The 521,630-nt window shown below is 43.7% G+C and overlaps 5 protein-coding genes and 1 pseudogene across 17 annotated transcripts; 1 reads left to right on the forward strand and 5 right to left on the reverse strand.

Annotated features, from left to right (window-relative positions):
- Positions 1 to 11,973: 11,973 nt before the first annotated feature.
- Positions 11,974 to 254,132, reverse strand: LOC139368797 (IQ motif and SEC7 domain-containing protein 1-like). Of its 13 annotated transcripts, XM_071108149.1 has the most exons (16): positions 253,488 to 254,132; positions 206,105 to 206,134; positions 187,175 to 187,282; positions 58,096 to 58,348; positions 56,528 to 57,807; positions 55,859 to 56,020; positions 55,206 to 55,328; positions 54,311 to 54,477; positions 51,570 to 51,712; positions 49,228 to 49,257; positions 31,153 to 31,278; positions 30,883 to 30,982; positions 28,959 to 29,120; positions 25,614 to 25,790; positions 23,631 to 23,680; positions 15,528 to 16,108 (listed from the first exon to the last, which is right to left on the reverse strand). In XM_071108149.1, the coding sequence occupies exons 1-16, from the start codon at positions 253,745 to 253,747 to the stop codon at positions 15,590 to 15,592; spliced, it is 3,690 nt and encodes a 1,229-aa protein (XP_070964250.1). In that variant the 5' UTR covers positions 253,748 to 254,132; the 3' UTR covers positions 15,528 to 15,589. The 13 variants fall into 13 exon arrangements, 11 of the variants coding, with proteins under 11 accessions (XP_070964253.1, XP_070964250.1, XP_070964259.1 ...); XR_011627016.1 differs by lacking the exons at positions 187,175 to 187,282; positions 206,105 to 206,134; positions 253,488 to 254,132 and adding exons at positions 11,974 to 12,172; positions 83,945 to 84,014 and having other exon boundaries at positions 12,341 to 16,108; XM_071108158.1 differs by lacking the exons at positions 187,175 to 187,282; positions 206,105 to 206,134; positions 253,488 to 254,132 and adding exons at positions 58,650 to 58,703; positions 59,960 to 60,084.
- Positions 254,133 to 263,026: 8,894 nt separating this feature from the next.
- LOC139367356 (nuclear pore membrane glycoprotein 210-like) lies at positions 263,027 to 316,676 on the reverse strand (annotated as a pseudogene).
- Positions 316,677 to 328,836: 12,160 nt separating this feature from the next.
- On the forward strand, positions 328,837 to 413,262 carry LOC139368798 (fibulin-1-like). Its single transcript, XM_071108161.1, has 15 exons — positions 328,837 to 328,980; positions 333,701 to 335,205; positions 348,550 to 348,664; positions 349,300 to 349,429; positions 351,141 to 351,351; positions 387,822 to 388,046; positions 390,993 to 391,097; positions 391,852 to 391,953; positions 404,472 to 404,609; positions 405,251 to 405,394; positions 405,534 to 405,662; positions 408,507 to 408,632; positions 409,219 to 409,464; positions 409,551 to 409,674; positions 410,282 to 413,262. The coding sequence occupies exons 2-15, from the start codon at positions 333,831 to 333,833 to the stop codon at positions 410,637 to 410,639; spliced, it is 3,528 nt and encodes a 1,175-aa protein (XP_070964262.1). The 5' UTR covers positions 328,837 to 328,980; positions 333,701 to 333,830; the 3' UTR covers positions 410,640 to 413,262.
- Positions 413,263 to 461,669: 48,407 nt separating this feature from the next.
- LOC139367722 (protein Wnt-7a) lies at positions 461,670 to 470,583 on the reverse strand. The gene is made up of 4 exons (XM_071106032.1): positions 470,259 to 470,583; positions 469,349 to 469,575; positions 465,640 to 465,911; positions 461,670 to 462,755 (listed from the first exon to the last, which is right to left on the reverse strand). The coding sequence occupies exons 1-4, from the start codon at positions 470,327 to 470,329 to the stop codon at positions 462,273 to 462,275; spliced, it is 1,053 nt and encodes a 350-aa protein (XP_070962133.1). The 5' UTR covers positions 470,330 to 470,583; the 3' UTR covers positions 461,670 to 462,272.
- Positions 470,584 to 485,039: 14,456 nt separating this feature from the next.
- LOC139368799 (protein tyrosine phosphatase domain-containing protein 1-like) lies at positions 485,040 to 492,377 on the reverse strand. The gene is made up of 9 exons (XM_071108162.1): positions 490,707 to 492,377; positions 490,012 to 490,177; positions 489,838 to 489,918; positions 489,610 to 489,731; positions 489,374 to 489,511; positions 488,221 to 489,263; positions 487,738 to 487,932; positions 487,222 to 487,332; positions 485,040 to 487,138 (listed from the first exon to the last, which is right to left on the reverse strand). Exons 1-9 carry the CDS (start codon positions 490,783 to 490,785, stop codon positions 487,004 to 487,006), a joined length of 2,070 nt encoding a protein of 689 aa, XP_070964263.1. The 5' UTR covers positions 490,786 to 492,377; the 3' UTR covers positions 485,040 to 487,003.
- A 605-nt stretch (positions 492,378 to 492,982) lies between these two features.
- LOC139368800 (androgen-dependent TFPI-regulating protein-like) lies at positions 492,983 to 499,453 on the reverse strand. Its single transcript, XM_071108163.1, has 6 exons — positions 499,214 to 499,453; positions 498,858 to 499,007; positions 498,601 to 498,702; positions 494,263 to 494,378; positions 493,920 to 494,092; positions 492,983 to 493,709 (listed from the first exon to the last, which is right to left on the reverse strand). The coding sequence occupies exons 1-6, from the start codon at positions 499,451 to 499,453 to the stop codon at positions 493,684 to 493,686; spliced, it is 807 nt and encodes a 268-aa protein (XP_070964264.1). The 3' UTR covers positions 492,983 to 493,683.
- Positions 499,454 to 521,630: the final 22,177 nt, after the last annotated feature.

Raw genomic sequence — 521,630 nt, forward strand, 5'->3', positions numbered from 1 at the left:
TTTTGTCAGGGGCTCTGCTTGTATTATGGCTGGCTGTAGAACTACCACCAGCCCTAACCTCTTCTACCCGGAATGGTACTATGGTGTCAACCGAAACCTGATCAAACCCAACATACCATAACCCTAGATCCTCTTTCTTTACATTTTTAATGGTAATTCATACCTTTAGGCAATACTTCTCTCACTCTGGATTACAGTCAAAAACCCTCACCTTCACTACACTCCATCTTCTTCCATACTGGGTATGTGGATTTATGTAGCCCTCTCTCTCGTGTGAGTTATGACCTGGTTCCATGAACTACACGGGGACCTGCACAGATATCTTCCATAATGGCTCATAGTTCTAGACTGCCAAGGGGTCAAAGACCCCATTTGGTCTACATAGAGCTCCACTGAGACATCCATCCCAATCTCCACTCTCACTTCTTGTTTACCTAGATCATGTGATCTCTTATGCTTGGTTCATACAACATCGTCTACACTATGGGTCAAGTTACCACCTTCTGCATTCTCGGATGGTTCATGGTGTATTAGGAATATGGCTCCCACAATAAGATAGCTCAGACCAATCAGCACTCCTGTAAAGCCCCACCCTTTCCCGGAGAACATATCATCAGCTAGAGGACAGCCCATACTTTCACTTCTATGAACGCACACAGGGAGGATAGGGCGGGGTCAGGGAATCTTCGTTAGAGAGGTAACCCCCGAAACCCTATTGGTATTTGGTTATTCTCCTAACTCTGTGATTGTTCGACAGTGTCAGTGTGTCTTACCCTCTTGCAATGTGTGATATGAACCCAGGTAGCTCTTTCAGCTGTCACCAGGAGTAGGCTGTCACCAGGAGTACTTGGTATGGCCCCTCCCAACGGGGCTGCTTCCCGTCTATTCTCCTCAGGGACTGGATCCACCCCGTCTCCTGGTTGGATTGAGTGAATCACCTTCTCCTTTAATTCATCTGTTGGACACAAAATCCTGGATATACGGGTTTGGTTAACATGACATTTTTCTCATGTGTTCTGCTAGTATATCTTCAACTTCTATGCCTACTTGTTCTGGTCCCTAACTCTGTCAATCTATTTGTTCTATCTGATTAGCTAGAATGTCATCCATTATTTAAAGAAATAGATCCTAGTAAACCAACTCTAGGGATAATATCTTGACCTAATATTTATCTATTATATAAAACAATGTTTGTTTATTATCCAATAGGCCACAAAGTGTCCTAACCTATCCCCCCTATTGACACATGGCTCTGCCCATGTATCAATATTGCCATATATCTAAACAATGACTTAAGTAAGATTAGTAAATTATCCTTATGTCTGACATTATCTTGTAGGATCGCCCCTTTCATGCTCTACATGTCCAATTCTCCCTGGGGCATTCGTTCATGTCTATCCTGTAACAATTCTCTGTCAAGTGTCTTATCTATTTTAAGATGTATCTGTGCTGCTTTGCATGGTTTTAAATGCCTATGTGCTTGTGTATGTAAACAGTAACCTTTCTCTCCTTTCTTATTTCACAGGCACTAGTCAATGCTACTATTTCGGCCTGTTGTGCCAAATAATTTCTAGGCACCTTAGTTCCTGAAACCAACTAAGCTTTCATTCCCCTTATGTCTCCACTCTGTAACTGTTATCTACCCATTCTGTGTCACTCCTATCTTCTCTCCTCATTCTCCTCAAATTCCTTCTGCTCTCTCTCTATCTTGCTCATTTCCTGCCCCCCCCTGATTCTCGCTCCCAAACCATCAAGGTCTCAGCAGTGGGGGGAGGGCTTCTCCGTCTGCCCTTCCTCCTATCTGTCTGTCACTCTTTCTCATAACAGTCAGTATCAAATATGGGGTGTTTCCAAATATTTACTAAATGTCTCACTGTCTGAACTCATGGATTTTAGAAAAATCCCCTGTCTATGGTGGCCATCTCTAAAGTAATTACATAGATTGATTAAGGTTATCTCGATACTATCAATAATCCGGAATCACCACAGATGTCATATATCCCTGTCCTGTTGGCCTGGATTAGGTTCTAAATACTTAACATAATTATTTTCCTTGAAGCCTCCTTTATGCTTATCTACAATTATCTCGAGGTGATCTGCTTCTTCCTTTTCTATTCCTCCTCTGAGTCTGGCTGTAGGCCCCTGATCTTTTTCTCTCTCAGCTCTCTTCCTCGCCTCGGCTAACCATATCCTCGCTGTGTCTAGCCCCTCTGCCCGTTGTTTATCTGCCTTGTCTCCACATGCCTTATGTATCCGTCTTATATTTTTCTACATCTAGACGTCTCTCAAATTCATACTTCTTTCTCCATTTTGCATTAGATCTACCTCTCCATTTTGGGCATTAGATTTACCTCTCATCCCCAGTTAATTCCGGGACCTCCTTTGATGATTTACTGCCCCTCGTTAGTAACACCTTGTAGTTACTATGCTTATTCTCACAATCTATGTGTATGTATTTCTGCGATCTATGTATGTGCTCTTTAATTTTATCCAATTACTATAGTTGCTCTCCTGCACAATCTATGTGTATGTATTTCTATGGCTTCCTTCTTCCTTCTCCTTTCTTTTAGTTTATATAGGTAGTGTCCACTGATAGTCTTGGTGGTAACCACTGATACTACGTATCATTACGGATCTAGTTTATATTGGTACGTGTCATTTCGGATCTAGTTTACGTTGGTACATGTCATTTCGGATCTAGTTTATATTGGTACTGCAGATACCTCGTGTCATTTCGGACCTTCTTCGTGCCTAGGTGGCTCTACACCCAATTCCTATTTTCCAATTGCCTAGAATGTTACCTATATCAGGGTTCTCTACACAAAATTCTAAAAATAGGTCACCAGGTAAGAATGCCCGTCGGGATTTTTAAAATCAACACCTAAACTACACAAAAACAATCAAATATATTTCTGAATGTAGCTCGAGCGTCAATTCCCCAAATTTGTGAATAAAGATTTACTGACCTTGTCTCGTAGACTGGGAAAAGCAATGTAGGTTGGATCTTGTCACCACTTCTGTCGTGTACCAGTGTAACGGATGTGAAACGGCTAGCTTAGTTAGCAGTGTGCGCTAAATAGCGTTTCAATCGGTGACGTCACTTGCTCTGAGACCTTGAAGTAGTAGTTCCCCTTGCTCTGCAAGGGCCGCGGCTTTTGTGGAGCGATGGGTAACGATGCTTTGTGGGTGTTAGTTGTTGATGTGTGCAGAAGGTCCCTAGTTCGCGCCCGGGTATGGGCGAGGGGACGGTCTAAACTTATACTGTTACATTGATGCTGTTGACCCGGATCACTGGTTGCTGCGGAAAAGGAGGAGGTCAAAAGGGGGGTGAGTGTAACGGATGTGAAACGGCTAGCTTAGTTAGCGGTGTGCGCTAAATAGCGTTTCAATCGGTGACGTCACTTGCTCTGAGACCTTGAAGTAGTAGTTCCCCTTGCTCTGCAAGGGCCGCGGCTTTTGTGGAGCAATGGGTAACGATGCTTTGAGGGTGACTGTTGATGTGTGCAGAGGGTCCCTGGTTCGCGCCCGGGCAAGGGGACGGTCTAAAATTATACTGTTACACCAGTTCACCACTGGCCTGAAATAAACCCTCAATTCAGAGGTCAGGTCTTTGTCTTACGGATCCTGGATCCGCCCGTGCACGGTTTTCAGCAGTTCCTTAGGACGACAGAGGCAGGTATTGAGATCCGGCTCGAAGGACCAATTGATATGAGAATTATGTTCTCAATGTTCATAAACCAATTAAATTAAACTACTCAGTCTGCTAATCAGGATTTGTAAGATACTGATTGAAATGAAACAGACGGAGGCCCAGCTAAAATAGTCAATAAGGTTAATTCACGAGAGCGCTGGTCTGTTGTTCAAAACCATTCATTTTATACTGGCTTCTTACGCCCACTTACGCACATATTCACACAAACATACGCACACACATTCACATTAACATTAGCACACAATGTCCTGCTACCCAGCCAACAAAGATTAGGGGAATCCGTGAGACTTACTCCCCATCCTCTCTCAAGATAGGAAGACCCTGGGAAGTACTCTCAGTGGCCCCAGCCAAGGTCGGCACCGAATCTTGCTCAGACGGTCTGTTTTTAAGATACTATAATAGACATAAACTACACACACACGGATAAATAATTCTACTGACTAAAACCACACACATCATTAGAATAATCTCATGATTCTAATAAATTTCATACAATCATATGGTTTCAGGGTGGAAAATTATAATAATTTATATGAATCCATATAAATCCCATTATCACACACCTAACAAAGACATCATGTGCTGCTTGGTATCAGCTTTAGGCAAAGCTTTAACCTCTAGCGTCGTGCAATCCTGTATCCGGGAGCGTAATCATAGCACAACGTTTCCTATTCATGAAAATCGCAAATGAAATGAAAGAAATATATTCAAACACAAGCTTAGCCTTTTGTTAACAACACTGTCATCTCAGATTTTCAAAATATGCTTTTCAACCAAAGCTACACAAGCATTTGTGTAAGAGTATTGATAGCCTAGCATAGCATTACGCCTAGCATTCAGCAGGCAACATTTTCACAAAAACAAGAAAAGCATTCAAATAAAATCATTTACATTTGAAGAACTTCGGATGTTTTCAATGACGAGACTCTTAGTTAGATAGCAAATGTTCATTTTTTCCAAAAATATTATTTGTGTAGACGAAATAGCTCCGTTTTGTTCATCACGTTTGGCTAAGAAAAACACCAGAAAATGCAGTCACTTACAACGCCAAACTTTTTTCCAAATTAGCTCCATAATATCGACAGAAACATGGCAAACGTTGTTTAGAATCAATCCTCAAGGTGTTTTTCACAGTGGTGGCAGTTGCCTTCTATCAGAAGAAAACGGAAAAATCTGCAGCTGGAGATCTATCAGTGGTGGCAGTTGCCTTCTCTGATCCTAGCTCCTTCACAGCCATATAAGGAGTCATTGCCACTTCCGCTTCCTGATTGGATTTTTAGGGTTTTTGTAACAGTTCTGTGGCACAATATCCTGCAGTGTCCAAAGCTGTCAATTATATGCATAGTCGAGCAGCTTGTTTAAAACGGGAACTCTCCTATATCCAAGAAGTTAATTGCCTCTAATCTACCTTTTGCGACCCACAAAAGTAATGCCATGATCCAAATATTGCCTTGGCATAATTGCATTTTACTTGGGGAAACATCATGACCATTTTCTGCCAGAAAAATCAACAATGCACTGTCCCACTGATTGTGAGCAAAACAACAAATTTGTAGCAGCTCCGGAGCATCAAAACTCTCTGGCCCCAAGAAACATAAACGAGAACCAGTGCTGACACTCCTCAGTCACAGGGATGCTAAATAAAGCATTTGCCAAATCAATTACTGAAAAGCAACAACTACCTCGAGGCACCTGGGATAAAATGGTAACAGTGTTAGGCACCAAGGGTGCTCTAGCATGTACATAATTGTTTACCTTGCGCATAGATTATCACCATTTTCCTTCAATTTTGTTGGTATCCAATTATCGGGAGAGGCAAAGGTTTCCGAAACCCAACCCGCACCTGGCGACCATGTCAGTGTGCACTGCCCCCAAGGATATGGACAAAGATATCCCGGCCAAATAACCCGGGTAGCCGGATAGCCCTGCGATGCATACTGCGCCACTGTTTTCTGACAGGTAAAATTGGTGTGTTACAAGGCGAATTTGGGGAGGGAACCAAGTCGCCTATTCCAACTAACGCACTATGAATGGGAATGATACCCTTTTCAGCTTCTTTGCTAGGGTACAGAGCTTTGTAAGGTCTGTGGGTGCTTTTTGGTGGTGCAGCTTCTTTCATGTGTCCAATGTCGGTCTTTGATTTAGCCCACAGTTCTTCAGGGATATCTTTTAGCCAAAGTGTGAATTATCTTGTAATACCACAACAGTGGCTTCCATCACTTTCTTCATACAAATACCCACATCTTTACATTGTCTTCCTGGAGCTTTTGATAAGCTTTAGTTACCATTCTCCTAGCTCCCCCTCAACATGTTGATCATTCAGGTGCCAAGCATAGTAACAGTTTCAGGCATGGGAAGATTCCACCAATGACAATCCTTCTTCAGTACAGCAATCCGTGTCTCCATTTGCTGTCTCCCCACTCCACGTCCAAGCTCCCACTGTGTGCATTGTTCTTCATCATTGTTTTCTTAATTTGTAGTATCCCCCTCGTTCACTTCCGCTTCCAAAGGGTTTTTCACCTGCACACCTTACTGCTTCAATTATCTTTCCGCATGGGTGATATATGGCTTTACGTCAGACAGTGGTTTAGTTTCCAATGCAATACAAGTTGTAGTTACTGCTGTCTTCAGATCTTGTCTCAGGCCTGTCAACACAGCATGACACAATAGGCTGCTGTATGAGTCTTGTTCAGGCGTCAGACCTGAGGGTTGGAGGAAGACTGTCTCCATTCTTTTCATGTAGTCACTACATTTGTCATCAGTTCCCTGTTTGGTGGAATGTATTTTCTGCCAGTCTGTGCATTTGGGGAAAGCAGCCTTTATTGCGGTACAAACTGTATCCAGCTGGTCACCACGATCAGCAACAGGTACATCGCAGTCCCACGTGTTTATAGTCCTTCCATTTAAATTTCAAACAGCGGGGGAGTATTTCTTCAATTTATCTGGTGGTGGGGTTGTACATGGGGATAATTGCTTTTACCTCTTCCTCAAACCTCACAGCATTTTTTGCTGGGTCAACAACATCGCCCACTATTGCTTTTATTTCGTCAACATCCCACCGTTTCTCCATTTCCAACATCCCACATCCATTGGGGTTGGTGTATTATTGTAAACATTCCCTCAAGCTTATTTTTGGGAGTTTTCTTTTTATCCTTCTTATCTTTTGTTTTTTCATTCGTTGCTCTACCTCACTGCAGATCCTTGCATCTTCGTCTTGGCTACTTTCTTCTTCACTGACGTCATTCTCCCTGCTTGCACTCCTTAATTTGCCTCTTGTTTCTCTACTTTTTTTATTTTCTCTCACATTTCTCAATTTCTTTTCTGAGCTCTTCTAGCTCCTCTTCTTTACTCTCCCTCTCCTCTGTTCCTCTCTGCTCGTTCACTTTGGTCCTTGTCCTCTCTGCTCCTCCACCTAGCACAGGCCCAATCCCAACTGGGTTAGGAGGGGGTGGAAGGGCACTATCTCTGTCTGCTACTGGAGGATTTGCCAGTGGCGGATACAAGGGGGGCCCCATGAAAGGGTTCCTCTTGGAGAAAGTCCAGCCAGGCTTCTTCTTTTTTTTCCATCTTCATCTTTCCTCTCCGGTTCCACTTGCTTTACCAACAGTCCTCTTACAGCTTTATCTTTTGCACTTTCTACTTCTTTCTCCCACTTTCTGAAATCTTCCCACTTCCCTTTAACCCTCTTGTGTTTTCTTTCTTTACTTTCAAGTTGGCCTCTCACAGACTCCCATCAACAGGGAAATGCCCACCTGTCCAGTCTTCTGTTTGGTTCAGTACCTCCCTACCAATTTTTTTTGCCATTACACCACACATCCCTTTCAGGTTCTCAGCACAGATCTTCCATCCTACTCTTACTATTTCCCTTTCCCATACTCTAACCCTTTGTGCAACTCTTTAGAAAAAACTTCCAGCTTAACACGTCATACCACACTCACACAACTCTCACACCGTGGGCTAAACCCCCTGTTCAGTTAGTTAGTCAAGCACACAATCCTCTCATCCACATTCACTTAGTTCTATTCCCAAACACACACAGTAATCTCCCCTATTACTCGTCGTTGCCTCCCATGCATACATGTGTATCTTCTGCGGTTCCTCTATAGTCTCCATAGTCGCCATAGACTCTACAGTATCTATACTCTCTATCGTATCTATCGTATGTCTATAGTCTCTCAGTGTCTATTGTCTCAGTAGTATATGTAGTCCAGTCTACAGTATCTATACTCTCTACAATATTTAGTCTCATTAGTTTATGTAGTCATACATGCTACAGTCTCTATAGACTGTACAGTCTCTATAGACTGTACAGTCTTGCCACTTCCCATTCATATAGAATAGCACCTAGTGCACCTTATGCTATTCTGAGTGGATCCCCGACCACATACAGTTGAAGTCAGAAGTTTACATACACCTTACCCAACTACATTTAAACTCAGTTTTTCACAATTCCTGACATTTAATCTTAGTAAAAATTCCCTGTCTTAGGTCAGTTACGATCACCACTTTATTTTAAGAATGTGAAATGTCAGAATAATAGTAGAGAGAATGATTTATTTCATCACATTCCCAGTGGGTCAGAAGTTTACATACACTCAATTAGTATGCGGTAGCATTGCCTTTAAATTGCATAACTTGGGTCAAATCTTTCGGGTAGCCTTCCACAAGTTTCCACAATAAGTTGGGTGAATGTTGGCCCATTCCTCCTGACAGACCTGGTGAAACTGAGTCAGGTTTGTAGGCCTCCTTGCTCGCACACGCTTTTTCAGTTCTGCCCAAAAATGTTCCATAGGATTGAGGTCAGGGCTTTGTGATGGCCACTTCAATACCTTGACATTGTTGTCCTTAAGCCATTTTGCCACAACTTTGGAAGTATGCTTGGGGTCATTGTGCATTTGGAAGACCCATTTGCGACCAAACTTTAACTTCCTGACTGATGTCTTGAAATGTTGCTTCAATATATCCACATAATTTGCCATCCTCATGATGCCATCTATTTTGTGAAGTGCACCAGTCCCTCCTGCAGCAAAGCACCCCCACAACATGATGCTGCCACCCCCATGCTTCACGGTTGGGGGTGGCAGCCCCCCCTTGGGTTGTGCCGTGGCGGATATCTTTGTGGGCTATACTCGGCCTTGTCTCAGGATGGTAAGTTGGTGGTTGAAGATATCCCTCTAGTGGTGTGGGGGCTGTGCTTTGGCAAAGTGGGTGGGGTTATATCCTTCCTGTTTGGCCCTGTCCGGGGGTATCATCGGATGGGGCCACAGTGTCTCCTGACCCCTCCTGTCTCAGCCTCCAGTATTTATGCTGCAGTAGTTTATGTGTCAGTTTGTTATATCTGGAGTACTTCTCCTGTCTTATCCGGTGTCCTATGTGAATTTAAGTATGCTCTCTCTAATTCTCTCTTTCTTTCTCTCTCTCGGAGGACCTGGGCCCTAGGACCATGGCTCAGGACTACCTGGCATGATGACTCCTTTCTGTCCCCAGTCCACCTGGCCGTGCTGCTGCTCCAGTTTCAACTGTTCTGCCTGCGGCTATGGAATTCTGACCTGTTCACCGGACGTGCTACCTGTCCCAGACCTATTATTTGACCATGCTGGTCATTTATGAACATTTGAACATCTTGCCCATGTTCTGTTATAATCTCCACCCGGCACAGACAGAAGGGGACTGGCCACCCCTCATAGCCTGGTTCCTCTCTAGGTTTCTTCCTAGGTTTTGGCCTTTCTAGGGAGTTTTTCCTGGCCAATGTGCTTCAACACCTGCATTGCTTGCTGTTTGGTGTTTTAGGCTGGGTTTCTGTACAGCACTTTGAGATATCAGCTGATGTACGAAGGGCTATATAAATACATTTGATTTGATTTTTGATTTGTTCTTCGGCTTGCAAGCCTCCCCCTTTTCCTCCAAACATAACAATGGTCATTATGGCCAAACAGTTCTATTTTTGTTTCATCAGACCATAGGACATTTCTCCAAAAGGTACGATCTTTGTCCCCATGTGCAATTGCAAACCGTAGTCTGGCTTTTTTATGGCGGTTTTGGAGCAGTGGCTTGCGTACTATTGTTTGTACAGATGAATGAGGTACCTTCAGGCGTTTGGAAATTGCATCCAAGGCTGAACCAGACTTGTGGAGGTCTACATTTTTTTTCTGAGGTCTTGGCTGATTTCTTTTGATTTTCCCATGATGTCAAGCAAAGCGGCACTGAGTTTGAAGGTAGGCCTTGAAATACATCTACAGGTACACCTCCAATTGACTCAAATGTTGTCAATTAGCCTATAATTTTCTGGAATTTTCCAAGCCGTTTAAAGTCACAGTCAACTTAGTGTATGTAAACTTCTGACCCACTGGAATTGTGATACAGTGAATAATAAGTGAAATAATCTGCTTGTAAACAATTGTTGGAAAAATTACTTGTGTCATGCATAAAGTAGATGTCCTAACCGACTTGCCAAAACTATAGTTTGATTAACAAGAAATTTGTGGAGTGGTTGAAAAACGAATTTTAATGACTCCAACCTAAGTGTATGTAAACCTCAACTGTAGATACTTCTCATAAATAACTAAATTAACACCTCGTGCTATTACCAGTGGTTCTCTGACCACGTAGACAGTTCTCACATAAATGCCTAGAGAAAATTGTCATTGGGGCCTCTTCTTCCCCCACTCTAGCCTTCTCCTAAGAATAGCTCAAGCCTTGTTCTAAGACTAGTGGTACCCTTCTTCTACATCTTTATGATCAATTTAATTGGTTTTGTAATTTTTTACATTTTTATACAAATTTAGTAGACATGTCCCTCAGAGGTTTGCGGATCAAACTCTGCACTCTGTACAGGTCTATCAGAAAACTCAGCTGGGGCGGTCCCAACAACTGTCTTATATACAGCTATGCACAGTCAAGTTATATTAGCATGTTTAGCATAATTAATTCATCACTACCGGTGGCTCGCACATGACTGACCAATACCTCATAAGTCTCTCTCCCTCTCCAAGTTGAGACCTTGAAACTGAGATACCTCGGTTGTTCCCATAGCAATATTCTGGCTGTACTGCCAATTTGAAGAACAGTGAGTGAGGATTCCTCCATACACGACCAGTCAGTCACCTGCATGAACCCATTTAATTGGTCACAAGAAGTAGCATTGATATTGATTGATTTTGATACCCTTTGATCCCCACTACCTTTCAGTGTTAAATTGTTGTCAGCAAGACCAGAGTGAGGCCTAACTTTCAGTGTCAAGTTATTGTCAACAAGACTAGAGTGAAGCCAAAGTAGAAGGTAGCTCTTGTAATTCCACTCATCATTGAGGCCTGTGCGCTGTCAAATATTAATCCACAGGTGTTCTGTCCAGTGCTGCGCTGGAAGTTCTAGAAAAGTTCTGGAGTTCTAGGAGACATCCTTCAAGTCAGCCACTATTGTCCATTTTGTAACGGATCTGTTTTTTACCTGTCAGAATCCCCTCTGCACATACGTAACAGCGTCAGAATGTATGAAAGCCACCACTGACAGGGCAAGCTTTGGGTCAGGTGATGAGAGGAAAACACTTCTGTTGGGTGTAAGTAAGGATGTAAGGATGTATCTCCCCAAAATGTTGTAGGCTTTTAATGAGTGAGTTTGTAATGTTGTACTGATATACATTTTATCAATGAGGACCAATGTGGTATTATTCTATCCTTGGTATGAGCCTCCATAACTGCCATACATTTGCTCAGGCACGTCTTATTACTATAACCTACAACTATTCAGTTCTATGTAGAGTATGCTAAGACACATACAATTATGAATTAGTGCATTTCTTGGCCCAACACCAGATCTGACTCCACTCTATGATATTACTAGGATTAAGTAGTAGCATATGGTAAACACTGTCTAGAACCCATCTATCCACCAGGTAGTAGTGTATGGTAAACACTGACTAGAACCCATCTATCCACTAGGTGGTAGCATATGGTAAACACTGACTAGAACCCATCTATCCACTAGGTGGTGCGCTGACAAACTGTTTAATCTCTGCTCAAATGCGTGCCATCCAGTGGTTATGCTGTGTATTAACGTCAGGTGTACTAACCGTAACACAGAATACACAAACCTCCCTCATACATACCGGTATGCAACATGCATCTAATCAGTACATAGCCTTTCTAAAGGACCTTGTTGACCAGAGCTTTATTTCATCTGACCTAGTAAAATACATGGGAAAAGAACTCCAGAATGACACACATGATGATGCATATTAGAAGCCAAAGACCAACACATGCATACCATAAGTCATATATTTGTTTATTTAGCGTTGTCAACATTGTCACAGTTGAAGTTTTACAATAACTGGGGTCTTACTGACTCACTACTCACTGGACAAACTTGAATGCACATAGAAATGAGGCCACTCTTGTCTTTCCCTTTGATGAGTGTGTCTGTCTGTGTGTGTCTGTCTGTGTGTGTCTGTCTGTCTGTGTGTGCCTGTGTGTGTCTGTCTGTCTGTGTGTGTCTGTGTGTGTCTGTCTGTCTGTGTGTGTCTGTGTGTGTCTGTCTGTCTGTGTGTGTCTGTGTGTGTCTGTCTGTCTGTGTGTGTCTGTGTGCCTGTCTGTCTGTGTGTCTGTCTGTGTGTGTCTGTCTGTCTGTGTGTGCCTGTGTGTGTGTGTGTTTAGGAGGCAGTGAACGTTATAACAGTCTGTCTTTGAGATCCACAGCGAATGACAGTTCAGTACAGTTGGAGGCAGAGACAAGCGATATGTTCTGAATCATATATTTTCCACCTCTCATATGAGGTGACGGACACCCCCCCCCCTGATCTCCACGGCAGATGTTGGATTACAGTAGTGATAATATACACACTATGTACATATCCCTTTTCTCCCACTTGGTCCCTTCTAATCTTCATTTTAGATAAACCACCTTTTTTAGAATTCCATAATCAACACTTCTACTCTCCTATTTACACAACCGTAGCCCTCGGCTCAATAACAACAGAAGTGCAACGGTGTTAATGTTTTGTTCTTTTTACAATGGCTATGTATATGCAGATGAAATAAATGCATGCTGAGCTCAAGTAACAATCAGCTTAACGTGGGACAGCAAGAGCAAGTCAACATCAGAAGATTCCAGATCTAAACCAAATGAAAGGAAATAAAGTCAATCAACTTTACAGGCTGACCTGGTCAGCAAGCTCACAGTGAAAAGGACACACGATGCATCAGGTCCATGCAGTGCATTGTGGGGGTACTTCTCAGACTGTAGATCAATGTGGACATTTCCTTTTTTTTTTCTTTCTTTTTTTTTACGTTGTCCGAACATTTCTGAGTTACAAAAGGAAAATATGAAATTATTAGAAAGACATTCAAGTGATTATTCATGTTCCAGATAAGATATGTTTATCTGTCTAAATGTCCTTATGTTTCGTTATAATATCATGGCTCTAGTATGAAGGGACACGTGTTGAATCTAGTCTTATGGTTTCAGTTTCCTTAGTGAATGTTAAAATACATTTACACCCTGAATATTGGGAGAAACAGTTGACTAATGTACACATGATAATAGACTCATATTTTGTAGAATGTAGAAAGTTATTTTACTTTACATATATCCTAGTTCCTTTGTTCTATTTGCATTTCTTTGCTGTATATTAGATCTACATTTTTTCAGATTTCCTGAAAAAAATGAAAGCGCTCCTTCATATGTGCTTATCCAGCAAAATAGTTCTGTTCTGCCCAGAGGGAAGCGAATTCCTTTTTAAAATATATACACACATTCCTCTTTCCTTCCACCGTGAACTGTGTAAGTAAGTAGATAATCTGAAATGAAAAAGATATATTTTTCACCTGAATCTCTTCCTGGACAACATGATAACAGACTTGAACCCGTAGAAGGCCTACATTTTTTTTTTTACGTGATTGCACTTTAATCGCTATGGTAACACTGATTTGTTATAGAATGTGGAGAGGATAGCCTCACATCAATAACATTACATGCAACATCACTTATTAGACATTCCACTGAATTCCAGGACTGTGCTTCTCAGAGAACCATGAGAACAACCACACATTAAGCCACTGCGAGAGAACGACAGGGGTCCGAACTAAATAAATACACAACGACAACATGAAAACATACAAAACAAACAGAAGGGACCCTTTGCTTGTTCTGAATGTACAAAATCAGTACGAAGATATTGCACGTACAGATTGATAAAAACAAAGTTGACAAACAAACAAATAATTCACTACATACTTAAGAGCTTATTTTAGTCACTCAACTACTCAGGTTTTGCGAAGAAAACAAAAATATAGTAAATTATGAAAGAAAAATAAATGATTATTGTATTTCGATTTGAAGAGTCAAGAATGCAGCTGCATCATTGGCATGAGACGTTACCAGCTCTACTGTGGATCCATCAGTAAAGTCTCCGATAGGTCAGGCAAGCTGTGAGCTGAGCCAGCATACAGCCTGTTAGCTCAACAAGAGAGCTGTGACACATCTTCACTGCTATCTTACTACATGTCCTTACTCACTGTACTAAACATATAAAGGAGTACTATACTGAGCTGAGTGGGACCCATCTACCCAGCAGATGAGCAACATATGCTCAGTAAATACCCATGCCGAGAAGTGTCTGTCCACTCTAAGGTTTTATACAACACTAGTAGGGCCATGTGCCACAGCTGCATTCCTGAGTCTCTCAATGCTCTGGTTAGAAGGCAATCGGTACCAGAGCAGGTTATTGGCCTGCCTGACAATGTGGGTTCACGCCTCCTTTCCATTTATCCTGTTACCATAGAGTCAGTATAATACTGAGAAAGTTCATTTCTAATGATAATAATAATGGTTGTATAATCTTAGAAGGTACTTTACGCACAATATACTGTACATGAAGTCTGGACTAAATAGTTTATGCATTAGTAATTGGCACATTTATTAATGAGAGTTAGGAGACAACACATAAAGCTGTCATCTACAGTAAATGCAGCACTAGAACTACTACCATTGAGACTGTTCCTCAGTTGTTAGCCTGTCCATTGGTCTAGGTATTGTGAAATGATTACACCTAGCTTTTCTACACTTTATGAATTCTACGAGAGGCAACAACAAATAGCATTCTTAAAAATAAAGAAATGGTTTCACAAACCTCAAGAAAGCAGTGTTAAAGCTAGCTTTGATTAAAAAGACTGTGTAATATAATATGCCATCATGACAGAGAAAACAGTCAGAAATGTTTTCCCAGGCCTGTCCCAACTCCTTACACGAAGGGAAGACAGACTATTGAAAGAACAGAGCAATGTAGAGCGGCCTACAGAGATGCACGGTTCTCTTCAGCCGTCACAGCCGGGTTTGGTGTGAGTTCACAGGGATTAGGAGGGTTTCCCCGTACAAAACGCCTCCTCTCTCAACCCCTGACAGAAAAAAGAGGCCCCACTCTAAGGTTCGAACCGTGGTCCTTTGTGGAGGAATTGAGTCTGGTTTCCAACTGCATATCGGTGAGATGCTGAAATAGGGAGGGGATACAAGTGACTGCCAGAGGTTCATCTCAACCACAGCAATGGAACACAGTGGACAGGCCATGGACAGTATACCCTCTGTCTCATTGGTGGATGAGTCTCTCTCTCTCTCTCTCTCTCTCTCTCTCTCTCTCTCTCTCTCTCTCTCTCTCTCTCTCTCTCTCTCTCTCTCTCTCTCTCTCTCTCTCTCTCTCTCTCTCCCTCTCTCTCTCCCTCCTCTCTCTCTCTCTCTCTCTCTCTCTCTCTCTCTCTCTCTCTCTCTCTCCCTCTCTCTCTCTCTCTCCCCTCTCCCTCCCTCTCCCTCTCTCTCCCTCTCCCTCTCTGTCTCTCTCCCTCTCTGTCTCTCTCCCTCTCCCCCTCTCTCCCCCTCTTTCTCTCTCTCTGGTCACACCACGGTGCTGATGCCACTGTGCTTGGTTTTGGACCCGCTGGGTGCCGGGCTCTGCTGCTGACTGTGGTGATGAAGGGCATGCTGGGAGTGTGAGGCATGATGGCTGTGACTGTGCTGTGGTACAAGCGGGTGTTGGTGTGAGTGGGTGGAGGAGGATGCGTATGCTGCCGGGTGCTGGTGGTACTGTGTGTGGGGCGGGGGGTGGTAGTGGTGGTGGTGGTGGTAGGGAGGGGGGTTCTGCTGGCAGTACTGGGAGTGGTGGAGCTGGGCCTGGGCTACCTGCTGGGCTGTGTGGTGGAGGTTGGACGGATGGGGCGTGTGGGAGATGAGGGTGGGGTGACCGGGCGGAGGAAGAGGAGGATGGCTCTGGGATGAAGGCTTTGCCCGCTTGCTGCCGAAGAGCGACCCGAGGAGGGAGGAGGAGTTGGGGATGGTGGGGTGGCCCCGGGGTGGGCCCTCACTTCGGGGGGTTGTGGCTCTCCGGCGTGTGTGGGGGCTGCTAATGATGGACCCCTGTGGGAGAGAAGAAGGGGACATCATATCTATCCGTACCTTTAATACAACTGGACATTCACATGGTACCTCCTACTAGTCTAAACTACCATAATTTAGGCTACGGTACCCCCTCATGGAAATGGTGCTAATTGCCTGCATATTCAACAACAAGTTGCACAACGTTACAGACAGAGCATGCAAAAAAATGAACTAAAAATGCCATCTCATGATGGTGGACAGACAAATAATGAATGGAATATTAGTGTTATGGCCACTCTTGACAATGTTACAAATGAAGAAACCTACATTTCAAAACAAATCTCAAATTCATAACGTGTCAAATCTGTTAAAAGTTTCTGTGAGATTTGAAAACTCAACCTTCATAATAGATGCATCAAAACTGTACAGGCCTATACATATTCATATTGTTGAACACCTTCCAAACCTGCACAGAGTCCCACATGCAAATAGTTCAAAACAATGGAGGCAGAGGATCCACATGCAGAGGAGGTAACAGGCATACTCTCTATCCATATTAGGTTAGCATTCAACCAGACAGTGGGAAGCAGCGATACTGGAGCTCTGGTATGCACATTTTAAAAGATGTTCACTTCTCCCCTGTTCTAGTTCCAACTCTATCCTTTATGTAATTCATCCACGTTTCAGAAGCCCTTCATTTGTTGCATGCTCTGTCCAAGGTTATAAAGAGACCCTATAGATTTATTTGAAAGTGGAATTACATTTTAAGGGTCCACAGATTCTAAAACCAACACATGAACACATGGAATGAATAAATGATGATGAATGAAATCCACATCTTTCATATTGACTATTTCATATTGTGTGTAAAAAAGCCCATTGATAAGAGTTCTGATAGTGAGATATTGTAGAGATACTGCTGTAAAATAACCTACCTCCCTGAGCTTCTAATCTTTCTGGGCTTTCTTTCCATAGGACAGGCAGGGGACAGGAGAGGGACCAGGGTGATGAGAGAGAGGAACCAGGGGACAGGAGAGTGATCAGGATGGTGAGAGAAAGGAACCAGGGGACAGGAGAGTGATCAGGGTGGTGAGAGAAAGGAACCAGGGGACAGGAGAGGGACCAGGGTGGTGAGAGAAAGGAACCAGGGGACAGGAGAGAGACCACGGCTGGCAGAGTGGGAACAGGGGACAGGAGAGGGACCAGGGTGGTGAGAGAGAGGAACCAGGGGACAGGAGAGAGACCAGGGCTGGCAGAGTGGGAACAGGGGACAGGAGAGGGACCAGGGCTGGCAGAGAGGGGACAGGGGACAGGAGAGGGTCCAGGGTGGTGAGAGAGAGGAACCAGGAGACAGGAGAGGGTCCAGGGTGGTGAGAGAGAGGAACCAGGGGACAGGAGAAAGATCATGGCTGGCAGAGAGGAACCAGGGGACAGGAGAGGGACCAGGGTGGTGAGAGAGAGGAACCAGGGGACAGGAGAGTGATCAGGGTGGTGAGAGAAAGGAACCAGGGGACAGGAGAAAGATCATGGCTGGAAGAGAGGAACCAGGGGACAGGAGAGGGACCAGGGTGGTGAGAGAGAGGAACCAGGGGACAGGAGAGTGATCAGGGTGGTGAGAGAAAGGAACCAGGGGACAGGAGAGGGACCAGGGTGGTGAGAGAGAGGAACCAGGGAACAGGAGAGGGACCAGGGTGGTGAGAGAAAGGAACCAGGGGACAGGAGAGGGTCCAGGGTGGTGAGAGAAAGGAACCAGGGGACAGGAGAGGGTCCAGGGTGGTGAGAGAGAGGAACCAGGGAACAGGAGAGGGACCAGGGTGGTGAGAGAGAGGAACCAGGGGACAGGAGAGGGTCCAGCGTGGTGAGAGATAGGAACCAGGGGACAGGAGAGGGACCAGGGTGGTGAGAGAGAGGAATCAGGGGACAGGAGAGAGACCAGGGCTGGCAGAGTGGGAACAGGGGACAGGAGAGGGACCAGGGTGGTGAGAGAAAGGAACCAGGGGACAGGAGAGGGTCCAGGGTGGTGAGAGAGAGGAAACAGGGGACAGGAGAGGGACCAGGGTGGTGAGAGATAGGAACCAGGGGACAGGAGAGGGTCCAGGGTGGTGAGAGATAGGAACCAGGGGACAGGGGAGGGACCAGGGTGGTGAGAGAGAGAAACCAGGGGACAGGAGAGGGACCAGGGTGGTGAGAGAGAGGAACCAGCGGACAGGAGTGGGTCCAGGGTGGTGAGAGAGAGGAACCAGGGGACAGGAGAGGGTCCAGGGTGGTGAGAGAGAGGAACCAGGGGACAGGGGAGGGTCCAGGGTGGTGAGAGATAGGAACCAGGGGACAGGGGAGGGACCAGGGTGGTGAGAGAGAGGAACCAGGGGACAGGAGAGGGACCAGGGTGGTGAGAGAGAGGAACCAGGGGACAGGAGAGTGATCAGGGTGGTGAGAGAAAGGAACCAGGGGACAGGAGAGTGATCAGGGTAGTGAGAGAAAGGAACCAGGGGACAGGAGAGTGATCAGGGTGGTGAGAGAAAGGAACCAGGGGACAGGAGAGGGTCCAGGGTGGTGAGAGAGAGGAACCAGGGGACAGGAGAGGGACCAGGGTGGTGAGAGAAAGGAACCAGGGGACAGGAGAGGGTCCAGGGTGGTGAGAGAGAGGAACCAGGGGACAGGAGAGGGTCCAGGGTGGTGAGAGAGAGGAACCAGGGGACAGGGGAGGGACCAGGGTGGTGAGAGAGAGGAACCAGGGGACAGGAGAGGGACCAGGGTGGTGAGAGAGAGGAACCAGGGGACAGGAGAAAGATCATGGCTGGCAGAGAGGAACCAGGGGACAGGAGAGGGACCAGGGTGGTGAGAGAGAGGAACCAGGGGACAGGAGAGTGATCAGGGTAGTGAGAGAAAGGAACCAGGGGACAGGAGAGTGATCAGGGTGGTGAGAGAAAGGAACTAGGGGACAGGAGAGGGTCCAGAGAGAGAGGAACCAGGGAACAGGAGAGGGACCAGGGAACAGGAGAGGGACCAGGGTGGTGAGAGAAAGGAACCAGGGGACAGGAGAGGGTCCAGGGTGGTGAGAGAGAGGAACCAGGGAACAGGAGAGGGACCAGGGTGGTGAGAGAGAGGAACCAGGGAACAGGAGAGGGACCAGGGTGGTGAGAGAGAGGAACCAGGGAACAGGAGAGGGACCAGGGTGGTGAGAGAAAGGAACCAGGGGACAGGAGAGGGTCCAGGGTGGTGAGAGAAAGGAACCAGGGGACAGGAGAGGGTTCAGGGTGGTGAGAGAGAGGAACCAGGGAACAGGAGAGGGACCAGGGTGGTTAGAGAGAGGAACCAGGGGACAGGAGAGGGTCCAGGGTGGTGAGAGATAGGAACCAGGGGACAGGAGAGGGACCAGGGTGGTGAGAGAGAGGAATCAGGGGACAGGAGAGAGACCAGGGCTGGCAGAGTGGGAACAGGGGACAGGAGAGGGACCAGGGTGGTGAGAGAGAGGAACCAGGGGACAGGAGAGAGACCAGGGCTGGCAGAGAGGGAACAGGGGACAGGAGAGGGACCAGGGTGGTGAGAGAGAGGAACCAGGGGACAGGAGAGGGACCAGGGTGGTGAGAGAGAGGAATCAGGGGACAGGAGAGAGACCAGGGCTGGCAGAGTGGGAACAGGGGACAGGAGAGGGACCAGGGTGGTGAGAGAAAGGAACCAGGGGACAGGAGAGAGACCAGGGCTGGCAGAGAGGGAACAGGGGACAGGAGAGAGACCAGGGCTGGCAGAGAGGAAACAGGGGACAGGAGAGGGACCAGGGCTGGCAGAGTGGGAACAGGGGACAGGAGAGGGACCAGGGTGGTGAGAGAGAGGAACCAGGGGACAGGAGAGACCACGGCTGGCAGAGTGGGAACAGGGGACAGGAGAGGGACCAGGGTGGTGAGAGAGAGGAACCAGGGGACAGGAGAGAGACCAGGGCTGGCAGAGAGGAACCAGGGGACAGGAGAGAGACCAGGGCTGGCAGAGAGGAAACAGGGGACAGGAGAGGGACCAGGGTGGTGAGAGAGAGGAACCAGGGGACAGGAGAGGGACCAGGGTGGTGAGAGAGAGGAACCAGGGGACAGGAGAGAGACCAGGGCTGGCAGAGAGGGAACCGGGGACAGGAGAGAGACCAGGGCTGGCAGAGAGGAACCAGGGGACAGGAGAGAGACCAGGGCTGGCAGAGAGGAAACAGGGGACAGGAGAGGGACCAGGGTGGTGAGAGAGAGGAACCAGGGGACAGGAGAGGGACCAGGGTGGTGAGAGAGAGGAACCAGGGGACAGGAGAGAGACCAGGGCTGGCAGAGAGGGAACAGGGGACAGGAGAGAGACCAGGGCTGGCAGAGAGGAAACAGGGGACAGGAGAGAGACCAGGGCTGGCAGAGAGGAAACAGGGGACAGGAGAGAGACCAGGGCTAGCAGAGTGGGAACAGGGGACAGGAGAGAGACCAGGGCTGGCAGAGAGGAAACAGGGGACAGGAGAGGGACCAGGGTGGTGAGAGAGAGGAACCAGGGGACAGGAGAGAGACCAGGGCTGGCAGAGAGGGAACAGGGGACAGGAGAGAGACCAGGGCTGGCAGAGAGGAAACAGGGGACAGGAGAGAGACCAGGGCTGGCAGAGAGGAAACAGGGGACAGGAGAGAGACCAGGGCTGGCAGAGAGGAAACAGGGGACAGGAGAGAGACCAGGGCTAGCAGAGTGGGAACAGGGGACAGGAGAGAGACCAGGGCTGGCAGAGAGGAAACAGGGGACAGGAGAGGGACCAGGGTGGTGAGAGAGAGGAACCAGGGGACAGGAGAGAGACCAGGGCTGGCAGAGTGGGAACAGGGGACAGGAGAGGGACCAGGGTGGTGAGAGAGAGGAACCAGGGGACAGGAGAGAGACCAGGGCTGGCAGAGTGGGAACAGGGGACAGGAGAGGGACCAGGGTGGTGAGAGATAGGAACCAGGGGACAGGAGAGAGACCAGGGCTGGCAGAGAGGAACCAGGGGACAGGAGAGGGACCAGGGTGGTGAGAGAGAGGAACCAGGGGACAGGAGAGAGACCAGGGCTGGCAGAGAGGAACCAGGGGACAGGAGAGAGACCAGGGCTGGCAGAGAGGAAACAGGGGACAGGAGAGGGACCAGGGTGGTGAGAGAGAGGAACCAGGGGACAGGAGAGGGACCAGGGTGGTGAGAGAGAGGAACCAGGGGACAGGAGAGAGACCAGGGCTGGCAGAGAGGGAACCGGGGACAGGAGAGAGACCAGGGCTGGCAGAGAGGAACCAGGGGACAGGAGAGAGACCAGGGCTGGCAGAGAGGAAACAGGGGACAGGAGAGGGACCAGGGTGGTGAGAGAGAGGAACCAGGGGACAGGAGAGGGACCAGGGTGGTGAGAGAGAGGAACCAGGGGACAGGAGAGAGACCAGGGCTGGCAGAGAGGAAACAGGGGACAGGAGAGAGACCAGGGCTAGCAGAGTGGGAACAGGGGACAGGAGAGAGACCAGGGCTGGCAGAGAGGAAACAGGGGACAGGAGAGGGACCAGGGTGGTGAGAGAGAGGAACCAGGGGACAGGAGAGAGACCAGGGCTGGCAGAGTGGGAGCAGGGGACAGGAGAGGGACCAGGGTGGTGAGAGAGAGGAACCAGGGGACAGGAGAGAGACCAGGGCTGGCAGAGAGGGAACAGGGGACAGGAGAGAGACCAGGGCTGGCAGAGAGGAAACAGGGGACAGGAGAGGGACCAGGGCTGGCAGAGTGGGAACAGGGGACAGGAGAGGGACCAGGGTGGTGAGAGAGAGGAACCAGGGGACAGGAGAGACCACGGCTGGCAGAGTGGGAACAGGGGACAGGAGAGGGACCAGGGTGGTGAGAGAGAGGAACCAGGGGACAGGAGAGAGACCAGGGCTGGCAGAGTGGGAACAGGGGACAGGAGAGGGACCAGGGCTGGCAGAGAGGGGACAGGGGACAGGAGAGGGACCAGGGTGGTGAGAGAGAGGAACCAGGGGACAGGAGAGAGACCAGGCCTGGCAGAGAGGGAACAGCGGACAGGAGAGGGACCAGGGTGGTGAGAGAGAGGAACCAGGGGACAGGAGAGAGACCAGGGCTGGCAGAGTGGGAATAGGGGACAGGAGAGAGACCAGGGCTGGCAGAGTGGGAACAGGGGACAGGAGAGAGACCAGGGCTGGCAGAGTGGGAACAGGGGACAGGAGAGAGACCAGGGCTGGCAGAGTGAGAATACGGGACAGGAGAGGGACCAGGGTGGTGAGAGAGAGGAACCAGGGGACAGGAGAGAGACCTGGGCTGGCAGAGTGAGAATAGGGGACAGGAGAGGGACCAGGGTGGTGAGAGAGAGGAACCAGGGGACAGGAGAGAGAACAGGGCTGGCAGAGTGAGAATAGGGGACAGGAGAGGGACCAGGGTGGTGAGAGAGAGGAACCAGGGGACAGGAGAGAGACCAGGGCTGGCAGAGTGGGAACAGGGGACAGGAGAGAGACCAGGGCTGGCAGAGTGGGAACAGGGGACAGGAGAGGGACCAGGGTGGTGAGAGAGAGGAACCAGGGGACAGGAGAGAGACCAGGGCTGGCAGAGTGGGAATAGGGGACAGGAGAGAGACCAGGGCTGGCAGAGTGGGAACAGGGGACAGGAGAGAGACCAGGGCTGGCAGAGTGGGAACAGGGGACAGGAGAGAGACCAGGGCTGGCAGAGTGAGAATACGGGACAGGAGAGGGACCAGGGTGGTGAGAGAGAGGAACCAGGGGACAGGAGAGAGACCTGGGCTGGCAGAGTGAGAATAGGGGACAGGAGAGGGACCAGGGTGGTGAGAGAGAGGAACCAGGGGACAGGAGAGAGAACAGGGCTGGCAGAGTGAGAATAGGGGACAGGAGAGGGACCAGGGTGGTGAGAGAGAGGAACCAGGGGACAGGAGAGAGACCAGGGCTGGCAGAGTGGGAACAGGGGACAGGAGAGAGACCATGGCTGGCAGAGTGGGAACAGGGGACAGGAGAGGGACCAGGGTGGTGAGAGAGAGGAACCAGGGGACAGGAGAGAGACCAGGGCTGGCAGAGTGGGAATAGGGGACAGGAGAGCTTTAGGGTTACATAACACTGGGGGGAGAGTAGGTGCTACAACAGGTATTCACTGGCACCCCTGACTTTGGTAATAGAACCCCAAAGTAAAACTGCGGGTCTGGACATGGCTGAATGGAGGACAACAAACACCTGGGGGAGGGGTTGAGGGTACGATGACGACACAGGGATCAGAGGGAGGGAGGGAGGGAGGGAGAATAGTAGTAGAGTCATGCTTGTTTCTAGAAAAAGGGCAAACTGGCCACATGACCAAAACAAGAAATGTCTCCCATCTAGACAAGGCCAGCTTCAGAGGCAGGCAGCCCATGCATGCACACGAACCGAGGCAGGCAGGTTGTTAAAAGGCATCCGAGAGAAAAAAAAATGATCATAACACTAAATGAACTGAGAGTCTATGAAGCAGAGGGGGGTGCAAGACCAAAAAAAATTTACGGAGTGTTTTGACAGTGCACATCATCACATAGAGAGTAGCTCGGATACCAGCTGCTTCCAACTTACTTCCATATTGCTGTCTAGTGATCCTGCACTGCTGCGGCGCCCACGCTTGCCTGCCCGAGACATGCAATACCACAGATTAGAGATGGATAGGACAGCACTCCTGGATCAACTACAGAGGTTTAGGCAGCCCTCCTCTCCCCTAGGGGGCAGTGCAGGGGGTTGTGAGTAATACACTGGAAGCTGAGATAAATCTGGGCTGAGGTGAGATCAGGGGGTCAGGAAGAGTGTGGGGAACCGGTTGATAGGTAGGTATTACTGTGGCGAAGTTAAGTCCATTAGTTTTTGCAGATTTGTTCAGAGATAAAGACAAACATTTGGTCTGTGTACTTCTACACTATTCATATTATATATCCTAGATTTCTGATAATAAGCTTTCTAGTGATGCTAGAACGAATCTCCGGCATGGGCTCAAACTTAAAAGGACAAGGAAATCATTTTTGTAACATTAAGCTGAGGACATCTGCATAACTACAAAGCCTTTATTAAAGTATACTCTACAACTAGTGAAGATTATCCAGTGTTTAAAAAAAAATGGTCCTGATAAAATGTGACAACAGGGATTTAATGTTGTCACAAGATGTAGATTGTCATAAGGGCAGGTCACAGCTGTCTGTGAAGAGAGCCAATGGCAGTGACAGTCACGGAGGAGGAGGAACATCAAAAGCAATACAATGGCTGTTGCACATGAGATGTACGAGCAAATACAGAAAAGGCCCAGGGACAAACAGAGCGGTTTGCCACTGTTAGAGGCTCAGCCAATGGATACAGGACCAGTCTTCACATATGGAGAAAGGAAAAAACCCAATGGGAATGGAAATATCAGGAAGTACATAATGAGATGGAGAATAACGAGAAAAGAAAACAACACAGGAAATGACCACACTATCATGCCACGTCCTGCGATTAGACAGTTAGGGCGTAACCATACACACACACAGGAGGGTGGACACGCCACGTCGTTCTATCGACTTCAGCACTGACTAACCTATCAGTGTTTCAGTACAGTATCCAACATGACAATGGAAACAGAGCAAATACTTCCCAATGTGAGATACAGTAGGACTGTAGAACCCCTATATGGATTTCATTACGCTACCATGATGTCTTAACATAACTGAGATCCAGAATGAATGACATGTCCTCAAGGTGCTGCGCATTAGAGTCAGAGATGCTATGTGAAGTACTGATATTCATGACAATGAGATGTTTGTTGTCATTTTGGAACCAAATCTCATCTTTTGTCAGCTATTGTATGAGAACATATCCCCATTGAGTTCAGTGGGGTTGAATCACAGCAATGAGAGAATGACTGGTAGGGTGAGTGAATAAATGGTAGATTATTTGAACATATAACAAGCAAAGCTCGTCATGAAATGTTTTGAGAAACAATAGGGATTTAAGAATGAGAATGTGACACGTAAAGGTGCAAAAATCAAAGGTGTTCATTGAGATATAAAGTATATTTGGATTCAGATACAGGGAAGAGAGCCATCCTTCAATATCACTTTTCAGTGAACAGGCAAATCCTCCAAAGTAGGCCTATGGATAATATCATACCAAATAGCTTATTCATTTAGAAACGTGTCTTTTTCTATGGCACTCACCTACTTCTCGTTTCATATCCCAGGTTATGATAATGCTATTTCACATTGAGGTAGGGCACCAGTATCAGAAAATCATCTTGGGACTAAACTTACAAAGGACCTTAAGCTCAATGATCCCGTGGAGTCTCACCCTGTCCAGGTATAGTATGCCTTTTAGTTATTTCATAGGAACATCTCACTGGAACAATGTTTTGCTTGATCATCAATACAGCTTATAGGGGAGGAGGGAAGAAGTCTGACATTAATGCATGGTGCTCTAAAACATAATGTTGGAGGCTCCGAGTTATATCACTATAGGACCAGTAAGGAGGTAACAAAACAGAGGGTCTCTCCCAGGAAAGGACCCTCTGGTGAACACAATGATGACCTTTGACCTTACCTGCTTCGGAGAGGTCGCGGAGGGAGCTGCTCAGGGCGCTCCTCTTCAGGCCCTCGCCCATGGTGTAGGTGTCGTCCAGACTGGCACGGTTCATGTTGCCGTTGCCAGCCTCCTTCTTCAGCCCAGAGCTCTGGGACATACTGGGCCTCACCACCCCTTTCTGCTTCTCCAGCTCAGCTGTATATCAACATACACATGATTTTATTTCACCTTTATTTAACCAGGTAGGCCAGTTGAGAACAAGTACACGTTAACGGCTACCTGACCTAGATAAAGTAAAGCAGTGCGACAAAAACAACAACACAGAGTTACACATAAACAAACGTACAGTCAATAACACAATAGAAAAATCTATGTACAGTGTGTGCAAATGTAGAAGAGTAGGGAGGTAAATGGGGAGAGAGTAAGGTGAGGAGTGTGTGTGTGTCTTTGTTTCAGTGCTAGCTTTCAGACACAAAATAGTTGTCCATTTCCTCAAATAATTTAATCACTGGCACTAGCCTTATTTTCTCATAGACTATTAGTATACATTCGGTAACTATTGCATATACATAGTAATTAAATGTTGCATTGTTAGTGCACCTAAATCGTTTTGGACGTTTGACTCGTTCTTAAAAATAGTGTTCTGTGTGCTTCCCTTTGATGAATCCATCAAACACAGTCCTCATCCTGGTAGCCATCCTGTGAACTCTATAAACCGTCCTCATCCTGGTAGCCATCCTGTGAACTCTAGATAGTCCTCATCCTGGTAGCCATCCTGTGAACTCTATAAACAGTCCTCATCCTGGTAGCCATCCTGTGAACTCTAGATAGTCCTCATCCTGGTAGCCATCCTGTGAACTCTAGATAGTCCTCATCCTGGTAGCCATCCTGTGAACTCTGCCTTATCACACAGAGGTGCGATGGCTAAGCCAGGGAAAGGTGCTTCAAAGATGTTTCGAGCTTCGTGAGGAGATTTGTCTATTCTTGGACAGCAAAGGGAAAGACACAACACAATCCGAGACGAAATGTTTCTGTGTGAAAGTCCTCATCCTGGTAGCCATCTCTGATATGTACAGTACAGTGAAGGCATTTAAAACCAAACTGACTCTGTGGGAGACGCAGATGCGGAAAGAAAATTTGAGCCACTTTCCCAGCTGCCAGACCATGAAAGAGAAGCTCTCTACCAGTGCGTTCCCGAGCACACAGTTGGCTGATAAAATAGGTATGCTTACCACTGACTTTCGACGCCGATTTGCTGACTTTGAAGCACAAAAAAGCAGATAGTCCTCATCCTGGTAGCCATCCTGTGAACTCTATGAACCTGAACAAAACATCACACAGAAGTCGACTTACTGCTGAACACCTCCACTCAATTCTGAGGAAGCTCAGAGCCTTACCCCGAACATTGAGAACTTGTGGAAAAGATGGGACACCACCTCATCCTGGTAGCCATCCTGTGAACTCAAAGTGTTGTTTTTGATTAATAGATTTTTGCATAGTATTTCAATCCAATTATATTTTAAAAATATTTCAGTTGAGTGGATGATAGAAAATTGCTATTATTGTTTTTTCTTTGAAGTAAATTTAGCCCACTTTTGCTAAAATAGAAAATATAGTCTACTACCGGTTTCTTTCATTTAATGTTCATGTTATGGGGTAAAGGAAATTTGTCTTTTGTGTCTGTTGAAAATTCTTTATTTATCTGATCATATTGTAATATATTTGTTAGGTTTTCAGTAGGTTCAATTATCCTAGACTATATGGTAGCCCTCCGTCCATCCTAGATAGTCATCCTGGTAGCCATCCTGTGAACTCTATAAACAGACCTCATCCTGGTAGCCATCCTGTGAACTCTATAGATAGTCCTCATCCTGGTAGCCATCCTGTGAACTCTAGATAGTCCTCATCCTGGTAGCCATCCTGTGAACTCTATAAACAGTCCTCATCCTGGTAGCCATCCTGTGAACTCTATAGATAGTCCTCATCCTGGTAGCCATCCTGTGAACTCTAGATAGTCCTCATCCTGGTAGCCATCCTGTGAACTCTATAACCAGTCCTCATCCTGGTAGCCATCCTGTGAACTCTATAGATAGTCCTCCTCATAAACAGTGAATTAGTAATGAGGACCATGAGGCCCTCTCTGCCTCTATTTGACTGAGTTTACATGACCGACGGCTAGGAAGGGAGGGCGGGGCGGACAAAAGGAGGGAGGGAGAGGGGGACAGAGGGAGGAGGGGCGGACAGAGGGAGGGAGGGGTGGACAGAGGGAGGGAGGGGTGGATAGAGGGAGGGAGGGAGAGGGGGACAGAGGGAGGGAGGGGCGGACAGAGGGAGGGAGGAGTGGACAGAGGGAGGGAGGGAGGGGTGGACAGAGGGAGGGAGGGAGGGGTGGACAGAGGGAGGGAGGGGCGGACAGAAGGAGGGAGGGAGAGGGGGACAGAGGGAGGGAGGGAGAGGGGGACAGGGGGACAGAGGGACGGAGGGAGGGATGGACAGAGGGAGGGAGGGGCGGACAGAGGGAGGGAGGGGGATGGGGACAGAGGGCGGGAGGGAGAGGGGAACAGAGGGACGGAGGGAGGGGTGGATAGAGGGACGGAGGGAGAGGGGGACAGAGGGAGGGAGGGGCGGACAGAGGGAGGGAGGGAGACAGAGGGACGGAGGGAGAGGGGTACAGAGGGAGGGAGGGAGGGGTGGATAGAGGGACGGAGGGAGAGGGGGACAGAGGGAGGGAGGGAGGGGCGGATAGAGGGGCGGACAGAGGGAGGGAGGAGTGGACAGAGGGAGGGAGGGAGGGGTGAACAGAGGGAGGGGTGGACAGAGGGACAGAGGGAGGGAGGGGTGGACAGAGGGAGGGAGGGAGAGGGGGACAGAGGGAGGTGCGGACAGAGGGAGGGAGGGGCGGACAGAGGGAGGGAGGGAGAGGGGGACAGAGGGAGGGAGGGGCGGACAAAGGGAGGGAGGGAGAGGGGGACAGAGGGAGGGAGGGAGAGGGGGACAGAGGGAGGGGCGGACAGAGGGAGGGAGGGGCGGACAGAGGAAGGGAGGGAGAGGGGGACAGAGGGAGGGAGGGAGAGGGGGACAGAGGGAGGGAGGGAGAGGGGGACAGAGGGACGGAGGGAGGGGTGGACAGAGGGAAGGAGGGAGGGGTGGACAGAGGGAGGGAGGGAGGGGTGGACAGAGGGAGGGAGGGAGGGAGGGAGTGAGAGGGGGACAGAGGGACGGAGGGAGGGGTGGACAGAGGGAGGGAGGGGTGGACAGAGGGAGGGAGGGAGGGAGTGAGAGGGGGACAGAGGGATGGAGGGAGGGGCAGACAGAGGGAGGGGGACAGAGGGGGACAGAGGAAGAGCTAAAATGTCTGCTCACACTCTATCCTGTATTTCTCCATTTCCTGGACCTCGGCGATGGACTCCCGCAGGTCGTCAGTAAACTTCTTGCGGTCCTGGGGGTTGGGCGCGTTAAAGTTGATGAGCACTTTGATGTCGGCACCTGGTATGGCTGATGTAAGCTTGATTCCATTCCCGTAATCTGGACAAGAGAAAGAACAAGCGAACTAGAGAGAGACCTTTAAAACTAGGTCCATCGACCACAGATGAAGTTTAAAAGAACACGTTCCGAAAATCTGTCTGATGTTTTGAAAGTATAAACAGTGTCTCATTCCATCATCACAGGACGGTTAGATGTATTTCTATGGTAAATTAAACCCAGTGGGATGTACTATATACAGTGCATTCAGACAGTATTCAGACCAGTGAACTTTTTCCACATTTTGTTACTCTACAGCCTTATTCTAAAATTGATTAAATTATATATAATTTTCAATCTACACACTATACCCCATAATGACAAAGTTAAAACAGGTTTTTAGATATTTTTGAAAATTAAAAAATAGATAAAAACCTAAATAACTTATTTACATAAGTATTCAGATTCTTTGCTATGAGACTCAAACTTTAGCTCAGGTGCATCCTGTTTCCATTGATCATCCTTGAGATGTTTCTTCAACTTGGTTGGAGTCCACCTGTGGTAAATTCAATTGATTGGACATGATTTGGAAAGGCACACACCTGTCTATTTAAGGTCCCACAGTTGACAGTGCATGTTAGAGAAAAAAAACCAAGGAGGAATTGTCCGTAGAGCTCCGAGACAGATTGTGTCGAGGCACAGATCTGGGGAAGGGTACCAAAATTTCTTATTGAAGGTCCCCAAGAACACAGCGGCCTTAAATTCTCTCCCGGGCCAAATTGGGCAATCGGGAGAGAAGGGCCTTTGTCAGGGAGGTGACCAAGAACTCCATGGTCACTGACAGAGCTCAGTTCCTCTGAGGAGATTGGAGAAACTTCCAGAGGGACAACCATCTCTGCAGAACTCCACCAATCAGGCCTTTATGGTAGAGTGGCCAGACGGAGGCCACTCCTCAGTAAAAGGCAAATGACAGCTCATTTGGAGTTGGCCAAAAGGCACCTAAAGGACGCTGACCATAAGAAACCAGATTCTCTAGTCTGATAAACCAAGATTGAACTCTTTGGCCTGAATGTCAAGCATTACGTCTGGAGGAAACATGGCACCATCCCTACGGTGAAGCATGGTGGTGACAGCATCATGCTGTGAGGATGTTTTTCAGCGGCAGGGACTGGGAGACTAGTCAGGATCGAGGCAAAGATGAATGGAGCAAAGTACAGAGAGATCCTTGATGAAAACCTGCTCCAGAGCGGTCAGGAGCTCAGACTGGGGCGAAGGTTCACCTTCCAACAGGACAATGAACCTAAGCACACAGCCAAGACAACACAGCTCTGAACGTCCTTGAGCGGCCCAGCCAGAGCACAGACTTGAACCCAATCGAACATCTCTGGAGAGACCTGAAAATAGCTGTACAGCGATGCTCCCCATCCAACCTATTAGAGCTTGAGAAGATCTGCAGAGAAGAATGTGAGAAACTCCCCAAATACGGCTGAGGCAAGCTTTTAACGTCACACCCAAGAAGACTCGAGGCGGTCATTGCTGCCAAAGGTGCTTCAACAAATTACTGAGTAAAGGGTCTGAATACTTATGTAAATGTGATATTTAAGTTGACATTTTTTATAAATATGCTAAAAATGTAAAAATCCAGTTTTTGCTCCGTTATTATGGGTTATTGTGTGTAGATTGATGAGTAAAAACAATTTAATCAATTTCAGAATAAGGCTGGAAAAGGTCAAGGGTCTGAATACTTTCCGAATGCACTTTAAGCATGCTGGGCTAACACATTGGGGAGATGGTGAATTGGGAGTGAGAGGTCTGTGGCCCTTACGCTGGTTCTCAAACATCAGAACCTGCATCCCATACAGAGAGAAAGACTGCCTGAAGCTGTATGTCACAGAGTTCTTCTTCTTCTGGAAAATCTTTGTCACCTGCACCCAAATAAACACACAAACAAACACACAGCCAAATACACAAGTTATACAGTGGGGGCAAGAAAGACAGAGAATTAAAAATAACTAAAAAGACTGGATCATTGTTGTTGCTGTGAGGCTAGAATGATCATATTCAGGACAGGATAGGAGAGAGGAAGGAGACGTACCACCAGAAGATCATTAAACAGGAAGATCTCCCGCTGGTGCAGGCCCAGCTTCTGGAGCTTGTTGGGGTCCGGCACTTCAAACAGCCGGCAGTAGCAGACCAGCCTGCGATGGGGCAGGGACAGCACCTAGAAGTCAAAACAACAACATTACTCCCTAACACTCAGAGGTCAGGCACTGAGCTCAGGCCACAAAGAAATATGACCCCAAAATAGAACAGTTTTTACTCCTTAAATACAGTTATATTTTGGGGTCATATTAAAAATGCACACACACACACACACACACACACACACACACACACACACACACACACACACACACACACACACACACACACACACACACACACACACACACACACACACACACACACACACACACACACACACACACACACACACACACACACACACACACACACACACACACACACACACACACACACACACACACAGCTATGCCAACAGGGAAATAAAAACGGAAACCATGAGGCTCCATTTTAGGATGATTTAGTGTGAGGAGTGCAAAGGAAACGGCTTTTAATGATGTCTGAATAGTGTGCTACAAACCCCCTGGTGCTGCTGTTTCTCCTTGTTACATTATTCATCCTAATGTATTCATTGTCGTTTGGAGAGGTGGTTTCACCACCCTACTTTGTTTGGGAATCAGGGGGACACAGAGTAATTAGACTAGGTTCCCTTAGACCATAACACATCTGTCATTTATTCCCTCAAACAATGTGCTCAATACCAGCAAATTAAAACTGTCTAAAACGGTCTGATTCATCCAATGAAAATTCATGAAAAGCAGGAGCTGGTAGATCCTTTTCCTGTAGAACAATATGATTATGTAAACAGTGTAATGTAGAACAATATGATTATGTAAACAGTGTAATGTAGAATAATATGATTATGTAAACAGTGTAATGGCAGTGTCATGTAGAATAATATGATTATGTAAACAGTGTCATGTAGAATAATATGATTATGTAAACAGTGTAATGTAGAATAATATGATTATGTAAACAGTGTCATGTAGAATAATATGATTATGTAAACAGTGTAATGTAGAATAATATGATTATGTAAACAGTGTAATGGCAGTGTCATGTAGAATAATATGATTATGTAAACAGTGTAATGTAGAATAATATGATTATGTAAACAGTGTAATGGCAGTGTAATGTAGAATAATATGATTATGTAAACAGTGTCATGTAGAATAATATGATTATGTAAACAGTGTAATGGCAGTGTAATGTAGAATAATATGATTATGTAAACAGTGTAATGTAGAATAATATGATTATGTAAACAGTGTCATGTAGAATAATATGATTATGTAAACAGTGTAATGACAGTGTCATGTAGAATAATATGATTATGTAAACAGTGTAATGTAGAATAATATGATTATGTAAACAGTGTAATGTAGAATAATATGATTGTGTAAACAGTGTCATGTAGAATAATATGATTATGTAAACAGTGTCATGTAGAATAATATGATTATGTAAACAGTGTAATGTCAGTGTCATGTAGAATAATATGATTATGTAAACAGTGTAATGTAGAATAATATGATTATGTAAACAGTGTCATGTAAAATAATATGATTATGTAAACAGTGTAATGTAGAATAATATGATTATGTAAACAGTGTCATGTAGAATAATATGATTATGTAAACAGTGTCATGTAGAATAATATGATTATGTAAACAGTGTCATGTAGAACAATATGATTATGTAAACAGTGTCATGTAGAACAATATGATTATGTAAACAGTGTAATGTAGAATAATATGATTATGTAAACAGTGTCATGTAGAATAATATGATTATGTAAACAGTGTCATGTAGAATAATATGATTATGTAAACAGTGTCATGTAGAACAATATGATTATGTAAACAGTGTAATGACAGTGTCATGTAGAATAATATGATTATGTAAACAGTGTAATGTAGAATAATATGATTATGTAAACAGTGTCATGTAGAATAATATGATTATGTAAACAGTGTCATGTAGAATAATATGATTATGTAAACAGTGTAATGTCAGTGTCATGTAGAATAATATGATTATGTAAACAGTGTAATGTAGAATAATATGATTATGTAAACAGTGTAATGTAGAATAATATGATTATGTAAACATGTAGAATAATATGATTATGTAAACAGTGTAATGTAGAATAATATGATTATGTAAACAGTGTAATGTAGAATGTAAAATATGATTATGTAAACAGTGTAAACAGTGTAATGTAGAATAATATGTAGAATAATATGATTATGTAAACAGTGTCAGTGTAATGTAGAATAATATGATTATGTAAACAGTGTCATGAAGAATAATATGATTATGTAAACAGTGTAATGTAGAATAATATGTAGAATAATATGATTATGTAAACAGTGTCATGTAGAATAATATGATTATGAATGATTATGTAAACAGTGTAATGTCAGTGTCATGTAGAATAATATGATTATGTAAACAGTGTAATGTCAGTGTCATGTAGAATAATATGATTATGTAAACAGTGTAATGTAGAATAATATGATTATGTAAACAGTGTAATGTAGAATAATATGATTATGTAAACAGTGTAATGGCAGTGTCATGTAGAATAATATGATTATGTAAACAATGTCATGTAGAATAATATGATTATGTAAACAGTGTAATGGCAGTGTAATGTAGAATAATATGATTATGTAAACAGTGTAATGTAGAATAATATGATTACGTAAACAGTGTCATGTAGAATAATATGATTATGTAAACAGTGTCATGTAGAATAATATGATTATGTAAACAGTGTAATGTAGAATAATATGATTATGTAAACAGTGTCATGAAAATAATATGATTATGTAAACAGTGTAATGTAGAATGATGATTATGTAAACAGTGTAATGGCAGTGTCATGTAGAATAATATGATTATGTGAATAATATGATTATGTAAACAGTGTAATGGCAGTGTCATGTAGAATAATATGATTATGCAGTGTAATGTAGAATAATATGATTATGTAAACAGTGTAATGGCAGTGTCATGTAGAATAATATGATTATGTAAACAGTGTCATGTAGAATAATATGATTATGTAAACAGTGTAATGTAGAATAATATGATTATGTAAACAGTGTCATGTAGAATAATATGATTATGTAAACAGTGTAATGGCAGTGTCATGTAGAATAATATGATTATGTAAACAGTGTCATGTAGAATAATATGATTATGTAAACAGTGTCATGTAGAATAATATGATTATGTAAACAGTGTAATGGCAGTGTCATGTAGAATAATATGATTATGTAAACAGTGTCATGTAGAATAATATGATTATGTAAACAGTGTAATGGCAGTGTCATGTGTAATATGATTATGTAAACAGTGTAATGGCAGTGTCATGTAGAATAATATGATTATGTAAACAGTGTAATGTAGAATAATATGATTATGTAAACAGTGTAATGGCAGTGTCATGTAGAATAATATGATTATGTAAACAGTGTCATGTAGAATAATATGATTATGTAAACAGTGTAATGGCAGTGTCATGTAGAATAATATGATTATGTAAACAGTGTAATGGCAGTGTCATGTAGAATAATATGATTATGTAAACAGTGTCATGTAGAATAATATGATTATGTAAACAGTGTCATGTAGAATAATATGATTATGTAAACAGTGTCATGTAGAATAATATGATTATGTAAACAGTGTCATGTAGAATAATATGATTATGTAAACAGTGTAATGTAGAATAATATGATTATGTAAACAGTGTAATGTAGAATAATATGATTATGTAAACAGTGTAATGGCAGTGTCATGTAGAATAATATGATTATGTAAACAGTGTAATGTAGAATAATATGATTATGTAAACAGTGTCATGTAGAATAATATGATTATGTAAACAGTGTAATGTAGAACAATATGATTATGTAAACAGTGAATAATATGATTATGTAAACAATGTAGAATAATATGATTATGTAAACAGTGTCATGTAGAATAATATGATTATGTAAACAGTGTAATGTAGAATAATATGATTATGTAAACAGTGTCATGTAGAATAATATGATTATGTAAACAGTGTCATGTAGAATAATATGATTATGTAAACAGTGTAATGTAGAATAATATGATTATGTCTAATGGCAGTGTAATGTAGAATAATATGATTATGTAAACAGTGTCATGTAGAATAATATGATTATGTAAACAGTGTCATGTAGAATAATATGATTATGTAAACAGTGTAATGTAGAATAATATGATTATGTAAACAGTGTCATGTAGAATAATATGAATAATATGATTATGTAAACAGTGTCATGTAGAATAATATGATTATGTAAACAGTGTAATGGCAGTGTCATGTAGAATAATATGATTATGTAAACAGTGTCATGTAGAATAATATGATTATGTAAACAGTGTAATGGCAGTGTCATGTAGAATAATATGATTATGTAAACAGTGTAATGGCAGTGTCATGTAGAATAATATGATTATGTAAACAGTGTCATGTAGAATAATATGATTATGTAAACAGTGTCATGTAGAATAATATGATTATGTAAACAGTGTAATGTAGAATAATATGATTATGTAAACAGTGTCATGTAGAATAATATGATTATGTAAACAGTGTAATGGCAGTAGAACAGAAGCCTGCAAGCATATAGGTTACAGAAGTTACATCGTTTATTATTCTCCTAAATATATTCAGAACAATCTTTCAGCACTTCTCACCCCTAAAACATTCATGACTAATAATACCCACTCTAACAAATGCCCTCTGTCTGTGTGAGGCTTCTGTGTGAGGCTTCTGTGTGTGTGTGTGTGTGTGTGTGTGTGTGTGTGTGTGTGTGTGTGTGTGTGCGTGCGGCGTCTGTGTGGTCTGTTCCTGGCAGTCATATATGCCTGGCTCAGCATACAGTGAGTAAATACTGCAGCTCACTAGCACCTAGGAATTTATATGTGTTGACTCTGTCTACAGGAGCATCAAAAGAGATCCTGCTCATCTCAGTAATAGGTGTGGGCTTTCAGGGGAAAGTAGACCCTTAATCCAACTAACGTAGTCTGAAACAACAAGTATCTACAGGACTTGGATGATTTTAGGCATCCTGATACAGTAAGACTGGGTGATGGTAGTTTAGGCCTAACACTAAATACAAGTACAGTCAGGGCCATCATTATTGGCACCCTTGATGAAGATGAGCAAAAAAAGGCTGTATAACATAAATAACACAAATACTGAGCTAGCTTGTATGTTAAAAAAGTTAGAAAATTATATATTTTTAATACTAATAGAATTGCTCATCTCGTCGCTGGACTTGAATCCCATTGAAAACCTGTGGTTCAAATTGAAGAGGGCAGTTCATAAGCACAGATTCTGTATGGAGGAATTCTGTATGGAGGAATGATCTAAGATCCCTCCAAATGTGTTCTCCAAATCTTAAAAAACATTTTAGAAAAAGGCTCAGTGTCGTTATCTTCGCAAGGCGAGGGCATTGGAGTATTGAAAGCAGGGGTTCCAATCATTTTTACCCCTTTCTCATAGCAATTGTATTAGTATAAAATAATATAATTTCAAAATTTTTGGAGCACACAATATACTTCAGCATTTGTATTATTTATTTTATACAGTCTTTGTTGCTCATCTTCATCAAGGGTGCCAATAATGATGGTGCTGACTGTACATGCATAGCCCTGACTTACATATAAATTGTGGGTGAGAAATTAAACTCAACAAAAAAAGAAACGTCCTCTCACTGTCAACTGCATTTATTTTCAGCAAACTTAACATGTGTAAATATTTGTATGAACACAGCAAGATTCAACAACATAAACTAAACAAGTTCCACAGACATGTGACTAACAGAAATGGACTAATGTGTCCCTGAACAAAGGGGTGGTCAAAATCAAAAGTAACAGTCAGTATCTGATGTGGCCACCAGCCGCATTAAGTACTGCAGTGCATCTCCTCCTCATGTACTGCACCAGATTTGCTTTGAGATGTTACCCCACTCTTCCAAGGCACCTGCAAGTTCCCAGACATTTCTGGGGGGAATGGCCCTAGCCCTCACCCTCCGATTAAAATAAGCTCCAGACGTGCTCAATGGGATTGAGATCCGGGCTCATCGCTGGCCATGGCAGAACACTGACATTCCTGTCTTGCAGGAAAATACTCACAGAAAGAGCAGTATGGCTGGTGGCATTGTCATGCTGGAGGGTCATGTTAGGATGAGCCTGCAGGAAGGGTACCACATGAGGGAGGAGGATGTCATCCCTGTAACGCACAGCGTTGGGATTGCCTGCAATGACAACAAGCTCAGTCCGATGATGCTGTGCCACACCGCCCCAGACCATGACGGACCCTCCACCTCCAAATCGATTCCGTTCCAGAGTACAGGACTCGGTGTAACGCTCATTCCTTCGACGATAAACGCGAATCAGACCATCACCCCCGGTGAGACAAAACCGCGACTTGTCAGTGAAGAGCACTTTTTGTCAGTCCTGTCTGGTCCAGCAACGGTGGGTTTGTGCCCATAGGCGACTTTGTTGCCGGTGATGTCTGGTGAGGACCTGCCTTACAACAGGCCTACAAGCCCTCAGTCCAGCCTCTCTCAGCCTATTGCGGACAGTCTAAGCACTAATGGAGGGATTGTGCGTTCTTGGTGTAACTCGCAGGTGTGATGTTCGGATGTACTGATCCTGTGCAGGTGCTGTTACACGTAGTCGGCCACTGCGAGGACGATCAGCTGTCCGCCCTGTCTCCCTGTAGTGCTGTCATAGGCATCTCACAGTACGGACATTGCAATTTATTGCCCTGGCCATATCTGCAGTCCTCATGCCTCCTTGCAGCATGCATAAGGCACGTTCACGCAGATGAGCAGGGATCCTGGGCATCTTTCTTTTGGTGTTTTTCAGAGTCAGTAGAAAGGCCTCTTAGTGTCCTAAGTTTTCAGAACTGTAACCTTAATTGTCTACCGTCTGTAAGCTGTTCGTGTCTTAACGACCATTCCACAGGTGCATGTTCATCAATTGTTTATGGTTCATTGAACAAGCATGGGACACAGTGTTAAAATCCTTTACAACGAAGATCTGTGAAGTTATTTGGATTTTACAAATTATCTTTGAAAGACAGAGTCCTGAAAAAGTGACCTTTCTTTTTTTGCAGAGTTTATATGGTTGTTACTAGGGCTGTGGCAGTCACAAAATTTCGTCACCCGGTGATTGTCAAACAAATAAATGTCGGTCTCACGGTAATTGACCGTTAATTAACATAAACACGTTTAGCATCTCCTGACTTCCACACAGCCTACAAGCCACTGATGCAGACCTTTGGAACATCTACATTTAAAAAAGTCTAATAACAGTCTATCACAGTGCCATCCGTTTGTCACCAAAGCCCCATATTCTACCCACCACTGCACCTGTACGCTCTCGTTGGCTGGACCTCGCTTCATACTTGTCGCCAAACCTACTGGCTCCATGTCATCTACAAGACCCTGCTAGGTAAAGTCCCAACTTGTCTCTGCTCGCTGGTCACCACAGCTGCACCCACCCGTATCACGCGTTCCAACAGGTATATCTCACTTGTCACCCCCAAAGCCAATCCCTCCATTGGCCGCCTCTCCTTCCAGTTCTCTGCTTCTAATGACTGGAACGAACTACAAAAATCTCTGCAACTTAAAACACTTATTTCCCTCACTAGCTTTAAGCACCAGCTGTCAGAGCAGCTCACAGATCACTGCACCTGTACATAGCCCCTCTATAAATAGCCCAAACAACTACCTCTTCCCCTACTGTATTTATTTATTTTGCTCCTTTGCACCCCAGTATTTATACTTTGCACACTCATCTACTGAAATAGGGTGCAGGCCAGGCAGCAGGCTGTTAGCCAACCTGCCAGCTTAGTGGAGTCTGCCACTAGCATAATCAGTGTAGTCAGCTCAGCTATCCCCATTGAGACCGTGTCTGTGCCTCGACCTGGGTTGGGCAAAACTAAACATGGCGGTGTTCGCCTTAGCAATCTCTCTAGGATAAAGACCTCCTCCATTCCTGTCATTATTGAAAGAGATCGTGATACCTCACATCTCAAAATAGGGCTACTTAATGTTAGATTCCTTACTTCAAAGGCAATTATAGTCAATGAACGAATCACTGATCATAATCTTGATGTGATTGGCCTGACTGAAACATGGCTTAAGCCTGATTAATTTATTGTGTTAAATGAGGCCTCACCTCCTGGTTACACTAGTGACCATATCACCCGTGCATCCCGCAAATGCGGAGGTGTTGCTAACATTTACGATAGCAAATTTCAATTTACAAACAAAAAATGACATTTTCGTCTTTTGAGCTTCTAGTCATGAAATCTATGCAGCCTACTCAATCACCTTTTATAGCTACTGTTTACAGGCCTCCTGGGCCATATACAGCATTCCTAATTGAGTTCCCTGAATTCCTATCGGACCTTGTAGTCATAGCAGATAATATTCTACATTTTGGTGACTTTAATATTCACATGGAAAAGTCCACAGACCCATTCCAAAAGGCTTTCGGAGCCATCATCGACTCAATGGGTTTTGTCCAACATGTCTCTGGACCTACTCACTGTCACAGTCATACTCTGGACCTAGTTTTGTCCCATGGAATAAATGTTGTGGATCTTAATGTTTTTCCTCATAATCCTGGACCACCATTTTATGTTTGCAATTGCAACAAATAATCTGCCCAGACCCCAACCAAGGAGCATCAAAAGTCGTGCTATAAATTCACAGACAACACAAAGATTCCTTGATGCCCTTCCAGACTCCCTCTGCCTACCCAAGGACGTCTGTCACACCCTGACCATAGTTTGCTTTGTATGTTTCTATGTTTTGGTTGGTCAGGGTGTGAGCTGGGTGGGCATTCTATGTTACATGTCTAGTTCTATGTTTGGCCTGATATGGTTCTCAATCAGAGGCAGGTGTTCGTCATTGTCTCTGATTGGGAACCATATTTAGGTAGCCTGTTTGGTGTTGGGTTTTGTGGGTGATTGTCCTTGTAACTGTCTTGTGTTAGTTTGCACCAGTTTAGGCTGTTTTTCGGGTTTCAAGTTATGTTTATTGTTTTTGTATTGATTCGTGTTTACGTTGTTTTATTAAACATGAATCTCAATAGCCACGCCGCATTTTGGTCCGACTCTCTTTCCCATACAGAAAACCGTGACAGAATCACCCACCTCAACAGGACCAAGCGGCGTGGTAACGAGCAACAGAGGCAGCAGCAGCAGCAGCAGCTGTGGGAGAGGCTGCACTATTTGGAGGAATTGGAAGGAAGAGGACCCTGGGCTCAGCCAGGAGAATATCGCCGCCCCAAAGAAGAACTGGAGGTGGCGAAAGCGGAGAGGCGCTGGTATGAGGAGGCAGCGCGGCGTCGTGGATGGGAAGCCCGAGAGTCAGCCCCAAAAATGTATTGGGGGGGCTCACAGGAAGTATGGCGAAGCCAGGTAGGCGACCTGCGTCAACTTCCTGTGGTTACCGGGGGGCTAGAGAGACTGGGCAGGCACCGTGTTATGCTGTGGAGCGCACGGTGTCCCCAGTGCGGGTGCACAGCCCGGTGCGGTACATTCCAGCTCCGCGTATCGGCCGGGCTAGAGTGGGCATCGAGCCAAGTGCCATGACGCCGGCTCTACGCATCTGGTCTCCAGTGCGTCTCCTTGGGCCGGCTTACATGGTACCAGCCTTGCGCACGGTGTCCCCGGTTCGCCTGCATAGCCCAGTGCGGGCTATTCCACCTCACCGCACTGGCAGGGCGACCGGGACCATTCAACCGGGTAAGGTTGGGCAGGCTCGGTGCTCAAGAGCTCCAGTGCGCCTGCACGGCCCGGTCTATCCGTTACCACCTCCACGCACCAGCCCTCCGGTGGCAGCCCCCCGCACCAGGCTGTCTCTCCGGCCCATCCTTATGGGGGCTCCCTCCTCTCCTGCGCTGCCGGAGTCTCCCGCCTGTTCAGCGCTACCAGAGCCTTCCTCCTCTCCTGCACTGCTGGAGTCTCCCGCCTGTTTAGCGCTGCCAGAGCCTTCCTCCTCTCCTGCGCTGCCGGAGTCTCCCGCCTGTTCAGCGCTAACAGAGCCTTCCTCCTTTACAGCGTTGCCGGAGTCTCCTGCCTGTTTGGAGCAGCCAGAGCTTGCCAGTCTGCATGGAGCAGCCAGAGCTGTCAGTCTGCATGGAGCAGCCAGAGCTGTCAGTCTGCATGGAGCAGCCAGAGCTGTCAGTCTGCATGGAGCAGCCAGAGATGTCAGTCTGCATGGAGCAGCCAGAGATGTCAGTCTGCATGGAGCAGCCGGAGATGTCAGTCTGCATGGAGCAGCCGGAGCTGTCAGTCTTCATGGAACAGCCGGAGCTGCCAGTCTGCATGGAGCAGCCGGAGCTGCCAGTCTGCATGGAGCAGCCGGAGCTGCCAGTCTGCATGGAGCAGCCAGAGCTGTCAGTCTGCAAGGAGCTGCCAGTCTGCAAGGAGCTGCCAGTCTGCAAGGAGCTGCCAGTCTGCAAGGAGCTGCCAGAGCTGCCTGTCTGCATGGAGCAGCCAGAGCTGCCAGTCTGCATGCAGCAGCCAGAGCCGCCAGTCTGCATGCAGCAGCCAGAGCCGCCAGTCTGCATGGAGCAGCCAGAGCCGCCAGTCAGCATGGAGTAGCCAGAGCCGTCAGTCTGCCAGGATCCGCCAGTCAGCCAGACTCTTCCACATCCGCCAGTCAGCCAGACTCTTCCAGATCCGCCAGACTCTTCCAGATCCGCCAGTCAGCCAGACACTTCCAGATCCGCCAGTCAGCCAGACTCTTCCAGATCCGCCAGTCAGCCAGACTCTTCCAGATCCGCCAGTCAGCCAGACTCTTCCAGATCCGCCAGTCAGCCAGACTCTTCCAGATCCGCCAGTCAGCCAGACTCTTCCAGATCCGCCAGTCTGCCAGACTCTTCCAGATCCGCCAGTCTGCCAGACTCTTCCAGATCCGCCAGTCAGCCAGAATCTGCCAGAGCCTTCCTCTCCAGCATTGCCGGAGCTTCCCGTCTGCCCAGCGCCGCCTGAGCCACCTGTCTGCCCAGCGCTGCCAGAGCCTTCCTCTCCAGCGCCGCCTGAGCCGCCCGTCTGCCCAGCGCCGCCTGAGCCGCCCGTCTGCCCAGCGCCGCCTGAGCCGCCCGTCTGCCCAGCGCCGCCAGTGCCGCCCGTCTGCCCAGCGCCGCCCGTCTGCCCAGCGCCGCCAGTGCCGCCCGTCTGCCCAGCGCCGTCAGTGCCGCCCGTCTGCCCAGCGCCGCCCGTCTGCCCAGCGCCGCCAGTGCCGCCCGTCTGCCCAGCGCCGTCAGTGCCGCCCGTCTGCCAGGGGCCGCCAGTGCTGCCCGTCTGCCAGGGGCCGCCAGTGCCGCCCGTCAGCCAGGGGCCGCCAGTCAGCCAGGGGCCGCCAGAGCCGCCAGTCAGCCAGGGGCCGCCAGTGCCGCCAGTCAGCCAGGGGCCGCCAGTCAGCCAGGGCCGCCAGTGCCGCCAGTCAGCCAGGGGCCGCCAGTGCCGCCAGTCAGCCAGGGGCCGCCAGTGCCGCCCGTCTGCCAGGGGCCGCCAGTGCCGCCCGTCAGCCAGGGGCCGCCAGTCAGCCAGGGGCCGCCAGAGCCGCCAGTCAGCCAGGGGCCGCCAGTGCCGCCAGGGGCCGCCAGTCAGCCAGGGGCCGCCAGTGCCGCCAGTCAGCCAGGGGCCGCCAGTCAGCCAGGGGCCGCCAGTGCCGCCAGTCAGCCAGGGGCCGCCAGTGCCGCCAGTAAGCCAGGGGCCGCCAGTGCCGCCAGTCAGCCAGGGGCCGCCAGAGCCCCTCAGCCCAGAGGCGCCAGAGCCCCTGCCCCTCTGCCCAGAGCCCCTGCCCCTCTGCCCAGAGCTTCCGCCCCTCTGTCCCGAGCTTCCGCCCCTCTGTCCCGAGCAGCCGCCCCTCTGTCCCGAGCAGCCGCCCCGCTGTCCCGAGCAGCCGCCCCGCTGTCCCGAGCAGCCGCCCCGCTGTCCCGAGCAGCCGCCCCTCTGTCCCGAGCTGCCGCCCCTCTGTCCCGAGCAGCCGGCCCTCTGTCCCGAGCAGCCGGCCCTCTGTCCCGAGCAGCCGCCCCTCTGTCCCGAGCAGCCGCCCCTCTGTCCCGAGCAGCCGCCACTCTGTCCAGAGCTGCCGCCCCTCTGTCCCGAGCTGCCGCCCCTCTGTCCCGAGCTGCCGCCCCTCTGTCCATTGAGAAGAGTTGCCATGGTGAGGAGGCCACGGAAGCGGACAAGGTGGGGGACTAAGACTACGGTGAAATGGGGGCCCCTCTGTCCCGAGCAGCCGCCCCTCTGTCCCGAGCAGCCGCCCCGCTGTCCCGAGCAGCCGCCCCGCTGTCCCGAGCAGCCGCCCCGCTGTCCCGAGCAGCCGCCCCTCTGTCCCGAGCTGCCGCCCCTCTGTCCCGAGCAGCCGGCCCTCTGTCCCGAGCCGGCATTGAGAAGAGTTGCCATGGTGAGGAGGCCACGGAAGCGGACAAGGTGGGGGACTAAGACTACGGTGAAATGGGGGCCACGTCCAGCACCAGAGCCGCCACCGTGGACAGATGCCCACCCAGACCCTCCCCTATAGGTTCAGGTTTTGCACCTTGGGGGGGGGGGGGGGGGAGGGGGGGTACTGTCACACCCTGACCATAGTTTGCTTTGTATTTCTATGTTTTGGTTGGTCAGGGTGTGAGCTTTGTGGGCATTCTATGTTACATGTCTAGTTTGTCTAGTTCTATGTTTGGCCTGATATGGTTCTCAATCAGAGGCAGGTGTTCGTCATTGTCTCTGATTGGGAACCATATTTAGGTAGCCTGTTTGGTGTTGGGTTTTGTGGGTGATTGTCCTTGTAACTGTCTTGTGTTAGTTTGCACCAGTTTAGGCTGTTTTCGGGTTTCAAGTTATGTTTATTGTTTTTGTATTGATTCGTGTTTACGTTGTTTTATTAAACATGAATCTCAATAGCCACGCCGCATTTTGGTCCGACTCTTTCCCATACAGAAAACTGTGACAACATCAGAGGACAAAAATCAGTTAACCACCTAACTGAGGAACTCAATTTAACCTTGCACAATACCCTAGATGCAGTTGCACCCCTAAAAACATTTCTCATAAGAAACTAGCTCCCTGGTATACAGAAAATACCCGAGCTCTGAAGCAAGCTTCCAGAAAATTGGAACGGAAATGGCGCCACACCAAACTGGAAGTCTTCCGACTAGCTTGGAAAGACAGTACCGTGCAGTATCGACGAGCCCTCACTGCTGTTCCATCATCCTGTTTTTCAAACTTAATTGAGGAAAATAAGAACAATCCAAAATGTCCTTTTGATACTGTCGCAAAGCTAACTAAAAAGCAGCATTCCCCAAGTGAGGATAGCTTTCACTTCAGCAGTACTAAATTCATGAACTTCTTTGAGGAAAAGATCATGATTATTAGAAAGCAAATGACGGACTCCTCTTTAAATCTGCGTATTCCTTCAAAGCTCAGTTGTCCTGAGTCTGCACAACTCTGCCAGGTCCTAGGATCAAGAGACACTCAATTGTTTTAGTACTATATCTATCGACACAATGATGAAAATAATCATGGCCTCTAAACCTTCACGCTGCATACTGGACCCTATTCCAACTAAACTACTGAAAGAGCTGTTTCCTGTGCTTGGCCCTCCTATGCTGAACATAATAAACCACTCTCTATCCACCAGATGTGTACCAAACTCACTAAAAGTGGCAGTAATAAACCCTCTCTTGAAAAAGCCTAACCTTGACCCAGAAAATATAAAAAACTATCGGCCGATATCGAATCTTCCATTCCTCTCAAAAATTTTAGAAAAGGCTGTTGTGCAGCCAATCACTGCCTTCCTGAAGACAAACAATGTATACGAAATGTCCTCAGTCTGGTTTTAGACTCCATCATAGCACTGAGACTGCACTTGTGAAGGTGGTAAATTATCTTTTAATGGCATCAGACCGAGGCTCTGCATCTGTCCTCGTGCTCCTAGACCATAGTGCTGCTTTTGATACCACCGATCACCCCATTCTTTTGGAGAGATTGGAAACCCAAATTGGTCTACACGGACAAGTTCTGGCCTGGTTTAGATCTTATCTGTCAGAAAGATATCAGTTTGTCTCTGTGAATGGTTTGTCCTCTGACAAATCAACTGTAAATTTCGGTGTTCTCAAGGTTTCGTTTTATGACCACTATTGTTTTCACCATATATTTTACCTACCTCTTGGGGATGTAATTCGAAAACATAATGTTAACTTTCACTGCTATGCGGATGACACACAGCTGTACATTTCAATGAAACATGGTGAAGCCCCAAAATTGCCCTCGCTAGAAGCCTGTGTTTCAGACATAAGGAAGTGGATGGCTGCAAACTTTCGACTTTAAACTCGGACAAAACAGAGATGCTTGTTCTAGGTTCCAAGAAACAAAGAGATCTTCTGTTGAATCTGAGAATTCATCTTAATGGTTGTACAGTCGTCTCAAATAAAACTGTGAAGGACCTCGGCGTTACTCTGGACCCTGATCTCTCTTTTGACAAACATATCAAGACTGTTTCAAGGACAGCTTTTTCCATCTACGTAACATTGCAAAAATCAGAAACCTTCTGTCCAAAAATGATGCAGAAAAATTAATCCATGCTTTTGTTACTATGTTAGACTACTGCAATGCTCTACTTTCCAGCTACCCGGATAAAGCACTAAATAAACTTCAGTTAGTGCTAAATACGGCTGCTAGAAACCTGACTAGAACCCCAAAATTTGATCATATTACTCAAGTGCTAGCCTCCCTACGCTGGCTTCCTGTCAAGGCAAGGGCTGATTTCAAGGTTTTACTGCTAACCTACAAAGCATTAAATGGGCTTGCTCCTACCTATCTCTCTGATTTGGTCCTGCCGTACATACCTACACGTACGCTATGGTCACAAGACGCAGGCCTCCTAATTGTCCCTAGAATTTCTAAGCAAACAGCTGGAGGCAGGGCTTTCTCTTATAAAGCAACATTTTTATGGAATGGTCTGCCTACCCATGTGAGAGACGCAAACTCGGCCTCAACCTTTAAGTCTTTACTGAAGACTCATCTCTTCAGTGGGTCATATGATTGAGTGTAGTCTAGCCAAAGGAGTGTGAAGGTGAACTGAAAGGCTCTGGAGCAACGAACCGCCCTTGCTGTCTCTGCCTGGCCAGTTCCCCTCTTTCCACTGGGATTCTCTACCTCTAACCCTATTACAGGGGCTGAGTCACTGGCTTACTGGTGCTCTTTCATGCCGTCCCTAGGAGGGGTGCGTCACTTGAGGGGGTTGAGTCACTGATGTGATCTTCCTGTCTGGGTTGGCGCCCCCCCTTGGGTTGTGCCGTGGCGGAGATCTTTGTGGGCTATACTCGGCCTTGTCTCAGGATGGTAAGTTGGTGGTTGAAGATATCCCTCTAGTGGTGTGGGGGCTGTGCTTTGGCAAAGTGGATGGGGTTATATCCTTCCTGTTTGGCCCTGTCCGGGGGTATCATCGGCTATGGAATCCTGACCTGTTCACCGAACGTGCTACCTGTCCCAGACCTATTATTTGACCATGCTGGTCATTTATGAACATTTGAACATCTTGGCCATGTTCTGTTATAATCTCCACCCGGCACAGCCAGAAGAGGACTGGCCACCCCTCATAGCCTGGTTCCTCTCTAGGTTTCTTCCTAGGTTTTGGCCTTCCAAGGGAGTTTTTCCTAGCCAAGCCAATGTGCTTCAACACCTGCATTGCTTGCTGTTTGGCGTTTTAGGCTGGGTTTCTGTACAGCACTTTGAGATATCAGCTGATGTACGAAGGGCTATATAAATACATTTGATTTGATTTGTCAAATCTACAATATCTATTTCAGAAGAACAGAAAAACATACTCTGAGTTGTCCTTATGTTAGGTCCTGATCTGGCTATGCCAAATGGCTGTGGGCTACACTAGTTCGTTTATCAGACAAGATTTACTTAGAATTCCGTGGCTTTATTTTATATTATGTTATAGTCTGAAGAATACAATTGAACAAAGCTGAATAAAATAGAAAGGATATTTTCTCCAAACGATTTGAGGGAGTGCTATTCTGTGTTGAGCCGTTAACAAAGAAATAGGTACTCCTACTGTATATGCTTAATTTAGAGTTATTAATGTAACTTTAGTTGTTCTACAAACGTTGAGGTATACGTTGTAAGGCTACATGATGCGACTCTAATGATGATTTGAAAAAAGTCACTTGAAAGGTATGATCTCTGCTTTATTTTTTTGCGCAGGCTGTACACACTTCATCAGTCTCGCATTCACAATTTGACAAGCACTTAATGCTTCGAAATTCACTGCGACATCCCCTTTGTGTGGCCGTAATGCACCCTAAAAAAATCCATGTATTTTGCGGCCAGTGGCCATTGTACCCTTGGCTCAGAGTCCTGCGTTGTGCCCTTCTCCCTGAGTGCTGCGCGCTCCGAAGCGCCTCTCACTCACATGGCTCTCCATCACGTGATCGGGTCTTTCTCACAGGCTACAAGTGAAGACAGACACATCGGGAACGCAACTGCGCGTGTCCTACCCAATTCCGAGGTGCATATTGAAGACATTGGAAGAACTGTCCACATTCACTTTTCGTCAGCCAACAAGATGAGTAGCCCTAACGAACAGCAAAAGCACTAGCCTAGTCAATCTACTATCCCACATAGTACAAAAGTTGACCTATTATATCCCAAACATAGTCTGGGACAGTTGGGGATACGCTAGATCCCAAATTAATACACTAGCATCACATCTTTAGTGTGGCTGATAAACTATTAGGTCATTTCTTCACATTATAAGTGCAGCACGAATACGGCAGTAGACTATAAGCGCAAATGTTCCATTAGTGGGAAAGCACCATTATCAAAAGTGACCGCAAATCTTGTCTTTACCTATACTAAATATATGAAAATATATGTATGACATTTGTTTTGATTTATCATGCACCTGTCTCGAAACAGGGGCAGAGGAAAAAATACATGTCATCAACAAATACATGTCATCTACATACACTTAGGTTGTAGTCATTAAAACCCGTTTTTCAACCATTCGCAAATTTCTTGTCAACAAACTAAAGTTTTGGCAAGTCAGTTGGGACATCTACTTTTGAGACCTTGTCATTTTTCCAACAATTGTTTACAGACAGATTATTTCACTTATAATTCATTGTATCACAATTCCAGTGGGTCAGAAGTTTACATACACTAAATTGACTGTGCCTTTAAACAGCTTGGAATATTCCAGAAAATTCTTATAGGCTAATTGACATAATTTGAGTCAATTGGAGGTGTACCTGTGGATGTATTTCAAGGCCTACCTTCAAACTCAGTGCCTCTTTGCTTGACATCATGGGAAAATCAAAAGAAATCAGCCAAGGAAATTTTTACTAGGATTAAATGTCAGAAATTGTGAAAAACTGAGTTTAAATGTATTTTGCTAAGGTGTATGTATGTAAACTTCCGACTTTAACTGCATGCACTTAAATAGCGAATCGAGGATGCTTTTTTCGTGGTTCATTTTCATGCCAGCCTGGTAGGCTATACTCCTGTTGTAAAGACAAGCAATGTGCTTAATACTAGGAAAGTTAAGAAATAAATATAGTAGACCTAGCCTAAAGAAAGCTGATGGGATCCTCCTCTTTTTAATAGAGGCCATAACTCTGTTTTCTCACGCAATTGCATAGCCTATAGAAATGTTGTACAACATGCTCTTATGAAGTGTTTGATTAGATTTTGAATACATTTGCATTGATGTCAGAGTGATTAGAGGGACAATAGAGCGCTGAGTACCAGGCAGTTAGCATGTTTGGTAGGTTACTAATGACCATCAGCAGTATCAGAGCTTGGAGAAGCCGAAGTACTGTGACTAAACGGTCATGTGGAATTTGACTGCCTTCATGACTCGTGACTGCCGGTAATATGGTCACCACAACAGCCCTAGTGATTACATGGTGGTTACATAAACTGTGAATATGTACTTACACATCCTAGACCGTGGTGGAGAGATCCAATCTGCATTGAAAGGACAGAGAGAAGATCAAAAAGAGAACCTCATTACTGTTTATGTGCTTACAGGACATCACCTAGATCATGTTACATATCAATGCAGTACATTAGTCACATTGCATCTCATAGGTCATCTCATTGATGGGGTCATACAGACTCTTTCCTCTAAAAGTGTATGGTTACAGCCTGGTTCAGGATTAGTCTGGCTGTGTGTTTATGAGCCATCTACACTACGTACTGACCACCCTCATGAGAACCACAAAGTAGTGTCTCGGTATTGCAGTTGTCCTGTAGGTCATTTGACAGTCAGTAATGAGTTGAATGAGGTGGTTTAAACCAGTGTCTCCTAATCCTGGTCCTTGAGTACCCCCAACTGTACCCAGTTTCTGTTGTAGCCCTTGACAACCACACCATATTCAACACATTGAGGACTTGATGATTAGTTGACAAGTTGAATCAGGTGTGCTTGTCCAGGGTTAATATAAACATGTGTACTGTTGGGGGTACTGGAGGACCAGGGTCTGGAAACACTGGTTTAAACAACAGAGGTGAAATCTAGTCCTCCAGGTCTACAGTAGCAGTGGGACAGATACAGGTAACTGACTAAATAAAGGACAGCAACATCCACCAGAACAGCTTCAGTGTATAGATTCTACAAGTGTCAGGAAGTATATTGGAGGGATGTGACTCCATTCTTCAACGAGTGGTGGAAAACTCTGTCTCGGGCACCACTCTAGAATCTTGCATAAGTGTTCCATTGGGTTGAGATCTGGTGACTGACACAGACACAATGACCGTAAGCATAATGGGATGTTAATTGCTTAGTTAACTCAGGAACCACACCTGTCTGGAACCTGCTTTCAATATAGTATGTATTTACTCGAGTGTTTCCTTTATTTTGGCAGTTACCTGTAGATTGTTATAGGACGGAAGTCTAATGTGGATTTTAATGTCCAGGTTCTTCACTGTACTGTGGGTCCTCTGAGGGTTTTGATACTGCTGTTTAGTGATGATGAGGGATCATTTTTCATTGCATTACATTATAGCATGTGGTGAAGGAGTGATCGCTTTCTGCTCCACTACTGGGAGATTTAAGGAGTCCATCATCATGATAAATCAGTCCGTCTGGAGCTTCCTGGGGTATAAGGGTTAAATAACTTTAAATTCATGCGGTCACTGAGAATCTCAGGCCCTGTTCCACTCTATCGTTACATGACTGAAATGTAATTCATGGCTACAGGTACAGGCTAGGCTTCTTCACTATATGCAGGCATTAATGAGACACATTGGTAACACGGAAGAACAACATTCAACAAACTCTCTCTCTCTCCAAGTAAGGGAAGGTTATGAGAGTTCATTCTTCATTAGACTGCAGAGGCCGAGCTCCCCACTTGTGCCATCAAACCCCTGCAACTTATCCAGAATGCCACAGCAATCTTCCCAAGCTCTCCCATGTCATGTCACCTGCTCCTCCGAACACTCCACTGGCTTCCAGTTGAAGCTCACATCCACTACAAGACCCTGTTGCTTACCTACAGAGCAGCAAGAGGAACTGCCCCTCCCTACCTTCAGGCTATGCTCAAACCCTTCATCCCAATCCGAGCACTCCGTTCCACCACCTCTGGTCTCTTGGCCGTCCCACCCTTACGAGAGGTCAGCTCCCACTCAGACCAGTCAAAGCTCTTCTCTGTCCTGGCACCCCAATGGTGGAACCAGTTTCCATCTGATGCTGGGACAGCAGAGTCCCTTTATTGAGGAAAAATGTACTTACTGGGACTGTGAACTGTGGTTGTCTCACCCAGCTTTCTTAAGATGAATGCACTAACTGTAAGTCACTCTGGATAAGACCATCTGCTAAATGACAAAAATGTCAAATGAGGTGGCTGACACCTCTCAAGGGCCGTGGGTGTATTAAAGTCACCAGTGTGAAGGTCTCAGAGTCAGACATGACTCATTACCCTACAGTACTACAGCCACAGAACCCTGCAGCTGCCAGTAGACTGCCAATACAGTACTGCAGAAGCTCTCCTCTTTCTGTGAGGGTTTGCACACCAACAGCAGGAGAAGAGGTGATAACTTTAAAGTGTGAAGACACAACACTATCTCTCTCTCTCTCTCTCTCCATGGATAAATGCACTTCTTTGGCCTGTATTTGACAAACCGAACACAATAGTTAATCGTAGTGCTATGGAGCGACACATTTCATTAAGATGACCAGTCTTTCCAGTGTAAAACCCAAGGGCATTTCCGTCATCTGCCTTGGATCAAGTGCTCTGCAAAAAGTGCTGTAGAAGAAGGGTTTTAGTTAAGTCCCTCACCGGTTTTTTGTTGCCCACTATGAGTTTCTCCACCTTCTGGACTTGAGACACATGGTCCTCGTTGGTCTTCAGCTCCCTCTTCCTGATCCTCTCATAGATTCCTACCAGAGTTTCCCTGGGGATGTCCTCCCCATCATCCACCCCTGGGGAGGAGAGCAGACAATGGTTACACACACTCTCACTCAGAGACAAAGTCACACACACGCATGGACACAGGCGCACCGCGCATGGACCCAGTCGCACCGCGCATGGACACAGTCGCACCGCGCATGGACACAGGCGCACCGCGCATGGACACAGGCGCACCGCGCATGGACACAGGCGCACCGCGCATGGACCCAGTCGCACCGCGCATGGACCCAGTCGCACCGCGCATGGACCCAGTCGCACCGCGCATGGACCCAGGCGCACCGCGCATGGACCCAGGCGCACCGCGCATGGACACAGGCGCACCGCGCATGGACACAGTCGCACCGCGCATGGACACAGGCGCACCGCGCATGGACACAGTCGCACCGCGCATGGACACAGTCGCACCGCGCATGGACCCAGTCGCACCGCGCATGGACCCAGGCGCACCGCGCATGGACCCAGTCGCACCGCGCATGGACCCAGTCGCACCGCGCATGGACACAGTCGCACCGCGCATGGACACAGGCGCACCGCGCATGGACACAGTCGCACCGCGCATGGACACAGTCGCACCGCGCATGGACACAGTCGCACCGCGCATGGACACAGTCGCACCGCGCATGGACACAGTCGCACCGCGCATGGACACAGTCGCACCGCGCATGGACCCAGTCACACCGCGCATGGACCCAGGCGCACCGCGCATGGACCCAGGCGCACCGCGCATGGACCCAGTCGCACCGCACATGGACACAGTCGCACCGCGCATGGACACAGTCGCACCGCGCATGGACACAGGCGCACCGCGCATGGACCCAGTCGCACCGCGCATGGACCCAGTCGCACCGCGCATGGACCCAGTCGCACCGCGCATGGACACAGTCGCACCGCGCATGGACACAGCCGCACCGCGCATGGACACAGTCGCACCGCGCATGGACACAGGCGCACCGCGCATGGACACAGGCGCAACGCGCATGGACACAGGCGCACCGCGCATGGACACAGTTGCACCGCGCATGGACACAGTCGCACCGCGCATGGACCCAGGCACACCGCGCATGGACAGTCGCACCGCGCATGGACCCAGTCACACCGCGCATGGACCCAGGCGCACCGCGCATGGACCCAGCGCACCGCGCATGGACACAGTCGCACCGCGCATGGACACAGCCGCACCGCGCATGGACACAGTCGCACCGCGCATGGACACAGGCGCACCGCGCATGGACACAGGCGCACCGCGCATGGACACAGGCGCACCGCGCATGGACCCAGGCACACCGCGCATGGACACAGTCGCACCACGCCTGGACACAGGCGCATGGACACAGGCGCACACACACACGCAACTTCATGCACACACTTTGTTCTTGTCATTGAGAGTGGAAAGTAGAGTGAGATTATGAATCCCTCTTAACCAATTACTTATGGTTGTTTTCCCATTACTGACACTCATCACGATAGATTATGAATTATCCCACCATGCTTTATTTCTCAAATAAAATCTCAAATGGCATAATAAGACAAATAGTTTAATGTGCTTCTATCACACTGCTCACCCAATAATAAGAAAAGCTAATGTGATTATGCTAATGTGGTTATGCTAATGTGGTTATGCTAATGTGATTGTGTGAAGGAGCAAGTAATCAGTTGTAACACATTTCTTCACAATTCATATTTATCACTCTTTTATAACAACAACACCTTAAACAGCCCCGACTCAGTCACAGCCTGCTTTGTCAACTTCCAGAAGGCTGACAGACAGTGAAATGTCATTTTAACACACGTGACATGTGACAAATTCTTCAGATAGTCGACATGCTGCTGTCACCCTACCGGTGAAAAATATATTATTTTCATCTGTGTGTCATGAAATAGTTGCATTTGTGATTGAAATGCTGATTACGTAGCACAAATAAACAGTATTGTCGTGACACGTGTCAGAGTAGTGACATTCTGTCTGTGGACAGTGGAGCCAGTTCCAGTTGTGATTGATCATTCTCTGCCTTGCTACATTCATGCTGTGCTTAACCTCGTCCCCAGGCTACTATACACAGTGCATATAAGCCTGGTACATCAACAATTCAAAGTTGGCCTTACTGGGAGTGACCTTAGAATTCTAGTATTTGTCATAAAATGTTTGCGAATCACACAACTACGAGGCGTGGCTCTGTTCATGAGATATTATAGCGTACAGGGGAGGGTTAGGGGGAAGGTGTTGTGGGAGATGATTGGTTGGTAGGTTAAGCCGATTAAGGTAATGCCTATGTGCCAGGAGTTTCTCCCGGTCTTTCTGTAATGGCTAAACGAAGGCCAAGTTTGGCACGTTGGTCCACCAGACTCTTTGTGCATTTGGGTGGAAGTGTCTGGGAACGAGATTATGTTGAACTGGAGTGGATGTGTGTTTTCTTATTTTCTACAGATACATGATAGTGGAACATGCTCAAGTGTTTTTTATTCAATATGCATTGTTGAAAGGGTGAAGCAATCGTTTTGTGAATGTCCCGCACTCACTTTATGCAGTTTTTATTTTCTCTTAAGTATTTAGAGGACAAAGTCTTTGTTTTGACTTCAGAAACCCTGACATTTCCCCTTCTTTCTCTCACCTCTGAGATTCTTAACGAAGTCCTCCAGCTTCATCTTCCTCTCTGGCTTGACGTTGGGGCTGTACATATCCGTGTTGAGGAGGATGATGGCGAAAGCCAGGATAAAGATGGTGTCAGGGTTCCGGAACTGGCGCACCACCGTGGGGTTACAGATACAGTAGCGCTGACTGGAACACAGACAAACAGGAAAGAGAGATGACATCACATGTCAGAGATTGAAAGAGTTATGGAGACGTTTGATATAGAGAGCCATCATAGAATGCAGCAGAATGTTAAAAGCCTTATAGTCCACACAATGTGGACATTTGTCTTGTTGACAGGCCAGGATACAATGCATCAGAGGATGGTCAATAACTGTCACCATGGTGTGTGTACCATGCCATCATATTGCAGTATTGTGTGTGTACCATGCCATCATATTGCAGTACCGTGTGTGTACCATGCCATCATATTGCAGTATTGTGTGTATACCATGCCATCATATTGCAGTATCGTGTGTGTACCATGCCATCATATTGCAGTACCGTGTGTGTACCATGCCATCATATTGCAGTATTGTGTGTGTACCATGTCATCATATTGCAGTATCGTGTGTGTACCAGTCCTTTAGCCAACATGGTGTTGTGAGCAAAGCTATCAGTGACTTGCATTTCCATGACTTTGGTCAACGTCAGAGCAACTCTGTTTGAAAATGTAATACAAAATAGCAAATAATAACGTCTCTCTCGTGACATATTTTCCAAAAATATTGTGCAGTACTCTAGCCATTACAGTAATGCTAAAACAGATCTGTGTACCCCTCTTGGCCAAACCTCTTCAGTATATGCTTCTCTCACCGGTATGTATCTTTATTCCAGTACATCCTTAACCTATGTACTCTCCTCTGTTGTCTCACCTGTAGGCTTCAATCAGGCGCTCCACCTTCTGGGCCTCTCCCTGGACCCGGATGTGATTCTGGAACTTCCTCAGTGCCTCGTCCAGCTCCATCGACGAGAAATCCATCTCATCTACCACACAGCTGGAACACACAACCAACCAACCACACAACCAACAATGAATTCACTAACCCAAAAATATATCGTTGATCAATGATTTGTCTAGTATCTCATTTACTTCCCATATTTAAAAAAACAGATCACAGGGGCATTCTGTGCACAGCAGTTAAAGATTTGTCTAAATCTGACAGGTAACTCCCTAATAGTCCTTTGATAATGACACAAATCAGCCATCTTTGTTTAATATGTTGAATTTGAATGGCCACAATGTTAGTGCCAACTGTTCCAAGGCAATAACCTCTCAGTTAGGAGAAACATTTGGAGCAGTGAGTGTGAAGATGGAGGATAGTTTGCTGAACTCTGTACAGTTCATCTATTGTTCTGGCCAGTCCTACAGTATAACGCTCTCTGTGCAAGGCACTGGGATAACAGGGTTATTCCCCTGTGACCTCCCACTCCATGGTGGATTGATAGACTATAAAGAGTGTCCAGAGATTTTCCTGGTCAGGTCACATGACCTGGCCTTTAAAAATGACCAATTAACAGTACTCACTCCAGGACGTCTCTGTTGAACTGTTTCTGCCGGTTGCCCAGGAACTCTCCAATCATCTGCCTGCTCAGGCCCTTTCTCTGAAGCAGGAAGTGAGCCACACCCACAGGCGTGTCTGGGACGAACCCTCTCTCAGTCAGGTACTGGACACCCTTTTCTGGCTTCCTGCAGAGACACACATATATAACCAGGCGTGTCCTTATGCGGCCTATCCAATAATTTTACAGAGCCAAGTGTGGTGTTTGATTCTGACTGATAGGAAGTGTCCTCAGCAGGAAAACGGTGGTTAATCATATTTAACCAAGGCACAGAAAATGGAGCAACACTGTCTGGCTGTATGTAGTAGAGGATAAACAGATGGACTGTAAAATAAGTTGAATAAGTAGACATAAATATGCAAAGAGATGACACAAATGCCCAAATATATGACTTAGCCTATAGGCCTATCTTACACAAATGCATTTTAAATTTTTCCATTTTAATAGATCCTCTTATCCTCAACATGAATTAAACTTATATTGTGTGGCACTCATACAACCGTGATTACTGTAGGTAGGTCACCTCGGTTCAACTACCAGGACCACTCTACAACATCAACAGCTCATTGACCCCAGCTCATGACACCAATCAGTGGTCAGCCACGTCAGCACTTTGTCAGAGCCGAGCACCTACTTGTTGAAGAGGTTCAGGCCGATGCGATAGTGCCTCTTGCGGATCACATCGTTGCTGAAGACCGGTGAGTCCCAGCTGTTGCGTGTCTCTTTGTGGTACGTCTGCTTGCTGAGTGTCTGTTCCCTCAGGCTGTCCCGGGACGACGACTCAGAGCTGCAGTTGATGGTGTCGTTGGAGTTAGACGTGCTGTTGATGCTGTCGTTGTCCCCATCCGAAAAGTCAGACTCAGACTTGCTTTGCCGGTTGGCCGAGCCGTTGATGGCCAGGTGGCTCTCCAGCGCCCTGTGGCGGTGGCGGAGAGGTGCCTCGTCGTCCCGGGAGGGCCCTCGTGGGGGCGGGCCATGAGAGATGTGTTTGGGGCTGGCCTGGGAAGATGCCACGATGTGTCCTCCCCCGTGAGACTCGTAGACAGGTGGACGTTTGATGGAGCTGCGGTCAGAGCGGTCGCTGTGTTCGGCAGAGCTGTCGCTGGGCGGCTCGATGGTCAGCAGGGGGAGGTGGAGCCTCTGTTCCTGGCACTCCAGGGAGGGAGTGCTGCGGCAGCTGGTGTCCGTGTCATGCTCCTCATCCTTGGGGTCCAGTGGCCAGTAGTCCTGGGAGGAGTTGGCCGAGCGCAGACGGAGGTCTGATTCAATGCTGGAGGGCTGGTCACCAGACCCCCGCGACAGCCCCATGGAGGGAGACAGTTCCTCCTCATCAATAAACAGAGTCACATCGCTGTAGGATGCCATCATGTCCTCTCGCTTGCGTCCCGTCGCCCCGCGGTGAGGCTTCACCTGATAGGCCACCTCCCTCTCCACCTCGGGGCAGCCCAAGGCCTCTGGGTCATGACCCTCATCGCCCTGCAGGCTGCGGCAGTTCAAGGCGTCGTCGATGGACTCGGCCAGAGACTTGACCTGCCTGGAGAAGGCGTCCTCCAGCTCTGTGATGGCATCCGTTAGGTGGTTCTGAGAGGCCGGGTGTGATGCCATGTTGGCCTGGTGGTGGACCTCCAGGTCCCCACACTCTGACTGTACCAAGGCCAGGGGGGTGCCGTCATTTGTCAGGGACACTTGTTTCCCCTCAAAGTAGGAGCTGTGGACTTTCTCAGGGCCCTCGAAGGAGAACTGCATCCTCATATTGGACAGGACGATGCGTCGGGACATGCGGTTCTCAGACATACAACTCCTGAGACGTTCAAAGTTTTTGTTCATCTGGTACTGACGGAAGGCTGTTTGGATGGTTCGGGCCGCATGCCGGGTTATGAAGCGTCCACCATATTTACGCTCCAGCATCTCCACCTGACGGATAATAACATCATGATTATAACACAACAGCCCTTCACAAATGAGGACCCATGCTCATACACACGTGGGACTGAATTGAGCTTGTCGAGGGACAATTACTATAATTTGATAGTCATACAAATGTACAGGATGAGCAGAGAACCTATAGTTAATGCTTAGTTAGGGTGTGTGTAGTGGGGTCAATGATACAGTCTTCAGTAGGGGAGATATTAGGTGACGACATCTGTATAGATGTTGATGAGCGTGTCTGCAGACAATCAGACTGGGGCCAGGGTACTCTACCTGTTTGTCCTGGAGGTCAGCCGACAGCTCATAGCCCTCTGAGTGTGAGCGGGAGCGTTTGATGGCCTCTTCCTCTGCCTGCTTGCGGAGGATGGACTGGGAGTGCTGGAGCTTGGGCCTGCGGGGAGGCCGCTGGGGGCCGGGCTGCACTCCGTGTCCGTAGAGGGGGCCCTCGAAGCGGTCTGGGCTGATCACTGGGCCCCTGTAGCTGGCTCCACCATCGCTCTCACTGGGCCGCGCATCCCCCTCCACACTGCAATAACAGACACACAGAGATACACAGTTACTCTACTGCAATGACACAGACAGAAAGAGTTTCTCAAAGTTTTCATCCCCCTCCACACTGCAGTGATACAGAGAAACACAGTCATTCAAAGCTTTCATATTCTGTGCCCATCCACTGGTCTCCCAGTACTCATACCATACTGACACTCATCAAGTAGTCATCTCATCCATTACTCCTCTAGAACCTATTCAGGACAGTAAAGTACAACCACCACCAACATTGACCATTCAGTACTCATTTGGAACTGTCATTCTTTAATTTTTTTTACCTTTATTTAACCAGGTAGGCCAGTTGAGAACAAGTTCTCATTTACAACTGCGACCTGGCCAAGATAAAGCAAAGCGGTGCGACACAAACAACAACAGAGAGTTACACATGGAATAAGCAAACATACAGTCAATAATACAGTAGAAAAAAAGTCTATATACAGTGTGTCCAAATGAGGTGAGATAAGGAAGGTAAGGCAATAAATAGGCCATAGTGGCGAAATAATTACAATTTAGCAATTAAACACTGGAGTGATAGATGTGCAGAAGATGAATGTGCAAGTAGAGATACTGGGGTGCAAAGGAGCAAAATAAATAAAATAAATAACAGTATGGGGATGAGGTAGTTGGATGTGATCTGTGAGCTGCTCTGACAGCTAGTGCTTAAAGTTAGTGAGGGAGATATGAGTCTCCAACTTCAGTGATTTTTGTAATTCGTTCCAGTCATTGGTAGCAGAGAACTGGAAGGAAAGGTGGCCAAAGTAGGAATTGGCTTTGGAGGTGACCAGTGAAATATACCTGCTGGACCGCGTGCTACGGGTGGGTGCTGCTATGGTGACCGGTGAGCTGAGATAAGGCGGGACTTTACATAGCAAAGACTTATAGATGACCTGGAGCCAGTGGGTTTGGTGACAAATATGAAGCGAGGGCCAGCCAACGAGAGCATACAGGTCGCAGTGGTGGGGAGTATATGGGGCTTTGGTGACAAAACGGATGGCACTGTGATAGACAGCATCCAATTTGCTGAGTAGAGTGTGTACATGACTTTAACCCCTGTGCTGATGAATAAGTTCAGGAAATGTCTGTGAATCAAGTCCTCACAGCATGAATTCCAACTAAGCTGTTGATGTCTAAATGAAAACAGCCAAATAAAACAGTATGGGCTGAAGTCCATGTTTCTGTGTGTTTAAAAACGTAATTACAGAGCCAATAGTGCATAGATGGTGGTGGAGCAGCATTCAGCCAGACCACGACTCACACGGGTCATTTCTCAAAACTGCTGACACTACCATTTCTAGACACAGCCTACATCAACTTCTCAACACCGTGCGCTGATTAAAAGTGCATGTAAGTGGGTCGGCCATGATTACTACTTGAAATATGACAGTAACAGCCCCATTCATTATCTAGTATTCAGAGAGAGTAACACGTCACCAAGCCAATCTCCATGAAAAGTTCAACAGTCAGCACATTTGTTGGCGTGATGACACAGTAAGAACCAAGTAGTGCAATCAACATGCAAACCCTTCAATCCAACCTTTGAAAGCAACCCTTCAACCCGGCAGGAAGTTAAACAGGAGAGGGTACTCACTCACTCTTACGTTCAACATTTGGAGAAGACTGCTGCTTCACACGCAGAGACCTCCTGTGCTCTATGAACTGCCAACTCTTCCTCCATACCTTGTCCACCATGTCTGACTGCCAACAGCAGTCCAGAGTTCACACTAATGACTGTATATATGAACACACTCAGAGCAGCTCCCTCCACAGTAAGTCTGCATCATGCAGTTCAAAGGTCAACCAGTGTGCAATGACAGTTACATCATGTTTGGCGGATAGGAGCCTCAGTAAATATTCCAAAGTCCAGTTTGAGCTTACAGTGACAAGGTAAATACAGTGGGGCAAAAAAGTATTTAGTCAGCCACCAATTGTGCAAGTTCTCCCACGTAAAAAGATGAGAGAGGCCTGTAATTTTCACCACAGGTACACTTCAACTATGACAGACAAAATGAGAAAAAACATCCAGAAAATCACATTGTAGGATTGGTATAATTTGATATGAAGACTATTAGTGAATTTAACCCATCTTACACCACACCCAAAGTACCAAATTAACAAACAAGGTTGTTTGCCTATATCATCTGACCTAAAAACAGATATCAGTCACAGCTGACTAGAGCCCGTGTTAACCCCCTGACCATGACCACAGGGTATTTTCAGCCTTATAGTAGGATGACTGTATAGAATACTCACAACACACCCTTCTGCATCTCAAACACATACTGACACCATGTTAAGACCCTCAGTCAAGGTTTAGTAGGCCCTCTAACTGCCTGATTAAAATGTAGGGGCCTTCTGACTTCTAAATGGGCACTAGCACTACTAAGATATGCACATTTTTCACCTTTATTTAACCAGGTAGGCAAGTTGAGAACAAGTTCTCATTTACAATTGCGACCTGGCCAAGATAAAGCAAAGCAGTTCGACACATACAACGACACAGTTACACATGGAGTAAAACAAACATACAGTCAATAATACAGTAGAAACAAGTCTATATACGATGTGAGCAAATGAGGTGAGATAAGGGAGGTAAAGGCAAAAAAAAGGCCATCGTGGCAAAGTAAATACAATATAGCAAGTAAAACACTGGAATGGTAGATTTGCAGTGGAAGAATGTGCAAAGTAGAAATAAAAATAATGGGGTGCAAAGGAGCAAAATAAATAAATAAATAAAATAAATACTATAGGGAAAGAGGTAGTTGTTTGGGCTAAATTATAGGTGGGCTATGTACAGGTGCAGTAATCTGTGAGCTGCTCTGACAGCTGGTGCTTAAAGCTAGTGAGGGAGATAAGCGTTTCCAGTTTCAGAGATTTTTGTAGTTCGTTCCAGTCATTGGCAGCAGAGAACTGGAAGGAGAGGCAGCCAAATAAAGAATTGGTTTTGGGGGTGACCAGAGAGACCTGCTGGAGCGCGTGCTACAGGTGGGTGATGCTATGGTGACCAGCGAGCTGAGATAAGGGGGGACTTTACCTAGCAGGGTTTTGTAGATGACATGGAGCCAGTGGGTTTGGCGACGAGTATGAAGCGAGGGCCAGCTAACGAGAGCGTACAGGTCGCAGTGGTGGGTAGTATATGGGGCATTTGGTGACAAAACGGATGGCACTGTGATAGACTGCATTAAATTTGTTGAGTAGGGTATTGGAGGCTATTTTGTAAATGACATCGCCGAAGTCGAGGATTGGTAGGATGGTCAGTTTTACGAGGGTATGTTTGGCAGCATGAGTGAAGGATGCTTTGTTGCGAAATAGGAAGCCAATTCTAGATTTAACTTTGGATTGGAGATGTTTGATATGGGTCTGGAAGGAGAGTTTACAGTCTAACCAGGCACCTAGGTATTTGTAGTCAGAGCCGTCCAGAGTAGTGATGTTGGACAGGCGGGCAGATGCAGGCAGCGATTGGTTGAAGAGCATAAATTTAGTTTTACTTGTATTTAAGAGCAATTGGAGGCCACGGAAGGAGAGTTGTATGGCATTGAAGCTTGCCTGGAGGGTTGTTAACACAGTGTCCAAAGAAGGGCCAGAAGTATACAGAATGGTGTCATCTGCGTAGAGGTGGATCAGAGACTCACCAGCAGCAAGAGCGACATCATTGATGTATATAGAGAAGAGAGTCGGTCCAAGAATTGAACCCTGTGGCACCCTCATAGAGACTGCCAGAGGTCCAGACAGCAGACCCTCCGATTTGACACACTGAACTCTATCAGAGAAGTAGTTGGTGAACCGGGCGAGGCAATCATTTGAGAAACCAAGGCTGTCGAGACCGCCGATGAGAATGTGGTGATTGACAGAGTCGAAAGCCTTGGCCAGATCAATGAATACGGCTGCACAGTAATGTTTCTTATCGATGGCAGTTAAGATATCGTTTAGGACCTTGAGCGTGGCTGAGGTGCACCCATGACCAGCTCTGAAACCAGATTGCATAGCAGAGAGGGTATGTTGAGATTCGAAATGGTCGGTAATCTGTTTATTGACTTGGCTTTCGAAGACCTTAGTTAGGCAGGGTAGGATAGATATAGGTCTGTAGCAGTTTGGGTCAAAAGTGTCCCCCCCTTTACTTTCCAATCTTTGGGAATCTCAGACGACACGAAAGAGAGGTTGAACAGGCTAGTAATAGGGGTGGCAACAATTTCGGCAGATCATTTTTTAGAAAGAAAGGGTCCAGATTGTCTAGCTCGGCTGATTTGTAGGGGTCCAGATTTTGCAGCTCTTTCAGAACATCAGCTGACTGGATTTGGGAGAAGGAGAAATGGGGAAGGCTTGGGCGAGTTGCTGTGGGGGGTGCAGTGCTGTTGACCAGGGTAGGGGTAGCCAGGTGGAAAGCATGGCCAGCCATAGAAAAATGCATATTGAAATTCTCAATTATAGTGGATTTATCAGTGGTGACAGTGTTTCCTATCTTCAGTCCAGTGGGCAGCTGGGAGGAGGTGTTCTTATTCTCCATGGACTTTACAGTGTCCCAGAACTTTTTTGAGTTAGTGTTACAGGAAGCAAATTTCTGCTTGAAAAAGCTAGCCTTGGCTTTTCTAACTGCCTGTGTATAATGGTTTCTAGCCTCCCTGAAAAGTTGCATATCACAGGGGGCTGTTCGATGCTAATGCAGAACGCCATAGGATGTTTTTGTGTTGGTTAAGGGCAGTCAGGTCTGGGGAGAACCAAGGGCTATATCTGTTCCTGGTTCTAAATTTATTGAATGGGGCATGCTTATTTAAGATGGTTAGGAAGGCATTTAAAAAAATAACCAGGCATCCTCTACTGACGGGATGAGATCAATATCCTTCCAGGATACCCCGGCCAGGTCGATTGGAAAGGCCTGCTCGCTGAAGTGTTTCAGGGAGCGTTTGACAGTGATGAGTGGAGGTCGTTTGACCACTGACCCATTACGGATGCAGGCAATGAGGCAGTGATCGCTGAGATCTTGGTTGAAGACAGCAGAGGTGTATTTAGAGGGCAAGTTGGTTAGGATGATATCTATGAGGGTGCCCGTGTTTATGGCTTTGGGGAGGTACCTGGTAGGTTCATTGATCATTTGTGTGAGATTGAGGGCATCAAGCTTAGATTGTAGGATGGCTGGGGTGTTAACATGTTCCAGTTTAGGTCGCCTAGCAGCACGATCTCTGAAGATAGATGGGGGGCAATCAGTTCACATATGGTGTCCAGAGCACAGCTGGGGGCAGAGGATGGTCTATAGCAGGCGGCAACTTGTTTTTAGAGAGGTGGAATTTTAAAAGTAGAAGTTCAAATTGTTTGGGTACAGACCTGGATAGTAGGACAGAACTCTGAAAGGCTATCTTTGCAGTAGATTGCAACACCGCCCCCTTTGGCAGTTCTATCTTGTCTGAAAATGTTGTAGTTTGGGATGAACATTTCTGAATTTTTGGTGGTCTTCCTAAGCAAGGATTCAGACACAGCTAGAACATCCGGGTTGGCAGAGTATGCTAAAGCAGTGAATAAAACAAACTTAGGGAGGAGTCTTCTAATGTTAACATGCATGAAACCAAGGCTATTACGGTTACAGAAGTCATCAAAAGAGAGCGCCTGGGGAATAGGAGTGGAGCTAGGCACTGCGGGGCCTGGATTCACCTCTACATCAACAGAGGAAAAGAGGAGGAGTAGGATAAGGGTACGGCTAAAAGCAATGAGAATTGGTTGTCTAGAACGTCTGGAACAGAGAGTAAAAGGAGGTTTCTGGGGGCGATAAAATAGCTTCAATGTATAATGTACAGACAAAGGTATGGTAGGATGTGAATACAGTGGAGGTAAACCTAAGTATTGAGTGATGATGAGAGAGATAGTCTCTAGAAACATAATTGAAACCAGGAGATGTCATCGCATGTGTGGGTGGTAGAACTAATAGGTTGGATAAGGTGTAGTGAGCAGGACTAGAGGCTCTACAGTGAAATAAGCCAATAAACACTAACCAGAACAGCAATGGACAAGGCATATTGACATTAAGGAGAGGCATGCTTAGTCGAGTGATCAAAAGGGTCCAGTGAGTAGTGAGGTTGGTTGGGGTCACGGCGATTCAGACAGCTAGCCAGGCCATCGGTAGCAAGCTAGCATAGGATGGAGGTCTGTTTTTAGCCACCTCGTGCGTTTCCGTCTGTATGATTAGTGGGGTTCCGTGTGGTAGAGGGGATCAATCCAATTCGCAAAAAAATATATAAAAAAATAGATATAGTTATAGAGGCCCAAGAAAAAAGAAAAAAAAAAATGTCCGATAGGTCTATTCAGATAGCAGCCGATAAGACAACTAACGATTAGCGGACCGCAGATGGGCGTTCAGGTAACGTCGCGACGGAGCAGCCAGCTAGATAACTTCCTCGGGCAGATAACGACGGTAGTCCAGTTGTGAAGGCCCGGTGGGGCTCCGCGTTGACAGTAAAACGGGTCCGGATAGGTGATTGTAGCGCAGGAGTGGCTGATGGAACTCTTCAGCTGGCTAGCTCCGGAATAATTTATGTTTGCTATGGAATCGACGTAAGCCGATAGTCACACGGATAGCAGCTAGCTAGCTGCGAGATCCAGGTATAAATGTCCAGAGCTTGCGGTTGAAATCCGGGGACATGGAGAGAAATATAGGTCCGGTATGTTCCGGTCCGAGCCGCGTCGTACAAAACTGGCGATAGATTTTCGAGCTAAAGGATAGCTGATGACGACAAACCGTGGTTAACTGAATACTAACGATTAGCCAGTAAAAAGCTAACTAGCTTCTGGCTAGCTTCTGGTTAGCTTCAGGCTAGCTTCTATGTAGGATTACAGATTTGAGGTAAATAATACTTTCTTTAAAAAAATATATAAATTGGTTGCAGGAGAGTGTTTTGAAGATGAGTTTATGAAAAAAAAAATATATATATAAAAAGGTATGCGAAGAAAGTTATAAATATATATATATATATATATACACACGGGACACGACAAGACGAGGAGAAAATACGTCTGACTGCTATGCCATCTTGGTGTGAGGGGAAGCTGAAGAGTCAGAGGGGTTAACACATGAAAGGCATAGAGAAAACGGCTACTGACACTTCGGTTTCAAAGGAGCACAATCGGTTTAAAACTTCTCTCAGAGATACATTGTGCTTGTAAGCCCTTATGTATTAGTTTAAGACACTCAACCGCCTCTCAACCAAGCAGTGGCCTGTGAGTTCTGTAAACACGTAGATTGACGTGTCTGTACAGCAGCCAGCCAGACTGCCACCTAGCACATGGAGGAATTAGCTGAATACAGACAGAGAACGGCTATTCTTGTGAAGTACTGCAGAAAACTAGGGTTTTGCAGTGAGATTTAAAGTGACAGTTACAGATGAAGTCGGAAGTTTACATACACCTTAGCCCAAATACATTTAAACTCGGTTTTTCACAATTCTTGACATTTAATCCTAGTAAAAATTCTCTGTCTTAGGTCAGTTAGGATCCCCACTTTATTTTAAGAATGTGAAATGTCAGAATAATAGTAGAGAGAATGATTTATTTCAGCTTTTATTTCTTTCATCACATTTCCAGTGGGTCAGAAGTTTACATACTCAACTACTCCAAGTCTCAGAGCGAGTGACGTTTGAAACGCTATTAGCGCGCACCCCGCTAACTAGCTAGCCATTTCACATCGGTTACACCAGCCTAATCTTGGGAGTTGATAGGCTTGAAGTCATAAACAGCGCAATGCTTGAAGCATTGCGAAGAGCTGCTGGCAAAACGCACGAAAGTGCTGTTTGAATGAATGCTTACGAGCATGCTGGAGCCTACCATCGCTCAGTCAGACTGCTCTATCAAATCATAGACTTAATTATAACATAACACACATAAATACAAGCCTTAGGTCATTAATATGGTTGAATCCGGAAACTATCATCTCGAAAACAAAACGTTTATTCTTTCAGTGAAATACGGAACCGTTCGGTATTTTATCTAACGGATGGCATCCATAAGTCTAAATATTCCTGTTACATTGCACAACCTTCAATGTTCTGTCATAATTACATAAAATCCTGGCAAATTAGCTCGCAAAGAGCCAGGTGACCCAAACTGTTGCATATACCCTGACTCTACGTGCAATGAACGGCAAGAGAAGTGACACAATTTCACCTGGTTAATATTGCCTGCTAACCTGGATTTATTTTAGCCAAATATGCAGGTTTAAAAATATATACTTCTGTGTATTGAATTTAAGAAAGGCATTGATGTTTATGGTTATGTACACGTTGGAGCAACGACAGTCCTTTTTCGCGAATGCGTACCGCATCGATTATATGCAATGCAGGACACGCTAGATAAACTAGTAATATCATCAACCATGTGTAGTTATAACTAGTGATTATGATTGATTGATTGATTGATTGTTTTTTATAAGATAAGTTTAAGGCTAGCTAGCAACTTACCTTGGCTTCTTACTGCATTCGCGTAACAGGCAGGCTCCTCGTGAGGCAGGTGGTTAGAGTGTTGGACTAGTTAACCGTAAGGTTGCAAGATTGAATCCCCGAGCTGACAAGGTAAAAATCTGTCGTTCTGCCCCTGAACAAGGCAGTTAACTCACCTTTCCTAGGCCGTCATTGAAAATAAGAATGTGTTCTTAACTGACTTGCCTAGTTAAATAAAGGTGTAAAAAATACATTTAAAAAGTTGCCGTCCAAAAATACAGATTTCCGATTGTTATCAAAACTTGAAATCGGCCATTCCGATTAATTGGTCGACCACTAGTGTCTGCACTGCTAAGTGTTTAAGCCCAGCTAAAATTGGCCCTTGGGGATAAAGAGGCTACACCTTGAATTGATCTGAATGTATTGAGTTGATCTGAATGTATTGAGTTGATATGAATGTATTGAGTTGTTCTGAATGTATTAAGTTGTTCTGAATGTATTAAGTTGTTCTGAATGTATTGAGTTGAACTGAATCAAATGTAGTTCTAATAACTCATTGTTGTTATTCATAGCAAGACAAACCTCTAAAGACATAAATCGTAGTTACACACCATCCACAGCTTTCTTACACACCAATTCTTCAACAGGGGACTATATCAGAGTAGATCCCTGTGACAGGTTAAGTGGATAACATTAAGTCTAACTCTCTGTTCTGTTGGGCTGAGACACCGAGGGTCACATTACCTTGACAGTAAACGAACGCTAACCGCCTCCCTCTGGGCATTAGATATACACACAGTGTACTGTATCTAGACAGTCTGGACCTGCAGACAGCTAGCTAGTGTTAAGATACACACAGAGGCCTATTTCCTGCATGCAGCACCAACACACACAGAGTGAAATCACACTTGTTGCATAATCGCCGTGGGGACAAGTGTTCCCGACCATCTGTCATGGCAAACTGTGTGACGATGGATTTGTCCCCCGAAGTGTGAGGCAGGTGCACCTAGTATCCTGCCACAGCACTACCAGAGAGACCGGCTATAACAATACCTTTATTTTACTATGAATTTGACAGACCTGCGATTTTCATGGTTTCATCAATACAAATGATTTATTGTATTTGATATAGTCCATAATTTCATTTCAGGGGAATATTGGAATTGGTGGTTTCTCTGGCATAACAGACTATGATGAACTGAATAAATAGCTTCATGAAGCCCTGAACCTTCGGTGCTACAGTGAATCTCTTTCTGTCTATTGTCGCATGCGCTTCTCACAAAGACTGGTCCTGTCAGAAATAAGCTTTGCTACAGAGATTTAGAATCTGGTTCTTAAGCTACTGTAAGAGTTTTCTGGGTTGTTCTTCACTGTATGACAGTAGTGGATATGGTTGCTTTACAGTGCATAATTCCCTCTCCTTTACTGCGCTGGCCCTTTCCATGGAATACTGAAGTCTCTCATACAGTCTTATCCTCACTTCTCCACCTCCATCCATCACGCAACAGCACCCACTCTCCCTCGGATTCTAATTCTCCACATCCATCCATCTCCCTCGGATTCTAATTCTCCACCTCCATCCATCTCCCTCGGATTCTAATTCTCCACCTCCATCCATCTCCCTCGGATTCTAAATTCTCCACCTCCATCCATCTCCCTCGGATTCTAAATTCTCCACCTCCATCCATCTCCCTCGGATTCTAAATTCTCCACCTCCATCCATCTCCCTCGGATTCTAAATTCTCCACCTCCATCCATCTCCCTCGGATTCTAAATTCTCCACCTCCATCCATCTCCCTCGGATTCTAAATTCTCCACCTCCATCCATCTCCCTCGGATTCTAAATTCTCCACCTCCATCCATCTCCCTCGGATTCTAAATTCTCCACCTCCATCCATCTCCCTCGGATTCTAAATTCTCCACCTCCATCCATCTCCCTCGGATTCTAAATTCTCCACCTCCATCCATCTCCCTCGGATTCTAAATTCTCCACCTCCATCCATCTCCCTCGGATTCTAAATTCTCCACCTCCTTCCATCTCCCTCGGATTCTAAATTCTCCACCTCCTTCCATCTCCCTCGGATTCTAATTCTCCACCTCCTTCCATCACGCAACAGCACCCACTCTCCCTCGGATTCTAATTCTCCACCTCCATCCATCACGCAACAGCACCCACTCTCCCTCGGATTCTAATTCTCCCTCTTCAGCCACCAAAATGGTGTAAGTAAGGAGAGAAAGAGCAAGGAGAGAGAGAGAGAGAGAGAGACTCAACGTGCCGTCCTGCTGTTCTTTTCCTTGAAGGTCACCCTCAGTCCCCCCCTGTCAGGTCAGTCATTCATGATGAGAGGAAGAGAACAGAAAAAAAGAACGAAGAAAAAGATGTGTTTTAGAAAGGAGATGTTTCAGGTTGAAAAGAAGGGTGAGAGGAGGAAAGGAAAGCAGGGCCTCATGACATACAGTTGAAGTCAGAAGTTAACATACACTTAGGTTGGAGTCATTAAAACTTGTTTTTCAACCACTCCACAAATGTATTGTTAACAAACTATAGTTTTGGCAATTTGGTTAGGACTGTGCATGACACAAGTAATTTTTCCAACAAATGTTTACAGACAGATTATTTCACTTATAATTCACTGTATCACAATTCCAGTGGGTCAGAAGTTGACATGCACTAAATTGACTGGCTTTAAACAGCTTGGAAAATTCCAGAAAATTATGTCATGGCTTTAGAAGCTTCTGATAGGCTAATTGACATCATTTGAATCAATTGGAGGTGTACCTGTGTATTGTACCTGATGTATTTCAAGGCCTACCTTCAAAACTCAGTGCCTCTTTGCTTGACATCATGGGAAAATCAAAAGAAATCAGCCAAGACCGCAGAAAAAAAATTGTAGACCTCCACAAGTCTGGTTCATCATTGAGAGCAATTTCCAAATGCCTGAAGGTACCACGTTCATCTGTACAAACAATATACTGTAGTATGGAAGTATAAACACCATGGGACCACACAGCCGTCATACCGCTCAGGAAGGAGGCACGTTCTGTCTCCTAGAGATTAACGTTGTAACGGTCGTCATTGGTGGAATTAGACCAAGATGCAGCGTGGGGTAGGTTAATCATATTCTTTAATGATAACAAGAAAGAGAGAACCAACAGCCTTGTAGGGCTCAACAGCGACAAGATCCCACAACATAGGTGGGGAAAATTTCCAATCAGAGACAACGATAGACAGGTGCCTCTGATTGGGAACCACACTCGGCCAAACACAAAGAAATACAACACATAGAATGCACACCCAAATCACACCCTGACCAAACCAAATAGAGACTTAAAAAGGCTCTCTAAGGTCAGGGCGTGACAAACATACTTTGGTGCAAAAAGTGAAAATCAATCCCAGAACAACAGCAAAGGACCTTATGAAGATGCTGGAGGAAACAGGTACAAAAGTATCTATGTCCACAGTAAAACGAGTCCTATATCGACATAACCTGAAAGGCCGCTCAGCAAGGAATAAGCCACGGTTTGCAACTGTACATGGGGACAAAGATGGTACTTTTTGGAGAAATGTCCTCTTGTCTGATGAAACAAAAATAGAACTGTTCGGCCATAATGACCATTGTTATGTTTGGAGGAAAATGGGGGAGACTTGCAAGCCGAAGAACACCATCCCAACCGTAAAGCACGGGGGTGGCAGCATCATGTTGTGGGGGTGCTTTTCTACAGGAGGGACTGGTGCACTTCACAAAATAGATGGCATCAGGAGGATGGAAAATTATGTGGATATATTGAAGCAACATCTCAAGATATCAGTCAGGAAGGTAAAGCTTGGTCGCAAATGGGTCTTCCAAATGGACAATGACCACCAGGCATACTTCCAAAGTTGTGGCAAAATGGCTTAAGGACAACAAAGTCAAGGTATTGGAGTGCCCATCACAAAGCCCTGACCTCAATCCTATAGAACATTTGTGGGCAGAACTGAAAAAGTGTGTGGAAGCAAGGAGGCCTACAAACCTGACTCAGCTACACCAGCTCTGTCAGGAGGAATGGGCCAAAATTCACCCAACTTATTGTGGGAAACTTGTGGAAGGCTACCCGAAACATTTGACCCAAGTTAAAGAATTTAAAGGCAATGCTACCACATACTAATTGAGTGTATGTAAACTTCTGACACACTGGGAATTGGATGAAATAAATAAAAGCTGAAATAAATCACTCTCTCTACTATTATTCTGACATTTCACATTCTTAAAATAAAGTGGTGATCTTAACTGACTTAAGACAGGGAATTTCTACTAGGATTAAATGTCAGGAATTGTGAAAAACTGAGTTTAAATACATTTGGCTAAGATGTATGTAAACTTCCGACTTCAACTGTAACTCCAGGAGAGAGGTTTTAATAACAACACATCTACAGACTACACTTGATTATTTGAGTTAGGACAAAAAATCCACTGTGTCCTTATCAGCCAACACGATACAGTGGTGGACGTACTTTAGTAAAAATACTTTACTAAAAATAAGTACTACTTAAGTCGTTTTTTGGGGTATTTGTACTTTACAAATCATATTTTTGGCAACTTTTACTTCACTACATTCCTAAAGAAAATACTGCACTTTTTACTCCATGCATTTTCCTGACACCGAAAAGTATTCGTTACATGTTGAATGTTTAGCAGGACAGGAAAATTGTCCAATTCATTCACTTCAAGAGAACATCCCTGGTCATCCCTACTGCCTCTGATCTGGCGGACTCACTAAACACAAATGCATTACTTGTAAATTATGTCAGTGTTGGAGTGTGCCCCTTGTTATCTGTAAAAAAAAAATATATAATTCAATGGTGCTGTCTGCTTTACTTAATATAAGGAATTTGAAGTGATTTATACTTTTACTTTTGATACTAAAGTATATTTGAGCAATTACATTTACTTTTGATTCTTAAACCTATTTAGAACCAAAGACTTTTAGACTTTTTACTGGGTGACTTTCACTTTTACTTGACTAACGTTCTATTAAGGTATCTATACTTTTACTCAAGTATGACAGTTGGGTTCTTTTTTCACCAGTGGTCAGATAAGATGGGGATTAACAAACCACCATAAAAGAAAGCTTAAACCAGTGGAAAGGCAATTAATCAAGTGATATAGAAACATCTCCCAAATGAGAGATTCATATTGCTTTCCACATGACTTTAAATCAAGTTTGACTTGTCTTTTATTATATTAGCAAACTAAAAGCAGGAATGGTGGTCTACGATCCCTAGCGTTCCTCCTGGTCTGGATCTGGAAGGACTGGAGGAGGGTGTCAGTTCAGCTGGTAGTGATTTTCAGCTGGGGAGCCAGCGGTGGGTTGTCCCTCTCTCTCTCCTTCCTCCCTTTTTCTCTGCATATACTGATAAACACGCAAAGGCCTCAGCCTATTCCATCACACAGTCCAGAGGGAGCAAAATTCACGCCTTCCCGGAAAAGAGGAGTCACATCCACTGGGGTTCTGGGAATAGTGGACTGCTAATGACGTGCAGGCTGAAGGAGTTCCAGTTTCCTGACGACCTACTGAATTCTTCCACTGCTCTATCGATCGCTATCATCACTACATACTTCAGTCTGAATCTGCCATCATTGAAGTCCATCATTGAAGTCCTTTGTGGTGATGTTTGGGAGTTGTACAAAACAAAGTCAACAGCGATTGGATCATCTCTAACTAATCAGAGTATCAAAGCCAATGACGAATTCTCAAAACATCGCTTTCCCCACAGGTACTCTGGCTCTGGCCCAACCCCTCGGTTTCTGGTACCAATCAGACGATCCGATTGTGTCCGAATGCGTATGCATTCTGAAGGGTTGGGGAGGGAGTCAAATCCAGACTCAAATCCAATGTGTTCAAATGACATGAAAATAATGCTATTTTGCCACGCACATCAGTGGTGGGTTTGGCATTGAAAAACAGAAGCATATTCAGAAAAGTACCTCATACCTACAGTACGGTAAAATATGGTAGTAGATCTTTGATGTTATGGGGCTATTTTTCTTTCACTGGTCCTGGGGCCCATGTCAACGACATCGTGAACTTTGCCAAGTACCAGGACATTTTAGCCAAAAACCTGTTTGCCTCTGCCACGAGGCTGTCACTAGGCCACAAGTAGATCTTCCAGCACGACAATAACCCCAAGCACTAATCAAAATCCACAAAGAAATTGTTCATTGACCACAAAATCTCTCTCTCTGAAAATGTAACCGCATTGAAAACCTGTGGGTTGAATTGAGGAGGGCAGATCATAAGAGCAGATCTGGAAAGATTCTGTATGGAGGAATGGTCTAAGATCCTCCTAATGTGTTCTCCAATCTCATAAAACATTTTAGACAAAAGGTTCAGTGTTGTTACCCTCGCAACGGGAGGGTGCTGGAGTATCCAAAACAGGGGGGGCAAGAATTTTGAACATTATCTTGAGATTCACTTTAATTACTTTGTAAATAAAATGTCTTTCTCTGTGCAATTGTATTATCATAAAATAATATAATTCCATTTGTTTTAAACAATATAGCTCAGTATTGGTTTTATTTATTTTATAGTATTTTTTGCTCATCTTTGTCAAGACTATGTTGAGCTTGGTGTATGACAGAATGTCCTTCCTTTCCTCGTTTAGCCTTTTGTACTTCACTGGAATTAAGGAAAAAAGCTCACCAGACACCATAAGTCATGCTGTGGCATTAGAGCCCATAACCCCCACCCGTCACCCTAACCCTCACACCACAAACAGTGTCCCCTCTCCAGTAGAGTAGACCACCAGCACATGTTCTCCAAACACAACAAAAACAGATGTTTTCTCTCTCCACTGCCAGCCAGTGACGCAGAGAGCTCATAAATACAAACACAAACTGTGGTCCACAAAGACGCAGATGTGTAAAAACGTTTCGGAGGTCAAAGCTCAACAGACCACACAGAAACATGGCTATAAACTAGGGTCACAAATGTACTGGTAGTTTACCAAAGCTACCGGAATCTTCAGTCATTTTGGTAATTTCCAGAAAATCTATGTCAATCTATCGTAACTTCGGTAATTTATACTTGAACTTTAAAAAATGTATTCATATATATACACTGAACAAAAATATAAATGCAACATGCAACAATTTCAAAGATTTTACTGAGTTACAGTTCATAAAAGGAAATCAGTCAATTGAAATATATTCCTTAGGCCCTAATCTATAGATTTCACATGACTGGGCAGGGCTGCAGAGATGGGAGGGTATAGGCCAACCCACTTGGCAGTCAGGCCCAGGCCCAGCCAATCAGAATGAGTTTTTCCCCACAAAAGGGCTTTATTACAGACAGAAATACATTTCACAATTCCATATATTTTACATGTGATAAGGCCACACAGAGGGTAGGAAATAATTAGACACCTGTGATCACCTAAAGTACCCAAAAGGGCCATTAGATGTCTTGTGATAGATTACAAAAATCATTGAAAGATAACACAAGCCTAATTGAGATACATTTCTCCTTTCAGGTTCAATAATGAGAGCTAGTATACAGAAGCAGATTGGAATTTACAGTGTAGTACAGCTGGAAACTGGCTAGCTGAGCCGGCCAAGTTAACTGACGGGATCGTTAGGAGAGTTTCCAGTAGACGTTATGTAGTTGACATCGGCCTCATCATATTCGTGATTTTTACTACTGTAATTCTGACTTCTTAATTTTAACTGTCTCCTACTTTAGTTTCAGTGGCCGAGCTAGCAGGAGCGTTGGCACACCGTCTAATGAATGAGGAATGACTGTCTAGACAGAACACCAGTCCCAGGACCAGTGTTTGCTTTTGTATTTATGAGTCACTGGCTGGCAGTGGAGAGAGAAAACATCTGTTTTTGTTGTGTTTGGAGAACATGTGCTGGTGGTCTACTCTACTGGAGAGGGCACACTGTTTGTGGTGTGAGGGTTAGGGTGACGGGTGGGGGTTATGGCCTCTAATGCCACAGCTCTAGGTTCATTGATTCAACTGAATGGTGTCGGGTGAGCTTTTTTCCTTAATTCCAGTGACCACGCAGTCTCTGGTGCAAACCTTCTCCTCATCTGCCTGCAGCACCATTGATACACACCACAATTCTGTTGAATCACGCAGTTGTACACCACCGCCAGCAGTCTGTACCGTTGACACCATGCAGGATGGGGCCATGGACTCATGCCGCTTACGCCAAATCCTAACTCTGCCATTAACATAACACAACAGGAACCGGGATTCGTTGAACCAGGCAATGTTTTTCCACTCCTCCATTGTCCAGGGTTGGTGATCGCGTGCCCACTGGAGCTGCTTCTTCATGTATATAGCTGATAGGAGTGGAACCCAGTGTTGTCATCTGCTGCAATAGCGCATCCGTGACAAGAACCAACGAATTATACGTTCTAAGATGCCATTCTGCACACCAGTTATTTACCTGTTTGTGGCCCGCCTGTTAGCTTGCACCATTCTCCTTCGACCTCTCATCAACAAGCTGTTTTCTCCCACAGGACTGCCGCTGACTGGTTTTCTATTTGTCGCACCATTATCAGTGAACCCTCGACACCGTCGTGCGTGAAAAGCCCAGGAGGTCGCCCGTTTCTGAGACACTGGATCCAGCGCGCCTGGCACCGACGATCATACCTCGCTCAAAGTCGCTTAGGTCACTTGTTTCACTCATTCTAAAGTTCAATCGAACAGTAACTGAATGCCTCAATGCCTGTCTGCCTGCTTTATATAGCAAGCCTGGCCCACGTGACTCACTGTCTGACTGCCTCGATTCCTTATTTTCCTTATCTATGCTTTACTTCTCATTGTAAGTTAATGAGTCATTCCGCATCATGATTGATTTACTGATTAAAAACTCTTATAGGGGATGATTTTTTATTTGACTTAAATTGTATTATTCAAAAAATATAAATTCTGTATTAAACTAAGAGCCTCAAAGGTATTCATGAGCACAGGACGGATGCAGTAAAGAACGGTCTCTTTTGAAAGAGATGGCTTGGTGGTGGTGCATCATCAACAGACCACTCACTCAATATGGCCGTCATCCACAAAGCACTCCCAATATAGGCTGCTACAGTACAGTCCTCACCCCACCAACGTACAGGCCCAGTCAGACCTGGTGCTGGACGCCTGCTGTCTGAGCCTGAGCCTGCCAGTTGTCATGTGTCTAGCGATGCTAACAACCAGACAGTCATTCTCTCAGTAATTAATAATTCAATTAGCCGCCGCACCACACTCCACACCTGCCCTTGACGATCCAGCCATAAGAGAACAGCCCCATCAGTCAGTCACAGCCAGTGACTCCACAGGAATGCCCTTCAACTCATGACAATGGGCAGAAATACAGCACACATACATTGTGTTACAGCCTGAATTTAAAATTGATTAAATGGAGATGTTTTGCCACTGGCCTACACACAATACCCTATAACGTCAAAGTGCATATATGTTTATGACATTTTTACTAATTAATTAAAAGGAAAAGAGGAAATGTCTCGAGTCAATAACTATTCAACCCCTTTATGGCAAGCCTTAAGTTCAGGAGAAAAAATGTGCTTAATAAGTTGCATGGACTCACTCTGTGTGCAATAATTGTGTTTTACATGATTTTTGAATGAATACCTCACTTCTGTACCCCACACATACAATTATCTGTAAGGTCACTCAGTCGAGCAGTGAATTTCAAACACAGATTCAACCACAAAGACCAGGGAGGTTTTCCAATGCCTCTCAAAGAAGGTCACCTATTTGTAGACGAATATCCCTTTGAGCATGGTGAAGTTATTATTACACTTTGGATGGTGTATCAATACACCCAGCCATTTCAAAGATACAGGCGTCCTTCCTAATTCAGTTGCCGAAGAGGAAGGAAACTGCTCAGGAATTTCATGAGGCCAATGGTGACTTTAAAACAGTTAGATGGCTGTGGTAGGAGAAAATTGAAAACGGATCAACAACATTGCAGTTACTCCACAATACTAACCTAATTGACAGAGTGAAAAGAAGGAAGCCTGTAAAGAATAAAAATACTCCAAAATATGTATCCTGTATGCAACAAGGCACTAAAGTAATAATGCAGAAAGGCAATAATGCAGAAAGTGGCAAAGCAATTCACTTTTGGTCCTGAATACAGGTTTGGGGCAAATCCAATAAAACACATTACTGAGTACCACTCTCCATATTTTCATGCATAATGGTTATGGGTATGCTTGTAATCGTTTAGGACTGGGGAATTTTTCAGGATAAAAAAAACAGAATGAAGCTAAGCACAGGCAAAATCCTAGAGGAAAACCTGATTCAGTCTACTTCCCACCAGACACTGGGAGATGAATTCACCTTTCAGCAGGACAATAACCTAAAACACAAGGCCAAATCTACACTGAAGTTGCTTACCAAGAAGACAGTGAATGTTCCTGAGTGGACTAGTTACAGATTTGACTTGAAACTACTTGAAAATCTATGTCAAGACCTGGAAATAGCTGGAAATAGTCTAGCAATGATCAACAACCAATTTGACAGAGCTTGAAGAATTCTGAAAATAATAAAATGGCAAATGTTGCACAACCAGGTGTGGAAAGCTCTTAGAGACTTACCCAGAAAGAATCACGCCTGTAATCGCTGCCAAAGGTGCTTCTACAAAGTATTGACTCAGGGGTGTGAATACTTGAATTAGATATTTCTGTATTTCAATAAATTTGCAAACATTTCTAAAAACTTGCTTTCACTTTGTCATTATGGGGTATTGTGTGTAGATGGGTGAGAAAAAAACATACATTTAATCTATTTTAAATGCAGGCTGTAATAACATTTGTTTGAATACTTTCTGAAGGCCCTGTACATGTCAGTTAGACTGACACTATACTGTAGCAGTATTGATGTATCACATTCTGTAAAGCTGCAAACAATCTATTCAGTTATGCAAAGAGGCCAAGTGAAAATCGCCTATTTTGATAAAAGAAGAGGTGATATCGAAATGGCACACCCCACACCTATGCAATTCTATTAAGTTGGAGCACAGAATTCATTATCGTGAACCTAATATCACAACTGTAAGATAACTACTGTCATCTACCCTGGCTCATGTAATGTGGATATGCTATGCACGTCACTAAAAAAGCACTATGTTAAGAACGTGAGACACATATCAAAGCATGCATACAGAGATTGTGTTGCACAAACAAAAGCACGCAGACACACACAAAAACACATTTCTGTTTAAGAAACATTGTGCCTGATCACTTGTCATACTAGCCTTGTCTAACCTTACCCGATGACAAACAGATCAGGAGAAAATATATGCACGCACGCACTCGCGCACGCATGCACGCACTCGCGCACGCATGCACTCACTCACTCACTCACTCACTCACTCACTCACTCACTCACACTATACCACCCTGCCTTACCAGCTGTCCAGCTCCAGCTCCAGTAAGGACTGGGTCTTCTCTGAGTTACAGTGCAAACACCACATGCTAGCTAGCAGTCACAAGACGAGGTGCTCCAAGCATTACCAGCCATCTCTCCCTGTTACTGCCTATGGATCCCTCTCAGATGGGACACAGTGCCATCGCCTAGCCCTCTAGGTATAGCACTGCATTAGCAGCATACAGTACACTCCCATTGCTTTGCCTTCTCAAGGCAGTTCCCTATGGATGTATGGCAGGCGGGCGGGCTAGCAGTGATTGCTAGGTGGCAGAGGCAGTCAGTATGGCTACTGACAGACGAATGGAGGAATCTTTCACTCACTCTTTCCTTCCCCCCCCTCTCTCTCTCTGTCCTCAGCTCTTCAGGCTGGCAGGAGTGTGTGTGAGGTGGAAGTGGGGGCTGGTGGGTGGAGACGCTGGACTGTTAGCAGTATGGATGGAGGCGGGAGCAGGGAAGGGGGTGTGTGTTCTGTAGCTAGGGAGAGGAAAGGGGATGGAATTCCTCTAGTAGAACGCTGAGGGGGGAATACAAATGACCGACCAACAAAGATAAAATAAAGTCATGCTATCTGAGGGAGGGGAAAAAACATGAGAGGAAGGGTTGGAAGGAGAGGGAAGCGAGCCACGAAGGGCACACAGAGAGAGAGTGAGAGGGGGGAGAGAGAGAGAGAGAGGGGGGGGGGGGGGGGGGGCGAGAGAGGAGAGCAAGAGGGGGGGAATGAGAGAGAGAGGTAGAAGCACCTGTATTAATATAGTCTTTCAGGGTCCAGCACTGAATGTTTGCATATAAACAATGAGGAAAAATAGGAAGAGAGAAAGATCTTTCTTAGTATGAATTTAGAGGCTCCTCCTCTCCCTCCCTGAATCTCTAATGCAATCCCAAAGGATATAAGAGCTACTGTACAGTCCCCCTGCCTTTCTGTATCGGTATAGCCTCTTAGTTTCTCTATTCCTCTCTCATCACCTATTCTTTTCACTTTCCCATTTCAAGATGTCCCTCATACACATTCTCTGTAGTGTCTGTATTCAGCTCTTTCAAGCTCTGTCATGGATGGAAGATAATGAAGCAGCACATAGAATGTCTCCCATTGCACCATAATGGACTGAGTGTGTCAGTCAGGCATGAGCTCCAGTAGATACCCTTGCCTGCGATGGTGCTGTGCTCTCTAGGCTCCTTAAGGTTGACAGGACAGGGCCCGAGAACAATTAACCCAGTAAGAGAGGGGATTGGGGTATGGGGGGAACAAGGCCAAACTGCCCCCCAGTCAGGGGTATTTTGGGGGGATAATGACAACAGGCACCAGAAATATGGGGAAAATGGTTCCCAGATGAGTCGGGTTTACTGGGGACACCAATCACTGATGTGCTCGTCTCAGGAGGAAGGTGGCGATTTCCTCTAATTACAAGCCTGGACCCTGGGCTTCCCCGGGGAGAGAATTATTGCTTCCTTTGGCCCCTTTTCATCTGGGACTTCAAACGGAAGATTGAGAGAGAAACAGAAAGAGGGAGGGAGTCAGAGAGACACAGAGAAAGAGAAATAGAAGGAAGCTCACAAGGAAAAAATGTGCATTTTTTTACCATGTGTGTCTGTGAGCCTAGCTGAGTGGCGGGTGGGGAACATAATGGTTATAGAGACAGCAGATGGCTGTGCTGCTGCAGGAGGAGGAGGGCAGACTGACTAAGGAGCAATTTCAGACGGAGCAGAGACCCAGACCCGTAGTGCTGCTGTAGCCCCACAGCTGACAACACATTGTACAGCAGCAGACACCCAACTCGATTGACAGTAATGACCTGTCACGCAGTCTTTCCATTGTTTAGAAGCCATGTTTAGTTACGACCGACAGTAAACAAAACGCCCACACCAAGAAGAAAAACGCTATCAAAAACCCACAACTTCTTAAACGGCTTTCAATCTATTTTACAGGCTCATTACGTTGTAATTCAGACGTGTTAGTAAACCCAAGGCGAGAGCAAATAAGCGTTCGCCGGTATTTTGAAATGAGTCCAGAATATTATCAAAGCCCCTCGGGCTGCAGCGGCAGTCAATACTTTCATCACAAGAGATACTAAATAAATAAACACAATCCATGCTGACATTCGTTTGGAAGGGAGATTTGAATTGATATGAGGGGAGGATTTCATTACGGTCTGGTGATCCAGTGGTGAGATGGACAGCTACATTATCAGAGCCACTTAGATTTGTTAGGAATGATTACGGGTCTGGAGAATATCACTTGATTTCATATGGTCGATTAACACTTTTGGGGAGTGAGTTTAATATGCAAGGACAAGCATACGGCCTCAAGCAAGCGGAACTTTTGGTAATATCTGTATAAGATCAGGACTGGCTCAGTGTGGCTCAAGTTCAACATTATTGGAACCATTTATGTAGGACCTCAATTGAAAACATTGATAAGCAGTTTGTCACGTAGAGTAGGCCAGAAGGCTATACTGGAGAACCTGACCTCTATCACGTAGAGTAGGCCAGAAGGCTATACTGGAGAACCTGACCTCTATCACGTAGAGCAGGCCAGAAGGCTATACTGGAGAACCTGACCTCTATCACGTAGAGCAGGCCAGAAGGCTATACTGGAGAACCTGACCTCTATCACGTAGAGCAGGCCAGAAGGCTATACTGGAGAACCTGACCTCTATCACGTAGAGCAGGCCAGAAGGCTATACTGGAGAACCTGACCTCTATCACGTAGAGCAGGCCAGAAGGCTATACTGGAGAACCTGACCTCTATCACGTAGAGCAGGCCAGAAGGCTATACTGGAGAACCTGACCTCTATCACGTAGAGCAGGCCAGAAGGCTATACTGGAGAACCTGACCTCTATCAAAATAAAAAGATGGCGGAGCCGCAAAAGTTCTTCTGTGCTTCAGGGTGTTTATTTACATAGTGATTCCGGAACAAAAACAACAGTACTGCCATCAAACATATACCTTGTGAGCCAGCTTTAAAAAACAACAACTAAAAAAACAATGCTACCCCATCCACAGCTCAATCCAAAATGCCTCTCCATGAACTGTAGGGCTAGCCCCTCCCCTCAGAACAATTAACACTAATTAATTAAGCAATTACCTAGTCAAACCTACATTTTCCATTTAACTAAACATACTAAAGTATATACATTTCAACATGTTTTTTAAACAATATCACCACATAACATTTACAAAATGACATCACTACTGACGGTGTCTTTTAATATGCCCATTTACATTAATGAGCCATTTGGGACAGGCACTACAAAGTCAGCCCGATTCCCTTTGCTCAGGTCCTTATCCAGCATACCCGGAAGCTACAGAGATAGAGACGAACAGAACAAACAAACAAAGCGCTCATCCACAACATAGATAAGTATAATGCATATTACTTATATTACAAATGAACACTGACAAGTGTGAAATGTATGTACTAAGACAGAATTTAATTTGTGTGTCGACCCACATTGTTAACTTATAACGGCGCAGGGAGGAGTGATGAATGTGTGCGTGCGTTAAAGAACCAAATGCTGCCCGCGGCTAGTGACAGACTTCTACGTCACACAGTTCAAAGAATGACAGCACTATCGAGATCATGGTGTTTGACAAGGATTGATACCTATAACCTCTATTTCTAGTTTATATTAATGATCTGCATCAAAACTACATTTTCAAATATTTCTTGCTGATGATACAAGTGTGTTCTTCCCCACAGCAATGTCAACTATCTCACTGAATAAACTGCTGAACACATCAAAGCACTGTTAAAACTGAGTACAAGGAAAGTGAACAAATATGTATTGACTTTAAACACTGAACAAACCCTCTGTCTACCTCCTGCTCCATCTCTCTCTTGCTCTGTGTATATGTCGGAAAACCTTCTATATCCCCTCTGCCCCTCTCCAAGCGTCTGCACAGCTCTCTCCATGGGAATGATGTCATGGTTGGGAATTCCAACAGGGGGCCCTGTCTGTGCTCATAAAAAACCCTGTCTCCCCAGCTCACTGCACATGGCCTGACTGAATTACAGCTCCCAGTCCATCACCCTCTCCTGGCCTTGGCAAGAATAGCGGGTCTGGGACATCACCACTTTATGGCTTATTTTGTCTGAAAGGTTAGTAGCTTCACAGACCATTTCCATATTTTAGTCTAGCACGAATGCCTTACATTCAGAACATTTTAGAAAATGAAAATGGGAAACGGCACCTAGCTACAGTACTGCAGATTCCTGAGACCTCCAGTGTTTTTCCATTGAAGCGATAGCTAGTTTCATGGAGACCCACTCACAGAGATTGTATTGTATACAAAAGAGTTGTGCTGCACTACTCTGTCTACATTATGTCTTGCACCATTTCTCATATCTGCGTTCTTGGGAGGCCAAGCCAAAGCCAGTGAGCACTGCACCAGAAAAACGTATAAAAATCAGACTATCTGCTCGGTCTGGAAGCAATTAGCTTGGTGATGTCATTGTTTGATACGGCAGCGTTTTAACAGAAGTAGGGGCCCGGGATATTTGGAGTGAATTGTTAGGAACTCGTTCAAAGTAAGAAACAAACACATTTTTCTGGGGAATAAAGGATTCCTGTGTCTAATCGGGAGCTGGAAGCAGATGTATAAATAGGTTGGACTGACAGTAATGAAAGGATATGCAGCGTTTCTCATCAAATCCCATCCTGGCTGGCAGCAATGCCAGAACAGATGTGTTACCTCTGGATCTTCAGGGAACCATCAAAGATCATCAGACACCAGCTAGTGATGTCTGAAGGGCCTGTCTTAAAAACGTGTCTCTACATCCATTAGTAATGCCTGAACTCTACATTTAGAATAGGGAAGCGTAGCAGTCATGTTGTACGGTACCAAAGAATAGGGACAATATATTGTATGTGACAGTAAGCAAAATAGATGGGCTGCTTCTCCTCCTCCTGTTTCTCGCTGCAGCAAAATAGCAGTTTGATTGCATCAATTAAGAAGGCAAATCATTTGTTTAATTGGCCGCCAACAGCACTAAGGTTATTCTTATTTAGCATACAACCAATTATGCAGAGAGGGCTGCTACGCCGAGCTCTCTCTATTGATGATCTCCCAACCTCTACTGTGCTGCTCACCACATTCACTGTGGCAGAAGATAGTAGAGTTAAATGGACAAGAATGGAAAGGCGACACAATTCAAAATAAGTCAAGTCTACCATGCAATCCTAGGCCTGTGCGTTTGTACATGAGTTCTATTTTTACTGCAACCATTTTGTTAGTAACATAAAGAGAGAAAAAAGAGACCCTATTTTTCCTGTGTTATTGCGAAAAAATGCAGCCGTGTGAAGTGGAGCTTTGTTTGTCCGTGCATAAATGTTTACCCTCCAGTCCTCTTTACCATATTTCTCTGTGTTCTCTCTAAGCCCCACCCCTGAACAAAACCACACTACAACACAGTGCTGCCATGCTAAAAACAGAGCCATGTGAGATCAGAGGTGACACACTACACTATGGTAAACACACTGTCAGAGAAATGAACAACACACCACTGCCTCTACCCACAGAGAACTGGTACTGTGGTACAATACCTCCCACTGTAGACTGTGGTGCTGTTGTTCTGTACATTACAATGACAGATTACAATCCTCTGGTAATGCCACATTTTGCAACAAAATGACTAGTAGAATATTGGCTTTCTCTAATGCTCAGTGATGATATTACACTGCAATGGGCCTACTTGGAGGGCAAAACAAGGATATGACACAATACTAGTATTACCTTTCCTTTCCAGTTAGAGTATCCCTCATGATCGGCCATGACATACAGCACTGTGCTCAGATTACCAACTGAGTGACCACTGAGAATATAAATACACAAGATGGCAGCTGGAGTGCATGTCATGGCTTTGCCTCCGACCACTGAAACAGGCTAAATAAGGATTGGGGTGTAGTAATCTGATCTCAGATCTGTGGTTAAGGGCTAGTGACACAGAGTGCATGACACAGCTGTCCCATAGATAGACACACAGGTCCTGCAGTGTGCCTCTACCCTCCAGATTGATAGGGCCATCTGCTGGCCAGAACTGACATTGTTTATAGAGATAACAGAGATGACTCCAGTCACACATAGCAACCCTGAGGGAGAGCTGAGCTATGACCATGATGTCATAAGACAATGAGGTCAGCCATCTCAGTGACCATGGAGTGAGTAGGAGGGAAAATGGGGTCAAGAGGTGAGACAGTTATTGAACGATTCAAGGGATGGAAAAAGAGACTGACCTGCTTTTACAGGGCATATTTGTCCATGTCATGTTGAGGTGGTCAATTGATATGACCGCTTATGATTCACAGAATGCATGATGTTTATTTATGTTGAATTTAATCAAAACATAAAATACCAAACATGCAGGCCAAACAAGTCTCATCATATTTTCTGGGACTGGAAAATAGAAGTTCTGTTACGTCTGTCGTTGAATGAATGAATGAAACCAAAGCGCAGCATGGGAAAGTGTTCATGATATTTAATACTGAAACACCGACAAAACATAAAGGAACGTAAAGTTCTGCAGGGCTATACAGCTACTGTGCAAAAACAACATCCCACAAACTCAGGTGGAAAAGTATGATTCCCAATCAGAGACAACGATAGACAGATCCCCCTGATTGGGAACCATACCCGGCCAACAAAGAAATAGAAAACTAGAATGCCCACCCAAATCACACCCTGACCTAACCAAATAGAGAAATAAACAGGCTCTCTAAGGTCAGGGTGTGACAAGTAGTCATTTGCATTACTGCATCTCACAACAACAAAAGGTGATGTAAAAAAAACAGCATCAAAAGGAACCAACATTTCAAACACATTTCTACAGGAAAAAAACAGAACTTCTCGACTTCCCTTCCGCAGCCAAACACTGTGGAGCCCTTTGAACCAAACAACCGCTCTGTGCTGACATCTACTTGCTGGTCTAACGACACCATGGTGACCAATCCATCATCAGTCAGACTTCCAGTCTGTAAACCGGAGGCCAAACGTTGTAAAAGACGCCTCCCTCGCCTCCCCTTCCTTTCTCTGGCTCCAAAATTGATTTTCAATGGCTTTGATACATTGGTGGGTAAAAACTGTGTGCTTCTGACGGTTACAAAAATAGTTTGAAACCTGATCATCTATATTCCAGACGTAAGCTGTGTGAGTGAAATGCTCTTAATATAATAACTGGCCTGTTTGTTTTGGGCGATTGACAAGTACATCTGTCTATTAAATCAAATCAGACACACAAGAGCAAAGTGAAATCTAATGATGGTGTTGATTTAACAAATTGACTGTACGGCTCACAATAGCATCTGTTGCCAGTTGAATTAGTTTGCATTATTGGTCAGTCGTATCAGAGATCAGACAAACTTTCTGTGAAAAATACACAATTATTTTTGTAAGGATGTACGTACGACAAGGAGGTTGATTAGAGTAAGCGAGAAAGAGGGAGAACGAGAAGCAGAGAAAGAACTAAGGGGGGGCAGTGGGGTGAAAGGGTCAAAACAACACCTCAACAACAAATCCTCTTCATCCCTCCTCCCCACTCTCTGTCATCCGCCTAACCCCCTCACATTCCCCCCTCCCTCCCTCACTCACTCACCTCCCCAACCACATCCAGCTAATCACTTCTCCAGACAAGACGTTCCCTCTGTGTCGTGTCCTGTTCTCCCTCTCGCTATAGTCTGCTCTCTCAGCCCTGGGGTTCTGCTGGAGGCCTGCTAGATCTACTTACCTACTGTGTGCTCCCTTGCCCTCGTATGTCCTGGCCTGGTAGTACCCGCTGTATCTCTGTGGCATCCGAGCCCCACGGCCAGAGACACTGGTGCTATTGAGCCCAAGAGGAGCACCTCCCTGCGCTGCCGTCTGCACTGGCGCTGCCCATTGTTTGAGTTGGCACGGGGCATAAAGTAAGCCTTTCTCTTGCTGCCTGCTGCATCGTACATTTTCCATTTTTGATTAGGGACAGAAAAAACAAGGTCTGCCCTGTGGCGAGGCTAGGCGATGTGTCAAGCTGTCAAATTGCCAAATAATATATATTATATACTGGGTGGTTTGAGCCCTGAATGCTGATTGGCTGACAGCTGTGCTATATGAGACCGTATACCACGGGTATGATAAAACATGTATTTTTACTGCTCTAATTTCGTTGGAAACCAGTTTATAATAGCAATAAAGCTTTATGGTATATTGCCAATATACCATGGCTAAGGGCTGTGTCTAGGCCATCTGCGTTGTGTCTCGCCTATGAACAGTCCTTAGCCGTGGTATATTGGCCATATACCACACCTCCTCGGGCCTTGTTGCTTAATTATACCATCTTCATTTTGAGAAAGAAACTCACACACAGAAGTTGCAGACTGTTTGAAACTCACACACAGGCAAAGGTTGAGACTATGAGAGCTGTGCTGAATGACTTTCTGTGCTCCTTCTGAAACGGAGAAGACTGATTTTTCACATTAACGACCTTCTCATTTTGCCGTTGACAGTAGTACAATAATTCATTTCACATAAAGTTGTTTTAGGCAAAAGTGCTCTGTACTAAATGATTAAGGCCAGCTGTGGGAGTGACAGCAGCCACGGGGCTAGTTGAGATAATAACCGAGAAGGTGATTAGCACTGAGTGACATCATCACCTAAGAGATCTGCTACAGATGGAGAGTTAAGCTATGGATTTAACAGGAGGAAATTAATGTCATGCAAATGGTGGGAAGGCTGAGATAAGGAACACCATATCACTGTGATTTGAGAGGTACAGTCGATCTCACCTTGAGGAAAAGGGGAAGGGCTCTTTTTATCTTCCATACAATATTAACCTCACTTGCCAAGCTTCTAGATTCTCCTATAGTGATGTCAGACACCGTTGTTAAGAGGCTCACACAACAGTGAGGCCACAGAAGTATTCTGATTCTAATCTATGAGTGGGGATCCTAAAAGGTGTGTCCAGTAGGTCCTCATATCAATGATACTGTAAAAAAAAACAAGAGTAGCATGAACATAAAATCTAGGCCTAAAGACAGGCATCTATTGGACAGCCAGATAGCTACAGTTTGTCCGCTAAAAGCATTGTGGTGGATTTCGGGGAAACTGCAGCGTCAGGCCCTCAAACATTTGTTAACTGAAGGAAATCCTAACCGGTTTTTAACCTCCTCTCTTTTCCAAAACTCTGCAAATCCGAGCGGAAAACAACAACTAAGTCCAAACCCCTGTCACAGAATGTACCTCTGAAAACTGTCAGCCTATCAGTTTACTGGTGACTGTAACCTGGGAAGTTTGAGCTTTTTTTCAACTGCAACGGGACCCGGATCATTAGTATTTAAATATTAATTAAAAGGTTTGCTTGAAAGCATCTCAAAAATGAAGGGGAAATTAGGAGATACATTATTCATGTCCTGAAATACCTCCATTTGTAAAGCCTTGGGTTTGTTGTAGCTAGCAGTGGACACATTATACTGTAGGTCACTGTGTAAAACATGGAAACAATGTGTCCTTTGAAAAAACATATTCATGGGCAACTAAGATTTAACCAGTCATACTGTCTTTCATTTTTGCTTTTACTAAATGTTCTTATGCTCTGTGAAAATGAGAAGCTAAGCCAACTTGTCTTCAGGTCACGAGAGTGTTGAGAAATATGTTCATGTCCTCAACACATTCCAGTGGAACCAGACATCCCGTGTGTACAAATTCCATTCATACTTCATTTCCAGCAAGTCAGCACATCTACTGTCACTCCATATTCATAAAACCCCCTCCAAGCTGACAGAAAGGAAGGAACAGAGACTTTTTACGAATGTGAGAACTTCATCTCATGACCCGAGCCACGGGCAAGGAGAGGCAATGTATATCATAAATGAATTATACAGCACCAAGTTTTATGTTTCAGTCGCTGCTTTTGATAAGGTTTGAGATGGTGCTAAATCATTTACTAGAGACTGAGTATGTACTATAGAACACATGGATTCCTCTACCATTTTCAATGACAAATGACCCAACACACTTTAATTTGTTTTGTGTCCATTAAATCCATACAGAACCAAAATCTCCTGGACCTCATCTAACATCCTTTTGAAAGCCAATAGGGATAGAATCCCTTGTTCGGAATGGAGCGAGAATATTTTTCTTTCATTTATTACATTTATTTGGCAGGGACACTGTACAACAAAACATACATCTCAGAGTATGGGAAGTGATGCGTTGCACCAGATTTAGCTGAGAAAAAAAATAATCGCTGGATACACAACATTCACACACCCACAAGACATCAACATCAACATAAAGCTCCAAACCCAATTAGGCCCTGCAGAATGAGGGGAAAGAATCAATCATTACTGAGACATGTATTACAACCAGAGAGCCAATCTCTCCAGTGTCTTGGCCTTATCCTGGCCACTGTGATATACACTGAGTATACCAAACATTAAGAACACTTGCTTTTACATGACATAGAAGGTGAATCCAGGTGAAAGCTATGCTCCCTTATTGGTGTCACTTATTAAATGCACTTCAAATCAGTGTGGATGAATGGGAAGAGACAGGATAAAGAAGGATTTTTAAGTCTTGATATACATGGATTGTGTATGTGTGCCATTCAGAGGGTGAAGGGTCAAGACAAAAGATGAAGTGCCAGTTTGAACGGGGTATGGTAGTAGGTGCCAAGCGCAGCGGTTTTTGTCAAGAACTGCAACGATGCTGGGTTTTTCACGCTCAACAGTTTCCCATGTGTATCAAGAATGGTCAACCACCCAAAGTACATCAGCACACTTGACAACTTTGGGAAGCATTGGAGTCAACATCCCTGTGGAACGCTGGACACCTTGTAGTCCAAGACCCCAGGAATTGAGGCTGTTCTGAGGGCAAAAGGGTGGGGTGCAACTATTAGAAAGGTGTTCCAAATCTTTTGTTCACTCAGTGTTTGCTCCATAAGGCTTAGTGTCTTATTGACTGCCTGCACAGTCCTGGTCTCTGTGAATTACTCATTAGAAGCCCTCAGGCCCAGCTCTCCCAGCTTGCACGATAAGACGAGGATAAAACACTGGTCATTCCAAGGGTAGTGAGCCTCAACCGCAGTCTGAATGACACCGACCAGTCAGGGGGTGCACAGTTGGAGGAACTGAGGGATCCGTGAGAGAATATGAGAGAGGGGGATGGATTTCACTCCTGTGTCTCTCTGTTTGGCTCCTATAAATGGAGATGTGTAGGTATGGGTGGAGTACAGTGAATGAATTGAATCATAAGAGACTGGTTGATGATTTTAAATTAGCTTACAGTTAAAGTGGCTACCACTGTAAAACCCAAACTGAATTTGGTCATCAAAGATAAGCAGTGATTCTAATCCAATGAACTTCCTCCAAACTTGAGTTGTCACTCAGAAATAAGAAGTTGCTTTTTTCACAAGTCATGCTAGGCAGAGCTAAAGGACAGGAGGAACTGAGCTGGTACACAGAAACATCACATGCACAGCTCAGGTGGGACTGTGCTTTCACACCAGCCTCGCTGACAGTCAGGATATGACCCTTTCCTTTCCACACACGTGTACTATAGACATATACCAGAACCACAGAGCTGAGAGTCAGTCTTTACTGCCAGGAGAGCTGAACAGGAGGACCCGTGTGAGGGTGACAAGCCCAATTTATCAGCCTCTAGCTCTGAAAGGTTAAGTGAGTAAACATTGATTTGGGCAGAAGAAGGTTAAGTTGTTTTCAGCAGATGTTTGGTCTTGAGGTAAATAATATTCTATAGAGGCATTAACAGAGTATCCCTGCTCGCGTGATGCTGAATACAGAGCACATTTAGGCCTACACGCATTGGAATGTGGAGAAAACACCTGGGATTCAAAACTCTGTTAATTCTGACTAATGATTGTTAGGGGAATACTGTGTCTCATTACAATCTCTAGCTGAAAAACAAAATTCAATTCACCCTCCACAGACAACAAGACAACAAAGAATGTGTTTATGGCAGAAAGAGAGAGAAAGGCAAGAAAGAGAGAGGGGGGGGTGAGAACGAGAAGTGGCTAGTATGAAGAAAGTATGATGAAAGCTCTGGCCTGACAACACATAGATACAAACCATTAATACACGATGACCCTGTAGTGTGCCAACCTCCATTCTGTCAAATGACTGATGAGAGAGATACCTCTCTTGGCTCTGTGTGTTTAATTTGATTTACCGAAGGCTCCTGTCCGGTCCGCTATAGGTTTATTTGAAAAGATGCCAATAGGGTGCTGCCGGCTGCTGAGCAGGATGAATCACCCAGGAGCTCTGCAGTGATTCAGAGGGTAGAGCTGAGCTGGCTCTGGCTGGGGAGAAACAGGGCTGCCCTGGTCCAGCATAGACAGGACAGGGGGAACAATCATTGGTCTACAGAGAGAAACAGCAGGAGCCACAGATCTACAGTCACTGTTTGGACAAGAACAGTTAAGTTAAATAAATGTATGCGCACACACAAATAAACACTTCTCTCTTTCTCCCCTCTCTTCTCTCCCACCAGGCAACATTAATCAGTGTAATCATGAAGTCAGACAACAGTGCAAAGCAGCAGAGCCGGTACACCTCCGCACTGTACGATCCATGGATCTGGCAGCCTCTGCTCTCACCTGTAGAGACACTCTGGAGACACGGTCTGCATTCCTCACTGCCACACACCGACTGACCCAGCATGTCAACAACACCGCTTAAACCCCACTACTGCAGCCACACACCGACTGAGCCAGCACGTCAACAACACCCCTTAAACCCCACTCCTGCAGCCACACACCGACTGAGCCAGCATATGTCAACAACACCGCTTAAACCCCACTACTGCAGCCACACACCAACTGAGCCAGCATGTCAACAACACCCCTTAAACCCCACTCCTGCAGCCACACACCGACTGAGACAGCATATGTCAACAACACCCCTTAAACCCCACTCCTGCAGCTACACACCGACTGAGCCAGCATGTCAACAACACCCCTTAAACCCCACTACTGCAGCCACACACCGACTGAGCCAGCATATGTCAACAACACCCCTTAAACCCCACTCCTGCAGCCACACACCGACTGAGCCAGCATATGTCAACAACACCCCTTAAACCCCACTCCTGCAGCCACACACCGACTGAGCCAGCATATGTCAACAACACCCCTTAAACCCCACTCCTGCAGCCACACACCGACTGAGCCAGCATGTCAACAACACCCCTTAAACAACACTCCTGCAGCCACACACCGACTGAGCCAGCATATGTCAACAACACCCCTTAAAACCCACTACAGCAGCCAGGTAGCTACTGCTTCAACCAGACATCAAACTCACACTGCCAGGAAAAAAAAACAGATACCTTAAATGAGCCCACCTACCTGAGCCTCCATATATCTGCCTCCTCTGTGTCGAGTCACGAGCAGAGAAATGGAGAGAGAGATGGAGCTGAAAGCCCCTGCACTATAAGGCAGGCTCTTTGATCTACATAGCACTGAGGTCGGTAAACAGGCTGTTAGGCTAGCAGAGGAGAGGGGGATTGAGGTGGCATATAGTGCTGTAGTGTAGGCTGCCTGGGGTTGAAAGACAGAGCACCAGACAGGAACCTGAACGTCAATAAAACAGGAAGGCTCTCCCTGCACTTTCCCCCCTCCTTCCTTCACTTGCTCTCTCCCTCTTCTCTGTCCCCTTTATACCACTCTCTCTCTCTCATACACTCAGCCATTTTTCTCTCCCCATTCATATCTCTCTATTTCAGTGCATTTATTCAGCTGTTGTGTTGATCCCAGGGCTCAGTGGGGACGTGTCCAGAGTCAGTGTGTTGCAGCGCTGCAATGTCACCACTGTCTCTCTAGCTCATGACCAGGGGGAATCTAAGCTCTGTCAGCGACCACTGAAACAACTCAATTATAATATATACTGAATGAATATGTGCTGGCTCCCTATACTAAACATTGTGTTGCAATCTTTATTGGCTTGTAATAAACATTGTATTTCGATCTCAACTGGTTTGAATGAAACCACTTCTGTAGTGTATGAAAGGAAATTAAAAACTCATCACTGCACGTGATTGCACCATCTGAAACGGAAACTGTCGACATGGTGAGCGGAAAGCGCTGTCAGTATCATCAGACTTCTAGGAAACCTCAACCTCTCTGTCTTTCCTCTGGGCCTCGTGTCTTGTCCATGCCTCACCAGACCTCCCGTCTTTCCTCTGGGCCTCGTGTCTTGTCCATGCCTCACCAGACCTTCCGTCTTTCCTCTGGGCCTCGTGTCTTGTCAAGGTCTCACCAGACCTCCCGTCTTTCCTCTGGGCCTCGTGTCTTGTCAAAGTCTCACCAGACCTCCCGTCTTTCCTCTGGTCCTCGTGTCCTATACCCCTCAGCCCAGTCCTCTTGGTCTACGCTGTGCCAGAGACCACAATACTCTGTCAGCACTTTGTTGAACACAATGGAAACATCCCTCTCCTGATATGGAGGACTTGGCTAGTCCAGATTCCAGTAACTGTTGCCACAGGATTCCCCTATTGTAAACTAGCTGTGTGCTGTAAAACTATGTAATTGTTCAATTATTTTCAGATGTATCTTTATGAATTAATCTCGGAGACCCAGAACCAAAAACTTGCCTAAATGTGTCAGCTACTCGATGCATTTATGTTAAGAATGTCTGTCTCCGAAAGATTAGTATTAATCAATCAAATGGCTTTAATAGACTAATCTGTGTCAATTACAAAACCCATCTGTAACTTTGGTGTACTAAATCATATTCATATAATATTTATTCCAGCAAAGCTGCTATGTTCCTCTCTGCTCTCAGCAGGAGCCCCCCATTATCTCTGAAAATAAGTAAGTAAATGCTGCCTATAAATATCTATAGAAACTACCTTGAGAGACGCCAGGGCGAGAGCGGAGAGAGAGTGTGAGAGCGAGAGATATTCTGAGGGAATCCATACAATGCCAATGTCCTCCCACATTCCTTCATCTCTTATTTTTCTGCCCTCCAATGGTTCACAGTGGAATATACAGTACCAGTCAAAAGTTTGGACACACCTACTCAATCCAAGGTTTTTCTTTAATTTTACTATTTTCTACATTGTAGACTATGAAGACTATGAAATAACACATATGGAATCATGTAGTAACCAAAAAAGTGTTAAACAAATCAAAATGTATTAGATTCTTCAAAGTAGCCACCCTTTGCCTTGGTGACAGTTTTGCGCACTCTTGGCATTCTGTCAACCAGCTTCATGAGGTAGTCACCTGGAATGCATTTCAATTAACAGGTGTGCCTTGTTAAAAGTTGATTTGTGAAATGTATTTCCTTCTTAATGTGTTTGAGCCAATCAGTTGAGACACGGTAGGGGTGGTATACAGAAGATATCCCTATTTGGTGAAGGACCAAGTCCATATTATGGCAAGAACAGCTCAAATAAGCAAATAGAAACGACAGTCCCTCATTACTTTTCAGTCGCAAAAACCATCAAGCACTATGATGAAACTGGCTATCAGAGTTACCTCTGCTGCAGAGGATAAGTTAGAGTTACCAGCCTCAGAAATTGCAGCCATTTTAAATGCAACAGACACATCTCAACATCAACTGTTCAAAGGATACTGCGTAAATCAGGTCTTCATGGTCGAATTGCTGCAAAGAAACCACTACTAAAGGACACCAATAACAAGAAGAGAGGTGAGAGATGCTAGGGCCAAGAAACAATAATGGACGTGGAAATCTGTCCTTAAGTCTGATGAGTCCAATCTTGAGATTTTTGGTTCCAACCGCTGTGTCTTTGTGAGACGCAGAGTAAGTGAACGGATTATCTCTGCATGTGTGGTTCCCACCGTGAAGCATGGACAAGGAGGTGTGGGGGTTCTTTGCTGGTGACACTGTCTGTGATTTACTTAGAATTTAAGGCACACTTACATAACAGGTATGGCTACCACAGCATTCTGCAGTGATACACCATCACATCTGGTTTGCGCGTAGTGTGACATTTGTTTTTCAACAGGACAATGACCCAACACACCTCCAGGCTGTGTAAGGGCTATTTGACCGAGAAGGAGTGATGGAGCGCTGCATCAGATGACCTGATGGTTTGGGATGAGTTGAACCGCAGAGTGAAGTGCTCAGCACATGTGAGAACTCCTTTACTGTTGGAGAAGCTAGTGGAGCGAATGCCAAGGGTGTGCAAATTGGGGGTTACTTTCAAGAATCTAAGAATTTTGATTTGTTTAACACTTTTTTGGTTACTACATGATTCCATATGTTTTATTTCATAGTTTTGATGTCTTCACTATTATTCTACAATGTAGAAAATAGTAAAAATAAAGAAAAACCCTTGAATGAGTAGGTGTGTGTAAACTATTGACTGGTACTATATGTCCTGTCATTTGTTAGGATAAACACATCATTTTATGTCTCCTTGTGTTGGGGGGCGAAACAGTTAGCTATGACAGAGGGAAGTCTGTGGGTCTCTTTATCACTTACTACAACAACAAAAAACAAAGCAACTGTATAAGTTGGAGACCGGAGAGATATGAAGGTGACTTTGTTTGGGAACATTTTCAGCTGGGGATTGAGGCTCCTGTCCTCTGTTATAAAAAATCTAAACAACAGATGGAGCCAGTGCACAGCAATTTAGTACCAAACCCATTCTGTGAGTGAGTGAGTCAGTCTGCACTAAATGAGGGAGAATGTCAGAGAAAGAGAGAGGATTGAGGAAATATATAGTGTGTTTGGGGAGAAGCAGGAGTGGGAGGACAAATAATATCGTCTCTGTCAGGGGAGCTAATTTGTGGCGGAGTATGAAGACGACAGTAACAGTACTGTATAAAGAGAGTGGGTTCGTTCTCTAAGTCCAATACCAAGACAGGGGAAGCCAGCAATGACAAGATGCTGATGTTTCTGAGCCAATTACAGTCTCAGAAACAGTTGTTTAAAGAACTTTCTTCAGTGTAATTTTGATGGCCGAAAGCAATGATGGAGTAAGTCACCACTATTCTTAACTTCCCTGACAGAAAGATCCATAACACAACAGTTCTCTCTGGAATGCTCTGTTCTTGAGAGAATATACAGTGGGGCAAAAAAGTATTTAGTCAGCCACCAATTGTGCAAGTTCTCCCACTTAAAATGATGTAATTTTCATCATAGGTACACTTCAACTATGACAGACAAAATGAGAAAAAAAATCCAGAAAATCACATTGTAGGATTTTTAATGAATTTATTTGCAAATTATGGTGGAAAATAAGTATTTGTTCAATAACAAAAGTTTCTCAATATTTTGTTATATACCCTTTGTTGGCAATGACAGAGGTCAAACGTTTTCTGTAAGTCTTCACAAGGTTTTCACACACTGTTGCTGGTATTTTGGCCCATTCCTCCATGCAGATCTCCTCTAGAGCAGAGATGTTTTGGGGCTGTTGCTGGGCAACACAGACTTTCAACTCCCTCCAAAGATTTTCTATGGGGTTGAGATCTGGAGACTGGCAAGGCCACTCCAGGACCTTGAAATGCTTCTTACGAAGCCACTCCTTCGTTGCCAGGGCGGTGTGTTTGGGATCATTGTCATGCTGAAAGACCCAGCCACGTTTCATCTTCAATGCCCTTCAATCTCATGATACATGGCCCCATTCATTCTTTCCTTTACACGGATCACTCGTCCAGGTCCCTTTGCAGAAAAACAGCCCCAAAGCATGATGTTTCCACCCCCATGCTTCACAGTACGTATGGTGTTCTTTGGATGCAACTCAGCATTCTTTGTCCTCCAAACACGACGAGTTGAGTTTTTACCAAAAAGTTATATTTTGGTTTCATCTGACCATATGACATTCTCCCAATCTTCTTCTGGATCATCCAAATGCTCTCTAGCAAACTTCAGACGGGCCTGGACATGTACTGGCTTAAGCAGGGGGACACGTCTGGCACTGCAGGATTTTAGTTCCTGGCGGCGTAGTGTGTTACTGATGGTAGGCTTTGTTACTTTGGTCCCAGCTCTCTGCAGGTCATTCACTAGGTCCCCCCGTGTGGTTCTGGGATTTTTGTGATCATTTTGACCCCACGGGGTGAGATCTTGCGTGGAGCCCCAGATCAAGGGAGATTATCAGTGGTCTTGTATGTCTTCCATTTCCTAATAATTGCTCCCACAGTTGATCTCTTCAAACCAAGCTGCTTACCTATTGCAGATTCAGTCTTCCCAGCCTGGTGCAGGTCTACAATTTTGTTTCTGGTGTCCTTTGACAGCTCTTTGGTCTTGGCCATAGTGGAGTTTGGAGTGTGACTGTTTGAGGTTGTGGACAGGAGTCTTTTATACTGATAACAAGTTCAAACAGGTGCCATTAATACAGGTAACGAGTGGAGGATAGAGGAGCCTCTTAAAGAAGAAGTTACAGGTCTGTGAGAGCCAGAAATCTTGCTTCTTTGTAGGTGACCAAATACTTATTTTCCACCATAATTTGCAAATAAATTAATTAAAAAACCTACAATGTGATTTTCTGGATTTTTTTTTCTAATTTTGTCTGTCATAGTTGAGGTGTGCATATGATGAAAATTACAGGCCTCTCATATGTTTAAGTGGGAGAACTTGCACAATTGGTGGCTGACTAAATACTTTTTTGCCCCACTGTAACTACACAGTAGACATTTGGAAAAGCACCACTGCGAAAACACTGAATGTTCACATAAAAAAATAAATCAATAAAAAAAAAACAAGAAGCCTGGCTGTATCGAGAGTGCCTTGTTGAAATTGTGATGAACTGTCATAATTGAGAAAAGCCATTCCGCAGTGAGGACAGAAGGAAGACATGCTAGGAGAGAGTGAGCGTGTCTCTGGGGATGTTACCACCAAACACTGATGGAACTGCACACGGTTGTCACAGTAACAGAAAAGGCTGACAGAATAACTACTTTGTAATTGTCAGAGGACTGAATGCCCTAGAAGGATAAACAGTACACTTTAATGACTATTTACATGCAACAGACCCAACATTATAATTTCTCACAGAGGAAGGTACTAATTTAAAGATGTGGGAAACCATCCAAGTAGACCATAGGCCTACATGAAACCATGCTAGTTAACTGTATGTACTCAGCAGTGTGGGAGGGTGGATGTCCAAAATACCAAATAACATTACTTGTGTAGTTTGATGAAGTATTCCAGTATGCTACATCAATGGGCAGAGATGCAATCTGCTGAGGGCCCAAAAAGGTGACACTTTTTTGTGTTGCACTGAAACATGCAAGAAAATCCCTGCGAGGGGGAAATGCAGATTTTAACTAATTAAACAACAACGAATATGATCTACATGATGAGTCTCTGTGTGTAAAATAAAAAAGTGGTTAATGTGAACCTAACTGACAGCTAAAAGAAAATGTAAAGAAAGCAATCCAATGTTATTTGTTGCCTAGACTTTACTGCAAATGACACTCTTGAGAACAAATATTGCAGTTAGCCATGACAGCCTTTATTATAGAACGATTGTGACCAAACACACATCTAAATATTGCACTTGGGAAAAAAACATCTTAAAGTAGAAATAGAATGAAACAAACAACATTCTATTTTTGCTCTATTATAGTGGCCACTATAGTAGACATCGATCAAGTGCACAAGGCTACATGTGTGCAAAAATAATGTTCACTGAGTAAAGCATTTTATAATCCCCCCACACTCACAAGTGTTACTGTCAAATTCAATACAACAAAAGCCATATCTTTGGGCTACGCTGCACATTATTATATTGTACACTTTCTGCCTGTGGACATCTGTTCTACAATGTGCCAGCAGAGCATGATACCCTTTGTTGGCATAATTGGTAAAGTTTGTGGTGTTCCTTTCAACTCTATAGCTGGATCCAGTTTAAGCCAGGCCCCGCTCCAGCTACACTTGTTTAACAAGAAACGCCTCATTTTCACATAATTCTCTCATTCTAAAAATTATCCACGTACTGTAGAGGGAAAACAGTTAACAGATAGTGGTTAGTTCGTTAACTAGTTAACATTTTACACAGATTGCCAGGGTCCAGTAAGCAACTAACGCGTTATAACTTGAGCTAATTTTCATAAACTCAATCATTTGATCAGATAAATTGGCTAATGTGGCTCAACATTTCTCTGGCTAGCTAACGGAAAATTCGATCCAGCTAGCACGAGTCTTAACAATGCTATCAATTCTTGTTCCACCACACTTTCTCCCTCACCTCAAACTTTCCAAATGCCAGTTGTTTTTCGGTTATAGCTCATGAAGTACGCTTTATCACCTTCTCACCCTTCACCCCCGTGGTCAGGCTTCTCACCTAATGTTACCTATTCGTTATCATTCAGGGGACGCATTGCCGTAACTGGCAAGCTGCCTTTCCACCCTCCGCTGTCATTCCAGAGCGCGCGCTGAGGCTGTAACTAGCAAGTTGGTCGTCTCTCCTCTCTTCAGTCGCGTGCTGCGCTGCATGCTGTTGTGTGAACGATTGTCTGAACCTTGGATACAGCCAGTATCGCTCCAAACGCGAATAACTCGTTCGCTTACTACAGCCAGTAGTCCTCCACCCCCCCCAAAACTTTTCTCATCGGATCTACACGAATCACATAGGTCATCTATTTTGGATTAAAAACAGCGAATATCGCCGAAAGGTGACTAGTTTGCATCCCTGAATGGGGCATGACATGATGAACATTTTCTGAATACTGCAGCAGAGCAATCAATAGTCATAGTCTCATAGATGATTATTCTCAGTCTCAAATAATTAACTAAATCTATGAATGTGTTGTAATAATGCGATCCATTCCATTCTGAGAGCAGGACTTCCAACACTGAAAGGCCTATACATTTATCAGCACAGGATCAATCATCAACCTGCTCGGAGAAATCTTGGCCAATGAATTAGTAATGTTTCAGCTTTAAACTAAGGCCATGGGTTATGTATTTACTCCTGTACAGTCTCTCAGATACACACAGAGCTGAAAGAACTCCAGGCCGTGTCAAGATATTGTACAGTATTTCTCTCACTTTTTCTCTCTTCCCCATGTTCTCGGTCTCTCTCACACACAAAGACACACAATACAACTTATTGTGCATTAGTTACAGCACACATACAGTCGAGCACATGGTCAAGCTGGATGGAGAGCATGTTGTGGGGTTAAGAGCCTTGCTCAAGGGCCTAACGGTAGAGGAATATCTTCAGGATGTGAACCCATCAGCCCTCCAACTGCCAGATCAATTCCGCCTGTAGCAGCGCCTTGTGTGCGTACGTGTGTGTGCATGTGTTTTGGGAGCGTGTGTGCTTGTGTGTGTGTACACGTGTGGAATACCAACCATACGGTGCAGAGTGTGTGTGTAGAATACCAACCATACGGTGCAGAGAGAGAGTGTGTGTGTGTGTGGAATATAAACCATATGGTGCAGAGAGAGTGTGTGTGTGTGTGTGGAATATAAACCATACGGTACAGAGAGAGAGTGTGTGTGTGTGTGGAATATAAATCATACGGTGCAGAGAGAGAGTGTGTGTGTGTGTGGAATACAAACCATATGGTGCAGAGTGTGTGTGTGGAATATAAACCATATGGTGCAGAGTGAGTGTGTGTGTGTGTGGAATACAAACCATACGGTACAGAGAGAGTGTGTGTGTGTGTGGAATATAAACCATATGGTGCAGAGTGTGTGTGTGTGTGTGTGGAATATAAATCATACGGTGCAGAGAGAGTGTGTGTGTGTGGAATATAAACCATATGGTGCAGAAAGAGTGTGTGTGTGTGTGTGGAATATAAACCATATGGTGCAGAAAGAGAGTGTGTGTGTGTGTGTGTGTGGAATATAAACCATATGGTGCAGAGTGTGTGTGTGTACATGAGAGCTGCAGTGCAGCAACATGAGCTCATCACTCCTCTTCTCCTCTCATCCCCACCCCACCCCTTCACTCCTCTCTCACCATTACATAAGTTAGTGCAGCACGCTCCCCTCAGGCACCCAAAGAAATGAGATGCAAAGGAATGTCATCAAAAGTAAGAGAGGGTAAGAGAGGACAAGAGCTGCTAGAGAACGATGCAGAAGAAGAGATGTGGGCAGCATATGCGTTTGAGACAAGAGCAGTCACAGCTACATAACCCCTACACACTGATCATGTAAAATGGAAGTATATACCAGAGTCAAGGGACTCTCCATTTCAGTGTATTCTGCTCACAAACACTAGAATACAATGCTGCAACAGAAAGTGAAAGAACTGGGATCGTGTGAAAGAGAGTAGCTTCACTGCCATAGCAAAAAACACATATATGATGTAGTGTACCTACCAGATGATCTAAACCCAATGAATGTATCAGGACTCAGGAGTCTGTATGTCATTAACATGTACATTTAGTCATTTAGCAGATGCTCTTATCCACAGCGACTTACAGGAGCAATTAGGGTTAAGTGCCTTGCTCAAGGGCACATCGACAGAATGTTCGGCTCGGGGATTCGAATCGGCGACCTTTCGGTTACTGGCCCAACACTCTTAACCGCTAGCGGTCCTCCAGTATCCCCAACAATACACATATTTGTTGTGGCCCTGGACAAACTCACCTGACTCAACTCAATGAGGGCTTGATGATTAGTTGACAAGTTAAATCTGGTGTGCTTGTCTAGGGCTACAACTAAAATGTGTACTGTTGGAGATACTGGAAGACTGGAGTTGAGAAACACTGCGGTAGGCTACCTGTCGCTATGAGCTTCACAAGTAAATAAACCAGACTCCCAACAGCCTCATTTGCACTTCAAAGCTGCAGGTTGAAGTTTAAATGTTTAGTAGCAGAAATGCGGCATAACTCTGAAATGAATAGATATTACAACAGTAAGTACATCAGCCACTAATGTCTAACTTGGTCTCACAAACAACACGGTAATGGAAGGTGGTATATTTCTGTTATATTATCCTTGACCTTAGACCTTGGAACTCTTTCAAAATGAGTTGGAATGTCTTGCGTAGGTCAGTTTATTCAAGGTAATTATTTGCAACATTGTTAGAGAGGAAGGTAGGCCTTAATGTTTCATCTGTCTGTATTCCACATATGCTTGTCACAGAATAACCTCAAAACTGGATCACAATAGATGTCCAACTGTAGTACACACTGATCACACTAAGATGTCACGTTGAGCAATCACAGAAAGGGCTTGATGTATTCAGAGTTCACGGTGCAGTCTCCCTCTGGGAGTAACACAAGTTTCAATTATTCAGAGAAGTGGACACTTTCAATCCAACATTCAATAGATCTGAAGAACTGTGTACACACAGAGAGCTTAAGATGCTGTAGGTGGAAACTACTGAGGTCAATTCTACTGGAATAATGCCCTAGGTCTGTGTTATCATCAATATCCCACCAAACAAAATACAATCGTAGTTCTATAATGCTACAATACTCAACAGTAGAGGGAGTTTCAGTAGTCACACGAATTCTCGATTGGATATGCTCACTTGGGTGCTAAAATCAATCATGAACACAGGTGTGAGGAAACATGCTGAATCAACTGTAAACTTGTGAATCTGGGCCTGACGCAATTGGGTGTGTGTGTGTGTGTGTGTATACATTTGTGTGTGTGTGTGTGTGTGTGTGTGTGTGTGTGTGTGTGTGTGTGTGTTTTGAACTTATGTTGGAATGAGTCACTACTATCAGCATGATCAATCCAAACAAAAAATTGAAAATTGTTCAATAGTGTTAGCTGGAAAACAGACACACTTCAAATGGCAACAACTGCGTGTATAAGCTGTTCCATACCACAACTTTAACTCACCACAGTGGAACTACATGTCCAACTGGCTGGTTGCAGCTTTTCCATTACACACATCGGTCTCCTCTCTGCCCAGAAAAGATCTCTCGTCATAAACCCAGTGTACCAACACAGGCAGCCAACGTCCTATGTCTCTCCCCTCTCGGTCCTGATGTAGGTCAAGACACTGCTGTTTGTCAAGGTGTCCAGATTAAGTCAGAACAGCTTCAGACCAGGTCCACATGCTGTACTGTAGCCTACTTCCCATGGGGCTGGGTTGGTCTGTTTGTTCCTCCTGGAGTCAGCTGCCGATCATGAGGCAGGGTTGCGTCACCGTTTGCCTCACAACCCCAGTTTCAGCATATTCCACCACAATGTCGATACAGTGGAAGATACAGACGTTGGCATGGACACATTGATAGACACAGTTAGAGATTGAGGAAGTGTGTGAATCCAGTAGCCTCCAGTTTCCTTTACTATTCAGATGATACCCAACAGTGAGGTTAGCCTCATCCCTGTTGTTCCCCATGGATTGGAGACAAGGTGCAGAAGTGTTCAGGGGCCCAGAGACGCCATCCAGACACACAGACAGTAAATAAATAATGGTTGCTGTGCTGTGCTCCACTCGCTGCCATGGAACTATGGTCAGATCAGGTTGCCAGTCTTCTACTGTGTCATTATAACCTCTTTCACTGTCATACCAACCAATGTATTGAACATAGTGGTTAGAGTGTTGGACTAGTAACCGGAAGGTTGCAAGTTCATACCCCCGAGCTGACAAGGTACAAATCTGTCGTTCTGCCCCTGAACAGGCAGTTAACCCACAGGCCATCATTGAAAATAAGAATTTGTTCTTAACTGACTTGCCTAGTTAAATAAAAGGTACAAATATATATATATATATATTTTTTTTAAATCCTTACTTTAACACTGACCAGAATCAGATCAGACAGTCTAGCTGGCCTTTCTTGCAAAACATCCTTCTGTTCCCGCCAGAGACAAACTTCACTTGAACAAAACACATGTGAAAGCTTGACTGTCTCCGAGATGTTATCTGAAGAGACACTTCTAAGTCAGAAGAAGTTGGAGAAACTTACATGTTGAGAAAACAATGAGACAGCAGGTCAAAAGGAATGTGTTCCAGAGGCACAGTGTGTTCTGACGAGACAGGAATGTTCCTCATGGGTCAGTACATGCCTTGTGAGATAACCGTTTATTTAAATCAGCCCAACAGGGTTCAGAAACTTGATATGACTCACAGAAACACAGAAAGGAGCATAGAAAGGCAGAAGTAAACTGAACAAGCCAACCACACAACACCAGCCTTTTAAAAATAACATAGAAAATGGTTTTATTTTGACACAGATAATGTTCATCTAACACTTTGTTCTGGGAACATATGGGTTCATTCAAGTTGAGATTTGCATCTTTTAAGAAAATGTCCTCTGTATTCCATTGTACTCCAGAAGACTGACCTGAGCATTGCTTCAAAGCTTTTATATATCTTCATTTTCCAAATGATTGTGTTGGGTGTGTACTGTGTTGGGTGTGTACTGTGTGTACTGTGTTGGGTGTGTACTGTCAAATTTAGGAAACTTTGCATCAGTGCCGCTCCTACCGTATGTGTGGATTTAGCCTAACACTGACGAAAATGATGATATGTTTCCAGGGTGTTGAACATCTAACATGTCTCCAGGAAACCACTTTTATAGACCGTATGGGCTGTATCTTTTATAAACTGGTAAAATATTTTCTAGGCAGTTTCTAAAGAAATAGAAGAGACATGAGGAGCAGACTCTGGGGCTCCTCGCTGTCTGGGAACAGTCATGACAGATGATTTCCTACCTTATTGTTCGGCTTGAAATGCAGTACTTCCACATCACATTCCACGCGGCAGTGACCTCACTGCAGACACCAGACACGCAGGGAAAACATGTGCAGCATGGCACACGCAGGAAGGAAGTCTCAAAATGTCCCAAACGCACCAAACTGTGGCAATTCCACCTATAGCAGCCAGTGGAGAGACACCCTGTTCTAGAGCACAAATGACAGCCCACATCCTTCACTGTCCAAAGAAAAACACAGAGAATTCATTTTCTTCCAGCTCCAGTTTTCTCAGCTGTGCCGTTTAGAAGTTCCCTGTCCCAGTTTATCCTGCCTGCGTCCACACTCAGAAAATTGCTAGACTAGCAAGTTATCCTGATGACCAAGAAAGGTAAAGGCTCAGTTCAGTATGTCTAGGCTCCTCGTAACAAAGGCTCTCGACCCATACTGTTCACTACAACACCACCCCTCCCTCTCTCCACCCATACTGTTCACTACAACACCACCCCTCCCTCACGCCAGCCATACTATTCCCTTCTACACCACTCCTCCCTCTCTCCACCCATAATTTTCACTACTACACCACCCCTCCATCTCTCCACCCTTACTGTTCACTACTACACCACCCCTCCCTATCTCCACCAATACTGTTCACTACTACACCACTCCTCCCTCTCTCCACCCATAATGTTCACTACTACACCACCCCTCCATCTCTCCACCCTTACTGTTCACTACTACACCACCCCTCCCAATGTCCACCCATACTGTTCACTACTACACAACCCCTCCCTCTCTCCACCCATACTGTTCACTACGACACCACCCCTCCCTCTCTGCACCCATACTGTTCACTACCACACCACCCCTCCCTCTCTCCACCCATACATACTGTTCACTACTACACCACCCCTCCCATACTATTCACTACTACACCACCCCTGCCTCTCTCCACCCATACTGTTCACTACTACACCACCCCTCCCTCTCTCCACCCATACTGTTCACTACTACACCACCCCTCCCTCACTCCACCCATACTGTTCACTACTACACCACCCCTCCCTCTCTCCACCCATACTGTTCACTACTACACCACCCCTCCCTCTCTCCACCCATACTGTTCACTACTACACCACCCCTCCCTCTCTCCACCCATACTGTTCACTACTACACATCACCTCTCCACCCATACTGTTCACTACTACACAACCCCTCCCTCTCTCCACCCATACTGTTCACTATGACACCGTACTGTTCACTACCACACCACCCCTCCCTCTCTCCACCCATACATACTGTTCACTACTACACCACCCCTCATACCCTCTCTCCACCCATACTGTTCACTACTACACCACCCCTCCCTCTCTCCACCCATACTGTTCACTACTACACCACCCCTAACTCTCTCCAACCATTCTGTTCACTACTACACCACCCCTCCCTCTCTCCACCCATACTGTTCACTACTACACCACCCCTCCCTCTCTCCACCCATACTGTTCACTACTACACCACCCCTCCCTCTCTCCACCCATACTGTTCACTACTACACCACCCCTCCCTTCTCTCCACCCATACTGTTCACTACTACACCACCTCTCCCTCTCTCCACCCATACTGTTCACTACTACACCACCCCTCCCTCTCTCCACCCATCATACTGTTCACTACTACACCACCTCTCCCTCTCTCCACCCATACTGTTCACTACTACACCACCCCTCCCTCTCTCCACCCATACTGTTCACTACTACACTACACCCCCCCCCTCTACCCATACTGTTCACTACTACACCACCCCTCCCTCTCTCCACCCATACTGTTCACTACTACTCCACCCCTCCCTCTCTCCACCCATACTGTTCACTACTACACCACCCCTCCCTCTCTCCACCCATACTGTTCACTACTACACACCCCCCCTCTCTCCACCCATACTGTTCACTACTACATCACCTCTCCCTCTCTCCACCCATACTGTTCACTACTACACCACCCCTCCCTCTCTCCACCCATACTGTTCACTACTACACTACACCACCCCTCCCTCTCTCCACCCATACTGTTCACTACTACACCCCCCCCCTCTCTACCCATACTGTTCACTACTACACCACCCCCCCCTCTCTCCACCCATACTGTTCACTACTACACCACCCCCCCTCTCTCCACCCATACTGTTCACTACTACACCACCCCTCCCTCTCTCCACCCATACTGTTCACTACTACACCACCCCTCCCTCTCTCCACCCACTGTTCACTACTACACCCCCTCCCTCTCTCCACCCATACTGTTCACTACTACACCACCCCTCCCTCACTCCACCCATACTGTTCACTACTACACCACCTCTCCCTCTCTCCACCCATACTGTTCACTACTACACCCCCCCCTCTCTCCACCCATACTGTTCACTACTACATCACCTCTCCCTCTCTCCACCTATACTGTTCACTACTACACCACCCCTCCCTCTCTCCACCCATACTGTTCACTACTACACCCCTCACCTACACCTCTCCCCACGCCAGCCATACTGTTCACTACTACAAGACCCCTCGCCTTCTCTCCAACCATACTGTTCACTACTACACCACCCCTCCCTCTCTCCACCCATACTGTTCACTACTACACCACCCCTCCCTCTCTCCACCCATACTGTTCACTACTACACCACCCCTCCCTCTCTCCACCCATACTGTTCACTACTACACCCCTCCCTCTCTCCACCCACTGTTCACTACTACACCACCCCTCCCTCTCTCCACCCATACTGTTCACTACTACACCACCCCTCCCTCACTCCACCCATACTGTTCACTACTACACACCACCTCTCCCTCTCTCCACCCATACTGTTCACTACTACACCCCCCCTCTCTCCACCCATACTGTTCACTACTACATCACCTCTCCCTCTCTCCACCTATACTGTTCACTACTACACCACCCCTCCCTCTCTCCACCCATACTGTTCACTACTACACCACCTCTCCCTCTCTCCACCCATACTGTTCACTACTACACCACCCCTCCCTCTCTCCACCCATACTGTTCACTACTACATCACCCTCCCTCTCTCCACCCATACTGTTCACTACTACATCACCTCTCCCTCTCTCCACCTATACTGTTCACTACTACACCACCCCCCCCTCTCTCCACCCATACTGTTCACTACTACACCCCCCCCTCTCCACCCATACTGTTCACTACTACACCCCCCCCCCTCTCCACCCATACTGTTCACTACTACACCACCCCTCCCTCTCTCCACCCATACTGTTCACTACTACATCACCCCTCCCTCTCTCCACCCATACTGTTCACTACTACATCACCTCTCCCTCTCTCCACCCATACTGTTCACTACTACACCACCCCTCCCTCTCTCCAACCATACTGTTCACTACTACACCCCCCCCCCCTCTCCACCCATACTGTTCACTACTACACCACTCTTTCCCTCTCTCCTTGCTTTCTTGAGGACAACCCTTATTTTTGTTTCCTTACAACGCACCCTAACCCATCTGGCTGGGACTGTCTATGATCCCCAATGGTGATGCCTGTGCTGTGCTGTGCTGTGCTGTGTGTGTGTGTGTGTGTGTGTGTGTGTGTGTGTGTGTGTGTGTGTGTGTGTGTGTGTGTGTGTGTGTGTGTGTGTGTGTGAGTGTGTGTGTGTGTGTGTGTGTACGCGTGTGCCTAGTACCTGGGCCCATGTCCAAAAATTACAGAGCTCTCAATAGGAAGGCCAAGCAGGGGGAGGGTTAGCCCCAGTTCAGCAGCTGGGAAAGGCTGTTTTCAGTTACTACACCGGCCTTGCTTTAACAACTTAGCTAAAGTCTTGGAACAGAATCTGACCATGTTACTGTAAACTCTCTGCTGGTGTTTCGAGTCACAACCCATAATGACTACGTTATTCCAGTGACTGAGGAATCAGGAACATAATGAAGTATTTTTGATCAGGCATAAATAACAGGTTTTCATAATGTTAGAGACTACAGTGTCTCTCACACGCACACGCACACGCACAGACAGAGAGAGAGACTCGGACACTATACCCTCTGTCCCATTGGTGGACATGGCCTGTCCACTGTGTTCCTCCACTGCTGTGATTGAGATGGAGAGAAAGAGGTGGAAGCACCTCTATTAATATAGTCTTTCAGGGTCCAGCACTGAGTGTTTGCATATAAACAATGAGGAAAAATAGGAAGAGAGAAAGATCTTTCTTAGTTTGAATTTAGAGGCTCCTCCTCTCCCTCCCTCCATATCTCTAATGCAATCCCAAAGGATATAAGAGCTACTGTACAGTCCCCCTGCCTTTCTGTATCGGTATAGCCTCTTAGTTTCTCTATTCCTCTCTCATCACCTATTCTTTTCACTTTCCCATTTCAAGATGTCCCTCCCACATTCTCTGTAGTGTCTGTATTCAGCTCTTTCAAGCTCTGTCATGGATGGAAGATAATGAAGCAGCACATAGAATGTCTCCCATTGCACCATAATGGACTGAGATATTAAACTAAGAGGAAATACAAGGAAGAGGAATAAGAAGAATTGCTATTCAGTATTCCAATTAGCAATGTTTAGCAAATGTCAACACAATGTTTAGCATGTGTCAATACCAGAAGAAACGTGACTGACTCAACACCCATCCATGCAGTGTGACGACTGTACCTACAACTGATGAGAATTCCCAGCAATATAAAGTGACAGGAGGCACTGTTTTCAGGGTAAAATAACTGCTATGCAATGCATTATGGAAATGTCCTCATCCTATGAATACTAATGACCACAGCGTGTGTGTTCATGTGTGTGTGTGTGAGAATACATTAGGATAGATGTGACAGTGTGACAGGTGCTTCTGAGGGTTCCACAGACTCTGGATCAGTCACCCATGTCTCCAAATGCAGCTCAGTTCTAATTTAGACATCAAACTCAGGCCTGAAGCGGTCGGCAACATTAAACCAACTATATGGGTTATGCATGAGAAAAACTCCACATGTAGGCTACGCCTGTGATGTATATCAATATGAAATGTTACTTTAACAGTAGTGAAGTTGCAGAAGGTGAGAGTTATTAGATAAGTTAATACATTTATTATTATAGTTTCGATTATCACCAACGAGTACGGATGCTTTATGGTTATGTAGAACATAAAACCCTTTTCTCATTGCTCTTGAAGCTTCAAAATGCAGTATACCTCAAAATGCATGATATTAGTGTCGGCCGCTTACAACACATCTCTGCTTGGGGGGGGGGGGGGGTGACCCTTGGTTGTTCTCCTTGAGTGTGGATAACGTCTTTTCTGTGGGAGTCAGCCAAACATTCGTATTCTCAACAGCATGGTGGAATCACAGCAGCTGTACTAGAATATAGAACGTCAGCTATCCGCTCGTGACAGGCAGTCAGAGACATGGGGAGTATTTTATAGTCCCTGTAGAGGGGATAGGGGAGGATGAATTGAAGAATGCTTCCTAAGTGTGCGCGGCTCCACCTTCCTATTGCGTAAACTACCTACTTTATGTACAGTGCTGTATATCAAACGCTGAGAGGAAACACTCTGACTAGATTCAGTAAGATGACCTGCCCTGCACTTACTTAAAGCCATTTGAAGATCATTCCCCACTCTATGTTTCTGCCACTAAGCTGATAGCACTGACCTGCGATACAATCATCCAGCATAAAATCTAATCTTACACTCCAAGGAGACTGCACGGCAACATGAATAAATCCCTGCCCTGTAACATGTAGGCTCATAAAGACAGATTCACTACCCGTAACGTGTAGGCTCAAAGACAGATTCACTACCTGTAACGTGTAGGCTCATAAAGACAGATTCACTACCTATAACGTGTAGGCTCATGAAGACAGATTCACTACCTGTAACGTGTAGGCTCATAAAGACAGATTCACTACCTGTAACGTGTAGGCTCAAAGACAATTTCACTACCTGTAACGTGTAGGCTCATAAAGACAGATTCACTACCTGTAACGTGTAGCCTCATAAAGACAGATTCACTACCTGTAACGTGTAGACTCACAAAGACAGATTCACTACCTGTAACGTGTAGGCTCAAAGACAGATTCACTACCTGTAACGTGTAGGCTCAAAGACAGATTCACTACCTGTAGCCTCACAAAGACAAATTCACTACCTGTAACGTGTAGGCTCAAAGACAGATTCACTACCTGTAACCTCACAAAGACAGATTCACTACCCGTAACGTGTAGGCTCAAAGACAGATTCACTACCTGTAACGTGGAGGCTCATAAAGACAGATTCACTACCTGTAACGTGTAGGCTCGTGTAGGCTAAAGACAGATTCATTACCTGTAACGTGTAGGCTCACAAAGACAGATTCACTACCTGTAACGTGTAGGCTCACAAAGACAGATTGTAGGCTCACAAAGACAGATTGTAGGCTCACAAAGACAGATTCACTACCTGTAACGTGTAGGCTCAAAGACATATTCACTACCTGTAATGTGTAGGCTCACAAAGACAGATTCACTACCTGTAACGTGTAGGCTCACAAAGACAGATTCACTACCTGTAACGTGTAGGCTCAAAGACAGATTCACTACCTGTAACGTGTAGGCTCAAAGACAGATTCACTACCTGTAACGTGTAGGCTCATAAAGACAGATTCACTACCTGTAACGTGTAGCCTCACAAAGACAGATTCACTACCTGTAACGTGTAGGCTCAAAAAGACAGATTCACTACCTGTAACGTGTAGGCTCACAAAGACAGATTCACTACCCGTAACGTGTAGGTTCAAAGACAGATTCACTACCTGTAACGTGTAGGCTCAAAGACAGATTCACTACCTGTAACGTGTAGGCTCAAAGACAGATTCACTACCTGTAACGTGTAGCCTCACAAAGACAGATTCACTACCTGTAACGTGTAGGCTCAAAGACAGATTCACTACCTGTAGCCTCACAAAGACAGATTCACTACCTGTAACGTGTAGGCTCAAAGACAGATTCACTACCTGTAACGTGTAGCCTCTCAAAGACAGATTCACTACCTGTAACGTGTAGGCTCAAAGACAGATTCACTACCTGTAGCCTCACAAAGACAGATTCACTACCTGTAACGTGTAGGCTCAAAGACAGATTCACTACCTGTAGCCTCACAAAGACAGATTCACTACCCGTAACGTGTAGGCTCAAAGACAGATTCACTACCTGTAACGTGGAGGCTCATAAAGACAGATTCACTACCTGTAACGTGTAGGCTCATAAAGACAGATTCACTACCTGTAACGTGTAGGCTCACAAAGACAGATTCATTACCTGTAACGTGTAGGCTCACAAAGACAGATTCACTACCTGTAACGTGTAGGCTCACAAAGACAGATTGTAGGCTCACAAAGACAGATTGTAGGCTCACAAAGACAGATTGTAGGCTCACAAAGACAGATTCACTACCTGTAACGTGTAGGCTCAAAGACATATTCACTACCTGTAATGTGTAGGCTCACAAAGACAGATTCACTACCTGTAACGTGTAGGCTCAAAGACAGATTCACTACCTGTAACGTGTAGGCTCACAAAGACAGATTCACTACCTGCCCCGATGGGAGCAGTAGACTCAACCCTGCATAGATCCTGCACTAGGTGAAAGGTGAACACCACGATGGATGAGTGGATATCGAGTCCAGTCACCCTTCCTCTTCTCTCTTCCTAAGCACTGATCAGCTCCAATCCCATTATAGTAGACAACATTAAGTAGACAAGCATTACCAAGAGACCAAGTGACCCAACCAAGTGTCTTGTTCCTCTCAGGGAAATCGATTGTTGTCCAGCCAGCTCACACCCCAGAATAATGTCTCACACAATCACACTTACTGTTAGCACTATGCCTAAACACTGCCCTATGTGTTCTTCTTAGTTTCTGTCTATAAAACATCTACACCAATTAATTCCAGAGGTTTTTTTTATTCCAATTTGGAGTGTTCAAATGTGAACAGGAAGAAAGATCCATGAGCCACAGGCACAAATTAATTACAAGTGTTTCATCCTGCAGAACAAATCGCAAAATATCTAGTGTAAAGTCAACTTACCTCTTATGAAAAGTATTGTGAGGATGTAGACACAACACATGCCAATAATCCATACAGAATGCCTTACATTTCCACATTTTTCTGCTCCTAAGTTCTCCTGCAGAAGATCAACAGGGGGCCAAGATAAGGAAACAGCGCTGGTTAGCCCATGGTGCCAGGTGTTGTATGTTCATGTTAGCAGATCCAGTAAACATCATGGCACCACAGGTATTGAACATTGCCCAGGTGTTGAATGTGTGAATCCAGACATAGATCCTCCTCTTCTGGCACACTGTCTTGGTCCTGAGTGGGTAAACTTCTCTGGAGCACTACAGTGCTTCTATGGAACTCCCCAGGTTAAAACCGTTCTGGACGTGTGTCTCAACAAACACCAACCCAGATGAGAACCAGGTCCATCTAAAGCAGTCTTAGATCAGGATCCAGACCAAAAGCTATTTGGATCTGTTTGGATCAACTCGGACCAAATTGAAGTCAGGATCTGCTTAAAATAACTTCTACACTGTAGACTGCAACAGCTCGTATCCAGGTCACTCAGGCTGTCCTCTGTTCCCGTCCCTCCAGAGCGTGTGTCAGGCTGGTAGTCTGTGGGGAGGCATGGCTATAGATCCACCGCTCCAGAAGATACTGGAGTCTGTGGGAGTACAGAAGCACTGAGGAATAATCCTTCATACAACACACATGCCTCTCTTCTCTGATAGACACAGTCTCAAACAGGCTTAGCAATGGGCCTCTTCTTCCTCCTCCCTCTCCTCCTCCTCCTCCTCTTTGGCCGCAAAAGCAAACTTCCTCGATGAAGGCAAGAGATGGTGACTCCTCTACCTCTATCACTCCCTCCCTGCGTCTCTGACCCCGTTCCTCTCCCCCTTTTCCTCCTCTCTGACTTTAGACTCTCTTCTCGCTCAATATCTGTACCTTCACGTTCTCTCTCTCACTCACTCTCTGCTAAAGTGAATTACAGCTGCTGCCATCTACATAGATCCTCCCTGAAATGTGCCAATTCTGGTTGCCAGGCAACACTATGGTACTATTGAAACTGCAAATGGAAGCCTGCAGCAAGGGCCCTCATTGGACAGACGGTCGATGGGGAGTGGCCACAATATTATCCACAACTGCACGAGTGTACACCCATGCTGTAATCAGAATAGGCAGAGGCTACAAGTGCTGTTGTTCAGGGAATAAAATCCTCAATGTTGCATATTTGAGCTTTAAACCGTCAAGGTCAAGGAGGTATTGCAGTGAACACAATGGCCCATGAATTGTATGAGAGAATGAAAATACTTGGTCTCTAAATGAAGCTATTCATGAAGTCATTGAATATCTAAGGTGTGAATGGTTATGTGTGAACAGGTGGTGTGAAAGGTATCGGCAGGAAAATGAAAACAGGATGTCAATTGAATTTGTATTCACGGAGTGGTTGGAGGTGACAGAGCAATGCCCTGGATCAAACAGCGGCATATCATCCTTATCATCAGCTGAGCATCAACTGAGATTTTACAAACATGGCTCCCCTAGACAAGCGCAGGTCTGTTCTCTGAGAGGCCGTGCCAGACTGTTGTACCACCCCGTCCCAGGGGCCATGGGAAACAGGGGTACGGATGAGGCCCGGGCCTATCATCATCTCATCATTATTCAACCCCCATCCATCACCATCCCCCATACCACCACACACACACACACACACACACACACACACACGCACACACACACACACACACACACACACACACACACACACACACACACACACACACACACACACACACACACACACACACACACACACACACACACACACACACACTAAAGTGCCCTGTTGATCTGGGCATTTAGCTCCTTCTCCCCCTGACTGGCAGTCATGGCATGCCCCCTTTCACACACTTCTAAGCACAATATGAGCTTCCTCTGTTACAGAAAGAACCAGCCAATGGCACCCAGAAAACACAACACAAAGAGACAGGCAGCAACACTGAACACCTATTGTGAACAGAGTGAGGAATTCATTCATCTGCAATCAATCAGTAGTCTGTCTCAAAGGCCTGGGTGCCCCATTTACAAACATCTGACAAAATTAATCAAAACCAACACAGACAGTTCAATTGTCTCTCTTCTTAATCATGATTTGTTCCTTGAATGCATAATACTGTATATTCTACTGAACTAATACAGTGGACTGTAAACAAGTGGGCTATTGCTTTACTGTTAAATTATGGAATGTTTTATTTAATATGAATTTACTAAACAATTGTGAAAGCAACATACTGAATTAGAGACACCACAAATGCACTAAGGTCTGGATAAAATGAATGGACATCAACGTTGGTTTTATGAACACAAATCCACAATGTTAACTGATAGCGATAGCCATGTTTGTTTTCTATTTATCCATCTCAATTCATTAATGTTTGTTGATTCACACAGACATATCCATTAGATCTTCTCTCTAATTGAAGTGAAGAGCACTAGCTACAGGCGTTAGTTTGTGTGGGTGGTAGTTCTTCTGTCTCTGTGATCACAAAACTGTAGAGCGTGTCTGAGGGGGTAGAGAGATGGGAGCATCCACTGGTCAAAACATTGGTCTGATTCTCACACACACACACACACACACACACACACACACACACACACACACACACACACACACACACACACACACACACACACACCTCTCTGGTGATATGTTATTCAGATGGATAACAGACAGAATCAGATAGCAAGAGACATACAGAGCCTTCAGAAAGTATTCATACCCCTTGACTTATTCAACATTTTGTTGTGTTACAGCCTAAATTCAAAATGTATTTAAAAAAAGTGCTCTCATCCATCTACACACAATACCCCACAATGACAAAGTAAAAACAGGTTTTAGAAATTGTTTATTGAAAATGAAATACAGAAATATTTAATTTACATATAGTACCAGTCAAAAGTTTGGACACACCTACTCATTCAAGGGTTTTTCTTTATTTTTACTATTTTCTACATTGTAGAATAATCGTGAAGAAAACTATGAAATAACACATATGAAATCATGTAGTAACCAAAAAAGGGTTAAACAAATCCAAATATATTTTATATTTGAGATTCTTCAAAGTAGTCACCCTTTGCCTTGATGACACCTTTGCACACTCTTGGCATTCTCTCAACCAGCTTCATGAGGTAGTCACCTGGAATGCATTTCAATTAACAGGTGTGCCTTGTTAAAAGTTAATTTGTGGAATTTATTTATGACTATGGGTAGTTACATATTTTTTAAATTTCCCAATGATGGAGACCTTTTTGAGATAATGAATTGTTTATTTTAAATTTTAAAGACATTTTATTTGCTCTTGGAAACTTTAAACACTGTAGAAATAGTTTTATACCTTTCCCCAGATATATACCTCATCACAATTCTGTCTTGGAGATCTACATACAGTTCCTTGGACTTCATGGTATAGTTTCTGCTCTGACATGCACTGTAAACTGTGGGACCTTATATAGACAGGTGTGTTCCTTTCTAAATCATATCCAAACAAGTGAATTGGCCACAGGTGGACTCCAATCAAGTTGTTATGATAAATCAAGAAGGATCAAAGGAAATTATAGCCCCTGAGCTCAGTTTGGATTGTCATATCAAAGGGTTGTGAATACTTATGTAAATTAGATATTTCTAGAGCTGACTCCATATAGTCGGCTGAATTATTTTGGGTCGAGCAGTAGCAAATACACTATATATACAAAAGTATGTGGACACCCCTTCAAATGAGTGGATTTGATTATTTCAGCCACACCCGTTGTTGACAGGTGTATAAAATTGAGCACACAGCCATGCAATCTCCATAGACGATCATTTGCAGTAAAATGGCCTTACTGAAGAGCTCAGTGACTTTCAACGTGGCACCGCCATAGGATGCTGCCTTTCCAACAAGTCAGTTCATCAAATTTCTGCCCTGCTAGAGCTGCCCCTGTCAACTGTAAGTGGAAATGTCTAGGAGCAACAAGGCTCAGCCGCAAAGTGGTAGGCCACACAAGCTCACAGAATGGGACCGGCGAGTGCTGAAGCGTGTCCTCGGTTGCAACTCTCACTACCGAGTTCCAAACTGCCTCTGGAAGCAACGTCAGCACAAAACTGTTTGTCAGGAGCTACATGAAATAGGTTTCCACCGCCGAGCAGCCACACACAAGCCTATGAGTGGTGTAAAGCTCGCCGCCATTGGATACTGGAGCTGTGTAAACGCATTCTCTGAATCCCGCTTCACCATCTGGCAGTCCGACAGACGTACCTGGGTTTGGCGGATGCCAAGAAAAAGATACCTGCCCGAATGCATAGTGCCAACTGTAAAGTTTGGTGGAGGAGAAATAATGGTCTGGGGCTGTTTTTCATGGTTCAGGCTCCTTACTTCCAGCGAAGGGAAATCATATTATTTTTTATACCTTTTTCTCCCCAATTTCGTGGTATCCAATTGGTAGTTACAATCTTGTCTCATCGCTGCAACTCCCGTATGGCCTCGGGAGAGGCGAAGGTCGAGAGCTGTGCGTCCTCCGAAACACAACCCAGCCAAGCCACACTGCTTCTTGACACAATGCCCGCTTAACACAGAAGCCAGTCGCACCAATGTGTTGGAGGAAATACCGTACACCTGGCGACCGTGTCAGAGTGCATTGCGCTCGGTCCGCCACAGGAGTCACTAGAGCGCAATGGGACAAGAACATCCCTACCGGCCAAACCCTCCCCTAACCTGGACGACGCTGGGCTAATTGTGCGACGCCCATTAGGTCTCACGGTCGCGACCGGCTGCAACAGCCTGGAGTCGAACCAGGATCTCTAGTGGCACGGCTAGCACTGCGATGAGAAATCTTAACACTACAGCATACAATGACATTCTAGACAATTGTGTGCTTCCAACTTTTGGGCAACAGTTTGAGGAAGGCTCTTTCCTGTTTCAGCATGACAATGCCCCAGTGCACAAAGCGAAGTTCATACAGAAATGGTTTGTCGAAATCGGTTTGTAAGAACTTGACTGGCCTGCACAGACCTTAATCCCATCGAACACCTTTGGGATGAATTGGAACGCCAACTGCGAGCCAGGCCTAATCACCCAACATCAGTGCCAAACCTCACTAATGCTCTTGTGGCTGAATGGAAGCAAGTCCCTGCAGCAATGTTCCAACATCTAGTGGAAAGCCTTCCCAGAAGAGTGAAGGATGTTATAGCAGCAAAGAGGGGACCAACACCATGTTAATGCCCATGATTTTGTAATGAGATGTTCGACAAGCAGGCATCCACATACTTTTGTAGTGGAAATATATATTTTTAAATGGCACACGAGACACTTGTCTGATTCATGCATGTCTCAGTGAACTAATCCATTACAGAGGCCACGGGATAGCACACCAGTATCACTAGTAGTACATTTGCCCTTAATTGGTTATGGTAATTTCTGTTAATGTATTCAATATATTATCATTAGTCTTTTACCGTTCTCATTTTCGAAGTGAACACTGTTTGCAGACCACACAACCTAGGCTACACTTGTGAGGAACAAGTTTAGGTTCATTTCATTCCATTTAAGACAGTTGTCAATTTATTCATTGTCTTTTATTTGTAGCGCTACTGTCAATCTTGAGTAAGGTCACCTGATTATACATAGAAGTAGACCTAGGCTACCTGGCCTACATGCAAATGTAGACCTATAAATATGGGGATCTGATATGATTTATGATTGTCTTAACTCACCACCACTGTGGCGCTTTTTAAACAAAATGTTTTCTTCACCTAAAACAGCAAGTAAACAAAGTCTGTTTTTACATCCATTGAGAATGACAATAGTTCCTCAAAGTAGCCTATTTGAAAAATATTTTGATAATCACTTGGGGTGAAAGGGGGAAAAATGTAATGCTCTGATCTGGGGGAAACGTCATAAAATAGGCCTACCTGATTACTTCTTATCCCTTGTGCAAATAGCCTACAGCTGTGTCTGTCTGGAGCTCACTAGAGTTGGAAACTCTGAGGGCCCAGAATATTTGATACAATGTTGTAAATTTGCTAGCAGAGCTTGAGGCCGGACCAATTAATAGTTGATACAATGTTTCAAGTTCGTTGCAGACAGGCCATGTGTAGCCAATGTGATTTATAGGATATTTATTTTTATCAGGATATTTTCTACCTGCAGGCTGCAATGTTTTTATTAGTTGGCTTTATGTAGGCTATTTTTATATAGTTGGCAATGACAATAGAAGTTGGCAATGGCAATAGAACCACATTATAATGATTGAGATACGAATACTATTATAAATTAAATGAAACTGTTACATGAAAATGTGCATATGAAAATCATAACTGCCACTCAGATCGGTAGAAATTGTAAGATAAATTGGCACTTCAAATGGAAAAAGTTGCCGACCCCTGGTGCAGCCCATTACCAGCAACTTCAGGAGCGTAATGGCAGAATCTGCGAAGACCAGCAGCAGATGGAGGACCAGGCTTAAAGCATCAGACAAGCACAGTAGTCTACATACTTCCGGCGCCGACAGAGATGGCCGCCTCGCTTCGCGTTCCTAGGAAACTATGCAGTATTTTGTTTTTTTATGTGTTATTTCATACATTGGTACCCCAGGTAATCTTAGGTTTCATTACATACAGTCGGGAGGAACTACTGAATATAAGAGCAACGTCTACTCACCATCATTACGACCAGGAATATGACTTTCCCGAGGCGGATCCTGTGTTTTGCCTTCCACCCAGAACAATGGATCGGATCCCAGCCGGAGAACCTGAACAACGTCGCCGTAAAAGGGGCAAACGAAGCGGTCAGGCCCAATGATAACCCTGAAGGAGCTACAAAGCTCCACAGCGGCGATTGGAGTATCCATCCATAGGACCACTTTAAGCCGTACACCCCACAGAGCTGAGCTGTACGGAAGAGTGGCCAGAAAAAAGGCATTGCTTAAAGAAAAAAATAAGCTAACACGTTTGGTGTTCGCCAAAAGGCATGTGGGAGACTACCCAAACATATGGAAGAAGGTACTCTGGTCAGATGAGACTAAAATTAAGCTTTTTGGCCATCAAGGAAAACACTTGTCTGGCACAAACCCAACACCTCTTATCACCCTGAGAACACCATCCCCACCGTGAAGCATGGCGTGGCAGCATTATGCTGTGGGGATGTTTTTCAGGGACTGGGAAACTGGTCAGAATTGAAGGAATGATGGATGGCACTAAATACAGTGCCTTGTGAAAGTATTCGGCCCCCTTGAACTTTGCGACCTTTTGCCACATTTCAGGCTTCAAACATAAAGATATAAAACTGTATTTTTTTGTAAAGAATCAACAACAAGTGGAACACAATCATGAAGTGGAATGACATTTATTGGATATTTCAAACTTTTTTAACAAATCAAAAACTGAAAAATTGGGCGTGCAAAATTATTCAGCCCCTTTACTTTCAGTGCAGCAAACTCTCTCCAGAAGTTCAGTGAGGATCTCTGAATGATCCAATGTTGACCTAAATGACTAATGATGATAAATACAATCCACCTGTGTGTAATCTTCACACAAAATACAGTTTTATATCTTTATGTTTGAAGCCTGAAATGTGGCAAAAGGTCGCAAAGTTCAAGGGGGCCGAATACTTTCGCAAGGCACTGTACAGGGAAATTCTTGACGGAAACCTGTTTCAGTCTTCCAGAGATTTGAGACTGGGACGGAGGTTCACCTTCCAGCAGGACAATGACCCTAAGCATACTGCTAAAGCAACACTTGAGAGGTATAAGGGGAAACATTAACATTTCTTGGAATGGCCTAGTCAAAGCCCAAACTCTGTGGTATGACTTAAAGATAGCTGTACACCAGCGGAACCCATCCAACTTGAAGGAGCTGGAGCAGTTTTGCTTTGAAGAATGGTCAAAAATCCCAGTGGCTAGATGTGCCAAGCTTATAGAGACATACCCCAAGAGACTTGCAGCTGTAATTGCTGAAAAGGTAGTTATGCACGCTCAAGTTTTCATTTAAAAAAATATCTTATTTCATGTTTGTTTCACACATTTTTTTTTGTATCTTTAAAGTGGTAGGCATGTTGTGTAAATCAAATTATACAAACCCATCCCCAAAAAATCTATTTTCATTCCAGGTTGTAAGGCAACATAATAGGAAACATGCCAAGGGGGGTGAATACTTTCGCAAGCCACTGTAAAGTCCCTGTTTAGGGGACATGTGTGTTTCTGGTCCAGCGTCCGACACACATTTAGTCCTGGTTCCCTTGGACACAGAGTATGGTTCCCTTGGACACAGAGTATGGTTCCCTTGGACACAGAGTATGGTTCCCTTGGACACAGAGTATGGTTCCCTTGGACACAGAGTATATTTTCTGAGCCCGTGTGACATAGATGTGAAATCTGAAACCACTTAAAGCTGGGATGTCCCTCCTACCATTTCATTCACTCTTCTGACTGTCCATCAACTCCTGGCTGAAAGCCACTGACAAAGAACATGGCTGCAATCGTTTCATCGTAGCGCAGCAGGAGAGTGGTTTCATCACGGTACATTCAGCACATTCAGAGATCGATTTATCTAAAATAATTCATAGATTTTAAACAAACACTTTCTGTTTGTCATAGACAGACAAGATGAATATGAGATGAAAGGCGAGTTCCTAACAAGTTCAGGAAGCCATGCTCTCTGAGATGTTCACAGGGATGGAGGAAGATGTTTTGACCAAGAAAGACCTTTAGAAAATATGCACATTTTCTCTAACACTAAACATACAAATATATATATTTTACAGTTATAAGGAAGGTGAAATCTTATAGTTAGTCGTTTTATAATGTGATTATACTATATTTAGAAATAATATAAGTAAATTAAACCCTTACTCATTCAGTTTTGTTGAATAGGAAATACATAATTAAATATTTCATTTTTATCATATTTGTACTGTGTACTTGAGCTTGTGTCCTCAAAAATGATTACACCTCAGCAATTTATAACTATTCTTACAAGAAAGGTGAGATTTTAAACTTTTTTGAGTATGCAGCCTTACTAATTATTGTTTATGGCCCTCGTGATAAATAATAACTTTTGTCGATTACGTAGACTACATTTTCGATTACATTTAACTGGATGAAAACCAATATTAACTAATTTTTTAGATACGGCACATCTCAAACTACTCCAGACTGACGGAACATAAAAAGGAGATTAACATAGAACATAGAAAGTCAGAACTCTTTGGTGGTTGAATGACGTCACTCACACCTCTGACCATCATTCTTTATGAGGCATAACCTTTATGACAAAGACATTACATTATCCCAGTAAGAGAACAGCTATCTCACTGCATAACCACCAAGTTTAAAGTCAAGGTCAAATTTCCAATGGATGGCATGGTGTTACATAAACAGTGCTGTGTATTCTGGAGACCAGCCAAAGACCCCAACATATTCTAAGAGCAAATGTGGAATCACAGCTGAAAGCATTTATCAGCGTCAGACAAATACTGCCTCTTTATGGCTATATCATCATTGTGCTGTATCAATATGAATCTGCTGGTCCAGCAAAATGAAAGTCGCTAAAGGGCACACAGTGGTATCAGTTGAGCCATCAATCAGAATAAATGTGCTTATACAGAGAGCTGCTTGACATGCTCCAGCACCGACTGCGGTCTGCTACTACAGACTGACATGGAGCATTATCGTAGTATGACCCTCACTCTACTTAACATTCCTAGTCAATCACTGATACCCAACCAGGTCAATCTCATCATGGCAGCCAGTTGTCCGCTAAGAGTGAGACTTGAATGTGAAGTCAAACAAATAAAGAGAAATGGCCCCGTCCAGCGCCCCGCCCCGTATGTCGAGAGGCAGCCTACCCTACATGTCAGCACTACAACATGGGGTAGGGTGACCCAGGAGAGGGGTCTGGCTTCAGGGGTGGAGGGGGAGATGAGAGATGAGAGTCAGTGGTCAATCTATAGAAGTTGAAATGCAACATGGTGGAATAAACTGTAAAGAGAATGTGTAAGAATAAAGCAGGGAGAAAGAAAGGGTGGGTTAAGGAGGGATAGAATGATGCAGTTAGAGGAAGGAACGAGGGGATGTGATTATGGATGGCTGCTACAGGTTTACGATGGCTAACTGTGAGCAGACTCTCATATTAATCATATAATGATGGTGTTTTCATCAGCCTGATCATTGCGAAACTAATGAACAAGGTGAAATAAGTGTGTCCCTGAACAGTGAAAGACAATTTGAATGGTCATGCCTTAGAATTTCACTCCCCCTAGTGGCAGCTAGCTAGCTGTAGTCTTCTGTCAAATGCGTACGGCAGTACACAACATTTCCTCCCCAATTTTATTCAATTCAGAAACATAATCACACACACAACATATACTAGAAAACAATATTTATTCATATCTCATTTCAATACAAGGATGCCCTGCAATTGAACCTTGACCTATGAGAGTGAAAACGATTCTCTCTGATGTATATACAGCATTGCTGAATTCATAAAGCTGTTTCTTCTGGAACACTTGAAGGTAATTCTTTATGATAATCCCAAGCCGTTTGCAAATATGAGCCACTGATGCATCAGAAAAGGCAATCATGTACTCAGTTGTATTTCTAAATCAGAAGAAATAGATGTGTATGCAAGTCCCCAATAGGGAAAGGGAAATCTAGTATAGAGGATTGTCTTAAATGTATTTTAGCTACATTACAGTATAGAAGGACAGGTGAGCACAGTAAAGGAGCAGTGAGGAGATCCATATAGATTCTTCAAAACAAAAACAAAAACATTTTAAGTGATAAGTAGGCATTGATCTGAAGCCGAAAAAAAAGTAAATTCACATGAGCATCACAATGCATACTTCACCCATGCTCTACCAAGGTATTCCAGCACACAGCTTTGACCTACTACAGTATCTATGTTGGCCTATTGTACTTACAACAATGTGTAGGCAGGTTGCTTAGGATTCAAACCTTCTCAAACAGCCTAATGCATATTCTTAGAGGTGCTCCCACAATAATGGGATTTGTACTGCATACAAGGTAATGTATTGTGTTCTTCCCACCCCACACGAAGACATTACCCCATTCCATGACCTTTTCAAGCTTTTTTTATTATCTGAAAGCAACCTTTGCTTTTATACTGACAACACCATCAGGCTTAATTGAGTGAGGTCCTCTACTCAGACAATTAATTCACACGTAAAACGGTCAACCAAATCGTTTCTAGTCATCTCTCCTCATTCCAAGCTTTTTCTTCTTTGGATTTTATATGGCGATTGGCAAATAACTTTCATAATAAGGTGAATTACCACAACAGACCTCATTTCATCTTTCAATCACCCACGTGGGTATAACCAATGAGGAGATGGCATGTGGGTATATACTTCTAAAAGCCTATGAGCAGATGGGAGAGGCAGGACTTGCGTCGCATTCTGCATCACAAATAGAAGCAACTTCTATTTTAGCGCCTGGCAATGCAATGATTGAATAACATGTATGTATACATTTATTTTGCAACGCTCGTGCACGGTTTGGGCAGCGTGCTCAAGTAATGATGGACTGTAGTTTCTCTTTGCTTATTTGAGCTGCTCTAGCCATAGTATGGACTTGGTCTTTTACCAAATAGGGCTATCTTCTGTATACCTTGTCACAACACAACTGATTGTCTCAAAAGCATTGAGAAGGAAAGAAATTCCACAAATTAACTTTTAACAAGGCACACCTGCTAATTGAAATGCATTCCAGGTGACTACAACATGAAACTGGTTGAGAGAATGTCAAGAGTGTGCAAAGCTGTCATCAAGGCTCCCGAGTGGCACAGACGCCTCTTGCACTGCATCTCAGTGCAAGAGGCGTCACTATATCCCTGGTCCGAATCCAGGCTGAATCACATCCGGACGTGATTGGGAGTCCCATGGGTTGGCGCACAATTGGCCCAGCATTGTCCGGGTTTGGCCGGAGTAGGCCGTCATTGTAAAGAATATGTTCTTAACTGACTTGCCTAGTTAAATAAAGGTTAAATTCAAGTAAAAATGTAAAAGGCAAAGGGCTATTTGAAAAATCTCTAATATATTTTGATTTGTTTAAAACTTTTTCGGTTAACACATGATTCCATATATGTTATTTCATAGTTTTGATGTCTTCACTATTATTCTACAATGTAGAAAATAGTCAAAATCAAGAAAATCCCTTGAATGAGTAGGTGTTCTAAAAATGTTGACTGGTAGTGTATGCACTATATCTTTAGATATAGCTCTATTGTAAATGTGTATTGTTGCAAAAATAAATATAAATACACACAAATGTAATGCTTTTCGACCTGTCCCCAAATTAATATAATTGGTTCAGAGTTTGTTTTGATATTTCAACCTGCGTGTCATTGATTGCATTTTGTGTGGGGGGACTAAATAAATTTGCGCACGATGATGATGACGTAGTTTGGGCATGGTGTAAGACACGAAGGTCAGTCAATAAGGAACATTTGAAGAACTTTGAAAGTTTCTTCAAGTGCAGTCGCAAAAACCATCAAGCGCTATGATGAAACTGGCTCTCATGAGGACCACCACAGGAATGGAAGACCCAGAGTTACCTCTGCTGCAGAGGATAAGTTCATTAGAGTTACCAGCCTCAGAAATTGCAGCCCAAATCAATGCTTCAGAGTTCAAGTAACATACACATGTCCACATCCACTGTTCAGAGGAGACTGTGAATCAGGCCTTCATGGTCGAATTGCTGCAAAGAAACCACTACTAAAGGACACCAATAAGAGAGACTTACTTGGGCCAAGAAACACTAATGGACATTAGAACGGTGGGAATCTGTCCTTTGGTCTGATGAGTCCAAATTGGAGATTTTTGGTTCCGATCGCCGTGTCTTTGTGAGACGCGGTGTGGGTGAACAGATGATCTCCGCATGTGTGGTTCCTACCGTAAAAGCATGGAGGAAGTGTGATGGTGTGATGGAGCTTTGCTGTTGAAACTGTCTGTGATTAATTTAGAATTCAAGGCACACTTAACCAGCATGGCTGCAACAGCATTCTGCAGCGATATGCCATCCCATCTGGTTTGGGCTTAGTGGGACTATCATTTGTTTTTCAACAGGACAATGACCCAACACACCTCCAGGCTGTGTAACTGACAACATCCAGGCTGACAACATGACCTGGCCTCCACAATCCCCCGACCCCAAACAAATTGAGATGGTTTTGGATGAGTCGGACCGCAGAGCAAAGGAAAAGCAGCCAAGTGCTCAGCATATGTGGGAACTCCTTCAAGACTGTTGGAAAATAATTTCAGGTGAAGCTGATTGAGAGAATGCCAAGCGTGTGCAAAACTGTCATCAAGTCAAAGGGTGGCTATTTGAAGAATCTCAAATATAAAATTTATTTTGATTTGTTTAACACTTTTTTGGTTACTACATGATTCCATGTGTGTTATTTCATAGTTTTGATGTCTTTACTATTATTCTACAATGTTGAAAATAGCAAAAATAAAGAAAAACCCTTGAATGAGTAGGTGTTCTAAAACTTTTGATCAGTAGTGTAAATATATAAATATTATTTGATATATTTATACTACCAATATTAAGTCCGTAAAGTCCATTATCCCTCTGAAGAGTATGAATTAGGCTGTTTGAGGTTTGAATCCTAAGCTACCTGCCTACACATTGCTGGAAGTACAATAGAACAACACAGCTACTGTAGTAGGTCAAATCTGTCTGCTGGAAAACATTGGTAGAGCATGGGTGAAGTAAGCATTGTGGTGTCATGTGAATTTCCTTCCTTTTTCGGCTTCAGACCAATGACTACTACTCACTTAATAAAGGAAAATTCCACCCAAAACCACTCATTCCTATAATTTACTGTGTTGCATAATACTAATATATGAGAACAATATATTTTTTTTAACAAATGTTTAATTTTGTCGTTATAATAAGATTGGAAGCAACATCTGAAAATCGTTGCTGAAATCTGTTGCTGCTCAAGTCGACTACAAAACCCACAATGCAATGCTTTCTCTATGGGCTGGCTGGCTAGCTAGCTAGCAAACGTAGCTACACACAATAATACCAAAGACAATATCAGCATGTGAAGTAGCTAGTTAGCTGTAAAATCGCCAAAACAAACTGCATTATAGATTTAGGAGTCTACAATCTCATAATGTTAAACCTGCAGATCGATGTGCCTCAGAGTGCCAGTCTGACATTCACAACCGCACCACCATGCAATGCACCTTGGACTGAAGAGGCAGGAAAATAGGAAAAATGTGTTACACACTCTGTTAAATTAATGAATTGCTGCCTGCTTGAACAGCAATAGCTCAGATACACATGAAAACATGAGATGACCCAGGGAATCGATAGAACATTTCTCAAAGATGCACAAAAACAAGAACCCAAAAATTATATTAATCACCTTCCGGTTCTTACACCAGAAGGTGATTATACAACATTATTATACAACATTATAAAGTGGGTTGCTCGAGCCCTGAATGCTGATTGGCTGACAGCCGTGGTAAATCAGGGGTATGACAAAACATTTATTTTTACTGCTCTAATTACGTAGGTAACCAGTTTATAATAGAAATTAGGCACCTCGGGGGTTTGACAAATGGCAACAGAATCAATGTAGTTATTAGTATTTATTTAATATTAACAGGTGATTTTCCAGATGGAACAAAATCTTGCTTAGGGACCCTAAAAGGCTAGAGCCGGCCCTGAGCATCTTAAGGCCAAGTTAATCGTTAGAACCTCAGTAGTAGCATCATTACATAAACCATAGTTAAAGTTGCACTTGAAAACACTTGGAATCAAACAGCTGCTTCAGACCACTAACAGAACAGGTAAGTGCGTTGTTAAATGCCCCCCCCCCATGTCACTTTATACAAAGACGATCTCCGATAAATATAGAATCACATGGTTTATCTGTCTCTCTGTGACAGCAATAACTTCAGAACAAAGTTGACTACAAATGCAAAGTTGCTAATATCTTTGCAATTGATACATACAAGTGACGTATAAAAAGATGCTTCAAATGAAAACCGAGATGGCTGTATTAAAATATAAACAGTAGGCTATAGGGCCATTTCAATACAGTGACTTCAGAAAGTTTTCATAACACTTGACTTATTTCACATTTTTGTTGTGTTACAGACAGAATTCTAAATGTATTACATATATTTCTTCTCAACTATCTACAAACAATACCCCATAATGACAGAGTGAAAACATGTTTAGACATTTCTGCACATTTATTGAAAATAAAATACAGAAATATCAAATTTACATAAGTATTCACACCCCTCTGTCAATACACGTTACAATCACCTTAAGCAGCGATTCCAGCGGAGTCTTTCTGGGAGAGTCTCTAAGAGCTTTGTACACCTGGATTATTTGCACATTCATCTTTCTAAAATTCTTCAAGCTCTGTCAAATTGGTTGTTGATCATTGCTAGACAGCCATTTTCAAGTCTTGCCATAGATTTTAAAGCCGATTTAAGTCCTAACTGTAACTTGGCTACTCAGGAACATTCAATATCGTCTTGGTAAGTAACTCCAGGGTATATTTGGCCTTGTGTTTTAGGGTATTGTCCTGCTGAAAGGTGAATTTGTCTCCCAGTGTCTGTTGGAAAGTGCACTGAACCAGGTTTTCCTCTAGGATTTTGCCTGTGCTTAGCTCAACAACAACAAAACTCCCTAGTCTTTTCCGACGACAAGCATACCCATAACATGATGCAGCTACCGCCATGCTTGAAAATATGAAGAGTGGTACTCAGTAATGTGTTGTTTAGGATTTGCCCCAAACATAACGCTTTGTATTCAGGACATGAAGTTAATTTATTTGCCACAGTTTTTGCAGTTTTACTTTATTGCCTTATTGAAAAAAGGATGCATTTTTTGGAATGTTTTTATTCTGTACAGGCTTCCTTCTTTTCAAACTGTCATTTAGGTTTGTATTGTGGAGTAACACCAACGTTGTTGATCCATCCTCAGTTTTCTCCTACCACAGCTATCTAACTGTTTTAAAGTCACCATTGGCCTCATAGTGAAATTCCTGAGCAGTTTCCTTCCTCTCCGACAACTGAGTTAGGAAGGATGACTGTACCTTTGTAGTGACTGGGTGTATTGATACACCATCCACCATGCTCAAAGGGATATTCCATCTACTAACAGGTGCCCTTCTTTGTGAGGCGTTGGAAAACCTCCCTGGATTTTGTGGTTGAATCTGTGTTTGAAATTCACTACTCCATTGAGGGATCTTACAGATAATTATGTGTGGGATACAGAGATGAGGTAGTCATTCAAAAATCATGTTAAGCACTATTATTGCACACAGAGTGAGTCCATGCAACTTATTATGTGACTTGTTTTGCAAAGTTTACTCCTGAATTGATTTAGGCTTGCCATAACAAAGGGGTTGAATACTTACTGACTCAAGACATTTCAGCTTTTAATTTGTAATTTATTTGTAAAAAAAATCTAAAAACATGACTCCACTTTGACATTATGGAGTACTGTGTGTAGTCCAGTGACACTACATCTCAATTTAATCCATTTAAAATTCAGGCTGTAAGAACAACATTTGGTAAAAGTCGAGTTCTATTTTGCTATTTGCAGGCTACTTAACATATTTCATGATGTAATGATGTGCCAAATCTGTGATTTTATTGGGTGAGCATTAGAATAAGCCACTTCAATATTTTCAGCCGTAAGTGGTAATATCTTTCTAGGAGCTGCTCCGTCGTCCGTATTGTGAAATAATTCTAACGTTAATGAAAGATTTGAATGGAGAAAACTGATCTTCCTTTCTTTCGATACATGCACCAAAAACACACAACTGTTTTCTCTGTGTGGTGTTGAGGAAAACACATATTACATATTTGGCCGTTGTAGGAAAGATACATTAAAACACAAGTTCATAACATAAGTTCCATCACTAACGGGAAACCGATACCTGGCCTCTCCACTGTTCTCTCTTCCATAGTTGCGTCGTCACACTCCCTGTCCCTACACTCAACGAGGACCAACAAACCCAAGGGCTCTTTTAAGAGACACCCAATTAATTAAAATAAGCACACACCGTATGGGTATGTGTGCAGGGGGGATTGTGTGTCGGAAAAGGGAGGGGGGTGTCAAAAACTATACCCCTTCTGGTGTGTGCATGTATTATACATTAGCCGCGTGACAGTTTTCCCAAAGTTACCAACGTTTGGTGCATCTAACTGGCTGTAATAGCAGCCAAGGACGTTCGCTAGCATATTTATTTGTGCTCTGATTACACGCAAGTGTCCAGGTCAGCAGTTTACACAGATGACTGTCTTTAGCCATATGAAAACCCGTCCATGTCAACATATACCTGGCTAGCTAGCTACCTTCCTTTTGCTTCTCATCCAACTGGTGTTAGCTAGCTAGCTACAGCTGCTAGCTTTCTACTAGCTAGCTGCTACTGAACAGTGCGATTCGGCTGAAATACTACAAAAAGGTAGCACATTGTTGGTTTTTATTAGGCAGAAATGTGCACGTGAGAGAGAAAGATTGTGAATTGAATTTAAAAAATGTTGCACCTACAAACTTGTTCAGTCCAAATGGATATAAGTCTAATGGTAATTTTATGGACGCTGTTGTTGCGTGCGTACTGAAGGTAAGTGAGGAGTCAAACGCAGGTGAGCAGAAATGTCAGTGTAGCGTGTAACTTTTAATCAGGGCAAGTCCAAAACAAACACAGTCCAGTACAAACGGCCAAAACCCAAAGGGAACAAACAGTTCACCCGTAAGGCGTAGAACCACAACGCACCTTACTAAAATCACTACACGCGAAAATACACTGAGGCAAGCCTCAACAAGCAACAAGAACAAATAATCCCGCACAAGCCTAAGCGGGGAAACAGGGTAAATATACACACAGAAATCAAAACAAATGAAAATCAGGTGTGACAGAACCAAAGACAAAACAAACGGAAAAGGAAACATGGATCGGTGATGGCTAGTAGGCCGCCGACACCGACCGCCGAGCACCGCCCCAACAGGGAGAGGAGCCACCTTCGGTGGAAATCGTGACAGCTGTAACCTCATTTTAATCCTATAGTCTAGAACAAATGCTAACGACCCTGGCAAAAATCCGGTATAGTAGTTGTCGGTAACGGCCAGACGGATCATGACGATCATGTGTTGTGTACCTTCAATCAAGTTGATTTGAATCAACATTGGTGTCATATTGGCTTAGATATGATGGTAGGGAGATTTGAATTTAACATTGTGTGTCAAACAATGCATACTATAACATTTAGACTACAGTCAAATCTCTTATCACATAAGTAGATGCTACACTACTGCTGTTTAGCCTCCAGACTTAATGAACCCATGCAGAAGAGAGGGAGGAGAGAGCGAGAACGAGGGTGAGGACAGAGAATGGACAGAGAAAGAAAGAAAAGGGAGGAGGGGGGAAAAGAGAGGGAGACAGAGGGATAGAAAAAGAGAAGGGAAAAAATAAAGGGGAGGAGAGCAAGAAAGAGAGAGATGGGGAGATAAATAGTTCAGAGGAAGAGAAATATGTGAGAGCAAAATTAAGCAAGAGAGGAGGGGAGAGAGGGGGGGAGGAAGGAGGGAGCAGGAGCGAGAACAGACTTACATAAAGCTGGAGCCGTGTTTAAAAGTAGAGAACAGAATCGAGGGAACAGAAGAAAAAGAGAGATCCAGTGAGGCTGCAGGGTGGAGGTGGAATCCATGTCCTCCCTCTCCTCCATCCCACTATCGTGAAGGCCTTTATTGGGGCCGGGCAACAAAATTGATGGAGAACATAGTCTTCCCTATCAAAGAGGGCATGCTTATACACAAGAGAGCCGACAGAGCTCACATGTGTAACGCAACATACACATTACAATGAATTATGTCTATTCTGGGTGGGGCGATAAAGCATTTTTTTTGATTTCGTGAGTGATGTTTTTGTTCATATTGGAATGGTTTGTAAGTAAGACAATGCACAGTGATTTGGGTGCATCATGTGAACATTGTTTAAGCATAATGTTATGACAACATTGCATACAACCATGATGCTCTATATTGATGATAGGATTATCTATTGGCGAGTTATCAACAATCCACAGAAATTCATGAAAACCAAACAGGATGATACATTTTACACATGCATGCTTTTAGACCTATAATGGTTAAGGACAACCACATGCAAGATAAAAGGGTTTCAGTCACAATACAGTGAAAATAAATATGGTAATGAAATCAATGTTTCTACAAAATTGTAATTACATAACAGTACCATGTAAACATGTAAACATGCGTTCCCATAGAATGTGTATAGTTGTCCGTGGGAACACAATGTTCTGCATGCGCATGCTGCTGTGCCACCCTCCTTCCCACTGCTCTGTATCTCAGTGCCTGAAGCTGCTGTTGGGAATGTTAAGGGACTATTATGGGATGGCTCAATCCACAGACGCATAAACACTAGAATATACCCCTGAGAGAACTACAGCTCCCAGATACATACCCCTGAGAGAACTACAGCTCCCAGAGATATACCCCTGAGAGAACTACAGCTCCCAGAGCTAATCCGTGTCCTGAGCATGTTCCAAACAAGCCCTGTCCAGTCCAGGGCTGGCACTTCAAGTGCAAACCTAATAGCAATCACATTCCGTGACACCAGCCCTCGTGTGGGTGCCAGTGTATTAGAGCAGAGTCCAATTTCAGAGCTGCCTAGTGCTAGCCTGGGCGCCAGTCTGATTCGGCCAATTTATCATTGTCTTGGCGAGGTAACCCTGTTAGGTTAATGATGGAAACAAGGTTGGAGTCGTTTCTTTTTGATTAAATCAGTCAACTCAAGAGGTGAATTAAAATTGTAAATCAGGAATGGATCATTTTTTATGAAAAATAACAAAAGGTTCCATATTTTCAATTCATACCCAGAATTAACTGAATTGAAATGGAAAAGCTGGAACACACTAGCGCCCAGGCTATTGTAGCATAGCCCCGGCTAGCATTGTTCTTATTGGCCCTGTTCAGTGCTGTTAGTGTCAAGGAGGTCTGAGTGCTTAGCTGTCCATCACCCCAATGGAGAGGAGATTCAGTGCTGTAATGTACTTAAGTAAAAATACTTTAAAGTACTACTTAAGTTGTATCTGTACTTTACTATTTATATTTTTGACAACTTTTACATAGATTTTTATTTAACTGAGAACACATTCTCATTTACAGCAATGACCTGGGGAATAGTTACAGGGGAGAGGAGGTGGAATGAATGAGCCAATTGTAAGCTGAGGATGATTGGGTGACCGTGATAGTATGAGGCTCAGATTGGGAATTTAGCCAGGACACCTGGGTTAACACACCTATTCTTACAATAAGTGCCATGGGATCTTTAGTGACACAGAGAGTCAGGACAGCCGTTTAACTTCCCATCCGAAAGACGGCGCCCTGCACAGGGAAACGTCCCCAATCACTGCCCTGAGGCATTGGGATATTTTTTGAGACCTGAGGAAAGGGTGCTTCCTACTGGCCCTCCAACACCACTTCCAGCAGCATCTGATCTCCCATCCAGGGACCAACCCTGCTTAGCTTTAGAAGCAAGCCAGCAGTAGGATGCAGGGTGGTATGCTGCTGGCCACTTCCCAGCTAGCACACTTGGTTCCTTGGAAGTTGTGGGAATGTACGTTTTTGGTTTACCATTGGTTCTGGGAACAAAGCCATAAGTTTACTTACTGGTAAAATGGCCTGTTCTGGAATCGTTAAATAATAAAAAAGCAATTTAATCAATTGTAGAATAAGGCTGTAACATAACAAAATCAGGAAAAAGTCAAGGGGTCTGAATACTTTCCGAATGCACTGTATATTTTGGGTTATGGTGGGGTACGACAGTTTAACTAAGCTTATGAGGCATTTATGAGTTATATTCTTCAAAATCAATGGCTATATATCATGAATTTAACAGTCCAAAAAGGGAGGTAATAACTCCGGATTGACCTTTTAAAGGAGGGATTTGGTCAAAGCTACACAAACACACGCACACGTGGGCATACACTCAACACACATTGTGTAACATGAACTGCAGCTGTTTTTTTAGACACATAAAGATGCTTGTCAGATTGACACAAATGTGTCTACTCTACTCTGACTAAAGCAGTGTTTGGTTCAGGGCGCCTCGCCAATTCACCTTTCATTAGGAGGCTGAGCTGGAGGAGGCTGTTGTTTAAATTTCAGGACAGTTTCCTTTCGGAATTCCAATGTAGAACCCCTGTTCCTCATGAAGGAAACCCCTATTTTCCCAGGCCAACAGAACAGAAATGGCTGTAGGGTAGATGTAAGGTGCTGGACTAAGGGTTGAAGGCTAGATGTGAGGTTCTGGACTAAGGGTTGTAGGCTAGATGTGAGGTTCTGGACTAAGGGTTGTAGGCTAGATGTGAGGTTCTGGACTAAGGGTTGTAGGGTAGATGTGAGGTACTGGACTAAGGGTTGTAGGGTAGATGTGAGGTGCTGGGCTAAGGGTTGTAGATGTGAGGTGCTGGGATAAGGGTTGTAGATGTGAGGTTCTGGGGTAAGGGGTGTAGATGTGAGGCCCTGGGGTAAGGGGTGTAGATGTGAGGCGCTGGGATAAGGGTTGTAGATGTGAGGCGCTGGGATAAGGGTTGTAGATGTGAGGCGCTGGGATAAGGGGTGTAGATGTGAGATGCTGGGATAAGGGGTGTAGATGTGAGGCGCTGGGATAAGGGGTGTAGATGTGAGGCGCTGGGATAAGGGTTGTAGGGTAGATGTGAGGTGCTGGGATAAGGGGTGTAGGTGTGAGGTGCTGGGATAAGGGGTGTAGATGTGAGGTGTTGGGATAAGGGGCGTAGATGTGAGGTGCTGGGATAAGGGGCGTAGATGTGAGGTGCTGGGATAAGGGGTGTAGATGTGAGGCGCTGGGATAAGGGTTGTAGATGTGAGGTGCTGGGATAAGGGTTGTAGATGTGAGGAGCTGGGATAAGGGGTGTAGATGTGAGATGCTGGGATAAGGGGTGTAGATGTGAGGCGCTGGGATAAGGGTTGTAGGGTAGATGTGAGGTGCTGGGATAAGGGTTGTAGGGTAGATGTGAGGTGCTGGGATAAGGGTTGTAGGGTAGATGTGAGGTGCTGGGATAAGGGGTGTAGATGGGAGGTGCTGGGATAAGGGGTGTAGATGTGAGGTGCTGGGATAAGGGGTGTAGATGTGAGGTGTTGGGATAAGGGGCGTAGATGTGAGGTGCTGGGATAAGGGGTGTAGATGTGAGGTACTGGGATAAGGGGTGTAGATGTGAGGTGCTGGGATAAGGGGTGTAGATGTGAGGTGTTGGGATAAGGGGCGTAGATGTGAGGTGCTGGGATAAGGGGTGTAGATGTGAGGTGCTGGGATAAGGGGTGTAGATGTGAGATGCTGGGATAAGGGGTGTCGATGTGAGGCGCTGGGATAAGGGTTGTAGGGTAGATGTGAGGTGCTGGGATAAGGGTTGTAGGGTAGATGTGAGGTGCTGGGATAAGGGGTGTAGATGTGAGGCGCTGGGGTAAGGGGTGTAGGTGTGAGATGCTGGGATAAGGGTTGTAGATGTGAGATGCTGGGATAAGGGTTGTAGATGTGAGGTAATGGGATAAGGGGTGTAGGTGTGAGATGCTGGGATAAGGGGTGTAGATGTGAGGCGCTGGGATAAGGGGTGTAGATGTGAGGTTCTGGGATAAGGGGTGTAGATGTGAGGTAATGGGATAAGGGTTGTAGGGTAGATGTGAGGTGCTGGAATAAGGGTTGTAGATGTGAGGTTCTGGGGTAAGGGGTGTAGATGTGAGGTTCTGGGATAAGGGGTGTAGGTGTGAGATGCTGGGATAAGGGGTGTAGATGTGAGGCGCTGGGATAAGGGGTGTAGATGTGAGGTTCTGGGATAAGGGTTGTAGATGTGAGGCGCTGGGATAAGGGTTGTAGATGTGAGGCGCTGGGATAAGGGGTGTAGATGTGAGATGCTGGGATAAGGGGTGTAGATGTGAGGCGCTGGGATAAGGGTTGTAGGGTAGATGTGAGGTGCTGGGATAAGGGTTGTAGGGTAGATGTGAGGTGCTGGGATAAGGGTTGTAGGGTAGATGTGAGGTGCTGGGATAAGGGGTGTAGATGGGAGGTGCTGGGATAAGGGGTGTAGATGTGAGGTACTGGGATAAGGGGTGTAGATGTGAGGTGCTGGGATAAGGGGTGTAGATGTGAGGTGCTGGGATAAGGGGTGTAGATGTGAGGTGCTGGGATAAGGGGCGTAGATGTGAGGTGCTGGGATAAGGGGTGTAGATGTGAGGTGCTGGGATAAGGGGTGTAGATGTGAGATGCTGGGATAAGGGGTGTAGATGTGAGGCGCTGGGATAAGGGTTGTAGGGTAGATGTGAGGTGCTGGGATAAGGGTTGTAGGGTAGATGTGAGGTGCTGGGATAAGGGTTGTAGATGTGAAGAGCTGGGATAAGGGGTGTAGTTGTGAGGTGCTGGGATAAGGGGTGTAGATGTGAGATGCTGGGATAAGGGTTGTAGATGTGAGATGCTGGGATAAGGGTTGTAGATGTGAGATGCTGGGATAAGGGGTGTAGATGTGAGGCGCTGGGATAAGGGTTGTAGATGTGAGGCGCTGGGATAAGGATTGTAGATGTGAGGCGCTGGGATAAGGGGTGTAGATGTGAGATGCTGGGATAAGGGGTGTAGATGTGAGGTGCTGGGATAAGGGTTGTAGGGTAGATGTGAGGTGCTGGGATAAGGGTTGTAGGGTAGATGTGAGGTGCTGGGATAAGGGTTGTAGGGTAGATGTGAGGTGCTGGGATAAGGGGTGTAGATGGGAGGTGCTGGGATAAGGGGTGTAGATGTGAGGTACTGGGATAAGGGGTGTAGATGTGAGGTGCTGGGATAAGGGGTGTAGATGTGAGGTGCTGGGATAAGGGGTGTAGATGTGAGGTGCTGGGATAAGGGGCGTAGATGTGAGGTGCTGGGATAAGGGGTGTAGATGTGAGGTGCTGGGATAAGGGGTGTAGATGTGAGATGCTGGGATAAGGGGTGTAGATGTGAGGCGCTGGGATAAGGGTTGTAGGGTAGATGTGAGGTGCTGGGATAAGGGTTGTAGATGTGAAGAGCTGGGATAAGGGGTGTAGTTGTGAGGTGCTGGGATAAGGGGTGTAGATGTGAGGTGCTGGGATAAGGGTTGTTGTAGATGTGAGATGCTGGGATAAGGGTTGTAGATGTGAGGTGCTGGGATAAGGGGTGTAGATGTGAGGCGCTGGGATAAGGGGTGTAGATGTGAGGCGCTGGGATAAGGGTTGTAGGGTAGATGTGAGGTGCTGGGATAAGGGGTGTAGATATGAGGTGCTGGGATAAGGGGTGTAGATGTGAGGTGTTGGGATAAGGGGCGTAGATGTGAGGTGCTGGGATAAGGGTTAGGGTAGATGTGAGGTGCTGGGATAAGGGGTGTAGATGTGAGGCGCTGGGATAAGGGTTGTAGATGTGAGGTGCTGGGATAAGGGTTGTAGATGTGAGGAGCTGGGATAAGGGTTGTAGATGTGAGGAGCTGGGATAAGGGGTGTAGATGTGAGATGCTGGGATAAGGGGTGTAGATGTGAGGCGCTGGGATAAGGGTTGTAGGGTAGATGTGAGGTGCTGGGATAAGGGTTGTAGGGTAGATGTGAGGTGCTGGGATAAGGGGTGTAGATGTGAGGTGTTGGGATAAGGGGCGTAGATGTGAGGTGCTGGGATAAGGGGCGTAGATGTGAGGTGCTGGGATAAGGGGTGTAGATGTGAGGCGCTGGGATAAGGGTTGTAGATGTGAGGTGCTGGGATAAGGGTTGTAGATGTGAGGTGCTGGGATAAGGGGTGTAGATGTGAGATGCTGGGATAAGGGGTGTAGATGTGAGGCGCTGGGATAAGGGTTGTAGGGTAGATGTGAGGTGCTGGGATAAGGGTTGTAGGGTAGATGTGAGGTGCTGGGATAAGGGTTGTAGGGTAGATGTGAGGTGCTGGGATTAGGGGTGTAGATGGGAGGTGCTGGGATAAGGGGTGTAGATGTGAGGTACTGGGATAAGGGGTGTAGATGTGAGGTGCTGGGATAAGGGGCGTAGATGTGAGGTGTTGGGATAAGGGGCGTAGATGTGAGGTGCTGGGATAAGGGGTGTAGATGTGAGGTGCTGGGATAAGGGGTGTAGATGTGAGATGCTGGGATAAGGGGTGTCGATGTGAGGCGCTGGGATAAGGGTTGTAGGGTAGATGTGAGGTGCTGGGATAAGGGTTGTAGGGTAGATGTGAGGTGCTGGGATAAGGGGTGTAGAAGGGTAAGGGGTGTAGGTGTGAGATGCTGGGATAAGGGTTGTAGATGTGAGATGCTGGGATAAGGGTTGTAGATGTGAGGTGCTGGGATAAGGGTTGTAGATGTGAGGTGCTGGGATAAGGGTTGTAGATGTGAGGTGCTGGGATAAGGGTTGTAGATGTGAGGCGCTGGGATAAGGGTTGTAGATGTGAGGTGCTGGGATAAGGGTTGTAGATGTGAGATGCTGGGATAAGGGGTGTAGATGTGAGATGCTGGGATAAGGGGTGTAGATGTGAGGCGCTGGGATAAGGGTTGTAGGGTAGATGTGAGGTGCTGGGATAAGGGTTGTAGGGTAGATGTGAGGTGCTGGGATAAGGGTTGTAGGGTAGATGTGAGGTGCTGGGATAAGGGGTGTAGATGGGAGGTGCTGGGATAAGGGGTGTAGATGTGAGGTACTGGGATAAGGGGTGTAGATGTGAGGTGCTGGGATAAGGGGTGTAGATGTGAGGTGCTGGGATAAGGGGGGTAGATGTGAGGTGCTGGGATAAGGGGTGTAGATGTGAGGTGCTGGGATAAGGGGTGTAGGTGTGAGGTTCTGGGATAAGGGTGTAGATGTGAGGTAATGGGATAAGGGTTGTAGGGTAGATGTGAGGTGCTGGAATAAGGGTTGTAGATGTGAGGTTCTGGGGTAAGGGGTGTAGATGTGAGGCGCTGGGATAAGGGTTGTAGATGTGAGGCGCTGGGATAAGGGTTGTAGATGTGAGGTGCTGGGATAAGGGGTGTAGATGTGAGATGCTGGGATAAGGGGTGTAGATGTGAGGCGCTGGGATAAGGGTTGTAGTGTAGATGTGAGGTGCTGGGATAAGGGTTGTAGTGTAGATGTGAGGTGCTGGGATAAGGGTTGTAGGGTAGATGTGAGGTGCTGGGATAAGGGGTGTAGATGGGAGGCGCTGGGATAAGGGGTGTAGATGTGAGGTACTGGGATAAGGGGTGTAGATGTGAGGTGCTGGGATAAGGGGTGTAGATGTGAGGTGCTGGGATAAGGGGCGTAGATGTGAGGTGCTGGGATAAGGGGTGTAGATGTGAGGTGCTGGGATAAGGGGTGTAGATGTGAGATGCTGGGATAAGGGGTGTAGATGTGAGGCGCTGGGATAAGGGTTGTAGGGTAGATGTGAGGTGCTGGGATAAGGGTTGTAGGGTAGATGTGAGGTGCTGGGATAAGGGTTGTAGATGTGAAGAGCTGGGATAAGGGGTGTAGTTGTGAGGTGCTGGGATAAGGGGTGTAGATGTGAAGAGCTGGGATAAGGGGTGTAAGAACATTTTAGGCTATGAGCGACCTTATTAACAGCCTCCTGGTGCAGAGAGGTTTACTGATAGGAGTTTGACTACGTGCCCAGGAAGAAATATGTTGAAATACTCCAATCATATATTTCCCAAAATATCTCCATATAAAACAATATTGACTTTTCATGTAAAAAAACTAAAACATAATGGATATACATTCTGGGTTGTAACGGTTCATTTGAATAATGTTGGATTCTCTGGAGGGATGTAGAGTAGCTGTACTGTAGCCTAAAGGCTCAAGCATCGATGCAGGGATGCCCGTACCCAGATATTAGCTGGTAGATGGAAATGTGAAGCCGCTGTCCTGATGACGCCAGCGCTACGCTAGGCAGACAAACAACAGAGTGCGTCACCACCACCGCCAGGCACTGGCAGCACATTTCTCTGCTTTTAGCCTGAGTACACGGCAACACATTTCTCTGCTTTTAGCCTGAGTACACGGCAGCACATTTCTCTGCTTTTAGCCTGAGTACACGGCAGCACATTTCTCTGCTTTTAACCTGAGTACACGGCAGCACATTTCTCTGCTTTTAGCCTGAGTACAAGGCAGCACATTTCTCTGCTTTTAACCTGAGTACACGGCAGCACATTTCTCTGCTTTTAGCCTGAGTACAAGGCAGCACATTTCTCTGCTTTTAGCCTGAGTACACGGCAGCACATTTCTCTGCTTTTAGCCTGAGTACCCGGCAGCACATTTCTCTGCTTTTAGCCTGAGTACACGGCAGCACATTTCTCTGCTTTTAGCCTGAGTACACGGCAGCACATTTCTCTGCTTTTAGCCTGAGTACACGGCAGCACATTTCTCTGCTTTTAGCCTGAGTACACGGCAGCACATTTCTCTGCTTTTAGCCTGAGTACAAGGCAGCACATTTCTCTGCTTTTAACCTGAGTACACGGCAGCACATTTCTGATTTTAGCCTGAGTACACGGCAGCACATTTCTCTGCTTTTAGCCTGAGTACACGGCAGCACATTTCTCTGCTTTTAGCCTGAGTACACGGCAGCACATTTCTCTGCTTAGCCTGAGTACACGGCAGCACATTTCTCTGCCTGAGTACACGGCAGCACATTTCTCTGCTTTTAGCCTGAGTACACGGCAGCACATTTCTCTGCTTTTAGCCTGAGTACACGGCAGCACATTTCTCTGCTTTTAGCCTGAGTACACGGCAGCACATTTCTCTGCTTTTAGCCTGAGTACACGGCAGCACATTTCTCTGCTTTTAACCTGAGTACACGGCAGCACATTTCTCTGCTTTTAGCCTGAGTACACGGCAGCACATTTCTCTGCTTTTAGCCTGAGTACAAGGCAGCACATTTCTCTGCTTTTAACCTGAGTACACAGCAGCACATTTCTCTGCTTTTAGCCTGAGTACACGGCAGCACATTTCTCTGCTTTTAGACTGAGTACAAGGCAGCACATTTCTCTGCTTTTAACCTGAGTACACGCAGCACATTTCTCTGCTTTTAGCCTGAGTACACGGCAGCACCTTTCTCTGCTTTTAGCCTGAGTACCCGGCAGCACATTTCTCTGCTTTTAGCCTGAGTACACGGCAGCACATTTCTCTGTTTTCAGCCTGAGTACACAGCAGCACATTTCTCTGTCTTTAGCCTGAGTACACGGCAGCACACAGCTCAGCGCTGGAACTGCAGGGTCAGGCAGCAGGACACAAGGAAGCATGACAGGCTGTTACCTACCGGCCTGCATAGCCACAGTCTGCATAACACATGCTGCCACGGCCAACGATTGGCTCAGATCAAATTCCATCCATCATTTCAGATTATAATATTAATAGAAATTGTTTTTCCATTTCAAGAAAGTATTTCCAATGAATAGGCCGATCATTCAATTCTTAGAAATTTGATGCACTTAATTGACTGAATTTAAATGGAATTTAACCACAGAGATACAAAGGAAAAATGAAACGGATTTGACCCCTATGGCCATTATGTAAGACTGCGACTATGTAAATAATCCTGCTGTCACTGCTTGGCCAGGCAATACAGAGAGCATGCTGTCACATCTGATCTAGTCAGCACATGGGGCAGTAAGCAACAGCCCTGCAAGTCACTCACCACACACACACACATGCATGGTAATGCGCAGATACATTCTGCATGGATGTACGAGACTGTCTTCACAATAACACTGTCCCATCCTTCCCTGAGCCACTGTCCCCTGGGCCATCAGAGAGAAGGGTAGTAGTAGAAATGGGCATAATGAGAGAGTATATCACCCAATACTGTACAAATTCAGTTTTTCCCAGCTCTTGTGCCAAGTTGATTGTATGTAAACACTCTCTTGTCATCATACTGTATGTCATCAGTAGGGACCAGTCTCTGACGATCATACTATATTAGATCACATCACTGTACTGCCACAGTCAGGTTCATATCTCTGTATTGACACAGTCAGGTTCATATCTCTGTACTGCCAGTCAGGTTCATATCTCTGTACTGCCACAGTCAGGTTCATATCTCTGTACTGCCACAGTCAGGTTCATATCTCTGTACTGCCACAGTCAGGTTCATATCTCTGTACTGCCACAGTCAGGTTCATAGGGAAGTGATGACTATAGGTCTCCTTCATTCTGTATAGTTGGATCATAGTTGGATGGTGATTATCAGTATTTTCTCTGTAAAAGTAAAGATACCTTAATAGAAAAACAATCACCCAGTAAGTCACCCAGTAAAATACTACTTGAGTAAAAGTCTAAAAGCATCTGGTTTTAAATCTACTTAAAAGGAAATGTTCACCCATTTTGAATGTTACAGTGCCTTCGGAAAGTATTCAGACCCCTTTACTTTTTCCATATTTCCTTAGGTTACAGCCTTACTCTAAAATGTATATATATTTTTCCCCCCATCAATCTACACACAATACCCTGTACTAACAAAGCTATTTTTATTTATTTAAAAAAAATGTTTGCTAATGTATTAAAAATAAAAAACAAAAATATAACATTTACATAAGTATTCATACCTTTTACTCAGTACTTTGTTGAAGCACCTTTGACAGCAATTACAGCCTGGAGTCTTCTTGGGTATGACGGTACAAGCTTGGCACACCTGCATTTGGGGAGTTTCTCCCATTTTTCTCTGCGGATCCTCTCAAGCTTCCAGAGAAGCTTGAGAGGATTGATTGGGTTCAAGTCCGGGCTCTGGCTGGGCCACTCAAGGACATTCAGAGACTTGATCCGAAGCCACTCCTGCATTGCCTTGGCTGTGTGCCCCTTCCAACAGGTCGTTGTCCTGTTGGAAGGTGAACCTTCAAACCAGTCTGAGGTCCTGAGTGCTCTGGAGCAGGTTTTCATCAAGGATCTCTCTGTACTTTGCTCTGTTCATCTTTCCCTAGATCCTGACTAGTCTCCCAGTCCCTGCTGCTGAAAAACATCCACACCACGATGCTGCCACCACCGTAGGGATGGTGCCAGGTTTCCTCCAGACGCTTGGCATTCAGGCCAAGGAATTCAACCTCGGTTTCAACAGACCAGAGAATCTTGTCCTTTAAGTGCCTGTTGGCAAACTCCAAGCGGGCTGTCATGTGCCTTTTACTGAAGAGTGACTTCCGTCTGGCCACTCTACCATAAAGGCCTGATTGGTAGAGTGCTGCAAAGCTGGTTGTCCTTCTGGAAGGTTCTCCCATCTCCACAGAGGAACACTGGAGCCCTGTCAGAGTGACCATCTGGTTCTTGGTCACCTCCCTGACTAAGGCCCTTCTCTCCCGATTGCTCAGTTTGGCCGGGCGGACAGCTCTAGGAAGAGTCTTGGTGGATTCAAACATCTTCCATTTGTCTCGGAGCTATATGGACAATTCCTTCGACCTCATGGCTTGGTTTTTGCTCTGACATGCACTGTCAACTGTGGGATCTTATATAGACAGGTGTGTGACTTTCCAAATCATGTCCAATCAATTGAATTTACCACAGGTGGACTCTAATCAAGTTGTAGAAACATCTCAAATACGATCAATGGAAACAAGATGCACCTGAGCTCAATTTCGAGTCTCATAGCAAATGGTTAGAATACTTATGTAAATAAGGTGTGTTTTTACATTTTTTCATATACATTTCCAAACATTTCTTAAAACCTGTTTTCACTTTGTCCGTATGGGGTATTGTGTGTAGATTGATGAGCACATTTCTTTTTAAACGTAGCTGTAACGTAACAAAATGTGAAAAAAAAGACTTTCTGAATGCACTGTAAGCTTGTTTTACTCCTACGTTTCTTAACAAAGTCAATGGAAACAAACACAGTTTCAAAACATGGTTAAAAGGATCATTTTGATCTCATGGTCAGTTCCTGCATCCATTGGTCTGTCTATGAATTTGAGAGGGGTTATTTTTCTGAAGCCCCATCTCTCAGCTGTTTACCAAAACAAGTGGCGGGGTATCCACGTTGTTATTGTTTGAATTTAGGATTAGCCCTTTAACCCTGACCCCCGTGTCACCTTTACTTCCTGACCTGCATGAATCTGGTCTCATTTAAAGCTGTCAGTCTGTGTCCAGTGAAGTGGACTGCTACAGGAAGACAGACGAAAGGACAGACAAGGAATCGGAGACAGATGGTGCTGCTGATTATGCAATGCTTATAACCATCCCAGTCAAGCAGAAGAAAAACACACAGGTATGGACTGTAGCAGTGGTGGCCTGCCTGGGGCTTATGACGTATTACTTTAATACTGAAAAATACCACACAAAATGAAAGCATCACTGTGAATAATCATGTGTTATAATATTGTAGGTACTGCAAAACGACTCTAGCTTTTGGGATTGTGAGTAACAAGACCAGATTGCCTGTGAAGGACTTGGCAGAGGCTATTGCATATTTATTAAGTGGACTGATCCCTATTTTCTGCACAAAATGATCACCCAGTGACGGGCCAATTCATATAACACATAATGATACCTGAGCAATACGCATCCACACACATGAAGATCTATCTGATAATCATTATATTATAAGTGCACACTAACCAATGCATCTTGGTTAGGTTGCATACCATCACAAAATGCAAATCAGGATAAACTGACAAAAATAGATTTTTACGTGATGATATCTCTTTTTTTCAGTCATATGAGCTCTGTGTGGAATCATGTTGGAACAAACCGATTTTGGCGCAGGCACCTGCACCGAAACAACAATAGAAATTCAACCCCCCCACCCCTCCGGAAGAGAGAGGTTGGAGGTTCACTGTGTGATACAGGAATACAATATGATTCCTGTATCCTTCCACAAACAAAGACCTAATCAGAGATGACACAAGGATTTATTCAGCTGAGGTAGCAGCAATGCTAAACTGGAGAGACAAGCATGGAACATCCAAAACAGTGTTGAAGCGAACAACGACATCCCAAAAATAACATCCACTACACTACCAGCCGTATCCATAACGCACGCGCGCACGTGCACACACACACCAGAGCTGGGATGAAATCACGCACTACATAAAAGCCGTCATAGCATCAGCCAAAAATGAGTCATATTCTCCTTGTCAGTCATCAGCCACTCAAAATAAAGCAACTCCCATGACAGGGTGATTTCAATCACAATGGAAACAATCTGACAGTATGACATCACAACAGTCCCTTCATCCTCCCTCATCACATCATACAGTGTCCATTTCAACAAAAATGATTTAAAAAAGTAATTGATCATATAAATATTAACGGCCATGTTTACCACCAACACACGTCTACCACACACACACACACACAGACATCCCCTCACATGACCACCATTCCCCTTAGGGCTAGGGTTGTTAACTGAGGGAGAGAGCTCTGTCGGCAGAGCCACAAACTCATCCCATCTCTATTCTCCAGACATGACAGGATGAGAGGAGAGGACAGAGCAAGGTCTGCAAGCGCCCGCTAGGTGACTCAGCACATGCACTGGAGACACTGCAATAACAAAGTGCCACACTGCATCCTTGTCAATGAAGAATGGAAGGACCAGTGCCTGCCTGGTTGCATCAGCCCAGCCACACCTCCATACAGCATTAGGTTCACAGGGACTGCTACTACTCACATGTCATATAGCCGGTAGGACATGGCAGAGCTGGGTCTGTCCGGGTGAGCCCCGCCGCCGGGTGGTGTGCTGGACTCGCTGCGGGGACGCCTGGGATCGGTGCTGCTCACCACGGCACGCCACACACTCGGCTTGTCCATCCTCCTGGCTCGTCAATGGGACTTGACTCAACGGAGCAGAAGCGTGCGCACAGACTCATACACTCTCTCACATACACTCTCAGTCACAAACAGCCAGCCAGAAAGAGCTCTGTGATGTAACAAGGCAGGTCCAAAAGGCAGGCAGGGGGTGTGTAGTGGTAGAGCAGGGCACCGTGAGGCTGGGAGGCTGCCTGTTTAACACTGATAAACAGCCTCCCTTTAAACCCATGCTGGGTGATGATGGCTGAACACATGCCAAGGCAGAAGAGACAGGGCTAGCCATCAAAAGCATGGGGATAACCTGCAGGAGCGAGAATGATATATTTATTGTCTCTAATACACACAGGATCTCATCCACATCCTCCCTACACCACCTCTACTCTGCTCACGGTAGTACAGCCCGCAGCCGGGCCACCCGATTGGCTCCCTGGTCTCCATGGAAACAGGAGAATGTGTTGGAGGTAGGGCTCATAGTCTCTCTCTCCCTCCTCTCTCTCCCTTTTCGTGGAATCAATGAGTTTCTTTCCGCTGCATCCCAAACTGATGAGGCTTTTAAGACTAATGAGGGATTGTGCAATTAGTTTGTCAGGTAAAGCCTGTTAATTAGACTCTATAGGAAGACAGGGTATCTGCTTCGTGGCTCTGGAGAGTGACGGCTGGGAAAAACACCTCATATGAGAGACAAAGAGAGAGAGAGAAGCCCTTTGAATTGACTTGAGCCATAACAAAGGGCAGAGGCAAATGATTTCAAAGGGCAGCCAGTGAGCACAGCCTAGCCATAACAAAGGGCAGCCAGTGAGCACAGCCTAGCCATAACAAAGGGCAGCCAGTGAGCACAGCCTAGCCATAACAAAGGGCAGCCAGTGAGCACAGCCTAGCCATAACAAAGGGCAGCCAGTGAGCACAGCCTAGCCATAACAAAGGGCAGCCAGTGAGCACAGCCTAGCCATAACAAAGGGCAGCCAGTGAGCACAGCCTAGCCATAACAAAGGGCAGCCAGTGAGCACAGCCTAGCCATAACAAAGGGCAGACAGTGAGCACAGCCTAGCCATAACAAAGGGCAGACAGTGGGCACAGCCTAGCCATAACAAAGGGCAGCCAGTGAGCACAGCCTAGCCATAACAAAGGGCAGCCAGTGAGCACAGCCTAGCCATAACAAAGGGCAGACATAAAAAGCTGGCTGCCAAAAGAAGGCAGGCAGAGTGACCACTGCATTATGAAAGAAGCAGCGACAGAGCTGTACTTCCTCACTAATTGCACAAAATAGACAACCATTAGAGAACATAACTTCCCCACATTTTAATTTAAAATTCAAAGTTTCAAAAAACGCTCTGATGAAGAAAAGCTACCAATCCTACTAGTAGAGGACATAGAAAGCTGTAGGTAGGCAGCACACTACATAACAGCCTGTCACAAGATGACAGTTAGTGACAATTGCAATAGGATGAGGAAGAATGTGTATTATTTTATTGAGTCCATTATTTAATTTCACCCCCATATTAACATTGTTACTGGATCATTCTGTTGATTTCCATAACATGGTCATTTTCTATTGTTAATACTTGTTAATGACTCTTTTTATAATGTAACATTGTGCTTTGGCACAATGTATCAATACTGTATGTCATGCCAATAAAGTACATTGAAATGTAATTGAGAGAGAGTGGAAGATTATAAAACATCTACGAGTGAAGAATGAGTGTATGTGCAATTCTTACAAGGCTGGTGACTTATGTTCTTTGTTCAACACAGGAAACAATTATCCATCAAATATTGAGGTTACACAGCCGTTGCATCATAGGGGAGGGTGGTAGAGCACATTCAAAAAGAGTCTTAGATCTATAGGAACATCTGCAATATATATTCAATACTCATTCATGTAATGATGGAACTCTTATGCACAGCACATCCATTTCACAAATAAGCCACCTCAATAATGTAAGCGACACACACATCAAAGTGTTGTCTATTAAATCTGCTCTTGGGGGAAAATGGGTCTATACTTACCAAACCACATACAATAGCAGACTGGGGACTAGGGAGGGCTGGGAACTAGGGAGGGCTGGGGAGCCTCGACATGGGTATTATTGTTGACCCCCCTATAACTCCTCTTCTCCCCCCTATAAATTCTCTACTCCCCCCTTATAACTCCTCTACTCCCCCCCTATAACTCCTCTACTCCCTCCTATAACTCCTCTACTCCCTCCTATAACTCCTCTACTCCCCCCTATAACTCCTCTACTCCCCCCCTATAACTCCTCTACTCCCCCCTATAACTCCTCTACTCCCCCCCTATAACTCCTCTACTCCCCCCCTATAACTCCTCTACTCCCTCCTATAACTCCTCTACTCCCTCCTATAACTCCTCCACTCCCCCCCTATAACTCCTCCACTCCCCCCTATAACTCCTCTACTCCCCCCTATAACTCCTCTCTCCCCTCTATAACTCCTCTCCCCCCTATAACTCCTCTACTCCCCCCTATAAACTCCTCTACTCCCCCCCATAACTCCTCTACTCCCCCCAACTCCTCTACTCCCCCCATAACTTCTCTACTCCCCCCTATAACGCCTCTACTCCCCCCTATAAAGCCTCTACTCCCCCCTATAACTCCTCATAACTCCTCTACTCCCCCCTATAACTCCTCTACTCCCCCCTATAACTCCTCTACTCCCCCCTATAACTCCCTACTCCATTCTATAACTCCTCTCCCCCCTATAACTCCTCTACTCCCCCCTACTCCCCCCGTAACTCTACTCTACTACCCCCCCCCCTATAACTCCTCTACTCCCCCCTATAACTCCTCTACTCCCCCCTATAACTCCTCTACTCCCCCCTATAACTCCTCTACCTCCCCCTATAACTACCTCTAACTCCTCTACTCCCCCCTATAACTCCTCTACTCCCCCCTATAACTCCTCTACTCCCCCTATAACTCCTCTACTTCCCCACCAATAACTCCTCTCCCCCCTATAACTCCTCTACTCCCCCCTATAACTCCTCTACTCCCCACCAATAACTCCTCTACTCCCCCTATAACTCCTCTACTCCACCTATAACTCCTAACTCCCCCCTATAACTCCTCTACTCCATTCTATAACTCCTCTACTCCATTCTATAACTCCTCTACTCCCCCCTATAACTCCTCTACTCCCCCCTATAAATTCTCTACTCCTTCCCGTAACTCCTCTACTCCCCCTATAACTCCTCTACTCCCCCCTATAACTCCTCTACTCCCCCCTATAACTCCTCTACTCCACCTATAACTCCTCTACCCCCCCATAACTCCTCTACTCCCCCCTATAACTCCTCTACTCCCCTCCTATAACTCCTCTACACCCCCCCTATAACCCCTCTACTCCCCACCATAACTCCTCTACTCCCCCCCATAACTCCTCTACTCCCCCCCATAACTCCTCTACTCCCCCCCTATAACTCCTCTACTTCCCCCCTATAACTCCTCTACTCCCCCCCATAACTCCTCTACTCCCCCCCATAACTCCTCTACTCCCCCTATAACTCCTCTACTCCTCCCTATAACTCCTCTACCCCCCCATAACTACTCTACCCCCCCATAACTCCTCTACTCCCCCTATAACTCCTCTACCCCCCCATAACTCCTCTACTCCCCCCATAACTCCTCTACCCCCATATAACTCCTCTACTCCCCCCTATAACCCCCCTCTAACTCCTAACCCCCCCTACTCCTCCCCCTTTCTAACTCCTCTACTCCCCCCTATAACCTCCCCTACCCCCCCCTATAACTCCTCTACTCCCCCTATAACTCCCTCTACTCCCCCCTATAACCCCACACCTCCTCTACCCCCTCCTATAACTCCTCTACTCCCCCCTATAACTCCTCTACTCCCCCTATAACTCCTCTACTCCCCCCTATAACTCCTCTACTCCCCCCTATAACTCCTCTACTCCCCCCTATAACTCCTCTACTCCCCCCTATAACTCCTCTACTCCCCCCTATAACTCCTCTACTCCCCATATAACTCCTCTACTCCCTCCTATTACTCCTCTACTCCCCCCTATAACTCCTCTACTCCCCGCATAACCCCTCTATAACTCCTCTACTCCATTCTATAACTCCTCTACTCCATTCTATAACTCCTCTACTCCCCCCTATAACTCCTCTACTCCCCCCTATAAATTCTCTACTCCATCCCGTAACTCCTCTACTCCCCCATAACTCCTCTACTCCCCCCTATAACTCCTCTACACCCCCCCATAACTCCTCTACTCCCCCCTATAACTCCTCTACTCCCCCCTATAACTCCTCTACTCCCCCCTATAAAACTCCTCCCTAACTCCTCTACTCCCCCCTATAACTCCTCTACTCCCCCCCTATAACTCCTCTACTCCCTCCTATAACTCCTCTACTCCCCCTATAACTCCTCTACTCCCCCCTATAACTCCTCTACTCCCCCCATAACTCCTCTACTCCCCCCCATAACTCCTCTACTCCCCCCTATAACTCCTCTACTCCCCCCTATAACTCCTCTACCTTCCCCTATAACTCCTCTACTCCCCCCCCATAACTCCTCTACTCCCCCTATAACTCCTCTACTCCCCCCTATAACTCCTCTACTCCCCACCAATAACTCCTCTACTCCCCCTATAACTCCTCTACTCCACCTATAACTCCTCTACTCCCCCCTATAACTCCTCTACTCCATTCTATAACTCCTCTACTCCATTCTATAACTCCTCTACTCCCCCCTATAACTCCTCTACTCCCCCCTATAAATTCTCTACTCCTTCCCGTAACTCCTCTACTCCCCCCTATAACTCCTCTACTCCCCCCTATAACTCCTCTACTCCCCCCTATAACTCCTCTACTCCCCCCCTATAACTCCTCTACTCCCCCTATAACTCCTCTACCCCCCCCCCTCTAACTCCTCTACTCCCCCTCTAACTCCTCTACTCCCCCTATAACTCCTCTACTCCCCCCTATAACTCCTCTACTCCCCCTATAACTCCTCTACTCCCCTCCTATTACTCCTCTACTCCCCCCTATAACTCCTCTACTCCCCGCATAACCCCTCTATAACTCCTCTACTCCATTCTATAACTCCTCTACTCCATTCTATAACTCCTCTACTCCCCCCTATAACTCCTCTACTCCCCCCTATAAATTCTCTACTCCATCCCGTAACTCCTCTACTCCCCCATAACTCCTCTACTCCCCCCTATAACTCCTCTACTCCCCGCATAACCCCCCTATAACTCCTCTACTCCCTCCTATTACTCCTCTACTCCCCCTATAACTCCTCTACATAACCCCCCTATAACTCCTCTACTCCATTCTATAACTCCTCTACTCCATTCTATAACTCCTCTACTCCCCCCTATAACTCCTCTACTCCCCCCCTATAACTCCTCTACTCCCCCCTATAACTCCTCTACTCCCCCCTATAACTCCTCTACTCCCCCCCTATAACTCCTCTACTCCCCACCATAACTCCTCTACCCCCCCCATAACTCCTCTACTCCCCCCCTATAACTCCTCTACTTCCCCCCTATAACTCCTCTACTCCCCCCCATAACTCCTCTACTCCCCCCTATAACTCCTCTACTCCTCCCTATAACTCCTCTACCCCCCCATAACTCCTCTACCCCCCCATAACTCCTCTACCCCCCCATAACTCCTCTACCCCCCCATAACTCCTCTACTCCCCCTATAACTCCTCTACCCCCCCATAACTCCTCTACTCCCCCCATAACTCCTCTACCCCCATATAACTCCTCTACTCCCCCCTATAACCTCCCTAACTCCTCTACCCCCTCTAACCCCCCTCACTCCTCTACCCCCTTTCTAACTCCTCTACTCCCCCCTCTAACCTCCCCTACCTCCCCCCTCACTCCTCTACTCCCCCTATAATCCCTCTACTCCCCCCTCTAACCTCCCCTACCTCCCCCATAACTCCTCTACTCCCCCCCTATAACTCCTCTACTTCCCCCCTAACTCCTCTACTCCCCCCCATAACTCCTCTACTCCCCCCTATAACTCCTCTACTCCTCCCTATAACTCCTCTAACCCCCCTCTAACTCCTCTAACCACTCTACTTGCCCCCCTCACTCCCCTACCCCACTGTAACTCATCTACTCCCCCTAACCCCTCTAACCACTCTACTTGCCCCTCTAACCCCCCTCTAGCTCCTCCAAACCCCTCCTCCCCCTCTAACCCCTCATTAGAGGGTGTCTGTCTAGCTGTTCTTGTCAAAACAGAGCTTGCTCCGCTCTCTAACTAACACCATTTTCTATGGGTGGGGTAGTGAGATCCATTTTATTTCCCACTGAGAGCAGAGCTGCAAGCCCAAGACAGGATGTTGGTAGACAGTGGCAACGAGAGGAGATGTGCGCTAAGCACATCACACTCCTCACGACGCGGACAACATTCTCTATACATGTAAACATTCATGTACACACACACACAAACTAAGCACCATCAATCACACAGCACGTTTATCCACTTTACTCTATTTTCACACCGTCTCATGGCTCTCAACCATTGGCCTATTCTTCTTTAATGAAGTGGTCCATTTTGATATAACGGTGTGTCAGTGTGTGTTGTATCAGTCCTCTCCTGCCAACCTCTGCACCCCCATCCCTGTTGCCATACAGTACAGCCTCTCTGTGCCCAGCTGGCCTGGTGGATGAGACTGGGCACTGACTCTGGCAGGGGTATGGTGCACTGAGAGCCTGCCAACGCACGCACGCACGCACACACACCTACAGTGTGCAGGTGCAGCAGCAGTGAAGGCTTTAACCATCACAGGAAGTGCATACTGATGAGTCCCAGCCTAATTGCCTCATCCCTGTTCTCTGTGAGAGAAGCAGCGAACTGCAGAGCCTTCTTAGTCAACGAGATCCAAAAGTGTCAGGAAATGGCTCAGATGGTGGATAGATATGGTGCAGAATGCTAATAGGCTGGCCCCTGGGCAGATATCTTCATCTGGGTTTTCCTTTCCACTGCTGAGAACAGACATTAACAGAGAACAACGAGAGGATTTAATAGAGAGATACAGAGAGAACAGACATTAACAGAGAACAACGATAGGATTTAATAGAGATACAGAGAGAACAGACATTAACAGAGAACTACAAGAGGATTTAATAGAGAGATACAGAGAGAACAGACATTAACAGAGAACAACGAGAGGATTTAATAGAGAGATACAGAGAGAACAGACATTAACAGAGAACAACGATAGGATTTAATAGAGATACAGAGAGAACAGACATTAACAGAGAACAACAAGGATTTAATAGAGATAGAGAGACCTAAACTCATCCTAGTCTAAATGTCAGCGCTTCTATCTTATTCAGCTATACCAGAAGAAACTAAACACACATAAATCAATGACAAACTGATAATGCCTAAACAATGTCTTGGACTAAAAGACAGGGAGCTGGTTCTATGCTTCTGAACAGGTCCAAACCAAAGTGATAATCATACCTTAATAAAGCGAGAATAGCCTGAGTACTGGATTGACAGCTAACAAAGCAGAGCTCTAATCAAACCCATGCTTTACATGGAGCATAACTCTAGCCATACATAGTTTACGGTTACTACCTCCTTATATTATATATTACTACCTCCTTAAAGCCTTGATTCTGACTGGCTGATGGGCGTTCTATAGCTGTACATTACTCACACAGCTGAACAGTTATAGGGCCTAGTGTCTGAAATTGTGGCCTTGAGTGAGCTTCAGTCCAATTATAGAGAAGACAGCACTGCACCCCACCTTACTGCAGTACACAGCAGCCTATGTGAACATTGGCACATGTTGTTCATTAAGGGTTTATAAAACATTAATGAGGCTTCACAGCAAAGACACCTTCACTTTCAATTGGGACACACAGCATCTGGATGTGGTGGACTGGGAGGTACTGCTTACCAACATTATACAGTATGTGATGCTAAACATAAGCTTTATTTATTTCAATGCGCCATCAGTATAGTGTTGAGCTAACACAGCAGATGCCTTCTGTGGAGTTCTGGTCTAGCACTGGAAGATTAGTAGTGGTATTGTGTTGTGGTGTAGTGCAGTGGACTGAGCTTTATTGTCCCATACCTGGTGCCTTGCTGATTGTGTTATGTTGTTGTTGTGTGTTGACAGCTGCTGTGTGTGTAGACAGCTGAATGCTGATGTGTGTGTCTGTCTGCCAGTGGGAAACTGCCTCATTTAGATCCCCAGTTTACTGAGCTGCACCTCAGGGGGCCTGAGTCTGGCTGGGATGTCTCGCCCAACACAGGGAGAGGCACAGAGAGGACCTGGGAGAGAGTCACATCACACCTCGCTCTCAGTGTTCCGAAGGGCACTGAAGGATGAGCTGAGAGATAACAGCTGTTTGAGAAGGAATCTACAAAAAATTTCCAAACACAATGAGATGAGAAAATGATATGGATTCTAAATTCAGCCATCATTATCCATACTAAACACCCAACCCAGTTCTCTTGGAATGGAAATGAAAAGCCTTTATTTGAATCATCTCACCACTGACCCATTGCAGCCGATACAATACAGTATATTGTGTTGAAATAAGTCATGAGATGAGATGCCATGTGCACAAAGGATTTCAATGGGATTTCATCCCATTTCATTCCAAACCAGTCGCTCTTTAGGACACACAGGAGACTGAGCAGAGGACCGACATGAACCAAGGGAACACAAGAAAACAATTCTCGGGAGAGAGAACGGTTTTGTAATGTTACGTGTAATGCTCCTCTAACGCTTGCGCGTCCAGTTTCCCGTTAGATAGGGGAACGTTCTATGTATCTGTGTCGGACATGAGTCGGTAATGGTCATGTGATGAGGTAGCCCCGCCTGCGAACTTCAAAAGCAGTGTCTGCCCTCAGCCCAAGAGGGAATTTTGTCTTGGTCTAAGATGTTGAGACCCGGGTTCATATTCCACGTGTTACATAGGCTGGTAGCAAAAACCACCGGAGAACCTATTTAGCATGTTTTGGCATTAGAGGAGAATATTCCCTTATTGTCAAACAGAACTTATCCAGAATGTTCTAGAAACGTTTCATTGGAAAGTTTCAAGAACCTTCCTTAGTCCAGTGGAACTTTGATTCCTTGCACAATCAAATGAAACATGCTCATATCACCACAAGATGGCAGTACTTTAACGTTGTTGGATCGTTCTGGGTCCAAATCTGCTCAGCCAGATATTACTTACAGACGGCATGGTGGAATGATCAATACCAATCCTGAGGGTGTGAAAATAACTTTCTCCCAGCGGAAATTACACTGGTACCCACGAGAAAACAGAAATGCACACTGTACATAGCCATATGACATTTGAAATGTCTCTATTCCTTTGAAAAGTTTGTGAGTGTAATGTTTACTGTTCATTTTTAATTGTTTATTTCATTTTTTATTATCCATTTCACTTGCTTTGGCAATGGAAACTCATGTTTCCTAAGCCAATAAAGCCCTTTGAATTGAGAAAAAGAGAGACCTGGGTCTGAGCAAAACGCGTAAGACGGCGAACCCAGATCGTGGAGACGATAACAAACATTTTTACCTCCCAACACATTAGAATGTTGCAGTCCATTGATAAGAGAAGATGAAGTTACAAGGCGATGTCCACTAAGCATAGACCTGTTTTATAACAGTCAGCGATTTCAGTAGAACCTCATTGAGATGGCGTACAGCAGGGATGGGCATCTGGAGGCCCTTAACCCACCCCGCAAAAACAAACGATAGAACACACAAGGTACAATTTCAAAATGTGGTTATGCATCAGCAGTTTCTCTTATGTTATTCACTGACAGTCCCTCAATTAACCCATGTCAGCTAACATTTTTAGATTGGTAAATGAGTCTAGTCAGCTATCTAAACCTGTGGTAATAATGGTGGAATTACAGACCAGGGGCCCTCAATGATTTTGTAAGTCACTCTCACTCTCACATTAACATGGCATAAGACCAGGCAAAATGTTAGAATTGCAGGAAATTAGCTGTAAAATAAATGTTTTTCTATCCGCCTCATGACAAAATGTGTAGAAATGCATCAAACTTGCTTTAAAACTGAAACATTTTCTCTACACACAATGGCAAAATGGCCACTGCAGCCCCCCATTAGGAGTTCAGATTTTTTGTGGCCCCTACCACCATCAAAGTTGCCCATCCCTCCAAAATAAAAAAATATAAGAACCACCATATTGTTCCACAACAGCAGCCTATTTTTCTGACCTCGCCAATTAACATCACCAACTGGAAAAATGGAACTCTGTGACTGCAACCTTTCACATCTACTCAGGAAGTGAGAAGGTGCAGCATTTATTTTTATGCTGTTTTTGATCATAACACCCCTTCTCTCTGTAACACAGGGCAGGGTGTGGTGTGTCAAAGCTCTCTCTGTCAGCAGATAGGCTCTCTGTCTAGAGCATCTGTCATCCAGAAACCAGCTGTTCACTTTGTAAGCCAAATGAAGCACCGTTTCCACTGTGACTGAAGTACAGTCAAATTCCCTGCCTTCTCCACCGGTCTTGTCTTGGAGTCCCTACGGAATAAGATGTGATGCTAGGGATGAAGTGGAAAATGATGATTCTAGCATTGATATAGTATGCAGGGCTGAAGGCTCAGGCATGGTCATAACAGTATGCAAAGTGTATCAGTTGAAGTGTGGATATACAGAGGGTTATAACATATTTACACATGTATAAATATGCACACACACACACACGTCACATAAGTTGTGCTATCATAAACCTGTGTTTTATATTCAGTAGGAACTACTGCATTCCTCTGTCGTGTCACACTGCTTACTGCTTATATACAGTAGTGGAGTTGACTTTCCATGCATAGAGAGAGCCTAATCCCACTGTGATAAGCTGCACTCAACTCATACTCTGACGCATTCATCCTACACATTCAAATCAACAGTAGCTTAGAACCCACCAAGCATCAATCTAACAGCTCTCCCCAAATCAAACTCACACCCATATCATATCCCCCTCCTTTCTTAATAAAGCCTAAAAGGCTGTTTAGAAGAACAAGCTGTTTCTCATATTTACAGTTTAATAATGTGCAGACACCCTCCGATCTAATTCCCCTAGGGAGGGGAAAGCATTTAATACCTTCAAGAGCATCTGTCTTGTCCCCTCCCGCCCTAGCCCCAGAGCTCAGGCTGTATCGGAGCGGTGATACTGAGCTATCAGGCAGGAAGATCAGAGGCATCATGAGACCCTTTTGCCAGATAATGCAGAGGCATGAAAATTATGACGTGATAAGCTTCGCCTGAGATTAAAATCTCCCACTATATCAACATACACTACATGACCAAAAGTGTGTGTACACCTGCTCGTCGAACATCTCATTCCAAAATCATGAGCTTTAATATGGAGTTGTTCCCCCCTTTGCTGCTATACCAGCCTCCACTCTTCCTGGAAGGCTTTCCACTATATGTTTGAACATTGCTACGGGGACTTGCTTCCATTCAGCCACAAGAGAATTAGTGATCTCGATAAACCATTTCTGTATGGACCTCGCGTTGTGCACGGGGGCATTGTAATGCTGAAACAGGAAAGAGCTTCCACAAACTGTTGCCTCAAAGTTGGAAGCACAGAATCGTCTAGAATGTCATTTTAACGTTAAGATTTCACTTAACTGGAACTAAGGGGCCTAGCAGGAACCAAGAAAAACAGCCCCAGACCATTATTCCTCCTTCACCAAACTTTACAGTTGGCACCATGCATTCGGGCAGGTAGCGTTCTCCTGGTATCCGCCAAACCCAGATTTGTCCATCGGACAGCCAGATGGTGAAGTGTGATTCATCACTCCAGAGTCAAATGGCGGCAAGCTTTACATCACTCCAGCCAATGCTTGGCATTGTGTGCGGTGATCTTAGGCTTGTGTGCGGCTGCTCGGCCATGGAAACCCATTTCATGAAGCTCCCGACGAACAGTTATTGAGCTGTTGTTGCTTCCAGAGGCAGTTTGGAACTCGCTAGTAAGTGTTGCAACTGACGACAGACAATTTTTACGCACTACACGCTTCAGCACTCGGCGGTCCAGTTCTGTGAGCTTGTGTGGCCAACCACTTCACGGCGGAGCCGTTTTTTTGCTCCTAAACATTTCCACTTCACAATAACAGAACTTACAGTTGACCGGGGCTGCTCTAGCAGGGCAGACATTTGGCAAAATTATTTGTTGGAAAGGTGGCATCCTATGACGGTGCCATGTTGAAAGTCACTGAGCTCTTCAGTAAGAACATTCTACTGCCAATATTTGTCTATGGAGAATGCATGGCTGTGTCCTCAATTTTATACACCTGTCAGCAACGGGTTTGGCTGAAATAGCCGAATCCACTAATTTGAGCACACATACCTTGTACATATAGTGTATCTCCCACTATGTTGTTAATTAATACTGTGAAAGGAAAGCCTCAGTTAAGAGAGAGGTGTGTGTGTGTGTACAGTATGTATGTATGTATGTATGTACAGTGCCTTGCGAAAGTATTCGGCCCCCTTGAACTTTGCGACCTTTTGCCACATTTCAGGCTTCAAACATAAAGATATAAAACTATTTTTTTGTGAAGAATCAACAACAAGTGGGACACAATCATGAAGTGGAACGACATTTATTGGATATTTCAAACTTTTCTAACAAATCAAAAACTGAAAAATTGGGCATGCAAAATTATTCAGCCCCCTTAAGTTAATACTTTGTAGCGCCACCTTTGGCTGCGATTACAGCTGTAAGTCGCTTGGGGTATGTCTCTATCAGTTTTGCACATCGAGAGACTGACATTTTTTCCCATTCCTCCTTGCAAAACAGCTCGAGCTCAGTGAGGTTGGATGGAGAGCATTTGTGAACAGCAGTTTTCAGTTCTTTCCACAGATTCTCGATTGGATTCAGGTCTGGACTTTGACTTGGCCATTCTAACACCTGGATATGTTTATTTTTGTTTGGTGTTTGGTGGTTCCAAACATCTTCCATTCAAGAATGATGGAGGCCACTGTGTTCTTGGGGACTTTCAATGCTGCAGACATTTTTTTTGTACCTTTCTCCAGATCCGTGCCTCGACACAATCCTGTCTCGGAGCTCTACGGACAATTCCTTCGGCATCATGGCTTGGTTTTTGCTCTGACATGCACGGTCAACTGTGGGACCTTATATAGACAGGTGTGTGCCATTCCAAATCATGTCCAATCAATTGAATTTACCACAGGTCACTCCAATCAAGTTGAAGAAACATCTGAAGGATGATAAATGGAAACAGGATGTATCTGAACTCAATTTCACATCTCATAGCAAAGGATCTGAATACTTCTGGAAACAAGGTATTTCTGTTTTTATTTGTAATACATTTGCAAAAATGTCTAAACCTGTTTTCGGTTGATCATTATGTGTAGATTGATGAGGAACATTTTAATTGTATTCATTTTAGAATAAGGCTGTAAAGTAACAAAATGTGGAAGGGTCTGAATACTTACCCAATGCACTGTATGAGTGTGTGTGTGTGCGCGCATGTGTGTGAGAGTGTGTGCGCATGTGTGTGAGTGTGTGTGCGCATGTGTGTGAGTGTGTGTGCGCATGAGCGTGTGTGTGTGTGTGTTTCATCCTGGGCCTTTTGGGAAAACAAGATTGATGTCACACCTGATCACATCTCAGGATGTTACAACTGTGACATGTCAATTGGCATCTGCGCTTCTTTTCATCACCACGAAAAGGACACATTTACAGCTATCACACCCTTCAACCCTCCCTTCGCCTCAAGTTAATACCCCATCTTCACCGTACCATTTAGAACACATTTCAAAACACTTAAAATATACTGCTTAGCATGTCTGTATCCAGGTTCCATTATATACCCTCTATTACATTATCCTTAGAGGCTGTAGACCTGGGGTGGGCAAACTTTTCGGCTCGAGGACCACATCGGGATTTCTAAATTCAACAGAGGGCAGCACGTCATTGTTTGGGACCGATTTGTTCGTCAAAACCGATTTGCGAGCCGGGAAAAGGGCAGTTCTAGGGGTCCATTATAATGTCTACATACTTTCGAACTGGTTTTAGACATTCAAGAGAGGCCTGGATTTTTTTTTTAAACACAATCCCCCCCTCCAAAAAATGTAAATGATATACACTGAGTATACCAAACATTAGGAACTCCTTCCTAATATTGAGTTGCACCCCCCTGCTGTAGACGCATTTAGACATATGACAACATTCACTCTTCCCTGGGTGGGAATATAAACGCCACCGGCCATGACTAGACGGAGTTCCTAATGCTGATAAGTGATCAGGCTTGATAGCCGACTCTCGCTATTGTGAGTACAACCCTGCTCACGGTGCTGTGGTTCACTGAGCCCTCCTTCCAGCTGCTAGTCCTTAAGGGCAGCAGTGTGTAGTGCTGCATAGTGCTGTGGGCTCAATACAACGCTAATAGACTGTCACAGGACGTCACAGTTAGTATGACAAATTCCCACCATTGAGCTAGACGCACATTACAAAACACTCCAGTTCTCCTCAGAGTGACACGGTGAATATGTGGTCAGGGATCAGTCAGGAATACAAAATATAACTTTTAATGGAGACTTAATAGATATCTTTTTTTTAAAATATCAATTAAACTGTTACACCGCATCAAAAGACAAAAACATTCAATCTAATTCCTTCAGTACATGAACAACCATAGTTCTTTCTATGCCACATAATTCAAACTCAACTACTTAGTTGTGTCTACCTCTCAACGACCAGTTGGTAGGTTCATCATTATAGCAGCAACCCTGTAGATTCCAGCCAGACAGAGAGTGACTGAAGGCCATAGCAGCACTCCAGGACCTACACTACTTATATAAACGTGTTAATGTGTGTAACCTTGTATTATTATCAAGGTGCTCTGAGAAGCCATTGGCATGGTCCTCACTGATTTAGATCAAACGCGAAGAAAAACAAGTTGAAATTACCACTTGAACAGCTGTCAGAACATCTGCATGTTTAAAGATGTTCAGTAAGGTCAGCTATAATTGCTTCTCTAAGCACAGTGTAGGTGTCCTTTATACAGTATTACATTAGGAAACATTTTGTAGCCGGTAAAGCAGGTTGTATTTGAACATTGGTCATCCAGGAACATGCTATTTGTGGCGATGCAGCTGTTGGAGTGGCTCTCACATGATGGACACCTGCTAGGGAACTACGAGAGCAGCCAGACAGATGCATGCAAATGCACGCACACGCACAAACGTAAACACGCAAACACACACACTCTATTCCGGTGGCCATGAAAGGGGACCTGATTAACCCCAATAAGGGGACATCATTCAGAGCACAACCTGTCCTCACATGTCAGTTTCCTATCCACAAGCCCAATTTATCTGTCATAAGCCTTGTAGTCCCATTCATCAGAGATCCATACTTTTAGTTCCAGTGATCCAGCTTTCAGCACAGCGTAGAGGCTATAAATAACTTCTACAGAACGTGATGACGAAACAGAAGCCCCGAACATTAAAGGACATCCAGAGCTTTCCCATGAGCTCCCACACACAAAAAATATATGTTGATTCAATGTACAATTGTAAGGCAACCAGCTGCAACAGGATTGCTCAATAAAATTGTCACACAAACCTTTTGTTGTGAGTTTGCTCAACAACATTTTCGTTGATGGCCCTCAACCTTTGCCTCTTCCGAGTCCGTACGGGAGTTGTAGAGATTGGACAGCATGAAATTGGGGAGAAACAGGGTATAAAAACTCAGCAAAAAAAGAAACGGCCCTTTTCAGGTCCCGGTCTTTCAAAGATCATTCGTAAAAATCCAAATAACTTCACAGATCTTCATTGTAAAGCGTTTAAACACTGTTTCCCATGCTTGTTCAATGAACCATAAACAATTAATGAACATGCACCTGTGGAACGGTCATTAAGACACTAACAGCTTACAGACGGTAGGCAATTAAGGTCACAGTTATGAAAACATAGGACACTAAAGAGGCCTTTCTACTGACTGAAAAACACCAAAAGAAAGATGCCCAGGGTCCCAGCTCATCTGCGTGAACTCGCTTTAGGCATGCTGCAAGGAGGCATGAGGACTGCAGATGTGGCCAGGGCAATAAATTGCAATGTCCGTACTGTGAGACGCCTAAGACAGCGCTACAGGGAGACAGGGCGGACAGCTGATCGTCCTCGCAGTGGCAGACCACGTGTAACAACACCTTCACAGGATCGGTACATCCAAACATCACACCTGCGGGACAGGTCCAGGATGGCAACAACAACTGCCCGAGTTACACCAGGAACGCACAATCCCTCCATTAGTGCTCGGACTGTCAAAAATAGGCTGAGAGAGGCTGGAATGAGGGCTTGTAGGCCTGTTGTAAGGCAGGTCCTCACCAGACATCACCGGCAACAACGTCGCCTATGGGCGCAAACCCACCGTCGCTGGACCAGACAGGACTGGCAAAAAGTGCTCTTCACTGACGAGTCGCGGTTTTGTCTCACCAGGGGTGATGGTTGGATTCGCATTTATTGTCGAAGGAATGAGCGTTACACCGAGGCCTGTACTCTGGAGCGGGATCGATTTGGAGGTGGAGGGTCCGTCATGGTCTGGGTCGGTGTGGCACAGCATCATCGGACTGAGCTTGTTGTCATTGCAGGCAATCTCAATGCTGTGCGTTACAGGGAAGACATCCTCCTCCCTCATGTGGTACCCTTCCTGCAGGCTCATCCTGACATGCCCCTCCAGCATGACAATGCCACCAGCCATACTGCAAGTGCTGTGCGTGATTTCCTGCATGACAGGAATGTCAGTGTCCTGCCATGGCCAGCGAAGAACCCAGATCTCAATCCCATTGAGCACATCTGGGACCTGTTGGATCGGTGCGTGAGGGATAGGGCCATTCCCACCAGAAATGTCAGGGAACGTGCAGGTGACTTGGTGGAAGAGTGGGGTAACACCTCACAGCATGAACTGGCAAATCTGGTGCAGTCCATGAGGAGGAGATGCACTGCAGTACTTAATACAGCTGGTGGCCACACCAGATACTGACTGTTACTTTTTGAGCCCCCTTATGTTCAGGGACACATTGTTCAATTTCTGTTAGTCACATGTCTGTGGAACTTGTTCAGTTTATGTCTCAGGTGTTGAATCTTGCTATGTTCATACAAATATTTACACATGTTAAGTTTGCTGAAAATATATGCATTTGACAGTGAGAGGACGTCAAAAGTTTGGACATTGAAGGGTTTTTCTTTTGACTATTTTCTACGTTGTTGAAAAATAGTGAAGACATCAAAACTATGAAATAACACATATGGAATCATGTAGTAACCAAAAAAGTTTTAAATATTTGAGATTTGAGATTCTTCAAATAGCCCTTTGCCTTTAATTGTTTTTGAATTTTTATTTAAATGTAACTTTTATTCAACTAGGTAAGTCAGTTAAAAACTAATTCTTATTTACAATGATGTTAAACAAATCAATTAATATTTTATATTTAAGATTCTTCAAAGTAGCCACCCTTTGCCTTTGACAGTTTTGCACATTCTTGGCATTCTCTCAACCAACTTCATGAGGAATGCTTTTCCAACAGTCTTGAAGTTCCCAGATACGCTGAGCACTTGTTGGTTGCTTTTCCTTCCCTCTGCGATCCAACTCATCCCAAACCATCTCAATTGGGCTGAGGTCGGGTGATTGTGGAGGCCAGATTATCTGATGCAGCACTCAATCTCCCTCCTTGGTCAAATAGCCCTTACACAGCCTGGAGGTGTGTTTTGGTTCATTGTATTGTTGAAAAACAAATGATAGTCCCGCAAGAAAAGTGAGGACAAATTTGTATTTGTTTACGACTGAATTTGACCAACCAACCAATCAGGCTAGATTGTTGTATGATGGTTAAATATGTTACATGAAATAGCTGTGCGAATATCATGCATAAACTTAATTTCATGTTTTTTCTTTGTCATGTCTCAGGAAGAACAGACCACACAACACCCGCGTACTGTCTGCTGGTCAGTCAGCTGAATTAAGGTAGACAGATGGAGAGTGGAGCATGGCAGAGTTTGAAGGTGAGCCATCCCAGAAAGACATGGACTGACTAACATAGTTCTACATCTTACAATGTTCTCGAGGATTTTGATGCATATAACCATTGCTAATACACCACACTGACTCCTCAGATGCAGCTGCACATCGGTATTGGACAGAAAGACAGGCAAAAGACTTGACACTCCAGACAGAGCAAAGGAACAGAACATAAAAAAGTGAAGTTGTTTTATAAATGTAAACAAATCCATACATATTTTAGTGTGAGCGTTTTTAGCTTTGAGATTCCAGTGTTCAAGACCATTTGTTTACTGGGCAGAATGACTTATTGTCTCCTGTAATTTCACAGGCTCTGTCTGATCGGTCAAAATAACTCTTTGCTGAAGAGAAGTAGCGATTTGCGGAGGGAACTAAACACATGAGGTCTGATGTGTAGACAGACTCAGAAGACCAGGATGAATTTTTAATAACCTCCCCACCCTGGCGCTGCCCTTAGTTTGAGGACCGGATTGTGTCAGCAAACCGGAAATGAAGGGCCAAGCTCGCTTAATTGGGAATAAAAGCGCTGTCAGAACGAAAACCGTAGCAACCATCCATGTCCACGGCAGCCCTACCATAACGTCTGATGCAATAGACCACACACAATCACCTGAGTTCGGAGTTAAATTAGACATTCACCCATGTTTCCCAAACGTAAAATGTCAAACTGTTTAAGGTTAAGTTTAGGCATTAATTCAGAATTTGTAAGGTAAGGCTCAAGGTTTGGAATAGGCTTAAAACTAAAATTCAAAAACTCTTTATCGCTAGATTCAAACATGCAACCTTTGGTACCAGGAGGCAGATGCTTATGCCCATTTCCCATCCCGGTCCACAACACCCTCGCAAAACCAAAACCTACTTGAAGGTAGCAGTGCTCATAGTTGCCCCTTGTGGCCAGTTTCCACGTCATCTCCTGACGTCTGACATGGTCCTCAGACATGTCAAATACTGACTTCTATCACAGTTGACTTGGCTGTGAGAAGAGCTTGGAAGTTTTAGTTTTGTTATTTCCTTACTGTTTTTTGGAAGGGTGTCAGGGAATATATTTTCTACTTATGTCGTACACGTCTTTTTACAAACGTTTTTATAACAGAGGCTGTGACAATGGTGAGGTGTGCATGTCAGGATAAATTAATGCCATGTCTCAGACTGGACACACTAGTCTCCACCGAGCGTTGTCAACACCCTATGGATCCCCTTATCCAACAGTCGGTGGAGAAACCAGCTTTGGAGTATTCAGAGATAAATCACCTAAGTTCTTCCGACTGGCATGGAAGTGGCTAGTCTTCAGGGGCCGGTTGCACCAGTTGGTTGTAAGTGGGTCATAGATCAACGTCCGGCGTGAAATATGCTCTATGCTGGACCTAAAAATTATACCTGTTGCATCACCTGGGTGTAAGCCCTTCTATGAGCTACTCCTGAGTGGATATTTTATGCCTAGTAGGGAGGAGTAAGGTGTTACATTGGGATAACCATTATGATACACACAGAAAATAGCAATAATAGCTAACAAAATGGCTATATGGACTATCTGAGTTGATCTTTGTATTTCTGCACTGTCTCTATGCACACTCACAAGGCCCTACATACTACGCACACTGATAATCCAACACATATATACTGAACAAAAACATAAAAGCAACAAACAATTTCAAAGATTTTACAGAGTTACAGTTCATAGAAGGAAATCAGTCAATTGAAATACACTTATTAGATCCTAATCTATGGATTTCGCATGAGTGTGTAGGGGCGCAGCCATGGGTGGGCCTGGGAGAGCACTGGAGAGCCGGGTATAGGCCCACCCATTGGGGAGCCATGCCCAGCCAATCAGAATTACTTTTCCCCACCAAAGGGCTTTATTACAGACTTAAATAGTCTCTGCCTTCAGTACCTAAAATGTATTAAATAAAACATTTTCCTAAGCAATCTACACAATATCCCATAATGACAAAGCGAAAACAGGTTTAGACATTTTTGCAAATTTATTTTTAAAAGCAGAAATAACTTATTTACATAACTATTCAGACGCTTTGCTATGAGACTTGAAATTGAGCTCAGGTGCATCATGTTTCCATTGATCATCCTTGAGCTGTTTCTACAACTTGATTGGAGTCAGCCTGTGGTAAATTCAATTGATTGGATATGATTTGGAAAGGCATACACCTGTCTATATAAGATCCCACAGTTGACAGTGCATGTCAGAGCAAAAACCAAGCCGTGAAGTCGAAGGAATTGGCTGTAGAGCCAGGATTCTGTCGAGGCACAGATCTGGACAAGGGTACAAAAATGTCTACAACATTGAAGGACCACAAGAACACAGTGGCCTAGAAGTTTGGAACCACCAAGACTATTCCTAGAGCTGGCCGCCCAGCCAAACCCGATGGTCACTCTGACCAAGCTCCAGAGTTCCTCTGTGGAGATGGGAGAACCTTCCAGAAGGACAACCATCTCTGCAGCATTCCACCAATCAGGCCTTTATGGTAAAGTGGCCAGGCAGAAGTCACTCCTCAGTAAAAGGCACATGACAACCCACTTGGAGTTTGCCAAAAGGCACCTAAAGACTCTCAGAGCATTAGAAACAAGATTCTCTGGTCTGATGAAACCAAGATTGAACTATTTTGCATGAATACCAAGCATCACGTCCAGAGGAAACCTGGTATCATCCCTACAATGAAGCATGATGGTGGCAGCATCATGGTGTGGGTATGTTTTTCAGCAGCAGAGACTGGGAGACTAGTCAGGAACGAGGCAAAGATGAATGGAGCAAAGTACAGAGAGATCATTGATGAAATCCTGCTCCAGAGCGCTCAGAACTTCAGACTGGGTTCACTTTCCAACAGCACTCAGCCAAGACAACGCAGGAGTGGCTTCGGGACAAGTCTGCTTTGTCATTATGGGGTATTGTGTGTAGATTGACAAGGGAAAAAAACAATTTAATAATTTTAGAACACGGCTGTAACGTAACAAAATGTGGAAAAAAGTCAACGGGTCTGAATATTTTCCGAAGGCAATATACATTTATACTGACACTACACACACCCACTCACATACAATCATGAGATATGCTGCTGCTACTCTGTTTATCAAATATCCTGATGCCTAGTCACCTTACCCTTACAGTATACATATCTACCTCTATCAAGCAAGTGTCCCTGCACATGGTAACTATGGTACTGGAAGTGACCCTGTAAATAGTTTGCTTACTTAATAGTGTTCTTTTTATTTCTTATTGTGTTTTTGTTCTACCTTGTTATTTTTAGTATTACATTGTTATTGATTAAGCCATTGTTGGGGTTAGAGCTTGCAAGAAAGGCTTTACACTGTACTTGTGCATGTGACATTAAAACTAGTATTTTTTAAAAGAATGAGTCTCGAGTTGCCTATATGACTGAGTCAATAGCAAAATACACTTAATTTAAGCTACATTATAACATACTTTATGTGTCTGATCAGTGATGGATCAGCAAACAAATAGATGAGCTCCTACCTTCCCTTGTTAGCCCAGCCAGAGATCAAACAACCAAATATATCCTACAGATTCACATTGATTATGAGACAAGTCGAGGGCTTTTGGTCTGGATATAGGCTATATGCCAGTGAATTGCAAACGAATCCCCATTTTTTATACTAGGCTAGATAGTCTGACATGCAAGAAAGATGTTCTTATTAGTGCTAATGAGTAAACTAGAGTAAAGATTATCATCATGAGCACTCACCTCAACATAGCTAAGATTTTTCTAGCCTAACTGTAACACAATCCAAACGAAGATTCAGTGAATACAAATATCTGCCATTGATTCATGTATTAATAGGAGTCCACATGCTTGTCTTAAAAGGGCGTTTCCCCAATCAAAACGGTGCTGAAATTATAGTTGACTACACTCGGCTACTGCGTTAAATTATTTCAAATGGTTGGATGACTGAGTTTCAGTAAGTACATTTTTTTATACATGCCTTCAATGGCATTAGCCTACTTGTTCCAATAACTGTTGTCATTCAGTGATATTCATTCCCACGGTAATAATTTATTGATCCATCCAGTTTTGGTTAAGAAAATATGAATGCATAGTGGTGGGCTTTGTGAAGTGATGGGCGAAGTGATGGGCGAAGTGATGGGCAACGTGACATGCCTCTCAAACTTTAGAATTTCCCCGAAGATGTTAACAGCCTAGTAACGGGCACTGCCTAGCAACTATCATTACGAAGCATCAAATCTCATGAATACGCATTGCTTACAACTAATCTTATTTTTGGTTGGTGCAACAGGTGTAAATTCTGATAACAAATTTGGACGTAGCTACGCCTGACCTAGCATTTAAGATCATCTTTCTTTACGTGCAACTGGTGCAACCGGTCCCAGAGGTGTAAGGATAATTGGGGGTCTGAAACTAGGGTATTTGGTGCAGTGTATTGAACTGTCAAGTGGAGTTAAGCGAGGTTGTCCACTGTCCCCGTATCTATTTATTATGGCCATCAAAATGTTAGCTATTAAAGTCAGATCTAACAATAATATCAAGGGGTTAAAAATACAGGGCTTAAAACCTAGTGTCAACATATGCTGACAATCTGCAATCTGGATCCCCAAAATCTTATTTATGATCTAAATCATGTCTCTTACCTCTCAGAACACAAGCCTAATTATGTATATTACGTATTGGATCGTTAAAATATACAACTTTTACATTACCCTGTAGTTTACCATTGAACTGGTCTGATGGTTAAGTAGACATGCTTGGTATTCAAATCACTAAATAAATATACTCACTACAACAACTTTCAATAGAAATTTGGCAAAAATAGACAAGATCTTGCAACTATGGTGAGATAAATACCTGTCTATTTATGGTAAAATGACACTGATTAACTCTTTAGTCATATCACAGTTTACTTATATTGCTGCCTACTCCAGACGACTCATTTTTCTAATTATATGAGAAAAAAAAAAAACATTTTATTTGGAATGGCAAGCCAGGCAAAATAAGACATGATTATTTATAAAAATGAATATGAGTTTGGGTGGCAAACATTATTAAAATCTCTCACTGAAAGCTTCAGTCATACAAAAGTTATACTTAAACCCAAACTGGTTCTCCAGCAGATTAGTAAGAATGACTCACCCGCTGTTCATAAATTGTCTTTATCCAGATTACAACATAAAATGTTCAGTTAATTTAAAATGAAAACTCATTCAAAAAGTATTTCATTTTCTAAAACAATCACTACAAAGCTGGTTAGAATTTAAATGTCATCCTCCTGTAAAGCCAGGCAAAATATTACAACAAATATTATGATTAAACTGAGTGAAATAGAGAAAGAGCATAATGAGGGAGGGAGAGCGAGCAAGAGGGAGACATTTTTACATTTTAGTTATTTAGCAAATGCTCTGATACAGAGTGACTTACAGTTAGTGTATTCATCTTATTAAGATAGCTAGGTGGGACAACCACATATCCCAGTCATCATAAGAACATGCTTCACAATAAAGCAGCTATCAGCAAAGTCAGAGCTCGAAAGGGGGATGTTTACTTTTTAGTTTAATTGTTGTTTTTTGGGGGTGGGGAGGGGGTGCTGATAGTGTTTAGTTAGTGTTTAAAGAGGTAGATGTTTTCGGAAGATGGGCAGGGACTCTGCTGTCCTAGCTTCAGGGGTAAGTAGGTTCAACCATTGGGGTGCCAGGACAGAGAAGAGCTTGGACTGGGCTGAGCAGGAGCTGTCCTCCCCTGGGTAGGGCCAAGAGACCAGATGTGGCAGAACGGGATAGAGAGATGCATAGAATTACAGAGAGAGATAGTGAGGGAGGGAGACAGAGGGAGATTGAGCCTACAGTATATCCTGAGCCAGACCAGGCAGCCCTGAGCTCTACAGGCTGAGGGAGAGAGAAGCTAAATCCTGGGGTGGTGCTGGAAATTATGAACATGAAGTTGACATTTTTTTTTAAATGTCATTTTAAAGCATGCTCTCTGTCCACATGTTTATAGGGTAGAAAGCATGAGTTTTTACTCACCAATGTAACAACACAATGTGGTGAAAGACTTAGTAACTTAGTTGTAGTCACAATCTGGTTACCTACAAGTACAAACATATTTATGTTTTGGGGTTATTACGTTTTTATTAATTTATTTCTGGAAATCTTCTAAACTACCCACAATGCACTATTTTTCAACATCATATGGAGAATCTACTCTGCGCTACCGAGTTCGTATGCTAGCTCAGGAGCTAGCCCAATCTAGCTAATGTTAGCTAGCATGTAATTACATTTCAGACCAAGTGTTGGCGGTGGCGAACTACAATCCACCAATCATGAGGTAGTGTGATGTAAACAATGAATAGATGGGGCACGTGCGGCCATGCTGCATTCTCATCCATATATTTATATGTACATATTCTTATTCATCCCTTTACATTTGTGTGTATAAGGTAGTTGTGAATTTGTTAGATTACTTGTTAGATACTGATACTGCACTGTCAGAACTAGAAGCACAAGCATTTCGCTACACTTGCATTAACATCTGCTAACCATGTGCAGGCTGTGTTATGTAGTGGGAACCCGTTAGCATGGCAGGCTGGTGCCTTCTTGCCGTGGGTAAAAAAAATGAACTAGAAAATCATACCTGCTTGCTCTAATTGTGTAGTACCCAGTCTATTTTCGGCATGTTCTCTGTGAAGTAGGCTATGAGAGTTTTGTAACTTTTCCACCTTGGCTTAGTGCTAGCGGCTAGCTGACTGATATCTGTAATCTATCTATCTATTTTTTACATAATTTTTTGCTTATTTGGCTATTGGATTTCCCTCACTCTCCCTCGCCGGTGTTGTGCTAGTTATGTTTGTGGTGGTTGGCTAGGCTAATAGCTTGTTGGCTAAATAACTAACGTTAGCTGGCTGGCTAGCTTGCTGGCTAAGATAAAGAATGTTTGTTATATGCAGTTAACTGGTTAGATAGCGTTATGTATTTTTAGTGAGGTGTAACTTTGCATTGGGACTTTTGATGCAAATAATAATGCAAATCCATATGTTACATGTGGTTACATTTATGCTACCTACCCTTTAACGGCTTAGTGATAAATGATAGTGTTGCATGGTATACTGAAACTTCTGTTCTTTTCCGATGCAAGAACATTTAAAAAATGGTTCAGTACTAGATTTCTATCAGATGTGTCTCATGGATCAAGCCTGTCTATCAGCACAGCCAATCCCTTGTTATAACGCGCACTGTGGCTGCTCCACTTACTCACTGCTAGCCTGCACTGGGAGTCTGGGCTGCATCATGTTAGCTCCCCACTCATGCTGAAGTTGCACAGAGTTAACACACCTGAATAATGCCACACAGCATGTAGAAATTTGGAAACTGTTAATTACTGTTTGCAAAAACAATGTCCTTACAGGCTAGAACACTTTACAATTGAAGATGATACCGGTAGCTTCCAGTTTTGTAGGCTAACTTTCCCTGTTAGCTGACAGCTAAAGCTAACATCAATTCACTACCCTAGTATATAGTTTGTGATAATATGCAAACCATAACTCTAAATATGCTGATTTCAAAGCTGACTGCCACCAAAAACTTGATTAATTCACTTATTCGGTCTCTCTCACATCTCTCTCAAAGATTATCTATTGCCCCAGCGAACAGTCTGACTGTGTTCTGATGGGCCACGGCGCTCTTGCCTTGTGAATGACATCATTACTGGTTAAAGGTTGTTTAGTCCCAAATGGATGGGAAACAGATTGTTTGTCATCAGTAGGCCCATGAAATCAGCCAAAACAAGCTCAATAACTCACTGCATGCACACACTCATATTGAATATGCCTTCACCTATATTGTGGATAGGCCAAGCTACATCTTGATTCACCCTGTTAATCAATAGAGATTGCCCATTCTAATTACCATTACGTTATGTAGTTTGAATGGTAAAAACAAAGACAAAGGGATTGTATGCTTGTATAATTGATTCGTTAATGCACACAGCGTCTTCAGTGCCCTCTTGACTTATTCCACATTTTCTTGTGTTACAGCCTGAACTAAAAATTTATTAAATACTTTTTTTTCTCACCAATCTACACACAATACTAGACAGCCATTTTCATGCCTTGCCATAGATTTTCAAGTCCATTTAAGTCAAAACTGTAACTAGGCCACTCAGGAACATTCAATGTTGTCTTGGTAAGCAATCCAGTATATATTTGGCTTTGTGTTTTAGGTTATTGTCCTGCTGAAAGGTGAATTTGAGTCCCAGTGTCTGTTGCAAAGCAGACAGCCATATTTTCCTCTAGGATTTTGCCTGTGCTTAGTTCTATTCTGCTTATTTTTATTTAAAAAAAACTCCTAGTCCTTGACGATGACAAGAATACCCATAACATGATGCAGCCCCTACCATGCTTGAAAATATGAAGTGGTACTCCGTGATGTGTTGTGTTTGCCCCAAACATAACACTTTGTAATTTATTTGCCACATTTTTTGCTGTTTTACTTTAGTACCTTGTTGCAAACAGTATCCATGTTTTGGAATGTTTTTATTCTGTACAGGCTTCCTCCTTTTCTCACTGTCATTTAGGTTGGTATTTTTGGAGCAACTACAATGTTGTTGATCCATCCTCATTTTTCTCCTACCACAGCCATTTAAACTCTGTAACTGTTTTAAAGTCACTATTGACCTCAGTGAAATTCCTGAGCAGTTTCCTTCTTCTTCGGCAACTGAGTTAGGAAGGACGCCTGTATCTTTGTAGTGACTGGGTGTATTGATACACCATCCAAAGTGTAATAATAACTTCACCAAATTCAAAGTGATATTCAATGTCTGCTTTTTAGGTGCCCTTCTTTGTAAGGCATTGGAAAACCTCCCTGGTCATTGTGGTTGAATCTGTGTTTGAAATTCACTGCTCTATTGAGGGACCTTACAGATAATTGTATGTGTGGGGTACAGAGATAATGTAGTCATTAAAAAAATATGTTAAACACAATTATTGCACATAGAGTGAGTCCATGCAAACCTATGTGACTTGTTTTTTATGTGACTTGTCTAAAAACATCATTTCACTTTGACATTATGGGGTACTGTGTGTAGACCAGTGACACAAAATGTAATTGTAATCCATTTTTAATTCAGGCTGTAACAAAGCAAAATGTGTGAATACGGTGTGAATACTTTCTGAAGGCAAAAATATATAATGTAATGGTATTGAACTCAAAAGATGCCCAACGATTGAACAGAGCATTCGCTGAGTTGATCTATCTGGATCAAGTGCCATTCTGTGACTTTGGCTAATATGCCTTCTTTTCTTGCTGAGGTATCATTTGGGTATGGTTTTGGTATTGAGTATCCTGATGGTATCGAGTATTGTGATACTAAACCTGATATCAGTATCGTGACAACACTATAAATTAAGTTAGGTTATTTTCCTATTGATGAGACTAACTACAATCGTTCACAACACATACACAGTAGTGTGCTTTTCCCTTTCAAGTTTCTCTGCAGTGAGATGCCTTTAAATATTTCATCCCCTTGGCTGATAAATCGTATAGAGCAATTACTCTGTCACAGAATAAGCTGCAATCCACTGTCCCCGTTGGGCTGGCTCCCTGCTCCACTTTCTCTCTAAGTCTCAACAAGCAGGCAGTAAAAACACTGCTCTTATTGCACACTTCAACAGACTTGAACAGACTTTACCAATTTGCATTTTGGGGGGACAAACCTCTGACAAAAAACAAAGAAAGAGCTTTAATGTAACACAGATCATAATAGAGGATGAGTCACTGTTGTTCTAGCGACACGTGTAATAACACAGTCAGGATTGGAAGTGTTAGTCATGGGATGAAGATTTTCTCCCCTGGAGTATTCCAGCGTGGTCAGGAAGGATCAGTACAGCGGAGAGGGCAGAGAAGTGAGAGAGAGGAAGAGGAGAAAAAATGGAGAGGAGAGGGATAAAGAAAATGGAGAGAGGGGGGAATAAAGGAGAGAATAGAGTTGAAGTTAAGGAGAGAGCGAAATTAGAGGGACTGTTGAAATCAGCTGGGTAGTCAGCCCATTTATCAGACATGAAGACTTTTCCTGTCTACAGATTCCATGAGTCAAGACTTTATTTTAATTTGAGGACCAAAGAGTGCAATGGAACTCTTTTAATGGGGCTCAGTACAGGTACTAATTCAGATGCACAAGCAGTCACTGACAGAGTCATTGATTTAAGGGTCTTTGATCATTATAACTACTAGAACAAGACAGGGCTGTCTTTACTTTCAGAGAATTTTAAGACAAAGTTGACTATTTTTACCATCAGATAATGAGGTGCAGTAATCAAAGAAAATATTTTGGAAGGTACAAATAGTTGGACAGTGATAAAAAGGCTGACTGTATATCCAGGTGTAGTACCTCACATGTTGTATCGGTGAATAAAACATTTATGCCCCCCAAAAATTGCCTCGTGAGCACAATTAACATTGGGAAGGTTCATGACCAGGCAGTTCCTTCTCCAAGGTTAATCGGCATGCTTTGTTGGTCCCACCACATTAAACATCAACAGTAGCAGCAGATTCAACAAACCTAGCAAAGCCATTGGTCCTACAGACCTCCCCATGAAATAGACCTACTACCCAGATACAGGCAGATATAGGACCCATACAGGGCCCTGAAACATAGCCTTAACATACAGTATCTTGGCTACTGCTTAGAAATCACAAAAGGAAGAGAGGGTCATGCCTCAATTCTAACAGAAATAGAGGATTTGTTTTGTATATGAGAGGGAAAGAAAGAGGCAGAGAAACAGAGAGAAAATAGTTCTTCCCTGGGGGTATGTTTGTGTTATTAGAGTTTCTTATATTAACGGTGTTGTTCACCTGGAATGTGACGGCTACTCTTCAGAGATTGCTCCATTTTGCTTTACAAGCACCACGAGGGAGACAATCTTTGTCTATAATGCTGCCTCGGTATTGACTGCTTTATCTAACATCGTCGCTTAAGGCCAAAGTTGCACCGTCAACAATTCCGAACATCCCATGTACTTAACAGTTTAAACTGCACAAAACAATTTAAACTTAAGCAGTTTCTACGACATGTTCTGTATGTGTGTGAAAAATACAACAACATCAAAACCAGTTTAAAACAGCATCACAACCTGTGTGTAATACTGAAAGTACTCACAGAAAAACATCCAGTACTGCTTTTCAGCTGAACATTAGCATACAGGCAAATATCAATAAATGAAAAAATGATTCAGCATGCTAAAAGCGATGAAACAGCAGCTCATATATGAAATCCCACACTAATAATATTTCATCTCTTCTTCTCCAATACTGAACGTGCACACACACAGAAATACTGCCAGTACACACACACACAAACACGCACAGGCATGAAGATAATTCACTCTTTGTAATATGGGCCTCCTACAGGCCTAACGTGTCACCGACGAGAATCATTATAAAATAAATAGAAATTGTTTGACAACCCTTCGCCTTAGCTTCTGGAGTAAATGGCAGTTTTTCATTTTACCCATAAACTAATCTGTTACATTAACCTTGAGTGTGACTAACTGTGCCTTTGTGTTGTGGTATAATGATTTTTTAAATACTTTTTTCAGGCATGGAGGACAAAGGCAACCTCACAAAACATAAAGAAGAGCCAAAACTAAAGTGATATGTCCAAGCACCAGAAAACATATATATATATATATATATATATATATATATACATACATACATACATACATACATACATACATACATACATACATACAGTTGAAGTCAGAAGTTTACATACACTTAATTTGGAGTCATTAAAACTCGTTTTTCAACCATTCCACAATTCGGTTAGGACTACTACTTTGTGCATGACATAAGCAATTTTTCCAACAATTGTTTGCAGACAGATGATTTAACTTGTAATTCACTGTATCACAATTCCAATGGATTAGAAGTTTACATACACTAAGTTGACTGTGCCTTTAAACAGCTTGGACAATTCCAGAAAATGATGTCATGGCTTTAGAAGCTACTGATAGGCTAATTGACATAATTTGAGTCAATTGGAGGTGTACCTGTTGATGTATTTCAAGGCCTACCTTCAAACTCAGTGCCTCTTCACTTGACATCGTGGGAAAATCAAAAGAAATCAGCAAAGACAACAGTTAAAAAATGGTAGCCCTCCACAAGTCTGGTTCATCCTTGGGAGAAATTTCTAAACGCCTGAAGGTACCACGTTCATCTGTACAAACAATAGTTCGCAAGTATAAACACCATGGGACCACGCAGCCGTCATACCGCTCAGGAAGGAGACGCGTTCTGTCTCCTAGAGATGAACGTACTTTGGTGAGAAAAGTGCAAATCAATCTCAGAACAACAGAAAAGGACCTTGTGAAGATGCTTGCGCATACAGGTACAAAAGTATCTATATCCACAGTAAAACAAGTCCTATAGCGACATAACCTGAAAGGCTGCTCAGCAAGGAAGAAGCCACTGCTCCAAAACCGCCATTAAAAAGAAAGATCATACTTTAATCCTAGTAAAAAGTCCCTGTCTTAGGTCAGTTAGGATCACCACTTTATTTTAAGAATGTGAAATGTCATAATGATAGTAGAGAGAATGATTTATCTCAGCTTTTATTTCGTTCATCACATTCCCAGTGGGTCAGAAGTTCCAATACACTCAATTATTATTTGGAAGCAATGCCTTGAAATTGTTTAACTTGGGTCAAACGTTTCGGGTAGCCTTCCACAAGCTTCCCACAATAAGTTGGGTGAATTTTGTTCCATTCTGCCTGACAGAGCTGGTGTAACTGAGTCAGGTTTGTTGGCCTCCTAGCTCGCACATGCTTTTTCAGTTCTGCCCACAAATTTTCTATAGGACAACTTAGTGTATGTAAACTTCTGACCCACTGGAATTGTGATACAGTGAATTATAAATGGAATAATTTGTCTGTAAACAATTGTTGGAAAAATTACTTGTGTCATGAACACAGTAGATGTCCTAACCGACTTCCCAAAACTATAGTTTGTTAACACGAAATTTGTGGAGTGGTTGAAAAACGAGTTTTAATGACTCCAACCTAAGTGCCATATATATATGTGTATATATATATATATATATATATGTGTATATATATATATATATATATATGTGTATGTATATATATATATATATATATATATATATATATATATATATGTGTATATATATATATATATGTGTATATATATATATATATATATATATATATATGTATATATAAAATATGTGTATATATATATATATGTGTATATATATATATATATATATATATGTAAACTTCCGACTTCAACTGTATACATATATATATACATATACATATATATATATATATACATATATATATATATATATATATATACATATATATGTATATATATATATATATATATATATATATATATACATATATATATATATATATGTATATATATATATATATATATATATATATGTGTGTGTGTGTGTGTATATATATATATATATATATATATATATATACATATACACACACACACACACATATATACACACACATATATACACACACACACACACACACACACACTAGAGGTCGAACAATTATGATTTTTCAACGCCGATACTGATTATTGGAGGACCCAAAAAAAGCAGATACCGATTAATCGGCCGATTTATTTTATTTGTAATAATAACAATTACAACAATACTGAATGAACACTTATTTTAACTTAATATAATAAACTAATAAAATCTATTTAGCCTCAAATAAATAATGAAACATGTTCAATTTGGTTTAAATAATGCAAAAACAAAAAACAAAGTGTTGGAGAAGAAAGTAAAAGTGCTATATGTACAATGTAAGAAAGCTAATGTTTCAGTTCCTTGCTCAGAACATGAGAACATATGAAAGTTGGTGGTTCCTTTAAACATGAGTCTTCAATATTACCAGGTAAGAAGTTTTAGGTTGTAGTTATTATAGGAATCATAGGACTATTTATCTATCTACCATTTGTATTCCCTATACCTTTGACTATTGGATGTTCTTATAGGCACTTTAGTATTGCCAGTGTAACAGTATAGCTTCCGTCCCTCTCCTCACCCCTACCTGGGCTCGAACCAGGAACACATCGACAACAGCCACCCTCGAAGCAGCGCTACCCATGCAGAGCAAGGGGAACAACTACTCCAAGTCTCAGAGCGAGTGATGTTTGAAACGCTATTATTTTTTTTCCTAATTTTGTCTGTCATAGTTGAAGTGTACCTATGATGAAAATTACAGGCGTCGCTCATCTTTTTAAGTGGGAGAACTTGCAAAATTGGTGGCTGAATAAATAATTTTTTGCCCCACTGTATACATACACATACCTATATAGATACATACTTTTTAAAAGAATACACCTTTATTATTATTCCCCGCAAACCCTACCACCGATCACCCCAATTGGAGTAAACGAATAAACACTTTTACCTTCAATTTATACATCTTATACACATTTTACAGACACAGTCTATTTTACAACAGTTATTTTTTGTTTGTTTTTAGTCCTTCCTCTATTTCTGATGTCCATCCAGTTTGATTTCTATTTGTAACAGTGCTATTTGACAAAAGTTCTGAACCTATATACATTTTATAGACCCCGTATGTTTTACATGTTTTATCTTGTTATTAGTCCCACCCTTCAGCTCCATTCAACCTCTCACATCTATCTCTCAACATCATCCATTTTGGATTTCTATTTGCCATATATTTTTCAACTGTGCTGTGATCCTTCAGAAACGAATTGAACATTTATATTCTCATAGCTTCTATGGATTGTAAATTAAAAATACATGTTTTTGCTAAAAAATATATATATATTATTGATTAATTGACTATGAGTTTTCAAATCACCCAGTATTGCAGCGTTAGTTCTAGGCAAATGCTGCAATTCTTCAGCCATTCCTGGACCTGTGACCAAAAATGAGCTACATATGGAAAATACCAAAATAAATGATCCAATGACTCTGCCTCCTCACAGCAGAATCTGCAGAGCTGGGAAGATTGTATTCCCCATATATATAACATTCTATTGTTTGCAAGAATTTTGTATAGTAATTTTGCATCCGGCGTTGTTTTGCGAATCAATTCATAAACCATGTGCCATGGAATCGGTACATAGAAAATCTCTTCCCAACTATTTTGCAAATTATATGGCACAGCTGTCAGTTTTTTGGTCCTTAAATGAAATTGGTATATGTTTTTATTCATCACACTTTTCTTTAACCATTTATGTTCTTTAATACAGGGCCGACATACAAGTTCCTTACTTTTTCCCCCTTCTACTCCCCCTCTTCCATTTTTGTGGTAATGCTGCAATTAATTGGTTGTGATTTTGGGTAGGGCAGACATTTCCATATGTCTGTGTTAGCTGCATGTGTGACATAACTCCACCAGTCCTATTTATGATATCATTCACAAAAATTATACCTTTTTTAAACATTTCTTCGAAAAATCGTTTTTTTAATCAATTAGTATATTTGAATTTAACCACAATATTTGCTGTAATATTTGTTCTGTCTTTTCTGGTGGATTAAACTGAAATTGCAACTAAGGCTTGTTTAAAAAAAGAAAGATATTTTGGAGATGATTTCCTTTTCAAACAATCGAAAGTAGGCCGGTGTAATCTGAATAAAGGGAAAAAGGCACTTCTTGAACATAGGATGAGACATTTGTACCAATTTACTAGAGAACCAGTTTGGATTTAAGTATAACGTTTGTATGACTGATGCCTTTAGTGAGAGGTCTAATGCTTTAATATTGAATCATTTCTGCCCTCCAAATTCATATTCGTTATATAAATAGGCCCTTTTAATTTTATCTGACTTGCCGTTCCAAATAAAATTGAATATTTTATGTTCATATAATTTAAAAAGCATGTCACTAGGTGTAGGCAAAACCATAAGCAAATAGGTAAACTGTGATATGACTAAAGAGTTAAATCAGGGTGATTTTTCCATGGTAGCAAGATTTGATCTATTTTTGCTAACTTTCTATAAAAATTTATTGGAGTGAGATCATTTCTTTCTTTTGGGATTTGTATACCGAGTATGTCCACATCTCCGTCAGACCATTTTATTGGTAAACTACATGGCTATGTAAAATTTGCATTTTTTTGTGATCCAATATGTAATATAGTAAATACACTTATCATAATTTGGTATTAATCCAGAGAGAATAGCAAAAGTATCTAGATCCTCTGAGGCCATGGAGAGACTCTAATTGTGGTTTTAAAAGAAAACATGAATCATCAGCGTACAATGACACCTTAGTTTTTTAGCCACGGATTTCTAATCCCTTAATATTATTATTTGATCTAATCTTAACAGCTAACATTTCGATGGCAATAATAAATAGATATGCCGATAGTGGACAACCTTGTTTTACTCCTCTAGAGAGTTTAACATTTTCTGAGATGTAGCCATTATTTACCATTTTACACTATTACTATACATAACTTTAACCCATTTTATAATAGATTTCCCAAAATTGAAATATTCTAGGCATTTATATATAAACTCCAGTCGTACTTTATCAAAAGCCTTTTCAAAATCAGCTATGAAAACCAGGCCTGGTGTCCCCGATATTTCATAGTATTCTATTGTTTCCAGTACTTCTCTTATATTATCTCCAATGTATCGTCCGTGTAAAAAACCTGTCTGATTAGGATGAATAATATCTGACAATACTTTTTTAATTCTATGTGCCAAGCATTTTGCTAGGATTTTTGCATCACAACACTGAAGTGTAAGAGGTTTCCACATTTTTAAATGGACTGGGTCTTTATATATACCACTTGGGTTCTGTTTCAGTAATAATGATATCAGACCTTCTTGTTGCGTGTCGGATAATCTACCATTTATATACAGTGGGGAGAACAAGTATTTGATACACTGCTGATTTTGCAGGTTTTCCTACTTACAAAGCATGTAGAGGTCTGTAATGTTTACCACAGGTACACTTCAACTGTGAGAGACGGAATCTAAAACAAAAATCCAGAAAATCACATTGTATGATTTTTAAGTAATTAATTTGCATTTTATTGCATGACATAATATTTGGTACAGATACCTTTGTTTGCAATTACAGAGATCATACGTTTCCTGTAGTTCTTGACCAGGTTTGCACACACTGCAGCAGGGATTTTGGCACACTCCTCCATACAGACCTTCTCCAGATCCTTCAGGTTTCGGGGCTGTCGCTGGGCATTACGGACTTTCAGCTCCCTCCAAAAATGTTCTATTGGGTTCAGGTCTGGAGACTGGCTAGGCCACTCCAGGACCTAGAGATGCTTCTTACGGAGCCACTCCTTAGTTGCCCTGGCTGTGTGTTTCGGGTCGTTGTCATGCTGGAAGACCCAGCCATGACCAATCTTCAATGCTCTTACTGAGGGAAGGAGGTTGTTGGCCAAGATCTCGCGATACATGGCCCCATCCATCCTCCCCTCAATACGGTGCAGTCGTCCTGTCCCCTTTGCAGAAAAGCATCCCCAAAGAATGATGTTTCCACCTCCATGCTTCACGGTTGGGATGGTGTTCTTGGGGTTGTACTCATCCTTCTTCCTCCAAACACGGCGAGTGGAGTTTAGACCAAAAAGCTCTATTTTTGTCTCATCAGACCACATGACCTTCTCCCATTCCTCCTCTTGATTATCCAAATGGTCATTGGCAAACTTCAGACGGGCCTGGACATGCGCTGGCTTGAGCAGGGGGACCTTGCGTGCGCTGCAGGATTTTAATCCATGACGGCGTAGTGCTTTACTAATGGTTTTCTTTGAGACTGTGGTCCCAGCTCTCTTCAGATCATTGACCAGGTCCTAGTTGTAGTTCTGGGCTGATCCCTCACCATCCTCATGATCATTGATGCCCCACGAGGTGAGATCTTGCATGGAGCCCCAGACCGAGGGTGATTGACCGTCATCTTGAACTTCTTCCATTTTCTAATAATTGCGCCAACAGTTGTTGCCTTCTCACCAAGCTGCTTGCCTATTGTCCTGTAGCCCATCCCAGCCTTGTGCAGGTCTACAATTTATCCCTGATGTCCTTACACAGCTCTCTGGTCTTGGCCATTGTGGAGAGGTTGGAGTCTGCTTGATTGAGTGTGTGGACAGGTGTCTTTTATATAGGTAAGGAGTTCAAACGGGTGCAGTTAATTCAGGTAATGAGTGGAGAACAGGAGGGCTTCTTAAAGAAAAACTAACAGGTCTGTGAGAGCCGGAATTCTTACTGGTTGGTAGGTGATCAAATACTTACGTCATGCAATAAAATGCAAATTAATTACTTAAAAATCATACAATATGATTTTCTGGATTTTTGTTTTAGATTCTGTCTCTCACAGTTGAAGTGTACCTATGATAAAAAATTACAGACCTCTACATGCTTTGTAAGTAGGAAAACCTGCAAAATCGGAAGTGTATCAAATACTTGTTCTCCCCACTGTACGAGTGGTTAAAACATGCTAATAATGGTCCTTTGAGTATATCAAAAAAAGTTTTGTATTCTTCCACTGGTATGCCATCCAGCCCTGGAGTTTTGCCATCCTTAAAGGCCCCAATTGCATCAAGCAGCTGTAATTTGGCCTTCACATGAGTCTTTCTGTACAGATGTTAATTTTACAATATTATTAGGAAAAAAATCCATACAATTAGTTTCAGTTAGTGGAGATGGAGGAGCCTGAAATGAAAACATATTCTTAAAGTACTTTACTTCCTCTTTCAAAATATATTTTGGTGAATCATGCGTGACTCCATCATTTGTAACAAGTTTTAATACATTTTTTGGGGAAGCATTTCTATATTGAAGATTGAAAAAGAATTTGGTGCATTTTTCCCCATATTCCATCCAGTTAGCTTTATTTTTATAATATATTACACTGGATCTTTCTTGAATAAGTTCCTCCATTTATTTTTTTCCCCCTCTAACTTATTCTGTGCCTCTATGGTACCGTTTTTATTGCTATCTAACTGTACTGTTAGTTCTTCAATTTCCTTTGTTAATATGGACTCTTTTGATCTAAATTGCTTTTGTTTTATAGATGAGAACTGAATTGCATTGCCTCTAAAGGCACATTTAAAAGTGTCCCATACAGTAAGGGGATCTGCTGTACCTATGTTATATAGGAAAAAGTCAGTTCTAAATTATTCTGCCCTAGATCTAAACAATTTATCATCTAGTAGGCTTTGATTAAATTTCCAATATCCTCGCCCACGTGGAAATTCTATAAGAGTAATATATATGCCAATTATGTGATGATCCAACCGCATTCTGTCCCCTATCAACACTTTTTAAACTTTTGGTGTCAGAGAGAATGGCATAAGAAAGTAGTCAAGACGACTAGCTTGATTAAGCCTCCGCCATGTATATCTCACTAGGTCAGGGTATTTAAGTCTCCATATATCCACTAATTCCAATATATCCATGACATTCATGATTTCCTTAAGTGCCTGAGGGTGATAGTTTGTAGTGTGATTTCCTTTCCGGTCCATAGAAGTATTTAAGACCGTATTAAAATATCCCACCACAATAATAGAGTCTAGTGTTGCTTGTAGAGTTGATAAATTCTTATAAATATTTTCAAAGAAGCTTGTATCATCATTATTCGGATCGTATAAGTTAATAAGCCATATCTGTTTATTGTCCAATAACATATTTAAAATCCATCTACCTTGATAATCTGTTTGGACAATTTGCACATTTGGATCAAAATTACTGTTAATTAAAACCATCCCCCCTTTTGAATTTCTTTGCCCATGGGAGAAATATATTTCGCCCCCCCAGTTCTTTTTCCACAAAACTTAATCTAAAATTGTTGAATGGGTTTCCTGTAAACAATAGATATTATATTCCTTCTCTTTTAGCCAGGTAAATACTGATCGTCTTTTCTTATTATCTGCTAGGTCATTACAATTGTAACTGGCTATACTTATTTCACCATTTACCATAATGAGACACAATTTTCAATTATATTTATCAAAATATATGTTTGTAAACGTACCATTAAAAAGTAACATGATGATTGAGTGTCTATATAAAGTGGGGCAAAAAAGTATTTAGTCAGCCACCAATTGTGCAAGTTCTCCCACTTAAAAATATGAGAGGCCTGTAATTTTCATCATAGGTACACTTCAACTATGACATACAAAATGAGAAGAAAAATCCAGAAAATCACATTGTAGGATTTTTTATGAATTTATTTGCAAATTATGGTGGAAAATAAGTATTTGGTTACCTACAAACAAGCAAGATTTCTGGCTCTCACAGACCTTATCAGTATAAAAGACACCCGTCCACAACCTCAAACAGTCACACTCCAAACTCCACTATGGCCAAGACCAAAGAGCTGTCAAGGGACACCAGAAACAAAATGGTAGACCTGCACCAGGCTGGGAAGGCTGAATCTGCAATAGGTAAGCAGCTTGGTTTGAAGAAATCAACTGTGGGAGCAATTATTAGGAAATGGAAGACATACAAGACCACTGATAATCTCCCTCGATCTGGGGCTCCACGCAAGATCTCACCCCGTGGGGTCAAAATGATCACAAGAACGGAGAGCAAAAATCCCAGATCCACACGGGGGGACCTAGTGAATGACCTGCAGCGAGCTGGGACCAAAGTAACAAAGCCTACCATCAGTAACACACTACGCCGCCAGGGACTCAAATCCTGCAGTGCCAGACGTGTCCCCCTGCTTAAGCCAGTACATGTCCAGGCCCGTCTGAAGTTTGCTAGAGAGCATTTGGATGACCCAGAAAAAGATTGGGAGAATGTCATATGGTCAGATGAAACCAAAATATAACTTTTTGGTAAAAACTCAACTCGTCGTGTTTGGAGGACAAAGAATGCTGAGTTCCATCCAAAGAACACCATACCTACTGTGAAGCATGGGGGTGGAAACATCATGCTTTGGGGCTGTTTTTCTGCAAAGGGACCAAGACGACTGATCCGTGTAAAGGAAAGAATGAATGTGGCCATGTATCGTGAGATTTTGAGTGAAAACCTCCTTCCATCAGCAAGGGCATTGAAGATGAAACATGGCTGGGTCTTTCAGCATGACAATGATCCCAAACACACCGCCCGGGCAATGAAGGAGTGGCTTCGTAAGAAGCATTTCACAAGGTCCTGGAGTGGCCTAGCCAGTCTCCAGATCTCAACCCCATAGAAAATCTTTGGAGGGAGTTGAAAGTCCATGTTGCCCAGCAACAGCCCCAAAACATCACTGCTCTAGAGGAGATCTGCATGGAGGAATGGGCCAAAATACCAGCAACAGTGTGTGAAAACCTTGTGAAGACTTACAAAAAACGTTTGACTGTCATTGCCATCAAAGGGTATATAACAAAGTATTGAGATAAACTTTTGTTATTGACCAAATACTTATTTTCCACTATAATTTGCAAATAAATTCATTAAAAATCCTACAATGTGATTTTCTGGATATTTTTTCTCATTTTGTCTGTCATAGTTGAAGTGTACCTATGATGAAAATTACAGGCCTCTCTCATCTTTTTAAGTGAGAGAACCTGCACAATTGGTGGCTGACGAAAATACTTTTTTGCCCCACTGTATATGTGAAGATATATACAAAAGCTTCTTTTTTTAAATGTTATTGTTACAATCCATAACCGGGCTAGAATTTGTTTCATTATTTTCCTTGTCTATAAGAACTTTGTCATTTTTAAAATAGCCATGGAGTAGTCTTTGTGTCTCTGAACAACTGGTTATCAATATATAGTTTATCAACGACGAGAGCTATTTTCTTTGAAAATTGGATACAGAACTTTACGCCGTTCTGCAATTTCCTTTGGAAACTGGTCATTCATGCCAATTTTGGTCCCAGCAAATATTTTACCCAGGCTTTTAACCATTACTTTATCTTTAAATGAAGCAAATTTGGCAACGATTGGGCGTTCATACCTCTGCCCTCTGTCCGAAGCGGTGTACACGTTCAAGTTGGATTTTGTCGATAGCTTCGCGTGGGATCTGAAGCGCTGTAAGGAGGAACTCTCTAACTACAGATTCAGGAACTTCTCCTTCTTTCTCCTGGATTCCTGTAAGTACCAGATTCTCTCTCATGGATCTAGTTTGTATGTCCAGTAAGGCTTCTCTCAGAACGGTGTTCTCCTTGTTATTTTCATTCACTTCGATTTCAATCTTATTGACTGTCCCTTTTAACTTGTTTGTTTCCTTCTCCAATGTCGCAGCTTTTTCATCACTCATCTCGAGGCTTGCCTTCAACTCTTTTATATCCTTACTAACTAATTCAAGTATACCCAGTTTGTCATTTATTGATTTTAAAAGATCGGTTTCGACCTTTACCATTCCTGGTGGTGAAAATATTAAATCGTCTGTGTCTGTAGAAGAGTCACGTTTTCGTTTTGGAATCGGTTCCCCTGTCTTGCTCTCCGTCATGTTTGGGTGTTGCTTGTTTTTGTAATATTTGTCGATAAATGTCTCTAGTCTTAAAATTTGTTTTGTGTTATTATCCAGATTGAAGGTTATCATCCACCAGATTGTGTAGTGCTAATATTTAGTCTAACTTGCCGATATTGAATATTACATTTTATCTTGAGGTGCTCTACATAACTTCCTTCAGTCCACCATTACCTGATTTCTGCCGTATCTCTCTGTCGGCCCAAACTGTTGCATATACCCTGACTCTGCGTGCAATGAATGCAAGAGAAGTGACACAATTTCACCCGGTTAATATTGCCTGCTAACCTGGATTTCTTTTAGCTAAATATGCAGGTTTAAAAATATATACTTCTGTGTATTGAATTTAAGAAAGGCATTGATGTTTATGGTTAGCTACACGTTGGAGCAACGACAGTCCTTTTTTGCGAATACGCACCGCATCGATTATATGCAACGCAGGACACGCTAGATAAACTAGTAATATCATCAACCATGTGTAGTTATAACTAGTGATTATGATTGATTCATTTATTGTTTTTTATAAGATAAGTTTAATGCTAGCTAGCAACTTACCTTGGCTTCTTACTGCATTCGCGTAACAGGCAGTTTCCTTGTGGAGTGCAACGAGAGGCAGGTGGTTAGAGCGTTGGACTAGTTAACTGTAAGGTTGCAAGATTGAATCACCGAGCTGACAAGGTAAAAATATGTTGTTCTGCCCCTGAACAAGGCAGTTAACCCACCGTTCCTAAGTCGTCATTGAAAATAAGAATGTGTTCTTAACTGACTTGCCTAGTTAAATAAAGATTAAATAAAAGGTGTAAAAAACATGTATATATATTTTTTAAATCGGCCAAATCGCTGTCCACAAATACTGATTTCCGATTGTTATGAAAACTTGAAATCGGCCCTAATTATTTGGCCATTCCGATTAATCGGTCGACCGCTAACACACACACACACACACACACACACACACACATATATATATATATATCAAATACTGAGCTGTAGTAATTAACACTTGGTAATAATGTTAATACATTTAATGTAATAACCACCTGGGGGCTAAATTAACATAGCAGCCAACTATAACAAATCAGTAAATTGTCCAAATAAATAACCAATGTGTTGGGGGCATATTGGAGCACTGTGCTGTCTCGTCAGTCAAATGATTGGTAACTAGGGGATAATTATGCTAATGAGTCTGGGAGATGATGAAGCACAAACGATAACAGAGCTGCCAATCCAGCCTTTCACACTTCAATCACATGGCTGTCATAACCCACTTCACCTATTAGCTCCTAAATGTCTTCCTGAAACAAACATGGGGTAAAGCCCACAGTTGTTACGGGTGATCTGACATACTAATTTACCCAGTACGTTCACCATCATCTCTTCTGTACGACTTCATAGAACCCTGTGGCATTTAAATAAATGACACACTTCATGACATCTTCACAATTTATTCCCATCTAAAATATCAGATACTCATATCCCAGGTCTCTCTCTCCCTCATTTCCATATACCACAGCTGTTACATATTTTGGAAATAAGCCTGGTATGAGTTTGGGGGATATTTCTGGCCTGTAATGAGGAGGGTAGGCTATGGGGTGGGAACTCATTGCTATTTGATGATGAAGCACAGCGCAATGAAGAGGCGTTGAAACCCCCATCAACCTTTTGAAGCTGTGTGTGTGTGTGTGTGTGTTATTTGTGCCCTAATCTCGCCCATCTCGTTTGTTGAGAAGCTCTCAGGCTCCAGACCATTCTTGGCTAATGCATAAGAGATAGAGGCAGGTATTATACAGCAACATGATATCTCATTAGCAGGATGCCCGTTATGAATGTCAACATTAGAATGAGTATAGAGAAAAAACAGACATGTCCCCAGATAGATGCTGTGTCACAACCAGCTCACTAGAATATGCCTGTAAAGATTCAAACATGGTGCAACATATCTACCAGAAAGCCAATGTATTGGGAACTGTGCTCACATCAGCAACATAATCACATCAAACACTAGGCCATCTTGAGCTTGAAGGGTCTTATTGTGATTAAAGACAAACAAAATATTTCAGTGCTATCATGCTTTAGGGCTCCATATAGCTACACTGAAAACACTTGACACATACACACCCGGACAACAATAACATGTTACTGTACCCAAAAGAGGCGGACTTCCACTTGCGGCAGGGGAAACTTCTCCTGCAGCCGGCCGATATCAGACTGGAAGGGCTCTCTGTGACGTCGGTGGGCAGAGAGGCATGTCTCCTACAGAGAAACAGAGAGGAACAGAACACAGTCATCACCTGACTGGATATACTGGAGTCACAGAGAGCCCTGACACTGAACTGGTTAATGTTAGTGTGAGTGTTGAGTGCCTTAGGATTGTTCCCCAGGAGACAAGAAGACCTTTTAGAGATGGAAAAATGGCACCAGTCTAGCCAGGGCCACCTTTCCGCTTTCATGCACAACCTGATGGCACATTCTATCCATACATACGGTTGAAGTCAGAAGTTTACATACACTAAGGTTGGAGTCATTAAGACTCGTTTTTCAACCACTACACAAGTTCCAGTGGGTCAGAAGTTTACATACTGTGTTGACTGTGCCTTTAAACAGCTTGGAAAATTCCAGAAAATTATGTCATGGCTTTAGAAGCTACTGATAGGCTAATTGACATCGTTTGAGTCAATTGGAGGTGTACCTGTGGATGTATTTCAAGGCCTACCTTCAAAATCAGTGCCTCTTTGCTTGACATCACGGGGAAATCAAAAGAAATCAGCCAAGAAGTCAGAATCTTTTTTGTAGATCTCCACAAGTCTGGTTCATCCTTGGGAGCCTGAAGGTACCACATTCATCTGTACAAACAATAGTACGCAAGTATAAACATCATGGATCCACGCAGCCGTCATACTGCTCAGGAAGGAGACGCGTTCTGTCTCCTAGAGATGAACGTACTTTGGTGCGACAAGTGCAAATCAATCTCAGAACAACAGCAAAGGACCTTGTGAAGATGCTGGAGGAAACAGTTACAAAAATATCTATGTCCACAGTAAAACAAGTCCTATGTCGACATAACCTGAAAGGCCGCTCAGCATGGAAGAAGCCACTGCTCCAAAACCACCATAAAAAAGCCATACTACGGTTTGCAACTGCACATGGGGACAAAGATTGTACTTTTTTGAGAAATGTCCTCTGGTCTGATGAAACAAAAATAGAACTGTTTGGCCATAATGACCATCGTTATGTTTGGAGGAAAAAGGGGGAGGCTTGCAAGCCGAAGAACATCATCCCAACAGTGAAGCATGGGGGTGGCAGCATCATGTTGTGGGGGTGCTTTGCTACAGGAGGGACTGGTGCACTTTACAAAATAGATGGCATCATGAGGGGGAAAAGTATGTGGATATATTGAAGCAACATCTCAAGACATCAGTCAGGAAGGTAAAGCTTGGTCACAAATGGGTCTTCCAAATGGACAATGACCCCAAGCATACTTCCAAAGTTGTGTCAAAATTAAAGACAACAAAGTCAAGGTATTGGAGTGGCCATCACAAAGCCCTGGACCTCAATCCCATAGAACATTTGTGGGCAGAACTGGAAAATTCTGTGTGATCAAGGAGGCCACAAACTTGACTCAGTTACACCAGCTCTGTCAGGAGGAATGGGCCAAAATTCACCCAACATATTGTGGGAAGCTTGTGGAAGGCTACCCGAAACGTTTGACCCAAGTTAAACAATTTCAAGGCAATGCTACCAAATACTAATGGAGTGTATGTAAACTTCTGACCCACTGGGAATGTGATGAAAGAAATAAAAGCTTAAATAAATCATTCTCTCTACTATTATTCTTACATTTCACATTCTTAAAATAAAGTGGTGATCCTAGGATTAAATGTCAGAATTTGTGAAGAACTGAGTTTAAAGGTATTTGGCTAAGGTGTACGTAAACTTCAGACTTCAACTGTATATGTTTAACATGTTACTCTACTATAGCTCTGTGATACAGTATAGTTATAGCCTTATTTGGAGTTCCAAAATTAGAAATGAAATGTAATTTTTTTTATTTTGTTGTTTAAGATATTAAATATCATACCCAGCACATTTCCTTAGCACACATTTTGAATGTTAGATTTCAATGTGTTACACAGAAAAGCATTAATCAAACTCAATAGAATTTAGTTTGATTTATTTTTGTACGATTAACCAAAATTAAAATCTATCTTTTGTCCGGGAAAATCTACAGTTTGATCTGGCGTCTAAGATATCATACATAACATATACTGTGAGAGTTAAAAAAGACACTTAGTTTTTTCCCACATTTGTCTTCTTCCCACATCCTAAAAAGAGTATTGAGCAGCATTATGGTTTTCATTATTCAGATGGTTTCCTGAGCATTATGATCTATCAACAGCTACACCATGGAATCACAATACCTCAAAATTAATAATTGAGTAGAACAACAATATTTAGCGTAGCACACACATATTATTAATTCCGTAGGAGGATATTGTCAAATTAGTGAATTAATCATTGATATGACATTGGTGAGATCTTGCATGTTTAGATCATATGCAGTAGAGTGGAGCCATATGAACAAAATGTTCAGCAGGTATCTGGATACATTCATCATTCAGCACTACGAATGAAATACAACGCTAGAGTTCAGAGGTCACCTCCCAGAATCCACCTGAACCTGTCTTACAAAAGCACAACAGCTTATTGAAGGTTCTGTCTATGGCTCCGGCTACCACATAAATCACCGGTGTGGCATGATGTAAAAAAAAAATTCAGTCCTACTCTAGACTGAAGAAGAAGGAGAGAGTAGACATGAAGCAATTAAAATGAAAGAACACAAAATAAATGTGCATGTAGACAGAAGGTCAGGTTCTTTGTGGTGTTTCTACACAGTATCAGACAGTCTTTGTATGTTTGTTTTCTGCGCTGAAATCCATTTAGTCAACGACTCCTCCTCCTGATCTCATCATGGCAATTTCTATCTTTCTTTACCATCATAAACCTGATGTAGTTTTGCCCAGCAGCACTTCTCACTCATCTATAGAAGAGCTTCCATGATCCCCGTGGCACTTCTGGCCCGCTGACCCTGGAGTCGAGACCATCCCCTCTTCAGTTCACCCCAGTCTGCCATCAGTCTCTCAGAGGTCATGACCTCCATTAAGCACGGATCCATTTACATGTGACTGAACATCTGGCCTGAATGGTGAATGGCGGCTATCCACCGTCACAGAGCTCTGATCCCATCTCTGTCAGACACACAGAGCAGCAGGACATGCCATCTGACATCTCTGTCAGACACACAGAGCAGCAGGACATGCCATCTGACATCTCTGTCAGACACACAGAGCAGCAGGACATGCCATCTGACATCTCTGTCAGACACACAGAGCAGCAGGACATGCCATCTGACATCTATACTGAAAGCAATTTGATCAATCATTTGGCCTCGGTGTCTTTGCTAAGCTTCCATGGAGAATAGCCAGACTGGCAGGTAGGACGTGTGAAGTTATATTCAGTATAATCTCTTTTCAAATTCACAGCTTTGTGAGAAAAGTAATTACAGTATGAATATAGGTGAGGAATTACAGTCACATCGTATTCTGGCACTATCACAGAGTATAATCAGTTCATGTCTTGCTTAAAAACACCTTCACAGAAAAGCCCAGAACGCACAAAATGTCTCATTCCTGCACATAAGCCATGACTAATATCAGTTGCTTATTGAATCAATGGCTGATGCTATTTACAACTTTTTGTTGGCTAAATTAATGATTCATTTGATCTCTCTCGCTGTCTGGCTCTCATATACTTCATTTAAAAAAATGTATTTTAAATCAGCAATGGGTGTTACAAAAGTCCACTGTTAAATTGTAGGAGAGCTTTTCTACAAGCCAGCACCGCAGGCTGAGGCAACTTAATGGCGAATCATCATAAATAACTTCTGCGTTCTGCTTGACCACCATGTCTGAACTCACAAGGAGCATAACTATCCATCTGTCTCAAAGACAAACCTCTTCCTCCGTGAGCTGTTATCAAAGTTCACCATCATGCTCCATGGCAACGACCTCTACACTCATGAGTGGTAAGAGGTCAACCTTGTTTGATCCCAGAGGAGTGCTACCGGCAAAACATTTCAAACGTTTCCCTGGATAATGCCTCTCTTCTAATGAATCCAGAGGTGAGGTACAGTGAAAGCAGTGGACAACTCTCCTCACCAGGGACCATAGTGAGTCTGTAAGCAGTGACAGCTCCTGACATTGTACTGTGACTGAGCAAGGTGCAAGCTTGAAGGTTAAACTGTTCTGTCTCACTGTGGTCAACTTGTCACAGACATTTCCTGCCCCCCCAGTTGATATAGAGCTTCAATTTGCAATATTATCCCAGTATTGTCTAATAGCTACCCACATAATAATGTATAAATAATTGACTTCTACATGGCCTAACAGAAGTTTATTCAGGTGTGAAGTATTTAACAATAATCTGAAAAGGTGCAATTTCATATAATTGCACCTTCACTCCATTACCATCATCACATCATAATGCTACACAATGTAGATGCTACAATGCTTTAGCTACAGGTAGGCTACACTACCTTGACACAACAATGCTTTCCTGTTCTCCTGTATGACTGGCAGTGGTTTATTCAGCAACTACTGGTGTTTTAACACACAATGTGAAGGCTTTGACCTGAACATGAGGGATCAGAGCAGTGCTTTGTTCTCTCTCTGTCTTCTTCACTGTAATAACAGGGAGGTTTTTATAATGCCTCTCTTTCTGTCTCAATACCTCCCTGCTGAGAATAACAGGGGAATGAAAAGCCACTGATCCTGCAAGGCCTGTTGTTGCAAAATGCCTCCGTTGAGCCGCTACAGGCAGGCAAACAGGCAGGCAGGTATCACCACACTGTCACTCCACTTTGGTCCCACAATATTCCTCTCAACGTCATTAGATGAACCTTGTTCAGGAACACACACAGAGCGACAATTATGGCTTCTCAGACTGGAAACTATATGGATGCTGTATGATCAAATGGTTTCATATAACAATGACAATTGGATTGAATCTAGAGATGGTACAGAGTTAATCATTACTATACATTTATCTGTAGTTCCTAGGTTATCCTCATTCATAGGGTAATGTTATTCTCATTTTGTGAAACATACTCAAAAATACTTCCTAGACTGTTTATACTGTATACCGGGGTATTTTGAAATACTGACAGTATGATTTTCGATATAGCAGGGGTTGCGTGCTACACCACTGCTTACAACTAACTAACTATAAGTTAAATATAACTAGAAGAAATCTAAGATGTGTCAAATAAATGATATCAAAGCTCAGGGCTCCAGCTATGCATTTGGTTGGCTAACTTGCTAGCTAAGTGACTAGATGTCAAGATCAAGCTTCTTGGTTACAGCAGAGACATTCAATCCCTCCTGGATCAAGATCCCTGGGGCCTCATTTATAACCATTGTAAATTTAACACCAAATACAAAAAATATTGAGATTTATAAACTTGGCACAAGCCAAACATACACATATTACCTATAAGTCAGACCTGTCGTAAAAAAAAAAAGGAGCATAAAAACTTGAAATACGCCCCTAATTCACCGTTAAAGGTAAATGTAACTCCTCTATTTGCTGTATACTTTGGAAGTATTGGAATTAAGCCAAGACAGTATCGAAAGGAAATAGCAGTGGCAAACTTGATCAAATGTCTTGAAGGTGTTGGAATTAAGCCAAGACAGTATCTAAAGTAAATAGCAGTGGCAAACTTGATCAAATGTCTTGAAGGTGTTGGAATTAAGCCAAGACAGTATCTAAAGGAAATAGCAGTGGCAAACTTGATCAAATGTCTTGAAGGTGTTGGAATTAAGCCAAGACAGTATCTAAAGGACATAGCAGTGGCAAACTTGATCAAATGTCTTGAAGGTGTTGGAATTAAGCCAAGACAGTATCTAAAGGAAATAGCAGTGGCGAACTTGATCAAATGTCTTGAAGGTGTTGTCAGAATGTTTTCTTTTGCAGTGATATTTACAGCTTCTGACCGTTTCTGAAAGAATAAACTATTGCAAATTGTTGTGGACCTGTCAACAGATCTTTGAATGCAATAATGTTTCCCGAACCTAAATATGCTGCACTGCTCGCGAATTCTGAAACATTGTCTACACAAAAATATGAAAGAAAACTACAGTAGGCCTACTTACAGTGGTAGCATACACACTTCAATGCCACATTTCAACCTGTTAAGATCTGTGTTATAAACCGCGCTCCCTGTCGGATGCATAGAGCAAAACATTGAAATGATAATATCCTATCTAACAGGCCCAATTAAATGAGATGTACATGGTCATTTGTTGTATAGCTACTTCGGGAATATTAACTCATCATGGCCAGAAAAGGTGAGAAATGTATTCTGCAACAGTTATGATATACAGTATGTATTATGTTTATAAATTAAATATTGTCTACTTGAGAAATGTGACATTACAGTATTCAGACGTGGCCTACAAACGTCAATGTAATAGGTCAACCGTATGTTCTAAAACTGATCTTCGGATTAGATGGCATAGAGCAAAATACTTGAAATAGCTTATCTTTATTTACTACTGTGATGTGGATCCAATGAAATGAGAGATAGGACTGAGCCTCCCAAGTGGCGCAGTGGTCTAAGGCACTGCATCGCAGTGCTAGAGGCGTCACTACAGACCCGAGTTCGACCCATGAGGCAGAGCACAATTGGTCCAGCGTCATCCGGGTTAGGGGAGGGTTTGGCCGGCAAGGTTGTCCTTGTCCCATTGTTCTCTAGTGACTCCTTGTGGCTGGCATACACACTGACTTTGGTCGCCAGTAGTACAGTGTTTCCTCCGACACATTGGTGCAGCAGGCTTCCGGGCTAAGCAAGCAGTGTGTCAAGAAGCAGTGCGGCTTGGCGGGGTCTTGTTTCGGAGGAAGCACGGCTCTCCATCTCGCCTCTCCCGAGTCCGTACGGGAGTTGTAGCAACGGGACAAGACTATTCACCAATTGGATATCAAGGGGTGAAAAGTACGACAAGGAAAGGTGGGTATTTTATTCTGCAATAATCATGGAAATGAAATAAATATTAATAAGAAATATATGCCTATTTCAAATTATTTTTTATGCATAATCATGGAAATGAAATAAGAAAAAAAATGTTTAAAGGCAAATGTTTGTATACAAGATTTAGCTACCTGTTTTTTTGTTATGAATAGGAGTGTCATATATTCCCCGTTTGCACAAGGCTACTACTATTGCCTTCTTGCAATGCAATACTTCAACCACTAGAACCTGTGCGTACTCATGGTTTAAAGTAAGCCGTCTCCCGTCAAGTTCAGTTTTTATAAATGACAACTTTTGAGTGAAATCTGGCACACGCATGTTCTAGGGCATATTTTGTGTGTACGCAACAAATCTGTTGCCTAAGTAGTTTTGTACCCCCTGTGTACACATTCTGTAATACCTTATACCCCGGTATGGTACAGAAACGGTATGAAAATCTGGATAACGCCTAACACTAATACTTGCATACTTGCTGTGAAAAATGAGGAACTGTTATTAAATCATTTTTCATACTCGGAGGAATATTACTTTTATCCATTCCCAGCCCTCGTACTGTATTGAGTGTCTGTCTGACTGGGACCTATTGTTCCCGGCTAGTCAGGGCTTATTAATGAGTGCTGCTCTACACAGCATCAGAGAATAGGACAGCAGCATCGTATCATCATCACCCATTCAGTGGAGAACAATCCCAGCAAAACCAGGTCATTGAGGCTGTTCTGAGGCTGTTCACACCAGTAATCAGTCAGTCAGTCAGTCAGTCAGTCAGTCTCTCACTCTGCTGGCTCCTAATCACATTTGAATGAAGACATCCATTCTGATTACAGTGGAGCAGGCCAATTAACCACAGCCATGTTGTTATTCCTCTCTCATTAGCCATCGAGTGTGTATGAGTGTGAGTGTGTTTGTGTGTGCGACTGTGTGTGTACACTCCCCCGGCGCTGACAGGCCGGTCCCTCTACTCGTTCGCTCACTGTCGGCTACAGTTCCTCACCACAGCAAAGCAAAGCCAAATGCTCAGGAAGCACAGCTTATTTATAGCATCCTGTTCTAAATTCAATGGATTTTCCATTATTAATAATAATGAGCTAGCTAACTACATATGGAACACAGTAAATGTTAGACAGCCAGGCTCAGTTGAGGTCATGTTGGAGCTGCGCATTAACATGGGAGAGACATGTAAGCAATATGACTATGAGCCTAGTGAGTGTCTCAGGAGAGTGATACATCAGTGGCTGTGTTGTGGTTTTGAATTTGAACCACCAGGCTAATTTTGAGCTTTAGTATTGCATATGAAAAGGGAAAGACTGTAGTCCTGTGGCTGGTAGACTGGGGACAGTGAGGCGGTAGTCCTGTGGCTGGTAGACTGGGGACAGTGAGGCGGTAGTCCTGTGGCTGGTAGACTGGGGACAGTGAGGCGGTAGTCCTGTGGCTGGTAGACTGGGGACAGTGAGGCGGTAGTCCTGTGGCTGGTAGACTGGGGACAGTGAGGCGGTAGTCCTGTGGCTGGTAGACTGGGGACAGTGAGGCGGTAGTCCTGTGGCTGGTAGACTGGGGACAGTGAGGCGGTAGACTTGTGGCTGGTAGACTGGGGACAGTGAGGCGGTAGGCTTGTGGCTGGTAGACTGGGGACAGTGAGGCGGTAGTCCTGTGGCTGGTAGACTGGGGACAGTGAGGCGGTAGTCCTGTGGCTGGTAGACTGGGGACAGTGAGGCGGTAGTCCTGTGGCTGGTAGACTGGGGACAGTGAGGCGGTAGGCTTGTGGCTGGTAGACTGGGGACAGTGAGGCGGTAGTCCTGTGGCTGGTAGACTGGGGACAGTGAGGCGGTAGTCCTGTGGCTGGTAGACTGGGGACAGTGAGGCGGTAGTCCTGTGGCTGGTAGACTGGGGACAGTGAGGCGGTAGGCTTGTGGCTGGTAGACTGGGGACAGTGAGGCGGTAGGCTTGTGGCTGGTAGACTGGGGACAGTGAGGCGGTAGGCTTGTGGCTGGTAGACTGGGGACAGTGAGGCGGTAGGCTTGTGGCTGGTAGACTGGGGACAGTGAGGCGGTAGGCTTGTGGCTGGTAGACTGGGGACAGTGAGGCGGTAGTCCTGTGGCTGGTAGACTGGGGACAGTGAGGCGGTAGTCCTGTGGCTGGTAGACTGGGGACAGTGAGGCGGTAGTCCTGTGGCTGGTAGACTGGGGACAGTGAGGCGGTAGTCCTGTGGCTGGTAGACTGGGGACAGTGAGGCGGTAGGCTTGTGGCTGGTACTCTGGGGACTGTAGGCCTGTGGCTGGTAGTCTGTGGACTGTAGGCCTGTGGCTGGTAGTCTGGGGACTGTAGGCCTGTGGCTGGTAGTCTGGGGACTGTAGGCCTGTGGCTGGTAGTCTGGGGACTGTAGGACTGTGGCTTGTAGTCTGGGGACTGTAGGCCTGTGGCTGGTAGTCTGGGGACTGTAGGCCTGTGGCTGGTAGTCTGGGGACTGTAGGTCTGTGGCTGGTAGTCTGGGAACTGTAGGTCTGTGGCTGGCAGTCTGGGAACTGTAGGTCTGTGGCTGGCAGTCTGGGAACTGTAGGTCTGTAGCTGGCAGTCTGGGAACTGTATTAGTGCTGAATGCAGTGGTGCTTGTTGAAGCAATTTTACACAGCCGGACCCTGGTATTATGTTACTGATATAAAGACTAGAGACATAACGTCAGGTCCATTGTTATTGGCTCCCTTGATAAAGATGGGCAAAAAAGACATATAATTGTATGCTCCCCAAAAACTGAGAAATTATATTATACTGATACAACTGCTCAGAGAAAGATATTTTGTTTAGATTGTATCAAATGAAAGCGAAGTGTCTGTATTTTTTAAACAATTAAAGCATAAATACATTTTTCTACCATTTTCCATAGGAATTATGCAAAGGCTTTGATTTCTGGTGAAACAGATGGAAAAGGGGTCTTAGACAACACCTACCAGAAAAAGTCTTAAAAAGGGTGAACACAAATACATCAAAACACAAAAATGCTGAAGTAAAGGCCCATGACAACAAATATCAACACATATGTAGTTTTGGAAAAATGATTTGCCTTTTGTAAGTTCAACCTCAGGAAGTTTAAGGAAAACATCAACTCAAATTGCTCCTTCTGTAATGACCACCCAGAAACAGTGTTGCATCTTTTTTGGCATTGTATGCATGTAAGAAAACTGTGGCAAGACATCAGTAGGTTTATAATTGAACACATTTATGAAGATTTTACACTATTGTGGACGTTGGCTGCAGTGAAGGAGAGCCAGCAGGTTTGGTAGTGGATCGGTAGTGGATTGTATTGAGCACTGTATTGTCTTCAAAGCGAGCAAAGAAGTTGTTTAGTTTGTCTGGGAGCGAGACATCGTGGTCCGCGACGGGGCTGGTTTTCTTTTTGTAGTCCGTGATTGACCCTGCCACATACCTCTCGTGTCTGTGCCATTGAATTGCAACTCTACTTTGTTTCTATAATGACGCTTAGGTTGTTTGATTGTCTTGTGGAGGGAATAGCTACACTGTTTGTATTCGGTCATGTTTCCGGTCGGATTGCCCTGAAGCTGCCATCAGTCCACGGTTTCTGGTTGGGGAAGGTTTGAATAGTCGCTGTGGGTGCAACATCACCGATGCATTTGCTAATAAACTCGCTCACCGAATCAGCGTATTCATCAATGTTATTGTCCGACGCTATGCAGAACATATCCCAGTCCACGTGATCAAAGCAATCTTGAAGAGCGGAACCCGATTGGTCGGACCAGGGTTGAACAGACCTGAGCACGGGCGTTTCCTGTTTTAGTTTCTGTCTATAGGCTGGGAGCAACAAAATGGAGTTGTGGTCAGATTTGCTGAAAGGAGGGCGGGGGAGGGCTTTGTATGCCTCGCGGAAGTTAGAATAACAATGATCCAGGGTTTTGCCAGCCCGGTTCGCGCATTCGTTATGCTGATAAAATTTAGGGAGCCTTGTTTTCAGATTAGCCTTGTTAAAATCCCCAGCTACAATAAATGCACCCTCAGGATATGTGGTTTCCAGTTTACATTGTCCAATGAAGTTCTTTCAGGGCCGTTGATGTGTCTGCTTGGGGGGGATATACACGAATGTGATTATAATCGAAGAGAATTCTCTTGGTAGATAATGCGGTCGGCATTTGATTGTAAGGAATTCTAGGGCAGGTGAACAAAAGGACTCGAGTTCCTGTATGTTGTTATGATCACACCACGTCTCGTTAATCATAAGGCATACTACACCCCCGCCCTTCTTCTTACCAGAGAGATGTTTGTTTCTGTCGGCGCGATGCGTGAAGAAACCATGTGGCTGTACCGACTCTGATAACGTATCCTGAGTGAGCCATGTTTCCGTGAAACAAAGAACGTTACAATCTCTGATGTCTCTCTGAAAGGCAACCCTTGCTCGGATTTTGTCTACCTTGTTGTCAAGAGACTGGACATTGGCGAGTAGTATGCTCGGGAGCAGTGCGTGATGTTCCCGTCTCCGGAGCCTGACCAGAAGACCGCATCCGTCTGCCCCTTCTGCAGCGCCATTGTTTTGTGTCGCCGGCTGGGATACGATCCATTGTCCTGGGTGGTGGACCAAACAGAGGATCTGATCCATTGTCCTGGGTGGTGGACCAAACAGAGGATCTGATCCATTGTCCTGGGTGGTGGACCAAACAGAGGATCTGATCCATTGTCCTGGGTGGTGGACCAAACAGAGGATCTGATCCATTGTCCTGAGTGGTGGACCAAACAGAGGATCCGCTTTGGGAAAGTCATATTCCTGGTCATAATAGTTCCTCCCGGCTGTATGCAATAAAACGTAAGATTTCCTGGGGTAACAATGTAAGAAATAATACATAAAAAACAAAATACTTCATAGTTTCCTAGGAACGCGAAGCGAGGAGGCTAAAATGTACGCATTTTCCCTCTAAATTACTCAAAAAAGATTTTTTCTTTCACACACTCAGTCACAACACACAAAAGTGCATTGTGAGTGGAGTCAGCAGCAGGCGCTCAGCTCGTGCACAGGCAGCAGCAGGCCAGCAGCAATTTCAGAAAATTGCAAATCATTGTTGGCTGACTGTAGCAGCAGTAGCACGGGTTCGACGAGCCAAACCCAATGAATATAGTTGGTCACGAATGTTTGATCTTGAACAGAACTTACAACATCAATCAACATGTCTCAATCCAAATTGTACAGCCAGAAGTACAGAAAAGAGTGGGAGTCTGTACCTGAACAAATGTCAATTCATATTTTTTCCCGAGATGGCCAGTCACTTTGAGTAACGTTATTGTGTATTCTACGTAAGTTATCACGCAATGACATCACAACGTTATTTAAAGTTAAACATTGATGGTGTTATTACAGATGACCAAAAATGAATCGCTAAATACTGTTGCAATTTTTACAGAAAATTGTATAGCTCTACGTACTGTCAGGAATCCACAGATATGTTTTTTAACTCACTGAATAATGTTCACTCTATCAGTGAAAGAATCTAACAGTGTGATGAACCCATCAAAGTTGAAGAGATTAGAGTCTATCAAACATCTAAAGAACAATAAATCACCAGGTGTTGATGGAATTACATCAGAATTGTACTAATTATTTTATGAACAAGTAGCTCCCTTCCTATTTGAAGTCTTTTTAGAGAGTATTAAAAACAATGTTTTCCCTCCTACAATGAGTCAGGGGTAATAACACTGGTATCTAAGCCTAAAAAATAAGTGCTGCTCATCGATAACTGGCGTCCAATTTGTCTTCTTCATTATGACTATAAGATATTAGCCTTACTACTTGCAAAAATAATTAAAGAAGTCCTGGATGCAATCATTGATGAAACACAGTCTGGCTTCATGAGGAACAGACATATTTCTAACAATGTCAGACTAGTATTAGACATACTTGACTACTCAGACCTACTAACTGAGGATAGCTTCATATTATTTTTAGATTTTTATAAAGCATTTGACACAGTAGAGCATCAGTTTCTCTTCCACTCCCTTGAGAGACTTGGCTTTGGGGATTTTTTATGTAAGGCTATTAAGACTCTATGCAAATGGTAACAGCTCTATCAAATTGAAATATGGCACCTCACTTAGATTTGAGTTAAAGAGAGGAAATAGGCAAGGTTGTCCTATCTCTCCGTACCTGTTTTTATTAATCACCCAACTTCTTGCAAATGTGTTAAATAATAGTCCTGTACAAGGTATTTCCATAGCTGGTAAAGAAATTATTATAAGCCAGCTGGCTGACGATACTACACTTTTTCTGAAAGACGCTAATCAAATTCCCATATCGATCAATGTGATACAATCCTTTTCCAAAGTGTCTGGTCTATATCTTAACATTAATAAATGTGAACTCATAGCTGTCAAAGATTGTGTGACACCTTCATATTATGGTATTCCAGTAAAAGAAGAAATTACATATTTGGGCATAACCATTACAAAGGATCAGAAGTCTAGAGGCTTACTACATTTTAACCCTCTTATTTAAAAAAAACAGAAGAAACTAAATCAATGGCTACAGAGGGACTTATCTTTAAAAGGTAGTCCTAATAATCAAGGCTGAAGGTATCTCTAGAGTAACATATGGTGCTCTATCTTTATATCTTGACAGTAAAATAAGCAAGGAGATAAACCAGATGAGATTTTCTGGACTTTACTACTTTAAATAATACTTTTAAGATCAATTGGATAAAACAATTCCTAAGACGACCCACTTCTATTTGGAATTGTATTCCTCATCATGTCTTCTCTACTTTTGGTGGCCTTAACTTGTTTTGCAATATTGACAAAGTTCCAGTGAAACTTTCTGCTTTTCATCGGCAGGTTCTCTTGTCATGGTCCTTAATTTATAAACACCATTTTTCTCCACACAGATATTATATATGGAATAATCGGGATAAATTGCATAAAAATACCTCTTTGTTTTTAGAATATTGGTTCCGAAATAATATCCTATTAGTGAGCCAACTGGTAAATGCAGAGGGTCTTTACTCAGTTATAAGGAATTCTTATCACTTTACAAGGTCCCTGTAACACCTAAAGATTTTGCAATTGTTTTAGATGCCATTCCCTCAGGTGTTGCTTTGTTATTCAGGAACGTGTCAAGACCTGACCCTGTACTGTTTGGATTATTTACATACAATACAAATAAGCTGAAACATTTTTAAGTAATTAATTACATTATTCTTTTGGCAAAATTTTATATACACAAATGTAAATTTACAAACAGAAAACCACATTTTCGTACCCTACAAAAAGAAATTGAACTGTATTAAGACGGTTAAATGCTCTACTAACAAAAAAAGATGTTAGAATTGTAAGTATATGCATGTCCCTTAAGGTCCTTGTGTAATTGTAATGTGATATTGTGCCCCCTAGCTCGATTGTCCATTGTTTGTAATCTATGTATGCTTGTGTTCCCTCATGTGCTTTATGTATTGAATTGTTGTTAATAAAATTTAAAATTTAAATTTAAAAAATCACAATGTTATTTAGCAGCAAATCAACCTGCCTCTAGCAACTTACCCTGAAAATGAGTTGGCAACACTGCACTGAGCACCGACCCACACCATGGATGTTGAAAAGTAGTTGAAATTTGGTCAGTCCACCCTGGCCGGGCCAAATCTTAACCAATCATAGACACGTTTGGGACAGTACAGTACAGTAGGGATGTGCATGGTTATTTCCAATACTTGTGGGTGTTCATAAAAAAAATAATCACAGTTATTTTTTAACAATGAAAAGGCTTTGTCTAAATTTGATATATTAAATTATGTGACAATGCTACACAAGGATATACCATGACATGTAAAATCATTAATTCAATAAAACAAAAATCTTTAGAATGTAGTGTTTATGACGTGCGCCCCATAAAAAGATATACCGTAGTAGCCTACACGCGTTTCACACGTTTGTTGTTATTTTCTGCCAATCAAAGTGGCACTGTCTACAGTCAGGTAGCACTGTGGCACTGTCTACAAAGTGGCACTGTCTACAGCTTGAGTAGCAAGCAACGTGGGAGATAATCAATGCAAAATGGAATTACAATTACGGAATTAAGTTAGTTAAATTTGAAGTAGTAGGCTACAACTACGAGCAACCATCAGGTAGGCTATTGTTTAATGTGAATGGACTTGTTGTAGACAAGGACGGGAAAAGGTATGGTAACGTTAGCTAGCTAGCTGGCTAACATAGCTGGCTACCTTTGCTAGCTTCCTGACATCGATTTCATGCAGCCAAGACAGGCACAGCCAGGTGGAATGATAGATGACCTATGAAAGTTTGTCTAAGTAGTCTATGGTTGCTCTCGCTCTCTCCCTCCCGTGCAAAACTCACCGGCTACTGCCCATTGCACTGCTGCAAGCAAGCGGCACCAAAGTCAAGCAAGCCAGTTCCCAGGTTGAAATTTGGGAGTTTTTTAAATGTAATTAATTTTTTTATCCGGAAAAAAATGGCATGATATTATTTTAATAGTGAAATTATTTCAAAATGCCCATCCTGCCTACAGTACGGTACAGTACAGGGTGGCAGGTAGCCTAACTGTTAGAGTGTTGGGCCAGTAGGTTAGAGTGTTGGGTCGAAAGATTGCTGGTTCGAATACCCAAACAGACAAGGTTTGTCGATGTGCCCTTGAGTAAGGCACTTAACCCTCATTTGCTCCAGGGGCGCTGTACTACTATGGCTGACCCTGTAAAACTACACATTTCACTGCACCTATGTATTTGACAATAAAACATGGCAAGACTAATGTTGCACAAGCAGGCGTGGAAAGATCTTAGAGACTTACCCAGTAAGACTCACAGCTCTTAGGGACTTACCCAGAAAGACTCACAGCTCTTAGGGACTTACCCAGAAAGACTCACAGCTCTTAGGGACTTACCCAGAAAGACTCACAGCTCTTAGAAACTTACCCAGAAAGACTCACAGCTCTTAGAAACTTACCCAGAAAGACTCACAGCTCTTAGGGACTTACCCAGAAAGACTCACAGCTCTTAGGGACTTACCCAGAAAGACTCACAGCTCTTAGGGACTTACCCAGAAAGACTCACATACTTACAGCTCTTAGGGACTTACCCAGAAAGACTCACAGCTGTAATTGCTGCCAAAGGTGCTTCTAAAAAGTATTGCCTCAGGGGTGTGAATACTTATCTAAATGAGATATCTGTATTGCATTTTCAATAAATGTGCAAAGATATCTAAAAACATTATTTTGCTTTGTCATTATGGGATATTGTGTGTATAAAGGTGAGAGAAAAACAATGTAAACTTAGGAATTCAGGTTGTAACACAACAAAATGTGTAATAAGTCAAGTGGTGTGAATACTTTCTGAAGGCATTGTATGTCTGTCTGGGGAGTTAATTAGCAGTGGCAGCTGTTGATGCATACTAACTGTTATTGGAAGACTGGAAATGTAGAGGAACTAGAGACTGCTACTGTAGTTATAGTGATTGACACTACTCATGTGAGAGGATAAAGGCTTAATTAGCAGGATGGGTTATGGGCCAGTTCCACTAACTGATTGAATAGAGGCCCCAGTCTATTGTGTTTCACAGTTTGAGTCCCTGGCAGAAATGCTGCAATGTTAGTACACTGGCTTTGCTAGTGATGCTGCTCAGTGGGTGAGCCCCCCCCCCCCCCCCCCAACACACACACACACGACAATGACAGGCAGAAACCTCCAGGGCTCAGACCCTCTCCTTCCCCGTCAACTCAGTAAGAAAGGACAGCCAGTACAGAACACAAGAGGCTGGAGGACAACAAAGATCAGGGGTGGAAAGAACAGAGAAGGCCTGAATCTACTGTATATCAACTACACAGACCCAGCTCTAGGGATATCTCTATTCTCAGAAAACCCAGAAACACACAAAACTTGAGAGGCAGGAGTAAGAGTGTAATTCACCATCTGCTTAACAGGAACATATGTGCGGATTACTAGTGCTTTTTGAGGTCGGTTCAATTATTTAAAAAGAAAAATCAGTTTGAGCTTTTTAATGGAAATTCCAAAGCCAAAAATAGTTCATTTAATTGCAAAAACATAGAAAATATTCCACTGATTCTGTCAGGTCCACATTGATCAATAAAAATAAGGAAATAATACATAATAAAATAGTTTATATTGGATCTATATATAATGACGAGATGCTCATGTCTTCGCCCTAACATTGGGAGTTGTTCTCCCAAAGGCGGGAAAGCAGGCGACAAGCTTAGGCCCAAAATAAGCCCGTAGAAACGTATTGGGATAATATTGGATAGATTTTCACCTCTTCTTCTCTGACCCGTCTCTATCCAAGCAGGGGAAAAAACACTGCAATGGATTATCGTCATTGTAGTTAATTACCAGGTTTCTGTGCTGAACTAGGTTGAATATTTGCTTAATGAAAACTACAACTCCCTTCAGGCCAGCGTCCCACATAGTTCTTGACTTGATTTTTCTCATGTTGTGAACGATTTGATTTCACTCTTGAGAAAAGGCGCGATGGGCTCAAAAAAAACAACTCATTGCAATTCGAACAATTGAACAGACGTCAGTCAACTGGTTGTTTAATAAAAAATAAACACTAAATGTTGATTATTCGCTCAGCACTATTGATAACCCATGATATTAAATCCATATACTATGTAAACAAGGAGCTCGAGACAAGACGGTTTATTTACTAGGGATTAGTGAAGGGGGGGAATGGACACAGCTACATATCAGGATATCATTTTTCATAATATATCGTGTCATATTGTTTGGACAATATCGTAATATTCTTTTTGCGCCAGTTGGCTCTACCTGCTCCAAAACTCCAGTATTTTTTCCTTCATAGCATGTTCTCCATCTTCTTTTTAAAGGTGCTACACCTAGAATTTCGTAGAATCTCTCCCCTATGTGGAAGCTAGGTGAATTGCAACAGCACCAGGCTACATTCAAAACGAAATCTCCCTGCCCCCACATCCCATTTCCCCGTAACATGGCGGAGACTCACTCTTGAGCCTTTTACTTTCGGTTTTATATTTCACAGCGATTTAGATGGTACAATGATTCCCTATACTATTCCGTGCTTGTTTTCTCACAAATTGACATTTAGCGAACAGCGTAGAATTTAAGCAACAAAGAAATTACAGAGCAATTTCTACATTGGCCACTTGAACAGATGTCCACTAGATAACACAGCCACAAGTCAAATATTCATACATTTTCATGAATTCACATTTATGTAGGTAGAGTTAATTAAAGTGACTATGCATAGATGACAACAGAGAGTGGCAGTGGTGTGGAGGGGGAGGGGAGCAATGTGAATAGTCTGGGTATCCTTTTGACTAGATGTTCAGGAGTCATATGGCTTGGGGGGTAGAAGCTGTTTAGAAGCCTCTTGGACCTAAGCTTGGCGCTCTGGTACCGCTTGCCGTGCGGTAGCAGAGAGAAGAGTCTATGACTATAAGCTTACGGGTTAGAGTCCCGCTCCTTGAAAGCGGCAGATCTACCCTTTAGCTAAGTGCGAATGTGAGGTCCCTGGCAATTCCCAACCCTACTATGCCAGTCAAGTTTTCCAGCCCTAGTCACATCACGTCAATGATGTATACTTATTCTAGCTTTAAACCACTCCATGGCTTCCCTGACTCTCCTAAGACACTCCCATATACATCTTCTGCCAGATAGACTGTATGAGGAAATTACAATGCAACCTTGGGTTGCACTCAAACCCATAATTTTCCCCATCATAATGATCACTAGTGGACACTGAGGCACCTCATCAGTGCCTGGCTGCTACTATCATCAGCACACAGGATAATCACTCATGTCTCTGCTAGCATGTTTTATTACAGAGCTGGTCAGCTATAGACTACAGATTGTAGGGTATCATATGTTATCTGGAACCAGAACCTACTCAGAGAGATGGGTGGGTGGTGGAGGGAGATGGAATGGGAGAGAGGGAACGGGAGAGATGGTCATCAGAGTTAATCAAGTGTTACCTGAATACTTGCCTTACATCATGTGTAACAGTGTACATACCTGACCATTTTGGAGCTGTCACATTCAGATCTGAAAAACAAAGAGGCTACTGATTAGTATATTAATCCATTCATTGTGAATACATTTATCAAACAATCTAATTGAAAAAAATCTCAATTTATCAAGGACGATACGACAACGTCAGTGACAAACTAGCCTGGTTCGGCACTGTATGAATAGGGAAGAGCCCAATGAAAAGATGCAGTACAATACCAGCAGTCATAAATCAAACACACTGCTGCGCTCAAGTCATTCTCATGGTCTACATGCCAACAATACCAGACGCAGTAAAGAATTCAAGCAATAAACTAGAAATCCCTGACAATATTGCTGTACAGTGTGTTGCAAATAATACAATGCAATTACATTGACATTCCAACGCAGAGAGAAAATGTTATCCAGTGTGCCACTGTGGAGAAGCAAAGGGTTCTTTCGAAAAAAGAAAGAAAAAAAACATTTAGCCAATGTAGGTTTTCCCCATGCTCATAATGATAGAGACCCAGCTCTGGGTAGCCACAAGCTCTGCTGGAATAAAGCTCCACATTTTTTAGATACTTCAGAGAACTCAAGACAAAGCTGGTCTAACTCATTTCAACCTTGCAGAGGTAACACAAACTGCTTACATAAGAACTGGATGTGAGGAGGACACGTCCATTACATAGTGCTCACTTCCTGAAGGAGGGGCTCAATCTTACATGGAAATACAATTCATTGAGTTAGTTTAAGTACTAAGTTAGTACCTAAGAGACCAGTATACATAGCTATCCTGCATCATAGTCCTAAGCTTAAATGGGTCTCTGGCCCTACACAGAACATTGTCCATTTGCAGTTACACTCTTTAGCCCACACCAGTAGAAATGCACTTTTGAGCTGAAAAATAAAGGCCAGAGCTGTCCCATGATGTTGCACAACGATTTAAGTCAATAAGTCTTTGTTTTAGTCAAAGTATGATATATTTGGGCTTGAAGTGACAAATCTGAACTGCCCATTTTGTTCAAATCCATGTGAATACTGTGTCTTTTCCTATGATACAGAAATCATTTTTCACCATGCGTTTTGTTTCAGGGCTGTTTTTTTTTAATGATACCTTTCACCAGCATGGCATTGTTTATTAATCAGAAACAGCTGCAAAGCTATTCCTCTCTGCGACTGATGAGCCAAACAGCCTTGTCTCCACTTGGCTGCCTTGAGCCATGGAGCACATTAAAGTACCGGGTACAAATGTATGTTTTTGCACCTCCACCATGCTTTGTCCGAAACACGACCCTGCCAAGCCCCACTGCTTCTTGACACTTAACCCGGAATGTGTCGGAGGAAACACAGTCTAGCTGGCGAACAAAGTCAGCTTACAGGTGCCCGGCCTGCCACAATTAGTCACTAGAGCGCGATGGGACAAAGACATCCCGGCCGGCCAAACCCTCCCCTAACCCGGACGATGCTGGTCCAATTGTGCACCGCCTCTTGACACAGCCTGGGATCGAACCCAGGTCTGTAGTGACGCCTCAAGTACCAACCAGGGGCGACTACATTTTCACTTATTTTTGAGCTTGTCTGCATTTAAAAATATATATATAATAATAAATAAATAATATATATTACCATTTGATATAATAGTATGATTGCGTGATGATGGCATTTAGCAAACCCACTCGCCCCGTCGTCCCAAGATGAATGTTTTTGACCACTAAAGTTTAGCATCGCTACACACTCCACTGCTTTGAATGGTATAACATTAGCTATGAACCACAAGTTTCTATCCAGATAATTAAAAGGCACCTGCAAAATAAAATTCAAGGAACTCATAGTTCCATGTCATCTGCGGCATACATGATCATGAGCAAAGTCTATCATTTCACTTCCCCTGTGAGAACCATGAGCACGGGTTGACTTGGCTTTGCTTGTACCGCAGCCGAAGACTGGCAGCAGCCTGCCTACCTACCAGACGTTGCACAGTGTCATAACAATAAACAAAAACGCATATCAGCTATCTTTCAATAGTTATCCAAATTACCGGAGCGTCATCTTACTCTTTCTAGCAATTTTATGGTGGATTCGCGGCCGCAAATTATGGAAGATGCCAAAACCTTGGAAATAACAATAGATGGTGACGTCAAAGATTGGCCAGTGGTTTACATCTGTGGCAAAGTCTTCCCTTAATCAATGCTTATGATTTACGGAAGGCTTCCAAATCCAGAACCAATCATAGAGCCAGCTGACTAATCTTTTGAATACAGTGTAGTAAAAAAAATACAACCGCAACTACAGATAACATTAGCTGGCTAGGTTAGCAAGATAGCTAGCTACACCGATAGCTGTCAGTGCCTTATTTGTTGATGATCAACTCCACATGGAAATTCCCACACCCAATTCATGAATATGTATAAATAGCCTTTGCTATTCATCCGAGATGGAACCTAAATGTGCATTTCCTCCCTAGGACAAGAAATTACATCAAAATAGTGGCGGCCATGCGATTCCACATGAGTAAACAGTACTTTACACAGACAGAATGAAATAAATGCCACTATACCATTAAGGGAAAGCGCTCCGCACATGGCTGTTCTCTGGAACACTGCACTCAGAGCCAATAAAGCTACAGGCTATATCTAGCTAAATGTATGTGCACCGTCATCGCCTACCCATTCTCCTCATATGGAGTAGGGGGAAAGTAATACGAGTTGAAAGTTACCTTGCCTAGCTTGGGCATTTTCAATAATTATGAATGGACAGGAAATTGCTTGCGTTTCTTATTGTACGTTGAGCGGAGAATACAATCTAAAGTATGTGACTACAGCATTTTTCCTAATTATGGGGGAAGATGAATTGTTGAATGAGGAGATGGTGGTCCTTTGGAATTATAGAACTTCATTGTTGTTTTCAACAGAACCATCTGGACTCTCTGGGGCTGAAGATTCGCTGCTGGCTACCTCTCAGCACTATACTATCCCACATGTCTACCTCCCTTCCACTCCCTCTTTCTCCCATTTCCCTCTCTTCTATACCCTGTTGATCACCTAAGTCTTTCTCCTCAGAGTACATCGCCAACAGAGGGACAGCAGAGTCATCTCTCTCTCAACTCACCATCAGCTCTACTCCTGAGATATTAGAAGAAAAGTACTTACACTTATATATGGAGCTATCTGTGTATTTGTTTTATCCTCAGCCATACAGTTCTTTAAATCACACAGAGGAGAAATTGAAACAGACAAAAAAGTGATTATTTGATAGCTGGCAATGGCATTTGGTGCCATCTCTCATTGTCGTTGTCAGCACATGAAATGCAGGCTTCACACAATCGTTTTGAAATCTATTTGATTTAGACCAGGGATGGGCAACTCTAGTCCTCAGGGGACTGATTGGTGTCACACTTTTGCCCCGACTGGTGTCACACTTTTGCCCCAGCCACAGCTAAAACGCTGGACTTCAATAATCAACTAATCATGATCTTCAGTTTAGAACGCAATTAGTTTAATCAGCTGTGTTTGCTAGAGATGGGGGAAAAAGTCTGACACCACTCCTCCGGTCCCCGAGGTCTGGAGTTGCCCATCCCTGATATAGACAAACCACAGCTTCCCATTTTAACAAACAGGTGTCAAATCTGTGTCACTCTCTGTCTGTTTGCCTCTGTATCCACTGCTGTGTCTCACACATATTGTGTGTGTGTGATCATGTTTAAAGTGCTCTGCACATTAGAATATTTGCCAAAGCTCTACTACAAACAGAGCAAATCCTGCTGAACAAACCAATCACCAAGTGGTCCAGTGAATTCGTTAGAGCAAACCCCCATCACATTCACCACTGAACCTGGTCGAGCTGAGCAGAGCAGCGACATCGGGTCAATATGAAGCGCTGAGATTCATTGACACACATAGCTCCCGTCCAATGCACTGCCAACTATTGTAATATTGATTGGTGTTCATACTAACCCTGTACCAGTGCAGCATGATAGTCATGCAGGCATTACTCACTAACTGAGAAGTCCCATTGAACCATCACCCCTAAAATCATTTGTTGAATGAGAAACGCCATTTCTTTGAGCCCTCATTCGTGTCTGACTGGCTCAGAGCTGAGAAAAAAACTGAGTCGCTGTCTCTTCAGATACACAGAGATTGGGCTGCTTGAGTGGTCAGAACTCTGGACAGCTCCTTTCCCACATAGACAGGCCATGTAACGCTCTAAAAACCCTTTCAAAGAGAAGGCTACAGATGAGGCAATTTACAAGGATATTCCAATTCTGTAGAAGGATGGAAAGTGAAGTACGTTGAATAGTGGGTTACAACATTATCCATTTATTTTAAAAATGTAATTATATTGCTTTATATTTCTGTCTGGGTGAATTGGATAGGTGACCATTTTTCAGGCCTTGAAACTATAGCAAGTGTTTATAAATAACTCCCAAGGACCAATATGTAATATTGAATAATACATGACAATTCAAACAGTATGCACCTCTGAAAATACAGATGTACCTCTTTAATAGTGCATTTACAGTACCAGGCAAAAGTTTGGACACACCAACTCTTTAAATGTACTATTTCCTATATTGTAGAATAATAGTGAAGACATCAAAATAACACATGCCATGTAGTAACCAATAAAGTGTTAAACAAATCAAAATATATTTTATATTTGAGATTAGCCACCCTTTGCCTTGATGACAGCTTTGCACACTCTTGGCATTCTCTCAACCAGCTTCATGAGGAATGCTTTTCCAACAGTCTTGAAGGAGTTCCCACATATGCTGAGCACTTGTTGGCTGCTTTTCCTTTTTGCGGTCCAACTCATCTCAAACCATCTCAATTGGGTTGAGGTCAGGTGATTGTGGAAGCCAGGTCATCTGATGCAGCACTCCATCACTCTCCTTCTTGGTCAAATAGCCCTTACACAGCCTGGAGGTGTGTTTTGGATCATTGTCTTGTTGAAAAACAAATGATAATCCCGCAAACCAGATGGGATGGCATATCGCTGCAGATTGCTGTGGTAGCCATGCTGGTTAAATGTGCCTTAAATTCTAAATAAATCACTGACGGTGTCACCAGCAAAGCACCCCCACACCTCTTCCTCCATGCTTCACAGTGGGAACCACACATGCGGAGATCATCTCTTCACCTACCCTGCATCTCACAAAGACATGGCGAATGGAACCAAAAATGTCACATTTGGACTCAGACCAAAGGACAGATTTCCACCGGTCTAATATCCATTGCTTGTGTTTCTTGGCCCAAGCAAGTCTCTTCTTATTATTGGTGTCCATTAGTAGTGGTTCCTTTGCAGTAATTCGACCATGATTCACATGGTCTCCTCTGAACAGTTGATGTTGAGATGTGTCTCTTACTTGAACTCTGAAGCATTTATTTAAGCTGCAATCTGAGGCTGGTAACTCTTATGAACTTTTCTTCTGCAGCAGAGGTATCTCTGGGTCTTCCTTTCCTGTGGCGGTCCTCATGAGAGCCAGTTTCATCATAGTGCTTAATGGTTTTCCACTTGAAGAAACTTTCAAAGCTCTTGACATTTTACGGCTTGACTGACCTTCATGTCTTAAAGTAATGATGGTCAGTCATTTCTCTTTGCTTATTTGATCTGTTCTTGCCATAATATGGACTTGGCTGGGCTATCTTCTATATATCTTCTGTATACAAATAGGGCTATCTTCTGTATACCACCCCAACCTTGTCACAACACGACTGATCGGTTCAAACGCATTAAGAAAATAAATTCCACAAATTAACTTTTTATTTTATTTATTTCACCTTTATTTAACCAGGTAGGCAAGTCTATAAACTTTGCCAAAATATTTCAAACTACTTTTGTAATACAACTTTAGGTATTTTTAAACATTAATAATCGATCAAATTGAAGACGGGTCTATCTGTGTTCAATACAGGAACACAACAAACCAAGCTACATTTCAAGTCTTGCGCAACTCTCAACAGTGTTACGCAGTTCCTAGTTGGCCCTACTTCTTCATTGCACAAATGAATAACCTCAACCAAATTCCAAAGACTGGGGACATCCAGTGGAAGAGGTAGGAACTGAAAACAAGTAACTAAGAAATATAGCTTGCCAATGAGAATTCAGTGAACAGACTGAGACGTCTAAAAAAAGAATCTGAACTGTTAGTCCTCGGGGTTTTGCCTGCTACATAAGTTCTGTTATACTCACAGACATGATTCAACCAGTTTTAGAAACTTCAGAGTGTTTTCTATCCAAATCTACTAATAATACGCATATCTTATATATTCTTGGCATGAGTAGCAGGAAGTTGAAATTGGGCATGCTATTTATCCAAAAGTGAAAATGATGCCCCTTATACCTTAAGAAGTTAACACAGTGTCCAAAGAAGGGCCAGAAGTATACAGAATGGTGTCGTCTGCATAGAGGTGGATCAGAGACTCACCAGCAGCAAGAGCGACATCATTGATGTATACAGAGAAGAGAGTCGGCCCAAGAATTGAACCCTGTGGCACCCCCATAGAGACTGCCAGAGGCCCGGACAACAGGCCCTCCGATTTAACACACTGAACTCTATCAGAGAAGTAGTTGGTGAACGAGGCGAGACAATCATTTGAGAAACCAAGGCTATCGAGTCTGTCAATGAGGAGGTGGTGATTGACAGAGTTGAAAGCCTTGGCCAGGTCAATGAATACGGCTGCACAGTATTGTTTCTTATCGATGGCGGTTAAGATATCGTTTAGGACCTTGAGAGTGGCTGAGGTGCACACATGACCAGCTCTGAAACCAGATTGCATAGCGGAGAACGGGCGGTGGGATTCGAAATGGTTGGTAATCTGTTTGTTGACTTGGCCTTCGAAGACCTTAGAAAGGCAGGGTAGGATAGATATAGGTCTGTAGCAGTTTGGGTCAAGAGTGTCCCCCCTTTGAAGAGGGGGATGACCGCAGCTGCTTTCCAATCTTTGGGAATCTCAGACGACACAAAAGAGAGGTTGAACAGGATAGTAATAGGGGTTGCAACAATTTCGGCAGATAATTTTAGAAAGAAAGGGTCCAGATTGTCTAGCCCGGCTGATTTGTAGGGGTCCAGATTTTGCCGCTCTTTCAGAACATCAGCTGACTGGATTTGGGAGAAGGAGAAATGGGGAAGACTTGGGCGAGTTGCTGTGGTGGGTACAGTGCAATTGACCGGGGTAGGGGTAGCCAGGTGGAAAGCATGGACAGCCTAAGAAAAATGCTTATTGAAATTCTCAATTATAGTGGATTTATCAGTGGTGACAGAGTTTCCTATCCTCAGTGCAGTGGGCAGCTGGGAGGAGGTGTTCTTTTTCTCCATGGACTTTACTGTGTCCCAGTGTCCCTTAACAATGCACACCTGTTAATTGAAATGCATTCAAGGTGACTTCCTTATGAAGCTGGTTGAGAGAATGCCAAGAGTGTGCAAAGCTGTCATCAAGGCAAAGGGTGGCTACTTTGAAGAATCTGAAATATATTTTGATTGAACACTTTTTTGGTTACTACATGTGTTATTTCATAGTTTTGATGTCTTCACTATTATCCTACAATGTAGAAAAGAGTACAAATAAAGAAAAACCCTTGAATGAGTAGATGTGTCCAAACTTTTGGCTGGTACTGTATATGATAATTAATGTAGTCGATAACACATGAGCTTTTAGGATGCATTGTTAAAAGAGTGAACTTGAAAAAAAAACAACTGCAACGATGTGATTTGAATGCAAATAGGGACAGGGGGCAGGACAGGGGGCAGAAAACATTTATATCAATAATTCATCTTTATATTTGCAACGTAAACATTGCTCTATATTAAATCAAATCCAATTATAATCGTTACATGCTTTGTAAACAAAAGGTGTGGACTAACTGTGAAATCCTTCCCAACAATGTAGAGATGGAAAACTTTGAAAAGTAATAGAAAAGTAAAACACCTAGTGATAAACGTAATAATAAATACACAATGAGTAATGATAACTTGGCTATATACACGGGGTACCAGTACCGAGTCTTTGTGTAGGGGCATGAGGTAATTGAGGTCAATATGTACAAATTAACTAGTTAATTAACTGTTAACTGTTAGCCACTAATGCTCAGAGCAAACATAGCTAGCTAATACAGCCTGATACCAGTACTGGTGGAGGCTTAAATCACTATGTTGTTTGTGCAACAGTATCTTCTAAGTCAAAGAGGAATAGGCGACGCATGAATATGTTGCCTATATGAATAAAGAGTTAATGTAGCCAAAGATTATAGGGTCCCCAAATAGTGTTATTTGACACGTCAAATAGTGTATCTTTTACACATGTATCTTTTTTGACACACAAAGACCTAAACGGCGTTCCACAGAAATTAAACAACTGAACAACGAAACAGCACAGCAGTAAGTGAAAGTAATAGGTTTTGATTATGCTTTACTGGTAATGGGGACATACGTAAATACCGACAAAATAACTTTGGGTCAGTGTGGTGTGTGTAAACTTGATTTAAACTTGGCAAGTCAGTTAAGAACAAATTCGTATTTACAATGACGGCCCGGGACAACACTGGGCCAATTGTGCGCCGCCCTATGGGACTCCCAATCACGGCCGGATGTGATACAGCCTGGATTCGAACCAGGGACTGTAGTGATGCCTCTTGCACTGACATGCAGTGCCTTAGACCGCTGGGTCCATGTGTGTGTGTTAACTATTTAACTGTACTAGAATGCTTAAAAGGCCGCTAAAATGTTCAATATCGCCATCAGGTTTTTTTGGCAAGAAAAATATCGGTATTGGCCAAAAACGTCATATCGGTGCATCACTATTTTGATCTAAATCGCAACAACATTTGGTTTTAAATAAGGCCTAGTATTTTTGCCCATATCGTGGCAGTGTGGAAATTATCTCAAATGAGTGCAGGAAATGCAGAAATTGATGGAAATGCAGAAAATTATTTTAGGTTGAAGTTGAATTGAACAGTAAGAAAGACCCATTGAAATCATTTAGAATATATGTGTTGCCACCCTAGGGTCATGCACTACACATAAAGCAAATGTTGAACTTTTATTAATCAAAAACATAAAACACTCAAATTGTCAAAAATGAGAAAAATAACATATATATGATATGATATTTTGGCCATATTGCCCAGCTCTAATAGAAATCTAGGTGTAACTTAGATTTTTGCCACCAGACGGTAGCAGTGAGTGTGCAAAATTGCAGACTGATCCAGTGAAGAATTACATTACTGCACAATATTTTGTATCAAGTCTGTCAGGAGTCTGATTAAATGTGCCGAATTGGTCAATTTATACATTTTCAAGTACATAACTGTAGAGAATGTACACAAATTCTATGGTAATAAAAAAAGGTAATAAAAAATGTAAGTTTACACACTCCCAAGAATGGCATATATGATGGATCATTAGCTTATATACTAACTTTCACACATCTATACGGCCGGGTGTGTATGGTGCCAGAGACAGCAGTGGGGTCAAACTGTAGACCCCAGTTCCTACATTTGAACATAAAAATTGATTTTATCAAACCAAAATATGCTACATTTTATCTCTAGGACCCTCAAGAAGACTAATCAGAGCAAGATTACTGAATGTAAGTACATTATTTACCTTCAGAGGTGAATGTATTTTAAACCAGTTGCCATGATGAGTTTTGTTGTTGTGCACTCTCCTTAAACAATAGCATGGTCTTTTTTCAATGTAATAGTGACTGTTAATTGGACACTGCAGTTAGATTAACAATAATTTAAGCTTTCTGCCCATATAAGACATGTCTATGTCCCGGAAACTTGGCTGTTGTGTACAACGTCATTCTAGTCACAAAAAGTTTATCTTCATGATTGCATTTTCCTTCTTTTTGAGCTCTCGTAGGCCTAATAAAATACTTCAAATGGTAGGCTAACAGTGTGTGTATCTCTGTCTACTTAAAATAGAGTAAAGTTTAGGCCTCAACATCTTGCTGAATTTATCTGAACTAACACCTATCTGAATTTCTGTCGGTGTCCATTTTGAAAGTGCTGAACAAAGGGCTCTCTTCACAGCTCGTTTGCTTGCAGTTGCTTATACTTAGAAAGTGTTGATGATATAAAAACAAACATTATGAATTTACTGAACAAATGTAACGATGTTTGTGTATGCTTCAAAACTCATGTCAACATTTGCTATTACTGAAGGAGAATGCGTTTTTTATTGAGTTACACACAAATCCACAAGGAGTCAGTAGAAACCATATTTATTTAAGCAAGTCAGCCATATAAGCTATGGTTTTTAAAAGGCAGTAAATGAGGCGGAATAGACTTTTTCCCTGCCAGATGAGACTTCGCTGATAGCCAGGTGTAGCGGTGGTAAGGATTCACTCCATGGTGCTGAAAAGAAAGCTCTGCTGTTGGGACAGCTTTATGTAGACCCTAACAGTGTGGGCACTGTTTGTCACCATTATAGTGCAATTAATGTATTGTTTAGTGTTGTGTAGTGAGTGACATTGCTGGCATGCATCTAAAACAATTTTGGTTGAGTTTGCCCCACTAGGATTACCATGATAAAATTGCCGCTGTAACTTTGAATAAAGTGAAAGATAGTAAACAGTAGCAGCAGTGTGTGTTGAGTTAAAAAAGTTAGTGCAAAAAGAGTCAATGCAGATTTATTTGAGTTTTTCTTTTCACCTTTATTTAACCAGGTAGGCCAGCTGAGAACAAGTTCTCATTTACAACTGCGACCTGGTCAAGATAAAGCAAAGCAGTGCGGCAAAAAACAACAGCATGACACACAAACAAACGTACAGTCAAGAAAAGAAAAATAGAAAAATCTATGTACAGTGTGTGCAAATGTAGAAGAGTAGGGAGGCAATAAATAGGCCATAGAAGCCAAAATAATTACAATTTAGCAATTAACACTGGAGTGATAGATACGCAGATGGGGATGTGCAAGTTGAAATACTGGTGTGCAAAAGATCAGGAAAAAAAATGGGGATGATGTAGGTAGTTGGTTGGATAGGCTAATTACAGATGGGCTGTGTACAGCTGCAGCGACCGGTAAGCTGCTCTGACAGCCAATGTTTGAAGTTTGTGACGGAGATATAAGTCTCCAACATCAGTGATTTTTGCAATTAGTTCCAGTCATTGGCAGCAGAGAACTGGAAGGAAAGGCTGCCAAATGAGGTGTTGGCTTTAGGGATGACCAGTGAAATATACCTGCTGGAGTGCGTGCTATGGGTGGGTGTTGCTATGGTGACCAGTGAGCTGAGATAAGGTGGAGCTTTAACTAGCAAAGACTTATAGATGACTTGTAGCCAGTGGGTTTGGCAACGAATATGTAGCGAGGGCCAGCCAACAAGAGCATACAGGTCGCAATGGTGGGTAGTATATGGGGCTTTGGTGACAAAACTGATGGCACTGTGATAGACTGCATCCAGTTTGCTGAGTAGAGTGTTGGAGGATAATTTGTAAATGACATCGCCGAAGTCAAGGATCGGCAGGATAGTCAGTTTTATGAGAGTATTGTCATGAAGTTGGCCTGGGGGTAGGTTTATGACAGTCATAAATACCTCTTCCCCCCTTTTTCCTCTCTCTACCCTACTGATGTTACATTTGCAAACCCCTTTGGTTAACATAGAGATTCTGGGAACATAAGAAGGTGAGGGGAAATGAACTATATTCTGGTAATCCGACCAATTGAACATATGCGGTGGTACTTAATGAATATTATGTCAGTTCGGTTGTCATCTGAGACATTCTCAATGATAAGATGACAAACTCTACAGTGGAAAGTCTACACATCAGAGTTATCAGATTCACATGGAATTGTTATTCAATTTAAATGTTGGAACATGAAATTATTCGTGATGGGATGAAATGTGATTTTAGCTTAAAAAATGTGAGATTTGGGTTTTCGTAAGGTTCAATCAGTGGCCCGCCCCTGTGAAGGGACATGGGCTATAAAACTTTTCAAACACGCCCTCCTGTCCCTTCCAATATAAAGCCTTGACGACAATATAACCTCCTGTTCCGAGTATGTGAGGACGACGGTCCGATGTCAGAATGGTTCAGATAATAACTACAGAACGAAGCCAACATCAGCGTGAGCTTTGGTTGCGAATGGAATGAACTTTGAACTCTTATTCACTGCAGAAGTGATACCTCCTAGCCGTTGAGTTAGCAACAGCAGCTGCAAACGAGGGTTAGGAAGGAACAGACAGAAGATCCCGTCTATCACACAACGAAGTTACTACAACGTATCCAATTGACCACCAGAGACATTCTTCAAAGGACAAAGGACTCGGTTTGGCAACACGGCCTTCTATCTACCACCAACATACTGAAGCGCAGCTCAGAGTAAATATTTATTGCATTTTCCTTTTCGAAATGGGCGGTAATTTAGAATGCATAAGATACTGTATTTTCTATTGCACAGCTTCGCCCTTTGTTCCTCAGTCTTCCCGCTCTTTCACTCAAACCCAGCCCCTTTTCTTTTGTGTAACCAGCTGTCATATCTGTTCCGCCCGCTAGGGACGTTTTCCATTATGACGTAATTTGTAATCAAGTTGATTAATAATGTGTACGTGTAATTCTGTGTGATTAGTTATGTATTTAGTAAATAAATAATTAAACCCAATTTTGTATTGCTGATTCAACTTGTTAGTCAGGGTTCGTGCAAATAACCAAGAATTTACAACTTTCAGATGAGACTGAATTAAGGTGACGATTAATATTGACTGCTATTGATGTAAAATATTACTAGGTCTTTAAGAGTTTATTCGGAAGATAACAGCTCTATAAATATTATTTTGTGGTGCCCCGACTCTAGTTAATTACATTTACATGATTAGCTCAATCAGGTAATATTAATTACGGAGCAATTATTTTATAGAATAGCATGTCATGTATGTTTGGCAGCATGAGTAAAGGCATCGTTGTTGTGAAATAGGAAGCCGATTCTAAATTTAATTTTGGATTGGAGATGCTTAATATGAGTCTGGAAGGAGAGTTTACAGTCTAGCCAGACACCTAGGTATTTATAGTTGTCCACATATTCTAAGTCAGAACTGTCCAGAGTAGTGATGCTAGGCGGGCGGGCAGGTGCGGGCAGCGATCGGTTGAAGAGCATGCATTTAGTTTTACTAGCGTTTAAGAGCAGTTGGAGGCCACGGAAGGAGTGTTGTATGGCATTGAAGCTTGTTTGGAGGTTTATTAACACAGTGTCCAAAAATAGTCTGGGTAGCTACTTGGTAACTATTTAGTAGTCTTATGGCTTGGGGGTAGAAGCTGTTCAGGCTCCTGTTGGTTCCATACTTGGTGCATCGGTACCACTTGCCGTGTGGTAGCAGAGAGAAAAGTATATGACTTGGGTGGCCGGAGTCTGACAATTTTTAGGGCCTTCCACTGACACCGCCTTGTATAGAGGTTGTGGTTGGCAGGGAGTTCGGCACCAGTGATATACTGGGCCGTCCACACTACCCTCTAGCGAATGTTCCAGCAATACCGTGCATTAAAACTAGCTTGAGGGAGGCCATAGGAACCTCAAGAGTTAACCAATCCTGTGAAAGGGTTAAGCAACTCAGGTGTCTACACTTCAACAGCAGAGTTAGATAAGATCGCATTTTATGAAGTAGGGTCTTGAAAACAAAAAGGGAGTAATCTACAGGTGTTTAGCAAAGTCCAGCCAACGTTTTTATACAGGATATAGTGACGAGTATCAAAACTGTCGCCAGAAACAAAACGAAGGGCACTATGGTAGTTGGCATCCAAAGGTTTAAGAGTAGTATCAGCTGCACTTTGATAAAAAATATAATCAATCAAGAACAGATAAAGGTTTACTGAATAATCTGCTTCCTACTGCTCAGAGAAAGGCTTGTTGCCATCTGATCTTGTTGCCATCTGATGCACATTCAGATGTCATAAATCAGCACTGCAGAGCTCTCCCTGAACTATGCCGTGCCTTGATTGTATTACTGTTGATGATATCTGGAAATGTGCATGTACACCCTGGCCCACCTACTGTTGATAGCCCCAATTCTGACTTGTGCTCTGATATCTGCTTCACTGATTTCTGCTCTTGTAGAAGCCTGAGTTTTCTGCATGTCAACACTAGAAGTGTATTACCTAAAATGGATCAATTGAAAGTGTGGGTTCACAGCTCCAATCCAGATGTGTTTGTCATTACTGAGACGTGGTTAAGGAAGAGTTTTTTGAATACTGATGTTAACCTTTCTGGTTATAACCTTTTTCAGCAAGACAGAGCTTCCAAAGGTAGGGGAGTGGCAATCTTTACCAAGGATCACCTTCAGTGCTCAGTTGTCTCTACCAAGTCTGTCCCCAAACTATTTGATTTGCTGGTTTTAAGCATTAAAAACTTTCAAATAGCTCTTTGTAGACTAATGCTGGGTGCTATTGTCCTCCATCAGCACCAGCATGTACCCTACCTGCCCTAAGCTCTCTCCTGGCCCCTTACACCAAGTCTGAATTTGTCCTGCTAGGTGACCTAAACTGGGACATACTTAAACCACCTGACCAATGAACTCCCTAAATCTTTCTTAGATTATCACCAATCCCGCAAAGGTATGACTCCAAACACTCAGAAAAGGCTACTCTCCTCGATGTTATCCTCACAAATAATCCTGATAGTGATCAGTCTGGTGTTTTCTTTAATGACCTTAGTGATCACTGTTTTACAGCCTGTGTTCGTAATGGCTGCTCAGTGAAACGACATGTCCTGATTTGTCATAGACGCTTGCTAAAAAACTTTAATGAGCAAGCCTCCTTCATGAACTGGCCTCTGTAAAATGGTAAAGAAACAGCTTGATCCCTGTCGAAGACGCTTGGATCTTCTTTTTTGAAATTTTCAGTGGTATTGTTAACAAACATGCCCCCATAAAGAAAGTTACTCCACCTCAAGAATTGCATTTGGCGAAAAGCTCGGCACACGCATACTGACTGGCTATCATTCACGCAAATGAGAAATAAGTGCACTCAGGTTATCCAGAAGGCCAAAGTTAGTTACTTTAAGGAGCAGTTCTCTCTCTGTGGGTCTAAGCCCAAGAAGTTCTGGAAAACGGTTAACCTGGAGAATAAACCCTCCTCCTCACAGCTGCCCATGTCCCTTAATGTTGATGATGTGGTTGTTACTGACAAGAAGCACATGGCTGAGCTCTTTAAATCACCACTTCATTAAGTCAGGATTCCTATTTAACTCAGCCATGCCTCCTTGCCCATCCAACATTTCCTCATCTCCCACCCCTTCTAATGCGACTGTCTCCGATGCTTCTCCCTCTTTTTCCCCTGCCCCGCTACAAAGTTTATCCCTGCAGGCAGTTACTGAGCCTGAGATGCTAAAGGAGCTCCTGAAACTTCACCTCAAAAAAACATCTGGTCAGATGGTTTAGACCTTTTCTTCTTTAAGGTTGCTGCCCCTATCATCGCCAAGCCTCTCTCTGACCTTATTAACCTGTCTCTCCTTTCTGGGGAGGTTCCCATTGCTTGGAAGGCAACCACAGTTAGTCCTTTACTTAAAGGGGGAGATCAAGCTGATCCTGACTGTTATAGGCCTATTTGCTAACTACCTTTCTCAAAGAGTGCAGTGTATAAAGTCAGAAAATCTGGGAGTCGCCAAGGGAGTACCCTAAGGCTCAATCCTAGGCCCCACACTCTTCTCAATTTACATCAACAACATAGCTCAGGCAGTAGGAAACTCTCTCATCCATTTATATGCAGATGATACAGTTTTATACTCAGCTGGCCCCTCACCGGATTTTGTGTTAAATACTCTACAACAAAGCTTTCTTAGTGTCCAACAAGCTCTCTACCCTTAACCTTGTTCTGATTACCTTCAAAACAAAGGTAATGTGGTTTGGTAAGAAGAATGCCCCTGTTATTACTACCTCTGAGGGGTTAGAGCTTGAGGTAGTCACCGCATACAAGTACTTGGGAGTATGGCTAGACGGTGCACTGTCCTTCTCTCAGCACATATCAAAGCTGCAGGCTAAAGTTAAATCTAGACTTGGTTTCCTCTATCGTAATCGCTCCTCTTTCACCCCAGCTGCCAAACTAACCCTGATTCAGATGACCATCCTACCATCCTGGTTGATGCTTATTTATAAAACCCTGTTAGGCCTCACTCCCCCTATCCGAGGTATCTACTGCAGCCCTCATTCTCCACATACAACACCCGTTCTGCCAGTCACATTCTGTTAAAGGTCTCCAAAGCACACACATCCCTGGGTCGCTCATCTTTTCAGTTTGCTGCAGCTAGAGACTGGAACGAGCTGCAAAAAACACAAACTGGACAGTTTTATCTCAATCTCTTCATTCAAAGACTCAATCATGGACACTCTTACTGACAGTTGTGGCTGCTTTTGTATGATGTATTGTTGTCTCTACCTTCTTGACCTTTGTGCTGTTGACTTGCCCAATAATGTTTGTACCATGTTGTGTTGCTACCATGTTGTTGTCATGTTGTGTTGCTACCATGCTGTGTTGTCATGTGTTGCTGCCTTGTTATATTGTTGTTTTAGGTCTCTCTTTATGTAGTGTTGGGTCTCTTGTTGTGATGCGTGTTTTGTCCTATATTTATATTGTATTTATTTTTTAATCCCAGGCCCCGTCCCCGCAGGAGGCCTTTTGCCTTTTTGTAGGTCATCATTGTAAATAAGAATTAGTTATTAACTGACTTGCCTAGTTAAATAAAGGTTAAATTAAAAAAGGCACGATCTGTTTCTGTAGAAAAAGCTAACTTTATATCTTAGCTTTTTAAACAGCTCATCTATATGTTTTTGTTAAACATCAAATCCATATCAATCCAAATGCATAAGTATTATATGTGGAACACATTCGATTGGAGAACCATCTAATGAGTTAACATGTAGTCCATTTGAAACATTTTTATAGGAGTTTAAAAACAACATGTATTTAGTTTTGCCCGTATTAAGCACATGTTTTAAGTCAGCAAGCTGTAGAGCATTCTGAGGACCTGAGGGCCCATGCCAAATCTTTTCAGCCTCCTGAGGGGGAAGAGGCATTGTCGTGCCCTCTTCATGACTGTGTTGGTGTGTTTGGACCATAATAAATCCTTATTGATGTGGACACAGAGGAACTTGAAGCTCTCGACCCACTCCACTAAAGCCCCGTCGATGTAGATGGGGGCGTGCTCAGCTTATGACATGAATTCATCACGGGAAGGTTCAGAACTAACTCTAAGCAGAATCTATCATGGTTGTAGGAGTATGCTGATCGGGCTGGCACTTTGCAACAGAATGCGATTTACACTCTTTCCTTCCACATTAGGCCTCACAGAACAGCTGCAGAGGTGCATTCCAGCAGCCCTTTCAATAATGCATGAAGTGCCAGATCCCATTGGAGGTATCATTCTACAGGAAAACCTTTACAGGCTCCCTGATTGGCGGGGCCCATATTCCTTCTCATAAAGAGCCATAATCTCCTGTGGCACGTGGACGATTTCAATCCAGCTGCTTCCTGGGAACATCATCTCTGCTTCCTACCACTACTATCATGCTCTCATTCCTTCTCTTTCCCTCATTCTCTCTTAGACAGCTTCACCGCTTCCTCTTCTCTGCCCTGGCTGGGTCAAAGGTTAGCCAGCCAGGAGACAAACTGTGGGAGGACAGTGTACTTCCCGTTAGAGAGTAAGGGTGAGTAAGGACAGGAGGGTGTACCACAGGGCACCACATCACCACAGGGCTCAAACTGCTGACTCAACCTTTATCAATCTGCCTTTCTGCATCAGTAAGCCCCACTGGACATGACTGCAGAAGTGCACAGGACGGCGCTTTTGATAATGGCTTCCTGCTGTGCTTCATTTACTTATATTGGCACACTGTCTTTATGTGCTGCTGCACATCCACAACAGGTCTCCAATCCACCTCTCACAATACAACAACCAAATCAGAATGAATAAACTAATGAATGATCTGTGAGAAAAAAAACGATCTATTATATACAATTATTTTTTACTGCGACACGGTTTACTTGCGCTGTATGCCTTCAAACACACCTTATAATATCTAGCTAAGAGACATTTCCCCAAAGCTATTTATTCTTCCTTGGCTTGTTTCAGGGCTGACCTGGCCTACAGTAATTGCTTGCATTACTTGTTATTCCACAGTAAATTATTTACTGAGGTTAAGGCTTGAAGGCCAAACATGCATTCCAGCTTTTTGTTAGATACATTATAAAAAGTGGAAAAGCTGTGATGATAGAGGAAGTTCACATGTGGCTATTTCCTATTTTTCTCTTGGTACAGAAAGCATGAGTAATTACCGGTTAGCCAAGGTACCTGATTAGTTTCCCCAGGTAGAGATGATTTAAAATAAAACTGTGTGTGTCATACACTGAGCATAAAAGTAAATAATACAAATGAGAGCCTTTTTTATAGTCCTACTTGGAAACAGTATGGATATTGGTGTTCATCAAAACACCTCATATATAAACATACCACTACACCACCTACTAAACTATATTGTTTTGCCCTCAAGTATTTTGATTTATCAAACAGGTTTCATTTTCAGATTGATTGGTGCAGGAAGACAGACAGATATGAACCCCTTCAAGCTGTGGTGAACAAACAAATTCCTGCAAGCTGCAAGCCTAATGAAAAAGAATGTAATTGTGTCAAAAACAATGAACTGTTAATAGAAAACAGGGAGGCGCTTTTCCAATTTTCTGTTTCTTGCTTCACATCACAACAATGTCACCAAATGATCAATGGCTTTAACTTATGTTCAGCAACAGCAGCAGCTCACTCATATTGGGTCTCCTGAAAGCAAACATTCTTAACCTTATCCAATTCTCTAGAACTTCTCCTTCTAAGACCAATTTGAACATCTATTTCCCTGACACGTAGCACTTCACCCAGAATGCAGCCTTTCAGCAGAAAATGTTGATGATTTGGTGTGTGTTTACATGTGCTCCTGCTCAGTGCAGACCTCAGTCTACTGTGTAAATGAAGCCCATTCATCATAAAGCAGACCCCAGTGCACCACACAGTTATGAGGTCGACATAGTTACCCCATTACTGAAATTCAAATGACCTGTATTAATCAACTACTAATTACACAGAGAGGTGTCTGGCTAACCAGTTATAATGAGTCTGTCTGATCATCTGGTGTGCTATGCTTCTCATTGAGCAAGCTAATTATGCATCATCATGACCCCACACCCACAGCAGGGCTGAGAGTGTACTCCTTTCAAGTCCTGCTCCTAGTCGTTCAAACTCTGAGAGACAGGTGCACATATACAGTATGTACACACGCATTCTTGTGAAAACTGTCACAAGTACACACGCACGCACACACACGCCACACATACTGACACACAGATGAAAAGTGCCTCATTAATCCACATTTCTTTTCTCTCCATCTATTTCCAATGACTGCACCACAGTGGACAATAAGTTATTTAGGCAAGTGGTGGACGGCATCAGAGGAGTGGGTGGTGGAGCAAACCTTTAAGGCTTGATACACACTGTCAGTCATCTGTATAGTTGTCAAGCGAGCAGCCATGCCTTTATAGACAGACTGCTGCAGGATGTTTCATCTGTCTCTCTGTTCCACTTAGCTGCTACATGCTAAGTAGAAATGTTACCTGGTGTCTAACGGTGGCAGCTAGTGCTACACTTGAGACTCTGATCACATACTGAGCACCTTATGACTTTTTTCAAACAAAATGTTAAAAAAAAAAAAGATAGAGAGAGCTTTATTCGACTATTTGTCTCTCCAAGTCAAATCCTAGGTTGTCGGCATCAGTGACTGTATAGGTTGGCATGTGTAGACTACTGTCTGTACAGAGGGTAGATTCCTACTCTCCCAAAAGCAACTGAAGACTAGCAGCTGTCCTAACAGACAGACAGAATACACAGAAATTAACAGATGTATATTTCCTTCCAACTGCATTCCAGAATATATTGCTTGGATTTTTAACAGCCTTAGCACTCTTTAGAAAAGGCCAAGGTGAAGCAGAAAGCATAGCTCCCACTGGCAGATACAGTGCCTTCAGAAAGTATTCACGCCCCTTGGCTTTTTCCACATTTTGGTGTGTTACAAGGTGGGATTAAAACTGATTTAATTGTCATTTTTTTGTCAACAATCTACATAAAATACTCTGTAATATCAAAGTGGAAGAAAGCAGACTCTATTCTCCCATTGCACACGATAACATGTTATGTAGTTTAGTCACCCAAACAACATATTTTGTTCATTTAAAATCCGTCAGACGCCAACTTGGTTGTAAAAGTGTTCTAACAGGAGAAACACCAGACTCCTCTACCAGACTCCTCTACCAGACTCCTCTACCAGACTCCTCTACCAGACTCCTCTACCAGACTCCTCTACCAGACTCATGTATTTATGTCAATTTTTGGGCTCATTGCAATTACTATCACTGTCTTCTTAAGACTCATTTGTATTTATCTAAATTGTGTTGCATTTGAGTATATGCAATGACCCCATGCACATAAAATAGACTGTGTGTGTGTATGTGTGTGTGTGAATAATACTAATTATGTAACAATAATAATAATACATTTGCTATTCCCTTCTTTACAGAGTGGGCGAGCAGCAGGCAAACCCAGTGATGCTACTGGTCCCTCATCTACAGTTGTGACACAGACACTCCAGCAACCATTTAAAAGGCAGGCTGCTTATGGACCCACATCTAAAAATGCTCAAGACCTCACTGTACCCCTTTCATATTACATTGCAAAGGACATGATGTCATTTCAAATTGTTGAGAGGCCTGGCTTTCTGAGGCTGATGAAGGTTGCCGTGCCTCATTACAAAGTGCCATCACGAACATCATTTTCCAAGACTGAAATCCCAAACCTGTACAACCTGGTAAATCTGATGTTGGAAAAAGTTTGGCTCAAGGCACATGGTTTGCTGCAACTACTGACCTCTGGACCAGTGAAAGCGTGGGTGGTCAACCATACATCAGCTTCACTATCAATTACCTCACCCCAGACTGGAAACTGGAATCAAACTGCCTGGAAACACAGTTCTTCCCAGAAGATCACTCGGCTAACAACAGAGTTTTTTGAGAATATGCTGGAAGAGTGGGGGATCAACAAGAAAGACCTGGTCTGCATAACCACAGACAAAGCAACCAACACGATCAAGGCTTTTGAAGAGTTTCCAGATCTGTGGCTTGGGTGCTTTGGCCATAATTTGAACCTGGCCATCTCAAAGACTCTGAAAATTCAGAGAGTTCACACAGCTGTCAAGGCCTGCCGTCATCTAGTCCAAGGCTTCTCACGGAGCTGGAAGAGAAGGAGAGAACAGAGAAAAGCAAGTTGCCCTCAACGTGCCACAGAAGGCTCTGATCCATGTGGTGACCCGATCTACATACAAGATGCTTGAGCGTTTCCTCATTCAACAACAGCCAGTCTGTGTGACACTTGCTGGAGAAAGAGGAACATGGAATCTGATGCCGACGGATGCCGACATAAGTGTTATGGAGAAACAGCTCCTTCAACCTTTGAGCAAGTTTACAGATGCAATTGCCTCAGAAACACGAGTGACACTGTCAGCCATCAAGCCTGTCTTGGACCACATCCCCCATAATGTTCTGGTGGAAAAGGATACAGAGCCATCCCTGACCAAGGAGAAGAAAAGGGTAATGAGAGAAGACCTTAACAACATATGCAAAAGAAAGTCATGTACATGGCTTGTTTCATTAATCCCCGCTTCAAAAGGAACTTTTTAGATGAGCCTGAGGCTGCAAAAGTTGACACTGACAGCTGTGTCCAGGAGGCCTTGAAGCTGACAGCTGTGTCCAGGAGGCCTTGAATCTGGCAGCTGCACAAGTCAGGGAAGAACCACAAAGCACCAGCAGCACCTCCACCACCAAAACACCCCCACAGCGGCATCGGAGGGGAAAGGCCTGGCTGGGTTGCTGAGAAAGATCTCCTCTCTGCTGCCTTGTTGAGGTATAGAGGGTCAGATTCTGACCACCCCAGAAGACAGAGTGAAAGAAGAGATCAAGGTCTACCTGTCTCTGCCACCCATTCCAGCAGAAGAGGATCCACTGGTGTGGAGGGGCCATGCATCTGAGCTGCCTCACCTAGCCAGGGTTGCCAGGAAGCTTTTGTGCATCCATGTTAATGTTATTATTTTAATGTTTATGCACACAAAAAGTGCAGAGTGCTGCTAATTTGAGTTGTTTGTTGGTTTAAAATATAAAACTTGCTGAAATGATTTCAGCGTGTATCAGTACTTTTTGAAAATTTCCAGCACGTTTTAACAATACAGGGATAATACTGATAACCGTGATAATTTTGGTCACTATAATTGTGATATGAAATTTTCATACCGTTTCATCTCTATTCACAACCCTGAGTTGTTAGAATCACCTTGCTCAGCGATTACAGCTTTGAATCTTTCTGGGTAAGTCTCTAAGAGCTTCGCACACCTGGGTTGTACAAAATGTCACATTCTTTTTAAAATTCTTCAAGCTATGTCAAGTTGGTTGTTGAAAATGGCTGTCTAGCAATGATCAAGTCTTGCCATAGATTTTCAAACCAAAATTGTAGCTAGGCCACTCAGGAAACATTCAATGGTGTCTTGGTAAACAACTCCAGAGTAGATGTTGCCTTGTATTTTAGGTTGTTGTTCTTCTGAAAGGTATATTTCTCCCCTAGTGTCTGTTGGAAAGCAGACTACTAGGTTTTCCTCTAGGATTTTGCCTGTGCTTAGCACTATTCAGTTTATTTTATCCTAAAAAAACTCCCTAGTCCTTGCTGATGACAAGCATACCCATAACATGATGCAGTCACAACCATGCTTGAAAATATGAAGAGTGGTACTCAGTGATGTGTTGTGTTTGCCCCAAACATAACGTTTGTATTCAGGACATAAAGTTCATTTCTTTGCCACATTTTTTGCAGTTTTACTTTAGTGACTTATTGCAAACAGGATGCATGTTTTAGAATATTTGTATTCTGTACAGCCTTCCTTCTTTTCACTCTGTCATTTAGGTTAGTATTGTGGAGTAACTGCAATGTTGTTGATCCATCCTCAGTTTTCTCCTACCACGGCCATTAAACTCTCTGTTTTAAAGTCACCATTGGCTTCATGGTGAAAATCCCTGAGCGGTTTCCTTCCACTCCGTTTCCTTCCACTCTGGGAACTGAGTTAGGAAGGATGCCTGTATCTTTGTAGTGACTGGGTGTATTGATACACCATCCAAAGTGTAACAATAACTTCACCATGCTCAAAGGGATATTCAGTGTCTGCTTTTTAAAAATGTGTATCCATCTACAAATAAGTGCCCTTCTTTGAGAGGCATTGGAATACCTCCCTGGTCTTTGTGGTTGAATCTGTTTGAAATGCACTGTTCGACTGATGGACCTTACAGATAATTATATGTGTGGGGTACAGAGATGAGGTAGTCCTTCCAAAATCATGTTAAACACTATTATTGCACACAGAGTGAGTCCATGCAACTTATTATGTGACTTGTTTAGCAAAGTTTACTCCTGAATTTATTTAGGCTTGCCATAAAGGGTTTGAAAACGTATTGACTCCAGACATTTCAGCTTTTCATTTTTATTAATTTGTAAAACATCATTCCACTTTGACATTATGGGGTATTTTGTGTAGGTCAGTGACACAAAATCAACAATCTTATCAATTTAAATTCAGGCTGTACCACAACAAAATGTGGGAAAAGTCAAGGGGTGTAAATACTTTCTGAAGGCACTGTAGCTTGGAAAGAAAGGGGTTGCCTGTGAGTGATTTTCAGTTCACTCTTATCACACTATCACGTATTTACATATTGATGCATTTTCAGACTGTTGGAAGATGTAGGCTTTCTAGAAAGACAGCATGAAAATACAGAAAACAAACAAAGAGGAAGCACAGATCTCATCGTGATGTTGTCAGTTCAGTTCCCACATATATTGAAACTGAAATTGAGAACAAAAAAAACGAAGCTTATACAACAACCCCAAATCATCTCTGCTCCCAGTGTAGCAAGAAATCAACATTACTGATAGAGATCTGGGGTTACATATTTACTAGTCAGGATTCCAGACAATTTCTAGTCTTCTTTGAGACCTCATCTGACAATGACAAAGGGTGACACATCAAGACAGTCGTGAAGAGGGCACGACAACACCTTTCCCCCTCACGAGACTGAAAATATTTGGCATGGGTCCCCAGATACTCAAAAAGTTCTACAGCTGCACCATCGAGAGCCTCCTGACAGGTTGCATCACCGCCTGGTATTGTAACTGCTCGGCATCTGACTGTAAGGCGTTACAGAGGGTAGTGCGTACGACCCAGTACATCACTGGGGCCAAGCTTCCTGCCATCCAGGACCTATATCCTTTCTACAACATTCTGCTGAAAAGACAGCGCGCGAAATTCAAAAATATTTTTTGAAATATGTAACTTTCACACATTAACAAGTCCAATACAGCAAATGAAAGATAAACATCTTGTTAATCTACCCATCATGTCCAATTTCAAAAATTCTTTACAGCGAAAGCACAACATATGATTATGTTAGGTCAGAGCCAAGTCCAAAAAACACACAGCCATTTTTTCCAGCCAAAGATAGGAGTCACAAAAAGCAGAAATATAGATAAAATGAATCACTAACCTTTGATGATCTTCATCAGATGACACTCATAGGACATCATGTTACACAATACATGTTCGATAATGTGCATATTTATATCCAAAAATCTCAGTTTACATTGGCGCGTTACGTGCAGTAATGTTTTGATCCCATTTTGCAGAAATACTCATAATAAACATTGATAAAAGATACAATTGTTATTCACCGAATTAAAGATAGACTTCTCCTTAATGCAACCGCTGTGTCAGATTTCAAAATAACTTTACGGAAAAAGCATAATCTGAGAACGGCGCTCAGAACCCAAAACAGCCAGAGGAATATCCGCCATTTTGGAGTCAACAAAGTTAGAAATAACACCATAAATATTCACTTACCTTTGATGATCTTCATCAGAAAGCACTCCCAGGAATCCCAGTTCAACAATAAATGACTGATTTGTTCCATAAAGTCCATCATTTATGTCCAAATAGCCACTTGTTGTTAGCGTGTTCAGCCCAGTAATCCATCTTCATGAGGCGCAGGCACTTCGTTCAGGCAAAAACTCGAAAAGTTCCGTTACAGTCCTTTAGAAACATGTCAAACGGTGAAAGGAATCAATCTTTAGGATGTTTTTAACATAAAACATCAATAATGTTCCAACCGGAGAATTCCTTTGTCCGAAAAAAAGCACTGGAACGCGCGCTCTGTCGGGAGCACGCATCATGAGACCAAGGCACTCTGCAAGAGGTCTTATGAGCCCCTCCTTTATAGTAGAATGCTCATTCAAGTTTCTAAAGACGGTTGACAGCTAGTGGAAGCCGTAGAAAGTGCAACTTTATCCATATCTCAATGTGCATTCGGTAGGCCAAGCTTTGAAAAACTACAAACCTCAGATGTCCCACTTCCTGGTTGGATTTTTCTCAGGTTTTCGCCTGCCATATGAGTTATGTTATACTCACAGACATCCTTCAAACAGTTTTAGAAACTTCAGAGTGTTTTCTATCCAATACTAATGATACTATGCATATATTAGCATCTGGGACAGAGTAGGGGGAAGTTCACTCTGGGCACGCTCTTCATCCAAAAGTGAAAATGCTGCCCCCTATCCCAAAAAGGATATACTAGGCGGTGTCAGAGGAAACTCCCCAAAAATTGTCGGAGACTCCAGTCACCCAAGTCATAGACTGTTTTCTCTGCGGTACCGGAGGCCAAGGTTCTACCCCCAAGCCATAAGACTGCTGAACAATTAATCAAATGGCCACCGGATTATTTACATTGACCCCCCCCTCCATTTGTTTTGTATACTGCTGCTATTCGCTGTTTATTATCTATGCATAGTCACTTCACCCCTACGTACATGTACAAATTACCTCGACTAACCTGTACCCCTGCACATTGACTCAGTACCCGGAACTCACTGTATATAGCCTCATTATTGTTATTTTATTGTGTTACTTTTCATTATTTTTGACTTTAGTTTATTAGGTAAATATTTTCTTAACTCTTTCTTCAACTGCACTGTTGGTTATGAGCTTGTCAGTAAGCATTTCACGGTAAGGTCTACACATTCAGCGCAGATGACAAAAAAAGTTGGATTTGATTTGAACTTAGGGTTCCTGAGGCTGTGTTTAGCTGTTGTTGAATCAGACTTCACCTCCACAGCCAAGAGCCACACAGAAACACACACCACATTATCACTTGGCAACAACATGAGCGACAACAGTTCAAACAGCATTCTACAAGTATTACATAAAGCTTTAGGAATCAGCTGCATCAGCTTGTTGTGAGAGCTAGGAGATGGGTAATGGTTTGGAAGAAAATGAAAGACAAATAGAGCTACAAATAACATTCAGATGATGAATTCTCGCTCTGCTAGACATAGGATCACAGGATTTTACAGAAACCTATTTGTCAGCAGCAGAAATGCCAACCATTTGTACATCTGTCAACAATCATGGACTGATGTAGAAGTTGATAGTAGCAGTAAAGTAAAGCTCTCTGTAGGACTCCATGCCAAGGCACCCTGGAGTAGTAGAGTGTTGACATGAGTCTTATGTGCTTTCTTGGTGTCCCCCATGTCTTTGTTAGCTCGTTGTTATTATTATTATTGAGAGAAACACAAAGCAATAAAAACAACCATATCTGGTAATGGTGTGATACTCATACCGTTGTGGACCTGATCAATGGAGAAAAATGTTTTCTCAGGGTGGAAGTTTGAGAATCACCATTCAGAGTTCCAATAGCTGAGCAGCGACGAGGGAACACATCCCTATCTTCATTATAGTCTAATTAAATTGTACATTATTAAGCCCTCCATAATGAGAATCAAGCTAATCATATTATGAACGGTATATCTGTCAGTCAGCAGAGCCAGGAGAGGAGGGAGGCTGGAGAGGCATTTCATTTTCACACAGAACGCAGCCAGAATAAATGAGGAAGAAGGAGGTCTAAGGACCAGCTCTCAGACCTGCTTCCATTGTGATTCTACCAGACAAGTCTATGTGCGAGAGATTACAATTGTGAGCTCAATGGTTTTTGAAATAGATGCCTGAAATGAAGTTGCATTATACACCACGCATCTAACCCTGCAGTGGAATTCAAAAATGGTGTTATCAAATGTCACAGGGAATGAAGAACAGGACATTTCCAGCCCACCTCTCTATTCAAAGTCAAATTAAAAAGGGAAGTTCCTGGCTAGACAAGACTCGGGCCCCACAGTAGTAAGTTGTCCCTCCCTCCCACCACCACCACCGTCCCACCCCCCTCGAGTTCTGATAAAGGCCACCCCACCATCAGATACAGCTTAGAGATCTCATTAAAGCCATCATTAGCCATCCTCACGGGGGGTGGCCCCCAGCTACATCAAAGGACACAAGCCAAACATTAAGGCCATCTTAATAGCCCTGATTGGAGGGAGCAGAGGTCAGCGCAGCCTGGCCTCCCTCCAGCAGCACGACTCGGGCCACTAAGAGATGTTAGGGCGTGGTGATTTTTAGAGTGTTTGTAGAACTGCACTTTATTAAAGGATGAAGGCTGCTCTGGGGGAATCTGTGTTTGTGTGTGAGCCCCAGCCACAAATTGTCTTCGGCCATTGCCAGAGATTTATATGCGAGTCTGAATGTAAATCATCCCTGCGTAGACATTAATCTAGCGGGGGTATTTCATTAAGGGTTTTCACCTGAGACGTTCAGGCGCCCGTATATTTGGCCTGGCTGGCACACTGATTGATCAGCAGAATGCCAGGTGAATGAGTGTACACCGGCAGCTACAAGAAGTAGCTTTCTCTATCATGTCATTTCCTGCTGAGGGGTCCCCAAACAAATGATAACACTGGCCAGGGGGGAGGGTTTGAGTGGGCAAACTGTTTATGAACCTCCCAATCTTCAGGTTACAGTAGCTGTTTTTCAGAGGGCTATGGCTAAAGATAGCTGGAAAACAAACCGAGTCGCAGCTAATTACAGTAAATTCATTACAGTAAATTCATTACAGTAAATGACCCCAAGAATAAAGAAGGGGATATATACAGTGTTAAATGAAAATTGACTGTGTTTACAATTCTTTGTAGAAAAGCTTTTGGTCAAAATTAACAACCTAAATAAGGACATTTCAAATGGCAATACAATGTGCCAATTCCTCTGACCTGTTAATCACCTGCATAAACACCTCTGTGGGTTGTTTACTTGGCTGGCCTGTTTAGATGATTTAAAGATCACTTAAGGCTCGCACAAATCACATCGGATGTGGATCTAGCGTAGGGCTGTGACGATTAAGACATTTTGGGTAACGATTAATTGTCATGCAAACGGCCAAGGCTATTGTCATAATTGTCATTTTGTTGAAAAATGTTTTGAGCTTGTAATGCTTCATAACGCATTTTGAAAATGATCTAATTCATACCTAATGAATACAATGCAGATGTGGTTACACATGCCATAAAAAACAAATGGTTTTGACCGCATAGAACTTTTGGAAATTAAGCTTCAACTCCCAACTGTGCCGTTCTGCTTGTAAAAATAATTTTAAAAAAATTTAAAAACGCTATCGAGTAAACTATACAGTGCCTTCAGAAAGTATTCGCATCCCTTGACTTTTTCCACATTATGTTGTGTTACAGCCTGAATTTAAAATGTATTACATTGAGATGTTTCACTGGCCTACACACAATAACCCATAATGTCAAAGTAGAATCATGTTCCTAGAAATGTTTACTTCAGGAGTAAAAATTTTGTTTAAGTCACATAATTATTATGGACTCAACTTGCAAAGAAGGGCACCGTTTGGAACAGGGGTGTCAAACTCAAATACCCAGTGGGCCAAAATGTAAAACCTGAACAAAGTCACGGGCCAACATTGAACAAATTAACCTTTTAATATGGACCCAAACAAGTTTTGCTTTAACATTGAATATGGAACAAGCATCGCTTATTACCATACAATATATAATTTAATAGTGGAGACATGCAAAATCGAATTTCAAATGAAAAAACACATCAATGGCATTCATTTATTAACCTCTTTGATCTCTAGGGGCGCTATTTCATTTTTGGATAAAAAACGTTCCCGTTTTAAGCGCGATATTTTGTCACGAAAAGATGCTCGACTATGCATATTCTTGACAGTTTTTGAAAGAAAACACTCTGAAGTTTCACAATCTGCAAAGATATTGTCTGTAAGTGCCCCAGAACTCATTCTACAGGCGAAACCAAGATGATGCATCAACCAGGAAATGAGCAGAATTTCTGAAGCTCTGTTTTCCATTGTCTCCTTATATGGCTGTGATTGCGCAAGGAATGAGCCTACACTTTCTGTCGTTCCCCCAAAGTGTTAGCAGCATTGTGACGTATTTGTAGGCATATCATTGGAAGATTGACCATAAGAGACTACATTTTCCAAGTGTCCGCCTGGTGTCCCTGCGTCGAAATTGGAGCGTAAAGCCAGGTGCAATTATTTTTCCATTTGAGAGCAAGGAGAAACCAGGCTTCCACGAAGGATATATCATTGAAGAGATATGTGGAAAAACACCTTGAGGATTGATTCTAAACCACGTTTGCCATGTTTCAGTCGATATTATGGAGTTAATTTGGAAAAAAGTTCGCGTTTTGAGGGCTGAATTTTCGTTTATTTTTTTTTATTTTTTTTGGTAGCCGAATGTGATGTACAAAACGGAGCTATTTCTAATACACAAAGAATCTTTTTGGAAAAACGGAGCATCTGCTATCTAACTGAGAGTCTCCTCATTGAAAACATCAGAAGTTCTTCAAAGGTAAGTTATTTTATTTGAAGGCTTTACTTGTTTTTGTGATAGTTGCCTGCTAAATGCTAACGCTAATGCTAACGCTAATGCTAACGCTAAATGCTACGCTAGCTAGCTACTGTTACACAAATGATTGTTTTCCTATGGTTGAAAAGCATATTTTGAAAATCTGAGATGACAGTGTTGTTAACAAAAGGCTAAGCTTGAGAGCTAGCATATTTATTTCATTTCATTTGCGATTTTCATGAATAGTTAACGTTGCGTTATGGTAATGAGCTTAGGTCTATAAATAGAATCCCAGATCCGGGTTTGGTCGTCGCAACAGGTTAAATAAATAAAATTTAAATAAAAATTGTATGCCTCTTTTCTATTTGCAGCCTTCTGATTTAAATACCAAAATAAACTTTTTCCACTGGCTAATAATTTTACAAATAAAATGATAATAAATCAATCAACCATTCAAGCCCATGCCTTGTAGCAATAAAAAGTGCATAAAGAAAACGTTAATTATTGCACACTGGTCTAATCTGATGTGCCCAAGCCAGATACCTGGCATCTCTTCTTGGATGCTAGTTCATCAATGTCTGGGCTCAAGCTCTGAGCTGAAGAAATCCTCAGTATCGAGCGAAGATGTTCATCAGTCAGACGTCTCCTGTGAGTTGTTTTGGTCATCTTCATCGAGGAGAAAAGTTGCTTGCATAGATAAGTGCTGCCGAACATGGAGAGCATCTGAGCAGCTTGGGTGCGGAGCTGAGGCATTGTGTCAGGGATGAACCGTGGAAACTGTGCGGCGCCCACAGCATCATACTTTGACTTCAGCGTGTCGTTGCACTGGAGTTCAATCAGCTCCATTTGGATGTTGGTTGGTGCATTTTCCACATCAACTGCGAAGGGATTACTAAGCAGTTCAAACTTGCATTTCTGGGCATCGAAGTCGGCAAATCGCCGGCTAAACTCAGCGGCGAGAACACTGAGTTTTTCAGCAAACTGTGCGCATGGGAACACGGCGGTAGAGATCTGCGCTTTTATGGATTGGCAGCAGGGAAAATGGCAAGGGTTTCCTTGCAGCATCTGATTCTCCCACAGGCACAGTTTAGTTTTGAAGGCCCTCACTGCAGCGTACATGTCTGTGATGATGCGCCCCCGCCCCTGAAGCTGCAGGTTCAGCGCATCGAGATGGCTCGAGATGTCACAGAGAAAGGCCAGCTCACACAGGAACTTTTGCTCCCGGAGCTCTGCTGTATCCTTCCCTTTGGTTTCCAGGAATTGACATATTTCCTCACGCAGCTCGAAACATCTGTTCAGTACTTTTCCTCTGCTTAGCCATCTCACCTATGTGTGATACGGCACGTCTGCGTATTCCGAACCACACTCCTCCAGAAAAGATTTAAACTGGCGGTGATTTAGACCTTTGGCTCTTATAAAGTTAACTACCTGTGTTACTGTGGTCATAACATGTTCCATCTTTAGGGCTTTGGCACACAGTGCTTCCTGATGTATGATGCAGTGGTAAACAGTTAGCTCACCTGCACAGTTCTCTTCCCGCATCTTCTCCCGAACCATGCCCACCAGTCCACTCTTTTTACCGCACATCGCTGGCGCACCATCTGTCGTTAATCCAACGAGTTTATCCCACGGCAGCTTTATTTCAGTTACACATTTGGAAACCTCCTCAAAGATTTCCTTTCCTGTGGTTGTGCCATGCATTGATTTGAATCCTAATAGCTCCTCTGTAACACACAGAGTCCACTCCACGGATGAAGACTGACAGCTGAGCAGTATCAGATGCGTCGCAGCTCTCATCCACAGCGAGGGAGAACGCAACAAAATCTTTTCCCTTTTCCATCAGCTGGTCATACAGATTGGTGGCAAGATCACATGTGCGATCAGCTACTGTGTTCCTGCTCAGGCTCACGTTTGAAAATGCTTGTTTTTTCTCTGGGCATACGAGGTCACAAACCTTCATCATGCACTTTTTCATGAACTCTCCCTCATTAAAGGGCCGGGCTGATTTTGTGATCTCTGCTGCCACTATATAACTAGCCTTTACAGCAGCCTCGCTTTGTGATGTGGCTTTTTTAAACATATTCTGTTGTGAAACCAAACTTCTTTTCATCTCCTCTACTTTCTGGCTCCTTTGAGTCATGTCCAGGTCCTTGTATTTGTCATGGTGTTTCGTTTCATAGTGTCGTCTAATGTTGTACTCCTTACTTACAGCCACGTTGACTCCACAAACAAGACAAACAGGTTTGTCTTTTACATATGTAAACAGATATTCTGCCTCCCACTTGTCCAGAAAGCTCCTGTTTTCTGCCTTTCTTTTCGCCATTTTTGGGAAGGGTTAGCTCGCTGACAGTTGTAGCGTCTATGTTGCTATGACTACTGTCACAGAGGAGAGAGCGTTTCTGGGTCCTGTCCTGATTGGCGCGCGAAAACAGCAGAGCATTATGGGATTCGTAGTATTAGTGGTGAATGCGCTGTATAATACCGGCGGGCCAGCTCTAGTAGTAATTTGGTATTGTCTCGCGGGCCAAATATAATTACCCCGCGGGCCAAATTTGGCCCACGGGCCAGAGTTTGACACCCATGGTTTGGAAGATGGTAAAAAAAGAAGAAGAAGCAGACATTGAATATCCCTTTGAGCCTGGTGAAGTTACTAATTACACTTTGGATGGTGTATAAATACAATCAATCACTACAAAGATACATGCATCATTCCTAAATCAGTTGCCGGAGAGGAACAAAACCACTCAGGGATTTCACCACAAGGCCAACGGTGACTTCATACAGTGGGGCAAAAAAGTATTTAGTCAGCCACCAATTGTGCAAGTTCTCTCACTTAAAAAGATGAGAGGCTTGTAATTTTCATCATAGGTACACTTCAACTATGACAGACAAAATGAGAAAAAAAATCCAGAAAATCACATTGTAGGAATTTTTATGAATTTATTTGCAAATTATGGTGGAAAATAAGTATTTGGTCAATAACAAAAGTTGATCTCAATACTTTGTTATATACCCTTTGTTGGCAATGACAGAGGTCAATTATTATTATTAACTGTGTGATAGACCCTATCAATCTACCTTGTAGAGGACATATTTCATTTCAGTAGAAACTAGAAAACCATGGAACATTTTCAAAAATCCTGTGGGAAAACTTGGACACTATTATCAATCCATCTCCATAGTACGGTCAGATATGTAATTTCGTACAACCAAGTCAATGTCATAGAACAAGCCTGTTCTGGCACAGATCCTTTACTTACTGTATGTACTGCTACAGCACCAACAACAGACAGGCCCTGTTCGCTCTCAGCCCCTCCATCAGCTCTGGCTAATGTTCACCTGAGCTCGATTACTACTGAGGAGAGGTTTGGAGCTGCACATGATTTGTCACTGTCTATCAATATTTCATCAGGCAAGAATGCTTTTCATGTTTGTTTACTCTAGGCCCCGTTTCATCCTGCATTCAAATGGCAGCCTGACAAGGCCACCCCTGGGTCCTGCTGGAGCATTTCTGTTGGTGTCGCACATACAAACCTTGTTTAACACTGCCCCAGCCTCTCGCTCATAGACAAGTCATTTACACACACTATTCACTATATAGTTAACTTCTGATCAAAAGTAGTGCCTTATATCGGGCATAGTGTGTCATTTAAAAAACGTAAACATAGGACTAAGTAAGGCAGACCACAGTGGGCTGTGCAATGGCCCATGGTTATGTTTATGCTCCATTTCAAAAGCGGTCAAGGAAATCCAACTGTCTTGTGCATAACATTACTTAATTATCCAAGTGCTTTGTTGCAGATCACTCAGTGGGTGTCTTTAAACCAAGGACCTTGTTTGATTAAGTTGTAAACAGAGTTTTACTTCCTCAAATACCTATACAAATATTAATATTTTTGGTAACATCACTTCTTTGACATCTTGAGGTTTGAGAAACTTTCTCTTCGAAGATCGGGTCAGCATCCCAAATATTGTTTACAGCATGTTGGCCATTCGGGGCTGGGAACTGGGCTAGAATGCAAAATGAGAGTTTACAGATGCATCTGGCGAGATAAGAAATGAAAGTGCTTGCAAACACCATTCCTCCCAAGCCCCAGAGGACCGGTTGGGATCAGAGAGGAGCCACTCTGATTAAACCTCCTGAAGCCTTCTAATCCATCATGCAATAAGAAGACTGGACCAGGCCACAGCAAATACCACGCTACACATACCCATTCTGCTCAAGGACAGAACCTTACCTGTTAGGTTACTTTTTACTTTGTATGACTGAAGATTTGTGAAGTTTGGAGAGCTAGCCTGAATAAGTAAGTACTGGTGACTGTTTGTGCCAGTCTATGTTTTGGTATTCAGGTTACACAGGATTACACTACGACGTGCTGTACTGTATGACAATGAGGCTAAAGCTTATCCTTCTTTCCTGTTTACTTACTGTACCTCCTGACCTGACGTACAATTACTTAACAATTGAATGATGTACTCTACGTTTGTCTGCCTCTCATTCAGATGGATCTATTTTAATAAACCTTGGTTTTGATGAATTGATGAAAAAGTTGGTTGTCTTGATGCTTGGCCCCTCACTGGCCAATCAGAACGTGTTCCAATGGGGAAATATGTGGTTGCTTCAAGTTGTGTATTTACGGTATTTTATGTATTGCCTTGGAATCAATTCCAATGTTAGTCCGTTGTAGTTTGTGAAAAAATTAAATGTATACTATCTATGCTAAATACCTTAACTTGAACCCATTTGCAGTCCACATTGTTCAAAGTAATTGCATGGCTTCCACAGCATTCACACTGATATAGGGGCTAGGCCTAGTGTAAATTGCATTATGGCTGAGCATGGACATGCAAAATATTGCCAATAAGCAAGACTAGATTAATTATTCATAATGCCTACAAAAAAGAGAACAAATAATTCTAAATCAAATTTTAAAACAAAACAACTTGTTTTAAACAGGCTATGTCACACTTACATGCACCATCATTTCTCCCCATGGGCACAGAATATTAAAACAATGCAGACAATGGAGGGTTTTACGCACATCCAAACTTTTCACAGTATCTGGACAAAGATCGAATATAAATTGAACGGGAGAATTTCCACTCAGAGTTTTACTGCTCCCAAATTGGCCTATTTATTTTTTATTTCACCTTTATTTAACCAGGTAGGCCAGTAAAGAACAAGTTCTCATTTACAACTGCGACCTGGCCAAGATAAAGCATAGCAGTATGACACATACAACAACACAGAGTTACACATGGAATAAACAAACATACAGTCAATAATACAGTAGAAAAGTCTATATACAGCATGTGCAAATGAGGTGAGATAACAGAGGTAAGGCAATAAATAGGCCATGGTGGCTAAGTAATTACAATATAGCAATTAAACACTGGAATGGTGGATGTGCAGAAGATGAATTGTGCAGAAGATGAATGTGCAAGTAGAGATATTGGGGTGCAAAGTAGCAAGATAAATAAATAAATAAATATGGGGATGAGTATGATGGATACAGTATGGGGATGAGGTAGTTAAATGGGCTATTTACAGATGGGTTATGTACAGGTGCAGTGATCTGTGAGCTGCTCTGACAACTGGTGCTTAAAGATAGTGAAGGAGATATGGGTCTCCAGCTTCAGTGATTTTTGCAATTCGTTCCAGTCATGGGCAGCAGAGAACTGGAAGGAAAGGCGGCCAAAGGAAGAATTGGCTTTGGGGGTGACCAGTGAGATATACCTGCTGGAGCGTGTGCTACGGGTGGGTGCTGATATAAGGTGGGGCTTTACTTAGCAGACACTTGTAGATGACCTGTAGCCAGTGAGTTTGGCGACGAGTATAAAGCGAGGGCCAGCCAACGAGAGCGTACAGGTTGCAGTGGTGGGTAGTATATTGGGCTTTGGTGACAAAACGGATGGCACTGTGATAGACTGCATCCAATTTGCTGAGTAGAGTGTTGGAGGCTATTTTGTAAATGACATCACTTAAGTCGATCGGTAGGATGGTCAGTTTTACAAGGGTATATTTGGCAGCATGAGTGAAGGATGCATTGTTGCAAAATAGGATGCCGATTCTAGATTTAATTTTGGATTGGAGATGCTTGTGAGTTTGGAAGGAGAGTTTACAGTCTAGCAAGACACATAGAATATGTGGACAACTACAAATACCTAAGTCAGAACCATCCAGAATAGTGATGGACGGGCGGGCAGGTGCGGACAGCAATCGGTTGAAGAGCATGCATTTAGTTTTACATGCATTTAAGAACAGTTGAAGGCCACGGAAGGAGAGTTGTATGGCATTGAAGCTCGTCTGGAGGTTAGTTAACACAGTGTCCAAAGAAGGGCCAGAGGTATACAGAATGGTGTCGTCTGCGTAGAGGTGGATCAGAGAATCACCAGCAGCAAGAGCAACAACATTGATGTATACAGAGAAGAGAGTCTGCCCGAGAATTGAACCCTGTGGCACCCCCATAGAGACTGCCAAAGGTCCGGACAACAGGCCCTCCGATTTGACACACTGAACTCTATCAGAGAAGTAGTTGGGGAACCCGGCGAGGGAATCATTTGAGAAACCAAGGCTATCCAGTCTGCCAATAAGAATGTCGGGATTGACAGAGTCGAAAGCCTTGGCCAGGTCATTGAACACGGCTGCACAGTATTGTTTCTTATCGATGGCGGTTACGATATCGTTTAGGACCTTGAGCGTGGCTGAGGTGCACCCGTGACCAGCTCGGAAACCAGATTGCATAGCTGAGAAGGTACAGTGGGATTCGAAATGGTCGGTAATCTGTATTTTTTTAATATTTTTTTTGTGTGAATTTTACCCCTTTTTCTCCTCAATTTCGTGGTATCATCGCTACAACTCCCGTACAGGCTCGGGAGAGACGAAGGTTGAAAGGTATGAGTCCTCCGATACACAACCCAACCAAGCCGCACTGCTTCTTAACACAGCGCGCATCCAACCCGGAAGCCAGACGCACCAATGTGTCGGAGGAAACACCGTGCACCTAGCAACCTTGGTTAGCGCGCACTGCGCCCGGCCCGCCACAGGAGTCGCTGGTGCGCGATGAGAAAAAGATATCCCTACCGGCCAACCCCTCCCTAACCCGGGCGACGCTAGGCCAATTGTGCGTCACCCCACGGATCTCCCGGTCGCGGCCGGTTACGACAGAGCCTGGGCGCGAACCCAGAGTCTCTGATGGCACAGCCCTTAACCACTGCGCCACCCGGGAGGCCGGTAATCTGTTTGTTAACTTGGCTTTCGAAGTCCTTAGAAAGGCAGGGTAGGATAGATATAGGTATGTAGCAGTCTGGGTCTAGAGTGTCTCCCCCTTTGAAGAGGGGGATGACCGTGGTAGATTTCCAAATTATAGGAATCTCAGATGATACGAAAGAGCGGTTGAACAGGCTAGTAATAGGGGTTGCAACAATTCCGGCAGGTAATTTTAGAAAGAGAGGGTCCAGATTGTCTAGCCCGGCTGATTTGTAGGGGACCAGATTTTGCAGCACTTTCAGAATATCAGCTATCTGGATTTGGGTGAAGGAGAAATGGGGGAGGCTTGGGCGAGTTGCTGTGGGAGGTGGAGGGCTGTTGATTGGGGTAGGGGTAGCCAGGTGGAAAGCATGGCCAGCCGTAGAAAAATGCTTATTGAAATTCTCAATTATAGTGGATTTATTGGTGGTGACGGTGTTTCCTAGCCTCTGGGAGGCTGGGAGCAGGTGCTCTTATTCTCCATGGACTTTACAGTGTCCCAGAACTTTTTTGAGTTTGTGCTACAGGATGCAAATTTCTGCTTGAAAAAGCTAGCCTTAGCTTTCCTAACTGCCTGTGTATATTTGTTCCTAACTTCCCTGAAAAGTTACATATCGCGGGGGCTATTCAATGCTAATGCAGAATGCCACAGGATGTTTTTGTGCTGGTGGAGGGCAGTCAGGTCTGGAGAGAACCAAGAGCTATATCTGTTCCTGGTTCTAAATTCATGCTTATTTAAGATGGTGAGGAAGGCACTTTTAAAGAATAACCAGGCATCCTTTACTGACAAGAAGAGGTCAATATCCTTCCAGGATACCCGGGCCAGGTCGATTAGAAAGGCCTGCTCACTGAAGTGTTTTAGGGAGCGTTTGACAGTGATTAGTGGTGGTCGTTTGACCGCAGACCCATTACGGATGCAGGCAATGAGGCAGCGATCGCTGAGATCTTGGTTGAAAACAACCAAGGTGTATTTGGAGGGAAAGTTGGTTAGGATGATATCTATGAGCGTGCCCGTGTTTATGGATTTGGGGTTGTACCTGGTGGGTTCATTGATAATTTGTGTGAGATTGAGGGCATCAAGCTTAGATTGTAGGATGGCTGAGGTGTTAAGCATGTCCCAGTTCAGGTCACCTAGCAGCACGAGCTCTGAAGATAGATGGGGGGCAATCAATTCACATAGGCAATAAAACAATTCACCATATGTTTTATGAACATAATCGGAACCATTTTACAGATCAGATCGCATACACACCTCTCCAGAAGTTGCATTGCAAGACGGACGTTGTCTCCCTAAAACCAGGAAGGTAAATCATTCTAAGTTTGGTTGTAAAAAATGTTGACAAAAAACAGGCAATCAGTATTTTTGTAAACAATCAATAAATGTACAATGTAATGATACCATAAAAATCGGTAGTATAATAAAGACATGCATTGCTATTGAACAAGCATTTGTTTTAATAGGCCTAAAAGGAGGGTTTGAATTATGAACATACTTTATGAAACAGAATACAAGCAATTTACACACAATACAGCATAATGACAAAGCAGAAATTTTTGCAACTGTATTAAAAAAAACAACTGAAATATAACATTTACAAAAGTATTCAGACCCTTTAATCAGGACGTTGTTAAAGCACCTTTGGCAGCAATTACAGCCTCAATTGTTTTATTTTCAGGTCTCTCCAGAGACGTTCAATCGAGTTCAAGTCTGGGCTCTGGCTGGGCCACTCAAGGACATTCAGAGACTTGTCCCGAAGCCACACCTGCGTTGTCTTGGCTGTGGGCTTCTGGTCCTGTCCTGTTGGAAGGTGAGCCTTCTCCCCAGTCTGAGGTTCTGAGTGCTCTGGAGCAGGTTTTCATCAAGGATCTCTCTGTACTTAGCTCTGTTCATTTTTCCCTCAATCCTAACTAGTCTCCCATTCCCTACCGCTGAAAAACATCTCAACAGCATGATGCTGCAACCACCATGCTTCACCATAGAGATGGTGCCAGGTTCTCTCCAGAAGTGACATTTGGCATTCAGGTCAAAGAGTTTAATCTGGCTTTCATCAGACGAGATAATCTTGTTTCTTGGTCTGAGAGTCCTTTAGGTGCCTTTGGCAAATTCCAAGCGGGTTGTCAAGTGTCTTTTGCTGAGGAGTGGCTTCCGTCTAACCACTCTACCATAAAGGCCTGATTGGTGGAGGGCTGCAGAGATGGTTATCCATCTGGACGTTTCTCCCATCTCCACAGAGGAACTCTGGAGCTCTATCAGAGAGACCATCGGGTTCTTGGTCACCTCCCTGACCAAGGCCCTTCTCCGTGAATCATTCAATTTGGCTGGGCGGCCAGCTCTAGGAAGAGTCTCACTGTTTATCTCCTCTCAAACTTTATATTTTAATAATGCTTTGGCGATTAAGATTTAGGATGCGTTTCCGGTGTCAAAATTCATACCATAACCAACTGCATTATTGCTAAAACCAGCTTTTGGCTCGTCTTAAATATCCCTATCAGCGCTTCCTGAAATTAGCACTTTGGATCATGTTTTTAATGATACACCTAAAAATACTTCCACCCCGCCCATCTGAGCTGATATAAAACAGGTTAATTGCCGAACCTTGCGTTAGGGTTGGAAAATGCCAGTGCGCCAGTTTTTACATTACGAAATTGCAAACTAACGTGTGTTTGACACTAGCACCGTCTTAACGCCAGTTGTAAATAGAGCCCAGAGTCTTGGGAAGATGCAGAGTGGAAGTCTGTTCTTTAACAAGAGCTGAATATTATGGAAACTGCATATGGTCAGCACAAACACTTAGAGAGCTGACAAGGCAAACTGTTTAAGAAACAATAAGAAGAGCAGGAGCCACTCTCCCTGTCTGACTCCTCTCCAGCTGACTCTCAAACTATCTAACTGCTCCCTCACTTCCCTTATTTCTTAAGAAAGGATTGTGTGTGGTGTGTGTCTTCGTGTGTGTGATTGTGTGTCTTTGCGGTGGGGGTAGGGGTAAGAAAGAACTGGATAGAAGGCTTTAGTGAGATGTAGCCAGCTTTACTTAACCTGATCCAGCTTTCCTCCAGTAGGAACCAGCTTGGGATTTCAAGCCTATATAGGCGGTCAAATCAAACCAACCGCTGCCTAGCCCTACCTGACCACTCTAACCTAGGGGTTAGGCTATATGCTCATTTTAGTGGTGCTATAGGGTCTATGGATCCTGTGCAGGGTTAGTGGCTGAAGGAATGATTTCCAATACCTGTGCAGTGGCCCTCTTCCCTCTCTCAGAACCTGACACAGAGCCCTGCCCAGAGGCCTCGCTTCGTAGTGCAGAAATATCTAAGGAGACATCTGTTGACTTGGCAACACAAGGACCATTATCAGAGGTCCCTGTGACGCTCTCTCCACTGGTCTGTGATTTGAAAATGAAATGGTTGGGAAATAAGTGGCTAAAGATGGCACCGACAGACATGGCAGCTCTGCTTCTAGCTCCTAAGCAATATTGCAGTATTTCGTTTTCATTATTAGCCCAGAAAGTTTGTGTTATTACATAGTGCCGGAAATAACTTTTGGATATCAGAGCGGAGGTAACTCACCAGCATTGCGACCAGAAATATGACTTTCCCGAATTGGATCCTTTGTTTGTACCCTCCAATGCAATTGATCTTATCCCAAAGGCTTCTCCAAGACGCAGCCAGTGGAGAAGAGGTATTTGGAGTGGACTTCTAGTCCAACTCAGGAGATGGGCACAACATCCACCGCTTCAGAGTATATTACTCACTAATGTTCAGTCTCAGGACAATAAAGTAGACAAGCCAAGACGAGGATCTCCTTCCAGAGAGACATCATTGACTGTAACATACTCTGTTTTACAGACTCATGGCTCTCTCCGGATATACTTTCCCTGTCCATACAGCCAGCTGGGTTCTCAGTACATTGCGCAGACAGGAATAAAGAACTCTCTGGGAAGAAGAAAGGCGGTGGTGTATGTTTCATGATTAAATACTCATGGTGTGATCGTGATAATGTATATGAACTTAAGTCATCTTGTTCACCCAACCAAGAATACCTCAATCAAATACTGACCGTATTACCTCCAAAGAGAATTCTCATCAGTTATAGTCACAGCTGTGTATATTCCCTCTCAAGCCGATACAACGATGGCCCTCAAGGAACTACACTGGACTTTGTGCAAACTGGAAACCACATATCCTGAGGCTGCATTTATTGGATATGGGGATTTTAACAAAGCAAAGTTGAGGAAAATGCTACCGAAGTTCTATCAACACATTGCCTGTAGTACTAACACTTAAAAAACTCTCAACCATAGTTACTCTCCTTTCCGGGATAGCTACAAGGTCCTCCCCGCCCTCCCTTCCACAAATCAGATCATGACTCCATTCTGCTCCTCCCTTTCTATAGCAGAAACTCAAAACAGGCAGTACCCGTACTAAGGTCTATTCAACACTGGCCTGACCAATTTGAATCCATGCTTCAAGTTTGTTTTGATAATGCGGACTGGGATATGTTCCGGGTTAACTCTGAGAATAACATTGACGTATACAGTGACTGAGTTCATCAGGAAGTGTACAGAGGATGTTGTTCCCACTGTGACTAGTAAAACCTACCCAAAACAAAAACCGTGGATAGATGGCAGCATTCACGCTAAACTGAAAGCGCAAACCACCATGGCAAGGTGACTGGGAATATGGATGAATACAAACAGTGTAGTTATTCCCTCCGTAATGCAATCAAACAGGCAAAGCGTCAGTACAGAGACAAAGTGGAGTCACAATTCAACGGCTCAGACACGAGACATATGTGGCAGGGTCAACAGACAATCACGGATTACAAAGGGAAAACCAGCCACGCCACAGACACCGACTACTTGCTCCCGGACAAGCTAAACACCTTCAACGGCTTTGAGGATAACACAGTGCCACTGAACCTGTCCACTCCCAAGTTCTGTGGGCTCTAGTTCTCTGTGGCCAACGTGAGTAAGACATTTAAGTGTGTTAACATTTGCAAGGCTGCCAGCCTAGACGGCATCCCTAGCCGCATCCTCAAAGCATGCGCAGACCAGCTGCCTGAAGTTTTTACGGACATATCAATCCTTCCCTATACAAGTCTGCTGTTCTCACTTGCTTCAAGATGCCCACCATTCCTCCTGTATCAAAGAAAGCAAAGGTAACTAAACTAAATGACTAGTGCCCTGTAGCACTCACTTATGTCATCATGAAGTGCTTTGAGAGGCGAGTTAAGGATCATATCAACTCAACCTTACCTGATACCATAGACCCACTTAAATTTGCATACCGCCCCAATAGATCCACAGACGATGCAATCACCATCGCACTGCACACTGCAAGATCCCATCTGGACAAGAGGAATACATTTGTAAGAATGCTGTTTGTTGACTATAGCTCAGCCTTCAACAGCATAGTGCCCTCCAAACTCATCATTAAGCTTGGGGCCCTGAGTCTGAACCCCGCCCTGTGCAACTGGGTCCTGGACTTCCTGACGGGCCGACCCCGGGTAATGAAACAACACCTCTACTTCGCTGATCCTCAACACAGAGGCCCCACAAGGGTGTGTGCTCAGCCCCTTCCTGTACTCCCTGTTCACCCATGACTGTGTGGCCACACATGCCTCCAACTGAATCATCAAGGTGCAGACGACACAACAGTAGTAGGCCTGATTACCAACAATGACGAGACAGCCTACAGGGAGGTGGTGAGGACCCTGGCACAGTGGTGCCAGGAAAATAACCTCTCCTTCAATGTCAACAAAAAGAAAGAGCTGATTGTAGACTTCAGGAAACAGCAGAGGGAGCACGCCCCCATCCACATCGATGGGACCGCAGTGGAGAAAGTGAAAGGCTTCAGGTTCCTCTGCGTACACATCACTGAAAATCTGAAATGGTCCACCAACACAGACAGTGTGGTGAAAGCGGAGCAACCTCGGGAGGTTGAAAACATTTGGTTGCTAAGTGCTCTCGGCCGGCAAACGCTACCAGTGTGTCCGTGCCATTAAAAGTGATGTCATATCCAGCAGCTTACTGACTACTTTTTTCCTACCCTTGCTATAAATAGACCCTAGGTGATAAAAATAATCACCAAAACTGAAATGAAATCATTAAGGACGTTTGAGCAAAAACAGTAGGCTAAAAATAATCACCAAGACTGAAATGAAATCATTAAGGACGTTTGAGCAAAAACAGTAGGCTAGAAATAACTTTCAAGTGCTAAGTACTTAAGAATAGATCAACATAAAAAGCAATAAATGAGAACTTAGACTATGCGGTCTCATCAATGACACCAAAGGCTGGTGAGTCTCTAGCATCTGAAGGGAAGACAATGATGGAAGGCCTATCCACACTGCTTTAAAAGCCTACTGTAAAATATTCAATAGTCATTCTAAAAACAAGGACAAAGAGCAGCACGTGAGAAGACCTAAATGACAGAATATGGTCCCAAACATTTATTGTTTTCCACACATCTCGTGATAATGATCAGTCTCAGTTTAAGTGTCAAGTAAACGCACCATTTAAATCACATTTCTCCTACTGAAATTCCAGTTACAGTTCTCCGGCAGTCCTGCTTTTTATACTGTTGGTTTAGAATTGCCCACCACACTTATATGCCATTAGGATTCAGTAACCACCATAAAACCCACTTTACGTTAATAATCTCTGTCATATTTCATCAGGATCATAGAGAAAGAGCACAGACTGCTAAATAACCAGCACCACATAGGAGACGGTACTGGAGAACTAGGCTAACGTTGGGTGGTATCCAGATTTTCATATCGTTCATGTACCATACCAGAGTATACGGTATTACCAGCAGTGCACACAAGGGTCGATATTTCTTTCCAAATTTAAAAAATAAGTAATAATAATAATAATAATGTACTGCTCAAAACAGATTTAGGCAGGGATCTTGGCAGGGATCTTGATCCAAGAGGAAATTGATTGTGTCATCTGTAATCAAGAAGCTTGATCTTGCAAGCTAGCCACTTAGCTAGCAATTTAGCTAACCAAATGCATAGCTGGAGCCCTGAGCTGGAGATAATTGATTTGGCACATCTTAGGTAGTTTATTTATTTATAAGCATTGGCGTAGCACGCACCCCCATGAGCTTTAGGGGGTCCCAAACCCCAGAAATTACAAAACATACCGTCTGTATTTTAAAATACCCTGGTATAAGTTTTTAATAGGTATACTGCCCAGGCCTACTGTCTCTCAGACACAGTGCTATCACCCAAAATAGGCTGGTGCTCAGATACTGACAGTGGGGGGACGAATCATGTGGCTTTGGAGTTGATATTTATTAACTTGTTATGCTTGGGGGCAGTATTGAGTAGCTTGGATGAATAAGGTGCCCAGAGTAGTGGCTAATATATGCATATTATTAGTAGATTTGGATAGAAAACACTGAAGTTTCTAAAACTGTTTGAATGATGTCTGTGAGTATAACATTACTCATATGGCAGGCAAAAACCTGAGAAAGAAATCCAACCAGGAAGTGGGAAATCTAAAGCTTGTAGTTATTCAACTCTTTGCCTATCGAATATACAGTGTCTATGGGGTCAAATTGTACTTCCTACGGCTTCCACTAGATGTCAACAGTCTTTAGAAACTTGTTTGATGCTTCTACTGTGAAGGGGGGGGGGGAAATGAGAGAGGATTGAGTCAGAGGTCTGCCAGAGAGGCATGAGCTGACCATGCGCGTTCACGTGAGAGTTAGCTTGAGTTCCATTGCATTTCTGTAGACAAAGGTATTCTCCGGTTGGACCATTATTGAAGATTTATGATAAAAACATCCTAAAGATTGATTATATACATTGTTCTTCATGTTTCTATGAACTGTAATATAACTTTTTTGACTTTTCATCTGAACTAAGCGATTGCGCATTGAGCAATTGGATTACTGGGCTAAACGCGAACAAAAAGGAGGTATTTGGACATAAATGATGGACTTTACCGAACAAATCAAACATTTATTGTGGAACTGAGATTCCTTGGAGTGCATTCTGATGAAGATCAAAGGTAAGTGAATATTTATAATGCTATTTCTGACTTTGTTGACTCCACAACATGGCGGATATCTATATGGCTTGATTTGTTGTCTGAGCACTGTACTCAGATTATTGCATGGTGTGCTTTTTCAGTAAAGCTTTTTTGAAATCTGACACAGCGGTTGCATTAAGGAGAAGTGTATCGCTAATTCCATGCATAATAGTTGTGTCTTTTATCAATGTTTATGAGTATTTCTGTAAATTGATGTGGCTCTGCAAATTCACTGGATGTTTTGGAACTACTAAACATAACGCGCCAATGTAAACTGAGATTTTTGTATATAAATATGAACTTTATTGAACAAAACATACATGTATTGTGTAACATGAAGTCCTATGAGTGTAATCTGATGAAGATCATCAAAGGTAGTGATTCATTTTCTCTACTTCTGCTTTTTGTGACTCCTCTCTTTGGCTGGAAAAATGGCTGTGTTTTTCTGTGACTGGGTGCAGACCTAACATAACCGTTTGGTGTGCTTTCGTCGTAAAGCCTTTTTGAAATCGGACACTGTGGTGGAATTAACAACAAGTTCATCTTTAAAATGGTGTAAAATATTTCTATGTTTGAGGAATTTTAATTTTGAGATTTCTGTTGTTTTGAATTTGGCGCCCTGCACTTTCACTGGCTGTTGTCATATCGATCCCGTTAGCTGGATTCAAGCCATAAGAAGTGTTAAAGGCCCTAGCTAACGGTCAAAGGTAGAGTATGTCCTGATCTCATATGTCGCGCTGATCCCACAGCAAATACACACTGTCCATGAGTCCTCCATATACATATTGATTGGCTGCCACAACTCATCAGGACACAAACACACCCTCCCTACAAGACAAAGGTCACCGGAGGTTTCAAGATCCTGCTGACTGGTGAAGCTGAGGTAACTGCATGTAGTGGACTTTAAGCACAGTGCTGATGTGAGTGAGATATATGCTCCATCACCCTGCCCTGCCTTGCTCTCAGCGGCTAAACCTCCAATCCCTCCCAGACGAGAGCCGCCCAGACTGCCCTCCTCCTACATAAAAATGAAACATATGGAAGTAATTGCATAATTGATCTATCCCAGCTCAGCTCCTTTCCCCCAGAGCTTGTACCGTGCGCATTCCCTAAATATCCTGGATTTGTCCCTGCCCAACACATGAAATCCACTTAAAAGACTAGCACACCGATGTTAAGCTAGTCTGGCATGAGAGAGGCCTGAGCCAACTGAGGTTACCAAACGTGAATCAAAAGACTCCATGACAGTAGTGAACCTGAAAGCCTGGAGTCTCAGTCTGATCGCTGGGAAGCAAAAATTACTGCCCACTGGACTTCCTCCAATTCATTCCATTCTAGTTATACGCTACAGTAATAGGGGGGACGTTGGAAGAAAGCTATGGCAGTTGTTTGTATTAAAAAACAGTCATTGACAACAAAACAAATTATATAACACTCAGACAGTCATACTGCAAATCTATTATTGAGTTTAATGCTCACCAACCAATGCAAGATAAAACTTGATTTACTCAATTAGATGACATAATAGGCCACTACTTTATAGATAACATGGTTACCACAAAACAGATTCAATGAAAACAGAGCCCATCAAGTCATGAACAAAAGGAATAAATGCAGTCAAATGAAGAAAAAAAAGACTGACTAAAAATAGAATAGCCTAGAATGATTTAAAGGATAATCCATTCATATGAAATATTTGAGCCCCATTAAAAACGGATTCCTCTGCACAATAACTTCCAAGCGCTTGAATGAAATACACCTGGAGTAGCAAAGGTTTCCATATTTGGTCAATGATAATATTCCAAGCTCCATATGGCAACATTTATCTTTCTTCGCACTGTACCTAAAGCTGACCCTTAATGTGTCCAACCGCTTAGACCCGCGGGGAGGTAGCGGACTGTAGCCTATTGATGGGCAGTTCTATTATGGCTTACAATTTCCTGTGTACTGTTGGGCATATTAGTGTTAAGTTATATCGTGGCGTTTCAAGAAGCCTGTTGGTTTGACTGTAGTACAATAAAAACGGTCTTGTGCGCAGTGGTCAATCTGGTCTGTTAGAAAAAATAAGTTTTGATGCAAACCTTTACTTTAGGCTATGATATTACCTATTAGGCTATATATCAAATGCGCCTATAGATACTTTTTACATCTAGAACAGTGTAGGCCTATGTTGGTGGTGTGCGTGTATCTGCGTTTATCTGGGGTTTTAAGAGCAGATTCCTGGCAATGATTTAGGAAACTATGGGGGATTATTTGTGACATCTAACAATGTCTTTCAATTGTGCAGTGCGAGCAATAAATTCTTACTTTTCTTGGGTGATGTTTTCCTTTATGACACCTAACGTTCCGTGGCTGTTGCCCTGTTGCAGCAGCCTACACGTAGTCAGATGTCGCTGGTACAGGTCTTTCAAACAGGCGTTTTCTGAACACAAGTCGGACACTTGATGCTCCAGCTCCTCTATCCTTTTTTTCTGCCTCTCCAGTAACTCCTGTTGGGTCTCGATTATGTTATTAAGCTCCTTCAGATACTCTGCAGCCCTGGTTGGGGTTTCGGTCGGGCTTTCCATCTTGCTTCGACTCGGGTTGCCCCCCGATCTGTTTTCTCGGAGTCTGTTTTCAACCTGTGCTATGGCTACGTTCAGCTAAATTCCAACCCGATGTGCCTTTTTGCGCCTCGCCATTGTTTTCATGTGGTGCTGGTTGAATGAAGTGTGACGAATGGTGCCCAATGAAAAGCGTGTTCCGGCGGTTAGCCTACACCATAACTAACCTCCGAAAACCACTCCAGTTAGAAAGAAAAACATGTTTTAACCCTTCAAAGGACGTCGACCCAGCTGTATCATATCCTTCATATCCTTTTAGTTTGGCAACTTATTCTAAACATATAGACGAGACTGTCTGACAAGGATCCCCTGTAGAGTTTTCCCAACCAATGTAGAATGTGTCGTTGTCACCCTCCGGTCCACGTTGTACCCGTGACTTTTCGTAAACAGACGCTGGTTGTCAAGTAGGCGGGGTTTTCAAGTTTTATGAATCTACATTTACGGAGTGCAAAGCTCCTGCAGCCTAGAACCACGGGATGGGATCTTGTTGTTGAATAGTACATCTGTTTTAAAAGCTTTTACTGGTCTTCAATGTCAGTGTCAATCTATTCCAAATGGAACATTTGAAAATCCTATCAGAGGCTCAGAATGGACAGAGATAAGCTATTGAAATGTTTGACTTGGAATGTGTATATAAATGTGTCAACTCCAACGGGTACCGTGTCTCAGCCATAGGCAATGAATGTGATAGATAAGCAATGAGATAATATTTCCAATAGGTAACAAAATGCCCAAACGTGGCAACGCACCATAGACGTCTGTTCCTCTCCTCATGTGAAGGGTTGATCAACTCATGGTCTCAGAACTTCGTATTAGTATGTAGGCTACGTTTCGTATGGTATGTATTAATTTGTGGCTGGCCATCATCCATTTCGTATGATATGTTACGAATTGCAATTCATATATGTTATGAATTCCAAATTGGTGTGGCTAATGTTAGCTACTGTAGGTGGCTAACTTTAGAGGTTAGGGGTTAAGAGTTAGGTTCAAAGGTTAAGGTTAGGAGTTAGCTTAAAGGGAAAGGGTTAGCTAACATGCTAAGTAGTTGCAAAGTAGCTAAAAAGTAGTTTATAGTTGCTAAAGTTTTACATGATGATATTTGAACAGGTTTGGGTTGCTTTCATTTTTGCCTTAATTAAGTAACCATACTAAACATAAGATATTTTACTAATTTGATTGTCTCAGATTTACATTTACTATGTTACGTCTAGTCTATAAGACCAGGCTGATCAAATGGGAGGCCAGCCTGTACTAGTGGAATGTACTATCCCTAGAAACATGTGGCATCAAGCTATTTGTGTGTGTTTGCACAGGTGTGTTGGTCTATTCAGATTCTTTGCCCAACAGGGTATCACATTTCCTTACACCAATATGAGGATTGGCAATATTGGCAACAAACATTTGAAACCTGTTTTAAATCCTATTGACCATCTCTATCACCCAGTGAGAATCAAATGATGATGAAGCAGACAAGCCAATTCATTCCTTGAGTAAACCCATCTTCCATTTTTTGGCAGAGCTGCGATGAGTTGATTATACTTTTGTATGGAGCCTACATCTCCATACACATTTTATTAATTGCTTGTGACATAATTGTACCAACCTTATTTACAATGTAATTCATAAACATGACGCCTTTTATAAAATAAGTTTAAGAAACATTGTCTTTTGTCTATCAGTACATTAGAGTTTTGCCATATTTGTTCTGCCTCTCCTGAAGGATGAAATTGGGAATTGTAACCAGCTCTCTGAATGGCTTCATTTAACAAAGAGGATACTTATAAACAGGGTTCCATTGTCAATTCACTGTGATGTCTTTTTTTGTGCAATTCATATATGTTACGAATCCAATTCATACAATATATTACAAATTTGATCACTCAAATTTTCCCGGATATGTACACCAAGAACATTAAATTCACCATCCGCCTATTTAATCGGGAGACCACTTAGCAATTTAAAGATGGTATCTTTTAAAGACCCAATCCATTATATCATATCATAGTTGGGTTTTAGTTCAGAGAAACTGGAGACATTATCCAGGTCCTCAATAAGGCCCTTCAAGGTTGACGATTGAGGACTCGAGAAAAGTTGAATCATTGGCGTACATTGATACTTCTGTGTCTAATCCATAAAGTTTTTGCCCCTTAATGAGAACTGCTCTTTCCCCCATTATACCGCCCTGACCCCTACCTTAAGCCATCTCCATATCACTTCCATCTGGAAAAGTTTGGGGGTAAATTATGCATTGAATGAGACAGGAATGGGACTACACCGGCAAAACCCAGACGATGTTGGGCCAATTGTGTGCCGCCCTAAGGGACTCCCAATCACGGCCGGTTGTGATACAGCCTGGAATCGAACCAGGGTGTCTGTAGTGATGCAGTGACTTAGACTGTTGCGCCACACGGGAGCATTATCAAAGCCAGGGGGAGATGACAGAGAAAGAGAGATGCACACAGCAACCATGTTCAGACCCATCTCCCTTCACACTTACTCTTTCCCTTTGATCAATATGTCAATGAAAGAGCAAAATGTTGTATTCTTCGTTGCTGTTACACTGTAAAAAGAAGACCGTGGCTGTGCTGAGAAGCAGGCCGACTATACAGTCCAGATGTAGCGTATTAGGGTTTTTGCTGCAGCTCCCAAATCCCCATGGCGGGGAGCCAGGGAGCGGGCGGGCCTGCTGATGCCTGAGCTAACCCAGGCTCTGGCACATAGCATCCAGTTGGGCATGCAGCGCAGCATTCACCAGGAGCTGGTATCAGGTGCTGGTACGGAGTCCTTCCTTGCACATGCCGCCAGAAGTGTGTCACCAGATGCGTTACCCCAGTGACTTCCATTTCAGGTCCAGCATTTGTCCCAAGTGTCAGATTACATACCACCCAAACAGGCATGCAGCCTTCAACATTTAATTGGCCATAAACAACCTCTCACCTCTCTGGCACTAGGAGTAATGGGCGGTGAGAAACGTGCGTCACCCTGCCGGACACAACACAGAAGTGGTGGTAGATGAGAGAAGTCACCAACCACAAGATGAAAAGCAGTCTGAAAGACATTGCCATTGTTACGGTCCTCTCTGCACTCTCCTTCATTCCTCCTTGGTTGGTGGTAGTGGTGGAGTGCCAGCCTTGTAGATTTACAGTATTTCAGCTGAGGCAAATCCATTCCGAGATTCTCTTAGTTCAGCTTCACAAAGCATTGGTCCACTCTGTGATGGAAAAGGAGACCCTATCATTTAGCCAGCAATGTGGAAAAAGTTTTGGCAGAGAATGCCTAGAAATCCAATAGCCCAGTACCCTGTCCTCAGCCCTACAAAACCCAATTCCTCATGAAAATGAATTCATGCAGCATACTTGTGTGATGGATGTGAATGGGCAAACCAGTGAAGAGAATATTGCATGTGCAGAACTGTGGTGGGCTATAGGACAGTCTTTCTTAAAATTCTAGCCTCTTCAATGATGTAATGTATGTCAGGTATTTCATCACAAATCAATACAATTCAAAGCTGTAACAATTTAAGAGGAACAGAAGACAGATTTTATTTATAGCTTTCAACTATTAAGATGTGACATTTTCCACATAGCTCAGTTACTGTAGTAATAGCTATCGTACGGTGTATTACACCTGAGATTGTGTTGATTTGGAGAAGCCATGCCAGATGAATGGACTCCAAAGGATTGGACCCTTTTTTTAAATTCTCGCCTAAAATAACATAACCTAACTGCCTGTAGCTCAGAACCTGTAGCAGAAATATGCATATTCTTGATACCATTTGAAAGGAAACACTGACGTTTCTGGAAATGTGAAATTAATGTAGGAGAAAATAACACATTAGATCTGGTAAAAGATAATACAAAGAAGAAACAAATCCAATGAACCATTGCATTTCTGTTCAAAATATTGTATGCAGACTGCCCAAATGTGCTTAATTGGCTTATTAATACATTTAAGTTCATAACTGTGCACTCTCCTCTAGCATGGTATTCTTTCAGTGTAATAGCTGCTGTAAATTGGACAGTGCAGTTAGATTACCAATAATTTAAGCTTTCTGCCCATATCAGATATGTCTATGTCCTTGGAAATGTTCTTGTTACTTACAACCCCATGCTAATCATATTAGCCTACGTTAGCTCAACCATCCCGCAGGGGGGGGGCACCAATCCTGTAGAGGTTAACGGCTTCCATTTGGCTCATCATCCTCACGGTGGTCAATAGGAAATCTTTACTCTGGTCCTGATCATTCGGGAAGAGTGGATAGCCAGTCTTGTTATTCCTGTCAAGTCTCCTTCACAAACCCTGGTCTCAGTGTTTTCCTCCCGTCAGTACAGTAACCTATCAGGAACACTGGTCACTGGCAACCGACGCCGCTCTTCCGCTCCTCTCCCTTCACCCAAGCCGGGAGGAACCAAGACATCTCCTTGGTAGACAAGTTGGCAGGTGGGTTTTCACAATTGTCACACACTAACGGGGGGGAAAAAATGGACTGTCTAGGCTACTTTAGTTTAGCATGCATGATTGACCTTACAGTCCTGCCTGTATGCACAGTGCATGTCCTATTCTGCATGAAATGACCATTGTGTAATAAAATAAATTGTCATTTTGACTTAGATCACCCTGGTACGAAAGCAGTGGATTTCTGTCTAAATATGTCATCTCAAAGAGAAGCCATATTTGACAATTTTCTCGTTATAGAATCTTCCGTTGCTATGGATAACCCATCAATGAGGTTTCTGTCTTCACACAACACTAGGCCTCTCATCTCTTTCTCTCTTTGTAAGCAGGCCTAGTCCTGGCTCTAAAATGTGCCCCTTGAACCACTGTTGGCCTAGGCCTGAGCTAAGCAGCTGGCTCTCTAATCAAACAGCCACACAACGTTTAAGCGCTTGCTCAGTCTTTAGAGCGTCTCTTTACTAGCGTGTGAAATAGATTGCCAAATATCAAAGACCTGTAATGCACATCCCAGTCACTGGAGCAAGTATATGCATTTGTTTACATATCTCATGTTTTTGTGTACTTTACAGCTAAAACGGATTGCAGAAAAAGATTGACATTCAAGTGCTCAACAAAAGTAATTTATTTTTTAACCTTTATTTATACAGGTTTTTCCTCATTGAGATAACATCTCTTTTCCAAGAGAGACCTGGTCCAATAGCAGCAGGGGGAACAACGTTTCAGACAAAACAACTTACATACACTAACACAACATTAAACAAAACTATAAACATTAGCGTCTCCCAGATTGAAGAAGTCATTAATGGGCTCCACAGTTGGCCAATTGGTATCACAGCATCCAGCACCCCATCATGCACTTCTCTACTCTCACTTATGGATGCCAAGCAGTTATTGGCATCCACTGTGCCAGAGCAGGCATACAGATGAGCTGTGTGCAACTGACTGAGCCCCACTAGGCCAGGCCACACCACTGACGCAGGCAGGCGGGAGGACAAGAGGTGTTTAATCAGCAGTCCCAGACCTTTAACATGTCTCCAGAGACCCTGAGAGGATGACACTCCCCTAATCCCCTGTCTGTGGCGGAGCGGGCGGAGGGAGCGTGGTGTGTGAAAGTATCACTCGGCTTAGGGACAGATGGGAAAGCAGTTAGCTGTGATGCACATAGGACCTGCTCCTACAGCGCAAACACAGGAAGGAAATTAATGGGGAAACAATCTTGTGTATCAGAAGGGATATGGTATTTATTCATTCCCAAACACCACCACAGAGGAATGGGCTTATGGAATGTGCTGCAATTGTTGAATTCCTTAAGCATACAGCCTCTGTTCCAATCGATGTGATTCTAGTTAGACACCCCCTTCCATTCCAATGTACACATGTTCTGTTCTCCCAGCAGGGTGAAATTAATTCCAATCAAGAGACAAGCCATAACTACAGGGGTGTATTCATTATGCCAATGGTGTTACAAAATGTTTTGCACCCAACCGTTTATTCCAAACGCTCTTCAACATGACGTAAAAGCAGTTGGGTTCTTAAACAGAAGTTGTAGTTAATTGTAATTGTATTGTTTCCACACATTGCCATTCCAATCTGAATTGTCTGCAAATAGTTTGGTACAAGCTGCACATCTATAAACGATCAATTATTTCGTGCTCTAAAGTGGAATAAAGTCCATGGGGTTCCTTCCAGCCTCTTATTTTCTTTGAAAAGAGACAACTGAACTACAACTTCCGTTTAAGAACAAAACTCAAGTGTCTGGTGTAAACGGTTTGTTGCTAAATGTTTTGCAACAGAATCCGAGGCATTCGAAAAGTAAAAACTTTATATTATTCAGCAATGATATTTGATCTCACAATCACTCAAGGCGGATGGTAATTCTGGTATTTATAGGCTGCCAGTGCAACGGAGATAAGAGTAAGACAGGATGCTTCAAATTCCAAAACACAAAGGAATGTTGGAACCATCAAGCAGGGGAATATTATACTCTGTCTGCACATTAAAACCAAAAGCATTCAACATAAATCTCCTTAAAAGATCCACAGCTTTCTTTCTCTAAATATAATAGTGATTATTCTGCCAAACAATGAAGTGCAGTCAGAGCTTGAAGCGTCAAGTCCTTCAGCGCATACAAACATACCTCTTGATACACAGGTCATTTACAATAACATTGCCAGTTAACTTTGGTTGCTGAGGTACTGAAAGGATTGTATAGTGAAAAACTGAAAGATGGTTCACAAGAACGGCATCAACGTGAATGCTCTGGCTGACCAAATCCTGATTTTGAACACACACACACACACATACATAAATATACACATACAGTGGGGCAAAAAACTATTTAGTCAGCCACCAATTGTGCAAGTTCTCCCACTTAAAAAGATGAGAGAGGCCTGTAATTTTCATCATAGGTACACTTCAACTATGACAGACAAAATGAGAAGAAAAAAAAATCCAGAAAATCACATTGTAGGATATTTAATGAATTTATTTGCAAATTATGGTGGAAAATAAGTATTTGGTCACCTACAAACAAGCAAGATTTCTGGCTCTCACAGACCTGTAACAACTTCTTTAATAGGCTCCTCTGTCCTCCACTCGTTACCTGTAATAATGGCAGCTGTTTGAACTTGTTATCAGTATAAAATACTCCTGTCCACAACCTCAATCAGTCACACTCCAAAATCCACTATGGCCAAGACCAAAGAGCTGTCAAAGGACACCAGAAACAAAATTGTAGACCTGCACCAGGCTGGGAAGACTGAATCTGCAATAGGTAAGCAGCTTGGTTTGAAGAAATCAACTGTGGGAGCAATTATTAGGAAATGGAAGACATACAAGACCACTGATAATCTCCCTCGATCTGGGGCTCCATGCAAGATCTCACCCCGTGGGGTCAAAATGATCACAAGAATGGTGAGCAAAAATCCCAGAACCACATGGGGGGACCTAGTGAATGACCTGCAGAGAGCTGGGACCAAAGTAACAAAGCCTACCATCAGTAACACACTACGCCGCCAGGGACTCAAATCCTGCAGTGCCAGACGTGTCCCCCTGCTTAAGCCAGTACATGTCCAGGCCCGTCTGAAGTTTGCTAGAGAGCATTTGGATGATCCAGAAGAAGATTGGGAGAATGTCATATGGTCAGATGAAACCAAAATATAACTTTTTGGTAAAAACTCAACTCGTTGTGTTTGGAGGACAAAGAATGCTGAGTTGCATCCAAAGAACACCATACCTACTGTGAAGCATGGGGGTGGAAACATCATGCTTTGGGGCTGTTTTTCTGCAAAGAGACCAGGACGACTGATCCGTGTAAAGGAAAGAATGAATGGGGCCATGTATCGTGAGATTTTGAGTGAAAACCTCCTTCCATCAGCAAGGGCATTGAAGATGAAACGTGGCTGGGTCTTTCAGCATGACAATGATCCCAAACACACCACCCGGGCAACGAAGGAGTGGCTTCGTAAGAAGCATTTCAAGGTCCTGGAGTGGCCTAGCCAGTCTCCAGATCTCAACCCCATAGAAAATCTTTGGAGGGAGTTGAAAGTCTGTGTTGCCCAGCAACAGCCCCTAAACATCACTGCTCTAGAGGAGATCTGCATGGAGAAATGGGCCAAAATACCAGCAACAGTGTGTGAAAACCTTGTGAAGACTTACAGAAAACATTTGACCTCTGTCATTGCCAACAAAGGGTATATAACAAAGTATTGAGATAAACTTTTGTTATTGACCAAATACTTATTTTCCACTATAATTTGCAAATAAATTCATTAAAAATCCTACAATGTGATTTTCTGGATGTTTTTTCTCATTTTGTCTGTCATAGTTGAAGTGTACCTATGATGAAAATTACAGGCCTCTCATATTTTTAAGTGGGAGAACTTGCACAATTGGTGGCTGACTAAATACTTTTTTGCCCCACTGTATATAGCGCACTCTCTCTTAACAAAAAATGGATTCAGTGGTCATACTCCACAAAATCAATATTTAGACATACCCTTGATTGAAATAGACATCTTCGTGTTAACAGTAGCTGACAACTAGGCCATCCAGGAGTGTAGTTTGTCAAATTCCTGAGTTAAAAAACTTATCGTTGATTAACAATACAAATCTTCACGGCAGAAATACACACTGTATTTAAAAAGCAAAACTACATGTGCAAAGCGAAATGGCAGTATAAATCAGTTCACCTTTGCAGCCTCTCAAAATGAAGTATTAGTCTGAAATCAAGTACAATTTTTTTTATTTTTTTATTTTTAATCAGACCATGTATGCTTCGCACACACAGTCTGGCTGTGTCCTCTCCTCGCCTCCTTTTTAAACAGGTCAGAGGTAATCGAGGGGAGGAAACAAAAAATGGGCTTGTATGAAATGAGACTCCATTTACAGGAGAGGAATCCCTAAATATGTGTTAAGTGTTAAAAATACATTTTGCCTGTTGTGCCAGACATTTTATAGAGGAGTTGCGTAACAAAGAGGAGCAAACTCCTCCGTTCACCTTTAACAAATATAGCGACCACTTTCCCGGTTTCCGGGTCACGTCTGAGAGGAGGACGGACACACACAGCCCTACTCACTCTGGAAAATCCCTACTTGCATTTAAGAAGAATTGTCAGTCACATGACTAAGTGAAAATTTGACTTTGAGTTTGCCCCTATTTAAACAAACCACACATACTTTTGAACACCCTACATCTGACAGAACTAAACAGTAAGATCCTCTGACATTCTCCTGAGTGACAAAAGCACCACTTCCCAATCCCATGTAGAATTAAAGCCGGAGATGATGTCAGAGGCTGGCGTGGGTACTAATGGGATATCTACTGGGAATAATAGTCTGGGGAGAAGAGTTGTGGCTGCTCATTGGGTCCGGGGAGGTCATCTTGTGGACGAAGGAGTTTGAGGTGAAACCTGAAACAGAGGTGTGAGTGAAGCACAGCTGGCCAAAAAAAAAATGTTGAACAGTACTGAAACTCAAGTATTTTCAGTGGAGCAGAGAGTATATGAGAGCAATGAACAGCTGTAATCAATGTCTCCAAGCAGCTATTAACCAAATGAGCAAAACAAGAATGCCAAACACAGACGAAATAAAATGTAAATGTACTGCAGCTACCACTCTCTCCATTAAATTGTGTTGCCTATTAGAAAATGGTCAATTGAAGCAAACACTATTTAAAAGCGGATAAGTTGCCAAACAAAGTAAGCCGTCATCTCTTTAACAAGTTATTTCCTTTACAATTCAGCAGAAATTCCATCTCAAATTTATACTAAGCCCATTAAGAAATTTGGTACTAATTACTTGTTTTTTGCTGTACAGCCTAAAGCGAAGGAATTGCATTTCAAAATATTTAATGGTTCCTGACTTCCCTGAACAGTTGCGTATTGCGGGGACTATTCAATGCTATTGCAGTCCGCCACAGGATGTTTTTGTGCTGTCAAGGGCAGTCAGGTCTGCTAAAGTGTAATTACTTCGCTACTATGGCCTGTTTATTGCCTTACCTCCTCATGCCATTTGCACACACTGTATACAGACTTTCTTTTACTCTATTGTGTTATTGACTGTACGCTTGTTTATTCCATGTGTAACTCTGTGTTGTTGTTTGTGTCGCACTGCTTTGCTTTATCTTGGCCAAGTCGCAGTTGTAAATGAGAACTTGTTCTCAACTAGCCTACCTGGTTAAATAAAGGTAAAATAAAAATATGTTCTCTGGGAGAATTCCTTTGGCTTAGATTCAAGTTTGATCACAATAACTATTTTCTGCCACAGAAATTGAAACACCTTTTTTTTTTCCTTTGTGCTTATAGAAACAAATTCTGGAGTGACATGTATCACTGGTTAAAAAAAATCTTTCCCATATCCCACTTTACTAAAGATAATGTAACTTTCGGTATAATAATGGAAAATAAGAACGTTACATTTCTATTGAAAGTTCTACTTATTTTGTGGTAAATTTTATATTCATAAAAATTAAATTCATAAAAACACAGCCTTTGCTTTGCTTTTCAGAAATAAATGTTTAATTACTTCGATTCATTGGACTGTATAAGGAGAAAAAAGTTGGCAAAAAGACTCCTGAAATTGATGAATGAATGAGTTATGAGTTATGTTGTACCCCTTGTGGGCTCGGTTTCCCACTGATTCTATTTGAATGCATGTTAGGAGCGGCAGGTAGCCTAGTGGTTAGAGCATTGGACTAGTAACCGAACGGCTGCAAGATCAAATCCCCGAGCTGACAAGGTACAAATCTGTCGTTCTGTCCCTGAACAAGGCAGTTAACCAACTGTTCCTAGGCCATCATTGAAATAATGTGTTCCTAACTGACTTGCCTAGTTAATTAAAATTATGCCTTATTGTATTTGTACATTGGTAAAACAAAAACAATTTAAGACATATTGTAAAAAATGACAGGTTTCTACCTGAAGGGTAGAGTGTTGCAATCTACTGCAAAGATAGCTGTGCAGAGTTCTATCCAGGTCTGTACCCAAACAATTTGAACTTCTACTTTTAAAAATCCACCTCTAAAAACAAGTCTTTCACCGTTGCCGCCTGCTATAGACCACCCTCTACCCCCAGCTGTGCTCTGGACACCATATGTGAACTGATTGCCCCCCATCTGTCTTCAGAGCTCGTGCTGCTAGGCGACCTAAACTGGAACATGCTTAACACCTCAGCCATCCTACAATCTAAGCTTGATGCTCTCAATCTCACACAAATTATCAATGAACCTACCAGGTACCACCCCAAAGCCGTAAACACGGGCACCCTCATAGATATCATCCTAACCAACTTGCCCTCTAAATACACCTTTGCTGTTTTCAGCGATCACTGCCTCATTGCCTACATCCGTAATGGGTCAGCGGTCAAACGACCCCCACTCATCACTGTCAAACGCTCCCTGAAACACTTCAGCGAGCAGGCCTTTCTAATCGACCTGGCCGGGGAATCCTGGAAGGAAGTGGCAACTCACCAATGATGATGATGGCCGTGCCAGCCAGTAGAGCGAAAATGGTGAAGAACATCATCTGGTAGGGGTCTATGAAGCGCTGCAGGAAATGGGCTCCCTCCATGGTAACCACGGGAGCAGCAGCTGGAGAGTGAAGGAGGACAGAGGGGTGGGTGAGACTAAGACCTGACACTGCTCAATGCTCCCTTCTAGCCGTTATGAACTTGTTCTTTGTAAAGCAGAATCCCTGTTGAATGTTTTGATACAACAACTACACAATGGTATGGTGCTAGTTGGAGCTGCAGAGAAATCCTAATGTGCTCCATTTCTCCAGCCAATTAACACCTAATGGCTTTATGGATGGCTGGTCAGAAGATGCAGGGTTCACACTGCAGTCTCCTGCTTTCCTACTGATGCAGTAATAATACAGCTCTAAGATGAGATGACGGACCTAAACATTTTAAAGAAAAGTTTCCAAAGTCTCAAACGTTTGGGAAGTGTAGTGTGTAGATACTTTTCCCCCTTCTACACCGCATCTTGCTACCCTGCACCATCACAGCTTTAAACCATTAATATATCTTCAGCCCTGTTCCACTCAGAGATGACGTTGCTGACCTTGCATGGTGGTGCTGGGGTCAGCCACGTGGATGAGAGTGACTGGGATGACGAGGGTGTGGCCAGTGGATGAGCTGGTTATGGAGACTGATGCTGCAGCCTGGGGGTCCATGGCACTGACTATGTACTTCAAGAAACTGGGGAAGCCGTGGGACACCTCTCTCTCCTGAAATGAGATGGACAGAGAACTGGACGATACCTAACGGACAGGAAGAGATGGTGGGTGAATCAGTGGGGTTATAGAGAATTAACACCCAGTGCCAAATGTTTTACATCCCTCATAGTCCATCATTCATTTCCTTTCTCCATTTTTATCTCCTCTAAAGTGTGATGAGACCCATGTCAAAGGTACTTTATATGAAAGTTGATTGACATCCAGACCTTCAGGCTGTCGAGTGCTGCGGCGGGGCCGTGGACGGTGAGCTCTGCGCTGGGCTGCAGGTTTCTGAGCAGCAGCTCTGTCTGGTCAGAATACAGGCCTGTCTCAGGCAGCCTGGCAGACCTGCTCCCCAGAGAAAGCACTGCCCTTCACCCCAGCCATCACCAACAGGCTGGTCACGGACAGGCTCAGCACCCGGGTCTGCTGGTCACTCAGAGGCTGCAATGTCAGAGAGCAGGAGTAGAAGCCTGGAAGGAGGAGATATAGAATTACCACCAGTCTTGTGCACAAGTCTAAGGGTCTAAAGAGCAAGTGACGTCAGTCTCATTTCAAGACTATAATGTTCATGGATGCTTACTTTTTAAAGAGTATGCTTGTCCTCTACTATCAGTTGTTTGGAGAAAAGGAGCCCATTCAGCTGACTATATTATCCCTACACTGTTTATGGCCTTCAGTGAATTCATTTCATGAGAGTTACAGGTATTGATTATTCCCTCGTAAACACTACTTCCTTGCCCTCTTTGCCACTCCACACACACACACCAGCTGGCCCACTGTGGGTTTAGTAAATCCCTGCATGCATTTTCATTGGATCTAATGGGCGGTTAATGATGTGGAGGTCATTTCCATTATACATAAGTAAACTGAAACTTAGAGCAAAGACCATACAGTGAACATATTGGCCAACATTCACCACATCATTCTTGAGGCCTAACAGGTCCTACCGGTACTGGGATCGAGGCTGGTGTTTGTGAGGTAGACGTCGTGTGCGGAGAACTCGACAGCGTCACTGGTGAAGCTCAGAAGGCAGCTGATGGAGCTCTCTGGGTGCAGCAGGGCGATGGACTCAGTCTGGGTCGAGGAACAGGAGCCTATGAGCTTGTTTCCATTCTCTCTGGTGGTGAGCAGCACCCTGCTGTCCTTGTCCCCCCTCACCACCTCTGTCCTGGTGGCCCCCTCCACCACTACCTGGCACAAACACACACAGGGAGGCACAACACTTGCATCTCTTGGGGTGCATCTCAATGCAATGACAAAGGAACAGGGCTGGTAAAAGCGATTGCAGGGGTTGCCTCACCTATCCTGTGATGTGGCCCTTTACACTCGTACCAGTATACAGGTGGAAAATGGCAGATTTGAACACTGATAAATGGCTAAATTGGAACACAATGACTGTACAGTATCATGCGATACATGACGTCAGAGCTCAGGTTCTGCACTTCACAGCACTGTATGGGTTTCGACTGACAGCTGTTCTGAACTTCACCACCGAGCACGACAAGTTGCTCCCATCCCTCAAGTTAGTTGGGCAACTTTTGCACATTTGTTGTTGTCTGAGTGAGGGTTGCTGTAAATGAAGAGGACTTGATGTATTTTGAAAGATGTGGAAGATTCTAATACAGTAAATAAACGCTTTGATGTTATTCAAAAGCCAAACACCCGCGAGTCCAAATGCGTCAACGCCTATGATCACTATGTTTGATGTACAGTTACAAGATGACACACCCTGGGTTGTTCTGAACAGAATGAGCCTATTTGTCCATTGTGAACCAAATCTGCAGTGGAACACGCACCTGAATGGAGTCATGGCTGCTATGTGCACCAAAATGACCATCTGTTTCTCTGAATTGCCTTGTAAAAGCCTAACACTAAGATTGTATTTTATAACTTAGCTAGTCATGAATAGGCTTTCAAATGATGCCCACCTGACCCAGATTGTGATTTATAAATGGGCTGTTTTTAAATTGAGTAAAAAAAAAAACAGTGTGTGATGGCAGGGATGCAGGGGTTGTATTCCAAACAACAACAACTAGAAGTATGCTTGCTGGAGTTCCCCAATGGCAGAGCTAGGACCTCAAAAAAGCACCTTACAGACTTCTTTGAGTCATAAAAGTGCATTGAAATTACTTAGGAACTGGTGCACACTTTGGTTCTCTACTGTCTAATAATTTTTCCATAATCTCCAAACTGTTCCCTTTTAATTCCTACCATGCTTTTCATATTGTCTGTAAGAAACATTTCAATTTAGCCCCATCCCTATAGGCCAATTCCCGCAACGCAAGTGAACAGCTGTGCATATTCATTTCAGTGTTCAGTACAGCAACATGGTATCTGTTTTTTATTTTATTTTTATTTTTACCTTTATTTAGCCAGGCAAGTCAGTTAAGAACAAATTCTTATTTTCAATGACGGCCTGGGAACAGTGGGTTAACTGCCTGTTCAGGGGCAGAACGACAGATTTGTACCTTGTCAGCTCGGGGGTTTGAACTCGCAACCTTCCGGTTACTAGTCCAACGCTCTAACCACTAGGCTACCCTGCCGCCCCATCTCCATTCAGAGTCATTCTCCTTTAAAATGTCATTACTGAGTTATCTACTGAACCAGATAGCATCCATCTAATCCACACTGATCCTCCTCAGCCATTCACTCCCTGCTAATTGGGAAAGATTCATATGTAAATGCACAAAAGGCCTGTAGTAGCCAGAAGGAGGGAGCTGCCTGGAAAAGACAGACAGACTATCTATGTGTTTGTGTGAGAGAGAGAGCTCAATATCAGAGAGGAAGGCTGGGCTAGTAATGAATCCTTACCATGCTGCCTGCGTCATGTCGCTCTGCGGAGAATCGCCACATAAGGGGAGGGGCATCACACACATTACACCACTATGATCAACATCTACACATATTTAGCAGATGTTATTGCGGGTGTAGCGAAATGGTTGTGTTCCTAGCTCCAATAGCGCAGTAATATCTAACAATTCACAACAATACACAAATCTAAAAGTAAAACAATGGAATTAAGAAAAATGTAAATATTAGGATGAGCAATGTCAGAGTGGCATTGACTAAAATACAGTAGAATAGAATATAGTACATCATATGAAATTAGTAAAGCGGTATGTAAACATTATTAAAGTGACCAGTAATTCCATGTATATGTATATAGGGCACCAGCTTCTAAGGTGCAGGGTTGAGTAACTTGGTAGTAGCCAGCTAGTGATGGCTATTTAACAGTCTGATGGCCTTGAGATAGAAGCTGTTTTTCAGTCTCTCGGTCCCAGCTTGCGGTGGGCAGACCGCACCACCTTCTGGAGAGTCCTGTTGTTGCGGGCGGTGCAGTTGCTGTACCAGGCGGTGATACAGCCCAACAGGATTCTCTCAATTGTGCATCTGTAAAAGTTTGTGAGGGTCTTAGGGGCCAAGCCAAATGGATTCAGCCTCCTGAGGTTGAAGAGGCGCTGTTGTGCCTTTATTCACCACACCGTTCTGTGTGGGTGGACCATTTCAGATCGCCAATTTCTGGTCTGGGTAGGTTTTAATAGTCACAGTGGGAACAATATCCCCTATACACTTCCTGATGAACTCAGTCACCGTGTCCATGTCTACATCAATGTTATTATATACGAACATATCCCAGTCCATGTGATCAAAACAATCTTGAAGCAAGGATTCCGATTTCCAGCATTGAATAGACCAGTGCAGTTGTTTGATGGCCATTGTGGTATCAGCTTGAGGGGGAATATCCACGGCTGTGACTATAACCAAAGAGAATACTCTTGGGAGGTAATACGGTCGGCATTTGATTGCAAGGTATTCTAGGTCGGGTCAACAAAAGGACTTGAGTTTCTGTACGTTATCATAATCACACCATGTTTACTTAATCATGAAACATACTCCACCGCCCTTCTTCCCAGAGAGTTCTTTATTCTTGTATGCAATGTACTGAGAACCCAGCTGGCTGTATGGATGGGGACAGCATATCTGGAGAGAGCCATGATTCTGTGAAACAGAGTATGTTACTGACCCTGATATCTCTCTGGAAGGAGATCCTCGCCCTGAGCTCGTCTACTTTATTGTCCTGAGACTGAACATAGCGAGTAATATACTCTGAAGCGGTGGATGGTGTGCACGCCTCCTGAGTCAGACCAGAAGTCCACTCCAAATACCTCTTCTCCGCCGGCGTCTTGGAGCAGCCTCTGGGATAAGTTCATTTTCCCTGGGGAGTGTGTGAACAAAGGATCCAATTCAGGAAAGTAGTATTCCTGGTCCTAATGCTGGTGAGTTTACCACCCCTCTGATATCCAAAAGTTACGTCCGGTTGTATGTAATAACAAAAAAAGTGTTCTGGGCTAATAATGTAAGAAATAACACACAAAAAAACAAAATACTGCAAAGTTGCTTAGGAGCTAGAAGCAGAGCTGCCATGTCTGTCGGCTCCATCTTACTAAGGAACAGCCAGCTAAATTAATGTTGTGAACCTTGGGAGAGAGGTGCTGGCTTTAAAAAAAGAAAACTATGGTCGATGTCCATGCCGCCGCGGAAATCTAATTAGCACAAAAACAACGCCATAAAAATCTGTCACTTTAAGCTAAAGATATCTGCATTGGGTACATCTCAATTGACTTCATCCACCTATGTAACACTTCTGCATCTGTGGGGAAAGGTGACAGAGCTAGACTGGTGCTTGTCAGACCATGAGACATCCCAAAAATCAGTCTTCTCACAAAATTATCTGTAGCGTCCCAACTGTTTGGCATACAAACTATTATGACCCCTCTATGGAAAGATGCTCTATGACCTCCAAGTATCTTAGGACTCGTCTGAAGTCGGTGCAGCCAATCTGCCAACTTCTGTCTGTAGCATCCAAACAGTTTGGACTACACACTAAAATAACCCCTCTATGGAAAGGTGAGACTCTCACAAACAAATCAATTGTTTTGCTCTAGGACATCATCAGGCCTCACAAGACTCGTCTGAATATATGGAGACTGTTTAGTGCCAAAAATAAGGGGTTAAATACTTGTAGAAAAAGAAAAAAAAATTCCCGATCTGTCTTCTACCTCTCAGATATAGGACAGACTCTTCAGAACAACCTTCTTAGAATTCCAAATCTAATAGCAAAACGATCCTTGGTATAACTTTAAAACACTTCCATATAGCTTAGTAGTATCTCCCCCCTCCCCAGGCTTAGAATCTTGTGGGTGCCATGGTGCACTCATTTACTGTAGTTGTACTGCTGCAGCATTCAGATAAACAGACTGCGGCTGTGCAACGTGCAGTCACAATCACACAGACACTCTTTTTGTTGTACTCAAACAGCAAAACACAGACGAATCCCAGTGTTTCCACTTCTACATATCTCAATGTCCTGTACGGGTCAATATCATAAAAAGGTACACCCCATACAGAGCATTAGAATGTAATTCAGAAAATCAATACTAGGCAGGGAGTCACTATTTACAATGTTTACTTTGCTGAGGGGCTACAAGAACTGATTGAATAAATGCATTCTGAGAGATTTAAGTATTAAATTCAAATGTTCTGTTCCACTGGTAAAGGCAATGGAAAGACATTAGTTTGAGGAAAGATGGAAGAGTTCGCGACAACAAATCACTCAGAGCAGCTTTGGCACTACTTTTCCAGCTCATGATGAAAAAATGATGGCTCCACAGCCTTGGTCCACACAGGTAACAGCCCTCGAACCCTACCATCCCATCTTAAATTGTCTGTCTTGCTGCTTTTCCCCTTCCTGTTTGCATTTTCTTCCCCAATAAGTACACATTCTGAATCCTGTACCTTCATATCTCAAGTACAAGTTAACTTTATTATCCCAAAAGTGGTCAATTAATTTGACTTTCAAATCTGCACAAAATAGTATTATTGTAAGGTCCTTAGTAACCTGAAAATGAATACCTTTAGGGAAATAGACAGAAAGCAACCATAATTAACCAGAACTAACAAGTGTGAACTTACGGGTTGGTGGTGAACGAGAGCAGGGAGTTGTGACTGAAGGACCTCTCCGGTGTTAGCATGGAGGTGAACAGTGAAAGGAAGGACCATGCCCAGAGGAATAGCAGACAGGCGGTCTCTGTGTAGAATTGGACTGGTGCTGAAACGCAGGTACGACACTGGGACCACCTGGAAAACCACAGAAAGGAGCAAACCTTTTTATGCAAGTAAAGTACATGTTGGATTTTTTTTTAAATTACAGGCCTGATGGAAACAGAAAATCTTTCGGCAAACTTTCCAAATGTTGACAAAACACGCTAGAAAAAGGTGGGATATTTTTTAGTTGGTAAAATTAATTATGTGAGAAATGTCGGTGGAAACGCTTTTATGGGCAAATATTGATAGAATAACCATTATATCGAAGTAAACTTGGAGTCACACAGTGGCATGTATAGTGTAGTCCTCTCCCACTACGACTCAGGAAACCATGCAGTTTATTAGGCTACAGACGAAATAAGTTATAAACTTCAGAGTGGTGACAGTGCAAGGTGATGAGCTTGATGCTCCTTTCCAATAAATATCGATGGTCTTATTCTGGTGACATGATAATCGATGCTTGGCTGCAGTTTGTCCATATTAATAATCTTATCATGTAGGCTATATGTGCTCTCTAGCCAACAGTGCACAGATAGCGGTGTTGGCTAGAGCGCACACTTGCTATATAACGCAATATTTTAACTTGTTTTATTCGGTACATGGGAATTTAACCGCAAAAGGTATTTTTCTGTACACTACATCATCATACTCAGCCTTTTATCTGCAACATATTGCGACACTTGCAATAACATCTGCTAACCATGTGTATGTGACCAATAAAATGCAATTTGAACCAGTCAATTTGATGGAAACATCTCTCATGGGAAAATCTGCATAATTTTTGAATATACAGTTGAAGTCAGAAGTTAACATACACTTATGTTGGAGTCATTAAAACTCATTTTTCAACCACCCCACAAATTTCTTGTTAAAAAACTATATTTTTTGCAAGTCACTTAGGACATCTACTTTGTGCATGACACAAGTAATTTTTCCAACAGTTGCTTACAGACAGATTATTTCACTGTATCACAACTCCAGTGGGTCAGAAGTTTACATACACTAAGCTTCTGATTGACTCAAATGTTGTCAATTAGCCTATTGGAGGTGTACCTGTGGATGTATTTCAAGGCCTACCTTCAAACTCAGTGCCTCTTTTATTGACATTATGGTAAAATCCAAAGAAATCAGCCAAGACCTCAGAAAAAAATGGTAGACCTCCACAAGTCTGGTTCATCCTTGGGAGCAATTTCCAAACGCAAGGTACCATGTTAATCTGTACTGTTACGTTCCACAGTTTCTGTGTTGTGGGTTTGTATGTATACATTTCAGGATGGCTTCCTGGATCCCCCAAACAGCTGATTGGTCGGCCCCATCAACAATTGGAGCTGACCCCGCCCTCTCATCAGATACAGCTGTCTGCAATTACAAACTCCTTCTCCAGCTGGATAAAAGCCTGTGTTCCTTTGTTAGGAGGGAGAGCTTCTTTGATGTCCTGTGTTGGTTGTTGCTCAGAGACAGGTTTTGTAAAGTATTTTGTCAAATGGACTGCGTTTTTGATGACTGAAATTGTTCACTTTACTTTAGTAATTATTCTGTTTCTGTAAGGCACCTTGGGAGTGCTTAGGCAAGAGGCCTGCGGGCATACATGTACCTGTAGTGTGTACTCTGTCTATGCACACTAGGTAAGACTTGGGCGGACCACCCCCTGTAGTTTGGTTAGCGCGCCAGGTGGTGTTAAGGTTTGGTAGGTAGGAGAGAGGACTAACTTACTCTCTTTGGTTTCGTCCAGCCCCTTTTCCCCACATTCAACTCCCCTGCCTGTCATCCTTACCCGCACCTACAATCACATACCTCTTTCACTCCCAGGGGAGTTGAGTGTAGCAGGGTGTTGTGTTCCCTCCTCCAAGAGTCTTGCGTAACATAATTGGGGCTCATCTGGGATGATCATTAAACCCACCAAACCCTGCTGCTCTGAGCTCTCTGTGTGGTGGTTGGTTGTGAGTTTGGGTGACTTGTTTAGTTTGTGTGTTCGGTAGGGTGCTGTGTACAAATTGGCTGCCTCAGCCGTCTCCCAGTTTGAGGTGCCCTCTGTTGATCAGTTGGTGGGTTTGCGGAAAGTAGACCTTTGCGCTATAGCCGACCATTATGGACTCTTCGCCACTGAGAAAGCCCTAAAGGCTGAGCTTGTGGTGCTAGTCAGGGAGGGTTTAGTGAGAAAACAAATTCTCGCGTCGACCTTCCGATGCCGACGCGGAGGAAGGGGTTGCTCATACCCCCTTTACATTGCCCAAATTTGACCCTTTATCTTCTGCTTCGGGTAGTTCAGACGGGACCGCTAGACTGAAGGTATGGCTGGCCCGTTTGGAAATTTGATCTAGAAATTAGGAAAATGGAAATCGACAAGGAGGTGAGGATACGACAACTGGAGCTAGACGCTGGCTCCAGTGTGACTACACAACCTGCCTGTCATCAAGCCCACTTCGATATTACGTCAAATATTGCTTTAGTCCCTCCATTCCGGGAGTTGGAAGTTCATTCCTATTTCTCTACATTTGAGCATGTGGCCGCTGTGCTACATTGGCCGCCCCTGTTACAATGTAAATTGTCTGGGAAAGCCCAGGAAGTAGTAGCTGCTCTCTCCCTGGAAGACAGTTTACAGTATGATATAGTTAAAACAACTGTTGCGGGCTTATGAGTTGGTGCTTGAAGCTTAGACAGCGCTTCAGGAATCACAAAAAACCCTCTCACCATACATTTGTTGAGTTTGCAAGGGACAAACAGTCTCTGTTTAAATGCTGGTGTTCAGCCAGCAAAGCTAACACCTTTGATATTCAGGAGTTGATGCTGTTGGACTTTAAAAGCAACCTCCCTGATAGAATTGTAGTTAATTTAAATGAACAAAAAGTGGCGACATTGGCCCAGGCAGCAGTGTTGGCAGATGAGTACGCTTTGGTGCACCTCGTTTTTAAGGCCGAACGATTACGTCATCAGTGCCTCGTTCGGGTCACGTGCCTTCGCACGAGATACGTGAATGTTTTAACTGTCACCAATAGGGTCACATGATTGCGAACTGCCCGGTTTTGAAAAATAAACCCAAACAGTCCCTGTCACCATCCCCTAAATTGAAAAGTGTGGGTTTAGTCCAGTCTTTGGCTCGTCCGTTGGACAGAGTTATTGATTCTGCATTTGGGAAACCGGATCCTATCTATGCTCCGTTTATCTCTGCCGGGTTGTGTTTCCTTAACTGGAGAACAAGCGGATCAAAAACCTATACAAATCTTACGAGACACCGGGGCGGCAAATTTAGTCATCGTTACTGATGCTTTACCCTGGTCCCCTGAAACAGATTGTGGCTCGCATGTCCTATTACAGGGTATAGAGACAAAAACCGTATCGGTACCATTACATTAGGTCCACTGGAATCAGGAGGTTTACGTGTTGGTGTAGTGTCTACACTGCCAGTAAAAGGAGTCACATTGCTACTAGGGAACGATATCGCTGGTGGTAACGTCACTCCTGTGGTAGAGGTAGTAGACAACCCAGAAATCAATACAGATGATAAATTGGTTCAAGCGTTTCCCCATGTTTTTCCTGCTTGTGTGTTCTACCTCAACAATCTCACAAGCTGGGAGATGTGGTGGATTTGTCTAGTTCCATTTTTGAGAATGTTGAGGTAGAAGACAATGCACAGAGTATTCCTTCTGCAATGCCGACGGTTTTTACCCCCGTAAAAACTAAGGCAGGGGAAAGCGAAATCGCGCCCCAATTAAATGAGTCTGTCACCCCCAAGAAGGTGATTGAATGTCAAAAGGGAGACGCCAGTCTTCGCAAGTGTTTTGCTTAGGTAATTTCCACTGAGGAAGCTAAAACTAGAGAGACCGCCTACTTTATGGAAGCCGGAGCTTTGATGCGTAAATGGGCAGCTCATGACACCGTCAGTGACTGGAGTGAAGTGTGTCAAGTGGCTGTTCCTACACCGTTCCGACAGCAGGTGCAGACCCGGTGTGGTCCGGACATTTGGGGACTACGAAGACTTATAACAGAGTCCTTCCAAAAAAAATTCTGGCCAGGTTTGAAGTCTGACGTGGTCCAATTTTGTAAAACATGTCATGTATGTCAACTCACTGGGAAAGCGAATCAAACAGTTCCTTGTGCGCCGCTCTGCCCGATTCCTGTGGTGGGGCAACCGTTTGAACGTGTGATAATCGATTGTGTAGGTCCATTGCCGAAAACCAGGTCAGGTAACCAGTACTTACTAACAATAATGTGCAGTGCTACTCGATACCCAGAGGCTATCCCTCTCCGTACTATAACGGCTAAGACTGTGGTGAAGGCACTAGTGAAGATGCTCTCTACGTTTGGACTCCCTAAAGTAATCTGAACTGATCAGGGAACCAACTTTACGTCAAAACTGTTCTCAAATGTGTTAGACACTGTGTATTTCCCGTCAGGTCTCCAGTCCGTATCATCCGGAGAATCAAGGAGCTCTTGAACGCTGGCATCAGATGCTAAAGGCGATGATACGCAAGTATTGCATGGATACCAGTACCGATTGGGATAAGGGGGTGCTTTTATCCTATTTGCTATCAGGGAAACAATACAAGAGTCCTTAGGGTTCAGCCCTGCTGACCTTGTGTTTGAACACACCCTACGGGGTCCGCTAAAAGTTGAAGGAGCATCTCCTACACCCAGTAGCTCCCCTAAAAATGTGTTGGATTATGTCAGTAAGATGCGGGGGAGACTGCACGTGTGCTTTAGCCCAAAAGTCTCTCTCCTCGTCTCAGAAACACATTAAATTACATTACGACAAAGAGGCTGTTGGCCATTATTTTGCACCAAGGGATCAATGTTTTAGTTTTGTTGCCAATCCCTGTCAAGTTTTTCTGGGCCTTATCTTGTGGAAAAGAAACTTGGTGGCACCAATTATGTGATAAAGACCCCAGATCGTAGGCGTTCTTCCCGTGTGTGTCATGTTAACATGCTGAAAGTATATTATAAGCGTGACTCTCCAGACAGTTCCTCAGGTAAGCCGGTCCAGCCCGCTGTCTCCAGTGTGGTGCTGGTGGTGCTGAAGCCTGGGTGGGACCTAGAGGAGGATAAAGAGGACGGGTTGGCGTTACGCCATACGTTACAGCAGTGTGAACGCTTATATAATTCGGAGATGCTGAAAAAGTTACCCTCTCAAATGGAACATTTGGATAACGATCAAACTAATGATCTTATCCTATCGATAAATAGTTCTGTGTGTTTCAGGACGTTCCATCTTGGAACATGACGTGGATGTGGGGATCACTGCTCCTATATGTCAGCATCCATACCGGGTTAACGCTAAGAAAAGGGAGGTAATGAAAAGTGAGGTAGCTTATTTATTACAGAATGACATGGCAAAACCCAGTAACCGCTCCTGGAGTTCCCCGTGTATTCTCGTTCCTAAGCCTGGCAGTCCGTACATAAGCGGGACATATCAACGTTGCGTAAATGCGGTTACAAAGTCTGATTATTTTCCTCTACCTCGCTTAGATGACTGCATTGATAGAATTGGCTCTGCTGCTTACATTAGTAAGATAGATTTGCTAAAAGGTTATTGGCAGGTGCCTCTGACCTCTCGAGCTTCTGACATTTCGGCTTTCGTTACACCTGATAACTTTGTACAATACACTGATGCCCTTTGGAATGTGTAATGCACCTGCTACTTTTCAGTGCCTAGTTAACATTGTATTCGCAGATGTGCCAAATTGTACTGCTTACCTTGACGATGTGGTGATTCATTCATCTACCCTCAATTTGGCCAAGTGTGAGTTTGGAGGCTACTGTGACTTACTTAGGGAAGCAGGTGAGACGAGGTCAAGTGCACCCAGTAACTGGCAAAGTGGAGGCAATTGTTGCTTTTCCTGCTCCCACGACTCGCCGCCAGTTGCGCAGATTCCTGGGGATGGTAGGGTACTATTGTACGTTCTGTAAGAATTTGTCGATAGTAGTAGCTCCCCTTACATCTCTGCTCAGTCTCAAAGTACCATTTAAGTGGTCCCAGGACTGTAACTATGCTTTTGAGTCCACCAAAGCACTACTTGCCGCCCCCAACTTTGACAAACCTTTTAAGTTGGAGGTAGACGCTAGTATAGTGGGGGTGGGTGCGGTTCTCTTGCAGGAAGATGAAAAGGATCGGATCTTCTCCCATAAGTTCAACTCGTGTCAGTCAAAGTACTCCACCATTGAACAAGAGACGCTAGCTTTATTGCTAGCCTTACAGTTATTTGAGGTATGTGGGCTCCAGTGACATGCCTTTACAGGTCTTCATGGACCATAATCTATTAGTGTGGTTGAAGCAAATTTACAAATCAGAAACGCCTCCTTATGTGGTGGGCTCTGATTGTACAAGGATACAATATACAGATTAAGTATGTGAAGGGTTCGGCGAATGTGGTAGCCGACGTTCTATCACAGGTTTAGTAACTGGGGATGCGGGTTGGTTTTTGTTATTGCAAACTGGAAGTTCGCAGGTTTTGGGGTGGGCGTGTCACGTTCTACAGTTTCTATGTACAGTGGGGCAAAAAAGTATTTAGTCAGCCACCAATTGTGCAAGTTCTCCCACTTAAAAAGATGAGAGAGGCCTGTAATTTATCAACTATGACAGACAAAATGAGAAAAAAAATTCCAGAAAATCACATTGTAGGATTTTTTATGAATTTATTTGCAGATTATGGTGGAAAATAAGTATTTGGTCACCTACAAACAAGCAAGATTTCTGGCTCTCACAGACCTGTAACATCTTTTTTAAGAGGCTCCTCTGTCCTCCACTCGTTACCTGTATTAATGGCACCAGTTTGAACTTATCAGTATAAAAGACACCTGTCCACAACCTCAAACAGTCACACTCTATGGCCTGCTTAAGCCAGTACATGTCCAGGCCCGTCTGAAGTTTTGCTAGAGAGCATTTGGATGATCCAGAAGAAGATTGGGAGAATGTCATATGGTCAGATGAAACCAAAATATAACTTTTTGGTAAAAACTCAACTCATCGTGTTTGGAGGACAAAGAATGCTGAGTTGCATCCAAAGAACACCATACCTACTGTGAAGCATGGGGGTGGAAACATCATGCTTTGGGGATGTTTTTCTGCAAAGGGACCAAGACGACTGATCCGTGTAAAGGAAAGAATGAATGGGGCCATGTATCGTGAGATTTTGAGTGAAAACCTCCTTCCATCAGCAAGGGCATTGAAGATGAAACGTGGCTGGGTCTTTCAGCATGACAATGATCCCAAACACACTGCCCGGGAAACGAAGGAGTGGCTTCGTAAGAAGCATTTCAAGGTCCTGGAGTGGCCTAGCCAGTCTCCAGATCTCAACCCCATAGAAAATCTTTGGAGGGAGTTGAAAGTCCCTGTTGCCCAGCAACAGCCCCAAAACATCACTGCTCTATAGGAGATCTGCATGGAGAAATGGGCCAAAATACCAGCAACAGTGTGTGAAAACCTTGTGAAGACTTACAGAAAACATTTGACCTCTGTCATTGCCATCAAAGGGTATATAACAAAGTATTGAGATAAACTTTTGTTATTGACCAAATACTTATTTTCCACCATAATTTGCAAATAAATTCATTAAAAATCCTACAATGTGATTTTCTGGATTTTTTTTCTCATTTTGTCTGTCATAGTTGAAGTGTACCTATGATGAAAATTACAGGCCTCTCATCTTTTTAAGTGGGAGAACTTGCACAATTGGTGGCTGACTAAATACTTTTTTGCCCCACTGTATATGTTTCAGGACGGCTTCCTGGATCCCCCAAGCAGCTGATTCGTCGGTCCCATCAACAATTGGAGCTGACAAACTCCTTCTCCAGCTGGATAAAAGCCTGTGTTCCTTTGTTAGGAGGGAGAGCTTCTTTGATGTCCTGTGTTGGTTGTTGCTCAGAGACAGGTTTTTGTAAAGTATTTTGTAGCCAGTCCTGCTGAGGTATGCTTGTCAAAAGGACTGTGTTTTTGATGACTGAAATTGTTCACTTTACGTTAGTAATTATTTTGTTTGTTTCCAGGGGGAAGGGGAAGGCACCTTGGGAGTGCTTAGGCAAGAGGCCTGCGGGCATACATATACCCGTAGTATGTACTCTGTCTATGCACACTAGGTAAGACTTGGGCGGACCAATCTGTGTAGTTTGGTTAGCGCGCCAGGTGACGTTAAGGTTAGGTAAGTAGTAGGTAGGCAGGTAAGGTAGGAGAGAGGACTAACTTACTTTCTTTGGTTCCATCCAGCCCCTTCTCACCGTGTTAAGGAAATAAATTCCCAGTAAATGGTAATATTCTCTGCCTCTCTCATTCTTTCCCGCACCTACAATCACATACCTCGTTCACTCCACGGGGAGTTGAGTGTAGCAGGGTGTTGCGTTCCCTCCTCCAAGAGGCATGCGTAACATGTATAAACACCATGGGACAACACAGCCGTCATACCGCTCAGGAAGTTGACACGTTCCGTCTCCTAGAGATGAACGTACTTTGGTGCGACAAGTGCAAATCAATCCCAGAACAACAAAGGACCTTGTGAAGATGCTGGAGGAAACAGGTACAAACATATCTATATCCACATAATCTGAAAGGCCGCTCAGCAAGGAAGAAGCCACAGCTCCAAAATCGCCATAAAGCCAGACTAAAGTTTGCAACTGCACATGGGGACAAAGATCATACTTTTTGGAGAAATTTCCAAAATGGCTTAAGGACAACAAAGTCAAGCTATTGGAGTGGCCATCACGCGCCCTGACCTCAATCCTCTAGAAAATGTGTGGGCAGAACTGAAAAAGCGTGTGCGAGCAAGGAGGCCTACAAACCTGACTCAGTTACACCAGCCCTGTCAAGAGGAATGGGTCAAAATTCACCTTATTGTGGGAAGCTTGTGGAAGGCTACCCAAAACGTTTGACCCAAGTTAAACAATTTAAAGGAAATACACTCAGTTAGTATTTAGTAGCATGTAAACCTCTGACCCACTGGGAATGTGATGAAATAAAGTAATTCCACTCTTTCTGACAATTCAGATTCTTAAAGTAAAGTGGTGATCCTAACTGACCTAAAACAGGGATTTTTAACTAGGATTAAATGTCAGGAATTGTGAAAAACTGAGTTTAAATGTATTTGGCTAAGGTGTATGTGAACTTCAACTGCATGCATAAGAATCTATAGCCAATTGGATGGAAATCTAGCAATAGACAGCAATGTAAGAGAATACGCTTAGACCAAAGATAAGTCAAATACAAAAACACTCCATCTCTCATTTAATAGTCTTAAAATGTGATGCCATTGGTAATGACGTTATAACGCCATGAAGACAGACAACAGCGTCAACATTTATAAACTCTGCTAAAAAAGTTACGTCCTCTGTCAACTGTGTTTTATTTTCAGCAAACGTGTAAATATTTGTATGAACATAAGATTCAACAGACAAACTGAACAAGTTCCACAGACATGTGACTAACAGAAATGGAATAATGTGTCCCTGAACAAAGGGGGGGGGGGGGGGGTCCAGGCTCGTCGCTGCCCATGGCAGAACACTGACATTCCTGTCTTGCAGGAAATCACGCAAATAACTTGTAGTATGGCTGGTGGCATTGTCATGCTGGAGGGTCATGTCAAGTAGAGCCTGCAGGAAGGGTACCACATGAGGGAGGAGGATGTCTTCCCTGTAACGCACAGCGTTGAGATTGCCTGCAATGACAACAAGCTCTGTCCGATGATGCTGTGCCACACTGCCCCAGAGCATGACGGACCCTCCACCTCCAAATCGATCCCGCTCCAGAGTACAGGCCTCAGTGTAACGCTCATTCCTTTGACGATAAACGAGAATCCGACCATCACCCCTGGTGAGACAAAACCACGACTCGTCAGTGAAGAGCACTTTTTGCCAGTCCTGTCTGGTCCAGCGACGGTGGGTTTGTGCCCATAGGCGACGTTGTTGCTGGTGATGTCTGGTGAGGACCTGCCTTACAACAGGCCTACAAGCCCTCAGTCCAACCTCTCTCAGCCTATTGCTGACAGTTTGAGCACTAGTGGAGGGATTGTGCATTCCTTGCTGTTGCCATCCTGGACCTGTCCCGCAAGGTGTGATGTTCGGATGTTCCAACCCTGTGCAGGTGCTGCTACGTGGTCTGCCACTGCGAGGACAATCAGCTGTCCGTCCTGTCTCCCTGTAGCGCTGTCTTTGGTGTCTCACAGTTCGGACATTGCAATTTATTGCCCTGGACACATCTGCAGTCCTCATGCCTCCTTGCTGCATGCCTAAGGCACGTTCACGCAGATGAGCAGGGACCCTGGGCATCTTTCTTTTGGTGTTTTTCCTGAGTCAGTAGAAAGGCCTCTTTAGTGTTCTACGTTTTCATAACTTTGACCTTAATTGCCTACCGTCTGTAAACTGTTAGTGTTTGAACGATTGTTCCATAGGTGCATGTTCATTAATTATTTATGGTTCATTGAACAAGCATGGGAAACAGTGTTTAAACCTTTTACAAATTATCTTTGAAAGACAGGGTCCTGAAAAAGGGAATGAGATACGGTAAACTTATGACATGGATAGAACTTGAAGTTCTTTAAACTAAATAAAGCAAACTTAATCCAGAAATTGTGAAAGACTAAAACTTTACATGTACGAATGTCAGTTGAATGCATTCAATTGTACAATTGACTAGGTATCCCTTTCCATTGATCTATTCATGGATTATAGTGTACTATGTTATTTCTCATTCCTTGCACTGTGTTTATTTGCCATAGGGACAACAAAGATTCATAGAATTGAAGTAAAGGGCCACTGGGTCTCACTTTCACTGCGAGGACCAGTGTTTGATTGACACCGAAGGTCTCCTGTGAGGTCACCAGCAGGGAGGAGGAGCCAGTGAGAGAGCCAGAGGACAGGAGGCCCTTCTCATCCACTTGGACGATGGTAGCCTGGTTGGGACAATCCAGTACCGGGTACAGAGAACCTACACCGTCCCTGTTTACACACACCATGGGAGAAGACACCAGAGTTAGTAGACTTGTATCTTCTGGAGACAAATCTAATGGCTGTTTTAATAGTCAAGAGTAGAGGATATGGTGTCATTTGAGATGGAATCTAAGAGTTCATGTGTAGTGTTCAATGGAAAATGTTGTGTTCAAAGTGTCTTAGGTTAAGACAAAGGGGTGTTGGGAGGCCCCTCTAACATTACCTGCTAGTCTGGAGTTTGAGCCCAGAGTTGGGAGCCATCAGTATCTCCTTAGCCTCCATCGCTGGGTTAAGCATGTGCAGCTTGTCATAAACCTTGATCAAAGGGAAGAGTTGAGAGCAATGAGCAGAGGTTTTTACCCATCCTTTGATGTTTGGGTTTTTGTGACACGACATAGTATAATGCAGTTTGAAGCTGGATGCACGACTCATCTGTCCTTATCACTTTACAAAGTTAACTACCGCAGAGAAACTCAAGGACCACATTCAAAACTTCAATGATTCAGACTTCTCAGCATGTTGTTCTCTCTTGCAATGTTGGTTCACTTTCAGTTTGTTTTTAGGTGGGAGGGAACGCAAGGACAAGCGAAGGTCCATAAACAAGCACTATAAACCAAACCAGAAATATATGAGCCGTGTCATATATTTCTGAAACGGTGTGATCCAGCCACACAGAGTGATCCATCACAATGCGGTGTCCTGGGCTGAACCCTACATCCGGACCGCTTAGCTAGCAGTACTGCTGACTTGAATTCATCCCCTGACCTAGGCCAACAGGAGATTGGGATCTCTGGCCAAATCAGTCAAATAAGTACCAGGGAGAAAAGAAAACCAGCAGTATGTCGGACTTGGTATCTGCCTTCCTCTGGCATATTATAGGTATCTGAATAAGTATAGTACCTGGATCTGGAGTTCATCAAGGAGTTCATCCCTCTAGTTGTCCAGCCTTGGTGTCAGTGACCTTTAGGACCACCTTGATGCCGGTTCTTCCTTTAGTCTTCCCTGTCACACTCATCGCAAAGTTATGCTCCGGTTGGAGCTGGACGGAGGCCTGAACAGAGACGGGGGTTTTATCAGTGAATGAAAGCAGAAATAGAGTTAGAAATATCAGATGTTGTTTCTCTAGTGAAGGTGGAGCAACATTTTGTCCTAAGTCAGTCACTCTGATACAAAAGAATGAGAGGAGCTCAAAACAAAGATGTCTTATCTGACTCATCTATAATCATAACAGTATAATTGTAATAATTTCCCATTATACCATTCATGGCTTCTTGTGGATTCAGTTGAAAACGATGGTGCTTGTGGACCCCAAATGTAATTTCAGCAGCCCTTCGCCACTCATCAAGGAGAAAAACTCTAGATGAAAAAGTGCTTCCCACCTCAGCGTGTCGTGATTGGAGTTCCAGGATGTCTCTCTTGGTGGTGGTCCAATGGAAGGTGAGGCCAGGCAGGGCGTTCCCAAATGAGAAGGGGGTCTGACTGCTGCTGAGCCCTATGACATATACAGGCATCTGGGTTAAGGGATAGGATGAGTCAACTCAGAGCAGGTCACAAGTCTTAATAGTCACAATGTCATGCATCTTTCTTGGATTGAAGAATGTCCTGTGGACACGGTCAGAGACAATTTGAGATTACAGTTAATTTATCATGCGTTACCTGTGTCCCAGTCTTCATTCTGGTGATAGGGGCTTGGATGCGAATGGCCCTCAACTGCACAACTTCAACCTCTACTTGATCCTGTTCATAGAAAACACCAGCATAGAATTACATTACTTTCAATTTGTGAAAAACAGGATTAAACACACATTGTGTTTCAGCTGATGATGTACAGGTATTTTACATGAGACACCAAGTTTCCCAGGCTCGGTATCGACAGCTTGAACCAGTCCTGTCACGGTGACGTTGCCAATAGCGACGCCCCTGACGTGATCTATGCCGTTAACAGACGCAATCTCCTCATTGGCCATGGAGAAGAGGATGTTGGACTGGGGCTGGGGGCCACCCTCGGATGTGATCTACAACATGGAGAGATGAGGTGGTGTGTGTGGCTGTGTGTGTGCCATAAATATGCAGACTATCCGTTTCACATGACTGGCCTTGAGAATACCGACAGCGTGTTCATTAACTCTAGTCAATGTGAGGTCTTTAAATTGCTCAAGTCAATCAAATCCTCCATGGTCTGTTAGAATAATCAACACTGGAGAATTGGAGATTAAATCAACATGTCACTCACAGGGTTTGAGTATACCAAACATTAGGAACACCTTCCTAATATTGAGTTTTGCCTCAATTCGTTGGGGTATGGACTCTACAAGGTGTTGAAAGTGTTCCACAGGGATGCTGGCCCATGTTGACTCCAATGCTTATCACAGTTGTGTCAAGTTTGTTGGATGTCCTTTGGGTGGTTGGCCATTCTTGATACACATGGGAAACTGTTGAGCATGAAAAACCCAGCAGCGTTGCAGTTCTTGACACAAACCTAGCATCTACCACCATACCCTGTTCAAAGGCACTTAAATAATTTGTCTTGCCCATTCACCCTGAATGACCACTATCCACAATCCATGACTCAATTGTCTGAAGCCTTAAAAATCCTTCTTTAACCTGTCTCGTCCCCTTCATCTACACTGTGGATTTAACCAGTGAATCAGTCTCGTCCCCTTCATCTACACTGTGGATTTAACCAGTGAATCAGTCTCGTCCCCTTCATCTACACTGTGGATTTAACCAGTGAATCAGTCTCGTCCCCTTCATCTACACTGTGGATTTAACCAGTGAATCAATAAGGGATCATAGCTTTCACCTGGATTCACTAGGTCAGTCTAATGGAAAGAGCAGTTCCTAATGTTTTGTATACTCAGTGTATATTTACAATGACTTAATGTTCAGCAATTAACTGGCATTTGGAGAGCCTCACAAATGACAGGAAGACAAATTAGCATTTGTTCCAACAGGTAAGCTGGAAAGACCTATTTGAAAGCATATGGAGATTCAAATCATCTTCACAACTGGAAATGATCCAGACATGATAAGGGTTTTGCAGAGGCCAGGGTTTTATCACAATAGTCCATATAACTGTAGAATCCAATTTACCTGGATCATTGCTCTGGTTATCAGAGTCATTTTCCTGGAGATCAGTTTGAATGGTGGAAAGACCTAGAAAGACCGAAACAAATGACTGTCAACGACGTCATACACATGATTGGACAACAATGTTGAGTTATGTTCTTATGAAACCCTCCTACCTCTATTTTCTGAGGAGCAGATACAATCTTCCTTTCAGTTCTGTCTACTAGCATAGCAGAAACACTGGTCTGTCCAATAGCTAAGCCTTTGACCAGGAATATAGCAGTGTCTTTCTCTGAGAGTTCTGACAATGCTCTGGGGTAAACACAACATGAATGGTGAACTCGATGTCAACTTCACTGAAATGCAGGCATAATATACGTGCCGCAGTGTGTGCAGGAGTAATTCTAAATCTGTTTTTCCACGACCAGTTGCACAGACTGAGGCAATGTGACGGTGTGTGTTTATTTGCTCTAAGAAGAGAATATAACTTTATACTTATATGATTCAACCGTAACTTTCAAATTCATAAAGTGGAAATATTTGGACAGGAAGGGCTTCTTGTTGTCATCCAAAACCCTGACATGGGCTCTCACAGATTAACCAATCTCCACCTGCAAGAAACAAGTCAATGTTGTGTTACTAGGAAAAGCACTATTTGGGGGATCTAATTTAATTAGTAACTTACATTAAACAAAGTATATAAGCAGCTACACTCTTTCAAATTAGTTTAATTGGCATGAAAGGATCAACCAACATTCACAGCATCTTAATTCTATTTCCATTTCCTGAATACACACTTCACAGAAAACAAGGCTGTCCTGTTCCAGGGCAAACCAGTGATACACAACCTTTGGAATTTCAGCATGACACCATTTATTTATAAGGGCTAGTCATACCAGAGAAATGTGAGAGAGATAACAGGGATTACAGTCAAGCCGGGTGTCCGCCCTGCAGGATAAAGTATTGAGGCTGGCCACTGACCTTGTCAACCACTCGGACATAAACCTCCAGGATGTCTGAGATGTGGACCATAGCCGTAGCAGGGGCTGGGAAGGCCAGGCAGAGGTCATGAACCATCACCTGCACCGTCCCCGGCTGGACTGGAAGCACCTGGAGAGACCACAGTGATTAAAGGTTTTATATGACATGTTTTCACTGAACTTGTCTTTGTGTTAAAACAAAAAAGGCACAAGGATGTCCTGGTGCTTTCATCAATGCTGCATTCATTCAGAGTATCACGTCATTTACAATAGCATTAGAAAGTCAAATGTTAAGGGACCAAAAGAGGTGTAAGACCTAGGAAGGCAGTTATACAACATCACATCAGACAAATATGTAACCATGGTATGCTGATCCTATAGAAGTACATATGTTCAGCAGCATTGTCATTCTGAGCGTTCCATGTTTCTCCTCACCTCAGCAGATCCCTGGGCCTCTTGGTGCACCACGTATGCTATCCCTCCAATACTGGCGTTGACAAAGAAATACCCAGATCCCTCCCACAGGGCCAGGTCAGCCTGGAGGACACAGCAGGAGAAGCCATAGATGAAAACGTGATACCACAATGGACAAGATGCCCAAGGCCCATCACAGTATCAGCTGAAATGTACTGTAGCCCACGAAGTGTAACATCAATACATTGTGGTTCACATGCTTTTCACATCATAGGTCACAAGTAATAATAGTGAGATAATCCATGCTGATAAAACCTTGTGATGAAGGGCCACTGTGTGTAATATTTCAAGGCATCATAATCCAGTGCTATCAGCTAGATGGTATCTGTGAGCCATCAGTGATACGGAGGGAGACTGAATGAGGGGTGTACATGGCAGGTAGTGACCTCAGTAAGAGGATTACGGAGCGTGAGACGGGTCAAAGGTCAGACAGGATTAAGATAGTAGTGGCCAGTGAGGGAAGAGTGGAGGCCCATAGAAATGGGATACATGGAGCAGATATCACTTTTGACAGTGACGGATGGGATGGGTCACATTGTTTTCTGTCAGCTCTATAACTTACATTTCTATCTATTTCTTCTGAACATTTCACACAGGCCCCAGTTCTTACCCGCACGTTAGGGTGGTTGTATATGGTGACGGCTTAAGGACTGACTGTCAAGTCCTCCACCAATAGGAGCTCCAGAGCGACTGAGACAGGGGTCAGAGGGTCAAACTGCCAGAAAGAGGGAGATAAAACAGGACGGGTGCCATGGTTACAGGTGTAAATGTCATGCCAACAGAGTAACAACAAAATGAGATTACCCTACATGACGGTGTTCTTACAAAGTTGAGTTCTGTTGTGAAAGTCAAGTGAAATCATAGTGTTAGTGTAAACGGCAAAATAAATATTATATATAATATTTGTACAGGTCTTTGAAGATCTGGCTTTTGCCTATCGTGTCTTGTGTAGTTATCGCACCCTCTAAACTGATTAAAAGGTTTATTTTCTGTGGTCACAGAGACAGACTTATTCAGCCAATGGCATTCTTCCATTAATTTATTTTAACCTTTATTTAACTAGGCAAGTCAATTAAGAACAAATTCTTATTTACAATGACGGCAAACAAAAAGGTCTGCTGCGGGGGCTGGGATTATTATTTTTTTAAATGTAGGACAAAACACACATCACAACAAGAGAGACTCCACAACCCTACATAAAGAGAGACCTAAGACAACATACCATGGCAGCAAGACATGACAACATAGCATGGTAGCAGCACAACATGGTACAAACATTATTGGGCAAGTCAACAGCACAAAGAGCAAGAAGGTAGGGACAACAATACATCACAAAAAGCAGCCACAAATGTCAGTAAGAGTGTCCATGATTGAGTCTCTGAATGAAGAGATGGACATAAAATTGTCCAGTTTGAGTGTTTGTTGCAGCTCGTTCCAGTCGCTAGCTGCAGCGAACTGAAGAGGAGCGACCCAGGGATGTGTGCACTTTGGGGACCTTTAACAGAATGTGACTGGCAGAATGGGTGTTGCATGTGGAGGATGAGGACTGCAGTAGATATCCCAGATAGCCAGTCACAGGAGGAAGTGAAAAATAATAAAAATGAACGAATGAGTTGCTTGTCTAACCACATAAGATAAAAGGTGTTGTTTCTCTGCTGTTTGAGGTGTTGTTTCTCTGCTCTGTGTTTCTGTCTTACCGGACTGAGAACTTTAGCAGCCTCAAGGTGGCTGTTACTGTTACTGTTATAGCAGCAATCCCAGACTGGTGGTGGACAAGGACCGCCTGACGACCTGACAGACAAGATGACATTTCTGTTGGCCAAAGCTATTAAAATAGCCTGCAAAAACCTGGTATTTTAGATGAAAGAATAACGACAAAAGAAAACAAGGATACCATCATGAGCATGATCAAAGCCGTACCATGAAGTCTCTTCTGTTTGTTGCTGTCCTCTAGTAGTTCCAGATCCATAGGCATGGTGGGCTCCAGGCTGGCCAGGGACACCTTGGTTGACTCCCAGATGATACTCAGAGAGCTGAAGTTGTCAAACTTCCTGCCTTGCTGGTCAAATGCAGCCAGGTCAAGTACAGGGTTGCGGTAGTTTGAGACAGGCACCTGCAACAAATAATGTTCCAATGTAGTTCTCTTTCTGTGTTACAGTAAACATAGAATCACTGTGTAAAATGTACAGTCAGTGAGGCAGACATTCAATTTAATACACTTGATTTATCCCCTCATGAGAAATTAAGGACAAACTTGACATGACCTTGGGTCTTTAGTTTTTTTTGTCTCGCTAGCTCCTATGGCAAATGTGTTTGTATGTGTGCTGTGTCAACACTGCCTGCTTCACTCTCTTTTCCTCACCAGTTGTTTTTTCTGTTTCAGCAGAGGGCAGGTGAGGTCCAGCTGGGGACTAGTGTACACTGGCACCAAGGTGAGGCGAGAGGGAGGGGCGCACACAAACGTCACCACCGCCGGCTCCACCGCAGGATAGAGGTTGGTCAGACTGGGCTGGTTCCCCACGGTTACTGCCAATACCTAGAAAGATGGTTATAACACGTTTATTACCTGTTCATAACACACATATTACTTGTTTGTCACAATGTCATCTACAGTGCATCTTAAAGAGCTAGAAAGTCTGTTTAAAGCCCAGGGTACTGAATAAGTAGGTACCGAACAAGGAAAAGCCCATTCCCTCACCTGTTCTCCTATGGCTCGACAGGTGGCTCTGACCCAGTGCCGGAGGTAGCTACGGGAGGTGGACCCGGTCAGAGCCAGCCTAACACCATTGTCATCCTCAGCCTTCAGGTTCTGGAAGAACTTGGAGGGCTCTAGAATCCATGGCTTGGGGCCGCCCTCAAACAGCATGACCTTAGAGGAGCCAAGGGTCACCAAGACAACAGAGGCAGGCTTCACAGCCTGGACAGGACAACAGGTAAAGCACAAGTTAGTGAATGGAGAAGTGGTATATTTTGTAAAGTCAAATTATATTTCATGAAACACATTTATTGCTGGTCTGCCTCCACATTTGTTAGATGTCTTTCAGATAAAGCCCTGAGGTCACTGCCAATTGTAAATTATTCAACTCCAGGAGGTTTCTCAACCCTCTCTGGGGAGAGTGGATGAATGTGTTAAAGTCAGACAGCCAAACTGGGTCAAGGAGGTAGACAGACAACATGGTGAAAGGTTGGTAAATGCTACAATATTTATGAGGGGAGCGTGAACTGCCAGAGCCAAGCCGTAGTTCTCGGAGTAAGAGTAAGGACAAGTCTACCCAACTTGTTTTTCTTTACATCCCAAAATAAAACAACTTCCTGTCAGTGTCCTGAACTCTGTCTTAGCATGCACTCAGGTTAATGGGATGAAAACCCATGGGCATGGAATACAGCATGCATGACAGAATGATGCATACATGGTAATGGAGATGGCGTCTCCATAATGACTCTTAGCTTGACATACATGGTCTATTCTATGGCTGAGTTGACATCAATTCCATTACAGTGCAATACTTGAGACAAAGCAGCAGGAAGAACTAAATCAGTGTATCCAGTACATGAGGGCATAATTACAAATGCACAGAACAGAGGAAACCCAGAAATAGGTTATTTAACACAAGCTCATCCTTGCTCTTCTGTACTGATTGCAGAGAGAGAAAGAAAGTGTGTGTGTGTGTGTTGTATTGTAAAAGTGTGTAAGTGTGAAACGGTGTGTGTTGTGTGTGTGTGTGTGTGTGTCCCAATCTTGCTGATTAAGAGAAAGGCTAATTGCTGCTCCGGGGAGAGTTGGCGAGGGGAGTGACTGGAGATCATTGGGCAGACTTTAGACAGGATCATTCACAACACAGAGCACAGGTAAATGACCACTCATCAGGGTGTGTAGGTGCATTGGTTAAAAAAAAATCATAAATACAAAAGTAGGAAACACAGAAATCTTCCTCCGTATGATGCATTTTGCGTCTTATGATGCAAAATGCATTATACGGAGATGATTGCTGTATTTTGAAAGATACATGTCTTGAATACTTGATTGCTGACAAGCAAAACATATTGGGACCATGTCAACAATAGACTAATGAAACAAATACCAAAATACAGTCTTTGATTGGAATTTTCCTTTAAAAAACACTATTTTTGTGAACAAATGTTTCATTTTATCATTACAACAATGCAAGTAGAAACGTGAAAATCGTTTTTGCGAAATCTGGTGCAGCTCAAGTCTACTACATAACCCACAATGCAATGCTCTCTCTCTGGGCTGGCTGCTAGCTAGCTAGAAAAAGATGGCTACACACAATAATACCAAAGTCAATATAAGCATGTGAAGTAGCTAGCTTAGCTGTAAAAATCGTCAAAAACTATCAATTTAGGAGTCTTACTCACGGAGTTCAACTTGCAGTTTACTGAGCTATAAACGGCGTCTCTGCCCAGTGCAAGAGCACAGTAATGCTGCTTTCCCACAGAGATACTTTTGAGGAGATGGGAAACTCCATTAGAAACATACTAATGCCCATCATGTATGTTACCCATGAGTCATCAATGGGCCACACAGTGCATTCTGGGTGATTCTTGGACAAGGAGAGCTCTCCTTCAATGAGTCAATTGGGCACTAGCTCAAAAACCGAACAATAGCATGAATTCTGGGAACAAGTTGTACAACATTGCAAATATTTTCCAAGATGTGAGATAATTAACTTGTTCTCTATAATATTGTATAGCCTTGGAATCGTGACATTAGGTACTTTCGAGGAAAATAATCAGGTTTCTCAACTCATACCCTGACTTTGAGAAGGGATTGCGTGACGATTATCTTAGCAACCGTGTGACGAAGAATGACAACATGAATGTGATCGGTCGACAGTCAGTTGGGTGGGAAGTTTCTCCATTCTTTGCCCAATGAGATTCCCATCTCCTCCTTTCTGTAATATCTCCGTTTCCCACAGACAGGGCGCATTGCGACATGGTACTTGGAGAAATATGTACCTTGTCTTGACGATATAAACGGATGGATGTGTTCTAGACAGTATGCCCAAACCATCTATTGGCTGATTTGGCAATCTGGAGTACAGGTAATCGTTTTAAAAGCCTGAAAAGTGATGTTATTTCCCCCAGCGACTACAATTATGTAGCTATGACGCGTTCCTACACGGTGTCCAGATTTTCACAGATGGACCACTTAGAAGTTAAATTTTTATTTTACCCACTGACAGAACATAGGCTTTCACCAAATTGACAGGAGTTTCATGATTTTATATCTGGGAATGGATACCCCCTTTAACCTTAAGTTTCTTTGTGTGTCTTCGAGAGGGGAAAAGATTTAAGTAAACCAATATGAAATCCATGTGTGTGAATAGGCCATGCTCTCAGGTACAGGTTGGGGGGCATAGACTCACTTTGAGTGGTGGGTAGGCAGCGATGGTGATCTTGGCACTGAGGTAGACATCGCCGTGGGTGTAGCTAACCGTTAGGGCTGTGTGTCCTGTGGCTAGAGCCTGGGCCCTTACCCCACTGCAGTGGTTCTGCCCTGGAGCCAGTCTACCTGTAGGGAAGGAAGGAGGGAGGGGGAGAAAGAGGGAGAGAGTCATATGGCTGCAATCCCAGTCCTAGAGGACCAAATTCTGCCATCTTTCATACACATCTCTTATCCAACACAGACATACAACCGACAACAATATGTCCCAGGCAAGCAATAAAATGTATCAAGGAAGGCAATTGAAGTGGTAGATCTTATGTTCCTCCGTGGATCAAGAGTTACTTTGAGGGAAATTAAAACCATGTTGCCAATATGAGAAGGATAAACTGAACACTACAGAGGGTATTTGTGAAGGCTCTGCCCCTCAGCTAGGTACATTTAAAAAATAAATAAAAAATGTCATTTAGCAGAAGCTCTTATCCAGAGCGACTTACAGGAGCAATTAGGGTTAAGTTCCTTGCTCAAGGGCCCAAGGACAGATTTTTCACCTCGTAACTTTTTACGGTTAATGTTTGGAACATGTTAACATCGACTAACTAGTACAGTTGATGTAAGATATGTAACTATACAATTCACTGCATTGACCAGTGATCCTTCACATCCTGTAAAAATTAGTTAGGGGAGGGCTATACGGTCCCACCTTCATCGTTCCATAGTGCATTGGGTTGAGGGCATCACGGGCGTATACCACACTGATGCCAATGTCACTGACGGTCGTCATCACTCCTTTCACTGTCACCGTGGCAACAGCTAGGTTAGAGGAGAACCAGCTGAAATTCCCACTGCCTCCAGCTGCCTGGGACACAATGCAACATGGGTAAATATTGACACAGTCTGTAATACATCACATTTCGAGAGACACTCCAACTTGTATCTGTCACTCTAAGCCAGTGTCTGGCCTTATACAAATTAGTAGGTAATTATAAGAAGTAACGAAAGAAGATTCACAAAATGTCTAAATATAAAATTATACACAGAACTTGACAGAAGTGAAGTGTAATTCATTGTGGCTGATGTGAGATTCTTCAGCATGAGTTCCAACAGAAATAACAGTGAACATATGTTGTATTTAACAGGGACAAATACCTGTATTGTGTACTGGTAGGCTCCAACCTTGGGCTGCCATGGAAATGTGAGGATACTGGGACTGAGGACTGGGTTTGCCAGCTCAGACTCCTCCATCTTAGAACACAAACACAACCTTGTTACGACATAGCCAGGCTGTTTCTAACTGATGATCATGATTTCTCACAATTAAATAAGATAGCATAAAGTATTACAGTAAGAAAAAATCTGCAAATAAACTAATCCAAGTTTTCTACAAAACTCACTTGATCCACTACAGATTTGAGTGTAGCATCAATTAGTGTTATCCCGTTGTTCAAAGCCTTGACATGGTGGTAGGACCCATTCAGGGAGGACTCTAGAATCTCAGAGTACTCATCTGGAAACACAGCTTCGATCCGGATGTTCTGCAAGCACAAACCATCAAGATAGTAGCATTTAAAAATACTGAGGGGAATGAGAGTGAAGATCTGCTTTAAAGGCCCAGTGCAGTCTAAAAGCGTGATTTTCCTACGATTTATATATATTTCCACACTATTAGGTTGGAATAATACTGAAATTGTGAAAATTATGATAACGCCCTTTTAAAATGTAAGAGCTGTTTGAAAAGAGCGCCTTAATTTCTGGAGTTTTGGCCCGTCTGGGAACATCACCAGGTGGTAAATTAGTTAATAGACCATTAAGAAAGCTCTCTGCCAACAACAGGACATTTTCCTTTTTCCCCCTCCACACTCAGACCACTCCCAGACAGTCCTAGCAAAATTCTTGCTTGACAAATTGCTTATTGCTATGAAGCCATTTTTGTATATTTTTGACCATTTTAATTGAAAACATTCACAGTACGGTATCTAATTGTTACCCAGAAATCATTTGATATTGAGATTTTTAAAAACAGCTGCATTGGACCTTTTAAAGTGTGAGAAAAAACCTAACCATTAAAGAGAGGACAGGGCATACAATCTGGCTAAGATGATAACATAGAAAATCCATAAAACATATTCAAAATCTTCCTTTCCAGTATTGGAATGTCTCCCAGCTATAGTTCAGTCTACAGTTGATTATACATCAAGAGGGATATGCCAAACAAAAAATCTAGTTTCCATTTTATAAGAGGGAGAAGACCAGGGAGCGTGACAGTGTTTTGACAAATATAACAGACAATGGTGTAGAATTAAGACAACTTAGGCTGAGCTTACATCAGATAAGTAAATCCTACTGCTTGACTTGTCAAACACTTCGATAAGGATATCATACACTCATCCTGTTTCTAGAACCCAGCTCTCTACAGGATTTATCTTAAATCCTGGTAGTAAAAGAGAAAAGCAAAACAAGTGATCATTTGAACTGAAACAGGATATGTAGTTCAGAGATCACTCAATAACTGACAATGGTTTACTTTAAATGCTTCACTAATGCACAAGGATGAACAAAACGCATGCAACCATACCCAAGTATCCCGGTTCCACAACATACCCCGTTGGGCATGCGAGACACCCATTGCATGCGAAGGCCTGAGCAATTGTTAAGGACAATAAAGTTAGGTTATACAAAGAGGCATACAGGGACCATTTTAAATCTTGTGTTTGTCAAATGCACAATACAACCTGCTGGGATAAGTCTTAAGTAGTGAGCTTTAGCTAGACATGTTCCCCCCCAGACTGTCAAGTCCTGTTATATTACTGCCTGTCTCTGCAATCCACTGAGAATTACATGAGAGAATGGAACACTCAAATTACAGTGGGGAGAACAAGTATTTGATACACTGCCGATTTTGCAAGTTTCCCTACTTACAAAGCATGTAGAGGTCTGTAATTTTTATCATAGGTACACTTCAACTGTGAGAGACGGAATCAAAAAAAAATCCAGAAAATCACATTGTATGATTTTTAAGTCATTAATTTGCATTTTATTGCATGACATAAGTATTTGATCACCTACCAACCAGTAAGAATTCCACCTCACAGACCTGTTAGTTTTTCTTTAAGAATCCCTCCTGTTCTCCACTCATTACCTGTATTAACTGCACCTGTTTGAACTCCTTACCTGTATAAAAGACCACACACTCAATCAAACAGACTCAAACCTCTCCACAATGGCCAAGGCCAGAGAGCTGTGTAAGGACATCAGGGGTAAATTGTAGACCTGCACAAGGCTGGGATGGGCTACAGGACAATAGGCAAGCAGAAGGCAAAAAGTGTGAGAAGGCAACACGAGGTGAGAAGGCAACAACTGTTGGCGCAATAATTAGAAGATGGAAGAAGTTCAAGATGACGGTCAATCACCCTCGGTCTGGGGCTCCATGCAAGATCTCACCTCGTGGGGCATCAATGATCATGAAGAAGGTGAGGGATCAGCCCAGAGCTACATGGCAGGACCTGGTCAATGACCTGAAGAGAGCTGGGACCACAGTCTCAAAGAAAACCCTTAGTAACACACTACGCCGTCATGGATTAAAATCCTGCAGCACACGCAAAGTCCCCCTGCTCAAGCCAGCGCATGTCCAGGCCCGTCTGAAGTTTGCCAATGACCATCTGGATGATCCAGAGGAGGAATGGGAGAAGGTCATGTGGTCTGATGAGACAAAAATAGAGCTTTTTGGTCTAAACTCCACTCGTCGTATTTGGAGGAAGAAGAAGGATGAGTACTACCCCAAGAACACCATCCCAACTGTGAAGCATGGAGGTGGAAACATCATTCTATGGGGATGCTTTTCTGCAAAGGGGACAGGACGACTGCACCGTATTGAGGGGAGGATGGATGGGGCCATGTATCGCGAGATCTTGGCCAACAACCTCCTTCCCTCAGTAAGAGCATTGAACATGGGTCGTGGCTGGGTCTTCCAGCATGACAACAACCCGATACACACAGCCAGGGCAACTAAGGAGTGGCTCCGTAAGAAGCATCTCAAGGTCCTGGAGTGGCCTAGCCAGTCTCCAGACCTGAACCCAATAGAAAATCTTTGGAGGGAGCTGAAAGTCCGTATTTCCCAGCGACAGCACCGAAACCTGAAGGATCTAGAGAAGGTCTGTATGGAGGAGTGGGCCAAAATCCCTGCTGCAGTGTGTGCAAACCTGGTCAAGAACTACAGGAAATGTATGATCTCTGTAATTGCAAACAAAGGTTTCTGTACCAAATATTAAGTTCTGCTTTTCTGATGTATCAATAAAATGCATATTAAATTACTTAAAAATCATACAATGTGATTTTCTGGATTTTTGTTTTAAATTCTGTCTCTCACAGTTGAAGTGTACCTATGATAAAAATTACAGACCTCTACATGCTTTGTAAGTAGGAAAACCTGGAAAATCTGCAGTGTATCAAATACTTGTTCTCCCCACTGTATCTAATCATTAATCCCTACATACACACCATTCATGGTACACACCATTCATGGTACACACCATTGCATGTCATTACATTAAAATGAACCAGTGGTTCCCCAACTTTTCACACGGTCCCTCTTCCATCATCGGGGAACATCCCACGCACATTTATTTTTTGCCATTTAAAAACTAAATTCCTGCAATTCTACACATTTTGTCATGGGGCAGATATACAGTGGGGCAAAAAAGTATTTAGTCAGCCACCAATTGTGCAAGTTCTCCCACTTAAAAGGATGATAGAGGCCTGTAATTTTCATCATAGGTACACTTCAACTATGACAGACAAAATGAGAAAAAAAATCCAGAAAATCACATTGTAGGATTTTTTTATGAATTTATTTGCAAATTATGGTGGAAAATAAGTATTTGGTTTCTCAATACTTTGTTATATACCCTTTGTTGGCAATGACAGAGGTCAAACGTTTTCTGTAAGTCTTCACAAGGTTTTCACACACTGTTGCTGGGTATTTTGGCCCATTCCTTGGTCCATGCAGATCTCCTCTAGAGCAGTGATGTTTTGGGGCTGTTGCAGGGCAACACGGACTTTCAACTCCCTCCAAAGATTTTCTATGGGGTTGAGATCTGGAGACTGGCAAGGCCACTCCAGGACCTTAAAATGCTTCTTACGAAGCCACTCCTTCATTGCCCGGGCGGTGTGTTTGGGATCATTGTCATGCTGAAAGACCCAGCCACGTTTCATCTTCAATGCCCTTGCTGATGGAAGGAGGTTTTCACTCAAAATCTCACGATACATGGCCCCATTCATTCTTTCCTTTACACGGATCAGTCGTCCTGGTCCCTTTGCAGAAAAACAGCCCCAAAGCATGATGTTTCCAGCCCCATGCTTCACAGTAGGTATGGTGTTCTTTGGATGCAACTCAGAATTCTTTGTCCTCCAAACATGACGAGTTGAGTTTTTACCAAAAAGTTATATTTTGGTTTCATCTGACCATATGACATTCTCCCAATCTTCTTCTGGAACATCCAAATGCAAACTTTAGACGGGCCTGGACATGTACTGGCTTAAACAGGGGGACACGTCTGGCACTGCAGGATTTGAGTCCCTGGCGGGGTAGTGTGTTACTGATGGTAGGCTTTGTTACTTTGGTCCCAGCTCTCTGCAGGTCATTCACTAGGTCCCCCTGTGTGGTTCTGGGATTTTTGTTCACTGTTCTTGTGATCATTTTGACCCCACGGGGTGGGATCTTGCGTGGAGCCCCAGATCGAGGGAGATTATCAGTGGTCTTGTATGTCTTCCATTTCCTAATAATTGCTCCCACAGTTGATTTCTTCAAACCAAGCTGCTTACCTATTGCAGATTCAGTCTTCCCAGCCTGGTGCAGGTCTACAATGTTGTTTCTGGTGTCCTTTGACAGCTCTTTGGTCTTGGCCATAGTGGAGTTTGGAGTGTGACTGTTTGAGGTTGTGGACAGGTATCTTGTATACTGATAACAAGTTCAAACAGGTGCCATTAATACAGGTAAAAAGTTACAGGTCTGTGAGAGCCAGAAATCTTGCTTGTTTGTAGGTGACCAAATACTTATTTTCCACCATAATTTGCAAATAAATTCATTAAATATCATACAATGTGATTTTCTGGATTTTTTTTCTTCTAATTTTGTCTGTCATAGTTGAAGTGTACCTATGATGAAAATTACAGGCCTCTCATCTTTTTAAGTGGGAGAACTTGCACAATTGGTGGCTGACTAAATACTTTTTTGCCCCACTGTATATATTTTTTTTAAGTTTTAAAGCTAACTTCCTGCAATTTTACACATTTTGCCATGAGTGAATCAAACATAACAAAATCAATGGGCTAAAAAACCTAGCTTAAAAACATTAGCTGACATGGACTAGTTGATCGGAACATTTCTTATAAATAGCTCTCCAAGCAAGGTCTGCCATGACCAGAGGAAACCTGCTGATGCAATTTATTTTATTTTATATTTGTTTTAGTTGCTGCTAATTACCAACTAATGTTATAGCAGTGTAGAGGAGTCTCAGACCTAAACTAATCAAGATCATATGAAGTGTATGTTGTCTTAAAAAGGACTCTTGTGATAAAGCAGCACGTTGATGTGTCCCAGCTGCAGGGCGTTAACAGTGGAGGTGCTGTGGTCCAGACTAGCCACAGCCAGGTCAGTGTTTCCATCAGCACCAGCCACACTGTCCTGGAGGTGCAGCTCATATTGATCACAGGGCATGGAGAACTCTGGAACACATTACCCTGGGTCAGCGCTTCATGATTTGTCTTCATTAACTATTTCCTACATAGATGGGATGGACAGTATACACCCTGAACTGTGATATGAATACCATCTAAATCATTCTTGATACTACATTACTGTATCCAATGACACAATTCAATACTTTTCTAGACACCCTTTTTTGTGACTATTGTCGTTACATCATTGGATTTGTAATTGCATAGAATGATATGCTTGACTGTATAGTGTAAGTTCAGACCCACCTGTGATCTTTCCCTGTCTGTTCTTCTGGACCTTGTATTGGATGGATGTGCCCACCAGCAGGTAGACATCACATGCAGGGCTCAGCAGGATGTTCTCTAGAATCAGCAGTTTCACCTCTGCTGCACCTACATTCTTTGTGAAGGTTAGATTTCATAGTTAAAGCACGGCGTACGAACGGCACATGCCATTTGCTACATCGAGAAACCAGACCAACTCCGTTGCAGTATGATTCGCACGCCATCAATAGCTACCAACCCTCAAAGGCACGCCTTTAATCAAATGTTTAATCTAAACTCTAGATCACATTTACTCCACACACAAAGGCATACAATGCTCTCCCTCCATCTTCCTGATTCTTGCTTACAAGCAAAAACTATAACAGGAACAACCAGTGACACGCTCAATTCGGAAGTGGTCTAATGAAGCGAATGCTAAGCTACAGGACTGTTTTACTAGCACAGACTGGAATATGTTCTGGGATTCATCCGATGGCATTAAGCAGTTTACCCCATCAGTTACCGGCTTCATTTATAACTGCATCGATGACAACGTCCCCACAGTCACTGTACATACATATCCCAACCAGAAGCCATGGATTACAGGCAACATCCGGACTGAGCTAAAGGCTGGAGCTGCCACTTTCAAGGAGCGGGACACTAATCTGGACGCTGATAAGAAAGCCGGTGTGAGTAAGACCTTTAAACAGGTTAACATTCACAAGGCCACAGGGCCAGATGGATCGCCAGGACGCGTACTCGGAGCATGCGCTGACCAGCTAGCAAGTGTCTTCACTGACATTTTCAACCTCTCCCTGACCCAGTCTGTAATACCTACATGTTTCAAGCAGACCACCATCATCCTAAGGCTGGGCAATATGGCCTAAAAATCAGCTTGATTTTAAAATGTATGGGCGATTCACAAGATATCTCCTATCTATACAGTGCATTCAGAAAGTATTCAGACCCCTTTGTCCACATTTTGTTACGTTACAGCCTTATTCTAAAATGGAGTCAATTGAGAATGAAAAAAGTAATAATAATCAACACACAATACCCCATAATGACAAAGCAAAAATAAGTTTGTAGAAATCTTTGCAAATTTAGGAAAAAAATCAAATTAAATTAAAATCAAATTAAATTTAATTCACCTTTACTGAAGAACCTTTGGCAGCAATTACAGCCTCGAGTATTCTTGGATATGACGCAACAAGCTAGGCACACTTGTATTTGGGGAGTTTCTCCAATTATTTTCTGCAGATCCTCTCATGCTCTGTCAGGTTGGAGGGGAGCTGCACAGCTTTTTTCAGGTCTCTCTGGAGATGTCCAAGTCCGGGCTCTAGCTGGCCCACTCAAGGACGTTCAGAGACCTGAATCCCCTCCTGCATTGTCTTAGCAGTGTACTGAGGGTCGTTGTCCTGTTGGAAGGTTAACCTTTGCCCCAGTCGGAGGTCCTGAGTGCTCTGGAGCAGGTTTTCATCAAGGATCTCTGTACTTTGCTCTGTTCATCTTTCCCTCGATCCTGACTATTCTCCCAGTCCCTGCCGCTGAAAACATCCCCACATCATTATGCTGCCACCACCATGCTCCACTGTAGGAATGGTGCCAGGTTTCCTCCAGACGTGACGCTTGGCATTCAGGCCAAAGAGTTCAATCTTGGTTTCATCAAACCAGAGAATCTTGTTTCGCATGGTCTGAGAGTCCTTTAGGTGCCTTTGGCAAACTCCAAGTGGGTTGTCATGTGCATTTTACTGAGGAGTGGCTTCTGTCTGGCCACTCTACCATAAAGGCCTAATTGGTGGAGTGCTGCAGAGATGGTTGTAGTTCTGGAAGGTTCTCCCATCTCCACAGAGGATCTCTGGAGCTCTGTCAGAGTGACCATCAGGTTTTTGGTCACATCCCTGACTAAGGCCCTTCTCCCCCGATTGCTCAGTTTGGCCAGGCGGCAAGCTCTAGGAAGAGTGTTGGTGGTTCCAAACTTCTTCCATTTAAGAATGATGAAGGCCACTATGTTCTTGGGGACCTTCAATGCTGCAGAAATCTTTTGGTACCCTTCCGCAGATCTGTGCCTCGACATAATCCTGTCTCAGAGCACTATGGACAATTCCTTCGACCTCATGGCTTGGTTTTTGTTCTGACATGCACATCAAAATGCAATCAAAATGTAGAAACATCTCAAGGGTGATCATTGGAAACAGGTCTCATAAAGGATCGGAATAGTTATGTAAATGATCTCTTTCAAATTAGTGTTTTTGTTTAGTTTTTTGCAAAATGATCTAAAAAACTTTTTTCGCTTTGTCATTATGGGGTATTGTGTGTAGATTGAGAACATATTTTTATTTAATACATTTTAGAATAAGGCTGTAACATAACAAAATGTGGAAAACGTTCAGGGGTCTGAATACTTTCTGAATGCACTGTTTATCTCGATTTTTAAAAACGTTCTAAATAAGCTTTGTTGCACAGTTACACTGCAGCTTCATATCTTGGCTGCCAGTTGAGGACTTGTGAGGTGTCTGTTTCTCAAACTAGACCCTCTACTGTACTTGTCCTCTTGCTCAGTTGTGCCTCCCACTCTATTCTGGTTAGAGCCAGTTTGCGCTGTTCTGTGAAGAGAGTAGTACACATCGTTGTACGAGAGCTTCAGTTTCTTGGCAATTTCTCAGATGGAATAGCCTTCATTTCTCAGAACAAGAATAGACTGACGAGATTCAGAAGAAAGTTATTTGTTTCTGGCCATGTTGAGCCTGTAATCGAACCCACAAATGCTGATGCTCCAGATACTCAACTAGTCTAAAGAAGGCCAGTTTTATTGCTTCTTTAATCAGAACAAACAGTTTTCAGCTGTGCTAACATAATTGCAAAAGGGTTTTCTAATGATCAATTTGCCTTTTAAAATAATTTCATTAGCTAACACAACGTGCCATTGGAACACAGGAGTGATGGTTGCTGATAATGGGCATCTGTCCGCCATTGTAGATATTCCATAACAAATCAGCAGTTTCAAGCTACAATAGTCATTTACAACATTAATGTCTGCACTGTATTTCTGATCAATTTGATGTTATTTTAATGGACAACAAATTTGATTTTCTTTCAAAAACAAGGGCATTTCTAAGTGATGCTAAACTTTTGAACGGTAGTGTATATGTATAGTACATAGCTACCTCAATTACCTCGTACTGTATATAGCCATGTCATTTTTACTCGTTATTTACTGTGTATTTATTCCTCGTGTCACTATTTCTATTTGATCTAATCTTTACCTCTGCATTGTTGGAAATGGACCCATAAGTAAGCATTTCACCTTTACTCCAGACCTGTTGTTTACAAAGCATGTGACAAATTCAATTTGATTTAGTCAACTTTGCAATCATATTTTGCATCATTACATTTACATTTCAGTCATTTAGCAGACACTTATCCGGAGCAACTTACAGTAGTAATTAAGGTTAAGTGCATTGATCAAGGGCACGTTGGCAGATTATTTTCACCTAGTCGGTTCGGGCTTTCGAACCAGCAACCTTTCAGTTACTGGCCCAACACTCTTAACAACTAGGCTACCTATAATTGACTGTTCTACAACATCGCACAGTGGTACTGTCATCTCTGACTAATATTAGGTCCCTCTTTTGACCCTAGAGTTTTTTCATTTTCAGACGGGTGACCCCATACAAACCTGGCGACGGTCCAGATGGCTAGACCAACTCTACTAGCTGTGACATCACAGTAACGCAAGTCAGCCTGTTATTTATAGCCGTGTATACCCCTGGAGGGCTGCTGTCTGCCAGCCACGAGCTGAGATGATCGAAGGAAACTATTTTAAAAGGAGCTAAAGTTCTTCTACTCCTCTGATGTTCCTGTCCCTCGCTCCTAAAAATACATCTGATTGTGGTCCTTGCGCCACTATTTGATTCTTAGCTATAGTATGATAATCCATCTCCACAGACTACTTCAAAAACAAGGTAAGAAATTTAGGAAATTATTAAACGGAATACCTTATACAGAGATTCTTGTATTTTGGCCTTGAGCTTAGCCCGTTTTCAGTCCTGACAGCAAGATGAGATCTCCCTGTTTCACTACTCTCTCCATCTCAGAGATGTAACCAGAGGGGGTGTAAGTAGACTCAGAGAATTTAAGAAACCCTGAGGAAAGGAAAATGCATAACAAGCCTATTATTGACAGTGACAAACTGACATCTTACAATTAACCTAAGTAATATGTTGAACTTGTGATAAAAGAATCTGAGGTCTATCATATGCTATCCTGGCACAAGGCAAATCATATACAAATGTATTCAAATAACCTGATAAATCACAGGTTAGATTGAATTTGTATTGGACTGCCATCCTTAAACCAGTTCTCGTTATAATTACATTGTTGACTAGCTACTTTAACGGTCACTCCCTACAGGCTTTTCTCCAGGGTTGAGTGCACGGCAACGTGGAGGAACTCACCGTAATGAGTTGTAGGAGTCAGGGAATCCATCCACGTCTGCATCTTTCACTCTGGTCCAATCAAACACCAATCTCGCCAGAGCACTGAAGGTGTTTCCTGCACAATCAACAATTTGGGGGTTAGAGACATGGCTTAATACATGTGCCCATTGCTTGGGATTTGATTTAACGTACATAAAAATGTAGATGGCCCAATTTAATTGAACTAAAAATATATATTACATGTGACATGCAAAACATTGTCTTGTGAATTTGATGTGAAGTGTTGAAAGGACAACCATTTACACTCGTAGGAATTGGCCTATATGGATTGGGCTAAATTTAAATGTTTCTTACAGAAGAAATATGAAAAGCATATGCACAACAATGGTAGCCATTGAAAGGGAACCGTTTGGATACTATGGTGAAATTATTAGACCAAAAGGTGAGGACAACAGTTCACCTGACAAGAAAGAATCCAAACATTATACTGTTGAATTCATGTGCATTTTACATTTACTGTACTGTTCGCAGCATTTGGTGATAATGAAAATCCTGGAAAATGTGGGGTAGGTGCAACATAAGATGAAATAAATGACAAAGTGTGCAGTAAAGTCCTTTAAATGCACTTATGACTCCAAGAAGAGTCTTCAACAGCTTTCATGAGCTCTCCTAGCTGTGCCGTTGCGGAACTAAACCAAGCACAATTGTAATTATTTTGTTTGGAACACAATCCTGCATCCCCAACATCACACAATTACTGTTGTTGTTTACGCATATAAAGGATAAATCACTGTGGACAAGACTGAAAATAGAGCACACTAGTTTGACAAGTCCCTAAAGGTTGCAGTCACATAAGCCCAAACAAAACCAGCAATCCTCTCAACACGATAATTTAGCTATTCTATTTGACAGATCTGAGCGTAGTACACATCAAGGCCAAAACAAACACCAAAATGCAATGCGCCTTTGGGGATGTCATCAAAGAGAATCAGGTTGTGGCGCCAGCTCATGTAAAAGAGTGTCTGTGCCTGGCCATAATGAAACCAGTGAGACAGAACAAACATTAACTTCTGCCTCACGACATCACAATCATCACTACTGGAAAAGTCGTTAAACCCTTCTAGTGCACACAACAATGTGGATCTCTCTACGCATTATACTGAAGCGGGTAGCACTTTCAGTTGTTCTTATATCTCTGTAGAAACACTGCAATTACTCTAGTAACATTTTATTAACATGTTGATACATAGCAATTGAGTAATTATATTGTCAAAAGAATACACAAGTGGAATCAGGAATGTATGATAAAATGTTGATTCAATGTTATGAGTAATTAGTGTTACTACATAGGTAGTTGTTATGATGACAGCACATGCCGATGTAAAAGGTCTTTGTTGACCAAAAGAGAACCAATGACACAAACTGTCAAGTAAAACATAAGAGTGTATCCTTGGACACTCCCCCTCAGAGTCCAGTGCATAGATCTTCAGTTCCAACGGTGAGTCCTCCAGGTGCAGCTCTCTGGTGGTGGACACTATCTGGATCTCACTGATTACGTCCACGATGGCATCACCGCACAGCACCTGTCCCGTTACTGAGGAGAGGGGAAACGAGTCACATACACAGGTACTGTATCAACATTTGAGACATCTACAGAACCAGAAGTGTATATTAAAGCCAGGAATCATCACACTGCCCTATCAGCAGAGGGAGCACACCCCCATCCACATCCACAGGGCTGCAGTGGAGAAGGTGAAAAGCTTCAAGTTCCTCAGCGTCACTGACAAACTGAAATGGTCTACCCACACAGGGGATGCTGTAGAAATTTGGCTTGGCCACTAAGACCCTCAAACGTTTACAGATGCACAATTGAGAGCATCCTGTAGGGCTGTATCACCGCCTGCTACGGCAACTGCACCGCCCACAACCGTAGGGCTCTCCAGAGGGTGTTGCGGTCAGCCCAACGCATCACAGGGAGCACACTGCCTGCCCATCAGGACACCCGATGTCACAGGAAGGCCGAAAAGATCAAGGACCTCAGCCACGGCCTGTTCACCCGCTATCGTCCAGGAGAGGTCAGTGCAGGTGCATCACAGCTGTGAGCGAGAGACTGAAAAAACAGACTGAAAAACAAGCCATCACTAGCCGGCATCCACCCAGTCACTAGCCGGCCTCCACCCAGTCACTAACCGGCTACCATCCGGTTACGCATCCCTGCACCTTAGAGGCTGCTACCCTATGTACAGTTGAAGTCGGAAGTTTACATACAGCTTAGCCAAATACATTTAAACTCAACTCCTGACCATTAATCCTAGTAAAAGGTCTTAGGTCAGTTTGGATCACCACTGTATTTCAAAAATGTGAAATGTGAGAATAATAGTAGAGAGAATGATTTATTTAAGCTTTTATTTCTTTCATCAAATTCCCAGTGGGACAGAAGTTTACATATACTAATTGAGTGTTTGGTAGCATTGCCTTTAAATTGTTTAACTTGGGTCAAATGTTTTGAGTAGCCTTCCACAAGCTTCCCACAATAAGTTGGGTGAATGTTGTCCCATTCCTCCTGACAAAGCTGGTGAAACTGAGTCAGGTTTGTAGGCCTCCTTGCTCGCACACACTGTATGCTTGGGGTCATTGTCCATTTGGAAGACCCATCCCAACAAGCCTTAACTTCCTGACTGATGTCTTGAGATGTTGCTTCAATATATCCACATAATTTTACTTCCTCATGATGCCATCTATTTTGCACAAAGCACCCCCACAACACGATGCTGTCACCCCCATGCTTCACGGTTGGGATGGTGTTCTTCAGTTTGCAAGCCTCCCCATTTTTCCTCCAAACATAACGTTATGGCCAAACAATCCTATTTTTGTTTCATCAGACCAGAGGACATTTGTCCCCATGTGCAGTTGCAAACCGTAGTCTGGCTTTTTTAAGGAGGTTTTGGAACAGTGGCTTCTTCCATGCTGAGCGGCCTTTCAGGTTATGTCGCTATAGGACTTTTTTTTACTGTGGATATAGATACTTTTGTACCTGTATCCGCCAGCATCTTCACAAGGTCCTTTGCTGTTGTTCTGAGATTGATTTGCACTTTTCTCACCAAAGTACGTTAATCTCTAGGAGACAGAACGCGTCTCCTTCCTGAGCGGTATGACGGCTGCGTGGTCCCATGGTGTTTATACTTGCGTACTATATTATTTGTACAGATGAACGTGGTACCTTCAGGCGTTTAGAAATTGCTCCCAAGGATGAACCAGACTTGTGGAGGTCTACAATGTTTTAACTGAGGTTTTGGCTGATTTCTTTTGATTTTCCCATGATGTCAAGCAAAGAGGCACTGAGTTTGAAGGTAGGCCTTGAAATACATCCACAGGTACACCTCCAATTGACTCAAATGACGTCAATTAGCCTATCAGAAGCTTCTAAAGCCATGACATCATTTTTTGGAATTTTCCAAGCTGTTTAAAGGCACAGTCAACTTAGTGTATGTAAACTTCTGACCCACTGGAATTTTGATACAGTGAATTATAAGTGAAATAATCTGTCTGTAAACAATAGTTGGGAAAATAACTTGTGTCATGCACAAAGTAGATGTCCTAACCGACTTGCCAAAACTATAGTTTGTTAACAAGAAATTTGTGGAGTGGTTGAAAAACGAGTTTTAATGACTTCAACCTAAGTGTATGTAAACTTCTGACTTCAGCTGTAAATACACATGAAAAACTAGTCACGTTAATAATGTTTACATAATGTTTTACCAATTTCATATGTATATACTGTACTATATTCTAGTCAAGGCCATCCTATTCAACCTGTGCTGTACATACAGTGCCCTGCAAAAGTATTCATCCCCCTTGGCCTTATTCTTATTTTGTTTCATTACAACCTGTAGTTTAAATTGATTTTTATTTGGATTTCATGTAATGGACATACATAAAATAGTTCAAATTGGTGAAGTGAAAAAAATTACTTGTTTCACAAAAGTATAAAAAAAATTAAAAACTGAGAATTGGTGCGTGCATATGTATTCACCCCCTTTGCTATGAAGCCCCTAAATAAGATCTGGTGCAACCAATTACCTTCAGAAGTCACATAATTAGATAAATAAAGTCCACCTGTGTGCAATCTAAGTGTCACATGATCAGTCACATAATCTCAGTATACATACATCTGTTCTGAAAGGCCCCAGAATCTGCAACACCACTAAGCAAGAGGCACCACAAAGCAAGCGGCACCATGAAGACTAAGGAGCTCTCCAACCAGGTCATGGACAAAGTTGTGGAGAAGTACAGATCAGGGTTGGGTTATAAAAAAATATCAGAAACTTTGAACATCCCACGGAGCACCATTAAATCCATTATTAAAAAATTGAAAGAATATGGCACCACAACAAACCGGCCAAGAGAGGGCCGCCCACCAAAACTCACGTACCAGGCAAGGAGGGAATGAATCAGAGAGGCAACAAAGACACCAAAGATAGCCCTGAAGGAGCTGCAAAGCTCCACAGCGGCAATTTGAGTATCTGTCCATAGGACCACTTTAAGCCATACACTACACAGAGCTGGGCTTTACAAAAGAGTGGCCAGAGAAAAGGCATTGCTGTAGAATAAGGAAACACATTTGGTGTTCACCAAAAGGCATCTGGGAGACTCCCCAAACATATGGAAGAAGGTACTCTAGTCAGATGAGACTAAAATTGATATTTTTCGCCATTAAGGAAAACGCTATGTCTAGCACAAACCCAACACCTCTCATCACCCCAAGAACACCATCCCAACAGTGAAGCATGGTGGTGGCAGTATCATGCTGTGGGGATGTTTTTCCATCGGCAGGGACTGGGAAACTTGTCAGAATTGAAGGAATGGTGGATGCCCAAGGAATGATGGATGCAAGAATGGGCTGCCATCAGTCAGGATGTGGCCCAGAAGTTAATTGACAGCATGCCAGGGCGGATTGCAGAGGTCTTGAAAAAGAAGGGTCAACACTGCAAATATTGACTCTTTGCATCAAATTCATGTAATTGTCAAAAAAAGCCTTTGACACTTATGAAATGCTTGTAATTATACTTCAGTATTCCATAGTAACATCTGACAAAAATATCTAAAGACACTGAAGCCGCAAACTTGGTGGAAATTAATATGTCATTCTCAAAACTTTTGGCCACGACTGTATGTGAACACCCCTTCAAATGAGTGTATTTGGCTATTTCAGCCACACTTGTTGCTGACAGGTGTATAAAATTGAGCACACAGCCATGCAATCTCCATAGACAAACAAACATTGGCAGTAGAATGACCTTATTGAAGAGCTCAGTGACTCAACGTGGTGCTGTCATAGGATGCCACCTTTCCAACAAGTCAGTTTGTCAAATCTCTGCCTTGCTAGAGCTGCCCCGGTCAACTGTAAGTGCTTTTATTGTGAAGTGTAAATGTCTAGGAGCAACAACGGCTCAACCGCAAAGTGGTAGGCCACACAAGCTTACAGGATGGGCCCGCCAAGTACTGAAGCGCGTAGCACGTAAAAATAGTCTGTCCTCTGTTACTACACTTACAACCAAGTTCCAAACTACCTCTTAAAGCAAAGTCAGCACAAGAACAGTTTGTCAGGAGCTTCATGAAATGAGTTTTCCATGGCCAAGCAGCCGCACACAAGCCTAAGATCACCATCTGGAATGCAAAGAATCAGCTTGAGTGGTGTAAAGCTTGCCGCCATTGGACTCTAGAGCAGAAACTCGTTCTCTGGAGTGATGAATCACCTTTTTACCATCTGGCAGTCCGACAGAATAATCTGTGTTTGGAGGATGCCAGAAGAACGCTACCTGCCTAAAAGCATAGTGCCAACTGTAACATTTGATGTTAGAGGAATAATGGTCTGGGGCTATTTTTCATGGTTCGGGCTAGGCCCCTTAGTTCCAGTGAAGGGAAATCTTAACACTACAGCAATGACATTCTAGACGATTGTGTGCTTCCAACTTTGTGGCAACAGTTTGGGGAAGGCTCTTTCCTGTTTCAGCATTACAATGCCCCCGTGCACAACGCGAGGTCCATACAGAAATGGTTTATCGAGATTGGTGTGGAAGAACTTGACTGGCCTTCACAGAGCCCTGACCTTAACTCCATCGAACCCCTTTTGGATGAGTTGGAACACTGACTGCGAGCAAGGCCTAATCGCCCAACATCAGTGCCAGACCTCAGTAATGCTCGTTGCTGAATGGAAGCAAGTCCCCGCAGCAATCTTCCAATATCTAGTGGAAAGCCTTCCCAGAAAAGTGGAGGCTGTTATTTAATGCAAAGGGATGACCAACTCCATATTAATGCCCATGATTTTGGAATGAGATGTTTGACGAGCAAATGTATTAATGTTCTCAGTAAACATTGGAGATTAAATATAATTCACGTTGTCAACAATCTAAGCCAACACTGTCTGTTTTGCCCCATAGTTGCGTATGTGTCTGTTTTGATGCTAAACACCCAACCCGTCTATAGCATTGGAGTAAACCGCTGATTTACACTATTACACAATGCTGTAAACCAGTGTTCTTCATTCCTTTTACTGGGCCCACAGGGATGTACTTTTTTGTTCTAACCCAGCACTACCAATCCTGATTCAGCTAATCAAGGGAAATGTTTCAACATATAGTTAATAGGGCTGACTTGTGCACTACACTGAGTAGATTGTCTGCTGAAGCCGTTAGGCTAAATCACCTCAACTTCCATTGACCGAAGCATAACAAGTCCTTATCATTAAGAGTTTAGAGAATCTATACAGCTCTTATCTCAACCATCATGAACTAGTTGATGAGCAAGTAGTGGCACTTTACCCTTTCATGTTAGCCTCATATCATGCTGCTTCAAAAAGGCCACAAAGGCTATTTGACCAAAAGCTTACCCACAATAAACTGACATTTGCATTGACACCAAGTAAGCAGATGTTCTCTCTTCATCCAAGCAGGTACTCTACTCCAGTGGTTCCCAACTTTTTTTTTGCTCTGCACAGAGTACCCCTGATGTACCCCCTCATGTGAATTTTACCAGTAAGTCTGTGGTTTCATGAGTCTTCAATATCCCCTGTGGATAGGCGAAGTACCCCCAGGGGTCCTACTACACCTGGTTAGAAACCCCTGCTCTACTCACCGACATCCTCAACCAGTATGATGCTGGTGAGTCTGGAGGAATGTGTGGAGCAGGCCTGGAGAACAGCTCTCTGGGAACACTGTCTGCTGAGGTCAGCCTCTACAGCCTCGATGCTGGCCACCTCTGGTCTGGTGGAAGACCTGGAGGTACGAAAGGTACTGTATTCAGACACTCTGGGGACAAAATAAGTTTATAGATAAATACTTCTATTTATTCAAAACAAACGCATTTTGCTTCATCTGGTTGCTTTCTGTCCTCTTCAGCAAAACCTGGTGAGCATAAATCGGTCTAATAAATCAGATTTTGCCCAATGACATGTTGGAAGCTATCTAATGACAGGAAAGAATAAAAATCTGTTTTGACAGGAAATGTATATGATTGATTAGGCACAGATTCTAAAATGAAAGGCATAAAGTTGATTGAGTATTTATAAACTTGTACCATCAGCTCTTGTACCGTCAGCTTTAAGTCACTCAAATATTACACAAATAAACATTAGACATGGAAAAAAGTATAGAATTTAAAGAAAATGAGCTTTACCCCGCAAAATGTTCTCTGCACCACATAGGCAAAATGTGTAGAATTGCAGGAAATAAGCTGGGGGGGGGGGGGGGGGTGTTCTCCAATGTAGGAAGGGGGGCCTGAGTGAAAAGGTTTGGGAACCCCTGCTCTAGCGGATACCGGACAGGTTATAGCGTTAATAGAGAACTTTACTTTCCGTGAAACAAAATCTTTTTGATTTCAGATTTACTTGACTATACGCCACAATGTAACAGTTCATGTTGCAACGCGTCCCACACGACCTATGAGTAAGATATGAAAGACGATACCTGCGTGGACCAAGCAATACAGTTGTCTGTTTCCTAGCGATAATCTTTTTTTTTATTCTTTTTTTTTACAGATATTCACTTACCATCTGTAACAGCCTTCAGTTGCTTCCAATGTGAAGTTTATTCTGGTGCTTCGGGCAAGTGGTAATAACACTTTGGGGATATTCAACTTTGACGAGGCACTTGTGGTGTGAATTGAACTTGATATTAACAAAAACACTGATCGCGTATTCAGCGCAAAAATCGCGATTTCCGACAGCCAGATAGATTGCAGGTACTGCTATTATCAATATAAAAAAAATACAAAAAAAATATGTTAGAGGTTATAGCCAACTAGCCTACAGTGCAATAATTGAATATTTCTTCCATCCTCAATTATCCTAACGTTTCCGACACAGTGATCAACACCGGGTAACCTAATCGTTACAATGAACTAACATGACTACTGTAACAATTTCCTTTATCAAACATTCGAACCATTGATAGTTAGTTACCTTAGTTTCAATTTCTGACAATAACGGAGAGCGGCAGCCACATAACTTTGATACTTTCGCCGGTTCCTAAAAATGTACGCCTTCAATTCAAATACCCTTCAAATCTCTTGGATAGAATATACAGCAGACCTTCCCCTACTATCTAAGTTTAGGATAAAAAGTAATTTCAACAAAAATTATGTAGAAATAGCCGCCTTTACAAATAATTAGAGCTGCAGCGTGCATGCTGGCTGGGAGTCAGTTGACGTCATTTACAAAGTAAAGTAGTGGATGTGATGCGAGGATGACGCTTTGTTAAAGATGCAGTAGTGCTCAGCTTTTAGCCCACCAGCAACATGCAGCGACCTACAGTATGTATCATTACCACCACAACTGGCACATACTTCATATATTTTGTAATTTCCTACTCCCTATATATGGCCATGTTATTTTCACTCGTTCTTTTAATTCGTTATTCACTGTGTATTTATTCCTCGTGTCACAATTGTTTTAGTACATGTTTTATTATTTACCTTATCTTTAACTCAGCATTGTTGGAAATGGACCTGTAAGTAAGCATTTTCCTGTTAGTCTACACCTGTTATCCAGGAAGCAAGTGTCAAATAAAATTGGATTTGACTATACAGCTGAGCCACCTATTGAGGGAGAGCTCAATCAGTTTGATCATCAGGTGAATTATGGATGTTTGTTATAACAACAGGGCTATAATGTACAGGTGTGACTGGGATGGGTTACCATATCCCTAGTGTAGCCAATCTCAAGATATTCAACTACTGGTAGTCTGATACATAGAGTTCTACTGATACAAGCAATTATAGTGTGGTTTCAAAACACAAATTGTACTCATGTCTGTTTCTCTTTGACCCCAGACTTCTGAGGATCAGCGTACAGCATTAGTTAGTGAGTAGTGAATCATTCATTGTGAATGTTGTTCATGAGGTCCGCAGGTCTAAACGACTGTCAGTAACCCAATTATTCCTCTAACTACCAGCCTCTCTGTCTCTATTTCTCACCAGTCACCACCAGCAGAGGACTGAGTTAAGTACATGCATGTCCTATGGATTACCCATTTATATTAATTAGAGCCAATCTAAACCATGGCGTTAGTTGACACTGAAATGGGAACATAATATAGCTGGCCCCAACCACTTACGACTAGACGAGTTAAGTAAATTAGCTGGGAGCCAGAGAGGACGACTCATAATAATAATAATACCTAAGACGAACTGTTTCGGCTGGGAAGCATGCGGAGGCCTTTAAGAGGTCTGTGTTTGATCTTATTGAAGTATTTGCTCCAGTGGTGGCTGGTGGCACCTTCATTGGGGTGGCAGGGTAGCCTACTGGTTAGAGCGTTGGACTAGTAACCGAAAGGTTGCAAATTCAAAGTTGTTCTGCCCCTGAACAGACAGTTAACCCACTGTTCCTGGCCGCCATTAAAAATAAGAATTTGTTCTTAACTGACTTGCCTGGTTAAATAAAGGTAAAAAAAAAAAAAAAAAGGACTAAAATAGCACTTTTCAAGGACCCAAAACAGACCGAATAAAGAGAGGGGTGGGCTCAAGGAAGGTGTATGGGGAGGGTTTGGATACGAACCCGGTTTAGGATAAGGGGCAGTTTGGGTTCAGAATACGAACCTGATTTAAGGTGGCCTGCTGGGGTGGAACAGAGTGGGCATGTGGATTGGTAGTGGAGAAGAAGGCCTGATAGGTAGGGGCCAGCTTTGTAGGTCAGAAGGAGGATCTTGTAATCAATGCGTTGGAAGACAGGTAGCCAGTGGAGTTCAGGGAGGACAGGGGTGATGTGCTACCAGGACTTAGTGTGGGTGAGGAGTCGGACTGCAGAGTTTTGATCCATTTGGAGCTTATGGATGCAGCTTGAGTTGATGACGGAGAGTAGTGGCAGGACGGGAGAGGGAAGTGAGGTCTGCACAACGCATCACCGGGGGCAAACTACCTGCCCTCCAGGACACCTACACCACCCGATGTTACAGGAAGGCCATAAAGATCATCAAGGACATCAACCACCCGAGCCACTGCCTGTTCACCCCGCTATCATCCAGAAGGCGAGGTCAGTACAGGTGCATCAAAGCTGGGATCGAGAGACTGAAAAACAGCTTCTATCTCAAGGCCATCAGACTGTTAAACAGCCACCACTAACATTGAGTGGCTGCTGCCAACACACTGACACTGACACTGACTCAACTCCAGCCACTTTAATAATGGGAATTGATGGGAAATTATGTAAATATATCACTAGCCACTTTAAACAATGCTACCTTATATAATGTTACTTACCCTACATTATTCATCTCATATGCATACGTATATACTGTACTCTATATCATCGACTGCATCCTTATGTAATACATGTATCACTAGCCACTTTAACTATGCCACTTTGTTTACATACTCACCTCATGTATATACTGTACTCGATACCATCTACTGTATCCTGCCTATGCTGCTCTGTACCATCACTCATTCATATATCCTTATGTACATATTCTTTATCCCCTTACACTGTGTATAAGACAGTAGTTTTGGAATTGTTAGTTAGATTACTTGTTGGTTATTACTGCATTGTCGGAACTAGAAGCACAAGCATTTCGCTACACTCGCATTAACATCTGCTAACCATGTGTATGTGACAAATAAAATTTGATTTGATTTGAAGTGAATGGACTGGAGACCGTTCCAGCCATTACTATGAGCCCATACTCCCCAATTAAGGTGCCACCAGCCACCACTGGAGCAAATACTTCAGGAAGATCAAACACAGACCTCTTAAAGGCGTCCGCATGCTTCCCAGCCGAAACAGTTCAGAAGAGTTTGTGCATATATCACGATGACATTTTGTGACGTTTTTGTTAGTTTTGGATTTCGGTAAGGGTTTTTTCGGCAGTTCGGGCACACTAAACATTTGTAAAATAGCTTAAAGTCTGGGTAGGATGGGTGGGAGGTAACACAATAGGTATGTCTGCAAGAATACAAGGAGAGTGTAGTCTTTTGACCTTTTATTGAAACAGGTTTGTTGGTCTTTTGTAGGCTTCAAATGATGAGAAATGTCACCGCTGATGAATGATGGTGTGTCTAGGAACAAACAGAGGAAACAATCACTTAACATCAAGGTAAAGGTTATCAATCATAAATCATAAAGGTTAAATCAGCACTATTAAGTCAGGAGGTAACGAGAAACAATACAAAAGGATAACTTTGCCTTGGCCGCCACACTGCATTCATACGTTAATCATTGTCAATGAACTCAGCTCTGCGGTTACCTGTTGGTTTGCCACATCAGCCTGCCTCTCTCGCACCGGACACTTCCAGTCTCCAGCAACATGGGCACCCCTACAGTTGACACACACAACTTTTCCCACCGAAACTACACAATCCTCTGTCCCATGCCCTACTGCACACTTTCTACATCTTGGAATCTCCCTCCAAACACACTTCTGTGACATGACCATAAACGTGGCACCAAAAACACAGCAGTAGATTCGGCACAAAAGCTCTAACAGGATAACTGATATATCCTAACATGACTTTGTTGGGTAAAGACTGATTCAGCACTTAAAAGGACAGACTGTGACACCTCTGTTTCACCACACTCCCCACCTAGCCTGTGTCACACCAAACGATGGGAGTCACAAACACCGGGAATCTTTCATTTCAATTGCTCGACCTTCACACTTAACGCAACCTGAGAAATCACTAATTTCAATGGTGCCTTATTCCTAAGAGCAAGGTAAGAAACAGATCTTGACCGAGTTGCGTGGCATGGAAACAAACATCACAAGTCCACTTCAGGTTACCTTCGGGTTACCTTCCATGTCCATCGATGCAAGGCTCGTGCTCTGAGCTCCTCGCAACACCTTCCACCTCACTTAAATCTCCCTCATTCACTTCCATTTAACCTCCAGAGCTCGGTCTGGTGGACATCTCACTCTGTTTGTACTTGATCCCAGTCTTCTTCGACACACCATCTCCACTTTTAATCGCCATCTTCATCAAATTAAGATTCCGTCTCCTCTTCAATTCTCTTCTTCCTCTTCCATTCCTCCTCTGAAATCCATCTTTCCTTGTTCCTGTCCCAATATTCCTCTTCTTCCAGATTTGCTAGCGGCCCTGTGGCATGCCGACTTAACTCCATCTCCCTAGTCAGTCAGCTGACCGCCCATCAATTCCGGGACAGGGTTCCGGTCTGGAAGCATGCTTTTGACTGCACCTACACTATTGACCCTTGGCACTCACATCTGTAACCATTAAGTGCTTTGAAAGGCTGGTCATGGCTCACATCAATACCATCGTCTAAGAAACCCTAGACCCACTCCAATTTGCATACCGCCCCAACAGATCCACAGATGATGCAGTCTCTATTGCACTCCACACTGTCCTTTGCCACCTGGACAAAAGGAACACCTATGTGAGAATGCTATTCATTGACTACAGAGTTCAACACCACAGTGCCCTCAAAGCTAATCAATAAGCTAAGGACCCTGGGACTCAACACCCCCCTCTGCAACTGGATCTTGGACTTCCTGACGGGCCGCCCCCAGGTGGTAAGGGTAGGTAACAACACATCCGCAACGCTGATCCTCAACACGGGGGCCCCTTAGGGGTGCGTGCTCAGCCCCCTCCTGTATTCCCTCTTCACTCATGACTGCACGGCCAGGCACGACTCCAAACCATCATTACATTTGCCGATGACACAACAGTGGTAGGCCTGATCACCGATAACAAACAGACAGCCTATAGGGACAGCCTATAGGGAGGAGGTCAGCTACCTGGCCTTGTGGTGCCAGGACAACAACCTCTCTCTCAACGTGATCAAGACAAAGGAGATGATTGTGGACTACAGGAAAAAGAGGACCGAGCACGCCCCATTCTCATCGACGGGGCTGCAGTGGAGCAGGGTGAGAGCTTCAAGTTCCTTGGTGTCCACATCACCAACAAACTAACATGGTCCAAGCACACCATGACAGTCGTGAAGAGGGCACGACAAAACCTATTCCCCCTCAGGAGAATGAAAAGATTTGGCATGGGTCCTCAGATCCTCAAAAGGTTCTACAGATGCACCATCGAGAGAATCCTGACTGGCTACATCACTGCCTGGTATGGCAACTGCTCGGCCTCCGACTGCAAGGCACTACAGAGGGTAGTGCGAACGGCCCAGTACATCAATGGGGCCAAGATTCCTGCCATCCAGGACCTCTAAACCAGACGGTGTCAGAGGAAGGCCCTGCAAATTGTCAAAGACTCCAGCCACCCTAGTCATAGACTGTTCTCTCTGCTACCACACGGCAAGCGGTACCGGAGGGCCAAGTCTAGGACCAAGAGGCTTCTAAACAGCTTCTACTCCCAAGCCATAAGACTCCTGAACATCTAGTCAAATGGCTACCCAGACTATTCACATTGCTCCCCCCCCACTCCTCCCCTCCCCTCTCCACACCACTGCCACTCTCTGTTGTCCTCTGTGCATAGTCACTTTAATGAACTCTACCTACATGTACATACTACCTCAACTAACCGGTGCCCCCACACACAGACTCTGTACCGGTACCCCCTGTATATATTGTTATTTTTTACTGCTCCTCTTTAATTATGTGTTACTTTTATCTCTTATTCTTATCCGTATTTTTTAAAGCTGCGCTGTCGGTTAGGGGCTCGAAAATAAGCATTTCACTGTAAGGTCTACTACACCTGTTGTATTCAGCATTTCACTGCCTGTTGTATCTGGCGCATGTGACTAATAAGATTTGATTTGATATTCCATAAAAATTTTGCTGTTTCCAGCTACAATAGTAATTTACAACAATAACAATGTCTACGCTGTATTACTGATCAATTTGATGTTATTTTAATGGACAAAAAATGTGCTTTTCTTTCAAAAACATTGACATTTCTAAGTGACCCCAAACTTTGGAACGGTAGTGTACATTTTACCTAAATATTTTTTTTACTTATTTTATTTTTTGATTCTTAAAACTGTGTTTTTGGTTAAGGCCTTGTAAGAAAGCATTGCACTGTAAGGTGCACCTGTTGTATTCGGAGCACGTGACAAATAACATTTGATTTGATTTAACTGAATCACGGCCAAGAAAGATAATTCCCATTGATGGCCCCATAGGGAAGTCAAATTTGATCTTCTTAGATCCTCTACTCAGAGAATGTGTCCACACTCTTAATAATGCAACATGAAGAGGCGATCTGATAAACACCGTACAAAAATGTCCTTTTGTACAGTCACTGAACTATCTGAATCAACTTTTGGCTCTGCATGGTCATTATTATAGGATAAAGGTATTGCAAAAAGTCATTATTTTCCTTTCATTACTAGGCAAAGGTGAAGCAAATGTTTCAAGTCAAAGTACCTTGTGTACCGTTGGATGCTGTTGAGGGGTATAATAATGGAATTAAACACAATTAAAATAGCTGTCAGTGACATCTAGGGGTGGAAACGGGCGCACTGCATGCAGTTAGACACCTGGTAAGATACATGGCAAGGTTAGGGATAGTTGCTTACACATCAGTGGAGACTGCTGAGGGGAGGACGGCTCATAATAATGGCTTGAATGGAGTCAGTTCATTTTTTTATGTATCCTTTATTTAACTAGGCAAGTCAGTCAAGTACAAATTCTTATTTACAATGACAGCCTACCCTGACCAAATCCTTACCCAGACAAAAGGGGGATACCTAGTCAGTTGTACAACTGAAATGTTCTTCCTCATGGCCCTCTGAATCAGAGAGGTGCAGGGGGCTGCCATAATCAACATCCACATTGGTGCCCGGGGAACAGAACCAGGGTCTGTAGTGATGGCTCTAGCACCAAGATGCAGTGCCTTCGAACACTGCATCACTCAGGAGGACAGGAATGATGTGTTTCCATGTGGTTGATGCCATTCCATTAACTCCATTCCAGCCATTATTATGAGCCGTCCTCCCCTCAGCAGCCTCCACTGTGGTGTAGACTATTATCACTAACCTTGCCATGTATTTACCAGGTGATGTATTCAACTACATGCAGTGCAACCCTTACCACCCCTAGATGTCACTGACAGCTATTTTAATTCTGTTCTTCAGAGCCTCCAAATGTGCAGGAATGGGTCATTCAGCACTCTCTGGGAGTAACATTTTTATGTCGATATACTATCTAGAGATACACCATTATAGTATAAACTATTTTGTCTGAAGTTGGGTGCTTTGAAACATTGTTGTTCTTCTATTCCATTCAATTCTATTATATTCAATTATATTCTATATATCTAATAGATAGTTCATTTCCACAGCCCCTAAAGGAGAAAATACTAATTCTCAGGAGAAAAACAGACTCACTAATCATGGGGAACATTCATCTGTATGGCAGCAGTAATTATGTGTTTGTTTACTTATTTATATTTTACTAGAGGGTTGCAATTAAGGGATCTAATTTTTTATGCAAATCTGGCCAAGGGCTATACATTGGTGGAGAGACAAGAGATTAGCAATTCTAGGGATAAAAAATGTATTTGTCACATGCTTCGTAAACAACAGGTGTAGACTAACAGTGAAATGCTTACTTATTGACCCTCCGCAACAATGCAGAGAGAAAGAAAGAGAAATAATAGAAAACATACTAACAATACTAACGATAAGCAGTTGTGGATAATGCAATGCTGTACGGTCCAAAACAGAGACATGATCACAGTGTCTAATTGCCACCTGTGCCAAAGAGGGAGACAAGAATTTGCAGTCAAGCAGTGAGAGCTATATTCAAGTCAGTTATTTTACAAGAAAGGTCCATCATACATGCACAGCACGTGCTCTCTCCAAGGAATATCAGTCACATGACAAGACCCTGGAAGAGATGATGGTACAATTCAAATGAGGGGACTGTATCTTATCACATCAATTAACCCTTGAGTATGAAAACAGAACTGGTTTAGTAAAATGACATCATGTTAGACACTGTCTTGACTCAGGGAATAAACAATGAGCCAGATGTTACCTCAATACACCAAGATGAGACCACTGTTCTTGTCTTTAACCTTAATCACAAGGTCACAATACTACATGTGTTCATTGTATGTGAACTCATTTGTTGGCATTGCAGCTTATGACTTCATGAGTTAACACTCATGGACTGATACCAGATTTTTATCATACAGTCTGAATTCATCTCTCTATGTCTCCTCTGATTCCACAGTGTATCCTCTTTCTCTTTCATCCTGTTACCACAACGTTCAGCCCAGATTGTGTGCTGGTTTCTTGGACACTGACAGATGCACAGCGTGATTAACAGCAACAGTTGACTTGATGTGTTTTACATAGTGCCGTGCCGTGCCAGAGATGACATATTGTATTAGTCAGAGAACATTAACAATGAGATCACATCGCTGACTGCTGGCATCGTTGCGTTCCAGTCAAAATGGTTGGTGAGATTGCAATCCTCCAGTCCAATACATGCTTAAAGGGGCCATCTGCAGTTCGGACTTAATCAAAGTGTAACCCCGCCACTGATTTGGTAAACAGCTGAGGCATGGGGCTGGAGAAATCTAACCACTCTCAAACTCATAGAGCTATGGATACAAGGACTAACTAAGATATAACATTTTTTAGTTTTAACTATGTTTTGATGCTATACAGTGTTTACTGTAAACAATTTACAACACAGTTGTGGTACTGTATCCTTGGGCACATAACTTTGATCGTGACCAGACTTTATTGATTCTAAATATTTGTATATTCTGACTGAAAAGGGAAAACATATTGGTGTTGGAATGGGTTTGAACGGTCTCTAGACAGCATGGCAAGATTTGATAGAGGTATGGTGACACCTTAGAAGATGGTGAAACGTCTTTTACTTGTTTGACTTAGCATCTTTGTGAAGATGTAATTCCGAGGGGTGTGTGTGGGCAGTGTTGGTGCAGAGGTCTGGTACAGTGTGATGTAACGTCTTAGCAACAGGAAAACAATATCTAAAAGTCATGCAGTGTATCTGTAAGCAATTCCTCAGCGGGACTGCCCCTCACGTCTAGACAACAATAGAGCTGAGTACCAGACTGACCTCATGAAAAAACTCCTAGGGCCTGTGATGTGGGGCTGGTTCTTTGCCTTAGAGAGATTGGCCTGTGATCTCCTCAGTCCCATTCTGCTTGGCAGTGTTTGCAACCAAGCTGCCATGAACAAGATCCAAGGACAAAAAAGGGTGAGGTCTCAAATGGCAGGAGAAAAAAACTCTAAAACCTTTTTAGCAATGAGTTTCCTGTGTTTTTGATCATGTTTTCTGAGGGGAATTGGGGGTATAACTTCAACAAATGGCATGGTTCCTAGTTTCTGAAAATATATGTAGGCTGGTTTTAAACTGTAAGAGGTTGTCTGTCACAGAGGCAAATGTGGATTTGGTTGGGAGCACTGTGATTGAAATAATATATTTTGGACAAATATTTGGATTTGTTTAAATTACATGCACCGCAGAAATCAAATGTTCTCTAATACAGCCTCAAGCCACAGGCAACCCATCCCCATACTGGACATTCTGATACTGTAACTACATGATTATTTAGCTCCTTCTGGCATTTGTAGCTGGAGTGCCTATAGGACTTTGTCAGTCCATGAGAGTAAATATCAACCGGGCACTGTGGAGAGTGTTAGTCTAGGGAGGGCAGGTGTCCTAGTGGTTAGAGCTTTGGGATAGTAATGGAAAAGGTACCCGTTTGAATCCCTGAGCTTACACATGAACACTCTGTTGTTCTGCACTTGAGCAAAGCAGTTAAACCCCCTGGGTGCCCAATATGGCAGCCACCTGCACCTCTCCTCTTCAGAGGGGTTGGGTTAAAAGTGAGAGTCAAGTTTTGGTTGGATCTTGTGTGCAATTGATGATTAAAAGAAATGCGTCCCCCATCACAACAGCTGCCTTGCACTTCTTGGTGTTAACAGGTAGTCTATATTTTGGAGAAGTATTTTGATTTGTTTCAATTACATGAACCGCAGAAATCAAATGTTCTCTAATACAGCCTCAAACCAAAGGCCACCCACCTTCTTGGTGTTAACAGGTAGTTGTCATTGGTTACCATGCTTTGTTTACTTTCAGAAGGAGCTCCCAGGTTATGAGAAGTCGGAATAAACTGGAGGGCTTTAGATTGGTCGCAACCCACCCCCCCCCCCCCCCCTCCCTCGTTTTGGTGTCATCTCACTGTGTGCTGTAGGTTGACCTCATTAAAGGTGTTAAAATGCTGTGAAATCAGGTGTTGCCTCAGGGAGACATTATATGTGTTCCAAGAAAAGCTAAACAAGGTAAAGAGGTGGGACTACAGTAGCATAGGTGATCACCAATAAACCAATGGCAATGGTCAATGAAGAGGTTCTGATATTCCTTAATTTCTTTAGTTTTATTTTTGGGATTTGTTTGTATTGTTAGGTGTTACTACACTGTTGGAGCTAGAAACATAAACATTTTGCTACACCTGCGATAACATCTGAAAAATAAGTGTACGAGAATAATTACATTTGATTTGATTTGAGATATGCCATAGATTTTAGCCAATAAAAGACGATTTCACATCCATCAAAATGCTTATTGTGACAACAAAGAGTTTACATCTTGATTGTCACATATACGTTCAAACCAAATACTGCAAGGCTCAAAACCATGAACACGCTGTTGTAATGTGGAGCTGTATTCTCTGGGACAGAAAGGTGGATTTAGAGAGCTACATTCAAGGTGTATAAATAGATTTAGAGAGCTGCATTCAAGGTGTTAAAACCCTTTACATGTACTTAGTTCCGTGCTTTGAATTCCCTTGCTATTTCCATGGTGCAGGCATTAAGTGGAAATAGCTGAAAAGCGTTTGTATTTTGCAGCTCCTTGCACTCGTAATCATAGACAATAGCGGATAATCTCACTAAAACATTTCCATGTGTTCCCAGTGTGATATATTCAGACTTTTGTTTATTTAACAAATGTAAAAACCCAGGAGATGTATTTCTTCATCTTCATCGATATAGGAGTTCACATAGGCGTATCAGTAGTAAACACTGGAAAACTATTGTGGTTCATGTTATATGCGGTGTAGAATACAGGCCTATGTCTCTATCTTGCCCTCTATCTGTTTTCATTCTGTTCATCCCATTCAGTAAAATATATTCATTGTTACTATTAAGACTGGATGAAATATCACCCTTTATATTTCTGTCACTTTCGACAGAAATAAATTGACTAATATGGGCAAAGTTAAAAAATGTAACATTTTGTAAAACTGTAACATCCTGTAAATTATATTCACTCTTAATTTCCCTTTGTGTAGCCCCCTGCAGTGCCACATTACGCTGTCTTTACTGGGCTGCTTTGAAGACTTCCTCCCCTCACTTCATCATTGACCTACAGTACTGCTCTCTCTCTGAAAGGCAAGGGGGCTCGCTGTTAGAACAGATTGAGGGACATTTTATTGACCAATAGCCTACAGCTGTGTGTGGCAATGTGCCAGACCTGAATGGGACTGTAAAGTTACCCTCTGGTATTAGGAATTTTATGTACCTACCTCATTTACTTATGTTAATATTCATGATTTGTACTGTTTCGTGGGTGTTTTTCAAAAATAGTACAGTGTAAACAATGTGTATGCATGAGTCAGATTCTGCACACTCAATAGGGCCTAGTGACGTTAGACATGCAATCAGGTGATAATAGACAACACTAAAAGGATGAGGCAATAGACATCTTACAACCCGTTAGTATATGTGACTATTGTGGACTTGCAGCTGGGGGTCCCCTCTCCACCTGTTCAAACAGAGATGAGAGGTCAGCACATTGTGTCGCGCAACGGGCAGATAACATTAACACCTGCTGCACTCAGGGGGCCCCTAGCAGACAATGATGTCACAGTCAATGATGGCTACTTCAATTAAAATAATGTAAATATACAGATACTACACAACACAGCTCAGTTCTTCCCTGGTGAGAATGACCTAATTCGGGTCAGAAGAAAGTTGTTATAAACAGGTGATAAACCACTCCCAAAGTTATTTGAGAAAATGTGTAATGGTGGAAAGTGCTGGAGAGTTTCCGGAGGGATCCCTGAGTAAACTGGCCCAATTAGGTGGATTATTAAGAGGCAGGGACTGAAGGCGGTAGGGTGGGTGAATTAGTATTGGCAGAAGTCACCATTCAGACATGCATGACTGGGTAATAACAACAGAGTGGGGTGCAATTACCTTTCCCAAATCAGCCCTGTGTCAGATCAGGTTACCCTGCGCTGAGAGGCTTTACGGCAGCCAGGTCGCCCACTGGGAGCCTCAGACGAGCATTCAAAGGTCAACTACAGTGGAGCAGCCTGCCTCTCTTGCCAAGGCTTGTTACATGATGACGTCTTTCATAAGTCACATGTGCCAAAGGTCGCAAACTTGCTTAGATAAATCTGAATTCTGATGATGTCAAGGTTATTTTGAGAATTTGGTTAAACATCCGGAATCTTCAGTCATTTTGGTAATTAACAGGTAATCAATCTATGGTAACTTTAGTTATTTATACTCAAGTAACTTCAAAAAATGTGATATATATAGTATATAGTATACATTTTGTATATCTGTGTCCATTTTGTCCATGAGTTTCTGCTGGATATACCATATGGTTCAAGAGAAAATAGCCTAATTCATGAAAAAAACGTCTAATCAACAATGGCATTATTTTCAATTAAGTCTTCCAACTTTTGACTTTTTTCACAGCTGCCACCAGTTTGGCACCAAAACATTTACAACAAAGACATTTGGCCTTTTCTTGTTTAGAGAAAAGTCTCTCCTTTGTCCTCTCTTCTCCGTCCTTCTCGATATCCTCCATTTAGCAAGGAAGCACAAGTGTATCCTACCTCGGAAGAGTTTTGATATCTGACACACCCCTTTGAATCAGCTGTTGTATTGTCGGAGGAGAAAAGCATGCACATGTTTAAAAACGATATGCTACTTATCCTTTTATCTATAAAATGTCTTGCACAACTATCTAAATTCGTTTTATAACTTTACACATTTATTTAGGGATCCACCACTGAAAACATAATTTGACCGATGAAGCGCAAGTGGAGAAGGAGTTTCTCATAAAATTGCATTTCTGTCCACATTCACTCCTCGCATTAATAATCATGATGAAAAGACAACATGATCAACCATGAAGTCTTTAGGGGGTTAGGCTACATATTGCTTGAAGTCTGTTCGCACTACAAAAGTTCAGTTAGACTTCATTACACAAATAGTAGGTGGTCTTGTGTTATACAATCTGTATCGAATGTACCATGGCTCCAGAGCAAAAGCAGATTTAAACTCAATTTCCTCCCCTGGTGTGCCTTTTCATTTGTGTCATTATGCGGCTAAACAGTTCCTACTTCTCAAATCCCTCCCTTTGTGTCTCAAATCACAACGGACTCTGTTCTCCATACAGTAGTGCACTGCTTTTGACCACAGCCACATTTGGGGCCCTGGTCAAAAGTAGTGCACTATTTAGGAAGTAGCAGGATAGTTGAGAGGCATTTGGTGTTGGTCTTAATTGCGGCTAGGGGTCTGGAGCAAGGAGTAGAGTGACACCGTGCAGGCTCCCCCAGCATTAGTGAGCTGAGCTCCACAGCCAGTTAGCTCATGGGCTCAGGTCATTAAAACACCAGAGACGGCATGGCTGCCAGGCACACCCCAGGCTGAGATCACAGTCCAGCTCTGAGCTGTGGACCAGAAGAAAATCTGTTTGTTCCCTGGGCGGTCACGACAATGGTATGTAGTCAGTCACAATATAAGTGGACACAATGTGGGTGGATGGACTTAACCTGTACTGGACAACATCAGTGGATGCTGGCAAGATAGACTATAGAGCAAATGTTTTACCCAATTGCAGGATAGCACTGAACAACACTTTGGGTCATGGATTACACTTGTACGAATTTGTTTATAACACAGTTTGACAGGTGATTTCTCAAAATGAAAAAGCTTGCCATCTTCATTGTGTCTCTCTCTATACAAGGGCAATCTGCTGAGATTTTCTGTACAATACTAGCACTATACTATACTTTGTACTATACTAGTACTATACTAGCACTATACTCGTGGCAGGTAGCCTAGCGATTAGAGCGTTGGAACAGTAACAGTTAACTGCCCTTGAGCAAGGCAGTTAACCTCCACAACAACTGCTACCCGAGCGCCGATAACATCGATTAAGGCAGCACCTCTCTGATTCAGAGGGGACCGGTTAAATGAAGAAGACACCTCAGTTGTGCAACTGACTAGGTACATCGTTTCCCTTTCCCTACTACATCAGATCAATAGTTCAGAAGAAGACATATGATCTCCATATTGTTTTCCCTTTTCAACAATGTGCACACAAAAACAAATGCTGGAACCATTGACTCATGCATGTCATTGATTTATAGTGGGGGTGTCCCTAAAATAAAGCCACCAATGGCACCATAAATCCCCTTGTGTTTGTCTGATCAATCTATCCATTCACTAAGGGGACTTTTGTCTCTAGGATCATTCTCACTGATGGCCCCCATGACCCCTAAATAAGATAAAACAGACTGGCTCGAGGTGTGTGTAAGACAGTGATGGAGTTGGTGGTTGCTGACCTCTACTTGAGGGTTATTTCAATCAATAAATCAATCAATAAAATGTATTTATTTATAAAGTCCTTTTTACATCTGCAGATGTCACAAAGTGCTGTACAGAAATCCAGCCTAAAACCCCAAACAGCAAGCAATGCAGATGTAGAAGCACGGTGGCTAGGAAAAACTCCAGAGGTTTCAGAGGTTAGTCAACATCACAGTGGTTTCCTCTCTGCTGCAACCTAGATGTAACATAGTAAAAGTAAATCCGTGACTTTCGATTAGTATGATATGTTCCCAATTTGAATTCCAATTAGTTTAGACTAACCAGGTGACTAAATTGCTAATGCTACTGTTAGGTGGCTAACGTTAGCTAGGCTAGTAGCTAGGGTTAGGAGTTAGGTTAAAGGTTTAAAGTTAGGTTAAGGAAAGGGTTTGGTAACAAAGTAGCTAAATAGTAGTAAGTAGTTGCAAAGTTGCTAAATAGCTAAAATGCTAAAGTTGTCCATGATGATATTTGAACGCACAACCTTTGGGCTGCTAGACGTTCACATTATGCACCTACCCATCCAACCTGACCAACCACCTTGTGGATTTTTGTGGATACCATGTACTTCCCTAGAGTGGAAGTCTATGGTATCTACTAGCGTGCAGCAAATACACTAACGCTAGTTAGCAACTTCCTTCAAACTGCACACAGATAGATAAAAATGGTCTCCACAAGTTCATCTCACTTTGGGGAAGTAGATTAAGGGCTTTTTTGCCAAAATCCTAAAGTATCCCTTTAAGTATTATTCTGTATTTTATGTAACTATACCAAGTCTAATATTTATACTATTTTGAGTGTCCCGGATTTATGTTCATGATTAGGTCTAGTCTATGAGACCAGGCTGTCCTCTCAGGTAGACAGAGATTGGGCAAAATCTAATCAACGCTTCACGTGTCTGCCTTTTAGCAGGAGAGCAGTTTTCCCACTCCATTGAATTACAGTACCTGATTGTCTTTAAACAGATACACACAGACGGCTTTCTTAATCTCTGGGCCTAAAACATGAAACACCGCATGGATTATGTGATATTTTCTTATTGAGTGAGAAGATTTGAGGGAGATTTTGATTATTGTGTGTGACTTGTAGCCTTTTTAGCCTGTCCTTTGTCATTTTCAAGGTAATCAAATGGGCAAAATATGGGCATAATAGTTCTTGAGCTGCACAATCTATTTTTGGTTGATTCAGCTGGAGTTATAAGATCTACACAAAAATGTCTCAATAATTAAAATGTAAATTGCGCCAGGGAAAATGACTGCATTCAGCAGTAAACACAAGTGCAATGGCTAATATTGGAATGTGACAGCAAGCAGCCTATTTCAGTAAAGTAAAAGAGCAACGAGATGCAAGGAGTAGGGGATTGGAATTCGTTCAAGCGTGAATCAGTAGCGTAATAAAATAGAGGCGCGAAATTATTCCAGACTTCTAATTTTCCAAAGTATTAGGAGAGCAAAGAAAGTTTTTGATCCGCCCTTTCCTCTCTCCCTTCACAGAGAGCGCTTGCACATCCCCCTTCTCTTTAGAACGCGCACAACTAACTTTGGGCACAACCGCTGGCCAGTAGATAATACAGGATAGTCTACCCGTCGCACAGTGACAGAACTGAGACGAAAGGTAAATATAAACTTTTCAATCACTGCCTTTGTACACATCATTGTGAAAATGCGTTTATGTGCTAACCTTATATAAGAGACTGCTTGAGATTCTTTCCATGATGTAAAACATGGAAGAAGTATGGTGTTTTCCTAAACTTCTACCCATCAGTTGTGTGCATGGCTTGGTATGGCAGCATGTCACTGACTTGAACAGATTTGTCAGGCTATATTTTTGTTCCTTTCTCCAAATAACTAAGATATCAGCATTTTAATAATATATTAAATTATGCCTATTTCACACTTCTTTGTTAAAACACTGAGAAAATGGGTTTAAATCATGTTTCCAATATAAAATTATGCAGTATTCTCTTCAATTATCCCTGAAGTTATCCGTAATGCTTATATCGATGTGTATGTAATGACAAAGTGTAAACAGTAATATTTGTTAAAAGTGATTTGGATTTATGTGAATTTGTGCACCTTATCACCCCTCAGGCTACTGACTTAATCACATTCAAGACATTCTTATGCAAAGTATACCAGATAACTTCAGTCTATCTTTAAATCTTTACAACAGTCAGAAAATACAGTATTTCAAAACCTTAAGACTAACCACAAACAGTACTATTGAGAACTTTTCCTGATGTTCATTATCATGTTAAATGTTTTCTGTGTCCTGGCAAGAGCTGTGGTTGACAAAGGTGGAGAGTGGGATGAGCAAGCCAAGCCCGCAACCATTGTTTTCAGAAGCTTTGGACATTGTGTTAACAGATTGAAAAACGTACAATGTACTTTGTTTTATTGAAACAAATGAGTATTATCTATGTAAGCAAAGATACAGTGGCCAGATGTATCTTCCATTCACTTTAGCTTCTAGGTTCTGATAGTGGTTGTGTGTGACACATATTTATACAATCAGTTTTATTTTCCCAGACAGACTTTCCATTACGTTTTTGAATCTCACTCAAAGATGTGGCAGACATAGGAGCAATCATGCCAATTGTCTTCACATGCAATGTGCTGAATTCAACACAATTAAAACACCAAACCAGTGGGGCACATGCCAGTCAAGACTGCGAGACCTGAAATGATTCGCATGCAAAGCCATCATTGATTGTCTAAGTGGTGCGTTTGTCTGCGCTGCAGTCCTTCTCATTCTGTGGTCTGGTATGATGAAGAGAGAAACGTAGCCCCAGATGTGAGAGAGGTAGCCAGAACCAATGTTTTACTTTCAATTGGATGTCTGATGGCTCTCAAAAGGTTTGAATTTGAAAAAACGTTGAATTTGGAAAAGGAGATTGTAACATTTCATTTTGAAAACTTCTGCACTTGGCTGTGACTGCTATAACCTGTTAACTGTGCGCTTGGTTGAGTTTGACACTGAGGGGCTGTGTTAGTGTATGATGATAGAATCCTCACTGAAGGGAAGGCTGTGCATGGTCCCTTATATAATCAGCAATGAAGGAGGAATTTGCTCCTAGATAATAGGATGCCTCAACACAGAGCAGCAATCTTTGGCATACTTACAGTCCATAACACTATATAGGTTGATAAACTCAACAGTCTTATTAAAATATATTTAAACATAGTAATATAACATGTCAGGAGCATAGTATTTTAGAATATGTTGATATAGAAAACATTGACTGTATGCAGTTATGAGTTGCTTTGAGAGTTTAAAGACGTGTCAGTGCAGGTTTCTCCATACAACCAATGAACACACGAGCGTGGAGGGTGTCTATTGAGGAAAATATACCATGTCAACACGGGGTGATTTTTGCCCTCCCAAACTGCTCCACCATATGTTGGAATCCATGCACCAGCAAGCTGTTTCTTAGCACTAAGGGGGCACTATGTGTGTCTTTTGAGTCTAACTAACACTGTTAATATTCCTCAACTGAGTGTTAAGCTCAGTGTTAAAGGTGACTAAAATGTCAGGAGTAGATCGAATATCGTTTTTTATACACAGAATGTTTCACTTACAACAGGAATGTATTTTGGAAAATAACTTGTGGAATCATAAAACAGATTTCTTTGCTTGAAATGTCGCAGTGTCTCTTATAACTGGACCAAGCACACGAGCAGTGGAGGAAAACATAGAAAACACTTTGTTTTCAATAATATGTTCTCTGATTTGAAGTCACATCACTGACTTGGATGACACACGAGTATAGAATTGTCTGAATAACCAGTCTGAATATGGATCACTGCAAAGATTGTTCAGTACAATAGTGTAAGAAATTAATCTTATCAAGAACTTACACACTTCCCACATTCTGAATTGCAGATTTGGAAGCGATCGGGCACTATCAACCACAATACAACCCTACTACTGAATTGTGCTAGACCAGTGGTTCCCAAAAATTTTTATAGTCCCATACCCCTTCAAACATTCAACCTCCAGCTGCGTACCCCCTTTAGCACCAGGGTCAGCGCACTCTTAAATGTAGTTTTTTTGCCATCGTTGTAAGCCTGCCACACACACACTATACGATACATTTATTAAACGTAAGAATGAGTGTGAGTTTTTGTCCAATCTGGCTCGTGGGAAGTGACAAAGAGCTCTTATAGGACCAGGGCACAAATAATAATATAATAATCAATACTTTTTCTCTTTATTTAACCATCTTACATATAAAACCTTATTTGTTAATTGAAAATTGTGAATAACTCACCACAGGTTAATGATAAGGGTGTGCTTGAAAGGATGCATGTACAGCAACTGCAATGTTCGCTTGTATTGGGTTGTCTTAAATTATTTTCCACACACAGTCTGTGCCTAAGTTTAATTTTCATTCTAGTGAGGGTGGAGAATCCACTCTCACATAGGTATGTGGTTGCAAAGGGCATCAGTGTCTTAACAGCGCAGCCCAATCCAGAAATCTGGCAGAGGTTTCTGATTTAAATTACATTTTCACAGAACCGCTTGTTACAATTTCGATGAGGCTCTCTTGTTCAGATACTGGTAAGTGGACTGAAGGCAGGGCATGAAAGGGATAACGAATCCAGTTGTTTGCGTCATCCGTTTCGGGAAAGTACCTGCGTAATTGCACACCCAACTCACTCAGGTGCTTCGCTATATCACATTTTATATTGTCCGTAAGCTTGAGTTCATTTGTACACAAAAAATCGTACAATGATGGAAAGACCTGTGTGTTGTCCTTATTAATGCAGACAGAGAAGAGCTCCAACGTCTTAATCATAGCCTCAATTTTGTCCCGCACATTGAATATAGTTGGGGAGAGTCCCTGTAATCCTAGATTCAGATCATTCAGGCGAGAAAAAACATCACCCAGATAGGCCAGTCGTGTGAGAAGCTCGTCATCATGCAAGCGGTCAGACAAGTTGAAATTATGGTCAGTAAAGAAAACTTGAAGCTCGTCTTCTTTCAATAAAAAAAAATGTGTCAATACTTTGTCGCTTTATAACCAGTGCACCTCTGTATGTGAAAGCGTTACATGGTCGCTGCCCATATAGTGCAGAAAATACACAAGAGTTCAGGGGCCTTGCTTTAACAAGGTTAACCATTTACACTGTAGTGTCCAAAACGTCTTTCAAGCTGTCAGGCATTCTCTTAGCAACAAGAGCCTCTCGGTGGATGCTGCAGTGTACCCAAGTGACGTCGGGAGCAACTGCACACGCATTACCACTCCAATATGTCTCCAAGTCATGGCTTTTGCGCCATCAGTACAGATACCAACACATCTTTAATGCGATTGGATGTTAATTATTTGACTAGGCTACCTGTATTTGACATTGTGTTGTTAGTGAAATGAGGTTACTCAGGTGAGAAAAAAACCTCGCCCAAATGTATAGCCCCGTTGGAAAATATAAATGGACAGAATCTTTTATTTTATTTTGTGTAAAAAATTAAAAAATACATGTGAATCACATTTTCATTTGGCGTACCCCTGAAGGTATTGTGGGTACCCCAGTTTGGGAATAGCTGTATCAGACGATTAGCTTAGCTCTCTGTTTATTATTGTATCTGTTGAAGTTGTTCATGCTCTGTCAGGTGCAGTACTGTAGGTAGAGTACTTTCATCTGTTAGTGTTCCTAACAACTTGTTGCTGTACCTCAACAATACCCTCTTCATCTTAAAGAAACTTAACTTTATAAAGCTTTTTACGAGGCAATAGTAAATTAAGTTGATATTGTTGCTGATAAACAATCTTCTGCTCCAAGCACTGTCAACTTTTTATGTGTGGGCCTCCAATTGTATTGTATTGTTTAGGAATGTTTTGTTATTTCAGCCTTGCTTTTCTAACTGTGGAAAGTTTGTCTAGGGTTGTCCATATTTCCCCCCAACCCTATCCGGCGTTACCTGTAGCCAAATGTCCATGCCAATGTAATGTAAACCACAGCATGCATCCACAGCTGTGCTGTGACCCAAGAGAGTGGGCATGGAAAAACATACATTAGCTCACTGGTCAATTTTAGTCTAGGCATAATGACAGTAATGTTAGCTAGTTTAAACACACTGGTGGGGCCCAGTTCAAAGGAAATCAGATAAAAGTTGATTTGACACGTACACAGGTTACAGCAGCTGTAAACAGTGCAGCAAAATGCTTACCTGCAGCTTCCTCAACAATGCAGTTCAACTATCGATACCAATAATATCAAAAGTCAATCAAAAACAACAAGTAAGTAGAAGAAACAGACAACTTGGTGATTACCTTATGGTTCTGTCACTACAGTAACATAACAGAACAGATGTTATGTCTCTTTCATTCTCACAGGTTGAAGGAGGCCAGTTGAAATCGGACCTTCAACATCATTCTCACTCTTGTTCGACTGCAGAGGACTGGGTACAATTGTTATCAACAAATTCAATTTTCAACATTTGTTCTTGGGGGACTTTTATGCAAAATGAACCAAAAGAATCTGATGCTCTTTCAATGTGTGCTCCTGTTGTGCCTGGGCACCTGTCTAAGCCAAAGGGACTGTACAAGCGTGGATTGTCCAGTGTTGGACAACTGCATTGAGGAGGTTTTGGAGAAGGGTGCTTGCTGTGCCACCTGTGTTAAAATAGGATGCTCATGTGAAGGTTACCAGTACTATGACTGCATCCATGCAGGATTCCGGAATGGTAAAGTTCCAGAGGGAGAATCTTACTTTGTGGATTTCGGAAGCACAGAATGTTCTTGTCCACAGGGAGGCGGGAGGATCGGGTGCCATTTCATCCCGTGCCCCGAGATCGCTCCCAACTGCATCGCTGTCGCGGAACCTGCGGATGGGTGTCCGCAGTGTGAGCGCATTGGCTGTATCCATATTGACCAGAAATACGAGGCAGGTCACTCCTTCCAGATGGACCCTTGTCAGGTGTGTCACTGTCCTAATGATGGCGGGAGCCTGATGTGTTCCCCTATCCCTGACTGTGACTCTGGTACTGTTAAGAAGCCCATGATAGCAACAACCACACAGAACAACGACCCTCAGAGAGACCTCAGCAAACTGCATGATAACAAACAGACAAGCCCGCTAGACCCATTCGCCACCTCTAACACCTTACCTCTTTACAAAGAGGAGCCGTCTGTCCTGGATGAAGATGAGGATTATGACTACACACTGCCTGACCCCACATCTACCACTCCACAAGACCTGGTCCAGCCAACAGAATCTACCACGGTGTCACCATCCTATGCTGAGACAAGCTCTTCTCCTTATGAGATTTTTAATGACCTGAGGCAGGAGCTGAGAGAGAGACTAGGAACATACGATCAGGAGCGAACAGAGGAGGCGGCCATTACTGAGGATCCACATCACATAGATCAGACCACCTCAAGTGAGTCAACAACATCAACAACTACACAGAAAGTGACCTCAGAGAGCCAAAGGCGTCAACAGGAGGTTATTGACCGGGACAACAGGCATCACAGAGACAGTGACAGAATGATGAAGAGTGACAGTTCGGAGGACGTCACACCAACTGTCCGTAGTGACAAGGGAGTGAGACACACTGGCCTCCACGAACAAAGAGACAGCCACAGCAGTCACCACCATGATGGCGGTCTTTTATCCCAAAGTCATGGAAGGCACCTTGAGGAGCACCTTGAGGAGCAGCGTGAGGAGCCCAGAACGCCCCAGAGTAAACCTGACCAGGAGTCTTCATTCCCCACAGAGAAGTTCAGCCCGACCAGCAGAGCTCCTGTCATGAGGGAGGAGGGAGACCAGCTGGCCAGGAGACAGCCCCACACCCTCTTCAACTACCAGGGCCCAAACAAACAGCCTGGAAACACTGAGGGTAAGTCGACAACACTAATATGGACACTGTGGTTTTGGTATAGTTGATATTGAACAGCTCTACCAGTCCACAGTCTAAAACAGTAAGGTACTGCCGATATGTTTCTATTCATTTTCTATAATTGTTTTATTTAACGTGAGTAAATCACATACAATGACCTTTGAGACATAGTGAAAGGCACTATACATGACAGCAGTTCTTGTATATGTCATTTGTTAATTCATTAAAAGATAGGAACTACATTCATCCAATGAAATGGTTTGTGCCTGTGACAACAGTAGCCCAGTGTTAGAGCCTCAGATGATTTACTGCCCTTTTTCTCTTACATCCTGTGTTCCATGTAGGAATTCTTAATCAGTCTATAGTAGCTACTACTGTAGCTGGCGCTGGGTCCAGGAAAAGCTATGGTTCATGGAAAGCAAACGGTCCCTAGACAGTGAGTCTTCAACTATCCTACTCATGACAGGGGTTGGAGATAACTATGCTTGTCTTTTTTTTGGTACTCATGTTAGTTAGGCATTTTATCAAATGGAAATTCCTTAGGATAACCTCTCAATAAAGGACTTACAATGGAGTCATTTGGAGAATTTCAGGATGTTTCCATGTTTTCTTTAATTCAAACCCAAAGTGACAGATGATACCGTATTGGGACATTTCTGTATCTTCCTTGTGGCGTCTACATCAGTGTCTTCCGTCCTTCTAGGAGCCTCCTGAACACCGCTTAACTTCTGTAGCAGTGTCACTCACGTACCATCATCAGTTAGCTCTCAGAGCTAGCAGGCCTCCCCAGGGCATAAATACTGTACAAGAGCAGCTTCTGAGATGGACAGCAGATGATGAAGACATTAGTTAAATGTCTGGAGGATGGGTTAAGAGGGTACAGTGTTCAAAGAGAATACTTATCTCTGCTTTCAACTTGAGGTCGTCTCGTCTGTGACACATTCATAGGTAGTAGCTGTGATTGTATATGCCCTCTAAATGGCCGCTGTGTGGGGCCTCCAATATGTTGGATAGTCTTCTCATGAAATCAGGTTTCACCCTGAGAGAAAAATCCCTCAATCAGATCATGAGATTCCTATAGGGTTTATGGGTTTACCGTTCATAATGTTTACAGTAATACAGTGATTTGAACTGAATAAACTCCATGTGATTTCATCACCGCCACTGTACAGCTACTGAATGACGAACTATGTCAGAGCTATGGGAGTTCAGACTCTTGTACTATATTGTAAGTAGGTATCGTGTAACAAACAGTCATCTGTGGATTTTCCCAGCCTCGGCAAGCCATCCTGCTTTACTACACTATCACTGTTCAGACCTGTTGGTATTTTTCTCTGCTTTCAGCATAGGAATGTATAGTATGTATTAGCTGTATGGGGTGATTCTTTGGGAGTTAGCACAAGAGATACCTGCCACATACATTCCATGTGGAGAGGGTAGATTATGTCAGTTCTTGTCTTCCTCAGTGGCATTGGCGTTTACAATTCACACAATTTGTTTACAAAGACAAGACGAAGGTCTGGTCAACTTCTCCAGTATGCCTTATGCCTGCCTGTGAGTAAATATCCCCCGGGCTGCCTTGGCTGCAGTGCAACACATAGATTTGTCTTGACAGATGCCCTCAACTGTTTTTCACGCTGCATTTCAGAATATTAGGATATCATCCAAAAATTAAATGGTAGATTACTGTTGCTTCACGGTTGGTTGACTGAGAGAGTCTTAGTTCATTCACATCCATGCCTGTCCAAGTATCTCTGCCCTGTCTGGAGCAGCGACATAGAGATGACTGGCCTGGCTATTGTCCAGCCTCTGGGTCAAACTGTAATTGTTAAGCAGGGCCGGACTACCACATTTGGGGCCCCTACCTCCAGGGGGCCCCCAACCCATTTTTTGTTGTTGCAGTTTTAAAGAGAATTTGCTGATATTCTACACATTTTGCCATGATGCTGAGAGAAAATGTTGCTGTTTTAAAGCTAATTTACTGCCATTCTATCCTTTTTGCCATTTCTTATGACGTGTTCATATGCTTGACCACCAGGGTGCCACCCCTTCCCCCCCTCCCCCCCAGAAAAAGTATTAGGGCCCCATGGAGGTCAGGGGCCCCCAGAGCACGTGCCCTGCTTGCCTGGCCCTGTTGTTACTGTAAGGGTCAGAGGTCATGGTCACTGGGTGAAGGGAAAGAGGTTCCAGCATGGTGATATCCTTAAGAACAGGAAGAGACTCAGTTGACAAGGCCCTGAATAATGCCTGTTATCAACCCCCTTTAGGGCAGCATGCCAGGGTCTTTGGGAGAGGAAAGGAGAAGCATGCACTACAAAAACACAACTATTTTTCACTACACATAAACCGGCCTAGTTTCTATTGAAGTAAAAAAGATCTATATATTTTAGAATCGATAACTACCCTGCTCCGTCTGGAGTCTGGGCTACTACCCTCCCTCTACCAGTTACAAGTTGTGGGGGTTTGTAGGCACTCCAATGCTGTCATGGCCGTGTTGGTGTAGGATTTCACAGGGGGTTGTACCTGAAAAGGGCATAATACACATGTGATGAATGAGACCTCTGTTGTGGCCTGATTGTCGGGCGCTACTCGCTGGTCCCTCATGAGCCGCTGTGATTACGCTCACTGTGATTACGCTTCTCCCATGAGGCACTGGGCCTCCCAATCCAACCATTAATCACTGGAGCTCCGCTAGACTTTCACACTCTTCTCCTGCTCAAGAAACTTACTTAGCCTACTCAACCAAGCTGAAGCCATTTTGAGATCGATTTGTTAAACAGGCATAGGAAAATCTAAGGCGTGTACAAAAAGTTCAAGTCATTTTGGACTTTTGTCCAAAACTCAATAATTTTCAGTAGCCACTATGCTGTAATTTTTGCCCTCATTATTTGTGTCAGGGATATAGCAAGGAGGACATTTGTATCATTGCCGCTCACAACACCTACTGTTGCATCCAGGGCCGGATTAAGAAATCATAGGCCCCAGCGACTTTGTTATTTTTTTTTATTAAAAAAATAAAATAAAATTCTCCCCAATTTTGTGGTATCCAATTGTTGTAGTAGCTACTATCTTGTCTTATTGCTACAACTCCCGTACGGGCTCGGGAGAGACGAAGGCTGAATGTCATGCGTCCTCCGATACACAACCGTACTGCTTCTTAACACAGTGCGCATCCAACACGGAAGCCAGCCGCACCAATGTGTTGGAGGCTACACCGTGCCCCTGGCAACCTTGGCTAGCGCGCACTGCGCCCGGCCCGCCACAGGAGTCGCTGGTGCACGATGAGACAAGGTGATCCCTACCGACTATGCCCCGTCGTCCCTAACCCGGACAACGCTGGGCCAATTGTGCCTCGCCCCACGGACCTCCCGGTCGCGGCCGGTTACGACAGAGCCTGGGCGCGAACCCAGGGTCTCTGATGGCACAGCTGGCGCTGCAGTACAGCGCCCTTAACCATTGCGCCACCCGGGAGGCGACTTTGTTTTTTTATATAGGCCCCGCCCATCTCAACTTCCCGGCACACCATCATTTTCTGTAAACAAATCCGTGCACCAAGATGCAATTCGATGTGTGATAAATTTACTGTTGAAGAAAAAGCTGCTTTATAATAAATCCATAATCCATTTGCAATGTTGCATAGCCTACAGTTGAGCAGAGGTGTTTTTAGGATTTCCACACATGGGGAACATGTTAGCAATTCTACTTCATTTACATGATAGAACACATTAGCTGAATCTTTTTTAATACCATACAAATTACCGAAATGAGTGGCTACTCTAACAATCTGAGATCAACAGGTCTTGAATTCAAACAAACAATAGCCAAGGCCAATGAAGCGTCACACAGATTGAACAGTATTAAGAGGCAATGAGGACAGCACAATAAGTGCTGTTATTGTGAAGTGGAAAAGTCTAGGAGCAACGATGGCTCAGCTGCAAAGTGGTAGGCTACAGAAGCTCACAGAATGGGTGCCTAGCTCGTATAAATGGTCTGTCCGCGGTTGCAACACTCACTACCGAGTTCCAAACTGCCTCTGAAAGCAACGTCAACAAAATAACTGTTCATTGGGAGCTTCATGAAATGGGTTTCCATGGCTGAGCAGCCGCACACTAGCCTAAGATCACCATGCGCAATGCCAAGCATCGGCTGGAGTGGTGTAAAGCTTGTCGCCATTGGACTCTGGAGCAGTGTAAACGTTCTCTGGAGTGATGAATCACGCTTCACCATCTGGCAGACTGACAGATGAATCTGGGTTTGGCAGATGCCAGGAGAACGCTACCTGCCCGAATGCATAGTGCCAACTGTAAAGTTTGGTGGAGGAAGAATAATGGTCTGGGGCTTTTTGTCATAGTTCGGGCTAGGCCCTGTAGTTTCAGTGAAGGGAAATCTGAACGCCACAGCATACAATAACATTCTAAACAATTCTGTGCTTTCAACTTTGTGGCAACAGTTTGGGTAGGCTCTTTCCTGTTTCAGCATGACTATGCCCCATGCACCAAGCAAGGTCCATACAGAAATGGTTTGTCAAGATTGGTGTGGAAGAACTTGACTGACCTGCACAGAGCCCTGACCTCAACCCCATCAAACACCTTTGGGATGAATTGGAACGCCGACTACGAGCCAGGCCTAACCGCCCAACATCAGTGCCCTAATGCTCTTGTGGCTGAATGGAAGCAAGTCCCTGCAGCAATGTTCCAATATCTAGTGGAAAGACCAGCTCCATATTAATGATTTTGGAATGAGCAGGTTTGACGAGCAGGTGTCCACATACTTTTTGTCTTGTAGTGTTTATTATCGGCTACTAAACACCATTTCCAAGAGCACACTGACTCATTTAATGATGAAGATGAAGCCACAGACTACTTCCCACCAGTCTTGGCAATAGCATATCTCAAGATGAGCTACTTATAAAAACTGCTGCTGTTTGCAAAAAATTTATAGTTGTTGAGAAAATAGTTACTGTTGGTTCCACAGACAGATTAGTCTTCTCTTTCCAGAAGTGGGCATTTGCTTTCCAAACTTTACATTTTTTCCACAATTGTATTTTGAAATTTGCAAAAGACAGACAGACAGCTGCAACCAACCATATAAATATAATCCTTAGATGGCAGTTCCCATTCAAGTCAGGACTAGCAGCCATTGGTATTGTACCTATGAGTTTAATCTTCAAATTGCCAGGGTAAGAGGTTCCAAAACCCTTCTATGGATTATATATGTCTATGGCCACAGCACATCAAGTTGTATATTTGGCTAGCATGCTGGCCAATAGCAGCCATTCTGACTACAGGCAACTAGTAACTGACAAAATAAAGGAAACACTTGAGTAAATGAAGGATACAAATAATATGTCATGGTGTGGGGTGCATTTTTCCTGTCATGGTTTAGGTTCACTTGTAGAATCTTTGACAAGGATCATTAAAGCTGTTCTGGCAGCTCGTAGTGGCCAAACACCATTTTAAGACACTATGTTTCCTTTATTTCTGCAGTTACCTGTGTATGCTTGTCATAAAATGTTATCCACAGTCATTTTTTTTAAAACTATGGATTAAAACTATAATTATGCTCTCTGGTGTATTTTGAACATTGAGAGTGGGTTCTTGTGGTTGGATAAAATAATATTAAAATTACAGATTTATTTTATTTTATTTGCTTTGTCTCTTGGGCCCCCTATGGACTTGGGTCCGGCCCCTGTCTCACACAATTGACCAGTCACATTTATTTATTACGCAGTTACCCAATCAAGGCAGGGCCCCCCAATTACCCACATGTGCCCCCTACCTCTTCTCCTCCCCCAATCTGACGATTAGCTTAGCGGCAGTAAGCAGCAACAGGCTGTCTACATTCATTGAGAGAGGGCTCCTGAATCCTCCTGTGGTTGGTGGTTGCAGTAAAACATTTTAAAAATATATATTACATATATAATATATACTATATGTATTTATTTTCTCCATAAAAAATAAAGAAAATGCTGCCTCTTGGGGCCCCAATGTGCCTGGGCCCAGTGGCTTCAGCCCCGGTAAACTCCTGCATTAATCTGTACCTGGTAGCATCTGGGAGTGAACTAGGCAGATATGTAATTTTAGTGCTGATGAAAAGGAGTGTGAATTCCAGACCTGGCCACATCAGGGTTCATCTTTACCGCTACTTTGAGGGTAGCGCTTGGAGGTGGTTGATCCTCTAGCCAATCTACTGTAGGGGGGTTTCCAGGACATTTCCAGGAAGGCTTATCTCACTATTGCATGTCTTTACCATAAAAGGGCAAACTTATCCACAAAACCACTCAGAATTGAAAATATGAACCCGACAAAGCCATATGCAGGAAACCAGATCGTCAACAAGACCGAGAGATAGCATGAGATTGGTGATAAATACAACTGAATAACAGCTCTGCCACTTGTATCCATCTGCATGAATGTAATTGCAATTATGGTTACGAAAGGCCAACGGCTTGCAGCTATTTTCAGCATATTATAAATCTGTTCTCATGGTTAAAGATTAGATGATATGCTTTATTATTCTTCATTGATGTGATTTGACCTGGCAGTCAAACATTTGCAGTGGGCCAAATAAGATTAGAGAGGTTCACCTGTGTGACCACAAATCAAATCAAATCGTTATTTGTCACATGCGCTGAATACAACAGTGAAATGCAGACTTACAAGCCCTTAACCAACAATGCAGTTTTAAGAATAGATTTTTTTTTAGAAATATAACAAATAATTAAGGATCCCGGAAATGCAACCCTCTTTAGTGTGTGTGTGTGTGTGTGTGTGTGTGTGTGTGTGTGTGTGTGTGTGTGTGTGTGTGTGTGTGTGTGTGTGTGTGTGTGTGTGTGTGTGTGTGTGTGTGTGTGTGTGTGTGTGTGTGTGTGTGTGTGTGTGTTTATATTTGGTGAGGTTATTGCCGTATAACTCTATTGGATTAGGTTTTTGAATACATACTCATCAATATTAAAAGGAAAAGCTAACACCTTTTGGAAATAACAACTGTTCTTTCTTTACAGTAATGTTCCCATCTGAATGGCTGCATATAAATGAGACTGTTTTAACTGCAGCTTGCAAATCCAACCATGCTGAGCAATTGGGCAATTTTCCCCCCCGTGGTATCTGATGTTACAAAATGCAAAATCTGGATTTGGATGGATGTGCCAAGGCATGGAATTAAACAATATCCTGTCCTTTGGGTTGTGAAAACAGGCTGTGATATATTACCCATAGAACACCAACAGGAAATGGCTCCACACGTTGGAGTAAATGAGAGGTCTGGCGAGGGTGTGTTGCATCTAACCATAACTCTACATGTAGGGAAATAATCACATTCTCTATCCTTGAAATGCAGATTGATTCTAGTCTGTTTCAATGTCAATCAAAATCAAATGAATTGTATTTATTTGCATTTTTCACAGACATATTTTACAGAATGCTTAACAAAACAGTGGAAAGGAACAAACAGCCAGACCTAAACTAACTATTTATACTGTATACTGTAACATTGATTGCAATCCTGTCAATGATGGTGATCATTCAGATCACCGTAGCCAATCAGGAGTCGGGACGAGGCGATGGGACATTTCAGTGTGTCTGTGCCTCATACTGGTCTGGTCATCCATCCAACACCACATGGACATGTAATAGGATCAGAGGTTAGAGAGGGAAACCATCAAAGACAGTGTGGTCTGGATGGCCCTCAGGGCTCCCAACCACAAACCACAGCCCAGTCAAGAGTTCAGACTCCAGAGAGAGTGATGGATCACACACGTCCATCTGCTCTACGATCACTACTATCAGACTCAGTCACTATCAGGGTGATCAGGATAAATAGCTGTCGATACGCTATCTTCTTCAACATGCTTCAGCCGGCCATGGAAAGGAAGTCATGCTGATGGGCGAAACACCCTCCCTGTTAAGTCATAGACAGCTGGGGAGTTCCACCAATTGAGTACCTTTTGGGTATTGTAAAAATGTTTTATTTCACTACATTTTGATAAAAGATTAACTTTTGGCTCAATGGCTAATTACTTCCCACTCATTTCCCCTGTAACTATTCTCCAGGTCGTTGCTGTAAATGAAAATGTGTTCTCAGTCAATGTACCTGATAAAATAAGGGTCAAATAAAAACAAATGATAAACTGTACAGCAGCGCTGGCCACCAATTTATGGCACAAGGATGGAGACATGTCAGGATGGGAGCTGCTCCCCTCTTGTTTTCAATACTCTCAATGGATGGTGGTGGTGGGCTACAGTGCTGTGTGAGCGTGATATTACTGCAACTTAACAGGCTGGCAGACAGATGTAATGACAGGCCAAGAAAAGAGAGATGTACCTAGAACCACCTATCAAGGCAACCTCCACAACTTTCCTCCTCACATGATAAATCAGCCATGGGGGTGATTACACACCTGAATGGAACATATTTGCTTTAGTCTCCTAATTAGAGAGATGCAGCATATTCATGGGCTGAGCTTAGACATGGTTCCGCTACTCCAGGTAATTGTTTCAAGGCTGTAAAGTGGCTGTTTCAGTCTAAATGTTTGACCTTTATCTGCAGGGTCTCGTTTCAGAGGCTTTTTGATGTCGTTAACTCAAAGGCCTCAATTCAATCAAACCTGCATTGTGGTATTTTCAAAGTAGCTCTTTTCCCCATTTAAAAAAAACAAACTTAAAATGGTCTTGGGTTCTGTAAAAACTCACAGATTTCATAATAAGAAGTATGTGTTTCTGGGCAGACATTTGTCAACTAAGACCTTGCACAAATATTGCTTTTGCATGTTCAACTGAATTCCAGTCAAACAGCAAATAATATCTTACCTTTTTATTGAGCACATGGGACCGTTCTGTACTACGTTGTATGATTGCTATACTGATTCCAGCTGGATATAAAAATGGGTAGGATGCAAATGAAAAAGATGACTGATGAAGCTCGGTCTTATAATAATAACAAATTCACGCAGGTTCAAAGAACATTGTCAGAGAGCACGAATGGGGACAGATATGTATGCATCAAAGAGGCCTTGCCTTCTCTGAGGTTCCCTATCTTTTCATTTCTAAACCTATAAATTATTCACTGCTGTGCAGCACATTCTCCACTGGAAATAAACAGCTTGGTGCTCACATGAAAAGGCATGTCAAGGAGAGTGGGCCATCAGGACCAAAACAAAGGAAAGTGAATCACTAAGAAAAGTTGGGGAAGTTAATTAATGACGAGAGAATTAATGACCAGTTAACATAAGCTCCTTCAAACAAATACTTTTGCTTATGTGTTATACTATGCTAATTTGACATTATTTATCCTTTCTGGCTGTTTCTTTAATTGGACTCATGCTTTAGTTGATTTTGTAGACTGTGGAGTTTAATCATGGCATTGGGTAAAGATCTCCACTTAGCACTTTCCTCTGTACCGCCTCCAGCTGCTCTTCTATTAAATCAAGTGCTACATTTGAATCAGCCTACATAATAATTGACAAATTAAAGTTGTGTTTTTACAGTCTGCTGATTTAGAAACAGTGCAGCTAGAAGGCCCACAAACATAACACAGTTTTAGAACAAAGTCCCAGTTGTGTTTCACAAGGGTAAACCCTTCAATAATATCGTAACAGTCTTAAGATATTATGTCGTTTTATGAAATGTAATTTGTCAAAACCATTGTAATGCACAAAAGAGTCATTTGACCAATGTTGTCCCCAGGGTGGTACGGATTACTTGAACATTTTAATTTATTGCAGATTACATAACAATAAACATGATTAGTAACAAAATCCATTGAATTACTCAAAATGAATAATGATTCATTTTAAGTAATGATAACTTTTGGATTACTTCCTTGGTTAGACGTCATCTGCCTCCTCAATTGATTCTGCATACCGATCAGTTCTCTCTCTAACTCTGTCCACCTAACCCCCCAGCATCCTTAGGCAAGTGCTGGCTTAAATTCCTGCTGCATCTTCGTGATGACATGGCATCACTGCTAAAAGGTCTGACCTTTTAGCAGTGAACTTCACTATCAAGTTCCAGTGAAAGCTTTCCCAACCGTAATTCTTTGATTGTGAAATTATAGGCCTATTACCCCAAGCCACCAAGCAGATTGTGGCCAGTAAAAGAGGAAATGGTCATTTCAGTGTCTGCCCACCCTTACCTTGGGCTCCCGAATGGCGCAGCGGTCTAAGGTACTGCATCTCAGTGCTAGAGGCATCACTACAGACCTGGTTAGATTCCAGGCTGTATCACAACCGGCCATGATTGGAGTCCCATAGGGCAGCGTACAATTGGCCCAGCATCGTCCGGGGTAGAATGTCATTGTAAATAAGAATGTGTTCTTAACTGACTTGCCTAGTTAAATAAAGGTACAAATAAAACATTCAATAATACCATAACAGGTTGGTATGATAAAGATGTCAATAGACAGATGTAATAGATCTAAGAGAAATCAGATGATTTGTTATCCCAGTGCTTGGGAACTGAACAGGGTGGAGCTGTGTTGACACAAAGATCATGATGTTTTTTTTTTTTTTTACAAATCCTGACGTAAAAAGAAAAGTTTCTGTGGAAAGCCACCAACAAGAAAAAATGTGGCCGTTTTGGAGATTCCAAACAGATTACAACAGAAGGGAAAGCTTTAATTCCCACTGAAAACAGTGTGGCTCAGCAAGCTTTAAAATAGGTTCCAAAATAGTATGTGTATAAGGCAACCATTTGCAGCCCACATCTTGATATTAGAAAAAAACATCTAAAATGTAATCAGATGTTTTTAAGAATATAACTGTAATTTTTAAGTAATGCGGTCAGGTTAGAGATACTTTATTTTTGTAATTGTCACGTTCGTTGTATAGAGGAGACCAAAGCACAGCGTGATAAGAATACATTCTTCTTTTAATGAACAAAGAACACTTAACAAACTATACAAAACCAACGTGCCGCTATAAACAACAAGTACTGACATGCGACTACACATAGACAATAACCCACAAAATACCCAATGAATATGGCTACCTAAATATGGTCCCCAATCAGAAACAACGATAAACAGCTGCCTCTGATTGAGCACCAATCTAGGCAACCATAGACATAAACACCCCTAGACTAGAAAAAACCATAAACATACAAAAACCCTAGACAGGACAAAAACACATATACCCACCCTTGTCACACCCTGACCTGACCAAAATAAAACAGAAAACATAGATAACTAAGGTCAGGGCGTGACAGTAATCTGATTAGGTCATCCCTGGTACTAATTTACTAGCCAACCCTGGTTGTCCCATGATAATATAAACTATCTCATGAGAGAGACATGGTCCAAGATGGTTGTAGCAGAGGACTTGGCAGCCTAGTTGGGAAGGAGCAGTAACAGAACGAACAGTCATAAATTAACACCTATCAATAGGCAGCAGTGGTAATACATTTCACAGGCAATAACATTGCACACTACAAATATGAATGGCCAGTACTTAACACTGAAAATATATAAAGTCATGATTTGCATTAATATTACAAACATTCAAAAATATTACTGAAATGGGATAAACCAAATAACGAGAAGCGCCAGCACACAACCTGTGGCTAAAAGGTGAATTTGACTGGTGTGCGCACCTCACAGAGACAATTCACAGAGGTGGTGAGTAGATTAGAGCAGGTTGGCGATAGAACAATGTCAATCATAAAGTCCTGCCCGACTATATTGCTGACGCATAAAAGATCTTACAATGCCTGGATAGGTATTTTACCTATGTTATAGCAATCTGGTGCCTGAATGCAGAGTCGACTACGTGGCATGCAACCATTGGTTGATGCAATGCAGCACCTGAGAAGGGGAACACGACCAAACATTTCTTAATAAATGACATGAGTATCTGTATCTGGCATTCTTTTATTATGCAAAACTAGGGCTGTCAGAGTTCATATTTTAACTCGAGTTAACTTTTTGTAATTTTTGTGCACCTTTTTGTTATTGTGTGATTAATCGCATTGTCTGAAAGTGTTTCAAATAACAGGAAAACATTCAAAATACATCATATATACAGCTGAAATCAACAATGCTATGTCACAACAAGTTGACTTTGAAGTTAAAGAAAGTGTGCTTAATCAATTTACCTGATTTTGCTAACTGTTAGTTTGGACACAATCAAGATGTCATCATGCAATGTATTTTGAATAAAACAATCTTAAAATTACAGCTCAATTTGAGCAAATTCTGAATTTGAGATTAATCGTGATTAATCACATCAAATCGTAAAAAATATTTATCATTTGACAGCCCTATGCAAAAAAAAACGATGTATTGATGTGGGAGAAATGGCCGGAAAGAGGCACATTATAGATTTACCTAATTATACGAACCAGAGAAATACAGTATTGTAGGCTACAGGCCTACCTTTTCAGCTGGAATGGCTACACTGGGAAACATATCTTTGACCTAGAGGGTTAGGTTCAGTCTGTCCAAATGTAACAGAGTTAAGAACGAACCGTAAACTCATTTCATAGCTAGCTTGAAATGGCTCAGATTGCACCATTAAATTTTCGGTGCACAACCTTTTCGGTGGCCCAAACCTTTGGAATGTTGTCAAGGATGGCAGTCACATGTGTTGCAAAGCAGAAGGTAAATGGTTCGAGCCCAGAATGGGGCAGTCGGACAATGGAGGAAGCTAAACTGTTAGCAGCAAACTAAGCCCTGTTATACAAAGAACTACAGTACAGTACAGGAAACACCAATCAACATTGGAATGCACTGATCTGGAGTCATCATAGTCATGATGATATTATTCTTTTTTCCCCTCTGTCTGTTCCTAGTGCTGGATGGGGTGATATTGTGTTGCCTGAACACTGATTAGCCTTCAAGCTAAGATTTTGTATACATTGGCTCTGGAGTGTACTTTATAGAGTCTAAGGTTTCACAGTGCTCCCTGCCAGGGAAACAGAGAGAGGGAGATGGAGGTGGAAAATAATAAAATAATTTGTTCCTCATGCTGCTGAATGTGAATTCAGTCTATTCACCAAAGCACATTCAGAGCAAAGTCAATCACTCTAGCAGACACGTGGAGCAGTAACAGCCAAGCTGGGATGCAGACACACTCTCAGTAAACTGACTCAGATTTATGTATCTTTGGATATTGCATAGACTACAATGTTACACATTAAATCCTTACTTCCATGAAGGACTGGGTGAGATGTATTGCGTGAATGATAGTCAGAGAGTTTGAGATTGTCCTCTCCAATGATGATCTCTCCTTCATTCTATTTAGTTAGCCAGTTTTCTTTTTTAATTTCATGTGTTCCCTCAATTTGTTTTTACTTAAACCCCATTTGTCTGTTGGTGTGTTTGTTTTGTGTGTGTGTGTGTGTGTTTCTGTAGTTTCTTCCAAGGAGTTGGTGGAGACCTGCTGTGAGACAGGGGAGAAGTGGGCCTCAGCCCATGGCCACTGCAGCAACATGGAGCTCCCCAGAGAGGACAGACACTCCATCTGTCGGTACGCCCATGGAGACACACTAAACACAAGTTTTAGGAAGCCCAATTTTTCTGTAGGAATTACTCATTGGTAGGGACCAGAGTTTGTCCTATTTAGTTATAGAGTGTGTTATAAATGTCAGCTTTGCTGCTTTCACTATGCCAGTGAGGGATGGTCGGCTGCCAAGTTTGTTTCTGCTTCAGCCAACTTGTTTTTGGCGGCAAGCCAACTATGCATTAGTTTAGTTTTTATCCTACTTGTAAAATATGATCATCTTATAAATGGCATCTTACGTGACTTCGCTTCGTGGGCCCATGTCATTATTGTATGACATGATTCCATGAAAGTTGTATTTGTGGTTGATGTGTTAAATATGAAGTGAATGAGATCACGATCTATAAAGAATTTGTGCCAATATGAAAACTATACATTTTACAGGCCCTCGCACATTACATTGCACAGTGTATTAGTGTGAATTTTTGCCCTAATATTCTTCCAATTTGATTCCATAACATTTCCAGATGATGCTGGTTTTGGCCAGAGGGAGGCACAGCTAGCCAACACACTGCTAGTGTAGGACCACAGTTAGGTCTAGGTACAGTCAAAACACTGACTCAAATTCTAACATCTCTCCTGGGTGTGTCTCTCTCTGGCAGGACGGCTCAGAGACAGTGCTGTCTGGGCTCTCTGAAGGAGAGTCGCTGTTTCTCTGGTATGAATGCAGCCAGAGAGGGAGTTGTGTGTGAGGTGGACAACAATGACCAGTGTGGAGTCGACTCCTTCAAGGTAAATGTGGTTCCCATGAGTTGGTTGGTTGGTTTGGTGGTGCTAGCTGTAGCCCCAGAGTTATGGGTTTGATTCACACATAGGCCACATTCCATACAGTGAGTAATGTTCTGTTGTTCTTGCCACAACCAACTCCTACCTCCTACCTATTTTCTAACACTGAATATACAGTATATAACCAACTCCTACCTCTTTTCTAACACTGAATATACAGTATATAACCAACACCTACCTCTTTTCTAACACTGAATATACAGTATATAACCATCTCCTACCTCTTTTCTAACACTGAATATACAGTATATAACCAACTCCTACCTCTTTTCTAACACTGAATATACAGTATATAACCAACTCCTACCTCTTTTCTAACACTGAATATACAGTATATAACCAACTCCTACCTCTTTTCTAACACTGAATATACAGTATATAACCAACTCCTACCTCTTTTCTAACACTGAATATACAGTATATAACCAACTCCTACCTCTTTTCTAACAATGAATATACAGTATACAACCAACTCCTACCTCTTTTCTAACACTGAATATACAGTATATAACCAACACCTACCTCTTTTCTAACACTGAATATACAGTATATAACCAACTCCTACCTCCTACCTTTGTAACACTGAATATACAGTATATAACCATCTCCTACCTCTTTTCTAACACTGAATATACAGTATATAACCAACTCCTACCTCTTTTCTAACACTGAATATACAGTATATAACCAACTCCTACTTCTTTTCTAACACTGAATATACAGGGTATGCTTGGATTTGGAATGAAAGTGTTTGTTAAATGGCCAGATATTTTATGTTACCTCATTCTCTGATCTGTTGACAGAGCCAACACAATTTGCTGGGGGAGTCCCCAGAAATGATTTAAGGTCAAACATAGCCTACCTAGGATTAATTTAAATCAAACCAAATGCATCTACAAGACATGAATAGCCACAGTTTCATGGATTAAACGTAAAAGCAGTTAAAAGAAAACCTCCCTTCAGATTTCCACTGGCCCTAGTCATTGCCAGTGAAGACCACACCAATCAGGAGGACCGTTTAGAGTCCCTCAGTGACTCAATTACCTCTTATTCAATTTAGACAATTTAGAGAGGGAGGACCATGTTTGTGGTCAAGGTTCCCACAGAATTATGAGCTTCACGCTCATGAAACGAGGCTGTAGTACTGCAGGATATGTCTCAGGCTGTTTTCACCATCCTGCCAAGATCAATAGCTTGGACACTGGTATTTTGAAAGCAGTGATATTTGATATTTCTGGAAAAATTTTGCTATGTAGCTCAAGGTCTGTTATTGATGTCAGTGAGAGTCAAATCATTGTGATGTAGTGTGGAGTTGTAGTGTATTAGCCCAGATTTCCAGAGCCATTCATCTGCCATCAGACCTGTCTTCCAGGAAGTACCCAGAGCGCCCAGAACAGTAGGGGGGCATTACATACTCAAGGCCTTGGTCTAATGTTAAATATTGTCTTTCACCACCCCACCATGGGCCCTACATAACTCAAGCCATATAATACTTCTGTACAGCCACACTATATCACAATGGTCACGATTTCAGTGTTATGTTTCTCCTCCATGTAGCCTGAACAACATCCTGCTGCGCACTAAGACAGAGAAAGAGAAGAAAGACACTTGATATGGTAGATATAGCAGTCTGATGTTGAATCTGTCCACCCAACAGGAGTGTTGTAGCTGCTGCTCTCTGGGGCTGAGGTTCCGTAGGGAGGGCCACCGCTGTGAGGCTCACCAGTACCTGGGCTACCCCTGCAGCCATGTCTTCCTCACCTGCTGTGAGGGAGAGGAGGAGGTGGCGAGAGAGGAGGGGGAGGGAGATGGCTTGCACACGCTCAGAGAGAGGCCTGTGCTTGACCCGACCGCAGTGCCAAAGAGAGGTAGTGTTACATACCTGAGCACACACACACACACACACACACACACACACACACACACACACACACACACACACACACACACACACACACACACACACACACACACACACACACACACACACACACACACACACACCACTGTCCTGCCAACACACTACACACACCACTGCCCTACCAACACAATACACATACCACTGTCCTGCCAACACCCTACACACACCACTGTCCTGCCAACACAATACATACACCGCTGTCCTGCCAACACAAACCACTGTCCTGCCAACCCACACCACTGTCCTGCCAACACACACCACTGTCCTGCCAACACACTACACAAACAACTGTCCTGCCAACACACTACACACACACCTGTCCTGCCAACACAATACACACACCACTGTCCTGCCAACACACTACACACACCGCTGTCCTGCCAACCCACACCACTGTCCTGCCAACCCACACCACTGTCCTGCTAACACACTACACACACACCTGTCCTGCCAACACAATACACACACCACTGTCCTGCCAACAGACTACACACAACGCTGTCCTGCCAACACACTACACACACCACTGTCCTGCCAACCCACACCACTGTCCTGCCAACACACTACACACACCACTGTCCTGCCAACACACTACACACACCACTGTCCAGCCAACACACTACACAAACCACTGTACTGCCAACACACTACACACACACCTGTCCTGCCAACACAATACACACACCACTGTCCTGCCAACACACTACACATACCGCTGTCCTGCCAACACACTACACAAATCACTGTCCTGCCAACCCACACCACTGTCCTGCCAACCCACACCACTGTCCTGCCAACACAATACACACACCACTGTCCTGCCAACACACTACACAAACCACTGTCCTGCCAACACACTACACACACACCTGTCCTGCCAACACAATACACACACCACTGTCCTGCCAACACAATACACACACCGCTGTCCTGCCAACACACACCACTGTCCTGTCAACCCACACCACTGTCCTGCCAACACACTACACACACACCTGTCCTGCCAACACAATACACACACCACTGTCCTGCCAACAGACTACACACAACGCTGTCCTGCCAACACACTACACACACCACTGTCCTGCCAACCCACACCACTGTCCTGCCAACACAATACACATACCACTGTCCTGCCAACACTACACACACCACTGTCCTGCCAACACACTACACACACACCACTGTCCTGCCAACACACTACACACACAACTGTCCAGCCAACACACTACACAAACCACTGTACTGCCAACACACTACACACACACCTGTCCTGCCAACACAATACACACACCACTGTCCTGCCAACACACTACACATACCGCTGTCCTGCCAACACACTACACACACCACTGTCCTGCCAACACACTACACACACCACTGTCCTGCCAACACACTACACACACCGCTGTCCTGCCAACACACTACACACACCACTGTCCTGCCAACACAAACCACTGTCTTGCCAACACAATACATACACCACTGTCCTGCCAACACAAACCACTGTCCTGCCAACACAATACATACACCGCTGTCCTGCCAGCACAAACCACTGTCTTGCCAACACACTACACACACCACTGTCCTGCCAACACAAACCACTATCCTGCCAACACAATACATACACCGCTGCCCTGCCAACACACTACACACACCACTGTCCTGCCAACACACTACACACACCACTGTCCTGCCAACACACTACACACACCACTGTCCTGCCAACACACTACACACACCACTGTCCTGCCAACACACTACACACACCACTGTACTAACAACACACACCACTGCCCTGCCAACACACTACACACACCACTGTCCTGCCAACACACTACACACACCACTGTCCTGCCAACACACTACACACACCACTGTCCTAACAACACACACCACTGTCCTGCCAACACACTACACACACCACTGTCCTGCCAACACACTACACACACCAATGTCCTAACAATACACACCACTGTCCTGCCAACATACTACACACACCACTGTCCTGCCAACATACTACACACACCACTGTCCTAACAACACACACCACTGTTCTGCCAACACACTACACACACCACTGCCCTGCCAACACACTACACACACCACTGCCCTGCCAACACACTACACACACCACTGTCCTGCCAACACACTACACACACCACTGTCCTAACAACACACACCACTGCCCTGCCAACATACTACAAACACCACTGTCCTGCCAACACACTACACACACCACTGTCCTGCCAACACACTACACACACCACTGTCCTGCCAACACACTACACACACCACTGTCCTGCCAACACACTACACACACCACTGTCCTGCCAACATACTACACACACCACTGTCCTAACAACACACACCACTGTCCTGCCAACACACTACACACACCACTGCCCTGCCAACACACTACACACACCACTGCCCTGCCAACACACTACACACACCACTGTCCTGCCAACACACTACACACACCACTGTCCTAACAACACACACCACTGCCCTCCCAAAATACTACACACACCACTGTCCTGCCAACACACTACACACACCACTGCCCTGCCAACACACTACACACACCACTGCCCTGCCAACACACTACACACACCACTGTCCTGCCAACACACTACACACACCACTGTCCTGCCAAAATACTACACACACCACTGTCCTGCCAACATACTACACACACCACTGCCCTGCCAACATACTACACACACCACTGTCCTAACAACACACACCACTGTCCTGCCAACACACTACACACACCACTGTCCTAACAACACACACCACTGTCCTGCCAACACACTACACACACCACTGTCCTAACAACACACACCACTGCCCTGCCAACATACTACACACACCAATGTCCTAACAACACACACCACTGCCCTGCCAACATACTACACACACCAATGTCCTGCCAACACACACCACTGCCCTGCCAACATACTACACACACCAATGTCCTGCCAACACGCTACACACACCACTGTCCTGCCAACACACTACACACACCACTGTCCTGCCAACACACTACACACACCACTGTCCTGCCAACACACTACACACACCACTGTCCTGCCAACACACTACACACACCACTGTACTAACAACACACACCACTGCCCTGCCAACACACTACACACACCACTGTCCTGCCAACACACTACACACACCACTGTCCTGCCAACACACTACACACACCACTGTCCTAACAACACACACCACTGTCCTGCCAACACACTACACACACCACTGTCCTGCCAACACACTACACACACCAATGTCCTAACAATACACACCACTGTCCTGCCAACATACTACACACACCACTGTCCTGCCAACATACTACACACACCACTGTCCTAACAACACACACCACTGTTCTGCCAACACACTACACACACCACTGCCCTGCCAACACACTACACACACCACTGCCCTGCCAACACACTACACACACCACTGTCCTGCCAACACACTACACACACCACTGTCCTAACAACACACACCACTGCCCTGCCAACATACTACACACACCACTGTCCTGCCAACACACTACACACACCACTGTCCTGCCAACACACTACACACACCACTGTCCTGCCAACACACTACACACACCACTGTCCTGCCAACATACTACACACACCACTGTCCTAACAACACACACCACTGTCCTGCCAACACACTACACACACCACTGCCCTGCCAACACACTACACACACCACTGCCCTGCCAACACACTACACACACCACTGTCCTGCCAACACACTACACACACCACTGTCCTAACAACACACACCACTGCCCTCCCAAAATACTACACACACCACTGTCCTGCCAACACACTACACACACCACTGCCCTGCCAACACACTACACACACCACTGCCCTGCCAACACACTACACACACCACTGTCCTGCCAACATACTACACACACCACTGTCCTGCCAAAATACTACACACACCACTGTCCTGCCAACATACTACACACACCACTGCCCTGCCAACATACTACACACACCACTGTCCTAACAACACACACCACTGTCCTGCCAACACACTACACACACCACTGTCCTAACAACACACACCACTGTCCTGCCAACACACTACACACACCACTGTCCTAACAACACACACCACTGCCCTGCCAACATACTACACACACCAATGTCCTAACAACACACACCACTGCCCTGCCAACATACTACACACACCACTGTCCTGCCAACACACACCACTGCCCTGCCAACATACTACACACACCAATGTCCTGCCAACACGCTACACACACCACTGTCCTGCCAACACACTGCACACACCACTGTCCTGCCAACACACTACACACACCACTGTCCTGCCAACACACTACACACACCACTGTCCTGCCAACACACTACACACACCACTGTCCTGCCAACATACTACACACACCACTCTCCTAACAACACACACCACTGTCCTGCCAACACACTACACACACCACTGCCCTGCCAACACACTACACACACCACTGCCCTGCCAACACACTACACACACCACTGTCCTGCCAACACACTACACACACCACTGTCCTGCCAACACACTACACACACCACTGTCCTATCAACACATACCACTGCCCTGCTAACACACTACACACACCACTGTCCTGCCAACACACTACACACACCACTGTCCTGCCAACACACTACACACACCAATGTCCTAACAACACACACCACTGCCCTGCCAACACACTACACACACCACTGTCCTGCCAACACACTACACACACCAATGTCCTAACAACACACACCACTGCCCTGCCAACACACTAAACACACCACTGTCCTGCCAACACACTACACACACCACTGTCCTAACAACACACACCACTTCCCTGCCAACATACTACACACACCACTGTCCTGCCAACACACTACATACACCACTGTCCTGCCAACACACTACACACACCACTGCCCTGCCAACACACTACACACACCACTGCCATGCCAACACACTACACACACCACTGTCCTAACAACACACACCACTGCCCTGCCAAAATACTACACACACCACTGTCCTGCCAACATACTACACACACCACAGCCCTGCCAACATACTACACACACCACTGTCCTAACAACACACACCACTGTCCTGCCAACACACTACACACACCACTGTCCTAACAACACACACCACTGTCCTGCCAACACACTGCACACACCACTGTCCTAACAACACACACCACTGCCCTGCCAACATACTACACACACCACTGTCCTGCCAACACACACCACTGCCCTGCCAACATACTACACACACCACTGTCCTGCCAACACAATACACACACCACTGTCCTGCCAACACACTACACACACCACTGTCCTGCCAACACACAACACACACCACTGTCCTGCCAACACACTACACACACCACTGTCCTGCCAACACACTACACACACCACTGTCCTGCCAACATACTACACACACCACTGTCCTAAGAACACACACCACTGTCCTGCCAACACACTACACACACAACTGTCCAGCCAACACACTACACAAACCACTGTACTGCCAACACACTACACACACACCTGTCCTGCCAACACAATACACACACCACTGTCCTGCCAACACACTACACATACCGCTGTCCTGCCAACACACTACACACACCACTGTCCTGCCAACACACTACACACACCACTGTCCTGCCAACACACTACACACACCACTGTCCTGCCAACACACTACACACACCACTGTCCTGCCAACACAAACCACTGCCCTGCCAACATACTACAAACACCACTGTCCTGCCAACACACTACACACACCACTGTCCTGCCAACACACTACACACACCACTGTCCTGCCAACACACTACACACACCACTGTCCTGCCAACACACTACACACACCACTGTCCTGCCAACATACTACACACACCACTGTCCTAACAACACACACCACTGTCCTGCCAACACACTACACACACCACTGCCCTGCCAACACACTACACACACCACTGCCCTGCCAACACACTACACACACCACTGTCCTGCCAACACACTACACACACCACTGTCCTAACAACACACACCACTGCCCTGCCAAAATACTACACACACCACTGTCCTGCCAACACACTACACACACCACTGCCCTGCCAACACACTACACACACCACTGCCCTGCCAACACACTACACACACCACTGTCCTGCCAACACACTACACACACCACTGTCCTGCCAAAATACTACACACACCACTGTCCTGCCAACATACTACACACACCACTGCCCTGCCAACATACTACACACACCACTGTCCTAACAACACACACCACTGTCCTGCCAACACACTACACACACCACTGTCCTAACAACACACACCACTGTCCTGCCAACACACTACACACACCACTGTCCTAACAACTCACACCACTGCCCTGCCAACATACTACACACACCAATGTCCTAACAACACACACCACTGCCCTGCCAACACGCTACACACACCACTGTCCTGCCAAAACACTACACACACCACTGTCCTGCCAACACACTACACACACCACTGTCCTGCCAACACACTACACACACCACTGTCCTGCCAACACACTACACACACCACTGTCCTGCCAACATACTACACACACCACTCTCCTAACAACACACACCAATGTCCTGCCAACACACTACACACACCACTGCCCTGCCAACACACTACACACACCACTGCCCTGCCAACACACTACACACACCACTGTCCTGCCAACACACTACACACACCACTGTCCTGCCAACACACTACACACACCACTGTCCTATCAACACATACCACTGCCCTGCTAACACACTACACACACCACTGTCCTGCCAACACACTACACACACCACTGTCCTGCCAACACACTACACACACCTGTCCTAACAACACACACCACTGCCCTGCCAACACACTACACACACCACTGTCCTGCCAACACAACACACACCACTGCTGTCCTGCCAACACACTACACACACCACTGCCCTGCCAACACACTACACACACCACTGTCCTGCCAACACACTACACACACCACTGTCCTGCCAACACACTACACACACCACTGTCCTGTCCTAACAACAACACCACACACACCACTGTCCTGCCAACACACTACACACACCACTGTCCTGCCAACACACTACACACACCACCACTGTCCTAACAACACACACCACTGTCCTGCCAACACACTACACACACCACTGTCCTAACAACACACACCACTGCCCTGCCAACATACTACACACACCTGTCCTAACAACACACACCACTGCCCTGCCAACACTACACACACCAATGTCCTGCCAACACACACCACTGCCCTGCCAACACACTACACACACCACTGTCCTGCCAACACACTACACACACCACTGCCAACACACTACACACACCACTGTCCTGCCAACACACTACACACACCACTGTCCTGCCAACACACTACACACACCACTGTCCTAACAACACACACCACTGTCCTGCCAACACACTACACACACCACTGTCCTGCCAACACACTACACACACCAATGTCCTAACAATACACACCACTGTCCTGCCAACATACTACACACACCACTGTCCTGCCAACATACTACACACACCACTGTCCTAACAACACACACCACTGTTCTGCCAACACACTACACACACCACTGCCCTGCCAACACACTACACACACCACTGCCCTGCCAACACACTACACACACCACTGTCCTGCCAACACACTACACACACCACTGTCCTAACAACACACACCACTGCCCTGCCAACATACTACAAACACCACTGTCCTGCCAACACACTACACACACCACTGTCCTGCCAACACACTACACACACCACTGTCCTGCCAACACACTACACACACCACTGTCCTGCCAACACACTACACACACCACTGTCCTGCCAACATACTACACACACCACTGTCCTAACAACACACACCACTGTCCTGCCAACACACTACACACACCACTGCCCTGCCAACACACTACACACACCACTGCCCTGCCAACACACTACACACACCACTGTCCTGCCAACACACTACACACACCACTGTCCTAACAACACACACCACTGCCCTCCCAAAATACTACACACACCACTGTCCTGCCAACACACTACACACACCACTGCCCTGCCAACACACTACACACACCACTGCCCTGCCAACACACTACACACACCACTGTCCTGCCAACATACTACACACACCACTGTCCTGCCAAAATACTACACACACCACTGTCCTGCCAACATACTACACACACCACTGCCCTGCCAACATACTACACACACCACTGTCCTAACAACACACACCACTGTCCTGCCAACACACTACACACACCACTGTCCTAACAACACACACCACTGTCCTGCCAACACACTACACACACCACTGTCCTAACAACACACACCACTGCCCTGCCAACATACTACACACACCAATGTCCTAACAACACACACCACTGCCCTGCCAACATACTACACACACCACTGTCCTGCCAACACACACCACTGCCCTGCCAACATACTACACACACCAATGTCCTGCCAACACGCTACACACACCACTGTCCTGCCAACACACTGCACACACCACTGTCCTGCCAACACACTACACACACCACTGTCCTGCCAACACACTACACACACCACTGTCCTGCCAACACACTACACACACCACTGTCCTGCCAACATACTACACACACCACTCTCCTAACAACACACACCACTGTCCTGCCAACACACTACACACACCACTGCCCTGCCAACACACTACACACACCACTGCCCTGCCAACACACTACACACACCACTGTCCTGCCAACACACTACACACACCACTGTCCTGCCAACACACTACACACACCACTGTCCTATCAACACATACCACTGCCCTGCTAACACACTACACACACCACTGTCCTGCCAACACACTACACACACCACTGTCCTGCCAACACACTACACACACCAATGTCCTAACAACACACACCACTGCCCTGCCAACACACTACACACACCACTGTCCTGCCAACACACTACACACACCAATGTCCTAACAACACACACCACTGCCCTGCCAACACACTACACACACCACTGTCCTGCCAACACACTACACACACCACTGTCCTAACAACACACACCACTTCCCTGCCAACATACTACACACACCACTGTCCTGCCAACACACTACATACACCACTGTCCTGCCAACACACTACACACACCACTGCCCTGCCAACACACTACACACACCACTGCCATGCCAACACACTACACACACCACTGTCCTAACAACACACACCACTGCCCTGCCAAAATACTACACACACCACTGTCCTGCCAACATACTACACACACCACAGCCCTGCCAACATACTACACACACCACTGTCCTAACAACACACACCACTGTCCTGCCAACACACTACACACACCACTGTCCTAACAACACACACCACTGTCCTGCCAACACACTGCACACACCACTGTCCTAACAACACACACCACTGCCCTGCCAACATACTACACACACCACTGTCCTGCCAACACACACCACTGCCCTGCCAACATACTACACACACCACTGTCCTGCCAACACAATACACACACCACTGTCCTGCCAACACACTACACACACCACTGTCCTGCCAACACACAACACACACCACTGTCCTGCCAACACACTACACACACCACTGTCCTGCCAACACACTACACACACCACTGTCCTGCCAACATACTACACACACCACTGTCCTAAGAACACACACCACTGTCCTGCCAACACACTACACACACAACTGTCCAGCCAACACACTACACAAACCACTGTACTGCCAACACACTACACACACACCTGTCCTGCCAACACAATACACACACCACTGTCCTGCCAACACACTACACATACCGCTGTCCTGCCAACACACTACACACACCACTGTCCTGCCAACACACTACACACACCACTGTCCTGCCAACACACTACACACACCACTGTCCTGCCAACACACTACACACACCACTGTCCTGCCAACACAAACCACTGCCCTGCCAACATACTACAAACACCACTGTCCTGCCAACACACTACACACACCACTGTCCTGCCAACACACTACACACACCACTGCCCTGCCAACACACTACACACACCACTGCCCTGCCAACACACTACACACACCACTGTCCTGCCAACACACTACACACACCACTGTCCTAACAACACACACCACTGCCCTGCCAAAATACTACACACACCACTGTCCTGCCAACACACTACACACACCACTGCCCTGCCAACACACTACACACACCACTGCCCTGCCAACACACTACACACACCACTGTCCTGCCAACACACTACACACACCACTGTCCTGCCAAAATACTACACACACCACTGTCCTGCCAACATACTACACACACCACTGCCCTGCCAACATACTACACACACCACTGTCCTAACAACACACACCACTGTCCTGCCAACACACTACACACACCACTGTCCTAACAACACACACCACTGTCCTGCCAACACACTACACACACCACTGTCCTAACAACTCACACCACTGCCCTGCCAACATACTACACACACCAATGTCCTAACAACACACACCACTGCCCTGCCAACACGCTACACACACCACTGTCCTGCCAACACACTACACACACCACTGTCCTGCCAACACACTACACACACCACTGTCCTGCCAACACACTACACACACCACTGTCCTGCCAACACACTACACACACCACTGTCCTGCCAACATACTACACACACCACTCTCCTAACAACACACACCAATGTCCTGCCAACACACTACACACACCACTGCCCTGCCAACACACTACACACACCACTGCCCTGCCAACACACTACACACACCACTGTCCTGCCAACACACTACACACACCACTGTCCTGCCAACACACTACACACACCACTGTCCTATCAACACATACCACTGCCCTGCTAACACACTACACACACCACTGTCCTGCCAACACACTACACACACCACTGTCCTGCCAACACACTACACACACCAATGTCCTAACAACACACACCACTGCCCTGCCAACACACTACACACACCACTGTCCTGCCAACACACTACACACACCAATGTCCTAACAACACACACCACTGCCCTGCCAACACACTACACACACCACTGTCCTGCCAACACACTACACACACCACTGTCCTAACAACACACACCACTTCCCTGCCAACATACTACACACACCACTGTCCTGCCAACACACTACATACACCACTGTCCTGCCAACACACTACACACACCACTGCCCTGCCAACACACTACACACACCACTGCCATGCCAACACACTACACACACCACTGTCCTAACAACACACACCACTGCCCTGCCAAAATACTACACACACCACTGTCCTGCCAACATACTACACACACCACAGCCCTGCCAACATACTACACACACCACTGTCCTAACAACACACACCACTGTCCTGCCAACACACTACACACACCACTGTCCTAACAACACACACCACTGTCCTGCCAACACACTGCACACACCACTGTCCTAACAACACACACCACTGCCCTGCCAACATACTACACACACCACTGTCCTGCCAACACACACCACTGCCCTGCCAACATACTACACACACCACTGTCCTGCCAACACAATACACACACCACTGTCCTGCCAACACACTACACACACCACTGTCCTGCCAACACACTACACACACCACTGTCCTGCCAACATACTACACACACCACTGTCCTAACAACACACACCACTGTCCTGCCAACACACTACACACACAACTGTCCAGCCAACACACTACACAAACCACTGTACTGCCAACACACTACACACACACCTGTTCTGCCAACACAATACACACACCACTGTCCTGCCAACACACTACACATACCGCTGTCCTGCCAACACACTACACACACCACTGTCCTGCCAACACACTACACACACCACTGTCCTGCCAACACACTACACACACCGCTGTCCTGCCAACACACTACACACACCACTGTCCTGCCAACACAAACCACTGTCTTGCCAACACAATACATACACCACTGTCCTGCCAACACAAACCACTGTCCTGCCAACACAATACATACACCGCTGTCCTGCCAGCACAAACCACTGTCTTGCCAACACACTACACACACCACTGTCCTGCCAACACAAACCACTATCCTGCCAACACAATACATACACCGCTGTCCTGCCAACACACTACACACACCACTGTCCTGCCAACACACTACACACACCACTGTCCTGCCAACACACTACACACACCACTGTCCTGCCAACACACTACACACACCACTGTCCTGCCAACACACTACACACACCACTGTACTAACAACACACACCACTGCCCTGCCAACACACTACACACACCACTGTCCTGCCAACACACTACACACACCACTGTCCTGCCAACACACTACACACACCACTGTCCTAACAACACACACCACTGTCCTGCCAACACACTACACACACCACTGTCCTGCCAACACACTACACACACCAATGTCCTAACAATACACACCACTGTCCTGCCAACATACTACACACACCACTGTCCTGCCAACATACTACACACACCACTGTCCTAACAACACACACCACTGTTCTGCCAACACACTACACACACCACTGCCCTGCCAACACACTACACACACCACTGCCCTGCCAACACACTACACACACCACTGTCCTGCCAACACACTACACACACCACTGTCCTAACAACACACACCACTTTCCTGCCAACATACTACAAACACCACTGTCCTGCCAACACACTACACACACCACTGTCCTGCCAACACACTACACACACCACTGTCCTGCCAACATACTACACACACCACTGTCCTGCCAACACACTACACACACCACTGTCCTGCCAACATACTACACACACCACTGTCCTAACAACACACAACACTGTCCTGCCAACACACTACACACACCACTGTCCTGCCAACACACTACACACACCACTGCCCTGCCAACACACTACACACACCACTGTCCTGCCAACACACTACACACACCACTGTCCTAACAACACACACCACTGCCCTGCCAAAATACTACACACACCACTGTCCTGCCAACACACTACACACACCACTGTCCTAACAACACACACCACTGCCCTGCCAAAATACTACACACACCACTGTCCTGCCAACATACTACACACACCACAGCCCTGCCAACATACTACACACACCACTGTCCTAACAACACACACCACTGTCCTGCCAACACACTACACACACCACTGTCCTAACAACACACACCACTGTCCTGCCAACACACTGCACACACCACTGTCCTAACAACACACACCACTGCCCTGCCAACATACTACACACACCACTGTCCTGCCAACACACACCACTGCCCTGCCAACATACTACACACACCACTGTCCTGCCAACACAATACACACACCACTGTCCTGCCAACACACTACACACACCACTGTCCTGCCAACACACTACACACACCACTGTCCTGCCAACATACTACACACACCACTGTCCTAACAACACACACCACTGTCCTGCCAACACACTACACACACAACTGTCCAGCCAACACACTACACAAACCACTGTACTGCCAACACACTACACACACACCTGTTCTGCCAACACAATACACACACCACTGTCCTGCCAACACACTACACATACCGCTGTCCTGCCAACACACTACACACACCACTGTCCTGCCAACACACTACACACACCACTGTCCTGCCAACACACTACACACACCGCTGTCCTGCCAACACACTACACACACCACTGTCCTGCCAACACAAACCACTGTCTTGCCAACACAATACATACACCACTGTCCTGCCAACACAAACCACTGTCCTGCCAACACAATACATACACCGCTGTCCTGCCAGCACAAACCACTGTCTTGCCAACACACTACACACACCACTGTCCTGCCAACACAAACCACTATCCTGCCAACACAATACATACACCGCTGTCCTGCCAACACACTACACACACCACTGTCCTGCCAACACACTACACACACCACTGTCCTGCCAACACACTACACACACCACTGTCCTGCCAACACACTACACACACCACTGTCCTGCCAACACACTACACACACCACTGTACTAACAACACACACCACTGCCCTGCCAACACACTACACACACCACTGTCCTGCCAACACACTACACACACCACTGTCCTGCCAACACACTACACACACCACTGTCCTAACAACACACACCACTGTCCTGCCAACACACTACACACACCACTGTCCTGCCAACACACTACACACACCAATGTCCTAACAATACACACCACTGTCCTGCCAACATACTACACACACCACTGTCCTGCCAACATACTACACACACCACTGTCCTAACAACACACACCACTGTTCTGCCAACACACTACACACACCACTGCCCTGCCAACACACTACACACACCACTGCCCTGCCAACACACTACACACACCACTGTCCTGCCAACACACTACACACACCACTGTCCTAACAACACACACCACTTTCCTGCCAACATACTACAAACACCACTGTCCTGCCAACACACTACACACACCACTGTCCTGCCAACACACTACACACACCACTGTCCTGCCAACATACTACACACACCACTGTCCTGCCAACACACTACACACACCACTGTCCTGCCAACATACTACACACACCACTGTCCTAACAACACACATCACTGTCCTGCCAACACACTACACACACCACTGTCCTGCCAACACACTACACACACCACTGCCCTGCCAACACACTACACACACCACTGTCCTGCCAACACACTACACACACCACTGTCCTAACAACACACACCACTGCCCTGCCAAAATACTACACACACCACTGTCCTGCCAACACACTACACACACCACTGCCCTGCCAACACACTACACACACCACTGCCCTGCCAACACACTACACACACCACTGTCCTGCCAACACACTACACACACCACTGTTCTGCCAAAATACTACACACACCACTGTCCTGCCAACATACTACACACACCACTGCCCTGCCAACATACTACACACACCACTGTCCTAACAACACACACCACTGTCCTGCCAACACACTACACACACCACTGTCCTAACAACACACACCACTGTCCTGCCAACACACTACACACACCACTGTCCTAACAACACACACCACTGCCCTGCCAACATACTACACACACCAATGTCCTAACAACACACACCACTGCCCTGCCAACATACTACACACACCACTGTCCTGCCAACACACACCACTGCCCTGCCAACATACTACACACACCAATGTCCTGCCAACACGCTACACACACCCCTGTCCTGCCAACACACTACACACACCACTGTCCTGCCAACACACTACACACACCACTGTCCTGCCAACACACTACACACACCACTGTCCTGCCAACACACTACACACACCACTGTCCTGCCAACATACTACACACACCACTCTCCTAACAACACACACCACTGTCCTGCCAACACACTACACACACCACTGCCCTGCCAACACACTACACACACCACTGCCCTGCCAACACACTACACACACCACTGTCCTGCCAACACACTACACACACCACTGTCCTGCCAACACACTACACACACCACTGTCCTATCAACACATACCACTGCCCTGCTAACACACTACACACACCACTGTCCTGCCAACACACTACACACACCACTGTCCTGCCAACACACTACACACACCAATGTCCTAACAACACACACCACTGCCCTGCCAACACACTACACACACCACTGTCCTGCCAACACACTACACACACCAATGTCCTAACAACACACACCACTGCCCTGCCAACACACTACACACACCACTGTCCTGCCAACACACTACACACAACACTGTCCTAACAACACACACCACTTCCCTGCCAACATACTACACACACCACTGTCCTGCCAACACACTACATACACCACTGTCCTGCCAACACACTACACACACCACTGCCCTGCCAACACACTACACACACCACTGCCATGCCAACACACTACACACACCACTGTCCTAACAACACACACCACTGCCCTGCCAAAATACTACACACACCACTGTCCTGCCAACATACTACACACACCACAGCCCTGCCAACATACTACACACACCACTGTCCTAACAACACACACCACTGTCCTGCCAACACACTACACACACCACTGTCCTAACAACACACACCACTGTCCTGCCAACACACTGCACACACCACTGTCCTAACAACACACACCACTGCCCTGCCAACATACTACACACACCACTGTCCTGCCAACACACACCACTGCCCTGCCAACATACTACACACACCACTGTCCTGCCAACACAATACACACACCACTGTCCTGCCAACACACTACACACACCACTGTCCTGCCAACACACAACACACACCACTGTCCTGCCAACACACTACACACACCACTGTCCTGCCAACACACTACACACACCACTGTCCTGCCAACATACTACACACACCACTGTCCTAACAACACACACCACTGTCCTGCCAACACACTACACACACCACTGCCCTGCCAACACACTACACACACCACTGTCCTGCCAACACACTACACACACCACTGTCCTGCCAACACACTACACACACCACTGTCCTATCAACACACACCACTGCCCTGCCAACATACTACACACACCACTGTCCTGCCAACACACTACATACACCACTGTCCTGCCAACACACTACACACACCACTGTCCTGCCAACACACTACACACACCACTGTCCTGCCAACATACTACACACACCACTCTCCTAACAACACACACCACTGTCCTGCCAACACACTACACACACCACTGCCCTGCCAACACACTACACACACCACTGCCCTGCCAACACACTACACACACCACTGTCCTGCCAACACACTACACACACCACTGTCCTGCCAACACACTATACACACCACTGTCCTATCAACACATACCACTGCCCTGCCAACACACTACACACACCACTGTCCTGCCAACACACTACACACACCACTGTCCTGCCAACACACTACACACACCAATGTCCTAACAACACACACCACTGCCCTGCCAACACACTACACACACCACTGTCCTGCCAACACACTACACACACCAATGTCCTAACAACACACACCACTGCCCTGCCAACACACTACACACACCACTGTCCTGCCAACACACTACACACACCACTGTCCTAACAACACACACCACTTCCCTGCCAACATACTACACACACCACTGTCCTGCCAACACACTACATACACCACTGTCCTGCCAACACACTACACACACCACTGTCCTGCCAACACACTACACACACCACTGTCCTGCCAACACACTACACACACCACTGTCCTGCCAACATACTACACACACCACTGTCCTAACAACACACACCACTGTCCTGCCAACACACTACACACACCACTGCCCGGCCAACACACTACACACACCACTGCCCTGCCAACACACTACACACACCACTGTCCTGCCAATACACTACACACACCACTGTCCTGCCAACACACTACACACACCACTGTCCTGCCAACACACTACACACACCACTGCCCTGCCAACACACTACACACACCACTGCCCTGCCAACACACTACACACACCACTGTCCTAACAACACACACCACTGCCCTGCCAAAATACTACACACACCACTGTCCTGCCAACATACTACACACACCACTGCCCTGCCAACATACTACACACACCACTGTCCTAACAACACACACCACTGTCCTGCCAACACACTACACACACCACTGTCCTAACAACACACACCACTGTCCTGCCAACACACTACACACACCACTGTCCTAACAACACACACCACTGCCCTGCCAACATACTACACACACCAATGTCCTAACAACACACACCACTGCCCTGCCAACATACTACACACACCACTGTCCTGCCAACACACACCACTGCCCTGCCAACATACTACAAACACCACTGTCCTGCCAACACGCTACACACACCACTGTCCTGCCAACACACTACACACACCACTGCCCTGCCAACACACTACACACACCACTGCCCTGCCAACACACTACACACACCACTGTCCTGCCAACACACTACACACACCACTGTCCTGCCAACACACTACACACACCACTGTCCTATCAACACATACCACTGCCAACACACTACACACACCACTGTCCTGCCAACACACTACACACACCACTGTCCTGCCAACACACTACACACACCAATGTCCTAACAACACACACCACTGCCCTGCCAACACACTACGCACACCACTGTCCTGCCAACACACTACACACACCAATGTCCTAACAACACACACCACTGCCCTGCCAACACACTACACACACCACTGTCCTGCCAACACACTACACACACCACTGTCCTAACAACACACACCACTTCCCTGCCAACATACTACACACACCACTGTCCAGCCAACACACTACATACACCACTGTCCTGCCAACACACTACACACACCACTGCCCTGCCAACACACTACACACACCACTGCCCTGCCAACACACTACACACACCACTGTCCTAACAACACACACCACTGCCCTGCCAAAATACTACACACACCACTGTCCTGCCAACATACTACACACACCACTGCCCTGCCAACATACTACACACACCACTGTCCTAACAACACACACCACTGTCCTGCCAACACACTACACACACCACTGTCCTATCAACACACACCACTGTCCTGCCAACACACTGCACACACCACTGTCCTAACAACACACACCACTGCCCTGCCAACATACTACACACACCACTGTCCTAACAACACACACCACTGCCCTGCCAACATACTACACACACGATTGTCCTGCCAACACACACCACTGCCCTGCCAACATACTACACACACCACTGTCCTGCCAACACAATACACACACCACTGTCCTGCCAACACACTACACACACCACTGTCCTGCCAACACACAACACACACCACTGTCCTGCCAACACACTACACATACCACTGTCCTGCCAACACACTACACACACCACTGTCCTGCAAAAATACTACACACACCACTGTCCTAACAACACACACCACTGTCCTGCCAACACACTACACACACCACTGCCCTGCCAACACACTACACACACCACTGTCCTGCCAACACACTACACACACCACTGTCCTGCCAACACACTACACACACCACTGTCCTATCAACACACACCACTGCCCTGCCAACATACTACACACACCACTGTCCTGCCAACACACTACATACACCACTGTCCTGCCAACACACTACACACACCACTGTCCTGCCAACACACTACACACACCACTGTCCTGCCAACATACTACACACACCACTCTCCTAACAACACACACCACTGTCCTGCCAACACACTACACACACCACTGCCCTGCCAACACACTACACACACCACTGCCCTGCCAACACACTACACACACCACTGTCCTGCCAACACACTACACACACCACTGTCCTGCCAACACACTACACACACCACTGTCCTATCAACACACACCACTGCCCTGCCAACATACTACACACACCACTGTCCTGCCAACACACTACATACACCACTGTCCTGCCAACACACTACACACACCACTGTCCTGCCAACACACTACACACACCACTGTCCTGCCAACATACTACACACACCACTCTCCTAACAACACACACCACTGTCCTGCCAACACACTACACACACCACTGCCCTGCCAACACACTACACACACCACTGCCCTGCCAACACACTACACACACCACTGTCCTGCCAACACACTACACACACCACTGTCCTGCCAACACACTACACACACCACTGTCCTATCAACACATACCACTGCCCTGCCAACACACTACACACACCACTGTCCTGCCAACACACTACACACACCACTGTCCTGCCAACACACTACACACACCAATGTCCTAACAACACACACCACTGCCCTGCCAACACACTACACACACCACTGCCCTGCCAACACACTACACACACCACTGTCCTGCCAACACACTACACACACCACTGTCCTAACAACACACACCACTTCCCTGCCAACATACTACACACACCACTGTCCTGCCAACACACTACATACACCACTGTCCTGCCAACACACTACACACACCACTGTCCTGCCAACACACTACACACACCACTGTCCTGCCAACACACTACACACACCACTGTCCTGCCAACAGACTACACACACCACTGTCCTAACAACACACACCACTGTCCTGCCAACACACTACACACACCACTGCCCGGCCAACACACTACACACACCACTGCCCTGCCAACACACTACACACACCACTGTCCTGCCAAGACACTACACACACCACTGTCCTGCCAACACACTACACACACCACTGTCCTGCCAACACACTACACACACCACTGCCCTGCCAACACACTACACACACCACTGCCCTGCCAACACACTACACACACCACTGTCCTAATAACACACACCACTGCCCTGCCAAAATACTACACACACCACTGTCCTGCCAACATACTACACACACCACTGCCCTGCCAACATACTACACACACCACTGTCCTAACAACACACACCACTGTCCTGCCAACACACTGCACACACCACTGTCCTAACAACACACACCACTGCCCTGCCAACATACTACACACACCACTGTCCTAACAACACACACCACTGCCCTGCCAACATACTACACACACGATTGTCCTGCCAACACACACCACTGCCCTGCCAACATACTACACACACCACTGTCCTGCCAACACAATACACACACCACTGTCCTGCCAACACACTACACACACCACTGTCCTGCCAACACACAACACACACCACTGTCCTGCCAACACACTACACATACCACTGTCCTGCCAACACACTACACACACCACTGTCCTGCAAAAATACTACACACACCACTGTCCTAACAACACACACCACTGTCCTGCCAACACACTACACACACCACTGTCCTGCCAACACACTACACACACCACTGTCCTGCCAACATACTACACACACCACTCTCCTAACAACACACACCACTGTCCTGCCAACACACTACACACACCACTGCCCTGCCAACACACTACACACACCACTGCCCTGCCAACACACTACACACACCACTGTCCTGCCAACACACTACACACACCACTGTCCTGCCAACACACTACACACACCACTGTCCTATCAACACATACCACTGCCCTGCCAACACACTACACACACCACTGTCCTGCCAACACACTACACACACCACTGTCCTGCCAACACACTACACACACCAATGTCCTAACAACACACACCACTGCCCTGCCAACACACTACACACACCACTGCCCTGCCAACACACTACACACACCACTGTCCTGCCAACACACTACACACACCACTGTCCTAACAACACACACCACTTCCCTGCCAACATACTACACACACCACTGTCCTGCCAACACACTACATACACCACTGTCCTGCCAACACACTACACACACCACTGTCCTGCCAACACACTACACACACCACTGTCCTGCCAACACACTACACACACCACTGTCCTGCCAACATACTACACACACCACTGTCCTAACAACACACACCACTGTCCTGCCAACACACTACACACACCACTGCCCGGCCAACACACTACACACACCACTGCTCTGCCAACACACTACACACACCACTGTCCTGCCAATACACTACACACACCACTGTCCTGCCAACACACTACACACACCACTGTCCTGCCAACACACTACACACACCACTGCCCTGCCAACACACTACACACACCACTGCCCTGCCAACACACTACACACACCACTGTCCTAACAACACACACCACTGCCCTGCCAAAATACTACACACACCACTGACCTGCCAACATACTACACACACCACTGCCCTGCCAACATACTACACACACCACTGTCCTAACAACACACACCACTGTCCTGCCAACACACTACCACACCACTGTCCTAACAACACACACCACTGTCCTGCCAACACACTACACACACCACTGTCCTATCAACACACACCACTGCCCTGCCAACATACTACACACACCACTGTCCTGCCAACACACTACATACACCACTGTCCTGCCAACACACTACACACACCACTGTCCTGCCAACACACTACACACACCACTGTCCTGCCAACATACTACACACACCACTCTCCTAACAACACACACCACTGTCCTGCCTACACACTACACACACCACTGCCCTGCCAACACACTACACACACCACTGCCCTGCCAACACACTACACACACCACTGTCCTGCCAACACACTACACACACCACTGTCCTGCCAACACACTACACACACCACTGTCCTATCAACACATACCACTGCCCTGCCAACACACTACACACACCACTGTCCTGCCAACACACTACACACACCACTGTCCTGCCAACACACTACACACACCAATGTCCTAACAACACACACCACTGCCCTGCCAACACACTACACACACCACTGCCCTGCCAACACACTACACACACCACTGTCCTGCCAACACACTACACACACCACTGTCCTAACAACACACACCACTTCCCTGCCAACATACTACACACACCACTGTCCTGCCAACACACTACATACACCACTGTCCTGCCAACACACTACACACACCACTGTCCTGCCAACACACTACACACACCACTGTCCTGCCAACACACTACACACACCACTGTCCTGCCAATACACTACACACACCACTGTCCTGCCAACACACTACACACACCACTGTCCTGCCAACACACTACACACACCACTGCCCTGCCAACACACTACACACACCACTGCCCTGCCAACACACTACACACACCACTGTCCTAACAACACACACCACTGCCCTGCCAAAATACTACACACACCACTGTCCTGCCAACATACTACACACACCACTGCCCTGCCAACATACTACACACACCACTGTCCTAACAACACACACCACTGTCCTGCCAACACACTGCACACACCACTGTCCTAACAACACACACCACTGCCCTGCCAACATACTACACACACCACTGTCCTAACAACACACACCACTGCCCTGCCAACATACTACACACACGATTGTCCTGCCAACACACACCACTGCCCTGCCAACATACTACACACACCACTGTCCTGCCAACACAATACACACACCACTGTCCTGCCAACACACTACACACACCACTGTCCTGCCAACACACAACACACACCACTGTCCTGCCAACACACTACACATACCACTGTCCTGCCAACACACTACACACACCACTGTCCTGCAAAAATACTACACACACCACTGTCCTAACAACACACACCACTGTCCTGCCAACACACTACACACACCACTGCCCTGCCAACACACTACACACACCACTGTCCTGCCAACACACTACACACACCACTGTCCTGCCAACACACTACACACACCACTGTCCTATCAACACACACCACTGCCCTGCCAACATACTACACACACCACTGTCCTGCCAACACACTACATACACCACTGTCCTGCCAACACACTACACACACCACTGTCCTGCCAACACACTACACACACCACTGTCCTGCCAACATACTACACACACCACTCTCCTAACAACACACACCACTGTCCTGCCAACACACTACACACACCACTGCCCTGCCAACACACTACACACACCACTGCCCTGCCAACACACTACACACACCACTGTCCTGCCAACACACTACACACACCACTGTCCTGCCAACACACTACACACACCACTGTCCTATCAACACATACCACTGCCCTGCCAACACACTACACACACCACTGTCCTGCCAACACACTACACACACCACTGTCCTGCCAACACACTACACACACCAATGTCCTAACAACACACACCACTGCCCTGCCAACACACTACACACACCACTGCCCTGCCAACACACTACACACACCACTGTCCTGCCAACACACTACACACACCACTGTCCTAACAACACACACCACTTCCCTGCCAACATACTACACACACCACTGTCCTGCCAACACACTACATACACCACTGTCCTGCCAACACACTACACACACCACTGTCCTGCCAACACACTACACACACCACTGTCCTGCCAACACACTACACACACCACTGTCCTGCCAACATACTACACACACCACTGTCCTAACAACACACACCACTGTCCTGCCAACACACTACACACACCACTGCCCGGCCAACACACTACACACACCACTGCCCTGCCAACACACTACACACACCACTGTCCTGCCAATACACTACACACACCACTGTCCTGCCAACACACTACACACACCACTGTCCTGCCAACACACTACACACACCACTGCCCTGCCAACACACTACACACACCACTGCCCTGCCAACACACTACACACACCACTGTCCTAACAACACACACCACTGCCCTGCCAAAATACTACACACACCACTGTCCTGCCAACATACTACACACACCACTGCCCTGCCAACATACTACACACACCACTGTCCTAACAACACACACCACTGTCCTGCCAACACACTACCACACCACTGTCCTAACAACACACACCACTGTCCTGCCAACACACTACACACACCACTGTCCTGCCAACACACTACACACACCAATGTCCTAACAACACACACCACTGCCCTGCCAACACACTACACACACCACTGCCCTGCCAACACACTACACACACCACTGCCCTGCCAACACACTACACACACCACTGTCCTGCCAACACACTACACACACCACTGTCCTGCCAACACACTACACACACCACTGTCCTATCAACACACACCACTGCCCTGCCAACATACTACACACACCACTGTCCTGCCAACACACTACATACACCACTGTCCTGCCAACACACTACACACACCACTGTCCTGCCAACACACTACACACACCACTGTCCTGCCAACATACTACACACACCACTCTCCTAACAACACACACCACTGTCCTGCCAACACACTACACACACCACTGCCCTGCCAACACACTACACACACCACTGCCCTGCCAACACACTACACACACCACTGTCCTGCCAACACACTACACACACCACTGTCCTGCCAACACACTACACACACCACTGTCCTATCAACACATACCACTGCCCTGCCAACACACTACACACACCACTGTCCTGCCAACACACTACACACACCACTGTCCTGCCAACACACTACACACACCAATGTCCTAACAACACACACCACTGCCCTGCCAACACACTACACACACCACTGCCCTGCCAACACACTACACACACCACTGTCCTGCCAACACACTACACACACCACTGTCCTAACAACACACTACACACACCACTGTCCTATCAACACATACCACTGCCCTGCCAACACACTACACACACCACTGTCCTGCCAACACACTACACACACCACTGTCCTGCCAACACACTACACACACCAATGTCCTAACAACACACACCACTGCCCTGCCAACACACTACACACACCACTGCCCTGCCAACACACTACACACACCACTGCCCTGCCAACACACTACACACACCACTGTCCTGCCAACACACTACACACACCACTGTCCTGCCAACACACTACACACACCACTGTCCTATCAACACACACCACTGCCCTGCCAACATACTACACACACCACTGTCCTGCCAACACACTACATACACCACTGTCCTGCCAACACACTACACACACCACTGTCCTGCCAACACACTACACACACCACTGTCCTGCCAACATACTACACACACCACTGTCCTAACAACACACACCACTGCCCTGCCAACATACTACACACACCACTGTCCTGCCAACACACACCACTGCCCTGCCAACATACTACACACACCACTGTCCTGCCAACACAATACACACACCACTGTCCTGCCAACACACTACACACACCACTGTCCTGCCAACACAAAACACACACCACTGTCCTGCCAACACACTACACACACCACTGTCCTGCCAACACACTACACACACCACTGTCCTGCCAACATACTACACACACCACTGTCCTAACAACACACACCACTGTCCTGCCAACACACTACACACACCACTGCCCTGCCAACACACTACACACACCACTGCCCTGCCAACACACTACACACACCACTGTCCTGCCAACACACTACACACACCACTGTCCTATCAACACACACCACTGCCCTGCCAACAAACTACACACACCACTGTCCTGCCAACACACTACATACACCACTGTCCTGGAAACACACTACACACACCACTGCCCTGCCAACACACTACACACACCACTGCCCTGCCAACACACTACACACACCACTGTCCTGCCAACACACTACACACACCACTGTCCTAACAACACACTACACACACCACTGTCCTATCAACACATACCACTGCCCTGCCAACACACTACACACACCACTGTCCTGCCAACACACTACACACACCACTGCCCTGCCAACACACTACACACACCACTGTCCTGCCAATACACTACACACACCACTGTCCTGCCAACACACTACACACACCACTGTCCTGCCAACACACTACACACACCACTGCCCTGCCAACACACTACACACACCACTGCCCTGCCAACACACTACACACACCACTGTCCTAACAACACACACCACTGCCCTGCCAACATACTACACACACCACTGCCCTGCCAACATACTACACACACCACTGTCCTAACAACACACACCACTGTCCTGCCAACACACTACCACACCACTGTCCTAACAACACACACCACTGTCCTGCCAACACACTACACACACCACTGTCCTGCCAACACACTACACACACCAATGTCCTAACAACACACACCACTGCCCTGCCAACACACTACACACACCACTGCCCTGCCAACACACTACACACACCACTGCCCTGCCAACACACTACACACACCACTGTCCTGCCAACACACTACACACACCACTGTCCTGCCAACACACTACACACACCACTGTCCTATCAACACACACCACTGCCCTGCCAACATACTACACACACCACTGTCCTGCCAACACACTACATACACCACTGTCCTGCCAACACACTACACACACCACTGTCCTGCCAACACACTACACACACCACTGTCCTGCCAACATACTACACACACCACTCTCCTAACAACACACACCACTGTCCTGCCAACACACTACACACACCACTGCCCTGCCAACACACTACACACACCACTGCCCTGCCAACACACTACACACACCACTGTCCTGCCAACACACTACACACACCACTGTCCTGCCAACACACTACACACACCACTGTCCTATCAACACATACCACTGCCCTGCCAACACACTACACACACCACTGTCCTGCCAACACACTACACACACCACTGTCCTGCCAACACACTACACACACCAATGTCCTAACAACACACACCACTGCCCTGCCAACACACTACACACACCACTGCCCTGCCAACACACTACACACACCACTGTCCTGCCAACACACTACACACACCACTGTCCTAACAACACACTACACACACCACTGTCCTATCAACACATACCACTGCCCTGCCAACACACTACACACACCACTGTCCTGCCAACACACTACACACACCACTGTCCTGCCAACACACTACACACACCAATGTCCTAACAACACACACCACTGCCCTGCCAACACACTACACACACCACTGCCCTGCCAACACACTACACACACCACTGCCCTGCCAACACACTACACACACCACTGTCCTGCCAACACACTACACACACCACTGTCCTGCCAACACACTACACACACCACTGTCCTATCAACACACACCACTGCCCTGCCAACATACTACACACACCACTGTCCTGCCAACACACTACATACACCACTGTCCTGCCAACACACTACACACACCACTGTCCTGCCAACACACTACACACACCACTGTCCTGCCAACATACTACACACACCACTGTCCTAACAACACACACCACTGACCTGCCAACATACTACACACACCACTGTCCTGCCAACACACACCACTGCCCTGCCAACATACTACACACACCACTGTCCTGCCAACACAATACACACACCACTGTCCTGCCAACACACTACACACACCACTGTCCTGCCAACACACAACACACACCACTGTCCTGCCAACACACTACACACACCACTGTCCTGCCAACACACTACACACACCACTGTCCTGCCAACATACTACACACACCACTGTCCTAACAACACACACCACTGTCCTGCCAACACACTACACACACCACTGCCCTGCCAACACACTACACACACCACTGCCCTGCCAACACACTACACACACCACTGTCCTGCCAACACACTACACACACCACTGTCCTATCAACACACACCACTGCCCTGCCAGCATACTACACACACCACTGTCCTGCCAACACACTACATACACCACTGTCCTGGAAACACACTACACACACCACTGCCCTGCCAACACACTACACACACCACTGCCCTGCCAACACACTACACACACCACTGTCCTGCCAACACACTACACACACCACTGTCCTAACAACACACTACACACACCTCTGTCCTATCAACACACACCACTGCCCTGCCAACACACTACACACACCACTGTCCTGCCAACACACTACACACACCACTGTCCTGCCAACACACTACACACACCAATGTCCTAACAACACACACCACTGCCCTGCCAACACACTACACACACCACTGCCCTGCCAACACACTACACACACCACTGCCCTGCCAACACACTACACACACCACTGTCCTGCCAACACACTACACACACCACTGTCCTGCCAACACACTACACACACCACTGTCCTATCAACACACACCACTGCCCTGCCAACATACTACACACACCACTGTCCTGCCAACACACTACATACACCACTTTCCTGCCAACACACTACACACACCACTGTCCTGCCAACACACTACACACACCACTGTCCTGCCAACATACTACACACACCACTCTCCTAACAACACACACCACTGTCCTGCCAACACACTACACACACCACTGCCCTGCCAACACACTACACACACCACTGCCCTGCCAACACACTACACACACCACTGTCCTGCCAACACACTACACACACCACTGTCCTGCCAACACACTACACACACCACTGTCCTATCAACACATACCACTGCCCTGCCAACACACTACACACACCACTGTCCTGCCAACACACTACACACACCACTGTCCTGCCAACACACTACACACACCAATGTCCTAACAACACACACCACTGCCCTGCCAACACACTACACACACCACTGCCCTGCCAACACACTACACACACCACTGTCCTGCCACCACACTACACACACCACTGTCCTAACAACACACACCACTTCCCTGCCAACATACTACACACACCACTGTCCTGCCAACACACTACATACACCACTGTCCTGCCAACACACTACACACACCACTGTCCTGCCAACACACTACACACACCACTGTCCTGCCAACACACTACACACACCACTGTCCTGCCAACATACTACACACACCACTGTCCTAACAACACACACCACTGTCCTGCCAACACACTACACACACCACTGCCCGGCCAACACACTACACACACCACTGCCCTGCCAACACACTACACACACCACTGTCCTGCCAATACACTACACACACCACTGTCCTGCCAACACACTACACACACCACTGTCCTGCCAACACACTACACACACCACTGCCCTGCCAACACACTACACACACCACTGCCCTGCCAACACACTACACACACCACTGTCCTAACAACACACACCACTGCCCTGCCAAAATACTACACACACCACTGTCCTGCCAACATACTACACACACCACTGCCCTGCCAACATACTACACACACCACTGTCCTAACAACACACACCACTGTCCTGCCAACACACTACACACACCACTGTCCTAGCAACACACACCACTGTCCTGCCAACACACTGCACACACCACTGTCCTAACAACACACACCACTGCCCTGCCAACATACTACACACACCACTGTCCTAACAACACACACCACTGCCCTGCCAACATACTACACACACCACTGTCCTGCCAACACACACCACTGCCCTGCCAACATACTACACACACCACTGTCCTGCCAACACAATACACACACCACTGTCCTGCCAACACACTACACACACCACTGTCCTGCCAACACACAACACACACCACTGTCCTGCCAACACACTACACACACCACTGTCCTGCCAACACACTACACACACCACTGTCCTGCCAACATACTACACACACCACTGTCCTAACAACACACACCACTGTCCTGCCAACACACTACACACACCACTGCCCTGCCAACACACTACACACACCACTGCCCTGCCAACACACTACACACACCACTGTCCTGCCAACACACTACACACACCACTGTCCTATCAACACACACCACTGCCCTGCCAACATACTACACACACCACTGTCCTGCCAACACACTACATACACCACTGTCCTGGAAACACACTACACACACCACTGCCCTGCCAACACACTACACACACCACTGCCCTGCCAACACACTACACACACCACTGTCCTGCCAACACACTACACACACCACTGTCCTAACAACACACTACACACACCACTGTCCTAACAACACACACCACTGCCATGCCAAAATACTACACACACCACTGTCCTGCCAACATACTACACACACCACTGCCCTGCCAACATACTACACACACCACTGTCCTAACAACACACACCACTGTCCTGCCAACACACTACACACACCACTGTCCTAACAACACACACCACTGCCCTGCCAACATACTACACACACCACTGTCCTGCCAACACACACCACTGCCCTGCCAACATACTACACACACCACTGTCCTGCCAACACAATACACACACCACTGTCCTGCCAACACACTACACACACCACTGTCCTGCCAACACACAACACACACCACTGCCATGCCAAAATACTACACACACCACTGTCCTGCCAACATACTACACACACCACTGTCCTAACTTCACACACCACTGTCCTGCCAACACACTACACACACCACTGCCCTGCCAACACACTACACACACCACTGCCCTGCCAACACACTACACACACCACTGTCCTGCCAACACACTACACACACCACTGTCCTATCAACACACACCACTGCCCTGCCAACATACTACACACACCACTGTCCTGCCAACACACTACATACACCACTGTCCTGCCAATACACTACACACACCACTGCCCTGCCAACACACTACACACACCACTGCCCTGCCAACACACTACACACACCACTGCCCTTCCAACATACTACACACACCACTGTCCTAACAACACACACCACTGTCCTGCCAACACACTACACACACCACTGTCCTGCCAACACACTACACACACCACTGTCCTGCCAACATACTACACACACCACTCTCCTAACAACACACACCACTGTCCTGCCAACACACTACACACACCACTGCCCTGCCAACACACTACACACACCACTGCCCTGCCAACACACTACACACACCACTGTCCTGCCAACACACTACACACACCACTGTCCTGCCAACACACTACACACACCACTGTCCTATCAACACATACCACTGCCCTGCCAACACACTACACACACCACTGTCCTGCCAACACACTACACACACCACTGTCCTGCCAACACACTACACACACCAATGTCCTAACAACACACACCACTGCCCTGCCAACACACTACACACACCACTGTCCTGCCAACACACTACACACACCAATGTCCTAACAACACACACCACTGCCCTGCCAACACACTACACACACCACTGTCCTGCCAACACACTACACACACCACTGTCCTAACAACACACACCACTTCCCTGCCAACATACTACACACACCACTGTCCTGCCAACACACTACATACACCACTGTCCTGCCAACACACTACACACACCACTGTCCTGCCAACACACTACACACACCACTGTCCTGCCAACATACTACACACACCACTGTCCTAACAACACACACCACTGTCCTGCCAACACACTACACACACCACTGCCCGGCCAACACACTACACACACCACTGCCCTGCCAACACACTACACACACCACTGTCCTGCCAATACACTACACACACCACTGTCCTGCCAACACACTACACACACCACTGTCCTGCCAACACACTACACACACCACTGCCCTGCAAACACACTACACACACCACTGCCCTGCCAACACACTACACACACCACTGTCCTAACAACACACACCACTGTCCTGCCAACACAATACATATACCACTGTTCTGCCAACACACTACACACACCACTGTCCTGCCAACACACTACACACACTACTGTCCTGCCAACACACTACACACACCACTGTCCTGCCAACACACTACACACACACCACTGTCCTAACAACACACACCACTGCCCTGCCAACATACTACACACACCACTGTCCTGCCAACATACTACACACACCACTGCCCTGCCAACATACTACACACACCACTGTCCTAACAACACACACCACTGTCCTGCCAACACACTACACACACCACTGTCCTAACAACACACACCACTGTCCTGCCAACACACTACACACACCACTGTCCTAACAACACACACCACTGCCCTGCCAACATACTACACACACCACTGTCCTGCCAACACACACCACTGCCCTGCCAACATACTACACACACCACTGTCCTAACAACACACACCCCTGCCCTGCCAACACACTACACACACCACTGTCCTGCAAACACACTACACACACCACTGCCCTGCCAACACACTACACACACCACTGTCCTAACAACACACACCACTGCCCTGCCAACACACTACACACACCACTGTCCTGCCAACACACTACACACACCACTGCCCTGCCAACACACTACACACACCACTGTCCTAACAACACACACCACTGCCCTGCCAACATACTACACACACCACTGTCCTGCCAACACACACCACTGCCCTGCCAACATACTACACACACCACTGTCCTGACAACACACACCACTGCCCTGCCAACACACTACACACACCACTGTCCTGCAAACACACTACACACACCACTGCCCTGCCAACACACTACACACACCACTGTCCTAACAACACACACCACTGCCCTGCCAACACACTACACACACCACTGTCCTGCCAACACACTACACACACCACTGTCCTGCCAACACACTACACACACCACTGTCCTGCCAACACACTACACCCACCACTGTCCTGCCAACACACTACACACACCACTGTTCTGCCAACACACTACACACACCACTGTCCTGCCAACACACTACACACACCACTGTCCTGACAACACACTACACACACCACTGTCCTGCCAACACACTACACACACCACTGTCCTGCCAACACACACCACTGCCCTGCCAACATACTACACACACCACTGTCCTGCCAACACACACCACTGCCCTGCCAACATACTACACACACCACTGTCCTAACAACACACACCAATGCCCTGCCAACACACTACACACACCACTGTCCTGCCAACACACTACACACACCACTGTCCTGCCAACACACTACACACACCACTGTCCTAACAACACACACCACTGTCCTGCCAACACAATACATATACCACTGTTCTGCCAACACACTACACACACCACTGTCCTGCCAACACACTACACACACTACTGTCCTGCCAACACACTACACACACCACTGTCCTGCCAACACACTACACACACACCACTGTCCTAACAACACACACCACTGCCCTGCCAACATACTACACACACCACTGTCCTGCCAACATACTACACACACCACTGCCCTGCCAACATACTACACACACCACTGTCCTAACAACACACACCACTGTCCTGCCAACACACTACACACACCACTGTCCTAACAACACACACCACTGTCCTGCCAACACACTACACACACCACTGTCCTAACAACACACACCACTGCCCTGCCAACATACTACACACACCACTGTCCTGCCAACACACACCACTGCCCTGCCAACATACTACACACACCACTGTCCTAACAACACACACCCCTGCCCTGCCAACACACTACACACACCACTGTCCTGCAAACACACTACACACACCACTGCCCTGCCAACACACTACACACACCACTGTCCTAACAACACACACCACTGCCCTGCCAACACACTACACACACCACTGTCCTGCCAACACACTACACACACCACTGCCCTGCCAACACACTACACACACCACTGTCCTAACAACACACACCACTGCCCTGCCAACATACTACACACACCACTGTCCTGCCAACACACACCACTGCCCTGCCAACATACTACACACACCACTGTCCTAACAACACACACCACTGCCCTGCCAACACACTACACACACCACTGTCCTGCAAACACACTACACACACCACTGCCCTGCCAACACACTACACACACCACTGTCCTAACAACACACACCACTGCCCTGCCAACACACTACACACACCACTGTCCTGCCAACACACTACACACACCACTGTCCTGCCAACACACTACACACACCACTGTCCTGCCAACACACTACACCCACCACTGTCCTGCCAACACACTACACACACCACTGTTCTGCCAACACACTACACACACCACTGTCCTGCCAACACACTACACACACCACTGTCCTGACACCACACTACACACACCACTGTCCTGCCAACACACTACACAGCCCACTCTCCTGCCAACACACACCACTGGCCTGCCTACATACTACACACACCACTGTCCTGCCAACACACACCACTGCCCTGCCAACATACTACACACACCACTGTCCTAACAACACACACCAATGCCCTGCCAACACACTACACACACCACTGTCCTGCCAACACACTACACACACCACTGTCCTGCCAACACACTACACACACCACTGTCCTAACAACACACACCACTGCCCTGCCAACATACAACACACACCACTGCCCTGCCAACATACTACACACACCACTGCCCTGCCAACATACTACACACACCACTGTCCTAACAACACACACCACTGCCCTGCCAACATACAACACACACCACTGCCCTGCCAACATACTACACACACCACTGCCCTGCCAACATACTACACACACCACTGTCCTAACAACACACACCACTGCCCTGCCAACACACTACACACACCACTGTCCTAACAACACACACCACTGTCCTGCCAACACACTACACACACCACTGTCCTAACAACACACACCACTGCCCTGCCAACATACTACACACACCACTGTCCTGCCAACACACACCACTGCCCTGCCAACATACTACACACACCACTGTCCTAACAACACACACCACTGCCCTGCCAACACACTACACACACCACTGTCCTGCCAACACACTACACACACCACTGCCCTGCCAACACACTACACACACCACTGTCCTAACAACACACACCACTGTCCTGCCAACACAATACATATACAGCTGTTCTGCCAACACACTACACACACCACTGTCCTGCCAACACACTACACACACCACTGTCCTGCCAACACACTACACACACCAGTGTCCTGTCAAAGAAAGGCAGTAAAACAAAATAAAACCTTTTTTACTCTACCTCTCCTTACTAAAGAGAGGCTTTGTAGTGGAATCTCCCCACTTTGTGCACCTTACTGCCCTGCCAGAGTGAGGATGGGAACTACTATAGACCCCTCTATGAGAGATACAAATCAAATTGTATTTGTCACATGCGCCAGTGTTGACCAAGTGTAGACCTTGCAATGAAAAGCTTACTTACCATCCCTTAACCAACAATGCAGTTTTAAGAAATAAGATACAGTTCCAGATCTGTATTCTCTGCCTTGGTTACCTTCTGCTTTACTTGACTCTATTCTACTGTACAACATAAAGGTTAGGCTATTAGTGACAGCCCTCTCTCCTTGTCCTGTAGTGTCAGACAGTCCGTTCCCCAAAGAGGCCTTCTCCATCGGGGAGGAGGAGGAGCAGGAGAGGGAGAACACGGTGGAGGGCCCTCCTGAGATGGAGGATGTAGATGAGTGCCAGGTTTACCAGGGAACACTATGCCACCACAGGTGTATCAACACCCCTGGCTCCTTCAGGTGTGACTGCTACCCTGGCTATGTACTGCAGAAGGACGCGGTCAGCTGTGTGCCAGGTAAAGGAAAACTACTCTTAGGTTGTTAGAGTATGTCAGACCATGCACTGTACAGTACTCCACAATACTGTATGTGCAAGACCACATAGCTATTAGTCTGGTTGCCTGTCTGTTTGGGCCTTGAATAACGGCACACAGTAGCCTTAATTGGCAATACGATGACAAGTTGGATAAAAACAGATTGGCTCCCAGGCTAATAACTAAAGTATAGAACAGTTATGTTTAATTACATAAAACCAGTGAAGGATGACTGATTCCTGAGTGTAGTACCTTTGTGCTAAACCATTTTTCACAGCCACTCTCTCAACAGTATGATTAACAGCCTTCTGTGTTTTCAGACTCCTGCCAGACTCTATCTGTCTATATTTGTCCACACTTTTGACAGCATATGATTTTCCTTGCTTCCTGCCTACTGTCTCTGATTCAGACTGATAATTGTTATTCAGATCTCATTTCTACATTTTTTATTGTAATTTCTTTGTGTACTTTTTACCCCTTTTTATCCCCAATTGGTAGTTACAGTCTTGTCCTATCGCTGCGACTCCCGTGCGGACTTAGGAGAAGTGAAGGTCAAGAGCCATGTGTCCTCCGAAACACGACCCCGCCAAGCTGCACTGCTTCTTGACACCCTGCTCGCTTAACCCGGAAGCCAGCCGCACCAATGTGTCAGAGGAAACACTGTACAGCTGGCGACCGGGGCCAGCGTGCATGCACCCGGCCGCCACAAGGAGTTGCTAGAGCGCGATGGGACAAGGGCATCCCAGTTGGCCAAACCCTCCCTAACCCGGATGACGCTGGGCAAATTGTGCGCCTCCTCATACAGTGGGGCAAAAAAGTATTTAGTCAGCCACCAATTGTGCAAGTTCTCCCACTTAAAAAGATGAGAGAGGCCTGTAATGTTCATAATATGTACACTTCAACTATGACAGACAAAATGAGAAAAAAAAATCCAGAAAATCACATTGTAGGATTTTTTATGAATTTATTTGCAAATTATGGTGGAAAATAAGTATTTGGTCACCTACAAACAAGCAAGATTTCTGGCTCTCACAGACCTGTAACATCTTCTTTAAGAGGCTCCTCTGTCCTCCACTCGTTACCTGTATTAATGGCACCTGTTTGAACTTGTTATCAGTATAAAAGACACCTGTCCACAACCTCAAACAGTCACACTCCAAACTCCACTATGGCCAAGACCAAAGAGCTGTCAAAGGACACCAGAAACAAAATTGTAGACCTGCACCAGGCTGGGAAGACTGAATCTGCAATAGGTAAGCAGGTTGGTTTGAAGAAATCAACTGTGGGAGCAATTATTAGGAAATGGAAGACATACAAGACCACTGATAATCTCCCTCGATCTGGGGCTCCACGCAAGATCTCACCCCGTGGGGTCAAAATGATCACAAGAACGGTGAGCAAAAATCCCAGAACCACACGGGGGGACCTAGTGAATGACCTGCAGAGAGCTGGGACCAAAGTAACAAAGCCTACCATCAGTAACACACTACGCCGCCAGTGACTCAAATCCTGCAGTGCCAGACGTGTCCTCCTGCTTAAGCCAGTACATGTCCAGGCCCGTCTGAAGTTTGCTAGAGAGCATTTGGATGATCCAGAAGAAGATTGGGAGAATATCATATGGTCAGATGAAACCAAAATATAACTTTTTCGTAAAAACTCATCTCGTCGTGTTTGGAGGACAAAGAATGCTGAGTTGCATCCAAAGAACACCATACCTACTGTGAAGCATGGGGGTGGAAACATCATGCTTTGGGGCTGTTTTTCTGCAAAGGGACCAGGACGACTGATCCGTGTAAAGGAAAGAATGAATGGGGCCATGTATCGTGAGATTTTGAGTGAAAACCTCCTTCCATCAGCAAGGGCATTGAAGATGAAACGTGGCTGGGTCTTTCAGCATGACAATGATCCCAAACACACCGCCCGGGCAACGAAGGAGTGACTTCGTAAGAAGCATTTCAAGGTCCTGGAGTGGCCTAGCCAGTCTCCAGATCTCAACCCCATAGAAAATCTTTGGAGGGAGTTGAAAGTCCGTGTTGCCCAGCAACAGCCCCAAAACATTACTGCTCTAGAGGAGATCTGCATGGAGGAATGGGCCAAAATAGCAGCAACAGTGTGTGAAAACCTTGTGAAGACTTACAGAAAACGTTTGACCTCTGTCATTGCCAACAAAGGGTATATAACAAAGTTATTGACCAAATACTTATTTTCCACCATAATTTGCAAATAAATAAATTAAAAATCCTACAATGTGATTTTCTGGATTTTTTTTTCTCATTTTGTCTGTCATAGTTGAAGTGTACCTATGATGAAAATTACAGGCCTCTCTCATCTTTTTAAGTGGGAGAACTTGCACAATTGGTGGCTGATGCCCCACTGTATGTCTCCCGGGCGCGGCCGGCTGCGACTGTAGTGACACCTCTAGCACTGATCAGTGCCATAGACCGCTGCGCCACCCGGGAGGCCCCCAGATCTCATACTGTTTTGATAAAGCCTTTCTTCACAGTTCAGTAGCCTTCAGTAGCCTTCATACATTTAGACTAGTAAATAAAGTATGTTCAGGTATTTCTAACCTACTCTAGGCTACTGTAAGTGTGCCATACATTTATCGAATGGGGCTTTCACCAGCACAAGCCTGTCTCAACAGGAATCTAATGTGAACCCTACTTTACAGAAAGGTGCAGTGAGTCTGCAGGCTGATAAAAAACACAGGTTTGTCTGCAGGCCAAGCCTTTTCCTGTCGTGCCTCAACTCTCTGTCTCTAAGGCAACTTTCATCTGTGCCCTGTTGCCGCCTAGCCTCATATCTGTGGATAAATTGAAGGCATTTCACAGCTCTCTCTTTAACCACCAAGACAGGATGACTGGGCGGTTTGTTGGCTATACTGTTTAATTAGTACTTTCCGTGATGAGTTTATTTCTGTTTTCACAGAGACGGTAGATGAAGAGAACAAGTTGAGAGAGGATGACAGGACAGAGGTTGAGGCTACCTCCACCGCACCCTCCACCACTCCAACCTCTGTTAACCCCTGTGAGGGTGGGTAGAACTTGACAGTAGGCCAGAGTGGTGCCTATCTACTGTAGACCTGGCAGACCACATGAACTGTGTTTTCATACCTTAAAATCAGTCATTAGTCTTGATAGAAGAACCCAAATGCATGTCTGGAATCAGTGTGTGGAAGGAGTCCCATTATGATGGCGCGACAGCATTAGAGGAACCATAGTGGAACAGAATATTTGGTACGGAATAGAAAGGTAAATGAACACACCCATTAGTCCCCTAAGAGAGCACAAAGCCTAGAAGATTTTCAGTCATGCACCCTTCTAGTATAATTCATGTCACATTCCTTCACATGACAGACGTTTCCTCCTTCAGTTAAATACTTTAACCGCCTTTGTCCATTTTAGTTATGTTTGACCAATTGTACTTTTAAATGTCACATACAAGTTTTAAGATTGCATCAAAGGCCACAAAGCTCCTGTGTGTATTGCGAAGTATCCAGCCATCCCCATGTAGTCCAGCATAGTATGTAGTGGGGGTCTCCTCAGGGTGTGTGTGTTTGGCTCCATAATTCCAGGGTGGGGATCCCGTTCCATTGGGACGCAGGAGGAAATACTATCCGAACAGGTCAGGGGTCAAAGTGGAAACAGGAAATGAGTACAGTAAATCACACAGAGGTTATATAACACACACACAGGGCTGGCCCCCTGTGACGTATGTCACCTTGACTACTGTTGTGTTGTGGTGTGTTTTGGTGTGATGTTGAGCTGTGTTGTGACCCTCTGAGCAGGAAATGGCCTCTGTATGCAACAGTGCTCCTCAGTGGCTGGTAGACCTGGCTGCTCATGTTTCCCTGGATTCTCTCTGATGGCTGACGGACAATCCTGTGAAGGTAAGAAAAAAGAAACACACGCTCACACACACATACACACACACACACACACACGCACGCACGCACACACACACCAGCTCAGTATTTCAGCAGTTCCAGTCATGCAGAGTCTCTGAATGGCTGTCACTGACTCCAGTCTCTCCTCAGTCTCCCCCCAGTGCCCCTGGAGCAGAGTAGAGCTGCGCTCTCTGTGTACCAGATTAGACACGGTCATCGTAATTGTTTAAAGCTATTCTAATAAATGCAACAGTTGGACAATGAATGAAGGTATTGACTGAATTATAGCTCAAAAAGACATTGAATTGGCACGGACATAATGAATGGAATTCCGGTGTTAAATGTTTTGTCAAATGTCACTTTTTTTCTTATAATGCACTCATATATACCTTACCCGTCACAACTTTGGACACATCTACTCATTCCAGGGTTTTTATTTATTTTGACTATTTTCTACATTGTAGAGTAATAGTGAAGATATCAAAACTATTAAATAACACATATGGAATCATGTAGTAACCAAAAAAGTGTTAAACAAATCAAAATATATTTAATATTTGAGATTCTTAAAATAAGCCACCCTTTGCCTTGATGACAGCTTTGCTCACTCTTGGCATTCTCTCAACCAGCTTCATGAGGAATGCTTTTCCAACAGTCTTGAAGGAGTTCTGAGAACTTATTGGGCGCTTTTCTTTCACTCTGCGGTCCAACTCATCCCAAACCATCTCAATTGGTTTGAGGTCGGGTGATTGTGGAGGCCAAGTCATCTGATGCAGCACTCCATCACTCTCCTTCTTGGTCAAATAGCCCTTATACAACCTAGAGTTGTGTTGAGTCATTGTCCTGTTGGAAAACAAATTATGTTTGTGTTTGATGTATTTGATACCATTCCACTCATCCTGCTCCAGCCATTACCATAAATCCATCCTCCCCAATTAGGTGCCACCAACCTCATGTGACTTTAAAATGAAATGTGCCTTATTTGCATATACACTGCGTGTATTTGTATACAATAATACATTAATATAAAGGAGTGGGCTGCAACCACCAAAAACTTGTCTCTAGGCCTACCTGCGCTCTACTGCCTCGCTAATTATTAATTACCATTGTTATCATGTTCTCTTGCCTGATTCAACAAGTGTGTCAAGAAGGATACCCATGCAATTTAAAATCACAACTCTTGGCTCTAGATTACACCTATGTAAGAATGTTGTTCATTGACTACAGCTCAGCATTCAACACCATAGCTCATCATTAAGCTTGAGGCCCTGGGTCTCAACCACTCCCTGTGCAACTGGGTCCTGGACTTCCTGACCGGACGCCCCCCAGGTGATGAAGGTAGGGAACAACATCCCCACTTCGCTGATCCTCAACACTGGTGCCCCACAAGGGTGCATACATGGCACCCTCCTGTACTCCCTGTTCACCCAGGACTGTGTGGCCATGCACGCCTCCAACTCAATCATCAAGTTTGCGGACTACACAACAGTAGTATGTTTGATTACCAACAACGACGAGACGGCCTACAGAGAGGAGATGAGGGCCCTTGGAGTGTGGTGTCAGGAAAACAACCTCTCACTCAACGTTAACAAAACAAAGGAGATGATCGTGGACTTCAGGAAACAGCAGAGGGAGCACCCCACTATCCACATTGATGGGACAGTAGTGGAGAAGGTGGAAAGTTTTAAGTTCCTCAGCGTACACATCACAGATAAACTGAAATGGTCCACCCACACAGACAGCGTGGTGATGAAGGCGCAACAGCGCCTCTTCAACCTCAGGAGGCTGAGGAAATTTGTTTTGTCACCTAAAACCTCACAAACTTTTACAGATGCATTATCGAGAGCATCCTGTCGGGCAGTATCACCGCCTGGTATGGCAACTGCACCTCCCATAACTGTAAGGCTCTCCCGAGGGTAGTGAGGTCTGCCTAACGCATCACCGGGGGCAAACTACCTGTCTTCCAGGACACCTACAGCACCAGATGTCACAGGAAGGCCAAAAATATCATCAAGGACAACAACCACCCGAGCCACTGCCTGTTCACCCTGCTATCATCCAGAAGAGGCATTAAAGCTGGTACTGAGAGACTGAAAAACAGCTTCTATCTCAAGGCAATCAGACTGCTATAAAGCCATTACTAACACAGAGAGGCTGCTGCCTACATACTGACTTGAAATCATTGGCCACTTTAATAAATGGATCACTAGTCACTTTAATAATATCTACATATATTGCCTTTCTCATCTCATATGTATATACTGTATCTTATTATTATCCATCTATTGCATCTTGCCTATGCTGCTCGGTCATTGCTCATCCATATATTTATATGTATACATTCTTATTTCATCCCTTTACTTAGATTTGTGTATATTAGGTCGTTTTTGTGGAATTGTTAGATTACATGTTAGATATTACTGCACTGTCGGAACTAGAAGCACAAGCATTTTGTGACACTCGCAATAACGTCTGCTAACCATGTGTATGTGACCAATAACATATGCTAACCATGTGTGTGACCAATAACATCTGCTAAACATGTGTATGTGACCAATAACATCTAACCATGTGTATGTGACCAATAACATCTGCTAACCATGTGTATGTGACCAATAACATCTGCTAACCATGTGTATGTGACCAATAACATATGCTAACCATGTGTGTGACCAATAACATCTGCTAAACATGTGTATGTGACCAATAACATCTAACCATGTGTATGTGACCAATAACATGTGCTAATCATGTGAATGTGACCAATAACATCTGCTAACCATGTGTGTGACCAATAACATCTGCTAACCATGTGTATGTGACCAATAACATCTGCTAAACATGTGTATGTGACCAATAACATCTAACCATGTGTATGTGACCAATAACATCTGCTAAACATGTGTATGTGACCAATAACATCTAACCATGTGTATGTGACCAATAACATGTGCTAACCATGTGTATGTGACCAATAACATATGCTAACCATGTGTGTGACCAGTAACATCTGCTAACCATGTGAATGTGACCAATAACATCTGCTAACCATGTGTATGTGACCAATAACATCTGCTAACCATGTGTGTGACCAGTAACATCTGCTAACCATGTGTGTGACCAGTAACATCTGCTAACCATGTATATGTGACCAATAACATCTGCTAACCATGTGTGTGACCAGTAACATCTGCTAACCATGTGTATGTGACCAATAACATCTGCTAACCATGTGTATGTGACCAATAACATGTGCTAATCATGTGTGTGACCAGTAACATCTGCTAACCATGTGTATGTGACCAATAACATCTGCTAATCATGTGTGTGACCAGTAACATCTGCTAACCATGTGTATGTGACCAATAACATCTGCTAACCATGTGTGTGACCAGTAACATCTGCTAACCATGTGTATGTGACCAATAACATCTGCTAACCATGTGTGTGACCAGTAAACTGTGATGTGAGATCAGACATAATATCACTATCATCCCAGTTTTCCTCTTTGGAAAGATTTTATTTCGTTATTTCAGCGCATCTAATTTGTAAACATTTAAACTTTATTAAAATATACCTTTTTTTCAATTGCACAAACATCAATACCCACAAAAATAAAGTTATCTTTCTTCTCTTTCTTGTGATGTAACTGCCGAGACGATGCGTTAAATCCCAGACGAAACGTTTGTGTTTTTATAGAGGCAACAGAATGCCTATGTATTCCATTGAGCCCATTTCAGCCATTACCAGAGCGTGTTTGGCAGGTCATTACATTAACACACTAACAGGTCATTACATTAACGGGAACACACTAACAGGTCATTAATTACATTAACGGGAACACACTAACAGGTCATTACATTAACGGGAACACACTAATAGGTCATTACATTAACGGGAACACACTAACAGGTCATTACAAAGGTTTCCCCAGTCATTACATTATCGGGAACACACCACTGGCACAAGCAAGAGTTGGAAAGAGTCACCAGAGTAAAATGAAAGCAATCAATCCAGATTTAAGTGACAAGTGGATTTTACACTCCTCAAACACAGGAAATGGAAAAGTCCTCAGGTGGGCAGAGCATGCATGCACATTGCTGACCAGAGTACTAATTCCCTTTCTCACAGTGACATTGGAGACGAAGACACCAGGCTGCAGACTAACAGAGCCTTATACTTGGAGGCAGGCTCCACTATGTGATTAAATGTGTTTCTATCTTTGTGATCTCACACTGTCCCTACAGTACTACACGTCTACTAGTTGAGACAATATGGGATTGTATGGTTGTTACCATGAAGCTGATTAGTGAGCTACTGTATCTGTTTAAGTCATCTCGTAGAAAAGCATATGTTACGCCACCCTTGTTAGAGATTGCTCGGATTCCATATTGAAGGGATAAGCCATCGCTTCTAGCAGACTGAGACTTCCTCCTTGGTGACAGTGGATTGTTCTGTTGTGACATGGTGGTGCAGTGTTTTGACAGATCTCTCATTGTGTGAGACTTACACCCTGTGGCTGTGCCCCCAATCCCTTCCCTCTGTGGAGGCCAGGCTGCTTAATCTATTTGGGACTGCCCCTGTGTTACACCATGAATTTAACAGGACTAGGGGCGACTAGGGTATTCCAATGTGCTTACTTTCCCCCTCTATTTCTCTCACTTACTCTGATGTACCATTTCCATCCCATTCCCCTCTCTCTCCATCTTGTCTCATGCTTTCATTCTCTCTTTTTGCTTTTGTATCTCCCCTCCTACACTCTTGGTTTCTCTCTCGGTGTCTGTCTTGGTGTCTCCCTTGGTATCTCTCTCGGTGTCTCTCTCGGTGTCTGTCTTGGTTTCTCTCTCGGTGTCTGTCTTGGTGTCTCCCTTGGTATCTCTCTCTGTGTCTCTCTCGGTTTCACCCTTGGTTTCACCCTTGGTGTCTCTCTTGGTGTCTCTCTCGGTGTCTCTCTTGGTGTCTGTCTTGGTGTCTCTCTTGGTTTCTCTCTCTGTGTCTGTCTTGGTTTCTCTCTCGGTGTCTGTCTCGGTGTCTCTCTCGGTGTCTCTCTCGGTGTCTCTATCGGTTTCACCCTTGGTTTCACTCTTGGTGTCTCTCTCGGTGTCTATCTCGGTGTCTCTCTCTGTCTCTCTCTTGGTGTCTCTCTCGGTTTCACCCTTGGTGTCTTTCTCGGTGTCTCTTGGTGTCTCTCTCGGTGTTTCTCTCGGTGTCTCTCTCTGTGTCTCTCTCGGTTTCACCCTTCGTTTCTCTCTCGGTGTCTGTCTCGGTGTCTCTCTCAGTGTCTCTCTCGGTTTCACCCTTGGTTTCACTCTTGGTGTCTCTCTCGGTGTCTCTCTCGGTGTCTCTCTTGGTGTCTCTCTCGGTTTCACCCTTGGTGTCTTTCTCGGTGTCTCTTGGTGTCTCTCTCGGTGTCTCTCTTGGTGTCTCTCTCTGTGTCTCTCTCGGTTTCACCCTTGGTTTCTCTCTCGGTGTCTGTCTCGGTGTCTCTCTCAGTGTCTCTCTCGGTTTCACCCTTGGTTTCACTCTTGGTGTCTCTCTCGGTGTCTCTCTTGGTGTCTCTCTTGGTGTCTCTCTCGGTTTCACCCTTGGTGTCTCTTGGTGTCTCTCTTGGTGTCTCTCTCGGTGTCTCTCTCGGTGTCTCTCTCTGTGTCTCTCTCGGTGTCTCTTGGTGTCTCTCTTGGTTTCTCTCTCGATGTCTCTTGGTGTCTCTCTCGGTGTCTCTCTCTGTGTCTCTCTCGATTTCACCCTTGGTTTCTCTCTCGGTGTCTGTCTTGGTTTCTTGGTTTCTCTCTCGGTGTCTGTCTTGGTTTCTCTCTCTGTATCTCTCTCGGTGTCTCTCGGTTTCACCCTTGGTTTCACTCTTGGTTTCTCTCTCGGTGTCTCTCTTGGTGTCTCTCTCGGTGTCTCTCTTGGTTCCTTTCCACCTCTCTCTCCTTTCACACAGATATCAATGAGTGTTTGATGTCCACTCATACCTGTCAGATGAATGAGAGATGTGTGAACACGGCTGGTAGTTTGTGTGTCAGATCACCTGTTTTCTGGGTTACCAGATCAACAACGACGTCTGTGAAGGTATGGAGACAGAACAGTAGCTGCAAACTGTACAACAGCCAAATCATTCACTCTCCAGTAGACCCATGTATAGTTGTAACTAGTAGCAACACAACAACTGGTGTGTATTAATTTGACCTTTCACAATGTGAGGAAAGCACATTGTAAAACTAAACAATCACAGTTGCCACCCATGGGAGTGACTACGAGTCAGAGATTGGGAGCTGCCAATTAGATCTTGAACCATGCTTCATGTAAGCTACAGTACAGTAATGACACAATTTTTTAACTGACCACACAAACAAGTCTATTTGATGCTGAATATGATTATAAACAAGATATTAGCATTAGGTTTTGCCTGCATACCCTCTATACGAAAATCTCACTCGACTTGTGTTTATGTCGGTGGAGAATGTACAATGCTCCAACCCAAAAAGAAACCTCACAGCCTTCATCATTATTTCCATTGCCCACACTCTGCAGAATACGCTAACTGTGGGCTCTTATCCACAGCCAGTGTGCTCTGAGATAGAGCTATGAGATGAGCAAGTTGTTAAAGTCCTGTTGTTGACTACTGGAAGGAAATGGAGAGAGAGATGGGTCTCAGCTGCTCTGGTAGAGGGTGTTAGAGTAGGGACTACAGCTGCTCTGTTAGGGGATGTTAGAGTAGGGACTACAGCTTCTCTGGTAGAGGGTGTTAGAGTAGGGACTACAGCTGCTCTGTTAGAGGGTGTTAGAGTAGGGACTACAGCTGCTCTGTTAGGGGGTGTTAGAGTAGGGACTACAGCTTCTCTGGTAGAGGGTGTTAGAGTAGGGACTACAGCTGCTCTGGTAGAGGGTGTTAGAGTAGGGACTACAGCTGCTCTGGTAGAGGGTGTTAGAGTAGGGACTACAGCTGCTCTGGTAGAGGGTGTTAGAGTAGGGACTACAGCTGCTCTGGTAGAGTGTGTTAGAGTACGGACTACAGCTGCTCTGATAGAGGGTGTTAGAGTAGGGACTACAGCTGCTCTGGTAGAGGGTGTTAGAGTAAGGACTACAGCTGCTCTGGTACAGGGTGTTAGAGTAGGGACTACAGCTGCTCTGTTAGAGGGTGTTAGAGTAGGGACTACAGCTGCTCTGTTAGGGGGTGTTAGAGTAGGGACTACAGCTGCTCTGGTAGAGGGTGTTAGAGTAGGGACTACAGCTGCTCTGGTAGAGTGTGTTAGAGTAGGGACTACAGCTGCTCTGATAGAGGGTGTTAGAGTAGGGACTACAGCTGCTCTGGTAGAGGGTGTTAGAGTAGGGACTACAGCTGCTCTGGTACAGGGTGTTAGAGTAGGGACTACAGCTGCTCTGTTAGAGGGTGTTAGAGTAGGGACTACAGCTGCTCTGGTAGAGGGTGTTAGAGTAGGGACTACAGCTGCTCTGGTAGAGGGTGTTAGAGTAGGGACTACAGCTGCTCTGGTCGAGGGTGTTAGAGTAGGGACTACAGCTGTTCTGGTAGAAGGTGTTAGAGTAGGGACTACAGCTGCTCTGGTAGAGGGTGTTAGAGTAGGGACTACAGCTGCTCTGGGAGAGGGTGTTAGAGTAGGGACTACAGCTGCTCTGGTAGAGGGTGTTAGAGTAGGGACTACAGCTGCTCTGTTAGAGGATGTTAGAGTAGGGACTACAGCTGCTCTGTTAGAGGGTGTTAGAGAGTAGGGACTACAGCTGCTCTGGTAGAGGGTGTTAGAGTAGGGACTACAGATGCTCTGTTAGAGGGTGTTAGAGTAGGGACTACAGCTGCTCTGTTAGAGGGTGTTAGAGTAGGGACTACAGCTGCTCTGGTAGAGGGTGTTAGAGTAGGGACTACAGCTGCTCTGGTAGAGGGTGTTAGAGTAGGGACTACAGCTGCTCTGGTAGAAGGTGTTAGAGTAGGGACTACAGCTGCTCTGGTAGAGGGTGTTAGAGTAGGGACTACAGCTGCTCTGGTAGAGGGTGTTAGAGTAGGGACTACAGCTGCTCTGGTAGAGGGTGTTAGAGTAGGGACTACAGCTGCTCTGTTAGAGGGTGTTAGAGTAGGGACAACAGCTGCTCTGGTAGAGGGTGTTAGAGAGTAGGGACTACAGCTGCTCTGGTAGAGGGTGTTAGAGTAGGGACTACAGCTGCTCTGGTAGAGGGTGTTAGAGTAGGGACTACAGCTGCTCTTGTAGAGGGTGTTAGAGTAGGGACTACAGCTGCTCTGTTAGAGGGTGTTAGAGTAGGGACTACAGCTGCTCTGGTAGAGGGTGTTAGAGTAGGGACTACAGCTGCTCTGGTAGAGGGTGTTAGAGTAGGGACTACAGCTGCTCTGGTACAAGGTGTTAGAGTAGGGACTACAGCTGCTCTGTTAGAGGGTGTTAGAGTAGGGACTACAGCTGCTCTGGTAGAGGGTGTTAGAGTAGGGACTACAGCTGCTCTGGTAGAGGGTGTTAGAGTAGGGACTACAGCTGCTCTGGTAGAGGGTGTTAGAGTAGGGACTCTGCTCTGGTAGAGGGTGTTAGAGTAGGAACTACAGCTGCTCTGTTAGAGGGTGTTAGAGTAGGGACTACAGCTGCTCTGGTAGAGGGTGTTAGAGTAGGGACTACAGCTGCTCTGTTAGAGGGTGTTAGAGTAGGGACTACAGCTGTTCTGGTAGAAGGTGTTAGAGTAGGGACTACAGCTGCTCTGGTAGAGGGTGTTAGAGTAGGGACTACAGCTGCTCTGGGAGAGGGTGTTAGAGTAGGGACTACAGCTGCTCTGGTAGAGGGTGTTAGAGTAGGGACTACAGCTGCTCTGTTAGAGGGTGTTAGAGTAGGGACTACAGCTGCTCTGTTAGAGGGTGTTAGAGAGTAGGGACTACAGCTGCTCTGGTAGAGGGTGTTAGAGTAGGGACTACAGATGCTCTGGTAGAGGGTGTTAGAGTAGGGACTACAGCTGCTCTGTTAGAGGGTGTTAGAGTAGGGACTACAGCTGCTCTGTTAGAGGGTGTTAGAGTAGGGACTACAGCTGCTCTGGTAGAGGGTGTTAGAGTAGGGACTACAGCTGCTCTGGTAGAGGGTGTTAGAGTAGGGACTACAGCTGCTCTGGTAGAGGGTGTTAGAGTAGGGACTACAGCTGCTCTGTTAGAGGATGTTAGAGTAGGGACTACAGATGCTCTGTTAGAGGGTGTTAGAGTAGGGACTACAGCTGCTCTGGTAGAGGGTGTTAGAGTAGGGACTACAGCTGCTCTGGTAGAGGGTGTTAGAGTAGGGACTACAGCTGCTCTGGGAGAGGGTGTTAGAGTAGGGACTACAGCTGCTCTGGTAGAGGGTGTTAGAGTAGGGACTACAGCTGCTCTGTTAGAGGGTGTTAGAGTAGGGACTACAGCTGCTCTGTTAGAGGGTGTTAGAGAGTAGGGACTACAGCTACTCTGTTAGAGGGTGTTAGAGTAGGGACTACAGCTGCTCTGTTAGAGGCTGTTAGAGAGTAGGGACTACAGCTGCTCTGGTAGAGGGTGTTAGAGTAGGGACTACAGCTGCTCTGGTAGAGGGTGTTAGTGTAGGGACTACATCTGCTCTGTTAGGGGGTGTTAGATTAGGGACTACAGCTGCTCTGGTAGAGGGTGTTAGAGTAGGGACTACAACTGCTCTGTTAGAGGGTGTTAGAGTAGGAACTACAGATGCTCTGGTAGAGGGTGTTAGAGTAGGGACTACTGCTGCTCTGGTACAGGGTGTTAGAGTGGGGACTACAGCTGCTCTGGTACAGGGTGTTAGAGTAGGGACTACAGCTGCTCTGTTAGAGGGTGTTAGAGTAGGGACTACAGCTGCTCTGGTAGAAGGTGTTAGAGTAGGGACTACAGCTGCTCTGTTAGAGGGTGTTAGAGAGTAGGGACTACAGCTGCTCTGGTAGAGGGTGTTAGAGTAGGGACTACAGCTGCTCTGTTAGAGGATGTTAGAGTAGGGACTACAGATGCTCTGTTAGAGGGTGTTAGAGTAGGGACTACAGCTGCTCTGGTAGAGGGTGTTAGAGAGTAGGGACTACAGCTGCTCTGGTAGAGGGTGTTAGAGTAGGGACTACAGCTGCTCTGGGAGAGGGTGTTAGAGTAGGGACTACAGCTGCTCTGGTAGAGGGTGTTAGAGTAGGGACTACAGCTGCTCTGTTAGAGGGTGTTAGAGTAGGGACTACAGCTGCTCTGTTAGAGGGTGTTAGAGAGTAGGGACTACAGCTACTCTGTTAGAGGGTGTTAGAGTAGGGACTACAGCTGCTCTGTTAGAGGCTGTTAGAGAGTAGGGACTACAGCTGCTCTGGTAGAGGGTGTTAGAGTAGGGACTACAGCTGCTCTGGTAGAGGGTGTTAGTGTAGGGACTACATCTGCTCTGTTAGGGGGGTGTTAGATTAGGGACTACAGCTGCTCTGGTAGAGGGTGTTAGAGTAGGGACTACAACTGCTCTGTTAGAGGGTGTTAGAGTAGGAACTACAGATGCTCTGGTAGAGGGCGTTAGAGTAGGGACTACTGCTGCTCTGGTACAGGGTGTTAGAGTGGGGACTACAGCTGCTCTGGTACAGGGTGTTAGAGTAGGGACTACAGCTGCTCTGTTAGAGGGTGTTAGAGTAGGGACTACAGCTGCTCTGGTACAAGGTGTTAGAGTAGGGACTACAGCTGCTCTGTTAGAGGGTGTTAGAGTAGGGACTACAGCTGCTCTGGTAGAGGGTGTTAGAGTAGGGACTACAGCTGCTCTGGTAGAGGGTGTTAGAGTAGGGACTACAGCTGTTCTGGTAGAAGGTGTTAGAGTAGGGACTACAGCTGCTCTGTTAGAGGGTGTTAGAGTAGGGACTACAGCTGCTCTGGTAGAGGGTGTTAGAGTAGGGACTACAGCTGCTCTGGTAGAGGGTGTTAGAGTAGGGACTACAGCTGCTCTGTTAGGGGGTGTAAGAGTAGGGACTACAGCTGCTCTGTTAGAGGGTGTTAGAGTAGGGACTACTGCTGCTCTGTTAGAGGGTGTTAGAGTAGGGACTACAGCTGCTCTGTTAGAGGGTGTTAGAGTAGGGACTACAGCTGCTCTGTTAGAGGGTGTTAGAGTAGGGACTGCAGCTGCTCTGGGCTTCAACGGAAATGTAACTCGCACAGCAGTGATTCAACCAAATGAGCATTTAAACTCGGTGCTCATAACTGCTGCCACTTCTGTCGGCTGGTTGGAGTGTGGGATGGAGACTGTGTTGTTATGTTTCTACTCCTCTTTCAATTCCCTGCCCAATTACTTCACATCAATTAAACTCCCCTCTCATCGACTGAAGCCCCCTCCCCTCCTACATCTTACAAAGCAAATTCTCTCCTCACTGCTTACTCCAGGAGTTGATTGTCTTCCCCAATTTCTTATCCAATAATTGCTGTCCCTGCTTGGGTAGAGTGAACTCCCTCGCCTCTGTGAGGTTGTCGAGCCAGCTCCCTCCTTGATTTGTCATGAGCCAATTACCTTCCTATAGTATTGCTTTGACTGCGACTGAGCACCCTGCCAATCTCTCACACGTTTATTCCTGTCCCTGATCGCGGTCTCTCTCTGTCTCAGTATGTCTGGGTCTGTCAGAGCTTCACTCAGTCCTGTGCCAGCCGTTCCAAGACCAGGATTGTCTTAATGTGCTAGTTGAAGCCCTGCCCTTCCCAGGGGCCAAGCTGAGGCTTTAACATGGTACATACCGTATGATGTCCCTACAGGGATCATAGAGCCTCACAGACGTACAGTACATGTGGCTTCATGCACAGAGGAAGACACACACACACTTGTTTTCTGCACACACACACACACACACACACACACACACACACACACACACAGAGAAGTTGACTCTCTAAGCCCTGTTTATGACAGATGTGATTTCTCTGCAGTGACAAGGCTGTGTACAACAGCAGATGTGTCAGGATGTTTGACATCAGGGGAATCCCAGTGTAGACAGGTGAAAGAGCTGTAAGGAGCTCTGCTCTGGGGGAACTCAGTGCTCTCTACTGTCACAGATACAAGCACCAGAGAATAGGAAGACTAATGCACATAACTATGGTCTGACAGGCTGGCTCATTGGAGGTGATTCATCATGGAGAAATAAGAAGCTGTATCTGTTGTTGTGCTAATGTAATGAGGAGGATTGGTGGGGGAAACATTCCTAGGATCCTCTCTGAAGTTGGAGAATTAACCTTTTTACTGTTGATTGTTTTCTTTAAAGGGGGAGGAGAGTGTTTAAATAGATCTATGTGAAATGATTTATCTGCTAATTTAGGGGTGCTCTAGCTGCTGTCTCAAAGCCACAGTAACACAGTGACACCCAGTGGTTTCAGTAGACATTACACTCTAACAGGCTTGCAACATATGAGTTTTACTTCTCTAAGCAACTTAATGGATTACAATAGATTGATTACAAACTGACAATAGATCACCAACCAAACATGTTTTTACATAATTTGTCATACATTAGATTTCATTTCTAATATGCATCCTGCTTATTCCTGTCTCTGTTTGCAGATGTTGATGAGTGTTTTCAGGGGACTCATAACTGCGGGCCAGGCTTTGAGTGTGTGAACAGTGAGGGCTCGTTCAGGTGTAATGCCAAACCTCGCTGCTCCATGGGCTTCACACAGGACACACATGGAAACTGCATTGGTAAGAGGGGCTGTCAGGACTAACTGGGCTGGGCAGACCTGGGCCACTGTTAACAAGAGTAATAGTATGAATGTAACATTATGAATATAACTATAACAGTGTGTCAATATAAATGTAAAGGTATACCCAGACCAGGTATAGAGGGTTTGAATGCCACACAGGAGGGGGGTCAGAGGGGAGCAGAGTGGGCAGCAGTGGGGTGGATGAAAGCCAACCTTCCTCCAGTCAGTACATTCTGATACTGAGGAATGAGCCTGGGGGACAGGAACTGGGGCATGTCGAGGCAGTTCTGAACCACTGAAAAACAGTCAAAGGCAGGGTTAGAAGATGAGAAAATAGAGGGAAACACACACCAAAATGATCCCAGGGAATGGGAGTGTATGATGTATGTCTGCCTCTGAGTAACACAGTGTGACTAACTGGCTGCCATCTCTCTCGGACTCTGTCCTCCTGTGGTCCTCTGTTCTTCCTTTTCTATCTTCCCTTCTCAAAATGTCCCTCCCTCCCTCTTGTCTCCAACCCTCTCTCTTCCCTCGGTGTCCATCCTTCCTCTCTCCTACCTCCCTACCTCCCTCCTTCTGTCTCCAACCTTGTGTCTATCCACCCTCTCTCCTCCCTCCATCGCCCTCTCCATCCATCAGACATAGATGAATGTGGTGTCGAGGGCCAGCCCTGCAGTCCAGGCTTTAACTGTATCAACACTGTGGGATCCTACAGCTGCCAGAGGAAGATCATAATGTGTAGCCGGGGTTACCATGCCAGCCCAGACGGAGCCAGATGCATAGGTAAGAGGAGGAGAGGTATACAGATCTGTGGAGTTTTCATTTCCATGGTTAATACCATCAACAAGTCTTTAATAGAGATGGTTGACATTGAGCCACAGTACCCACTCTGTAACTTTCCTCTCTACCTTCCTGTGTCCAGATGTGGATGAGTGTCAGAGCGCTCTTCACCGCTGTGGGGAGGGACAGATCTGCCACAACCTGCCCGGCTCCTACCGCTGTGACTGCCAGACGGGCTACCAGTACGACATGTTCAGGAAGACTTGTGTGGGTAGGTACTGTGTGGCCTACTGACCTCAAGAGAAGAAGCTCTCCCTTTAACTTTTTTATTTAAATACAAATCTCTGTCAAAGTAGTTCTGGGTGGTTTTGGTAGGCTAGTAGTAAGTCACCCACTCAGCTCGCTCCTGCTGCAGTAAGTCTCCTGCTGCAGCTCTCTCCTGCTGCAGTTAGTCTCCTGCTGTAGCTCTCTCCTGCTGCAGTAAGTCTCTTAGACAGCTCTCTCCTGCTACAGTAAGTCTCCTGCTGCAGCTCTCTCCTGCTGCAGGTAGACTCCAATGCAGCTCTCTCCTGCTGCAGTTAGTCTCCCAGGCCGCTCTCTCCTGCTGCAGTTAGTCTCCCAGGCACCTCTCTCCTGCTGCAGTTAGTCTCCCAGGCAGCTCTCTCCTACTGCAGTTAGTCTCCCAGGCAGCTCTCTCCTGCTGCAGTTAGTCCCCCAGGCAGCTCTCTCCTGCTGCAGTTAGTCTCCCAGGCAGCTCTCTCCTGCTGCAGTTAGTCTCCCAGGCAGCTCTCTTCTGCTGCAGTTAGTCTCCCAGGCAGCACTTTCCTGCTGCAGTTAGTCTCCCAGGCAGCTCTCTCCTGCTGCAGTTAGTCTCCCAGGCAGCTCTCTCCTACTGCAGTTAGTCTCCCAGGCAGCTCTCTCCTGCTGCAGTTAGTCTACCAAGGAAGCTCTCTCCTGCTGCAGTTAGTCTCCCAGGCAGCTCTCTCCTGCTGCAGTTAGTCTCCCAGGCAGCTCTCTCCTGCTGCAGTTAGTCTCCCAGTCAGCTCTATCCTGCTGCAGTTAGTCTCCCAGGCAGCTCTCTCCTGCTGCAGTTAGTTACCCAGGCAGCTCTCTCCTGTTGCAGTTAGTCTCCCAGGCAGCTCTCTCGTACTGCAGTTAGTCTCCCAGGCAGCTCTCTCCTGCTACAGTTAGTCTCCCAGGCAGCTCTCTCCTGCTGCAGTTAGTCTCCCAGACAGCTCTCTCCTGCTGCAGTTAGTCTCCCAGGCAGCGCTCTCCTGCTGCAGTTAGTCTCCCAGGCAGCTCTCTTCTGCTGCAGTTAGTCTCCCATGCAGCTCTTTCCTGCTGCAGTTAGTCTCCCAGGCAGCTCTCTCCTGCTGCAGTTAGTCTCCCAGGCAGCTCTCTCCTACTGCAGTTAGTCTCACAGGCAGCTCTTTCCTGCTGCAGTTAGTCTCCCAGGCAGCTCTCTCCTGCTGCAGTTAGTCTCCCAGGCAGCTCTCTCCTGCTGCAGTTAGTCTCCCAGGCAGCTCTCTCCTGCTGTAGTTAGTTCCCAGGCAGCTCTCTCCTGCTGCAGTTAGTCACCCAGGCAGCACTCTCCTGTTGCAGTTAGTCTCACAGGCAGTTCTTTCCTACTGCAGTTAGTCTCACAGGCAGCTCTCTCCTGCTGCAGTTAGTCTCCAAGGCAGCTCTCTCCTGCTGCAGTTAGTCTCCCAGGCAGCTCTCTCCTGCTGCAGTTAGTCTCCCAGGCAGCTCTCTTCTGTTGCAGTTAGTCTCCCAGGCAGCTCTTTCCTGCTGCAGTTAGTCTCCCAGGCAGCTCTCTCCTGCTGCAGTTAGTCTCCCAGGCAGCTCTCTCCTGCTGCAGTTAGTTTCCCAGGCAGCTCTCTCCTGCTGCAGTTAGTCTCCCAGGCAGCTCTCTCCTGCTGCAGTAAGTCTCCCAGGCAGCTCTCTCCTGCTGCAGTTAGTCTCCCAGGCAGCTCTCTCCTGCTGCAGTTAGTCACCCAGGCAGCTCTCTCCTACTGCAGTTAGTCTCCCAGGCAGCTCTCTCCTGCTGCAGTTAGTCTCCAAGGCAGCTCTCTCCTGCTGCAGTTAGTCTCCAAGGCAGCTCTCTCCTGCTGCAGTTAGTCTCCCAGGCAGCTCTCTCCTGCTGCAGTTAGTTTCCCAGGCAGCTCCCTCCTGCTGCAGTTAGTCACCCAGGCAGCTCTCTTCTGCTGCAGTTAGTCTCCCAGGCAGCTCTCTCCTGCTGCAGTAAGTCTCCCAGGCAGCTCTCTCCTGCTGCAGTTAGTTTCCCAGGCAGCTCTCTCCTGCTACAGTTAGTCACCCAGGCAGCACTTTCCTACTGCATTTATTCTCCCAGGCAGCTCTCTCCTGCTGCAGTTAGTCTCCCAGGCGGCTCTTTCCTGCTTCAGTTAGTCTCCCAGGCAGCTCTTTCCTGCTTCAGTAAGTCTCCCAGGCAGCTCTCTCCTGCTGCAGTTAGTCTCCCAGGCAGCTCTCTCCTGCTGCAGTTAGTCTTCCAGACAGCTCTTTTCTGCTGCAGTTAGTCTCCCATGCAGTTCTCTCCAGCTGCAGTTTGTCTCCCAGGCAGCTCTCTCCTGCTGCAGTTTGTCTCCCAGGGCGCTCTCTCCTGCTGCAGTTAGTCTCCCAGGCAGCTCTCTCCTACTGCAGTTAGTCTCCCAGGCAGCTCTCTCCTGCTGCAGTTAGTCTCCCAGTCAGCTCTCTCCTGCTGCAGTCTTAAATCCTGCTGCTATGCTCCTCTGGGTTGCAGTCAGTCAGTCAGCCAGCCAGCCACTTCAGAGGACTGTGTGCTGATTCACTGGTATGTGACTTTAATAATAATGAACTCCAGTGGAGTGTTTTGACTTATCAGCAGGCAGCTGGCCCCTCCACTTCCAACCCCTATTCACACACATACACTAAGGATGTGCACACACATACATGCATATGTTTTGTATACACACTCTCTCTCTCTCTCTCTCTCTCTCTCTCTCTCTCTCTCTCACACTCCCACATATATTCTCTCTCTCTCTCACACACACACACACACACACACACACACACACACACACACACACACACACACACACACACACACACACTCTCTCTCTCCCCCCACTCTCTTTAGATGTGAATGAGTGTTGGCGCTACCCTGGCCGCCTTTGTGCCCAGACCTGTGAGAACACCCCGGGATCCTATCAGTGTTCCTGCACCGCTGGGTTCAGCTTATCCAGGGATGGCAAGAACTGTGAAGGTCTGTCTGTCTGTCTGTCTGTCTGTCTGTCTGTCTGTCTGTCTGTCTGTCTGTCTCTGTCTCTGTCTCTGTCTGTCTCTGTCTGTCTGTCTGTCTGTCTGTCTGTCTGTCTGTCTGTCTCTGTCTGTCTGTCTGTCTGTCTGTCTGTCTGTCTGTCTGTCTGTCTCTGTCTGTCTGTCTGTCTGTCTGTCTCTGTCTGTCTGTCTGTCTGTCTGTCTGTCTGTCTGTCTGTCTGTCTGTCTGTCTCTGTCTCTGTCTGTCTGTCTGTCTGTCTGTCTGTCTGTCTGTCTGTCTGTCTGTCTGTCTGTCTGTCTGTCTGTCTGTCTGTCTGTCTGTCTGTCTGTCTGTCTGTCTGTCTGTCTGTCTGTCTGTCTGTCTGTCTGTCTGTCTGTCTGTCTATCTGTCTGTCTGTCTGTCTGGCTTTTGTTCCCCCGTCACACCTCTAGAGGACTGTAAGATATGACTGATAGGACAGTAGTGGATGTTGGTGGAGAGACAGAGACACAGACATATGTTGCATTCTGTGGTGTCATGGTTGTCATGGCATTGTTTTAGGAGTCTTTTTCCATCTTTGAATGTCTTACAGATGTGAATGAGTGTCTAACCAACCCCTGCAGTCAGGAGTGTGCCAACGTCTATGGCTCCTACCAGTGTTACTGCAGACAGGGCTCCTACCTAAGGGAGGATGGACACACCTGTGAAGACATTGATGAGTGTGCCCAGAGCATTGGCCACCTGTGTTCCTTTAAGTGTGTCAACGTCCCAGGGAGCTACCAGTGTGCCTGTCCCGAGTATGGTTACACCATGTCTCCCAACGGACGCTCCTGCAGAGGTGAGAAGACACTGATACACACATTACATACACATAACACACACACACACACATTAACTCTGAGCTGACTATGGTTTGGGTTACAGACATAGACGAGTGTACCATTGGGGCCCATAACTGTTCCTTGGCTGAGACCTGCTACAACATCCAGGGAGGCTTTCGCTGTCTGTCCTTCAATTGTCCACAGAACTACCGCAAATCCTCTGACATGTAAGTGACTGTATTTCTACTAATCCGATATCCCAGGACTCCTTGGAAAAGAGAGGAACTACAGTTGAATTGAAGACTTGTAATCTTTTGTGTTGTTGGAAAAGTTCAAACAACAATGAATGGACATTTTCAGAGGTATTTTCATGTTGTCCTCTGGGGCTGGAAAACTGTGCTCTCTTGATTTTCTCAAAGTTCAAAGTTCTTTAGAGGTTTTTCTCCAACTAGTGGAGTGTACGCGGGAAGGAACAATGTTTCCCTTGAGGGGAATGTGTCAGTCTGGGTAGTCAAAGCTGTGAAACAAAAAGGCCACAGTGGACACAGAGGCCATGATAGATCAGCTAGGATTCAGAAGAGCTGTCTGGGATTGGCTTTATTTCTCTTCTATCTTATTCTGAAATGACCTGGAAAAACAGTCAAGTTTTGCCTATATGATTCTGCCCATTTGACTGTTATTATTTATGATGTGTTGATTCCACGACTGACTGACTGACTGACTATCTGGCTCATGTTTTGACTGTTCTCATTCTGTGAGTCTGTCTTTTTCATTATTTTCACTCTGATTAATATAGTTTCGAAATTCTGACTCTCTCATTGGCTGGTCCTTTAGGCGCTGTGAACGACAGAGCTGTCCCAACTTGCTGGACTGTCAGAACTCTCCTCTCAGGATCACCTACTACCACCTGAGCTTCCAGACCAACATCGTCATCCCTGCCCAGATCTTCCGCATCGGCCCCTCCCCCGCCTACTCCGGGGACAACGTCATCATCAGCATCACCCAGGGCAACTTGGAGAACTACTTTAGCACGCGGAAGCTGAACGCCTACACTGGCGCGGTGTACATGCACAGGCAGGTGCGTGAGCCACGGGACTTCCTGATTGACGTGGAGATGAAGCTTTGGAGACAGGGCACCTTCACTACGTTTCTGGCCCGGATCTATGTCTTCATCACGACCAACTCACTCTAACAGACTGGCCCTTAGCCTCACCCTACTTCCACCCTTGTCCCACCCCCTCAATGGACAGCCCATTCCCTTCTATCCCCCTAGCCCTACCCCTCAATGGACAGCCCATCCCCTTCTATCCCCCTAGCCCTACCCTTCAATGGACAGCTAGTCTTCAGCACAGCCCTGCATTTGTTTCCTACCATACTGACTGTCTAGTAGACGAGATGCCCAGTTTTATACCACACTGATGATATCAAAAAGTAGTTTTGCACTATTAACAAAAAATTCAACTTAAAAAGTTAAGTTACCTGGCTGCCTTACAATCGGTTACGTCAACTAGTAGTTAAACATTAGTTGACAAAACATAATATGAGTGATATTAGTTTATCAAGTTGATTCAACTTGAAATCTTAAGTCAGTGGGCTAGGTCTAACACTAGTTTTTCCAGTGTAGAGAAATGCTCTCTAACCCCAGTTAACCCAATTCAGCTTTATCAACCAGCTAATTATTAGAATCAGGTGTGCTTCGGGTTGGAACGAAAACATACAGGATGGTAGCTCTCCAGGAACAGGGTTGGAGATCCCGGGCCTTAGCTTGTGGTTGTCTTTAACCCACTAAGACAGGTTGTGTCAGGGCCTCAATCCAAATTCTCTCTTTTCTATCTCCCTTAAGCTGCTGTTCCTTTCTATCCTATTGAAGAATGTTGTACCACTATGCTAATTTAATATCACAGTATATTATGACATGTATTTGTACTTACTGTATGTATTATTCAGACACATTAGATATGACTGGATGTATCATATTTTGTTCCGCTATTTTCATAAGCTGCAAATAATTTTTAGTAAAAATGAAAACTACACAAACTGTTTGATGTTCCGTGTCTACCATATGACCTATAACAGTAGCTATACCCGATGAACAGATTCAAATGAAATACAAGGCATGTTTTTTTTCACACATAAAGTCCAACTTAAGAAAAGTATTCAATTGAATTGACTTAAATTTAGTGCTACTCCTGTCTATGTTCGCACAGTACAAGTGAATCGAGAAATGGTTCCAATGTTAGCACCATGTCAGAACATGTTATATTGTTAATGTACATGCTTATTTACATACCGTTTCACACCTCCCTAGTGAGATCACCACCGTGAGAGAGGTCTTTATTTACACTAGCTTACCGACAATATCAACTATAAAGAACACACATGTTTTATGATGACTAATCAAAACCAGGGCTATTATCATAGTGTGAAATGCCTGTAATAAAAGCACATTATCTTATGTACAATAATATAATGAATCACTGTATGAAGCAGATGATTTTAAAGTAGCTGTCCAGTGTTTCCAGATTTCTATGAATAATGAATTACAATATGAGTGAATGTTTTTTTTTACCCCAACTGATATTGTAGCACTTGTTGAAAGAGTAACATCTCCATCTACAGGATATAGTGTGCTCAACACTCATGATTTAGTTCTACGCCATTGCTGCAAGGCTGGAATTCAATCCAACTCACAATGGCAATGTCAAAGATGTGTCATAAAGGCTTGGGTTTTGAGCCAAAACAGGTCGTTTATTTTTTTCACAATCAAATGGTTTGTTACTAAACCAATTCGTACAACGTGTTACACATTTGTTGTGGTTAAGATCTCGTTCAATCTCTTCAAGTGTATGTGGACAAACTTCTGCCCATATACACATCCCTGGTGCAGTGGTAGGTTTTCACAGAACCCAAATTCATTCTGTGGTTTTATATGACCATGGCACAAACAACTGCTGTGTAAATACCACGATGTAGGTTTGATTTGATTTTTAAGGTCAGGAAGAGTGTAGAATTCACATCAATTCTACAGAATGTGGGACTAATATTATTAGAATCTCAGAATATAAACCTTTTGAAATGGAGTCAATAAAATACTATTTTTTTATTTGCTTCAGTTTGAGTTAAGGTCATCTGCTCCTCTAGCTATGGGCCCTGAGGACCTTACCATTGTAAACACGGAAAGGGTGTGAGTGGCTCCTTGACAACTGTATTAATCTATATTGCACATCCAAACAGAAACGTTTGCCAGTTATCTGCTCACTAGAATGAGTTATATTTCCAAAGGTCATTTCAACAAAAGAATCTAAATTACATTTTGTTTTCCACTCTCCCTTGTCTAATTTTAGTCTAGAGCTCTTTGCTTGGCTCTGAGAGCAAATGTGATAGCAATTACAGCACACATGCTTCAAAGCTAACCCATGTCTTCCACAGATACTGAGCTGTACAGTATGTACACTGAACTAAAATATAAACACAGCATGTTAATGTTGGTCCCAGGTATCATGAGCTGAAATAAAAGATCCCAGACATTTTCCATATGCACAAAAGTGGGACAACATACCTCAGGCCACAATCAACAGCCTGATCAACTCTATGTGAAGGAGATGTGTCGCGCTGCATGCGGCAATGGTGGTCACACCAGAAACTGACTGTTTTTTTGATCCACTCCCCTACCATTTTTAAAGGTATCTGTGACCAACAGATGCATATCTGTATTCCCAGTCAAGTGAAATACATAGATCAGGGCCTAATGTATTTATGTCAATTGACCGCTTTCCTTATATGAATTGTAACTCAGTAAAATCTTTGAAATTGTTGCATGTTGCGTTTATATTTTTGTTCAGTGTAGTATGTAACTAGTATGCACCTGTTGTAGTACACAGAATAAATCCTACTGACAAATATCAACATACATAAACAGTTGATGACTGTAGGCTGCTATCATGATGACATTCTTTCTCAACTCATATGGTTCAGCCCAATACAAAAAGTGGTCAGCAGCTTTAGCTATACTGACCAACCATACAGTACACTTTATGGGTGTATTGAGTGGCTCTCCCCTCCGCGTTCACTAGAGTCAAGTCCAAGCACTTCCTGCCATTGAGGTGCCATCCCACACGTACTTATGAGTGCACTGGCCTTGATCGATGTTCCCCTTCCCTAATTAACTTTATCTGCTGCTCTAGATTGGCTTGTGTTGTGTTTCAGGGGCTCAGTGAATCACGCAGCCCAGAGAGGGGAAGTTAAAATCTCCTAAGGACAGTCACAGGAAGTTCTGAAGTCTCCTACACAAAGGGAGAGGGACAAGAGAAAGTTATAGGATTGAGGTTAGAGCCGATGACAATGACAACATGTTAGAAGGCCAGCAGTGTTTTGACCTTTGTGGTTCAGTGGAGGCCTTGATAGTGTTTACACACAGATAAATATATTGTCCTTCTATCTAACCAACATTAAGAAATGTAGAGCCTGCAGAGGATGAATTAAGAACCTTTCATAATCAAACAAGGAAGCATCAAATTGTTACTGAGAGTCTGTAATTCCATTAGTTTGGAATGAACCTGGTGGAATCTTATATAATGTAACCTTATACACATTCCTTACACTAATCAGATGCCACCTCAGCATCCTTGTTGTAACATGAAGATGAGCAGAAATGTGATTACCAAAATCAAATGTGATTCTTTCCCAAACTTAGCCCCCCCCCCCCCCCCCCCCCCCCCCCCCCCCCCCCAAGTGTAGAGAAATCTTTCCTGGTTGAATTGGAAGAAGTAAATGCAGATAGTCACGCTGAACAGAAGTATGGTGACACTGCAGACTTTTCTAATTAGCTCCAAGATGTACCAGATTGAGCTTGTAATTGTTATACGGTCACTATCACAATAAGTGGTAGTAGAATAGAGGCCTGAGGGCACACTTAATATGTTGTGAAATCTGTTATGAATCTGTTTTTAAAATGTATAACTGCCTTAATTTTTGCTGGACCCCAGGAAGATTAGCTGCAGCAGCTAATGTGGATCCATAATAAATACAAATACAATCTGTGGTTTGTGAGGAGGGGATGTGTGAGTGGGAGAGGGGTTGGGAGAGGGGTTGTTGTAGACACGGTTGTCTTTGATTTCTCAGGTGGTCATCACCTGAGGGGGAGTGTTAATGGACATTCTCAGCTCCAGACATGAACAGGCTAGTGCACCCTCTCCTCTGCCTAGTGCACACTCTCCTTTGGCTGCCTTACATGGAGGGAAGCGTGCATCATTAGTGGCACTGGAGCTAACTATCTGTGTTCCTCCAACAAAGTCACTCCCTTAGAGTGCTCAGGCCAGCCCTGGCACTAGCACAGGTGTCACACACTAGTACCATCAGAGAAGTCCGATCTGATATGTTACATTTTGGTTCCACATTTTGATGATGTATCTGTTGTATTAAAACTCAGATGATTATTGATGTACTGTATGGGTTGTGTAGGTAGGCTATCAATCATTACATAGATGAAAACCCCTACAGTGTCAGAATCTGTAGTATCTTAATTGGATAATTTTGTCACAACATCTTAATCACTTCAGGAAGTGAGGAGGAAGTGACTAAACGGGCTAAGCCTGGAAGGCACTGCTCTGTGTTTGGTTTCTCTAGAGTTAAACCATGCAATTGGCTCTGTCAAGAGGTCAGACATAACTACAGGTACCTAAATGGGACATACAGTGCCTTGCAAGAGTATCCATCCCCTTGGCAATTTCCTATTTTGTTGCATTACAACCTGTAATTTAAATGGAATTTTATTTGGAGTTCATGTAATGGACATACACAAAATAGTCCAAATTGGTGAAGTGAAATGAAAAAAAAAAATGTGTTAATTATTTATTTATTTTTTTAAATGCGTGCATATGTTTGCCATGAAGCCCCTAAATAAGATTTGGTGCAACCAATTACCTTCAGAAGTCACATAATTAGTTAAATAAAGTCCACCTGTGTGTAATCTAAGTGTCAAATGATCTGTCACATAATCTCAGTATACATACACCTGTTCTGAAAGGCCACAGAGTCTGCAGCACCACTAAGCAAGGGGCAACACCAAGCAAACGACACCATGAAGACCAAGGAGCTCTACAAACAGACCAGGGTACAGATCAGGGCTGGGTTATAAAAAATATCTGTATCTTTGAACATCCCACAGAGCACCATTAAATCCATTACTAAAAAATTGAAAGAATATTTCACCATAACAAACCTGCTAAGAGAGGGCCGCCCACCAAAACTCACGGACCAGGCAAGAAGGGCATTAATCAGAGAGGCAACAAAGAGACCAAAGATAACCCTTTTTGGCCATCAAGGAAAACAATATGTCTGGCGCGAACCCAACACCTCTCATCACCTCGAGAACACCATCCCCACAGTGAAGCATGGTGGTGGCGGCATCATGCTGTGAGGATGTTTTTCATCGGACTGGGAAATTAGTCAGAATTGAAGGAATGATGATGGCTCTAAATACAGGGAAATTCTTGAGGGAAACCTGTTTCAGTCTTCCAGAGATTTGAGACTGGGACAGAGGTTCACCTTCCAGCAGGACAATGACCCTAAGCATACTGCTAAAGCAACACCTAATTGGTTTAAGTGGAAACATTTAAATGTCCTGGAATTGCCTAGTCAAACCTCAATTCAATTGAGAATCTGTGGTATGACTTAAAGATTGCTGTACACCAGCGGAAACCATCCAACTTGAAGGAGCTGGAGCAGTTTTGCCTTGAATGGGAAAAAATCCCAGTGACTAGATGTGGCAAGCTTATAGACACATACCCCAAGAGAGTTGCAGCTGTAATTGCTGAAAAAGGTGGCTCTACAACGTATTGACTTTGGGGTGGATAGTTCTGCACACTCAAGTTTTCTTTTTTTTTGTTTCACAACAACAAAAATATTTTGCATCATCAAAGTCACCAAACAATCTATTTTAATTCCAGGTTGTAAGGCAACAAAATAGGAAAAATGCCACGGGGGGTGAATATTTTCGCAAGCCACTGTAATTATTCCCAGGATTGGGTGACAAAAATTGGAAGAGAGATACTTTGTAGTATACCCTGGGTAAAGAAGCTATCAACTGCTAAAGGCATAAGCAAGTATTAAGTAAGTGTAGGATCATCATGGGATGATGACATAGCATGGAGTCTCTTCGACCATGTGCGACGGAAGTGTTCCTTTAAGAGCTGGGATAGAGATGCTGGGTGTCTGGTCCTTGGGAAGAGAGAGAGAGAGCGAGAGAGAGAGGAATTTGCCTGAGAGAATGAGAGAAGGTATGTGAGAGTACCTGTCACACCGGGGCTCCTGTGTGTTTGCTGTTTGTTGGTTAAGTTCCAATCCGATTCCATTCCCTGTATCCTTGTTGACCCCTCTCTCTGATCAAAGGACTGGACTGTATCAAGTAACAAATAGGGTAATTGCTCCACTTACCCTTCTGATGGGCTAAATACTATTCATTGTCATAGGTCTTACATCTCTATCCAAACTGGACAGATCTGGGACTGGGGATAGGGATCAACGGCAGATAAAAGAGAACAAGAAGGGAGCATACATTTTTTTGTTCCCTGCTTGGGAAGATTTACTGCAGTCCTAATGTCAAGTCAACCCATCAGCAACACAACCTCTGACCAATGGGAGGCAAGCTGGAGATGAAGAATTTCCTAGTTAACTGCCATTTTGACAGTGTGCAATGCCAGAAAGGCAGACTTTTGACACCACAAATATTGCTTTCACCATTTCTGATTTACTGTACTGAGCTTTCACCATTTGCAAATTTCATGCAGAGTAGATTGTTTAGAGGAATTTGTAATGCTAATATTTTTGTCATTTAGCAGACACTCTTATCCAGAGTGACTTACAGGAGCAATTAGGGTTAAGTGCCTTGCTCAAGGGCAAATCAACAGATTTTTCATCTAGTTGGCTCAGGGATTCAAACCAGCAACCTTTCGGTTACTGGCCGAACACTCTTGACCACTAGGCTACCTGCCGTGTGTGTGTTTCATGATTCATTTACAGTAAGTATCAAATTAAAAGTGATACGAAATGTATTTCTTCTCTTGCATTGAGAGAAATTACAACTCCATAAACAGTATATACATAAATAAAATAAACCTACTATATCCATTACTTACTTTGCAGCAAACATTTAGGAGGAGTAGTGTTGAGACTGTAGATAAAGAGTAGTGTTGAGACTGCAGGGTAGATAAAGAGTAGTGTTGAGACTATAGGGTAGATAAAGAGTAGTGTTGAGACTATAGGGTAGATAAAGAGTAGTGTTGAGACTATAGGGTAGATATAGAGTAGTGTTGAGACTGTAGATAAAGAGTAGTGTTGAGACTGTAGTGTAGATAAAGAGTAGTGTTGAGACTGCAGGGTAGATAAAGAGTAGTGTTGAGACTGCAGGGTAGATAAAGAGTAGTGTTGAGACTATAGGGTAGATAAAGAGTAGTGTTGAGACTGCAGGGTAGATAAAGAGTAGTGTTGAGACTATAGGGTAGATAAAGAGTAGTGTTGAGACTATAGGGTAGATATAGAGTAGTGTTGAGACTGTAGATAAAGAGTAGTGTTGAGACTGTAGTGTAGATAAAGAGTAGTGTTGAGACTGCAGGGTAGATAAAGAGTAGTGTTGAGACTGCAGGGTAGATAAAGAGTAGTGTTGAGACTATAGGGTAGATAAAGAGTAGTGTTGAGACTATAGGGTAGATATAGAGTAGTGTTGAGACTGTAGATAAAGAGTAGTGTTGAGACTGCAGGGTAGATAAAGAGTAGTGTTGAGACTATAGGGTAGATAAAGAGTAGTGTTGAGACTATAGGGTAGATATAGAGTAGTGTTGACTGCAGATAAAGAGTAGTGTTGAGAATATATAGGGTAGATAAAGAGTAGTGTTGAGACTATAGGGTAGATATAGAGTAGTGTTGAGACTATAGGGTAGATATAGAGTAGTGTTGAGACTATAGGGTAGATATAGAGTAGTGTTGTGACTATAGGGTAGATATAGAGTAGTGTTGAGACTGCAGATAAAGAGTAGTGTTGAGACTGTAGATAAAGAGTAGTGTTGAGACTTTAGTGTAGATAAAGAGTAGTGTTGAGACTATAGGGTAGATAAAGAGTAGTGTTGAGACTATAGGGTAGATAAAGAGTAGTGTTGAGACTATAGGGTAGATATAGAGTAGTGTTGAGACTGTAGTGTAGATAAGGAGTAGTGTTGAGACTGTGGTGTAGATAAAGAGTAGTGTTGAGACTGTAGTGTAGATAAAGAGTAGTGTTGAGACTGAAGTGTAGATAAAGAGTAGAGTTGAGACGGTAGTGTAGATAAACAGTAGTGTTGAGACTGTAGTGTAGATACAGAGTAGTGTTGAGACTGTAGTGTAGATAAAGAGTAGTGTTGAGACTGTAGTGCAGATACATAGTAGTGTTGAGACTGTAGTGTAGATAAAGAGTAGTGTTGAGACTGTAGTGTAGATAAAGAGTAGCGTTGAGACTGTAGTGTAGATAAAGAGTAGTGTTGAGACTGTAGTGTAGATAAAGAGTACTGTTGACTGCAGATACATAGTAGTGTTGAGACTGTAGTGTAGATAAAGAGTAGTGTTGAGACTGTAGTGCAGATACATAGTAGTGTTGAGACTGTAGTGTAGATAAAGAGTAGTGTTGAGACTGTAGTGTAGATAAAGAGTAGTGTTGAGACTGTAGTGTAGATAAAGAGTAGTGTTGAGACTGTAGTGTAGATAAAGAGTACTGTTGACTGCAGATACATAGTAGTGTTGAGACTGTAGTGTAGATAAAGAGTACTGTTGACTGCAGATACATAGTAGTGTGGAACTGTAGTGTAGATAAAGAGTAGCGTTGAGACTGTAGTGTAGATAAAGAGTAGTGTTGAGACTGAAGTGTAGATAAAGAGTAGTGTTGAGACGGAAGTGTAGATAAAGAGTAGCTGTAGTGTAGATAAAGAGTAGTGTTGAGACTGTAGTGTAGATAAAGAGTAGTGTTGAGACTGTAGTGTAGATAAAGAGTAGTGTTGAGACTGTAGTGCGGTAGTGTAGATAGTAGTGTTGAGACTGTAGTGTAGATAAAGAGTAGCGTTGAGACTGTAGTGTAGATAAAGAGTAGTGTTGAGACTGAAGTGTAGATAAAGAGTAGCGTTGAGACTGTAGTGTAGATAAAGAGTAGTGTTGAGACTGTAGTGTAGATAAAGAGTAGTGTTGAGACTGTAGTGCAGATACATATTAGTGTTGAGACTGTAGTGTAGATAAAGAGTAGCGTTGAGACTGTAGTGTAGATAAAGAGTAGTGTTGAGACTGAAGTGTAGATAAAGCAGCAGACAAAGCTTACTGCTGTCACTTGTATTTGCCATTTTCTTTAGTATATTATATATCATATCAACGATGTCATTGAACACCTAGTGATAGCAATACGTCTGATGTCCCATGCAGTCCCACAGTAAATGGATAAAAACAAGCCTCCTTTGGATAACTGGTTCAATTTTACATTTCAGAATCTGAATTGTGCAAGATGCAACAGGTACTGTAGTGCTTTCAAGGCTGTCTGCATACCAGGGTGACCGCAGAGCAGTCTAATACTCTCCTTATTCCAACACCCCCACCCCCACCCCCCACCACCCCCTCCGGCTTTCTCTCTGATAAAACCTTGTACTCCTTTCAAAAAAAAATACATTTCTTCGGGGTGTGTACATTTGTTTGTGTTTACGCCTAAAGCGACGTCTTTTTATGACACTTGACAAAGTCTTCCATTTAGAAAGAGAGTGAAAATGCAGTAGAAAAGGAGCCTCTTTTACATAGAGGAGCTGTGTTTTAAAATGGCCGACGTACAGCTGTCATACATTACAGGACCCAAGCAGCCAGAGAGTCAGTTTCATTAGCAGGCATTACAAACAAACGGAAACATTCCCACTTGCCATTGTTCTTGTCGCTGTCATACAATAGTATACTGCTCTGTTAGGGAGATTGATGCCTGTGTGTTTATCTATCCACTCTCTGAGTGACTGGTTATTATCGAGGAATATTCATAAATAAAAACAGCAATCAGCATAAATCCTGTCACTGCTACCGTTTAATACAATATGCTGAAAAAATTGGATTCTAAAGATGGGCCTGATTCCTTGTTTTTTCTATCTAATTATATAACTAGTCACTGATGCACGCTCTTAAGACTCATACCCAACACGCCCAGATAATGGTCTTGTTCGAGGTGGGAATTTCCCACTCTTCACGTTATCTTATCTCCCCAATAGCCCGAGGAGATGAATGGGCACCCATCTACAGCCCAGGGGAACCAAAACCTCTGTTTGGAAAACAAGAAATACCGTATGACATTCAACAATGTCTCCACCTGAGAGACAGACACTCCAAGCCTGTGGAAAGACTCTTCAGACTGATACAGCGTCACTGTGTAGGCATGATGATCTGTTCTGAGCCCTGTCCTATCTCAGCAGTCTGGCATGGGTCAGGAATGTCACGTGGGCATCTCGAGACAGCTTGTGGATTGTGGATAGTTTGGGTTTATTGTAAAATATAGTCTTTATGCCATAATGCCAGCATTACAGGTAATCTAATTTAAGGAAGCAGGCAGCACTCATTCACAGTAATGTAACTGTAGTGTAACCTGCATGTCCTTTGTATTTCCTTTGTTACATTTCAACTTGTTGCTGCCTGATATTGAGCCATATAAAACATATGTCAATCAGGGAACGTGGCTTGGGAACAGTTACCTGGCTACATGCCAAACAACAGATAAACACACTGTACTCTCTCTCTACCTCCCCGCATTTCTGCCTTAAAATACCTGTACAGGTGCACATCTCACAAAGTCGAGATAAAACCCAGTCTAAAACTGACCAATCATCAGTTTTCTCATACAAAACCTGAGTGTGGATCTGTACTCATAGATCTACTGAGCTCCTGACAGCAGAGTTGGAGCTGATGGTTAAAAGATGATGACTATGACAGTTTTTCTGGTGTTGCTGCTCTGCTCTCTGTCTGGGCCACATGGCCATGATGACAGAGTGAAAGACATCACTACTCAGGTTCCCTATGTAGACAGACAGAGTAGCATGGATGAAGATCAGATTGACAGGTTGGATGAAGCTGAAGGTGACCCTGGTTCTAAGCTGACGGGACCACAATCTGGACTGAGCTGAGGGCTCTGAGAGACATGGTGGTAGAGCAGAGAGTTGATCTGAGGTTCATGGAGGCCAGAGTAACAGCTGCTGAGTGCCATGTGGACCAACAGCAGACAGAGAATGAAGGTGAGCGAGCTGAGAGACATGTTTATATATATGTAGAAAACATTCCCTACTAGCCCGGCTGGCCAGTGCCCAAAATGCTTAAGTATCAGCCCTGAGTGCTACAGTAGCATACTTTTTTGTATGGATTCATTTAAATTAATTGATATATTTCCATAGAATAACAAAATCTCTGAAGAAGGCCATGAGACCGATACGTAAGCTTATTAAAGATCAGTGATCCTACCAAGAGCAGTGTGTTGTTTCCGTTTTCCTTCAACTATTACCATGCACCTGCAAAAAAAGATTGCTCAGATGTGCGAGTGCCTGTTGAACATAGAATAACAGTAACAACAATATATTGTTCTTGTTATTTCAGCTCAGCAGACAAGCTGATGGACATGGAGGCCAAGATGGCAGATGCTGAGACCCACAACGAAGAACTGCAGATAGAGAATGAAGGTAATTCATGATGAATTAGATAATCAGGCAACAGTAAAATGAGCATTTATCACTCATGTTATGGTAACAAGGAATTAATACATTTGTCATTTTAGCACAAGTGGGTTTGCTGACAGGCAGGGGAGCCAGGATGACAACTGCTGAAAGTCGTATGGAGGAACTGCAGACAGAGAATGAAGGTAAACAATGACAACAGATACAACAGATCACAAGCAACGTGAACATTTCTAATGAGATTTTCTGCAAAGCACAAGTGATACATTAAGAGGACCACAATGAAAATAATCCTTCAGGCTTTACTGTGTTTTATCCTCAATAATTGTTTAAGTATGTAATGTTGTCTCTGGCTGGAGCAGCACTAATACTTTTAAATTTTTTTTTTAAATGAATCCACCAATCAAATAATCTTGGCTGTTGACAACAAATTAATTCCTGTTATCTTTAGTCCAAGCAGCAGAGTTGAGTGCAATGAGAGAAAATTAGAATACCACAGAGAGCCAGATAGAGGGACTGAAGACAGACAGGGACAGTAGATAAACTCACATAGAAGTAACATGTTTTCTTCTCTCTTTGTTGAAAATTATAACATGATAATAACTGCACTCTCATAATTGTAATTTCAGCTCAAAGTGTGGAGCTGGGTGTCACAAAGGTCAAGCTCTGTGGAAGCCAGGTTGACAGCCAGTGAGAGCCAAATTGATGGACTGGAGAGAGAGCAGGAAGGTCAGAGGTGGACTGGGGACAACACCATGTGCAGTGACAGATATCACAGATATCAATTCAATGTCTATTCCACGTTGGTTCAACGTAATTTAATAGAAATGACATTGAGTGGCTGCTGCCAACATACTGACTCAAATCTCTAGCCACTTTAATAATAAAAAATTGGTTGTAATAAATGTATCACTAGTCACTTTACACTATGTCACTTTTTATAATGTTTACATACCCTACATTACTCATCTCATATGCATATACTGTATTCTATACCATCTAATGCATATCTTGCCTATGCCGTTCGGCCATCGCTCATTCATATATTTTTATGTACATATTCTTATTCATTCCTTTACACTTATAAGGTAGTTGTTGTGAAATTGTTAGATTACGTGTTAGATATTACTGCATGGTCGGAACTAGAAGCACAAGCATTTCGCTACACTTGCATTAACATCTGCTTACCATGTGTATGTGACAAATAAAATTTGATTTGATTTGAGTCAACCAGTGTGTGACCAGTGGGTAGATTTCATGGGAGTTGTGGGCTGAAATAATATATACAGTATGTATTGGTTTCAGCACAAACAATGGAGCTGAGAGATCTGTCTGTCAGGTCAAACATCACTGAGAATCAGGTGGCTGAACGGGAGACGATGGTGGTGATGCTGGAATCATCAGTGACGCCCTCCAAAGCCTTAATGATAGTAAATTAATATTGCACTGGAAAGTGTGTGAATGGTGAGTGTGAAAAGTCTGAGAGTGATAAAGTACAGCATGAGGGCAATACCTACTCCCTCTGTCCCGGTTTGACTGAGAATGAGGTCAAGTCTCAAACACTGCCTTTTAAAAAAGGGCCACTTTGGTTGAGGTGGACATTACGTTATGAAAACCATCAACAAATTCCTCAGATAAAAGAGGAAAATGACATTGCATGAATGTGATCATTGTTTCCTTCCCTTTGGTGTTTCACATCATAAACCTCTGGGAATGCAACTGCATCACTGTTGAAGGTTTGACTCAGATCCATTCAGGCACTTTGTTGTGCAGTCAGTCAGATCATACATATTGACACACACACACACACACACACACACACACACACACACACACACACACACACACACACACACACACACACACACACACACACACACACACACACACACACACACACACACACACACACACACACACACACACACACACTCTGACGGTACACACCCTTCTCTATCAGTCATCTACTACAGCCCTGATAACCATTATGAACACCACTCTGTGGCTGAAAAGAGACACGCAAGTACTCCTGTTCCCTCTATTCACTGCCAGTGGCCGTGGTTACAACAGGTTATGTTAAGAAGTAGCATTTGGTCTCCCCCCTTTACCTTAGCAAAGACTGCTGTGCATGTCTGTATCCCAGTGACGATGAATGGTGTGAGCTAAGATCTCCACAGAGATTCCAACATGGGGTCAAAGCATGCCCTCTCTTTATCTGTGTCTCATACTATCCTTGGGTAAGGACACAGTAACATATCTACTTCCTCAAAGTATGATAGCCACTTTTCTAAGAAGGTGAAAAGGGGTGTTATCTAGGACCTAAAATGGTTCTTCAGCTGTCCCCACAGCAGAACCCTTTAAATAACCCTTGTTGGTTCCAAGAAGAACCCTTTTTGGTTCCAAGTATAACCATTTTGGGTTCCTTGTAGAACCCTTTCCACAGAGGGTTCTACATGGAACCCAAAATAGTTCTACCTGGAACCAAAAAGGGTTTCACCTAGAACCAAAAAAGGGTTCTACTATGGGGACAGCCGAAAAACCCCTTTGGAACCTTTTTTCTAAGAGTGTATGCGATAAACAATAAATACAGTCAGTGGGCCTACATCAATTCCTTCTCCTGCAGTACGTAAAAGTCAAAAAGGCAGGCCCATGTCAGGTGAGAGTTGCTCGTCCCAGTCGGCAGGAATAATTCACCTGAGTTTATGGAAAGCGCCTGCAGTGCTTTGGAGAAGCGGTGGCTTCTTTGAATGTTAAGATCCTACCCCCAGCTACAGCCACAGTACCAAGAGCACTGCTCTGCTGCACCAAGGCTGGCTGATCAAACAGCTGCAAATATGAAGAGGACTGCCATATCCTCTCTGAAATGAATACACCTTTCTTGCGTCCCACTTTTTTTTCTCTCTCACTCTCACTCATCAGGTCCATTTTTTTTCGCTCCCAATTGCATTTAATTCTACGTTGCATGTCCCCACTATAGACAGTTTGGATAGGGAGTTTCAAGACACTTTGCAAACAGAAAGAGCTGTTCAGAGAACCTCACTTCTACAGAGGTCATGACTCACATTGTGGTGCATTATCATCAGAGGGGAAGGGGGAAACCTATTCAGTTGTACAACTGAATGCATTCAATCGAAAAGTGTCTTCAACCCCTCTGAATCAGAGAGGTGCTGCCTTAACCGACGCCGGGAGTAGTTGTTGTGAGGGTTAACTGCCTTGCTCAAATACAGGGCGACAGATTCTTCCACCTTGCCGGTTTGGGGATTCAAACAATGTCCCAATGCTCTAATCGCTAGGCTTAGGCTAACTCATCATAGCATTATCATCAGGGACATCAGGCCAACTTATTACAGTATTATCATCAGGGACATCAGGCCAACTTATTACAGTATTATCATCAGGGACATCAGGCCAACTTATTACAGTATTATCATCAGGGACATCAGGCCAACTTATTACAGTCATTATCATCAGGGACATCAGGCCAACTTATTACAGTATTATCATCAGGGACATCAGGCCAACTTATTACAGTATTATCATCAGGGACATCAGGCCAACATTACAGTATTATCATCAGGGACATCAGGCCAACTTATTACAGTATTATCATCAGGGACATTAGGCCAACTTATTACAGTATTATCATCAGGGACATCAGGGACATCATAGGACATCAAGCTTATTACAGTCATTATTCAGGGACATCATCAGAGACATCAGGTCAGCTTATTACAGTCATTATCATCAGGGACACCAGGCCAGCTTATTATAGTCATTATCACCAGGGACATCAGGCCAGCTTATTACAGCATTCCCACTGAAAACCCAATATGCAAATCCATGTAAATGTGCAGTCCAAATCAAGTCTGACATTAAAGTAGAAATTGCAAACTTTAGAAGCCTTTTTAAACCTCAAATACACTACACATTTTCATTTGCTGCTGTGCAGGAAAATTCTCATCAACAAAAGAGCGGTCAAATGAAGATCCTACATCTTTATTCCCAGACTCCTCTCTATCATGTTGACTTCTAATTGTGTGTGCAGCTGTGAAAACCCCCAAGATTAACGACTCTTAGTTGTGTGGTTGATGAATCAGATGGGTAGAAGAGACACAGAGGATGGTTAAGGCTTGTTAATTACCAAGGCAGGGAATTCCCTATTGGAAAAAGTCAATCACAATGTTTAATTTGCACTAGCAAATCTTTCATCTAGGTGATTTTCTTTCTGTGGGATTGTTCAGGTGTGAAGGCTCATTAATCGTGACAGTGTTGGGCAGGTTGCGTGCCACCTCTCTCTCTCTCTGATGGCTTAGCTATAGGGATCTATTGAACTGTGAATGTTATGGTTAGGGCTGGGTTCATCCGTAAACCATTCAAGTACAAGGGGCAGGACTTTGTGGTTTCATGAACGTACGAATGCAATAATTGTGTGTGTGTGTGTGTGTGTGTGTGTGTGTGTGTGTGTGTGTGTGTGTGTGTGTGTGTGTGTGTGTGTGTGTGTCTGTGTGTCCGTCTGTCTGTCTGTCTATGGTTTTCCATTACAGCCATTAACTTTGTCAGGTCTTCACAAGCTTTGCATCTCATTAGTAACATGTACATCAACAATATAGTTTATTTGCACATAAGAGGACATTGTTGTTGGTAATTTGTAGATCATGGCTATAAAATGTATTGTCAGGTCTAAGATGAGAATTGGAATGTAGCCATGTTAGCAGCTTCTGCTAATCATAGGCCCATGAGTTCCACAGTAGGTGCTATTAGTGCTCTTTTTGCCACTACAAAACATGTTTGGTGCAAGCAAAGCCTGGAGGCTCAACTGACAGTAGATGTGCATTCCATTCTGCCTGATTTAAAAGCAAAGTCTAATATTTTTATGAATGACCTTGATCAGAGATGAGCATGAGGCATTTTCTTGATCAAATAGAAATTGGGTTTAACGAAAGGTAGGAATTGTTTTACCATTGGAGGGGACCTACCCCTGATGAAGAAAGAGTTAAATCTTCAATCCCCCTGGTAAAATTATATGTGTATGTCGGGAGCTTCAGTGAAAATATAGTTGAGCCCAAGGGCTTCTTTCAGATGCAAATCCAAGCGTGTTCCATGTGTGTTTCAGAGGCCTAGCACCATAATCTGGTCTGAGCATTACCACAGTTTTGATTACCAAACACACACACACACACACACACACACACACACACACACACACACACACACACACACACACACACACACACACACACACACACACACACACACACACGCACACAAAGGGCCAGTGGTGTAGTGTAGGGTACACTCAGGTAAAAGCCATATACCCACTTTTTTTTTAGTGGGTATTGTACTTACTTATACTTACTTCTTAATCCATACCGATCAATACTGTACCGTATCAAAGTATTGTAGCGGTATATGACTTATCAATTATGTAGTACAATAGAGAAATCATGCACAAAGTAGCCTACACAATCGCAAAGCTCGTGAAATATATTCACATGGGTAGGAAAGTTCATTTGAAGAATGTATGAAAGCGTGAAAGTGACCATATCTAAGTGGTTGCTTGTCAGAATATTTTTTTTTTAAGTGTCATATTCTTCTTGGGGGTGTATATGAACAGACTTAATAAGGTGTCATGTTGCTAAAATGCTGTCAGTTCCACTTTAAACGCAGCAATGTTTCACACACATACACTACCATTCAATTGTTTGGGGTCACTTAGAAATGTCCTTGTTTTTGAAAGAAAAGCACATTTTCAGTCCATTAAAATAACATAAAATTGATCAGAAATACAGTGTAGACATTGTTGATGTTGTAAATGACTATTGCAGCTGGAAACGGGAGATTTTTTAAAATAGAATATCTACATAGGCGTACAGAGGCCTATTATCAACAACCATCACTCCTGTGTTCCAAACGCACATTGTGTTAGCCAATCAAAGTTTATCATTTTAAAAGGCTAATTGATCATTAAAAAAAACTTTTTCAATTATGTTAGCACAGCTGAAAACTGTTGTTCTGATTAAAGAAGCAATAAAACGGGCATTTGTGGGTTCGAGTAGAGGCTGAAAATGGCCAGAAACAAAGAACTTTCTTTTGAAACACGTCCGTCTATTCTTGTTCTGAGAAATGAAGGCTACAGTGAAGAGGCGACTCCTGGATGCTGACCTTCTAGGCAGAGTTCCTCTGTCCAGTGTCTGTGTTCTTTTGCCCATCTTAATCTTTTGTTTTTGTTGAACAGTCTGAGATATGGGGTTTTATTTGCAACTCTGTCTAGAAGGCCAGTATTCCGGAGTCGCCTGTTCACTGTTGAAGTTGAGACTGATGTTTTGTTGGTACTATTTTTTTTTTTTTTAACTCTGTTTATTAAGTTTTGAACATACACACATACAGACAAGACAAAGCAATATAAATAATATACTCAACTAGAAAAAAGAAAAAAAAATACAAATAAAAATACAAATAAAAAAATAGCTTTAAAGATACCATACTTTAGACAAGTTAAACACACCGGGCAGAAGGCTACAGAGGTTAAAGGGCAATCTATAGTACAGGGACAGGGCAAACATCTCACCATTGTTCCTGTAAACAGTCAAGGGATAAGGGTGGAGAAATGCAACCACTCACAGAGAGTCATGGCCACAGACCGACCATCCACTGGACAAAAAAAAAGTTTACAATGCTTTAAAATAAAAAAAATAAAATGATTATTCATGTAGGCGTGAACAAAATGTAAAAATAACTGGGAAAAACAAGCTCACACTTCAGTCTCTGCCTGGGCAAGATGAACAAGGCATCTGCGGACCACAATCAATAAGCACATGGATCTTAATCCCCCCCCAGCAAAAACACAGAGAGAGACTCCCCCAACCCTTAAGTCACAGACTTATTTTAGTATTAATTGGAATGCCATCAGAGGATGGACTGTTTAAAGTAAGACCGGAATGGAGACCAAGCCTCGTCAAACAGTTTGGGGTTCCCACGTGAATTGAATTTAATTTTTTCTAGTTTCAGAGAGCACAACACATCCCTCACCCAATATTTATAAGATGGGGGAGCTGCCATCTTCCAGTTCTGTAGTATTAGCCGTCTAGCTAAAAGAGTTGTATAAGCAACAGTGTCCGACTGGATTCTTGATAGGGGGGTACCCATGGGCAGTACTCCAAAAAGGGCTGTAAGGGGAGACGGATCTATAACAGTGTCATATATATCAGAGAAACATTTAAATATTAATTCCCAGAAACCTGACAGTTTATGACAGCCCCAAAACATATGCAACAGTGTGGCTGGTTCCACCTTACATCTGACACAGGTAGGATCAAAATCAGAGAATATTCTTCCAAGTTTGGCCCCCGACCAGTGGATACGGTGAACCACCTTGAATTGAATGAGGCTGTGTCTAGTGCTAAAAGAGGACGAGTGCACCCTGTGCAGCACAGATTCCCAGGCGTCTTCCCCAAGTTCCTCCCCCAAATCCTTTTCCCATCGAGTCTTTAAAGGCACCAAAGAAGGGTTCTGTAAGTCATGAATGATTGCATATACATCTGAAATTGCGCCCCTAGGAAGCTTGTTCAGCTCCAAGATGCTCTCTATAGCTGTATTCGCAGGCCTATTGGGAAATCCAGGTGTATTAGCCCTGACAAAGTTTCTAGTCTGGAGATAGCGGAAAAAGTGGGATTGGGGAGATTGAACTTTTCCTGCAGCTGAGAAAAAGAGGCAAATGTACCATCAAAGAATAATTGGGCTAGCGAGAAAAGGCCTAGTGAGTGCCAAATGCCAAAAGCCCCATCATTCAAAGATGGAGGAAATAAAATATTCTGATTGATTGGGCCTGATAGAGAAAAGCCTCGGAGGTTAAAGGCTAAACGGAACTGATTCCAAATTTTAAGAGACTGCTTTACAATTGGGTTGGCACACCTTTTGCCTAGGGACACTGGGAGAGACGAGCACAGCACAGAGGAAAGTGCTGCAGGTTTACACGATTCAGACTCCATCTGGACCCAGAGTGGTCTAGGGCCAGTAGGATCAGTCTGCAGCCAGTACAGAACGGCTCTAAAATTTGCAGCCCAGTAGTATGTCTGAAAATTTGGTAGAGCTAAACCCCCCAATGACCTAGGCTTCTGTAAATGTTTTCTACCAATCCGTGGTACCTTGCCATGCCAAATAAAATGCATGAATGTTTGATCCAGTGAAATAAAAAAAGATTTTGGAATAAAAATGGGTAAACATTGAAATAAATATAGAAATTTGGGCAACACATTCATTTTAATGACATTAACCCTTCCGATAAGAGAAAGGGGTAGCGAATTCCAAAAAGTAAAAGATTGTTTCAATCTGTCTGCTAGAGCAACAAAGTTTTCCTGAAACAAATTTGAATATTTCCTTGTCACTTTTACTCCCAAGTAAGTGAATTGATCCCGGACAATCCTAAACTGAGAACTTGTGAAAGAGCACTTTAAAGCAGCCTTGTTTACCGGAAAAAGCTCACTCTTGCCTAGATTCAGCTTGTACCCTGAGATTGATCCAAACTTTTTAAGAACAGATAGGGCACGTGGCAATGAGGTATCGGGATTGGAGATAAACAAAAGGAGGTCGTCAGCATATAGCGAGACTTTCTGCTCCCAGCCCGCCCTGATTATGCCTTGAATGGCATCATTAGAGCGTAGTGCAATGGCGAGAGGCTCGATTGCCAAAGCAAACAACAAGGGGGAGAGTGGGCAACCCTGTCTGGATCCGCGGTGCAAGGCAAAATAGTCAGAGGACAAGTTATTAGTCCGTACCGAAGCCATGGGGGAAAAATAAAGTATCTTTATCCACGCAATGAATTTGGGGCCAAAGCCAAATCTATAAAGGGCAGCTGTTAGGTAATCCCACTCAACGCGGTCAAACGCTTTTTCGGCATCAAGTGAGACCACCACCTCCGGGTCCTCCGACGCTGGGGAGTACAGTATATTCATAAGGCGCCTAATATTGAAAAATAAATGCCTATTTCTCACAAAGCCAGTCTGGTCAGAGTGTATTACTTGGTGCAGCAAGCCTTCCATACGGATGGCTAAAAGCTTAGCTAGGATTTTGTAATCACAGTTTAAAAGCGAGATTGGGCGATAGGATCCACATTCCAGGGGGTCTTTGTTTTTCTTTAGTAGTAATGAAATTGAAGCCTGATAAAGACTAGGCGGCAGCTTTGAAGTATTGAGGCACTCTGCAAATAGTCGGGACAAGAATGGGCAAAGCAGACCAGAAAACGTCCTGTAAAATTCGGTTGGAAAACCGTCCGGACCCGGTGATTTACCACTTTTCATTGCGGACACTGCTGTTACAATCTCCTCAAGCGTAAATTCTTCTTCTAGACAGTCATGGGAGTCTGTATCAATTGAAGGCATATTCAAGCCATTAAAGAAGGAGTCAATCAGCAAAGGGTCTTGAGGGGATTCAGAGGTGTATAGCGCAGAGTAAAATTGTTTAAATTGATCATTGATCTCTTTATGTATAACTGTGGTGGCACCAGACGGGGGTCCTTATTTGTGGGATTAGCCGTGAGGCCTCAGATTTACGAATCTGATGTGCAAGGAGTTTACTGGCCTTGTCGCCTTGTTCATAGACTTTGTATCGAGCTCGCAAGAGTAACTGTTCAGCTTGCCTGGTAGAAAGCTCATCAAATTCAGATTGGAGTAGTTGGCGCTCTTTATGCAGATCAGAGGAAGGATCCGTAGCATACTTCTCATCCAATGTGGCTATGGACTCGCTCAGGTCCCGAAGTCGCTGGGAGCGAACTCTGTTTTGGTTGGCTGTATAAGAAATAATTTGGCCACGTAGGTATGCTTTGAGAGACTCCCATATGGTAGAGCAGGACATACCTGGTGTTGAATTAGTTTCTAGGAATAAGGCAATTTCAGAAGAAATGAAATTGACAAACTCCTTATCTGAGAGTAAAATGGGGTTGAGACGCCATTGATAACACCTAGGGGGTCGCTGGGGAAACTCTAGTTCAAGCACTAATGGTGAATGGTCAGAGATAACAATACTCTCGTAAGTACACTGCCGAAGGTTAGGCAGAAGTTTTTTGTCCAAAAAGAAGTAATCAATCCGGGAGTATGTTTTATGAACATGAGAATAAAAGGAATACTGTCTATCTGTAGGATGTAGGAAACGCCAGGCCTCAAACATAGCATATTTCTGAAGAAAGGATTGAATAAGTAGGGCACATTTAGATGGGCCTGTATTTATTTGTGAGGACTTGTCCAGAACTGGGGACATTTTACAGTTGAAATCCCCCCCTAAAATCAACAAATGAGAAACTAAATTGGGAATAGCAGACAGAAAGGAAGAAATGAAACTTGTGTCATCCCAATTGGGAGCATAAACACTAGCCAAAACAAGAGGGGTAGAAAACAGTTCACCAGTTACTATGACGTATCGTCCCTTAGGATCAGCAATAACCTCAGAAGCTACAAAGGGAGTAGCTTTATCAACCAGAATAGCAGCACCTCTTGATTTACTATGAAACGCATCCTAAAATGCTCACCAGTCCTCAAGTGAGTCTCTTGTAGAAATGCAATATTTGCATTCAAACCCTTTAAGTGCGTCAACACCCTCTTACGCTTCACCGGGTTGTTAACCCCTTTCGTATTCCAAGAAATGTACTTGATCGTATTATTTCGGCCCCTCTGGGCATTCCCGTTATTCAACCCTGTCATCAGAGCATAGAATGGAAAAGCAATGAGCGCCCAAAACCCCCAGAATAACTTGTCCCAGAGTAATAATGTACGGTGGTAAATGTTTGGAAAAAGTACAGAAAAAAAAAACAGAAAAAAAAACTAAAAAGACAGAATGACAACATTAGAACTGAACAATTCAACCTGCCCCCCCACCCCCTCCCCCTCCCCCCATCCCAGACAATACCTCCCCAAACGAGGTACAAGCCTAAATAGAACATGTTCTCTTCGCACAGTATGTCTGTGAGAGTGCGGTCTTAAACCTAAACCCACAGTCCCGCTCTTTAAAGTCGTGTTTTGTTAATGGATCAAGCAGCAAAAATAAAGATTTGTATGTATTTTTTCAAATAAAAAAAAAGGCGAATCCCTTGTGCAAACGGAATGACAAAAGCACCACTTGTAGATGTATATAATTGTATTCACCCGTCTTATAACAGGCATTGAGAGAGAAAATAAATAAAATGTATAAAGGCTCTCAGCCAAAAATCTAATTTGAAGTAAGGAAATCGTAGTTAGACAATCAAAAATAATAGTAATTATAATAGTAGTCTAGTTGAAGCTGAGACAGCTTACAACCAATACCAAAAAACTACGTGTGCGCAACGTTGAACGTTTGCTGGGCATAAATGACGCTCAAAACTTTTAAAATGAAAGTGAGGCCCCAGAAACCGTGTAGCCTCAGGAGACATTTACTGTTTACTGGGTCAATGCAAACGGATGCAGTAAACAAATAACCAAAACTATTTTGAGTCACTGAGACAATGTGTAAACAAACTAAATAGGTGAGCGAGATAAGGCACGCACACTAGATAATCAAAACATTAGATCACATCAAATAAGCCTGAATAGTTTCACCAACTATACAAGACTAGCCTGTTATATCTAAACATAATTGTACCACAAGTGGGGTACTTACAATCCACACTGTGAGCATATTCAAGACTTCTTGATGTGACGTTGAATGTGAGCCATAGCCTCATCCGGAGATTCAAATGTGTGGTCTTTACCCTCATGAGATATCCATAAACGGGCCGGGAATCGCAGTCCATACTTCACACTTGGATGGTCCCGAAGTACTCGTTTGGCCTGTCCGAAAGCTGCGGGCTGCCTGGAAACAGTGGGGGAGTAGTCCTGGTAGATGGAGAAGCTCTGTCCTTGAAAGCTCAGAGTGGTATTGCGGGCTCGTCGGAGGATCTCCATCTTCTCATGAAAAAAGTGCACTCGAAGAATTATGTCACGGGGCCTCTCCCCATCCCGGGGCTTTGGGCGCAGCGACCGGTGGGCTCGATCAATCAGGGGCTTTTCATCTAAGGCAAGAACATCCTTCAGCAGCCCTGAAACGAAATCCGTGGCACGATGCATTTCAGCGGACTCTGGGACTGATACAAGTCTCAGATTATTGCGTGGAGAGAGTCCCTCTAAACTCACACAGCACTCCCTCACCTTTTTCAAATCCGCAGCTAGGCGTTTAACTTCAGTCTCCAGGGATGTAGTTAAATCGGAGACATTAGTAGCGGAGGCCTCCAGTGCTGCAATCGTTGTAGTGTGTGACGCAGTTGTTGTTTTGAGTAATGTAATTGCCGGCACAGTCTCGTTCCACAGGATGGTTAAATCTGCTTTTAATGTATAAGAAACCTCCTGTATTCTGGCCTCAATCGTAGCAACCACCTGTGTTTTCATTTCAACTATCTCAGAGCGTAGTAGCCTGATGGCCTCGAGAATGTTCATTTCAGCGCTGCCAGGCCAAGCCGCGCCCCCGGGTAAAGTGTGCGTCCCCGGGCCCTCAGACTCAGGGGAGGGCGGTGATGAGAGCGGGTCTTGTAGGCCGGGTTTTCTCAAAGTCATGCTCTTGGCCTTATGTTTGGTCGACATGCTGACATTCGGAAGCAAAGTAGTCTTGGTTTTTACGGAAAGGGATCACCAAATTAATATTTGAAAATAAATACGGTTCTGCTGCAGAATTCACATAAACTTTAAGAATACCACGGGAGCAAACGGAGAACACGTCAGTCACACATGGCGTCCCCTACCATCCCCCCTTGTTGGTACTATTTAATGAAGCTGCCAGTTGAAGACTTGTGAGGCATCTGTTTCTAAAACAAGACACTCTAATGTACTTGTCCTCTTGCTCAGTTGTGCACCGGGGCCTCCCACTCCTCTTTCTATTATTGTTTGAGCCAGTTTGCGCTGTTCTGTGAAGGGAGTAGTACACAGCGTTGTACAAGATCTTCAGTTTCTTGGCAATTTCTCAGATGGAATAGCCTTCATTTCTCAGAACAAGAATAGAGTGACAAGTTTCAAAAGAAAGTTCTTTGTTTCTGGACATTTTGAGACTGTAATCAAACCCACAAATGCTGATGCTCCAGATACTCAACTAGTCTAAAGAAGGCCAGTTTTATTGCTTCTTTAATCAGAACAAAAGTTTTCAGCTGTGCTAACATAATTGCAAAAGGGTTTTCTAATGATCACTTAGTCTTTTAAAATTATACATTTGGATTAGCTAACACAACGTGCCATTGGAACACAGGAGTGATGGTTGCTGATAATGGGCCTCTGTACGCCTATGTAGATATTCCATAAAAAATCTGCCGTTTCCAGCTACAATAGTCATTTACAACATTAACAATGTCTACACTGTATTTCTGATCAATTTGATGTTATTTTAAAGGACAAAATAAAATGTGCTTTTCTTTAAAAAACAAGGACATTTCTAAGTGACCCCAAACTTTTGAATGGCAGTGTAAGTTATTTTCAAAGAGACCACTAACAACGCAAGCTCACTGCAATGAAAAACAATTCCACCCACCAGATGATGATAATTTGAAACTTAACTTCTTGTTGAAAGTTATTCTTGAAAAGGGAGAAGCTAACAAATGAGCAACAACATTCTCCTTGACAACACCTGCTGCAGCCGGTGCAAACTAGCCAACAACAAAAGCTAGCTAGCTAGACTGTGGGAAAACTACTGCTGCCTATTGCGCAGTGACCTTCTTCTGCTTCTGCTTCTTCTTCTGCTTCTTCTTCTGCTTCTTCTTCTGCTTCTTCTTCTTCTTCTTCTGCTTCTGCTTCTTCTTCTGCTTCTTCTTCTGCTTCTTCTGCTTCTGCTTCTTCTTCTGCTTCTTCTTCTTCTTCTTCTGCTTCTGCTTCTTCTTCTGCTTCTTCTTCTTCTTCTTCTTCTTCTGCTTCTGCTTCTTCTTCTGCTTCTTCTTCTTCTTCTTCTGCCTCTGCTTCTTCTTCTGCTTCTTCTTCTGCTTCTTCTTCTTGTTCTTCTTCTTCTGCTTCTTCTTCTTCTTCTTCTGCTTCTGCTTCTTCTTCTGCTTCTTCTTCTTCTTCTTCTGCTTCTGCTTCTGCTTCTGCTTCTTCTTCTTCTTCTTCTTCTTCTGCTTCTGCTTCTTCTTCTGCTTCTGCTTCTGCTTCTTCTTCTGCTTCTTCTTCTGCTTCTTCTTCTGCTTCTTCTTCTTCTTCTTCTTCTTCTTCTTCTATGATATCATGACGGTCCGCAAACAATTGTTTTAGTGCAAGCCGCCACCTGCTGTGCTGGAATGTACTATCAATCTTGATGTGCCCAATTCTTTACTACCATGAAAATACAATTTAAAACCAAATAAATCCTTAACTTCTACCCCCCCCCAACCCCATTAAACTTTATCTATATCATGCGAAACACTCCACCCGTAGGATTGTTCAGCATGTCAACAACCATTTCAAGAGTAACATCTGTTACCCCCAATATCGCTTTTGCTGTCTTCACAATAACCTTCAACCTGGCATTTCTGCTTTCCACAACCCAAGTCGTATTGATAACCTTACCAATAAACGTTAGGAAGTCAACTTTCTTGAATTGGACTCACATTGTTCTGGTCTCTGTCTTGAATTGGACTCACATTGTTCTGGTCTCTGTCTTGACTCGGTCTCGGACCCCTTGTCTCCCTCCCGGTCTCGACTCGGTCTCCCCCCCACCCTCTGGTCTTGGTCTTGACTTGGACTAGATTTGCTCCGGTCTTGGTTTTGAATCGGTCTCGCTTTAGGTAGTCTCGAACACAACACTGGCTCACACACACAACCAGAACTGATCCGAGACAGCGGTTTCCATGGAAATGAGGGCTTGTACCCTGGCCAGAGCCTGAAGATGCATATCTCCTTAGAAAACACCTGATTGTACTCAGATTCAAATGCATTGCACTGAACCGGACAGAGAGGGACTGTTCTCTGGCAATACACACAGGAATTATTTTCCCTCGTGTCCGTGGTAACAGGGCGTATGAAGTTCTATCAGAGACCAATACACTTGAAAATATCTCTAGTTGTCTACAATATGATTAGTTATCTTTCCTTTTATAGCCAGTCTATTGGACAAAAGCATAATGAGAGGGCTATGCAGTCGAAACAACACTTGACGGGTAGTTAAAATCATCAAATTTCAAGATGTTTCACATCAACACAGGGCCCTCCTTTCAGTAATACCTTGATAATACCATAGAAATAACTTACAGTTTCCATTTACTGTTCAAACATTACAAATCATCTTTGTCTGCATGACGTTGCACAATAATGATGGTTTAAAGGCACAATGCAGATGTTTTTATCTCAATATCAAATAATTTCTGGGTAACAATTAAGTACCTTACTGTGATTGTTTTCATAGCTTCTTAGCAAGAGAAATTTCTCAAGCAAGACTTTTGCTATAACTGTCTGGGAGTGGTCTGAGTGGGAGGGGAAAACTTCAAACTAGCTTTTATTGGCAGAGGTTTGGAACTCTCTTTTTTATTGGTATATTAACTAATTTACTTCCTGGTGATGTCACCAGGCAAGCCAAAACTCCATCCCAGCAAAACAGGCTGACATTTCAGGCAGTCTTTTCATATGGCCCTTACACTAAAAGGGCATTATCATCATTTTCACAATATTATTCCAACCACATAGTGTGGAAATATACACTGATTATACCAAACATAATATTGAGCCCCCCCTTTTGCCCACAGAAAACCTCAATTCATCAGGGCAAGGACTCAAAAGTCAAAAGTGTTGCACAGGGATGCTGGTCCATGTTGACGCTAATGCTTCCCACAGTTTGTCAAGTTGTCTGGAAGTCAGCAGCGTTGCAGTTCTTGAAACCGGTGCGCCCGGCACATACTACAATACCCTGTTTAAAGGCACATACATTTGTTGTCTTGCCAATTCACCCTCTGAATGGCACACAAACATAATACATGTCTCAATTGTCTCAATGCTTAAAAATCCTTCTTTAACCTGTCTCCTCCCCTTCATCTACACTGTTTTGAAATGGATTTAATAAGTGACATCAACAAGGGATCATAGCTTTCACCTGGATTCACCTGGTCAGTCTAAGTCATGGAAAAAGCAGGGGTTCTTAATATTTGGTATACTCTGTGTATATAAAACACAGAAACATCAAGTTCTGGACTGCACTAGGTCTTTAAACTCTACAAAGGGTCATCAGTGGTTTGCTGACTCTATAATGCATCATCTGAGAAATAACCTCTTCCCCCTAGATGACTGTGTTATGTTGTGCAACCTTCTGAGTACACTTGGCTTCCACCACAGTCTCCTCCAGGAAACAGTGATAGCAGGTTCATATTTACCTTGGCTTGGTGCTTATCTGCCTTGATGATATTTGTGTTATGAGAGACATAGTTCTGGGTGGCCTCAAGGGTCTTTGTGAGGCGATGCTTCGTTACACTCGGCCAATCTAGGTGAATTTCAATCACACTTTGAAGTCTGTGGAATCATGTTTATTTTCTTAAAGCGATGTCACCCTTTTCATATCAAGTGACCCAATTCAGTGTGACGTAAGTGTAGAGAATCTGTGTTGTGAATGGTTGGATGTGTTTTTCCCTCAAAAGCTCAGCTGTTGAAGGATGAAAAATGTTTACCTTTGACACAGGAAGTGATACTTGGTCTAGGTGATGAACTATCACTGCCTATCGGTCATGGTAGAAACCCCTCATTTGGCTTGGCTGCTGAAGTATGTCGCAATCACTAGGAAGAATTTTCTTCCTTAGGTATGCAGCTTTTTGTTGTATTTAGACTTAAGAAGCTCTGAATTCCTAATTGAGGAAGAACGTAAAGTGTTGTGTTTCTGCAGTAGCTGTAAGAATAATTGAACAGGCCCAGTCTTTGGAATTAGCAGTGCTACCTGCAGGGCTCAGTTTCTCCTATTCTGCCTCATTTACTTTAATATGGGCTTCTTCTATAGGTTATCTCCAGACTTGTTCACACAGGAGCAGATGACTCAAAACTTTGTAAAGGATGTATCATGGGAACGAGGAGAAGCTTAGGTTGTGAAACAGCTTGATTTGTGTTGTCCTAAAACCCCTTCTCAAACAATGGAGTAAATGCCAGTCACCACAAATGAGTCTACCTAGAACATGTTTTTACTCACTTAGTTTTTGTCAGGAATGCGGCATGTTTCATTCAGCGCTACCCTGTACACAGAAAGCTCATCTCTGCTCTGACACCCATGTAGTTGATCAATACTTTTTTATTGTTTCAGTAAGACTGGATAGGTGAAAGCAATTTGATGACGCAGAGTCGGCCATATTACTTGCACCTATCCACGGTAGACATACAGTAGATTACTGGTAATACACCTGGAATGGAATCCATGTGAGAGTGTTGGGCCTTCATGCCGGACACCTCTCCTCTGCTTTCCTCTCAGCTGGTGTCAGGCATTCCAGAGAGCTTCCTTCTGTCTCTCCCCCTGCCGTTGGTAACACAGCGGCTGTGGAATGCACACGGTCTGTCTGCAGTAAGTGGATTCGAAGGTTATACATTTTCTGTAGGTGAGCAATAAGCAGAGTTGTAGAATGATGATGAGTTGGGGCTTGTTTCAGGAGAAACAATGTAGCTGCTGGAGTAATGAGCTAGATAAGTGTTTTCAAAAGGCATTTTTCCTCTTCGAGGTGCAATCGTTGTCACATCGCAAGACTGCGCTGCAGCACATTGGTCTTCAAAGAGCATTTAAGTGGGGGAAACGGTGTGTGTGAATTTGAATTTGCTATAATATTACTGAAATACAACATTTACCAACATTTTGGATGGATTGAGATAAGGAAATCAATGGATGCATACGGTTAGCTCCAAATTACGTAGGCTACCTTATTACATATATTGTTCTCTAATACAAGTACTGTACAGGCAGGGATGATCACATACTGTGCAGCCATGACAACAGGTATGTCTTAAACAAACTTCCCACTGGGCAAAAACTGGTTGAATCAACGTTGTTTCCACATCATTTCAGCCCAAAAAAATCTATGAGGAAAACTGATTGGATTTGAAAAAGTCATCAACATAATGGAATTTCATCTTTTTTTCAGCCTACTTTTAACATAAATTCAATGACGTGGTGACATTTTTTGTTGATTTCACATTGAATTCACGACATTTGACAAATCAATCAAATGTAAATCAAAACTAGATGTTTAACTGACATCTGTGCCAAGTAGGTTGGTATTCTTTGGTATTTTATGACATGGAACCAGAACAAACAACGATAAACAAACCAAACTGTTTACCACAGTAATATTATCATTGAAGAACATAACAAGCAGCCAAATCAAACTCTGTCATCTCTCTCTCTACAATGTGCATGGGACACTTATATCTCCCATAAAACACTGTGCCGTGTACACAAGCTTACCTACCAACACGCCTCAGGCTGGGGGAGCGGGAAGACCTGGCAGGAAACTAAATTAAACTAATCAAATGTTAGAGAAATTTAGCTGATGATGAGAGCGAGAGAGAATCTGAAAATATGAAGCTTGATTAGTTAAAGTATGCAACACAGTGTACACTTGTTTGTATAGCTGTAAAACTTCATCAAGTGCCAGAGAAAGAGTTGGGGTGTTTTTGTATGACAGCTTTTTAAAATAAGCCAGGAAAGTCATGGGCTATGTTGACTGTTGTTTTTGCATTACCTAAGCATCTGAAGATCTGATATTAAATCATCCAGCTCCTGGTTGTTAATATAAATGGATTAACCTACCAGATTAACCAGTCAATCTGTTTTTATTGTCCTCCACGTGAAATTAGTCTTCTTTGTGCAAAGTAAGATAGTGCGGGTGGATACGGTCGACGGGGCACCTTGAAGGGATGAATGCATTGCTTTTCTTCTTATTGAAAACATAAATCCAAACACTACTAGAATGACTCGCTTCCCAGAAACCTCCAAACTCACTGCATTTTCCACTGTAATGTATGCAGCAGATCTCAGCCAATCCGGTCCTTCGTTTTCAAGATGAGAGACATTGTGTGGCCATCTCTCTGACAGAATTACTGTCATGGTTGACAGGATGACTCTCTTAAAGCGATAAAAGAAGTGTTGATCCTGAAACAGCTGGCAGGCTGGTGGTGAGATCTTGACAGATTCTACTCTCACCTAACTTCTTTAGAATGCCACACTACCTCTGGTCCGTACTAATGGTTGGTCGTTTCACCAATTCGGTGCCTTTTGAGAAGTCCCCAAAAAATTATGATTTCACCTAATTTTAACAATCTGTCATAAAGAGCATATGTAACTGCTTTGCATTATCTAGGCCAGGTCGCAGTTGTAAACTTGTTCTCAACTGACCTGGTTAAATAAAGGTGAAATACATTTTTTATTTTTTTTATTTTTTTTATAATATACTTTATTATCCCAGAGGATACATTTTACTTGGACAATTCAAGAGTGCTGCTCCTTCCACATAAATACACAGAATCAATTGACACAAAATGCATAGAATAGCACCCCATGACACACCCCCCGCCCCTCCCACACAAAACAAATCAGTCCACAGAGTCTTTTGATGTCTTGTAGGCAGAGGAAGATGGGTTACATATACATCTCTTTATATAGTCTGGGCCCTCTCTATTCTTTTCTCAGAACTGTTCTTTCATTTGGGGGGAGATTTTCAAGCCTACTGTTACCTGAGGCTTGTTTTTTATGGGTTTTGTAAACGTTTTAGATACAAGGTCTTTGTCGACCAAAATAACACCAGGATTTTAGTCGAAACCTTCATAAAATAAAATGAAATTGAAGTGTCATGCATCACAATCATCATTCATTAATTTCAAGCAGCATTTTCACTCTAATTGCTTCAGCTCGACCCTCCTCTTGTCTCTGTCAGGTACAGTGCCTTGCGAAAGTATTCGGCCCCCTTGAACTTTGCAACCTTTTGCCACATTTCAGGCTTCAAACATAAAGATATAAAACTGTATTTGTTTGTGAAGAATCAACAACAAGTGGGACACAATCATGAAGTGGAACGACATTTATTGGATATTTCAAACTTTTTTAACAAATCAAAAACTGAACAATTGGGCGTGCAAAATTATTCAGCCCCTTTACTTTCAGTGCAGCAAACTCTCTCCAGAAGTTCAGTGAGGATCTCTGAATGATCCAATGTTGACCTAAATGACTAATGATGATAAATACAATCCACCTGTGTGTAATCAAGTCTCCGTATAAATGCACCTGCACTGTGATAGTCTCAGAGGTCCGTTAAAAGCGCAGAGAGCATCATGAAGAACAAGGAACACACCAGGCAGGTCCGAGATACTGTTGTGAAGAAGTTTAAAGCCGGATTTGGATACAAAAAGATTTCCCAAGCTTTAAACATCCCAAGGAGCACTGTGCAAGCGATAATATTGAAATGGAAGGAGTATCAGACCACTGCAAATCTACCAAGACCTGGCCGTCCCTCTAAACTTTCAGCTCATACAAGGAGAAGACTGATCAGAGATGCAGCCAAGAGGCCCATGATCACTCTGGATGAACTGCAGAGATCTACAGCTGAGGTGGGAGACTCTGTCCATAGGACAACAATCAGTCGTATATTGCACAAATCTGGCCTTTATGGAAGAGTGGCAAGAAGAAAGCCATTTCTTAAAGATATCCATAAAAAGTGTTGTTTAAAGTTTGCCACAAGCCACCTGGGAGACACACCAAACATGTGGAAGAAGGTGCTCTGGTCAGATGAAACCAAAATTGAACTTTTTGGCAACAATGCAAGACGTTATGTTTGGCGTAAAAGCAACACAGCTCATCACCCTGAACACACCATCCCCACTGTCCAACATGGTGGTGGCAGCATCATGGTTTGGGCCTGCTTTTCTTCAGCAGGGACAGGGAAGATGGTTAAAATTGATGGGAAGATGGATGGAGCCAAATACAGGACCATTCTGGAAGAAAACCTGATGGAGTCTGCAAAAGACCTGAGACTGGGACGGAGATTTGTCTTCCAACAAGACAATGATCCAAAACATAAAGCAAAATCTACAATGGAATGGTTAAAAAATAAACACATCCAGGTGTTTGAATGGCCAAGTCAAAGTCCAGACCTGAATCCAATCGAGAATCTGTGGAAAGAACTGAAAACTGCTGTTCACAAATGTTCTCCATCCAACCTCACTGAGCTCGAGCTGTTTTGCAAGGAGGAATGGGAAAAAATGTCAGTCTCTCGATGTGCAAAACTGATAGAGACATACCCCAAGCCACTTACAGCTGTAATCGCAGCAAAAGGTGGCACTACAAAGTATTAACTTAAGGGGGCTGAATAATTTTGCACGCCCAATTTTTCAGTTTTTGATTTGTTAAAAAAGTTTGAAATATCCAATAAATGTCGTTCCACTTCATGATTGTGTCCCACTTGTTGTTGATTCTTCACAAAAAAATACAGTTTTATATCTTTATGTTTGAAGCCTGAAATGTGGCAAAAGGTCGCAAAGTTCAAGGGGTGCCGAATACTTTCGCAAGGCACTGTATCTAGTTGGGCAGACAGACCTTAAAGAAGAGGGATGGGAGAGAGCCTGTAAAACCAGAGACAACAGTGGATGTGCATGTTTGTTCACATACTGTAGCTCCCTCATTGAATCGCTCTCTTTCTCTCTTCCCATTTCTCTTGCTGTCTGTCTCCCTCTCTCTCGCTCTCTCTCCCTGTCTGTCTCTCTCTCTCTTCCTTATCTATCTATCTATCTATGTATCTATCTATGTATCTATGTATGTATCTATCTATCTATCTATCTATGTATCTATCTATCTATCTATGTATCTATCTATCTATCTATCTATCTATCTATCTATCTATCTATCTATCTATCTGTCTATCTATCTATCTATCTATCTCTCTCTCTCTCTCTCTCTCTTTCTCTTTCTCTGTGTCTGTCTGTCTCTGTCTGTCTCTCACTCTCCCCCCTCCCCTCCTCTCTCTCTCTCTCTCTCTCTCTCTCTCTCTCTGTCTGTCTCTCACTCTCCCCCTCCCCTCCCCTCCTCTATCTTTCTCTCTCTCTATCTCTCTCTGTCTGTCTCTCACTCTCCTCCCTCTCTCTCTCTCTCTCTCTCTGTCTGTCTCACTCTCCCCCCTCCCCTCCTCTCTCTCTCTGTCTGTCTCTCACTCTCCCCCTCTCCTCCTCTCTCTCTCTCTCTGTCTGTCTCTCACTCTCCCCCTCCCCTCCCCTCCTCTCTCTCTCTCTCTCTCTGTCTGTCTCTCACTGCCCCCCCTCCCCTCCCCTCTTCTCTCTCTCTCTCTCTCTCTCTCTCTCTCTGTCGGTCTCTCACTCTCCCCCCTCCTCTCTCTCTCTCTCTCGATATGACTAAAGTGCTGGAGGGACAGAAGCCATTTTTCATGTAATTACAGCAAACCTGCCTGACTGGCTCTAAGACGTGCTGTGAAAGGAGGGAACTTGACTTGCATGCACTGTACAGCCCACCAAGTCATTGTGGATCCACATACACTGTACAACTCATTCACTCACCCTGGATCCACATACAGCTCATCCACTCATCCTGAATCCACATACACTGTACAGCTCCTACACTCATCCTGGATCCACATACACTGTACAGCTCATCCACTCATCCTGGACATACATACACTGTACAGCTCATCCAGTCATCCTGGTTCCACATACAGCTCATCCACTCATCCTGGATCTACATACACTGTACAGCTCCTACACTCACCCTGGATCCACATACAGCTCATCCACTCATCCTGGATCTGCATACACTGTACAGCTCCTACACTCATCCTGGATCTGCATACACTGTACAGCTCCTACACTCATCCTGGATCCACATACACTGTACAGCTCATCCACTCATTCTGGATCCACATACACTGTACAGCTAGCTCATCCACTCATCCTGGATCCACATACACTGTACAGCTCATCTACTCATCCTGGATCCACATTCACTGTACAGCTCCTACACTCACCCTGGACCCACATACAGCTCATCCGCTCATCCTGGATCCACATACACTGTACAGCTCCTACACTCATCCTGGATCCACATACAGCTCCTACACTCATCCTGGATCCACATACAACTCATCCACTCATCCTGGATCCACATAAAGCTCATCCACTCATCCTGCATCCACATACAGCTCCTACACTCACCCTGGATCCACATACAGCTCATCCACTCATCCTGGATCCACATAAAGCTCATCCACTCATCCTGCATCCACATACAGCTCATCCACTCATCCTGGATCCACATAAAGCTCATCCACTCATCCTGCATCCACATACAGCTCCTACACTCACCCTGGATCCACATACAGCTCATCCACTCATCCTGGATCCACATACACTGTACAGCTCATCCACTCATCCTGGATCGACATACAGCTCATCCACTCATCCTGGATCCACATAAAGCTCATCCACTCATCCTGCATCCACATACAGCTCATCCACTCATCCTGGATCCACATACAGTGTACAGCTCCTACACTCATCCTGGATCCACATACAGCTCATCCACTCATCCTGGATCCACATACAGCTCATCCACTCATCCTGGATTTATATACACAAAGATCATACAGTTTAGTTCTATAATGTGTGAAAGTGTAGGAAACGGCTTGTCTGATCTATTGACTCTTACATGTCACTACTACTTCAACTGCACTGTGTAACTTCCTCCATCCTGTACTTGCTATGGACCTGTCCTTTCATAAAGTGTAACATTATGCTGTAACATGAGTGGTTTTGTATGGGGTGGAGTGCAGCATGGATTCACCTGTTCTACTGTTTATGTTCAATTTACAGTTTATTGGATTAGGCTTCCATGGCAGATTTTCTATTAATTTCATTCTACCATTGAGATAGGCATGAATTTAGGACCTTTTAACATTTAGCTTTTAGAAACCACACCCCAGTCTGTTGTCTTTATATATTCAGAGTCATTTATCACAATTGTTTTCTTATTTTTGACTGATGATGTTCAATGAACATGCGTCCCCGTTGGTATTTTCCAGACCTCACATGTTAGTGCTTAGTTTTTACTCTGTTTTTCACTGTGATCTTAATATACCCTAGTTACTCTTGTAGGATCTTAATTTGATCACTATTTTGATCACTAGAATGTTCCAGCACAGCATTTCCTGTTGCTGCAGGATTATTCTTATGCTGTAGCAAACTGGCTCAAATGAAGATCCTGTATATCTTCATATCTAGAGCATCCTCGCTGAAAACATAAATGTCTTCATGATAGTGGAATTTTTCCACTGACATTGTACACATATATATCATCATATGACCCAACGTTGACAACTGCAGTCTGCTCTGAAAGGGGCATTAGTGGAATGGAATTCCCCCCGGGATAGATCTCTGCTGTCTATAGATATGGCCGCTCACTGTCTTTAGGGTGGAGAGCAGAACTAGGCTGCAACAACCACAGTCTTTAGTTTGACTCTGTCTTTTTTCAATCACCTGGGAAATACCTGTAGTTTCATCCACTTTCTAACATTGCTATTCCTCTGTGTTTGATACAGTAATTAAGTGACTCAGTGAGTAATATTGTATTCACACTGTTAATGGATTGATGTATGTGACAAACAATGGGCAGAAATACCAAGTACTGGATGATCAAAGACTTGTGCTGTACAGTGCCTTCAGAAACTATTCATACCTCTTGACTTAATCCACTTTTTGATGTGTTACAGGCTGAATTCAAAATTGAAATATTTTTTTTATCTCACCCTTCCTCACACAATACCCCATAATGACAAAGTGAAAACATGTTTTAGGAAAATTTGGCAAATTTATTGAAAATGAAATACAGAAATATCTCATTTAAGTAAGTATTCACACTCCTTTGCTATGACAGTCCAAATTGAGCTCAGGTGCATTCATTTTCCTTTGATAATCCTTGAGATGTCCACCTGTGGCCAATTCCATTGTTTAGACAGGATTTAAAAAGACAGTGCATGTCAAAGCAGAAACTATACCATGAAGTCTGTAGATCTCTGAGATATAATTGTGATGAGGTATATATCTGGGAAGGGTATAAAACTATTTCTAGATTGTTGAATGTTTCCAAGAGCACAGTGGTCTCTGGAACTACCCAGACTCTACCTAGAGCTGGCCGTCCGACCAAACTGACCCACCGGGCAAGAAGGAACTTGGTCAGGGAGGTGACCAAGAACCCAATGACAACTCTGACAGAACTACAGAGTTCCTTGGCTGAGATGGGAGAACCTACCAGATGAACAACAGTCTCTGGATAAAACCAGGCACAACTCATCACCCGTCTAACACCATCCCTACCATGAAGCATGGTGGTGGCAGCATCATGCTATAGGGATGCTTTTCAGTGGTCGGGACTGGTAGACTGGTAAGGATAGAAGGAACAATGAATGGAGCAAATCCTTGTTGAGATGCTGCTTCAGAGTTCAAACAACCTTAGACTGGGCAAAGATTTACATTCCAACAGGACAATGACCCAAAGCATAAAGCCAAAGCAATGCTGGAATGGCTTCAGAACAAGAATGTGAAAGTCCTTGAGAGGTCCAGCCAAAGCCCAGACTTGAATCCCATTGAAAAACTTGAAGATTGCTGTTCATTGCCACTCCCCATCTAACTTAACACTGCTTGATAAAATTTGCAAGGTAGAATGGGAGAAATCCACAAATCCAGATGTGCAAAGCTGATACAGGCATACACAAGACAGCTCTGTAATCGCTGCCACACCCCTGTCTACAAAGTATTGATTCAGGGGTGTGAGTACTTATGTACATGAGATATTTCTGTATTTCATTTTCGATACATTTGCAAAAATGTGTTTTCATTTTTGTCATTATGGGGTATTGTGTGTAGATGGGTGAGAAAAACATTTAATTAATCCATTTTGAATTTGGGCTGTAACACAACAAAATGTGCAGTAAGTCAAGGGGTAGGAATACTTTCTGAAGGCACTGTATGTTATACTTGTCCATAACCCCAGGGGGCGACTGTCCCTTTCCATTCTCTCTGCCATGCAAACTGTGCTCCCCTATCACAGCAGCGTTAGAGTAACTCTTTTATCTGAGCTAGATCTGACCAAATAGGTACATACACCACCATTCAAAAGTTTGGGGTCATTTAGAAATGTCAATGTTTTTGAAAGAATAGCACATTTTTTGTCCGTCAAAATAACATCAAATTGATCAGAAATACAGTATAGACATTGTTAATGTTGTAAATTACTATTATAGCTGGAAACGGCAGATTTTTTAAAATGGAATATCTACATAGGCGTACAGAGGCCCATTATCAGCAACCATCACTCCTCTGTTCCAATGGCATGTTGTGTTAGCTAATCCAAGTTTATTATTTTAAAAGACAAAGTGATCATTAGAAAACCATTTTGCAATTATGTTAGCACAGCTGAAAACCTTTGTTCTGATTAAAGAAGCAATAAAACGGGCCTTCTTTAGACTAGTTGAGTATCTGGAGCATCAGCATTTGTGGGTTTGATTACAGTCTCCAAATGGCCAGAAACAAAGAACTTTATTCTGAAACTCGGCAGTCTTGTTCTGAGAAATGAAGGCTATTCCATCTGAGAAATTGCCAAGAAACTGAAGATATTGTAGAACGCTGTGTACTACTCCCTTCACAGAACAGCGCAAACTGGCTCTAGCCAGAATAGAAAGAGGAGTGGGAGGCTGCGGTGCACAACTGAGCAAGAGGACAAGTGTCTAGTTTGAGAAAATACACTACACATTGCAGGAAATTTCTTCTGCAACATGGTGATCAAATTAAAATCCTACATCTGTACTAACGGACATCTACTACATCTGATTCACACAATCATCAGCAGGTTCTTTACCTATCTTTATTGGTCTTATGAACATCTTGAAGAACGATCTGGCCTTATTAATTACCATTTACTGGTACACCTCAGAGCCTGGCCACCCCTCGGAGCCTGGTTCCTCTCTAGGTTTCTTCCTAGGTTCCTGCCTTTTGAGTTTTTCTTAGCCACCGTGCTTCTACTGTACTGCTGTTTGGGGTTTTAGGCTGGATTTCTGTATAAGCACTTTGTGACATCTGCTGATGTAAAAAAAAACTTTACAAATACATTTGATTTGATTTGGCTTTATTAATACATTTGATTTATACTCTGCTTTTCACTGCATTTAAAAAAAAAGACATTCAAGGGTGTGGATTAGGCTCCAAGTGGCAAGCCTTTCTCTCTATTCCAACAAAACAACCAGGATCCCAGAACTCAGAATGTCTGTATTACCCAGCGAATGGGAGGGATTTGTCCTGTGATGACTAGTCATTCCGTCAGACCTTTATGAATTAATCCCTTACGAAACAGTGGGCCCTGTCTCTATACAGGCTGGTGGAGTGAAGTCACTTAAGGCTGTTTTTTAATGCCTTTACTTAAGCAGTTCTTTGAAGGGTTGCCCTCTAGTACAACCCGGGGCAGAGGAGTGGAGAAGTTACCATAGACTTTTGGCATAGCCTTCTGAAACTTGGAGTAAAGCACTTATACATAATGTGACTATCTGCCTGCCAGACAAAGAAATATGATATAGAGCCCTCTAAAAAGACACCATTGGACATGGCTTACAAAGCCATGATGTATCTTTTATGAGCAAGTTCATGCCAACAAATGATGATGAAATCAACTCAGGTTGTGTTTTTCCACATACAGTGCATTCAGAAAGTATTTAATTTTTCCACATTTTGTTACGTTACAGCTTTATTCTAAAATGTATTAAATCAACCTACACACACACATACACACACAATACCCCATAGTGACAAAGCAAAAAGTGTTTTTTAGACATTTTTGCAAATGTATTAAAAACCTAGCACATTTACTTAAGTATTCAAACCCTTTACTCAGTACTTTGTAGAAGCACCTTTGGCAGCAATTACAGCCTTGAGTCTTCTTGGGTATGCGCTACAAGCTTTGAACACCTGTATTGGGGGAGTTTCTCCCATTCTTCTCTGCAGATCCTCTCAAGCTCTGTCAGGTTGGATGGGGAGCGTCACTGCACAGCTATTTTCAGGTCTCTTCAAAGATGTTCGATCAGGTTCAAGTCCGGACTCTGGCTGGGCCACACAAGAACAGTCAGAGACTTGTCCCGAAGCCAATCCTGCATTCTCTTGGCTGTGCGCTTAGGGTCATTGTCCTGTTGGAAGTTGAAAATTCGCCCCAGTCTGAGGTCCTGAGCACTCTGGAGCAGGTTTTCATCAAGGATCTCTCTGTACGTTGCTCTGTACATCTTTCTATCGATCCTGACTAGTCTCCTAGTCCCTGCCGCTGAAAAACGTCCCCACAGCATGATGCTGGTTTCCTCCAGACGTGACGCTTGGCATTCAGGCCACAGAGTTCAATCTTGGTTTAATCAGACCAGATAATCTTGTTTCTCATGGTATGAGTATCAAGGCACAAGGCGAGACCCAAATGCAGACACAGGAGGCAGATGGTTGGAGTCTTACAATGTTTATTAATCCAAAGGGGTAGGCAAGAGAATGGTCATGGACAGGCAAAAAGGTCAAAACCAGATCAGAGTCCAGGAGGTACAGAGTGGCAGACAAGCTCGTGGTCAAGGCAGGCAGAATGGTCAGGCAGGCAGAATGGTCAGGCAGGCAGAATGGTCAGGCAGGCAGAATGGTCAGGCAGGCAGAATGGTCAAGGCAGGCAGAATGGTCAGGCAGGCGGGTACAAAGTCCAGAAACAGGTCAAAACCAGGAGGACTAGAAAAAGGAGAATGCAAAAAGCAGGAGAACGGGAAAAACTTATTCCATTTAAGAATGATGGAGGCCAACGTGTTCTTGGGGACCTTCAATGCTGCAGAAATGTTTTGGTACTCTTCTCCAGATCTTTGCCTAAACACAATCCTGTCTCGGAGCTCTTACGAACAATTCCTTTGAACTCATGGCTTGGTTTTTACTCTGACATCAACTGTGGGACCTTATATAGACAGGTGTGCCTTTCCAAATCATGTCCAATCAATAGAATTTACCACAGTTGGACTCCAATCAAGTTGTAGAAACATCTCAAGGATGATCAATGGAAACAGGATGCACCTGAGCTCAATTTCGAGTCTCATAGCAAATGGTCTGAATATTTAAATAAGGTATTTCTGTTTTTTATTTGTTATAAATTTGCCAACATTTCTGAAAACCTTTTTCGCTTTGTCATTATGGGGTATTGGGTGTTGATTGATGAGAGTAAGGCTGTAATGTAACAAAATGTGGAAAAAGTAAAGGGGTCTGAATACTTTCCTGAATGCACTGTTCATCAACGACAACATTCTATTCATATTCTTGTAGGGAGCATGTTTGATCACTGGGGGAAAGCATATTACATTGATTGCATCTCATCCTGGAATTTGATTAGATTTGTTTTACTATTATTGATGGCTAAATATTTGAATTTCATAATTGTCCACGACCATATACCATATACCGTATCAAACATGGAAAGGGTATACTGCAGTTCTCATCTTGAACTTTATTGTCTCACTATATTATCTTTGCATGCAACCTCCCCATATACTAGCTATAGGTATTACAGTAGAGTTTTGATGTCTTAACTTGTCTCCCTCTCTTGCCTTTGAAGGTCGGCCACCTGCAGCAAGCTTCCACCAGTTAAAGGCTACATCAGCAGTGTAGATGTCTTCAGCCTGTACCTGGAAAAGCTCAGTGTCATGCTTCATCTTGTAGAGGATTCTGGCTATCTTGCCAATGCTCATCATTTTCATAGATATCATAATCAAAGCAGCCCTGATATATGCAGGCTCTAAGAAGGCACACACACATATTTATCGAGATGTTCTGTAGGAATCTGTCAATTTTATGAATAATTTGAAATCATCAACCTGTGGGCCAAAATGGTGTTGTTTTTTTTAATAGATGGATGATTCAAATACAAACAAAAGCCACATGCTGTGCTGCATAATCTTGTATCAACCTGCTTAATGGTTACTGTGCTATAATGTACTCCATTAACAGTGAGTAAGGAAGGACAAATACTGGTGTTTATTCAGGCTTAAATAGACACAAATGTCAGGTAGGATTTTCAGTCAGGAAATACTGTGTCTTCATCATGTGGACTTGCTATGAGAGGAAACAGTTAAAGGAGAAATGATATGAATTACAACATGCCCACTCTACCTGCCATTCTCTGAACTACTCACTGTGCCCCAGGCAGTCCTTTTGGAGTGTACCCATGGAGATAGAACAATATGGTCTACTGTATGATTGTGCCCCTACTCTTTTTACCTAAGTCGGTTTTGGACTTGTCCCTGTATCACCAGCCATGACCTGCGGTGTTAAACCATCCCTCCTATTGAGATGCTACTGTAACCAGACCACCAGACACCTCTTTGTTGCTCTTCCTGTAATCAGAGATCAGTGCTTTTGAACAAGTGTAATTTATGATGGAAGTGATCGCTCAGGTATCTGTGCCGACTGACAATTACCACTCTTTTTCTTCTGAAGGAGGTAGGGGTGACAATAGTTCATGGTGATAACAGTATACTTTTCCCCCCTGTGGGACCGGCCTTTCAATAGACACGTCCTTCCACACCATCCCATTTATTAGGCCTTCTCTAAGCACCCTGACATGTCCCGCTAATGTCTTCCTCTCCTCATTGCATGGTCTCTTGGTTGAAGAACAGCCTCCAGTCTTAACACTTCCTGCCAGATATCCCTAGTGGGAGTTTGGGACTGTTTACTCTTAATGCAGTGTCACCATTCACCAGCCTTTTTTTCCACTTACCGAATCTATGGAGCCTAAACTACATGCTACTGTGGATGTCACACTCAAATAATGTATGCCTATTTCCTAACTACCAAGTAATGTAATTATATGACGCAACTTCTCTTTTTCATCGTTGATCATGTCCATCCTAATGATAAATAGAATACAGATGTGGGATCTTAATTTGATCACACTGTTGTTGCCGTAAATACAAACTTGCAGTGTATTCAACGTTTAAAATTTCAACATAAACATTTCAGACTTTATTTGCCATCACAAAAAATGTATCAACCCCTACAACAATTCCATAAATTTCAATTCACACAATAATTCCCTTTTCCTGTTGCTGCAGGATTATTTTCCTTCTGTGAGAAACTGGTCAAATTAAGATCTTACATCAGTGAAATCATTCTGGAGAGACAAACTAACCTCTGATTGGTGTCTGAATGATACAATGATCCTCTTCTCCCCCATCTCTCTCTTTATCCTCCATCTTTTGTCCCGTTCGTTATCTCATTACCATTACTTAGGCTGACCTCAGAGCAGTGCACCCAACTGTCGTCCTCTGCCACACACAACAACCTTTGACCTCCATGTGAACTGTAGAACCATCTACAAGTGTCACAAGGGGCCGTTCCCACACTGGGCCTTTTCCAGGACATGGTTCCATGGGGGCTGAGGATAAGGTCAATTTCCCAACCCCATACAATGGAAAGTGCTTTGAGCACCTGGTGGAAACCATTTTTTTCTTCTTCTCGAGGGTACATTTTCGGAATAGCCTAACTACTGTGTATAGGGAGACTGACCGGAGGTACCATTCATCAAAGCTCTTCACCACTGAGGTCTTTCAACTGTTTACAGCAAACACTGCCTGTCATTTACAGAGAGGGAGTCAGGGATGTAGAACTACTCTGGGTGGAAGATTCTCACCTTATCTACTGTTAAGTTTACTCTTTAATTCTAGGTTGTTTTTTATCTACAGTATGGTCCTTTTTAAAGCTGCAATTAGTAACTTTTTGGGCAACCCAACCAAATTCACATAGAAATGTGTGTTATAGATCTGTCATTCACTTCGAAAGCAAGTCTAAGAAGAGGTATGTTCTATGTGTGCTATTTCTATGCTTCCTGTTCTTAAGTTTCTGTTTTGTACTGAAATTAAGAAAACTATTAGAATGTTAGCAACCAGTAAATGGAGGAGGGATTTCTGCATAGAACCCCACAGTGGAGGTATCATAATACCCATAAAACCTAGCGGTCAAACAGGGAAATGGTTCCAACTGTTTTTCCACCATTCATTTTCCCCATTGGGGATTTTAAATACACCTAAAATAAGGGCTGTGTTTGGTGTAGGATTACCCTGGCATGACGTTTTGATAACCATGTAAATCTATCTCGGACAAGGTGACTTTTATCAATATGTTTTGTACATTATTTTCACCTGTGTCGCACAGATTTGCCTCACTGTGTCTTTTTAGTAGCACATTCACCACTCTCTCAAACAGCTCACTCCGCTCTGTCGGGGCACAGGCCGGTGGCCTGAGAAGTGAAACGAACTAGGCCTACCCCTACTCCAGCTCGCAGTCGGCTCTGCTGACAATGTGTTTGCGAGATGCTGGACAAAAGGCCATTTTAAAACCTTCCCCCCTCTATTGCAGTAACTTTGAAGAGCTCTGGCCAGTATTACTTAGCCAGCTAGGATGAAGTAAGATGCTAATGTTAAATGGAACCTACCTCAGCAGGAGCAAAAATTACGCTACCAAGTTCTCATAACTTTGATTTACAGAAAGTAGGCTGAGACAGATAGTGATGTGGCGCTCAGGGGTGAGGCTGATGCAGACTGCAATGCATGCAGGAGGAAGCAGAGGAGACAGCAAGAGATAGGAAGCAAGCAGAGAGAGAGGTTAGTACAGTGGTTCCCAAACTTGGGGTTCGGGCCCCATGTCCCTGAGAACATCTGTACTAATCATGTCAAACAAGTTCGGAACAAAAAAATGTTTTTCCATATGAACATCTCCACATGGCCTACCGTCCTTATAGTCTACATTCAAACGCAATCAAAATGCAAACAATACAGTTTAAAGAATGTCAGACGTTTTTGTATCGTCGCTGATGCTACAGTATGTATCATTGTGAATAATTTCTCAGATTTCCCCCCTTTCAGGGGTATAACATTGCAATTGTATAGCTAATAGGTTATGTTTGTAGATAGACTGAGGTGAATGAACCTACAGCAGCCAAGGTGATAATGGCTGGGGTCATTTTTGCTTGTTTTTGCTGTTCTTCAAATAGCATTTTAAAGTTGTTTAAATGTATAGAAATGCATTACATTAGCTTCAACTTTCAAAATAAATTCTGGAACCTCACTAAAACTCAAACCCTGGTTACAGCCTCGGGTGTTATCCATCACTTGGCACAACAGGAGTCGAGGAACAGAAGATGAATGATATAATAGCTCTGACCACATGGCTTAGTTATTTCAACTGGCAGCATCAGCTCAAAGTGTTACATGGCTCTCTGCAATGATACATTTAGTAGCAAGTCCGGGCAGGTAGCAAGATGCTGGAGGAGAGAATGCCTTGCAACTCCCTCTGAACCCATCAGCCAAGTGACAGGGTTTGGAAGCTATGGCACCATCAGTGAAGTACACACAGAATGTTGATTCCACAATGACTTGTTTGTGCACCTTTCCTCATCGTTCTCTAAGACAGGCATCACCACTTCAACATCAAAGAAATATGACATTTGACATGTTAATATGATGGAATAGTCCGAAGAGTAAGTCTCTTTAATTGAAAAAGTGAAGAAGATTTGGCTCAATTTGAAGTTAGATGCTGTTCCTTTCTTCTTCCCAGTTCCCAGATCATGGGGTTACAGATGTTGGATCTTAATTTGGCCAGTATTGTCGCAGCAAAATAATGTTGCAGCAACCGAATTTGACCATTTAGTCCATAATGTTTGCTCGGTAGTTAGGCTATTAGCTGGCCAAAACTAGGCTACATGAAAAGTGCAATACTGTTAATATAACATTGCGTTAGTGTAGGTTTTCACTGAATTCATGTAAATCATGAAGCTCATCTGCATTTCCTTTGGTGCAGGAAAATTCTCAGCAACAAAAGAGTGGTCAAATTAAGATCCTACATCTATATGTGTTGAACCGGTGTGGTGAACACTAGTTGGAGAGGGCTTTCGTAATCCGTCGGTAACTACTGACTGACAGTGAGAGTGAGCAACTCTATGGTTAGTTATAAACCTTTTGCACTGTCAACCAAAGAGGAAAGCTTGGCTGGCTTGCTGGCAGACATACTGCTGGAGGGAGATCACAGATATTTCCCAAGTGTCTCTGGGCCTTGTGGGGTTACACTAAGGTTGGTGTTTTTGTTCAAAACATCCCGTGTCAGGACGCCCGAGACGTCGGCAGATTACTGTAAGCTTGGCTCAGGTGACGTTATCAGAGAGGGGGGCGGGCATGAGGGCCTTCCATACCCTGTTTCAAACTACTCACAGAGAAAAAATGAAAAGTATCGCATGGGGCCGCTGAGATCTTTTGACGATACTGCATTACAGTATATTACACAGGACAATCATCAAAGACGGTCTTTAAACAGTGCACTCAAAGGTCTCATTTCTCGATTGCTCATATGCATTGCTGTGCCCTGACTACATATTTCAGGAGCTTTCTCCCCCACAGGGGCTGTTTGAACGGGTATCCTCCACTTGAATGTCCCCTAGATAGCTGAGAAGACCTCTGTCAGGGGCTCTTACTGACGATAATTCCAGGAGGCTGTCATGCCAAACGTGTTTACATCGGAAATCAGATAGACCCTGTGAGGGTTGCTTGGAGGATCTCTCTTGTGGGGAGTGGATACTGTCGGCTATCTACCGCTTCAATCGCAGGGCCTCCAACACCATGCACACATTGTTAAGAGACTGCACAATGTGTGTATGTGCCCATATCTCAAAGAAATCGTATAAAGACAACCTTGTACTCTACAATTTACTGCTGCAGAGCTCAGGTGCTTGTGCATGTCCCAACCAGAGGAAAAACAAAAGTACCTGTGACTGACAGAATCATGTGTCAGAAGATTTATGGACAGTGTGAGAGAGAGGAGAGAGAGAGAGAGAGAGAGAGAGAGAGAGAGAGAGAGAGAGAGAGAGAGAGACAGAGAGAGACAGAGAGAGACAGACAGACAGACAGACAGACAGACAGACAGACAGACAGACAGACAGTGGAGTGGAAAGCACATTTTCTCTCTCCTCCCACTCTACCAAATTACTGTCTTTACTGGTGTTCTATGACTGAAGTGCTTGAAACCAGCTAATTATTGTTCTGACACATAGAGGCTGGTTTGTTTTGAATTAAGATACTATAAATACGTATATATTTCCAATTCCTTTAAACTTTTAATGCTGTGAAATTGTGAGTCACCTCCCGCTACTATAGACGTCATTGTATGCATACCGTATACAGCCAGCCTGTTCACAAATCAAAGCTGGAAAGATGAAATGCTATCGTTGGACTCTAATCCTCTGGATGGTTAGGTAGACTCACAACAATGAATCTACACCAGCAATAACATCTGCTAAAACACGTGTATGTTACCAACACAAGTTGTTTGGATTTGATTTGAAGGGAGTATGAAGAGTAGAGCTGCCATTTTTATAGAATTCAATTCTGTGCCAAATCTGGTGAGCGGCACCAAAAGCCTTGAATTAAGATCAAATAAGTTTGACTCTGTGTTTTGTATGTCAATATTAGTGGTAAGACTACATTGCTGTCATCTGCCTCTCAAATAGATGCCAAAGACTCACTGATGTTAGATTCCATCAGGTGAAACCTGTTGATGGGTAATCTCATCACTACTCCAAACAGGTGATATTGAGGATGAATAAGTTATAAGTGCTTTAAATGAATAATGAGTGATTTAGACTGTGGGTGCTAGCTACAGCAGACTGAATGGCTGCCCTAATGTAGCAGGTCTCAGCAGCAGATAGGGAAGCCATGGCAAGCCTCCAGCAACAACACAGAGATACAGCCAGACTACTAACTATAAATCAGTCACTACCGCCGATCTCCAGGTAATGCAGGTGCTACCCCTGGCATCAATATGTGTGTGTGTGTGTGCATGTGTGTGTGTTTGTGCTTGTGTATTTGTAAACAAACCTTCAAAGGGTACAACCCCCCCCAGTTCAGAGTGACATGTCTATTACACCCCTGAATGGTTTGGCAGTGACACAGTCTTGTTTATGGAGAAGCACAGTTAAGGGTATAATTAGTATTGCAATGATCCTCTAACTTGATTAAGAGTGTCTGGCTTATGCCGTGATATCAAAGAACATGGACTTTTGGTTTGATGAAACAGTGTGTTTGCGGGGGGTGTGGGAAAGACTGTGTCTTCTGTTGTGGTGTAGATCTTACTGAGTCACAAGGCAGGTGGATCACACACACACACACACACACACATACACGCGTACACACACGCACACACGCACACACACACACACACACACACACACACTGATGATCCCATGTGAAGGTTTCTTTAGGTCACTGACAATATGGCTGTAACAGCACCTCATTTAATCATTACTCACCATAAATGGATGCTGAACCATTAGGGGAGCTCTGACATGAGGAGCATCATTCACAGAGTCTACAGATTCTCCACAGTCATTGAAAGGTTAGCTGAAGACTAAGTGAGTGTGAATTGGTCTAAGATGACCCATATTAGATCCTCAGAGATGTAGAGGGAGGGAGGACTTCTTTAGACACTGAGATAATGTGGTGAGTCTTCAACACAAACCCTGGTTTAACTTTAACCAGGGCTGTTTAGCCAGCTGCCTTTTCTTATGCTGGACTCTATTGAAGCAATGAACACTGGAAGCTTTTCTCTCAACCACAAATAAGTCACAGTTACAACCCTCTTCAGGGGTCAACAATCACAATACATTCCAGTATCATTTTTGTTAGAGTACTTCAGGTGCAGCCGGACCCCTATTTAGAGCGCTGGGCCCATATTCATAAAGCGTCTCAGAGTAAAAGTGTTGATCTAGGATCAGCCCCCCACCCTATCCATTCATTATTCTAAAAGGCTAAACTGATCCAAGATCAGCACTCCTACTCTGAGATGTTCTATGAATACGGCCCTGGAACAGAATATTACGTCAGAAGAAGATTTTATTAGGGAATGAATGAAGGCCCTCACTGTAGAAATGTAAGTCGTCTTCGCAAAATTTGTGAAATATTGAGCTATTGGCCAAATTCATACATAACTTTATTTCAGAGGGTCATTGCGACCAAGTTAACTGTTAACACCTTTCTCTCCCTGTTCTAGTTTTATTAGGGAAGTGGAAGAGGGCGATTGTGGGCTTGAGCATCGTTAACATTTCCCTGACATGTCAGCCGGCATCTCTTTTGGACTGCCTCGCATTTTCTGGGGTGCAGAGGGAGTTGTTGTAGCAACTAGGGGCTTTAGGAGTGAATGAAGCAGATGTGCTGGTCATCTATCAGCTGACAGCTCCAACTCCTCCCTGCCTGAGCAAGTCATCACCACCGTGACAGCCAGCCCAACCAGCCTCATCAATTACACCAACATCCTACCATTAGCGCACAAACGCTTTTCTCCTCCGTTACATTCAACCGCGTCCTTCCCAGTCTGAGGCCAAGATGGGCCCTCAATTAAGTCTGAATAACTTTCCACACTTTCTCCAAGAATGTCTCTTTTTTTCTTTATCCCTGCTTACTTCACAGTTTGCAACCATAGAGTGAACCGTGTCAGTGATTGATTTAACTCTAAGCATTTAAGCCTTACCACGATCACATATGATATCTATGGTCTATTAGCTTCATTATCTTTAATAAATAATAGTTTGCTCAATGTGGCGTGTTGCAGCCTAATGGCAGCATAAAACTGTCATACAATACAATCAACTTAAAGTCCAAGTAATAAAGCCCATAGTTAATTAATGTGTAGTTAACATGTAATTAATATGTAATAGCATTGTGGTTTTAGAGACCAGGCTATATTTAGGCTGAAAATCAGAACCAATCTGAGCTGCCTCTCTTGTCGTGTAAATTGTAGATGTAGCATCTTAATTTGAGCCAGTTTGCTACAGCAGGAAAATAATCCTGCAGCAACAGGAAATGTAAATTATTATGTGGGTTATAATTACGGGTTGATACATTTATACATTTTTTTCGGCTAACTAAAGTCTGAAATTTCAAAGGGGAAATGACATACTTAAGTATTTTTAAAGCTGAAATACACTACAAGTTTGACATTTCTTACAGTGCAGGAAAGATCTACAACAGGATGATCAAGTAAAGATCTGTAGGGTTAGTAGTGAAATGAAACCCTCAGAGTCATGGCTTGTTAGTCTTATCCTGTTCCTGTATTCCAACCATAGCAGTCATGAAATGCAGTAAACAAAGCAGTTTGAACACAGCCATATATTCACAGGGACAAACACATGGCTCCAAATAACATACAGTATACAGTACAACAATGAAGTGACAGCAGTGGCACATTTTCCCACATGGGTTTTCCAGAGGGATAAAGAGCGAAGAGTGTGATATTGAATGGGTTTTCCAGAGGGATAAAGAGGGAAGAGTGTGATATTGAATGGGTTTTCCAGAGGGATAAAGAGGGAAGAGTGTGATATTGAATGGGTTTTCCAGAGGGATAAAGAGGGAAGAGTGTGATATTGAATGGGTTTTCCAGAGGAATAAAGAGGGAAGAGTATGATATTGAATGGGTTTTCCAGAGGGATAAAGAGGGAAGAGTGTGATATTGAATGGGTTTTCCAGAAGGATAAAGAGCGAAGAGTGTGATATTGAATGGGTTTTCCAGAGGGATAAAGAGCGAAGAGTGTGATATTGAATGGGTTTTCCAGAGGGATAAAGAGGGAAGAGTGTGATATTGAAATATGCCAGAAGAAATAGTATAAATAAGACATGTATATAAAAATAGGCTTTTTCAAAATATACTCTCTTTACCAATATTTACCAAAAAGAGTGTCTGGTTGAATATGTCTTGTTAAATTTAGTCAGCTTGAGGTGAGCGTTGTCACTCAACACAGACAGTAGTGTTGATGCCCTTAGACCACAGTGAGGGATTCTCCAGACTAGCAGCAAACAGAAGGAAGACTAAGTCCATGTCCAAAATGGCACCCTATTCCCCATATAGTGCACTACTTTTGGCCAGAGCCACTACAAAGGGAATAGGGTAGGATTTCAGATTAAGCACAAACTCATGAGAAAGTCAATGTCAGTAGCCTATTACCAGCCTAACCTGGAACAATCGGAGCAACAGAATATTCCAGGTGGTCCTAATTCCAGTGTATGACTCTAAATTCTATTTTGGATTGCATTAACAAACAAAACAATAACAAAAAGTCTCATTGGGGAAGAACCCACCATCTACACAATTAAGACTTGCTCCATAATGGGTAAAATCAGTAGTTTCTTTATGAAATAAATTAATATTATTTATTTGTCTCTAAATACAGTGTGTTAAATATTCCCGATGGCTGTTTAATTTCATTTGTGCATAGCGTGTCTTATTGAGCTACAATCTTAGAAAAAGGGTGCTATCTACAACCTAAAATGGTTATTTGGCTGTCCCCATAGGAGAACCCTTTGAAGAATCATTATGGGTTCCATGTAAAATCCTTTCCACAGAGGGTTCTATATGAAAAAAAAAAAAGGGTGCTATCTACAACCTAAAATGGTTATTTGGCTGTCCCCATAGGAGAACCCTTTGAAGAATCATTATGGGTTCCATGTAAAATCCTTTCCACAGAGGGTTCTATATGGAACCCAAAAGGGTTCTACCTGGAAGGGTTATACTATGGGGACAGCTGAAGAGCCCTTTCAGAACCCCTTTTCTAAGAGGGTACAGGTACAGAGAACTACAGTAGTAGCAGAGTCCAGCATTATATCCAGCATTGATTTATGGTGAGTGTTGGGGGAATCCATTCACTCTACAGTCAACAAATAGTACACATCCATCCATAGCTTTTTAACAGTCTCAGCATTGACACATAGTCCAAAAACCTAGGCTGGCTGGCTGGCAGATAGCGCAGTATGTTATAGTTCATGTCCTGAGGCTGTCCCATCCTGCCATCCAGGACACAGTGTGTTTCCCTTTATGGTGATCTGTTGCAGGCATCCCAGTATATGTCCAATGAGAGGGGAGAAGGAGCATTGTGTGCAGACAAAATCGCTGATGTTCCATCTTCTGCTTATAGTTCCTCAATGTCTACTGCTGCAAAAACAGCAATGATCCATTACCTAAAAAAGTTTCCATTATGCACACACACACACACACATCCACACCCACACCCCCACCCCCACACACACACACACACACACACACACACACACACACACACACACACATCCAACGGTCCAATAAATACTGTCATTTGCAGGTGTACACCTCTGTCCTCTCGCTGCAGGTGTTGCATTTGACGTAGCAGCACCACAGGAACTTGCAGTTGCACTGCCACACGCGGGAGTACTGGTGTGTGTTGTACCCTCGTCCACAGCACATCAGGTCACAGCCGCTGATCTGCTGCGTAACAGTCTTATTACACATCCGGCCCTGTGTCCCCATACTGCCTGTCACCGGGTCCGCCTCGCAGTAGTTAGGGGACTTCTCAATGAACACAAGGTCTGTGTCCATGGGCTTCCGGTAGGAGTAGGGCTTCTTGATCTTGAGGAATTTGGGCCGCTTGTTGCGGCTGGCTTTGACCGGTTCCACGTGCACAGCATGGGCATACTTCTCTTTGAGAATGTAGCCGAGCTCGCGAAACTTGGGAAGTTTAGTCCAGCAGGTTTTAGTGGTGCAGGAGCCCGAAACACCGTGACACTTGCATTCCAGATGCATGTTCTTCTCCAGGATCTAGACACACAAACAACCAGGAGAGAGGTTACCTTTACAGGCCTTGCAAACCATCTGCTGAAGCTTCTATCACCATATATAAAAGTAGGTCATTGAAAAAGAAAAGCATCTGCAAACATATCATACTATTATGTTTATAATGCACTTATAATGCACGATAATGGCCCCGAGGGTTCCATGTTTATTGTCATAATAACATGATCCTCTGAAATCAAAACATTCTGTGCAGGCCCAAGAGTCAGTGGATGTTGAAGTAAATTACAGGCCTACATAGTTTGATTGCTGAAAATAGCAACATAGCACAGTGACATACTCTGAGACTCAGGTATGTAAAAGTCAAGGAAGTGGGTAACATTGTGTGCACAGTGCAGCATTAGATCAGTAACTAGCTACTTGTGAATACAACAGCCCTTTAGAAAACAGTAGCTTAATTCAGACTGTACACAGGAGCCATAATTCTGGATCAGGTTACAGTCTCCTTGTGTGTAGGAGTGACTGGACAAGCTGCTGAATGATGTGGATTACTGTTAAAGCCTTCTCCAATGACTATTACAAGTGTCTGCTATCTCAACCTGAAAAGGCACAGCCAACACTATAGCTACACTAATGTACTTGTCCCAATTCCTTGAACTAAATTGTATGGGGAGTTTGTTTGGAATCTACTATCTATATGCTAAAATATATAGAGATTTGGAGAGTTCCCGCAATCAGTGACAAGTGAAAAACCTTTAATTATGTTGCATAAGAACAATGCATATTGATTTTCCATGTCCACAAATTCTAGAATCAATAAAACAGATTGTATTTTAGTGCCTTTTACTGGAAATGCATACAAATGCATGAAAGTGCGGAGAAACAACGGTCTTTGCGGTTAGCCCTCCGTGGTATACCAGACAACACTTGGCTTCCAAGTTCCTAATCCATCAGTAGCCCTGTGACCAACACTTGTGACAGGCTTTGTCTGGTCGTATTGGACCTGGGGGCTGTGAACCGCGCTCCTGCTCAGTGTCACTGCGTTGATTAGCATAAATAAAGGAGGGGGGATAACTATCAAAACAGAGAGGCCATTTATTACCAAGGAGAATGAAAAAAGAAAAAGCCCAACTGATCTGAATCCACGAATGTAGCCCGTTTCACTGTGAGAGGCAATTTAGCTGTCTAGATAAGCGGGATGAATTCAGGCCCCACACAGAAAGGCAACAGTGAGCTGTTGAGCACAATGTGTGAGTGAAGGCTTTTCAGTCTGTCTGGGTACGTGTTGGTGGTTTGAATCAGGCCTCTGTGGCCCAGAAAGAAGAGAGAGAGAGGAGTAAAGGCTTGACTCTGGAGGGAGAGGTGCTTCTTTCCTCTTCACTAACTCCAGTGTACTACTAAGGAGCCTCGCCCAAGTTGTTTGGCACAATTATTCCGCTTCTTCTTTGACTTGCAGACTTGCTGGAGTCTCAGGGCTGATCTATTATTTGCTGCAGCCATGGATGCACAGGAGCCTTGATCTGAGAATGTGAACAGTCCCTAGTCCCTGATCCATCCTGGTTGTTTCTAGGGATTTTTCCACAGTGTTAGTCATTGACAGACTACAAGCCATTCAAAACAGCAGGTGACTCACATAAGTTGCTTTAAAGTCTTCGTTAGGCAGGTAACCGCTCCCAAGAGACATGGTGATACAGTAGATATGATTCTACGATGTTAGGAGAGGTTATGGACAATAAGTATCACATAGAAACCTGTGGCACAAGACTATCACACGCAATAAGTGCTTGGCTCTGCAATATCAGACAATCCAAGGAATGTATGTATTGTGATAAACCTGAAGTAAGTGTATCTTCTCCCAAAAGTGCAGAGCATAGGGACCACTCTAATGTACAGTGTCAATTTGTTTTCAGCCCAGAGATCTGGGTCGTAATCAAACCCTGCCACTTAAACTGCCCCCCCCCCCCCCCCCTAAAAGCTTCCATTTATTTCACTGCCTGTTTAATCTTGGCCCCAATGCCCAGATCCTTGGCAAGGTCCACCCGCTTCTGAGCATGGTGGAGACTACTAAATCACAACAGCCATGGTTACTGAGGCCTAGCCTACATTCGGAAGGCCATGTCGTTAACCAACACTTCGGTCTCAGATTTAGATTCGGTATTTACTTTCAAGTCTGCTCTGTACCAATTTGGGTAAACTACAGCACATTTTATCTTCAAGAAACTAGTTCCTGATTACAATAAAGACATTATAAGAGATTACTGAGATTGTTCCGAAAAATCTATGTTGGTCTGATGTTTTCATACCACCAAAAATGTTTGGGGAGTGAACTACCCTCAGATTTTGTTGTATTGAAACGTTTTTGGAGAATGGTCCTACATCACCTAATGAAATATTCTGGGATCCAGTTTAGGTTTGCTGGGATGACATTTTTACCATGGAAAATACATGCTGCCTTCTATCTATGATCCTTCCCTATGGAGAGAGAAACAGGAAATGGAGTGGTGTAGTCATGTACCTTGCATCCCACCTCGTTGATGTGAAGGTTCATCAGAGATCTGGCTTTCTGTTTGAAAATACATGGAGCCTTCCACCTACAGATGTGCTATCTTAATTTGTTTCAGAGGATTTTCCTGCACAGCAGGAAATGTAAACTTGTAGTATATTTGGGATTTTAAAAAGCTTATAAAGATCGTAATTTCAACGTAAACATTTCAGACTTGATTTGCCCTAACAGAAAATGTATCAACCCCTACAAAAATGTTAATTCATTAAAATCTACATAATAATTAACATTTCCTGTTGCTGCAGGAATATTTTCTTGCTTTGAGAAACTGTTCAAATTCAGATAGCACATTTGTAAGATCCTTCCCTATGGAGAAAGAAACAAGAAGTGGAGTGGATGGTCACGTACCTTGCGTCCCACCTCGTTGTTATGCAGGTTCATGAGAGACCTGGCGTTCTGTTTGACCTCTCTGGCATCAACGAACACCTTTGAGAAGCCCAGGCCGTAGCTGATGTCTGCTGAACAGCCGCCCCACTTCCAGCCCTGGCCTTTACTGTAGAAACCCTGCTTCTCCGTATCACAGCTGCAGTCACTCAGGTTTCCCTGCGTACAGGCTGCAGTGATGGCGTGGGCAACTCCGGCCGCAATGATGGCATAGGTGAACGCAGCCTCTTTACTGCCTAGGAGAGAACATAGGAGGAACTTGAGTATTTTACTGACTTGCAGTTCATCATTTTAATGTATGAATGAGTGTGATATCTGGGAGATATCTGATATCAGGAATAATGCATATATTTTTGGTGCTACAGCTGTATGTTTTACCACTTGATAAATAGGACAGGGATAAGGGAGGAAATATGAATTTTCATTACATACTTCCGTCTAAATGGTGCATATAAAATATACTGTATACTGTATGTTGAAAAATAGCAATTTGAAAGCAGATTAACCTTTTAAGTGAGTGAGTGCTCATATCAAAATCTTTGTCAGTCTCACTCACGACCACTCAATGACTACAGTAAATCCGGAAACTGGCCTGCCTTTTACCAAAATGGCTGTGAACTTCCAGCAGTATGAATGAGAGAGCTTTGGAGAAGGAAGAGCTATTGATCCGATCAGAGCCTGGTACGCTCTGTGTATTCTTGCAGGGTGGATCTTGATTCAGAGGTTATCTCCCCAAGGTCCGACTAACAAATCATTTACGCACACTGGGGTGTTTGAATTATCGGGAAATAGTTTAAGATTAACCTGTCATGATTTAAAGAGAGAGCTTCTTGCAAAAAGATTTTAGTCATATCATGTATTTCAAGGTCTCAATATGATAAGCAAATAGGGAACAGGGAAACTGGCTTATACCAAGCTTTAATACCAAGCTTTAATGTACAAGTGCATACTTGTGTAATTTTCCAATGAGTTAGTTTAGTTTAACATTATTTCCTGATGCAAACAAATGGGTCGCAGATATTAATCTTATTATTAACCAAACATGAATTCTCTGTGTGCATGCATAGAGAGTGAAACATCTGCATCTGAAGTTATGTAGCTAGAGTATATACAAACAATAAGCTACTGATGGCAATATCCATCATATCTATGTAAACAAGCTCCTCCAGTTGACATTTCCTCAAAACAAACATGATACCATCCTCGGTACTTTCTGGTGAACACAGATTCACTAGGTGCTGCTGCCCTGTTCTTGATAAACATCTTGGATCTGTGCCCTTGCCATTGGAAAAAAACTCATATTGAGGCATCAATTATGTAGACGTTTTTATAGATTCGAATGGCCCCGAGCCAAAAAAAGAAGGTGTGCCAGCACAAAGTCAGTCAGTTCTGACTGCTCCGCTGTTCATTTTCCCCCAGATCATTGGTTCAAAACAAAGGAGGGTAGGAATTATTTAGTACTTTGTCATGAGACCTGAGTGGAAAGACTTAAAAGCAACGGAAGCAATGCTTTGAAGTGTTGAATATGAATACTCTTATTACACCAAGTTATATGTAGAAAAGCCCATTTAAAAAAAGTCTAATTAAATGTTATTTTAGTATTAATGTTGGTTGATATGCAACACACAAAATCTACTGAAAAACCCCTGAAATACTAAAAACATTAGATGCACCTTGCACCCCTGCAAAAAAAAACAACCTAGGCTGCCTTTCCTAGGCCACAAGTGAGAGCATGCAAGCTCCACCCCACTCACACTAGACATCAACAATGGCATTCATTTCTAACCACTAATCTGATCAGTGAAACCAATCTATTTTGCATGGTTGTCCATGCCAAACTCTTCAATGTCTTAAACCACTCATTCATGAAGAAAACATATTGTGAAAGACCACCGTTTTCCCTTGAACAGCAGGAGAGGATTATGCCTTTCACACCAACAGCTGTAGATAGCAAAGACCTTTTCATAGTGCCAACCAACCAATAATATTGCAAACTGCCATTGAATGCACTAGTTGTGGATTTATAGTAATGCATTGTATGAAGGGAAATAAGAGATCAGAAGATGACAAGTAGCTATACTGTAGTCTACACTCTTAAAAAAAAGGTGCTATCTAGAACCTTAATGGGTTCTTCAACTGTCGCCATAGGAGAACCCTCTGAAGAACCCTTTTTGGTACAAGTTGAACCCTTTTGGTTCCAGGTAGAACTCTTTTGGGGTTCCATGTAGAACCCTTTCTACAGAGGGTTCTACATGGAAACAAAAAGGGTTCTCCTATCAGGACAGCCAAAGAACCCTTTTGGAACCCATTTTTCTAAGAGTGTAGCTAATTGTCATTGATGGTTTAAACACCAACAGTTTTCTATTTCAATGCTATTAGCTACATTTGTTGTGTGCGACTCTGTTGAAGAGCCCAACTACAGGTTGAGATAGGATAAGATCCTAGACTACATTCTAGTTGCACCCTGAATATGCAACAATCTGGTGGTTGCCACAGATTCACCATCTGCTGAATATCTGATCACATTGGGATCAACGTCAGCTTCTCTGCTATCCAGAGTATCTGTGACTTTATGAAATATTATGGACGGGAGCATACTCCAAGAAGTCCTTCAGACAACTCCAGGGCATGCTTGATAGGCACAACATGGAAAAGTTCTTATTGAACAAGTTCAGCCTCCATTGTACCAGCCATTAGCCTGCATCTATTGTAGGCCATCCCCGTGTCCCCAAATACATCCAATACACTCATCAATGCTATTGCCTGACCAGGTAGTTCCAGTACTTCATTTGAACTTTTCCTTTCTTTCCTTATTCCCCTGTGTATGTTCAGTTCAGTATTTTGGGACTTTATTTCTCTGTACTTTCTATCCACTGTAACTTATACCCGTGGTAAGATTGTCGTCTTTACTGTGAGAGCCACAGCACCCAGTGATAGAGAAAGATAAAGACCAGTGAATATGTGTCTCAGGAGACTACACTGGACTGAAAAGACAGGCTGTCAATGTTCACAAGAGCTTTGTTACTGTGCTGGCTTCTGATACATTTTGGATTTGTTCAGTTCCTCTCCTTTCTCTCTCACTCTGGCTCTCTCTTGTAAGACCAGCGTTAGACTTTAGAGATAGGAAGTAAATGACACAGCTTCAACCTAACCATGATAATTTAGGTTATTGGGAAAATGTGTATGCTGTTACAATTAAGTTGCCTGTTGATACTTCTAGTGTATAGCCTATGGGAAACGTTTTTAAATCTCTCAGTTAACATATTGTAATTTCTACAGCATGTTGCTCTCAAATGGACACGCAGTTGCCTTTCCCTAGAGTGTGTCCATGTTATCGACGCACACATAATGCAAGTATATATAGCCTAAAGACAGGAATGTATACGCGCTGGTGACATTAAAAGGGGGAAATATATTAGCACCTATGAGTCCGTAGATAATATTCAGAAAATAAACAAACCATTTGTGTCAAATATCATTTGAATATATATAGGCTAAACCAGGTTCTCAAAAGGATACGGGACATTTGTCTGCATGCGGCACTGAGCGCTCATGACTCACAATGCGAAAGCTAACCTACAGGCCTATATGAATTATACAATTGGGGACATTTTTAGTAATGAAATTACATTTACAAATACTCTGACCAAATTTGAATTGATTTGCAACATACCCACTTTCAACTCTTTTCCGAAGACCGTTCTCTCTCCAAGCGCAGAGCAGTTCCAGCGCCCATTTTTGAATTGAAACTGACACTCGTTGATCCCCATTTGGGCTCCCTCTCCGATGACAATAATGGCATCGGGGCGACTCTGGCAGATTATCCGCTGTCGGGGAGCCAACCCGGGAATCTTGTTACAGATTATACTCGCACCTAGCGCGACCACGGATGAAAAACCACTGTAAGGGTACAAGAGTTAGACATGGAATTAAAGTGACTGCCAGATATTGCTATATGGACAACATAGTTTTCAAACTTCTAGATAATACCGTGTTTATTAAAGCTTTATTACATGTTTATAATATGAAATAGGGTTATACATTCATACAATTTAAAAGCACAAACTTAATGTTTTCCTTGCCCCTTGAGGTTATTAAACCTGGGTTTGTATAAATACGAGGCATATCTCCCTTATTAAACTCAATTAACCTGTCTTTGAGTCATCTACAAGTGTGTTACAAAATAGAAAGGACTAAACATAAGCATTCTGTAGGATAATTTATAAACTTAATGTATTTGATTTGTATGGGCCAAGAGATCGGAATAAACTTCGTCAGGTGGTTTCTAATTGTAAAAACTCAGATTTTCCATCAACTCGATAGATTTTTTGGAACAGAATAATTAAACAAACTCTCAGAAACCTTGCATTGTTCACGGGCCAATGTCAAATGAACAATGAACATAGTTTACGTAGATGGATAATTACAATAATTTAAAGAAAGTTTAATTTATAGAAACGTAGCCTGTGTAACAAAATTACATCCGAAACGTTCTGTTATAGTCTTGACTCTTTATGTTTTATATTCTGATATTTAGGAACATAACAATGTGAGATGAACATGCTTATAAGAATCAAACTCACCCGATTTTCAAATAGACAATCCCAAGGCAAAGCAAAACCCGAAAAATCCAGCGTCTAGTTTTCCGACTCATGGTGCTTCCACTCTCAGTTTCATGCAATGTGTAAACGAAAATGATAAATAGATAGATATTCTCCGATAGTCACTGTCCAAGTATCCAAAGTTACTCCAAGTCGATACCAACGAATATCCCCAATAGTTACTCTCAATTATTTTATATAGTTTCCTAGCTGTAATGATTTCCGTAAATTCCCCTTAAGTGTCCCCTTTGCTGCGCCGGCTTGTCATTGCGAGGGTATCACAGGTAAAACTAAGGATGAGAAAGTATTGTAGTGTGATTATCTCCTTCTCACAGTTCCTTTGCTATCCGCATGATCTATATATCTGGCTCATATATCCGGGGCGTGTTTAGAGAAGACATAGGGCCCTAATGTGGAATCCCGCCTGGGCTGAATCTCTCCACAACTATTCCAGTTGTGTCAGTTCACCTAATCATTAAGCCTTTTACCTTTCTAATACATGAAAACACACACGCAGTGGATAGTGATGGTAGTACATCTTGTGCGTTGATAATGAGAATATGTTATTTTCACTAACGGCGTATGATTATCATTAAATAGGCTACAATTTATACTTCAAAAATAAACATACATTTTCATTGTACTCACTTAATAAATTGTCCACATAACCTATTTTGAAACAAAACATGTCAACAAATGGTCACCTTTATATATACAATGTTGGCACAATTTGTACATAACTTGCTTACCTGTGACAGCTCCTTCCTTCATCACATACGTCCAGCGCATCCTTGCGCCTCTGTTTTGGAGAAGTTTTGTACCATTTATAATAGCGCCATCTGCAGACCAATTAAGATATTTAGCGTTGAAAACTGAATAAAGATTCTCTGAAATTATATTTGACAGCCAGCAATAAGCTGTTTGTGCCTTTATTATCTTTCCAAACATTGCATCTGCACTGTTCTTCAAGTGAATGTGTTTTTGTAAAAAAAATCTGTGGAAATTAAAAGTGGTCCTTCTGCATATAGTTGTGTGGTTTGTTTAACTTTGCAATTATTGTTTTTTGTTTGATGTACATTTTAAAGTGAAAAATCCGAATTTCAGTGTCACTCTGTTAACATGGAATTGCCAATTTAGGCTATTTCAATAAGGCTGCATTTACACAGGCTCTTTTTTGCCACTAATTGGTATTCTGACAAATCAGATCTTTCCCATAATTGGCAAAAGATCAGAATTGGGATGCCTGTGTAAACTCAGCCTATCCATAGCCGCAGGAAGTAGAGGTGTTGAGGGTTCTGCAGCACCTGTTGAATAATCTGAATAATACATTTTTTTAAAAGTATAAAAAATGTAATGTCAGCACCCTCAACCCTAAACATCTTCCCGCGGCATGAGTCTATCTGTGTCAGTGTCTCTGTCTGTCTCAGGCTTCGGTCTTCCTGCCCTCCCAGCCGGTCAGACTGGCCAGCGTCCACTGCAAGGACCACTCACACATCACAACAAGCTTTTCTCTGTGTTCGACATCAGCATTAAAAATACTAGATACAAGTCAGAGATCCAGGGTAAAGTGTCGAGTTGAGACGTTTAATATCTTCATCTATTTAGATTCTCGTTACCTGTTACTTTAACAAGCTTGTCCCCTTGTGTCATTTTGTCAGTGTTACTCATTTTCATGGTTGTTTGTAATGGATTTTTGTTCTAACTGACACACATTTCCTCCTACTTCAGTTGAGAAGGTGGAGAAATTGTTGGCATTTGAGGGGAAGACCTCAGACATCCTTCTGGAAGGGAAGGGCAGCAGCACTCTGTAATACATTTCGATAGCACTTTTCATAATCTCAAAGCACTTCACAAGCTCCAAAAACAAATGAACAGTTGTGTAGCTACTGAACCTTCTCCTTCACAAAGTATGGCACCCACTTGTGTGATGCCTCAACAGCTCTGGCCACCAGAAAGCCCACCACACACAGTTCAGAGTAGTAGCCAGTCGTCCTTACTACGAGCCCTCTGACTCAGTACTGCATTCCTTTACTGCATCTCACATTCCTCTCAAGGTTCAGGTCCCTCTTCAGTTGATGTTTTCAAAAGATCGGGAAACAGCAGCAAGGTGAAACAAAAAAATCTGGTACAGTTAGTGGTGCACGACTCCAGGATTTGGATTTGTGATTGGAGTCGACTTTTGCTCAACTCCAACTCCTGTGGTTGGAGTCATAGGAGTCGACTCTTGCTCGACTCCCAAAACACAAATTTAATGGATGCTCATACACACCATCTCATTTTAATTGAACTTGAACTTTCTGAATTGCACTAGAGGCACCAAAATATCAAATTTAAGAACATTTTGAAGATTGTACCACAAATAAGGTGCAAGACACCTAAAAGCTGATTTACCTAACTCAATAGAGACCAAAGGAATATCCGAAGTTAACCATCCCTGAGACCGGGGGTGGTAACTCATAAGTCTAAAGTTCAGTAAAGATGTTTGGTAGAGTCAGTGGCGTATATTCATGGACGCCAAGCAAGGGCAGGCTTCCCCAAAAAAGTAAGTATTTTATGTTTTTATTTTCATCTTACGTCTCTCTGTGTTTCATCATTTTCCATCAATTCGCAAGAGGTATCTCACAGGAGAAAGCATCCAAGCGAGTGAAACAGCGCCCGCTCTGTCACTCTACGTGTAGGCCATCTATTTGATACTGTCTAGCCCAAACGAGTATGACCTTGTTGCCTCCCTATCCTAAATTAGCCGTGGATGGAGGTAGGGATTTGGTTTGATTTAATTATCTGTACTGGCCAATGATTATAATGGCGATTCTGATCCAAACATTTATTCATATATTGTTGTGCCCCTGGCCTGAGAGGATGGAAGTTCAATATGTAACTAGAGGTAGAAGGCTAATGTTAACTAGAGGACGATTCACACAGGATTCGTTTTTCCAAACTGCCCTCTGTAATTCTTTTTTTTTCTTCTCAAAATTAATTGACTCAATATGGAAGCCTGGAGGTTTTTATTGTAGGCGTGACGATATTTAAACACCGTGTCTAGACAATAACAGGCTACATTGATAACTTGTACTTGGCTGCCAAATGTATAGGTCTCCCTATAATATTTAAATTTATTTAGTGTGATCATAATCATTATTTTAGGGATCCATAAATGGCAGACATCCTTCCTAATAACAATGCCCAACATCCTGCTGATTTGCGCTGCTGAACCGTATTTGCACTTGACTGTGTTTATGGATGAGAAAGTTTTCCACAATTGTTTACACACGTTTGCTGAATCTTTGGCCCAGTTTCCCAAATCTTTGGCTCAACACAAAACCGCAAAATGCAAAACTCTACAAATCTCTAGCAAAAGCAAACACTGCATTCAAAACTGTTCTCTCTCTTTCCAAAATGTTTTGTTTTTGCATCAAAATGACACGCGTCTTATGGATAGATCTGTCTACCAACACTGGTGAATATCCCATCGGTAGGTTTATGCCTTTTGCATTTTCAGTGTTACACTGTAGCCGGCTGTAAAATATTGTTACAGTAATGTATACCTACTTAAATATACATAAACACACAAATGCAATACAGTAACAAAAACATTGTCATTTATTTCCAAAATGCAGTATTTCTGAACAGTATTTCCATGCCCAACAGGAGAAAACCCTTTATCTTCCTGAATGTTTTTCCTGGTTATCTGTAAAAAAAGAAAAATGAAAAAGTGTCTCATTCTTTCAAAACTCTAAACACAAAAAGACAAAAACACATGCAAAATGTAAGGAAAAAATACATGGGGCTGCATCCTGCCTCCTATTTTGGTCTCGCCACAGCACCTCATCTACATCACAAGCCATGTTCTCCCTGGCTAAACAGCAGGGAAAGAATCTTCTGGAGTGACGGATCCAGCCGCCGAAAGCCCCCACAACAACTTCACCACATGCATCCTCCATTGCCTGGAGAAAAGGCATGCGTGCAAGGTGATGGCGGTCATACACATTCCATCGCTATGCCGAAAAAAACTCATTTGCATTTAGGAATGGAGAACATGGTGGGAGGAATCGAACAATAAATTGTGGGCGGTCGATGAACCAGTGCGGACCTGATCAGCCCGGTGGAAACTCACGTTGTCACAGATGACAACATACCTGGGCTGCTCTGGTCCACCCCTCTGCTCAGCTGGAATGAGGATGCCATGTAGTGTGTACAGGAATGTGATGAGAAGGGCGGTGTTGTAGGGACCAAGGTTGGCATGGTGATGGAGGATGCCTTGCTGGCTAACGGCTGCGCACATGGTGATATTCCCTTCACGCTGTCCAGGGCCATTCACAATGGCACGGTGGCCAATAATGTTCCGTCCCCATCCCCTTCTTTTGACTAGGTTAAAGCCAGCCTCATCAATGTAAATATAAACGTGCTGAATTGCAGAAGCATCCAGCTCTAAGACTCTTTGAAACAGACATGTGACATAGACCTAGAGCAGTCAATATGGTGAGGCACAACACACTGGATTACAGTACTGTAATGTGTCTATACAGTGGTGATATGATAGTAAATTCACAGTATAGTACTTGCACATATTCATAGGGCTGTTCTTTAACCCTCTCTGAGTTTTGCTCAAATGGCACCATGTAGACCGGTTTCATCCGGATTCGGTTGCGCTGTAATAGGTCCAATGTAGACAAGCCCACCTGGTGAATGTTATTGAATATTGTGTTGTCTGCAATTATGTGGTTCTGGATTTCTCCTAGTCTAATGGTATTGTTTGCCACCACCATGTTCACAATAGCGGCCTCCTGTTCTGGTGTGAACTGTGTCTTCCACCATGGCCTGGCCGACTCATTTCTGCAGAAGATCCACAAATATGATATGATTGGTTACAATAAGCTAAAATAATCTATTTTCTTTCAATATGAAAGGATATTACTGTAACATTGGCCAACAACCACTGAGTAACATAGACCTACTGATATGTCGGACTGCAGTATACTACAGTATACATACATAAAGAGCATAGTGTAGATGGTAGGTAACTTACCGATTGTCATTTCTGAATGTATGGATGATAGATGCAAATGTGTAGCGGCTCAGGTTGGGCTGAACTCTCTGCCCAGCCTCTCTCATAGTCAATCCATGGTTGAGCACATGGTCAACAAATGTGGCCCTGAACTCATCTGAGACAACTGTCCTCCACTTACTCTCACTCCTTCACCTCTAGCTCTTGCTTTACCATTGACTTCCATTTCCCCCCAAAACAGGAGAGCTGAGGAGGAGTGGGTGTTGCCAATTGGTGTATAGAGCTTGGCATTGTGGTTGGCATTGCTTTCTAGATTTTAATTTAGAATGTTGTGCCTAAAATAAAGAACTGTGTGTAGTGTTTTGCAAAAAGTGTGATATAGAATTGAAAACTGAGTGTAAAGTTGGAATTGTGCTTGCCAATTTTGCAGACTTGGTTTAATGATTTGGTACATGAGTTTCCGGTTTCTGTGATTGCGTTTCAAGTTCCAATTTTAGTGTGTAAACAATTGGGAAAAACTGTAACTTGCCATTTCCCAAAAGTTTAGCGGGGATGCTGTTTTGCGATCTATTGCCTAGGACAGGGCTCTCCAACCCTGTTCGTGGAGCGATACCAGGGTTTCATTAAATAAGCTATAGGCAATAGTTTTTATTGGACATTTAAGCCTAATTAAACTAATGCAGTTGGCAATGTTCAACGTCAATTCACTGGCACTATAAAGAATATATTAGCCATAATCATTGATAGCCTAATATATACTTTATTATAAACTGGGTGGTTCGAACCCTGAATAATGATTGGCTGACAGCCGGGGTATATCAGACCGTATACCACGGGAATGTCAAAACATGTATTTTTACTGCTCTAATTACATTGGTAACCAGTTTAGAATAGCAATAAGGCACCTCGGGGGTTTGTGATATATGGCCAATATACCACGGCTAAGGGCTGTGTCCAGGCATTGCGTCGTGCATAAGAACAGCCCTTAGTCGTGGTATATTGGCCATATACCACATCTCATCGGGCCTTATTGCATATACTTTTGGTGAATTTACGAGGCATTGCTAGATACAGATTACCAAAGTATAGCCTAAGTGCACGGTTCTGACCGCCTCGCTTTCTCTTTGCTATGAAAAACGCTAAATATGTGTTTGGTCTTCGGTCTGTTGCAAGTAGAATAACTCAGCCTACTCATTGATAGTCCCTACTTTAGTGAACTTGCATGAGTCATTGCATGCAAATAAATTGTGAAATACAGCATTGCGGTAGCCCATAGTCTACATCTTTTGATTACCGATGCACGATTCTGACTTTCTGCCTGGTGGCCGACATGCCTGCCTATGCCTGGCTGTGACCCTTCAGTCTCTCGCTAGCTTGCTCTTTCGTTGCAGTGAAAGATGCGAAAGTTTGTGTTCACAAAGTAGACTACGGAAAATAGTTTCCTCCGTTGCAACAATACTGAATGTTAGCAGTCGATTCCAGCATGACACCCAGAAATGGGAGTCGAAGGGCAAGGAGTCGACGAATCGATTCATTTGGAGTCGACTCCCCACTACTAGGTACACTGTCCAGATGCATAATTAGAATAAAAACAATTAGCCATTTAGCAAGCTAGATAACAATGTCAAAAAGAGTAGCTTCAAGGACCATAATGGACCAATCTCCTCCATTTATGTGGTAAGGTTTTCAGTCTTATTTGTTGTGCATATCTACTACAGATGATAATAACCATGGATAAGATTGGATTGTTTATTTTGGTGCTCTACTAGTATCAGGGAAACGCATGTCAGCACAATACATAGTATCTGCAGTGTTCTAGATCAATATTCTATTCTCCCCTAGATGTATTCTTTAAAATACTTTGGCCCTTGTTTAGCCAGGATATCTCATGGAATAAAAATCTATTTGTAAGAGTGTGTGGAAATGGATTGTCTCTCAGGATCGTTTACATGTAGTCACCACGTCTCAGGACCTGTCCTTAAGAGTGTGGATGTGGAAAACTGACAGAGACAAAAGGGCTCACCCTGGAAAGTCGATACTACTTACTGGGAGCCTCTCACTCCATGTCCAGAAGACATTTCTATCCATCAAGGAAACAAAGAAGAGAAATACAGAGCCAGAATGTACTAAGTACTGTAGTGATAAACTGATGTTCATTTCATGTCTTGTGTTTACAAAGCATTCATAATATGGTCTGTGATTACTGAAGCATTTTGGCATCAGTGGAAGCAGTGGATATGAAGGATGTCCTGAAGGCTTACTCTTTCAACTCCCGTGCATCACTCCTCCCTGTGGGAGGACTTCACAGGTTCGACAGCAGTTTGCACCAGTCACTGAAATGTCTACATATTTACGAGCAGTGGTGTAAAGTACATAAAATTATTTTTACTTAAGTATTACTTGAGTAGTTGTTGTACCTGTACCTTACTATTTATATTTTTGACAACTCCATTACATTCCGAAAGATTGATTTCCAAGATGGCGTAGCAGTCAGACGTCTTTGTCCTGTCATGTCCCTTGTATATATCTTTTTCTTCGCAAATCTTTAAATATTTTCCTAAACCTCAACTTCTAAATACACTCCTGCAACCCACCTCACCCAATGTGGCGTGGATCTGTTTTCTTCTCTAAAGTATTTCTATTTACTTCGGATCTGGAATCCCTCAACTGAAGCTAGCCAGCTAACTAGCTACCAGCTATCAGTCAGCAAACCACTGCTAGCGGTCATCAGCTAACCTTTAGCTCGGAAAGCGCTCTCCAGTTTGTACAACATGACTCAAACCAGAGCATAACGGACCTATTTGTCTCTCCATATCCCTGGATTCCTACCGCAAACTCTGAACCTTGTCATCTGGATCTTCGCAACTAGCTAACCGCAATCGCGGGTGACTACTCCTGGCTAGCGTTACAATCCCGGTACGGGGCACGGAACCCCGCCAATCCTCTACGACTGGAATACCGACATAATCTGCCCGAGGATTCCAACAGGCCCCTCAGGTGCGACATCCGCTGAAGGCCCATTCTGTGAACCGCGGCCTGCTAGCTATCTAGAGCTACTTGGAACCCTAGTAATCAACGACTGGTCTATCGACGTCACTGCACAAGGAGGCAAAAACAGACTCCATCACGACGTCCCCCAAAGGCCCTTCTGCTAACTTGCTAACTCTCTAGAGGCAATATCTCTCATCATTACTCAATGCCTAGGTTTACGTCCAATGTACTCACATCCTACCTTACCTTTGTTTGTACACTATGCCTTGAATCTATGCTATCGTGCCCAGAAACCTGCTCCTTTTACTCTCTGTTCCGAACGTGCTTGACGGCCAGTTCGTATAGCCTTTAGCATACCCTTGTCCTACTTCTCCTCTGTTCCTCTGGAGATGTAGAGGTTAATCCAGGTCCTGCAGTGCCTAGCTCCACTCCCACTCCCCAGGTGCTCTCATTTGTTGACTTCTGTAACTGTAAAAGCCTTGGTTTCATACATGTTAACATTAGAAGCCTACTCACAAAGTTTGTTTTACTCACTGCTTTATCACACTCTGCGAACCCGGATGTCTGAATCCTGGCTTAGGAAACCACCAAAAACCCTGAAATCACCATCCCTAACTATAACATTTTCCGCCAAGATACTGCCAAAGGGGGCGGTGTTGCAATCTACTGCAAAGATAGCCTGCAGAGTTCGGTCTTACTATCCAGGTCTGTACCCAAACAATTCAAGCTTCTTCTTCTAAGAATTCACCTTTCCAGAAACAAGTCTCAACGTTGCCGCTTGCTATAGACCACCCTCTGCCCCCAGCTGTGCCCTCGACACCATATGTGAATTGATTGCCCCCCCATCCATCTTCTGAGCTCGTGCTACTAGGTGACCTAAACTGGAACATGCTTAACACAATGGCCATCCTACTGTCTAAGCTTGATGCCCTCAATCTCACACAAATGATCAATGAACCTACCAGGTACAACCCCAAATCCGTAAACACGGGCACCCTCATAGATATCATCCTAACTAACTCGCCCTCCAAATACACCTCTGCTGTTTTCAATCAAGATCTCAGCGATCACTACCTCATCGCCTGCATCCGTAATGGGTCTGCGATCAAACGACCACCCCTCATCACTGTCAAACGCTCCCTAAAACATTTCTGCAAACAGGCCTTTCTAATCGACCTGGCCGGGGTATCCTGGAATGACATCGACCTTATCCCATCAGTAGAAGTGTCTTCCTCACCATCTTAAACAAGCATACTCCATTCCAAAAATGTAGAACCAGGAATAGATATAGTCCTTGTTTCACTCCAGACCTGTCTGCCCTTGACCAGCACAAAAACACCCTGTGGTGTTCTGCATTAGCATCGAATAGCCCCCGTGATATGCAACTTTTCAGGGAAGTTAGGAAAGCTAAGGCTAGCTTTTTCAAACAGAAATTTGCATCCTGTAGTACAAACTCAAACACTGTAAATGGACACTGTAAATAGACATGGACACTGTAAAGTCCATGGAGAATAAGAGCACCTCCGCCCAGCTGCCCACTGCTCTGAGGCTAGGAAACACTTTGGGGAATCAGAGAATCACCAGCAGTAAGAGCGACATCATTGATACAGAGAAGAGTCGGCCCGAGAATTGAATCCTGTGGCACCCCAATAGAGACCGCCAGAGGTCCGGACAACAGGCCCTCCGATTTGACACACTGAACTCAATTTAGTGATTGACAGAGTCGAAAGCCTTGGCCAGGTCGATGAATACGGCTGCACAGTAATGTCTCTTATCGATGGCGGTTATGATATCGTTTAGGACCTTGAGCGTGGCTGAGGTGCACCCACGACCAGCTCTGAAACCAGATTTCATAGCGGAGAAGGTACATTGGGATTCGAAATGGTCTGTAATCTGTTTGTTAACTTGGCTTTCAAAGACCTTAGAAAGACAGGGTAGGATAGATATAGGGCTGTAGCAGTTTGGGTCTAGAGTGTCACCCCCTTTGAAGAGAGGTATGACCACGGCAGCTTTCCAATCTTTGGGAATCTCAGACGATAAGAGAGGTTGAACAGGCTAGTAATATGGGTTGCAACAATTTTGGCAGATAATTTTAGAAAGAGAGGGTCCAGATTGTCTAGCCCAGCTGATTTGTATGCTCTTTCAGAACATCTGCTGTCTGGATTTGGGTGAAGGAGAAGCTGGGGAGGCTTGGGCGAGTAGCTGTGGGGTGGAGCTGTTGGCCGGGGTTGGAGTAGCCAGGAGGAAGGCATGGCCAGTCGTTGAGAAATGCTTATTGAAATGTTCCATTATCATGGATTTATCAGTGGTGACCGTGTTACCTAGCCTCAGTGCAGTGGGCAGCTGGGGGGAGGCGCTCTTGTTCTCCATGGACTTTACAGTGTCCCAAACATTTTTGGAGTTAGAGCTACAGGATGCGAATTTCTGCTTGAAAAAGCTAGCCTTTGCTTTCCTGACTGACTGCGTGTATTGGTTCCTGACTTCCCTGAACAGTTGCATATCGTGGGGACTATTCGATGCTATTGAAATCCACCACAGGATGTTTTTGTGCTGGTCAAGGGCAGTCAGGTCTGGAGTGAACCAAGGGCTATATCTGTTCTTAGTTCTGCATTTTTTGAACTGGGCATGCTTATCTAAGATGGTGAGGAAATTACTTTTAAAAGAATAACCAGGCACCCTCGACTGACGGGATGAGGTCAATATCCTTCCAGGATACCCGGGCCAGGTCGATTAGAAAGGCCTGCTCGCTGAAGTGCTTTATGGAGCGTTTGACAGTGATGGGGGTGGTCGTTTGACCGCGGACACAGGCAATGAGGCAGTGATCGCTGAGATCCTGATTGAAAACAGCGGAGGTGTATTTGGAGGGCAAGTTGGTCAGGATAATGTCAAATGAGGGTGCCCATGTTAATGGATTTAGGGTTGTACATGGTGGGTTCCTTGATGATTTGTGTGAGATTGAGGGCATCTAGCTTAGATTGTAGGACTGCCGGGGTGTTAAGCATATCCCAGTTTAGGTCACCTAACAGAACGAACTCTGAAGCTAGATGGGGGGCGATCAATTCACAAATGGTGTCCAGGGCACAGCTGGAAGCGGAGGGGGGTCGATAGCAGGCGGCAACAGTGAGAGACTTATTTCTGGAGAGGTACATTTTTAGTTCAAAAGTTCAAACTGTTTGGGTATAGACCTGGAATGTATGACAGAACTTTGCAGGCTCTCTCTGCTAGAGGTCGACCGATTATAATTTTTCAACGCTGACACCGACACCGATTATTGGAGGACCAAAAAAGCCGCTACCGATTAAATCGGCCGATTTAAAAAAAAAATGTATTTGTAATAATGACAATTACAACAATACTGAATGAACACTTATTTTAACTTAATATAATACATCAATAAAATCTATTTAGCCTCAAGTAAATAATGAAACATGTTCAATTTGGTTTAAATAATGCAAAAACAAAGTGTTGGAGAAGAAAGTAAAAGTGCAATATGTGCCATGTAAGAAAGCTAAAGTTTCAGTTCCTTGCTCAGAACATGAGAACATATGAAAGCTGGTGGTTTCTTTTAACATGAGTCTTCAATATTCCCAGGTAATACATTTTAGGTTGTAGTTATTATAGGAATTATAGGACTATTTCCCTCTATACCATTTGTATTTCATTAACCTTTGACTATTGGATGTTCTTATAGGCACTTTAGTATTGCCACGAAATTGCTGTTTGAATGAATGTTTATGCGCCTGCATCTGCCTACCACCACTCAATCAGATACTTGTATGCTTGTATGCTCAGTCAGATTATATGCAACGCAGGACACGCTAGATAATATCTAGTAATATCAACCATCTGTAGTTAACTAGTGATTATTATTTATGTTTTTTTATAAGATAAGTTTAATGCTAGCTAGCAACTTACCTTGGCTTACTGCATTCGCGTAACAGGCAGTCTCCTTGTGGAGTGCAACGAGAGAGAGGCAGGTCGTTATTGCTTTGGACTAGTTAACTGTAAGGTTGCAAGATTGGATCCCCCGAGCTGACAAGGTGAAAATCTGTCGTTCTGCCCCTAAACGAGGCAGTTAACCCATCGTTCCTAGGCAGTCATTGAAAATAAGAATGTGTTCTTAACTGACTTGCCTAGTTAAATAAAGGTATTAAAAAATAAAAATAATAAAAACAATTGGCGCCCCAAAATACCGATTTTCACGATTGTTAAGAAAACTTGAAATCCGACCTAATTAAAAATCGGCCATTCCGATTAAAATCGGTCAACCTCTGCAGTAAATTGCAACTCCTCCCCCATTGGCAGTTCTATCTTGACGGAAAATGTTTTAGTTGGGTATGGAAATCTCAGAATTTTTGGTGTCCTTCCTAAGCCAGGATTCAGACATGGCAGCGATTCAGACATGGTTAGCGGAGTGTGCTAAAGCAGCGAGTAAAACAAACTTAGGGAGGAGGCTTCTGATGTTGACATGCATGAAACCAAGGCTTTTTCGATCACAGAAGTCAACAAATGAGGGTGCCTGGGGACACGCAGGGCCTGGGTTTACCTCCACATCACCCGAGGAACAGAGGAGTAGGATGAGGGTACGGCTAAAGGCTATCAAAACTGGTCGCCTAGAGCGTTGTGGACAAAAAGTAAAAGGAGCAGATTTCTGGGCGTGGTAGAATAGATTCAGGGCATAATGTGCAGACAGGGGTATGGTGGGGTGCGGGTACAGCGGAGGTAAGCCCAGGCACTGAGTGATGATAAGAGAGGTTGTATCTCTGTATAAGCTGTTTTTAATGGGTGAGGTCACAGCATGTGTGGGAAGTGGGACAAATGAGGAATGATGAGTGGAACTAGGGGCTCCGCAGTAAACTAAAACAATGAGAACTAACCTAAACAACAGTATACAAGGCATATTGACATATGAGAGAGACATACAGCGAGGCATAAAGTAATCACAGGTGTATTTGGGGAGCTAACCAAGACAACAACTGGTGGGACAACAACAGCTAATACAACAACAGGTAAAATGGCGATGACTGGGCAGAGAGGGTCGGTTAACTACACACAGAACCTGAGTTTGTGTCCGACAAATATATATATATTTTTTTATTAAAAACAAATAAATAAACAGAATGGAGTACCGTGGCTAATGGACAGTCCAGCGGGCATCAGCTATGTAGCCAAGTGATCATAGGGTCCAGCGGTCAGCAATAGAAGGAACAGGGGAGCCGCGGAGTTGTCCCTACCACGCGGGCGACGCGGTGTTTAAAGTTAGTAGCCCGGGGCTAGTAGAAGCGACTGCTCCGACGGAGGCCGGTTGAAGGCACAGCAGATGGAGTATTTATCAGCAGACCTGTCATGGTGGTGTGGCGGGGCGCCGTGTCGACTAAGGATCCAAGCCAGATGGCGAAAGAGGTATTGTAGTAATTTAGTTTTCTATCCGGGAGATGCGCCTGGCTCACGGCTAACTGGTGCTAGCTTCGGGGCAGGGGCATTAGCCACTATAGCCACTCGGTAGCAGCGGTGATCCGGTGCCAAGGTCCAGAGTTTACGGCAAGGATCCGGTGGAGTAGTGTGTTCTAGCCGTGTTTGGGTGGAGTCTGGGTGAACAACTGAGTAGGCCGGGAGGTGGGCCTCAGGGATAGCTTCGGTACTGGGTAACTCGGTGGGTGCTAGCTAGCTGTGAAGATCAGGAGAATGATCCAGGGTTTAGCAGGAATCCTGTGTTGTAGTGGAGAGACAGTCCGTTACTGGTAGGCTGGCGAGTATTATCCAAGCTAAAAAAAAAGGGCTGGTACCTGTGCAGAAGGTAAAGGCTGCTAGCAGTGGCTAAATAGCTTGTAGCTAATTAGCTGGTTAGCTTCTGATGGCTAGGGGGTTCTTGCTATAAAAAATAAAAAAATAATAGCGGTTCCGAATCACATTGGGTGAGGCAAGTTACCGGAAGGTTTAATTGGAGAAGAGATTGAAAATAAAATTGAAATATATACATAAAAAGATGAAAAAAATACAAAAGTACACGAGAGGACAAACAAAACACGTGTGCACTTCTACGCCATCTTGGAATAAACTGAAACGAACTGCAAAATCACTAAAGCTGGAGACTCTTACCTCCCTCACTAGCTTTAAGCTCCAGCTGTCAGAGCAGCTCCCACATCATTGCACATAGCTCATCTGTAAATAGCCCATCCAATCTACCTCATCCCCATACTGTATTTATTTATTTAACTTGCTCCTTTGCACCCCAGTATCTCTACTTGCACGTTCATCTTCTGCACATTCTACCATTCCAGTGTTTAATTGCTATATTGTAATTACTTCGCCACCATGGCCTATTTATTGCCTTACCTCTCTTATCCTACCTCATTTGCACATGCTGTATATAGATATTTCTACTGTATTATTGATTGTATGTTTGTTTATTCCATGTGTAACTCTGTGTTGTGTGTCGAACTGCTTTGCTTCATCTTGGCCAGGTCGCAGTTGCAAATGAGAACTTGTTCTCAACTAGCCTACCTGGTTAAATAAAGGTGAAATAAATAAATAAAAACTTCCGACTTCAGCTGTATCTTTACTTTTACTCAAGTATGAAAATTGGGTATTTTTTCCACCACTGTTTAGTGGTGGTCAGTTTAATCACTGCTATTGTGCCTGCTTTATAAACCATTTGTTTATGCAATTGACATTGTAATCAATAACTAATGCAGATTAATATTGCCATTATGTTAAGCCTGCCCATGCAAGAATGAATGGGAAAACCATTGCAGTTTACAGTGCCATGATACTTTATTTTTGTGTAATACCACATTTCAGTACAGGGATGGTGATTATCACTGAGCTGGCTTTATGTGGAGATGAAGTATTTAAATTCATGTGTTGGATGTTACATGTTCAATATAACTACAAGTCTTTAAGGCATATACTGTAACAAATACTCCACCTTGATCTGCTTAATTAACAAAACCAAACTGACACTTTAATTTTAAACTCTGAAATAAACTGCATTTCCTTGGGTCTGCATTGTAACTGTACAATATTGAGGTAAACAAGTCATATTTAAATACAATACACTTAAAGTACAATATGTGATGACAAAATAACAAAAACTGTGGATTAAAAACAACCCAAACTGCACAGGAAGGCACAACATACAGTGGCAAGAAAAAGTATGTGAACCCTTTGGAATTATCTGGATTTCTGAATAAATTGGTCATAAAATTAGATCCGATTTTCATCTAAGTCACAACAACAGACAAACACAGTCTGCTATAACACACAAATTATATTGAATACATAATTTAAACATTCACAGTCTAGGTTGGAAAAAGTATGTAAACCCCTAGAGGCTAATGACTTCTCCAAAACCTATTTGGAGTCAGGAGTCCAATCAATGAGACGAGATTGGAGATGTTGGAGAGCTGCCTTGCCCTATAAAAACACTTGCAAAATTTGAGTTTGCTACTCACAAGACGCATTGTCTGATGTGAACCATGCCTCGAACAAAAGAGATCTCAGAAGACCTAATATTAAGAATTGTTGACTTGCATAAAGCTGAAAAGGGTTACAAAAGAATCTCTAAAAGCCATGATGTTCATCAGTCCACGGTAAGACAAATGGTCTGTAAATGGAGAACGTTCAGCACTGTTGCTACTTTCCCTAGGAGTGCAAAGATGACTGCAAGAGCACAGCGCAGAATGCTCAATGAGGTTAAGAAGAATCCTAGAGTGTCAGCTAAAGACTTACAAAAATATCTGGACCATGCTAACATCTCTGTTGACGAGTCTACAATACGTAAAACACTAAACAAGAATGGTGTTCATGGGAGGACACCACAGAAGACGCCACTAATGTCCAAAAAAAAAAACATTGCTGCACATCTGAAGTTCGCAAAAGAGCATCTGGATGTTCCACAGCGCTACTGGCAAAATATTCTGTGGACAGATGAAACTAAAGTTCAGTAGTTTGGAAGGAACACACAACACTATAAGTGGAGAAAAAAAGGCACAGCACACCAACATCAAAACCTCATCCCAACTGTAAAGTATGGTGGAGGGAGCATCATGGTTTGGAGCTGCTTGGCTGCCTCAGGGCCTGGACAGCTTGCTATCATTGACGGAAAAAATGATTCCCAAGTTTAGCAAGACATTCTGCAGGAGAATATAAGGCTATCTGTCTGCCAATTGAAGCTCAACAGAAGTTGGGTGATGCAACAGGACAACGACGTAAAACACAGAAGTAAATCAACAACAGAATGACTTCAACAGAAGATTGAGATGCTGTGGCATAACCTCAAGAGAGCAGTTCACACCAGACATCCCAAGAATATTGCTGAACTGAAACAGTTTTGTAAAGAGGAATAGTTCAAAATTCTCCTCCTGACCGTTGTGCAGGTCTGATCCGCAACTACAGAAAACGTTTGCTTGAGGTTATGCTGCCAAAGGAGGGTCAACCAGTTATTAAATCCAAGGGTTCACATACTTTTCCCACCCTGCACTGCGAATGTTTACACGGTGTTCAATAAAGACATGAAAAAGTATAATTGTTTGTGTGTTATTAGTTTAAGCAGAATGTGTTTGTCTATTGTTGTGACCTAGATGAAGATCAGATAAAAATGTATGACCAATTGATGCAGAAGTCCAGGTAATTCCAAAGGGTTCACATACTTTTTCTTGCCACTGTATATGGCTGTTTAATATATAACAAGTCTCTACATAGGGACAGTCTGGAACAGAATCCAGCAGGGCTATGGAGTCAGCATAATAGGGCCGGGAGGCATAAATGGTACCTCATCCTCCTCTATGGCTATAAACCTCATGTCATGTAGGACCAGCCTGAGGATCTCTGTCATGGCCGGATACACCGCTGAGCATTTTCCCATCTGTGAAGAGTCAAAACAGCTGTTTATACCCCTTTAAACTACTGTTGTTAAAAGGGAGAACGCTACATCATCTAGTATTCTACCTTGGTGAAAGCCTTGATGGTGCGCTCCAGGAAAGCAGCCTCCACCTCTTCTGGTATTGTGAGAACATGAGCCATACAGTCCAGAATGCACATCAACATCTCCCTGGGAGCCTGGAGGGGATGTGGTCAAATAGAATACAGCTTTATTGTTGAATGAAAATGTGTCTTGTGCCTTTCCGAACACCCCCAGAAACTGTGGGCCTTTTGTGGGGAGCAATTATGGGGGGTTTAAGTGCCTTGATCAAGGGCACAAGGTAGGAGATGGTACATGGGATCAGAGACCAACAGCCTTCCAGCTGCAGGTTCGGTTCGATTCCCATTTTTGTGTTGCCTGGCCCGGGGCTTTCGGCTGCTCTAACCTCTAGGCAACTGCTGCACCCAAATTAATAGGTTAACTGAACAGAAGTAGTCAGTAGATTCACACAGTATTTAGCAAGTCCAAGTTTTCTGTGTTAGATCATAGGATTGGGCCCAGAATGAGAAGCCCTGAGGTGGCCTACAATAAGTGCTGCTGACCTGGTCCAGTGGTTTGAAGACAGCCTCTGGGTTTGCAGGGTCACTGTCGTTAAGGTCCAGTTTCTGTACATCTCTGACGGAGATGACTGGCTCCTTCAGCTGCTCCAGCCAGGTCCACATCAGCCCAGAGAGCACAAATGGGTCCTTCTCCAATGTACAGAGCCTCTCCCATGCCCCTCCCATGTTTAACCCAGACTGCAAACAGATACAAAATAGACAATCATTGCCACCCAAGCACACAAAAGGCCTACTGGCGTTATCCTAATGGCACTGCAGTATCAAAAAGGAAAATCAAACCTATATGAATTTCCTTTATTTACAGATAAGGTTCAGGTAAACATGATTTGTCAATTGTGCTATGTTACTCTATAAGTACCATTACACATGTAATAATAATATTTTAGTATTTAGAAATATAGGTATATTGTATGGACAGTATTATTATTATTTTTTGAACTATGCGATTAAATGTCGAGTTCCTACCTGCCAGGCGTGGAGTCTCTCCAAGTGTTCGTCCTCTCCATCCAGCTCCAGATCCACCGCCAGGGCCTGGGCCACCAGCACCCGCCTGGCCTCCTTGGACAGCTCTGTCTGGATGGTGATGAAGGGCACCTCTGACTCCTCTATCTGAAACACCTGGGACACATTCCCATTGTTCACTAACATTTCCCTCTGCTTCTTCCTCCACCTAAACAACATGCTGCCAAACGTTTTCTGCTTAGGGTGGCACTCAGACTCGCTGCTCTGGCAGGCTTTCTGCCTCTTCTTTAGGAGTGGGGATCCCTCCGCCAGGCTCTTCTGCTCCCAGAGGGACCCATGGGGAAAGAATCCATTTTGGGAGCTGTACGTGGTGGTGACGGGGCTGACCGTGGCCAGGGTTCTATGCAGGGAGTTCAGGGAGGGAGAACAGGCCACAGGCAAGTTGCTAGCGGATAGAAAGTTGGAGAGAGGTTGGGTCAGCAGGTGGAGTTCAGAGCCTAGCCTCTGTACGTCCGACTCGCTGTAGCTCAGGCTCTTGCGGTGGTAGAAGAGGGCCGGTTCGTTGGCGTGTCGGTGTTTGGTTGGGGGTCCCGGTAAGCGGGGCCGGTCCCCCATGCTGCCTCCGCCGAAGCTACCCTTGGTGAAGCCAAAGTCGTAGTAGCGCTCAAACTCCACCTCCTCCTCGGCGGTCATGTCATGGACGTCCAGCATGTCCTCCTCGATTACCTGACGGTGCTCAGCGATGTCCAGCAGCAGCTTGCAGATCACATGGATGATCTTGGGCAGGTGCCTGAGCTCCCGTCGCTCATAGCCGTGCAGCATGTGTCTCTGGCGGGTCAGGAACTGGGACAGGGTGACTGGGTTAGTACTGGGCTCAGCGCAGGAGAAAATACTCCTGATGGGGACCAGGAACTGGGCAAACTCCCGCACGCAATACAGCTGACCTCTGGTCTGGATGGAGTTGGGACGTTTAGAACGTACAAACACGATAGCCTGGTCAGCGGTCATCCTCGTGGCGAAGACCAGGTAACACGCTAACAACACACCTGAGAGAAGACACAGCCAAAACCATCAGCGTTAGGGTCAGTCGTGACCACAAAGCATAGTCATTTTGATTACTGTGACTGTCAAACTTTTTTGTCCTATACTACATTACCTGTTCTTCCCAGACCAGCATGACAGTGGACAGACATTTTCCCCTCCTGCATCGCAAAGGACATGACTTTCACCATGTCCAGGATGGATGTGAGAGAGGCCACCCCGTAGTCATTCCATCCAAAGTTATAGAAATATACTGGAGTATAAGGACAGTCATTATTTAACCATTCTCATGGTAAGTTTGCCTTTGGCTTCTTTAGTTTCCTCATTGTAGAGAAATAGTCATACACTTACTGTCATTCTCCATGAACACCTCAGGTCGGTAGGAGAATCCACTCTCTGGTTCCAGTGTGTTGGGACCACAGCTGGCGTGTTCCCCTGGTCTCTGCAGGTTTATCACCGTCTTTAGGCCACATCTACACACACACACTGAATTAGGAATCTATTATTTTATCTTTACTAGCTGTATTGAACTGATTTATGAGGACAGTAAACCCTGAAATAGTACATCTATTAAATTACCTTTTAAATTGGTCAATGATGTTGTACTTTTCTATTAATGCAGTAGAGGGCCTGGCCATGGCAAGTAGGTTCTCTGTGACCCTGAAAAGAAAGGCATGCTTCTGCATAAAATGTATGGGTATAATCCACTTACGTTCAACATACACATTTTCATAGAGCCTTTCTGATTCCTACCAGGAGGAATAGAGGCCTTTGATGGCTTGCTTGTCCTCGCTCCAGCGGTCAGGGTCCTCATACTTGCAGTTCAGACCTCCACACCCTATGGAGCACTGTGTGGCTCCAGGTATGACATGACGTATCACCTCCCCGACCAACGTGTAATTCGCCCGGGGGGTCCTGACTGGGAGACACAAGGAGGATTGGGGGTTTTATAGGCGAGATGAGGGGTGATATCAAGGGTGGTGGGATGGTGGTGTTTGTAGAATATCGTCCTCTGTCACTTCAACCATCTGACCTCAGCAGTTTCCGTTCAGAATTATATTTTATGTTGCAGTCTGCTTGTGGAGGGAGACATGTTGGAAAGAACTGATACATTCAATGGACTACCATACAGGTCAAGCATACACTACATCGTTTCTTCTTTCTGAATCAAACTGCAGAATCAACATCTGTGATTGGATTAGCACATTGTAAATAAGTAGTGTCAAGCTTAACTATGAGGTGTTCACAATGTAAAGAAGTAGTATTAAGCTTAAGTATGAGGTGTTCAGCCATTTACAGCTAGCTAATCTGTCTGGCACACTCCACCAGACGTAACAGAATTACTGTAAAAATAGCAACACAAAAACCTATTTCAACTTTTCATACATACTGAACAATTTGTTTTGTTGACAGTATAAATTATCCTCTATGATATAGTATAGGCATACCTGACTCCATGTAGCGGTAGGGGACTCCACTGCTTGTCTGAGGGTGGAGTACTAGAGGACGAAATACCCAGGCAGACATCCACTGCCATGGCAGTGCCTTGGCATGCGCACACACACAAACAAACACACACACACACACACACACACACACACACACACACACACACACACACTAAGATAAAAACCTAATCACATGAACAAAGTAACAGCAACCTCAAAATAGTAAAATAAAGTATCCTCAGCACTTACACCTGTAGCAACAAGGATGTGGAGCTAGTGATCGTCAGCATCTTCAGACATCAACCTAAAACGACTCCACATGCCCCTGTTGGACCACAGACAGCAGTCTGCTCAGATGCTGTAAATCTAAGCTTTAGTCTTCCTGCACCACCACGGGTCTTCAGTTAATCAGCCTGGATTATCTCTGGAAAGTAGGGTTTGGCAACGACACCATCTACTGCATTTGTTATGCTCATCTCTGGACTGGCAGTGCCATGTATCTCACCAGGAACAGGTATTTTGATCCATGGAAATACAGCATCCTGGGCTGCCTCCGTTGAGAAGAGTCAGAGAAAGGAGGACCATCAGAGGTGTAGGTTGAACCGTGGCATGGCTCTGGACGTTAAGACACCTCCCTGGACGCTCCTCTTCTCTCCTCCTTAGTCATGTACTGTACCTCCCTCAGGAGGAAGAGCAGTAGGTCTATTCCTGACTCCTGGATTAACCCACTAATCTCATTACTGTACAAATAGGTTCAACAGGCAAAAGCCCCAGTGGCCACTCCACCTCCCAATAGAGCAAAAATGACCCGTCATCTCTGACCATGTAGATTTGAACTTCCTTCAGTTCATAACCACACTGAGATAACACTTGTTAGTCATTTCATTACGATCTTCGGATCAATCATCCAGAGATATCATGTGATCAGAAATCAATACACCCAATGTATAGTATGTTTACACCAAAATATGAACTGTAATCTCATTGAGTCATTCAGGGTGCTATGCTGCACTGTATATCAATCCTACACACAAAGAAAATCCTATGGTACATTTGTTTGTTGATGGAATTAACATCCAAAGTGAAGCAACTGTCATTTACTGTGATATCCAGTTTCAGACACTGTAGAGAAGATTGAGTCAATCCTATTCAGGTAAGGGGCAGGACCTGAATGAAATAGGAAGCACAGTGTCAAGTTCGATCCTGATTTGCTTACCTGAGGTACTTGAAAGCTGATTATGGATCCGTCTAAGAAGGGAAAGATAGACACTGATGCATCTCAGGCCATTCTGAAACAATGAATGGTAATTGGGAAGGGAAAGTGTCCTTGAGGTCCCTCTGGTAAGATAGAAGGTTCTGGTAGGGTAGAACATGTTACTTACAATGGCTTTCACAACAGATGATTGATGAATGTGTGACATGGTAAGGAGGATAAATTGATTAGCGGATTGACAGTCCTGCACTTAACTGATTGTGTTGTTCATGAAGGATTTAAGGTTACTGTAACCTCTTGTATTATCTGATCAGCTTAGTACTTAAGTCTAGTTGAATCTTCTGAGGGCACAACGCATCTTTTATTTGGTAACACTTTACATAGATTTTATTGTGTAGTTACACTGTAATGACTCTAGTAACATTATATTACTGTGCTGTTACATTGTGTAATTGTATTGTGCGGTTGCATCCACAGTGAAACAAAGACTCCCCCTATGTAAATTGTGACTAAATTCTACTCCTTTTCAGCTTAATTGTACTCTTTTGTAAAGATATCTAATTGTGTAGGAGTCTTACATAACAGAGGGTGATACATGGCCTCTGGATGAGAGGATACTGTTGAGAAGATTAGCCTGGCCTGATGAATGAGATCATAGTGTGGGACAACTGTCCAGGCAGGCCTAACCAGGGACAGACACAATAACTAAATTAACATCTAGAAACAACCTCTAGTCCCTCCTCCTAGACACTTAATCTAGATCTGAATTATTTCGCTAAGTAAACAAAAACTGCATCCCTATACAGAAACAGTAGATCGGCTCGTGCCCTATTGACCGTTCTGGCTCAGACAAGGCTAGTAGTACGCTCCGATAGCTGGGGGGTTACTGTGGTTGCCTGCAGAGAAGAAACATTGATCCGATGGCTCCACCACCTGGCTACAAATGGCAGTGACAGGCAAGGATTCCAGAGTGAAATAGAATGAATCCTCACTTTGGTGATAAAGCAGCTCAGATTGCAATATGTCAACAATTTCACCTAATAAAACGAGTCACATCAATGTATATAATTCAAATATTTTAATTTCATTTGATCTTGTTCTTACTTCCCTCCAAGTTACATAAGGAACCATAGTGTTCTAAAAGTCAACATACAGTATAAATTGAATCAAAATGTAAAATAACAAATGCACATAAGGAACTGTGCCTTTCACAACCAACAGTACCGCATCAAGTGAAACAGCATCATGATAAAGGTAATAGAATCACAAAATGTATTTATACTGTAATATTATTACAGTAAGGTGAGAGAACAATATGGGTTAACTCAACCAATAAAGGACCAACTTAATATCAAATATTATATTGAGCTGTTACCTCAATGTGACACAGCACAACATCCTGTGGTGGAGTAAATAAAGTCTAATTACTGAATGGAATCTTAAAATTATTTGGCATCTGACCATAGAAGCACATAATGCCCACTGCCTGAGAGCTGCCTGAGAGCTGCCTGAGAGATACCGAGCAGGTACAAGTTGACTCTAACTATTGATACAGGATAAGATATAGTTGTTTAATGCTAAAGGTTATAAATAGGACTGAGGGTAAGGTAATCTGATTCTAGATCTGTGATTAGGGGCAACTTCTACCTTCAGCAAGAGATCCACCAGTCTCTTTTTGGATGAGGTGATCAGTGCTGGTTGTACCGGTCCTGTCTGTCCTTTCTGATCCCCTCTGTGGCTCTCAGCTTACATGTCAGCACACACTTATTTCTTCTTCTTTCTCTGAGGCCCTTTCAGAGAGAGAGAACGAGAGTAGAGAGTGGTTAATGAACAACACACTGACACACCAAAGGTAACCTCCTCTTCTGACAACCTGACAAATCAAATTCAGAGGCCTCGTGGTAATCTAGGACATAAACCCTGCTACATTGAGATGTTGGGGGCATCTAAAGAGTGTGGTTATTTTCCTTTCCTGTCATACAGTCAGAGAGCTGTCCCACCTGCAGATACTGCAGTGGTCTTCCAGATCTTGTGGTTGAGTTTCTCCCCCAGCAGGTAGAGGGGAGCCACGGTGATGGACGACACCCCCAGGAATATCACCAGGCCCATAGGACTCAGACGCTCCATGATGGGGTAGACCCAGATACCAGCCACATGGTGCACCCACAGAACCCTGGGAGAGGGAGGGGGGGGGGGGGGTTATAGGAAGATGTCCAAATGTTGTTAAAGTATCATAACATTCAGTCAAGGAGAGTGGAGGAGTAACAGGCGGCCTCGAAGAAACAGAGCATTTTTCGTCAAACCACAACAACTTAACAATGTGATTGATAAAACCTTACTTACCATCCCAGATAAAGAACTGCTAAGATAGACAGACCTAGAAGGCCTCTCATCTTGCTGCCATATCTATGAGGCTGAATATACATCTGCAACAGTGCCAATGGCAGGGTGACCGTATGCTGTAAGCAGAGGGAAAAGACATGACTTAAATAAAGAATGACAGAAACCAACCCTATCATCATAGCCCCATGTGTAACAAATGTCCAACAGGTCATTGCATGTGTTGATAGATTGTGACCACATAAACAAGGGTATGTCATGTTAGTGTTAGGCAAGAACTAAAAACATGCACCACCTGGAATAGATTGAGAAACAATAGGATAGACTGGAGGAAGAAAGGAAGAGGTCAGGCCTTTATATACTCAGCAATGCCTGCTTGTGAAACATCTACAGCAAGGGTCTGTTAGACTTTTGTAAATCAAATCAAATTGTATTGGTCACATACACATGGTTAGCAGATGTTAATTTGAGTGTGGTGAAATGCTTGTGCTTCTAGTTCCGACCGTGCAGTAATATCTAACAAGTAATCTAACAATTTCACAACAACTCCCTTATACACACACAAGTGTAAAGGAATGAATAAGAATATGTACATATAAATATATGGATGAGTGTTGGCCAATAGGCAATATGCAGTAGATGGTATAGAATACAGTATATGCATATGAGGTGAGTAATGTAGGGTATGTAAATATTATATCAAATGGCATAGTTTAAAGTGACTAGTGATACATTTATTACATCCAATTTTTAATTATTAAAGTGGCTAGAGATTTCACTCAGTATGTTGGCAGCAGCTACATAATGCTAGTGATGGCTGTTTAACAGTCTGATGGTTTTGAGATAGATACTGAAAAATAGCTTCTCGGTCCCAGCTTTGATGCACCTGTACTGACCTCACCTTCTGGATGATAGCAGGGTGAACGGTGGTTGTTGTCATTGATATTTTTGGCATGGCATCGGGTGCTGTAGGTGTCCTGGAGGGCAGGGAGTTTGCCCCCGGTGATGCGATGTGCAGACCTCACCACCCTTTGGAGAGTCTTACGGTTATGGGCGGAGCAGTTGTCGTACCAGGTGGCGATACAGCCCGACAGGATGCTCTCGATTGTGCATCTGTAAAAGTTTGTGTGTTTTCGGTGACAAGCCAAATTTCTTCAGCCACCTGAGGTTGAAGAGGCGCTGTTGCGCCTTCTTCACCACACTGTCTGTGTGGGTGGACCATTTCAGTTTGTCAGTGATGTGAACACTTTCCACCTTCTCCACAACTGTCCCGTCGATGTGGATAGGGGGGTTCTCCCTCTGCTGTTTCCTGAAGTACATGATCATCTCCTTTGTTTTGTTGACGTTGAGTGAGAGGTTATTTTCCTGACACCACACTCCGAGGGCCCTCACCTCCTCCCTGTAGGCCGTCTCATCGTTGTTGGTAATCAAGCCTATCACTGTAGTGTCATCTGCAAACTTGATGATTGAGTTGGAGGCGTGCATGGCCACGCAGTCATGGGTGAATAGGGAGTACAGGAGAGGGCTGAGCACGCACCCTTGTGGGGCCCCAGTGTTGAGGGTCAGGGATATCCTTGTCTCATCGCGCACCAGCGACTCCTGTGGCGGGCCGGGCGCAGTGCACGCTAACCAAGGTTGCCAGGTGCACGGTGTTTCCTCTGACACATTGGTGCGGCTGGCTTCCGGGTTGGATGCGCGCTGTGTTAAGAAGCAGAGCGGCTTGGTTGGGTTGTGTATCGGAGGACGCATGACTTTCAACCTTCGTCTCTCCCGAGCCCGTACGGGAGTTGTAGCGATGAGACAAAACAATTGGATACCACGAAATTGGGGAGAAAAAGGGGTAAAAATACAACAACAAAAAAAACACAAAAAATAGAAAGTCCAGGACCCAGTTGCACAGGGCGCAGTCAAGACCCAGGGTCTCGACAAGTTTGGAGGGTGTTAAATGCTGAGCTGTAATCGATGAACAGCATTCTTACATAGGTATTCTTCTTGTCCAGATAGATTAGAGCAGTGTGATTGCGTCGTCTGTGGACCTATTGGGGCGGTAAGCAAATTGGAGTGGGTCTAGGGTGTCAGGTAAGGTGATATGCTCCTTGGCTAGTCTCTCAAAGCACTTAATGATGGTGGAAGTGAGTGTTCCGGGTAGATAGTCGTTTAGCTCAGTTACCTTAGCTCTCTTGGGAACAGGAACAATGGTGGCCCACTTGAAGCATGTGGGAACAGCAGACTGGGATAGGGATTGATTGAATACGTCCGTAAACACACCAGCCAGCTGGTCTGCGCATGCTCCGAGGACGCGGCTAGGATTGCCGTCTGGGCTGGCAGCCTTGAGGGTTAACACGTTTAAATGTTTTACTCACGTTAGCTGTGGTGAAGGAGAGGCCGCAGGTTTTGGTAATGGGCCATGTCAGTGGCACTGTATTGTCCTCAAAGCGAGCAAAGAAGTTGTTTAGTTTATCTGGGAGCAAGACGTCGGTGTCCGCGACGGGGCTGGTTTTCCTTTTGTAATCCGTGATTGACTGTAGACCCTGCCACATACATCTTGTGTCTGAGCCGTTGAATTGCGACTCTACTTTGTCTCTATACTGATGCTTTACTTGTTTGATTGCCTTGCAGAGGGAATAGCTACACTTTTTCTAGTCGGTCATGTTTCCGGTCGCCTTGCCATGATTAAAAGCAATGGTTCGCGCTTTCAGTTTTGCGTGAATGCTGTCATAAATCCACGGTTTCTGGTTGGGGAAGGTTTTATTAGTCGCCGTGGGTACAACATCACTGATGCACTTGCTAATAAACTCGCTCACCGAATCAGCGTATACATCAAAAATGTTTGTCCGAGGCCATCCGGAACATATCCCAATCCACGTGATCGAAGCAATCTTGAAGTGTGGACCAGCGTTGAACAGACCTGAGCACAGGCGTTTCCTGATTTAGTTTCTGTCTATATGCTGGGAACAACAAAATGGAGTCGTGGTCAGATTTGCCGAAAGGAGGGCGAGGGAGGGCTTTGTATGCGTTGCGGAAGTTAGAGTAGCAATGATCCAGAATGCTGCCAGCTCGGGTCGCGCACTCGATATGCATCAAAAATTTAGATGAGATGTTTTCAGATTAGCTTTGTTAAAATCCCCAGCGACAATAAATATAGCCTCAGGATATGTGGTTTCCAGTTTACATAGAGTCCAATGAAGTGTTTTCAGGGCCGTCGAGGTGTCTGCTTGGGGGGGGGAGATACACGGCTGTGATTATAATCGATGAGAATTCTCTTGGGAGATAATGCAGTCGGCATTTGACTGTTAGGAATTCTAGGTCAGGTGAACAAAAGGACTTGAGGACCTGTATGTTGTTATGATCACATCACAACTCTTTAATCATAAGGCATACACCCCCGCCCTTCTTCTTAACAGAGAGATGTTTGTTTCTGTCGGCGCGATGCGTGAAGAAACTGGGTGGCTGTACCGACTCTGATAACGTATCCTGAGTGAGCCATGTTTCCAAGAAACAGAGAATGTTACAATCTCTGATGTCTCTCTGGAAGGAAGGCAACCCTTGCTCGAATTTCGTCTACCTTGTTGTCAAGAGACTGAACATTGGGAGCAGTGAGTCCGTCTACGAAGCCTGACCAGAAGACCACTCCGTCTGCCCCTTCTGCGGCGCCGTTGTTTTGGGTCACCTACTGGAATCCGATCCATTGTCCTAGGTTTTGGTCCAAACAGAGGATCTGCTTCGGGAAAGTCGTATTCCTGGTTGGTAAGTTGACGTTGCTCTTATATCCAATAGTTCTTCCCGGCTGTATGTAATAAGACTTAAGATTTCCTGGGGTAACAGTGTAAGATAAAAATACATTAAAAAAATACTGCATAGTTTCCTAAGAATGCAAAGCGAGGCGACCAACTGTCGGCGCCATCCTGTACAGCTCGCAATGTGTTAAAACCAGTTCTGACAAGGTATTCTACTGTTAAAATTGTAAAACTGACAAGGTGTGTACAGTACAGGTGCAGTGGAGACCACAGAGTGAGAGTTGTGTCTATTGTGCTGACAGATTACTAATGTAGTCTTGATGGCTCAGTTGGTTGGAAAACACTAGCAACATTAATTCACGTGAAATGCAACCATAATTGAAAGATCAGAGACTGTTCAAAGCTATGTGAATCTGACCCTATTCAGAAACCTCTACCCTTGAATTACTAGGACATGACCTCTTCAAAGAGCCATGTGATACAAAGCCACACTGACCTGCACAGCCAATTGGATACAGCCCCATCTTTAATAGAATACATTGGGATCACACAGTCAGTATAAAGTCCACCATGTGCAGTACGTGCAAATGATTGTGACACTTACCATAGCATGGTTCAACCAGATAGGAATAATGTCATCTAGAAACTTTGGAAACACCAGCTCTCTGTTGTAGTGATATATCGACCAGAAGGACAAGAACACAAACTGGGGATTAGAAATGAAGAGAAAATGAGTTATTATGTCCAAATACATGTTATCAGTAAATCCAGTTTAGATGTACTGTATATTATACACGTCATAAATGTAGTCAAATGTGCACACACACAAAATATAAATATAGACATTAAAAAGGCACTTACTGTCCCAATAGGAAAAGCCCAAATAGTGAAAATTGTGTCTCTTAATTTCACTAGGAGGAGAGGTACACCACACCTCAAATTTTTGGATGGCAATATCAGGTGGATAATGTCAATCAAAACAACGAGTCCGAAGAACACTGTCTGCAAAACCTTCGGAAAAATGATGCAGAAATGGTTAGACTACCATTACTTAGGACACCGCCTCTAGCAATATGGCTATATAAACACAGCAATGCAATTATATAATTGTCTCACTTGGCTCGAAGCCACAGGAAGGTAAATAATTATGTAGGGTAATACAATAACGCGGATGTGTAAACTATTTCTAACATAACATAGCCACCAACCACACTCACCAGATTGAGGAAAGTCAGATATTTCCAGCGGCCTCCATATGTTTTAGCTCCTGGGTGGCCCTGTGTGACTTTCAATGAACAATTCGCCGATAAGGTAAAGACATACCATGAAAATATTACTACATGAATGAGGAGATATGATCCCCATGACATGGTCGTAGCCATTTCGACAGCTTTTGAGCTTCCGCACAGATAGAACAATGAGCCAGATATTTCACCGGATGTATAAATGTGAAGCATCCGGTTGCCTTGTCCACTCTCTACCATCTGATGACGAGAAGAAGCCCAGTGGCCGGCAGTGGGAGAAGATGGATTATGGCTGACATTCTGTTAATTTTCTCATCGAGGAAACATTTGATTTCAATATAATTTTCTGTTTCCTAAACTAGAATATGTTACAAACAGAGTGGACTATGTTTTGTAGAGTTTACCCTTTGCCAAAGTTCGAAAAATTGCTAGGGCAAATTGAGTTATTGCACACGTGCAATTCACAGAATCGGCGTTCCCTAACGGAAATATGCAAATACATGCTAGAACGCACCAATAGGATATCGCTAGCCCGTGCTTGGCTCTTCCCACATCCCTGTTTTAAAAAAAAAAATTGGGGTGGGGGGTAGTTCAGCTTTAATATTTCAGATAGATTGTAGCTTCCAACAATGTCATTGTCTGCGTCGAGTCCAATCCCCCACATCTGTACATACATACATACATACACACACATCTAAATGCATGCATAAATACATATACGTAGGTATATATACATATCTTTAAATATATATATACATATACAGTGCCTTGCGAAAGTATTCGGCCCCCTTGAACTTTGCAACCTTTTGCCCCATTTCAGGCTTCAAACATAAAGATATAAAACTGTATTTTTTTTGTGAAGAATCAACAACAAGTGGGACACAATCATGAAGTGGAACGACATTTATTGGATATTTCAAACTTTTTTAACAAATCAAAAACTGAAAAATTGGGCGTGCAAAATTATTCAGCCCCCTTAAGTTAATACTTTGTAGCGCCACCTTTTGCTGCGATTACAGCTGTAGGTCGCTTGGGGTATGTCTCTATCAGTTTTGCACATCGAGAGACTGAAATGTTTTCCCATTCCTCCTTGCAAAACAGCTCGAGCTCAGTGAGGTTGGATGGAGAGTATTTGTGAACAGCAGTTTTCAGTTCTTTCCACAGATTCTCGATTGGATTCAGGTCTGGACTTTGACTTGGCCATTCTAACACCTGGATATGTTTATTTTTGAACCATTCCATTGTAGATTTTGCTTTATTTTTTGGATCATTGTCTTGTTGGAAGACAAATCTCCGTCCCAGTCTCAGGTCTTTTGCAGACTCCATCAGGTTTTCTTCCAGAATGGTCCTGTATTTGGCTCCATCCATCTTCCCATCAATTTTAACCATCTTCCCTGTCCCTGCTGAAGAAAAGCAGGCCCAAACCATGATGCTGCCACCACCATGTTTGACAGTGGGGATGGTGTGTTCAGCTGTGTTGCTTTTACGCCAAACATAACGTTTTGCATTGTTGCCAAAAAGTTCAATTTTGGTTTAATCTGACCAGAGCACCTTCTTCCACATGTTTGGTGTGTCTCCCAGGCGGCTTGTGGCAAACTTTAAATGACACTTTTTATGGATATCTTTAAGAAATGGCTTTCTTCTTGCCACTCTTCCATAAAGGCCAGATTTGTGCAATATACGACTGATTGTTGTCCTATGGACAGAGTCTCCCACCTCAGCTGTAGATCTCTGCAGTTCATCTAGTAATCATGGGCCTCTTGGCTGCATCTCTGATCAGTCTTCTCCTTGTATGAGCTGAACGTTTAGAGGGACGGCCAGGTCTTGGTAGATTTGCAGTGGTCTGATACTCCTTCCATTTCAATATTATCGCTTGCACAGTGCTCCTTGGGATGTTTAAAGCTTGGGAAATCTTTTTGTATCCAAATCCGGCTTTAAACTTCTTCACAACAGTATCTTGGACCTGCCTGGTGTGTTCCTTGTTCTTCATGATGCTCTCTGCGCTTTTAACGGACCTCTGAGACTATCACAGTGCAGGTGCATTTATACGGAGACTTGATTACACACAGGTGGATTGTATTTATCATCATTAGTCATTTAGGTCAACATTGGATCATTCAGAGATCCTCACTGAACTTCTGGAGAGAGTTTGCTGCACTGAAAGTAAAGGGGCTGAATAATTTTGCACGCCCAATTTTTCAGTTTTTGATTTGTTAAAAAAGTTTGAAATATCCAATAAATGTCGTTCCACTTCATGATTGTGTCCCACTTGTTGTTGATTCTTCACAAAAAAATACAGTTTTATATCTTTATGTTTGAAGCCTGAAATGTGGCAAAAGGTCGCAAAGTTCAAGGGGGCCGAATACTTTCGCAAGGCACTGTATATATACATATGTCCTTTATTACCCTCCAACCCCACCACCCCTCCCACAATTGGAGCAAACTAGTGACCAACAACGCCTAGGACTGTATTTCCAGTTCATACATAGTGTAACGACCCTGGGTTTATAACCGCGGAAATCGACCCTGCCGCACGGGCTCGAACGTCGAGGGTTCGAGACCTGCTCCCTGCTGTTTCATTACAATACTACCGGTATATACACTTTATGGACACAGTCTATTTTACAATAGTTTTATTTTGTTTGTTTTTAACTCTTGTCCTTCCTCTACCCTCAACCTCTCTCATATATTTATGATCTCCATCCAGTTTAATTTCTATTTGCCATATCTTTCAAACTGTGCTCTTTCAAATAAGTTCTTAATCTATATATGTTTTACGGGCACAGTATGTTTTACATGTATTTATCTTGCTGTTATAAGTTGCTATTAGTCCCAACCTTCAGCTCCATTCAAACCCTCCCATCTATCTCTTAACACCATCCATATTGGATTTCTAGTTGCCATATATTTTACATCTGTGCTGTGACATTTCTCAAACGTTCTGAGCCTTTCCATTGAAAATAAACATTTTTGCTAAAAGTTTTATTATATTGTTGATCGATTGACTATGATTTTTTAGATCGCCCAGTAGTGCTATCTGCAGGGTTAGCTCCAGGTAAATATTGCAATTCTTCAGTCATTCCTGGACCTGTGACCAAAAATAAGCTACATATGGACCAAAACAAATGATCTAATGATTCTGCCTCTTCGCAGCAAAATCTGCTGAGCTGGGAAAGTTGTATCTATTCCCCATATAAATACAATTTTGTTGGTTGCAAGAATTCTGTATAATAGTTTAAATTGAAAAATACAACATTTTGAATCTGGCGTCGTTTTGCGTCTCAGTTCATAAACCATGTGCCATGGAATCAGTACGTCAACAATCTCTTCCCAACTATTTTGCAATCTATATGGCACGGCTGTCAATGTTTTGGTCCTTAAATGAAACTGGTGTACTTTTTTATTTATCAAAATTTTCTTTAACCAATTATGGTCTTTAATGCAAGGCCAACAGACAAGTTCATTACTTTTCCCGCTTCCCCTTTCCTCTTCCATTTTTGCGGTAATGCTACAGTTAGTTGGTTGTACTTTTGTGTAGAGCAGACATTTCCATGTTTTAGTTAGCTGCATGTATGACACCTGTCGTATTTATGATATAATTTACGAAGATTATACTTTTTTTTATCAGTTAGTATATCTGAGTTTAACCACAATATTTGTTGTATTATTTGTTCTGTCTTTTCTGGTGGATTAAATAGAAATTACAACCAACTTTCTATGGCTTTGTTTTAAAAAATAGTGATATTTGGGAGATGATTTTCTTTTCAAATAAGTGAAAGTGAGAGGTTGTAATCTGAATAATGGGAAAAGGGCCTTTCTTGAACATAGGGTGATTTTTCCACAAATAGAAAGGTATTTACCTTTCCATGGTAGCAAGATCTTTTCTATTTTTGCAAACTTTCTATAAAAATGTATTGGAGTGAAATCATGTATTTATTTCGGGATATGTAAACTGAGTATATCCACATCACCATCACCACAAAGTAGTATTTTTTGTGATCCAATACATAATAGAGTACAATTATCATAATTTGGTTGTAATCCAGAGAGGTTATATACAGTGCCTTGCGAAAGTATTTGGCCCCCTTGAACTTTGCAACCTTTTGCCACATTTCAGGCTTCAAACATAAAGATATAAAACTGTATTTTTTTGTGAAGAATCAACAACAAGTGGGACACAATCATGAAGTGGAACGACATTTATTGGATATTTCAAACTTTCTTAACAAATCAGCCCCTTTACTTTCAGTGCAGCAAACTCTCTCCAGAAGTTCAGTGAGGATCTCTGAATGATCCAATGTTGACCTAAATGACTAATGATGATAAATACAATCCACCTGTGTGTAATCAAGTCTCCGTATAAATGCACCTGCACTGTGATAGTCTCAGAGGTCCGTTAAAAGCGCAGAGAGCATCATGAAGAACAAGGAACACACCAGGCAGGTCCGAGATACTGTTGTGAAGAAGTTTAAAGCCGGATTTGGATACAAAAAGATTTCCCAAGCTTTAAACATCCCAAGGAGCACTGTGCAAGCGATAATATTGAAATGGAAGGAGTATCAGACCACTGCAAATCTACCAAGACCTGGCCGTCCCTCTAAACTTTCAGCTCATACAAGGAGAAGACTGATCAGAGATGCAGCCAAGAGGCCCATGATCACTCTGGATGAACTGCAGAGATCTACAGCTGAGGTGGGAGACTCTGTCCATAGGACAACAATCAGTCGTATATTGCACAAATCTGGCCTTTATGGAAGAGTGGCAAGAAGAAAGCCATTTCTTAAAGATATCCATAAAAAGTGTTGTTTAAAGTTTGCCACAAGCCACCTGGGAAACACACCAAACATGTGGAAGAAGGTGCTCTGGTCAGATGAAACCAAAATTGAACTTTTTGGCAACAATGCAAAACGTTATGTTTGGCGTAAAAGCAACACAGCTCATCACCCTGAACACACCATTCCCACTGTCAAACATCGTGGTGGCAGCATCATGGTTTGGGCTTGCTTTTCTTCAGCAGGGACAGGGAAGATGGTTAAAATTGATGGGAAGATGGATGGAGCCAAATACAGGACCATTCTGGAAGAAAACCTGATGGAGTCTGCAAAAGACCTGAGACTGGGACGGAGATTTGTCTTCCAACAAGACAATGATCCAAAACATAAAGCAAAATCTACAATGGAATGGTTCAAAAATAAACATATCCAGGTGTTAGAATGGCCAAGTCAAAGTCCAGACCTGAATCCAATCGAGAATCTGTGGAAAGAACTGAAAACTGCTGTTCACAAATGTTCTCCATCCAACCTCACTGAGCTCAAGCTGTTTTGCAAGGAGGAATGGGAAAAAATGTCAGTCTCTCGATGTGCAAAACTGATAGAGACATACCCCAAGCGACTTACAGCTGTAATCGCAGCAAAAGGTGGCGCTACAAAGTATTAACTGAAGGGGGCTGAATAATTTTGCACGCCCAATTTTTCAGTTTTTGATTTGTTAAAAAAGTTTGAAATATCCAATAAATGTCGTTCCACTTCATGATTGTGTCCCACTTGTTGTTGATTCTTCACAAAAAATACAGTTTTATATCTTTATGTTTGAAGCCTGAAATGTGGCAAAAGGTCGCAAAGTTCAAGGGGGCTGAATACTTTCGCAAGGCACTGTAAATGATCTAGATCCTCTATGAGGCTGTGGAGGGATCCAAGTTGTGGATTTAAAAGAAAACATGAATCATCAGTGTACAATGAGACCTTTGTTTTTAAGCGCTGTATTTCTAATCCCTTTAATATTATTGTTGGATCTGAAATTAATAGCTAACATTTCGATTACCATAATAAATAGATATGCCAATAGTGGGCAACCTTGTTTTACTCCTCTTGACAGTTAAAAACTTTCTGAGATGTAGCCATTATTTACACTCCTGTTTCAGTGATAATGAAATCAGACCTTTTTGAGTGTCTGATAATCTACCATTTGCATATGAGTGATTAAAACATGCTAATAACGTCCTCTGAGTATATCAAAAAAGGTTTGGTGAACCTCAACTGGTTCGCCATCCAGCCCTGGAGTTTTCCCAGACTTAAAGGCTTTAATTCCTCTGTAATTTCACCTTCACATGGGTCATTTTATATGGCTGTTAATTTGACATTATTAATAGAAAACAAATCCGTACAATTAGCTTTGGTTAGAGGAGATGAAGAAGACTGAAACGAAAACATATGCTTAAAGTAGTTTGCGGCCTCTTTAAAAATAGAATTTGGCGAATCATAGGTTACTCAGTAATTTGTAACAAGTTTCAGTAAATTATTTTTAGAAGTATTTCTATGTTGAATATTAAAACATAATTTTGTGCATTTTCCCCATATTCCATCCAGTTTGCTTTATTCTAATATATTACACTTAATCTTTGTTGAATAAGTTCCCCTATTTCTTTTTGTTTTTCCTCCAACTTATTCTGAGCCTCTATGGTACAGTTTTTATTGCTGTCTATCTGTTCTGTTAGAGTCGCCCCCTAGACCTTCTATTTCCTTTGTTAGTACTGACTCCTTTGACCTAAATTGCTTTTGTTTTAGAGATGAGTAGTCTACTGAATTGCATGGCCTCTAAAGGCACATTTAAGTGTCCCATACAATAAGCAGATTTGCTGTACATATATTATGTCGGAAAAAAATCTGTTATAAATTCCTCTGTCCTAGTTAAAAACAAGTTATCATCCAATAGACTTTGATTACATTTCCAATATCCTCGCCCATGTGGAAATTCCGTAAGAGTAATGTATTTGCCAATTATCTGATGGTCCGACCGCAATCTTCTTCTTGCCAACAAGAATGATATAAGAAAGAAGTTACGACTACGAGATTGATTGATCGTCCGCTATGTATATCTCAGTAGGTCAGGTTATTTAAGCCTCCATATATACACTAGTTCCAATATATCCATGACATTCATGATTTCCTTAAGAGCATGAGGGTGATAGTTTGTAGTGTGATTTCCTTTACAGTCCATTGGGGTATTTAATACAATATTATAATCTCCCACCATAATAATAGAGTCTTGTATTGCTTGCAGGATTGATAATGTATTATATATATTTTCAAAGAAGTGATGACCATCATTATTTGGACCATATAGGTTAATGACCCATATCCGTTTATGGTCCAATAATACATTTTAAATCATCTACCTTGCAGATCTGTTTGGACAATGTGCACATTCAGATCAAAATTACTGTTAGTTAATATCATCACGCCTTTTGAGTTTCTTTGCCCATGGGAGAAGTACATTTCAACTAGTGACAATATGGTAGTGGATGCACCACAGCGTGTTGTAAATGTTTCCTGCCAGTCGAAAGATACCCTGTGTGTTAAGGTGGATTTTGTGGCATTCATTGCCACATTTATAAACTATAAGTCTAAAATAAATCTAAGAAACTGGACATTATTGTGGCTGCGGCAGAAAAGTTTTTGGGACTTACATCTGAAGACTGGCGTCGGAAGACGGCCCGCCCTCCTAGGCTCCCCTTGAGCCTCTGTAGGGATCATATATGGTAGTTTTTTTTGGTAGTTTGTTCCGTTTTTTGAGGGGGATCCTGTTTCCGTCCCACACAGTAGGTGGCGGGATGCACATTCAATTGGGCAATCGCCAATATACCATAGAAGAGCTGTCTTTTTAGCTAGCTAGCAGGTTTGAGCAGTAAGAGCCGAACAACTTGGGAAACACAGCAGCTTGATAACCAGATAAATTCTAATAGGTATACTATACCTTGAGTTCAGTGGAATCTACTACTAAAGTCAGTTATAGCTTATTACTTGTTAGCCAGAAATGTGTGTCTGTAAAAGCAGACAGTCAGTTCTAGCAAACACCATAAACAAGTCCACTAATTACAGGCAGGAGCCAATGCTTAGGTTAAGCCCAAGGACACAGACAACACATGGGGAATTTTGAATTACATGAAGACACAAAGGGAAGAATGTGCTACAGTTCTTCCAGTACATAACCAGTCTCAAATAATAGAATATTAACTGACCTATAATAAACTCAGGTTAACATATCAGCTTTATTCGCCAAATACATTTGCATGTACAGGAATGAAATGGTGCTGCAACAATAAACAATATACAGACAGATGATAAACAAAATTTACAGACCAAAAAATATATAGATGCAGAATCTCCACATATTCACATACAGTATGTACACTGTGTGCCCTATAAGCTACATTATAAATTATGCATGTAAGAGAGTGCAAAGAGCAATGTGCAGTTCTGGGATGATAGTGCAGTGAATAGTCTGTGGATGAATAGTGCAGAGTACAAAGTCCATGGATGACAGGATCATCGTAGACCAGGTTGCCGGTTGGATGAGGGCCATGGCACAAGGGGAAGAAACTGTTCAGGTGGCGTGAGGTTTTGGTCGTGATTGACCTGAACCGTTTGCCAGAGGGGACGGAAGGGGTTGGCAATGATCTTTCCTGCACGCTTCCTTGCCATGGAGTCGTGCAGGACCTCGAAGGAGGGCAGGTGGCAGCCAATGACCCTCTCAGCAGACCAGACAATCCGTTGCAGTGATGGAGGAGCTGAGGATGGACTCGATGATGGTTGTTTACAACTGCACTGAGGAAAACAGATTTGTTTTATAGTAATTATCTGATTGGGAACTACAATTGTCTTTCAATTACAGAATCTCAAATTATTTCAATTTGTCATTGGAAGATTTATTGAAAACTGTCAGTAATACAGGAGTCAAATTGCAGGGAGTCTCATCAGATCAGATGATATCAGCAAGCAAGAGCCACCACAGACACCCTGGTTCGAATCCAGGCTGTATCACAACCGGCCGTGATTGGGAGTCCCATAGAGCGGCGTACAATTGGCCCAGCGTCATCTGTGTTTGGCCGGTGTAGGCAGTCATTGTAAATATGAATTTTTTCTCAACTGACTTGCCTAGTTAAATAAAATAAAATCTGTAGAAAGAGCACAGGTAGAACAAAATATGTAAGTGTGACCACAGAAGGCTGCTGAGGGGAGAACAGCTCATAATAATGGCTGGAACGGAGCGAATGGAATGGCATCAAACACCTGGAAACCATGTTTAATGTATTTGATACTATTCCACTCATCATTACCACCAGCCTGTTCTCCTCAATTAAGGTACAGCACCACCAACCTCCTGTGCTGCAAAATGAATACATTTCCACCTAAAACAATGACATGAGCTCTGTCCCAATTAATCTCTGCTCAACTCCTCACTACTCACATCCTTCTCAAAACCCATTGGAGGAAGTCTGAGGCAAGGAACCTTGGGTCGTCTCCTCCAATGGGGTTGAAGATGTCTTGATCACCCTCTGGCTGTTGTCCAGACAGAGGTAGCGTTGGAAGGTGTCCCACGGATTGTTTGTGGCCACGTCACCTCCCCCAGAAACAGTGAAGATCTCCAGGTTCTTACAGTGGGGCATCAGCATAATCTATAGAGTGTGCAGAACAATACAGGATATGGAATTAGATTTAGTATGGAGTTGAAGTCCCAACTTAAAATCCTTGTACAAGGATAGACAATAGGTAAAAAGGTAAACAAAAGTAGGGCACTGGAGTTTGAGGAAGGTGGAGCGATGCATACACTACATGACCAAAAAGGTGTGGATAGCTGCTCGTCTAACATCTCATTCCAAACTCATAGGCATTAATATGGAGTTGGACACCACTTTGCTGCTATAACAGCTATAACTGGCTGCTATAACAGCCTCCACTTTCCACTGCTGCGGGGACTTGCTTCCATTCAGCCACAAGAACATTAGTGAGGTCGGGCACTAATCTTGGGCGATTAGGCCTGGCTTGCATTCAGCGTTCCAATTCATCCCAAAGATGTTCAATGGGGTTGAGGTCAGGACTCAAGTCAAGTTCTTGCACACTAATCTCAAACCATTAATGTATGGACCTCGCTTTGTGCACTGGGGTATTGTCATGTTGAAACAGTAAAGGGCCTTCCCAAAACTGTTGCCACAAAGTTGGAAGCACAGAATCGTATAGAATGTCATTGTATGCTATAGCTTTAAGATTTCCCTTCAAATAAAATACAATTGTATTTCTCACATGTACCAAATACAAGAGGTGTAGGTAGACCTTACAGAGAAATGCTTACTTACAAGCCCTTAACCAACAACACAGTTTAAGAAAAAAAGGAGTTAAGAAAATATTTACAAAATAAACGAAAGGACAACATATATATATTTTCTTAAATACAAAATAAAATAAATGTACCCCCGAGTCAATGTGTGGGGGTACAGGTTGGTCGAGGTAATTGCAAATAGTCCGGGTAGCAATTCGATGAACTGTTCAGCAGTAGAAGCTGTTAAGAAACCTTTTGGACCTAGACGTGGCGCTCCGGTACCGCACTGGAACTAAGGGGCCTAGCGCGAACCATGAAAACAGCCCCAGACCATTATTCCTCCTCCACCATATTTTACAGTTGGCACTATGCATTCGGGCAGGTAGCATTCTCCTGGCATCCGCCAAACCCAGATTCGTCCGTTGGACTGCCAGATTGTTAAGTGTGATTCATCACTCCAGAGAACGTGTTTCTATTGCTCCAGAGTCCAATGATGGCGAGCTTTACACCACTCCAGCCAACGGTTGGCATTGTACATGGTGATCTTAGGCTTGTGTATGGCTGCTTGGCCATGGAAACCAAATTCACGAAGCTCCCGACGAACAGTTCTTGTGCTGAAGTTGCTTCCAGAGACAGTCTGGAACTCAGTAGTGAGTGTTGCAACGAGGACAATTTTTACGCGCTTCAGCTCTCGGCGGTCCCATTCTGTAAGCTTGTGTGGCCTACCAATTCGCAGCTGAGCCATTGTTTTTAGTTTTTTTTGGGGGGGCAGGGGTATATCAGCTTTAATATAGCAGATGTATTGTGGCTTCCATCAATGTAATTGTCTGCATTATTTCCAATCCCGCATACATTTTATTTTGGAAATATGTATATACAGTGCCTTCGGAAAGTATTCAGACCCCTTGACTCTTTCCATATTTTGTAAGGTTACAGCCTTATTCTAAAATGTATTAAATTGTTGTTTTTCTCATCAATCTAGACACAATATCCCATAATGACAAAGCAAAAACAGGTCTTTAGACATGTTTGCAAATGTACTCAAAATAAAAAACTTAAATATAATTTAAATAAGTATTCAGACCATTTACTCAGTACTTTGTTGAAGCAGTGATTACAGCAGTGATTACAGCCTTGAGTCTTCTTGGGTATGACGCTAAAAGCTTGGCACACCTGTATTTGAGGATTTTCTCCCATTGTTCTCTGCAGATCCTCTCAAGCTCTGTCAGGTTGGATGGGGAGCGTTGTTGCACAGCTATTTGCAGGTCTCTCCAGAGATGTTGGATCGGGTTCAAGTCTGAGCTCTGGCTGGGCCACTCAAGGACATTCAGAGACTTGTCCCGAAGCCACTCATGCGTTGTCTAGGCTGTGTGCTTAGGGTCGTTGTTCTGTTGGAAGGTGAACCTACACCCCAGCCTGAGGTCCTGAGTGCTCTGGAGCAGGTTTTCATCAAGGATCTTTGCACTTTGCTCCGTTCATCTTTCCCTCGATCCTGACTTGTCTCCCAGTCTCTTCTGCAAAAAAACATCCCCACAGCATGATGCTGCCACCACCATGCTTCACCGTAGGGATGTTGGCATGATGCTTGGCATCCTATCTCAGAGCTCTACAGACAATTCCTTAGACCTCATGGCTTGGTTTTAGCTCTGACATACATTGTCAACTGTGGGACCTTATATAGACAGGTGTGTGCCTGTCTAAATCCAATCAATTGTGCCTGTCTAAATCCAATCAATTGAATTTACCACAGGTGGATTCCAATCAAGTTGTAGAAACATATCAAGGATGATCAATGGAAATATGCACCTGAGCTCAATTTTAAGTCTCATACTGTTGCAAAGGGTCTGAATACTTATGTAAATAAGGTATTTTTATTTGTTATTTTTAATACATTTGCAAAAATGTCTAAAAACCTGTTTTTGCTTTGTCATTATGGGGTATTGTGTGTAGATTGCTGAGGAAATTGTTTTATGTAATCCTTTTTAGAATAAGGCCGTAACGTAACAAAATGTGGAAAAAGTCAAAAGAGTCTAAATACTTTCCGAAGGCTCTATATATATATATTCCTTTATTATTTTCCAGTAACCTGACCACCCCTCCCTTAATTGCACAAAACTAATGGACAACAACACTTCGTCTACTACATGCTATATACATTTTACGGACACAGTATATTTTACAATAGTTATCTTTTGTTTGTTTTTAGTGCCATCCTTTAGCTACCATCAACTCCTCCCATCCATCTCGGAAGACCACTAAGTTTTGATTTCTATTTGCCATATATTTTTCAACTGTGCTGTGATGTTTAACAAAAGTTCTGAACCTTTCTATTCTCATTGTTTTTACAGATTGTAAATTAAAGATAACGATTTTTGCTAAGAGTATTCAAGGCTTGTGTGGCCTACTGAGCCGTTGTCGCTACAAGACGTTTGCACTTCACAATAACAACACTTACATTTGACCGGGGAAGCTCTAGCAGGGACGAAATTTGACGAACTGACTTGGAAAGGTGGCATCCTATGATGGTGCCACGTTGAAAGTCACTGAGCTCTTCAGTAAGGCCATTCTCTTGTCTATGGAGATTTCATGGCTGTGTGCTCAATTTTATTCACCTGTCAGCAACGTCTATGGCTGAAACAGCCAAATCCACAAATTTGAAGGGGTGTCCACATACACTATATATACAAAAGTATGTGCTGAGTTGTGCAAGGCATAAAATAAGTTGGTGACTCACTGATCCAAAATTGGCGTCTTCTGCCTTGTTGGTGTAGTGGTCTAAAGACGAAGAAGAAGCCTGACTCCACCTGGTCAAATGTTTTCTCTCTACAGACACTGATCTGTCTCCCGAGAACAACTGGAATGAGAGAAAGGAAAATAAGATATTAGAAAACTTCACAGGGAGTTCAATTGGAGTGTAAATGTTTTTATATCTTAATGTTGCATTCAAGATAACAGTCCATTTACATACTGCTGTAGCTGTATCAAAAGAGGCAACTATGGATAATCATTTAGCTAAATAAAGTGTGATACAAAAGTATTGGGACGGTGACAATTTTTTTTTTTTTTTTTTTTTTTTTGGGGCTCTGTACTCCAGCACTTTGGACTTGAAATTATACAATGACTGAGGTTCAAGTGCAGACTGTCAGCTTTAATATGAGGGCATTTTCCTCCATATCAGCACTCATTATTCACAATTCATTCAGGACTATCCGTAATCATGGTAGCATCCACATTAATGGTACAATGCTCTTAGTTAAACCAGGAACGGTATAGAAAACCAAACCACCTTGGCTTTGGTTAAACCACATGGTTAACATTAGTTAGTTAGCTTCCTAGCTAGCTGACGTTAAAGGAAACTTACACCCAAAACAATATTTTGGTATTTGTTTCATTAGTCCACTGTTGTCATAGTCCCAAAATGTTTTGCTTGTCAGCATTCATGTTTTCAAGATATGTAACTTTCAAAATACAGAAATCATCCCCGTATGATGCATTTTGCGTCACATGATGCAAATAGCAGCATCACTTTCATTTTATTTTTTTTTATTTAACCTTTATTTAACTAGGCAAGTCAGTTAAGAACAAATTATTATTTACAACAACGACCTACCCCGCCCAAACCGTCCCCTAACCCGGACAACGCTGGGCCAGTTCAAATCAAATCGAACAGATGTAGACAGTGAAATGCTTACTTACAAGCCCTTAACCAACAATGCAGTTAAGAAAAAATAAGTGTTAAGTTCAAAAAATGCATATGTAATTAAAAATAATAATAATTAAAGAGCAGCAGTAAACAGTAGCAAGGCTATATACAGGGGGTACCAGTTCAGAGTCAATGTGCGGGGGCACAGGTTAGTCGAGGTAATATGTACAGGTAGGTAGAGTTAAAGTGACTATGCATTGATAATAAACAGAGAACTGTTCAGGAGTCTTATGGCTTGGGAGTAGAAGCTGTTAAGAAGCCTTTTGGACCTAGACTTGGTGCTCGGGTACCGTTTGCCATGCAGGAGCAGAGAACAGTCTATGACTAGGGCGGCTGGAGTCTTTGACAATTTTTAAGGGCTTCCTCTGACACCGCCTGGTATAGAGGACCTGGATGGCAGGAAGCTTGGACCCATTGATGTACTGGGCCATACGCACCACCATCTGTAGTGCCTTGCGGTCAGAAGCCAAGCAGTTGCCATAACAGGCAGTGATGCAACCACTGGATCTGAGGACCCATGCCAAATATTTTCAGTCTCCTGAGGGGGAATAGGCATAGTCGTGCCCAATTCACAACTGTCTTGGTGTGTTTGGACCATTCTAGTTTGTTGTTGAAGTGGACACCAAGGAACTTGAAGCTCTCAACCGCTCCACTACAGCCCCTTCGATGAGAATGGGAGCATGCTCAGTCTTCCTTTCCCTGTAGTCCACAATCATCTCCTTTGTCTTGATCACGTTGAGGGAGAGGTTGTTGTCCTGGCACAACATTGCCAGGTCTCTGACCTCGTCCCTATAGGCTGTCTCATCGTTGTCGGTGATCAGGCCTACCACTGTTGTATTGTCGGCAAACTTAATGAAGGTGTTGGATTCGTGCTTGGCCATGCAGTTATGAGTGAACCAGTACTGAGAACTCACCCCTGAGGGACCCCTGTGTTGAAGATCAGCGTAGCAGAGGCCAACATTGAAAAAAAGGACAGATCTCAGGCTGGTGTCTCACCTCAGACTTGTCTGTCATGAGAGTTCCTGCCATTAGTCATAGGCTACAGACAATATAGAAGCAACATTAGCAAATACTCAATTACCATTTCTAAGCTTCTCATTTATTATTTTAAAAACTCTGCACGAAGACCAGTAGAATAGGTGATGTCCTTCCTGCCTCCTTCACCTATTCTACTGGTCGCCGCCCCCACCGGAAGGACAGAAGCCTGGGATGGATACAAGGGGGCCTTGGGTAGATTACATGGGGCAGGGGCTGAACGAGAGGCAGGAAGGAGCGCTGGAGGTACCTCTATGTCCAAGGGTTCATACATAATACATACAGAGAATACATAAGTGACAGCTACAGTACTAAGCATTCTCAGCACCATGAGAACAAATCTACAGCCAAGCCGCAGCATGAGGGGTAAGTGACAGCTACTAGATTTAGTTATGTAGCTATAGGACAAAGAATGCATAGGCCTATATGACAAATACAGGAAGGGAGTGTCATCATGGAAGGGTTTCCATCTTTGCAAAGTACACACTGCATTTATGGAAACCATGCATATAAAGTTGTGTAACATTCAATGCATGTCACATCTACATGGGCAAATAGTAAGATTAACACAATGCATATCTTCCATTATGGTAAATTATTCATGCATGCAGAACGTCAAGGGAATTGAATAGCCTAACACGTTGCTGACTCATATGTATGTGGGTCTAGATTGAAATGCAAGGCAAATATCACGGTTTTCACACCTTTAAACTAGCTAACATAATACATGTATTAGCTAATACTAGATTGTATTGTACCATATACTGGGACCGAAAATAAACTACTGAACACTAACGTTACTGTACTTTAGCCTGCACCGCGTGCACATGCTTTCACAACCTCCCAGGGTCGATTTCCGCGTTTATAAACCCAGGGTCGTTACAATACCATACAACAATGCACGAATTTAAGCGATAGTATGCATTAAAATAGTTACGATTGTAAAAAATATTATAAAAAATGTCAGCCAAGTTGATTTATTTATTTTTTATTTCACCTTTATTTAACCAGGTAGGCAAGTTGAGAACAAGTTCTCATTTACAATTGCGACCTGGCCAAGATAAAGCAAAGCAGCCAAGATAAAGCAAAGCAGTTCGACACATACAACAACACAGAGTTACACATGGAGTAAAACAAACATACAGTCAATAATACAGTAGAAAAATAATTGTATATCCGATGTGAGCAAATGAGGTGAGATAAGGGAGGTTGTGGCTGATAAGTTGTGGCTGATTCTACCGGTAACGTTAGTTAGTTAACGCTACCGATGACAAAACTAATGCTACGTGCATCATAGGTAGATGACACCAGAGATCGCACTGTATAATAATGTTCACAATTCAATTTTCCATTCTTACAACTTCACAGCTGTAGCAATAACATTACAATGGATTTCATGCAGCTTATAAAATATATTTACGCTGTCACTATCTCTTCGTGTGATGTAAACAACAAGGATCCGATGCGGGTAAAGTGTCATGGCCGCCGATAGTTTCTTGAAAATTCTAGTTGGGGCCGGGTCTAAAGTCAAAGGGCAAATATGATTGGATCACATGTCAAACAGGAGATGGTGGTTGGATACAATATTTGCGACTGTCTCGTATTCCCAATGGTGACTTTTCGCTAGTTGAGACAATTTAACAAGCTCAGGCAACGTTAACATATGTTTCCCATGCCAATAAAGCCCCTTGAATTGAATTGACTGGCTAGACATCGGATTGGCTTACAGTGTTGTCAGTCATTTCACTGTTGAGCTATTCGAGACAGAGGCGCATAGGCTCAAAAGAAGCGCAATGAGCATATTCACTATTTATTATTGTTGGGTCGGTGCCACTTGAAACTTTGTTTTTGGACAATAATCTCCTCCTCTAGGTTAGATGGACTTCAAATTGCACAATTTGTGTTTCCCCTTTTCATAGGTCTAGATTAGATGGTTGCAGACAATGTCGTTTATATGTATCTGTTTGTCAGCCTCGTAGCCTGTTGGCCTTTACTATCCTGCATTTTTTGTCAAATTAAAAATAGGTATCGGTTAATGTCTCCAGACAAAGGCTGGTAGAATTGTATGAAATGTGTTTATAAACACAAAAGGAGAAGAAACATATATGCTATTTCCTATAGGCTAGGCCTACTCTACGCCACTACACGCTCAGCCATGCACTGAACACGGCATTATTTTTTATATTATTAGCCTAAATTATGACTATCCAATCTACTCATCACTTTAGGAATAGTAAACTATCTTACATAAGTCTGCAAATGCAATGATAGATGCATGGAATACTTCATTATAAAGCTGCATTTTTATGCTGAAAGTTAGCTTTCCCAAACTTGAAACTCACATGTCGCCTATGGGAGTGGGACAGAGAGAGACAAAACTCAACTCAAACTAAACTGTTTATCGTACTGGCTAACTCCAAACCCCCACAACTGAATAGATAAAAGCATATCATCAGCACACCACTTACAAAGCAGAGCTGATAGCTCTCCATGCAGAATGAGGCACATATATACATATTCCATGTTTTTTTCTCTCCCCTTCCCCAATTCCATTATCATTAATATCAATAATGCAACTTTTTTTGTACCATTTTTTTTGCAACACCACCCATTCTTTCAGTCTTACCATCTCACCAACAGGGGATGCTGCAGCACCTCCAGCACCCCTACTTCCCGCGGCTATGGTGCTTGTGCACAAACACTCTTACAGGGTATCTCATAAAGCCTAGCGTTACATGAGAAGGGAGAGACTCATAAAAAATGTTTTATATGGATGAAGTGGGTTTCCTTACAACATTCACCATACAGGTCAGTCAACATGCACCAATCACTTAATCTACTTTTTTAGGTATAGACCTATCATCTGCATCCATTTAATGCAAAACCCCATAAATAACCCCCTCGACAGGTGCCCTGCTTCGGAAATCCATGCACACATAAAAAAAGCACACTTATGGTTTGGGCCCCAAAAGCCACACATGAAAAAGTACTTGAAATCTTTTGTAGATGAATGTATTACATTCAAGGTGTCAAATGGAAAAATCTTGAAGGTGCTATTGTGATTAACATAGTCTGTCCTTTCATTTTAGTCAATGACTCAGTTGCCAGACCTCTTCTTCAAAACTTTAAACAGTTTAATGGGGAATTTAGCTGCACTTTGTCCCCATAAAGGTACTGTAACAGCAAAAGGAAGAGAGCATACTTGTGCATATCCTTTAGAGGAAAACAGTCAACTCAGAAATCAGCCTCAGACTGACTTATTTATAGATTCAGCACTAGAGTCTGGCAAAGCTGGAAAGGCCCCAGTATTTTATCTCAGCTTGAACATTTTGTTTGTTCATGCAAATCACCAAGCTGAAAGTTTATTTAACATTTTTTGAAGTGTGTCTTACTGGACCTTCTCACAAAAAAAGTCAAATAGAAGCCACTGTATCTAGCATGGGATATAGAATATGTACATGAAAAAGGTCTTTAGACAAAAACATAAAAGTATGGAATATGAATAGTTGTTAATAGTTCTTTATTTATTTATTTTTTAAATTGTACATTTAATTAAAGAAGAAGCCACTGTATCTATATAGCATGGGATTTGAACATGGAATAATATTAGGCTATGTCATGTTAATGGAAGTGTAAATACTGTACGTGTGAAAATGTCTGTTGCAAGAGATGGTCCAGTGATACTTGACAAAAAAAGTAGGCTATCTACCATGGAATATGTACATGGAATATGTCATGAGACAAGAACATGAATGTATAGAATATGAAAACTTGAAAAAAACATTTTTGATGTGTGAAATTAAATGCTTATTAATGTGAACCTTGTAATATATATAGCTTGAAATTGATTATTGTTTTTCCTTTGTGTGTATTACATTGTTTTGTTATAATATTAACCATCTTGTCACCTTGTAGACTATATGTCAAAGCCAAGTATTTACACGCATTTCTGGAAAACAGTGTCAGGCATACGCATTATTTACATGCATTTCTGGAAAACAGTGTCAGGCATACGCATTATTTACATGCATTTCTGGAATACATTGTTAGGCATACGCATTATTTACATGCATTTCTGGAATACATTGTCAGGCATACGCATTATTTACATGCATCTCTGGAATACTTTTTAAAGCATTACATGTATTTGAGCAAAAATGCAAATGTATCTACATGTATTTGAAATACTCACACAAAATCTGAATAAGACCAGGGGCATATGTGTATCAAGCCTCTTAGAGTAGGGGTGTTGGTCTAGGATCAGGCACCTTCTGTTCATGTAATCGTATTTATAGTGATCTAAAAGGCTAAACTGATCTTAAATCAGCAGCACTGCTACGTTGAGATACTTGATATGCCTTCATACGCCCCCCAGCACTTGACTCTCACAGATGCAAATGTACCCAATGCTTCCATGATACTCCTCTCCTCGTGACTTCTAATGGATCCCCCCAGGTAAAATTTATCCAAAACACAGACTATATACAAATCTAGGGATTTCTTAGTTTCCATCAGAACTTTACTTCTTTTGTTTCCTTTCTTTTTCACGATTGTAGGCCACTCATTCTCACTCTCTGTACTCTCATCTTCACATGTCCCACCATCAGTTTCGAACAGAACATACAGTTGAATTCGGAAGTTTACATACCCTTAGGTTGGAGTCATTAAAACTCGTTTTTCAACCACTCCACAAATTTCTTGTTAACAAACTATAGTTTTGGCAAGTCGGTTAGGACATCTACTTCGTGCATGACACAAGTAATTTTTCCAACAATTGTTTACAGACAGAATATGTCATTTATAATTCACTGTATCACAATTCCAGTGGGTCAGAAGTTTACAAACACTAAGTTGACTGTGCCTTTAAACAGCTTGGAAAATTCCAGAAAATGTCATGGCTTTAGAAGCTTCTGATAGGCTAATTGACATCATTTGAGTCAATTTGAGGTGTACCTGTGGATGTATTTCAAGGCCTACCTTCATACTCAGTGCCTCTTTGCTGGACATCATGAGAAAATCAAAAGAAATCAGCCAAGACCTCCACAAGTCTGGTTCATCATTGGGAGCCATATCCAAATGCCTGAAGGTACCACGTTCATCTGTACAAACAATAGTACGCAAGTACAAACACCATGAGACCACGCAGCCTTCATACCGCTCAGGAAGGAGACATGTTCTGTCTCCTAGAGATGAACGTACTTTGGTGAGAAAAGTGCAAATCAATCCCAGAACAACAGCAAAGGACCTTGTGAAGATTCTGGAGGAAACAGGTACAAAAGTATCTATATCCACAGTTAAACGAGTCCTATATCGACATAACCTGAAAGGCCGCTCAGCAAGGAAGAAGCCACTGCTCCAAAACCGTCATAAAAAAAGCCAGACTACGGTTTGCAACTGCACGTGGGGACAAAGATTGTACTTTTTGGAGAAATGTCCTCTGGTCTGATGAAACAAAAATATAACTGTTTGGCCTTTAATGACCATCGTTATGTTTGGAGGAAAAAGGGGGAGGCTTGCAAGCCGAAGAACACCATCCCAACCGTGAAGCACGGGGGTGGCAGCATCATGTTGTGGGGGTGCTTTGCTGCAGGAGGGACTGGTGCACTTCACAAAATAGATGGCATCATAAAGTAAGAAAATTATGGATATATTGAAGCAACATCTCAAGACATTAGTCAGGAAGTTAAAGCTTGGTCGCAAATGGGTCTTCCAAGTGGACAATGACCCCAAGCATACTTCCAAAGTTGTGGCAAAATGGCTTAAGGACAGCAAAGTCAAGGTATTAGAGTGGCCATCACAAAGCCCTGACCTCAACCCTATAGAAAACCTGTGGGCAGAACTGAAAAAGTGTGTGTGTGTGTGTGTGTGTGTGTGTGTGTGTGTGTGTGTGTGTGTGTGTGTGTGTGTGTGTGTGTGTGTGTGTGTGTGTGTGTGTGTGTGTGTGTGTGTGATCAAGGAGGCCAACAGACCTGACTCAGTTACACCAGCTTTGTCAGGAAGAATGGGCCAAAATTTACCCAACTTATTGTGGAAGGCTACCCAAAACATTTGCAGTTAAACAATTTAAAGGCAATGCTACCAAATACTAATTCAGTGTATGTGAACTTCTGACCCACTGGGAATGTGATGAAAGAAATAAAAGCTGAAATTAATCACTCTACTATTATTCTGACATTTCACATTCTTTAAATAAAGTGGTGCTCCTAACTGACCTAAGACAAGGAATTTTCACTAGGATTAAATGTAGGAATTGTGAAACTGAGTTTTAAATGTATTTGGCTAAGGTGTATGTAAACTTCAGACTTCAACTGTACGTTTCTTTCCGCCATCAATTTTTTTAAATTTAATTTAATTCAACAGTAAAATGCAAAACACAAAACAATAGCCAGAGGGATTACACAAATAAATAAGTCAGATTTAAAAATAATAATACATCCATATCAAATATAGACATGTAACAGATACACGTTTGAAACTTTTTTTTTGCATACGTTTTAATGATTCTAAATAGTTTTCTAAATCAGATTTTTTTAATAAGCAGCTTTTTCTTCATAAATTGTGATTTTTTTTGTGTGAAATGTTTTCCTAATAAAATAGATTTATGACATACTGACTTTAATTGTGGAATCGGTGTAGTCCAATAATGTCAAACTTAGATATTTCTATGGTTGTATGCATTTTGTTGCCAATATATAGATTCACATCAGTCCAGAACACATCACTATTTAAACAAATACAAAATAAGTGTTCAATAGATTCAGTTTCTAGTTCACAAAAACTGCATTCACTAGTAACATCAGGTATATATTTAGAAATCAAGCTATAACACGGAACCCAAACCGGCTGCGACATCGTGCATACATGTATTTTGTTCCTCTACACCAAACGTGATCACGACATGCAGCTTAAAATATCAAAACAAACTCTGAACCAATTACATTAATTTGGGGACAGGTTGAAAAGCATTAAACATTTATGCCAATTTAGCTAGTTAGCCCGCACTTGCTAGCTAATTTGTCCTATTTAGCTAGCTTGCTGTTGCTAGCTAATTTGTCCAGGGATATAAACATTAGGTTGTTATTTTACCTGAAATGCACAAGGTCCTCTACTCTGACAATTAATCCACACACAAAACGGTCAACAGAATAATTTCTAGTCATCTCTCTAGTCATCTCTCCTCCTTTTTTCATCTTTGAACTTATATGGTGATTGGCATCTAAACTTTCTTAGTATTACTACGACAACCGGCAACACAATTCATCTTCCAATCACCCATGTGGATATAACCAATGAGGAGATGGCAAGTCCTGGGAGAAGCAGGACTTGCAGCGCGATCTGCGTCAGAAAAAGGAATTACTTTTATTTGAGCCCTTGGCAACGAAGATGCTCGTTGACGCATGCGAGCAGTGTGGGTGCAATAATTGAATAACATAGATTCCTAAATTTATTTTGCAACGTTTGTGCCCACGATGCGAGCGGTGTGGTCAGTCTATATTACACGGGTAGAATCTATTGATAATCTTAAAGAAGATCTCCTTTTCTTTATTGGTCACCATA

Source organism: Oncorhynchus clarkii, chromosome 16 (assembly GCF_045791955.1).
Source record: "Oncorhynchus clarkii lewisi isolate Uvic-CL-2024 chromosome 16, UVic_Ocla_1.0, whole genome shotgun sequence".
Taxonomy (NCBI): Eukaryota; Metazoa; Chordata; class Actinopteri; order Salmoniformes; family Salmonidae; genus Oncorhynchus; species Oncorhynchus clarkii.

Bases quoted from the DNA above. Each gene is read 5' to 3' on its own strand.
- LOC139368797 (XM_071108149.1), bottom strand. From the start codon at position 253,747: ATGGAAAGCCCGACCGAAACCCCAACCAGGGCTGCAGAGTATCTGAAG. The intron at 187,283-206,104 runs GTATGTACACTG...GTTTCTCTGTAG, and splicing joins GACAGCTCCAAAATGGTCAG to GAGACATGCCTCTCTGCCCA. The intron at 54,478-55,205 runs GTGAGACAACAG...TCTGTGTTCCAG, and splicing joins CGCCTGATTGAAGCCTACAG to TCAGCGCTACTGTATCTGTA.
- LOC139368798 (XM_071108161.1), top strand. From the start codon at position 333,831: ATGAACCAAAAGAATCTGATGCTCTTTCAATGTGTGCTCCTGTTGTGC. The intron at 404,610-405,250 runs GTAAGAGGGGCT...TCCATCCATCAG, and splicing joins CACACATGGAAACTGCATTG to ACATAGATGAATGTGGTGTC. The intron at 409,675-410,281 runs GTAAGTGACTGT...CTGGTCCTTTAG, and splicing joins TACCGCAAATCCTCTGACAT to GCGCTGTGAACGACAGAGCT.
- LOC139367722 (XM_071106032.1), bottom strand. From the start codon at position 470,329: ATGAGTCGGAAAACTAGACGCTGGATTTTTCGGGTTTTGCTTTGCCTT. The intron at 469,576-470,258 runs GTGAGTTTGATT...GTACCCTTACAG, and splicing joins ATTGTCTATTTGAAAATCGG to TGGTTTTTCATCCGTGGTCG. The intron at 462,756-465,639 runs GTACGTGACCAT...TTGTGTGTCTAG, and splicing joins ACAACGAGGTGGGACGCAAG to ATCCTGGAGAAGAACATGCA.
- LOC139368799 (XM_071108162.1), bottom strand. From the start codon at position 490,785: ATGTCTGCCTGGGTATTTCGTCCTCTAGTACTCCACCCTCAGACAAGC. The intron at 489,732-489,837 runs GTAATTTAATAG...GTGTGTGTGTAG, and splicing joins ATCATTGACCAATTTAAAAG to ATGTGGCCTAAAGACGGTGA. The intron at 489,512-489,609 runs GTAAGTGTATGA...CTTATACTCCAG, and splicing joins GGTGTTCATGGAGAATGACA to TATATTTCTATAACTTTGGA.
- LOC139368800 (XM_071108163.1), bottom strand. From the start codon at position 499,453: ATGCTTCACATTTATACATCCGGTGAAATATCTGGCTCATTGTTCTAT. The intron at 499,008-499,213 runs GTGAGTGTGGTT...ATTTTTCCGAAG, and splicing joins ATCTGACTTTCCTCAATCTG to GTTTTGCAGACAGTGTTCTT. The intron at 498,703-498,857 runs GTAAGTGCCTTT...TCTAATCCCCAG, and splicing joins GGGCTTTTCCTATTGGGACA to TTTGTGTTCTTGTCCTTCTG.